Here is a 576,716-nt window from a genome sequence, read left to right as displayed (position 1 = left end):
ATATGTTTATATAGTCGGACATGTGTTTCATTGTTTGCATGTTTGTAGCTAAAGAATTAGCATGATTATGGATGGCATCGGGTTATTGGGTCATCGTCATTGCATTTCCGAGACCACTTTTCCTGCGCCCTCTAGCTGGACAAGGCGAGCGAGGCGGGCACATCACCCACGCGAACACCCACAGTTTGCTGAAAGAGAGTTATGAGGGTGGGGGTGTGGGTGGTGATGGTGGTTGGGGTGGTTGAGGTGGTTGAGGTGGTGTAGGTGGTCGGGGGGTTGTAGAGCAAAAGGCAGCGCGTCGGCCTTTAAGCTTTAACTTTTCATTGTTTTTATTTCACCTTGCCGTGCGTGTTTGGGCATAAAACACACACACACACACACACAAACACACACACGCATGAACATGCTGTGCAAACACACACACACACGCATACAAACAGTGATTCCGTGTCCGTGTCCGTATCCGTGACTGTGTCCATGTCCATGTCCATGTCCATGTCGATGGCTGTGTCTGTGTCCGTGTCTGTGTCCAAGTGACCGAAAGCGAGTGGCAGGAGGTTGGCGAGAGCGAGGGCAAGGACGAGGACGAGGACGAGGGGCGTTCAGGCGACTACTGACTGGACACTCTAAGTGTTGTTTTTTGTTCTTGTTGTTATTGTTGTTAGCATTGTTGTTGCTGTTGATGTTAGCGCTTCATATTTGTTTCATTACCAACGCAGCAAATCGAGGCCGTGGGTGGGAGTACAAGTATGAGAGTGCGATGACAAAATCGCGCCCCATCAATGTCAAATGTGTTGATGACGACCGCCTCGAGTGCCAGGAATCGGACGGAAGGGGGTGCCTGTCAACGGGCTGGCCTGGCCTGGCCGTTCGACCAATTTAACGCTCCTCCTCGACACAGTCTCAGTCGCAGTCGCAGTCTCAGTCTTAGTCTCTGTTTGATGTCTTGGTCTTGGTCTTGAGCTTCGTGCTGGTGCCTGTGTCTTAACCCAAAAGCAGTTGTGCTAAAAGTTCTTTTAGCGTAAAACTGTGCCGGCATTCCCGGTCTGTGGGACACACACGCGCTCAGACACCACTCAGACACACTCTCACACACACACACACACACACACACACAAACACCATCATCATCAGGTACAGGCATACTTGTACATATGTTTGTTTCTCTGTTTGCGTGTGTGTGTGTGTGTGTGTGTGTGAGTGTCTGCCCTCTGCGTGCTTCAGCCTGTTTGGCACGCGCCTAAATTTATTACAAGGTGATAAAAGTTTTGCGATAACACGCACGCAACACAAAAGGTCCATCTGACTCTCTGACGCTGACGGCGCCGCCGACGCTGGCGCTGGCGCCGACGCCGACGCTGACCAAGTGACCAGTCGTTGTCGGTTGTCGTGGTCGTCGTTGGCCAGTGCCAGTGCCAGTGGCAGTGGCGAGTGGCAAGGCAATTGCGCCGCACCCGGCCATCAAGAACGCCCCAAGTAAAATTTCGGTCAAGTTCAGTTCATCCTCGTTTGTTGTTCGAGTTTTCCTTTTGTCTTAGTCAAAAAAAAAAAAAAAAAAAAAAAAAACAACTACAACAAAACACAGAAAACAAGCAAACCATAACATTTATGTCTCGAAACAACGAATAAAACATACACTGCAGACTGGTCTTAATATTTTTGGCTTTTAAAAGCATTTTTCTTTTGAAAGCGCTTTTCACAAAAATTATAAGAAGAGATTTCAAGCTCACTAATTTCCATCCATTTGTGTTGGCTGACTAATGATCCACAATCAGAATATATTTATTTGTCTTATTCCATTTATTTACCTTATTCATTTAATTGATAAGTCGAGTAAGTAATAAGTCATAGAAGCTTAAGTAAATACAATAAAAATATCCGGCTATACATATACTTTTATACTTGTATGTACCAAATTTTGTGATTGTAGATTAATTCTAAGTTACAAATGTTAAAATAAATGAATAAAATAAATACAATAAAAAGATGCAAGTAGAATATTAGAGTGTCAACAAATGTATGGAGTCTGCAAAACTTTTCCTCTCAACATGCTTGCTTGTTTCTCAATGTTTCTCAATAATCTCGAGTATCTCAGCCTGGCTTGAATTTTTTTCAGGGACTGCAAATAATGATTATTTTGTCAATTTTTAATAACGCTTATACTGATTACAGTCTCTGATTTATTTCTTTATTTTTATTATTGTGGAGTTCTAGATATGAAAACAATGTATGTACTATATTAGGGCTTATGATAATAAAGCTGTATCTTGGGTAAAAGGTTTTAATGAAGGAATGAAATAATAAATAATAGCTCAGATTTGGATCGATCTGTTTTCAGAAAAACCGTTAACAAAACCTTCTTCTACTCTCGTGTCTTTGCTTCGTAAATTATGAAGAAGACTAACCTATCTAGTTCTAGTTTCGCTTAATAGGGTTATTCCGAATATGCATTTTAACCTCTATCCAAAATTCATATCTTCATTTCATTTGGTAGGAAGGGGATGTTTTCATTCATCAATAGATCGATAGATCTACAGGCAGGCTAAATAATAACTAACCTTCGAGGGAGGTCTAGTTTCGCTTAATAGGGTTATTCCGAATATGCATTTTAACCTCTATCCAAAATTCATATCTTCATTTCATTTGGTAGGAAGGGGATGTTTTCATCAATAGATCAAAGGATCAACAAGCAGGTTAAATATTATAACCTCCGAGGGAGTCGTTCGAAACTATAAAAGCTTGTCGAGATGTCCCATCCAATCTTAACCACTGACCAGCAATTTGAAATAGTGGGAATGCCCGCTTTTTTGCGTGAATGCCACATCTGGGCTGTGCCTTAACGGGTAGGTGAAGGTGTCATTTAACGCGAGGTTTTGTCATGCCAAGCCAATACAACTACCTCACTTAGCTAAGGACAATTTAGTAAAGTGTGCATACGTACTCGTGTGTGGGGAAGGGGACGTCAGCAACTGGTGTGGTTCGGGCGATTACAAATAGTTGCCACGTTCGCTGTTAGCTGATTTGATGGGTAACGCGAGCGACGTGTAAGCCAACGATTATGGACATCGAATTGGGAAGATGCATGCAAGCATACTACAAGTATATGCCTTATAGCTTATAGCTGTTAATTGCTAATGAATGCGAATGAATGTGCCTGAACGTACAGGTAGGTAGGTAGAGATGCATCCACACACACACACACATACTATACATAGGTAGGTAGGAAGGTAGGTGTCAGTCTTAAACTCAACAAGCCCCTTTCCGATGCCCATTCCCTTACCCATTCCCAATGCCAATGTCTCTGGTGCAGCGCTCCTAGTTTGTCCACTAAAAGAAGACGAAGACCTAAAGCGAACTCTTTTTATTTACAGAACACATTACAGAAAAAACAACAACAACAACAGCAACATAAAAGAGCAACAAATATAAAGGCTGAGACGACAACGACAGGCAGACAGGCAGGCCGGCCGGCCGGCCGGCAGAAGGGTAGACATGCGGACAGGCAGACGCGTAGACATCATCCATAATGTTATTATCACCTCGACGGAGGTGGCAGCGCCGCAGACAAGCCGGCATGCCCACATAAATATGAGGCACAGAGTGTGGCAGGCGTGGGTCGAACGACAGACGACAGACGACGAACGGTGGACAGCTGGACAGTTGGACATTCGGACATTCGGACGGATGAGCGGCCGAACGGTCATCCTTGTCAATGAAAATGAGAACGCCGTATCAATAAATATAATCTGATCACTTTGGCGCTTTAAAAAAAAAAGAGGCACCAACAACAACAAATCCGGCGCACTCATACGCTCGTTCATTTGGGGCTTTGGCAGCGCAGTCAGCTTACGCGACGGCTACAAAAACAAAACGTCAACAAGAGCGAGTGGAAAGGCGTCAATAGGAATCATAAAATTCTAAAATCACGGGAGAAATCATAAGAAGAAGACAATAAAATCTAACGAGAAAAAGACACTGTGGCATTCATAACTACAGTAGAAATTCCCCAGTAGCGCATTCTCAATTCCCGAAATACAGTCGCCTGCTGCTGATTGTCTTACAAACATATTGAAAGACAGAATTAAACGGGTACGGATAAAGCCATTACTAGGAGGACAAGCCATGCTTCTGTATATATAAGAAGAAATTCCCAAGCTCCGAATATGCTCCAAGAAAAATTTCGAACGATATTTCTAAAATTGTAATCAAAAGTAAATAGTCTTCAAAATGTTTTCAAATGACATTATTAGGAAATGAAATCTCTAAATTAAAGATTCGTAAATTGAAGGTATTTATAAAATTCTAACTAATTTTAAAGTCCTATTCGAAAGTAAATAGTTTTCAAAATGCATGCCAATAAAAACTCTAAATTAAATTTTAAAGACTTCCCAATTAAACATATTAAATTGTATTAATAAGAAATAAAAACTCTAAATTAAAGATTCGTAAATTAAGGATATTTATAAAATTCTAACTAATTCTAAAGTTCTATTCGAAAGTAAATAGTTTTCAAAATGCATGCCAATAAAAACTCTAAATTAAAGATTAAAGACTCGTTAGTTAAAGATATTTATAAAATTGTATTAAATAGAAACTCTAAATTAAAGATTCGTAAATTAAAGGCATTTACAAAATTCGAACTAATTCTAAAGTGCTATTCGCAGGTAAATAGTTTTTAAAATGCCTGCCAATTCCAATACGATAAGAGAATGTGCCGGCATTTTCAGATAAAACTAAGTCACTAGCTGACGAACAATAAAATGGTATATTCTAATCGATCTTTGGAACTGTACGATAAGAAGCTAGGGAAGGAAAAAGCTGAAGATGTAACTGAGACAGAGAGTGCTTTTATTTAAAAAAATATACCAATTCTTGGCAAACCTTACCGTCCATTATTTAGTGGAGTTATCTGTCCATCCATTCCGTTTAGAATTATATCTTACTCAAAAAATTTAGCAGGACTCAAATCAATCAGATCAATCATTAGTACTACTTGTAAAGTAGTTGGTTCTTGATTGATTTGCTAAGCATTTCTATTATTTCTATTAGCCGATTAACACTGTACCTTTATGGGTTTCTCGTATGCTCTGAACGGGGGATGGGGCCCGCCTTTCTCAGCCTATTGATGGTCAATGTGGGCACAAACATAAACAGAAACAGAGATGCCTATTACCATAACCATACCGGTTCTACACACGCACACACACGCACACACACATACACACACACACATACAAATAGGTGCATACATATGCATAGGTTATGTGATTAAGGCAGGCACTAATATGTTACAATCACAGTCACTCTGCTTATTAACTCTAAAATTTACGATTTCATTCACACAAATAGTCACACACCCATACGCACACATACACACATACACACATACATACATATGTATGTTGTTTGTTTGCACGCTGGCGATCGTTAGAACAGCTCCCTGACGCTTTCTACACACATCTGTAAAACTTACATACATATCTCTGAACAATGCAAATGAATGAAGTCTTTCCGGCTTCCCATTGAGTTTGGGCTTAAAATACCTCTATATTGCTAATATTAGACAACGTTATTTTCTTTTGACCAACGAACTCATAATCGATAGTAAAACTACATATTTATATCAACTACAATATTCTAAGCATTTGATCAGCTTACGGGTGTCTTCGTCGTGTCTTCTTTTTGAACTCTGTTAACCCTGTCGAGCCACCAACATTTTTACAATCGATGACAATGTGATTTCGTTTACAAACATTTCGAACGGCTCAGCATTAAAGAAAAGAAAAAACGCCACCCATCTATAAAGAAGTTCAGCGAAAGAAGGACAATTTTTTTCAAACTTGGAGCTAACTTTAGAAATCTTGCAATATTCCGTGCTGGCTGTGGTTAGTCTTTTAATATTATTCCTAGACTATTCTAGGATTGTTCCTATCCAAAATTACAGCCAGACTTGCTTGGCTCTTTGTTGACGGTTCTCTGACTCTAGAATTATTAGATATGTAAGATTATTATTACAAGTATATATGTATGTGAGATACTCTACTTATGAAAAAAAGGTACACTCATAAAAAACTACGACGTAAATTTAAGTATTTAATTTCAAGTTGAATATTAAAATATTAAATTTAATGTGTGACGATATTAAATCACAAAAGATGATGGGGACTTGGGTTTGATTCACGCTAAAGGTTTTTTTTTTATAATTATAAAATATTTCTCCTACTTTTTTGTCTACTCTACTGTATTTAACTCTTTTCAATAACGACGACATTTCCATAATGAATATTTTATATACATATATATTTTGTATAGAAACATTTTTAGCGGAAAGTAATTTTCAAATTCTTTTGAATATTAATTCTTATCAATTAATTATGTTGCCTTCTATATAGTTAAGATCAATACTAATATTAAAAGAGAAGAAAAGCTGATTGAATGACTTGAGAGTTCTAGTCAATTAAAGTTTCATATAAATCTAATATATTTAAATCGACTACAAAAAACATCAGATTAAAGTTGAGAAAAATATTAAATTTAACTATTTGTTATTTGAATATATTAATATTAAATATGGTACAGCATTAAAGATTAAAGATTTACGCTTTGTTTTAAATAATACTCACATTTGAATCAGCAATTGAATATGTTTTTATTTAAATTTGCGAAGTTTGTATTTGATTTGAACATGAAGTAGTAGAACTTTAAATTTAATATGAAAATATTCATCTGTACTATGCAACTTTTTTATCAGTGTAGGCTTCGTTTTTTTTTTGCGAAGGGCAGATTCGAGTCTGGCAGAAAGCTTAGGAGTCGCAAAGGTTCCGATTTTCTTCTAGTCTAGAGCCGTGTGGCAAGAGGGAAGAGGCGCTCACAGCGAACATGTTGCGCGGAAGGCCGATCTGTATGCTTTCATTAGCAACCTAACAGATACATACAAGTATGTATGTATCTGCTTGCCCAATATTTGAACTTCAACATTTATTTTAGTGCTCAAAGGTCCTGGCACTGCCTATCTACCTACGAGTATCTCGTGGAAATGTGGAAATACCTGAGATGTGCCTGTTCAGACTTTTATTTTGGTATTTGGTAGTTAATGTGTTTGCAGACTTAACACTGGCAAGACGGCGGTCTATTGGTCTTGATAACAATTTGTTACTGTCCCAACCAATATTTGACAGACAACATAAACACAAGGCTGCGCAACAAACGATTTATATTTGTAGCTGTAGGTAGGTAGTTGGGTACACTCGTAGATAAGGATACTTTCCAGACCTTGAATTACTAGAGCATTTATTCATCTCTTAATGAGCGGCTAAAGGCATCACACTCGTCCTTGCGGGTCAATCCTCCAAGCATTATCTAGCTCTGCTCAATAAATCTGAGCTCGGCTCACACATGTGACTGCCTGATTACGTCTAATATATTGTATTGATATTGGATTCCATTCAAAAATAAACACACAGCATGAAGTAGAGAGGCAGGCCTATCTACTACAAGCATATACGAGCATAAGTATATTCTATACATTTACCTATATATTGTGTTTGTGTGTGTGAAGCGATTCAAGAAATTAATTCCAAATTAGCATTTTATCACCTCCAATGTTACGGTACCAAAACATTACAAATGCGTGTGAGTTGTGAAAACTATCGCGCTTGTCTCGACTAATCGGATAAAATTGAATGAGTTAATGAATGGACCAAACTGAATGAATTCATAAATATGCAAACGAACGGGCCGACGCGTCGAGCGGACCGACAACCACGATAGATACACTCGTACATGGAACGGATGACTTGAATGGAGGGGTAGAGGGGCAGAGAGGAGCGTAGAGACTGTGGGACGAGTGGACGATTGGACAGTTCGATGGCCAAATGAATGAAATGAATGAATGGAGAAGATATAGAAATAGAAGCATAGCAATGCCGATCAGCTATCGATCACACTGCACACGGCGTAGCGGGGCGCGCCGAGTGTCTGTGGTTATGCCGTTTTTATTATGGTACTTAATGATGGGCTTGGGCAGGGCTCTGTGGGTATAGTTCTGGGACTGAGACTGTGTCCAAGTCCACACCGGGGGACTGGGGTGGGGATGGCTGTGGCCCCAGCATTGTTAGCAATAGATCGGAATAGAAAAGCGCGCGCATCTCAAATTATGTGCGTGTGCGTGTGCGTCTGTCTGTCCGTCTATATCGGTGCTTGTTTTGTCTAGATTCTCATGCATATGTAGCAAGCTCTACAGATCTAGTTTTGAAACAAAAGACTCGCACACTAGCATAACCCACATTCACGTACATACGCCAACGTCAACCCAGATCGCCGCGGCCTGAAATCGATAGCCAGCACATATACGCGCGCTTTGTGGTTGTGGCGAGGTGCGGCGCGTGGCTGTGACGGCGACTGCGGCGGGGAAGGCGACGCTGATGTGATCCAAGAGTCAAGCCAATACGTAGCTGAACCTTTTTATGTTTTCTATACCCTCTACACACACATGCGTTTTGTGAAAAAAGGTGCCTTCATTTCATTCGAATGTATGTAACACACAATCATTTATACGATTAATCGGACCGATGTTTGTCTGTCTGATCCACTCCATCTCGGAGACCATGTTAGCTAGCTCCGTTATTTTTGCCAAGCAGATTCCTTTAACATTTAGGCTAGTCAAGTTTATTTTAGATTTCAGCAGCACTTACATTTAAGAAGAGAAACAAACGAGCGATGGAAATGGATATGGAAAGGGTATAGCATAGTCAATCTTATTGCGTTTAGCCCTCTTTCTTGTCTTATATAAATACATATATATTTTGTTTTTTGTTTTTTATAAGCATATTGGATATTAGCGACGCGAGCTCGTGCCAGATTCACACCTTAAAAGCCAAGCACGCTGTGAAGCGCGCAGCAAGGTGGCTAAGGCAAACAATACCTGTTGGTAAGAGGTCGTAGCTGCGGCTGCGGCTGTGACTGGGACTCTGGCTCTGGCTCTGCCTCCGATTCTGATTCTGATTCTGACTCTGAGTCTAACTTTGGCAGCGACTGTGCGCTCTACGCTCGCCTCAACATTTATCATCGTGCTCTTTGCTTGTGTTCGATCTCCTCCCTTAATTTGGACCTGGCAAGCAGCAGATAACCACGACGAGTAGCTGGCAAGCAATGCCCTCTGTTTAGCACTATTTGGAGCCTCCTCGATCTACAGATCTTCAGATCTTTAGTCAATGTCATAACATAAAAGCCCACGTCATTTAAAAGCAGAACAACAGAGTTCATATACCAGCTTGAATGAAAAGTTATGAACAGTTCAAGATTTGGGTGATTTCTATTTTGGGTGATTTTTTTTCTATATTTTTATTCAACAATGCTGCTTTCATCACACATGCATATGTACATAAATATATGTATGTATGTATGCATGTGTGTGTATGGTCACTAAATACAATACATTTATAAACAATTTCTAGTTCCGTACAGTTTATTTGAACACCTGTATTTGTTTAAAACAACCACTGCATACACATATGTAGGTATGTATGTATGTATGTAGGTATGTATAGGAACCGAGGGCTCTTTATATCCATATGCGTGTGTGAAAACAGATTTCTCGCAAAGTAAGTAACGCAATGTTTTGCTTCTGCCCCTGTCCCAGTGCCCATCCATGCCCAGTGTTTACCCACCGATCGTTTCAGTGTCGTGTCTCTTCGTCTCCGTCTCCGTCTTCGCCTTCACCTTCGTCTCGATCTCGACTCCCCACGACTCACCACGACTCTCCACGAGCCGACTCGAGTCGGATCGAGTCGTCTGGTCGCTGCTTATGCAAATGCATAAACGAAGTTGGGAGTGGCTCCGTTTAAACGTGAACCATCTGTTTTATTACTGTGCACAATTATTTGTTAATGATTTGTGTAATTAATTAATATGCAAACACTACGCCTTATCCAAAGTGCCAGCAAAGAAACGATAAGCCAGAAGGGGACAGGGCCAGCCAAGTTCAACTTGCTAATGATTTGGGTTGACAGAGCATCGACTGCCGATACCGTGTATTCGAATCAATGTCAATAAATTCCAACAGTTTGGGATCAATGAGAAATACGTACATACACACACATATATGTATATTTGTATATAAGTGTGTGGTGTACTCGTAATTCATTAAATTTAATTACGAGTCAAAACTCGACCCACCCAGCCACTGAGTTCGCTGGAACTCCCCCCACCCGCACTTGTGAACAATTAGTGTTTGCTCCTCAACTATCCATCTGCCGACCTACAACTGCCCTAATAGTGTAAAAGGCATGGAAACGGTTTCTTAGCTCTTAAAATTTTCAACTAAAAGGTGTCAGTTGAGCGTGTGATACACTGTATCCGAACATTTTTAAATAATGCTTGTGATTTCCACATAATTGATTATTCTTAAAAGGCGATTAAATATAAAATCAGTCAGATAAAGTCTATTATATTCAGATCTTATGAATATATAGCAATTTATCGGTAATTCCTTTTCAAACTAAAACAGTTAAAAAAAAAACCATAGATTTTCAAACTTTTTGAATAATTCCATTTTGTAGGACTATATCATCATAAAAAGAAAAAAAAGAAAGAACTATGCGAGCAAAATTGAGGGGCTCTCTTTAAAGATAAAAAAAGAATAGTTGAGTTCGAACTTCGAATTGAACTTCGCAGTTCTCTGAATAGATTTTCGATTGGAGTCAACCGAATCGACTTAATAATTATAATAGAATGTATCGACAGAACTATTGTTATTTACTAAATAAAATAAATAAAATAAAACTTCAATTCGGGAGCATATCTTTCAACAAAATGCATTCAAATTGCGTTCAAAACTAATTAGTTACAAAAATAAGTCAATTTAACAACAACGGAACGATTTTCAAAAATAAATTAGATTGCTTGCATTTCGGCACAATCCCTTGGTCAAATGTTTGTAAATATTAAAAAAAAATCAAGAAATTCATTATCAGACTACATGCAATACTTTAAAATATACATTGTGTTCACAAATAATACTTAAGAGCATCAATTTAGATTTATATTTATATTTTATATCACATTTTATTGAACAAATATTAAATTTGTTTATCCTAGACACGGAAGAATATCAATAAGGGGTAAAAATTGCAACGCAAAATTGTCAAATGAATGGCAGAATAAAAACACTTTAATGTCATTTTTCAAATCGACGAAAAATAGCTTCCGTGACTTCATGACAGAAAAATGAGGTCTAACAAAAGCAATAAACATTTAGCTAAATTATGCTTAAAAAATGAAACAAAAATGTGACTCACTTGAAATATCAAAACACCAAAGTCTGTCATAAAAATGCTTTGAATACAACAGCGGTAATTAATGCGAATTTATTAATTGTATATTAATTCAGTCGCCGGAAAGCGTTCGAATTAAAATCGATTAATGAATTCGTTTTGTAAAAACCGGATGTCAAACATGTGCGCCATAAAGTCTTTTATTATCGCGCGGATTTAGTCAGAATCCTACTTGTAAATATACAATGAAAAGAATGTTTTGTGTTTCAAAATCTTGAAATCTTTTCATTTAATTACCTAATCTGAACTCAAAACTCACATCAAAATTTGGACTTATGCGTATCAATCAGTTATGAACAGAACCATTTGTAATGGTTTTCAGAGTAGGGCACATTTTTCCATTTGGATCCAAGGCATCATCGTTATAAGCATTTATTAGAAACGATTTAATCAAATGCGAAAACTTCAAGAACTTCAAATTCTTCATACATACTCGTATAATCAATATTATCGATCATTATTAAATCACTCTTCTAAATTGTTTAAACCAATACGAACATTTATTTTTGGTGTATTAGATCCTTTAATAAGATTGAATTCCTTCTTTGACAGATCATAAGAATCGAAATATTTTTCCGCCTTAGCTACATTTTTCTTTTAATTGATTTGTTTGCTGGATAGTTCAAAAATATTATAATTATCAGAAGGACCAATATATGATTTAACTATCGATGAAAAAAGTATGTACTTTCTACATCATTTCATTCCTCAAATATGTATATGCATATGTCTAATCTTAGCTATTCATAATAGCAATAACTATTCCAAACTCAATTGTTTTGATACAATATGATATAAAATTTTAAATCAAAAAATGCTTGTTTTTTTGTTTGTTTTGTTGGACTTTTGTTTTTTTATTGGAAATCATTGGGGACAATTTAACTGGAATTAGGGGAAGTCTCTTAATTCTTTCATGAATTTGTCACATCTGCCATCAACAAGTCATTATCCATTTTCAAATGCAAGCAAATAAAATGAACTTGTGTTGCATTTGGAATAGCAGCGGCTACATACCAAGTTTTAGCAATGTGGGTTCAGCCGTTTCCGAAATCTAAACGTTCATCCAGACGGACATGCCCAGAACGATTTGTCTCCTTATGCTGATTATGTGTTCGAAAAGGCTTCTTTTTGCTTGTTATATATACACACACACACACAAACAAACCAATTCGTCAAATTTTATAGGTAAGATTAGGCCATGGTGGTGATAAGATTTCAATCGAAAGCACCAACGATCTCAAAAATTCTTCTACTAGTAGAGACATGTTTGCTCAAGCTTTCAAGATTCCCGGCACCTACTGAGTAGGAAACCCAACAATATTGTAGTCGTTGAAGTACTAGCATGGTCTCATTTGATAAATATTTGTGTCGCATCCTGTTGCAGAAATGTGTAGAAATCGTTGGTAATAATTGACTATTGAATGCATTGAACAAATTTATTTGAAATGTCTTTTTTTCAAAAAGAGTCCAAAGAGAGTTCCAAATTTGGAGATAACGAATTCTTTTCAATACTTCCGCTCGAAACTGGAAGGGGACAGACACCGCCATTTAGTGCTTATCTTCAAGAACAGTATAATTTTTGATACCTACATACACTTTTTTTTCTCTATAATCTTTTTGAAAGCGAAATGCCCTTTGAGAAATTTTAGTGCGAGAAGAGGAATATAGTTTTGTAGTATTCGATCGATTCAGGCATTCAGTTTAGATCGACTTTTAAGCTGATTTGTTTTTAAGAATTGTATACTTCAGAGCTTCAAAGGTACAAATTAATGAGCCACTAATCGGTCAAGAGTAATAATCATAATAACATAAGAAACCAGTTGCTTACCTTGCCGTGCATTCAAAATCGATGAAGGTCCTTAAAAATTGAATGTAGGTGCCCAATAAAACAGATTATTAACGCAACCAGAGCTAAGGGCGCAATAGTGTGATGTAAATGGGTCTGGGGAGCAGGTGCCTTCTCACTAAGGGACATCGGTATTAAAAATGGACGAAGAACAGTCGTTAGCGGCAATTAGCCAACGCCCACAAATTCAGGACAAATAAGTAAGTAATTATTGCCCCTAAGAAAGGATGAAAAGGCCCAATTCAATACACGTATATAGACGCATGCATATGTACATTGTATGTAGAACTTATTCCCAAACCATATGTGGGTGGATGGGTGGTATACGGGGTGTGTGTGTGTGTGTGTGTGTTTGTTTGTTTGTGTGTATGCGTATGTGTGGTATATAAATATGGTGAGCACATAGAATTAAAAAGCTGCCTGCTGTCACCTTCTTCTGCCAACGACCGAGCGAACCAAATCAACCCGACCAACCAGCCAGCTATCCAGCCAGCCCAGGAGAACCAACCAGCCATCCAACCACCGCCCACTTGCCACCCAACCAACCATCCACCCACCCACCCACAATGGCAGCGAAGAAGACGACTACGAGCCCGTCTCTGTAGCCTTACCCACACCCTTACCCTTACCCTTACCCTCACCCGTGCCTTCGCCCCATGACCGCGAAATGAGCAAGCTTACTCATATGTGTGTGCATAAGTATACACATACATACATACATACAAACTCGAATATGTACGTGTGTGTGTGTGTGTGTGCTTATATGTGGAAATCTACATATGACGTTCACATCTGCCTTTGCTCATGTGCATGTAAATATGTAAATATGGGTGTGTATGTGTGTGTGTGTGTGTATCTAGAGACTTGTGCAAATGTCTATGTGTATCGCATCCTTTCATAATGAAATACACACACATACATATACACATACACATACACACATACTTTATATATATACATATATATGCGAGTACATACAAACATGCATACATAATTGCGAAGGAGTTAAAAATGTTTGCTCGTTAGTCAAAAAATGGAACGACCGACTCCTTTGCCTTTGCCTTTGCGTTCGTCTTCACCTTCAGCTTCTCCTTCGCCATCACCATCACCATCACCATCGCCAACGTCTTCGTCTTCGTCTTTGCTTTCGACTGCGTCGCTGGCGTTGCTGGCGTCGCTGCCTTCGCCATCTTATCTTCGTCTCTTTGGCTTTGCCTTTGCCTTTGCCTTTAGCTTTGGTGACTGGCTGCCAAAGTTGTTTCTGCTTCTGCCTCTCCTCTGCCGCTGGCCCCTCTGCCCACTCTGGCCGTGCAAGTGTTTGGAGATGCTGTGAAGCCACAGAGCCTCTGCATATGTAGCTATGTATGTATGCATGTATGTATGTGTGCTTCAGTCTCTGTGTATTCGCGTGTGTGTGTGTGTGTGTGTGTGCTGTTGGCAATGTCCTCACGCAAGAGTTAGGTGTTTTTTTACATTCATGCAAACACCCATATGTGTATGTATGTATGTTTGTATGAATCTAAATATGTATGTATGTATATACTACACATATGAGCACGTAAATACGTACATACATACATACACACATGTTACGGCGCGCACTTTTTGGGTGTGTGGAAGTGGAAGTGGGAGTAGGAATGTGAGTGTGTGTGTGTGTGTGTGTGTGTGTGTGTGTGTGTGTGTGTGTGTGTGTGTGTGTGTGTGTGTGTGTGTGTGTGCTGTCGCAAAGGGGTTTCTTCTTTCTAGCATGCGTGTTTTATTCATTTATATTTAAAAGCGTAAACGCAGACGCGAATTTTACGTTCTTTTTTTTGCCAAGAGTGTGACTTTTTCCTTCGAAATGAGAAAATATGCATGCGTGTACGCCAGGACACACACACACACACACACATATGGTATGTGTGTGTCGGTCGTGTGCTTGTATGTGTGTGTGTGTGTGTGTGTGTGCGCGTGTGGCAGCTGCTGCATCTGTATCAGTGCGGCAGGCAGAATGGATTGGATGTCAGCGGCAATGGATCCGCACACACACACATTATTCCTAAAGGGTGGAGCATCTTTTCGGCACCGCTCTTCTGGCTAAGCTAAAATAAAAATGGAGTTCAGCATCGAACGGCTCCCGATGTTGCGATTGCCATTGCCATTTCTGCCTCATTTCAATTAAATAAATGTGGATTAGGTGTTCGATCTAAAACAGAGCACAGAACGAGCGCACTGAGTGTGCTTTTCTGGCTTCGGTTATGCAACATTGCCCCTTCATTTATAAGTAGATACTATGTATTTAATTTTCACATTCCAGCACATTTACATACACACATACTTATGTATGTGTATTATGTATATACGTATATACATATTCCTCCCACAGGCATGGCATTCAATTGTGCTTATCGCAATTCGTATTTTCATTTATAAATACATATGTATGTACATACATCGATACATATTTACTACAATATGCGTATATGAATGTGTGTATAGTATTGTGTTTTATTTGCGAGAAACCTAAGTACTTCATTCTGACTCGCCATTATTTATTTTCGTGCTTATGTTTTATTACCGCTTAGCACAATTCTGGCGCTAAAATCTTGTAATTTCGCATTTGAAAGCCCATTTTGAGGGTATTTTTTTATTTTAGAATATTTGGGCTCTTCAAACATTTCATTCGAGTTCGGCTTAACTTTTATTCGCACATTTGATATTTATATAGAATTTTCAAACAAATTTTGCACAATAATTTTAAAATAAATGAACAATCATTTGATGCTGATTTGAAGCTTGTGTCTATTTTAAAATATATTTCTAATGATGACTGCTATTGAACGAGCGACTCTACACCGATGTGGCCTTTATTATAGCCATTACTGAATTGTGTAAGGATATATGGCTTTTGTTGTGTAAGTTTGCAACACTCCGAGGAAATAATGGCAGACCACTTGTTTTATGTAAACATGTCTACGAGTATGTATGATCAGCAGAAGGACACGCGATGTCCGTCTGTCTGTCCACTACTCCTTTCATGGTTTTGGAGGCATCTTTTTGAAGGGCACATTTTACATTTACATATGTATATCTAGAACCATCTCTATATCTACATAGCTGTCATACGAACTCTATGCTATTGAAATATTTGTTGTATATAAAAAAATTATATTTATACTAGCGACCCGGTACGTGGTACATTTATTCAAATAAAAAAATATTTTATTAATTGCTAGCTATTTTAAAACTTAATCCAAAACATTTGGATACAAAATATTTTTGTTTTTCCATTTTCAACGGCTGGGATACCGACTCTGGAACAGGCAACATAAAGTTGGCCATGTGAAAAACATGATTCCTCCAAATTCACACCACAATCCCCATCTAAAAAAGTTTAAATTTTAAAGCGAAATCCCCATTAACAAAATGATCCGCCATTTATTGAATTAATTTGTTACAAAAAATTTGATAAATGAAGAACCGCTCGTCCGATTTTGTGCAAACTTCACATAAACTACTAAATAGTCCGAACAAAGCCTAAACATTTGGTTTGGATAGGTGAGTCCGTTCTTGAGTTACAGAATTACAACGAAAAGTGGCATTGATTTTTATATATATAGATTTATTTGTGATATATTTTTTTATATTATTTTATTAAATTTGGACAGCATAATGTATGTATATGCTGTATATACATACTATTTAGCTTCAGCACTGACCAATATCTCTTTTTGGCCAGAAAGTGATTCTGGAATCGAGTATGCATTAATCTTAAGTTAAAATCCCGGCACAATTGACTATGACTCCGAAATGTTGTCAGCCTTTTTTTTTACTATAGCTGCTTACTTAGTGTGTGAGGATTATTAATGCTTAAATGCCAGGTGGGTTAATCTTGAAAAATGTTAAGAAAAAGTTGTACTTAAATTGTGTGGATTTTTATTAATTGTTCAGGAGAGCCGACAACATAAAATCTGCCCTCTTACTACTGGACTATACCTAGATGAGGATTATAAATTTAGTGAGTGTGGACGTCCTAGTTACAAATAATATTAATACGCTTTAGCAAATCAATAATTAAATGAGTGCATTTCAGAAATAAAATAGAAAACAATCTTCAATTTTTAGAAAAGAATTGATTATCAAATCTGAACAGATTTCAAACATTCTAAAATCAAGTTCCATCAATATTAAAAAAACGTATAAGAATTTTCAGCACTGTTGGGTCGATTTGAGTAAGGAATTCTGAAAATTTCCTTTGTATGTACGGACGCTTTGGACTTTATGTGCTAATGTTTCGATCTTATTAATAATTTATCACTATTAATATGAATAGCATTCAATATCTGTATATCAATATTAATATTTCGATCTTATTAATAATTTATCACTATTAATATGAATAGCATTCAATATCTGTATATCAATATTAATAGCAAACGAAATAGTATACGAAATCACTTCCAAAACAATATATGGGTGAAGAGAAGGAATCTTCTCGCTTCTGTCGAGTTAAAATAACGGCTCTTCAGAGCAGACTTCTGTCTGTCAATCTTCCATCGCTTGCTAATCGGAGAGCTAACTGCCCACAATTTTTTTTACCCCTTTAGTTCTGCAAGCCAACAAGAATATATTTTTATCTTCTCCTTAAAATATCCATAACCTTATATGCCTACATTATGACGATCTTTTCCAGCTGCTCTCGAGCTCTCTCTAATAGCCTCACTTTTCAACTATCTCCATTATTTCCCCTAAGTTTTCTTTCTTTAATAACCTTTTCGTTCGGAAATTTTATGCTTACAGTTTTTGTTTGTCTACACTTGGCTGTAAATCGGCCGTATGACAAACAATAATCCCCTCAACGAATCGAAATTTTCGACTTTCTTATAAAGTTTTTTATTACACATGTTTTGACTTTTACGCTTGAGAGAAGTATTTCCGAGCTTACTACCGGACATCGTTTATACTTTATTGTGAAATGAAAATGCTTGATTTTCTCTGAATGTACTTCCCAATATCGCCAATTTATTGTAATTTAATCACAAATCCACATGTTTTAGGAAGTTTTTCCAAAATATTTAGCAATACATATATGGGTATTTTTTTATACCCTGTAATTTTTAAATTAATTAATTTATTTATTTTTTTTGGGTTATTTTTTATTTTTTTATTGGAATTATATTTCTTTTGAGCCCGCTCGACTTTAGCATTCCTTTCTTGTCTTAAATTGAAATTAAAAGTCCCGGAAAGAAGGAACTCAAGTCATATGAAAGTATTCCCATTACTTATAACACCAACTTATGAAAAATTTGACAATTCTAAATATTTGTATTAAAATTAAACGCAATTTGTTGCACTATCTATGGATGTGCCTCTTCGAATAGAGAATTATACACTATAAAAAACATAAATCATTTAATTCGTTAATCGTTAATTATAATACATTAACCATTAATTCTGCTCCACGATATGTTTCGTAAAATATTAAGATCGACTTAAAGTGCTGATCTACTTAATCTTGAGGGTTCACAGGGGTTTCATTGACACTCCTACCGTTTTCTGCTACTTCAACTATATTATATTGTTTTTAATGTAATCTCCATACATTCATCTTATTTATGTATGTATATATTTATTAAGATTTGAAAGCTAGTTTCAAAACTTTAGAAGAATTTTTGGAAATATTCCTCAAAAAATTCAAATTATATTTTCTTGTTCAATCCTCAACTGATTTTGGGAAAATAAAGTTTTGAAAAATAATGCTATCTCTGCACGATTAGTTTATACATTATAAAACACCTATTAAATAAATTTAAAAACTACATAGGTAGTGCATTCAATTAGCTTCAGTTTTAGTTACATAGCGTAAAATAAGGGTTAGAATTGAAATAGATATTTTCCACTGTACGTAATGCAGATCGATATTGGTACTAAATCCTAGGAGAAAAAATAACTCACTAAATACACTTCACTTGAATACCAGAAAATCGCTAAAAACCTTGGCAACGACTTTGAAATTCTAGCCAATTGTTGTCCCTAATTCACTTTCGATAATATTTGAACTACAATATCCATCTTGGGCAGTTCTTGATGCTCGATAAATGCAACTGAAGCTTTGGTTTTATATATATCGTTGTGCATAGCAACAGAAACCTCCGTGCAAGTGAAACTTTCATTCACTTTAATAAATAAAGTCCCAGCTATGGAGCATCCCTGATATCTTCGAAACGAGTGTATCCTCCACAAAAATTGGCATTTAAACTACAATAACCAAAATAGTCATTAACATAAATACTCAGTCGAAGCTAGTCCCTCAATCACTCACTCAGGAGAAATTTCCAGTCTCTGTAAACAACATATTCCTCCAACTAGGGGGTTTATTTACATATAAACATTTAATGTCAGACTTGAGAACCTATTGTGAGAGAAGGTGCAACAAATAATGTTTTTTTAATGTGAAACATAATCCTTGTTCATTCGAGACATACTTTGTTTTAAACAGGGACTGTAATCATTATAGGTGTTATAAAAAAAATTACAAAATAATGATTATTTTTTAATTTTTTTCATTCACTAAAAATTGATGTTGTTTACATTTCATATTAATAAAAAATATTTTAACAATGTATTGAATATGTAGTTTGTTTCAGTGCATGGCTGCAATTATTTGACTCTTCTTTATTTAAGACGATAGTGTAGCTTCCCAACAGTGAAAGAATCCATTAAGTCGGCCCAGTAGATTCGGAGCCTTTTCGATTCAAACAAACAAACAAGCAATCAAATCTTTCCTCTTTATAATATTAGTATAGACACAAGATCTGTATAATCTATATAACGGGAGCAGAACGTTAGCTGTAATATCTTCAAGCTATTGATCGATGCTCTAAATCCGATTTATAATTTAAAGGCAGGTCCAGAATCTGCTCTTTAAAGCTTGATAGTTTCCCTCTATTTATCTGCTTGTCTTTAAATAACCAAGGATTCGTGCTGAAGGCTTTGAAAGCTCTTTAAATGGCTTATATAGAGATGTTTGTATTTACGCTTATGTCTTATCTGATCAGCATCTGCCTGTTAGACCAATTAAAGGAATTGAAATATGGTATTCAGCTAATTTTATTTGTGAAATATGTTACCTTTTTTATAAGTTTAGAACAATATTGCTGCTGTGTTGAAACCTAAGTAAAGCGTACTAATGTGCAGTACATTTTACAATTTACAATATTAAAAGGAAGCCCGCTAAGTAAGCCTATAATTATTATTATTACTATTCTCCCTCCTTTGTGTATTCATATCCTGCACCCGAAGCGTCCATGCATACCTCGAAAGGTATTGCGAGCCTGTGAGACACTTCCTCCATCGACTTGACAACATGAGTGGATAATAATGGATTGCAAACGGATTGCCAAAGTGATTGCAAGCCGGGCCAAAGATTCGATTTGACAAAAACGCTGACATCAGAGCTGGCACATGAAACCAAAGTGCTGCATTTGCTAGAGGGACGGCGACGGGGTCGCGACTACTGGAACTGGCTTATATCTACACAAGTGAAATTTCAATTTGAAAAAGGAGTAAAAAGTTAAGGTCACCTTATCCCACCTCTCCTACAGTCCTTTAACCAAATTAAACATTATTGCACCAATCGTTCCTATGGCAGCTTTCAGATATAACATAAGTACATACTGCTCCGATTTCCATGGAGCCCTTAAAAATGTACTGAGACATTATGAAAAACTCACAGATACCTGAATTCGTCAAGTTCCTAGTGCTCGATTAAATGTTGGAACATTATGGGGCATTGCTTAAAATCTATAAATGCTACAGATGGTTATGATATCGTTGGTATTAGAATATGACGCTGATTTGTGATCACCGAAATGCCCATTTTTCATAGGTTGTCAACAATTTTCCCTTATTTATCAATAAAATATAGTATGTAATGGCTATAATTATGAACTACCGAACTGATTAAAATATTAATACATTTATCCCTTATTTATTATTTATTTACTTATGTATTTATTTAACTGATCTGCGATATTTGGATTACCAAGCATGCATGTAATTCTATTTTCTATATTTATGATTCGATATCTTATTCAATTAAATTAAATATGTATATATTTTTAGTAATCATCTTATAAATTAATATAAATTCATTATATACTTTTTAGCAATAAACGCTATATATTTAATATTCCGTTAACATTTTTTCAATATTTTCACCCACATATTTAAAATGTTTCGTTTATTTAAAAACTTAAAAAATAAGTTCAAAAACCGTAAGTGAAAATGACACGATTCTCATAAAAGAAGTTGGGAAATTTATGATTATTGCATTTACGGATATTGGTAAAATTTTGTTTATAAGTTGCATATTTACAAGCGTTTTGTGCGTCTTTAAAAATTTGCAACAATTGGCGATTCTATATGATTTTAATGTCAAATTTCTTGGAATGAGCCATTTACCTAATTGGTAAATATACGCGTTTCGGCATATAGAATGGAAATTTTAACATGTCTGATTGAATAGCCTGGAATATTATTGTTATTGTTTTATGTTGGGGGGGGGGATTGGAGGCTCTATAACTACGAATGTTGATCGACAGAGACTTGCTGACGCCTCTGAGTGCCCTAATTACTGGCTGTGGGCTGTGGCCTGGCGAAAAAATAATAAATATGTACAAGTAAGTACATATGCTAAAAGCGCGACGTTTGCCATGCCGACGGCCAGACTGCTCCCACACGCGAATCACATACACAAAGAGTGCCGCACACAGATGCACAGGCACGCACACATACATAAAGAACGAAGCACATTGGTACATTGTTTTATCACATCTTTTGTCCTGCTCACTCCTAATTACCACTCTGCGTGGCAATAATTACCCCATTACTGGCTCTCCACGCGATGAGAGTACAAACACGTGCTCTCACCGACGGCCTGCGCTCTCGCTCTCTGTTCGTTCGGCTGTGTGCAGGTTCTCCTCGGACTCTGCACTCGTCGCTTACATCGCATGCTACACTTTCCGTTCAGTATGGAATCGACGGTGGAGCGGTTAGGTTAACGAGGTAAAGAGGCACCGCTGCAAGCTTTGGCGGATGACTTGTTCAAATAATTTTTTTTTGTTTTTTTTTTTAAACATAAATATATGTAATCATATTAATCAAGAATTCCCGATGCTAAATCGAGAAATATATGAATTACGATTAATATATATTAAAACGACCGGAAAAGTTGTTGGTGTTGTTGTCATTTTTTTATTTCGTGCATAACTCGACTGAATTATAGAGTCCCATCACATATATAACAACACTATATAAATTTTGAAAAAGTTCACATCTAAAGTGCATTGTCGTCATGTGTGATATAAAACTCTATCGATATCGGCATATAGTCATGTTGCTTGTATATGCTGACTCCATAAAAGTAAATCAAATAAAAACAAAATAAGTTTAAAAAAACACACAAAATTTAAAAGCGAACAAAAAAGTGCGTTGCTACGAAACGAAAACACAAAAAAATAATATATTAATCGGATATGCTTAGCTCAAAATTCTAGATTGGATTATACTCATTTATATTAAAGTGTTTACTGCAAATCGCAATTGATTGAAATACACAAACGAAGCGGAAAAAACCCTAATATAAATTCAAAATTAAATTTCGTGCCGCCAAAGGAACTCGTCGAAAGAAATCCGCACTTTTAAAGTAGAGAGTTGTGCGATATACATACGTATATAGTCACTTTTTTTGGATCATAAAGTACTTAAATTTATAGTTCAGTGCATGTGCATGTTAGTGTCCTGCCGGCTTCAAAAAAATTTAAATAATAAAATAAAAAAGTTCAGTCCAGAAAGTGTGCGAGGATAATGAATGAAAGAATGAAAACCGCAAACAACTGTCAATTCGGCGCAGTTTTTAAAACAGGACATGTGGTCGTGTGGTTCCGTTGCCGGTACCTTTATTGAAACTTCAATGATCGAAAAAACGCTAACTCGAGAAAAAAAAGGGTAGCGCCCTTAACCCTATGACAACCGTCGCTTCGCTTTTCGTGACTTTACCGCAGCAATTAGTGCAACCAACTGCAGATTCGTTGCACACACACATATACTCACACACACACACGCACACATACAAGCGCGCGCCACAATACTCGGCTGTTTTGTTGCACGGGGTGGTTTGGTTAAATTTATTTCTATATTTTTTTGTTACTACTTACATATAGATATCAAGAACAACAAAAAATTTAAATCAAATCAAAATGGAAAGAGATGGCATAAAGCAGTCATGTAGTCGCGGGAGAGAGATGGCAGGAGAATCTTGTTAATTGCTTTCGAGCCGAGAGTGTGCGCCGGTGAGCATAGCGAGTGCTAGAGCGAGCACTTTCATAGTGAGCGAGAGAGAGAGAGAGAGTGAGAGAGCGAGCGCGGCGGCTAACAAGAGAGCCAAAGGGGTGAGAATTGCTACACACTACGCTCTCTTTAAAAAAGTCTCAGCGCAATAATGAGCACGTGGTCCATGAGAGAAATATGCAAAAAGGCCAATGTGTTTTTTTTTTCGTTTTCGTCATTGCCGTTGCCGTCGCCGTTGCCGCTATCGTTGTTGTGGTTGTGCTGCGTGGGGGTGGAGGGCATACGCAAGTGTAACTGTGTGCGTGTGTACATATTTGCATGTGTGTGTGGCGCGCCTGTATGAAAAAGAGACAACTGTCTCGCTCGTTATAACCATGTAGGAGTAAAAGTGTTGATATTAAAAATGCAAAAAGCAGAAGTTGGCAAATTAAATCGGTGGGCGAATCGAGCGAATGTGCAATAGCGCGACTACCGAGTGGGTGTGTGTACGTGTGTGTGTGTGTGTGAGTGTGTTTGTGGAGTGTATGGATGGATGTGTGTAGAATAGGGATAGGGCTTCTCTTTCGCGCGCGTCTCGTACACTTAGCATATTGCACTTGATTTTTGCTTTGTTCCATTTATTTGTATTTGTTTACACTGGCAGGCAACTGATGATGGGCGCCTTGCTAGGGGGTAGTGGGCTGTGGGTAGGGAGTATAAGATAGGGGGTGGGCATAAACACCCACACACCCACACATAAATTCTTTTAACATTTATCTGCCTGCCTGGCCGCCTTCCTGCCTTGCCGTTCCTCGTGGCATATTCCCCACTTATTTTATCCTTTTCTCGTTGTCATTAATTTTAGTTCGCTGTGAACACGTTCGCCTCTACACACATGAGCGTGTGTGTGTGAGTGTGTGTGTGTGTAGGTATTTACTCGTCCGCCCAGCCGCCCACTAATATGTACACACACACACACACACACATAGAATTTAGTTGTCTTCTGTTTGTCGGCTTGTCTGCCTTGCCTGCTGTTGCTCCACATGCATGTGTGTATGTGTAGTACATAAAGCGTGTTTGTGTGTGTGTTTGTGTGTGAATACGGGGTATATAAAGAATATTGTCCCAGGGACGCAGCCAATGATTTTTTAGCTTTTTAAGAAATTAAAATTTGTTTTTCCACATTTCTCATTATTCTGCCGCGCACTTTTCCCTCTGCCTGGCGCTTCCTCCTCTTCTGTTTTTAGTTCTCATTTCATTTGGTGGCCCACACTCTTTGCTTCACCGTAGATCCTCCTGCTTCGCTTTAGCTGTCTGTACATCGGGCATCGGCCATTTGCACTCGGTTCGTGACATCGACATCGACGGCGGCAGCGGCGGCTGTTGTCGCGGCAATAAACACGAGCGATACCGTTACAGTTACTGCTACCGTTACAATTACCTCTGCCATCGCTCTGGCTTGCCATCTTGAATTTAAAGTTCAAGCATCGAGGCTTGCCACAACACTTAAACAGAGAATCGAGAATAAATATTAAAAAAAAAAATAATAATAATACACAAAATTAAAACTACAAAAAATATGTAGCAGCAGGTCGATCGGTCGGTCTGTCGGTCGGTCGGTCGGTCGGTCGGTCACCTGTCACTGGTCACGGTAATGCCAATTACACCCTCATTCCCATTCTCGAGCTCTTTCCCATTCTACAGAATGGTTTCGGTTTTGGTTTCGCTTTCGTTCCTGTCCCATTCCCATTCCTGGTCGCGTTCGAGCTCGAGCTCGGTCGAGTTCGCGTTCCCTTTGCTAATTGTGAGACTCCTTATTAGTCGCACAATTTTTGTTGTATTTTCACATTAATTTTGTTTTTATTATTGTCCTTGTTGTGTTGTTGTTGTTGTTGCTCTTGTTCCTTAACCGGATGCTCGAGCTCTGTGGTTCCGCCCGCGAAGTGTGACATGTGTGCTGGCTAAGGAAATAATAACAGCAGCAGCAACAACAAAACAAAAGGAAAAGGCAATATCGTATGTAGGAACTCACCTCCATTCGGATTCGGATCCATCGATAAAGTCAACTGCAAAACATAATATTTTTTCTGCATTTTTTTTGCCGTGCATGCATTTGCAATTAAAACCGTGCCACTTTGTTTGTGTGTATATGTGTGTGTGTGTGTATATGTATGTGCATATATACGCATATGAATAACATATGAATATGTCAATGTCAACCAACTAATCGATATATTGTCGTGAAACTCAAAAGGTAACTCTCTTCCTAGTTCAAACGATGCTGGCGCATACCAATTAAAACTTACCACGCTACGCACTCGAGTTAAAGTTCCTATAATATTTAAGCATACAAAAGTAAACACAACAAAACAAAACAAAAAAGATAAATTAAAAGCAACAAATAAACAGTACAAAAATTAAAGAAAGGAAGCAAATTATTAAATCAATCCATTACACAACACCAATTCCAATAACGAACATCAAATCGATCGCGATGTGAATGTTAAAGCAACAGCTGGAAATATCATCGGACAGAGGATGATACAGAGGAGATACAGATACATACATATATATATATAACCAGGCGACAGATCTAAACACGGGGCCCCGAGAACACAAGGTAAGCAATAAATAACGATAAAGACCATAAATCCATTAATAGATCTAACAATATCTTCGAGTCATTATGATATTAGTTGGGGAGAAGTATACCAAAAGTTTCCAATTGGTGTTTGTACTGTAATGTCGGAAAATTCCCAAAAATGGAATCACAAATACCACCTATTCGTGAATTACAAATATGCCGCTCAAACAATACTTAAACACCCTACATTTAATTAGCATCGTCGTAAATTTCGATAACGAGGACTACGGCCTTAAAGCAATGAGACTTTCGGCGAGAGAAAGGGGTAAATGCAGGTTTCTGAAACGACCCCATAATGCCTAACATTAGTACTTCTCTTAGTCTTTAATGTATTCTCATGTGTGTACCTCCGTATTTCCTCTAGATGATGGGGTGATTTCCGCCATGTAGAACCAATTCTTCTCGGTTTTTGGTGACAAACAAGACACCTCTTTTCAATTCTCCAATGTCAATCCATTGTTATTTGAAAATAGCGTCTAGTTTAGTGTTAAATATGCCATTATTGGAATTATTTTTTAAAAATTGAAATAGTTGAAGTTCAGAGGTTTGGAGAGAAAGTGCTGCCATAAGGCAATATTTTCGGCAGACTTTCCAATAAGATTCTAATAGCGGTTTAGCGTATTGAAAGATCCGAGGCTTTCTAAGTCCAACAATAAAATAGCTAATGCTATATTCATCTGTTCTACATATTCCACATCTGACTACCAAGTTGACAAACTAGTCAGACAGACCAATGGTAGAATGTAGAATTGCACAATTGTGTTTTGAAATAACGCTTTTTGAATTGAACTCAATAAGAATTATAAGCATAAGCATATAGTAGTTGCTTCAAATAACTCTCTGAGCTCTGAGATTTGCTCTTCAAAACCTACCTGCATAACACTTATAACATAAATTTGTGTGCAAATTATTTGCGTGCCGTCTGGTCATAGCTCTAGAGTCTAGACGATAAATTCTACATAGTCTCTAACCAATAGCTTCAGAGGGTGTTATTATCGTCTCAGTTGAGACCATCTAGAAAATCTCAATTGGATGAGATGCTTGTGCATGTATGTGTGTATAGTATATATTCTTATATATGTATATATGTGCGTTTATATACCGTCGTACAATTTGCAGCCCATTCGCTCGCCATTTGCCAAACGAGCATCACTTATCACTCATTAGTCACTTGTTCCCTTTCGTCTGTCGCCCTCTCGAGTGAAACTTCGCAGCCAATTAAAAGCGTTTGGGCACATTGGCGCCGATTGTGTACATACATATGTATATAAGTATGTATTTGTATCTATGTACATATGTATTCACCCTTTTTTCTGACGCAGTCGTGTAATTAGCGGCTCGCTCTTAATTAGCCAATGACGAAGCACTTTCGTGGTCATCCACAAAGGCCGCCCATTCAACAGAGGAAGAACAAGAAGCAAAGCAAAGCAGACAGAGAGCTTAGTAATTAAAGAAGCATTCTGTGCTCTGGCCATTGGATGGCACCAGTTTGTGCAAGAAATTGGAGAGGAGAGCGGAGGCAAGTGTGGGAAAAGGGTAGTCTCCGTTAAGACAATGACGAAACGAAACAGCGTTTTAAGCTCGTTTCGTTTTCAATTTCTTATAGGGTTTTTAGATTTAATATCCAAGCAAACAACGAAGAAGTAGACTCGCTACTCTCACAGACTTGAGAGTCGCAAAAAAGTAAGCACAGAAGCTGCCGCCACAGCCACAGCCACTGCCATCGCCGTCGCTTAAGCTAAAGCTGATGCTGGAGCAGAAGAGTAGAGCAACAGTGCGACACGCGACTTGATTGGTTGTGCCGTCGGTTGTCGGTTTTGTCGGCATTTTGGCCGTTGCTCGCCCCCAACGTGCGATGCTTCTTCTTCAGCTGCGACGTCGACTGATGGCTGTGGATTCTGCTGCTGCTGCTTCTGTACGTGTTCATGTGTGTTTTTTTTGCTCTTGCCTTTTCTTATTTTTCTTCTGCTGCTTCTTCTTCTTCTTCTTCGTCTACTACTACTCGTTGTGCTCTGCCATTGCTCGTGAGTGTATGTCTCTGCAACTGTGTCTGCGTCTCTGAGTATGTGTGCTTATGTGTCTGTGTGTGTGTGTGAGTGCGCTAATGTATTGTGCAGCAAGTTAATTGCTGCCTTTCGTCCCCACCACAGCAGTTCCAGCATCAGCTCTTCAGCTCTCCACCCCCCCTCATTTGAGTTTCTTTTATCTCGCACTCATCGCTGCTCTTGTTGTTGCTTTTGTTGCTTTTCGTCGTCTACCCATGCTACTGGTTGTGTGTGCTTCGTGATTCGTTATCGTTCGACGCGCGCGCTCACTCTGGCCCAACACTAACAACAACAAAGGGAGGAAGTGAGTGTGCGCGAGCAAAAATTAATTACAAGAGCAGCAATTAAGCAGCAGCAGCAGCCGCAGCAGCCCAGAGCTGTACATACACATACTTATATACATACATGCTGCACACATGTAACTGGTTGAGGCTGCCTCTGTTCGTTTGTCTCTGCAGCACATTGTTGGTACATAGCCCCCCTCCCACTACTCCCCCCTTCCACTAATACACTCACATTCACACACACGCACACACACACACACACACACACACACTGAGCGCGTCGGTTTAACCAATTAAAACAAAGCTGAGGCTGCAAATATAAGCAGATGCGAATGAGCGTAAATAAAACCATGTGTATGGTGTGGCTCCGTGTCTGTTTATGCGTGTATGTGTACATGGAGAAGAGTATAAACTGAGGGAGACTGACTGCTCACGATTGTGGGTGACTATGAGAAACCCTTTAGCGAGTCAAGTTCTAGAGTTGTTGCTAATTGCGAACAGCTCGCGTGCTCATTGGTTGCCGCAAATATATACATACATAACGAACGATATACATGGCTCACAATTCTATGTATATTTGGGCACACAGATACATATTGTATATAAGTTCGTTAACACAAAGATACATACATATATGTGTATAAGATAGGAAGCACAGTTTTAATTGCTTGCCTTCTAATTAACCAATCAGAGTAGTGATAATGAACTTGAGTGTACACATGTATGCTCAGAGAATGCTCAGCATCTTCAGCTTTTCTATTGGACACACTGAAGTGTAAGCTACAAATACATTTATATACATATGTATGTACATATATATTTTTGCTGAGCTGTAGCTATTATTGTTAGCATTAGGCAAGTGAGCTATCATTGGGAACTACGAATGTATGATGAGCCCCTTTGATTCGTTAACAATTTTCTTCATATAATGAAGCAATAAATTCGAGATGTCCTATAATGATCTCTCGAATAATTCTTTGTGTACTACTTCATCACTTTTAGTTTCGTTGAAGCTTCCGTATGCATTTGCTTCTCGATTATGATTGACAATACTATTTCAAAGCATCTAAGAGCCGGCTTCATATCCCATTACTTTCATTATTTGTCATGATTTGTAAATTCTTACACAACATAGATGATAAAGATTAAGTTGTTAAAGGTGAGGCGAAACAAATTTTATTTATTACCAGGTAAAATATTTAAAATAAATAACTCTTTCCACCAAGAAATTCTGGGGTCGTTGCTCATCAATATTAGAACCTTCCTGATATACTTCTTTCAACGTGAAAATTGTTAAATATAGTGCGCAGATGCTTTTTATAGTACTTATAAAATGCATAAGTGTATGAACCTGCCTAAATATGTACGTACAGACTTATTGTACATACATACATACATATATTGTGATATACTGTCAAACGATTTTAATGGCATATTCCTTGGCTCCCTTATTGAAGCATTTGTCGCCAGAATTCTTTCATGTTTCAAATTAATTGCCAGCATGGGTGTGGCCCAATCACGCAAATTTACATACATACATACACACACACACAAGAGCACACATACATACATATGTACATGTGTTTGTCTGTATGTACGTACGAAACACGGTTTCTTACAAGAAATGAGCTTTTCCGTCAGGCAGATTCATGTAAATGGGGAAACGGAGGAATGAGCAAAAAGCAAAATAAGGAAAAAAAATCGATAATACCAAACGACGACAACGACGACGAAATTAAAATAAAAAACGATACTGAAATAAAAAGCTTTTTTCGGGTAGCAATGTGTGTATGAGTCGAATCTCTCTCTGTATGTGTGTGTTTGTATGTAAATGTGAGGGGGGGGGGGGGGGGGGTGCGTCTGTGGCCGCTCTGCCGATTCCTGCAAGAAAATAAATGTAATATACAATTACGCACACACACACAACTCCGAATGCTGAACACAAACGAATTATACATACTCGTATATGTATGTATGTATGTGTGTATGTTTATGTATAAGTAGAAGCCAAAGTTGAGGCCAAAAAACTGTAGAAGGACAATTTATATTCCCTCCAAATGCCACACACAGAGACAAACAGAAACACACACACACACACACATACATAAATACAAACAAATAAACCCATAGACTGCACACACTCATTCCCTCACCCACACCCACACAACCACCGTACCAGGTAAAGTTATGCGTTGATGTACATTTCTAATTCTCATTTTTATTACTTAGCTGCGTTATGTATGCCCACAAACACACTCACACTCACAGACACAGACGCAGACACACACTCGCACTCGCACTCATATCTAACGGTACATTATGTATATAAAAAAATGAAACATAGCCGTAACGCCGTCGTCGACGCTGCCACTGCCACTGCCACTGCTGTCGTCGTCGTCCTCGTTGTCTGTTCTTTCTTACCACCCATTGCCACCTTACTTCCTATTTTCCTTGCTGCCTTCGCCCTCCTTCAACATCTTCGCCGACGTAGACCCAAGCAGAAAAACTAATAACAGCCCCTGCGAAAAACCGTAAGAAAACTCACATACACAATGAAAAGCAACCCAACACACACACACACTCAAACATTGATTACAAAAAACAAAAAAGCCAGCGGGTGAGTTTTAGGGTGGCATTATTTGTTTTTTTTTTTTTTTTGTGTTCGTGGGTGGAAGGGGTGGTTGGAAAAATAAGATGAAAATGTGTAAGCATAATAAGAAATCTGAAAGAAATATGAAAAAGACTCAAACACAAGCGAAGAAATAAAAAAAGTCGTCGCTGGGTGACAGACGAGCAAGCGAGCGGGTGGGTGGGCTGTGGGTTGTGGGCGGGGGAGGCGGTGCGCGTAATTGTGTGCTTTATGCTCTTGAGTTTCAGCTCATTCACCCTCGCGCTTTTTAGCTCTGTGTGCTGTGCTCGCTATCCCTTTCCAGCGCCTGACGCCCGACGCCCGACGTCGACGTTCGATGCCCGACACCCACAACAAACTGCGCTTCGGCCGACGTCAGCGACGTCGTCGTCGTAGTCGTTGCCTAGCGACCGACGAGTAATGCATAATGCGCCAGAGAGAGATGGAGTGCGCATCGTCGTCGTTGTTGGAGCGTCGGCGTCGCAGTCGACGTCAACGGAGCGCATTATGTATAAATTATTTATTTACATTATATTTACACCGGTGAGGGGAGCAGGATGAAGCAGGACGAGAGGTTGGGGCGACGAATATAACTAGGAGAAAAATTCTACGGTGCGACGACGACGACAACGTCGACTGAGGGCCCGCCACTTAGTCTCCTCACAGAAGCTGCTTCTTCTTCGTCTGCAATGTTTGCTACATCGACGACAAAACGTCATTGCCATGGTGTTTTATGTGTGTATGAGTGTGTGTGTATGTGTGCAATTACAATACAACAAAAGGGGTACGTGAAGTAGAAGAAGAAGAAGCAAGCTGCGCACAACCTAAAATGAGAATCACTGTATAAATGTGTGTGTGCTTCACTGTAAGCGTATGCGTGTGTGTGTGTATGAACTTGTTTTTTTTTCATTTTCATTTTGCTATTATCATTGCATGTCGTTATTGCGAATTTCAATCAAGAGAGGGAGAGCCTGAGCAAACTAGTGAGCGAAGAAATGAGAGGAGCGCCGTTTTGATTTCTGCGCTCTCTCTGGTTGAGGAACCAAAACTAATTAAAAGTCATGCTCTCTCTCACACACAAATAATAATGCGCTGCGCTCTCTGCATGCTCTTTTTGTCTTTGCCAATGCTGCTGCCTATGCATTCAAATTGGCTGAAGCGAGACGGAGAAGCGCATCTTGGCTGATGTTTTTGGCTCTCTGCGCATGTGTGCGTGTGTTTGCGTATGTGTGTTTGTGTATGCGTCGCGCATTTGGTGGCAATGATTTTGTACTGCTCATTGTTTTTGGCGGATGCTGCCGCTGCCGCCGCCACCGATGTTGCCTGTTTGCAACGTTTCCGTTTCGCTCTCGCTCGTTTATGATGCTTTTAAGGTCTCATTACCGTGCCGTAACCCTAAACCTGAAATGGAATGGCAGCATCAGCAGCAGGAGTTGGAAATGCGCGTCAATGAATGCGATGCGACGGCGGCCCCGGATGATGATGATGATGCTGAATGTTGCTGCCACAACCACTGCTGCTTCTTGTTCTTCCTCCTTTGTGATGGGGAAGAGAGCGCGCGCATAGCATAGGCGTGGCGTAATGACACATAAGCAGCAGCAAAGGCAGAAGCAGAATGAAGCAGCAGACAGAGCGACGGCTGTGCTGATAAAAATCTGCCTACTGCTGGCAGCAGCTGCCCATACAAATAAACAAACACACTACATCACACACACACACACACACACATACATATATATATATATATATATATACTCGTACACACATACATACAAGCATACATACATATATTGTATGTAATTATCAAGTGAATTTATTTATTTTTTTTGGTACAGTTACGAGTTAAAAGCGTCTTCGTCGTCGTCGTCGTCGGCAGCGCATGTGTGTAATGTGTATGTATGTGTGTGTGTATTTAAGCATATTGCTCCCTTCCCCCTGAATATATATACACATACATATATGTATGTATATACACACACATTGTTGTATGTACGCCCCAAACTCACCCACTCTGCCAGTTGCATACACACACACATACAGCGAACTCGCACATAAATCGTACAATGTACATGCAAAAGACAGCAGCAGCCACATTTCGAGCATGTGTGTGTGTGTGTGTGTGAATATTCGCACACTCTCCCGTATATGCGCTTCCTCATCGTTTTGGCGCAGCTCTTCTGATTGGTCGCTTCCAAATGCCCCCTCGTCAATTGACGCCGCTGCCAACCGTCTACATCGACATCAACATCGTCATCGTCATCGTTGTCGTCGTCGTCGTCGTTGCCGGTGTGTGCTTTAATTAACTTTTCCCATTTGCTAAATAAGCCGAGAGCTTAATTGGTGCAAAATAAATGAATGAAACGTACGAGCGCAAGCGAACGAACGAGCGTCGACCACTCGACTGCTCGACTGTCTGGGGCTCCACCTACCAAGAAAAGACCGCAAAAGCAAACGAAAGTTGGGCATTTATAGTTGGTTAAGTGTATCGCTTCGACAAGAAGGCATCGGCATCCCCATCATATGCACATACATATGTATGTATGTATGTATAGTTTTTATGTATCTGCATGTACGGTAGAGCCTCTCAAGTGCAGTTTGATGAATGTCCTTGCAAGCACATAAACCAAATAAAATTCAACAAATTTAAACAACATGAATGTGGTTCATTTGAATGTATGGCTGACAGTAATAATAATTTTATTTGCTAATAACAGAACACTTTAAATAAAAACAACTGGCATAGCTGTGGACATATGCACTCGTATATACATTTATATACATACACTAAGCTTTGAAAAAGGAGTTAAACGGAAGCTTTAGTCCTTGCAATGCAAATTGACATTCTCGATCTTTAATTAATTTTATTCAAAAAAAAAAAAAAAAAAAAACAAAAAAACAAAAACTGCTATACTTTAGACTTGAAATGTTCTAATGTAATTTTCGAATACAAAATATCTTTCTTGATGGTTGAAATAAAATTGAAAAAAAAATCACAGACTTTAAAAATACTCAAAAAAGCGTTCTAATTTGCACAAAAAATGCATTTTTTTTTTGGTTTTCTGCCTTACAGCAGCTTATAGCTGGCAATATATCACAACAATATCAACAACAACATCGTAAAATTAACAGCTATGTATATACGACTACATATGTACATACTATACATGCATGCATTGTTGTTGTTATAGTTTTGATCGCTCGCATTGGCCAGATCTAATCAGTTTCAGTTTAATAACCGAACACAAGCAGCTACAATAACAACAACAACCACAGCTGCTACCTGAATGCCACGCACTTCTCTATCATGTTGCTTCGATTCCCTCAAAAAAAAAAAAAAAAAAAACAGAAAACACCTTCTTCCCCGATGACTACCCTATGGACAGGTCATGCTTTATACGTGCTTATCACTTTTGTTGTTGTTGTTGAAAATTTCGTACATTTACTCATTGGTGCAAAATGCTTGACGGTCACAAATTGTTAGTTTGTTTCTTCCTCTTCCTCCTGCGCCTCGCCACTTGCCACTTGTCTCGCCGACTATTTGGCCGGCTGCTGCTGCCTCACGTGACTGGGTCGGGTCAACGTCAATATGTATAGTACGTATGTGTGTGTGTTTATTCGTGTGTGTGTGTGTGTGGTTGCTTGTTTGTGTCGTAGCCGTCGTCGTCGTCATCGTCATCGTCATGGTCGTCGTCGCAGTAGTCGTCGTGTTTAGGCAACAATATAGCATGTTTGACCACAGTTTGTTTGTTTTGTGTGCGTGCGTATGTGTGTGTGTGTGTCTATGTGTGTGTGTGTGTGTATTTTAGCACCTACTCTTCGAACTCGTAAGTGCTCACTTTTATCTTTACGGTCAATAAATGTTTTCGAAATGTCTGCGTTAAGGGTGGCATTTATTTCACATACACACACACACACACTCAAACACACACACACTCAAACACACACACACTCAAACACACACTTGCTTGCACCACATATTCCGGCTCGTCGTAGTTCCTCGCTGTCCTGCTTGTTGAACACTCTCTCAATGGGTATATAGCCAAAACGTCATCTGCTCTGCTCTGCTTTGTTGACCAACAATAATAATAATAACAACAACAATAACAATATCAACAAAGGTATACCCTTCGATGCACCATGGCAACCACACGGCCTTCTTCTTCTATATATCGTAGTACCTGTACACCGATATACTTCTTCTTCTTCTGCTTCTCTCTTCCACCAAGCACTACACTTTTCCGCTTTAAGTGCAAACAGATTACAAATTGAAATTATGTACAAATGTAAATAGGTGTATAGTATAGTATATGGGGAATAGGGAAATTGGCAGCGAGCAGGAGATAGATCCTTCGTATACATTTTATTCATTTCGGTGAGCGCCGACGGAAATTAACTTAACGGGCACTGCAATTCGCAGCTAAGTTCAACAACTGAAGAGGATTCCTTCGCCATCTGAGCAATTTGTGGGACACACACACATACACATGTACATATGTGCTACTAAAGTATACATACATACATACATACATGTGTATATATTTGTGGGAATTCAGAATTAAAGCATTTTTGTGAATTTGTTAGACTTTGCTGCGAATGCGACTGTTCAGCATTTAAATGAAATGCGGCTTGAAATTGAAATTCAGTCTCGGTTGTCTTCTCATCTATCAAAACTAATTGCCGGAATGGCTAATAAATCTTCACCAACAGGGTCAGAGATATGTATATATTTTATTTCAAGTCTAAGCTCCTTTGAACCTTATATTTGCTTGAAGCTAACTTTGTACCTTTTGGATTAACAATTTTCAAATTCTAATAATTTATATAAACTTTGCTAACATATGATCGGCTCAGTTTTCGTACAACATTTGTTTTGAATCCTCAGATTTGTGGTCAAAAATAGTATTGCCTTCACGAAAAGTAAGCATTGGCAGCAATTTCGAATATTGGATCCCAAAAGTATGCTATTTTTTATTTAAATTCGTTTGAAACATCCGAAATTGTTTTCACCTGAAAACTACAGCACTTTTTAATGAAAGCGCCCAATTTATTATTCAGAATGGTTCCATTACCAGCTTATCGGAGCTTTATGGGATATTTCTTTTAATTGCATTTCCAGATTTTCGAAACAAACAACTGCTTTAGATTTTTGAGAAATGTTTTATCGAACCAACGATACAGTAACAATGAATGCATTAATTCTCAGTACAGCGTTTCTAAAAATAGATGTAGAAGAAGGCGAATATTTATGCATAGGTAGTGGATAAGCTGGCCACTGGCTTAGAATTGCAAATGAGTCGAGTCTGTTGATGGGAATGTGGCCAAAGTTTCGGCCGGTCAGGTACACAGATATTCTACATACGAGTCTGTACATATGTACATATGTGGCTCAGATAGGGAAAGCGCCAATTCACCAAAAGAGAGTCAAGTACTTGCCAAAATGTTGCTTTATAGCGATTCAAATGAATCCACATCAAGCGAAAATATATTACTTTATATAAACTTTCGTATTCCTTGTATATAGGGCTCATTAAAAGGTTTTCCCTTAACATTATCACAGATTTTTTAGGAGTATTTAGGGAATGGAATAAAATGTGCTCCTTAGCTTCAAGTGCAGAATTTTCCCCTTTCGCACTATTATTTCCAAATATCTAGATATTTCTTGCCTAGTTGTACTTTAATATAAGCTTTTTCTCATTCCAATGATTCACATATGTACTTAATGTTTTGGATCTGATCATCTTTTCTGTCAAGAGTTTATCATCAAACAAAAAAAAGGTGTTAATTTATTGTAAATTTCTTGTGAAAAAAAGTGTTAAATGAAGAATTCAGCATTTTGAAGTTGCGTGCCGGCGAACTAAGCAAACAGTAGCAACTATAGTACATGTCTTTTGACAAATGAAATAAAAATTAAAAGAAAATCCAAAGTCTGTTCATCAATTATTTACGCATTAGTTTTGTCTCTTCCAATCGAAAACTGTGAAAGTTGCAAAAGAAAGCAATAAAACTACGTAACAGTTCTTCTATTTATTTGGGCTCTTCCGGTCGAATTCAATTTTATCGCGCAAATCGTTGGTCCGCAGCCGCAGCCGCAGCAGCAACAAAAACAAAAACAACAGTGGCTGCGATTATCGGAGGTGTGTCTCGCAATTAGGTTTGACTAAATGCCGGCAGCGTTGCAACCAAACACAAGCACACACACACACTCACACACACACACACACACATGCAAGCACGAATCACACATAGCACATAATCAGAACTAAAAACAGTTACAAGAGAACAGGAATCAACAAACAGAGCAATCCGTGCGAACTTCCAGCAGCAGCAGCAGCAGAGACGGCGGCAGCAAAGTTCGCAACAACCTAAACAACAACAACAACAACAACAACAATATGTATGTTTGTTGGTGTATTTGTGTGTACATATTTACTTCAATATACATACCAACAGTGAGTGGCAAAGCTGCGCGAGCCAATGGGAAGCTGTGCAAGCTCTGACACTGCCCAGCAGCAGCAGCAGCAGCAGCAGTAAAGTAACGGGGCACGGTCCACTAATTAGTCGTTGCCACTCACACACACACACACAGACACACACTCAACAGAGAAGCAGAGACACATATAGACATCGTCATCGTCATCGTCATCGTCGTCGTCGTCTGCCATCCACCCTCGCCCGACACTTCGGCAAACGAGGAAAGCAAACTGTTGGGGTTTAATTGGTAGCGGACGGCTTGCGACGAATGCTGACAAAGGCCAAGGAGTTGTCGTCTGCCATTGGCCAGACGCCGGGTCTCTGAATCTGTCAGACACTGATTCTCATTCTGATTCTGATTCCGATTCTGATTTTGTCCGATTTCGTCTGATTTCGCTCTGCCGCTTCATGCTGCAACTGTGTTGCTGTTGGCCAAGGGGCCCCCCAGGAACCACAGTGTCCTTGAGTGGGTGGGCCGTTTTGCTCTGCCGCAATTAATTAGCGCACGTGTTGAGCGTTGTGGGTGAGAACGATTATGACAAACCCTTCCAGTCTGCATCGGAATTTACAGTTGTTGCACGATCTCGTAGTTGAGTTGATTTCGCAATTAGGAGGGGGGGTCAGGCAACAAATTTTGTCACTTAAAGTCAATCACACGATCACTATTTAAAATGGAACTGAGTTGAATTTGTTGAAGTTTTTTCATTGATCATATGCATAAATTAAAAAATTTTTTAAATGCATCGTGCATTATTTAATCAAAATTTTGATTTTAAGCTAATCGAAGGTAGATCGAACGTAGCATTATATTTAGATTAAAATGTGAAACATCTAATGTCATGAAATAAATGACAACTATTAGTTTAGTTAGCCTAATTAATTGGACGCAAAAAAGAATCAACTTGAAACTCTGACTTTTGATAAAAATATTTGATTGACTTTCTATTCTTAATAGCTAACTAATTTAATATATAATCTACTTTCACATTATGTACATATATATGAATGTTTTCGCAGTCTTTGAGATTTTTAGAGCATAGCTAGTCGCACACACACACACACATACACACACACTCAAACACATAACAACAGCCATCCACACACTCATCAACACACTCATTTAGTCAGTCTGCTGGGCCCTGGCAAATTGTTCATGCACATTGTAATTACAAATGAAATTAAAATAATTAAATAATTCGGCGAAGGGACGGGCACAAGCGTTGAAAACACAACAACAACAACAACAACAGCAATAATAACAACCACAACAAACTCACAAACACACACCCTGACTAACTGACTGACTGTCTGACTGACGGACTGACTGACTGACTGACTGACAATCAAACCACTACGCACATAAATGGATGGAACGAAAATTTGTTGAAATTAAAATTTTCAACGAATTTCGTATTTTAATGTGGCCATAATTATGGTTACGGGATAATTATTAGAGAAATTATCATTATATTGGCGAATCATTATTGTCTTCCTCTTCCACAATGTTGCCCAGCCAGCCACAAACCACGGTCCCAAGCTCTCAGCCCGTGAGCTCCGGAGTCGAAATCATCGACTTGTGCCAGAGCCATGGGGACTCGGAGAGAGTCGTTGTAGGTGCCGTTGCCGTTGCCGGTGCCGGTGCCTGTGCCTCGAAAACTGCAACGCAAGCAGGCACATCATTGATAGCTCAGGAAGCTAAAGAAAAAGAGAGAACGAGAGAGGGAGAGAGGGAGAGAGAGCGGGGAATTTCGGTACATATTTCACACACACATACACACGTCGAACATGAACTGAACATGAACATGAACATCTAAGCTCCTTCAGCAATAATCTCTTTTAATTATGAGTGAAAAGGCGTCTCGACAACTTCCGCTGCGCCGCGCCGGTCGCTCTTATTGTTCAAATTGCTTTCCGAGTCATCTTCGTCGAATTACAGTTTTGAATCACCATCACCCGCAATCACACCTCACACACTCGCGCAGCACATACCAAATAATAGTTGTACACACACACACACACACACACACACACACGCACGCACACTCGCAGACTCACACACATGTGTGGCTGTGTGTTTGTGGCGGTAATGATAGCACTGAATGCGCCTGCGTTTGTTGTGGCGTTCGCCGCCACATCGCCACATCGCCACCTCTATACCCCGTCCCCCTCCCCCTACTCCACCTCCTTCTCCTCCTCCAGCTGCTTCTCCTACTAGTCGCCGTCGCCGTCGCCGCCTCCGCCTCCGCCGCCGCCCTCCCTCAATCGACCCTAATACATAGTTAGCCAGCAAACAAGTTTACGAAGGAGACGGCGAGAGCAAATGAGAAACAAAAGATAATTACTATTAAGACCTCTTGCCACTTAAAAATTTGTATAAAAAAGTTCAACCACAGCGCGAAAGTGGTTAAGTGAAGTGAAGACTGATTCGGCATAAACGAATCGCGATGTGTCCTGTGAGGATGCAATAGAAGTGGAAGGTCTACGAAAATGTTATATCTCATTAACTATACTATTTATTTAACCATAAGGTTCAGAAGTGTGGCTTTCTCTATTAGAGAACAACTACAATTTCACAAATCAACAAAATAGGTTAAAATAGGTTTGCTTTTGTGCTCTCCTTTTGGCTTCTAACTGTTTTTTTTTTTTTTTGTCTTTTGTGAGCTCAGGCGTCTATAAATCCAAGCGGCTATTCAGAAAGTCAGCTGATATGTATAACTAGAGTTAGTTGATATTTTATAGATATATACTTAGTGAGGTTCAGCTACCAAAATGTTATATCTCATCAAATATATTATTTATTTAACCATAAGGTTCAGAAGTGTGGCTTTCTCTATTCGAGAATAACTATAAAATAAAAATAGGTTAAAATAAGTCTGCTTTTGTGCTCTCCTTTTGGCTTCTAACTGTTTTTTTTTTTTTTTTACTTTTGTGAGCTCAGGCGTCTATAAATCCAAGCGGCTATTCAGAAAGTCAGCTGATATGTATAACTAGAGTTAGTTGATATTTTATAGACATATACTTAGTGAGGTTCAGCTTCCAAATTCTGCACGATATTGCCAATTTGAATGAAGCCGATTGCAACTGCCAACGGCCTTCAATCATTGCTCATGTGTGTGTGTGTGTGTGTGCGTGTGTGTGTGTGTGCGTGTTTAGGAAGCATTTCATTCGAGATCCCACTATACATACATGTATGTATGTATACTTGTAGGTACATATCGACCTACACATCAGCTCTCTCCCAGGCCACGACATTGAAACCAATCAAAAAATTAACAAAAATTATCCCCAATGCAGCCAATTAAGGTAGATTGGCTGCGAGGCTGTTCGTCTTGAGGAGCACTCCGCCGACTCCTATGGCAAAAAAAACCTACATACATACATATACATATAAATATACATATATGTATTTACTCGTATATGTACGAGCACACACAAAAGATACATATGTTCTCACAAAAAAGGTAGCGGAATATACATACTATATACAATATTTTTTTTCTACCCTATACAAGCTCTCAGACAAACATACATACAAGTAAGTGGCCCGTGTCTGACTTGAAAGATTGGGCAATCTTACGATTTTTGCCAAGTACAGCCCACACCCTTTAAATGCCCCGAAAAAGTCCTATTGCAGGTGCAGGTGTAAAGGCTCCTCGGGCACTCTTTTCTGGGTATGGGTTTGGGTTTTTTTCGTAAATACGAGTACTCGTACATACATACTATATATATGTACTATACATATGTGTAAATGATTCAGTTTGGATATCTACGGACTGCACTCACTACTCGACTCTCATTTGGATGTACAAAATACTCGTACGTTATGCCGACAATCGGATTAGATTGTGTATGTCGCTGCTGCTGCTGCTGTTGTTGTTGTTGTTGTTGTTGCTGCTGTTGTTGTTGCTGCTGTTGTTGTTGCTGCTGTTGTTGTTTTTGTCGCTGTACGTGCGCCCCGATCCAAGCTCGGTCTGGGGCTTGGGTCTTTGGGTCTGAGGTCCGATTGGCGGCGCTCCGTGCATTTGAAATAGTTTAACACCTTTTCGTGTGATACGAATTATGTCGTTGCCAGTTTTTGGGCATTGAACTTTATCGTTTTTAATGCTCCACATGCTCACACACACACATTGACACACATGGACACACACACTGAGGCCGATTTACCAAATGCCCGAAATGCCAAGTTGGTCGATGTGAAATGAAACTCTTCAGCTTTATGCGCACAGCGTTCGCGAATAATTGTAAGTAAGCAGCCACAAACGTACACACACACACACACACACACACACACACAAACATACATTCAAACACACATACGTACATGTGATACATGCGATACATATGTGCGTATGCCTGTCCATCTGTCTGTCCGTCTGTCCGTCCGTCTGTCTGTCTGTCTGTCTGTGTATAACCAATTACGTGAACGCAATATTTAATTACTGCTCGATAAAGAAACGGAGAAGAAAACGTTCAACTAAACGAAATGGCAATAAAGCGAAGACTCGGGCGTAGACGAAGCTCGCTCACCCTTCAATGGGTTCAACGATCATGGGCCGATGGCGATGACGATGGCGATGGCGACGACGACGAGCTGGTAATTGTAATTGTTTTTCTTTAGTTAGCCCACAACAACAACAACAATAATAATAATAATAACAACAACAACAACAACGGCACCAGCAGCAGCAGCAAATGCCCTATGCCCTACAATTAGGCTTGCATATATGATACACATACATACATACATACATATACACTGAGATAAATAAATCGAATCAAAATCACAGCTAAGCGCAATGCTTTTAAGTATGCTTTATTTATAAAAATAATACAATTTATATTTTTTTAGACGTACACTTTAATTCCTCCATAAAATGTAGAGATGGGCTCTTATCATTAATTTTGATACTTTAGCACAGCTGTTGGGATAAGAATAAACAGCTTTACATATCTATCCAAGAAGATTCTTTATTTCAATATTTATTAAAAATTTTAACATAAATATATAAGCAATTTTAAATAAAATCCATACCAAGTACCATTATTCGCGTTGATTATTGAAACTGCAGAATACGTTTTTCTTTAAACTCCAACTTAAAATGAAACTTGAATTCGAGTTTTTTCTTATTTCTAGTTTGAAAGATCAGTCAAAAATATAGTCTGTGTGATTTTCGAAGCATCCCATATATCACATAAATATTTATCTCAGTGCACACACAAAGTACTGCCTAGTGGGTGCCCATGAACGCAATCTTAAGAACTTTTTGTCCAGCTTCAGCTTCTTTAGCCGCAGACGCAGGCGCAGGCGCAACAGATTATTTGTGTTGCCCAAACCTGATGCGTCCTGAGTTTAGCAGCGAAGCAGACAAAATGGTAATAACAAATAATTAGAAAGCAGCAACAGCAACAACAGCAACAACAACAACAACCGCAGCAGCAGCAGCAGTAACAGCAACAGCTTTTGATAGAAGTTCCTGCCGCCGTACCACACCTTGTGGCTACAAGAAACGACTTCTCGGACGTCGAGACGAAACAGATCTCAGAGAAATTGGCTAAAGGCTGCTGATGTCTGCTGTCTGTTGTCTGCTGTCACCTGCGAGCCGCCGAACCTATTAGGCGTTGCTGAGGGAAAGGAAACACATAATGTTGCTGGCAAACAGGCTTGATTCATATTTCCCGAACAGATGTCAATCGCGTTCTGGGATCACAGAAAATCGATTCACTACACAAAATTGCAAAGTCAGGAAGTAGTTTCCGAACTATTCAGACTACACTGTGGAATAACTCTAAAAATAGTTCTGCAAAATATTTAGACTTGGTGCCAAATACTTGCAAACATATAGGAGTATCTAACTGACAGATATTTTGTGCAGCTTTTAAAATCTGGGGAAGCAATTCTTTTTTTGCTTTTTTTTTAATATATTTTGCAAGCTCTATTTTCATGTTCTTTTCACTGTGCGGTCGCCTGCTGAAAAATGTATTTCATATGCTCTGCTCCTGAGAAAGGGATTATCCCAGATCTTGTATTTATTGTACTGGCAAGTATTACATTCACAGCCCACATCAGCTATATATGTATATAAATCTCTGGTTCAAGTAAAATGTCGAACCTGTTTAAAGAGCCTCAACTGGGACCACCAACTCGATCTACTATTCAGAGCTCTTCTTCTTACCCCCAAGCAAACAAACTAAGCAATTGACGATAAAAGGACATGCAGTGGGGAAAACACTTTATAGGAATTCGGTCCAAATTCGACACACGATTTGATCTTTATCAGTACTACCCATAAGTATCTCCAACCGTGAACCACAATTGAATACACTATTGTGTACATATTTTCTTTGGAGCGTTGTCTCAAATCCAACGCAGAAACTGTTTTACTATAATTGCGAATAGAGAAGGAAGGCTACTGACTTTTAATTGAACCCTATTATGAGCTGAACTGTAAATAATATCACATCAGATGCGATTCGAATGTTTTGTCGTTCGCTCGCTTCTCTGCTACGCTGTTGCCAACTTTCGGCCATTCTTGCGGCCAAGTTATGGCTTTTTCTGACTAGATTCGTTTATGTCAGTGTGTGTGCGTTTGTTTCTGTGTGTGTGTGTGTGTGTGTATGTGCGTGTATGTTTGTTTTGTCGTCATCGTCGTTGATTTACCAGCCTCTCTTCAAATTAAGCTCATTAACGAATGCTGCATTGATTTTATGCTGACGGGGCAGTATTTGAGTGTGTTCTTGCCCATATTCCGTTTGCCATACGAAACCACAAAAGGTTCACATGTAATGAAGATCAGTTTATTTTCATTTTTTTTTTCATATTTCTATTTATTTGTTCAAACTAAAGTCAAACCTTTGTGATTTCGACACAAACATATAGGGGCTACGAAGGTTTTTGGTGGTAGAATAATTGTAACTCAAAGGCAATAAGATATATAAAGCAGATAGCGTCTACTGATTTCCTAGATCGAGTTATAGATGTAAGAAAGGAGAACAATTTGTTGTTGAAACAGCAAAGTTTTCAATCTGACGTCTTAATTTTTAATTATCTTCGCAGAAGCTTCAAATGCGTAACACATTCTTCCGTCAATATTCCTTTGGTTGCTACCAGTTAGAATTTTTTTTTTATTACCTATATTTGTTGAGACTAACAACATCGGATTGTTGACATAGATTGGATTAATTAGACAAGATTAGACCAACAAATGCCTAGGAAAAAATTTGACAAAGTTAAAACTATTGCTTATTGGACATTGTGTTTCAATACTGCAAATTAAAAGAACAAATTAATAGAAGTTGTACTTATCAGAACAGTTATAAATGCAGAATATATAATAATTATTATTGAACTAAAAATGACTTCCTAAAGAAATCAGTAAACAAAAGAAGTGCAATGGAAATGATGGCATAAAGGTATGCTTCACTTATAATTTGAATTCAATAAGTTGCTGAAATACGCGACTTTATGTAAATGAGTCATGAGTCTGTTTAATTTGGCTTGTAAATGGGGCTTTAAACCTGTTGGTGCTCTTCGGGCACAATTCACTTTATTGATAAAACTTGGTGCAAGGCCTTACCTTTAACTCTAACTGCACCCACTCTCCAAGAACTCCACACTAAATCACACAAACCGAACCACACACTACATGTGTATGTGTGTGTGTGTGTGTGGAGTGGTGTGTGTGTGTGTGTGTAAATGCAATTGTTTGTGTATGGGCATAACTAACATACTGTCTCATTTTGCTTCCACTTTCAGTCCGCATAATGTTGTAATGGGCGTGAATGCATCACCACCTAATTGAATTGGTAAGTCCAACCCACCACACCACACCACATCAGAACAGAACAGAACAGGAACAGAAAGGAACAAAATAGAACAGAAGAGACCGAGCCAAAGCGAACCCGACCACAGCATCAGGGACCCATCCAAGAACAGAGCCAGTGTAGAGCCAGTCTAAAGCCAGAGCAGGGCCAGAGTAGGGCCAGAGCAGGGCAGCAGAGCCTGGACACGATGCGAGGCTACTATGGCTAGCAGCTTTGTACTCACACACACACACACACACAGACACACACATTTATATACACATATGTTTGTACTTTTGTATGTACGAGTATGTGTGTGTGTGTGTGTGTGTGCTGCAAGTTTCGTGTGTCTTTTTCAATCATCGAAAGAGTCGAGGACACACATAATCAGGCACGTCTAGATGCATACGGCTACCTCTTCCTCTTCCTCCTCCACCTCCACCTCCTCATCCTTCTCTTACTTCACCACTACTTCTGCTGCTCTACACTATGGTCATGGGCATAGTCGCTCACTCCCCCCTCCCTCCCCCCCTCTCTCTTCCACATCGCTCTCTCTAGACATGCTTATGCCTACATCTACATAACTGGCAAGTAAGCTAAATCTCACATCGCTGCGTCGTCCCGTTGTCCCGTCGTTCCACATCGTCCCGCTGTCGAGCTGCCTATTGTTGTCATTGTTGCAATATTTTCTCGTTGTTGCCGGCAACTTCGTTGTTGCCGTTGCCGCTGCCGTTGTTGCTGCCACTGCTGCTCCTGCTGCGGCGGCTTTGCTGCGAGCCTTGCTGCTGTCATCTCGATTTGGCGGCTCAGCGGCTCGGCGGTTCTTTCGCTCCCATTGCCCGCTGCCCGGTACCCGCTACCCGTCGCCCGTTCCCCGCACTTTGCATCCACAGCCAAGAACAACGCATTGTGTACGAGACACACACACTCGTTTCTGAGAAAAGGAGGAAAAGAAAACAATTCCTTTTATACAATACATTTTCCTTTCTTCTCGGTTTTATTATTATTTTTTTTTTTCTGTTTCTGCGCCTTTGTTTTTGTCCTTTTTATATTGTGTCCATATATTTACAGTGCATTAATTCGTTTTTATTATTACTTTTGCGCGCTCTCTCTCTCTCTCTCTCTCCCTCTCTCTCTCTCTCTCTTCCCGCTCTGCGTCTACCACAACGTCTTCTTCCTATTTTGCGCTGTTGTTGCTGCTTCTGTTGTTGTTGTTGTTGTTGCTGTAGTTGTGGTCTTCATTGTGAGCGCGCAAGCTGCTCAACTCCTCAACTCAACTAAACTGAACTCCTCGGAACTCGATTCTTTAGCTCACTGCTTGGGTGCTGCCAGCAGCCGCTGCCGCTGCCGCTGCTTATGAATTTATGGATTCAAATGTGGTGCGCCCTTCGCTTTGGTTTTGCTGCTTTGTTGCAACCAACAACAAAAACATCTTCCACAGAGACAACAGAGACGACTGCGACTGAGACTGAGACTGAGACGACGACTTAAGTCCCAAGAATAGCGCGCTGATGTGTCTCACAGAATATTGTACCTCGAAATATGATTGTATGCTTGTATGTTTGTGTGTGTGTGTGTGTGTGTGTGCATTCAATACGAGGCTGGCTATTCATTGCAAATAGAGGGCGATTGCGTCTACAACAATAACAACAACGAACAACCAACAGCAAAAACAACAACAACAACAGCAACGGTTGGCAAAGACAGAGAAGAAGAAGAAGCAGCAGCAGCAGCCCATCCTCATCCTCTCGCTTCTTAACTACTTTTCCGTTTTGACGTGCTGGATGCTGATTTCATTTTTCGAAAATGATGAATTGCTGAATGATGCTGGTGTCGGTGTCTCAATCTTTCAATGTCTCACTCTCTCACTGCCTCAATGTCTCCTTGCTGCTGTTGTTGTTATTTTTGTACTTGTTGTTGTTTTTGTTGTTCCTGTTGTTCAGTATCAATATCGATGTTGCCTGCTCTCTTAACTAATTCGCCCATGCCTGAAAATAACATTTTTTTTTCTTCTGCTGCCTTCTGTCACATTCAAAGGAAAACATAAATACTTGTATATACGTTTGTATGAGCATTCGAGTACACACATAGTATACATATATCGATTATCAGCTTATAACTTGTACAGATGTAATAAGTATAGTACACAGATCAAGTTTGTCCTTTGTACATACTATATCGATGCTGAACTTTCAGAGTTTTGAGACCTTCAAACAGATGTACATAAGTGTGTATTTGTTGTGTTTCAAAGAGCAGACAACGATTAGAAAACTACAATTGTGTGATTACACACTATCTGTCCGATCTTGTTTGTGATGAATTTTGACATTAGTTTTCTTAGTCTTCAGTTATTTGGGAAATGTATGAGATACTAGCTTGCAATGTTTTTGCAAACTTTCTCGAACTGTACTCGTAGCTGTCTCTGATGAACATTGAAACTAGTTTTCCCCTATTTTTTTTATTTATTTTAAAATAAAATTGAAAATTAGTTCGCAGTTTTTTATTGTCCATCTTCGAATATTTTTATTGCAACTAAAAACCCACACAACTTTCATACCATCTCATTGATCTGGTATAATATTTCTGTAGAGATTTGTCAGAAGTTGGTATCCTTTATGTCTGCTGGAATCGAAAAAATAATCAAGAATAATGGCGGATATTCAGAGTATCAGTTCAGTAAAATAGTGAAGCATAAAAACAAAATTTCAATACTTATAACTAATGTTGGGCACACCTATTATTCTGTCCATTTATGAATTTTTTTGGAATAAATGAATTAGTTTGGTTAATTCAAAAGTTATTTTTTATATTTTGAAAAACCTTTTATTATTTGTTTTGACGCTGAAGTATGTTTATATTGAAAACTAACAATTTCTTTGATAAAAGTTAACAGTTAAAGTACACCTAATTCTGTTTTTACACGGTAGATTGGTTCCAGAAACAACCGAGTAAAAAAAGACATTGATCATATGCAAAAAGAGGTGATTGGGTCCTTATCTCTAAAGAAATATATATGCAATTTGTAATTGTCAAACAGTGTAATATCAAAATCGTGTAAAAAAAAGAGCGTGTAAAAACAAAACAAAGTTATATGAAAGCCGAGCCTTTTCTGAAAAATATATGCTCACACCTATTTTTTTGCCCATGAGTGTATAATGGCAGTTGCATGCATTTTCCAACACTTTATATATTTGGTCCATTGAAGGCACTCCGTTTTTAGCTCAGCTTTATGGACTTTCCAGCACCAAGCGGCTATCAACTGTTGCAAATAACGAACTGACTTGCATTTGCTTAAAAAATCAACAGATAATTTTTTAAAGAATCAATTACCGTTATCTGCTAAATAGTTTTTTTTTTAGTTAATTAAAATCTGGCTTGGGAGTGCTGAGTATGAATAGGAAGACAACTCTAGAGCTAGAAGCCAGATTAAAGGCAGTCCATACGAGCAGCTAATTATATAAACTCGTTTGTATTTATAATTTCATTAAAGCTCGCACTAGTAGCTAATTCTCTATAGGCTGGCCTCCCTGTACTTTCAATGCAGTCGCATTTAGTACGCGTAGTTGCGTATAGAAGTTGCACTTGGATTTAAAACTATCTGGATCGGGATCTGCTTCCATAACTGTCGTTGCGGCAGCCGCATTCGTGCTTTTCGCTCTTTGAGGTTGCATGTACATTTCTACATACATATGTATGTATGCATTTATTCATTTATTTATGTAGTTATGCGTACGCATACATATGTATGTACGTGTATGTTTGTATAATATGGCTGTCCTCTTATCCCGTTTACTTTTATCGCTAATCATGCCAAAATGCTAAAGCAGCGTCAAGATGCGTGCCCGCAAGCCTCAAAATGAATATAATAATAATAAAAAAAAAAAGAGAGAAAATATAAAGACGAAACAATGGACTCACACGCCTGCACCCCAGACTCATGATTTCGTCGTTGCCCGGACTCCAGCTCTTTAGTTATCCAGCTACAGCTTCAGCTTCAGCTTCAGCTACAGCTTTCAGCTGCCCCATGCGGTGACAATGGTCAGAGTGGTCGGTCGTTTGGTCGGTCATCGTTGACCCTACCAGGCGGCAAGACACTTTTGTTCCCGCCACGGCGTGCGTGTGCGTGTGTGTGTGTGTGTGTGTGTGCATGTCTGTCTGTGGGTGTGTGTGTAGACAATAATTCATTAACATATTCATGCGGTCGAAACAATTCGCGACAATTTTAATGAAGGCACAAAAAGACTTCAAATAAATGAAATTTATTGTTCCTTACCTTCAATTCGTTTGCGACTTGGCTGAGAAGTCACCGCCACTGCCACCGCCACTGCCACCGCCACTGCCACCGCCACCGTCACAACCACCGTCTACCGCCACCAGTCGCAGAATTTTGAAAACAGTTCATCAAGCCTCTGAAGTTGAAAGTCTGATACTGATTCTGATTCTGTTACTGTTTCCGAGGCCTCAGTTTCAGTCTCAGTCGCAGCCTTAGAGTTGCTTGAATTGTGTGTTGGGTTGGGGAGTTTGAGAGGCCCAAAGCCATCGGCCTTTTGGTTTCCTTTTTGTCGCAATGCCGGGGCCATCGTATCGATCCATTGATCTTCACCGAAATGAATGATTGTGAAGCTTTTGTGGAACAAAAAACAACAATAACAGCAACGGCACAAAAATCAAAAAACCACATACACACACACACAGGTACTCACAGAGCCCTCCTGCTATAAAGCCCCTGCCCACTGCCCACAACAACTACAACAGCAACAACAACAACAACAACAACAAAAAACGGCATAAACGCGGCAGCAAAAACGAACAGCAAGTGACACTTTTGTTTTATATTCGCAACTTTTTTATGCTGAAGCCGAGAACAAAGGCGATTTCTCAGTAAAAAGGCACAGACAGACATACAAACGGACATACATACAAACGAACAAACAAACAGACATACTACATGTACATGGCGGTAGTGAACACCCATAGGTGTGCCCGACAACTCTGAAGCTCTGATGCTCTGATGCCCAGGCTCAAGCTGAAGCCGAATCTGAAGCTGAAGCTGAAGCTGCAGCTCTGGTTAAGGCCATGGATGTGGATGTGGATGTGCCGCCTGCCAGGTTGACAAAAGGCCGGCAAAAAGGGGCTGAGAGGGGGGATGGGCCAGGTGGTAGCTAGGGGAGCCGGGTGAGAAGGGTTGGCGGTGTGCGGTTACTCTGATACTCCGATACAGACAGTTGCAAATACTCTCCGTGTTTTTGACGAATTCCCCCGCAACTTGAAGCCCAAAAGGACAATGCACACACACACACACACACACACATACATGTACATACATATATCTACGTATATCTGTATATCCAAGGAAACAAAGGCGGCAAGTAGCGCTAAGCAAAAAACAAAAAAAATACAAACGAACAACAACAACACAAAAAAATGGAGGGAGTACAGAAAAAAAAAATATAAATAAAATTAACAATTTACCAGAAGGCAGCGGATCGGTTGAGCGGGGGGCACATCCGCATCCTTATTAAGTGTACCGCTGTCAAATGTTTGACTGTATTGTTGTCCAACAACAACGGCAGCAGCAACAACAACAACAACAAAAGACCAAGGTGCGTCCTAGTGGGCGCAATGAGCAATCCGAGCACCGCTCTGGGCTTACGCCTCGACCCTATCGCAGATCAGCAGCACCAGCAGAAGCAACTAAATGCTTACAACTACTGATGGGGTCAGGGCACAACTCAGATACCCTTTAGCAGCGGCAACTAACAGTTATACGAAATATTATAAATTCAATAAAGATACATATGTAATAATATGACGTTATTATTTCAACCTAAAAGATAGGAAAGCCCAGGAAAAAACTCTACAAGAACGCATACTATATTAATGCCTCGGACACGACAAACTAACAATATTTATGATGATTGATTAGAGTAGCTCTGGTATATATTTTAATATACAAATTTAACTCTTTGGTGTCCAAAATCTGAATGCAAAATTTGGTGTGTCTAGCTCCTATAGTCTCTGAGATCCAGGTGTTCATACGGACAGACAGACAGACAGACGGACAGACATGCTATCATGCCAGTCATGCTGATAAGGAATATATAAACTTTGTGGCGTATGCCACGCCTCCTTCTGCCTGTTACATTTTTAAGCTTGCGCAAACCTAATACGCTTTTGTACATTTCATGTACAGAGTATAGAAAGAAGGAGTTTTGAAAAGCAATTTAAATTTTTTGGAGCCGGCAATTCTTTAAATAGCTTTACATATTGGCGCATATTTTGCAACTAAGCCGCTACAATAATTGAAAATTAGTTTCACAATTCACATTCGAATAGAGTATGGATAGTTCGTTCGGGCTGAGCAGCACTTTCCCGCACATTGTCAAATTAAGGTGGTTCGTCAATAGCAATAGCAGCAACGGGGCCAGTGGCAGTGGCAGTGGCAGGGGCAAGGGCTAGTTAATTACCTAAGCCGGGGTGAGAGAATAAATGAAGCTCTGCCTCTGCGAAGACGAGCAAACAATGCCAAACAGTGCGGCTGCCGCAAAAGACAGATCCAAACGAACGCTCAATACTGAAAGCGTTGTGCAGACGAAGATACTGTGCTGAAGCCCCCACTTGCACCTACAATTTGAAGTTCAAGTTGAAGCTGAAGTTGTATCTGAAGCTGAAGCTGAGGCTGAGGAGACACAATGGAATGAAATTCCGGCGCTTTCACAAGTCTGCGCAAGGGCTCGAGACAAAAGGACTGCCGCGCGCGCTTTTGGCATTGGTGGCGACAACACATGCCAGCAAACAGCTAATGGTTTGCCTATTCGGGGGACTGAGATTGGGACTGGGACTGGGACCTGGAAACGAAGCCGTAACTGAAACCTGAAAAAAGAGAGATCAATAAATGTGTGCATTCTGAATGCTCAGAATTGAAGCCGATGTTTTGAAGCTGTTAATCAAGCCAAAGTTATGCAAGCCTGTCCAGACATATTTCCACAGTCAAGCCTCGCCAGGCTGAACTTTGCTTGCCCACACCAATTCTTGTTGCAATCCGAGATCAACGGCAGGCTCCTGCAAATACTCTCCCTTAAATAGTGTTAAAAAAAATAGACTTTCTCATCATTATTTATGACTCTTCGATGACAACTGGTACTTTATATTGACTATACAAGTATGAACTAGCCCATAAAAATTATTGCAATATTTTGTGAGCATCAAATTTGTTAGAATAGCTAATATGCCCCTAAAGGGGTCGCTGATTCAATTTCATCAATTAAGGCATCTATTGCCTGCATTGTTGGATCAATATAACAATATTTAGCCACATGTGTTGGAAAATGTTTTACTTTATAATAAAATGAAAACAATTTAGTTTTAATTTGTTGTAAGCAAAATTTCTAGACTTCATTATTTATTTTATTTTTTTATAATTCAATTTGTTGTGAATTGGAATTACTCTGAAAACGCATTTCCAAGTGGATTTATTAGATAACAGTTAAGAAAATATGTATTTTATGTTTTCTGCTTACGTAGGCAATACTTCTTGACTCCTAATTTCTAATGTAAACAAAATTTCTTGACTTCATTTAATTGTTGTGAATTGGAATTACTCTGAAACCGCATTTCCAAGTGAAATTTTTAGATAAAAGTTAAGAAAATATTTGTTTCTTTCTGCTTTCGTAGGCAATACTTCTTGACTCCTAATTTCTAATGTAAGCAAAATTTCTTGACTTCATTTAATTGTTCTGAATTCAATTTGTTGTGAATTGGAATTACTCTGAAACCGCATTTCCAAGTGAAATTTTTCGATAAAAGTTAAGAAAATATTTGGTTCTTTCTGCTTTCGTAGGCAATACTTCTTGACTCCTAATTTCTAATGTAAACAAAATTTCTTGACTTCATTTAATTGTTCTGAATTCAATTTGTTGTGAATTGGAATTACTCTGAAACCGCATTTCCAAGTGAAATTTTTAGATAAAAGTTAAGAAAATATTTGGTTCTTTCTGCTTTCGTAGGCAATACTTCTTGACTCCTAATTTCTAATGTAAACAAAATTTCTTGACTTCATTTAATTGTTGTGAATTCAATTTGTTGTGAATTGGAATTACTCTGAAAACGCATTTCCAAGTGAAATTTTTAGATAAAAGTTAAGAAAATATTTGGTTCTTTCTGCTTTCGTAGGCAATACTTCTTGACTCCTAATTTCTAATGTAAACAAAATTTCTTGACTTCATTTAATTGTTCTGAATTCAATTTGTTGTGAATTGGAATTACTCTGAAAACGCATTTCCAAGTGGATTTATTAGATAAAAGTTAAGAAAATATTTGGTTCTTTCTGCTTTCGTAGGCAATACTTCTTGACTCCTAATTTCTATTTTTACACGGTAGATTGGTTTCAGAAGCAACCGTGTAAAAAAACGCATTGATCATATGCAAAAAGAGGTGATTGGTTCCTTATCTCTAAAGAGATATATATGAATTTTTTAATTTTCAAACCGTGTTATATCAAAATCGTGTAAAAAAAGACCGTGTAAAAGCAGAATTGTTTTGTTTAAAAATGCATGTAAAATATAAAATGCATTAACTTTAGTTATGCTCCATTGACGCTTCTGCTGAGGAGCTTAGTATTTGTTTTAGGCAAGTTCGACTGTAAATCGTTTGCGCTGCAAGGCCAAGGCGTGATGATGAATGTTCAAGCAGCTATGCGACTCAGTATGTGTGTGTGTGTGTGTGTATGAATGTTGAGACATAATGCCAGCCAGCCAGTCAGCCACCTTTCCAACTTACTTTTACACCCGCGCACAAATTTTGACTGAAAATTGTTGCAAGTATTCATTCGTATTCGTTTGGATTCGTGCTGTAGATCGAATTGGCTCGACTACCAGACCTATTCCAGACCTCACCATAACTATGCTGCACTGTATATGCATATGCCAGTATGTATGTGTGTGTGTGTGTGTGTGTGCTGCCTGGTTGACTGGCCCACTGTAAATAGAAAAGTTCACTGCCTTGCCAGTACGCAAAACAAAGGAAGTCAAGGTTCTCTCTTTTGCAACATCTTCCCTTGCCCCAACAACACCCGTTGCTCCTGCTGTACACTTTGGCTGCGGCTTTGTCTATGTGTGTGTGTGTGTGTATGTGTGTGTGTGCACGTGTCTTGTTGTTGTACGTCTTTATTTCTGTGGAGTCGTCGTCGTCGTCGTTATCTGTTTTCATATTCCTCAACTGGTTTATATTCAGTTCGTCTTTGCCTTTTTCAGTACACCCACACAAATTCCGTGATATATCAGCCACCACCATCGAGTGGCATGCGGCTTCGACTTCGGCTTCAGATTCAGCTCCAGCTTTAGGCTTTGGCTCTGCTTCTGCGACTTTGAATTCGACTGCGGCAGCGGCAGCGACTGCAAGAAGAAAAAAAAAAGAAAAAAAGGCGCGAGGCGCGCTTTTGCCTTCTTCGTATGCAAACAACTCCACGCACACACACACGCGCACACACACACACATAGATGTACCTGTGTATATGTATATTTGCAGATTTGCACACTCCTCAGTGTCTGGCGGCCCTGCGGTGGATCCGTGTCTTTTCATTACACTTTTAGCCTTGTTAATAATTTTTGCTCTTTCTTGTTATTCTTTGACGCCAATGTGCTGCAATCTTTTCTTTATTATTATTTTTGTTTTTCCTTCTTTTTTTCTTTTTTTGCAGTCGTTGCCCAGCAACGTCACGGCCTGCTTCGATATGAGCCGCGAACGCGTCTCTATTGTCGCGGCCGCAATGTGGCCGAAATGGAGAAACCGAACAAAACTTAATATCCCACATCCTACATTAGATTCATGCCTCATGCTTCATGCCTCATGTCAGATGCCACAAGCCCCATGCCTCCTTACTCGCAGCTTGTTCATGTAATGCAAACAAATTGAGTAAAAAGGGTGCCAACATTTAAAAGCTGTCTCTTGTAGAACACAAACATACACATACACATATATGTATGTACATACTTGTATATATACGAGTACATATAGACATACATATGAACGCGTGATATGATTACCAAGTCTGAAAATTAATTTTATAATTTATCGTCTTTGCCACCGAACCTATTGTTTGAGCTCTACGAACGATAAATAATTCTTATCGCAACAAAGAATATTGGAACAATCTCTTATGCCAAAAGATTAATTTGACCTGTCATTAGGAAATACATACATACATAGCCACAAGTATGTATATACATATGTACGAGTATGTACGAATTACACATTGTAACTGCTAGTGGGAGCATTACTATTAAGCTTGCCTCTTCTTGTGGTTCCTTAAAGAGGTTTCTTCGACGCCCGACTTACAGCAAATAGCCATTCCTTGATTGACAATTAGTTGATTAGCTAAATCTGAATAATTTTGAAAGGCTGCATCAGATAGAATTAAAACCAGTAGAGTAGTATTAGGGTCTACTAATCCTTTTCGCCACTACAGCTGCGTTGTTATAATCTAAGATTATAGTGAATCAGTATAAAAGAAAAGATTTCCAAATACGAGATCGGTCCTATGGCAGCCAAAACAACAATGAGGCAAGTCAAGTCCCTAGCTGCTATGATTAAAAAGTTCTGGGGACGTACGGACAGGCGGACTTACGGACATGTCTATATCGAGTCATCACATTCGTCCCTGTCTGCCTGTTACAATATAAAGGATCTTAATAACTTTTATATTAGGCATTGATATAATTGAACAACTGATAGTAAAATGTTGACGAAGAATGCGGTTGGTCTAGTCTTGATTCTTTATTTCTTTGAATTATTCCTAAAGAACTGCGAATCTGACGATCCTGAATCCATAATGACTTGATTATGCTTTAAAGGGGGAGTAATATGAGAATTGCTTTTGCCACCATTTTGTGTGTTTTGGTTGCCATTACATCAATTATTGTTATACAGATCGTTTTCTTGCTAAATTCCTTTCTGCTGCTATTTGTGCATCAATGCAGAAAATTGTTTTAAAAAAATAATGGAATGAAAAAATCACCGCGACTGCCTGCTCTTCATAATTGTGTGCATGCTGATGATTATGCCAACTGTAAAAATGCCATTGACTGTGACTGAAGTAAATATCTGCCTACCCATACATACATACATACATACATACGTACATACGAGTAGATGCACGTGTGCATGTGTATGTGTGCGTGTGTGTGTCAGTTTGTGCTTCGTTGCATCAAATGCAACAAATTGCAGTTGGCTGTGATTTGTCAAATCGCAGTTGCAAAGTGCGACTTATTAAGTTTACATGCAAAATACACACACACACACACACACGCAATCTCATATTAATGCATATGTGTATGTGTGTGTGTGTGTGTGTTTGTGCAAAACTCTGCCGTCCGTGACCCAAACGACTCTACTGCGATGTGTGTGTGTGTGTTTTTTGTAACGGTGATTAAGTAACATCAAGCTTTTTAATTTGTCGTCTTGTCATTTAATCATTTCTGTCTGCAAAGTAATTTGAAGTTTAACCACCTATAACCAACCAGCAACAAGAAACTAACTGAAACATTGCCAGCAACAACAACTGTGTAACAACAACTATAACAACTAGAGTACGGCATGCTTTACCTGCCCCGCCTTAACTTCTCTGCGCTCCCCCCTCCTTCTGTGTGTGCCAGCTGGTCTATACTCTGCACTTCTTCGGTTCGTTATGTTCTGTCCAGTTTCATTTCTCTCTCCACTCCACTCTCGACTCCCCACACCTCTCTTCCCCACTCTTCACCTCTATTGGTCAAAGTGCACCCTTCGTTTAATGCTCACCACTTTTGCTTGCAACTCTTCACGGCTTTTTGATTCATTCGTTATTTCAGCTTTTTTCTCGTTGTTGTTGTTGTTGTTTTGTTTTGCTTTTTTATTGTTGTTGGTGTGGTTGTTGTTGTTGTTGCTGTTTCTTTCGTAGGCAAATTACTATGTATTTGTTTGAATGCAAATTGTACATTAAGTGCGCGCACACACACACACACACACATATATATGCGTACAAACGAACAGTCAAACAGAAGCACACACACACACACACACGCACCCATGTATGTGTGTGCAAGTCAATGCAGCCATATTAACAAAAGCTTTGTTTATTGTGCACACACACATACACACACACACACATACACACCATATTTAAGTTGTCATCAGAGCAGAGTTGTCATTAAATAGCTATAAAGCAGTTTGAAAACGCATTTCAGATAATTGTCAAGTAATTACCCATTTTATATTGTTAGCATTCTCTTACCTTTGTTGTCATCGTACTTGTAGTAGCTGTTGTTGTTGTTGTTGTTATTGCTGCCGCGACTCTTGTTGTAGCAGTTGTTGCTGTTGTTGTTGTTAAATGAAATTAAAATGAACAGATGCATGTGATAAACATGTGAAGATTTCTAAAGTACACGCACACAAATATGCATATGTATGTATGTACACGTACTATGCATGTATTTACAGTAAACGCCCATTAATATGAATCCACCCGCTCTCAGACGATTTTTCATGTTCGCAAACAAGATTGTTAAAGCATAGATGAGGAATCGGTTCAGTGGAAAATAAATTCACGTAATCTAAAAGGCATCATTGGGTTCCTCTAGGTCTTATAGTTTCTGAGATCCAGGTGTTCATGCGCATGGATAAAGAATATATCGTACACCCAATTCTGTTTTTACACGGTTTTATTTAACCAGGTTACAGGATATTATTCCAATTAAGTAGCTCTATTTAAAATAATACTTGTATATGTATGATCAATGGCTTTTTTGCACGGCTTTTTTTACACGTCTTTTTCTGAAACCAATTAACCGTGCAAAAACAGAATTATGTGTTATAGACTGTGTGGAGTCTGCTACATTTTTCGATTTGCACAAACCTACCTCTTTGCCTTTCCACTCCAGAGTATAAGCAGTTAAATGCTAGCAAGTCTCGACAGGATTAACAATAAGCCAAAATATACAACACCATAAATCCAAAATGTATATATACTCGTACATATACACACATATATATAACTTAAATGAACCGGAACACCACAACATTAATTAAATTTTATAGTCTCTGAGCTAGTCAAAGGATAATTTTTTTTTAACAGATTCTGCATATTTGAAAAACGAATTGGCTAAAAACAAAACGAAATTCGACAAACGATTTTTGAGAAATTTTCTCAACTATTTCATAATATATTTTTCAAAAACGTATAGATAATAAAACTCTACAATAAGATGAAATAAAGTACCGCAGTTTATTAAAAAGCAATGCAAGAAATTTCCATGCGTCGTCCATTATCTGGACAAATAAGAAAAGTATTATGCAAAATAAGGAATAATATTATGCATAGTTATTTAGGTTTGTTAGCCAGTACCGGTCAGAGATTTCTCCAGAGATTGTCGCAATTAAAATTGTCCTAACCAACAGCGCAATTCTAAAAGTGTGAAATACCAATACTTTCTTTTTACAAATTCGCTCAGAACTCAATTCGAGGAGAGAGACAATTTTGGTTGAAGATTGAAGGTTCTTGGGACTCTTTTAGATGCTGATGTTCCAATATTTTGTAGCATCCACTGTACATATGGTCGCTGTTCGCTTTTTGTTGACATTTGTCAATGGACGTCAATGGGCAATGCCTATTTTTACGAGTCGGTGTGCACTTTTGGCACGCACTGTTGACTTTTGACATTTTGTTGTTTGACGAAAACTTTGTGAGCTTTTTGGAATGCAGGCGATTTTGTTTTTTTTTTTTGGGATCATGCAGCTAAAATCTCAGTTTCTAGCCTCCGTACTAATGTAGAGTTGTTTGTGCATATCGGCTATATATACATATATAGTATAATATACGCTCGTAGTAGGTAATACAAATTGGCTGATTCGTTTAATTAAGGCGCAATTAAGCTGAGGGTTGAAATATCTGTCACACTTTTCTTCAACGCTCGACGACACCGTCGAGGCATAACTTTTGTAGAAATTCGAATCATTTAATTGGCTTCGAGCCACACACTCGCTCGGCAATTTGCGCCTTTAGTTTGGCAGTGATTGTGCATCTGTGTGTGTGTGTGTGTCTGTGTGAGCGTTCGTTTTTGGACTTTAGATTTTTTGTTGAAGGCTTTCTGCTTGTTGCTTTTTGCTTTGGAAATTTGACGCGCACATTCGTCTTTGATTTTCTTCACATCTTGCCGAACTGGTTTGAACGTCTCCTCGAAAACTGACCATAAGTCACGACAGAGCACGGAGCTCGAGACGCCAGTGGGGGGCTGCGAGCTGAAACTTTATAGACTTGGGCATAAGGACATCGTCTAGAATAATGACATTTTTGGAATGATACAAAAGAAGCAAATGATATGAAAAATATTTATGCATAATTAACATTAACATTAACATTGGCATACAAGTATGGGCCATCCTGTTTCGATATATATTTACCCTTTTTTTTTAATAAAATGCTTAACTAAGTGAAAACTATTGTGTTGTAAAAAGACAATTATAGATATTTGCTGTTTATAGTTTCTAAAAAAAATATGTTTTGAGTAAAAAATAAAGGCGGTTCATAGTTTCAAGCACAGGTTAATCAGCCAGATTTTTGTAGGATCAAAGAGTCGTTCTTTGCAAGCAGATAAAAAGATTTAAAGAGATTTAAAATTAATTCGAGACATCTAAAAACACATGGCTAAAACGAAAATGTTAGTTAAGATATAGTTTGTTATTCATTTCACTAAAGATTTGCGCATATCTGAACACCACACTATGGATATCGTTTGCCGAGAATCTCTCGAAGAAAGGCTTTCTTCTAACCACGTTCATTAATTACTTTGTTCATCTATCCAAGAAAGAATGCCTCAACATTCTTAATTGGATATACATATGTACATGTTTGAGAATATTATTGAAGAATATAAATGTTATAGCTCACAATAGTATGATTGACTTATGACTCTTCTTATTATTTGTTTGCAGAACTCCAATTATGCTTATGACGGCTCTCCAATGTCCAGTTCTGATGTTGAAACTTTCAATGGCAAAATAGTTTACAATCTTGACGGGAGTGCGTATATTATCGATGCAGGTAATGCGACTGTCTCCAGCGTCTGTTTGAGTTCGCCCGGTGTCAACAGTTCCAATGCAACAACAACAACATCGACCGCACCAAAAACAGCAACAGCAGCATCATCAGCAGCAGCAGCAGCAACAACATCAACATCAGCGACAAAATCAAAAGCAAGATCAGGATCAGGAGCAGCAACAGCAACAGCAACAGCTTCAAGCAGAGAGCGAAGCGAGAGAGAAGCAGAAAAGCTAGCGAATTCCATTGAGGCAGGAGTAGGATCGGGATCAGGATCGGGATCGGGCAGAGGCGGCTCTAGAGCAACATCATCGGATGCACTAGGCTTGGGTGGGCGTGGCAATCCAAAGATCCACTCATTTCGGGTTGTATCCGCACAAGATGCCAGCACGCATTGCCGATACGATACGACAAATGCGTTCAACATACAGAAACCGATATTAATGTGCTTCATATGCAAACTTTCCTTTGGTAATTCAAAATCCTTCAGTTTGCATGCGAATACCGAACACAGCCTCAATCTGTTGGAGTTGGAGAAGCAGCTGCTGAATCGCGAGTATTCCAGTGCCATCATTCAGCGGAACATGGATGAGAAACCGCAAATATCGTTCCTAGAGCCCTTGGATGTAAATGCCGTGAGCGGTGAGTTTTTCGAGCCAGAGGAGGAATTAGCGGCAGCTAACAGTGCCGCCAGTGCATCAAACGAGGCTGACGCTGAGGGAGACGTCGATCCCAGTGCCAGCGCCAGCGCCAGTGCTAGTGTCAGTGTCAGTGCCGAACAAACAGATGCTGATGCGGATGCCGATGCCAACGATGCCAATGCCGATTTAATAAGTGAGAGTAACAACAACAACAACAACAGCAACAATAACAATAGCAGTGAGAGAGCGCAGAGCGAGGAAGCAACGACGACGACGACGACGGGATCAGGATCAGGATCGGGATCGGGAGCGGCATCTAGTGTCCAATCACCATACAAAGTAGCAGTGAAGTCAACTGTGAAATTTGGTTCCTTAAACTCAGCAACAGCAAAGACTAATAAGCTATCGAAAGCATCCTCATCCTCGTCATCAACCTCACCCGCAGCCACGCCCACTCCCATTGCATCGCCAGCTGCTGCAGCTGCAGTCGCCGCAGCACTAGCGGCGGCAGCGACGTCAACAGAGACCTCTGCCGCTGCCGCTGCCGCAGCCGCGCTGGAAAGAGCGACCGGTGAGAGTGACGGAGTATCGGAATGCTCGGCGATTGAAACCACTAGTACTGATAATATAAGTAGCGATAAGTCGATTAAGGGCAGCAAGGTCGTTGCCGCTGCCGCTGCCGCCGCCGCCGCCGCAGTAGCAGAGGCCTCGGCTAGCGATAGCACAATGGTCTCCGCCTCGCCCCCACCACCCACGGATCCCGCATTGAGCGCCGCTGGTGATTTCTTGCAGCAGCATCTGCAATCTCTGCACCAACAGCAGCAGCAACAACAGCAGCAGCAGCAGCAACAACAACAACAGCAGGCTGCCGGCAACGTATTCCCACCGATGCACGCAACGCCGGCCGCCGCCCATGCTCACCTCAGTTCCTTTCATGCCTCATTGGCCGCCCTGGCCAACGATCAGAATGCCAACGGCGTCAAGCTGCTCACCGAGTTTCTGCAGCAGCAGCTATCGGCACAGCAGCATCAGCAGCAGCAACACCAACAACAACAGCAACAGCAGCAACAACAACAGTCAGCTGGCGCCATCGCCAGTTGTCCGGAGCACACAGACTTCAAGGGTGTCGATTGCAAGACATGCGAGCTGCTCGAGATCCAGCAGCACATGAAATCGCCGCTGACACCCCAAAGGTCGCCGAACAGCACAAATGCCAGCGGCAGTGGTGGCGGGGGCGGCAGCAGTGGCGTCCACCCCACATCGTTGCCCATTTCGCCAACCACCTCGGTGGCCAGTGTGGGAAACGCCACTGGCGCATCCAGCTTCACCATCGGCGCCTGCTCCGACCACATCAATGGACGACCCCAAGGTGTCGATTGTGCACGGTAAGTCCCTCTCGCTGATTCGTTAGAGTCGTCCTCCAAGTCCCCTCCAGGTACGCCCTTCCATTAACAGCGCTTTAAATACAGATCATCCGATGTGTCGCAGAGAAATCGCTTTAGCCAACTTCAATTAACCCATGTTTGTGCCGATTCAGCATTTTTTTTATCAACAAATCAATTAAATCTTGATCGCAGTAAACTCAAACTTAATTTCTTAAATACTCGTAGTCAGCGATTAATTAAAACCCGATTTACTAAAGTAAATTCTTATGCGAAATTTTGCTATAAATATAAAACTAGACGTTCAATGATATGAGAAACGAATAGCGAACTATTTTATATTTGTTAGTGTCTGATCTTTCATTCTTTTGCTGCTGGAAAAGTAGTAGCAAGCATGAAATAGGTCGCTACCCGAGATGCCCAAAATAATTAATTATAATTATTATAATGATATCACTATGGATCGCATTACAAGCAGTGGAATATCGTCACAAAACTAATTGTTTCCGTCTGAAACATTGGAATTCTAAAAATATATAGCATGTTTTCCCAACTGACTACTAGATTCATAGTAATAGTTGTATATATAGAACTAAACGAACATAGATTTCTCAACACAAAATTGAAATCAGGAATGTTGCGAATCGCAGCATCTTTTCGCCACTAAGTTGCTTACCTCGTCGAAAAGTATCTTATAGTGTTCCATTTTCATTGTGGGCGGAACGATGAAATCAAAACGGATTTCTCCAAATTTGTCAATGATTTTCCGTGTTGATTGTTTTCAATTCGCCCGTCTTAGACATTCAATGAAAACATTTGGATAATTTGGAAGGTCAAGTTTTAGGCGTACTACCAAGATAAGCTTTAACTATCTACCTATTGTCTTTGAAAAAATCCAACCAATCGGTTACGATTTCAAATTGATGTGCCTGGTTTAAAATTGTATCCGAATGGCTTTGGAATCCGTTGATAGGGGGTGAAGGGGGTAAAGGGCAAGGGACAAGGGTTAAGGGAGGGGTGGGGGAGACAAAGCAGATTCGTGCCTCAACTCGAATCTGTCATTCAGGCGTAACATTACCAATTTGGGCGTGAGAAAACAAGTGCCCAAGGCGCTTCATTTGCCATTACCGTAAGGGTTGCGCTCGTCAGGGTAGCTGCGCATGTCTGGGGGTGCCCCTGCCTGCCTACCAGCCAGCCATCCTGCCATCCTGCCTGCCATCCAGCCTGCCTGCCATTCTGCCAGCCTGCCAGCCTGCCTGCCTGGTACGTGCCGACAGTAGAAAGTCAGCCAGTCAGGCCATCAGTGAAAGGGGTTTGCAGCCGGATGAACGCATATGCGTAATTATTACTGCTGTTTGAACTTTGGCTGCCAGCATGCCTTCCAAACAGGACGAGGATGAGGATAAGGCTGAGGATGAGGGGGCAGAACGCACAAAGGATAGATTTGCTCACCTCGGCCACACAATAACTCATTAGTCTAATTTCCACATGCGCGTGAGACGCCTGCGGCTTGCTGCCGATGTTGATGACGATGTTGCTGTCGATGTCGATGTTGGTTGTTCATTTACTCGCAAATGAACTTTGGGATTTGAATTTGACCATCCTAATTATGAGTAGCACAGGGCTATATGAATATAGATATGTACGAGCATTGATGCTGACATACAAGTATGATTGCATCAGTGAGAGTTTTGTGGTGCCCAAAAGGGTCATCTCACACCAACAATTTCCCAGTTTAGCAATTGAATGTGAATGGGTAGTTCGCATAGTGTTGATGATGCCAATGGTTCAGGGGGGGTTTTCCAACTCGTAGATATAACAAATAAAATAGTTTGAACAAGGCACGAATAAAGGGATCTCAGCTGCAGAAACAGCCACAAAACAAAGTACAAAACAATAAACCCATGATTGATCTCCATTTCGAAAAACATAATTGGTAATAAGACCAATACAAGTTTGAGTTTGAAATCTAGTTTGAAGCTAGTTCAATTTTATAATATTAATAATAAATATTACTTCAACTTAGCTCTAACAAGTAAAATAGTTTGAACAAAGCACGAATGAAGGGATCTTAGTTACAGAAACAGCCACAAAAAAAAAAAAAAAAACAAACTAGAAAATGAAACTATAATTGATCTCCACTTCGAAAAACATAATTGTTAATAAGACTAAAACAAGTTTGAATTGAAAACTATGTACGTTTGAAGCTTGTTTTATTTTAAAGTACAAATATTAAATATTGTTTCAGCTTCCAATCAAAGATGATCATTATTTTTGTGCGAAAACATTTGAGAAAACATTTAAAATTTCTCACTTTTAAATGTTGTTACCAAAAACAAAAGGATGACAAAGCTTTATTTTGTAAGAAACCCATTCTAAATGACTTATCTAGTAATTGCTAGCTAGTATGATGCTTTGTGATTTGTGAAGGATTATAAGAGAAGGATTATATTTGTGGCACTGGAGCTTTATTAGTAATCGGTCTTCGGAGATGTTTTGGATTTTACTTATTAGAAATTTGGGGAGAATAATGTGAAATAGGAGAACATAGGAAGTAATTGAATTGAATAATTTCAACTGGTCTTAAAAAATTGGCACAAGGACTTAAGATATACATATTAGATCTATTTAAATAATATATTGCTTAAGTATTTAATTACTTCGGACGCGTTGATGTTCTGAGATATTATGAAAGGCATGATCGTTTTCTTTTAAATTACTCGTAGTGTGGCCCGGCATTCACATCAATTCCATTTTGGAGTCTACTTTGGCCGAATCTGGTGGGAAATTAAGTAAATTAAATGAAAATTACGTTGCACCATACATACAAATCACACTAGATATTCATGATGACGATGCGATGGATATATAGTATACAAGTATTTTCATAGAAGTGATCTTCAACGGTTACCGACAAAAAGCCAATTGGTTTATTACTTAATTAAAATTGATGACAGTTCTGGGAAGCTACATACATAAATGGTCCAACTAAATAGGATGTGTATACTTCTTTTGGGTTTATGTTTCTGCAATTTCTCTCTTTCACAACAACAGCAGCAATGCCGAACGCACAGTGTTAGTAATCATGGGAATCGTGCGAGTATATACATATAATCACTATACATCTGTATATATGTATGTACATATATAATCGTATATATATGTGTGTATGTATGTGTGTATGTATGTGTGGAGCATAATCAACGGTAGTGTTTATTGGCGTTCCCGGGGCTTACACACAAACAAAATTCCTAAAAATCTTAATGACCGGGGTGCCCATTTAAATGAATGCGTTACCGAGCTGGGCATGAGACGTGCGTCCGACCATGGAGCATGGGCATGATCATGGGGACAGGGGCTATTAGGGGGGCGACAAGGGGGCCATAGTTATGGATGGTGGTGCTGGATGGGGATGGAGATGGGGAAGGGAACGAAAGCGAGGTGGCTTAACTAAAATAAATTAAACCAATTGCGCTGATTTCACTCAATAAATGCGATGTACAGCTTCAATTGTCGCAATTTACTGGGTGCTGCGATTGCCTGCCTGCCTGCCTGCCTGCCTGCCTGCCTGCCAGTCTCCCTCTCTGTTCGCTCTGCCTTTCTCCCACCTATGTATAATACTGGTACTAGTACCAGGGGCTCGGGATCATGAAATTTCATCAACACTTTGGGGTTGTGTGCACATTTGAATGTCTCTGTGTGTGTGTGTGTGTGTTTGTATTGGGATTGGTTGCTTGCTCACAATGAAGTCGGCTCGAATTCAAATTAAATAATTACGATAAGTACAAGTAACCACACACACACACACACATAACAGTAATGGAGAGGCACACATACTCGCATGTTTGTATAAATGGCATGCAAGTTTATACAAGCATACCCATTTATTCATTATACCCAATCGCAGAGTAACGTTCTTAACACACACACAATCTGTCCGTCCGTCCGCTTGAGAATCTGTTTTCGTATTTGTCTATTTATTTATGTACAATAGTTAGCGGCATTTATGTATGAATTTATTATTATTATTATTAAAAAAGAAAAAAAAGAATAGAGAAATGACTGCACACTGACATTGTTGTTTACGCTTTTGTTTGTGTTGTTTCATTGTTGTTGTTGTTATTATTAATACATACATACATGCATACATACATACACACATACATACATACATACATACATACATACATATACATATGTATATGTATCCGTATATACGGATCATATCATGATGATCATCGTCCTCCTCCTCATCATTGTTGTTTTTATCATTATTGTTGTTGTTGTTGTTATTGCTATTATTATTATTATTGTTGTTGTTGTCATTGCAGTTGCGAAATGCTGCTCAACTCGGCTCGTCTCAACAGCGGCGTCCAGATGTCGACACGCAACTCATGCAAGACCCTGAAATGCCCGCAGTGCAATTGGCATTACAAATATCAGGAGACCCTAGAGATACACATGCGAGAGAAGCATCCGGACGGTGAGAGTGCCTGTGGTTATTGCTTAGCTGGTAAGTGTTGAACACCATTCTTCCTCCCATAACTGTGAATAAGTACACTCGAAGAAAAGTGTTAGGCAAGTCTATCATGTTTCTCTCTCTTTTTACCTGTGAGTAGAGCTGTATTGCTACAAAGAACATATATGGGGCTTATACAAGGTTTAGTTAAAATTGTGTTGCTTGAATTTTGAAATTTTTCATTGTAACGGCTTCTTCAAATACTATTCGTAACAGTTAATAGACATGTGTGGAGCTAGAAACTTGAAGAGCGAACCCAAACAGTAATCAATCGTTTTTATACCTAAAAGAACAATAAACAATTCCTAGCCTTCTTTAGCCGAACTCTTGAATCGTATAAAATATCTAAAATGAGATTTGATTGTAAATTTCGTACGCTCTTTAGATTTAAAAGTGAACTAGACGACAATGAAAATGAGAACACCTTCAATAATAAGTTAGACTCTTAGTTAGAGAGATGATGGGTACTTGGGATTTTCCTGCAGAGCAACATATATAGAAGAAATGCATAATAATATATACAAAGACTTTTCCCAGACTTTATAAGAAATAGATAGAGAGAAGATCAACAGACAGATCATTCAGTAGCTCAAGATATTCAACCGCTCTTTCGAAGAGAAGAATCAACATCAGCAGCTCCTATGTCTTCCCAGAAGTTGCAATAGAGAACCATTCTTATTTTCTCCAAGTGTATAAAGATGAAATGAAATCAACACATGCAACAACGCTCTCTTTCAATCCCCAACCAGGTCAACAACATCCACGTCTGGCACGTGGCGAATCCTACTCGTGTGGCTACAAGCCCTATCGCTGCGAAATATGCAACTACTCGACCACCACCAAGGGCAACCTCTCCATCCACATGCAGTCGGACAAGCATTTAAATAATATGCAGGAACTGAACAGTTCCCAGAACATGGTTGCCGCAGCCGCAGCTGCAGCCGCTGCGAGCAGCAAGTTGGAGGCCAGTGCCAAGATGTTGCTCCCGAGTCCCACATCGCAGGGAGCGGCGGCCGCGGCAGCTGCCCAACAGGCTCTTGCCGTGGCCAGTGGCAGTGCTGGCGTCGGAGTAGGTGTTGGCGTCGGTGTGGGTGTCGGTGCGGTGAGCAGCAGCAGCAGCGCCAGCTCTGCACCACTGGGCGGTGGCTCTGCCAAGCCGAAGCCCTCTTTTCGATGCGACATTTGTAGCTACGAGACATCGGTGGCTAGAAATTTGCGCATCCACATGACCAGTGAGAAGCATACGCACAACATGGCCGTGCTCCAGAACAACATTAAGCACATACAGGCCTTCAACTTCCTCCAGCAGCAGCAACAACAACAGCAGCAGCAGCAACAACAGCAGCAGCAACAGGGCGCGGCTGCCGTTCCCGGTGGGGCGGCCTCGGGCTTTCTGCCCGAAGTGGCGTTGGCGGACTTGGCCTACAACCAGGCGCTGATGATCCAGCTGCTGCATCAGAATGCGGCTGCCGCACAGGCCGCTGCCACACAGCAACAGCAGCAGCAACAACAACAGCAGCAGCCAGCCAATAGCAAATTGTCGCCACCATCGCCAGTGAGCACACCCGAGCACTCGTCCTCCACACAACAATTCTCCTACTCGCCCAAATCAATGAAGATGCCGCCCGTTATGGTTCTGGGGGCGGACGCTCGACTGCCCGGCGAGACGGCAGCAGCGGCGGCAGCAGCAGCAGCGGCCGCTGTCGCCTCATCTAGCGAGAGCCTGGAACCACCTAGCAAGCCCGATGCATGGCCCACTGCCCTGTATAGTTGTCTGATCTGCGACTGCTTCAGCACGAACAATTTGGACGAACTGAATCAGCATTTGCTGGTGGACCGGTCGCGTCAATCCTCGAATGCCTCATCCGATATTATGGTCATACACAACAACAACTACATTTGTCGACTCTGCAACTACAAGACGAATCTGAAAGCCAACTTTCAGCTGCACAGCAAGACGGATAAGCATCTGCAGAAGCTGAACTTCATCAATCATATACGCGAGGGCGGTCCAAGGAACGAGTACAAGCTGCAATATCAGCCCCAGCTGGCAGCCAATGTTGTCCAGCTGAAGTGCAACTGCTGTGATTTTCACACCAACTCGATACAGAAGCTGTCCCTGCACACGCAGCAGATGAGACACGACACCATGCGCATGATATTCCAGCACTTGCTCTACATCGTTCAGCAGAGCCGGATGCACAGAAGCGGCACAGACGCCTCCGATGTTGGGCAGGAGGAGCAACATCAGCAGCAGCAGCAGTCTTCAGTCTCCTCGCAGAAGGCTCTCCTCTGCCAGCTGTGCAACTTTGCCGCCCGCAATCTCCACGAGATGGTGCAGCACGTGAAGAGTCTGCGACACATGCAGGTGGAGCAGTTCATCTGCCTGCAACGACGCAGCGAGAATCTGGAAATGCCGGGACTGAACGAAGTCTTCAAGGTCACCGAACAGCTTCCAGGCAACGGCGAAGGTGAGTAAATGCCTTTAAATACCCCACCTCTGCAATCTACCTTCATATCAATCAATCTGTCCCCGCATACAATTAAGCTATGGTCAGACCAGCAAATAATTTGCGCACAAATTCTTCAAATCGCACAAAGTTCAAATAATTTCAACGCAACTGAAAAAAGAATCGTAGAGAAATAGGAAGTGCTTACTATAACTTTTTAGAATAATTTGCATTCAATTGGTAATCTTTCTCCTCAATTGGTTGACTATATTTTTAAAATATTTAATATTAAAAATTCTCACATTTAATGAAAAAGTGAAGATAAAAGAATATATTGAACAAATTCGTACATTTAATGAAAAAGTGAAGATCAGAGCAGATATTGAAAAAATGTTCTATACTTCCTTCAGTTTGGGAATTAAAAAAATACAAAAATGTTCACCCCCAGCAGAAATAAAAAGTATTAATGAATTCCACAGAAACCCATTGCTATATACGATGTAGAACCATTAACTGAACAGTAGAGAATCGTTATTACTTTTGAAAGAATAATATTAAGGTCTTCTGGCCACAGTTTTATACTCAAACTATGACAAATTCCGATTTAGCTATAGAGTATTTTTACAAATATGTATACCCTTTCAAATTACCGTTCCATATTCAAGCATGAAATCAATTTTTTTTTTTGTATCAAAAACTCAATGCTAGTTAATGTCTTGTGGCTTTCAACAAAAACTGACAGTTTTTTTTTCGGTTGGAGCCCACCTCCCCTTTCAGTTGGTAGCAGGATTCGCCCTTTCTAACGTGTCCGCTTTGTGGCCAGGACTTATCCCCATTTACTTTCATTGTCGACTAAGCTGACAGTTGAACAACTTTGATGCTTGCCCTTTTTCGAGAATGTGCGTTAAGTGTAGAGCGGAAGCGAAAGTCCTTTGTTCTGTCAAATCTGTGGCGCTTTCACAAATTAACGATGAATCCGATTGGGATACAGGCATTGTTCGCAAAGTGCGCCCCATCCTAGTGAGTGCGATGGAGGAAGAGAAACCAAATCTAATAAATGTGTGAATGATATGAATGACAGCTTTAATTGATAAGATCTTATTAAGGATGCAATTCCGGATGCAATTCCGATTTCCCTAGTAGCCTTTGCTCCAGTCAGTCTTTTGTTTTAGACGAAGAAATGTTGTTGTTGCCATGACTTTAAAAATTATTAGGAATTATTCTCTGCTTCTTCTGATTAAAGCGAGAAGGACATTCACGAGCTTTTAAATTCAATGAAATATTGTAGAATCTCTCTAGGCAGTGGTCGTAATATTGTGTTGGCACAACTCTTTAATGTGTTTTTGAACTCACATCAGTTTAATTGTTAAAATTTCTAGCACATTTTGTCATCTTCGCAGACACGAACACATTCACACCTACAAATACACACACACACACAGATACAGATACAGATGCATAATCGTAAAGCGCTATTATGTGTTTTGCTGTTGTAGTCGTAGCTTCGATTCCTATGAGCGTTTTTAATATCAGTCTCAGCTCTACCTCTACCTCTACCCACATAGCCATGCCCCAATGCCAATGCCCATGTCCATACCCCACACCCCACACCCCAATCCTATAGCTTGTGCCCTTACCCTTGCCCATGCCCGTGCCCATGCCCATGCCCATGCCCATATCCCATACCCATATTGCATTGTATAATACGTTTCGTTCGTAACTCATCATTAAGCGCTGATTTCAGTTCAATTTCTTTTGCACCGCTCTTCGATTATTATCGTCGTCGTCCCGCGTCCCAACTTCTTGTCGGCCCTCGGTCTGTCTCGATCTGTCCGTCTGTCTGTATGTCTGTCTGTCCGTCTGTCTGTCTCTCTGTCTGTCTGTCTGTCGTTGAGCGTCGTCGTCCGCGTCCGCGTCCGCGTCCGCGTATACGTAAATTCTTCATTGCGTGCCCTCGCTCGCCCTTGCCTGGTGCGATTTATATGCGCTGTGAGATTTATACGCTGACGCTGACCCTTGAGGAAATTATTACAAATTACTTAAGAATGCAAAAACGATTATGTGTATCCATCGAATTTGCAATTAGTGACGTGCACACTTTGCTCCACGCCAGTCCACCGCCGCCGCCGCTCGCTCGCTCCATCTCCATCTCCATACCATACAGTCAGTCCACAATCCAAAAGGCAAACAGACATCGCCACAGTGTGATTCCCATATCAGATGCGGCGCGTTGCGCTTCGGTGTGCGCGTCGTGCGAGGCCGAAGCCGAACCTGAAGCTCAAGCTGAATCTGAAGCCGCAGTCGCAGCCGCAGCCGGACCGCAGGCACCTAACCACAGAGCAGGACCGACCGACCGACCAACCAACCAACCAGCCAACTGACTGAGTCTGCTGGCTGATGAGCAGGCAGAGACACAACAAAAACACAACACCAACAACAATAACAACAACAGCAGCCACAAACAGACGCCGCATAAACCGCTGGGGAACGGGAACACCAGCACTAGCACCACCACCACCACCACCGCCTCACTACCAAACCACCGCTACCACCACCTCCACGAATATGGCATTGCACTCTACACACCCACCAGGCAGCGTCGTTGTTCACTAATAATTGCACATGCCCCATCTTGCCCCATGCCGCATGCCTCTCCATTGCATTGTAGGGTGCACGAGCCGAGTGTATATGCAAAATTGAAATGCTTGCCATATCGAGAAACGCAGACGCGAACCACGCTCCTCAAACCTTGCTCCCTACACTCTGACTATGGCTCAGGGCTTGTTCTTATTATTGTTATAGGCGTGCGGAGCGCGAAGAGTCGCTCGATGATCGGATGAAGCTTGCTGCACATTGCTCAGACAGTCTTTAGAAATGGGCAATCGAATAAGTATGTAATTCCGTTGTCCATGCTGCAGACTGTGTTCTTATTATTAATTATTAATTACTTATCTAATATATACAAGTATGTAGTAAATTTCCGCGAAATCTTTTGAGAAAGTTGTTTGTTTCACCACACAGTCTCATTAAGAACTTTTCAATGTTTCATAAAGTTGTATTTGGAATTAACTCTGTTTGCATAAAATATTAGCTTGGAATAGCCAGACAGTTGAAGTAATTATTCAACTAAAAACAATTATTTACTAAAATCTTCATTGGAATTGGCTTTTTAAAGCATTTCTGAAAAATAAGACAAATTTGTGCGCCAATATAAAATTGTCGAAGTTTTAAGATGTTTTTGTAAGCAAGAGCTAGAAAACTCAAAGGCTTTGGGTTCTGACAATTCTTTGAGATATTTTATACGTTTCGTAAAATTTGATTTAGAACGTGAAAAATATATCCAGCTATACTGAAAGGAATGCAACGTCAATGAGGAACTCTTTTGGTAAAGGGTATATGCACTTCGTCACAAGCTTAGCTGTTTTTGTATTCTATTGCTTTGCCTTCAGACTGTGATCTTGCGGTGGCTGTTGTTGTTGTTGCTATTGTCGTTTTCATATAACACCGAAAACTATGCTTGGAATTATTGAATAATAAGCTTAGTCTTCGTTCCCTGAACGTTGAAGCCTCGTACACACAACTATAGAATGACTTGAAAGTGCGAGTCTTCGTCCCTGTTGCTTTCTTGTTGTTGTTGTTGTTGTTGTTGTTGTTGTTATTATTGTTGTTGGGGTCTTCAGTTCGTTTTGTTGGTTAGTTTGTGTGTGTGTGTGTGTGTGTGTGTGTGTGTGTGTGTGTGTGTGTGTGAGTTGCCTGTTGCTGGTGGTGCTGCTGCTGCTGCCACAAAGCGCTACATAATGATACCCATCTTAAGTCATAAGTGAGTTTTGGTCTTTTTGCCTTTTGCCTGCCGTTGCACGGCTCCTTTGCTTAGCTGTTGTTGTTGTTGTTGTTGTTGCTATTGGTGTCGGAGTTGTGTTTTTGGAGAGTAAGTGGTGTTGGTGGCGTTGGCGTTGCTTCTGCTGTTGTTGTTGTTGTTGTTGCTGTTGCTGCTGTTACTGTTGCTTGTTGGTGTTGTTGGTGGCTAGTGACCGCGCCAGCAGCGGCAACAGCTGCGCATGATTATTGCTCGGGTATGCAACACTGCAATACACACACTCAGACAGACAGACAGACAGACAGACAGACACTCACAAATTTATACGCACACACATACACATTGGCTTTGTTTTGTTTCTTGTCCCGTAACGTCTCGTCCCATCTCGTCCCATCTCGTCCCATTTCGTTTCCCACTCTCTCGCTCTTTCTCTGCCCAGTGGTTTACACTCTGCCGCAGTCGCGGTCTTGATTCTCCTTCTTTTTTTGTGTTCTTTTTGTAGTTGTTGTTGTTGTTGGCTTTTTAACTCGATGCAATCAGGCTGTATGGAAATTGCTTTGAAATTGGTAATGGAATTTGAAATATATTCGCATTTGGTCGCACCACTGCACCCTTGCTTGCAATTAACCGTACGCAGCTGAGACCAACAGAGACATGATGGCCGAAGGGGGGGAATGGGGACGAGGACGATGATGGTGACGGTGACGGAGATGAAGACGAATATTGAGACAGAGCTGAGACTGAGGTTGGGATGGGGGATTTGGACCAGTGCTGGGGCTGGGACGGCGACTCGAAGACTTCGACCGAACTGTCTGCCTTTTGTTGTTGCTCATGGACTTGCGTTTTGCCGATGACGCTTTTGTTGTTGTTGTTGTTGTTCCTATTATCAATCGCATTGATTAGCCGCAGGGCTTCTTAAGGTTTAACCACGTACGTATGTATGTGTGTGTGTGTGAATGTTTGTGTCTGTGGTATATGCGAGCTCTGGATTAACCATCAGTTACATTGTAATCATCATCGCTTTAGTTTCAGTCAAGTTGTTTTTTTTCAGTTGTTTTTTTCAGTTTTTGGTTCATTATGGGAAGGACTGTTGGTAATTTTTTCTGGTATGCAAACTTGAATCCGCTTAGGCTATTCGCTTAATTGTGCAGGGCATAAATGATTCGATGCTGCCAATGCAGACAAACTTATTCGCGTTCGCGTTTCGCATTTTCCTTTTCGCGTTTCTTGCTTGGCCTTTAAATTGTTGGCAGTGGCCGGAAATCCAGGAAACATCTGCTGTACTTTTGGTTTTTGGCGAGTACGAGTAGATGCACTGATAGGGACGAAAGCTTTATGTTATAACAGTAAACGCTTGCTATAATTTACTCGCCTTAACATCGTCAATCAGTTAAAATATTAGTTTGAAACCGTAGTGAGAACTGCTATAATCTTTGTTGTCCGCTCCTTTCCTTATCTTACAATATCTGTATGGGAATAACTTGGTATTGAGAGGAATAATATCCCTTCCACGTTTAGTTATTTATCACAAAGTATGACTGTAGTCCTTCTCTTTTGCTTTGAAGTAAGTCCCCTGCCGCAACTTGAATGTTGCGAAGAGTCATTGGCAATTACTCCCTCTTGTTCTTCATTGGTATATCACTAATCACATATGTATGTATGTATGTATGTATGCCTTCTTCACCCTCTCGCTCCGTCTTCCTTCCAGATGGCCAAATGACGGACGGTCTGAGCTTGGCAACACCAGCTTGTGTTGCCGGCGATGTTGGCGCTGGAGCAGTGGCCGCCTCTTCGGCCGACAGCAACATATTCTCCCCCACGTCCAGCTGCTCGCTGGCGTCCTGTGGCAAGGCGCAGGCGCGCATCGGCTCACCAGCCGGTGGTGGAGACTCGAGCAGTGGGGCAGCCAGCATGTCCACAATGATTTTCAAATGCAACCATTGCGAGTACTTTGTGCAATCGAAAAAGGATATGGAGGCACACATTGAGAGCGTGCATCCGAATGCGGAGAATGATGACTACATGAGCATACCCACAAACACAGCGGCTCTCCAGGCTTTCCAAACGGCTGTCGCAGCCGCCGCTCTGGCCGCTGTCCAACGTTGCAGCGCTGCCTCGCCCCGCTCAGCCACTGAAGACGACTGTCCCATTGATATAAAGCGCGAGCGTCTGGAAGAGGATGAGGAGCAAATGAGCACTGCCGCCTGCGAGGCAGACAACTCTCGTTGCAGTGCCGACGACTCCTCGCCCAAGGATGCCACACTTAGTAAAGTGAGTGAAACGGCAGCGGCGAGCTCTGGCGTGCAGTGCCCGTTGTGTCTGGAGAGCGGATTCAATGAAAAGTCGTTGCTGGAGAGCCATTTGATGAGTGTACACAGTGTGGCACGCGATGGCTTGTCACGTCTGCTACAGCTGGTTGATCAGAGCGCCTGGAACACACCGCCAAGTGGAAGCTCTGGCAATGCCAGTGCGTCTGTGGGTATCCCTTCAGGAGCAGCAGCCACAGATAGCGGACATTCGAAAGGCGCTGCCGAGGAGCACTCTACTTCAGGGCTGCCAGCCCTTGCAGTTCATTCCGAGCATCGGGCACCCGTCAGTGGCAACAGCGGTACCAGCAGCGGCAGCTCCACAGGTCTTCAGGGTCTCTCCTGTCAGCAGTGCGAGGCGAGCTTCAAACACGAGGAGCAGCTTCTCCAGCACGCCCAACAGACTCAGCACTATCCCGTTCAGAACGGCGACTATCTCTGCCTGGCCGTAAGTCACATAAGCCGTCCCTGTTACATGGTCTTCGCCGCACTGCCCACAATGATTGCCCACTACAAGGATACGCACATGAGCCTGGTCATCTCAGAGCGACACGTCTACAAATATCGCTGCAAGCAATGCTCGCTGGCCTTTAAGACGCAGGAGAAGCTCACAACCCACATGCTCTACCACAGTATGCGCGACGCCACGAAGTGTGCGCTGTGCCAGCGCAGTTTTCGAAGCACGCAGGCGCTCCAGAAGCACATGGAGCAGACGCACGCCGGCGAATGCACCGTTGCAGGTAGTCCGCGCACTATGTCGCCAAGTAGCGCGAACGAGGTGGAAAAGCTATCCACGACGGATCCCAACTCTTTTGACGCCAATGCGAATAGGCCCAATGAATCAGGTAGGAACTTGTCCACAGTCTAGTAAACATACCCATCTGTATGAGCCCCCGCACATAACTACCAATGTATTGCTCTTCCCTTTGCAGGCACAAAACCCAGTGAAGTCATCAGGCGCTCCCCTACTCAGTCTCCTCTACAGTTAGACTCGCAGTCAAAGGAACTGTTCGCAGCAGTGCCAAAGGAACCCATGCAGATGCCTCCAGCATTGTCCCCCAGTGCACTCGACTCGGCCCAACAACAGCAACAGCAACAACACTTCGCGGCCCTAACCGCCGCCCTTCTCAAGCAGCAGCAGCAATGCCAACAAGATGCCTCGACCGTTGAAGGCATGTCTCCGGCAGATATAATGCATCACTTGCAAGTAGAGCCGACGCTCTTCGGTCAAAAGGTCGGTGGCCCACAGGGTCATCAGCAGCTACTGCAACAGCAGCAGCAGCAACAACAGTTCCCCAACATGAACGCTCAGTCGCTGCAGAGCTTACAGAACCTTCAGAACTTGCAGCAAATACAGCAGCAGTTGGCTGCAGCGGCCGCCGCTTCGGGTATGCCCATCAATCCGGTGGATATGCTCAATCTCATGCAGTTCCATCACCTGATGTCGCTGAACTTTATGAATCTGGCGCCTCCATTGATATTTGGAGCAACCACTGGGAGTAGCGTGGGCGGTTCTGCTGGTCCTCAGAATAATGGTGTCAGCGGTAGTGGAGTATCCGCTAGTCCAAGCGTTGCTGATCTCCAAAAATCGGCTGCTGCCACACCCATCGGCCAAACGAGCGAGGCATCCAATGTGAACATTCTGCCACCCCAGGCTAGCGTCAGCTCCAATGCTCAGGTAACTTGTGCAGCGATATATATGCCTATATTTTTAAATTTCTCTAATACTCCTCTACTGAATTGTAAAGCAGCAAATGTCCAGCAACCAGAAACGCGCTCGCACACGCATCACAGACGATCAATTGAAAATCTTGCGAGCTCATTTCGATATCAACAACTCACCCAGCGAGGAGAGCATCATGGAAATGTCCCAAAAGGCGAATCTGCCCATGAAGGTAAGCAGCTAGCGTCTCTACATTTAAATAAATAAATGAGAAGAGGAAACCTTGCTATAATTTTCATTTTCCGTCCTTCCGCAGGTGGTCAAGCACTGGTTCCGCAACACACTCTTCAAGGAACGCCAACGCAACAAAGACTCACCCTACAACTTCAATAATCCACCATCGACCACGCTCAACTTGGAGGAGTACGAACGCACCGGTCAGGCCAAAGTGACGCCCTTGAATGACTCAGCTGCCGCCTCAGCAGCAGCCGCTGCCTCAGCACCAGCGCCGGCTCCAAAGGGCAATCAGTCGCGTCCCGAATCGACAAACTCCAGTGGCAACATCTCGGACTATTTCACTAACAACCTCTGCTTTGGCCAGCAGAGCGACATGAGCGCCAAGCAGGATCAGCAGTCGCTGCTGCCATTTCCGTTGGATGTTCAAATAAAGACAGAGCCGCAGGACGAGGCCATGGCTGCTGGCGAGTTTGCCTATCAGAAGAAACAGCAACAGCAGCAGCAACAACAGCAGCAGCAGCAGCAACTGCTCGGCTCCTCACAGGCTCTGAACTTTCTAAAACAGCAGCAGGATCAACAGCAGCAGCAACAGCAGCAGCAACAGTCGCAGGAACAATCGCAGCTCCAGGATACCGACTTGCATGAGCAGCAATCAAATAATGTTCCCGTGCTGCCAGTCCAACACTACGCCAGTCAGCAACAGCAACAACAACAACAACAGGTGCTATCCAACAGCTACGAGACAAAGTCGGAGAGCGGTAGCTCCGATGTACTCTCACGTCCACAAACCCCAAACAGCGCCTCCGCCAGCAACCTGTATAGCAGCATGAATGACTTGCTCAGCCAGCAACTGGAGAATATGGGGAATATGAACAATATGGGACCGCCAAAGAAATTGCAAATCAGCAGCAAGGCTTTCGAAAAGAACTCGCCGGGCTCGCAGTTCGAGACCAATTCCAACTCATCCAATTCATCGTCGACTTCGGGTGGGAAGCGGGCCAATCGTACGCGATTCACCGACTATCAGATCAAGGTTCTACAGGAGTTCTTTGAGAACAATTCGTATCCCAAGGACAGTGATCTGGAGTACTTGAGCAAGCTGTTGTTACTTTCGCCGCGCGTCATTGTCGTCTGGTTCCAGAACGCCCGTCAGAAGCAGCGTAAGATCTACGAAAACCAGCCCAACAACTCCCTGTACGAGACCGAAGAGAAAAAACAGAACATCAACTATAAGTGCAAGAAGTGCGGCCTGGAATTCCAGCGCTACTACGAGCTCATACGTCACCAGAAAAACCACTGCTTCAAGGAGGAGAACAACAAGAAATCGGCCAAAGCGCAAATAGCCGCTGCACAAATTGCTCAGAATCTCAGCTCAGAGGACTCGAACTCCTCCATGGATATTCATCATAGTAGTGGCGCCAGTCTGTTGGGCGCCCATCCCCAGAATGTGGCTGCTGTGGCAGCTGCCGCTCTGGTTTCCGCAAGCAGCAGTTCGGGCAGCAACACGAACATGCTGAGCGTATCGCCCCAGCATTTGTTCAGCAAATCCTCATCCCTGACCGACTTCAGCCCATCCACAACGCCAACGCCACCGCAACGCGAGCGCAGCAACAGTCTCGACCATCATCAGCAGCAACAGCAGTCCCAGCAATCCCAGTCCCAGGGCAGACAGAAGTTGGACTGCGACAAGTGTGATTTGCAGTTCACACATCTGGATCTGTTGCGCGAACATCAGCTGATGCATCTGATGAGTCCAGCCCTGTTCGCCAGCCAACAGGCGACCGGGCAGCAGACGAGTCCAGAGGCAACCTACGGACCCTTTGGCAGCATACTGCAGAGTCTGCAACAGGCTGCACAGCAGCAGCAACAGCTACAAATGTTGCAGCAGCAACAACAGCAGCAGCAACATCCGCCAGCGAAAAAGCGCAAGTATTCGGAAACATCGTCCAATGCCGATGAGTTGCCATCGTTGGGTGAATTCGAGCCACCGAATAAGAAATATGACTTTCTCTATCAGTATTTCATGCAGAATGAAACAAATGCTGAGCTCAAGCAACAATTTCTAATGCAGCAGCAACAACACCAGCTGCAGCAGCAACAGCAACAACAGCAGCAACAACAGCAGCAGCAACAACAGCAGCATCCCGATTCGGATGTGGAAATCGAATTCCTAACCAATTTCTATCAACAGACCGAATTGAAAAAGGCCGGCAATTATGATTTTTTATATCAGTACTATCGCAAAAATGAGGATCTGTCGAAGCAGCAACAGCAGCAGCAACAGGAACCGTTTAGCTCAACCAAAAAGCCAACCATTGAATTCTTGCTGCAATATTATCAACTGAACGAGTCGAAAAAGTTTTTTCAGTTAGTTGCCTCGCCCCAACAAACACCTGATGGCGCAGTCTCGCTGCCGTCGTCGCAGCTGCCGAACGCGACGGCGGATGACCAAATGAAAGGGATCGGCGAGAAGGAGCACTGCGCTAAGCAGTCGCACATCAGGGACAACAACAGCGAGCTGGACGCGCTCAATCATCGTCGCCTGGGCAATGGACCCACTGTCTCAGCTGCCACGTCGGAGGCGGAGGATCTCCAGCTCAACAACAACAATATCAATATGAGCCCCAGCGATAAGGAGCACCAACAACGATTTGGTTTTGGGTGCGAGGAGCAGCCAACTGAAAAGTCTCGACATCATCATCATCATAATCAGGGATCGGAGCACGATGCCGGCAGCAATGAGGCAGTCGATGACATGGATATGGAACTAGTACGTTCCTCCGATGACAAACAAATGCCGTACATGCGAAGCGGACGAACACGCAAGGCGAGCAGCACGGAGAAGACACAGTATTTTCAAAATCTGGAAGATTTCCTCGACGCCACCATGATTGAGAATAACTCGCAGACACTCACCTTCAACGATGACACACCGACTCAAGCCAAAGGCGAGAGCGTCGTTCCCGCCGCTAAAGCTGCCGAAGTCTCAGACTCTCCAACGCAACTGAATGCACCCTCTAAGCAGAACAAGCGTCTTCGCACCACCATTCTCCCAGAACAGCTGAACTTCCTCTACGAATGCTATCAAACCGAGTCCAATCCCAGTCGCAAGATGCTCGAAGAGATCTCCAAAAAGGTTAACCTCAAGAAGCGTGTAGTTCAAGTGAGTATCTTTTTATAACTAACAATAGGTATATCGAAGGGGACCTATTATATACCAATATATATATCCGAGTAGTAGATCTTAGATCCTTTTTATGTTGAGCTCAATGTCTTCTTATCCTAGGGTAGTGTTCCAAAACCCTTTCAAAATCTTTTCAATTACCATTCATTGAATTTCCAAAGCTAGTTTTTCTAATTTCAAAATTTATCCTCTAACTGAACTGAACTTCCTTTTTCAATTTATTGACAGTTCATTTTTTATAGCATTCCCCTGGATTTAGATATTATAAAATAACCCAAGTTTGATTTGATTTTGAGTTAGAAAACCTGAAAAAAGTCATTGGCAAGTGTTGCACTTGCTTTCCAAAACGAAATAGATCAGATAATAATGCGAAATGTATGGGTTTTAGAAGCTTCCAATATCCTCTTGGGAATTCGAAAACATGTTCGGAAAAACTAAAATATCTATAAAGAGACAATTTGTGTTCATATATGGTAGCATGGAAAAGGAATATACAACTTAATATTTCAAGCTTATATACAAAATATTCTACAAATGCATTCTAATAATAAGAGTCAACATATTATTTAGAGTTTTTTTTTTTTATTTTTATCTTGGATCTTTCTATAATAATTTATAATAATTTGATTTGTGCTTCGGACTTCCGAATGCATTGTTTTGGATTAAGCTTATGTTTTTTTGCTTTTGTATATTTTCTTATATTTACATTCATTTTTTTATTATTTTCATTTTATTTAGTGAACACACAAATTCTGAGGTTGCTGGCTGTGGCTTATAGACACACACACACACACAGACACACACATACACAAAATCAATTTCAAATACAAAAATACAATAACAGAAAGATAAATGAAAAAGAAACAAGAAAGAAGAAAAAACGAAGCAGGGGTCAACCTAAGAACGCAATGTATACGAAATCAAGTTGTAATTTCATTTTATACATACAAGTATATAAGCCACAACAGAAAAACTAAACAAAACAGAAAACAATTAAAACAAACAATCAAAGTACTATGATGATGATGATGATGATTATGATGATGATTATGATGATGATACCACATGTGTGTAGGTCTGGTACCAAAATTCTCGAGCCCGCGAACGCAAAGGACAATTTCGGCAGAACGTTGAGGTAATTCATAAGAAATGCCCCTACTGCGGAGGCATATTCAGAATCAAATCGGCTCTGGAGTGGCACTTGCTCTCGAAGCATGCCGACAGATCGAAGATGGATGTTGATGCCATCGCAAACATCGGGGAGCAGCAAATTGTTGGGCTGCCAGGACAAAACAGCCATCCAGGCTCCAGAACAACGGCAGCTTTTAATACTGCTGCCTCAGCCGCCTTGGAGCTCACGCTTGAAGTTGTGCCGGCCCTGAATGTGGCCATTGATGGGGCGTTGGGGCTAGAAAAAAGAGATATTCAGGTAATTTCATGCAGTCAGGCAATGGAGACACATAAATAAAAATCACAGAGACACGAGCGCACTTAATGAGAGCAGAAGCTCGGCAGCCATTTTGCCCGTTGCTAATATATGTACATATGTATATAAAGTAATATCTTATAAAGTTGAAACTGCTTAAGAGATAGATAGAGAGAGAGAGAGGGAGAAATGCCGAAAACGTAGGGGAAAACATATCGTACAGAAGAAAAGATCAAAATGGGAAATTTTTGGTTCCGAACTACAACCAACACTCCTCAAAAGAGTAAATTCTGCGGCATCTTTCTATGAAACTTGCGAGTGCTGCAGCAATGAGCTTTCTGTCTTCCACTGTTCGCAGTCGTTTCCACTTATCGGGCAATTGAATATTGAAACTTGATAACTTCTTTAAGATGCCTTTACGTAGGACTATTCACAGGATGTACGTTTTGAAGGCTTAGCAGAGGTTCCTCAAACTAATAACTTAAGACATTTATTTGTTAATTTTATCAAATTGATATTTATTTGTAGTATTTTTGGTAACTTTTGATTTTGACTCTGAGCATTTCGAACATTTCAGTTTTAGAAAATGTGACATTCTTGATTTTTGGAAAATTCTTGATTAAGTGCGTTCGTTGTTCGTTCTTGCGAGTGTTCAGTTCAGCCGAAACTCATGCCGTCCTACATTTCGACTTCTGGCTTTCAGGTTTGGTTCCAGAACTCGCGGGCCAAAGACAAGAAGTCGCGCAACCAGCGCCAATACGCACACATATCGGATGACAACAATAGCTTCGATGGCTCCAACGGCAAGGACAACCCTGGGGCCAACTTCAAAGGCCAACAGCTGTCCCAGGACCACCCAGTCAACCAACTAGCCAATGCCCAGGCCAATCTCAGTTCAGATGCCGACGAACCCCTCCAGGACTGCCAGCTGTGCCAAGTTCCGCAGGTCAATATGCAGAAGCATGCGTTCACAGTCGAGCACATCTGTAAGGTGAAAGCCTTGCTGGAGCAGACAAGTGAGCTCTATGCGAACAGCAACGGCAGTGGCAGCGATGACAATGACTCCGATGGTGCCACCACCAGAGAGAAACGATTCTACAATCTATCCAAGGCGCTGCTTCTGCAGCACGTCGTCTCGAATACGGCGGGCATGGGTGTGGACCATGCGGCAGCCGGCACGGAGATGCTTGGCTTCGAGGCTGGCTCGGCTGTTGCCATGGTCGACTCCGGGGCAGGGCGTCGCAATCGGCGCGTCCACCCGCGCGGCGAGCAGCGCGTCATCGACGGCGATGTTGTTGCACACGATGGCGATGGAAGTGGCAACAAGAGTGCGGGCAGTGATCGCGATCTCATGCAGCGACTGTTCAATCGCAACCAAATCACCGGTAAGAGAGTTGCGGCTACTTGCTACGAAATTCGTGCGTGCCGCATCAGTTAGCATTTTGTCTTCGTATCATTCAGTTTCGTTTTCGTTTGTAACAAGTATGTTGTTGATTCTTGCCTTTAATTTGGCTTTATTTTTATCAAAATTTATTTGTATTTTTTTTTGTTTTGTATCATCCCGAAACTAATCTCTAAAAATTGTGTGCCGTTACATATATAGCACACAGATACATACACATACATACATACTTAGAAACATTCCAAAAGCAAAACAACAACAACAACAACAAATTAGCGCTATACGAGTTGAAGGGGTGAGAAGCTCAGTCACCCCCTAAAATACACACACAATGTTCGAATAATGATGAATTGTCAAAGACTAAACTTTTTTTTTGTTTTAAACAATTACTGCTATAATAGAAATATTTTACATACGCCTCGCAATTCATAATTTATGAAATATATACACAAACAAACATACTATAAAGTACTATATACATACATATACTATATATATATATATATTATACATACAAGATATATACATAGCTATACATACTTATTATTTAAAGTTAGGCACATGCATAGATATTACATGCAGTACGAGTATATCTATTTTTTTGACATAAATGTATATTACACATCACTCGAGATCGCACAAAAACACACGCACACATACACACACACACACACACTCGTATATAAATGGAGTAAGAGAGAAACCTCATATTGCGAATCGCATGATAATGCTTCCAGTTTACACTAAACACTAAAAGTGCGTTATATTATTATGTTCAGTCCTCCGAAGACACACACTCTCTCTTGCTCTCGCTCTCTCTCTCTCTATTCGTACTCGCTGTACACTGGAGGGCTAGTACATAGTACTACCATAACGAGTATATTCCCGTACCCGCTCTCGCAAATCGATTGCTTTGGATGGGATCGCACATTCCGGCAATTGCACAATTATTTAGTTTAGAGTTTAGCAGTGGGTGTTACTGTCTGTTACTGTTATGGCTACTAAATTAAAGCAATTGAAGCTCGATCGGTTAGATTAAGCAAATCGAACAATGTTTAATTATTATTTTTTTTTTTACTAGTTTTAATGAAAACTAAAAACAGATCATAATTATTTTTAAAACTTGTACATAAAATAAATGATTTATTTTACTCAAATTGATTTGATTTTGTTTGTATTTATCATTTGTGTTTATTTGTTTTTAACTACTGTAAAGGGTTTGTATTAAGCCATGTTCCTAAAATACATAAATGTCGACAATACTTTTGAAAACTAGTCCTCGATCGCCCCTTCTACTGGGGGAGAACCAACACTTTTCACCACCAAAACGATTCAAACTGATTCATTATATGATTAGTCAGTTATATGGATGCTAATATTATGGGCCCTGCCTCTATCTAGTGGAGGGCATTCAAATCGAACGTATTTCGACAGATTTCTACTGACATGCAAATAATTTGCACACAAACTCGTCCAATTCTCGACGTAAGCCATTAGCAGCAATTCCAAGAAGCGTGTTGCTCTACAAAATCTTACCTTTTTACAAAAATGTTATAGCTCTTATCGTGAAACTCAATATATCCGTGCACAAATTATTTGCCTTTCTGACCAAAGCATAACAGATTCCGTTTATTTAGTTAATTAGCTGTTTCAGAGTCCTACTCTGAAGATTTTCCTGTACAGAGTCCAAAAAGATTCCTAAACTAGAGTGTACCCAAAACAAAATTGCTTATGATTTTCGATTAACATGTCCTTTGTATTGTATTTCCTTTTCGTTGACTGTTTCGTTGTATTTTTGATTCTTTGAATTCTTGTGTATGTACTTGAATTAGGTCTTAAAAATGGATCACTTAAGTAACCACCATCCTTTCATAGTTATAGGTGGCAAATAAACACGAAACATTGTTTAAACAACTGGCGGGTAACCAGTCATGATATTTACGGATTGTGGGTAAGTTCCAACTCAGAGCACTTCTCTCTCATCTCTATTATGTAATGTGTTTGTGTAGAAATGCTCATTCAACGACTGGTTCTATAACTATATTTACAGGCTAATAGCCCCAAAAGTACATCCTAGAAATGCGTGGCAAAGCTCAACTTGATGCAGAATCTCCGAGACTTCAACTGTGAGTGTAAAGAGAGGGGAGGAGCTTGAAGAACGTGCGCGGACGCGTACAAATTCAGCTTAAAGGATGCATAACATAAAACAAAAATAACAAAAAAGAAGAAAAAAGAAAACATATATAATCATTCATCTTAATATGAAAACTTGAAAGTTCCTATTTTACAGAAATTGATAACATGAAATTTAAAGAAACTAACCTTAAGGAAATTAAACGAACATACTAATTTAGTAAGAATTACAAATTATACGGAAGTGTTCCTAACTATTCAAAATATATGTAGCAATAATCTAAACATAAACAAAACGGAAGGAGAAACGATGAAGAAGTAAAAGCTGACGCAGACGCAAACACAAACGCAAAAACGAAGAAAGAAACAAAAGATGGGGAATACAAAGAACCCCACACATATAATGAGTCCTTTCGTAAATCAGAAATGGAACCATTGCTACCATATAAGTCCGGGACAATGAGTGCAGCCCGTTTTACACTTAAGAGTTAAGAGATTGTATTCTATTCACGAATGAATGAATATAAATATGAGTAGAAGGCGATGTCAAGTCAGCCGCAAATGTAAGAAAAACGATGAAGTGAGATGATGAGAAGATGATGTGAGATGAAAGGGAGAAGATTGATTTAAAAGAGAGGGTTGGATGAGACGCAAACTGAGTTCCTAGCATTTTATTGCTTTATGCCTTTGTTTTCTATTTAAGTATTAAAAGAAAAGAAAAAATGAAAATGAAAACGAAACCTATTACAACGTTTAAGCATAACATATAAATAACAATTTTTTTTCGTCTTAAAACGATAATCGCGTATTCGGCAGAAGCCGAAGCTTGAATGACCCTTCCAAAAAGTTCCCTTTGTCAGAATTGCCGAAGCGCTAAACTACTTATAATACGAGGGAATATATAGAAATATATTGCACTGCAATTTTAACCGAAACATTTGGTCAAACTTATCTAAAAGAGTTCCTATAAAAAGTGAATAGATCATATGATTTAAATATATTAAGGAGAATTTTTTTCTTTGGATTTTTTTTTCTAAAACATATTGCTTGATTAGACGATCCACATAGCCCCCCATAAGAGTTGCTTGACGTCGGAAGAGTCGAGTTTCGTCAGCAAGTAGGACAAAGGAAGATGATAAGAAACAAAAAATAAGAGAAAGAAAAAATCATAATATAGATATTCTTTTTGGAAAGTGAATCAAAAAGTTCAGAATGTACATGTAGGTTTTTTTTTTAATATATACATACACACATACATACATAGATATATGTATAAGTGAACGGAGGAAGGGAAGGGAAGGAAGTATTGTATGACTAGCACCCAACATTAAAAACATGAAAATATGTGCCAATTGTTTGCTTTGCGATACATACATATCGCTTTATGTACATATACATACATACATACATACATACAATGTTGCATTCCTTCGTATATGTAGGTATCGTATCTATCGTATCATGCGAAAGCCTCCACTGACTGAGATACTCTTGCAAAACAGAAGGTTTATGGAAACAAGAAAGAGCATACAACAAGGCTTAGTACTTCTGCATGCACGTACATACATACATACAAACATACATATATATGTATACTATATATATAAAAGATATTGCAATTGCAGACGACAATTTAGTAGTTTCGACTGGGTTCCATTATATACATACTATACTTTCCTGCACACTACTCTATTAGGCGAAGCATGGAGAGCTCTTTCCTCCTGGAAGTGTGAGGAAGTGAAGAAGAAGAATTAGAAGGAGCGATCAGACGTTCGATCTATTACATGGTTTTTGTTAACATTTGTTAGTTTTGTTTCTGTTTTATTTGTTTTTTTTTAAGCTACATATACATACGTACGGTTTTTTTTTATCTTAGGAAGGATAAACTATTTCACGATTGAGTTTTCAGTTCTAAATGGCTTCCAACACAGGACTGAGCATCGGGAGTAGAGGCTCAACCTTAATATCATACTGTTACTTGTTTAAAAAACACAAATCGCCTCTACTTAGATAAATTCAGATAAATTCATAATGTATTTATAGACCGATAGATTAAATAGAACACACATCACCTACTTACGAGCAATGGAACAAATATCAGCAACTCAGCAAGAAGACTACTTAAAACAATTTGTTCTTTCTTTAAACACAATATCCTAATAATACAGCAACACAAATACATGCATATAGTATAACTATCTATCTATCTATATAAACACAACTATACATTATTTGCTTAGATATTTTCGCTCTGAAATCAAACTTGAAAATTAATTAACCTACGAGCTACACACAAAGGTACTATGTACTATATAGTATATTGAGTTGAGCCTAATTTCGTTCATTTCTATGAGTTATGTATTTTCAAAATATTGGCGCCCGTCCGCTAATCCGAAACCAACTGAATTATAAAAGAATTGGTCCCGAAGTTTAGATCTGTAAACAGTACGAATAACGAACGAAGCGCACAGTCAGCCGTAAATAGAAATTGATTTCGAATGCATTCATTAATTGTTTTTTAACACTCACATACACCCATACACTCACACACACACACACAAGTAACATGTAAATTATATGATAAAGGAAGAAGAAAAAGAAGATAACTTTACTAAGAAGTTCCTATAGTATTAAATATTGACAACTATTAACTCTAAGAAGACACATACATATATAAATATATATATATATATACAATATACATACATACATACGAGAACATTCCGATGTAGAAGTATGCACCACGAATCATATTTGGGAATAAAAATATGAAATATTTTAATACTTGCATAACAATTATTTTGAATTGACATAAGAAATTGAAATTAATGTGTTATATACGAAACAAACAAGAAAATTTAAAAAGTAAAAACCAAACGGAGAATTACGCAGAAGATGATGACGAAGAAGAAGATGCAGAAGAAGAAAAACAAAAACTAAATAAATGGCAAACTCGATATTTAAGAAATTGAAATCCTCGCAGAAAAAGTAAATATCTAGTCATAATGATATACATGCATATATATATAAACATATATATATATATATATATATATACATATACATATATATACTAAATGTAAGGTAAATAAATGTACTTACACACACACACACACACATATACATATACGAACCTTGAATCTCGCAAAAAGACAAAATAAGAAAGACAGAACAGTCACACACACATACACACACACATATACACACACACACACACACAGACGAACAAAGAATGAAACACGAAACACGAAAAATACACTGAAACTCTCACAGATAATTAAAATAAACAAAAATAGAATCAATATATATGTATGTTCATGATGGTCGAGAAAACTAAACTTAAGCTGTTTGCAATGCATTTGTCACTGATAGCCGACACCTTTCATCCCTATATATAAATCTATATAAATATATATAGGATAGAGAACGTATTCCCCGAGTTGCTAAGCAGATGACATATCACCGATTTCAGAAGTATGACTAACTACTCCATGGATCTAGCTGCTTTCAACTCGTCGCTAACTCGCGCCACCGCCAATGCCCGTCTCCATGTCCAAAACTCAACTCCAACTCGCGATCCTCGTAAGACGTTTTGTCTACATAAATAAAAAGATTTGCACATATGTATATATATATATATATATATATATATATATATAGCATACACACATACGTACGTACATGCTTAGGCATATGGAGAGTGCGGTAAAAGGTTCGCGCTTAGAGCAGCGATCAGCGATCAATGTCGGGCGGGGAGGTGTTAGGATGACTTTCAACTTCTGTGCGAGCCGACATTGAACAGAATTTTTTTTTCGATTTACAACCGTATAGTAAAGTAAAAAATAAAATAAAAAGAAAATAACCCCATGAAAGGAATTTCATTCCGATTCCACTTCCACCAGCTCCGATCCTAATTTTCTCATACATTACGAGTATAACAAAACGAAATCGCAAAAAGAGAAATGGAATAATAATCATAATATTAATCAGAGTTGCTGCAAGAATTGCGTAGAATTTACAACATAAAATATTTATAAAGTTCCTATATATTTAATGAATGGCAAGAGATGTGCATATATTATAATATTATAACGAAATAAAAATATGAAAAATACATACATATTAAAAAGCAAATCGAAAATGCATTTCACTTTCAATTCTCATTATATAACACCAATTGTAAGAGGTAAGTAATCGCAGTCCCTAACAAGGCTTCCCAGAATTCATTTCCTCTAACAATGTGCTGATCGATCGGAAATGTTTCGCTCCCGAATCAATGTGAAATTAATTGAAGTGTCAGGGTTGAGAGCAATTTTCCTATACTTATACTAATATTAAGAAAAATCGAATTCATATTGGCGATTATCGCTTGCTTACACTACCTGTTGGAATTGGGGATGAACTTGAATAGTTGCACGATTCCTGCTCCGGATTTACCATTAACCACACCCTCTTCAAGACTGAACTGTCAACAGAATCGCCGAGCTACGTATTTTTTTATTGCCTCGAAACTGCAGAAGTCATGCTTCGTTTTCAAATTCTCCTCTCTATAAACAGAGTTCCACATAACCAGTTTGCCCGTCCAGCGACTTTTCGAGGGACTGGAAGTCGACACGACTTAACGCTTTTTCGCAAAAGCAGAACACAATGATAAAAATGCTAGACCATTGTTTTGCTGTCAATAATAAGATTAAAAAAACATACAGACCATTGCGCCGAAGCTCGTATACTCTTGCGAATGTATTTCTAAGCTTTTTTATAGCAATGGGAGCTAAATAATATACATACATGCATAGTCGGTCGGTTCGGCTCTAACTTGGCGCACTCTTTAGACGTCATTAGAAACAGTAGCATACGACGGCAATATGATATAGATACTAAATCCGAGTACATAATTCATCATTATACGTAACCACAAATTATTCAAGTTGGTCGACATTGCTTCATAAATAAACAAGTTATTGCCTAATCGATGCGTATAAGCAATGTGGACTCGTTTTTGCAGAAGAAAGAAACCCTTGTCCCATAACATGTGATCCGCCATGCCTCCATCTGGGCGTTACAAACATTATTCCAAACACAATATGCGCTCGACAAGGGCATACAAAAGATCATTTTGAAGTTAGTGTTTGTTAAAAACGATTTCCAACACTTCTTACTCTACATGCGAATAGAAGTAACATGAAGAGTTAAAATATGTCCCTAAAAGTATGCTGCACAATTGTGGGCCAAACTCGGAGTTTCTTTTACGCCAAGTCCCATTCGTAAAAGCTACAGTGGAACGCATCTTATTGTTACGGTACTGCATTCGTCACTTAACGATGTTGGATATGAAGGACATTTATGCGAATAAGAAGAAATTATTTAAAAGCTTTTTCGAACTAAAACAACAAATGTCATTGATGGATCGTGGTTGACAGATATGGATCGTGCTACAGAAACTTGGGGGTGCCTTCATCGGTAAAGCCAACACATACTGGAAACAGTATTAGTGATTAGCATAAACTTTTTAAAAATCAGACATTTGTTCGTTTCTACATAAAGTACCTCGTACCGTACTCGTATTTACACAAAGCTAAACTGAAAAAAAGTACTAATGCAAGAAATAAAGAAAATTTAAACATTTCAATTAAGTAGTATAGTATGTATATAATTTATTATTGCACCTTTTTAAACAGTTTTTTTTTTTGTTTTTGTATTGTTCTTGTTTTCATTTAAATTAAATTGAAGGTAAAGCATAGAGCATTTATGTATAATATACGAAGTTCAAAGTATTCTACAGTTTATTATTGTTGAATTCAGTTTCAGTTCGCAGTGCAGCCGAGATTGTAACTCAGGCTCTTTCGATCTAGATCTCGATCTCGCTCCCGCTCCCGCTCCACACCCATTGCGACCCAAGTTGAGGGCAGACACTGTTCTCGAGAACAGTGTCGGCTAGACGCAATGGGACTGCCTTTTTTTTTAGACTGATGCGTTCGCGTTCCTACTGATGAGAGGACTAATGAAGGGCCCTTGGGGTCTTTGCATTGGAGGATTTTCGATGCGTTTCGCGCGTGTAACGTGTCACGTGCCACGCCTAAATACAATAGTATCTACATCTATGTATGTATGTAATTTTCTTTTTGTATATATTCTGTATAGAAGTGGCTTCTTCCTTCGTCAAATTCGAAAAATTCGTTCAGTTTGCAGTTGCAGTTACGTATGATTAGTGTTGTTTTTGTTTGTTTTCTTTTTTCTCTTTCTCTCTTTGCTTTCGTTTTGTTTTTCGTTCTCTTTTGTTTTTCTTGTAGTAATTGTAGTTAATATGTAGCACATAGTAGTAAACTTTAACATTGATTTACTATTTTGAATGAATTGTTTATGCAGGTGTATATGCAGTTACGGTGCTTATACATACGATTTATCTGTTTATGTTTATGTTCTTCTTCTTATATGTGTGTCGTCTCCCTTTAGTAAAAATTAGTTTGCATTTCTTCGATTCATTGTTTTCCGTATTTTTTTTTTGTTTTTTGTTTTTTGTGTTTTTCTCTCACATAATATAAAACAGCAACCATATGTATTATGTATTGTATGTATAAGTAGTAATGTAAATTTATATATGTATGTATATATATGTAGGTAAGTAGGTATGCTTACATAAGAAATTTATTAGGCGGAGTCTTTGGTTATCTTATTTAAAAAATAAAAATTACTTAAACTACAAAAAACGGCGACGCCGGAGATTGCTGAATACATATGTATTATGTATATGTATGTATGTATGTATATACTATATGCATGTATATATATATATATATATATATATATTGCAGGGCGGCGGTTGGAGGTGGGCGGCGAGTAGTTATCTCTTTTTTCCATCTGGTGTGTGCATTTAAACGTAGCCGCTGTACTCGTATCGTTGTTGTTGCCATCAGAATCCGCTGTACCCGCTTATGTCGGACGGCTTGAGACGCTCGAAGACGCTCAAATGGTGCGGCGTGTGTCCATGGTGCGAGTGGTGGTGGTGCGCATAGCTTGGGTAATTGGTCTGCGGTGGCGTGTGTCCATAATGCGCATACGGATAGTTTGGACTGGGCACATGGAGCGTAGTGCCCTGTGCGCTCGGCAATCCATAATGACCATGACCATGACCGTAGTCTGTGGCACCGCCGGCACTATGCTGGGGACCCGCCGGGCCATAGGCGGGATGATGATGGGGCGCTGCCGCAGCCGCCGCTGCTCCATACATCGTATTTACGGTTGGCATATGGGCCATATGTGGGGCTATATGGGGATCCATATACATTTGCGGATGAGGCACATGATGGGCGGCTGCCTGCTGATTGTTGGCCGCCGCCGCTGCCAGTGCGGCACTAATGAGATTCGGATGATGATAGGCGGTGGGGCTATGTGTGGCGTACTCGCTATGGCCATTGGCGCTCAGATTATGATGGCTATGGCTGCTGTTATTCGAGTTGTTGTGAGCAGCGCTGCTGTTCACGATGGCGTCCGTGGTTGATGAGGCCGCCAGGTTGCTAACGCTGAAGTTGTTGCTCAGGACGTTGCTGTTGTTGTTGTTGCTCGCCGTGCTGTTGCTTGAGGGTGTGCCAAACGTATCGGACGGCACTTCGTTGTCTTGATGGCTGGACATGCAGCGTTTTTGCTGCTGCTGTTGCTGCTGTTGTTGCTGTTGCTGCTGTTGCTGCAAACCCAAAAGACGACTCTCGACAGCGGCCGCTGCTGCTGCCACTGTGGCCGATGATATGGCGCTCGTCTCGTGCTCACTCATGGATGGTATCTGATCGACCAGCGACTCCAGGCCGGACAAGCTCTTGCGCGCCACATCGGAGGCTATCTGGGCTTGAGGATTGCCCAGCTGCTGGGTCTGCTGTTGGCTATGAGGACTGTGCGTGAGGGTGTGTGTGTGATGCGGTGAGGCCAGCATGTAGGGACTGCTATGCTCGTCGTACCGCTGTTGCTGCTGCTGCTGTTGTTGTTGCTGTTGCTGCTGTTGTTGCTGCTGCTGACGCTGCCAATGCTCAGCAGGCTGCTCCTGCTGGTAGTGAAGGGGCGTGTATTGGAGCACAGGTGAGTGAGATTGCTGAAGAGGCTTCTGGACAACTTGCTGTTGCTGCTGCTGTTGCTGCGACTGATGGTGCGGCGACAGCCATTGCTGGTAATGCTCCTGCGGCCCTCCATGGGACTCGGTGTCATGAGCAGGACTGGCGTATTGCGATTTTTGCGGCACTCCCGTTGCCTGCGACTGCTGTTGCTGCTGCTGCTGTGCCATTAACAGGCCCTGTTGCTCCGCTTCGGCGCGCTCCGTAATGCCGGCATCTGGTGGCGGATCGAAGTCCACGGCACACATGCTCGGCGAACTGGGCGGCGGTGTTTCGCCTAGATGTGGCTCCCTCAGGCGCCCACCCACATGCGAGCCTGCCTGCGCTTGTTGCTGGGACACAGAGACCAGATGCTGATGATCGGTGGGGCTGTCCATGCACTGTGCGGCATTCTTGTTTAGATCCGTCAGCAGAAGCTGTTGCTGTTGCTGCTCCACAATCGGCGGTGTACCTTGGGCCGGCACGGGAGGCGTGCCTCGCGAGTAGGTGCAGTTGAGCGCCGGCGAAGCCATCGGCGATGCCGAAGCCGTGTAAAGCATGTGCGATGGCGGCGGCGTATTATACAGACTGGGCGGGGCCTGATGGCTCTGGGGCGATGAAGTGTGCTCCATGGCCAGCGTGTGCATCGACATGGCATTCTGTGTTTGCTGCACCTGCTGCTGCTGCTGTTGTTGTTGTTGCTGTTGTTGTTGTTGCTGCTGAAGTTGCGGCTGTTTAGCCGCAGACATCATATCGAGTGGCGGCTTGAGCTTCTTTGGCCGGCCGCGCTTCTTTTTGGGCGTCTCGCCATTGCCAGCACCAATCATCGAGAGATTGAGTATGTTGTTGAAGTCGTTGTGCGCCATTTGCTGGTTATTAATTGAAATTTTATTGCCAGTGGTCGGATCGATCATCTCCTGTCCCTTTATTTTCTTTGGCCGACCGCGTTTCTTCTTCTCCTGCGGTTGCAGACCTGGCCCGAAAGCAGACATGTAATTTTCGTTCATGCCGCTCGGCACTGGTAGCTGTCCCTGGCCAGGCACAGGACCCGCCACTGGCCCGGTCCTTGGCTCTTGTGCCATGCTCGCCATCTGGGCCCCTCGCATACTCTCATCGCCACCATACATAAAATTTTCACGGGCAATTACGTCGGGGGCGGCACTGCCGAAATGTGGCAGCAGCTTCTCCGCCTGTTGCTGACTAGGACACGGACCGCCACCACCTTCCATGTTGGCGCTCCTCGCATTATCACCAAACAATAGACTAGACTGCTCACTGTGCTCCATGGCGGCGGAAATGTTTTTGAGGGTCTCCTGCTCGCAGCATTGTCGGATCCGCTGCTCCGTGAATATGCACTCAGCCTCGTCCATGTGCGGTATCTGGCCGTTGAGATAGTCGCGAAACTTTTTCAGCGCCGCATAAAACGGAACCTTATCCGCGGCACGAGGCAGCTGAGCACAGCGTGCCGACGAGGATGGCATTACCCAAATATACTGGAATTTAAAGGAAAATCTCTATCTTAATTGTACGAAACTAACAATGCAAATTATGATAATATGACAATAATAGCGACAAACCCACATGTGTATATGACCTTCTTATATTGCCAAGAAGCATTATAAATGCACATGGACAGCATTAATACCCTCTCCCCCAGAAAAACGGAGCATTCATTTGAATCACAATTGTGTTTATGGGATCTATTATATTCATTTTACGTACAAAGCTCCAATTAAGGGAAAAAAGAGTTGTTACTAAAACTGTGTTTTGCACCGATCGTGCCGATGGCAGGTCGAAGATGTAGTGCTTCGATTCTAATGAATGTTCATAAGAAGCATTATTGAAAAGTTATTAATTCCATGGGCTAATCTTTACTATATAAAACAATAGGATTATAAATGGTTTGCAATAAACTTGCTCTGTAAATGGAATGAAGTATTAGCCATCATAAGGAGTTTCAAAGTTTTCTGTTCTACGGACGACAGACAAACGGGCGGACGAATGGATATATTTATTTCGATGCGGCTGATCATAATTATTATATTCAATTATTAGGCATTGCGATAGCACAATTGGGTTTGTCAATATACAACATATACATACAATAGTCGTATATATTAAACAGTTTGACTTACCGTATCAGTGCCCTCGACACGATCTGGCTGGCGGCCGAAGTGAAACTCTTTTTTACCCGAAAAAACTTCAAAGATCAATTTCCCATTGAAAACGGCAATTTTCGGTCGAAACCTTTGCAATTTCTCTAACAATATGCGACTGCCGTCCTTGATCTCTTTCCGTGTCAAATCTGCTGATCCTTTGGTCGCCCGTGCCACCATATTGGTAAAACCAATGCCATGCTTGATGAGCTTATGATCCTCGTCTGCGCTCATTTGTTCCTGCGTCAGTCCCGATAGGTACAGGCACTTCCAGAAATGATTGCCAGGTCCGGCATAGTGATGCCCCTTGTACGCGGCAAATAGTCCCGGATTAATGCCAACCTGTAAAATGAAATACATCGTTGTTTAATCATATTCTCCAACTCTCCAGAAATGCGCGCGCATAGCTCACTAATGCTAATACGAAATTTACACTCACTATAACGATATCTAGATTATCACAAAGGTGGTCGGGTATGGTGCGCTTAATAACTTCCGCCTCCGACATGCCATTAAAACGATCGTGTTTTTTGCGCTCCTTTGGCTTCACCAGGCTGCCAGCGGCCATAGCCATGACTTCTCCACTCCCATCACTATAAAGACAAAGATGGATATTAAAAAATGTGAATTTGAATATATATGTATGTATGTATATATAGTTGAACGTTCAAATTTACAAAACTGAAAAATACCAAGTGTGGTTAGGATATTTTTATAAACAAAACAGATATTGTAGTGCGATTTTTTCACAAATAATGTAAAATTACGAAGCCACATTTGTGATAAAATTGCTTTGCGTATTAGTAGGACGAGTCTTCATTTGGTGTCGCTAACTGTTATGGTTCAGAAGTTCTTGATGTTCATACAGACGGACGTAGATATGTATGCATAACGGTTCGTCTAGTCCTGCTAATCATATGTTGCATAATATTTGTTACATATATTTGGACTTAAAACATTCGGGTACATACTAAACAATCTTTGCAGTGTAAAACCCTCCTCAAGATATACCCTACTCTGCCTATAAGCCCAGATGATAAAATATATACATATATGCACTTTTAAAATTCTGAAGTATAAGTTACATTTAGAAAAAATGCGTTTTTATATTGTGAGCTTTGATCTCTTCACAAAGCTTGTATTATTTAGAAGAAAAAACTATATTGTGGGAGTCCTACACATATAATTAGCTTGAAGCATAATGCGACATACCAGGGCTGAGTCACTGGTATACCATCGGGCACAATGATTTTCTTCTTGCGTCCTCTTCTCTTTGGCGTGGGCTTCGCATTCATGTCGACGTTGTCAGGATCTAGCGACTGATTAGCGTCTACTCCTGCATGCGTTGTCATCAAGGATTTTGAGTCGCCGCCCATGGGCTCTCCACCGAGCAGATGCTGTTGGCCCATATCCTGTTGCGGTTGCTGATTGTTTAGGCTAGGGTCTAAGACCATTGCCTGCTGCTGTTGTTGCTGCTTTAAGGCATACATATCGTTGTTCTGTTCAGACTCTGCCATTGTCACATAACTTGTGGCACCGGCTGGTCCGCCTGCTCCATGACGACTGGCCGGGGACAACATGCGCACATCGTCCCCCATGAAACCGTAGGGATCGGCAACATTGGACGGCACATTCTCGCGCACCTGCAAACGATCCAATCCCATGGGTGGCTGCTGTCCAGTGGCCTGTTGCAATTGTTTGGCATTCGATGAGGCGGCCGACTGATTCTGTCCAGGCTGCAGCTGCTGCTGTTGGGCCTGGAGCTCCTCGTGCTTCGTTTGTGGCATTAACCCGAGACCGCCATGTTGCATTTGATGCTGCGGCGTGACTGAGTGGGTGGATGAGCTGTGCGAGTTGGGCGTTAAGACATCACCAGCGCTTGTCTCATACCCGTCATCCTGATTCTCGGGCTTCGCATTGTTCGGCGACAAGGTTCTAGAAAACAAAATCGGAATTAGATACGAATTTTACATTACATTCCTACATATATACAATATGCGCTCGATATTCTCAATTCATGTACACAATCGATTCTGAAATCCTTCCATACCTTCGCTCTATTAGTTAACTTGTTTTTCATCAGCTTATGTTTCTCAATTATCTCATACATCTATTTTAGGAATCTCTACTTCAATATCTGTTTGCGATTTTTCTGTTTTCTTTTTCAATTGAAATTAGAAATAAGATTGTATATAAGAGTATCGAACGTACATCATATAAATAATCTATTGTTTTATGTGTTGCAACTAACAACTAACTAACGCGGTTGAATTTTCAAATTTGAAAATTCAAACGTTTGAACGTTTCCATACATTACTCACAATTTGTACGCGGAACTGGGATCTTCGTGGAACTCGTCCATTAGGAGTTCGTGGTAGGCCTCCTGCATTTGTTGCTGCTGCTGCTGATGAGGTGGCACACGTTGCTGTTGCTGTTGTTGTTGCTGTTGCTGCTGCAAATGAGGATGGCATTCCAGATGATGTTGTTGCTGCAAATGATGCTGCTGGGACTGATCGGGGTGATGCAGGCCAAAAAGTTGATCATGCGGGTAATGTTGTTGACTATAGTTCTGATAGTGTTGCTGTTGTTGTTGTTGTTGTTGTTGCTGCTGCTGATGATGGTGCAGAGCATTAAGGTTCTGTTGCTGCAGCATTTGTGCGTACATGTTGCTGTGAAGCTGATGCTGCTGTTGCTGATGATGATGGTGATGCTGCTGCTGCTGTTGCATCCTCTGCTCATGTGCGTAGTGTTGTTGCTCGTGTTGGTGTTGCTGCTGCTGCTGCTGCTGCTGTTGTTGATGATGTTGCAACGGCACCATTTGCGCAAAGGCTGCACTCTCAGCATTCTCCTTTTCGATCTGCAGCAGCAGCTCAGGTTGTCGATGCTGCTGCTGTGGTGGTGGCGGTTGCTGCTGCTGCTGCTGTGGCGGCAGTGGCGCTGTTCTATATAAATCGGCATAAGTATCCCGCGCCGCCTCCGATTCAAGTGGGTCGGGCGGGACGTGTTGCTGCTGTTGCTGTTGTTGCTGCTGCTGGGGTGTAGTGTGGTTGCTGCTACTGCCGCTGTTGCTGTTATCCTTATATTCGCCATGCGGTGCCCATATAGTGCCGCGCCGGTCTGTCAGCAATATATCACCCGTTGCTGTTGTTAAAGTTAAGTTAGTAGGAATTCTTACATTCAAGTTGGAGTCTGTTGCACAACCATCGGTTTTATCATTTGCTACTAAAGTGGAAGAAGTTGTTGTTGCGGCTGCTGCTGCTGCTGCAGCCGCAGCCGCTGCGACCGCTGCTGCTGAAGCATTAAAGATACCTGCCAGGGCGGCGGAAGAGACGGAGGCGGCCACATCGCCATAGTGGTGGGAGTGGGCAAGGGCGTGGGAGGGCGGGGGCACAACCAATTCGACGCTAGTGACCAGCGCCTGCTCTGGCGCTATGTAGTCATCATTAGCATAAGACGATGTGGCTGGTATCGTTGACATTTGGCCGGAATTAATGCATTCCATGCTGTTACTGCTGCTACTGCTACTGTTGGCGGCGGCGACGGCAGCGGCAACTTCTGATCCAGCATCTTCTGGCCTCGTTGTTTCACTGCCCGTCGCTGCTTGCAGCTGATCCTCACCATAGTGGTCGTCACTATTGTTGGAGTTGGCATTATCTTGCGGGGTGTCTTCGCCAGCTATCCTGTGCTCAATGGCCTGTGTGCCTGGGACTGGCTGATCACTCAAATGTGGTTCAGCAACACATTCGCTGCTCCCTGCCAGCTCCCTGGAGCCTCCACAATCAGCTACATCTGCAGTTGCCGGGGCTTCTCGGGTCTCATCACGCGCTTCATCGTCGGGAAATATGAGCTTCATGTGTTGCTCATCGTTGCTTTCACCATCGCCATCATCCTCGACATCACCTTCGACTTCACCTTCGACTTCACCTTCGACTTCACCTACGGCTTCACCATGGCCGTCTTCGAGCTCTCCATCACCATCGTCATCTTCCTCCTCATCCTCCTCCTCGTGCTGTTCGTCTTCTATATCCTCTTCTAGCTCCTGCTCCTCTTCCTGCCCCTTCCCTTGACCCGACTCGTTTTCGATGTGTGCAGGAAACTTTTTGCGCTTACGTTCGACTGCCACGTCTCCAATGTTGCTAAGCAACGTGCTGTTTGGCTTCTTGTTTTTGTTTGGCTGTAGCGCACTGTTGTTGTTGCTGCTACTGCTGCTGTTGTTGGTGCTATTGTTGCTATTGTTGCTGTTGCCACCAGTGGCGCTGGTCTCATCAGTGCCCAGGCATTGCCCTTTCGTTGTCGTCGTCGTCGTCGTCGTCGTGGCTGATTTATCATCCGTGGACACCTTTGAAGCCATCACAGTGCCTGCTGCTATTTCCAGTAGACGCTCCTCCGCCTCACGCAGCGGCAATGAGAGGGAAAGCGCTGTTTCTATAACTTTTAATGTTGTTTGTTGTTGATTCTTCTGCTGCTGCGGATGCGGATATTGTTGATATTGCTGATGTTGGGACTGCGACAGTGGCTGTAGTGGTTGTTCGTTTTCTTGTTCAATGGTACGCGTGAGTTTTGCACGCCTTGGTAATCTTTTTATTGTTACTGTTGCTGTTATTGGCCTTATTTTTAATGTAAATGTGGAGGAACTACTTATCAGCGGGATGTCCTTTTCAAACAAACTTTCCACTTGCATCTCCCTTTTAATCAGCATCCATTTAAAACCAAAACTCGACTTGTGCTCTCTGTCTTCCCGTTTCTTTGTATCTTTTTAGTTCTCTGTTTTTAGTTGTTTTTTTTTTTAATGGATAACTTTATAATTTAATCTATTTGTTGGTTTTCCTCCCCGGTCGGAGTATCTTTGCCTGCTTAGCTCTGCTAATTGCTCGACATTGGATATTCGCCGGATTTCCCAAGTTTACTGTGGGCGGGTGGATGACTTGCCAGTGGCATTAAGTCTGCAATTAAAGAGAGGAAGATTAGTTTACGCTGAAGGAAAACAAATCCAACATAATATATACTACACTACGGTTCATAACAATCACATATACATATATCACAGGAATCACATAACTATTATAATTGACTCGATTCGGACCTTGAGGTTTTCCGACAAGTCACACTTTTTTTATTACAATCCTTGGTTCTCAATGGTTTCAATTTTGGCGCCAATCAAGATCTGAGTCTACAGTGACAATTATTCGTATTACTGTTCGTATTGTTCCTTTTCACACACAGACGCTTTACAAAACAATGAAACGAACGTGATTAAACATTTAATCTGCCCGTCTTCGAAGAAAATGTATTTTTTAATTGGTTCAGAAAAGTTGTAACTTCTCTAACGATTAGTAGAAACATATGCCTTGGACATAAAATATTTAACATTCATTGTCATTAATATTTGAAACACCATTGAATAGTTTTTTAGAGACACACACACATTCACAAAACTGTTAAGTTTCATTCAATCACAATAATACTCATTAAAACGATTTTAAAAATCAGTTTATAAATAATGAGATTGCAACATGTTGATGCGTCTATATACATACATGCATATGCAGAAGCTGAGCAGAAGTTGTTAACACAATAATCTTAACCTGAGCTCCGAAATTTGGTGAGTCTTTGCTAAATTTGCAATTTTCACAAGTTAGTCGATTAGTAAAATACATGCAAATGGCAACGATGGCTTTAACCTACAAAACTCAACTGTGGAATCATCGAGTAGGCTGGATTCGAGAAGCATGAAGCTTGAAGATGCCAAGAATAGTCCCCCAGCCCCCTCCCCCACTCAACAACAACTGTACCCGCTAACCCAATCCAAGCGAAACCGGGCTCCTGGGCCGCGTGTGAACCACATTTTATGGGATACCTTGCTGTTTTGTACTGAGAGTTAAGGTTACATGCATGCATATGCAGCTCGCATCAGGATGACCAGACCATACCAATATCCTTGTTCGCACCCCCCACACATATATATATACAACTAAAGGCAGATTTGTTGATGCATTTTGTACGTATGTATGCATGTATGTTTGTGTGTATAGGCATAGACATATGTATTAGGATGATGGCACATACACGACCACATGCAACATATACATGTACATGTATTGGGCTCACTTGAACATACACACAAATCACACTCGCACACACACATACATAAACATATATATGTATGTAGATGGTACGGATGTGGGCATTTCTGGGCTTGCCTACAACGTCAGTTTGCACATGCGTCCAGCTACAAAAACGCGCGCTAGTATGTGTGTGTGTTTGTGTGTGTGTGTGTGTGTGTGTGTGGGTTTGTGCATTGTCAATAAGCTGATAGTTGCAGTTACTGATTTTCGACTGCGATGTTGCTGTTGCTGTTGCAGCTGCTTCTGCCACAGCCGCTGCCGCTGTCGCTGTTTCTCTGCCTACGCTCGCTCTCTAATCAAATATTTCGAATGCAGATGCAGATTTGCCACCCACCGCCCCCACACCCATCAAGCCCAGCAACAAGCCAACCCATCAAACTGAATCAAACCAGAGAGCAGCAAAGCAAGCCTAACAACATGTCATGTATTGCAATTCTATTTAGAGCCAGAAACTGCTGGACCATACATACATACATACATATATATATATATATATGTATATGCACACGTACATAGCTATGACATATATACATACATATGTATGTATGTATATATACGAGTATGTAGATATGTATGTGTGTGTCTATAAATTTGAACATTCAAAATTTCGACATGGCCTTTAGCTCTACCCATACACCTATGCATGCATATAAAATATATACATATGTACATAGAGGTATATATGTACATGGATTTGTGTGTATGTGTGTGTGCAGGTGCAGCTGATGATCGTCAGGTGAAAGGAATTCGTCCAGGGTCAAAAGTTGGATCAAAAAGTAAAGCGGTCTAAAAATCTCTTTAGTACAGTTGATTTGTTTTTTTGGCGGCATCTAGTACTGACGTTGCTTATTTGTATGCATATGTACATATGTACATATATGTATGTATAAATATATATGTATACTTATTCATATGCACGTATGTACATATGTACGTATATGTATGTATGTAGTAATATTTGTTGCCAAAATGTTTGCACAAATGCCTAAAATATATATAGTACACATACAATTGCGACGTTATATGCATTGTTTCTATGTAAGCTTTGGATTGCATATAGAAACGTATAGAAATGTATGTATGTATGTACATATGTATGTATGTTTGCATATAAAGGCTGGATTTCGACATGTTATATACCAACAGTTGAAGTTAAATGTACATATACGCATACTATATATAAGTATACAAACATATATACATACATACATACATACATATGTATGTGTGTGTGTTAGTGCACAAAACCCCAAATGCACCGAAGCTAAAAAAACAGCAATGGCAACAAAACTGTGCTATGTCCCAAACTACTGCACCAGCAAGTTTAGCAAAATCAACAGCAACAACAACAGCAGCAGCAGCAGCAGTAGTGCCAGCAACAGCCACAGCCACAGCAGCAGCAATAACAACAACAAAACCAGTACGCACTCACGAAAAAGCTCCTATAACAAGTACACATACAGGGTGCCTCACTACAAAAGAGAAATTTTTGGCAAAACCGAAAACAGGGCAATCAGTATCGCACTCGCGCATTTCATGGCACAGATTTCGAATGAGTAAGCAGCCATCGAATAGAGGCGAATAAATATTTGGTGTGGAGTGCAAAAGTACTGGTATTGTTTTTATCCAATTTTTTCCCACAGATGATGTGTTTTCAGTCACACACACACACAGACACACAAAGAAGGGAACCAATAACATTTATTTCATTACTTGTACCTAATTTTCCAACATTTTACTGCATATTCAGTTTGCATTTTATTTCAATGAATTTAATTGTGAATAAAAACTAGCTCAAATATTTATATACACAGCATATTATATTTACTAAGAGCCGCAATTGAAGGTCACGAGGATAGCATAATAAATGATGTACCCGCGTACCGCGTTCCTGGTTGCCTTCTCTCCTCACTCAAAGTAAAATATATGTATGTATGTACATACATAGATGTTTATATAAACATACATACATATGTATATAATTGTGCGAATAGTCACAGAATTGAGCAGCCAGCTATTTGGTGGTTATAGTAACTTGGGTAGGCCCTTAAGAATGAATTTCTTTTAAGCAGGTATGGCGAACATTATACCGTCGATGGGTATTGTCGAAGGCACCCTGTACATTGGATGTTCATATATACAAATATCTATATTATATATATATATATCTATATATATATATATATATATATATACACATATATATGTAAAATATATATACATATAGATATGTATATTTATATATATATATGTATATATATTTATATATATAGGCGGACATACGTTATATATGTATGTTTGTATGCTTTTATGTGTATTTGTTGTCACGAACACAGAAAACAACGAACGGAATTGAGTCAGAGCCAGAGAGCCAAAGCAGGCGGCTGGCTACAGAGCAGCAGCAGCAGCAGCAACAACTACAACAAAAACAATACGAACAAAGCTAATACGAAATCGAAGCAAAAACGAAAACAGTTGCATCAAGCGGCCGCACCAGCAACAACAACATCAGAGGGAACAGCAGACTGCGAGGACGTCAGCTTGTACTGGCAGCGCACACTGAGTCAACAGCAATTGCAACATTCGTTTTAGTTTATCGTATAGGGACTCCTCCAAATAATAATGATCAAATATGCAAATTGATAATAAGAGATGCTCCGATGGCTTGAGAATATTTTTGAGGCCTTCTTCAAATTTTTTCTTAGAAAAAAAATGCAATTTCCAATACAAATTGCAAATTGTAGAAGCGTTTTTGTATTTTCAGTTACATTAATGACTATGAGCTTCTAAATACTGTCTTTTGGGAGGGTAGTGTTGTTTATATGGATAAATCAAAAACTAAACCGACCCAAACCAAAGCGGTTATACTCTCAAATAATTCACGTTGGTATTATAGTATGTAGCTCGTACTTGTTGTAATGTGATAAATATTTTTGGATTATCCAAAAAGGCCTCACGGTTGCAAAAGGCGCTATCGCTCTCTCGTGCGCATCGTGAGTGGTGTTGTGTGCTTGTGTGTGTGTAAGTATGTTTGTATGTGCACTCAACGTACAAAACGTCCGAAAGCTGGCTATATACAACATATTGTACGTAAGTACGTACATACATACCTGCCTACATATACATACGTACATACAAGCATATATGTGTGTAGGTTTGGTTCGCTTGTTCATATGTGTATGTATATGTACGTATGTATGTACGTTTGGGGCTCACTGTGCGCGCACAGTGTGTTATGTGATGAACTGCGAGACAAACTGGCCGGCGGCAGGCTGTGAGGGATTGTTGAGGAGGGGTGTAGGGGCCGAGGCAGGGGCAGTCAGGCGGCTGACACTCAGGCAGGCAGGCAGTCGCAGTCGTCGTCGTCGTTGGGAGCGGGAACGTGTTGATGAATGGGGGCGTGCTGAAAATGTGGGGTCTGATCGTTTCGTTTGGTCTAATAGACGAACAAGCAAAACGTTATTTTTGAATACACATGTACATAGGTATAGACATACATACACCACAGACATATGTACATACCTACATACATACATATGTTTAAAAATGGATTTTGGCGATGTGTTGAGGCTGTTGCGCTGCGTTCTGCTCTTGGTAGGCTAAAACATTCCGTCCTCCTGGCCCTCTGTATGGCTGTCCGTCAGTCCGTTTGTGTGTGTGTGTGTCTGTCTCTCTATCTGTCCTACTGTCCGCCCAGTCCATCAGTGCTTTGCGCCTTCTTCCGATTGTTTGTGTTTTTGTGTTTGCTGTTTATTATTTACTCTTTTTTTCTCGTCTTGGTCTTGCGTCTAAAAACGTTTTTAAAATTTCGTGTCCCACTGAGAGAGAGCAGGCAAAAACCGAAAATATATGTACATACATATATACATATAGGTATGTATATTCATATACATACATACATATGTATGAACATATATGCGCAATCATATTTTATATAGGCACCCGCACATATACACATACATATGGCCGAAAACCTGGCCGCGCTTTACAAAGCTTCCACAGTTGGAAGCCACAATAGTGAATGGGTTCCTTTTTCCAAAAGAAAAAAATCAATCCAATGCATAACATTGAAGTACATCAAAACATACATGTGTGTATAAATGTACATATGTATGTACATATGTAAAATCATTCTGCAGTGATAAAAGCAGTCGAATGTTAGATACCAGTACCATGTATTGCCATCTTAAAGTGCGTACACACTATGAAAAGAACACACATTGGAATGGTCAGAAAAATATATCAGCCGGTGAGAACATAGAGCTGGTGGTTTTCTAAATTTACATTTCCCTCTCTCACGGACGCACGGACGCACGAACGGACGGACAGAGGTGTTGTGTTGCTTTCAAGTACAATACACGTATGTATATATGAATGTATGTATATGTACTTATGTGTATATATACCTACAATCATACACACATATCAAGAGAAATCGTCTATAAAAACACACACGCACTGGTATACCCCAAATTAACTCCTTGGAATAATTATCAAGACTTTATTTGATTTGTAGAAGTTCAGTAATAGACAGATTCTCAAAAAAATAAAAACAAAGCATATTTTATATTTATGTTCCACGAATATTACAAAAGATCTCTACTAATCTCTAAAATTAGGGAATACTAGAATATGCGACTACACACATTGAGAATAGAATGAAGCATGTTACATGATCGACTAATTCCCATTTGCAAGATAATAGGAAATCAGAAATGTAGTTTATCAATGTCCAAATAGAATATTGATCACATTTTTACCTAAAAACTTGGTTTTGTATTTAAAAATAATTCTGTCACAAGCATAATCAATAGACATTGACATTTCAGTCAACTTGAGGACTATTGTGTTGTTTCAAAGATGTATTGATTCAAATTTTAAAAAGCAACAATCTTCTTGAAAGTAAAAGTAAGTAATTACATGTAAGCGCGTATATATGTATGTATGTACATATGTATGTACATATGTATGTACATATGTATGTACATATGTATGTACATATGTAGCTATGTATGCATGTTCAACCAAAAGCTCAGAAACGATTTCTTTGGTGAAATTGTCGCCCGCCAAAAATCAGGTATTCCCACATATCTGAAAATTGGTGATCTCTTACCTTTACAAAAATTTGTTTCTCGAGAATATATACCTACATATAATACATACAATCATATGTGATCGTACACGCTTTCACATACATACAAATATAACGTACATGTATATGTATGTAGGTACATATATATATTTGTACATAGTGTATGTACAAACAGATGTACACTTGCCCAAACCTGAACTGAACTGACCACTACACCAATTGCTTCCAACAACAGTCACAGCAACAACATCACCAACTCAAAAACCGCGATTCAGCAATGGCTTATTTAATAAAAACGGATCTCTACATGTACATACATACATATATGTGTATGTTTGTATGTGCAAGAGATGTATATATTTATATATATGTGTGTGGTGTTAACCGGTTCAAGCGTCTATGTACATGTATGAATAATTTTGTATGTACGTTTTGAGTATTGTTCCACTGAAGTTCACATGGTCTGAAAGTTTATATACAAACATACCTACGTACATATATCATATGTGCGTTTCTTTGTATGTGTGTACGTATATATTTATGTATGTACATATGTAAAACTGCATTATGAAAATGTGTGCCGGCGATGATTGCAAAGATGTTATGAATTTGTCGATCGATCAAGTCGCACATTACAATCATCACAAACAGAAATTTGAACATTGCGGGAGTCACACTTGTACACTCTCTCTGTCTCTTGCACATACACTCATCGGTGCTCTCTCCCCCTATCAAGGGAATGCGTTGTGTGGTGCATCATGCGAAGCCGGCAATTTTATTGTCGGCTGCAATTTACAAAGCTTCCGTTTTAGCTTGCCTTGGCTTTAGGCTGTGATGGGAGGTGGGGAGATGCGTACGGAGAAGTAGAAAATGGTACGGAAGGACGAGGCGAGCGTAGGTCGAAATATCTGTGTTATATTTGTAGGTTACATATGCACATGCATACATATGTACATACACATGCCATAACATACAGACGAAGAGGCAGACAGACGGTCAATCGTGCAAATGGGGAAGAGGAGGCCGAGGCAGTCAGCAGAACAGCACACGCGCATATATATATATATATATATATATATATATATATATATATATATATATATATATATATATATATATATATATATATATATATATACATACATATATGTACATTCATACATAAGTATGTATATTTGTATACACCAACTTACACACACATGCATACCACATGCAAGTGCCAGTTGCCAGTGTGCCGCCTATTCACGGATATACAAGCACAAGCAGAAAATACAAAAATAAAAGATACTATCGACGTTGCTGTTTTGTTGTTTCTGTTTTGTGGTTTCACTAGATGCTTCTGCTTCTTCTCTTCTGCTGCTGCTGTGGATACCATGCAGGCGCGCACACACACTTACATATATAGAGACGCATGCACACCTATACAAACATACATACATATGTACATAGAGTTGTTGTGTGCTTGTGTAGAAGTACATGCAGCTCGAACACAAGCACTCAATACATATGTACATATGTATATGCATATATATTTTTTGTATATTTGTAGCTGCACATATGTATATTCATGTATTTTTGTTCATATGTACGTATGTATGTATCCATATACTATACAAATATACGCAGAAACAGAAACAGAGACTAACACACAAACACACAGGTAGTATTCGTAGTTATGTATGTATGTATATAGCACTCACACATTGGGCGGCGAATTTGTTTTTGGTTTCTTCTAGTACACATTATGCATAATTTTGTATGTATAGAATACGTACATATACATTAAATATAATTTCAAATGATAAATATGTATATAACACACAACTATAAGTGACCGCGATGCTGCCTCTTGCAGCATGTATAAAGACGACACGCGGGAATCAAAACAAAACTCTGGATAAGATTTATGATAATTTTTCCCGAACTCTTGCTTCTCTGTACACACATGCATCTGGCACGAACAACCGACCGACACTTCAGCGACCCGACACCAATGCCGCAAACAGAAAGACTAAAGACCAAGCGAAAAAGCTTTTTCCTTGTGTGTGCAGTTGCAGCTTTTATGTGCTTGGTTGATTTAGTCTCGCCTTCGCCGTTAGTTGCAGTGTTGCCAGACGTATATGTTTTAGGCCTGGAGACGAGTATGAACAAATTACACGCACACACAATATGAACATCTATTTATTTACTATGAAAGTTTGTTCCCTTCCCCCCTACCCACTTGCGATTGTTTCTAGCTATCGTGCTCAGAAAACAGCTGGTGTCAAAGACAGGGCAACACAAAAAGCTCGCGGCACAAGCTACAACTGTATATTTATGTATACGTGTGGGAATGTGTAGCTGCAGTCAAAGCTTTTTCAACACTGCAACATTTATACACCCACGATTTTATTTATACATATGTATGTATCTACATACAGCGGTAAATAGGTATACATGTACATACATATATACTTGTATAACTAGCATAATTAAACTATACTTGCTGTTAATTACAAAAAGCTTAGTTTAATATTGGCACATACCTTTAGCCTTACTGTCGGCCATCATTTGTGCGATAAAACTCCTTATTACCAAACTAAATAATAGCTTACACTCACAAAATCCTCTTGTAGCTTTTTCTCCAAAAAGCTTGGCTGCTTGGCACACACACACGAATATATTTCTACCCAAAAAGCTAAATTTCAACGTTCACAAATTGTATTAGGTATTTTTTTATTTGAGAATCACTTCATTTTTATTTATTTTTTTAACAAATGTATTATTGCTTAAAACACATTCACTTAAACTACCGTTAGTCAAGGAAGAATTGTTACCGCAGAGCGAGAGCAATAACTAGTTTCGTCGCTCGGAGCTTTACATCCCTTTAAAACGGCCGAATGCGTGTTATAGCAGTCAGCAATTGCGAGAGGCCTGTCATGATACGAACACAGATTATTCTTTACCAGCTTTTACGCCAATAAGTAATTGTACACTGCACAAAATTCTAATGCAATGCCAGTACAAATGGTTATATTTTGAGATATTCATAAATAAACAAAATTAAGAATTTAATTTAATTATTTTTTCATGCAAGTAGTTGTTAATGCACGCCCCTGCCAACCGAAAGTCCACTGGAATTGTCAAAATCAAAGTTAATTTAAAGGTGATATTTGTAATAATTTTTATTAAGTATGTATTTGTATTTCATAAATCATAAATATGGAATAATTAATATTAATTTAGAGTTATTACTGTTATATTTGCGTTATTTGTTGCTTTAAATATTTATTAAATATCGAGGACATCAACTACAGCAAGTAATTTGTATAGGCAATCGTTATTTTTGTTTTAAGATACGTTTTTTTCATTTCGATAAACAATTTTTTTTCAATTTGTTAAAAGTTTTCAATCTGCGCTCCTCTGCCCTAGCAACTCTTCGTTCGACTTGTAAGTTGAGTTTATTTTGTAATAATTTTTCTTTATCATTTTTGTTTTTTGTCATAATATATCATATGTATGAAGATAATGATCATATAAGGAAATATGTTAAATTCTAGAAAATGGTTTATAATAAATTGTTGCTTTGTTTCTTTGGTTCAATTGAAAATGTATACAACATGATCGTTCTGGGCTCTGTTTTTTTTTTTTTTTTTTTATTTATTCATTAAATATAATTTCCATATTTATTTAATAGACGTATGTACATACGTTGTTAAATTTGTTATACCCTAGACCCATTACAATTAATACATATTATTTCCTCAAATGTGTTATTCTCTGTACGGCCACTTCGTTTTTTATTTAGCTATTTTATTTTCCTCTATTGTGCTATTCTGGTTGTGTATTTTGCGTAATAATCTAGAGGCTGTTATGAATTGGAAAATTCGTATGCTCGATTTGCTGTCGGTTGTTAAATGGATGATTTTAAAGATTCTGGGATGCGTAGACAGATATTACTGTACGAAAATGTACGCCCATAATACATAGATAGAGCTTATCGGTACTTGAGGGTTGAATTTTGGTCTTCCCATCTGCAATAATACTGATTGTTATATGCATATATGGTCAGATCTATATCGTTTAGAGTGAGGATTTTAGATAAAATTTTAAGACAGAAGTTGAGTAGAAGAATATGAAATTGGGGAAATTGAATACATAAAATCATATTCCGTGTGGTAACTGGGTGGATGGGAGAGGGGGGAGGGTTAGGACGAATAGTAGTAATTGTGTTATTTTTCAAAATACGAATATCAGAGATATTTTCCGAGTTGTTTATCAAGTTTTTGAGAAGGCTCATGTGGTCTTGTAAAATTCAGTGCATAAGCAAAAGGTGTCGATCATCTTATTGTTAGACAAATATTAACTTGATAACACGTATTCACACGTAATCGCACGTACGCACACACTACGCAGAGACATACACACGCACATATACATACATACACACAGATACACTGATACAGATGCAGATACAAATAGAGAGACTGCTTAAGCGCGACATTTTTGGAATTTAATAAATTTTGTTTATGCAAACTGCAATACTATATATTCTTGATCGTTATCAACATAAACGTCAACATCGTCTCGTCTCGTCTCATCTTCATCCCGATCTCTTCATCATATAGCTTTGCTCTTCAAACCGTACGGTAAATGTTTAAATTTTTTTGTTTCATTTAATATTTATTTATATTGAAATATGCATATAAAATTCGAATAAACAATAATAGTAATATAATAATAATAATAATAAAACGTTTTCTTTATCATTTTTGTTTGTTATTTTTTGGTTTTTTGTTTTTGTTTTGTTTTCTTGCATTGTTGTGATTGCAACGGAAGTGCAAACACAGACACACAGACATAAAGACGTATGCACGTACACACACACTCCCAAACACAAAACACAGGCACACACGCACACACAGATCAAGGGATGTGTGAGCGATTGTGAATGTGAGTGTGCGGCATAGGCCTGACAAGGAGCAACCCGGTTTCAGTGCGTCGGGCCGTTCGTTGCCCGATTCTGCAGTTCGCCGAACTAAATACGCGGGCCCAATACGCTGCACCGATTAGACATTGGACGCGGATGCTTTAAAGATTATCTACCGATATTCCGATCCACCGATCTACCCACCACCTAATTGCCAGATTGCCTAATTGGCTAACCGTACCTGCCTGCCGCTTGCCTGTACGCGCAGCTCTTGGTTTAAAGTTTGCGGCTATAATTTTATAACAATTAGCTAATGTTCATTTTTGTTTTTCTTGTTTTTTGGTTTTAATTTTTTTGTTTTTGTTTTTTTTTGTTTTTGGTATAGTTAAATTTGTAAATGCTATTTATAAATTATCTAATGCTTTGCACTTTCGTGACTCCTTCTGTATTATAGTATTTAGTTCATTTGTTTTGTTACGCTCTTTCGTTTTGTTTTTGTTGTTTTTGTTTTGTTATATTCACACTTGTGGTTGCATTTATTGGGTAGTTGTTTCATAATAAGTACCCAAAATTGTTTCGGGTTATATGTGGGTAGGTAGGTATGTAGGTATATCGTGGTATAGAGGCGTGTGTAAAGATGTCAGTAGAGATCGTTTGTGATGCTTTCTGTTTGTTATTTGTTTTTTTTTTTTTTTTTTTAATTTGTTACTGTTTGTTGTAGGCTTACTATAAATACAAATTTGTCTTGTAAGATTTAATTTCACTTCGGTTTTTGTTTTGGTTTTTTTTTCCTTTTTATATTGTATTGAAAATTGCTTATGTATTGAGAATGCTTTGGAGTGTTGTGGGCACTCCATTTCAAAAAGTATGTAAGATGTATGTAAATTTTGTTGTTTGGTTTTGTTTTGTTGTTTAATGACAAAAGTAGTTTTGTGTGTAATAGTATATGTATCTGTGTTAATGCCAGACTTAATAGCCACATGGCTGTTGTATTTGTTGTTGTTTCTTTAGTTAAATCCTTTTGCTTTTCAGAACACACACACACACACAGTTACAGTTGGGGATATCTAAACATCGAAATGGTTTGATAAATGTTATTTAGAGATTAATTCATTTAAATGTTCGTTCAGCGTTCTCTCTTTCGCTCTCTTTCTCTCTCTCTCTCTCTCTATTCCTATCTCTTTCTTATTTTTTCCTTTCCATTTTATCTTGCTTTTGCCAATGAAGAAGCCTCACTTGGATCAAAACTGCTATCTTAAGTTTTCATTTTAATCAATCGATCTATCAGCCAATTGTTTCGAGTTATTGGTTTTTTGTTGTTGTTGTTATGTCTTTGGTTTTTGTTGCTTTACGCTTTCTTTACACATCTTTGTTGTTTTACAATATTGATTTCTTTCATTTGGATGAATCAAATTTTGAATTTTTAGATATTAAGTAGTAGTATTATTCATAACATAACATATTAACATATAAATACAATATATATATATATATATATATATATATATATATATATATATATATATATATATATATATATATCTATATATATATATCTCTATATATCTATATATATCTATATATCTATATATCTATATATATATATATGCACATACGTATGTATATATCTTAAACAGAAATGGGTGAACGAAAACAAACACGTTATTACATTACATTAAATTTGTGTCGCCTTTTTTGTATATATATATATTCATGTTTTTTGCTATTTTTTAAATTTGTTTTTTATGAGCGCCTCCATGGCGTGTGCATATTTGTTGTTGTTGTTGCTGTTGCCGAATTTTGTTGTTTCTGCTGTTACGGTTGTGGTTAATCGGAATTGGTGCGCCCCGCGTTGCCCTCCACAGCCTACTTTTGCGGGATAAAATCGAAGGTCGTGGCACCGCTGATTTTTCCCGACGCACTCCGATGGAAGTGCACGTTCTGCCATTTGTTGTCGCGTTTGTGCCATACACGCGTCTCCTCGGACTGATGAGTGTGTGCGTGCCCTTGTCTGTAAATAGAGTAAGCATTATTCATCTAAAATATGGATATGGTATCCCGTTTAGAAACAATTAACAATTCTTCAAATTGCTTAGAGATCACTGGAACCCAATCAACTTAAAGTTGAACTCTATATGAAAACTCTCAATATATACCGTATGATGTTCTGAGTTCAACTTCTTTTTAAGTCGAACCATTTGTATATCTACCCTGCTGAAAACCATCACTTTGGAGGCATTTTCTTCATTAAAAGACATATTACATGTACTTACTTGTCAATATACTGCGTTAGCCTTACATAAGCGATGCAAGCGGCTTCCTCTCCCAATAAGTGCACATGGGGATTCAATATTGTAGTATTAATAGCTTTACAGTTCTTGCCGAGTACTGAGGGGAAAAGAGGCCAACATTAACATCTAACATTCGTTGGTTCATATCATATACAAGTACATATGTAGATATGTATTGCATATATGTATGTAGGTCAGTCTTACCGTTTTCAAAGTAGAATTTGTGAAAATCAATTCCTTCGACTAGGTTGCCCAATGCTTCTGGCTCAAATGCAGTTAAATGTGGATCACATATCTTTCTATATGGGTTGCGTGAAAAGGGGAAACTCATGTTATCAAGCATCGATATATAGTACACACATATGTCCAATTAGTGGAAAATGTACATATGTAAGTAGTATGTAAATGGGACTTACGTGTATCCGTCAAAGTCGCCGCTGTTTATGGCCTCGATCAGCTGCTCTGTGATCTTGATTATTTCCTGTCGTCTGGCTGCTTTGTTGGCGTAGTGGGTAGTAATTAGTTGTGGATCGAGGATTTCAAAAAGTCAGTTTTGTGTTATGGTGGTGATGTTAGTGATTGTTGCACAGGGATATTACATCCACGGATGATATTCGTTTACGAGTATGAGATTCAGAATTACATTCGAACGATCCAACCAACCAACGAACCAATGAATATAAGAAATAACCAAAATAGCGCCAACAGAATGGGCAACAGACAAATTATAAGAGTAAAGAACGCAAAATGATATTTCTTTCATTTTTTTTTTTTTTGATTATTTTTTAAAACTCTTTCGAGACAAATGCACAGGACGTACGCGACAATGATATACATATGTATGTATGTATTGTATGTCCAACTACATAATATATATATATATATATTTATTTATTTATATATAGAGAGTATCTAAGTGGATGTGTGACGACTACCTAACTATACAACAACATACGATATGTGTATCTATATTATTATGTATAGCACAAATGAATTTGCTTCTACAAACACTTCAAATGATACTGATATAAATATATAGCTTGATGATGGTTATATAATGTGGTGACTGTCTTTTCAGTGTCTGTTCAGTGTCTGTTCAGTGTCTCGTCGATCTACATCTGTAGTTCGGAGCGTAGATCCTTTTCATATACATAGAAGTATGTATATGTGTAAGTACGATTTGTGGTCAGTATATTCAAAGATTCAGCTCGGATAAGAATACCTTTCGGTTCATTATTATTATTATAATTTTTTTTTTGTAAATTGTATTTGAGTTTGTTATTTCTTTTCTTCCTGGTGCCATCGCACACTCACACACATTCATATATGGAGGAAACATTTTTGTGTGTTTGCGAAAAAAAGCATTTTCCCAGCGACAGGATCCAAAAAATATAAGAGGGATATGTTACATATACAGAGACCAGCCGAAATTCGGATTGCTGCTATAAATTGGAATAATCGTTTAGAATTTAAAATTTTATTTACACACAATAAATATTGCATGCGATATTTAGTTGTGCGATTTTCCGATTTTCACAAATTTCCTTCGTCATAACTTTCGATTTGGTTTAGTTTTTCAAAATAAATTCTTTATGTGCAGATACGAGTATGATGAGCTTCTGTGAAACATACATAGTACGAGCATATATTTATAATCGAAGCAAACATAGCAAGCACATGCCACAATCATACACCAAATACCGAAGCGAAAAAATATGGGAAAAAATGATAAAAATGATAAAGCTACAAACTGAATGGCAGAGGGATTGAGATACGAGTATAGAGATAGAGAGAGGAAGCTCAGATCAAAATCAAAATATTATATCGAGCCGAGTTTCTAGAGTGTGTGAATTGTGAATTTGAAAATCGCATGCGGCACAAGCAAAGGAACGGAGACGATATATGTACATGTATATCGAAGATGTCTGTCCACATCTACTTCCGGGGCTCCACATTACATACATATGTACATATGTATGTATTTCTTGGTCGGGGCATGAAAGTAGTGCGAGTTTTGGGTCTTTTTTCACATACGAGTACAATGCGAATATACATACATATATACACATACACATACATACATAGTAAGAGTATATAGATCTATGCTTTGAGTGCAAGCGAATGAAGCATGCATGTGAGAGGGGTTCGGGGGGTGGGGGTGGTTTTGGGGCTTTTATTTTTCTTTATATATTCGTTTTTTGTTTTTTTTTTTTTAGTTTTTTTTTTTTTTTTGATTTGGATGGGTGGCATTTAGGCATACATACCTGAAGAGCACTGCGAGTTTCCTGAGATTTGCTGGCAAGTTTTTGCAGGACACACAATCCTTATTTCTAAAACACACATATATGTATATATGTATATGCAGACATATATGGATATACATATATGCATATCAAAAAATAAATAAATCAACTGAAGGCACGTGGTCTTTGAAATGTGTTGTGGTTGTTGTTGTTGTTATTGTTATTATCATTATTTTTGTTGTTGTGGTTGTTTTTATTATTATTATTATTATTTGTTGCGATAATTGTTGCATGAGAAATGAAATTCCGCTGAAAGAGTTTACTAGATTAACGAGCTCTTAGAAACGTTCCTAGCCCAGCAGGAGGATTGGATGACAAGGGGGGATATTACAGTTCGGCGATCTACGGTGTGTGCTGACAGCGGCTACATCGACACTTGTGTATTAGTGAATTCTGAGATCATTGTAACTTTTTGAAATTTGTGTGTGTGTGTGTGTTTGTATGTATATGTATATGTGGCAGTGATCATAACTACGAGAAGTGCTGCGAGCGCAATTTGTAAACGATTTGATTTTTGGTTTTGTTTTTATTAAAAGCGAGAGCGCAACCTGAGCCAACAACTCTTTATCTCGAAAATAGTACATGGGGCGCAAAACAATTAGAGTTTACATATGTATACACATTAAATTATACATAGTACGTACATATACATACATATAGAGTTACTATGTGCATGTCAGGGGGGAGGATGTTACAGATGCGTCGGGAACTTAGGATACATACACGCGCTTGCAAACTTTATATTTAGTTTTCCTTCTTGGATAAACAGCAAAAACTTAGCATGCGATCTGCAATAGATCAGAAACAGAAAGAGAGAGAGATATATTGAAAGAGAGTGTGTGTTGGTGGTGTGTTTTGTGGGAGAGAGATAGAGAGAGAAAACGATAACATGTAATGAAACATTATTTATATCGTGAAGACGAGAGCGAGTACGAAATACATATTTTGCAGGTGTAAGCTTCTCTTTTTTTTTACACCGAATCGCATTCGACTTCTCCTTTTGAGTGTTAAAGTACGAACAAAGTACATCTCTCAAAATTTGACACTCGATTATACTTATACTCACCTAAAAACCGACGGCGACTGCTACTCGGGCCTGTCGTTGGGAGTTGTAACTCGAAATTGTCATTGTCAGTACCATTTTGGATCTTGGCCGTTACATAACCAACGCCGAATGGCGCGAGGCCCGCGGGTCGGGCATTGAGGCCGGCGACCGATGACCCGCAGGTCGCAGGTGGGGATGGAGGTGTAGGTGGGGTGACGACGACGACGTCGACGCTTGTCTGGGTTGCATGGCCACGGCCGCCTAGTGTTCGAATGATTTGTACCGGTTAGCGCGCCAGCTTTTTGCGACAGATTCGATTGCAGTTTGGAGCTATTTGGAGCATTTGGAGCGGTTGGAGCGCTTGGAGCAGTTGTTAGGTACTTGCGCTCTTGGCATTTTACTTATTGGATGGATGCATTATTAGTATTTAGTACGTCTTGGCTTGGCATCTGGGCGGGCTTTAGATTGTATGTATGTGGTTTAATTAGATGAGAGTTAGCATTAACTGTCCGTATTCGGTGTGTTTGCCTTGGGAACTTCATAAATATGCATGCGACCTTATGTGGATTGTAATTCAGCACCATTTTAAAAGAAATGCAGTTCCAATCTTTCTATATACAAGTCGTTAATTAGTTAAATCAAATCAATATACATATGTATGTATGTATGTGTGGTATTGTATTGGTCCAGCTGTAAACGAAAATCTCCATGGCTTCGGTATTGCTTCGGTATTGCTTCCATGGTTGTGGGTTCCCCAATATTCAACAAACACTGAACGAATGTGCCCAAATACGAGTGACAAGCTTCTTCTTTTGTTCAAATAAATAAACCTTAATTAACTTAAGTCAACAATTAGGGAGTCTCAACCTTGGGATTTTGTTTGGAATGTTCTTTTGTTTTGTTGTTGTATTTTCTTTTTAAATATAAAACACAAACAAGAGACAAGAGAGACGTATAAAAAATGAAGTTTTTGGTACTGTAATTTCTGTTAGTTTCTTTAATCCAAGTTCAACAGCTCCACCGCTGAAATGAAAGTCAAATGCGGCCGAATTAATCCATAACAAAAATCAGATTACGAACTATATACGAGTATGTACGAGTATGTCTAGTCTATTGCAATTTGCAAAGGTGCTGCTCATGCTTTCGTTTCTGGCCAACCAATACAAAAAGTATGAACGAACCTACGCATCGCATCTGTAACAAATAGCTGTTAATTACCAACCAAGCGCACATAGACGGAAGGAGAGTGAGAGAGAGAGAGAGAAAGAGAGCGAGAACTAGAGCGAGAGAAAGATGTGAGAGTGGGTGGGTGGTAGCGGTGAAGCAAAGCCTGATTTAGCATACTTCATGAATTTTGAGAGGGATCCAAAACGAAAAATAAGAAAGGTAGCAGCGACACATGAGCTCAACCAAAAGACGCTCGAATTCAAATTCAAATTCAGATAATGGGGATAGGGGGCGGTGGTACGTTTCAAACTTAAGCCTATGCTTCCTCATCTCATATTCTCTGTTTGGGCGTTTGTGGGAAAGTCAAAAGTTTCATTAGTAGCGTAGTAGCCAAGACCATCAATAGTAAGAACTATGTAGGGACCAGCTCAAATTTTCAACACAATGATGAGGTGGGATCGAAAATTTCCCAATTAGTTAGAATATGACGAACACGAACAGTGATCAACTGATGAACTGATTGTGCTAGTATATAGTATGTGTACGTATGTATGTTGTGTGTATGGATATAGGTGAGTATGAATGTGTGTGTGTGTGTGTGTGTGTATGTGTGTAGTGAGAGTGTTGTATGCATGCGAGTAGTGTGTGGTGGGTGGTGTGTGGTGTGTGTTCAAACCACTTTTTACTCAATAATTCACATTTACCTTCGGGATCTTTAGATATGACTGTGGTACTGCGATCAACGATTCCTTTTTTATCTTCTAGGAAAAATAAAAAAAAACAAAGTTCATAATTGAAAACGCAACTGTGTTGATTCCAATATGTATTTTTGTAATTGTTTTACTTTTGTTTAATTTTGTTGAATTTTATTTAATTGATTATTTTTGTAAATTAACCCACTCTGTGTGCATTTATGTGTCTCTGTCTGAAAGACCGTGCTACATACATGCATACATGAAATTTGTGCATGTGTGTGCGTGTGTGTGTGTGGTATGCTGGCAAACACACTCTAGCATCTACACACGCACACACACACACGCACACACAGAGGCAATTTGTAATTATTTTGGGCATTTTCTCATTTGAAAATTCTTACTGCATGTATTTTGTAAAATTTGCCTTTTGTTTTGTTTTGCTTGCTGGCTTTGTTTAAGGTGCAAAAATATTATCTCATGTAATAGTACATACACGTACACATGTGCTGCGAGTTGTAAAAATAAAAATTTAATTTGCTATGCAAACACACAGACACATCTATCTATGTATGTTGTGTATGTATTTGTGAACACACACAATATCCGTAAATATCTGTATTAGCAAAATCAAAGACTTGAGCATTAATGAAATAATCATTTGATAAACACTAAAATGTACTAAGTACATATGTATGTACACGTATGTACATATATACTTATTAGTTTACCAGAAGCGTACATGGTACCTATACAGATTATACATAGCTTAAATATTTTTGTACATAACATATATAGTATGTACTTAAATTTGTATCGGTCAGTCATACACATTTATCAATAATTTGCCTGCATTATTATAGGTAATTAAGTGAAGCTCCACTATAAAAGTTCCTATTCGAAGCCTATTTTGACTCTTGTCAACCACTCGGTGATTTTAGAGGACTTACTTATCCTTATTATTGTGGATAAAAGTACATAAAGTACAAATAAAGCTCAAACAAGTATGCTGCAAAGCCGCCGACTACTCGGATTGAATGGAATAGAATAGAATAAAATTAAATAGAATACAGGATGCCAGGAAATAGCAATTACTTAACATATAATTGGCGGATCTCGAGCTGGAGATGAATTCGTATACCAATGTCAAAATGCAAAGCTAAGCCAATGGGGGTTTGTATTGTTAATTGATTCGATATATGTATATAGTATGTTGGTTCCAGTTCCGGACTGGTTTCGGCTCTGCATACATATGGTAGTATGTACATGTATACTTGCATATTTATGCGCGCGGGACAAGCACAACAAAAAAGGCCCGATACACCCAGCCATATAGCCGTATAGGATTCAATTTTGTTTTGTTTCTTTGTTTGTTTTTTTTCTTACATAGACGACAGCAAGTGCAATATACGTACAAATGTGAAATCAATGAAATATAAAAATGGAATGGTACTTATATATTTATAACAGAATGTACCGGAATTGGAATGCATGGCATTGTATGTAAAACAAAAATATAAAAGCATAATTGTGAACATAAAAATGTAAGAGCAAGTATACACAGGCATATTGAATACGACACCATAGCTATATGTATTAAAGAACGACAAGAGCAAAACAATATACGTGCAGCTCTTCAAAAAAAAACGGCGCAAATCAGTGCAGAATATTAATAATAATAAAGAAGAATAAACAATGTCGCTTGTTTTAGCGCAAAAAGATCTCGAATACCCGATCTGATTATAGCGAGGAGTTATGGAATCTTTTGGAATTACCGTAAAGCCACGCTATACAATCAGATGGGGTGCGGGGAGTCCTTTGAACCGATTTATGAATGTGTTGTAGTGGTGGACAACTTTAACTACGTTGTTGTTTAATATGTTGTTGTTTTCGTTTTTTCTGTTGTTGTTATTGTATCCTGGTGAGGATGAAGGAGCAGCTAGTTAAAATTGTATGCACATAATAGTGTGCTCGGAACATTCATACCCAACGAAACTAAACGTTTAGCTATATATTAATATTTCTTTTTAAAAAAGCAAACCCATATATGCGGGCACTTTTTCAATACATTTTCATTATCTTTTTTGATGACACACATCCGTGGTTAGGTGGAATTAATGTTGTCTTTCAATTGGTTTTTTGTTTTATGACTTAGTATTAATATTTACCCTTCACATCATCGTCCTCAAGTGTTGTGCTAGAAGAGTCAGTTGATTCCTTGACTTGAGATCCGTCGCCCTTCTTGGTGATCATGCTTCTGCCTGAAAATGTGGACGATGGAGTGGAAACCAATTATGCAAATTTATATGTTATATTTGATGGTATCATCGGAACTTACTTGAGAAGTTTCTGGTAGCCAGCATTGTAGTAAGTATAGCACCCTTAAGTTTGCGTCGAGCATTGAATTTCTTGAGACAGTCCACGGTTTCTTGGCGATGCACAACAGAAGCCACGCGTTCCCTTTGCTATTGAGGTAAAAATTAAAGAATTCTTAGTAGTGTGAGCAATATGATGATTTGTTGGATACATACGCAGATCCACGGATGCTTGAGCGCTTCAGCTGCGGTTATTCTCTTGTTTGGATTCACCGTGAGCATTTGATTAATTAAATTTTTTGCTTCTGGCGTTACAGTGTCCCATTCTGGAGATGGATACTGGAGGGATACAAAGACAAAGAGATGAGATAGAGAAATGGATTTAAGGATATTTGCACATATGCGCTTTGTGGCTTCACTTACATCATAAGCTCCTGCCTTGATCTGTGAGTACAATCGATGTTGATCCTCATCCCAGAAAGGTGGGTAGCCCACCAACAGTATGTATAGAATCACACCTGCACGAAGAACAGAGACAAGCACACAAAAAAAAAAAAATAATAATAATAAAAAAAAAAACAAAAAAAAAAGATACACATATACATATATTATCATTGGCCGTGCAGTAATAACAATGCACCGGGAGTTAAAAGCCAGCGCATTGGAACGTATTGTATTGCATATTTTCAATTTGAATTGAGAAATCAATTTCATCCGCTTACCGCATGCCCATATATCTACCGATTTGCCATAGGGCTCCTTCTTTAATACCTCCGGCGACAGATAACCGGGAGTACCAGCAAATCCAAACCAGGCCTGATGGTCGCCTTGCACTTCAATGGCTAGACCAAAGTCAGCGAGTTTCACAGCTGCACCCTTTGCCTTACTAGCTAATAGTAAATTCTCTGGTTTCAGATCTCGATGCACCACACCGTTCTGGTGGCAGTGATTGACCGATTCCAATATTTGTTGAATACAATGTGATGCATCAGCTTCTGAATAAAATTCGCGTGCAACAATATCTTCGAAAAGTTCACCGCCAGTTACACTGCAAATGTATAGTCAATTCGTTTTGGTTGGTTTTGGTTGATTTCGTTTGGTTTTCATTTGCAATATTCAATTACGGCATTGTGTACTTTACAATTAAGAGCTACATACGTACATAGTTTTGGAATTTGTTCTTGGATTTTTTGTTTGTTTGGATTTTGTTAGTTTTAGTTTAGTGTGCAGATTGTAAGGGATTGTTGTATTAATACATAGATTACATATACATAGATAACAACTCGGAGGGGAAAAGGATGAAGTATGAATCTCAATAAACAATAGTCAAGTCATTGCTATATAGTATTAGTATTTCACATAGAGAAGGAGAATCGAAAGCTTCTCTTCCCACATCATCATCAAATCGCATCGTAAAATTGGTTTAGGTATCGGTTTCGGTTAGAACAACACATACATATACATATGGCATATGCTAAACTACACATACACGTGCAAGTGCAAGTGTTTACTTACAGATCAAACACAAGATAATGATAGTTTTCCTCCTGGATGCTGTCATGCAATCGAACTGAAAGACGTGAAACCATATTAGCACTTTCGCATGTATGTATGTATGCATGATTATTGTATGGATAGATGGATGTACATATGTATGTAAGTATGTTTTTAATGTTGGGTTAAACGGTAGTTGCAATTGCAATTGCATTTAGGTGTTGATGGCGGTGACGGTTGCAGTTGCGGTATTTGACAATTGTACGAATATATTTATGTTTTTATGGGAGCCAATGCATTAGATGATAACAACACACGAACACAACAACATACCAATGTTAGGATGGTGTAATTTTCTGCAAATCCTGGCCTCTCGTTCCAGCTTTTGAAAGTCTGTAAGCACCGCAATGCAAAACGTGTTGATAACAACAGAAATGATAAAGTAATAATAAAACTGTGTACTCACCCCTTGCCGTTAATTTCTTAGTATTTATAATCTTTGCAGCAAACTCGAACCCGGTCGATTTCTGGACACATCTTTTCACTATCGAGAAGGCCCCTCTGCAAGAGAAAAAGCAAATTAGTAAAGCATTAACGATATCGCACATACATATGTACATTGTACATACATATGTATACTCATATGAGTGTTAATATGGATATGTACAAATGCTTGCTGATACTTACTTTCCAAGCTCTTCTTTTATTTCGTAATTGTCCGAAAAACGCGTACAGGCTGCTGGAGCAGCCATCGCGATGGCACACTTGAGAAAATCTATTTCGGCAGTAAAATTTCAGCAATCGTTGTATAGCAGCGGGCTCGACTTCTCACTTTTCCGACAAACGACGACGACGATTGCGCGAATTGGTTTCTGTTGCTTTGCAGGCTTCAGGCTCCCTATGTATGGCTTTATCTGGTAACTGTTCCGGTGTCCTGTGTTCTATTGAAATAACTGCACATGCACATGTATGCACATGTACGTGCAAGTAAATTGTTTAGTTAACACAGTTTCAGTCAAATGAAAATAACAACAACATTTAGATGATTTACAAGTGTATTTTCTTTAATTTTATGTGCAAGTCGTCGATGAGCGCCCGGCATTGCTTTTCGCTGCCCACACAAATATATGTAAATGCTCCCACACAATCACACACACATACACACAACATATGTATATTTTGAATGCGAATTTGCCAGGGCTGGCACACACAATGCAATTAATCGATGTTCAATTTCGATACCAAAACAAGAATTACTTTGATCGACGGATATCTCTTTGGCCTTTTCTTGAGTGAGGGGGGACTATACACGGGCAAGCCTATGCCTATGCATTAAAACACAACTGTGGCGGCAAATTTTGTTCATGCGCATCAGCTACTGCATGCGTCTTAATGTATGCATATATGTACATACATACATACAAATGTAAGCTATATGCAATTGTGGTACTTCGCATAACTATTGGCCTACATTTTATGCCTCCTATATGCAATCACACACACACACGGATGTATGCATACATATGTACGCATATAATATATGTATATTTTTAGGTAGTAAAAGGCTTAACAAAATTAGTTGGATTGCTACAGGAAATGCGCTCAAATGAAGTCGAAAGTGAAGAGTTAACACAGTTACGTACATGGTATGTATGCACATACCTTTATACATATCTATGTATGTATGTATGTATATAGCACAAGCTTATTACCAACAATCAACCACTCTCAAGGAATTTTAACTCTCTCCTCTCTACTCACTCTTTTCATACTCTCTTCAAAGCGCTCTCTACCTATATGTTTGGAGTATAATTCAGTTACTCGTCAGTATCCTGTGCGCTTCCACTTCCACGCAGTGGGGATTGATATAAAAATCGATTTTCAAGTGCCAGCAGCACTTAATAAATTAATGGCACTACATGTTCTTAGCCGCACTTATTCTTCTTGTTCTTGTATGTGGCTTCAGTATTCGTAATCAATTCGTGTATTTGCCGGATTCGATTTAAACCATAATCAATGACTGTTAATTCTTTAGGAACATACCTGCTTATTACACATAGCTACATAGGATTTTTATAAAGTTTATGCACGTAGCTCTAAAAATCTGTTTTGGTAGTATTTCTCATTTGTATGTTCATAAATAAATTTGTATATTTTCGCGTTTTTAAAGTTCTTCAATTCCAAAGTGTTTTTTTTTTTTATTATATCCAAGAATATGTACCAGAATTTTAATTTTTCAATCCTATTCGCCTCGAACTCGGAGCGCGACAGGTGTTTGCGAACGCGAACAATGTTGTTTCTTTACTAAAATGAGCTGGAGCTGAGTCCTGCGGAGTTCTGCGAGTAGCCGCAGAGCAGAGTGTGTGTTTAGCTGCAAGCGAGTGAGTAAAGCTAGGCACGAGCACGACCACTGTATGTATCCTTTACAAGGCTTGTTTGTCGGTGTGTGTGCGTGTTTGTGCTTTTTTAGAACTCAACACGCCCCTTATTGGAGGCCTGGATGCATTAAGCACAAATGGAGCACAACAATATCTATGGCAATGCGGAAAAATTACGCACCTCCGTGCGATCCCTATTCTAATGCTAATTCTCAAATGGGCTTTCACTTCTGCTAAGGTTTTTCAAAACAACACAATTTACAAATAATCACTCTTTGCAATATAGAACACAGTTATTCCTCTCACAGTTTTAATGCTTAAGTCCACTCCTTAGAGCCGACAAGAGAGATGCTTCATCTTACTCTCTCTCTTGCTTCCAACTTCCAATTTCGTTGCGCATGAATTTTCCACATTATTTCCACTAAGAAAGGCTGTAAATTTTTGTGGACAAAATTCTGCTGCGAAAAACCTTTTACAGGGCTAACAAAAATTATTACATACGAATGGGTCTCACATCAAGCTTGTCTGTTTTTACGGTTCAGGTTTTCAAACTTGTGTGGTTCGAAACCGTTAACTGACATGTGCATATGTATGTTTGTATGCATATATGTACATATGTAGTACACGTTAAAGTTGCTGTGTGGACATACATACATGCATACAGACGTACATATGTATGTACATTTGTAAGCGGGTGCGTGGGCGAAGGTGGGCAACCATCACTGTCTGTTATTGTAAGGTTTTGTGACTTGCGTCCATTTTCAGGTTGCTTTTTCAGCCTTTTAAATTACATTGTACCTGGCACAAATCTATATGATATATGTATACATACATACATACATGCATACGTCTTCATTTAGATACATGTACATACATATGTACATACGTGTGTGTATAAAGAACTTTCAACGGCTTTAACATAGGGGAGTAACTATTGTTATGAAATACAAATAAAAGGGAATCACTTTAACCATCAATATCGTGCTGCCCGAAAAGTTAGCATTATGTTTGTAATTCACTGTACACTTTACTCTGTTATTCACATACATACTCGTGCCTACATACATACATACATACTTATGCACGTATTTTATTACATTTTCACAACTATTCGATTTTTTTTAATTGGACACCTCGACAAACTGAAAATTGATTTTACGTATTTGAATGATATTTAAAACAAGAGTGCAAATATATTATTTCTATTTGAATTTAAATTAACCATATTATAAAAAAATAGATATATATGTGCATATATATATATATATATATGTATGTATATTATATACATATATATATATATGTATATATATATATTATATGCAGACGTATGTGCGCATGTTAGAATGTGTGTTTATATGTATGTATGCATATACAAAAAGAATATCGAACGTCGTCGTCTCCATCGCAGTAGTCAACGGACCTGCAGTAAACATGTCCAGGTGTCGACGTGGAGGTTGTTTCGCCTTCACGTCGTGGTTAGCGACTTGGCAAGTGTTTTAATCGCCTGCTAAAGTCGACAGCTATATTATAACAATGTCCTTTGGAGGCTGTTGCCGTATAAAGATAAAATGTGCTTTGGATTTTGGCCGTGCTTTTGGCATTGGCATCGGCGGAGACTAAAAATCGTCGATATACACATTTACATTCGTATTTTTTCAACGGTACTGTGTCTTTCATTTGTTCATACTCACACACAGAAACAAGCACACACAAAACACACATATATATTCAGATATGGCAGATATATAATATCACACACACACTGGCGCGCAACACGCTCACACAGACGCACACAAATGCAGCAAATATACATATGTATGCGTGCGTGTATATTTTTATATCTGTGCCGATGCCGAGAGCCAGAGGACAGTAAATACATAAATACATATGTATGTATGTATGTTAATATAATGTTCATATATTTAGTTGGTTATAAATACGAATGTCTGTCTATCTGTCTATCTGAATGTCCGTCCGTTTGTTAGTTCATCTGCATATGCAAATTCATACATACATATACACATATTAGCTTATACATCTACATATTAATGTATGTACATACATATATGTATGTATGTATGTACATTTCATTATGTATATTTATGTGCGTCGGTATGTCCATTGGTATGTGTCTGTATGTCTGTAGGTATGTATGTGTATATGCAAGCACTGGTACGCACGAGCTCTGTCAGCGCCAGTTCCTTTGACGATTCTAGTGACTATCTGGCGTTCAGCGACACGCGACGTAAATTATATTGTACATTAGAGCGTCCGTTAGTTTGCAAAGCGAATTCAACACTGACGGCCCGCTGCACGCTCTACTTTTGATGCCTAACCAGGAGGAATATGTCAGCGCGTATGTGTATCTTATAGGTATGCATATCTATACGCTTCTGTGTATCCCAGGCCGTATGCCGTGAACTTTGGCTCTCTGGCTGAGTGGTGAGCGTTGGCGCCAGAGAGCAAAAAAGCGCTCCGCATGTTGCACCATGCTCCAAATCAGAAAGTAGAAGGAGGATGGTTATAACCATTGCGCAGGTCTTTCGCAGTGTCTGCTCAAGACACTCGAGAAAGCAATTCGTTTATGGCGTCACAATTATTTTAAGCTTTTTCATTATTGAGCAGGTGGCAGGAGCTCATTTTTCGTTTTTTTTTGTGTAAATTAAAAAAAGCGACAATAGGCAAAGAATGTTTAATTTCCTATGAAAAATGCAAAGTTTGGAGTTTAGGAGTTTGTGACGTATTTGCGCAAAAAGAGCACCGGAGTTGCATACTTTTTGGCGTATACTCCATGTCGTTGTAACATGATGATGCACGCATGACCGGCCTAAAGCTTTTGCTTTACCGGGCGTGGAAGAGACAGGAACGTTCGTACGAAAACAAAATCGAAATATATACTTTATTAAATTTCGATAGTCGGATGAGAAATATCTAATAGCCGAATGTTCTTGGAAAATCAGTGGTATTTATAAAAAGTCCTCATTAATCGATTCCAGAAAATGTTAATATCGATGGTTAGATACATCGTCATCGGTTTTTCCTATGATTAATATGATGGAAAACAAAAGCTGTTCGCTCACCCATACTTTTACAAATTAGTGTTTTCATATTTGAACATTTTCGAATTTTTAACAGCTCTGATATACATATATAAATCGTCGTACCATAACATTATATCATCATATAAGTTAAGTCCTTGGTTATCTCTGATAGCTCCATACATGTATTAAATAAAACACATACTTTCCCTTTATCATAAGTTATTTTGATGCTTTTATTTATGTGATTACTGTTTTGAGATTATGTTATTGCGTTTATAAATATGGAATGAACTACTTTGTTTGATTAATTTAATGTTAATGTTGCATGAACATTTTGAGTATGTGCTTCGAATGTAACCATGATACAGCCTTTTATAATATTAGCCAGATTTACCAGATTCCTTCGTTGTCTTTTTATGTATCATTACTAATTTAAAGTTCTGAGGTCATCCGATTAGTTAAAACTTGAACACGCTGGGCATTGCAGCTTTTGCATAAAACATGATCATCTAGAGGATAGCAGCCACGACCATCGGCCTCTGAGGATAATAGAAGTCCACAGTCCTTTGGTTTGAAAAAAAAACCGAGAAATTTCATTAGACCTTAATCATATTGTTGAGATGAAAATTACAGTTTTACTCTAATCCAGCTGCAGTTCTTTTGAATCCCTGAAATTAAATATTTTGTAGTTTATTAAATGATTACCTCGCATTTATAACACTCTAAGTGAAAACTTCGATCCAGAGCTACAACTCGAACGGTTTCTTCTTGCCCAGGCTCCGGCATTATGGGTTCCCTACAAACGCAACATCTTGGCGCAAATTTTCTATTGATAATTAGATATAAATACATGGGTTTTGTCATTTTTTTAAAACTCACTATTCAACTTACTTGTGAAAATCAGTGATGCAATAATTTTGATTTGTGGCATCTACTGTGAACGGTATACCATCCAAGCTGTTGCCACAAACGACGCAAGTGAAGCATTGGGGATGATACGGTTTTCCTGTCGCCCGTAAAATCCTTTCTAATATTGGCTTCAAGCACACTGAGCACTTTTCAAGAGTTTGCAAATAGTCATACTCGCAATAGGGCTTCCCTTCGAGGGCATAAAACGGTTTGCCCTGGAGGTTTATTTGGCACTCAGAGCACGTGAAACAAGAGATGTGATATATCTGATCCATAGCTGTGCAGCCACTGTTTTCACCCAAAACCCGTTCACTGCACTTAAAGCAACGGCCATAATTTTCGACCTCATTTATGGGATCCATTGAGTTCGATAGATAGTTGCTCAGGTCCTCGTTTTCATCCCTTTTCTGGTAGCTTTGGTGCTCTTGGTCGACTTCACTGAGAGCTCCGCCACTGCAATACATGGGAGTATTTGTGCCGCTTGTATTTATATTGCCCATCATGGAGATACTGGCGCTGTTTGAGCTACTTCCGTTTACATATGAGGCATACATATTGTAGTTGGAACGTGAACTCAACTCACTTGGTGGGCGTGGATTAATGGGTTCGTATATGGAATCATATGTTGACGAGCTCTGTAAAGCAAAAGATTTAAGTAAGTAAGTTTGATAACTAATCAAAACAGAAGTGAAGAGTCGAGTCAACCATTGCAAATTTTAAACAGGAGAGCATTCCTATATTGACTTGTCTTGGTCAATAAGCCACAAATTCAATTAATTTAAACCTTAATTGTAATTATAGAAAAGCTTCTTCAAAATTGGCAATATTCGTACAATTTTCTCCAAATAAAGAGTTGTTAAAAAAAATGTTTGATATACCTGTGACAATCCGCCATACCCATAGTAATCCATATTTGCCTTATTTAAATGACACTGTAAATACAAAAGATTGGATTAATAAGCAGGGACAACCTTTCTACAAGCCTCTTATGCATTACTTGCTGTGTTGGGCTGTACGAAGTGTATTGATGGGCATAATTCTTATGGCCAAGTTTTATATTTCCAGGCAAAACTTCGGCAGGCATCTTGTTGCCAGAATTATCATCCAAGTTGGTCCCTTTATCGAATACATCTGTTGCACGGCGCAATTCACTATAGGATGAACTAACAGGGCTGGGCGGTGGCAATTCCTCATCTGTTTCCTTACTGCATCCATAGTTGTCCGAGTGAGTAGATATGGATAGGAACCTTGCTAATGGGTCCACCAAATTTGGATCTAAAACATACATTATCCGAAAACAATTAAATTATTACTTCTTTTACCACTCGTACTCGCTACCAACCTCTTTGCTGTACATTTGAATATACAGTACTAGCACTTTCTTCTGGCAGAGTAGGCATATAGGAATATATATTTTTCGGATCTTCCATTTTCATAGAGTTTTCGGATGTGCGAAGATTGCTGTAAATAACAGCTGGCTGGGTGCTGCTACTGCCACTTAAAGATGTTGACGATAGTTTTGGAATGGTTGTTATAGTCTTTGTCGGTGGCGCCTGGGAACCCAGCAATCCCTTTTTTTCCATCTGCATCTTATGATATGCCAAAGCCTCTAGTTGTTGCTCTAATACCGCAGGATTATCCAATGTTGATTTACTGCTGTTTGCCTTATCGATGCCTTGGCTTACATAAATAGGCTGTTTGCGTAATAGCATAGATCCGGTGCCACTGCTACCTCCACCTCCGCTGACACTTTCTTTAATACCATTGAGATCCAAACCCTGCAAAGGCCGAGAATAAAGCGGTTCTCGGGTATCGGTAACCAATTTGCTCTGCGGCACCTAAAATGTGACAATATTATACATACATTGCAATAACGACATATACTCGTACATATGTATGCATGTGTATATCTGAACGTACCTGGGGCGTGTCGTTCTGTTTTTTGAACGGTTTTGGTGGCACAGAGGGCGCAATCCTGCGTTGGGCGGTGGCGGCGTTTGATTTTTGCAAGTTATCGACCAAGGCTGCTACCTTCCCCGTTCGAACGTAGTCATCTTCAGGTCGTTTGGGAGGCAGTGGTCTACTGTTTAATATTGTTAGCTGCCTCAATTGCTCCTCCAGGGAATCCATCTTGGTAGGCTCAGTATTGATTTTTACTGAAGTCCATTCGGAGTTCTGATATTAAATACCAATACTCGCTTCTGATATTATATGGAAAATAGACGATGGAATTATTGTTGTACTTATATGTTTTCATTAATCATTTACCAAACTTCGTTTTACAATACGAAAACAACGCGAAAACAGCGAAGGTGTTCGGCCTCCTCCATGCCAGGGATGTGGCCTGACTCTTCGATACAAAAAATAATGGCATATCGATATCATACGAAAGCCGATATCAATGGTGCGAACTCTTCCAAAATAGCAGCACTGTGTAAAACATATGGAAGTAGCCAAAAGAAAAATCATAATAATACCGAAGCCGGTGTAAAACGCTTTCGTTAACGCTTTTTTATATGAAGAAATATATGTAAATGATGAATACGGGTCGGTACATTACCAAGAGCGTTATTGGAAATGGCATTAAAAGACTTGTAAGAAGGGTTTTTGAATACATGGAGGAAATTTCCCATATGGATGAGCTTCGGTAAACTCACGCCACTGTTTTGGACATCAAGGTGCGAATTTTACGCAGACCCGTTTTTGCTATGTAGTACATACATACATATGTATGTATGTATCTTTGTTTAACAGAATCAGCTTCATGCTATGGGCGACACGAAGCGGGAAATTATGGCAAGCCTTGAAGTCGTACGACAAAAGCAGTATGAGACTTACAGTGAAATGAAGTATAATCGTAGTTCTGGCAAATATCTAGAACTGGTGTGAGACGAGCTTAAGGTATTTAAATATGCACATACACGTACAACCATGTATATATACCTGTTGCAAATAATTTTGATGTTGCCCTTTTTTCGTATTGCGAGGAAGCTAAGTGCCTTCAGGAAAAATATGCATCAGCTGACTTACAAGAGAAAAACCTTTTTAGAGAATTTTCCATGGCCATAGCAAACTCACATGAAAAAGAAATGGTCCATTGAAATTTTTAAATTGCTTTTTAAAGATGCTGGGACTATTTGGAACCGCGCTGGCTTCTCTATTCTCTTTGGTCAGTCATTTGAACCAGCAGATTGAGCTAAGACGAATGCGTGGCAAAGTTCAAAGAGTTGTGTTCAATTTGGAAGAAAACAAAACAATTACAAAATCGTCGTGAGTCCTGGGACTCGTATTTGAATAGAAACACCCGCTGGATGTATAGCTGGATGATTCCAAAGCAGCGATAAATTATATGCATATGCATACATATATAATAAGTGAATTATGGGAAAGTATGCTGATATCAGAAGTAAATATGTTAGTATACTACTAGCTTTGCCCACTTGTCTAGCAGTGCATTCTCGTTTAAGTACCGTGTAGTTTTCGAATAAAAGATGAGTGCCCTTTGAATTTTATACCCTGTATCCGAAATGTAAAAAGGTTATAGGGCTTGAGCAAAGTATCAGGAAAAAAGAAGCATCTCACCATCTCACCCATAAAATATGTACATATGTATAAACCAAACTTTGCACACGCAATCAATATATGTACATATAATTCTCTACTACATCCAAATGGGCCAATTCTACGTACACAAACTACTGCAGGGGTTCTCTCTTTTTGCTTCTGTTGTAGGCTGATTAATGTACATATGTTACTCAGAGTATTTCATTGTCGGGCTTGCTCGGGTGTAGCATCCTCTCTTGTTAAGCATTATATGTATGTATGTATTTGCGTATACTGTTTACGAATGCCAGGGGAAGTCCAAAATTTAAAAATGCGAAACCAGGGCTGCATCATATGTATGCACCCGCACGCATATTTATATACAAGGTGGCTCAGGCAGTGCAGGCACGCGTTGTTGTGGCTCAGCAGGCCATCTTTCGTGTTGAGAGCGAATCTGATTTATTTCTGCGTGTCCAATTACATTCCGGAAGCTATAAATGACGGTGACTCTATTCGGTGCAGATCACATTTAATGAATTTTCTTGTTTTTCGCATTTCATGAGTCGGGCAACTCAAGCAAAATAAGCTCATTCTGCTATTGAACGAAACCAACAAAAATATATACATACATACATACACATACATACATACATATGTACATAGGCTATTAATTGTGATAAAACCTTTCATTCTAAGTACTAAGTTGGAACAAATATGGGAAAAGGGGAAAATATGTATTAAGATGGTTCAGTAATTTCGGAGCCAATTGCGGACAAACACTGAGATTTGTATATACAAGTACATCCATATGTACATACATATATAGATTTCAGATTTATACTATATACATACTACATGCATACATATGTATCTACATATATAGATTTAAGGCATACATATGTATGTACATATGTATATACATAGATTTAAGACCTACATATACATATGTGCATATGTTTATATACTTGTATAGATTTAAGATTTATATGCTTTTTTATATGAGTCGACAATTATAATCGCGTATCTTCAATAATACAATTTAAGCTATTATTATAATTTATATTTTTAATTTTATTTATGTATTGTTTTACAATCTAAGCATTACAACATTTTGCATATCAAAAATTAGATTGTGTTCCAAAAGTTAGAACCGGACAAAGGTTTTACGCTGCCTTCGGCTTCTTGTTGGGCACAAAGCTCGAGGATTTAATGGCGCACTTGTGTTGGCCATGAAGACCATTGACGGGCAGGCAGCGGCAATCGCTAACTATTTCGGTCTTGAGAAGTGTATCAGCAATGGAGGTTGTGACCTGGTTGAGAACCTTCTTTTGCTCTGGGGCCTTCAATTTTTCAAAGTTCTGTGTGGCAAACACCCAGCCGCCGTTGTTTAGTACAAAGTCAATGCCCATATCATTATCGAACTGCAGTTTCGCGCGCTTCTTGTTATCCTTGCCATCGACTGTGGCCACCAGACGCGAGTTAAAACCTTGAATATTGCATGTAAATGTTAGTTAGGACTCATGTCGACGTATTACTGATTATAACTGACTACTTACCAACTAATTTTTCGGCTTGTACACCCTCCAAGGAGAATCCTTTTACTGGTGCAATCAGATGCAGCAAAGCGCCGTCGAATTTAGTCACAGTTCCTATAATTTGGGCACGTACGAATTTCCACTGCAATTTGGAATACAATGTTTAAAATTTTTGAACGATGTGTGAACGCTTTCGGCCCCAACTTACCCAATTGTTGTACTCGAGCGAGTCGCTGCGCACTCCAATGATGCTCTTGGCCGCGCCAGCACGGAATGGGTAGTCTAAAGCCAATTGGAACGCCTTCTCATCGGCCTGTGGCACAACATTCTTAATCAAACGCTCCAGAGCATTATAGAGCTCTAGAATGCGCTTCTCAGTTATGATTTGTTCAACGCAGTTGTCGCAGAAGTTCTTCGGTCCATTCAACTGCACATTGGCTACATTGCCTTTGTAGTTGATTTTTCCATTGTCACTGGTGAGGAGAGCGGGGTAGCGTTTTGTTTCATCGAAGACAACAACACCGACTTGGACATCGGAGAAGCCACGGGACTTGAGCGATTCACGTATTTCAGTTATGGCTGGGGCAATGAGATTGGCTAACACTACAGGTTTGACGTTCACATCGACGACAAATACGATATCGGCTTTGTTGGTCGGTATCTTAACGGTGAATTCCTCATTGAGCTCACGTTGACCAGCGGGACCGGCGCATTTCAGGCAGGCAGTTGGCAGCACGACCCACTTATTTTGGAATCTCAGAGCAGATCCATAGGCCAAAGCAAAGGTACAGGCGACAGCTTCCTTGTCCTTCTCGGCAACCTTTTGTACAGCAATGTCACAGGCCTTGCGATACGGTTTTGAGTCCAAGGCCAAGAAGCTTAGCGACAATGGTGACTCAATACCAAAGATTTTACTGCAAATATCAGCGCGTACTGGACTATCAACCTGTCCAATATCGAATGCAACAGGAGGGCACTTGCCCAGACCATAATCATTGCCAAGAGCAGCAGAATCAGTGGCCAGAGTGCCGTCAATGAGCAGATATTCATCATAGGGCTCTGCATTGCCATTGCCCAGCAGACCTCGGGTCTTGCTTGTGTAGAAACCATTGACATGGATGTGACAGACCTTAAGATCTGTGGTGCACATAACGGTTGCTCCATATTCCGAATGCAAATGGACCGTGTAGAAGCGACGCCAAGCGTGAATTCCAGGCAAGTTCTGTGGATATTCCACAGGTTTGCCATTTACCTTCAGAGCGACATTATCGGCAACCTCGACGAAGTTGCCATCACGATCGGCCAGGGTGATTGCCTTCAGTTTTCCATTGTTCAGTTGAGCGACGACAGTAAAGTTGTTATCAACACTGTCCTGCGCCAAAATCAATTTGCAATTGCCTGGATAGGCATAGTGCTGGCCATCGAATGTGAAGATGTGTTGGCCATCGACAATGTGACCGCGCAGTTCAAAGTCCTGGAAGAAGACCCACGATTGGAACAGATTCTTGCTGAAGACGTTGTCCCAGTTCTCGTTAAGCAGGAAGTTAATGACACTAGCGCGGAAGGATAATAGTGAGGGCAACTTGATGAGTGTATCCGCAGTGCTGGGTAGCGAGCCGAACCAGGCCTGCAGATCACCACTGGCTGCGCCGGGGACGCCGGCTGGTGCATTAGTCTCAATGGCTGCCCAAATGGAGCGCAGTGCCTTGAGCAGCAGATTAGCCAGCTCTTCGAGCACTTGTTCATCGTTGACGGGCTGTCGCTTCAGTTTGTTTTCCAAATACTCATGTACCTTCTGCAGTAATTCGGTGGTTTCAGGTGTCTGTGGCAGAATTTGCAGTTGATCGAAGACATTGTTGAGGAAAATCAGCGTCTTCTCTACCAGTTGGAGCTTCTGCAGCTTGTCTGCTACCTCATCACGAATGGCATCGAATGTGGGCAGTTTCTCCAGATATTCTTTGAGATCCTGAATCAACTCTTCGGTGGCAGATATTGTAACCTTGAATAGTTCTTGGGCCGCTTCACTCAGTGGTTTGATGGCTTCTTTAATCGCTTTGCCATAATTCTTTAGTTCCGGGCCGTATTTCTCGAGAACTTCCAAAATTTGTTGTAAGGCTTTCGTGTATGCATTTACAATTTCGATGCGGGCCTGTCCAACCAGCTTGGTCGCAGCAACTACAATCTCTTCCCATGTCTTAAGCAATGAGTCTCTCCAAACGGTTTGCGCCTGTTCGTACAGCTCAACGACAGTCTTCTGTAATTTTTCGAACGTTGCCGATGAAGTCTTGGTAATTTGGTCGATGATTTTTTCAATCTTCTCGTACCAATTTTGGCTGGAATTCAATTGAAAGATGTACATAAATATAACACACTTAATAGCCTCAAACTACATATATGATTTCTACAAAAATATAGAGCACTGGAGCGCTTAGATGATAATTTATAATAAATAATTAAGAAATTATTTTAAAAATTCTTACATGGCATTAATAATGGGCGCCAATGATGGGTCGCTTTCCAGTTCCTTGACAATTGCCTTGGCATTGGAGTTATAGCTGTCCTTCAGCCTCTGGAAGTCTGGGGTACTCTCCTTGGCCAATTTAACTTGCTCTTCAACTCGCTGACGCAGTTTTTCGAAACGCTGCTTAATCTTCTGCGTAACGACTTCAGTCTCTTGTTTGATTTCAGCCTCCGCAGATTTCTGCAATTCAAAAAAAACTGTAACTCATCTGCCATTTAAAAATATATTAATTATAAGTAATTCCTACCAGGAAACCGTCGACATCCTGGTCATTCGATTTGTAGGTGGTCTGCAGGAAATTAGCTGCATCGAGAGCAACACGTCCATTAAACAATGGCTTACCGCTGCCGACAATATCGAACTTGAATTCCTTGCCAAGTTTGACCTCAGCATTGGCATCAACAAGACCCTGACGCTTAACAGTGATCTTGGCTAGTGTTGGGTGCACCTCAGAAGTGATTTCCACAGGCTTTTGTCCAAATGCTTGCAGCTTAGTGTTGAGCTTAACAATGCTCTTCTGAGTATTGAAGTTGCCGGCAATATGCAGAATCTGTTCGTCCAGGGCGTTGACTAAGACCTCCAAGCGTTCCTTGTTGGCGATGACGAAGGCACCAACTTTTAGTTCGCTGGTGGCGCTTTGCAGCTCGGCACCACTGCTGAATTCGGTGGTCTTAGTATTAAAGGCAGAATGAGCGTTCAGCTCGTACTGTAATTGCAGACCAGTGGAGCGAAGCTGCTGACGCGAGGTGATGTTAAAGCCATTTTGTCCTTGAGTATCACGCAATTCACTGGAGGCAATGATCTTTTGATCGGGGGTGCGGAAGATGTCAATGGTTACTTCAGTGTTGACGAAACGCTGTTCGCGATTCGCACCGAGGCTACCCGAGATGACGAGTGGACGAATGGTTGGATGTTCCAGCTTCACTTGACCCTTGGCATTGACGGCAATGCGTTCCACACCACCAACGTCCACGGCAGCCACAACGCGAGCTACATCATTTGGACGGTTCGCCTTGTCAATGTAGAATGCAGCCGATAGCTCATAATGGCCAAAGACCTTGTTATCCGTGGGTATCTGCTGGGTGGTTTCGAAAACAACCTCCCTGCTGGGCAGCACGAGCGTTACAATTAATGAGGTGGGAACCACATTAGCTGTCAGCTGGTACTTCTTGTTATTGCCGGACACAATGGCGCTATCGAGATTGTATTGGTATTTGAAGCCTTGACGTGTCGTCTTGGATTTTAGTTCGAATTCGTAGGGGTAGCCCAGCTCGCGCAGATCCACTAGAACGATCACTGCATGCTGTACAGAGTCCAGTTTTTGTTCGTCGGCTGTGATGATGGATTGTACCTGAACATTGGTGCATTGCTTCTTCTCCTCGCAGACGGAAAGCTTCGTGTTAAACTCCTTGTTTGTTATCTTCAGCGTGGAAACTCCATTTTTAGGTCCAAAGTTACCATTGACGGTGTAGGAGAAGCCAACTTCCTTTTCGGTCGCCAGCTCGTAGAGTTGGTGTGTCAGCTTGAAGTTACCGCTGTGTGACTTGCCCTGATATTGCACCTGGCCCTGGCCCTCAATGATGGACTTATTTTTCTCCTTCTTTAGCGTGTACGTGGCTGTACCCGAAAATACTTGTCCCTGAGCATTCTTAAGCTGTGCAGTGATGGCCTTGCCCTGGCCGCGCACATCCAGATCATAGTTGTCTAGTTTCAGTTTCTTCGAGGTCCATTGGTTCGTAATGTAGAAGTCATCGATATTATTGTAGGCGGATTCCGTGTTGATTTTTAAATCCAGATCAATCAGATTTTGAATGTCCAATGCAAACTTGGCCTTGCGCTCACCCAAAATTTCTACAATGGCCACCAACACTATGGGCTGGCCTTGAGGCAACGTTACACTAATATCAAAGCCCTTCTTGTGTGAGGAGCGATAGAGCTTAGTGTCTAGAGCATAGGATTTTCCATCCTGCTTGGCCTGTGCAGCGATAACGTACGTGTCCTCAACTGCCTTGTGACTGCGCAAATTAACCTCGATGTTCTTGACGCCCTCCACACTTGTGTCCAGGTTCAAGCGTAGTGTGGCTGTTTCAGCAGCAGCATAGCTCAGATCAGCACTGGATTTCAAGTACTTGTCTGCGTAGTTTATATTAAAAGCAAACTTCTGTTTGCCATTGATATCGCCTTCCCTCAGACTGCCCGCCTGTTCACGCTGGTATGAGCCATCAAATTTCAGAGGGGCTTCCATGTTATTGGTTTGTGCTTCTAATTTGTAGCTGCCCTCCTGATTTGAGCCCTTCCAGTCAGTGTTAAGGCGAACAAACTGGCCACTGCCCGTTTTACCATCGACGAACAGTTCCAAAACATAGGCACCATTACCAATTTCTACAGCGGGTTTCAGGAACTTGCCATTTGCGCTTAACTGCAACGACTTGATGCCGGTCTCAGGCACTTGCAAATTTCCCTGAATCTCAAAGGTGGCGGGCGTGCTGGAGTCGCCCAAGTTATATTTGCCATTGACATTGGTTGTTACGCGATTGCCATATTTTCCCGAAACACGGCCTACCGATTCACCTTGATCAGGGTATTCCTCAAGCACAACGGAGATGTCGATGGGTTGGGAGAGGAGATTGCTGCGTGCAGACACGCCTGCATCAAGAGTCGATTTGGGACCATTTTTCACAGTCTTGATGTGGCTTTTCACCTCAGTTTCCTGACCATCAAAATCGGTATACGTCAGCTGATTGTTAGCAGATATATCTTTGTTCTTTGCAACATCCAGCTTGCTCTTAAGCACTATTGAACGCTTCTTGCCATTGGTGGGATCTTGATCGTTGACTTGCAGATCTATGTTGCTCTGAGAAATGCCAGTCTTGGCATTTGCGCTCGTCTTGCGGTTAATACTGCCATCTACAACGCGTCCATCGGGGGCGGTTAGTGCAAAGTTACCCTGAATTTCGCCATTGGTGCGCAACTCGCCTTTCACGCTGCCGCTAGCATCGAAGGAGACTTTCTTGTCCAGAGCCGTAAGCACATTCTTTGTGGAGAATTTCAGCTTATCAATGTTGTTTTCGGATTTCAGGTGGATTTTTTTGTCGCTGTCGAGCGTAATGCTTGTCTCAATGTCGTATTTGGGCGCTTGTATATGGAATTTCGTGTCAATATCAACCTTATGTTTGGGTTCAGTCTTTTGGGTTTCAATGGTGGCAGTCAGATCACCTTTGCCATTTTTGGCCAACTTGAAGTCGCCTTTGGCCGTTAACAAATTCTTGACGATCAAGTTCACCTTAGCAGCTGAGACTTTGTCTTGTGGGTGTTGCGACTCTCCGGTGAACTTGACGAGCTCGGCATTGTCGCGACTGACGCGCAGTTCACTGTTTGTTTTCTCAGGGGTTCCAATGACTTTGAGTATCCATTGTGTTGGCTTATCCTTGTTGCTGAGCTGAGCGCTGCCCTGCAGATTTATGTGTACATCCTGAGGCGTGTATCGTTGGCCTAATTCACCCTTGGCAGTCAATGAAGTACCCCAGCTAGTCTTTACAACATTATCAATTACATAAAGATTTCCATTCACATCGCACTTGGCTAGGACATCGATGAAATGCTTATTTAGTTTGGCATTGGCCTCCAAAGCATAGTCATGCACCGAGCGCTGATTGCTTTCATATTTGACATTTAAAGATGCGACCTTCTGTTCACGAGAAGCTTCTGCTTCTAGCTGGAATTTGTTTACATCGCTAGATGCCTTTACCTTGACTGCACCAACTGGCTTGTTCTTATTCTTCACCGACAGCTCCTGTGAGAAAGTGCTGGACCTCACGCTGCTTGAGCCTTCAGGCTTGGAGTACTGTAGATCTGTTGCGCTATCCAAAGTCCAGGCCACTGCTTTGCCAGTCACCTTCAAAGCGTAGGCTTGATCAGCAACCGAAAGTTGAGCTGAACCTCCATACACATTGTCGGGCTGACGCTCATCGTTGATAAAGAGACCAGCAGCATATTGACCACCCTCGAGCTTGAAGTTGCCTTTCACGAAATAGGACTCCTGACCGGGAGCAATGCGAAGTTCAGAGTTCAGTGATGCTTGGCCCACATCGGCCCAACCATTGACTACGACGCGTTCATTGGAGGGACCCGTCACTTGGAAGTTTTCGAAGCTAAAGCGCGACTGCTTATCGCCAGTTTTCTGTACCACTACCTTGCCATCGGCTCGATAGCCATTAATGCTGTTGCTCACACCATTCTGATCCTGCACCTCAATGACTGGTTTGTACTCGTTGCCATTTTTAAGGAAGCCAATCTTGCTCTTTCTGATGTTCTTGTCCTGCTCATACTGACCATAGAGAACCAGTTCCCGCTGATCGTTGTTGATGCCAGCTTCAAGTGCAAATTGATATTGGGGATTGTCGAGGGAAAGACGACCATAGGTGCGTGGCTTGGAACCTAGCTCAAAAGTCAGACTGGTATCATGCGAAACTTTCGAGCCGGGCGTGCTGAAGTCTAGCTTCCATTGCTGGCTAACACCCTGCTGAACTGTATGTGATCCTCTGAAGTTGAACTTACGTTCGGTAACCACATATACCGAAGCGGAGAAGGGCTGGGCCAAATTGAAGGTATCGCCTGAAGACACTTTGCCGCTGCTCAGATCCGAAACAGTTGAGCTAATAGCGCAAAGCTTTACGCCTACAACCTCCAATGGGGTGAAACAGGCCTCATTTCCACTGCTCTTTTGTTGCTTCTTGGCAGTCTTCAGAGGTACCGATTTCAGTGGCTTGCCCTGCTCGGCCACATAAAACTCCGTTGCTATTTCAATATCAATCAACTCAAGTTTTTCACGCGGCAGTTGCACATCGACATTGAAGCCTTCGGCGCCCTTGATGAGGCCGACGCTGACGTCGCTTCCCGTGGCAGAATGAGCAGTGGAGGTAACTCGCAGTCCGGATGCCAGCACCTGAGCATTGAAACCGAGTTGCACATTCACGTTCACATCAACGCTGGGTACGGCCTTCAAACGGTAGGTGGCACGCTGCCAATCCTGCTCCAGTATAGCATTTACATCGACATTAATACCAAAGTCAACTTTGTTTGCCACGAAGCCCTGAGCTGAGAACTCTAGGGGCACACCAACACCCGTAGGATAGGCGAACTCGGTATCGAGGAAGAGATGATGCCACGAGAACTCCTTTTCAAATGAAGACAGCTCCTTCTTAGCCTTTTCGAAGACCTCGGAAAATGTTTTGATAATGTCGTCCAGAGAGCTGGGCACATTGTCTCCCAAGCTGAGGAAGGCAAGCTCAGAGCCAAAGAGCTTCAGAGATAGATCTAAGTTCAGGTCGTGTGTGTTCTTGCTACCATAAGTCTTGTACTTCTTGGAAACCTTGGCGGCATCATCTGCAATGGAACGTCTGGCACGACCTCCAACGCCAGCATTACCAACTTCAATCATTTTGACAATCTCATCAAAGTCTTTGTTCAGCAAACCCTTGGGTCCCACATAGTATTCCAGTACGTTCTCAAGATTCTCCTGCCGTATGCTGGCCTCGAACACATTGAAGTTGGTGCCAAAGATCTCGGTTGTCACGTTCAAGCGGGCAGATCTAGGCAAGAAGCCCTGTTGTGAGTAAATCAGCTTGTAATCAGAGCTAGCGCTCAGACCCAAGGCATCCAATTTGTAGGAAACTTCATTGTTGAAACTGTAGCGTCTATAATCTCTGGGAAACTGCTTGGTCACGCGGATGTTTCCAAGGTGATAACGCTGTTCTTCGCGTGTAGCGTCCGTTGAGTCGCGAATGGCCTTCAAACTAGATGCAATAAATCCACCCACTTGATATACCTTCTCGTTGTTCACAACTTCTGCAATCTCATTGGCTACTTCTGCAGTCGGGCAAGTAATTGCACTCAAATAGGCTTCAATACGCAGCTCAGAGTCTTCGTTGGGATTCTTTAGTACTTCCAGGGCCTTGGCACGCAGTTGTGCATTGCATCCAATGGCCGAGGAGGCTTGCAAAGCGGCAACGCGTATGCGAGTAGAGGGGCCAGGCGAAGAACATTGAGCCAAAGCATTGACCACATTATCAGATGACTGCTTGGCATTGCCAATACCCTTCAGGACGTACACAATACGTTCCTCATCCTTCTTTGTGTTGGCTTTGCAACCCTTCAGGCCATCGGCGAACTTCTTGGCAACCGCGTCAATATCGCTTTGCTCGCAACCATTGCGGGCGCAGTACTTGGAGACCAGGCTACCCACAGCCAAATAAAGTTCCTTGCGAGCGTTGGGAGTTAGTTGGTTGGCCGCAAGACTTACTGTATCTTTATCAACAGTCTCAACAAGATTCAATGACAATATGGCAATAACCTTTTCACGATCGTCCAGCTTGTTAATTTGCTTCAGTATTGCACGCGCGGACTCTGCGGTGTTGGTGCGGAAAAGTGCATCCAGGTAGACTTTACGGGCCTGTTCCTTGTTTGGGTGGGGAAAGCCAGCCAGCTCCAAGAGGGTATCAGTGTCGGCACTGCGCAGCAAGCGGATGAGCTCCACAAACTTCTTGGCACTGTCTTTCTTCACGTAATCGCTTGTCAGGTCCACCAGTTCCGATAGAGCTGTCTTTAAGGCGTTGATGTTTTTCGCTGTGTAGGTCTCGGGTTTCTGGAAGATAATGCTGGCAGTCTGCGAGCCAGTAGCCGGAGCAGCACCTGGCGAACCAGCTGGAGACTTCAGAACAAGATTGGTCACAACCTTGGCGCTAACATCAGAGTTGCCCTTGGTGGTGCCAGTGAATTTGTACAGCTCCACCAGGTGCACATTTGACACCACGCCACGCTCAATCTTCGACTCCTTGGTATAGTCGGCCTGCAGCAGCAGTGAGGAGCGAATGCCCGCCTTCTCGTTTACGACTCCAGAGACCAGACCGCTGTTTATTTGCTCGCGATGCGCGCACTTGTTCAGATTGCGCACCTTGGTAATGGCTTCGGCGTTGCCCACCTTAGAGGTCGATGTGTGCGTAGGGCACTGGCCGAAAACATCAACCTCGTTCTCCCCAGCGGTGCTCGACTGCAGCAGAGAGATGATGGCGCGCTTAATGTTCAACGAGTAGGCTGAATCACTGCCATCCGTACAGATTTGTGGCTCAACCTGGCCGCTGGCCAGTGTGAAGTGCACGGGCTTTTGTATGTTGCTGAGGATTTTCTTCTCCACCGACTCCTTGGTGTTGCTGACCTTTACGGCGCCCAGCTGTAGCGTGTAGCCGCAGTTGCCCTGGGCGAAGATCTTTGCCGAGCCCGTCACTTTGAGACTGGTGTCGTCCGCCTCAGTCACGAGGCCTGAGCTCAGGCCAACCGTTAGAATGCTGTCGAATGCATAGTCGTAGACATTACCCGGTGTATACTTCAAGAGGCCATTATCAGCTATAAAGTGTGGAACAAAGCTTCAAGTCACGGACGTGTTCATCAAGAGCGTACAAAATAAAAAGATCACTTACATTGGGGGCATCCTTTGCTGCAGCTGCCATCTGCAACGAGTCATTTGAAAACATACATATATGCATATACTTGTATATATTTGTATTTTATTTGATTGTCATCATGTTTGTCTAGTTGTATTGTATGGGAAGTGCCCTAAGCTTTCAACGCGTTACACTAATTCGTACGCGTACTATACTTGTACATGTGTGCATGGGTCGAAGCGATGCCGGTACTTCTTCAAAAACAACATCCACTGGCTGTCAACGCATATGGTACGCGTACGAGTAGCTCAATTCATTTCAATCAAAAGGCAGACAAGCGCTCATTTTGATGAAAATAATGCTTCATTGTATAAATACAAATCAGATAAATGGTTTAAGTACCATAAAGTTGCCCTGCTCACTACAAGTATGTTAGGCTGGTCCTATAGTATATTGAAAGCATAAACAGGAAGCGTCGCGCATTACCAAATTAAAGGTCCAGCAATACCGCGTCTTAAGATTTTGTGGTCTTCTCCCACCCACTACACTCGTGTGAGAATATCAATTTAGATTTTTAAATCAATTACATTTCATAACGTCTCATTAGACTGACTGAGAATACCTATTAGCAGGGTGTTTGTTGACTTCTTGTTTTCGGCAAAAGCTTTCTAGAAATTTATCACTTACTTGTACAAGTATAAGCTAAAGACGGAAGCAGTAAGTATGAATACTAAATTTCTTGCACACAATAAATGGCTGCTTATAAGTATTTAATAAATTAAACATTTTGTATATTATAAGAATAAAAATTTAAAAAAAATTATATTTTATTGCAAAGCACAATGAATTTTGTTTCGTCTTTTTTTCCAGATCGATCTAAACTTTATAAAAAGCAACAAATATTTTCCACAACTTAATATATGTATGGTACATACATATATACTACTTGTATATAACAAAAATGATCACTTACCGGCAATTGTGCTTCCCACCAGGAGGAGGAAACAGAAAACTGCACCAATTAAAAGTCGCAATGCATGACAAGGATTCATCGTCCTCATCATGGCTCGGACCTACTCGGTCTTCCCTATGGAAAGAGAAACGATCATTGGACGCGAGTTAAGCATGTTTGCTTTTTAAAGAAATATGTATATAGTATTTATATGTGTATATAGGTATGTGTGTATGTATAGGTATCTATGTATAAACCAATTCTCTTGAAAAGCTCAAGGCACATAAAAAAATGTATAAAAAAACAAACAAAATTGAAAAAAAAAATTAACAATATTGAAAATAGGTTTGCTTATTCCCAGTGTATGTATATTTTTTGCATGTTTCTCAATTTGTTCCAATATTAATTATTTTTTTATTTTGCACGATAGAGTTTGTGGCACGTTCGCTTCAATTGCACTTTTGAAGGATAAGACGGGTTTACCTCTTCGTTACCGAAAATTGCACTGAGTTTCCTTTTCACGAAATTGATTTCATAGAAATACGCACTCTCGCCTCTAAAAAATATTCCGAACTGCACTCGAAACGGATTCAGCGACGTCCGACTTCGAATTAAGCCTCATTTTCCATAAACTCACAATTTAAATACCTCGCGCTGTCAGACACATGCTCAACCATATGTACATACGTGCATATGTACATCTGTACATACATACATATGTATGTATGTAAACGTCCGCATTCGCTGTCGTCGTTGTTGTTGTTGTTGCTGCTGCTGCTGCTGCTGCTGCTGCTGTCACAGTCACCAGCCAGTCAGCCTGTCAGCTAGACAGTCAGCCAGCTAGCCAGCCAGCCAGCTAGCCTGCCAGCAGAGGCGCTCTGGGTGGTTTGTTCCCGGGCTCGGAATAGCCTAGCTAGTACTCGTACATATGTATGTATGTACATACATATATATGTACATACATAGCACTCTAACTGTTCTCGAACGCTCTCCTCTCTCATCGAGCTGGCTGCGAACATCGAAGGGTGAGGGTGATACTTTCTATTATCAGAAGACATATCGGTGTGTTCGACCCGAGCTCAGCACCTCCAGCTCCTCTGCATGTATGCGCATTGTATATACAAAATAATATATATACTTGTATGTACATATGTGTGAATAATTATATTTAAATCCATATACTACTATACTCGTATTTACATACATATGCGTGCATGCATTTGCATATTTATGGATCCCAGTGACAGCCTTTGCCTGCGTACTTGAACTTTCTTTGGTCGTTTTGATCGTGTTGGTGTTATTAATAGCTCTTTCCTGCAACTTTCATAATATGTAATTAATAAATACACTAGTCCCGGACCTATACATACATGTATATATTTGTATGTACAAGTATGTACATATGCATGTCATATGTCAGCAGATTTCATTAAAATTTGCCAAAAATTGTCGCTGAATTGTCGTATTTTAAGGTTGATAATTCGAAAAAAACAAAAAGTGTTTGTCATGGTTTATGAATTAAATTCAACACTTGGAATCTATCTATGGACATACATATATATATATACATATGTACACATTTATATATGCACGTGTCCCATACTTCCTATTAAAATACTGATGAAACCACGAATCGGAGAGGCATAGAGACTATGGCTTCGCAATTTTTGCAAACAAATTGTAACAACCACTGATTAAAAATTCCAAACAAGAACGGGGCTTCTTTAGCATTAAAATCATACATACTCGTATGTACGTACATATAGTGCTTATGTACATGCGAGTATGTATGTATGTACATATATATGCGCTAATGTGTAAACAAGTGTGGACAAAGGGAGCAACTTACAAGTATATACAAGTATGTATGTAGATACATATATTTAGATGCACTTATATGGGCATACAGCTGTACATATACACATACATACATATATACAAGTAGGATGTACATACGTATAGTACTATGTAGATTGCGGGGAAGAAAGAAGAAACCCTTGGATTCCCATATTTACTCGATCTTTCTACGCAAAGGCGTACACATACATACATACATATGTACGTACTTATTTGTTTATGAAAAATGTTATAATTTGTATTAATTGCAATATAAACAATTTTGTAATCTAAGGTCTATTGCTTGGTACTATGTAAATAGTTTTGTTATTGGAAATGGCAAATAAAGAGTATAGAATAAAGTGCGACTCTTGTATACCCTGTACCCGTCTCCTATCGCGCAGTCCAACAAGATAAAACACACAAAAACACATTACTAGAGACCCCCCTCACTAAAATCCCTCTTGGTTTTCAAAAAAAAAAACCTTCTTTGTCATTTACAATTAAAATCTTAATAGCACTAATAATACCGCATTTCTACAAACATTTACATTTGAATGGTAAATAATATTTTTATGAAATGATGAAGCGAAGGAGCTTATTTTCAGGCTTAAATTACCTACTAAGTCGGTAATTTTGTATTGTCAATATTTTTATTTATACTGGAATCGTTTGATCTCGACAATATCGTCAACATATTCGTTTTAAATAAAGTAAACAGCAGTGCTTCGATTAATGCAGAAACCAAAGCTGGTGTATCGTAGTATTTTTGTGATACATTTTAGTGATCATTAAATCTGGTGATCATGATCATCGCATCATTGATCATTGAATTCGCCAGGGACTGATCAGTGATCATAGTGCTCTGGTGAATGCGCTCGATGTTACGTGTACATCATGGACTTGAACGAAAACAGATATTATATTTATTTCTGGAACTTCTTTCGATCGCTGGAAATTGTGGGTGTGCAACGTCAAAAAAAAAAATACGTAAGCTTGTCCCTTATCGGACTTTCCAAGCGGACATGGTTATATCTGCTCACCTCATCAATATTTTATTCGTCATTGGATATAAAGGGAAAAAATCCAATCGTTTTCTAAGGCGACGATGTTGACGAGACTTCAGAGTATTCACAATTTATAAGCATTAAAGGCCGATCGTTTCCTTCTCTTCCGATTTCATGAAACTTTTGTACATTCAGAGCGTTATTTCGATATGAAAAACTGATAATTATTGAATGTATGTAGTTGCAATTACGTTGTTTCACCAAAAATGATCTGTGCATATCAAATAATGGGGCCATATATGCAAAAGACAAACCAATATCCAACCATAATCAATCGATGTTCGTACAGAGGGACGTGTCTAAATTGATTCAACCTGTTATACAATATAGTATATAGTATATGCATATGTATACATAGGATCTCTGGCACGGGCCTCCTTCAGCCTGTTGCACGCATTCGGACTTTCAGTATACCCTTTCAACCATCGGGTATAGGGTATAGTACAAGAGTAATGCGTTTCGTTGTTGCTGTGCGAATCCAAGGCCTTAGAATCTGAAAATCTTTTCTCCGTTTGTATGTATATGTACATTGTATGTGCGATGTTTGATTGTGTGAATGTGTGATTATATTAAATGCATATACAGAGCTTCGGTTTCTGATTCTGCTTCTGCTTCTGGTGCTGGTGCTGGTGCTGGACTTACTTCTGCATTGATTACTTTGATGAGGCATGAGGCATGAGGCTGAGGGCACAGGCAAGTGTGTTTGTATGTTTGGGGCGCGTGTGTGTACATTAATTGCAGTTAATGCTTGATAAGAAAGTTTACTATATACATACATACATACATACATACATAAAAACATACATATAATTAAAAGTTGCTCGAAAGCAAAACGCGGCTCGATAAGCGCAAAAATGACTTGAGGTTCGTACCTGACAGAAAAAATTACAGTTCGACGAATGTTTGCTTATAGAGTAGTGTGCACGAATACCGGTAGTATCCTTTTTGCCAATCTTTATCTTTCTCAAGATATTTACCAAGCTGGTCGCTCACACTTCAGCTCGAAATATTCAAATTTTGGGCCACCAGCATAGAAAGCCGAATTGTGCTCTTCCGCACAATACACGTATTCGTTCTCTATTTTTATGCCTAAATGGAATCACTGTGGGGTGTTTGTTCGTGCATACCCACAAACACATACACACACACACACACACATATGTACATACATATATGCCTACACATACATAGTTCTTATTTTTTAGCTAACGATTCGAATAGTGTGAAGCAGCAGTAAGTGTTAGAAAGATTGCTGAGCTAGTGTCTGAGCTATATGGATGCATCGCATACAAAGTTCAAAGGGCAGGCTCAACTCAGAGGTCTAATTCTCAGATCCGCTTATCTAATTAGTCGAGCTACATACATACATATATGCATGCATATATTGAAGACCCATCAAGAGCAACACGAGCACTAACACCAACACCAACACCAACACCAACACCTTCAAAGTGCCTGTGTAATAATCAGTATGACCCAAGTAAGTAATCACTCCAAACTTTATCAGATCGGAGAATGTACAGCACTTGTCTTCACTGACATAAGAGTACTTTCTATTGCGCCACAGAGACCATAAAATTTTCCATAAATAGAGGTTCATACCCTATGAGACCAATGCGAACGGGGCACGGGCACGGGCACGGGCAAGGGACCTGCAATGGAAACGTAGGCTACGCTCAATGGGGTATCGGTATCAGAGTGCATACAAATAGTTCAACGAACTTTTTTAGATGGAGGGGGCAGGGCAGGCTTTGTTGTGTTGAGTTGAGTTGAGTTTGCTGATAAGCAGCATATAGATTTCCATTGATACATTTGAACCCGAATACACTCTGAGACATACTCGCACAAAGAACATAGATAGGTTCGTCCGACGGTCATCAGCACTGGAGCCATACTTGTATGTAGGCACATACTATCTACTTGTACATACTTGTACATGTGTATGTATGAATAGTATGTTTATAACAATGAGAATAGGGCCGCTTAGTATAAAAATATAAATACATTTTTAATATTCAGTTCGATTTCCGTATTCTGACAAATGTCGATTGAGATGGAGCGCTATTCCTAGCGGAGTTAGTCCTTTAGCGCGTTCCATTTACAGTTTCTTGTCGTTTCCCACCAAACCATTTAAGTCATCATCATAATTAAAATATGCATATTTCACTCTATATTGGACTTTTCGGTTACCATACATTTTAAAAACTAAATTCTAAAAAGATATAACAGACATAAATAAATTCGAAATTAGAAAGAACAGAAATGCCAAAATGTTAGTCCGGCGCTCGGGCGGGACGGCCTTTAGTTCCTTCAGCTAACTACTGCTTACGGCCTAGATCAACTCATTAAAGTTTGGGAAACAGAAAGCCAAATCTGGCGCGTATGAATCTTCATTGTTGAGTCAATCCATCAGCTATCTCTCTCTAATGCGAAATGATTACTTCTCCGATATTAGCGTTGTTAACAAAGGTGGATGGACGACACTTTAAGACTTGCGTTCCTGATAGAGTAGACTCCCCAAAATACTTCTGCAGCATTCTAAACGTTTCCATTGGACACATACAATTTACAAATTATCGTAAAGAAGGCCTTACCAAAGGGCTACAAAATTGTTCAATTCGGTTAACGCTCGCAGTCGATTTTCAATTGCGATAAAACGTCCTAAAATTACGATATAATTTAGAATATAGTAGAATAAATAAATTTTAAGTATATAAATATATATACTTGTATGTATGGTTAGAATTGGAAAAAATTGCATAGTTTTCAATAATTATTCATCTAATTTTGTATCAAGTATTGATATATTTTATAAATCGTCTTAAGCAAAAAGCTAGACAATGTGGAATGAAAGTCGGGTGCGTTCCTCATTTCGATAAATTCTTGCTGGATATCTTCTAATCATTGTGGATATGGAACAGAAATAGAATTCAGTGTCAAATTGGCGATTCAGGATCCACTAATTGGTCGATCCTCTCGATCGATTAGACTTACCCATTTTCTGAGCATTGTGATCCTATTTCCATATAATATTTTAAAATAGAAAGTTGGCAAGAAGCGCACACGTTCTTGCTTGTGTGTGTGTTTTTTTTAGTTTAAAAATATGGTTTTATTTTTACTTAGATAGTAACAAATTAACAAACTGTGTATTGTGTAATAGGTTTTAGGAAGGAGACTCTAAAGTATTTTGGTTCTGAAACTGTTGTTGTTACTTTTTTGTTTGATTACAATATTATCAATTTGATCCTTGTTGAAATCCTTAAATGTGTAAAGAACATAAGTATATAAGTACTTATACGCCGTCTGTGGGCACACACATAAAATAGCAAGCAACACCAACCAGTCATCAAGTAAGTGAATCAATGAATAACTAAATATAGTATAATCTGTGTCTGTTCTTCGCATTGGCTGGGACTATTCAGTGTGGTATTCAGCAGAGACAGTTTATGCGAACGCGTAAACCGAGCAATAATCCTTCAATTTCGTGACATCTACGGATTAAGTTAATGAAAAAAAAATTACAAAAAAAAAACAAACTCGAATGCCTCTTAGCACATATACTTGTATGCATAGCCTAAATATTGTTTAGCACATAAAAAATCAATTAGCATAGGTCGAACTGAAGAATAGGAAAGGAATTGCTTTTTTGAAATGCATGGCACAGACCGAGTGAGTTAATCGTACGGGGTTTTTACTTATAATGGACATAACTGCTCGTAAATCGCCTCTGAAAGAAATTTAATTTGGTACCTTTATTCTAGCTAGTTGATTAAAACATTAAAAATTGTTAGCTTCGGTGCACCGAGGCTTCGGTGCCACTTCCAAATCCCTTCCACTCGTATGCTAAGTATATTACTATATGTTGAAATTTGGGGAGTTCGACAATCTTTTAAACTACTTGTATATATACTCGTAGTATGTATTTGAAATTCCCTTTACTAAATTGTATTTCAAGCTGGCTAGGCTTCTAGGCTATGTGAGACTCGGATGAACTGATTGGTCTCAGGGCAGAAGGACGGGACGGATACTTGGGACCCATTGTGGTTCGCTTTGGAAATGGCAAATCGAATTTTTAACCCATCCCGACATTCTGGCTACGCTACAGCACAGCTTCATAACTAGGTGTGGCTTAGTATTAAACATATGGATTCCTTTATCTTTTATATTATATTTATTGTTTACTTTGGGTTTTGTTTTCTTTTTTTGCTTTTGTTGTTGTTGTCGTTGTTGTTGTTTTTAATTTCGCGTTCGTTTATATGTATTTTTAAATTGTTGTCGCTAATTTAGGCACTTTTGTAATTATTACTCAGATAATAATAAATATATATATATATACTTGTATATATATTCATTATATCGCCCGCTTTTCGTTGTAAAGTCCAATTGAAACTAATCTAAACAAGAAAAATTGTTACTATCGGCATGCCGAATACGTCATACCCTATCCAAAATGTGCAGCTAACCACTATTTATATTATAAGTATTATTTGTATATATATATACTTGTATATATAACTGATGCTGCAACGCAATTTCGATATTTTTTTGTTAGTGCCATTAAAGATTTTTACAAAACAACCGGCAGACAGACTTGAAAAAAAAAAGAAAAAAAAAATACAAAAGCAAACAAACCGACTAATCGTTAGTACAGCAGGTTTTGAATAGGGTATCTATAAACTGTGTTATGCTATGACTATAACCATAAACGGACGGAAGTCGCGAGCTTAGCCAGAAACGAATGCTCACTGCAAAGAGACAAAGAGAAGAATTATTCATACAAGTAGTTTAGTTATCGGGTCTACGAGTCTTCACTTTTACTTTAAGGCTGCAAAACACTTAAATTTCAATCTGGAATAATTGATTGAGAGATCATCTTAAAACCGCCATCATTAACTTTGTATTATCGCTTTGGTGAGTTCCAATTTTTAAAAATACAAAAACATTAGCTTAACCGTTTTTCTCCACAGATTCTCAAAGATGAAAGATAACAACGGAAAGGTTGGTGAAGATTATGGATTTGAACAGGAATATGGTACTCAAAGAAATCAGAATGTAAATTTTAAGCAAGAGTGCTTCTGTTATGGAAACTTTGGCACTCAACTGATTTGCAGCCCCAAGATATTTAAATTAGATGGAACGGTAGGGAGGAGGTTGGATCCGAAATACTCACATTATGGACAGCCGCATTCGTCTACGACCATTTTTGGTAAGTCGCGTTTGATAATGCCATCATCTCCGTAGTAGATTAGGGACATGCTCGAGAACTTGACTGGAGCACAGCAGGGCCTCATTCCATTCAAGAGACCCATTTTCCGATACTCTTCTATGAAGTGAGCGTGAAATGTTTGAAAGGTGTCCGGCGTTCGAAACGGACCGGTACACTCGCCTCTGCAATAATTGGCAAAGTAACCCCTCGGCGCGATTATCCAATCGTCCCAGCCCAGCGCCTTGAACGATACATAGAAGGACTCCTTGCAGCACTGACCGCTGAGAGCGCCTCCGCAGTCCACAGCACGGCGCCTGACTCGTCGCGGCCTCGTCGATTCTGTGTGCAGCACTAAAAAAGGCCGATTCGGATTAACATGGGTCGCTGTCGCCTCCAGCCGGGGCTTCGCATTCTGCGTCGCAAGCTCAAACAGATGCAATGAGTATTGGCTCCCACATCCGGAACAGTCGATCAACAACCTAAGATTCTCGCCATTCGCATCCCCGTACCAATCGCGTATTGTTTCGGTCAAATCGAACTTCTGCCAGCCCAAATGGTCCGTGTCCACTTCGAAAGAGGCCCGAAATAGGAACGCTTGGTCGATGCCCTGTCGATGTGGATGGGAGAGATTAGGGATTAGATTATCTTGGATTCCATTCATTACACATATGTATACTAATTTTACCTTTTCTGTGATGTTTATTCCTGCTGTCAGCTGGAAAACCCATATCTTGATTCTTTGTCGGGGTGTATTCGCCCGACTTCTTCGCTTCGTGTTCATCACGTACTGCCGCCTATCAGTCCCCACAGATGTGGCGTCTCCATCCCCGCCAGACCATTTGTCGAACTGCTTGTCGATACGAATGTGGATTTCTGCACTCCGTATGGAAAGCTTCTGATTGGGAACGCGCGCCTTCTGCGGAGAAAACTCCACAATGCGATGCTGGCGATATTGTGTTCCTGAAAATGAAATAACTCTTATTGCTCATAGTCTTCCATGTCTTATGTTAACAGGCCTAACAATTAGAAAGATACAACTTTTTTTTATGATACCCAACCGCCATTTGATAACGAAAGCGTGTAGGGTGTACTTGTAGTTTAAAAAAAGAAGCGAACCGGAGGTCTCTCAGATAACTAGCATTAGATACTACTTGTATATATTTGTGATCGGCACAAACAAATTAATCAATAAACAGTGAAAACTCTTTTGGGAGTGTCCGCTTATCGATCGGATGCTTTAGAAAAAGTGTCCGCCGAAGAGAGTATCCGAATAAAGAGGTGTCCATTAAGGGCGCTTTCACTGTATATGTATAAGTATGTTTCATGTGGCTATTTATTAATCGTAAGAATCTTAAATCTGCGTGATGTTGTGCTTGATTCGAGTATTAAAATAAATGAAAAGCCCTGAAGGTTGTTTTGCTAGAGAACCAATTAAGTTATCTAAGATACCCACTTGTATGAATAAAAATGAGATCAAAATAAATTTGTAGTATTTGTGTTGTCTGTTATCCAAAGGGTTTCTTCAACAAATTCGATCAAATCGTAATAGTCGTACTTGTATGTTGTGGAATTGGAGTGGATTGCGAGCGTGTGGATAATCGAGCTGTGGGGTGAATATTACCCGATTGTGTAGCTTGATGGGCTGGATAACAACTGATTGCTTCGCACCTTAACTGTACACAAACAACAAAGGACACACTTAGACGCGACGGCCAGAAGCACGCACTGTGGCAGGTCATGCAGACGGAGACGCAGACGCAGACGTAGACGCAGACGTAGACGCAGACTACTCGCACCACCATAGCCCATAGGCAGTATGCAAGCGACTTCATTACTCGGTAAGGGCGCCAATTCGAGGCTTCTAGTTAGAGGTGGAGTGGCAGTCAGAGGGGGTCGCAGCTCGCAGGTGGCAGGTGGCAGCTGGCAGGCGTGTAGAATGGAGGCATGTTTCTATACGCAGGGTATTCCACATTACCCACCATTAGAGTCGGCTGGTAGGTGGTCTCAGTCCCAGTCCCACTCTCGGTGCCACTCTCGGTCCCACTCTCGGTCCCACTCTCGGTCTGAGATGATGGGTGGTTTGTGTGTGGTGTGCTTGTGTGTGTGCATGCTGGTGGTTCACCGTGTGTACTTGTAGGTGTTGTGTTGGGTAAGTGGGCGTACTTTCGTTATTTTCCTCTTTTTGCATTTTTAATTGTTTGTACTGTCTGATGCTCTTGTTTCACACCTCAGAACAATAGTGAAAGTACTTCACCACATCAACAGTCTGCAATAAACACTCAGACGACAGCACTCCACTTCCACGCGTAAGTGGTCCGCGGGGAGAGACGCAAGTGGCCATATAAATAGGTACACGCACGCACAGTGGCCTGAAACCCAAGCGTCTGTTCGTCCGCTAGTCCGTTAGTCCGCTGGTCCGTTAGTCTGAGCGTCTGTTAGTTTGAGCGTTCCGAACCGAGAAGTGCAATTTTGTGACCATTGAGACAAGTTTACGACCACGACCACGACTATGGTGGCTACGACTAGTCGGACGAGTATGCGATGTGAAATCGACTCGCACCCGCTGATACATGAGACTGAAATCCGCGTGAGACTGACTACCCTAGCCCACCTGCAAATTCTTGCACCTATACACCCAACCACACACACACACACACACACACACACACACACACACACACACACACACACACACACACACATTCTTGGGGAGACCTGGGACCACCCTCCAACATTGACTTGTTTAGGTTAGACGTATCATCTGTCTGCCAGTCTGCCGTGTCTGCGTGTGTTGTCAGCTGTCTGTTTAACGGCCTGCCTGTCGGCCCAGCCATCATGCCAGAGTATGAGTATGTGTGTGTGTGTGTGTGTGTGTGAGTGTGTCTGTCACACATATCTATGCATGGGCACAGTATGTGTACATAAGTATGTTCATATGTGTGCGAGCAACTGAACTTACGTGACTCATGCAAGGCTTAGCAAACGCATATTTTCGCCATTGTTTCTCACTTTGCAGCCCAATATAACCTCCTCCTCCTCCGCCGCCATCGCCTCCACCCCCGCTGTCACCCACTCAGGCCAGACAGCCAGACCCAGACAGTCGTGCCCGCCGTAGACGACGATGACGACGACGACGTCAGACGGAAGAAGGCTGAGCGCAGACGGAGACGGAGACGCAGACAGAGAGACAGTGAAGCGCAGTGTAACTAAAAGATAGACAACCACTCTGCGTTGGATATAGATGGATGGATGGATGGATGGATGGATGGATGGGATAGGATAGGTGTATAGGGTAACGCTGCAGCAATTGCATTTTCAATTGCAATTGCAATATGCCTCAACGGACTCAACAAATTACTAACATCTATAGAACTGCCTGCGCCACCATTCTAGAAAATATACCAAGTATATAATACTTAGTCATCAACTACCTCTAAACCAATGACAATCAACGTCATCTCCATCATCTAGGCTAACTAATTGCTTGTATAAATGCATGCATTTAGTAGTTGGTGGGAGAAGCGCTAAATAGAGAGCTGTACAAATAAGGATAGACAGATAATAAACACTTACTTATAATACTTATGCAAGCAAATTCTTCAATAACAACTGCGTGTACCAATAGTTGAAATTCTCTATATAATATAATAATTGCAGCAGTTCTCCAAATTCCCTAACAGGCTGTTTTATATTTATATGTGCTTCTAATTGGCATTACTGATTGTATACAATGGACACATACTATATGCGTAATCAATCTTAGAAAAGTACGATTACGTCTCTAAACTGGTTAATTGGCCTTCCTTTAGTTATCTTTTGGCCAACCTACTTGTACGAACGGATTTACGGGACTTATATAGCTCGAACTATTCGCAGTTATCTTTTGGGATATATTCATTAAATTAAGTATTGAAATTGAATAATTATTTAACTAGTTCGATCAAATTATGTGGAATCGATATTAGTAAAATTTTCGAAGTTTCAAACACTTGTGGAGTTGTTCGTTTCAAAAAGTAGCTAGCGGATTGAAAATGGCATCAACCAATAAGTTGTAAGCCAAATAATGTTATCGTTTATCGGATTTAAGTGAATTACGCAACCTCAATTCCGCATAAATGGACCAAAGTCGGAAATGGGAATAGACCAGCATGTTTTACTTTGGCGTGAATTACTCATTCGCTTGGAAAAGGTAGAGTGCTTTCCCCTCGACTTACATTATAACTATGAATAACAAACTTAAGTGAGGATCAGACAGGCAAATAATTTCCACACAAATTCGCATTATTTTTAGCAGAAGGAAGTCGAACTTCATGATATATGTACTTGCGAAATGCATAACAAATTATTTGTCTGTCTGACCAGGGGGCGAGAAATATTGAGAGTGCTACTCACCCTCCTCAGCAAATGTGATGATCTCCTGAGTGTTGCCAAAGTAGTCTTCTCGCTCGAACGCGTCCTGTTCCGGCATCATTTTGCTGTCAGACGTCGCACCGCCAGCACCGCTCTCCCCATCGTCCTCCTGCACATCCTGCATGGATGATGCGTGCTGCTGCTGATGGCCTTTGCCACGGATGCGAATGCTGTAATCGTTAAAATAAAGATGATCATTGGGTCCGATGCCGCCGCTACTCCCGCTATTGGTGCTACTATCACTACTACGATTTATATCTATGAGATATGTTGATTTACTGTACGCATTCGACTTGTTCTTTTTGTTGCTGTTGTTGTTGTTATTGTTGTTATTGTTGTTGTTATTGTAGCTGTTGGCACCACTTCCATTATTGCGTTGCTTTTTCGCCGGACGCGCATACGAATGGGGGCGAGTGCGTGCCCGAGTTTTTGAGGTTCGTAGCTGCCTCTGATCATCCCAAGAGTTGTCGGCATTCTCAGCCTCTCCGTCTTGTTCCATCAGCTGGGGCTGTACCTTCACGGCCGTGCGATTCCTCAGGAATTCCTCATACGGACTATATCTGCTGCTCGTGTTGATAGTGTATCCAAAGTTATTGCTCTCAGTGTGGCCGCCACTACTCGCCCCAGTGCCAGTACCTTGATTGGCACCAGCACCTCTGCTACCTGTTGATGGGGCCCAACGGGACGTTAGGGTCGCCGCACCCCGAGATCCCTGATCGTCTGTGGCCATCGATAGTGGCATCGACATGGACATCGGCATCGGCATCGGCATCGCCATCGGCATAGGCATGGGAACTGCGTGGCGATTGTGGAAAACATTCATTTCGGATAGGGTTCGCAAACGCGCCCGCCGCTCGCTGAGATCGCTGTTAAAGGCATCGGTGGCCACCATTCCACCTTCGGCTCGATAAATGGTCTCCCAGATGAATTGCTTTGGCAGGGGATGCGACACATTCGGCTTGTGGGTGAGGCCAAGTTTCGTCAGAATTTGTCGCTTGATCGACTCCAAGCGAACGCGGTCGCTTGGCGCGATATTGTTGTTGTTGATGTTGTTATGGTTTCGATTAGTTTTTTTGTAGAAGTAATTGTTGTTGTTGTTGTTATTGTACTTGTTGTAGTCTGTGTGTGGATTATCTGTGTAAATGTTACAATTGTAAAGTGTTATGTAAGTTACAAAGTTGGCTGGATTTGTGTTGCATTTGTACGGGTACTGTATGAATGAGTGTGTGAGGGGTGTGTGGGGTGTGTGGGCTGTTTAGTGGGCTTAGTGGGCTAACATTGTAACTGGTAACTGGTAAGTGGTAAGGTAATTACTCTACAAGTATGTGCCAAGTGCATATGGCTGTGGCTGATGTTGTGGGCTTAGGTATGGGCGTAAATTTCTTTCAATATACACACAAAATAGAGCTCTTATTCGTTATTGTAAGGCATAGAGTTTTAAAATGTACTTAACAGCAAGATAATTTACATAATTAGGATTATAATATACATATATATATACATACATATAGCCCCCCAAATACTTGTACAATCACACATTGAGAACATAATACCCTCTCTCTTACTCAATTTTTTTCTACACCCATTATTTGCGACCTAGACCCTGGTGCTTTGATGAGGTAAGGCTTTGCTACCCCCCTGGCCACAAGCGACAAATATCGACAAAGTATTACCGTGCACAGAAATATAGATATACGGGTATTGTAAATGTCAAGCTATTTATTTTTCTCGTCTCTTACCAATATTTTCATAGAACAACAAGTATCTGAAGTTTTCAAACATAATTTGACTTAAGAAGTGTTATGAATAAGAGTCACAAACAGGAAGAGAATACATATGTGGTTCGACAAAATGATTTTGTGTGCTTTAGAAAAGATGCTTTTAATAACTAAACGAGTCGGGGGCTAAGTCCGATAATTCCTTGAAGCGAAATTGAATAAGCCTCGAATCGAATCAAGCTACACAGATTAAATGAAAGGCCTCTGATCTTGAGCTAAGTGTGGGAGTGAGGCGATTAAAATCTTTGGTTTTGAGTTTTCTACATTCGACTAGAACACCCAAGTGGTTTCGTAATCTGTGCTCTACTCAACATTTTTAGGTCTTGCTAACTCGACTAGTATGTAAGTATATAGAGGTAAGTGTTGGGTGAAGTAAATTTCTTAATTAATTTTTGCAGCTACTCTTGTTTTTCTGAGTCTCTCTATCTCTATCTCTCTCTCTCTCTCTCTCTCTCTGTATGCGATTTCACATACAGAATTTCGCTCTGAACCTAACCCCAATCTATTTTTTGTTGAATAAAAAAAAAGAAAAACAGCGAATTGTGTCATGAAATGTAATATTTTTTCACTTAGGATTCGATATATATGGTTATGTTGATGGAATAATTTAAAAAAGATGATTGCTATACATATGTAAATAGATCTAATATATAGACATATTCACGAGTGCATTGCTCTGGAGATGAAGTGCCAGACAGTTACAGTATTTATCCTTAAACGCTAATTGAGTTTGAGTTGAGTTTTATGTTCTGGTTTTGGGAGGTATGTATACACATATGTACATATATATTTGGATAAGCACTAGATCTAACTTCGGGATGTATATATATATACAAGTACAAACGAGTATGTGCAGAGGCATATTATACGAGCATTGTGTATGGGCTGGCAACTCACCTTTGTCACTGTAAAAGTTGCCCTCCTCGAGTTGGCACAGGGTGCACCCCTTCTGGGTGACCAGATTGGAGACATAGCCACTGGCTATGGCATTGCAGTTGATAAGCTTCACCTCGAACCAGACCAGTCCAATGAGGAGCCAAACGAGATTGGCTCGAGTGCGTTTGCCCTTGGAGCAGTGACGAAACGAGGTGGACGCCGGCCAGGGCGAGGACAGGGATGGCGCCTTGAAGGCCGGAGCTCGCATTTCGGGAGGCACCGTTAGGTTGATTGCCTTTAACGCTTCGAATGAAAGGAATGTTCCTTGGCTGGGGCTGTGACTTGGGCCGCGTCCATGACGCTGCTCCATGCTTAAATGGAAGATGTCCTCTTGCTCCCGCTGCTGCTGATAATGATGCTGTTGCTGCTGCTGTTTGCTGTTGTTGTTGTTGCTGCTATCCATACCGCTGCCCACATTGTTGCTATGCCGATGGCGTCGTCGTCGACGTCGGCGGCGACGTCGGCGTTGCCGCTTGCGATTGTTGCAGAACATCTTGCACAGATTGTTTGTCTTCAACTGCTGATCGTTGGCAATGTCGTAGGCGGTGTAGGTGTGCCCGTATTGCTCCTTCAACTTGACGTCCGTGCTGTTGGTGGCCCCTGCCGCGGCCGCTGCCGCCGCCAGCACCGGTGCTATTGGATGCGCCCTCCCGCCCCCCGTGGGCGTCGGCTGTCCCATCTCATGCAGAATGACGCAACTGGCAATCAGCGCCTGCAGCCAGGCCACAAAGGGGGTGGCCAGCTTGGTCGCCAATCCGGCGCACTCGATCATCGCGCCAACCAGCTGTGCCGCCCCCCGGCAGCCCCAGCCACCGACCCATTTGCCTGTTCGCGAGCGCTTTATCTTAATGGACGGTGGCGGCGAGGGCGGCGCCGAGGGTGTAAAGCAGCCCAGGCTGCAGCAGCAGCAGCAACAACAGGCCACCACACAGCATCCCTGGCGGCAACAATAGCACGGACAGTTGTAGAAACACCTGCTTGACGTGGATGTTGTTGATGTAGGTGCCGCCGTTTGCTGCAGTTCCAATCTCATTTCGTAGCTCGCTTTTAGGCGCAGCGCATATCACTCTCTCTCCCCCGCACGCTCGCTCTCTTCCCTCACTCTCTTTCCTTTCGCTGCCCAGGGCTGCTTCTCACAATAGTTTGGTTATACCGTTATAATCGTGACGCTGCTTCATGATCCCCCAATCAAATGCCAAAGATGTCTCTTTTCTCTGCCTTGTTCGTTTCTTTGTCTTTTCAGTTTCCACTAATATTCTGGATTCTGCAAGATACAAACAAAAAAAAAAAAAAAAGAAGAACAACACACACACGCACATACGTACATAGATACAAATTATGTAGATATGTGTTTAGCAGAGATTAAAGGGATTCATTATGTAATGCCGCACAAAATTCTCTCACACTTTCCCACTCACTCTCCCGATAATTTGGATGTTTGCTTGCTGAGCTCATTGCACAAATAGTCTAATATGTATGTAATACATTAATACGACGACCATCGACATTTCATTTCATCCGTCAGGCGTTTTTATCTAACCAGAAAAAAGAAAAGCAAAGAAAAGCAAAGAAAGAAAACGGGACCTTTAACTACGCCAACAGCAACAACACTAAAGGACATGCAGGCATGCTGCCGCTGCCACTACCGCTACCGCTGCTGCCTGGCAGACACATGCCACACACACATACACACATAAATATATATGTATATGTATGTTTGTATATGGCATGAGTTGGTGCTGCTGCTGCTGCTGCCACACACACAATCGAGCAGACAAACAGGCAGACAAACAAGAAAACAAGTGACAAATGCCTTGTTCTTGTGCCTTTTATTTTCCAAAAGCAATAACTAGCGCACACACACAAGCACGCACATACACATACACATGCACAAACACATAAACATGGATAGACGACGTTCACTTACAGCTACACACACACACACACACACACACACATACAGAGAGACAAAAGGATGCGCCGAGACGACGCCAACTACAGCAGCGAAAAGAGCAAGCAAAACACAACCACAACAAGCAAAAGCACACACACACACACACACATGCACACTCACACTACACACACACTCACACACACACAGTCAGCCAAGCTTGAGAGTGAGTAATCATTTGCCAAACGGCAACCGGCGCTTTGGCGCTTTGGCCGCTTGGCAATGGCGATGGCGATGGCGAATGGTCCCAGCAACATACCATCGACCTTACCATACCATAACCACACCATACCATACCATGCCATACCATGCCATACCATTCCATTTCATTCCCCACCACATCATCGACCATGCCCCTTTGCCATTGTATTTGGTTTTGTTTGCCGAACTGGCTGGTTGGCTGCTTGTTGGCTTGCTGGCTTGCTGGCTTGTTGGCTTGGATGGCGATGGCGATGGCGAGCACGACGCGACCGAATCGAACCGATTCAAATCGAATCACAGAGCCAAACAAAAACTATCACAAAATATGCCGCATATATAACAACGGACTTACATACACACATACAAGTATGCACACGTATGTATGTGTGTACATACATATGTATGTAAATATGTATGTGCATATTTATAAACTGAAGTGTGTGTGTGCAAGAAACACGTTTTACACTCAAAAAATGAATTAATTGCAGCTTTGTGGAAAGTCACTTAACGAAAAGGAACATTTAAGCTTTTACTTAAAACATCGAATGCCACTGAAATGGCCTTTAGTTAGCAACACACTCAGATGAATGCATCAGCAACAAAATGGAAGCGTGTGCCGGGCAGGGGGGGTTGAACAATTGGAGATGTTTGCCAACATTTCAACAGAATCGCCCAATTTAGCAATGCCTTTCTGGGCTGGGAATAAGTGCCAGTTGAGTTCCACAAAAAAGAACAAAAATTAAACACACACTACTTACACATACATACATATATGTATACATATGTACATATGTATACGTATAGTGTGATAGAATGGAAACTTATAGAATCGAGAAAAAATAGGCATTTAATTCGCTAAAAGAGTTTTAAAAAAATCAAATTATGTGAAAATAGGTTAAAAAACTAATTTCTTTCATTTCAAAATACAGAAGGAAATAAACCAGTAATAGGTTTATTTAAAAAAAAAAACACAATTAATATCGAACAAGAATTAGTAAAAAAAAATTAATTTCTTCATTTCAAAATACAGAAGGAAATAAATCAGTAATATGTTTAGTTTAAAAAAAAACACACAAATTAATATCGAACAACAATTATGTGAAAATAGGTAAAAAAAAAACCAACTTCTTTCATTTCAAAATACAGAATAGAGATGCAAAATAAACCAGTAATAGGTTAATTTTACGAAACTACAAGTAAGCATGTCTGCTTTCGCGCAGAAATCCAACAGTCAAAATTTGTTCCAAAAAAGTGTCTCCCATTTCGAAATTTCAGATCGAAATCGATCTCTCCGCCTGTCCGTAATTAAGCAGAATTGATTGTTGTGCGCTTTATAGCTTTCAAGTTTTGGAAGTTTTTTTGATCATTGCAGCCTGACGTGCTACACGTGTGGCATGGCGTGGTCTCTAATTTCTGGTACTTGTTGCTAGGGTTCCAGGATCTGCAGCCACCTACTTGCGTGCACAATATTTGTAGCACCCATACTTACATATGTACTTGTATGTATATGCATATGAAGTTATAGTGGAGTTGCTTCCAAAAGATTTTAGCCAAACACAACATTTTCGCATAGTTTTTATGCGTCACACTATGTGCGAAAAGAAGATAAAAAAAAAACCGTTAGCAAACATTTGAGGTCGTGGTCTTTGTGTTTGTGAAGATGGCGACATTGACGAAAACTGAAGCCATTCCACTCTCACATTCAAACACAGAGCTCATGTAGTCAGGACACACACACACACACGCACAAGCACAGACGCACACACAAATATGTATAAACACAGTCATAGACACAGAGACGGCAGCACAGACACACACAGACACATAAACTCATAGTTTTGTCTTGTCCGTCTATCCGTTTGTCCGCCTTGGATGGAGTGAAATACGATTGTCAGCCAAAAAGTATGTAGTAGTTGAAAGTGGCCGGTGGGGGTTTTGGACGGGCCTGGACTGGCTTGGGTCTTGGTCTTGGGTTTTTTGACTTGGCTTAGATAGAAGTGGACTAGAGTGGAGTGAAATGGAGTGGAGTGGTCGTGTGCCTTCAATTTTTCTCAGTTATTTTTTTTTTTTTTTTTTTTTTTTTTTTGGAGCAGTACTGTCTTTCCAATTCTTTTGTTACAATCCCACGACTTTGTGTCTTCGAATTTCAGTTTAATTTTTCACATATACATATATCTTAAGCTGGCACATGCACTCTATAGATAGATGGTCTTCGATGTGCCGCAGCATCAGCATCAGCATCCGTATATTACAGTTTTCCAGTTAAAAAATAATTGTGAAATTGTTTGAAGCACTTTTGCGGCATTTAAGCATTTCAGGCAAACACACACACATTTTTCACACTCACACTTTAGATCCACTGCGAGTTTTATTTCGATCATGGTGTCCAAAACGCCAAACGAAATTTGAAAAAAAAAGAAAATAACATGCACTCCAACTGCCAAAAAAGTACGCGAAGGTGCAATTCGCGATGCGTAGGCAAGTAACGTATTCGCCGCTTTATGTTAACGGACTAAATGTTCGCACGAATTGTCATTGGGGGCAACAGCTGAATGTTCCTTGCATACTTGAGGGCGCAGATGTTTGCAGCTCCACGAATTTTGGCTGCCTGCTACGACACTGGCAACTGTCAATGCTGTGAGTGCACTTGAAAGCTGAAAGGATATTGAGTGTGTCGCCCGCCACCTGGCGTCCCGATTATTCGTTATTCAGCCATTTGGCAGCACTAAGCAATTAAATATGTGTTCGTGACACATTCTATGCGTTGTTCATACTGCCAACTCATGCATGGCTTCTGTGTTTAAGTTGGCATCCTCAACATCATTAGAAATTTTTTTTAATTTGAATGCAGACGTCACCAAACCATTCGGTTGCTTTGCAAAGATAGATGGCGCCAGCAACCCTATTATCAAAGCTGAAAATCTGATTTTTATGGAAATGATGAAAGAATATAAATACATAATTGATTTAAGCAGGTTGTATAAGGTGCTTGTTTAAGGGCGGCTATAGCAGACACTATTAGTAACTGAGTTATTTTTTAATCTGAGAAAAACTTTGTTTATGCACATCTTTGCTTGAAGCTGTTAAAAATCATTAGCTTATTTATTTATGTATTACTTAAGCGTTCTATGGAAAGAATAATTCAAATGAACTTTGTTTGTGGCTAGTTGTATGTTGTTTATTGATTTTACACATAAATTTACATTATGTTTGTCTGTTACTTATTGACATAATTCAAAATCCAAGTTTTTTATTCAAAAATAAATGTAATTCAAAAATTGGACTGTCAGTTTTCAAATATGGAATTAAAGGTACAAAGCTAAAATGTACTGTATGTGTATATTAAAACGAAAAGAAATTTAACAACACCTCTTATATATGTATGTTTATCATTATTTATTATTGTTATTTGATTCTTTTTTAAATAAATTTCTAGCTAAGCTCTTATGACAGTGACTCTTGTTTCGATTGTCAGATTGATTTGAGACAATATACTATATGCTTAAAGGCCAACCAATTATCTGTCTGCAAAACAATGTTCTTCTACTTACGAGCATATCTATATACTTTTGGAACTCAAACTAAGCCGATACAAAGAGAATGGCGATTTACTGTTTCTTACTCGTATTCTGCTTTTAGATGGGCCGATTCGAAAGCTTTTTATGGAAGAAAGTTGGACCCTACATACAAAGTAATGGCAATTGGGCCATCATCATTAAAGCTACTGCTACGAATACGTGTACCTACATATATGCGTACATACATATGTATCTACATATGTACATACATACATATATCTGTATATACAGCTACTTTCGGCACTGTTGTAAACTGGCGTCCACTGTGATCTGTTAATGGGACGCTCCTATATACATACATACAAGTATATACATACATACATTCGTAGGTATGTACATATTTTAAAGCTCTCCTCCCCCTGATTTCTTTCACTCACTCGGCCGATGTGGCAGCGCATAATGTGCATAACAACACATACATATGTAAGTGTGAGGGTGTGTGTGTGTGTGTGTGTATGTATGCTTGAGTATATACTGAACTCAGTAGTCGTAGTACGCTAAAAGACTGCTGCTTGCGATCCATAATGAATAGGCCAGAGACCAAACATTACCAAGCACCAGCACCCAGGCGGCCCCCAACCCTGCCCGCCATCCTCCCTCCCAGCCATGACCGTCCGGTGTTCAGCAGCTCAGCAGCTACCGGGGACTCTCTGCAGAGTGCTCTGACTCTGACTCTAACTCTGGCTCTGGCTCTGGGTCTGGCGCTGACGAACGTCGAGCGACGAGCGACCAGAAAGGCCAGCCATGGCTCCATAATGTGCCGGCAGTACGCGTTTGATTGTGTTAGTGGTTTGAGGAATTACGGTTCGTTGCTTCTTTTTCCTATAAATACACAGACACACACACACACACGCACGCACGTGAATATATAAGCCAAGTGCCCCTGTATGGGTGCTTATGGATGAATATGGATGTTTGCATGTCTCTGACAAAGTATCGCTGAGCCACTTGGGCTCGGATGGTATCATGAATTCAACGTGGAAATGGTCAGCCATCTTCTGCTCTGCAACGTGGCGATGATCTCTCCACCTCTCTCTCTCTCTCTCTCTCTGCTCCCCCATATAGCACGATCAGCGAAAAATCAGCGGTAGAAGTATGGAAAGCTACAATACCACTCATATATAAGTACATATATCTATAAACAAATCCAGTCTCTCTTTTTTGCTGTCTCCCCCCCTTGGCAGTTTCAATTTGACAAAAATGTCGCACAAAAGTGAAATCTTTGCACTCGTCATTATTTGATTGTCTACAGATATGCCAGGCAGTAATTACTTATATACGTATGTACATATATAGTATAGCAGATATACACATACACTGGTCGGCACAATTATTTTGACGAACTGTACTCACGACTATCGGTGCTGGTTGTTTTTAGTTTCAAGGAATAACGGTACAATTTTCATACGGGATATAGAGTTCATAGCAACAACAATATGTAGGCAAAATATTTTGTCTATTACTCTTCACACCTTCTTTCTACAAATGACAATGTGAGTTGACTGCGGATTCAGGCACGGCATAAGTATTTTGACCAAATCTTTGTCGCCGTTTTCGCGCACGTTTTGTCAAGTGATACTAAAATAACTTTGCTGTAACCATTTTTGTTGACCTTTCAACATTAAATTCATTCAAATTTGATTGAAAAGTTATAAATACAATGGGAAAAACAGCAGAATTAAATTATGTTGTTAGAGCCTCAATAGTGGCGAAGTTTAATGCCGGCGTAAAACCAAAAGACATTGCAAATGAATATAATTTGTCGCGGCAAACAGTCCACTATCAAATTAACAAATATAAGACCCACAATGACGTCAAAAACTTGCCTAGTTCAGGTGCTAACCGCAAAACAACACCCATTGAAGATCGAGTCCTATTGCGGGAATTTAAAAAAAATATTCATTTAAATCCGCAAGCTGCTGCAGATCAATGGAATAAGTCGACCAAGACTCCAATCAGTGAGCGTACTGTTCGGCGACGCCTAAAAGAAGAAGATTTTAAGACATACAAAGCGAAGGACATACCTTACATATCAAAGGTGAACAAGCTCAAAAGATTGGCTTTTGCAAAGGAGCATCTGCATAAGCCAAAAGAGTTTTGGAGAAGCGTTCTATGGACAGATGAAAGCTCCTTTGAATATAATTCATCAAAAACAAAGATTTTTGTAAGGCTCCCACAGTTTCAAAGACAAAAAAATATCCCCGTATGTCAAAAAGTGAGCCATGGCGGAGGCTCAGTCATGTTCTGGGGATGCATTGCGTACAATGGGTTAGGTGATTTCGTTCCCATAACCGGCTCAATGAACCAGCAACAATATTTGAGTACCCTTAACGAAAACGCATTCCCTTCCGGTGACAGGCTGATTGGAGAATCATTTATCCTGCAACAGGATAACGCCCCATGCCACAAAAGCAAAATGATAAGAGCATTTTTAACCGATGTTGGTGTTACTACTCTGGATTGGCCACCACAAAGTCCGGACTTAAACGTTATTGAGAATGTGTGGTCTCTTGTAAAACGTAAAAGAAATGCGTCTTTGCATAAAACCGAAGAAGAAACTATTTCCGAAGTCACTTTTCTTTGGAAAGAGATACCATTAGAGGTCCTTCAAAATTTAGTGGACTCAGTTACAAGACGTCTTCAAAAAGTTATCGAAGCCAAAGGCGGGTATACATTTTATTAATCTACCATCAATTTCTTATGTTTTGTTTAGTATTAAGCTTTGTTTTTTTTGTTTATATCCATTGTCAAAATACTTATGCCAACCCATGAAAATTACCTTGATTTATAATTTTAAAAGTTCTTATAAAAATATATCCTTTGAATTATTTTTAAGTTTGTAATACCAATATGGAATTGAGAAAAAAAGTTTCCTTTGATATCTTAAACCAATAACCAGTTATTGACAAAAATGTATGATTTTCTTCTCGTCAAAATAATTGTGCCGACCAGTGTATATTGCTTATATGACAGCTACTTGAACGAAATATGGCTCATAATGGTCGATTGGATGACACGAAGCCAAGACGACAACTTTTACTTCAAACCGCCACTTGCTGTGGAAATAAACAATTCCACAATAGTACCTTCTACTTCCTAATTCCGATTTTGATTGAAACATTAACCATTAGCACTTGCTCAGAGTTTTCAGAAATGTCAAACAACTTGAAAGGCTATTAGTGCAGTCTTCACAGACTGCAAGGATTTTTCGCCAAAATAAATTAAACGTGCTATACTAAATTAAACAAAATAACGTAAAATTAATAAAAAAAAAAATTTTGGCGCCTGCTTATTACAAGAATCTTAGAATCAGATATCACTAAAACAGAACCTTTTCCATGCTAGTGATGTGCTTTCCCGGCTATTTACTTAAAATTAATGGTAATAGCTGCTTAGATCTGAACTTATTTCTCAGATCGAAATCATCGTAAACTTTTTGGGAACTTTTAAAACATCTGTTGTCGCTAAAGTCAAATCTTGAGTCGTCGGATTGAAAATCGCACAATAGTACTAGAATATGAAAGAAGAGATAGGTCGGCTATGCCTCTCAAATACATATAATACTTGTATATACGTCTTTTTTCTAATTTTAATTTATCCCTTTTAGACAAATATGGAAGTCCCTTCGCTTTGAAGTAATGTGTAGTGATTGAAAAATAAAAATTAACTGCAATTTTTATGTTCATTGTATCGTAGTTTTGTTGAAAACATTTATTTACCACTTAAGGGGTTAAAACAGAAACTGTGCTGGCTTATCAATTTTTCCCCTTCTGTGAGAAAACTTAACAAGAATTCTTTTGCTGCGAATCGGCGCATAGCGACAGATAAATAAGTGAACTACATAGTATTTTAAAGTGTAAGATGTAAACCTGAGCATAAGGACCAGATATTAACCTAATTTATAGGATATTTTACGAATTCAAGATGTATATTTATGAAGTTCTTCCTTCCTCCTTAGTTTTTTGTTGTGCTTCCAAACCTTATGTGAAGAGATATGTATATGCATAGTTTTCGTGTCTGAATGGTGGCTAAGAACAGTCCCATTCTACACTGTTCTATATGTCACTATACTTCTACTATACTTGTATATCTTCAAATGCTGGGGCTCCTTATACTTGTACTTCTCATGCTATTGCTGCTCCCGCGTTGAATAGAAGAATCTATCATAATGAGATTTTTTAAAATTTTAAAATTGTTTAAAATTAACCAATAATCTACTATATTTGATAAACTTTTAAGCTACAAAAATAAATGAAGACTTCTTAAGCACCAACCCAAGCGATTATTAGACTTAATTGCAATGAGAAGGTGAGAACCAAAAAATGTACATTCAGTTGCAACGTTATATAAATAATTAAATGAAAAGCTTTGAGAATTAACAAAACACAGCAAATAATAAAAGAAAAGAAAGAAAACACATAGTTGATGGTGACTTGAACTGCAAACTTCTGCGAACTTGAGGGAACTTACTTGTAGTTATCGATGGATTCAAATTAAAAATGCGGATACAGTAAATCGGAGAGAAACTTTGCTATTCAGAAAGAGACAATATGCATTGAAGAACTGCCAAGAAAATATAGATGGATATCTGCTTAATAAACTATAAACCATAAACTTTCATTGGCTTTTTTCAGTTAAACGACTTGACCCCATTTTTTGATGATTTAGAAAATCTGCGACATTATTGTTAATATTAAATAAAATCCCTTTACACACAGTTCCTTGAGATTTTGAATTAGCCTTTCGATTGGTCCTATATAGTCTCCCGAAGCATAATCGTTACGAGTTTAGGGGCTAATATATAGTCTACAATCGTATATTAGGTGCATATGTATATCGAGAAATTGTTTTGAAATAATTGATGCATTGCTCTTGTCTTGTCTTGCTATATGAACGAATATGTATGTAGTATGTATATATATAAGTGTATATATGTAAGTACAGAGTAACGGATTTTTCTTTTAATTGCATTCATTAATAGTGTGGCCTATGGGCGGCATTTAAGATACAGAGTACATAGACGTATGGTATGGTAGTATTTATCTATTTATAAGGTACAGGCGATTCCTATTATTTTAATGGCAATTTCCATTTATATTATTATGTCTTCTTTGATTTCGAATGTATATACAAGTATGCCTAGTATGTATGTGTGTGTGTGTTTGTTTGTTTAAGTATATATTTGTGTGTGTATGTATGTATGTATGTCTGTATGATATTTTGTTTTTGTTGTCTTATTAAATTATTGTTTTCTCGGTTGCAATCAACAAGCTGCAAAAGCAATAAAAACAACGCGAGAAAACGCAGGAGAGGGCCCTAGCACAGCAGCAACAACAGCAACAACAACAGCAACAACAACTGTAACAGCAATAGCAACAGCAACAACAACAACAATAACAATAATAATAACAACAGTAATACGCAGTACATAATAGCAACAGAGGCAGCAGCAGCAGCAGCAGCAAACGGCGGCAACAGCAACAACTAACTAACTACAACAAAAATAAAAAAAATAAAAATTATAACAAAAACAACAACAACAGTCAAAGAGCAAAAGAAACAGCTAAAAGCAGTCTCGGTTGGCCTGCAGACCGTGAAAAGCCACGAGCCACGATTGAAATACCGAATTTCATACCGAAAACATATGAATACTGATTGTTCAAATAAAGAGCGAGCGCTATGGATGACTCTACATACAGACACGTATACACGCACGCACACACTCACACCACACACACACACACACACAGAGAGACAGGCACACTACTCATAAGCACACTTACTTGGTATGTACACTCAAGTATTTAGTAGGCTGATCCAAAAAAGAAAAGCTACAAGAAATAATAGACCTACCTATCTGCCATCGACCGAGTATGTCTAGGGTCTAGTCTAGGGTCCTTTGCACCAAGTCATAAAGGACTCATTAATTTAGTAGACATTTCTGTGCTACGAACGCTACTTAAAGTAACTCACAGCCCACAACTATCTTATAGCTTTTGATATCGTATTATAATTGGTTCCATTCTACAATACAAAATACGAAGTCTTGAGGTATGGTTAGACATGCAAATTATTTGCACACAAGCTGGTCGAGTCTCACAAGTAATAATAATTTAATAAATGTCCTTCTTAGGACAGATCTTAAATAGAGAATAAAAATTAAAAAAAAAAAAACAAAAAACGGAATAAAAGTTGTGCTCCAAACGAAACCTGCTTCTAAAATAACACGAATTGCAGTGCAAATTATTTGCATGTCAGACCCTAGCTTAATAAATAACTCTTGCACTACATTAGACGACAAGAATTACAATATAATGCTTAAGAAACTAGACAGACTACGCTGGATATTTTATTGTTTTATATTTTATTGTAATACAGTCCATCCCAGAATTAATTTCCCTTAGATAACTTAAGGTATGGTATTTAAGTAGACCTGAAAAGAGTTTCCAATTGTAGACAGCTTTCATTTCGTATATCGCTCCAATTCCTTTTAGCTTTAATGAATTTAAGAAAAGAGAGAGTACTTCAAGGATAAACAATTGGAAATGAATGTAGTTTCTATTACTGGTGAGTAGCAAGCGATAATGGCTTAAGAAATAAATAAGCTTTTCTAAATAATGAAAAATGAAAAAAAAACAAACTGTGCTTTCTTTATTCTATTTTAATATCTTAAAGTTCAATTTTAAAATTGTCTCTTTATTAGGACCTCTACAACGCTCCTTTGCACATCCTTCCAAACTGAGTATAAGTTCTTTATTTGAAGCATTCTAATTCCTTTAGGATTCCAAGCAGTCATTGTTTCTTTAATTTGTCCGTGGATTGTATTAATACTTCGGAACTTTTCCGTGATAGGAAAAAGGAGTTTATATAAAAAAGTATTATATTTGAATTATTTATTTACTATATTATGTATATTATAGCAACTATCCAGTGCTCAACATGCTTGTTTACAAGAGCTATTTGTCAATGGTGTCAAGGACATTGAGTTGATGTTGAGAACATTCTAGTATAGGATCACAGGATCATTTCAAACAATTATCTCTAAGGATATACAAGTAGAAGAAATCAATTATGCTATAACTCTGAGAAAGTGAAGGCCCCACAGTTTCCCTGGCTTCAGAAAAGTGGAACTCTATAATTGAGCGTACGAGTATATCTCTCATCTCGGCTCACTACTTGCTCGTATGACATTATGGAGCTCGCACTCTAAATCATTGGGTTTTATGTGCGATATATAATTACACACATACACACACACACACACACACACCCACGCACGTACATGCACGCACATGCACGTACCATTTATCTGTAGGGCTGCTGTTGGTGATTTAAAAGTTTCTATGGAAAGAGGAAAGAAAAAAGAAAAGCCCAGTTAAATGCAAACATGCTGCATGCGAGTACGAAGCCAAACTTTAGGGGTCTCGATTCATGCCTTACCTGCTATACATAAATATACATATACATATGTACATACATACATACTGGGTATGTATGTATACACACACCCTATGTGCTTACAGGCATTTCTGTATTTTCATATTCATGTGTATGGGCATGTAGTATTGTAAATTTTTATACTCGCGTATGTGTTTTTTTTGTTTTTGTTTTTTGTACGCGCATATGTAGAGCATTGAACTCAAAAGCCGAGTTTCACTGTGCGCTGCTTGGCCCACAACAGTGTGTGTGTGTGTGTGTGTGTGTGTGTGTGTGTGTGTGTGTGTGTGTGTGAAAGGAAGGAAGGGGAAGGCATAGGGTGGATTTTTGTGATCGCACGAAACACGGCGCGCCGCAACGTCACGGTTGCGTCTGTCAAACAGGTGTTCTCTGGTAAGAGCGCGGGCTGCAAAAGTCGTTAAGAAATTTTCACTTGGGAAGGCAGAGCGATCACGGAAAATACTTACATACACATATGTATGTATGTATGTATGTATGTATGTATGTACAAGCATGTATGTATGTCTCTTTGAATGTCCGTACACAAAACTAACCCCGACACCAACACCAACACCAACACCAGCACTCTAACTAGGCTCGAGCCCGCGCTCGCGCTTCCACTCGTCCAGCTCCAGCTGTCTTCTTTGCCGGTTGTCTCTGCAGTCCGCAGTCTCTAGTCATCGTCCCGTTTTCTTTTGCCAAAGGAACGGATGGACGGCTCGACGGAGTTACATACCCCTGCCTCTATAAAGTCAATTGCCTCTTACAGGCGACTCCAGCAGTTTTATAATTCGGAACAGATCAAGTACGGGAGGCAAAATTGGTTGGAAAATTCCTATATGTGCGAATATGCGAAGTAAATTTGTTAGGCAACAAAAAAATACCGATGGAGTTCCCGAATCAGTTCAAGGCATAAGCCGTTCTGATACGTGATCATGAGACTCACCAGATCCAATAGTAGCACAAAAACGACTAGAATTTAGTGCACTGCAAACACTTTTCGCAGCAGCTTTGGGCCAAAGAAAGAACCCCAAACAGAAGTTAAACTAATAATCTAAGTTCCTTTTCAAAAACAGCTAAAAGGTGGAAAAACATTTCCTTCCTTTTCTTATGTAAAGTAGTCCTTAAATTTCCATAGCACTTCAGGCCATAACAATCATATTTAGAATTTTGACCAATTAAGCTTTCAAGCCCACCAGTTGGCGCCTTCTGCGGTTCGAGGCTGCAGCCATTCCCCAAATCTGGATATCGTATGTCCACATTCGTGTGATTATGCTGCTGTATTACCATTTGTTACCAGATATTTCTCCTTATGTGGGGCCTGACTATCTCATCTGTTAGGTCGGCCAGGTGTTAATTAAGAGTGTGTGTACAAGACATATTTTTTTAATGGGTTCGGATTCTAATAATTCAACTTCCATGGAAATATGTGTATTGTATTGTCAGATTTTGTAAAGGTTTCCAACCGAGTTCGTTAATTGTGATAGAAAGGATAGAAGATAGGACCGGGCTGGCAATTAAAATGTACCCCAACAAGCTTATAGTGATACTAGTCTACGAGTGGTATACGTAATTCAAGATGGTCCGGGAAAAGTTGAATCATGTTGGCCAGCCAAAATTTGTGAAAATCGCAGATGCAGTCAAGAGGCTCGTACCTTAAAGGACTTGCTGAAATGCGTCTTGATCGTGAAAAACGCTGAAGTGAAGTTTAAAAAAAAAAAAGAATTTAATTTTGCCAAAATAGATCGATTTTGCTTAACTTTGTCTCGAATCGTAACTGAAGTATGAGACCAATCAAGATTGATTTAGCCCAGAAAATATCTTCCAAATGCCAATCATAAAAGATTAATAAAAGCATTTGATTGAAGCACTCAAGAGCGACTGAAACTGTGAGAAGGACATGAATTCTTTTGCTCTTAAAATACAGGCACTTCAACGAATGACTGCGTGTTTTTTTAAAATAGTTTTGGACTGTAACTCCCACGTCATTTTGTCGCCCAACATTATTATAAATATGAGTTGTGAGCGCTTGTTTTCAAATTGTTTAACATAAAGATTTTGCAAGATTAAAGGATTTGACAGGTTGAGGATGTAGACAAACAGACGCTTCTATTCCCAAGGTAGCACGAATTGGTTAGATTCCTGATTCCAAAAAAAGCTGATAAAAAATCGGAGTAAGTAACTTTTTGAAACATCGAGACTTATGGCTTAGGCTTCAAAGAAATTAGTTCTTGAGTTTGTTGAAATCACTTTTTGGAATAAGCTTCAACAATGCTTATTTAAATAAAAACACACAGAGTGCTCCCCTAAAGTGGTACGCCGATTTAATTGCCATTATTTTTTGTTATATTTGAAATTTTGACAGTGCTGAAGAACGGCCCTTTAAGACTAAAGTAAAGTATTAAATGCGGAAATGCATTGATCGATTAATAATTTCACGAGTAATAAATGCACTTTCAACATAGAGAGGGGAAAGTGTGAAAAAACAGATGCATTAGGATTTGGGGATAAAGATCGACACCTGCCCTGTCAATCACGCTTTGTAGCAAGATTTTTCTCAAAGCGCTCGCCATAGCGACAGACGTGAACGAAAAATTAGATGAGAGGCTCAAGGTTTTAAGACGTGTGGCTCCGTTTGTAAGTTGTGGCCTATAAAGTAGGCGCAGCGTTTATTTCCAACTCGCTGTTGGATCATCCGCCATTGCAAGCCCGAAGAAGAAGAAGAAGCACAAGCCATAACAAAGCCAGAGACGCATTTCTATTCGCATTCGCAGTATTCTGCGCGAGCGAGCAGAGCACCGAGAAAGACACTCTCAGTCACAGTCGCGGTCGCAGCCTCAGCCTCACCCGCCGACGCCGTCGCCGTCGCAGTCGTCAGCGTCGATTAAGAGACGGTTCAGTAATCAGCCTCCCACTGTGGTTTTTCAAACGGTAGTCGCTGATTTGCTTGGCACGCGCCGTCTTACCAAATGCCTGCACCTGCCTGCCTACCTGCCTGCCTGCCTGGCTGCCTTCTTGCTTGCTTGCTCGCTCGCTTGCGTGCCGATAGTTGGCCACTAAATCTCGCACACACACACACACACATGTATGTGGCTACACACACATACACAGGCCGGCAGACAGACAGACTGACAGACTGACTGACTGACAAACGCTGAAGCAGCACAGAGCACAATCATCACACATAAGGTACGAGTATATATGTAAGTATATCACATATCTGTGAACATAAATATACATATGTACATACATATGCATATGTATGTATTGTTGGATTCATGGACTCATATGTGGTAATAAGCACGTATAAACAGTATGTGTGTGTGTGTGTGTGTGCCAGCACCCCCTTTATACCGATCACAACTGTACCAAAGTTGCCAAAAGCTTGGCTTTCTGTCTGATGTGCTCTACAATATAATGGTCCGTACATGCCTATATACATACACACATATGTACATACGTATGTAGAATGTTGAGTATATTATAAACATACACACACACGCACACACACACATACAAACATTTTCGTCAACCTGTAGAATGCACCTGAATGGCCAAAACCAAAACCAAAACAGGGCCGGCACACAAAAAGAGGGTTGCTGTGACGGGGCTCAGGCTTCACTTCCGTTCGAAAATGAGTTGGGAAAGTTGTTTTTTTTTTTTTATTTTAATTTATTTATTTTTGTGTTAAATTTTACTTTGTGAATTTTGTTTTGTTTGTTGTTCAGTTGCTGCTGGTGCTGTTCCAATGTTTAACATTTGATTAGCATTGTTGTTGTTCCTATTCTCAGCTTTATAGCGAGAAATTCATAAGCCATAATGAACACAAACGTTAACTGTATGGCACATAAGGAGAAATCAACAGCGCGTCTTTACTATATGCATGTATATGTATATATGTATATACACACACACCCATATGTATGCGTGTGTGCAAACATATGCGCGAATGTACAGTAGAAGCAGCTTAAGAGGAACCCCCTTAAGACGATTCCCCTTCTAGCAGCGAGTTTTGCACCAAATGCGCCACAATAGTTCAAGATTCGAACAATTTCCAGTAGAAAGGGTTTATCCTAACTTTCTTTGTATCTAACTAACTACATACATACATTTTATTTTTTAATTTGGTTGGATTTGGTAGGATTTGTTTAGCCTGATTTCTAGCCTCCGAATATACCAATAGGATTTCAAATGATTAAGTCCAACTGGTCCCCCAAATATTTAAAATTGTGGCAATGTACAAGTACAATAAGTGATTTCCTAATTCTCCTTTCCACTCTAAGAATTTTGAAATCTTTGCTTATATAAAAATTTTTCTTAAAATAGTTTGCCTATCTTTTAAGCTAAAATTCGTGCGGCTTATGTATGAGTATTCTACATTTTTCCATTAGCTTAAATTAGAATGTTCAGCTTTAAATTCCTCAGCTAAGCTAAGACATTATTTAATATACAATATTAATATGTTTTAAACTTATTAAATTCTAGTTTTCTCTTATTTTATATTATTGTACATTAAAATAGTTGGTATATCTTTCTGAAGGCATTTTGTGCTAATCATACAAGTATTTGGAACTTTTCAACATTTATTTATTTATTTGGTCTTAGCTCCAATTATTTAATAAGTATATAAATTTAAATGTTGTCCATTTCTTTTATTCCAAGAAAGGAAGCGGAAATTCTTTGTTTCTAAAGTATTACCATAAAGTAAAATGTTGTTTTATCTTTTTAAAAGCATTTTTTGAAAAGGTTGTTTCGAATTATTATGATTTTGAATGCGGAACTCAAAATTAAAGAATTTATGTACAAGTTTATATCGATTTTTCCACAAATAAATAGATTTCAAGAATCTATTGTATTCCTAGAAAAGGATTCACAGAATTTTGAATTTTTTTTATTTAGCAGATTCTAAAATATATGTCTGTCTGTATTCAGTTATGCATCGAATTTTGTTTCGCAAATATATTCTTATTCAAAACTCTAGTTTTCTGTTTTGAAATGTGACAATAAGAAGATGTTTTTCTACCTCAAAAGGAATTCTGTAATATTTTTAATTCAAATTCGCATTTTAAAGGTTATTATTGATTTGGTTTTATATGTTTTTGAATTATGTTGTTGGGCGATATTGAAGTTTTCTGCGAACATATGTACTACGCACATTTATTTAGTACTATGTATATGGTAATATAAGAAAAGCACCTGTTCGTATTTTTCAACAGTAGCAATAATTCCTACATGTTTCCATTTCCTTTCAAATTACTTTCTGATTATGTGAAATCTTCAGTCGAGCGATGTATTTTACAGAAAATGTTAGAAAGTGAACAAATTTTGGGGCGACGTTAGCGCAAAGCGAATCTGGTTCTAGGCGATTCCTACTGTACGCATACATACATATGTAAGTACATTTATATATATGTGTGTGTGCATATGTAAATATGAGTTTGAGTGTGCGTTTGTTGTGCATACTATATGTACAATAATTTATACATATGTACCTATCTATACATTTGTAGTCTTCAAATCCACGCGCGCGCCTCCACGCACACATCGGCAAACAGCAATCACACATGCACACATACGTTCACATGCATACATATGTGTGTACATATAGTCTCTCTGCATGATCATGACAAAAGCGTCTCGTTCGTACAGCCAGGCAGGTAGCCAGGCAGCCAGGCAGCCAACGCTCCCGATTAGTCGCGACCATGTTTGAGCGAAACCGTAACCGGCCAACCGTAAAGCGAGCTTCAATTTTTCACTCGGCCAGTGGCAGTCGATAAGCCAAGCAAAGCCAAGCCGAGCCAAGCCAAGCCAAGCCAGGTTTGAAGCAAGCGCTCAAACCTCTGACTCACTCACACACACACGCACACAAGCGCACAAGCGCACACACGAAGATAGAAGCAGAGGCAGAAGCATACAGAAGAAGAATCGACGACTATCGGTCGGTCTGAGTTGTGTGAGTGGCTTTTGAAAACCTTCCGCCGTCCATTGGCATTCAACAGTGGAAACAGTTTCGCTCGAGATCTCTTCGCGTACGGTCCTACCTGGCCACCTGTATCGGTATCGCCAGGCACGAGCAACAATAATAACAACAGCAACAACAACAACAACAAGTGCAGCGCGCATACAACAACTCAACAAAAAGTGTTTGAAAGCGCGCTACTCTGAAATTGTCTGTTCAGATACCGATCGATTCGCTGAGATCCATTCAAATAAATAATACTACATATATATATACTGACCGATTCAAAAAAGAAGAATAAAAACAAAATAAAAACGGTGAAATACGTCGGAGGCGATTAAACGATCTAAAAATTAAATGATGTAAGGCTGCGCTTACAATATTACATAAATACTAAAAAATATATATATACAAAAACATACAAATAATACCAAACATAGCCAAAGTTTGGGCAGAACATATAGCCCCTATATACACACATACGCGTACATACGTTTGTACATATGTAGTGGGTTGCATGTTCGAGCACCGTCTTTGGAAATAGCTCTAGGTGCAATACTAAGCTATATCTTGCCGCCTAGGTACACTAATCTACTTATACCGAACGTGCATTAAAGATCGGAGGTACAAACAACTGTATTTTCTTTTCTATTTTGTTTTTTTTTTTTTTAATTTTTTTATATGTTATTCAAACGAACCCCATTTACATGCTTACATATACTCGTATGTATCACTACTAGCTGTGAGTGTCGAGTGTTCCTAGAGTGCTTACTATATAGTGCGAAGGAGTTTCCAGTTTCCTCTACCAACGTCGTCCATCGATAAGTAATACCCCTCCACATATGTGCGATGCTTTGGTGAGTAAGTCAGGTCGCTATCGCTAATCTGTGAAATCCTGCCGAACCACACCTCAAAACTTAAGTCAAGGCCCCCAAAAAAAAAATATACATATACTTGTATATATAGAAAAATTTTACTTTTTTCCTCTCCCGCAACGAAGAACAACAAATGTTTGCATTCTCAAAGCGACAATTATGTATTATCTATTATGTATTTTGTATGTTGTGTGTCTCTTTTGAAGATCAAGACCAGGCTGTGAGGCTCTTTGTTGCGTTTTTACCCACGCTACTGACCTTGAGCTTATTTTTCCCGTTTTCGTAGAGTTCACTTGCAGGCCTCGGTGGGGGCCCTCGACAGCGTCTACTTGTAAGACCCCCCTCCGACACCGCCAGCGTCCACGTCCCCATCTTTGTTGTTGTCGCTGTTGCCATTATTCGGCTCGAGTGTGTGAAAATTCGCTTATATTTTCCCACTTTTATTTTTCAAATTGAATGTATTACGCGATCAAGAAGTGAGTCAAAAGAGAATACACAGAAGACACTCGTCGGCGGTATAAAAATCTGCTGTCACCTCCCCCTCAGGCAGTATATATATATATATATACCTATTTCCCTGCCGGTGTGTGTGTGTCTCTCTCTGTTTCTGTGTGTGTGTGGGTTTGTGGCCATCAACGATTCTGACTTGGGGCCATGGCTTTTTGCAATTTCCATATATGACGTCATGCTCGCAAATGCGATGGATTTATATAAACGTGCCCGGACTTTAAATGAAGCCCCTTTTCTAAATCCAGGAAATAAACAGTATTCCCATTTATATACCCAATTTTTTCTCAAGAAATTCTAAATTCCCCAACGCCTATCTATAGGGTGTGACTCTTCCATTGGGGGCTAGCAAGAAAGTCTTCACTGAGCAGCTCTTCGTCAACTGTTGACTAAAACTTATGTTGAAGGACTTATGAGGCTGAGTCTAGAACTCAGCAATCAAGAATAATCCTGCGGAAATACGTATAGAAGTTGTTTCTCGTTGGCTAACGTCCTTTTTCCACCAACAAGTCACACTTCTAGTGTAGTTGTTAGAAGACCCTTAATGTTGCTAAGAAGTATGCTTCATAGTCGATTTACTTCTGATTTCGAAATCCCTAGAATAGAGTCATTTATTCGAATATCCAGAACTGCTATCAGAGCTTTCTGCTTCTTCAACAAGTCACACTTCTAGTTTAGTTGTAAGAGGACCCTTAATGTTGATATGAAGAAGGAGTACGCTTCATAGTAGATTCACTTCTGATCTCGAAATCCCTAGAATAGAGTCATTTATTCGAATATCCAGAACTGCTATCAGAGCTTTCTTCGTTTATACTGCTACCAGCAGCACAACTGGATTGTCTGATTGCCGGCGACATGGGGGTCTCTGTCATTCGTTATTATTATCATTTCTAACCGTTTACATCGGTAGGTAGATGTAAAGGTAAGCGTAGACGAAGACGTGGATGTAGACGGGCCCAAATGTTGCCTGTTTCCCAGTTTTCCCGCCGGAATGCAGCTGGCATGGGAACGGCGGCTAACAGCAGACAACAAGTGTCGCAAGTGCAAGTGCCGGTGGTTGTTGTTTTTATATTATGTCGGTGGTGGTGGTGGTGGTGTTGGTGGTGGCGGCGCTTCCCACGATCATTCGTTTCTGCAGGCGCATTCTAAGCGGGTCCTGCTCACAGTTTAGAGCTCGTGTTGCCTTGCCTCCTCACCCTATTTATGCATTTCATTTCAGTTAATTTCTTTGTTGACTGACGACTCTCAGTTCTCGACTCTCCATTCCCGACTGTTGAATGTTGCGTGCTCTTGCGGGGTGGCTTTTTGTTTCTGTGGGACGGTTATTTTGTTTTTTTTTTATATTTTTTTTTTGGCTAATATCGGCTAACGGCTAAGCGACCTTTCCGGTTTCAGGCACAGTTCACATCTATTGACAAAGCACCATGACAAAAGAGGAAAATTAATGTAAATACATAAAACAGAATTCATAATGATAAGAGAATTAATTTAGACAAGTTGAAAATGTATTCCATAAGGGAAAAACTTAGAGTATACTTACTAGTTTTAGATAAAGCATATTTAATTTTTCTTTGGGGCTTAGAATATGTACTTTTTGCTTTTCATGCGAACTGTAACCAATAAGGACGAGTCAGTAGTATTAGTTGTGTGACCATTGCGTAGGAGATAATCAAATAAAATGTATGTTTCTAACAAACTTTTAAACGTTATAGCAGATGAAGTTTTATTTTCGATTCCCGATATGTTCACTAAATGTTTAGTTGGCCAGAAACGTGTTATTTGAAAATTTCATTTTTATTACTAATTGTATTTTTATTATTATTATTATTTTAATTTCTATTATTGCTTTTATTAATAATATTTTTTTTTGTACAATTTAATTCGATTTATAATTTACTGCATTACTATACTAATATTTTATTTTAATTAATATTTTCATTTTTCTAATTTGTATAATTAGGATTATTATTATTTAAATTATTACCTTTTAATTATTTATCTTATTATTATTTATTTTACTATTTACATACCTATACTATTATTTTATTTTAATTAATCGTTTCATTATTTTATTCTTTTTTTTGTAATTTGTATAATTAGCATTATTTTTATTTAAATGAATACGTTTTAATTATTTATCTTAATATTATTTATTTATTTATTTTACTATTTACAGTAACTAGTTATCTTTTCTATTTAATTTAAGTTTTGTGTTATTTTCTCACTATTTATGATTCTTATTGTTTGTGTTACTGATATATTTTGATTTTTGATTTTATTATTAGTATTATTACTATTTAATTTAAAATGCACAATTACAAAGCCGACTCTATTATTGTGTTGCTGTATAATTCAGTTATTATATAGCCCTGCATCTAGTGTTTTCTTGTTTGTTTCTGTCTGATCAAACTTTAAGAAGAGCAATAAAAACAAAAGCCGTTTCGCCTAATCGGGCTAATGTCATCAGATCCGATCAGATATTCAGGTCGGGAGGCAATAAACTGCTGCTGCTGCAGCATTTGGTCCATTTGAGGTCCACCAACTACGAACTACCAACGACCCAGCACCGACCAAGGGCTGGAAAATTTGTGGCGCGCTCTGTTGTCTGCGGAAAAAAGGTGAGCGCGCGGAAAGCGAAAATTGAATGCAAACAGATGGTAGTTGAGGGCTCAGTCTCGGGCACGGGCACGGGCCTGGGCCTGGGCTCCTCTAAATAGATGATGCGTCTGTCTCTGCATCTGCGTCGAAGGTGGCAGCGGCGTCAGCATCGGCACTTGATCGCCGATGCCGCCACACCTCACTGCAAACAAAAGCCGCACACACACACAGGTACTCGTGTAGTTGTATGTGTGTATGTGTACAGACAAGTATAGCGTGAAGTATACACACACTTGACTTCTTGACTGCAAATGACCCTAGTTTTAGGGGAGTCGGCAGTCCGAAAAAGGTCAATTAACAACAGGTGAATGAGGAAGCGAGGAAGAGCGCGCGCGCGCCCCTTTTATAGCTCGTGCGACCTGTAAGGACAACAGCAACAGCAACAACACAACAGTAACGGATGGTGGTTAGGCATTTGGGCAGCTAGCGGCAGGAAAACAGGAAGGCAGACGGGCAGGATGGCAGGCTCTATAAAAAAAAAAACACAACAGAAAACAAAATTGAGCGGGAAAAATGCAATTGCGCGCACGCATGCAACAGCACACACCAATACACATTAAAACATTGATAGGGAAACAAACACACACACACAGATACACATACAAACATACATACATACATACACACACATGTACGTATGCAACAAATGCAAATGCACTCACGTGTAAACTTGCATCTATTAACATAAGTCATAGATGAATGGGTCACCCATCTATGCATGTGTGTGTGTGTGTGTGTGTGTGTGTGTGTGTGAGTGTATGCGTGTGTTTGTGCATGTAGTAGGTATTATCTTCTGCATTGGCATGTGCACTTGTCAGCTAGAGATTGCAAAGTGCCCGAAGACCGGCTCAGACACACAAATAGTTTCATGATATAGTTTACAATGTCACGCAGAGCGGGTATTTCTCGAATGAAAATAAACGCGAATAAACAAACCGAAATGGAGAGTCGGTTAGTAATGCTTAGTTAGTTATCTTCATTACCATCTTAAACCTGAAAATTATTTATTAAAACTTATTACGATACTCAATAAGTGAGCTTATTGGGAAGTAGACCAGCTCCAAGGAGCAAATTATTTCGATGCATCTTACAAACATATGTATGTATATTAAGATAAATGGAGGATTATAAGCTTTTTATTTTGGCTTAGTAGCAGTTATTCTGAGCTCAAAACATATGATATTAAATGTATCTAACTGATGCTTTGTTGTTGTTTTCTTCTGTTTTCACCAACGAAGAGATATAAATTAAATGACTTGTCAGAAATCTTAACTCTCACTGCTTCTAAAATCCTGCTCGAAATAATGGTACATGATCTTATTTACTTATTTTCAGGTACAGCTTTCCGTCCGTCTTTTACCTTCCTTTTAATTGCATACCAAGTAACTGTTATCGAACGGTAAAAGCAGAGCTCGACTTTCCCAATTATTGCATTTGGCTCTAAAATATAGTGCACAACCGAATTTTGAGTTAAATATTATTAAATTGCATTGATCAGCGATTTATCTGTGAAGCGGAAATTAGACATTGAAATCAGTAATGTAAGCATAATATCCGACTTTTTTCTGCTGCGCCTCTTTTGCTCCAGTTTAATGCAATTTTCCATTTTGTGCTCTGCATTTGGACCTTAGAGCTTATCAAATCTGAACGGGAATGGGAACGGGAACGCGAAGCGGCCCAGCTATGCAGTTACCACCATTAACGTCACCATCTCCTTCATCATCATCACACCGTCACCGTCACCGCAACTATCGTTTTATCGTTTTGTCGTCGTCATCCCATCTCCTTCCTGCTCCAAAAGCTGCGTTTGGGACTGCAACTGCAACTGAGACTGAGACTGAATCTGAATCTGAGGCTCTGGTGTTTGGCAGCATGCCGATCCGAGCTGTAATTTCCTTTGTTTTGTTTTGTTGGGATGCCCGTCTCGCAGCGCCCATCGCCCGTTGCCCGTTGCCCGTTTGCCGTTTATTATTGCGGTTACAGTGCGGATTAGCCTCAGCTGCTTTAGCCGCTATATTCGCTACTGTCGTTGCCCCCCCTCTCTGCCTCCCACTCTCACGCTCTCTCTCTATCTGGCCAACACACACACTCGCTCTCTCTTCTTCGGCGCACTCGTCGCATCAGTGCTGCTCCAATACTCGATAGACTCCTCTTTGTTATTGCTATTGTTGTTGTTGTTGCTGTTGTGTTGTAGTTGTTGCTGTCCTCGTCCTCGTCATCGTCATCGATTTTCTGGTTAAACGTTTCGTTAGCTTTAAGCTACTGCTTATGACGTTGACGTCGATGATTTGCCTGTGCCTCTTGTACTCGTAACAATGTATTAGCAGGTTGAACGTGTACTGCGATGCTTAACCCGATCGTTGCTGCTGCTGAAATACCCTGCACAGGAGTCGGGCGTTATGCGTTCGCCCAGGCAGTTTGGTGGAAGTATAGTAAAGTTAGTGCTTTTTGTTGATCTGTTTTTTTCTCAGTTATTATTATTACCTATTCAATATATACTTATATATACATACATATTCAGCTTTAGAGGCTCTTGAATTTTAAGGAATACATTGTGGCGGAGTATTTGAATAAACAATACGTTCTTTATTCCGTTTGAATACTGCATCAAAAAAAAGCCTTTAAATTGATATATTTCTTTATCCTTCTTCAAATTTAAACGCAATTTCCAAATTAAATATTTTATTCAAAAATTTCAAATATATGGGCAGTTGCAGCCAACTCACTTAGTAGTCTGTTTAGAAAGGGTGTTCTGTAGTCTTCGAGGCCATGGTGTGGCTTATCTTTTGCCTTTGTTGCTGCTGCTGTAGTCCATCCAGTATGCTACGAGTTTTGTCAGTAGCTGTTGATCGCAAAATCGCCTTCTGCCTTACTGCTGCTGCCTATTTTGTTGGCTGCTACCTCTTTGTTGGTAACTGTGATTCCCGGCAGGTACTTGTAGTTACGTGCTCGCGCTTCGAGCCAAAAAACAAAGACGTCTTTCAACTGCAACTGCAACTGCAGCCGAAGCAGAAGTATAAGTTGGGGAGCAGACTCTCGACTAGCACGCGCCACAACTCTTAGCACACTTCTTCGCTTGTTATCTATAATTATGTACAGGGAGGCAGACGAAGAAGAGGTGGCCGAGGAGGTGAAGAGACGAAGAGGAGCAAGTGTATCGAATGGCTACTAAAGTAGCTGCTGCTTAAAAATTGAGACAACCAAAGCTGTTGTTAGTTGAGCCGCTGACGTTGACCCCACTTGAAAATCAGTTGCCTCTATTTTCTGTTCTTGCAGGTGTTGATGATATGCTCATAATGGAGATGCAGACGCCGCCACATCTTAGCCATGGGCTTGCGACATTGTCGCCGGTCCTAGTGCAGCACCATAGCCAGCACCTCAACCACAGCCACATCACCCACCAAACCCAAGCCCAGTCCCTGCCCCTGCACAGCAGCCAAGCGCATCTCACCAGCAGCCAGACGAGCCATCTACAGCATCAGCTACCACAGCAGCACCTGACGGTCTCACCGACAACACTGCACACACTACAAAACGCGCCATCCGGCGAACACCTCACCCATCAGCACCAACATCATCATCATACAGCGGGCAGCATTGTCTATACCACAACGCAAATGGATGATAAGACTAAGGGTAAGTTATAGCTCCCATTCCCATCACCTTAAACAGCCCTAGTATATATCGTACACACACACACACACACACATGCATTAAAAATTGCCCCCAAATATTCCAAATATTCATGCTTATATGATCGACAACTATATCCACTTCCTAATTGATTTAGTCTTTTTTGGACAACAGCCTTTAAATGAAATCTTTCTATAAGCCACTTATTTAAATTTACTTCAAATTTTAAACACAAATTCGAAAGAACGTTTCACAAACCTCAATTCTAAAGCACTTCATAATCAAAAGTCTCTTTCTCTCTCTCTTTCTATCCGAACAAACTCATTAAGAGTGCATCTTGAAGAATGTCCCGATTTGCAGGCCTGGCCTACCTAAAGGTTAAGGAATCAGACAAAAGAAATAATTCTTTCACTTAAACAATAACTTTTCATTGTAGCTCCCATCTATATTGAAAACATTAAATATTATTGTGCAGTAAACCTTAAAAGGATAGACGTTTCATTTACTATATATTTTTGATATATGTAGGTATTTTTCATCGCTTTTAATTTATTAATAGCCTTGCCAAAAAATCATATTAAGAGGAAGTTAGATTTCATATTTTCACAAATCTCAATTCTAAAGTACTTCATAATCAAAAGTCTCTCCCTTTCTTTCCGAACAAACTCATGAAGAGTGCATCTTGAAGAATGTCCCGATTTGCAGGCCTGGACTACCTAAAGGTTAAGGACTCAGATTAAGGAAATAATTTATTCACTAAAACAATAACCTCACATTTTAGCTCCCATCTATATTGAAAACACAACATATTATTGTGCAGTAAACCTTAAAAGGAAAGCACTTTAATTTATTTTTTTGATATATGTCATCATTTTTAATTTTTTCATACAATTCGATTGTACAATTTCCTTTCAACTTGTATCTATAAGGAAAAGCAGTACCAAATTTTCATGTTAATTTTTCATTAGACTTCAAGCAAAGTTTGCCCTCAAAAGGTAAAATGTTAAGGTACTGCTATGTTTTAATATTTTAGATATCTATTTGACTGCTTCTTTATTTGAAATGGCACTCGTGTTGTTCCAAGTTCCGGAAGTTTTCCTCACTCCCTTCCTAGTGAAGTTCCTTATGCAGAAGTCCGACTGTAAGTAGACCAAGATTTTAGCGCCTGTTGATTGCCCCTCAATAGGAGTTAAGTGCACGCGCCTTGGAACAAATTGGCCAAAACTTGTGGGTCATTCAGGAGGCAGCACTAGTTGTTCGCAATTCCATGAATACAGACGATATAACAAATGATAGTTTATGGATGTACTGCTTGGTCGATATGTTGGCTTGTTGACGCGCCAGTTGGTGTGTGACGGGGGCCGAAGCCCCACCAGCCCCACAGACCCACAAGCCCGCACCATCCCCACCATGCCGACGAGCTCCAGCAGGCAGAACATTTTTATGCGCCACGTGGTGGCGAGAGTTAAACAAAAGATTAAATTTTCATTACATTTACATTTGGTATTTTGGCAAACAGAAAGGCCTAGGAGAAATATACATAAGTAAGTTGTAGTTGTGATGCTCTATGCTCTAGGAGGTACGGGGGCGCCTGACTTGCATGCCACTGCCACTGCCACTGCAACTGCAACTGGAGCTGGTCAACGTTGCTGGCCGAAGAACAATGGCAACAAAGCGCGGCGAACGTTCCTGGAGTCGCTACCGATGCGGCTCCAATTGTGTGTGGAGCGGCGCGGGGGGGAGGGGGGCAATGGCAGGAAAGCAGGAAAATCTAAAACAAGTGTTCCGAACATTGAAATTTCGTCGGTTTAGATTGCAAATGTTTTCTTCCTGATCCTCAGAGTAAGACAGATGCTGCAGCCTCTTGTTGTTTCTGCCTCCTCCCGTCGCTGTTGTTGTTGTTGTTGCCGCTGCAGCCTTCTGCCTGCTGCCGACGACATCGCTTGTTCAGTCTTTTGTAAGTTCTTGTTATGTACGAATTTTGAACAAGAATTAAATGGAAGAATTCCTTCGTTTTTAGTCACGGATCTTTCGATGAAAAACGATGACGATGAAAAAACAAAAACTTGCCTCATTCAAATAGTAAAGCACACACACACACACACACACACAATCAACTAACGGCTACTGCCGCTTTTCTTGCAATGCCAACAATTCGTGCACCAACATTCCTTTTTCCTAGCCAAACATATAAGTACTATACTAGATACGGATGCATATGCCATATGGCTCAAGTCGCTTCTGGCCAAGTTCAAAGGAACCTCCAACGGTACGCACAAGTCGCCTATACCTAGAAACCGAATGAACATTTACGCGTTTGTCGTGAGAATCGCAGAGGAGAGCGCACAGTTTCTAAATTCGGCAATTTCTTATAAGCTTGCAAGCTAGGTTTTTCAGTCGCTCCGATACGATTTGAAGCAATTCCATACACCGCCGAAATTCGATAGATTTGTAATCAATGTTTACACAAATATGTCAAGGGTCCTAGCTCGAGAGTTACAAAAAGAAATTTAAAAACTAATTATTAACAAAAAGAAGAATTGCCTCATTAAACAAACAATTCTTAAAATAGATATACATTGTAGGCAATTGTTCTCCGACTGATTCGATAATATTAATTGGTATAACAATTAAGACAGTACTTACCATACATACCTACGACTATCATGAAGTGTTTAGATCCAATACTTGCGAAATGGTAGTTTCCATATATAAGCGCCCCTACATTTTCAAATTAAAAAGTTGTCAATTATTTTTTAACTCGCTTATTTGATTGTGTTGCTTTAATTTATGACTTCCCTTGAATATTATATTCCGTAAATGTTATTCTCTATGAGTTGCTTTATATCTCCCATTACAGTTCACAAATTTGATGACTATACGAATGGCGTAGTTGGCGGCGTTTCGACACCCGTGTCCACAATCCAAGGCACATCTACGCCTCCGACTGCCAATAGTTTTATGTCGCAGACACACGGGGCTGTCGAATGGATAACGGCCATGAACGACGCCCAGAATAGCACAGGTGAGAATCAGTATTCCCTTATATTGTACATACTCGCATATAAAAGTGTTTTTTTGAAATCGTTGCTCGCCTCTTGAACCCCACCAGATCCGATATACTATCGATTTTGACATGTTTTTTCTGCCTTATTTGAAATTATTTTTTCAAGCTTGAAGCGGTCAGGTGGTAATAGATGTATAGATATATAGTAGATAAATATGAAAATACTTTAAAACAGAACAAACATCTGGTATTTATTTTCTGCAATACCCCCAAATGTAATTTAATGATTTCTTCGAATTAAAGAGTTACAAATTTAACCCCTCCTTTAAACATATGTACATACTATCAAAAGTTTCACTAGTTTTGGATGTGAGTCTGCTAGTCGGTAAAGGAAATTGTAGTTAATAAATTTTCATATAGATTTGCATTCAACTGGCTATATGTTTACATTTTATTGTGAATTTGCGAAATGTTCTCCCTCTTCTTTTTCAGAAGACTCACATAGTTCGCAAGGCAGCATTTCGGGTGATGGTAAGTAACAATACAAATATTTTTCAATTTCAAATCTTCATTTTATATATATCTTTGTTCAAAAATTGCTTGGAATCGTGCCCTAGAAGTATGCTCCTAATAATAATACCTTACTTCGCAAAGCATTTCAAAAAATATCAGATTTTAAAAAGCTATCCCCATGTTATTTATTTTCTGCAAAGTATTCATAATTAGTTTGTCCTAGAAGTATGCTCCTAAAAATATTTATGAACTCAAAAGGCTCGCCCACTTAGAGAACTGAATTGAACTCAATATTCTGTGCTTACTATATTAGCGATCTGATCTGATCTGATATAAGCGCTGTGCTCATGATCTCAGCTATCAGCTGTAAAGAGCTGATGAATGCGTGAGAATTGTCTTTTCTATAGCTTCGATAGAGATTGCAAATAAGCAATTAAGGCCGCTCTGTTCACATTTCAATCGAGGACTGGCATGCCTGCACAGACACCAGCTCCCACCCCATTTCCCACACACTCCAGTCCAGTCCAATCCAATCCAATCCACTCCACTCCACACTAAACTCCACACTCGACTCACACACTCAATTGTGTGGATCGTTTTGCAGTCGAATGGCATTTTTGACGATTTGAGGGTCGAACGGATGTTCATTAATGATATCGATAGTGATAACCACGGGGAGAGAAGTGATGGTGACGATGAGGAGCATTGTATTGTCGTTCACCTGTATCTTTGGCTTTACCTTTACCTTAAGCTGTGCCTGTGCCTGTGCCTGTACGATTGAGAGTAGGCCGACATAAAACCGAAACGATCAACCTGCTATCCAGTGGCTTAGTGGGAAATGTCTCAAATAACTACGTGCTTAATTGAAAAAAACGCAGGCCGACCGCAAAAGCGTTTTTAGTTTCTCTTTCTCGGCCAGTCCCTGTCTGCTGACCGGCTTTTTCTGTTTGTTTCTTGGTCTACGTTACGGATTGAAATGGTGGTGCTTCATGTGCTTGGCTGATTATTGTCGTTGTCGGCCTTTACATGCCAATCAACCGACCAAAAGTCCAGAGTCAAGATGCTTAGGATGGTGGGTATACATTACATTACCATTTGGATTTCCTTTTATTTTATTCATTTGTGATTGTTGTTGCTGTGTTTTTTTTTCTGCTATTTTGTTTTGTTTTATTTGCGCAAAAGAAGCATCAAAATAGATGCGATGATACAAACCCAAGTCGGCAACGCCGAGAGCATTGGATATCTGCGAACATGTTGACAAGCTACCCACTAACCGCATGAGTGCAAAACACCTGTAATGTAAAAGCCATGCCACAGATTCAAAGCGATTTCCCATCTCTGAATCTGACTCTGCATCTGACTCTGCATCTGACTCTGACTCGGACTTCATTCATTCATTCCTTTTTGCCAGCAACCGGAAACGTGAGAAAGATGGGAGCACTTCATATAACTGGAGCCGAAATTGGATAGCCCAGAGAGTGGAATGGCACACAACACTCTCAATTACGCCAGTACAAATTCCCACAAGCCTCATTTGTGAATTGCCGTCTTTCTTCAATTCCTTTCGCACACATCCATCTGTGTAGGGCGATGGTTGGGCTGGAAGCATTTTACGCGTACAAGTATGTGATACGCGAAAAAGAAGCCCATCTGTTCGAAAGACCAAGACCCAGACCCAGACCCAGACGAGGCCCAGAAGCAGAAGCAGAACCAGACCAGGAATGATCATCATCTGCCACAATCACTCAGAGACCCATCCCAGTCCCAGTCCCAGTCCCACTACCAATTCGCGTCCCAATTCCCAATTGCCTGTTCAAATGTTATCAAAAAGGCCTCGCCGGGAACAGCCCTCCCAGCACCCCCTCTCTCACAATCTTTCTCACTCACACTCTCTTTCTCGCTCGCTCCATCACAGCGCTGCAGCACACTGTCCTGTTAATTTTATTTGACAAATCACTTTTAACTTATGTTTTGACTTTTCGAGCAACATCCTTGGGGGATTGTTTTAATTATTATTATGTTGTTGTTGTTGTTGTTGTTGCGTTTGCTGTTTGTTGTCGTCGTCGTCGTCGTTGCTGCTGTTACTGTCGTTGTTATGCGTTGTAATAAAAGCCATTTTTTCCTTCTCTGCTCCGAGCTCTGGCATTTGAATCACAACCATAATTTGCATAATTCACCAAAATGAAACCCACGTTCACGGCCGTTCACGACTGTATAGGTGAGTGCGAGTGTGAGTATGTGTGTGAGTGTCAGGGTGTATGTGTATGTGTATCCTCAAACCAACATTTGCGCTTTGCGGGTAGTCCTGACGACCTGGCAACATTAGCAACAGCGCAGCAGCGCCCTGTGGTCCAAATGCTTGAACTTTTTATAAGGGCGATGCGGCCGACCCTAAAATGTCAACGAGTACTGAAAAGGAAACTTTTCCTAAACACGCTTCATTATAAAAACGACAATTACGTTTATCATTTTCCTAATGTCGGATTATACACAAACACTGAAAGGCGGCGATTTATTGTATTTCTTAAATTAGACATACTACCACTCTCACTTACATCTATTTATAAATAATAAATATAAAGTATATATTACTTATTAATACTTTACTTCGCAGAGCATTTCAAAAAATATCAGAATTTAAAAAGCTATCCCCATGGTATTCATTTTCTGCAAAGTGTTCATAATTAGTTTGAAAAAAAAACACCATTCAACCATCTGAAAATACTGTGAAACTATTATAAGGAATCAATTCCACAAATATTTGAATTGAAATTATAAAAATGGCCTTTCCAACTTCAAAGTACCTGGATACGTAGCTTTGTGCTTTATAGTAGTAATATCCGATACTTCATACAGACAGACAAACCGATATACTATACAGATCAACTCGTCTTGCCATGTTAATCTAGAAAATATATACTTTCCTCCTCCTTTTCTCCTCTTGGTTGTTACGATTCCATAATAATCCATTTAGATGCAGAGCTCAAAATAAGGGGAAACTAATTTAACTTTCGAATCGATTTTGAGTTAAAAGAGCTACTTTTTCCATTTCATACGAATAATTTAAAATGTAAGCTTCTTAAGAAATATAGTTATATTTTTGGCATTAACTTGGCTAACGCTCTAAACTCACTAATCAAAATCCAGGCCCAAAAAGCTTCCATTTAATAACTCATCTTCGACTATTTTTAGGTATAGATTTCAATTAGCGAATTTAAAACACTTCCATATTTGATCCATTCACGATACATACATATGTATATCGTCTCCCACACAATTCTTATCGCGGGCTTTACTTCGAGGCGTATTATTCGGATAGAAAGTAAACTTCGCCCCACCTCGCCACTCAGCGTATTAAAATATTCACTGAAATTAAAGTACTTCGGGGCAGACAAATGTGTCAAAAATTTAACCACTTAAAACCACTTCAAACGGCAGCAAGAAGAAGAGGAAGAAAGCCGAAGTGTTGCCTGTGTGGGCGTCTACTGACTGACATTAATGCATAAGCCCGTGCCCGGCACGAGCTGCTAGAGCAGCCAGACCCAGACCCGGAGCTGGCGCTGGATGTGGAGGTGGAGCTGGAGCAGCAACCGCCGCAAGTTAATCATAATCGAATTATATATAAATCTTCAATCAGCGTGGCAAAAGCGTGCCGTTAAACATTGTTGGGGGAATAGGGGGCTTCTCTTATATTGGGGCACTTGGGGTGTGGTCGGACGGTCGGTTTTATGGCGTCTCGTGCTATGCCGCTTCGGTCGCTCCGGCACATCAAAGGCAGCGACGCCATCTACATTTTCAAATACATATACGCATACAAACATACATATGTACATACATACCGTACATACACACACCTACATACATACATACATATGCGCAGTGACAAAAAACCGCTTGTTAATATTTTTGTCGCTAACATAATTACTTTGTCTTTATACTTGTTGTGCAGTAGCTGTTGTTGTTGTTGTAGTTGTTGCCGTCATCATCATAAAAGGCAAAAATAGTAATGTCACCAAAAAGAAAAAAAATAATAACAACAACAACAACGTACAAACAGCAACAGGAGTCGCTTCTTCGACTTTGACGCTTGGGGCTGGGCCTGCGACAGCAAAAGCAACAACTACAGCAAGCTGCTTGCTTATGAGTTTTTCAGCAGCAGCGCCACATGCGAGCCATTGAGCGAGAGCGCACAAGTGAGTGAGCGAGAGAGCAGAGCGAGAGGCTTAAGTGGTAGATAGAAAAGCAACAACGACAAACAGCAAACGGCAAACGACAAACTCTCAAGTGTCGCGCGCGTTGATTGGTGCGATGCCGAGGCACAGCCCGCCATCTTAACGGTGATTGGCGGAAATCTCGGGTGCGTGGTTGTTACTGCCACTGCAGCTATTACTGTTGTTGCTGTGGCCGCCGGCTGCTGCCTGCTGCCTACTGCCTGCATCTGTGGGCGAGTGCGCAGCATGCCAGCCAATGTATGAGTGTGTCCATATGTGTGCGTTTGCGTGTGCATGTGTGTGTGTGTCTATCTATGTCTGTATGAGTGTGCGTATCAAAACAAGTATGTATACGCATTCTAGCAACAACAACAGCAGCAGCAACCATAAAGTTTGTGCACGTGTGGGTAAAAGAAGCGAGCGGCAGACTGAAGAAGGTAGCGGCAACAACAAAGGCTAAGGCCGAAAAAAGGCCGAAAGTGACTGCTGCGGTTAAAAGATGCAAGACATACTATATACATATGTACCTATATATGTATATATAAATATAAATGTATGTATATTTGTGTGTATGTGCGCAATTTTCCAATCAATAAAGCAAAAGTAAAATACTTGATCAAAGAGATTGTCGCTGTTTATTGTCTTGCGTGAATGAAAAAAGTTACGATTTAAGAACCCAAGAATTCGCATGACGAAAGTTTTTTCGAAGAAATCTAAATTTAGAAATCACAAGCATCTTTGCAGTTTGCTCGGTTCTTGCATATTACCGTTACATTTTAGCTAAACAATGCATTGCCTAAGCTTTGCAAATAATGCTGTCCACGAATGACTTTGCCAATGACACAGATCCTAGGGTTCAATACATGAGAGGAGGCGACACACACGCCCACACACATACACATATGTGCACAGACACAGCCACAGATAAACGCTTAAACATTCCAAAGTAACGTCGATGTAGATGTAACCCGAGCAGCCTTGCCAGAAATGCAAACATACATATAGACAATACACGTTCATTACAGTGAACACGCAATAAAACAAACATTTTATATACTCAGAGGTCAAAATAGAAACTCTACTGAAATTAAGGACACGATTCTCACTATGTTATCTTTCATTACTATACTAAGCTATGCATTTCATGAATATTCTGACTGCTTAGCATCTTCATCTTCAATTATCCCTTTAGTTAAATATGTGCATAAGAGAATGTCGGACAAATAATAGTAAGCCTACATAATGGCATATCAAAGTTATACTGAAATGAATTGTATTTTTCATATTTTGCATCTGGATTAATCCCTATTGGAAAATGATTTTTGATTTGTTTATTTGCTTGCGTGCATCTTCATCTTCAGTTATCCCTTCAGATAAATATAATGGCATATCGAAGTTATACTGAAATGAATTGTATTTTTCATCTGGATTAATCTCAATTGGAAAATGATTTTTGATTTGTTTATTTGCTTGCTTGCATCTTCATCTTCAGTTATCCCTTCAAAAAAATATAATGGCATATCGAAGTTATACTGAAATGAATTGTATTTTTCATCTGGTTTTCATCTGGATTAATCTCAATTGGAAAATGATTTTTGATTTGTTTATTTGCTTGCTTGTGTATTATGATGCCCTCCGAATTGTCTAGTATTGTCATGAATTGTCTTATACGGGTTAGTGCTGTAGTGTAGGTTGACTTGTCTTTTGTGCTCTTTAAGGAGGGCACACTCTCCTTACATACACACATACAAACAAACATACATGCGGTAATATCTGTGCAACGCTTCTGCCTATGAACATTTAACGGCAAAAATGTATAGAAAGAGTACAAAAAAAATATATAAAAAAAATCAAGCAACACTGGCAAACAGCACCAACAAGAAGAACAAGAATCGCACTGCCACCACCGCCGCCAACACCGAAAAACGCCACCACAGCCACAGCCACCGCTGGCAGCGCTGAGCTCGTTGCGTACATTCTCTGTGTGTGTATGAGTGTTTGGATGTGTGTGTGTGTGTGTGTGTGTGTGTGTGTGTGTGTGTGTGTGGATGTGGATGTTGTCTCTCGGCTTTTTGGTTCGTCTTCATTGGCTCGCTGCAGTGAGTCGGGCAGTCGAGAAGTGCGCGCAAGCCGATGTGGTTGGGCGGTGGCTGAACAAGGACACACACATACACAGACACGCACTAACACAGCCACAGTCACAGTTGCAAACGCACAGCACGTTGACACTCACACACACTCACACACACGCACACGCACACACAGACGCATTGACATCCACACAAACTCTTGTAGGAAACCGTTGGTGGAAAGCAGCGGAGATAAGCAAAATGCCCTTAGTTAGATAACAAGCAAACCGTGCGCAGGATTCTCTGCGGCAGCGGCAAACAGTCCGGAAAAAATGGATAGCAACATCAACATTTTACGGCACGGCAGAGCAAATGACGACGAGCACGACGAACAGCCTGAGAACAAAAAAACGCAATTTTAATAAGTAAAACACCAAGAGCGGCAACTAACGAACGCCGCTACCACGACCACGACCCCGACGACGAACGACTAACGCTATAGCTATAGTTACAGCTACATCCAGAGCTATAGCTATCGCTGCTTCTGCTGCTGCTGCTGCTGCTGAAGCTGCTGCTGCTATTGCTAACGACAAGCCATGCAAAAGATCTCTACAAAAGACTAAGGACTGTGCCTGTGGACTGAGGACATCGCGAAAACGGGACGCGCGCGCTTACGTTGCACGTTTCAGGTTTCAGGCTTACGTTCACGGTCCATGAAAGTCGTTCGTCCAAATAGACAACGTCGCCAACTTGTTCAGTATCATCCGCGCCCAGCATCGGTAGCTGCCATTATCTGTAGATGTGGATATGGCCGTAGTAAACGTCTCGACCATGTAAATCGGCTGTGGTGTTGATTTTCGGTAATGCTCGCGTTCGCACTCGCATTCAACGGATTCTGTAATCGGTTGGAAAGTGTCCGCTTTAGTTGGTCGTCAATAAGAGATAACGGTAATGTCGCTGCTGGCCGGTAAATTATCACATGTCGACTACGTGAGACGATCATTAAACAAGCGCTGAAACAAACAACCAAGTGAATCCCCTGAAAAATACACACGCCCACACGCCATAGCTACAAGTCCAAACACACCACACATACACACACAAATACGTACACCTAAAAGTGCTCAAGTGCGACCCGACAAATACGAATATATAAATACATATATGTATATAAAGAATGTTAATGAAAAGTCCAAAAATGCAACTGAATGAGTAATCTGTGCAACGAAGTTAAAGGTTGATTAGGCGTGCAAAAAAGTATCCACATTCGAATCGAATCGAATCGAATCGCATTTTTTTAGTTTTGTTTTGTTTGAATAATCTGCCCGAAGCTCTCCAAATTGTAATGTGCAACAACAAAAACAACAGAAACAACAACAACAATAGCAACAACCAAACGTGAAGAAAGCCTCATTGAAATCACACGGATTCTTAATCAAGTGTTAAAACCCCGCTTAAACCAAAAACAACAACGACGGCAACATCAGGAACATGGATCTCTCTACGGCGTATCGCTACAACCAAAACATGATGGAATATTATACATGTAATGCCAAATGCTAACACTTATTGGAACATTTTGGATATATTGTTGCATGATTTTCTACACCTCCCCCATTCAATACGATTTACCTTCAAAATAGCTTAGAGTATTAGCGTAAAAGAAAAGAAAACATCCAAAAAATTCAGCTTAGCCGCACGTTTTCGCCAATAATTGTAAAGTAATGTAAAAAAAAAGCGAGTAACATTTCCCTCATTAATATGATACACTTCTAAAGCTAAATTCAATGCTGAATTGTAATTATATTGATAACTGATAGTGGCTAAAATTTCAATTTAATAGTGCCGCTATTTTTGGCTGTAGCCCCAGCAAAACAGACTATTTTTAATTTCTACAACATTTTGAAAACGAAAATCTTCAAAAGAAATCCATGTACGGTTTTAATGCGAATCTGTGGGGTTTGATTCGTTTTTAGTATTCCAAAATGATATTTATTTGAGGCTTTTTGTTTGAAACTTGCCTAACAACTCAACAACTGAAAATCCATATTGTTACGAATCAATTGATGTGCCTAAGCAGTACTAGCAACCAAAACTTTACTTTCCAAATCATATAAATTCAACACTATTTGAACAGCCAGCATTTTCACTACATCTGTTGCTAATTTCTGGTAGAGGGAGAGCTTTATCTTTATCTTGGTTTTCAGCCTTCAATTCAGTTCTTTTAATGCGCACTCAATCGAAAATGAAAACCATATTCCTGCACAGATCTTCGTAAATATGTATGGGAATTTAGAGTGATTTCTTTTCGCTTAATCTAAGAGTGAATTCTTTTTTGATTAATCTAAGAGTGCTTTCATTTGGTTTTCAGCGCACTTAATTCTTATATATCAAAAAGCATGTATTTCAATCGAAAATGAAAACCATAGTTCTTCGTAAATAGGTATGTGTATAGTAGAGTGATTTCTTTTCGCGCGGTAACTTCGAATTGAATCATCATCCGATCAAGTGTGATATAAAGTATGTGCAATATTGGTGAAAATCGTTAAATTGTAAACTATTTTGGGCGTCATCGTGTCTCCTCTACCGCCGGGCCCAACATAAGTATGTCTGTCCTAAAACTTTATTAGAATTATATATTCACTTAGAAATCGGAGTCGACTCGTAATCAATCTGCCAATCTGCATAGCCTTGTCATAAAACTTCGACAGTTGCTTTCGGCTGCTTTATTATTTCAATTTTCTGTCTTTTGTTTGTGCAACACATTGCTCCCTCAAAAGATTAATGCAATTAATTGTGTGCGTATGCGAACGATATACATATATACTCGTATATATGTATGTATTCATGTGTGTTGGCATGCCTTCTGTGGCTCGATTGCTCTCTTGCTGTTGTTTTTATTATTACATCAATCAATGGTAAGTCAGAGGCAAAGGTGTTGCGCAATATCGCAACTGCAGGCACTCGGGATCGTATCTGGCTACTCGGGCTCAGGCAGAGGCTGAGGCAGAGGCAGCTTCAGTATCCCTATCTCGGAGTGTGTGGCGTCAGAGTGAAATGTATTACACACAATGGGTATACGATGGTATGGCAAATGGCAAGCAGGAACAAAACTGCAAAGCGCAGAGCTCAGGTCCGGACCTGGCCGAGGGTCGGGCTTCAAAGGAGCGCTGACTGCAGCGACAATACAAATACAAACAATAACAACAACAACAACAGCAGCAGCAGTAGTAGTAGCAATAACAGCAACAACAACAACAACAAAATAGAATAAACCCCGAAACGATTGTGTGCTTACTTCCCTACTTACACATGTCTCGCTCAATGTACACAAATATTGGCTGAAACAGATGAGGATGAGCATGAGGATGATGATGAGGATGAGGATGATGAGTGTGTGGATGGGTGTTTGTGTGTATTGTGCGTACATCTATTGAAAGTCAATAGATACTTCATTAAATGACAATCGCAGTTGCCATTTGGCATTCTGCCATTCAAACAAAAGGCCTTTTGTCCACCTTGACACGCCGGCAATACCGAGAGAGGCCGCTTTCCCCCTCCCCGCTTGTCAAAATCGACCAACAACTGCACCAAAATCGGTAAATCTGAAAATCTGGAAATCTGAAAATCTAGCTGATTATCACCGTCGCGATGCGTCGGCTTCCCGCTGAGAACAGCCGTGCCAATGTCAAATGCCCAATGTCCAGTTTCTTGGCAATTGCCATGCAATCGGTATCATCTGCCATGGCCATGCCCAGGCAATAGGTATTCATAATCACCGAATAGCTGGAGCTGCCTGACTTCCAGCTACATATGTACGGCGCTTCAAATCCATCCACTCGACATATAGCTTAATGAAATATTTAAATATTTTGATTTAAATGTGTCTCTCAAAGTCATGATTTGCAGACCAGCTTTTATGAAATACCGATTCGGTTTATTCAACAACGTTGTCTGATAGCATTTCCCCCTCGATTTTGAAAACATTTTATAATTCATTTCGTGAAATAAGTCTTCTACAAAAATTCAATACTACATATAGATTCCGATCTAATAAGTTCCTTCTATAGATTTAAATAGTTTTTCCATCGGCGAATGTGGACATGAATCCATTTAAATAAGTCATTTATTTTCCTCTCTGTGGATATAAGGTGCGCGAAATAATTAACTAGGACGCTACGTTTTATAGTATAAAAACTGAACCGTTCAATATATTTTCAAAAAACAAACTATTGCTTAAACTTTATAATATTTTCAATAGACTTCAAGTTAAATAAAGCACGTAAGACTTAAGAAAATATAATTAAAAAATTAAACAAAATATTGTCAAACGAAATAATTAACTAGGACATATTCATTGTTTATATGTTAAAACTAAAAAGGAGCAAAACAAAGAATTTTAAACGATGAAGATATTTGAAATGGAACACCCGTCGTTGTTCAACACCTTTGTTATTCAACCTGGAGTTGAATTCACCAAGTTTTGCAGCATGTGAATTTAACCTACAAGTATTTCTCAATATCTTTCCATCTAAAGTAATGATGCTCGTAGTGCAAATGATTTTTTCATGTGAAGATACTTATAGGTTTCATTTTTTTTTTATAGACTCCTTACAGCTGGGCTAACATATTTGTGCAGCCAATTGAGTTTTCAAGATTTTTCAGATTTGGGCAAGCTCAGATAAAACACCTTCTGATAATTACTCCCAATCTGTACGCGTCGTATTGTATTATTGATTTGAATCTACATTAGCTCTAAAATTACAAGGCATCTTTATTTAAAATCATGTTCACATATTTAGGAAACAACAACAGCATCTATCAGTTTTATTCAAATCAATAAACACACTACGTTATCAGAGAAATGTTTCCACTCTCCAGTTTTTGCAAGTCCTATTGTAGTTACCTATTTGTTGTCAATAGGATTCGAGAGCCTTGTAGGGTTTGTGAGTGGAATGCCTGCTGTTGTGCGTGTTTTAATTCCGAATCGGCAAACGTCAAAGACATCTCTTTCTCAGCTTTGGAGACTTACCGCCTTCAATAGACGCCGTCGCTCGACTCTGCCATAATTAGCGGTTCCTCTTCTTCTTCATTTTGTTGTGCGTCGGTCACATTTTGTTTGATTTGGCGATGCAAGTGCAAAAATGTAAATGGACTGTAAACGACAACTCAACAGCATGTTCATCATTAGGCTGTCCCCCCTGAAAGGCAGCAGATCAGTGCCTATCCCTGCCCCCGTCCCTGCCCCTGTCCCTGTGCCTGTCCCTCCACCAGTGCCAGTACCAGTCCCTGGTAGCGACGATCTTTTCGTATTTTCGTGCAAGTGCTAAGTATGGAGCAGCATCCAAGTCATCTCTTTGGGGTATCTGCGAGCGAAATCTTCGGCGAAATGTCGTCTGTGATGTGCAAGTGCCAACAATTATAGGCACATGCTCCAACGGGCCCAGCAAATTGTGTGAGTCTAATTGTGAGATAAATCTACACACATATAGTACATACTTGTATATAAAAAAGCTATACTACGAGTGCGTGCTCTTGTCTAGCTAGGTTGCCAAACGACTTCGGCTTCCGAGATGTTTTGCAATTCGAAGGAAATGCTATCAACCAGTCCAAGAAGAACCTATGTATGGATGTGTTTTTACAAATCGAGACTCAAAAAATAAATAACTTGCTTGCTCTAGCGAGGTTGCCAAACGACTTTGGCTTCCGAGATGTTTTGCAATTCGAAAGAAATACTATCAACCAGTCCAAAAAGAACCTATGTATGGATGTTTTCTCAAAATAAATGACTTGCTCGCCTTTGCTTGGGCTTCAAAAACCTTAATTCTGTCAAGTAAATTAATGAATGTAAATTTTTTCCGGCTAGAAACTAGTATTTCTAACTTAGTTCGCGCATTGGTTTAGACAATTTGGTCTGAGAAACCCCTTGAGTCTTTATAAAAGTCTTTCACAATCCACATCTAATCAGAAAAGAAACTTGAGCTATACATTTTTCTTGCTAGCCATTTGCGGTTTGAAAATATGATATATAATGTCGCATATAATAATCAAAAACTTAGTCCGTACATTGTACAGTCTAGTGAAAATTTTTTTTCGATTTATGATTTGATTGCTTCCAAAAATTTCAAGATCCATCGATGTCAGCAGGGCTATTGGCTATAATCCTAATTTATGAGTTGTTATTTATAAATTCAATATTTTTCCAGATTTAATGCATTGAGTGCGGTCTGTCGGATTCCCTTGAAGGTTATCTACAGCTGTCATAGGCTGGATTGAGTCAGCTATAGGTATCAAGCGCAATATACCGATTTCATTATACTACCAAGTACATACAAGTATATGCAGACATGGCAAGCGCCAGAAACTAAAGACGATTCTGCTCAAGGCTGAGATCTGGGGCTCGGTCGGGCAAAATTCTGGTATTATCAGCTCTCCGAGACTTACCTTCTGTTAGGGCCGAAAAACATAATTGTTTCTCTTCTCTAAATAAAGTCAGCAAATTATTGAAGGCTGCAAGCCATAACCCTTCATATGGACACAACTAGCTTTGGTCAAATTAGATCAGAAATGCTATTATCTACGAGTACTATCTGGCCGATGTTGAAGCTGCATGGGCTTCGTTTATTTACTTGTATTGGTTTTGGACCCTCACCAGTGTGTGGCATGCCACTGCATTTTGCAATCATCGCCAATGTGCCGCCCCCCACCTGCACCACAGTGGCGCAATGAAATAATTACACACAATAATTGCATTCGGTTTTAAATATTGTTTCAATTTCAACGCAGGTCACGGCGGCGTCAATCAACTGGGAGGCGTATTCGTAAACGGCCGTCCCCTGCCCGATGTCGTCCGGCAACGCATCGTTGAACTGGCCCACAACGGTGTCCGTCCCTGTGACATATCACGCCAGTTGCGAGTCAGCCATGGCTGTGTTTCGAAGATACTATCAAGGTGAGTCATAAAGCACACTAAACACTGTCTGTACTTGTAAATCGGATTGAATTGTAGATAGATGCCATTAGGCATCCGGAATCTGATACAATTAGAGCTACAAATGATTTTCAAACATTTATCGTGAAACCATCGCTCAGTTTAAAATTTCATCGTTCGATCATTTTTGACAACAAAATTGATTATAACATTCGATACTAAAAATAATACCAACTGAAATTCCGTCAGAGTGAATAAAGGGAACTCAGAAATTACTCTACTCATACACGGATCTTAAGAAACTACTATATATATGCAGATAGAGCTACAAATGTTTTTAAAATATTTATCATGGGATTAACGCTCAGTTTAAAATTTCATCGTTCGATCATTTTTGGAAACTAAATAAATTAGGCCTTGTTTAAAAAGATTACATTCGAGACTACAAATAATACCGACTAAAATTCCGCCAGAGTGAATAAAGGGAACTAAGAAGTTACTCTACTCAAACCGGATATACGGATCTTATGAAATAAAAACACCTAATTCTGTTTTAACACGGTAGATTCGTGGTTCCAGAAAAAGTCGTGTAAAAAATACATTGATCATGTGTTATTTTGAATCGTGCTAAATGGAATAAAGTCGTGCAACCATATACATATAAAATTTTTATACCCTGTATCCGTAGGGTATAAAGGGTATATTAGGTTTGTGCAAAGTATGTAACAGGCAGAAGGAAGCATCTCCGACCCCATACAGTATATATATTCTGAATCAGCATGACGAGAGAAGTCGATCTAGACATGTCCGTCCGTCCGTCCGTCCATCCGTCCGTCCGTCCGTCCGTCTGTCCGTCTGCCTGGATGAACACCTGGTTTTCGGAAACTGCTGGGCGTACGTAAACCAAACTTGGCATGCAGACGCTACTAGTCTATAGCATAGTCTATATGAGTTTATTTTACGTTTTTGAATTTCCCCCCTCCCCCGCTACAGAATTGGTAATTAAATACCGTCCACATTTCAAAAGCTACACTAACCAAACTTTGCACTTATATTTTATATATACTTGTAGTTATCTACTTTTGTTTCAAATTTCATCTAAATCGGTTTATTATTGGAAAAGTGATTAATGAAGCAATTTTTCCGGTACTACGCCCACAAGCTGCAGCATCAAGTTTGCTCTTCTTCTTCCTTTTGCTTCTGCTATGTGTCGGATGTGTCGGAAGTTTTCCTGGGTACAGGGTATTTCACTGTCGGGCTTGCTCGACTGTAGCGTTCCCTCTTGTTAGTTTTCAAACCGTGTAAGAACAGTGTTAGGTGTAATAATTTGCTGAATTCACTTGACTGTACGATCTTAATGGGGACTAACCAGACTTAAAGGGACATTCCTAGCTGCCGGTTCATGCTGCTGGTTGATTCTCTAAACGTCAGTAATTAGGGCCCGGAATCGCGTTGGGATTCATTAGCTCGTGGCCTGAGAGTTGCACACAAATGCGACTCGTCTTCATCAGTTGGACACATATATGCAAATGCACAGTGAAATATATGTACATATCTATATGAACATACGTATGGATACAGTGTGTGTGTATGTGTGTGTGTGTGTGTGTGTGTGTGTGTGTGCGTGTGGGAGAATGAGAAACGGCCAGCGCACGTATCACAAATAGGACAATAAATCTTTGCGGTTCTATCCTGGGTCTGAGTCGGACTCGGAGTCAGAGTCAGAGTCAGAGTCTGGGTGCATTGGCTCGCATACATGTATGCGATATGTACACATGTACATACATATATAGGCTATACATACACATGCATGTACATACACATATATAGAAGTAGATGTGTCGTATGCGCCATATGACTCCCAATGCTTCAATTTGGCAGTCGTGCAGTCGTGGCTGGAATCGGGATACAGCAGCAGTCTGTCGGGCCTTTAGCCTAAACGTTGCTTGACATTCAAATTGTTTTTAATTGAAAATGGTAAAATTGCTGGTTCCGTTTGGAAATGGATGCATTAATCATTGCGGCCGTCGACGTGCCACCGAGCTACTGAGAGAGAAATGTGCAGGAGAGTGTGGGGGAGAGGTCCTTCCGAATGTGTTGGGCACCCGTGCACAGGCCACATACACACATTATTTATATATGAAGGCGCAAATTTGTCCCTTCATTTACATTTTTCGCTTCTCACATACATACTTGTACGTGTCTATGCTTTTACAGAAGTATATCTCATTCATATATTCTTTTTCTAGTATATTTGAAAATGCTTATTATTGGTTTGATCCTTCTATTTTCACAGATACTACGAGACTGGTAGCTTTAAGGCCGGCGTCATTGGCGGCTCGAAGCCGAAGGTCGCCACGCCGCCAGTGGTCGATGCTATTGCCAACTATAAGCGCGAGAATCCCACAATGTTTGCCTGGGAGATACGCGATCGGCTGCTGGCAGAGGGCATATGCTCCCAGGACAATGTGCCCAGTGTATCCTCGATAAATCGGTGAGTAGACACGTAATCCTACGAGTACGAATGGAAGAGCACCCTTCTGTCTGACATCAGGGACATGCGCACGTCCGCCTTGCTCTTTTAGTGTTAGTATGTTTGTTTGCTGTCATGCAGCTTACTTCCGTTTCCGCCGCTCACTTCACGTACAGTAGAGTACAGTACAGCTCCAACTCGTGCCGGTCCAACTCCAGCTCCACTGCATCCCACATTGCCATCGCCATCGCCATTGCCATTGCCATTGCTAATAAAAATATCTAAGTAGTTTTTAGCGTTCATAATTGCGGCACAATGCTTGACACACGACCACCACAAAAGCCAGCTTCCTTTCCGTCTTCCGGTGGCAACGTTCGTGCCGACGACGTCCTGCCAGCACAGCACAGGACAGCACAGCACAGGACAGGACAGGCGCACCCAAACACAAATATATATACTCGTCCTGTAATGTACGCACTTCCTCTTTGACCATAATTCATTTTACCAGTGGCCAAGGATGCTGCCAGCAGGCAGCTGCTCTAAAGCTTCTACTCCTCTACTCGTACTTACATACAAGTATACCGACTGCTATAAATTAGCCCACAGCGGAGCGTACAGTGACTGTAATAATTGTGTGATCACAGAGTGGGTGGCAAGCTGTGGGTGACGAGCGTCGGGTGTCGGGCGTCGGGCGTCGAGCGTCGAACGGCGTTCGAGGTGAATAAAGTCAATCCCCGACTGCATGCCGCAGCGCACTTGTTCGCAGCTCAACGCCGGCCAAATCGACACAATCGACACTCCGAGAAAAAGCAGTTAGTTCCACTTACAATACAAGTAGTAGGGTAAATACGAAAATATTTGTAACAAGTACAAAACACTGCATTTCAGCAGACATTCTAACTATCCAAATAATTAAACATAGATATTGAGATTTTCCAGTATTGAAGAATAATGCAAATGCAAATAATAATTTAATAAGAATAATTTAATAATAATAATTTAATAAGAATAATTTAATAATAATCATTTAATAATAATAATTTAATAATAATAATAATTTAATAAAAATAATTTAATAATAATAATTTAATAATAATAATTTAATAATAATAATTTAATAAGAATAATTCAATTCACACATCTAAGTATTTATACTAAACAACCACTTGGGAATTCTAGTTCCTCATTTACATTTGATATTCTAGTTTCAATATCAAATGTAAATGACGGACAAGAATTCCCAAGTGGTTGTTTAGTATAAATACTTAATTTATAATAATAAATAATTGGTACTAGATTTTAGAAAAATAAATTGAAAACCTGAAATCTAGGTCTGCATCTACTACGAGTATCACACAATATTTTCCTGAGACAACATGTTTGCAAGCACAGTTTTCTCAACATTGATAATATTTACGATGAATTAATAATTTAATTCACACATCTCAGTATTTATACTAAACAACCACTTGGGAATTAAAGTCAATTCTTGCCCGTCATTTACATTTGGAAGTGAATCTAGATTGATACTAGATTTTAGAAACAAAAATTGAAAACCTGAGAATCACCCAATATTTTCCTGAGTGTACGATTAGTTTTAGACAACATGTTTGCAAACACGGACACCCAAACACACACTACAACAACAGAGCACTTCGCTCTCTCTCTCTCTCTCTCCACTCTCACTCTTTTCTACTCAACAGAGATGGGGAATTCGCGACCGCATGCGGCACGTGTACCCATTCAGAATCAATTCGCTGCGCATTATGCAAAGCGCCTGACATGTGGCCACTGATGATGATGATGATGATGCTCCTGCCTCATCGCGGGCGAGGGGGAGCGGAGGACGGGGAACAAATGTAGGTGGAGGAGGAGGGTGTGGGAGCAAGTGTGCCCTTGTGTTGACACGAGTCTTACATTTTGATATGATGTGTTGTCGTCGCAGAGCAGCTAAATGAGCAATTCACGAGCAATCCACGACAGTGAGAATAGACTGCGACTGCGATTCATATCTAGAGACCCAGAAAACACCTCTCATGCCAATGAGTTCCCACACACGCAGTCCAAATCAAATTTTCCCGGACAAGTGTCGTGACAGTTATTTTAATTTTTTAAAGTCAAATAATTCATGCAATCTGTCACTAAGTCGCTATATATATCATGCTATATACGAGTATGTATATGATCAATCAAGTTTTTAAGAAACGACGAAAAAGAGATGTTCAGGCTGTAAAAAAAAAAACAAAAACCAATCAAATTAATAAGAAAGTTTTTAAGATTTTAAGAAACGATGAAAGAGAGATACTCAGACTGTAAAACAAAAACCAATCAAATTTAATTGCTGCTATATTTAAACAAAATAATTACTGCAGCTATTAAGTTTTAAAAGCAAACAAATATTACAGCTGGCAATCAATCCCAACTCCTTGTTTATTATAAAGGTACAAATTTTCTTACTACAAATTTTGAATTCGAATTAATCGTATAATATTCAAATAATGTGGTACTATATTTAAAAAATGATCGAATAATAATAATGTTTGTATAACGATCCAACTAAGAACATCTTCCCGCTGTAGGTAAGGACGAACCTGGCTTGTTGTCTAGGTGTAATGGCAAAAGGGAAAATAGTCCCACATACTCGTACATACATGGAAACGTGAACACGTTAAAAGTACTTGTAGTAATTAAAAGACATCAACTGGAGTTACTGTGATTTTTAATTAGTTTTTTACAAAAGCCATAGTAGAAGAAACGCCTTTTCAGGCTCTCTCGGAAGAAATATAAAATGATGTTAAAAAACCGTTCAACCCTAACAACGCTTTATCTTCTTCAAATTAATTTTCTACAATATGAATTCTTTGATTTCCTACATCTTGACAAAATAAACAGCAATTTATTTTAAATAATGCAAAAGTTAACTGCAAATTTGTTGGTGAGCTGTAAAAGCTTGCCACTTCCTGTGGATACCCATATTCATATTTATGCCACAGAGGCGCATCCTAAAGCTAGCTTTGGCCGCTTCAGCACTTTAATGCCAGCCTCTATGCACTGCCTTGATTTTTGCGCACTGATTCAATCCAATCCAATCCAAATGCGCATGGACGATAACTCCTTTGTCCCAGGAGACAGTCACTTAATAAAAGTGACTTTCATTGCATTCAAAGCCAGCCCCCGGCTAAATTTGTCGGGTTAGGGTTACGTTGTTGCTGCTGTGCCCTTCTACATTGCCAAACAACAATGCCAAATAAACAAATCAAAAGAAAGCAAAGCACGCCAGCGCACAACTCCGTGCATCCCAAACATATGTCCCAATTGTGTGCACTAACGCTGTCCAACTACCCATGCTCTATCACTCGACTCGACTCGACTCGACTCAACTCGACTTGAATCGACTGTGGATGTGGATGTGGATGTGATTGTGATTGTCCTTTGACATAATTCGATTCGATTCCGCCTGAGTTAGCCGCTACAAACAGCGAAGCCTCAGGGGTAATTTTAGCGTAGTGCTTCCTCCCATCGCCTACCCGCCACTGCATCATACTGTCACATCTACGAGTACTCTTCGCAGTACTCTCGCAGTCCCCCTAATGCACGCAGTCTATCTAACAGCCACTCACACACACACACACACACAGGCCCAGGCTAGCCAGTTGACGATTTGTCGCCAAATACATGTGCATATAAACATATCAAACAAAGTCTCTAATGCCTCATGATGATGTCAACGTTGATGTTGCAGGTACACTTATCCACACCCAGCTCCCGCTCTCTTAGTATGTATGTACGAGACAGCCACTTCTGTTTACTTACACATGTGTGGGGTACACTCTAAAAAAAAACGACAAGAAAGGAATGCTAGAGTGGAGCGGGCTCAACTCTTAAATACCCTGTATACACTCTTCTAATTAATCTACCATAATAAAACTTAATATACGGACACATAATCACTAACTGTATGTGACTACCAAATGTTCGTTCAATTCAAAATGCCAAGAATAACGGCAATTATAGAAAATCGCAAATAGAGGGGAGTGGAGGGTGTATCGGAAAAATGAACAAACTTCCCCTTTATCGGGCTTAGAAGAATCTGCATACCAAATTTGGTTATTCTATATCTTATACTTTCCGAGATCCTTGCGTTCATACAGACAGACAGACGGACAGGCGGCCATGGCTATATCGACTCATCTTGTCACCCTGATCTGTGTGTTACATATACACTCTCGTATTAAACTAAGACACCCTTTTACCCTTTGGGTACAGGGTATAAAAAGAAACAAATTCAAGCGAACAAAACTTTGCAAAGGAAAACGAATTATATTTATAGAGGGAAATCTGTTATATTTGTTGTAATATTACTTACAGTTTTTCTCTTTAGGAATTACCAATTTTTACGGGGGAGTTTGTTAATAGAGAAATCTCAGCTTATTAGCACGTTGTAATTAAGTAAGAAATACATTTTTGTACTCATACAAATAACTTTAAAACTTCATTTCCGATGAAATAGTTTCATATGGCGAATTGAAATAGAAATGTATAAATCACTCCTAAATGACAATCAATTTATTTGTATAATGAAACCTTTTCATTTATTTGTGACATCCTTTGAATTGTTTCAATTGTTCGTTAGTAGCTTTTTAAAGTACTTTCTGAAAGCCTGCCATAGACTGCAAAACTGGAAAGTAAGCCCTTAAAGTATGCTACGTTTCATTTAAATTGTGGTCCATTTTGACTGAACGAGTCAACACTATAGTTAGTTCTTTATTTATGACTATTTAAAATCCCACTAGGATTGGTTCAGTCGAAAAAACTCGATTCAGTCCTACAAATAAAAGTGATTTGTATTGCATTTTTTTGTGTGTAAAAACAGCGCCCATCGAGGCATCGGCCAGTCGATGGCTGAGGCTCAATTGCGATTTTCTCACCTAATGCGTACAAAGTAGTTGGAAGAAACTTGGCTTTGGTGTTGTTGGTGGTCGCACTCAAGTGGGTGTAAACAGTGAAGGGGGGGAGTGGCGGACAGGCATGTAAATTCTGGCATTTAGACGATACTCGTACTACTTGTACTTAATTGGCTGCGTGTGTATAACAGAAAAGTTTGTAAAAGCTTGCCACACAATTTTGAAGACATTTCAGTGGCTAAGATGATGTTGCGGTCTAACTAGACATGGTAGGGCCAGACCAGGCCAGGCAAGGACAAGGACAACTGTACAATGTCCTTACTAGTTACCCCCGTTTGGTGTATGCAGATAGGAATAAACCTCAAATCATGGCTGGGAAGTCAATGGGCTTGCCATAAATCACAATCGCTGCCACCGGATTTCCTTGTCCACAACCCATCATTTTACCCATGTCTGTCTAACTTACATTTGTACATACATATACATACTACTATATATATATGGATATATGTGGATGTATATACATATGTATGTATGTGCCTGTCCCCCACGTCAATGGCAATCAATTTCGCCTCTACTGCACACAAATCTTTCACATCAATGGCGAATGGAAAAAATCGAAATTGGCAAAGTAGGCGAACTAAATTTGTTGTCGCTTCAAAGTCCACAACATCGGCTTCACTTCGGCCAGCTGACAGAAATTGAAACATGTTTAATCGAAATTGGCACTGGAAATCGATGCACACGGGCTAAGCGGTAACGCCCCACAATGACATCGGGAGATTGGAGTGGAAATGGGTAGTGGGGCTTGGATTGGGCTTTGGGCTTGGATTTGGGCTGGGGCTGGGGCGTGGGGTGGGAGTTGTGTTGGACACGATTGAGCCAGACGGGCAGCATAATATTATGTTTTGGTTTGTCAGCTTGCCCTTGCCACACTACCCTAGCCTTACCTTCCTCACCCTAGCCTCACTGCCCCTCCCATCCATCACCTTGTCCCAGCTCAGCACAGTTCAGCTCGCTTAACATCACGTGCACATTTGTTGCTGTTAAACGACCCATTTTATACCCTGACATAATGTACAATATCTTTATACGCGTATATACTATATATTGAGAGAGGGCGTGGCAGAAGCCATAAAGTCCATGCTGCACAATTTTGACAATAACCATAATATCATTTCCAGTTACCCTTTCATATTCGATCGATGAGTTTAAATTGCAAAACCACACCTCTTTCTAAGTTAATTGCCTCAGCTTCTAAGTACTGCAGCTTAGGGCTTCCCTTTTGTGAGCATTTCATATTGTGGTCTAGACTTGATGAAGCCCAAAAATCATTCGAGTTTTATTTCAAACGAAAAGTCATAATAAATCGGAAACTTTTATCTATTACTTTGTTTTTGAAGCAAATATAAATTTCAACACTAAGAGTCGTATCCACCAAGTCTTGTATAATATACATAGAACAGATGGATTGCTCGTTACTGTAAATATTATTTATTGGGTCTGCTCTGAAAACAATTTTTAAGTTCTACAACTGTACATATCTTCATGTTATTTTACTCATTTAATTTCCCAATACAAGAAACCTATTTAGCATTTACTCTTCTTAGACGCTTCCATGCTTGAGTGAGACTGACAATTTAAATCTGAATTGCTCAATTGAAGGAGTTTTTGTCAACATTTTGTCTGTCCGACTATAGCTTTAGTTACACGCACAATTCAAATCTGAGAGATATTAATTTAGCGTGTTTATTGATTGATTGAAATATTATTTTTAGTGTTTATTTTTCGAAGTTTTTCCGATTAAAAGAATTATTTAATCTCTGCCACATCTTACAAGTGTTCCAATACGCCGCTGGCAGCGTATTCGAAAGTCACGATTGCTCTCTCCCCATCCCCCATTTTCTTCCCATTCCATTTGCCATATACACGTACATACTTATATATGTATGTATTTGCTTTTGTGCTTGCTTGGCTGTGTGTGTGTGTGTGTGCGATACAATAAAGTGTCGATGCTTTCTTCGTTTTGCATGTAAATTAGATGGCCGCCAATGCTAGCACAGTGTTTGCATGGCCCCCTTTGGCCCCTCCTCCGCCACTCTCTCGCTCGCTCTCCGCCCGCCCCATCGTGTCACATTCTCTGCTCTCCTGCAGCACCATCAACAGTTGCGACCTACAGCTTGATGTTCAGTCTGATGGCTGCCGTCGCAACTGTAAACTGTAAACAGAAATTGCGTTTATCGTTTTGGTTTTTTTCCCCTCACTCCAGCTCCAACTCCAACTCCTAGTCCACCTCCACCTCCACCTCACTTCACGTCGCCACCGCCACCACTCCATGAGAGAAATGAGACGCCGTTCCATTTTAGCATATTAAGTGACACCAGAAGGCAATGAGGAATGAAAATGTTTTGAAATTTTGTGCAATAGCATTAGACGGACGCCATTTTGTGGCTCCATTTGTGGCGCCAGATTGCCAGCCAGTTGACAATGCAACTGTACCTGTACCGTTTTCTTTTGTCTATCTCGCTCTCGAATGATACGATATTTTTTCTTAGCTTGATGTCTTCCAACTCTTAGATATTAGCATTCTATTAGCTTCTTAAATTTATGAGGTTCTGCAATATTTCTAATTATTACTTCATGAATTATCATTATTTGTATTCCTGAACATTATTTAGTTTTGTTATCTATAATCAGCTTTAATAAATTGAAAATGACAGTTTTAAGAAGTGAATAAATTGAATTTCGAAAGAAAACACTGGAAATAGTTTGCTTTTCATGTGTAACCAACCCAACTAAGTTCGTTAACCTTAGTCTCGATAGTGTTTTAAATGTGCGACTGATTGGTCGAAAATAAATTTTAAATTAAAGCGTTTAAAATCTTTTGCCGAGCACTTTAAATGGAATTAACGCGAAAAGGTGGCCAATTTATTTCATGCAAAGAATCCGCCCATATTCTAATAATAACCTACTCGAGTGCATAAAAATTTAGTTTTTACAAATTTATTGCCCGTGTTTTCTGATAGCTATAAAATCTATAAAAAGCATTTATACAAAATCTATAACAAATCAAAACCAATATTTTTGTTCGTTCATAGCTCGGCATCAGAAAACATTTTTTTTTACGAACTTTCTTAAAACAGACTTTGATTTTTTTCAAATACGTAAATCAGCAGGCACTTTCAAGTGGAAACTAATTTCCAAATGCTTATATAATTATTAACATAAATTTATTAGTTATGATATTTATATATTTGTCTATTAACAGAGCTTTAAATATTTGGAACTCTTTACATATTTATCGAGCTGCTATAATTTTTAAACCACGTTAATATCTTGCAGAATTGTGCGCAACAAGGCGGCGGAAAAGGCCAAGCATGTCCATCACCACCAGCAGCATCAGATACAGCAGAACATCAGCAGCGGGCACCAGGCGACCGAGAGTCTGGACAGCAGCACGGGCAACGGCAATGAGCCGCAGACCCAGAGCGCCGGCAACAGCAGCAACACCTCCGCCAGCGGCAACACGAACGCAGGAGCCAGTTCGGCATCGGTCATTACGCACGCCCCATCCTCCGGAGCCGGTGGTTGCACGGGGGCCGGCTCAGTGGCTGCTGTGGCAGCGGTTGCCGTCGCGGCGCACATGCAGGAATTGGGGGGCACGGGCTCGGCCAATGGCAATCACCACAATGGCAACGGGAATGCCGGCAACGCCAATAGCAATGGCACCAGCAACAACAATGCTGGCGGTAGTCATCAGGGCGCCGATCAGCAGCGCTCCACTGGCTATAGCATCAACGGAATCCTGGGCATACAGCATAGCCATCATCTGCACAACAACAACAACAGCGCCAACACGGATCCAAATTGCAAGCGCAAACGAATTGAGGATCATGGTAAGTACACCCATATTTTATTTTATTTTATAAGTATGTTTCAGAGATATACCAAGTATCTAGTGGAGGACTTTTGTTACACAATAAAGGCCATTTTATTAAAAACAAAGCCATTGGAAAAACGAAAACTATTATCGAATAAAATATTGAAAACACAAAGATGGCCGGAATCGAAAATGAATCAAAAAAATAATAATCTGAAACTTCCACAAATCGAAAAAGGGACAAAAGTTAACCCAACAGTAAAATGTGGGCAGAAGATTGATTTAATCTGTAACCTAGGAACAAAAAGGAACAGCAAGAATCAAATGCAATTCAATAAAAATATATGTATATATCAAAATATTGGATGGCTCAAGTACTTTTAAATTTCATTTTCAAAGTTGTTGTCAATGGATCAGTGAAGCAGTCGGGGTCATCACAATATTTATTAGAGAAACAACCTCATATGTTTTGTATCTTCCATGGAACTTTGATAGAAAATTGCAGAGCCAATTAGAGCTCTCTTTTTTGATAATCTTTCGCCCTCCCTCGGCTATCAACACTAATACATTACATTCTTAGTGATTATATATTTTGGGATTTAAATTTCATTTTCAAAGTTGTTGTCAATGGATCAGTGAAGCAGTCGGGGTCATCACAAATATTTTATTAGAGAAAAAACCTCATATGTTTTGTATCTTCCATGGAACTTTGATAGAAAATTGCAGAGCCAATTAGAGCTCTCATTTTTGATAATCATTCGTACTACCTCCGCTATCAACACTAATAAAAAAAATCACCGACAAAGTCGACGGCTAATGCACTTTGAGTGGTTCTCTTGACACCCAACCCTATTTGCATGTCTCATAATTTGCATATCGCGGAATCTGCCACTTGTCAGTCCTGCTGGAGTCGAGAAGAGCAAAACCGAGCGATATACCATTTTGTTTTGTGGCCATATTAAGCTCATAATGCGACCACAGCCGCAGTCGCAATCGCCGTCGCCGTCGCCGTCGCGGAGACAGTTGATGGCAACAGCATGGTCCTGAACATGTGTTCATGAGTAACCAGAAGCCCCGAGACTCCATCCAAAGGGCATATCCAGCGATAAAATCTTAATTAGGTGATGCTATGCCATTGAAAGACGGTATCTGGCTTTCACTTGCTCTGTCATATTTCATTGCTGGGTGCGTTGCGAGGGTTGGGCGGTCTGTGCGGTCTGGGCGTGTTCGGGCGGATTCGGGCGGATTCTGTAGTAGTAGGCATTAAGTAATAACGAAATCATACTCAACGACTGGATTTGTCGCGGCCGTCGCTGCGCGCACTTGTCGTATTCAATAATCGCCCACTAATGGCAAAGTGAGCAATCGCAACCCTCCCCTCCCCTCCACACGATATCAACAACAGCAACAGCAAGAACAACAACAACCACAAAAACAAGGACAGCATTTGCTGGCAGAAACCCAACAGATAATGATAATGTTTCACTGACAATTGACGAGCCGTTCTGGCTTGCTCTGCGCCTTCCTGGCCAGAAACAAAGCCCAACATAGATGTCAATGATACGACGCATCGCCGATAGGGGTGCGTCCGCATCCTCACCACGCAATGTCCTTTCTATTCCTCTTCTCATCTACCATATTGATATGTACAGATGTACTTACGTACTTGCCAGGCACCAGCGTGGCAATAAAAAAGCAATAAAGCCGAGCATAAGCTCGACACCGACACCAACACCAACACCGAATACGGACACAGAGTAGCACACCCGAACCCGCACCCGAATCTGAATCGGAATCTGAAAGCGAACCCAAGCCCAAGTAGTCGACCCATTGTTGTTCGCTGTACTGCAATTTCTTCGAGATTGCTTATCGATTCCCCCGGGGACAAAAGTGAATGTATGTACTTAGGCTTGAATTTGTGGCAAATTTGTTCAAATCATTTCAATTGAAGGTCGGGCAGGTTGATGGGTTGCCCCATACACCCCTTCCACCCCATCTGTCCCGTCCACCCACTCAAGTTGCTGCTGCTGTTAGTGTTAGTGTGATGGGCCGCCAGGGGGTTGCAAAATGGGCGTGAGCTCTACGCTTCTTCACCCTCGCCAGCAGGCAGTGGCCAAAAGGGTGTGAATTAAAAAGTTTACGATGAATCAAGTCAAGAAGAGCCAGATATTCACGCCCTTGCCATGCCTTTTCCAACGCCCTGTGCGTCCAAAGAAAACGATGCCATCTTTGTGTCTACAAGTCGCATCCTTCAAACAAACACACACACACACACATGGCCATAGTGTGTGGGGGACGGTCAAGACAAACGGGCGCCAGCCCTGGGCTTGGACACACCCGTTTTTAAATATAGTATTTCTCTTCTTTCCATGCAAAGTTTCTAAAAGGCTCAACATTATCGTAACGTATGCCAAGATGACCAAAATCGGTAGATAGAATTCTTTTTTTCCATAAATTATAGACACATTCTTGCAAATTGATTTATCTTTTATAAACCTAGATCTGAACTATCATATTAACCAGTGGACAAACTCTCTCTACTTGAGACGAGACTTAAATACACAAGAGTATATTTACTGCAGTTGTTACGAGTAAATGAAGCTTAACTAAGAAGGTTATCTTTATAATAAAATTAAAAATAGTCTTCGGATCCAACGATCTCCCATTGATAAGCCATTGCTATATTGCAAGCATCACAAAAATTTGCTAAGACGACCAATAGCTTTAAATCTGATTCATGCCATTGGAGCGATAGAAAATGAACATACCTATCAGGAACTGATAATCTGAAATCTGATTCATGTCATTGGAGCGATAGAAAATGAACATATCTATCAGGAACTTAATATAATTCTTTCAGTACCAGAAATAGCAATTTACTTGGTCAAGTATGGGTTTCTATGGGTCTCATAACATACTATAACTAATAAAAACTAAACGTATTATTTTTAAATTCGAATAATAGTCGATTACGATAAGTCATCTTCTGAATATCATCCATCATCAAAGTCATAAATAGCAAGGAAAGGTAAATGTTTGTGCTAACGAATTTATTGAACATTTTCTGATGTTAAAAAAAATCAGATCCATATAATACTCTCACTCGCCGACTTCTGCGGATATGTCTAGTTAAATAACGGGTATGATGATATATTAGACGGCGTTTTTAAATTTCTCACTGCCCTCATGTAAAGACGAAATTTCTAATTGACTCCCAAAGTTAGAGAAAGTTTTCTAAAGCAGAGAATGGTTAATATAATTCTTTTTTCTTTTCGATGTTCGAAAGATTGAAATAATTTCAACCAGCTACAAAATTTGACTAAAAGCTCAACAAACATTTCTTCGTCAATTGAGTTTTGTTAAAAAGTCAATCTCATTTGTGTAAATATATTTCGTTAATGGCATACCTGTGAACATACTTATGCATCTATTTGTAGAGTGCTTGTACAAGAAATGAAATAACTGCCCTATTACGGATATTTATTTATTTGTTCAGCCGATTATAAACACACACACACACACACATGTACTTGTATACTTATACAGTCCTTGAAATGTAGGACAAATCGTGTGGATGGATGGGGAATGACAATGCGGCCATTAAATAACAATGCATCCTTTGACGCATTATTTAGAGTTCGGGTTCGGGTATGTCTAAGAGTGCGTTCACACACCTAGCCGCTGGGTGCCTTTTGGGTGATGAATGGATGGAACGGTGCACTGGCAAGCGGTACAGACAATCACACATCCTCGCCGTCGCCGTCGCCATCGCCGTCGCCATCGCCGTCGCAGTCGCGTGTGGTTTGTGTGCAAACAACAACAACACACACAAATAAATATAAGTATACACACATGTGCATACAATCGCATCGCGCTTTCACACTCTCAATTCCATTATAATATGTAATTTCCTCGGAAAATATTTCAAATGTCAACGCCAACGTGCCGACATGTCCTGCGTGTCCTGCGTCGACAGCCAACCGCCAACAGCCAACAGCCAATGCTGTGTGGCCGTAAATACATATTTATGTATACTTGTATGTACGTGTATGTACACACACATACTATACATATGTACATACAAGTATGCATATATATTCTGCTATATTCTGGGTTCTGGGACACTCTGCTTCGGTCTCGGTCTCGGTCGTTGTGGTTGTGGCGTATGTGTTTGAGTTGTGACTCGATGTTGGCTCAATCCATAAATGCACTTAAGCGGCACGTGCGCCTGCCGGCGGCAAGGCCAGCTGACAACAAGACGACGACAGGACCGCAGGATAACGGGACACACCATAATATACATAAGAGGCAAATGTTACAGTAATTTAATTAACATCATAACGAGTGAGCAAAATGGCAGCGTTATTAAGGGCAGGACCTCCCCGCTAATGGACCCTTCTTACCCCTTCTTCGATATTGCATTTCATATCCTTCCTTCCTTTTTCCTTCCAGACGAGAACCGCGATGTCAACATGCACTCCGAAGACGACGTCAAGCGACAGCGACTCACCTACGGCGGCGATCAGATCTATCCAAACGTAAGTGCTCCCCCACATATTTTACAAATATTTAATTGTTTGCCAAGCAATTAACGCTCAAAAACTGTGACTTCATAATCTATGGTCACGGATTCAAATCATAGATTACTTATTTGAATCTACATCCACACAAAAGGATTAGGTATTTGGACTTTAAGAGTGCTTACCACTCGAGTACTAGCTCCAAGAAAAAGGGCTTCAAACCCAATTCAATAGTCACAACCATCCATGACATCTAATAATGGTCCTCCTTAGGTCAGATCTTAAATAAAGAATAAAGATTTAAAAAAAAAAACCCAATTCAATAGTTTTACGGATTGGCACACTTTACCGATCCCATTTCTACCTAGTTTTATCGAATTCGGGAATAATTGAAAATAAAACCAATTATTGTCTTCAGCAAAGTTAACCATTAATCAAAAAATTATAGTAATTTGAATACATTTTCTTAGGACTTTGTAGTGTTTAAAACATTCGATCTTCCGACGACACTCCCCTTAGCAATAGCATTTATTGTTCCCAAATAATTTTCAAATTAATTTACAAAAAGTGTATGTACATACTTGTATGTATATATAAATATATATATAAATATACCAAGCTAATCAGGGTAGAAAATCTATTTAACTCTTTCGGACCCAGATGTATCAATTTTTCAGTTGACCTTGAATGTCAATATCTTGACTTGTTTCTGACGTATGTATAGGAGAAGACTGTCGGTCTACATCGATGTTGCTCATTATTGCTCATCATGTTTTATCAGAATAATAACAAATTTGTGTCTTAAAATACAATTAAATACAATTTCACGATATAGACATATTTTTATGTTTCTAATGGGTTGATAAGTAAGTCTTTTGTCTTAAGTTTTTTTTTAGAGAAAGTCATCAAATAATCTATTCTGAAAGCAACAAAATTGCAATTAAACTATATGAAAATTTTAAAACCATATATTTCAAGAAAAAACGAGAAAAATTGCATACCTTTAAGGGCTTTACGAAAATAAATAATAATAAATAAATTGAAAATAATAATTAAAGTAAAATTATGAAATTATTAAATTAAATTGTTAGAATAGCAATCTATTGACTCCCGCGTTTTCATTACACATATTTTTATTATTTTAAATAATGAATAAGTGGTTTCATCAAATTATTCCCTTCATGCCAATATTAATGTATCGACTTACCCATTAACAACTTTTAAGCCATGCACCCGAAGACTTGGTATGAAGACTCTCTTAGTTATTCAATTTCCTCAATAATGTTCGTAATTCCAAAGCTACATAAACTATAGCCCTATTTTAAATGCCATCCAAATGGCGTTGTCTAAAAGAAAAGTTACTAGCCAAAGCGTCTTATGCCAGCACTATTATAGTAGAGATATTTTTCCCCTCTTCTTCTTCGTTCTCAGCGCTACTAAAAAGTACAGCGACGGAAGTGCTTTAGGGTGCAGGGTATTCCACTGTCCGGCTAGCTCGATAGTAGCAATTATATTTTGTTTTCGGTTAGCATTTAGGCACTATATTGAAACGCAATTGATCGTTTTACAGATTTGGTCGGGCAAATGGTGCATTAAGGATGAGCATAAGCTGTTATCAGAGCTGGGCAGCCTGGCAGCCACCAATGGCAATGGGGCGCCCGCATATTATGAGGCGCCCAACGGGTTTCCCACAACGGTTGCAGGCGCAGGAGCTGGCAACGACTCGTCCATGCTGTACGATAGCATTGCAACAATATCGCAGGGCCAGAGCACGCTCTACACCCCGTCCATCGGACCCTCAATTGGTGAGTAAATAGGGGCAGAGTAGTGGCGCCTTGACTTCTTCATACCGAGAAGTATGTTTGCTTGTTTAGCTTGTCAAACGCATGTGCATTTTAATTTGACTATTTGCTCGCATTTCTTATTTAATTATTTATAATTTTTAATTTTTCCCCCACATCGTTTTCCTTCGAAACTTGTTCAACTATATAGGCAGCGGTTCGTTAACGCCCCTAGTGCCTATTAGTATGCAAGACATGAAGTTCAGTACAAATGTACAGGAACAGACCATATCGCCGTTCTACACAGGTAAGAAAAGTATTGCGATCGGCACAGTTTAGGGACTCTACGATTACGTGGAAGTAGTGTTGGGAACGGGATATCTATTAGGGAGGCGGCTTGAAAAAAAATCAATTTATTTCTTCAGTGTGAGCCGAATGAGCCAATCCAGGGATAATTTTAAAGCTTTTTTTTTTAATTTGATTAAACTTTGCTATTGAGGCCCCAATTTGAATGAAAAGCTCTGTTTAGCAAGAGTTCTTCTCATAACTAAAATGAAACTAATCGACGGTTACCAATCAGCAATCGCCATTGAAAATGGCAGTTACGCGACAATAACGCCCTTGGACAATGGCGCCAGCTCTCCGGCCGGGCGTGGTAATGAAGGAAGCGGCGTCGCCGGCGGCTCAGGTGGCTCGGACTCGCCCAGTGTGGCAGCCAGCATAATACAGAGCGATCAGACGTCGTCCAGTCTGCGGCTCAAGGAGCCTCTCGTCGAGGCCAGACGGGACGAGAACGCCAACAACAACAAGAACAACCGGAATGATGGCAAACAACATCACGATCTACAGCAACAACAGCAGCAGCATCACATCCATCATCTCACGCCGCAGCAGACGCAGCACCAGTCGCATCAGCAGCAGCAGCAGCAACAGCAACAACAACAACATCAACAACAACAGCAGCAGCAGCAGCAGCAACAGCAAGAGCTGCCACCGACAAACACAAATACCTCATCTCTAATACTCCTGCAGCCGAGTGGCAGCAGCAATCCGTCGTCGGCGAGCAATGCGGACTCCCGATCCACAGCCCCCATCAATGGCAATAGTGTGGGCATCTATTCCACACCCACAATGCTGCCCAGTTTTAGTCACTACTCCGCAGGCAAGTGTTCAAGTCACCATTCAACGCACTCCAGCACTCCAAAAAGTTCACAACTCCAGCACTCCATTCTCTTCAGTTGAGTTCGTCGTCGAGTCGCACGCGGCTGTGGCACAAGTCAAGATTCTCAAGAGTTTTGGAGGAGCCAACACGCCCACTTCCATCTCCGTGGCTGTGCCTAATCAGTGCACACCAGCTCGGATGTAGACCCACTGCACTACTTAGCACACACAAATCATGGTGACGGCGCACATTAAAGACCAACTATACCGATATTTAATCCTTCACTAAGCCTCGTTCACACTATACAAGATGCATTTTCTCTCTATGGGAAACTTTTCAGCTTCGACTTTATAGAGCATCATTCAATCGGGGAAACAATTTCAATTGGAAATTGTCTCCCTTCTTGATATTTTGCCAAAGCTAAAACACCTGGCATGCCTATCTTCTAGATCTAGTTCAGTGTCAAGAAGCCCTGAAATCGTAGCCACACTATACTTCTTGAACTCTCTCTCTCTCTCTCTCTCTCTCTCTCCCTCTCTCTTCTGATAACCTATGTATGTTTGTATTGTATTTAGACTGTTTGTAGTCACCGTAGTTATGTTTTAACTAGGTATCTTGAGTTGCTTTTGTTTGATTGTTGCATCCCTTCGATTTGTGAAGTTTTATAATTACAAGTAATTGTGTTCTATTTTGTAATCGTAATACTCTCAATTTTATTTACAGCCTGCGGATCGGTCGTGCCCAGTACAGATTATGCATATAGTCCCGCCTATACACAATATGGGGGCGCGTATGGATCTTATGGCTATGGCACCAGCGGCAGCTTGATAAGTAAGTATTGCTGAAGATTAGACATCAAGTATTTAAAACCAATCCGGGTCTTCACGCCCAAACAAAAATGGCCATGCTACAATTTAGAACCAGATTAAATTATCGATGCTCTTATTGGTTCTCCTGTTGTTGGTACAGGATGTACGAGTGTGTGAAGAAGAAGGATAGATAACATTCAACTTCCCCATCAGTTAACCAGTTTAATGATCTAATCTTTTCCAATCTTTGCGCAATCTAAATGTAACTGTTGACCAACGAGTTTTTTATCGGACTATTCGTTATGTAAATGTGATTTCAGACTCATCTTATTACTATGAAGGAGGTCAAAATCAAACGTCCTTGAATCAAGACTTGCGCTCACCCCTGGCGGCAACTCGGGCTAATTCTCTGGCATCGGCAGCCTCACCGACTGGCAGTGCGTGCACCAAGTCGGAAACTTCTGACATATTCCTGGTCTAGTGTATGCAGCGACTCTTTATTTCCTTAGGCTAATCGAATACCTGTCCGATGCTACACCGAACTCTAGAAGAATATTCATAGAAGACGTCGCTGCCGCCGGAAGAGCCAGCCCCCCATCTCTTGGGTCTGATCAACGATGACTTGTAGCTACACTTGTTGGATGAGAAGTGGCAATGCCTTGCAGTATAAGAGACCGAAGACAACATGACTGAAACAGCGGACACACCAGCTCGAGATCAACCGAAGTCTACAAGTCTACAAATCACCAAATCAACAATTCTTCAACCAAGATTCGGGCAGGTCATGAAGTTGCTCATTCATTCATCGTCGGATGATCGGTAGCTTGTTTGTTGAATGCAACTGAACAACTCAACAAGAACAATTCTCATACAAATAGTTAATTTTGCATTTAAGATTCGATCGATTTGTATTCGTATTTGTATTCGCACGACGCAAAGCTTGCAATGTTGTACAGATGTTGTACCATTTACTCCTAGGGAAGCACACAATATGTACGAGTTACTCAAAAAAAAAAAAAAAAAAAAACAACAAAAAAACAACAACAACAAAAAACAAAAAACGGAAGATAACAAATTAAGAGAGAGACCTACATATATAGAGAGCATAGGAAATATTATATAAATATATATAATTATTCAAAGAAAGGAGAAGAATCAAACCAAAATGTCCATTAAGGAAAAACTCAACCAAAAACCATTCAAGTTTTTTGAAAACTTTCAAATTATGTATTTTAGTTAATAGGAATTTGAATATCATCTATACATATATTATGTAAAAATTGTACATATGTCATAACATGTATGAATCAGCATAATACCAATATTTGTCATGCATGTAGGCATTGCAGCATGTGTTGTACCAAATAATGTCAGCAGACCATGTACATATTATAAGCAGATGCCGATCCCTATCCCTATCCGGATCCCGATGCCTCTGCCGCTGACGCTGCTCCTCCCGAACTTTGGAGAACAATCACTGAAAGCCAGCACCTGTGATGTGTGATGTGTGCCCAAGATCAAGATCGAGATCGAGAAATTCAAAGAATACAACAGTTTTGGACCAGTTAATGGACGGCTTGACGACCCATTGAGGAGCAGAGGGCAGAGGGCAGTGGGCGAGGGGCAGAGGACGGGCGGGATATGAAAAACAAAAAAAAACAAAAACAAAAGAAAACATAACGCAATGTTGCATTATGAAAATACTTGCACGAATTAAATTTAAATTTCTTAACTTATTCATATGAAAATATATTACAAATATTGATAAAATTTTTTTTTTTTTTTTAATACGTCTAAGGTCTTCGTATATAAATATATATGCATCGTACTCTAAATCGTACGCGTACTCATAAATGTAATTAAGTTTAGACCGATTATGAAACCCGATAGCTTATTAAGAAAACACAAACCAAATTATGTTTACACACATATGAGGTACATAATAAAAACAACAACAAAATTGGGTGTATAATGTTTAAACCTGATCTCTCTCACATTTAATGGACCTGGGGAGAAAGCTTTCAGGACATTCAACCATTCTTGAATATGTTAGAGTGCTATTTATTTAGTTATTTTTCTAATTTTAATTCGACAGAAATTTTGGCAGCAACAGCGTCAAAGGAAACGAACTGCTTGGCACTGCTTGCCTTTTGCACAAGCCGCTCAATCTGTAAAAGCAACTGCTTGTCCGCATAGTGTCTTGCAGAATTGTAGAATTGATCAGTTGATCGTGAGCTGGAGAAAAAATATATTAAGAAATCGGAAAAGTATGTCTGGCTGGGATCACTCAAGAATCTCATCTTGAGCTCATATAGAAGGATGGACAGACAGGCAGACCGTTTACAAAAATATATGTACATATGTGTAATAAAAGTAAAATTCACTAACTAAAGAAGAGTAGGAGAGTAGAGTAGTACACTAATGTTTGACTCTTGTACTCGTATACCCTCTACTGCGCCTCTCTCTACCTCAGTCGTTCAACGAATATGAACTAGATTGCACCAATCGTTCATATAACAGCTATAAACTCCAGGATATAGAGTAGTGAGGCTTAATGGAACAATCAAAAATATTAAATTTGTTGGAAAGTTGGGTTCGTCACCCCACTATCAATAACAAGGATCAAGAGCAGAAAAGCATTCTGGTTGGATACCAATTCCATCGGTAAGTCTCTCAACGCTTTCAATAACTCACCAATATGCATTTTACAAGTATTTTACTGAAAAACATAACAAATAAAATGAGGAAGAAGAAGACGGTAATTTCAATATTTAGAAGCATTTATTTCTCCATGATATAGTATGCTCGTATATTGTATGTATATAGAAGGTGCGTTTAACAGGAGTTAGGGCATTACACGCACATAACGTCCTGGATAATTCGTCCTTGTTTATATACAATACATACAAGTATATTTGACTTAATTGTGTACTTTTTACTTTATAATGTATGTAATTAACATTATTATATATTTATGCGTGTGTGTGTTGTCTGTTTTGCTCTTAGCTGCCGCCCTTGGAATCGGAATGATCCTATTCGCCATTTTTTAGGGCCTTTGCGCTTGGATAACACTTCTGCTATATGTAGAAACAAAGCATAGCCGAAGTAACAGAAAGTCCATGACTTTGTACATACATATAAACTAAGATTTCAATTAATTTTTCGTTACATTTAATGGAATGTTTCTCCGTTTATTTTCTTTACTCTTCTTTATTTTTACTTTTTCGTTTTTCGTTTTTCATTTTTTCTATTATATTTGTATTCGTGCGACCCGCAACGACTTCACACATTACAAAAAATCATTCTGCGGTAATCTATGGAACTACGATACGATCTAAATATGGACGAAATTAAAGCGCTTTGGAAAGCGGCTTTTCACAAGGAACACAACTTTCATTGAGCCACAATGTAGTTCGATTGGCGGAGCTTTCATTTTATTCATCTTTATTAATTGTTGCTCTATTAATATAAATATATTTGTTTATATACACAAAATTTCCCATCAATGATCCGATGGTTGGGGGTACGAGCACTAATCGTGGCGTCTCTGTTTCTGTTTCTGCTGTCCTTGGAGAAGTCTAGTTAGTGGGTAATGGTCTGAATATTAGTGCTTATGTTATCTATGAGTAAGTAGGGAAGCTCGGCTTTTGAGGCCCCATTGTGTGAGACCTTTTCTCTATAACTTATTCTCCTCGCCAGTTCACCAGTTCCGAAACGGCTCGTAGGTAAATATGATTTGCAACTAAATAGCTGTCGTTATGGAACTAAAATATCTGAGTAGGTACACACATACATATGTTGTATGCTATAGTTTATTAACTGCTTTAGAAACCTAACTTAATAGGACGTCTATAAAGCACCATAGAGAATGGGGCCAGCAGAAACATAGAGAACCACTGGGATAATGCCGTGTCAAGCAAAATGTTGTTAAAGAATGGATTGGTATCGGTTTTGGTATGCTTTGATATTCCTTCATGCAGGCATTATACCTATAAGCGGATTGAATAGGTAGTTAGTATTCGTACATAGATATGTTTCTTCGATACAAAAACAGACCGACGGAAGCTGTATGCGAAACTATTTATTATCATATCATTTATAAGTGCAAGCTTATACACCGTTATTATTTAAGTTTTGAGGTTAACTTGAGCTTGAACTTGAAATGCTTCTTGAATCTAGACAGATCCACCGATCCACCATTTAGCACTATGCCGTGACTCAACTGTTGCAATCCGCCCTACTTACTAATCAATAAAAAAGGATATGTGCTACTATGTATTATCGCTAGCGGGAGTGCTTAGTTTTATTGTTGCAGAGTTCAAAGTACGATTACAATACAAACTGGGGAATAAAACCCTTACTTCCCATAACAGAAAATAATTATTTAATTCACAAATTATGTTTAAAAAAAAGAAATAATTATAATTACAACTACTAATTAAGAAAAACAATGGCAAATGAGCAAAATTCGAATCTTCGATCTTCTTTTTGCTTTCGTTTTTTTGTGGATTTCTTTTTCGTTTTTTTCTTTTTTTTTTTTTGGTTATCTTAATGAAATGATAACAGAAAATGAAGAAGATGTGCAAATTGATTGATTAATCAGTTTGCTTCGAAATGTTGCTTTTGAGATTCTAAACACATACACACATACATAGATATGGACAGCTCTTTAAATCTAACTTATGTGTGTGCAAAGGCGTACACTCATTATACACACATACACACATATGTATGTATGTATGCGTGCATGTACACACACATGTAGTATATAAACGTAAGTATATGTGTATATTATATATGTATATACGACTACCATCGTAAGTACAAGAGCAATAAAAAAAACACGCAAAACAAACGAAACAATGAAATGAAATTACATTTCTCCCTACAACTGGATATCATTGGCTTTGATGTTCTTGATGTTGTTGTTGTTGTGGCTGATGTTGTTGCTTTTGTTTGAAATCTTCTTTTCATTTTTTTTTTGTTGTTGTTGTTAAATTGGATGCATTTTTAGCTTTCAATGGATGTTGTTGTTGTTGTTATATTCTTTTTATGCAGATTTACATGTTAATGTTCTGCTCTGGCATGGAAACCAATACTTGCTTTTGTTTTGTTTTATTTTTGTTAATTTGTTGCTTCTCTCTTAGTTTTTGTTCTTGTTGGTTTTTGTTTCGCTAACTTAAAAATCTACCGATTTGTTCTTATGTAGTATGTACGTGTATATGTCATTTATTACACCGGCTCGACCGCCGTCTTGTATAATTGTACTATGTCTTAGTTACAGTTAGTGTACAGAATCTGTTTGCCACTGTGGAACACTGTGGAACGAACCCTGGGTACCGGTACCCGACTGGGTTCGGCCCGGCTCGGCTCGGCTCTGCTAGGCTCAGATTAGATCAGATCAGATCAGATTACACATGTACTTTCTGTCACTTGCGGTCACTTGCCCTCCAATTTTTCTTCTTTTGTATTTCATCACCATCTTCACGAACGTCAGATTAATTGTCATCTTCAGCTTCATCACCATCAGCTTCATGGCCAAAATCTGCATCTTCCTGTTGTTTTCCTTGTCCTTGCTACATACATACATATACGTAACGTATTTAAGATACATACATTCTCAACGAAAAAAGGTTCGCATATATGTAGTTAATGTACTCAATTAATTGTTTTCTTTTTCTGATCCCCTCTGGGGTATTCTGTGGATTACTTGTTATGTTATGGATCTTTGAGTTTATATTTAAAAAGCACATTTACATATTTTTTCTTTAATATTAACTTCTTCTTTTTGTTGTTTTGGATAGAAAGTTGCGCAAAGCTCGCACTCATTTTCGCATCCATTTTTAATTTGCCGTTGAAAACATGTTGGTGTTGTCCCATTCAAGCTGGTTTATGTTGATGTGGGCGAATCCATCTTTAATAACTACGAAATCAGAGATCACGCACATGAAGTCAATAACAATACAAACACATGTTTCATACCAATAGATACATTTGTATCTATTTTCCATACATTCCCAAACGCAACTTACCTTCATCATCTTCTGAATCGGAGTTCTCAGAATCGGAACTCTCTTCAGATGCAGCATCTGTTTGCATAGGATTTATAGTAATTGTCAATGCGGAATCATCCCAGATCAAACCCTCATCGGCAATCTGCCAAAGCAAAAAGTTAAATTATCGAATATCGCCTGCCTAATTGTATATATGTAGGTTTGAAAAAGACATACCTTTGGGCACGGCTGGTGTCGATCTGTATACTTCTGATTGTTTTTGATGCGAGCAATAGAAACTCCACAGAGCAAGATGACCAGGAAAACACATATTAGGATAATAAGCATGGTCGGGTGTGATGCTTCCGCTAAAAAGGGGGAAATCGAAAATTTTAATTAAATATATCATCATCATCATCTTTTATCATAGTTTCAGTTAATATCCCCACCTTTATGGACAATAGAGTGCACATGTGATTTCGGCTCCTGTACGTCATTGGTGTGGATCATGGCATATGAAAATAGTTTGGTGTCTGAAAACCATAATCATGTTAAAAGAGTGTGTGTAGGGGATTATTTATTTATTACATACCAGTAGCTTGATCGCCACTCTCATCATTGGAGACACGATCATTGATGCGATAAACAGCAGAATTGGAATTTCCAGCAGCCCCAGCCAGAGATGGAGCGTTTGTGGTTTTGGACAAAGTTTGTTTGGGATGTAGTACTGTTAGGGTTAGAGTGTATTCGGCACTCTTGAATTGTGAGCTAAGTTGTGCACAAGACAATTTGAACACACGGTTTAGATAATAGGCTGGCTTTTTGTTACTATAGACCAGCGCACGTAATACATTAAGATAGTTGCGTATGGAATCGGTTCCAAGCATTTCGACACCATCCTTATTAATATTGGTTTTAATATCCATGGTGGAGGAGAGCGACTCATCACCGTCAATCAATATCTCCTCATGGTCGGGATTCAATGAGGGGAACACAACAACGCTGCAAGAGTCCAAATATTCCTTGGACATTACTTTATGATCGTTGTCAACGGACACGCCAATGTGAACTTTATCTAAGATGTGGACGCCCGATTTGATTTCTTGATACGAAACCAGTTTGTTTGCTGTGCCTAAAAGCAGAAAATGAACACATTCTTCAGTTTTCACCCAATTAATATTGATATTTCAAACTGCCATTTTTTTTATGTATTTACAGCCAGTCGAATTATGGACTCAATTTGAAAAAATACTATTTCAAATAAAAGAGTTCATGAAGCTAGAATCTGGCAGACTGTTAATACAAAAATAAATGTCGTTTATAATTACCAGAAATCGTTATCTTGCTGGCCTCAACATGGACATCTTGGGACGGCTTTCGGACACCCTTCTCATGGTCCATTTGTGGGTCGACCTTCTCCACGGCATACATCGTAGCCGAATTAAGCTTATCTGCATCACTAGGCGGTGCTGAATCTGTTATGGCTGCTGCAACAATTGGCTCATTGACCATAATATACGTCTCAATTGTGGGCAGCCGTATAGCACTCTGGTTAATGCACATCATGGTTGTGCGAACTTCAATATTGCGACGACCGATAGTGGGACTCTGCTTGATATTGATGTATTGAATCTTACGCATCAACTGCTCGATTTTATGCTTGCTCTGTGCCTCAATATAGATCTCATTCATTTGTGCATTGGACTGAACCTGAGAATCGGAATCAGGGCGTGTGTCTGTTGGAGGCAGCAAATGCTCGGCACAGCTGGTGCCGCATTTAATGTCATCGACCGAGAGCACACCATTGACCGAGACCTTTACCTCGGAAATGTCGCCATTGAAGCCGTGCTTGAGGCGATTCTCGGAACTCTGATAGCAGGCTCCAACCGCCAAGGTTGTATTGACACCGTGAGCTGCGTGCAGTGGCCAGTCATCGATCACCTCTGGGTTGCTGTGACGGTCCTCAACGGAGCTCTCAAAGCGTACACCATCGATATAGAGCTCAACCTTAGACGACTGATCCACATTCAGCACATAATGATGCCATTCATTGTCGCACACCTGTGGAATTTTCCAGCGCCATTCCGCGGGACTAAAGATATTGAGATCGCCTTCATTGAAGTTCTTGCGAAGCAGTAAAATCAGACGGCAATTACGCACAAAAAGTGCCATATGATGACGATTCATTTTGTGATCATCGGCGCTGCAAACTATGTGCTCCTTCACATGCTTATTATTCGAGATCTGGCTGCCGTGACGGAATATGGTGACAATACCAAACGGATGGGTGGAGAAGTCATGGCGACCAATCAGTGTATCAGGAACAACGACGCCGGTCGACCCATCAAAGTGAAATATAGGCTCTGCACCCTCATCGTAACTTAATTCCTTGGTCCATTCCACGTCTCGTGGGAGCAGGTCCTTTAATGTAAGGCTTGCCGAACAGTTAGATATATCTCTATCGCATCCGAATGATATGTGCTTGGTCTATACAACGACAAAGTATTAAATGCATTTATTTAGTTCAAATATATGTACATACATATGTATGTATGTATAGCAAATAGTCGACTTAATAAACTGTAATTGCTCTCACCTTAAGCGCAATGGATGCATGTATGTTGAGCTCTTCGCTATTGCAAAAAATGTCACAAAGGTCGAGGCGGGCATTGGGGAAAAGCTGAAGGCTCTCAGTACTGCCAGACTGAATGATATGAAGGAAACAAAAATAGTAATAATAATATTGATAATTATTAAGCCATTCACATCCGATTTTTAAGCTGAGTTGACTTGGGCAAAGATTCCACACACATACTTACGGTGTAATCGATACGTTCAGGAATTCCCAAGAATTTAGCTTCGCACACGCGACGAACCTTAATGCTAACCATAATGGGTGTTGATTCTTTCATGGCACAATCGTAGGCGACTACAGAGAGAATGTGATTGTGGGATGCCTTGTGGGACAACGGCTCGGTGTTCTTAATAGAGCCCTCGTTGTCGATGGTGAAAGGTTCATCATTGTTCAATATCTCATATTTGCAAACGTCGCCGAACAGCGGTGTGCAATCCTTGTCCGATGCCTCCACGCGAATTATTTCGTTATAGAGACGGCCCTCATCCACTTCGGTCACATAGGACGGCTGCAAGAAAGTCGGCGCATACTCGTTAATATCGATGACCGTTATATGCACATTTGCTGTATTCGATGGCGTTCCATCGCAGTATATGGCCACAATCTCGAAATGATAGCTCTTCCTCTTCTCACAGTTCAGCGTACGACGCGCCTTCAAGATACCCAAATTGTTTACTAACTCAATCTGAAAGGTATACAGAATGTTTACATATATGAATGTATGTGTATTATTTATATGTTCGTACGTATATTCATTTGTATGTACATATATAATATATCATGGCGTGGAGTATTAATTTAATGATTGCACTTACCTGAAATGGTATTTCATGGTATGGCTTCTTCAGAATGCGAAAGTTACAGATTTTCTCCTCGTCTACTTTAATTAACGGCGTAATTTCCACTAAAGTCTCGTTTTCACGAATCAAACCGTGATAAGATTTTTCCAATATATTCTCTAAAATGCATAATGGAATATCCGCATAAATGTGTTGTAGAATGTGACAACAAAAATAGTTCTTAAAACATTCAACTAAATTTAGAATTTTCTATATTTACGTTACTGCGCAATCCCATTTTGATTTGTTAACACGTCTCTCTACCTGAAAGTTCTGCATCCGCTGTTCTTAATCTGGAGTGAACACATTCCACAGCTAATGCTAATGATGATGCTGATAATAGTATCATCATCTCTCTGGTTTCCCACCCACACACTTTTTTTTTCTATATACATACATACATAGTATTGCTTAAATAATTAAATCCGTAGAGCATGCGGTCATAAATTTATGTAAATGTATGTGAAATAAATCTATCTATGAACGTACATAAAGTATGTGTGTTGGAGTAAGGTATGAAAATAAAAGAACAACACATACAATGATATTTCACGGCTTCAGATTGCAATATCAATAAACATATCCTTATCAGAAATAAAATGCAACGTACCTCGTTGTGTGAGATATTCATCATCGTTTTCATTCGATGAGACAATCCCAGTGGTGGACGATGCCAAATTTGAAACGGAAGATGCAAATGCAAGACTAAGTATGGTTAAACTTAGAAGGACACAAAATATTCGGAGTAGCAACGCCATTGTTTTGGACGTCTGGATAAATGGCCAAGATCCTGAAGACTATTTGTAAATGCACCCTCGTTCTGAAACGATAGATAAATAAATATAATTATGATGACTTAGCTTTAGAGCAATAAATAACACTCTGCTAATGTTGATGGTGACACAATTTGGGGGCAACACACACACTCTATCTTATTAAAACGATGCCACATTGTATTCAAATTGATTGATTTTTAACTCAACTCTAAATAATTGATTGATTTTTCGTTAATCAGATCATATAAACACAATCACATAGATTTATACAAATGTAAGTCATATGTACATAAGTACGCATGTATATATGTCCATATGTATGAATGTGTATAGGAGATTTTATGTTAAAAAAAAACACACTCATATACATGCATATCTAGATATGTATATGTGTGTTTGTATCCAAGAGATACACATTTTGTCTGACTGACTTCCTTCTATACGGCCAAATACATACAACATAACCACTCACATATGGCTGCACCTGCACATTTAAACAAGTAGAATTTGTGCTACACATTTATTAATCACAATACATATAACTTACACTTTAATACCTATTTATATAAAAAAACAATTTTAATTTTTTCAGTAACTTGCAGTAAAATGTGCAGAGGCAAAAAACTCAAGAGATCGAGAGTTCGGCTTACCACCCACATATAAGTTTGGAAAAATCGATGTATTATACTAACATTTTGTTTGTTGCGTATTTTTGGATATATATATTTATGATAAAACAGCTGTAGTTGCACCTTTAACGTAATTGGATCCGAAGTATCCGAATTAAAACCGCACAAATCTAAAACGGCTGTTTTTTACCATCCGTTTTTTTTACCAACAGTGTACAATTAACATCTTCTTCTAATTTTTGCCATCCACAGCAGGTAACACAGACTCAGTCACAGTGCAGTCCAGGCTACTCTAAAAATCGCTAAATATATCGCTGTGCTGTCGCGCGATAGACTTTATTTCGATAGTACAGATATCGACATTGTGTTCTGGAACAGAGATATATAAACACAAGAAAATGACAGATAAATATTGTGCGGATCTGTTACGCATCGCTGTTGCTCAAATATCACAAACTATTGGCTACAGTAGCGCCCAAACTGCGCCCTTAGAGCTATTGCAAGATGTTTTACACAAATTTTTACAAGAGTTCGCCCGTGACCTGCATAGCCAGACGGAGCATGGTAAGTGCTTGCTTACGCTTAAGTCTTTAACATGTACAGCTCGTACATTTGCGTGTATGTATGTACCTGTGTGTACATGCACATTTGCGTTGATATGTATGTACATATCTACGTTAATCAATATATGCGTACATATGTACATATACATGTACATGCATATCAGGCGCGAATAAACACGTACATACATGCATATATATATACATAAATACATATATGATAATGCATGTTCCTGTTTTCGTAACTGACTTTTTATTTTCACGACAGCGAATCGCATTGAACCAAACCTGAAGGATACACATCTCAGCTTAAAGAGTCTGAACATCAATATCCCAGATCTGCTAGACTACATAGGCAATGTCGAACCGGTGCAATTTGCACAGGAGATCCCACAGTTTCCGGTAAAGAGAAACTCAAATATGAATTTCCTCAAGCCGGGCAGTTCGGAAACACTGACACGACCCGTACACATATATGAGCATTTACCACCCATGCTTCCAACAGAGCCAACTTCATCTGGGCATTCGTCGGCTGGTTGCAGTGGCAATCAATTGGAGCAGGGTGACATGGTGCCGGCATCTGCACTAGAAGCAGGAGGGGAGGTAACCTTACCAAATGGCAGCAAAAGTATCAGTAGTCCGTCTCCCTTCCCATCGTCCCAATTATTTCCATCACAAGAGCCAAATGCTGACATTCCATCAACAAACGCAACTCCATGGAGTAATTCTGTCGACGCAGGCATGCCGCTTCACCCATCTGCACGTAACTTGGATGTGGAGGGAGGTGCTACACGTGAAATCAGTAGTGTAGTAATGACAACAGGAGGATATATTTCACCAGCAATCGAAGGAAAGCTGCCTAGTGCCTTTGTACCTGATATTATTGGTAAGCATTGGCAATAAAATCTGAACATATTTCTGTTACTAATCACACGCACAATAATCTGATGTCCATTGCAGACAAATTCAAAGGTCTGGATGTACCACCTCCATCGCCACCACCGCCACCACTACAAACCATCAATTCTATTGGAAATGATACACCCATTGATTCAACAATTTCAAAAGATGTAATTTCAATGCAGCCCATGCCTACCGAAACACATGGTGTGCCCACCGAAGGGGCAACAAATGTCGATAAAAAGGAGCCAACTGTAACCCCAATTGCAGAAGTTAAGCCAATGGTGGCAGACATAAAACTTAAGAAGAAAAACAAAAAACGGCCTCTCCCACGCATTCCTTGGCCATTAGAGCAATCTGCAAACAACAAAGCTCTAGAGAAAGCTCAAAAAAAGGCTTTGAAAAAAGCATTAAAGCTGTCTAAATCAAAAGATACAATGGACCCCAGCGGCAATCCTCAAAAACCAAAGGCCGCATTTCGGGAGATACCTCAACTGCAAAAATTGTCGACTCTAGGAGATAAGCAGGCCAAACAGCGACTTAAGCAACTAAGGAAGGAGCATTTACAGCAAGTGAGAAAGAAGCAAATGCATCAGGAAAAGGAAATGATAAAGCAATTGAAGGGACAGAATCTACAAATGCAGCAGCAACCTACATTATCCACACCGTTGCCCTTCTATGGGCACCTTCCAGGTATAATGCATCACATTTCATCAGAAGATATAGCGGCGAACAAACCACCGATTGTTTTTGGAAACACTGACAACACTATGCAGCCAATGGCAACACAAATTCCGAAAACACAGGTAGAAAGCAAAGATATGGTTGCTGCAGCGTTAGCAAGAGAAGCATGCCAAACAGATGAAGGGGCAATGCCGCCGGAAATAAAACTTCCCAGCGAACCAGATCGCAATAAGCTAAATATTTTTAAGAAGCTGTCGAAGGCCAAAGTCAAAGCGGCTCTCTCTCCCACTCTTCCTATGGGTCTATCTACGAATATCTTTGGCAACAATTTTAATGGAACACCGTTAATAAATCTGCCATCTGGCACCACCATAACACCAGCACCTGCATTACCTATTCCTAACGTGGGCGGATTTGTATCTGTGACGCCAAATTCTATACCTCACTTGCGACAACCCAACATGATGGCCACAGATCTCTCAAAGCCCAAGAAACGTGGTCGAAAACCAGGCAGCAGAAATCAGGCAAAACTCTTAACTACCGATGCTTTGGGTTCACCTATGCAACCAGCAAAGAAAGTCAGATACAATAAGATGAATGCAATACCGTTTGAACAAGGCGTTATTCAAATGAATGAAGCCCAACTGATCCCGGAATTGACGCCCATGGAGCCATTAAACTTAAGCAACATTGACGAATTCCAAGTTGGTGAACCGGCGCAATTCTTACCGAGTAACCCCCCGTTGGCCCCAGTACCCAATCAGGAAACTTTGAAACCCAAAACAAAAGAGAAAAAAGAACGGAAAAAGTACAAATCAAAATATAATCCTCTTGGTTTAAAAACGGATGAAAGTTTCCCCATGGAAGCTATCCCAGCAGATGCAGTAAACAAGAAAATGCCGCCGGTCGTAAACCATGTTACAGATAATATCACACTTATACCACCAAGCAAAGCTGCGAATTCTGCTAAATCTCCCGGCAATACTAAGAAACGAAATCCAAATATTTTGTCACCAATCGTTAGTAGAGACCACAATATTGGTATCTCCGATACACTGATACCCATGCAGCCCATCCCTTTGTTGCCCATGCCTTTGCTGTCCTTTCCGCCAAGACCAGGCCTAATACCGTCGGGCCCTGGACTCTTTCCGACTCCAGGTCTCAACAGTTTCGGACCAAACATGCTTTTACCACAATTTATGGCATCCCCCGGAAGTGCAAATAACGTTTCACGAACTAACATCGAACCGCCTGGTAAGTGTCGTGCTTAAAAATCGCGGTTAATAATTACACACGTTTTTTAAAGTTCGTTTTTCTGTCATATAATCAAAATTTTACGGCGAACAAGTCCTTGTAAAGGTCAAATTTATTCATATTTAAAATTTGCATTACTTTCAGAAACCAAGCTGCCTAACTTGATGAAAGCTCCACTCCCGGAGTCACAACCAGAGCGAAGCTTTTGCAATGTCGCACCTCTGATTCCTGGTTACATGAAACGCATCATTGGAGATAATCAAATCGTATCAACACCGATGTCGGAATTTGACTCCTCAGCGTCCATATCCGGATCGTCGCAATCGAACACTCTTCGTTTCTTTGAGGAAACTAAGCCGAAAGCTATGCTGTCAACACCATCTGGCACAGGCAATCTGGGTGATCCAATTGAAGTGTCCGACGATTCGGATGAATCAAATGCTGTTAAAAAGCAACCGCCTCCAAAACCATCGCCAACAAACTTTTCTTTCGCACATACACACAACACAAAATCAAACTTAATTCAGCCACCAAATCTTCCATACGGACCGCCCCAAGTTGCCGATGTGCATCATACATTGACTCCACTTCCATCTCCAATTCCAGAAGCCAAAAAGATCAAGAAGCAGGCTAAACAGACGACTTCACTCAAACTAAATCAGCAGGAAGCCAGTATCCCCTCTAGTTCTAATACCCCTTTTGACCTAAATTTCATGGGTGGCAGCGATAAATTTTGTCTAGCTGGAGGCGCCGATCTAATTCCTTTGTCGCGTGAGGATAGTGGGTTGGCGTATTCTTCAAGAACAGTACCAGCTACAAGTTTGGCGGCTGGCGCAACCTCTGGCTCCATAACTCTTCCAACCTCTACTCAAGTGACCAACATCTCGGTTGATCAGTCTGGCATGATGCCCAATTATGAGAGATCGGGAAACTATGACGATGTCACAATTACGCCAACCAATGTTATGAGTCTAGACCTAATGAAAAGTCGGAACAAGGAACACAAGAAACTCAAAAAGCCAAAGGAGGGCAAGGACGGAAAAATTAAGAAGAAGAAAGACAAGAAAGATAAGTCTAAGAATAAAGAACGCAGCGAAGAAAAGCATCTTCATAAGAGTGACAAAATCAAAGCTCTAGATAAGAAACCGAAGAAGGATAAAAAGAAAATAAAACAGGTAGGTAGCTATTTATCTTTGTAAGAAAGTTAATAAATAATTCTCGTACAATAAGAAAGTAAAGTATTAAATACAGAATGTTTTCGTTCAATTTTATTTTAAATCGACTGCTTTGAGTCTTATTCCACTAATAACAATCAATTGGTTTCTTTTTTTTCTAACAATATTTATACTATTCGCTAAAAAGAAGTAAAAGGGTATATTTGTGTTAGCATCAAATCCTTTAACACTCAGATGGAATGATGGACTAGCATTACAATAAGAAAAAAAAAGAAAGAAAAAAAAACCTTCTTGGTGGGCTTTTTGGTTTATAAAAACAGATTGAGATTATGAGAACAGATCGAGAATTGAAAATCATGAATAGCCAAACGTGAAGTGTTTTGTGGTGGTAAACTTGGTAGGCAGTGAGGGATATATACAAGTACAATAACATATTGGCAGTTAACTTGTTAGCTAGATTTCTTTGTATTCTTTTTTGTTGTCGGTATTCAAAGTACCTAATCTCGTATAATTTCAGGGCGTAGGTGATGCAATGGTTATGATGAAACCACAAGAACCACCTATCGGTGCGCTTGAAGCAATACCTCTGTTTGAACCCATCAGCGTCGAACCGCCCTCCTTTGTTGGTCCCGAGCCTTTAGCGACGGGACACATTTCACCCAAGATGGAGCTATCACCCAATCAGGTCCCGAAGCTGACTTTAAAACTAGATCGTAAATCCACACCGCTGCCGATTGAAGAACCACAAGAGACAAGCAGCCATGCGACCGCAGTTCCAAGCAAACGAGACCAATCCCCAGAGCTAGCACGTTTCTCACCTCTTGTCACTGGGCCTCCAAAGCCCAAACAAAGTAGGAAGCAAAAATGCAATGTGAAGTAGTGTTGACATTCTTTCCTAACGAGCTTGTTTTCAGGTGAAACCAATCAGCAACCACTTGGCCTCTCACTAGCCACAGCTGCCTCACTCTGCACTGGCGTCTCCAGCACCATCCCAATCAATCCGAGCACCCAAACGATGCCAGCGAGCTCCGTCCTGCTACCTCATCAACTGTTGCCACCACCCAAGCCGATGCCTAGCGGCGCACTCGGATCTGCTGCTGGACCACCCGGTAGTAGTACTAGCATGGCTGTTTCGCCGCCAAAAATCGATGGTACCCCACAGGTACTTCAAACACAAATTGCTAAATCAAACCGCCCATCATCCTATGTAGATGCTGAAGGTAATCGCATTTGGATATGCCCAGCATGCGGCAAGGTGGACGATGGCTCGGCAATGATTGGTTGTGATGGCTGCGATGCGTGGTATCATTGGTATGTATTCTTAACCAATTATATACATATATAGATCGAATAGAACTGGTCTGATCTGATCTGGTTCCGATCGAAAAAGGCGAATTTCACATTTTTGTTGGCTTTTATTTTCAAAATCGATGTGTCCAAAATGTACAGTTTTGGCATAATTATTATTAGAAAAAGCTAGTCCTATTCTATCCACAAATACGTCTGATTGCTTTTATTAGTATGTATGCGAAATATGAAACGGCAATATATTTCTTATTCAGGGTCTGCGTTGGCATATTTGTGGAGCCCAAGGACAACGAGGATTGGTTCTGTCGTGTCTGCATCACCAGAAAGCGAGTCCATGGATCCGATAAAAAGCGCAAGCGTAACAAGAAGAAGTAAAAGTAAAACACACACTCTTTCACACATTACATATTGATTAGTACTCGTTTCATTGTGGAACGCAATTACATTCGTAAGCAAATGCATCCAAGGTTATAAATTTTATATTTGGATTGTAATTTTAAGTTTACTTAACTGTAACTGTAAAGTATTATTTAATAAAATGTTAAATATGGAAAAAATCAAGCAATTGTTATATTATCTGTACAATACATACTCTATGTAAGTACGTGTATGTATGTATAGTTGAAAATTGTGAAATTTTAGACCCAAAATGTGCTGACCATCTATTTTGAGTTTGTTTTCTTTTCTTGATTGATTCGCCCATATTTTTTACACAATTGTGCACACCAGTTTTTGTGTTCTTTCGTTTGGTTTTGTTTTGTTTAAGAATTTGTATATGTATAGACTTATAGAAAAAATAATAACAAGAAATGGCTTAGGTATTTAGTTATATTATAATCGGGAAACAAATTTTGCAAGTATTTTTTGGATACTTATTAACAAGTTCTGATACTTAGCATAGCATTGATATTGCGGCAAACGGTTTTATTTATCATTATCATATTTTTTTTTTTGTTTTATTACATCACACACCTGAAACCGCCGCGTTCAAATCATATACATATATGCGTGTGTAGGGTGGCCTCAAGGGCCAAGCAATGCATTCGACAGTTTTGGTTTTTTGTTTAATTATTATTTTGTTTTGTTTATTTTTTCAGCCAAGGGCAATTAAAATGTGCAGTGGAGCGCATTTTTAATGAACCACCTCCTATCTAATTAATATTGGTATTACTTGTTAATCTGTGCGTGGCTAATGCAAATACATGTATATATGTATGATATCACTGAATAAATGCATCCAAAATAAACGTTCAATGACAATGACTCTCAGTTTAAGTACAAACAGATGTGCATTACATACATACATATTTAAATATGCTTAAGAAGATTCTGCCAAGTTGTTTAGATAGTTTATTCAATAAGTACAAGACATGGACATTTTATCAATTCTAAGTGATGCCGGAAAAATGCTTATGCCCGATTTTGTTTTTGTTTAATTTTCTGTATTTTTTAAATAATTTTGTTGTTTTTTATAGATCCGACCCCCCCGAAAAACACTTAGGCTTGGGATTCTACTCGCTTGTGCATTAATTTGAAAGGCCTTTATGCCAAGATACAAATAGATATCTGGACAATATGTATCTTAGACTTATGACTGCTACACCTTACCAGTGCGACGTCTTAACCTATTCTTTATGCTTTTAATATTAATATTTGATTTTCCATCAACTCAAATTAACCTATTTTTTGAATAGAAACCCCTCATTTAGAATATTAAACGCGAAAGCTAGCTAATTTGTCAGATCCGCCCTTGAAGGGACTTTTTTCGGTTCTGCTCCATTTTGTTCGTCTAGACTTGAATCGATCTATTCAAACAAAACGAACAAAATGAAATTTCTTGAAGGAGAAGAATGTTACAAAATAACAAATCAGATTCGATACATTGTTGTTAGGAGAGATAGATAGATAGATAGGTAGGGAGAGAAAGAGAGATAGATAGATTTAATAAAAGCCCGTCTTTAACTACCGATCGAGCTAATTTGTGTGAGTACGTATGTTTGTAATAAATAACTTAGTTCGCATTGTCACTACCAATTGCAATTTGGCGATATTCTTTGGTGATACGATAGTTGTTCGTTTTTGTTGATGTTTTTGTGCATTTTGTTGTTATTGCTGTGCTTGTCATGGACTGTCTTACATATTAAGATTAATAACCAAGCTATTGTGCTATTGTTCTTTGTGTGCTATCTTGAAAAACACTGGCACGGCTACTACTGCCACTGACATTCCCAGATCCCTGCTCATCCCCAGCACTATTCCCATTACCAGTAGCCGTGCTGGAAGTGGTGGTGATGTTGGTGCTCGTATTGGTGTTGGTGGTCGACGTTGTGGAGAGTGTGGAAGTCGAAGTTGCTGTTCCTGTTGCCGCATCCAGTGCAGCATTACTATTGCTGCTCAACGCCATGCGCTGCATTTGACGGATTACTGTGGCCGCATAATACGCTTGCTACAAATAAAAAAAAAATCGTATAGAATCATATATGTATATGCATGTACATATATAGAATGCATTTTCCATATACACAAACCTTCCAGCGCGACTTGGCAAAGTTCTTCTTCAGCTGCTCAGAAACAGTTCCATGAATGTTCTTGCTGCTGGCCTCATTTCCGGAAATCCTACGGATAATAGAAATTAAATTGAATTGTAAAAACTTACAAATGTCCAAAAATATCTCACCAGGGATGCGCCAATGCCTGTTTGCATGTGTAACGCTTCTCGACGGTAACGCACATCATGTTCTTTATAAAGTGTTTGGCTGAGTCGCTTATTTCGTCCCAATACGGAGAATCGAATTCAAATTCACCTATAGGAGCATAGAATCAAGTATGAAATAGGTTTGAGAGGCGCCGGTCTAAAATATTCACTTACCCTTTAAGATTTGCGCAAACAAATTGGCATCATTTTCATCGTAGAATGGCGGATAACCACACAATAGGATATATGATATTACGCCTATGCTCCAAACATCAACGGCCTTGCCGTATGGTTTTTGGGCCAGTACCTCGGGAGCCACATACCCCGGTGTGCCACAGGCTGTGGCCATTATGCCAGAGTCCTCCATTTTTGAAAGGCCGAAATCACTTATCATAATTTTACTATCATCATCGGGACTGTAGTACAATAAGTTTTCGGGCTGTGAAGAACACAACGTTTCGGATAGTTTACGATATTTCGATTTCGCCTTCTTCTCCCATCTTTTAGGGCTTACCTTCAGATCTCTATGCACAACGCCCTGCTCGTGCATATAATCAACAGCCTCGAGAATTTGCCTTATCAAATGGGATGCATCCTTTTCTGTATATGAACCCTTCTCCACTATACGATCGAACAGCTCTCCACCGGTCACCCTGTATATTAAATACAAATAGATTGCAAATAAGTGAGTCAAAAATTTGGAATGGGTTTTGCAAAAAAAAAAAATGGGAAACATACAACTCCATGACTAGATACACCTTGGACTTGTCCTCATAAGTCTCCAGCAGCTGGACTATATTTGGATGAGTCAGCCTGCAAGTAGATTTGCGGAAAATGTGAGAGCATGAGCAAGATAGGAGAATGGTAAATGGTAAATTTATTTGATTTCATTTAAATATAGGGTCCAACCTCAAAACCGATACGCTAGAATCACACATTATTATCGAATCAGAAACGAAATATTAGGGAGCGGTTAACCGCAAGTCAAGGGGGTCTCTGAATCATCTAACGAACATATCCTCATTATTAATCAGTTATATGTATAAATATATATATCCACCAAATTGTTCATACACGTATGTATGGAATTTCGGGAATTAATTGGGAATCGTTGACTACTCTTTCATATTCGAGTGGGATCGGGGTCAACACTCACCGCGTTCCATTAGGACTGTTGGCATCGAAATGATTTGCACTGAACCTACATAGAAAGAAAGCAAATTAAAAGAAGAAAAAGTTTTAAAAATGAAACAAAAACCAAACAGATCAGATTTTTAGATGGTGAACAGATAGGGGGGCATTGCCATAGAGACAAACAAATGCAGTTTGACTTGGAATTGGAATCGGAATTGGAGTCGGAATTGGAATCGGAATCGGAGTTGGAATCGGAGTTAGAATTGGACATGTTCGTGTTGCGGTCGTGTGCTAGGAGTGTGTCCTATGTAAGTATTTAGTAATACGAGTATCGGCATGCAAACTCAAATGCAACTGCAAATATGCAAACGCAAAAGAAAACGTGAGAAAATATTGGTAAGTGGCTCCGAATCACATTTAACTAAGGCATTTAAATCAAAATTGACACGAATTACATGGAAAGTGAAATTACTAGTAATCATTTTTGTTCATACACTAAAGACACGATTCGGTGGAATGTAATTCTGTTTCCTTTATTTAACATTTAAGCTCATGTCACGTTTCTCAATTGATCAACATGCCTGAAAAAAAAACTATTTGAAATTGTAAAAAAAAAATTTATATGTCTATATTTTTGGCTAACGATCACCAAGGTTAAGAGCTACAGAGTGGAAGACTAACCAAGGATCGATAAGATCGATTTACGATTTCTAGCCCAAGATTTGTATCGAGTAAATTCAGTCTTTAACAGTTTCTGCTGAATTAAGAAGCTGCATACATACATATATGTACATACATGTGCATTTCAAATTAGTATATTCTTGTTTCTATTGTTTTTAGAGTAAACAGCGGGAACTACTAACTAGAACCTATTATTTAATATACATACACATATTTAATACATATATCGCATATGTTGTCAATAAAATTGTGTCTCAGTGCATTCAACACCATTCAAGTATTAAGCGGCATAGGAATGGTTGCATTGAATACCAAAATCGTGATTTGTTTTGCACGAACAATTGAGCGATTGTTTGTTAAACAGGCGTTGGCCTTTTCATCTTAATAAATGCTGTATCTAGACTGTGTAGCGGATCTACAAATACCTGCAAATCAACCATTCAAATTAATTATTGAAGAATACACTAGTGTACACATAAAAGATTACACATTCTATTGCACAGGAAGGGACTAGTTGTGGCATTTAAAATTTTACTTACCTTCTCAATACCCGTATTTCATTTTCTAATGATTCCTCTTTGCCCTTTAGAGCTTTTTTGTCAATAATTTTAACCGCATAATGTTCACCCGGCGAATCTTTGCTCTCGGCCAAGCGTACCTCAGAAAAGGCGCCTCTATTATTATTAAATAGAGAGGAAAAGAGAGAGAGAGAGAGAGAGAGAGAGATAGAGGGTGAGAGAAAAGAAAGAGGGAAAGATTTAAAAACAAACGGGTAACGCAAGATTCCAATTAGATTTAAAAATAACGGTAGACGAGGGCGGGACTATACTTACGTGCCCAGAAGACCATGAAGATTGTATTTCTCTTCGATTGACACTTGTTTGTTTAACTCTTTAAGGTCCTTCATGTCCTTCGTTTTGGACTTTTTGCCTGAATCTTTTTTGCCAAACAGTGGCATGACTTTAAATTGGTCTATCGTATTCCTCAGCGTTTAAATTAGATGCTCATTACTTCAGCATCAAGAGGAATAACATCTACCGTTGTTGTCGAAATGATGGGTGCGCTTTCTGAAAACAAATTTATAAAATTTGAAAAATGTATATATGTATACTTATATATGTACACACATATATGAATGTATATATGATTGTATATATGAATGTTTTTTTGTATATGTGTACATATACGGGTCTTTCTTATCAGCACCAAGCTATTCTATTCTTGGTTTTCAACAGGGCTTTAGTAATTTCGTTGTCTATAATGCAGGAGTGTAACGCGATTAAAATTGTATTTTCCATTTGATTTTGAAAGCATAATAATAAGTATCAAAGGTTATTCCAAAGATTGATAAGCCCGCCAATCAAAAGTCTTGATGGCTTTGCTGGATTCATACAACAACAACAAATTCATTCTTTCAAAAACAAAGCAAATAAATTCATGCATTCGGATCGCCAGTGAGATTGTTTTATGCATGTACTTATTTATATACTGTGATCCATTTCTGAAAATACAACTCATATATGTAAATACATTGTATATAATCTATGTACATACACATGTATGTATGTACATATATTGAAATCGAAGCGAACCGATTTGCAAGTAAACACGCAAATTTACATTCCTCAAGATAATTACATAGATACTATATCATTGCAAAGTCGTAACGTGCACGGAAAGGAAAGTTGTTATTTGAAATTAGCTTTTAAGTAATAGTATACGCCTTTTAGCCAGATATACATATGTACATATGTAGGTACGTATGTTGGTATGTATGTAGACACTTTATGATGCTGATGCTCGTGACGAATACACACGCACATACATTACTATAGCCTAGCCCACACAAATCGTAGAAGTTGGCGCCTCTCAGTTTCAGTTTCTTTTCTGAGCCAGAGCCAGAGCTCTATACATATGTATGTATTTACATACATGTGAACAAAACTCGAACAAAGGTAATGCATACATACGCAATACGTGCTTGTAGTAGTGTTACATACCTGATCTCTGTGTTGAAAACTAGAAGAAGGCCAATCGTGCTGCTGCAAATGCGAATGCCCCCACATACGATTAAACAAAAAATAAAAAAGTTGTTACTGGACCACTTCAGGTTTCAGCGCAAAAGCAGAATATTAAATTTAGATACACATGTATGTAAAATGTTACCCCAGAGAAAAAGTTTGGGTTACGTTACGTTGGAGGGCGCAAGCCGAGGACTTAATACTGGAATGCCTGCACAGGTATATAAATATTTTCTCCCCAACCGCACACTCCAATGGACACACGCACACAGATGGTAGGCAAATACAAAATCAATTCTACTAACTTTAAACTGAGGCACCCCGAGCAAACTAATAAATTGCCCAGCACGGGAAATCAGCTCGTATTAAATTCGTAAACGTAAACAAATTCTACATTTCGAAGATGCATATGCCCATATATATACAAACGTATATGTGTTTATGTATGTACGTATGCAGATGTTGAGATGTATGTATATATGTGTGTGTATACCAAGTGCTTGGTTTCCACCAATGCTTTTTATTATCATCTTATTCAACGTACTGTTGTGTTTTTTCTTTCTTTTTTAGTTTTTATTTACATGAGTTCGTTCGATTAAATATACACCTACATGGATGGTACACATACAAATATAAACATTTCGACATATATCAATTCGTATATACATATATTAAGTTAATTGTATATATAAATCATGGCTAAAAGATTGTTTAAATAACGTTCACGTTCACGTTTCTTATTGTATGCAAATTTGTTTTTAGCTTAAGGCGCAAGGATACAGTAATTAATACGTTAATGTCTAAATTCCGGAAAAAACAACTGCTATTAATAAACCTACTAAGCATTCCAGTAAGAATTTTCAAACACGAACACCAAACGCACCCGATTGATTTTTCAAGTCGCTGTCGCCACTTCGATTTTAATGCATTAGTGATGAGTAATATTTACGTACCTGTGACTTTTGACACAAGTTTCAGAATCACAAATTTTAACTGTAATATAGTTTTAGCGGCAATATCAAAAACCTTATTTCCCAATTTAGAGTCTAATCGATATGCACATTCACATTTTCACAACGCGCTCCCTAAACGTTTTGAAAAACTAGTTGAAAAGCTTAGAAAGCCGTTGTGAATATCTGAATACTCAGACTCAGGTGAGTATCGCTCATTTAGACCCAGATTGGTAGTGGTATCGATGCCGTTCTAAAATCTGATTCTGAATTGATGGGCGGTTTTGGTATTTTTTAATAGTTCTTTGCCCATATACACTATTTAACAGGGTTGATTCCGACTCTACCTCTGCAGTGCTGCATAGTGACAGTGTGCAAAAACATCCAAACCACCCTCCAATATAAAGACAACAAAATACCACAGAAGCAACCGGTATTAAAATACCATGCGCCAGAGCTAGGAAACTATCGCGAGTTTGTTGAGTGTTGTGCTGCTCATTTTACTTATACTAAAAATGGCTAGCACGATTGTTAATACATAATATCAATACAACAAATATAATAACTATGAATAATAGTTGTTTGCGATTGTGATGTGACCAATTATAATATACGCATGCAACCTTTTCAGTGATGCTGAAATTTGTGGCTTGTTGTTGAGGCGTACAGGAAAATTGTGTGTTTGTGTGTACTTGTGTGTATTTGTCAAGCTGAAGCTGAATATGAAAGAGAACAAAAATGAAAATGCAAAAACAATAAAATAAGTTCATCCTTGGTGCACGTGCTGGAAATATATAATGCTGCAATAAATGCAGTTGTATAAAAAATATATATTTCAACGGAGTATATAAAGGAATACATAAAAACCCAGTCGCGGCATATGTGTATATCTTAACACAGACAGCTGTATATGCAGGTATCTATACATATACATATGTACATACACGAATACATGTGTGGATTACATGTGTGGGTGTAAGAGTGCAAATAAACTTCTGCGTCCTCGTTCGGAGTAATTTTGATTTAAAATAAATTATGAACGAGATTGGCTCTTAAGTAGATATATGTGCCTACATATATGCACATACTTCCAATATACATATGTATGCACATGTATGCAGTTAGAGCACATTCGCTTGCTGGGCATAGGAAGCGGCCATAGCGTATCCCCAATACGATTTATCTGGTGGCTCACGCACTTACATACATACAAACATGTAGGAGATACATTGAATTGGATTAACGCTCTTTTAACCCGATAAATCTACATACATACATATGTATATAAAGCCGAATATATTTCTGTATAAATTTAAAACCCCCACGCATATATGTACATATGTCTATACCTACTAAACAATATATAACCAACCTCCATTATATACAACATAAATTCCATATCTGAATAGAGGGACATTATTCATACACATATGTATGTATGTACTCTTTTTTATTTACTACTTATCTATTCATTTCTATAACTCACTTTTTTTATCGTGCGTTGAACCGCATAAAACAGATTTTCGATTTATTTCAGGTGGTTCAGCACCTGTATAATTGTTTGTTTGTGTTTTCTTTTGTCAAATATTAACTTTTTGTTAACCTCTAGCACGATTTAAGAGAATTTAGATATTTCGCCATCGGGTTTTCCATGCCCATCTGAAGAATTTACAAAATCGACCTTGAAAAACTTTGTAGTTATATATTAACACTCATCATTCGTATTTCATTGTCTTTTTTATCCTTAAAATAGTACGAATGTAACGTATAAGAATTGTGCAATAAACTCCAACTTTAGAATGCATGTTTTCTTTTTTAATAGCAGCTTTGGGGATTCTGTTCTCCTGCATCAACATGACTTTCCCGCAATGCTTTCCCAGTGCTTCAGACGAAGACATTTGAAGCAAAACCCTTTCCGTTATAAGGACAAGTGAGAGAGAGGTACAAATAAAAAAGACATCCAGTCAATCCCACATTTCACAAATCATCACAAAATGCAATCAAAGCATTGCAATATGCTACAGAGCTGGAGCAGAAGGGGTAGCAACGGAACAACTTCTTCCACAACAAACAGATTGGCTTCCATAAACACAAATAGCAGGGTCGAAACTGCGTCTGTGCCAATGTTGAGGACTTTGACGTCAATACGAAAAGACTCTTGCGGCAGTGGAACTCAGGAATGCATTCCCCAACACAATGCTTCACAGTGCTTATCAGATAATCGTAGAAAGTCATTATTACATTACCTAATTGTGCTCATCGCCATTAATTTTTGTTATTTACAACCTGCCAGCGCCGATCAAGGTAAACTTTCGAAGGATCTGTATCTTGATTGTGTTATCAATTCTTGTCATTCTTGTTGTCTATTACAGTTGTATTATTAGATACAACTCGGGAGGCCACGCTGGAATGGACACGATACCCATACGGTCCCCAAGCTCAAACCCCAGGCGTAAGTATACATTTTTCATCAATTTAAGCCTTTAAATTTTAATTTGTGAGCTGAAGGGACAAGTTAAAACTACATAATGATTACTATTTTCGTTTCCATTTCCATTATTTTATGTAGTGGGTGGAAGAATCGTTCACAGATTTCGTTAAGGGCATTAATTGGCGCAGCTATGTGGTTTGCGATGTCGCCTATCATAACGTAAACAATTGGTTGTGGTCCCCATTCATCGATCGCGGGCCAGCCAATAGACTTTATATTGAAATTCAATTTACTATACGAGACTGCTCATTGTTTCCTGGTAAGTACGAAGCCAGTAATAACCTTCAGTTAATAAGTGTGAAAAATACCTTTGTACATTAATAATAAAATCCCACAGGAAATGCATTGTCATGCAAGGAAACATTTAGTTTGTTGTTCTACGAGTTCGATGCAGCAACTAGAGAGCCCCCGCCATGGCAAACAGACAGTTATAAGTTAATTGCACGCATTGCGGCTGGCGAGGGGCGCTTCAATCAGAACTCTGATGTTGATATAAACACGGAAGTCAAAAGCATAGCTGTAACGAAGAAAGGCGTGTATTTCGCCTTCCGTGATCAGGGCGCTTGCATTAGTGTCCTGGCGGTAAAAGTATATTATATAACATGCCCGGCAGTAACTGAAAACTTTGCTCACTTCAACGAGACACCGACGGGAAGGGAGATCACAATTATTGAGAAACAAAACGGCACTTGTGTTGAAAATGCGGAACCCTACGAACCACCTACCTATCTGTGTAAAGGCGATGGCAAATGGACAATCCTCACCGGCGGCTGTCGCTGCAAGGTTGGCTACGAGCCGAATTATGTGAACAAAACCTGTACCGGTATGTCCCTATATTTGATTAGCTATGTACAACCTTTTATCATTTTTAGACATTCGGGACAAGTTAATTATTTAGCAATTTGTTCGATAATATCGTGTTTTATTTATTACAAATTCTTGAAAACTCGAAAAATAAATAGTTATTCGGCTTACAAAACAGCTAAAGGAAGAAAAGTGGAACCATTACGGATTAAATCATCTCTTTCGATTAAAAAGATTTAAGTAAAGCCTTGAAATGCTTAATTCATTTCAGATCGAAGGCACGATTTAAAACTATTTGTAAACAATATTCCTATTGTGGTCCATTAGGTGGTTTAGGAATTGCAATTTTTTGTAATATTTTATTTGATTTATTAATTTATTTGATTGGATTCAAGACACAACTTATTCAAACTTTTATTAATTATTAATTTGTAGAATGTCCTGCTGGGACCTTCAGGTCAGCTGAGGTTCGGAAATGTGTGCCATGCCCGCCGAACTCCAGCACTTCAAGTACAGCGTCGCCATTATGCAAGTGCATACCGGGCTTCTATAGACATCCACGGGATGGAAGACATATGCCTTGCTATAAGCCACCAGGACCTCCAACCAATCTCACAGTATTATTTGTTGATCAAACAAGTGCAATAATATCATGGAACGCGCCGGCGAAGGATGAGTTTGGCATGGGCCAGACAGAGAAATATCGCAGTGATGTCGTGTACAAGATTCGCTGTAGCATGTGCAACTCAAATGTTATGTTCAATCCCTCAACGGACACTTTCAACGAAACAAAACTGACGCTTACCAATCTGGAACCGGTTACCACATATACTGTGCAGGTGCATGCAACCAATGGCATATCGTATTTGGTTGATCCGACGCTTTATGCAAACGAAACTTTTACGAACAGCGAAGTACAATTTAGCAATGTGTCAAGTACAACAACGAAGAATCAACAACTTGATCTCAACGAAATCAAGACTGAACATGCTGAGATTATTTTCACAACCGAATCAGCCATACTCTCAACTATTTTCAATTTACGCGTTCTGGCTATAACCAGCAAGGATGCTGATCTTGTCTGGGACAAACCGGTGCAGAGCGATGCGCCGATAGAACTCTACGAAGTGCGTTGGTTCCCTAAGCCTGAGCTGGATGCAATGAATAAAACCGCTCTAAACACCAAGGAGACAAAAGCTCACATCGAGGGGCTAAGTGAGAACACAGAGTACGGTTTCCAAGTACGCTGCAAAACCGTCAATGGCTTTGGCTCATACAGCAACATTGTCTATGCCCAAACCCATCAGCCAGTCAGTTCTGGTATGACAACTAGAACCATCTTTTTTTGAAGATATTTCATTAATTTGTTATGTCCATTATTTTTTTTTTAACAGTTTATGATGATTCTGTTCAAGTGCGTTTCATTGCTGGAGCGATTGTGGCAGGTGTTTTCTTCTTGGTGATTTTCATAGTGACGACGGTTTACTTCTTGCGTTCCAAGCATCAAGATGAGCTCGATAAGAAGTCCAGCAATCACTTGCCACTGCCCATGGACTACGCTAGCAACGAAGGTACAATATACAACATTCCACAGATATCTAAAACTTTGAAACATAAATCGAGAGCGACCCTCCTTTAAAGAAAGGGCGTTGCGGTCATGTCCGTCTGTTTAAATCAAAATCTAGCTATCAGAGTTTTGTCGGAGCTCTGAAATTTGTTGGTTTGGCTATAATATACTGTTCGTGTGCAAAGGTATATATTTTTGGTATTGGACGATCGAAATATAGCGTGTCAATTGAAATGGGGGCTTTGCCTTCGCTGGGTTGAATATTTGAATTGTGTAAAATATGTAAGATTGTTAAATTTTTTGAAAAACCAATAACGTTAACCATGATTTACCCTTCCTTCAATCCCATCAACTACTGTTCTCTCTTTTAAGGACTCGTCGTGACATATAGTAAGTTATGCGAATAATAAATTCAATTTAAATAATTATTAATTAGTTAGCTTAAACCGACACTTGCAACAATTGCTTTTAGTTTTATTTTAATGCAATTAGTATTAACATTGATTGATTGATTCATTTGTTTATCACTAATGTTGTGCCTAGATTGATTGTGATTTGTGAATCTACAAAGGTACACACATAACATCCGTCTTGAAAAGGCAGACGTGAAGCACATTTAATAAGTGCAAGCGTCTTATTTAAAATAGTATGTATTTATGGAGATCGAAACTTTCTATGCTTCGTTTTTTGCCAGTTACATTAAATTATATTACTGTTCTCTACCCCACCAAAAAAAAAAAAAATATAAATAAAATAAAGAAAAAATAAGTGTGATCTTAGATCTGCGACGACTTACTCAGCCCGATGCCGGATTATTTAACACAAATGGCCTCTGGCTATACAGTATTTCTACATACAACAACAACGCATTGCTAAATACGTATACATAATACCCTGCATCTAAAATTTGTTCGCTATAAGTTTGTTTTGTTTAATATATATTTCTATATATATATATATTATAAATATATATGCTATTATGTTTTGAATTTTATTTATTTTTAGTAAATGCCATGGATACAACTCCAATTGTCAAGACTCTGCATTCAAATGGTATATATTTTGTATATGTTTTGCTCTCCTTACTTCTCTTTTGGAGGCGTGTACTTTTAACCTTTAAGTGGTGCAGGAAATCATTTTGCATGTCCCGCAGCCTCGAGTCAAGCTTTTCAACTCACTAATTATTACATATACATCCAATAACAAACAAACTTTTACTAAAACAATTATCAATTATTAAATACCTTTATCATAAACAGGAGCAGGATATTACAAATATGTATTGTTACATATTATATCATAGAATTTTTAAAACCACACACACACAAACACTCACAATAGCGTAAGAAAGCATAAGAAAATGATTTAATTTCTGTGATATTTCCTTCTCTGTTTACAGTGACAACCCCATTGTTTGGCAACAGCCGCAGTTATGTGGACCCCCACACATATGAAGACCCAAATCAGGCAATTCGAGAGTTTGCGCGCGAAATCGATGCAAATTATATAACTATAGAAGCAATAATTGGTAATATACATATAATAATGCATAATACTCATTCATTTATTGGCTGTCAAAACTTAAATAATAATTTTAAAATTACTCGTATGTTCAGGTGGTGGTGAATTCGGCGATGTCTGCCGTGGCCGCTTAAAAATCCCTCCAAACTTTGTCCAGGACATAGATGTTGCTATCAAGACACTAAAACCAGGTATAAACTGATTTGCAAATCAATTAAACTGATGTGCCAGATAATACAATTTTCTCAAATTTATTTAGGATCTTCAGAGAAAGCGCGCTGCGACTTTTTAACCGAAGCTTCAATAATGGGCCAGTTCGATCATCCTAATGTAATATATTTGCAAGGCGTGGTAACGCGCTCCAATCCCGTCATGATCATAACCGAATATATGGAAAATGGCAGCTTGGATACTTTCTTGCGTGTCAATGATGGCAAATTCCAAACAATCCAGCTAATTGTAATGCTGCGGGGCATCGCTAGTGGCATGTCATATCTGAGTGACATGAATTACGTGCATCGAGATTTGGCGGCACGCAATGTGCTCGTCAATGCCCAGTTAATATGCAAAATAGCCGACTTTGGACTATCTCGGGAAATCGAGAATGCTAGCGATGCTTACACAACACGGGTAAGATGGCAATTATTCCCAATGTTTTATATAATACAATGTAATATAATGTGCAGGGCGGCAAAATACCTGTACGGTGGACCGCACCAGAAGCGATTGCATTCCGCAAATTCACATCCGCCTCAGATGTTTGGTCATATGGAGTCGTTTTGTGGGAGGTTATGTCATATGGAGAGCGTCCGTACTGGAACTGGTCGAATCAGGTAAAATAATATTGGATAGAAAGGGATAGAGAGATAATGAGAGAGAAAGAGAGAGAGAGAGAGAGAGTGATACAAATTTGTACATAATTTGCTGTTGTTGGTGTCGTTTAGGATGTGATAAAAAGCATAGAGAAGGGGTATCGATTACCCGCGCCAATGGATTGCCCGGAAGCGTTGTACCAGTTGATGTTGGATTGCTGGCAAAAACAACGAACACATCGTCCAACATTTGCCAGCATTGTGTCCACTTTGGACAATTTAGCCCGGCAACCCCAATCACTGCTCACAATCAGAAATTCGCCTGAGAATGATGGCACACAGGTTTTGGATACACAACGCGGGCACAACATATTCATAAGCACTGACTTATGGCTTGAAAATATTAAAATGTCCAGATATAGTCAGCATTTTAAAGAGGCTAATTTAGTGAGTGCTCAACAGGTAAGTCACCAGCATTGTCGCCACTGAGATTGTGAACTTATCTGATTTTTTGTACAGATCTCAAGGTTAACAGCTCAACAGTTATCCGATATGGGTATAACATTAGTAGGCCACCAAAAAAAGATATTACATCAGGCGAGGCAGCTGGATATCGTAATATAGCCCGTATACTAATACGATGTAAATACACAACACATATGCATAGGATTATATATATGAATATATGCACATATGTGCTATATGTACGTATGCGATGTGTTCATCTATATAAGCCACTGCATAACTATATAATTAAAATTTAAATAATTAATAGCACACATATATACAAATAGGACGACATTAATGTGCGAATTACAAAACGAAACGAGAAAGAACAGATATTACAAATTAAGGTACATTTTGTAGTTTAGTAGCTGTAAGTGCGTGCATTTATACATTCATGCATACATAGACAAACGAAAAAGCAAACAAACAAACTGCCCTGTTTACATTACGCTAATACATACATACATTTTATATTACGTGTGTACATATGTATGAAAAACATGTATGTACTTTATGAAAGGGCTATATTACAATTACAATGGATTAGTATTGTTTCGAGAGATGCGAGAGTTGTGTTAAAACAAAAAACAAGTGACGTTGTACACCAGGGAACCAACCGACTTGGGGTTTTTTTAGTCTAAAGCTACCAATAACTTAAGTCTCTCATGTTTCCCACTGCCGTTTCCTTGTCCACTGCCGGTTTATGTCATATCACATGACACATAACACCTGAGCGAACAAATATACGCATACAAACACACACACACACACACAGATCCCTGGAAAAATGTTATATGAAGTTTTTAATAATGTATGCATTTAAGCGTAGCGTCCATACAGCATTTACATTAAAACATAAAATGACAAACGAAAAAAAAACACAAATAACAAACAACGTTTTGCACCTTCACACATTCTACCGAACATGCTGTTAATGAGGCTGAACTCAAAACCCTGTTTATATAAGGGGCGAATACCTCTCGTCTTACCACCATTGAGAGAGTTTTTATTGCGAGGAAGCTAAAGTAATATACATAAATGGACAGTGTTAGTGGACCAGACTACTCGTATTCGTCCCTAATGCAAACAGGCTCTTTGAATTGCATTTACACATATATACACATATACACATAAACATACATACATTCATAATTTAGATGTACAAAATAAATTCTTATAATTAGTTTTGGTTTATCTCAAAAGCCCCCAAAATGGCTCATGGACTTTTACAATAAGTTTATCGAATTGATGGCAGCATATACATAAGTGTCTAGCGCAGGCAGTGAATTACATTAATAAACCATTTATTGTAGGTTGATTGCGTCTTCAGATTTGGACTTCAGCCAGTATTATTTAATAATAACAAACGCATGTATTTTATTTTAATCTGTAGCGTCAGTCGTTTTATATCGTTTAAAATTAAAACTCATAATAAAGATCGATACCCAATGTAATGTTGAATTTCACTGAATCTGCTGACAAACTCGTACATATGTATGTACGTGGGATTGGGATTGGGTTTTAATTCTAGTTAAATATGTTTCTATGAAAGCTCTGGTTGCACCTTCACAGTAAAAGCCGATTTAAGATGGTTGTAAACACAGCATTCAAGACACAAAATACAAGATATCCGAAACAATTAAATATTTTAAGCTTTTTGTAAAATGTATATTGTATGATTCTTCTGACCACAATTGTTCATGGAGGGGGAATTTCGAGCGATGCGATGAATAATATATCTTAATAATACAATCAGACAATCAGAATGAAACAAAGAATATTCTTCGTCATGTTTATTCTTTATATATGCGTTGCTCCTTAATGACATGTGTACGAAGCACAATATAAATAGTAAATTATTTACAAAATTGGCGCAATGGCTTTATTCAAAAATTTAAATGAGTGCACTTCCCCTATTTTGCAAGAATTAAGTCATGCATAAAGATTTATCGTTCCTGTTGTTGAATTTTGGTTGACTTTATTTAATTCGCTTTTAGCTCTTACAGTCCCTATCCCATTTATGCAGGTATCAGTATTTTTCGTACAATTAATAGTTTCTCAAAATATTTTTTGCTCTTGTAAATCGCATTGTTGAAAGTGGCGCCCGAACAGGGACTTGAATCCTGGACCTTCCGATTAAAATTCCAACGCTCTACAGACAACGCTGGATGCTATGAAACTTTTTAGCCTTGATCACATCTGGCTTAACCTCAATTTCCTTTGGGAGCGCTGCTCGGACGCCATTTCCAATGGCGACCCGAATGTGCCATAAGTTGTGCATCGAACGCAGAGGCAAGCACTGCGCTGCTGCAATTAAGTTACTCGAATAGCCTAGGTGAAGGGGAGACTGAGACGAGGGAGAATTAACGTGGCCAACAGAAGTAAATGCGAAAAATTATACGCCGTGGAGCAATAATAGCTGGCGACTGGCTGGGAAAAAGCTGACAGCTACACAACGCCGCAACAGGTGATGGGCAGCACTGTCGATTAGCTGAGAGCGCCAAAATGCATCACGCAAAACTAACAGAGAAGTAATAGGACCGAGATGGAATAATTTTTGCAGCGTTTAATAAAATGCTTATGACAATACGGAAGGATGGCATGGAGGCGCAGAAAGCACAGTCAGGGGAACCGAGTCGGCAGATCGAGAGACTTGTTACTACGAAGCGCGACGCGCAGCCGCAGAGCAGCAGCGACACCAACAGCAGCACCCTGCTACCCTGGCGGACTAAAGGGGTAGTGAAACGACGTCACAGGGTTCCATCATAAAAGAGCAGGACGACGATAAGTGTTAAAATAGGCATAGTTTGAAAGAGTAATTGTAATAGTGTGTAGGCAGGATATTCTTAATTTTGCAACAATTTTTGTAGCAATCCTCCTCAATTCTTTGGGATGCTCGCCGACTAGATTGTGATCTTATTTTATCTGTTTAGTGCGGAAAAATCGAAAACGCTCTTCCTCCGTTGGCTGCCAAAGCTTCTCCAAAACTTCAATTTATAATTTCACTTATGTATGTTACGCTTATAGGTTGCGCTTATGACTATCCCCTATCGTTATTCTCCTTTCGTAGCAACACCCTGTGATGGTCACTAGGACGTCGTCTGGCCAGGGATCACCACCCGGCCGGAGCATCGTTGCAGTAGCTATAGTTTGGTGTGAAAGTTTATAACACCAAGGACAAATGGCTCATGCATACATGTGTACATACATACAAGTATATGATAGGCATGACAAAGTTAATAAAAAAGCAATGGTTTCCCACAATCCTAATTTTGTCGCTAAAACTTTAACTTTTATTAGACAACTATATAAATATGTACATATTTATTTTGTTCATTAATGTAATACATATACAGGGCGCGTCATCTTTTATGTCGGTATGTAAACATTGAATATCTTTGAAAATAAACAACCGATTTTCAAGTATGAGATATTTTTATTTAATTTGGTTCTGTACAATTTCTTGAACTGAGGTTTTCAACACTGGTCTACTCAAGTCAATCGGTTCACTAATGACAAAGTTATTCAATATTTACATACCGTCATAAAAGATGGCGCACCCTGTATGTATCTATGTATGCTAGAATCTAGAAAATAGTTATTGAAGGGCAAAAAGCTTATTGAAATTTTGCCCAATTGGTTTTTACTAAGTAGCGGTGCTGTGCCGATACCTCCGCAGGTATCGACATCTTCCGATACACCGAATCTGGCTGCCATCGCTAGTTGGTTCAGAGTCAGTTTTTTGTGGAAAAGCTTGTGGCATAGAATTGTAACTGATACCGGTATTTAAATTAATTTACGATCATAATTAAACGGAGATGTGCATAGCAAAGCGCGCACAATAAAAACATATAACATCTGCGTGGGATGCAGCCTGTGTCGGCCGCATTAATTCAAGTGTGTTTCAAATATGTATTGTGATGGCTTAATACATACATACATACATACATATGTATTTTTGCCAATGTGATACCTTTCTCTAAGTATATAGATTTAGTGCATACATATACATATTGAAGAGAATGTACCCGAGTTATAGCTTTAACGAAGACTAATTTTGCAATTTGTAATTTTAGGCCATTTAAAAACCTGTTTGCAAATTTAAGTGCATATGAATGTGTGTGTATATATAACCTAAATATGTATGTACGTCTCGTGTATGTGTATAACAAATTTGCAAATGTGTAGCTCTCGATGTGTAGGTGTATGTGCGTGTGCCTAAACACTTGCTGCAGGGAGCACATACATTCAAATATACATACATATGTACATACATACATATGAAAGCCAGACCTCTAAATGTGATTGTAAGGTGAAAACTAGCACATACATACAAATGAGTATATGTATGTATATACATATGTATGTAGCATGTTTGTACATATATACGTGTTACTTTGTCTAGCATTTAGATGTGGTTTCGTACACCAAACCATTCTAGGATCGAACGAAAATAAATGCGAGAAAAGCCAAAGGTTTTCGATCATTCCATGCTAGTGGCAGTGACATATTTTTATGCCTTTATGATCGGCCATTTGACTGTTATACATATGAATGTACATATATATGTATGTACCTACATAATGCCGTATTGGAAGCCGCCTATATAACAATAACAACATTTTCGATTAAAATTGCATGAAAAGAATGAGGGAAAAAAGTCATCTGCCCTCTCGCTTTTAATTGTGCGCCTCCGCCGCGTGTTGAAAAGAGATAAAAATACAACCTCAAATACAGAGTTGCCGCGTTTCGCACTTTTTATATAATTACTCATGAATATCTTTTAAAGCATTAAGTAGCGAGTGACCGTCGGAATACAAAAGATTCGTTCAAAATAATAGATGGCTTATATAACACACAACAAAAATGCGCAGAATGTAGGTTCATTAAATTGTAATTTTAACCTCATATTCAAATATTAATACTGTAAGTGCTGCATTTGTAGTTTTAACGTTTACGTTGATTTGGCAACCATTCAGGGCTGTTGTACAGCAGTGTTCATTGGTAAGATGAAGGGCCGCGACTAAACTGTGACTAGGTGGCAACGTTAAACAGCAGCCATCGCCATGTCCGTGTCCGTTTTGCTGCATATGTGTTGGTGTTCGTATTTCGTCGTTCATTTCATACGCTAGTAACTCGTACCGTCCCCATTGAACGTGCGCTTCGTCGTGGTTACATTTTCACATCGAAAAAAAGTAATTATTGTTATTTTAAAATGTTTTAGTGCCCTTAACTAATTTACTGCAAGAACTCGATAGTAAGTGCAATAATACTTAGCTGTTTTATAAAACACAAACCTTCAAAAAGTAATAAGAAAATTTTATTTTATGGGTGCATACTTGTATGTATGTATGTATGTACTTTGTGAAATCGACGGAACGGCTTGCTCAAATTGTTCAGTGCAGCAAATGTGAATATGAATGATTTAAATCGATACTTTCGCATAATATTTATAAAAAAAATATTTTCCGCCGCAATCGTTTCGTTTTCGTTGACTTTTGTTCGTTTTCCCCCGTCTTTCTCCATTTTGTAGAAGTTTTTTTCAAGTTCTGTATATTTGTATGTATGTATTGCTTGCTTAAGCGTACATACATACCATATCCATATACACACTTATTTAATCGAAATCGCTGAGTATGTGTGTAACATGTATATATATAGTATAATTCATCTGTATATGTACGTATATATATACACAGAATATGTACATATATATTACATATATATATATATATATTTATATATGCATTTGTATATATATATATATTTTTTCAGATGTCTGTATTTGTGTATGCGTCTGTGTGAGTGAACAAAAAGTACAGAGTTAAATAGGGTGATTGCGTCAATGACTGCCGACTAGAGTTGCCAAGTATGCAGATAGACGCATGTACGTATGTGTGTACCTACTCAAAACATACATATCAGTAATTATAAAAAGTGTGTATTGTATTAAATATTTTTCCTGTGATATTGTGCATGATTTCCAACGGCGTAACCATATTTATATATATATATATTTATGTTTTTTGTTTTGCAAACTAGCTCATGTGCAAACGCAAGAGGTTTTATTTTCATTTACGTCTGTGTTTTGTTATTATTATGGTTAGACATGAAAGGTATACCTCCTCAAACACATACATGTGTATATAGATTGCATTCGACGAAAACTACTTGAATTTCATTCAATACTCATGTGGCGTTTATGTTTTTGTTTGCTTTACCCCTTTATGTCTGTTTAGGCTATACCAAATAGTGATCATTGTGGAAAGACAAATTTTGCCCATAACGGAGTGACTAGAAATCACACAACAAACATCATCAGCTGCAGCAACGTCAGAACAATTGATAACATAAACGACATTATTACCGACAATAGTAATAGTTTATCAATTAACAATGACGTTGGTGGCGAAATCGTTGCGGAACTAGTTGGGAATGCAACAACAGCTAGTGCAGCTAAGAATCAGTTGGAACAATTGAATACAATGCGCGAAGCGCTCTTTTCTCAGGATGGCTGGGGATGCCAGCATGTCAATCAAGATACAAATTGGGAGGTGCCCAGTTCACCGGAGCCGGCTAATAAGGACCCATCTGGGCCGCCCATGTGGAAGCCCAGCATAAACAATGGTACGGATTTGTGGGAATCGAATTTGAGAAATGGTGGCCAACCGCCAGCACAACAACAACCGAAGCCTTCTTGGGGCCATACGCCCTCATCGAATTTGGGTGGCACTTGGGGCGAAGATGATGACGGGGCAGACAGCACAAGCGTTTGGTCAGGCCCGGCAAGTGCTGCAGCACCGGCGGCTGCTGTTGGTGTCAATGCTGCTGGCGTTGGCACTGGTGTCGGGTCATCGGCGGGTCCTCAATGGGGCCAGGGTGTGGTAGGCGTGGGCCTTGGAACCACAGGCAATAACAATTCTGCGGGTGCTGGTGCCCTGCCTGTGGTAACCCCAGGAGGTAAGTTATATCCACATATGGATAAAAATAATTGTTATGCATCTGACTTTTCATTTGCTCGTTTAGGCAGTAGTGGTTCTAGCAACATTGCAGCGCCAGGAGCAGTTGCCGGAGGTGGGGGTAATGTTGGTAATACTGGGAACGGCTGGGGAGATCCCCGGGAGATACGTCCTCTCGCAGGAGGCCCAATGGATATTCGCAGTGTCGATCCGCGTGATCCTATGCGTGGTGCACCTTCAGGGGATCCACGTGACATGCGCATGTTAGATCCGCGCGACCCTATACGTGGTGATCCCCGTGGTATATCTGGCCGACTTAATGGAACGTCCGAAATGTGGGGACACCATCAACAAATTTCCCATAATCAACTTCCAACGTTGAACAAGATGGTCGGTCAAGTTGTTGGAGGTGCTGGAACGAATGTAGCTGCAACAGCTGGTGGTATTGGTCCTGGTGGTGTTGCTGGTGCCGTGTCTGCGAACATTGGAGCACAGTGGGGCACAGCTCAGGCTGTAGTGGGTCCAAAGGATATCTCCAAGCAAATAAGTGGCTGGGAAGAACCATCGCCGCCACCTCAGCGTCGAAATATACCAAACTATGACGATGGCACGTCGCTTTGGGGACAACAAACTCGAGTACCTGGTGGTGGTACGCACTGGAAAGATATGACCGACCCAATGAATCGCAGCCATTTGATACGCCAAAATCAAGCAGCCGGCTTAGTTGGCAGCGGCATTGCGGGAAATAACAATGTACCGGGTGGTAATCCCAATAATCCCATGACGGCTGTCGTTGGACCTCAAGCTCGCCTAGCCCCATCGATTGTCCCTAGTGGTGTGGGAGGGCAACATAAGCCGGACGGAACCATGTGGGTACACCCAAGCAATAGTGGCAGAAATCCCGTAACCTCGTGGGGCGATGAAAGCCATAGCGTCGGTGGTCCCAATGTCGCTGGCACCAATTGGGCCGACGACAAGCCAAATGCTGGCCTTGCACAAATCGGCGCTAGCTCAAATTCTTGGAGTGACAACCAGTCCGGTGGTGGTTGGGGTAACAAGCAAAGCAAACTGCCAACAGCAAGTGCCACTTCTGGCTGGAGTACGGGAGCTGGTGTTGGTGTCAATGATAGTGGTGACATCAGCACTGACTGGAGTGCCCATGGAGGCATTGTGGGAAAATCACAACAGAAGCTTCCTGGCATTAATGTGGGAGTAGGGGTCCTCAATCCGGATATGATCAAACAGAGCAAACAATATCGTATACTTGTTGACAGCGGATTTAAGAAAGAGGATGTTGAACGTGCTTTAGTAAGTGCCAATATGAATATTGAGGAAGCAGCTGACATACTGCGAGCCAATTCATCACTAGCTATGGAAGGCTGGCGCCGTCATGATGAAACACTCGGTTCCTATGCTGATCATTCGAACTCTACAAGCACCGGCGGTTTTCCTGGACGTTATCCTGTTGCTGCCGCACAACCTTCGATGTCATTCCCTCCGGTAAAGGAACAAACTTGAATAGACATAATTTGAACTTTTTAATTGAAATATTTTCTTTGTTATCTCATTCTATTATATTGTAGAATAACCTAATGGGTGGAACTGCCGTAACAGGAGGCAGCAACAACCCCAACATAGCCGCCCTGCAAGTGCAAAAATATTTGAGTCAAGTTCCACACACCGTAGCTGTCGGACCTCAGTCAGTTAATTCAAATGCTTCGGTAGCATTTGGTCAGAATGCAGCAAATGCAGCAGCAGCTGTCAACATCGCATCAAATACTAATAATCAGCCGTCTGGTCAGCAAATACGCATGCTTGGACAGCAAATTCAATTAGCTATACATAGTGGCTTTATATCCAGTCAAATATTGACCCAGCCACTAACACCAAATACCCTTAATCTCTTGAATCAACTACTTAGCACTATAAAGGTAATTATTATACATTTATAAATATGTCATATTTCATAGGTCCTCACCAATATACTGATATTATTTTCTACACATTCTTACCTTATGCGTTTGCAGCATCTCCAAGCCGCGCAGCAATCACTAACACGAGGCAATAGTGCAAATCCTATGGCTGTCAATGTCGCTATCGCGAAATACAAGCAACAAATTCAAAATTTACAAAGCCAAATAAATCAACAACAAGCAATCTACATTAAACAACAGAATTTGCAGCAAAACTCACAACAGCAACAACATCCGCCTGCACATGCAAGCAGTGAATATTTGAGAGGCCATGATGCTATAACAGCAATGCAGGGCAGCTTTTCCGAACTCAATCTAAATAAGGTGAGTCGGAGTCGGAGCGACTTTTGCTGCTTTTATGACATTTGAAACATGTTTAACATATGCACGTGTATTTTCTCTTTCTCTGTCTATCTCTCTTTCTCATTCCCTCTTACCAGCAGCCTAGTGGATATCAAGGAGCGCCAAATCAACAATCCAGATTAAATCAATGGAAGCTTCCAGTATTAGAAAAGGACATGACTGCAGATAGCACGGACTTTTCACGTGCTCCGGGTGCAACAAAGCAAAACTTAACAAGTAACTCAAACAATATGGGTCCATTGGGCTTACAAAATGATGGGTGCGTTTCGATTTTATATTCCAAACAACTAATTCTGATATAGCTTACTAATGTATAACCATATATTTCATTGTTATAGTACATGGTCAACTGGACGGAATATTGCAGACGGTTGGCCGGATCCATCACCTGATAACGAGAATAAAGACTGGTCAGTTGCTCAGCCATCTACAGCAACTACTTACACTGACTTGGTGCAAGAGTTTGAACCTGGAAAGCCGTGGAAGGTAACTGTAACTTTTTTAGCATGTCTATAACATATTCAAAGAGAAAATTATTCATAAGGGTTCTCAGATCAAGAACATAGAAGACGATCCCAGCATAACTCCAGGTAGCGTAGCTAGATCTCCGTTGTCCATAAATCCGACGCCAAAAGATGCTGATATTTTTGCCAACCCTGGCAAAAACTCTCCGACTGATCTGCCACTAAGTTTAACGTCGTCAACATGGAGTTTTACCCCAAACCAAAATTTCCAAAGGTATAAATAATAAAACATTCTTTTCTTCCTCATTCTGTAATTGGATGGTTTTTATTTTGTAAATATATTTATATATATAGTTGGGCAGACAACACTCAACCATGTGCCACCTCTGAACTATGGGCAAGTCCTTTAAATAAAGCAGCACCTCGAGGACCACCGCCAGGATTAAGTACAAACAAATCTGGCAGCGGGGCTACGGTTACAACAACATGTACGGCTGCCGGAAACGTTAACGGCTGGTTAGCTAGTCGAGGTGTTCCAAGCACCAACACAACCTGGACAGGAGGTAATACTTCTTGGGCCTCATGTTGGCTGCTCCTGAAAAATCTTACTGCGCAGGTATGTCACAAAAAAATTTCAATATTGCAAATCGTATATGTAAATACTCTTTTGTTTATTGTTAGTATCATATAATAACAATATTCTTTATAATACATATAAGTTGGTATATGTATTGTACGTTTATATAAACTTCGCCAAAAAAAAAACTATTGTGTTGAGAATCTGTATTTCAAAAATTTGTTTCCTTGTGATTTATTGATTGTTTACAATCAGAATCGGCTCTTTGAAAATGTGAGGGCCAACTAGAATTATGCCTATGTACATATATAAGTAGATCTACATTTTTATCTATATATATATAACTTTGGCCGGACTTGGCCTGGGCAGGCCTAGATTCATTTGTTTAAGTAATCCGCAAACATGAAGAGTTACATTAAAAATATACCAATTTGCACTTCGTCCTCAGATTGACGGTCCTACCTTACGTACCTTGTGTATGCAACATGGCCCCCTTGTTAGTTTTCACTTATATTTAAACCAAGGAATTGCCTTATGTAAATACGCAACGCGGGAGGAGGCTAACAAAGCACAAATGGCTCTAAATAACTGTGTTCTCGGTAATACTACAATATTTGCTGAATCGCCAAGTGAGAATGAAGTACAGAATATACTGCAACACTTGCCACAAGCTCCGTCCTCAACCAATTCCGCAATAACACCGAGTGGAAATAACGGTGGCAACGGCAATGGTGGCTCTGGCAACAATGGCGGCGGCTCCAGTGCTGGCGGAAATGCACCCGGTGTTGGAGGTGGCGGCGGTGGCAACAATGGAAGCAATGGTAATGGCGGCAACAACGGACCCAATGCAGCCAATCTGCTTAGCACCAGCGGTGGTAACAATGGCGGAGGAGGCGGCAACGGTGGTCCCGGCTCTGTCGGTAGCACTAGTACAGTAAGCACCAGTAATGTAAGCAGCTCAGTTAATGGTGGTGCCGGCGGCGGCGGTGCCGGTGGTGGTGCTGGATCAACTGGTAATAACGGTGGCAACAATGTTGGGAAAAATACCTCGAACTGTGGTAATAACTCGGCTGCGTCACAACCGAACGTTTCAAGCGTAACAACCGCCGTTGGCAATAACTCGACGTGGCGCCAAACTACTCCGAATCAGGCGGCACTTCAAGGACAAGCCAGACCAACCGGTAGAGAATCTGACTTCGATTATATATCTCAATTTGTTTGTTCGATTGTTGATGACTAGTTTGACCATGGCCACCACCTTTCTGTGACTCAAGACACACATTAGTTTCAAAATTGTTGAATTTGAATACAATGTATGGATTAGCAAGAGCATGTTGTGAAGTATATAAAAAAAAAAAGTGGATCGACTGATAGACGAATGGACTTAGAATTTTGTATGCATGTAGATTTATTTTTCTTTATCGTTCATAGAGTTATAGGGTTGTAATATGTAAGATGAAAATTGAAAACCAATATATGTACTTCGAACTAGTACTTGAATCGTTTGCTTATATATTGACTTGCATACAAGTGTTCCGACTCTTTCGCTCCCATTTATTAGATTTGTGGGGTGACCCGTTCAGTTTATAGTAATCCAACGTCCTCTATGTTTTTTTTTTGTTTGTGTTTGTATTCCCAAAAAATCACCTGTGTTATATAATAGGAAGTTATAATCATATTACGGTTTTGCTTTCACTAAAGCATTCCCACCGAAATAATTCGGTTATACATAATTAGCTCTCAATAAAATACCAATGAAGTTAATTAGAAAACATCGCCTTTAAATATTGGAGTCCATAAGAGAAAAGATACGAATATGAACTTTTTGCGAACTGACTTCACTACTCCAGTGTACTCTACATACTTGCTATATTCCACGACGCTAACATTCTTTTTTGAGGGAATTGTAAGTTTCCCCACATACACATACACACACACACACCATACACTCACACACATTGTTACCTTTCGCCTGTACGTCGAATGTGAAGTGTAAAGCCTAATGACGAAGAATACCACACATAAGAACAAAGAGCAAAACAAGAATTCAATAAGAACAGAACACAACAAGAAATACATACCTACATACTACATACATAATTAATGCCGCATTATAAAGAATTTGAAACATGTGCTTGCAAGGTCAGTAGAACTACATATTGACAAATTTAGTGTATGTACATACATATTTAAAGATATAATAGGTAAACAAAACTTAATTACGAAGAAATTGCTATTATAATGATAATAAAAAGAAATTTTGAAACAAAAAAAAACAAACAGAAAAAATCCATAACAACTATAGGAGAAGAAGAATCTTGGGATTGGCCTTTAAAGTGTCGTGATGTAGTTATAATGTGAACTAAGGTTCAGATCTAAGAAAAAAAAGAGAAAAAACGAAAACAAAAACACAAAAAAAAAACAAAAAACAAGAAAAACTGAACCCATTACCAACGTTGCCCTCTAGCCAGCCAGATTCCAGTTGCAGCTATTATGTCAAGCCTGGCTTGGGTCTTGTTTAATTTAACCAAATGTTTAGTGAAATGCCATCACTCTTTGGGTGCACCTTGCCTCTTAAGTGAACAGAATACAGAGACTTTGACAAATTTCGAAATTAAACGAAGCCTTTAGGAGGCCTAAACTAACTAACTGCTATCCTTCGGGACGTTAACGTTGACGTTGAGCACAATAACATACCATAAGTAACATTTCCAACTGCTCCACGTTTTTATCATTATTTTATTTTTTAAATTGTTATTTTTACTGTGATGCATTAAATTTTACAGTTATTAAATTGTTTTTATTTGATATCATATTCGGATCGCGCTTCCCATCGCTCAACTTAAATGAAACGCTGTTTAAAATGCTCTTTCCGAGCTCAAAACTGTGTTCACACAAAGCCGAGTCTCTGATCTTGAGCCTTACACATTCATACATACATGCATATATACTAATACATACATAGGTATCCGTCTCTAGTTTCATGACGCCGATCGGAGGGGGTTGGGGTTAGTGGAAAGCGACTTGCGAGTGCCTATGAAAGCCAAGACTTTCGAGATACACTCACAACACACACACACACACACAACTCTTCAGCTTGAATCTTGCTCAGGTCTTATGCACAGGCAGCTTCGACTATGAAAAAATCAGATAAGAAAAATCATATATTATTGTATGTATATTTTATATGGAGAGAAAGAAACAAACAAACCTACACTATGCCAACAGAAATACATACATATATAATAAATATGTATAGATTACCTTATTATATTTTTTTTAGAGGTGGTCCCAAGGATGACACTGTGGAATACACATTTTATGTGCATGCACACATACATACATACATATGCACATGCACACATATGTATGTACATAAGCAGTGTATGTGTGCATACGTATGTAAATATGTTGAATTTATTAATTAAACTTTCGGCTATTGTGTATGTACAAATAATACTCTCGAGTTGGCATTGACTTGTCCGTATCTGTAATCTATAAGCTATGAAACAAACAATTCTGGAGTGCGCCAATAAATGCTTCAAAGAAAAATGCGAAAGCAAAAGAAAACAAAAAGAAAACGATTAAGAAAAATGAGAAAAAAATCGTAAAATGAGGAGAAATTGAAATGAGAAACCAACTGCTTCTACATACATACATATTTTGTAAAACTGTGATTTCAAACAAAATGTCAGCAATGCCAATAACATTTCAATTCAACCAGAAGGCAATATGAACTTTAAATACGATAACTACATACTTACTTGCTAATAGGAGGTGAGAAATGGTAATATCTAAATTGCCAATTCGCATGCATGCATACATACACACATACCTATGTACATGTAACATTGAGATGTACACTCATACATATATATATATATATATATATATACATATATATATATACATATATATATACATATATATATGTATATATATACACATACACACAGTAATAGACACAAACAATAAAAACAGTAAGAACAACATGCAGAAACTTTTAGCATATAGTATGTATGTAAGCAACCAACCAACGATAATTGTACGTCGAATCTTCACATACATATACACACACATACATACATTAAAGAAACATACATACATGCATACATACAAATATGTAGATGTGCGTTCATGTTCATATTCACCATCTGTTTCACTTCTAAACTGTAGCAGAATAATCGAAGTACAATTGTTTTAAGAAGCTCACTGAGAAACAAGAGATAATGAGAATACCATTATTATAAATAAAAACAACAAAACAAAACAAAAAACAAATACACTACCCAGAATAACAATAACAAAATTATTTGTAGTATAAATGTGTTATATGTGTAATTTGATTAAATGCCTACAACTATTTACAACAAATATGAAAATATTGAAACAAAATAACGTTAGCGAGAAGAATAAAAACAAAAATAATTATAAAAACAACAACAGTTATTGCGAAAACAAACAACAAACAAAAAAGGAATAAATAATTATAAATTACTTTCATGTCTTTATATGAGTCAAATAAACGAACATAAGTGGAACTTCGAGGAAATCAGAATGGAGGAGAAAAGTTATTTAAGATATACAAGAGACAATTTATCACATACCTAATACATATAAAACTTATTTAAAATAAGTCTTTGAAAATAAATATTTTAAATTCAATGTACCCGCTTACTTTTCTTTATCAAACATCAAGTCTGCTTTCCATTTGAAAGCGGTACCGGCCCACAACCGTCGGGGTCACCAATGCCAACCAAGGGTTGTTTTTTAGCCACTGGAACAAACAGCTGATTCAATGATATCGGGGCATTTATGTGGCTTCTTGGTAGAAGCAGGTAGTAGGCCAACAAATAAGTTGCACTCTGGAATTCAAAAATAAAGGTTTCTCTGCATTATGGGGAACACGGCTCTACTCAGCCTTTTACTGACTTCGTTAGCCCAAGTGGAGTCGGCTCCGCCAGTGATTAAGATTGGTAGGTGCCAGCCTCTCTAGCTGATGTTTATTTGACCACCCATCCATTCCAATCTATGCTGCTTTAAAGGGGCGCTTTTTCCAAAACATGGGGCCCAACAAAGTTATGCCGAGCTGGCATTCAAATATGCCGTTTATAGGATAAATCGAGATAAGAGCCTCTTGCCCGATACAACGTTGATCTATGACATTCAATATGTCAGCAAATACGATTCATTCGATGCTGTCCAGAAAGGTATGGTATGGGTTATATGAATGCAGATGGGTAAGCTCTCCCTTTTGTATGAATAGTGTGCAGTCAAGTTGAACGCGGCGTTCAGGCCATATTTAGTCCAACGGACTCTGTTCTGGCCACCCACATAAATTCCATATGTGACGCTCTCGATATACCAGACATAGAACGTAGAAGCGATACGAAAACCCAGGAGTTTTCCATAAACGTGCATCCTTCGCAGCAATATGTGAATCATGCCTTCATTGACGTAATACGCTACCTAAACTGGACAAAGTTCGGTATTCTGTACGAAAAGGACTATGGTAAGGTATATTATTAGTTCACTTTAAGGACACTTATTTGGATCTGGTGTGGCAATGGTTTTGCAGGCATTATCGAACTCAATCAGCTATCGCGAGCGGTTCAAGCGGAAGTCCACATTCGGCAAGTCTCCACATCGACTTACCTCACTGTGCTAAATGAGTTCAAAAACAAGGAAATCCATAATATCATAGTCGACACCAATTCGGCCGATATTTCGCTCCTGTTGAAAAATGTGAGTTTGAATTACACATCGTGTACTCTATGTTTTAGTTCTGATACTATTATTTGCCATGTTGTAATGTCAAAACAGATTCTGCAACAACAAATGAATGAGTATAAGTATCACTATTTGTTCACCAGCTTTGATTTGGAAACCTTCGATCTGGAAGATTTTAAATATAATTTTGTTAATATCACTTCGTATCGTCTGGTTGATATGAGCGATGTTGCTGTGAAGGAAATTCTGAAGGATATAGAAACATACAACAGACAAGTATTGAAGCACAATGAATCCAATTTTCATTTGAAAAATGCCGTTGGCATTGAGGTTGGTCATCGTCCTCTAGTGGGGTGTATTGTGACCAAAGGTTTCAAATTTTCAAATTTCCAGACCAACCCAGCTCTGATGTATGATTCAGTGTATGTGTTTGCCATTGGTCTGCAAACCTTGGAGCAGTCCCACACACTACATCTGTCCAATTTGACCTGCGATGATGAGGTTCCCTGGAATGGAGGGCTCAGCTTGATAAACTACATAAACGCGGTATCCGATTCAACTTTACCTTTTGCAGATTATCTGTGTATTCTAATGTTGATCTTATTCAGGTGGAGTGGAAAGGGCTTACAGGTCCCATTCAATTTAAGGAAGGTCAGCGAGTTCAGTTTAAGCTTGATTTGATAAAACTGAAGCAACACTCCATTGTAAAAGTTGGGGAATGGACACCCCAAGGACATCTGAATATTACTGAACCGTCTCTGTTCTTTGATTCTGGCTCTATGAATGTCACATTGGTGGTCATTACCATTTTAGTAAGCACAAAGCTCCGACCCTAGCCGACTCAATTTGACAGTTTGTTTTATCTCAAAGGAAACACCTTACGTTATGATGCATTATGAGAAAAATTTTACGGGAAACGAACGGTTTTACGGCTTTTGTGTGGACATTTTGGAGACGATATCGCATGAGGTGGGATTTGACTATATCTTGGACTTGGTGCCCGATCGTAAATATGGTGCCAAAGACCCAGAAACCGGTCAATGGAATGGCATGGTTGCACAGCTAATGAAATATGTGAGTATATCTGTCTTGGAAGTTGCTCATAAGATCTATAATATACTCGAATTTTTTATTCTTAGAAAGCAGATTTAGCCGTTGGATCCATGACCATAACATATGCCAGGGAAAGTGTAATTGATTTCACCAAACCGTTCATGAATTTAGGAATCAGTATATTATTTAAAGTTCGTAGCCAAACCAGAAAAAACTTGAGTTGCATCTTTTATTTAACTATATACTTTTCTCTTTAAAGATTCCAACCTCTGAGCCCACCCGACTTTTCTCTTTCATGAACCCCTTGGCCATCGAAATTTGGATTTATGTGTTAGCTGCATACTTTCTGGTGTCCATAACGATGTTCGTTGTGGCCAAGGTGTCGCCAATCGAGTGGCGTGCCATTCACCCCTGCGACTTGGAAAATATAACCATAAGTAATCAGTTTTCAATTTCGAATAGTTTCTGGTTCACCATTGGCACCCTAATGCAACAGGGTTCAGATATACATCCAAAGGCCATTTCCACACGCATTATAAGTGGCATTTGGTGGTTCTTCTCTCTGATAATTGTTGCCTCCTATACTGCCAATTTGGCGGCATTTTTGACTGTGGAGCGGATGATAACTCCCATAGAAAATGCCGAGGATCTCTCTAGCCAGACGGAAATCTCCTATGGAACTTTGGAGAGTGGATCAACAATGACATTTTTCCGGGTACGTCGCTCACTTATCAGTAAGAGAACTATTATAAATTTCCTAAAGATGCTCCATTTAGGATTCCATGATTGAAACATACAAAAAGATGTGGCGCAGCATGGATAATAAGAAGCCCTCGGCCTTTACATCGACTTATGAGGATGGCATTGAGCGAGTCAAGCAGGGGAACTATGCGTTCTTAATGGAGTCCACGATGCTCGATTATACTGTACAGCGTAACTGCAATTTGACTCAAATCGGGGGATTGCTGGATACAAAAGGTTGCTTACGTTTTGGCTTATCTATCGTTTCTAGAGTTTTTCATTCATCCTTTCCAATATGCTTAGGCTATGGCATTGCAACACCAAAGGGCTCACCCTGGCGCGACAAGATCTCACTGGCCATATTGGAGCTTCAGGAGAAGGGCGACATTCAAATGTTATACGATAAGTGGTGGAAGAACACGGATGAGACCTGCACGCGAAAAAGTGGCAAGAAGCAATCGAAGGCCAATGCTCTCGGCCTGGAAAGTATAGGTTAGAAGTAATTGTATTAATGAAATGATGAAAGAGTCTTTAATAATTATCTCCATGTTCTCCTTTAAAAGGTGGAGTGTTTGTCGTACTCATTGCTGGAATATTGGTAGCCATAGTAGTCGCTTTCTTTGAGTTTTGGATCAACTTTCGTAATCGGACTAAGGCACAGCATTTAAGCATTAGCGATGACGACGGTGACGTAGCCGGAGCCAGAGGAGGCGATGGGGGCGGCAGCGGTAGAACTCAATTAAAACCCAGCCCAGCGGCAATTGAATCAAGTGGAGCATACATACCCCAGACTCGATCGCTCTGGCTGGAAATGCTTGAGGAACTGCGTTATGCCCTGCGCTGTATGAGTAAGCGTCAACGACCCGAGCTCAGTCGCTGTTGCAGTGAGTGTCAGAACTTACCTTATTAGGAGGATTGTGGGGAGGATGGGGATAGTTATGCTGATGGTGGCCTGATTTCGCATTTGTCACAATAAAACACAAGCCGACTACAATTTGTAATTTATGTGTGTGTGTGTCTTCTTTTTTTTTGGTTTATTTTACCAGACTAGCTAGCTAGCTAGCTAGTTGGCTGCTCGCTTCGGCCTGCCAAAGTCAAATCGAAATACATAATCGTACAGACATACATACAGACATACATACATACATACTTGTAAAATAATACAATAGATAATACTACAGTAACACCATGCTCTATGTTCTTGTGCGATACCAAATACTCGTAAGGTTACGATTAGGTTAGATTTCTGGGACTCAGGTGCCCTTGAACAGCATCCTACAGAGCTCCCCACCGCCCGCCTTGTCCTTCTCACAGAGTAGCAATTGTCGTGAGCGCTCCGCACTCTTCCGCTCATTGCCGACGATACGACGGGTGCGAGTCTCCAGCCAGTACGGAGACTCGGATGAGGTTGGATGATGACCCCTTTGTGTGCTTTGGATCGTCGACGAGGTTGCTATTGGGCTTAGGGGCCGGTAAGTGGTCGACAGTTGGTCGGAATCCATGATCGATTTAGTTTTTCTTTTAAAAGTTCTGCTTCTCTTTGACTCCCCATTGGGCCTCTTATGAGTTTTACCCCTTTTGTACGGCTTCTCTGTTAGATTGGGACTACCATTCTTTAGATAGTGCATCTGAGAGGTGGCATTCCTTTTGGACAACTGCAACAGCTTCAGACTTATGCGTCTTATGAACTTTCTCGTTTCCAGATCGTAATCGTCATTTTTCGGATAGTTCTTCATAGAACTAAGCGGTTCAGTTGCAGCTCCAGGCCCAGCTCCACTTCCGCTGGCAATTTGCTGGCTATAGAGCTCATCGCTTTCATTATCGTCGTCGTCGTCGAAGAAGCCATCGAAGAACTCCACATTCTTGTTTGTTTCGGAAGCACTATCGATTGAGGGTGCAGGCTTTGTAAGTTTGGTTACCTCGATTCTATTGAGCACACTATACGTTAATTTTGGATCCTCAGCGGGCTCTATAATATCGCTAGTATTTGCTTTAACTGCATCAGCATTGGCGTCTGAAAATTTTGCCACCTCGTCTATATATATGTGCTGACTTTCCATATCCATTTCCGGTATTTCATTGTGATCACTGCTCTCCTTGCCCTTCTCTCTCAAATCGTGGGCACTGCTCTTGGCATGCCCGTATTTCCAATTTTGGATGTTCGCATTATGCGGTATCGTGTATTTATCACTGTCGGCACCAATCTCGCCAGAGTTGAGGGAAAACGGTAGCTGGGCATTGTTGAAGACGCACATCAGAACGAAGATGCTCATTACTGCAAAGGTCCAGGAGAGAAAGAGGAGCATGAGCACCACATGGCGAGACGCAAACTTTGGATATATCATCTTCTTTTTTGTTTATGGGATGTCTCTTCCTCGCATAACTCAACAGCTGGAATGATTATACATAAGATAATGAATTAATTGCGAGTGAATATTTCAAAGGTTTCATAAATACATATTTATTTAAATGCAGAGAAAGGTTCCTAAATGTGTTTACGGTTATGTAGATGTGTAGGTCCGTGTGTGTGTGTGCGTGTGTGTGTAGGTACGTAACACTTGTGTGTATGCATATGCCCAAGGCCCTGCACATTTCCTTCTGCATCCTCAATATAAACACACTTTTCAACCGCTACCCAGATAAGGAGGCTGGCTATCGATTTTTATAGCCTGTACCCAAAGGGTGAAAGGCTATACTAGTTTTGTGCGCATGTATGTAACACACAGAAGGAGGCGTGGCAGACCCCACAAAGTATATATATTCTTGATCAGGATGAGAAGCCGAGTCGATATAGCCTTGTCCGTCCGTCCGTCCGTCTGTCCGTCTGTCTGTCCGTCTGTCCGTCTGTCCGTCTGTCCGTCTGTCCGTATGAACGCAAGGATCTCAGAAAGTATAAGAGCTAGAATAACCAAACTTGGTTTCCATATTCTCCTAAGACCGAGAAAGTACGAGTTTGAGTTTTTTTTCGATGCACCCCCCCACTCCCCCGCAATTCGTGTTTTTTCTTATAACTTCCGTAATTCTCGGAATTTTGAAATCAATTTTGGTAGGTACATCCAGTTAGTACTAATGTGTCCGTGTGCCAAATTTCATCATGATAGGTCAATTCTGAAGAAAGTTATAGCCATAAGTAAAATCGCTGCTCATGCGCTGCCTCTGTCGGCAGCGCTGCCCGCAGCTGTTGTTGTTGTTGCTGCTTTGGTTCAACTTTGTGCTGCATACATACACGCATATAAACACGCATAGGTACGTGATGTAAATGTATGCTGTTAAAACTAAACATAAACATATATTCTAATTTAATTTAATTAATTAATTCATTAATTTTTTTTAATAATTTAATTTTTTTTTTAAATTTTTTTTTTTTAATTTTTCTTTTTTTGTGGAGAGTACAGGCTATTTTACTGTCGGGCTTGCTCGACTGTAGCGTTCTATCTTGTTCTCACTCAAGTGTAACACAAAAACAAACACACGCCAAAAGCCTCCATCCGGATGATAATCCCCATTTGCTCACGGCAAAATAAGGCCTGACATCAATTAACAAAGCATCGGTGATGCACTGAAGTTCGTTTATGTTGATTTTGTTTATGGAACACGAACTCACAGAGCTCGATTTATTCCTAAATGTATATACATTTGCAAGCAAAAACTACCGGATGAAGTGTTTCCGGAACTAAACCCTTTTTGAAATATTAGATGAGCTCACATTTTGATTGACTTGATTAGTTTTTAATTTATTAGCTGCTTGAATTGGGACTTACGCAGGAGATTTTTTTAAAATAACAATCAGCCTTTTGATATGTCCTTTCGTAGTGTTGTCGGCTCATGCGCTGTGAGGACAACAAAAGGACAACACACATACCCCTCTATGGTGCATCCAAGGAGCTGCCAACTTCATATTCGAAATCAGGTGTTTCAAATTTTATTTTGAATTTTAATTTCGCTTTCGAATTATGCCAGTTTTTAGAGAGGCATTTAAAATTATATTACAATTAATTTCTTTGATTATTAAGCTTTTTCAATTTGCATTTACGTTATTTATTGAGCCAAAGAATACCTTTGAAAAAATTTCTTCAGTTGGGGTCACGAAGGGCTTCAGCTTGATGTGGAGAAATTTTAAACTACAAGTATATGCATCTGATTTCTAGGAGTACAAAGCTCGTTTCAGCCCTTTTATACTTTAGCTATGCATACTGATTATTTTTATCCCCCTTATAGAAAAATGTAAGGATATATTGATTTTGTGCGTAGATGGAAGAATCGTAGATCATATGTAATACTAGGTACATACCTATTGATGAGCATGACGGGGATTCCTCTCGACACTATGACGAGACTGACCATTTCAGATAACTGCTTACGTGTATATCATATAGTTTTCATACAACGAACTATTTGATTTAAAAATAAGTAGTTTTTCAAAAACTTATATTCTTATTTCGAAGGATATGGGAAATTGGACATTGGCTTCGCATCACTCGCTTTTACAGAAGGCTATGCACATAAAAGGGCTGGAGTTTGATAAATAAAAGATTATTATGACTTGATCAAGTAATATGATAGTTTAAAACTACTTGTATATACACATTCTTTCTTTGAATATGAAGCTCATTTAAATTTATCGAACGAGGCTATTACTTTTTATACTCAGTACCCCAGGGAAAAATAGGTTTACTAAGAGGTAAACAGGTAATGCATATAACGACTAATATCGTCTAAAGTTCATATCTGTCTGTTGGAATGAACAACGAGAACTATTGAGCCATAAAAAAAGTTTCCTTTCGTTTAAGCGCACTTAAAACTAAACCTGCTTAAATAAAGAATATACAAGTATGTATGTTATGAGAGCCATTATAGATGAGTTGTTGGTCCTTCTCGATAATTGGTATTTGTGTGCTGTTCAAAAAGCTAAAACAATCGAAAGTGTTTAAAGTCTGGTATACATTTGATGAGCCATAGGAATTAACATGAAAAGGTAATAAATGTATAAAATAAAATACCAGTGTTTCTGTAGATATGTATGCACATACATATGTACATATGTATGTGTGTAACTAAGTGGAATGTCACCTGGGCAGTAATAGACGACTGATGTCTATATGGCATATTTGTACAACACATTTGTACCACACATGTACATACATACGTACATACGAATGGGCATACTACTTATATGTAATCGGATTCGGAAGTGGGTCTAATGTAAGTGATGAGCACATACATCAATACATGCATATATACCCTGCATACATACATACATGGCAGAAAATGCTCCGTTAAGTAATTGAATTTATATTTTATCGCGGCATTTGTGTTCTACGTCCGCAGGCATATTTTTGTGTGTGGCACATACTATACAGTTAAACATACATATATATGTACATATATACATACATGTATATAGTACGACTGAATCATTGTAGATTTGTGTAGGTATTTGCCATTTAAGAGCTAGCAGGGCACAAGTATGTAAAATAAATATATATGTACATACATACATACATACATAAATGCATATAATACTCATATTTAGATACATACATACATACATATGTACACCGACTGTATCTGTGAATGCACAAAAACTCAATCCAAATCCAGAGCTAAGCCAGAGCCAAAGCTAAAGGCAGAAGCAGAAGCAGAGCTTGTGTGCGAGATGTGCCACAAATGGTTTGGAGATACATAGTTTGCTGTTGTTCTATTGCTAATGTGACCATCCATACAAATATGTAAGTGCCTACACTTAAAGAAAAATCGCGGGCCTTCTACAATGAGTTTTATGGAATGATCAAAACACACACACACACACACACACACACACACACACATTCTTCGCTAAGCCCGCAGAACGATTTTAGTTTACATTTGGCACACATTTGAGGATGTTTCATATAATTGATATTGTTATATAGTAACATATCCGAAATATATTTTGGAAAATATTGAAATATTATTTCTACGTATCAAAAATATATCCAAGCATTAATCCGACGTGGTTGATGACATGTATTTCTGTTAATTTTCTTTGTCCCTTTTAAATGAACAAGAGAGGACGCTACAGTCGAGCAAGCCCGACAGTGGAATACCCTGTACCCAGGTTAGTTTCCGTCACTGAGTTATATGCGCACATAGCAGAAGCAAAGAGAGGAAGAAGAAGAGCGCACTTGTTGCTGCAGTTTGTGAGGGTTGTACTGTAGAGAATTTGTTTCCCTAATAACTTTTCTTAGCATGAAACAATTTCGATAAAATTTGAAACAAAAGTAGAAAATTATGTATATATTTTGTATGGTTTAGGTAACTTTTGAAATGTGGACGGTATTGACGAAATTCTGTAGCGGGGGAAGGGGGGGAAAATTCCAAAAAAAAATAAACTCGTCCTTTCTCGGACCTAGGAGAGATCTGAGATCCTTTCGTTCATCCAGACAGGCGGACAGACGGACGGACGGACATGTCTAGATCGATTTCTCTCGTCATGCTGATTCAGAATATATATATATATATACTCTATAGGGTCGGAGATGCTTCCTTCTACATGTTACATACTTTGCACAAACCCCCTTTTTACCCTACGGGTACAGGGTATAATAAGAGCTATTTTTCATTTGCCCTGAGGACAGTGAGCAAAGCAAAAAGATTTTATATTAGGGTATGAGTTCTTTATGATCTAAAGTCTCTCGCCCCTTAAAGCTAGTCAATTGAGTGTTCCAATTTTCTGATTTTGCCAAAAGCTTGTAATCGATAGTATACACCTAAATCTGTTTCTACACGGTAGATTCGTTCCATGTGCATGTGCATGATCATGTGCAAAAATAGGTGATTGGTTCCTAATCTCTAAAGAAATATATATGAAATTTTTAATTTTAAAAACCGTGTTATATCAAAATCGTATAAATAAAGACCGTGTAAAAACAGAATTAGGTATATAGCCTATAGCTGGCACTGATTAAGATCGTCATTTTGCCGAAGCCAGCGGTTTCAGAGTCGATAGTGGTCCTGCAGGGAGTTAATCTTTCCCTCAGTGTAGTTTTCATAAATGCTAGTTAGCATGGACCGTAAACTCTTTACTCGAACCTCGTAAGCACACTTGCGTGTTTGTGATTGTGTGTGCATGTATGTATGTATGTAGATATATACATACATATGTATGGTCTGCATATCAACCTTATTATAATGGGGAGCGGACTGTAGACAGCACCCGTACCAGAACCGTGTGGGACATGGGCCCGCATATATTTATGCGCATGCGGCCAGAGGGGTCAGCGGTCGGCGATCAGAGTCAGAGTCAGATACAGATTTAGATACAGATTCAGATTCAAATACAGATTCGGAGGCCCAACAAGCATTGTGGCAGCCCAGCAGGTCGGTAGCTCAGCAATGGCCTGGAACCCCCTTAGTAAATCATTATTAAATTAAATTGTATGTAAAAATGACAGCCAGCCTTGTTGAAAATCTAAGCTTAGCTTAAATTACTCGCATATCAGCTTTGATTGATGCACAAAATAGCGTTTCGCTGGTACGAATAGAATATCATGAATATCAACGGATGCTCTGAGTTATATTCAGTTGAATGTGAGCAAGTGGCCTGTTAGGTGTCGTGGGTGCGTGCAAGATTCCTTTGCGTTTAGTTCTGCATCCATTATGTAAATATAAACACATACAGCTAGTGAAAATAGCCACAAAAATAAAACAACAGCACAAAAAAAAAAACAAATAAATAATAAAAGCAACGAAAGCTTTGCAGTTTAATACAACAACGAGTGCGGTTAAATATCCTTTTGAAAAATGACAGTCACATGACGAAGGGCTTCTTAGGAAACTTTAAAGAGATCTGATTGCGCTTTTTTATGAATTTCCACAGTTAACAGTGAGTTCAGTTCCATATCGGATACAACAATATGTAGAGAGATCTATAAGTATTATCCTTCTTTTTTTTTTGTATACTACTATTCAAATGTGTCACCAGAAAGTGGACATCTGTGTGTGTGTCAGATTTCAGTGAAGCTCTGCAAATAGGCGCTTAATTGAACGATTTTTTTTTTATTCGCAGCTGTGCCATATAACCTTCGTTAAAAATAGTTAAATAAAAAAGAAAAAAGAACCAACACACACTCACACACAAACCCATCTATACATTCGAGAGAGAGAGAGAGAGAGAGAGAGGGAGATAGGGATAGAGGCCAAAGCGGAAATGTCCAGCAATTGTGGGAGTGATGGCGATGGGGGGGAAAGACAGAAACACGAGACCATTGAAATGGGTAAACTGATGTGTCCAAAAGACTTAAACACCGTAGCACAATCGACAGCGACGACAGCAACGCCCACAAATCAACAGGTTGGTTCCAAAATCCTGTCAATCTAAAATATCTCATCAACACGACAAACTGCACATACATACTATAATATGCATTTATCATTTTTCCATTTATCACATTGATGCTAATTCTTGTTATCGATCGATTGCTCGGATTCATTTGCAGCTGGTCAAAATCGATCAGATGCCTGAGCGCGGATCATGGTCTTCCAAGCTAGACTTTATATTGTCTGTGGTCGGTCTAGCTATTGGTTTGGGCAATGTCTGGCGTTTCCCCTATTTGTGTTACAAAAATGGAGGCGGTGCTTTTATGATCCCCTACTTCCTAACGTTGTTCCTGGCTGGCATACCCATGTTCTTCATGGAGCTGGCTCTGGGCCAAATGTTGACTATCGGGGGTCTGGGAGTGTTCAAAATTGCGCCCATATTTAAAGGTATCGGGTATGCTGCTGCCGTAATGTCCTGTTGGATGAACGTCTATTACATTGTCATTTTGGCCTGGGCGGTCTTCTACTTCTTCATGTCGATGCGATCGGGTAAGCCCAAAGTCTTAATAGTCTAGAGTGTGATCTGAAATGCAAAACTCCATTCAGATGTGCCTTGGCGTACGTGTAGCAATTGGTGGAACACCGCCAAGTGTGTCAATCAGTATGAGCGCCAGAGTCTGCACTGCTGGGACAAGATGATTAATGGAACTAGTCAAAAAATTTGTTCGGTGGCGGCGGCTAACATTTCATCATCGGAGCTTACAGATCCAGTGAAAGAGTTTTGGGAGTACGTCATATATTTGAGATATTTATTTATGTGATGGGAACTGAATTATGAAATCTGTGTTACCTCAAGGCGTCGCGCTCTTCAAATATCATCGGGCATTGAGGAGATGGGCAACATTCGTTGGGAGCTGGCTGGCACTCTGTTACTTGTATGGATTCTCTGCTACTTCTGCATCTGGAAGGGCGTTAAGTGGACCGGAAAGGTGGTCTATTTCACAGCTCTGTTCCCATATGTGCTACTCACCGTTCTCCTCATACGCGGTATTACTCTGCCAGGTGCTCTGGAGGGTATCAAATTCTATATTATTCCCAATTTTTCCAAACTCTCACATTCAGAGGTAAAAATATTATCCTCCAGACTCTCTTTCTACCTTTCTCTACAACAATTTTATATATAATTTAAAGGTATGGATTGATGCAGTTACGCAGATTTTCTTCTCATATGGCTTGGGCCTGGGCACACTTGTGGCCCTGGGAAGTTATAATAAATTCACAAACAACGTCTATAAGTAAGTTAAGCAAAAGAGTACCTTTGACCCATCCTTTCTTGATTATAATGTAATGTAAATGCATTGTTTTTCGCCATAGGGATGCATTGATTGTGTGTACGGTGAACTCCAGTACCAGTATGTTTGCGGGCTTTGTCATCTTCTCCGTGGTGGGATTCATGGCTCATGAGCAACAGAGGCCGGTGGCAGAAGTGGCTGCATCAGGTTCGAAAATGTTCAATACAAGTATTCCATTCCATTCATGCCGATTAACTTCTGTTGCTACGTGTTTTTCAACAGGTCCTGGCTTGGCGTTCCTCGTGTATCCGTCGGCCGTTTTGCAGCTGCCGGGATCACCTTTATGGTCTTGCCTATTCTTCTTTATGCTGCTGCTAATTGGCTTGGATTCGCAGTTCTGTACTATGGAGGGCTTTATTACAGCCATAATCGATGAATGGCCGCAGCTGCTGCGAAAACGCAAGGAGATATTTATTGCGATTGTGTGCGCTCTCAGCTACTTAGTTGGGTTAACCTGCATATCCCAAGTAAGTTCGGTTGGCTGTAACTCTGATACTGATCCAACGATTTTGTCTACACTTATTACTAACTTTGGTCCCACTACTGATTCCCATTTTCCTAGTCAGTCTTCCTTATGAAAAAATCTGATTGCGTCACCATGCCTTTTTATTTTTGTGTTCATTTTTAGGGCGGAATGTACATTTTCCAAATACTCGATTCGTACGCAGTAAGCGGCTTTTGCTTATTGTGGCTCATATTCTTCGAGTGCGTTTCCATATCATGGTGCTATGGCGTGGACAGATTCTACGATGGCATCAAAGATATGATCGGCTACTATCCCATGGTCTGGTGGAAGTTCTGTTGGTGCATAACAACTCCAGCGATATGTTTGGTAAATACACTCTGGCAGCATGTCAAAGAAAATTTAAACCACAAACAAATCTATCTTGTGATGCAGACTTTTGATAAGATTAGATTATGTACAAGTATTATGCTAGACTATTTATAACTTACTCGTTTACTTTTGATTCTATTCTATTGCTAACGCAAACACAGGGCGTTTTCTTCTTCAACATTGTGCAATGGACGCCAGTTAAGTATCTGGACTACAGTTATCCTTGGTGGGCGCACGCCTTCGGTTGGTTCACCGCTTTGTCGTCGATGCTTTACATTCCAGCGTATATGGTTTGGTTATGGAAACGGACACCCGGAGATTTGTGTGAAGTAAGAACGTTTCTCGCTCTTTTGTTTGCATTCATAAGCCCCGCACCCATTCACCCATGCACCCATTCAACCATTATGACTCAGATTCCTGCGAACTGGACACGCTTCCTGTGCCGTTTTTCCTTTGGCATTCGGCATTGAGTCAACACCTAAACAAATACGAATGCGAATACAAAGTCATCCCTCATCACATTACCATTACCCTTCAACAAACATACCTACATACATACACACATACATACATATGTATGTATGTATGTATATACATATGTATGTAATAACATACATTATGTGCCATACACCTTTATTTCTTGGACGCAAGTTGGTTTTTCCCTGACAGAAGCAGAATTAGCACAACAACAATAATCGTGTTTATAAATACTACATCCCCATGCCATAACCAATACGAATACGAATCCGAATAAGAATAGCAATATCCAAATAGAAATAGAAATCGAAATCACACATAAATACATCATTCCATTCATATTTTGAGTCTTATCGCAGGCAATTAAGTATTACCCATGATTCACCACAACACCAGAACGTCCCACGCCTCACAAATTGGAAAATTTCTTGTACTTAGTGCCACAGCGGTCTTTAATTTCATTGTCTGTGCGTAGTTGGGATTTTAGAATTTAAGTACTACATGAGCGAAATCAAAAGTCAGAAATAAGAAATCAGAAATTAGAAATCAAAAAGATCACACGGCACTAATAATAAGCAAGCAGTTGGCTAACGTAAATTTTTAAATTAAAACGTCATAAAAGAAACAGCATAAACAAAATGCCATTTAAATAATCGCCCGAAGGTACAAAAAAAAAAAAAAAAAAAAAAAACCATCTGCATAAAAAACTGGAAATTTTAGTCATTAAGACGTGGGGACTGGGCCATTAGACTATAATTACCTCTCTACATTTAACATTTAATGTTAAAGCGTACGTTTTATTCAAATAGGAATCCCCTAACACTTGACTTTCAAATTCATTCACAGAAAATACGAGCGATCGTTCGAATAGACGAGGACGTGACGCGGTTACGGGAGAAAATGCAAAGGGAAGCGCACGCGAAGGAAATCGAGTTTAATTCATCATAGATTATCTAACTATATGATACATACGTAACGTAAGTTAACTCTAGGATACTACACCAACAACAACAGCAACAACTACAAACAATTCACCGATATCAACACTTTTGCCGTTGTATACATGTATGTATGTATGTATTGCCGTATGATATTCTTACTTTCGAGTCCGTTACCGACACCGATAACGATAGCGATACCACTGTTGCTAACACGCCCCTGGACCACTAAGTAAGCCGGCTTAGCCTGAAAAGTACTAACTAATGACTACCTACCATCTACTGCTACTACTACTACTACTACTATTCAATCTAATCTCTACTTACATATGTATATCACGAAGGCAATTCTAACAACTCTTTTTTTTTCGAACTACAATACATCTTTGCATACCCCCCCGTAGTATGCGTAAGTTGGAATTACATCGACCAGTCAGTATTTAGTACAAACTGAAATTTTCTAAAGGGAAATAATTTTGAGAAGTTACGAAATAGCTTATGAATAAGTGTAACTCCATTGAAGCTCTGTAATAGTCTAAGAGTTTTCTGTTCAATTCATGAATTCAATCCAACACTCTCAAATCAACCTAATGTTAAAGATCGAATCAAAAGCCAAATCGAATTGAAAGTGTAAACGAAAAACGATCTACTTTGTTTTGTTTTTTTTTTTCTTAAATCTGTAATCTGTATTTAGTGGTAAAAGTTACAAATTTCTATCTCTACGAGCTATTTAACTTTTTCTTAACATGATATGCATACCACATATGTATGTATGTAGGTATATATGTATGTGTTGAATGTATGTGAGTGGCTGACTTAGGCTTTATTGATAAATTTAATTTAAAATAACTCATATAAATTAGAGCTTATTTAGTAAATATATAATAAAAAAAGAAAAAAAACCAAAAAGAGTTTTATGTTCACAGCCATGCATATGTAGCACATATCAATATATACATATATATACATATATACTGACATATTTTATATGGAAAGGGAAATCGAAGTGGAGGAGAGGGAATGGGAACAGTATTCACACATACAATTATGTACATTGTATGTATGTGCAAGTATATGTGTATGTTTATGTGACATGTTTTGCGTAAATATTAGTTATAATTTAACTTTAAAAATATCTATACGTTAATTGCTTGTGTCAAATAATTTTACTTTTTACAATTATTGTAACAAAAATCTAACTAAATAAACGAATTTAAATTATTGTATTAACCGAAAATCAAAACACACATCTACTCCAATTATAATACATATAAATATGTATACATACATACTAGTAGGAGTATGTTTGCATCAAGAAGGTGGTTCCCTGAGGCGACTAGAGTTGAAGAACCTGAGCGCCTTGTATTAGTGGGTAGGGAGGCGGCTGCGAATACGGGTGTAGGGATACGCTCTGCCCTTGGATTCCATTTGCTCAGCCCACCCACACCTGGGCCGATAGGAATCAGTGCAGTTTAAATGGAACTGATCGTATCAGGCGACTTACCCATGGAGCTGGGGGGTGAGCATATTTTAGTGAGCGTCGGTATTTCTAAGAACAGAACATACATATGTATGTATGTACATATTTATGTACATACATATGTAAGAATACATAGTGGGTACATATGTATATATGTATGTACATATGTATACATGTAGGTTGTGATAAAAAAAGAAACAAATGTTTCTAAAGACAGATGTGCCTTCATGTATACACTTGCACACACACACGCACACACTGGGAAGCGCAATACTGCTTATATGCATATACATATGTATGTATGTACATACATACCGGGTGGCCCATAGACAGAGTATCTGAATCTGCTGCCAACTTCACACCTGTCTCCAGCCATTACCCTATAACCGGACCTTGTCACGTGTAGATACTCGAACCATTCCCATTCTGTAAAACCGGCAACCGCAATCGCCGCACTATACATACAGACATACATATGTATGTATGTACAAATATACAAACATACATACATAGGTGTTGATTATCTGTCAAGTTAAACCGAAACCCCCTTGTGAGAGAGCCGAAAGAACACTTGGAAAAGCTCTGTTCTCATAAAACTTAAGCTCATGCCCAAATACACTATACTAGGGAGAACGAAGCATTTGTGTTGGCATAAAAAATTGATGAGTTTACATTTATACTGCTAACAATTATTATTTCCAGAATTATTAATTATTTAAGTTGCGATCAAATGTTTTCGAAGTTACAATTTTAAATGAGTATGTATTTCGAAATAAATATCGGTGGTTTTTCAATCAATCGAATGATCAATTTGAAATACATACTCTCAAATATTTAGATTTCACTTTTCTTAATACATTAACAGAATCAGAGTGCCGAGTTCATTGGCCACAGCTACTGAATGAATCCCTCCCTTAAGAGGGTATTTACAAGGGGTATTAATAGGGTAATTAGCACATCATCAAGGTACAAATGTAAATGAGTATTTTAAAATAAATATTGTTGTTAGTTTAGAATTGAAAGCAATAAACCATAAATTAGTACTAAGAAGTGCCCACACAACTATTAAAATCGTACTCGTCTTGTCTATATACATTAAATAGATTTATCTTTAACGATTCGAGAAATTTCAAATGAAATTCAAAATTTTACATCGCAAACAAAAGGAGAATAAGAGTGCGGAGTTCATTGGCCACTGTGCAACTCAACGAGACCTTCTCCGTAAGACATCATTAACAAAGGGACTTAGGGCCGCTACAGATCGTACCAGAGGCCCTGTATACGCAAAATGCGGTCTGCAGATGTTAGCTGTGTTTGTTTGTATGTATGTATATATGTATGTATGGATGGATGTTTAAATGTATGTGATGATGGCAAATGGTATCGTAGGCGGGTAAACATATTCTCACAAAGAGGAGCGTCACAGACAAAATACTTTTTATCAATGAAAAATCTGCAATGACCGTTGCATTCAAATTCATAACGTCGCACGAATAACGTGTGTGCCTTGCCTGCGCCTATCCATGTGTGTGTGTGTGTGGGTGTGTGAGTGAACCTTCTCTTACAGGATGTTCGGAGTGAGAGTGCGTGAGTGTGAGTCTGAGCGTGATTGTGACTGTTATTGAGAGTGTGTGTTAACGGGGACCGGGCTGTTGTTTGACGTTGACGTTGACACATACACAAATGCTTAACAAAACGAATGTAGGGTATGCGTTGTACACAAATGCATGTGTACCTGTGTGCGGCGTGTGTGTGTGTGTGCATGTGTGTGTTGCGTGTTGTGTGTTTATTTTGCGGTTGTTGAGTAAGCATTTGCTTTCGGATGTTTTAGTCGAAACTAAAGTGCTGACCGAACTGGTTACGCTCGCTGCCGTTTTGTAACTGTTGATAGCGACGTGCGAACAAGAGAGAGAATATTTTTTATACACAATTTTTTAAAATATTTGTTGTTGTTATTTTATTGTTTTTTTTTTATTGTTGTTCGCTTCTGATAAACTGTGATCTTTAAAAAACTGAACAGTATTGCGCGCCGATCGCTCGACAAATTCCTCAAGATTGTTTTATTACCAGAGGAGATCTCCTCTCTGGCATAATCATCATATAGACGGATTCATGTGTAAATTAAAACGCATAACAAAACCGAAAACGAAAACTCAAACGATACAAATACACAAAACGAAACGATACGAAACGCACGAGAGACCCCGCTAGGCGGCAGTGGAACGCGCATATTTGTTTTTAATGCCGTATCTCATAATTAGCACAATCTCAGATCGGAATGCATTAGTGGCGGCGCCAGAAGCAGAAGCAGAAACAGAGTCCGAACCCGAACCAGCACTATCAAACAATATCATTCTCGATTCGGCGGTGGCCATGTGGTATAACAATGAAAATACGTAATGAACAATCTTTTGCGGCAATACTGCAAGACGTTTTAGATCCCCATGGAACTCGCATCGATGTTGGAGAGGCAATTGGAAAGGCAGTGCCCCACAATTATGACGGCCTCCACAATCTGGGGGAGTTACAACAGAACTTAAGACAATGCGACTATTATAGTACGTGGTCGTCTCGTTTGATTGACAACAGCAAACTAATTCGGATCATTTGGGATTTTTGTTTTCCCAGTTCGCGACCGCGACCTCAATATAGACAAATACAAACAGAAGAAAATCAAGCGGTAGATCGAGTGACTCGCCGATATAGACAGAGAAACTCTTTGATTACATATCCATTACACAAATTAGCACAATTATGCCTAGTCATTGTTTTGCTGTTGCCATTCCTAATCACATCAACTACATTGGTCCAGCAAGCCAGCGGCCAAAGCATTTCAAATCCAATGTCAAATGTAAATTCAAACGCAAACCCAATAGCCAACACGACTCAACAACCTCAACTAAGTCATCAACAGCAACACCATCGAACACCAAAAAGTACACAAATCCAAACCGGCTATGGATATGCTTTTGCATACTCGCTTAACGCACAAAGCCCAAATCACATCCCACTTAGTGACACCAACACCAACACCAGCAACAACAACACCAATATTTCCATACAGTTTATCAACAAAAACTATAGCATTAATAACAAAACTAAATCAAACACAACTACAAATATATATACAAATACAAATTACGAATCTGAAAGTAGAAAGCCCATTTCTAATCTTCGTTCAAACGAATATAGTCTGATAATTCTAAGTCAAGCAGCTAATAGAATAAGTTTACCAAACACAACCCCGAACTCAACAGTTACAAAAACAGAAAGCAGTAATACCAGTACCAACACCAGTACCCACACAGATGATGATGATGTATTACATCATTTTGTAAATGGCATCGGTGGTTTGAACTCTCAGTATTTGTCTGGAAATGCCATTCGAAGCAAAAGAGATATTTACTCACATAGGAGAAGACAGGAGCAGGTCGATCCCAATGCTAATGCCGATAGCCAAATGATGGTAGAGGCTTTTGAGAGCTTTAAAACGAACAAAAACCGACAGCGTCCCAACAGAAGTATTGATAAGGAAAAGCTTACAAAATTGGTAATGTCCGGACTTGGACTGAAAAAATTGCCGGACATGCGAAAGGTAAGAACAATACAGAAGAATAACACAATTTACACATAAGAAGCTTAAGCCAAGAACATCTAGTTCCGCATTTTTCGACGAAGCTGTCATTCTTAATCCGAAGGCTCAATTCAATAAAAATTAGTCATGATTGTTTCAAATGAAATCAATTTCCGACAGTCACAATTGACAGTGTTCTCATCATCAATTTATTGATAAAAACCTCTGACTACTTCATCTTTAATTAAATTTTCTTTATTTATTTATTTTTGTAATAATTCATAAGTATGATTGTTTCGCTTCTCTGTTTTACTTATTTGTAAAACAAACGATACTAAGATATCGAAAAGAAAATTGCAATTTATTTAATTATTTTCTAAGAATTTTATTATATGGCTATCAATTCTACAGAAATTGAATCATAAAATACTAATAGTGTCGCGTAAACAATCGGAAAAAAACGATGAAAGGAATACAAGATACTAAGATATCGAAAAGAAAATTGCAATTTATTTAATTCTTTTCTAAGAATTTTATTATATGGCTATCAATTCTACAGAAATTGAATAATAAAATACTAATAGTGTCGCATAAACAATCGGAAAAAAACGATGAAAGGAATACAATTTACTATTGAAGACATAATCCTTATTTCTTAAAAATATAAACTAGAAGAAACGATATTCAGGCCTGCTTCTGTTTTCGAATTCGATCAAATTTGTCGAAATATATTTGTCAAAAAGCGCACATTTTCATAAATTAGGTGAAGCGTCGTGATCATCATACAATAATACTGAATTGGTGATTATCTTTTTAACATTTGCTTAGAAGTTTCTTCAACTGGCGTTTCGCCCACTTTATTTACAAATATATATACATACATAGATACACAAACGTACTATATATACAAAAAACGCAGCCTCATCGGTGCTCACATTGTGATATTGTAGTTTCAGCAGGTAAGAATATGCCTTGCTTACAAGTATCGGCAATTAATGGTTTCTAAATTGCCCATAAAAATAACCATATAGAGTGATATTGTGAAAGTTTCAGCCCAATGTGCTAGTATGCTTGCGCATTATTGGGCTAAGATCTGTACTCTCTGCTCGAACACGCACACAATCTCTGATGTGATGAAATACATAGAAGCAGGTACACAGCTTTTTTTGTTTTAATCATAATGGGGGCATCTATCTATTGAATATTCTTGAAAGTATTTCGCCATCGATAAAGCTTTCGAAACGAACGACATGTACATGGGAACGATAATAGATAGATTGGATGTTCGTTGGCAATTAAAATAAAACTCAAATGTCGCTGTCACCATTTATTATTTGTTAATGTCTTCCTATGTTTTCTTTGCAGGCCAACATAAGTCAAGTAGAATATACTAGCAAATATTTAGAATATTTACAACGACTCCAAAGCATTGAGGAGCGGCGGGGGAAGTGGCCAGACCACTTAACAGTGCCCGCGACCGGAACTCTGCACATCTTCAGCATTGCTTCAAATAGCTTCAGCGACATAACTGATAAGCGATGGCGCCACAAACGTGCCGCCCGGGCGATGGCCACAAACAAACAAAACCAAACAAAAAAAAAGAAAAATACAAACCTAAACTCAAACAACAATGACGCACGTGATAAAACAAATATCCTGTTGCACTTTCCACTGGGCGTCAATGACGCACATTTTCACTCTGACAGTATTGATGAGGCTAATGTTAGACTAATGCTATTATTCAGTTCGTCGCTCTCGACCCAGCGTTGGGGCACCAAAAAGAAGATGCACAATCAGCGATATGGAAATGGGTCAGGCAGGAAGAAGAACTGTGGCGTCGGCGTTGATGAGGCAACATTATCGACGCAACAGCTGTTCGAAAGAGGCCTCGATCGTCGAAAAAAGGCTCGCATTCATATTCTGAATTTAAAAGTTTATCAGCTATTGTCGTCAAATAAGCGGGAACTGTTGGATGCACGCAAGCTAGAATTTGAGAACCCAGGTGAGGCCGATGAAACGCGCACCCAGTGGCTGGAGTTCGATGTGACCAAAGCGGTGAGACGCTGGCTAAGCAAGAGCCACCAGAACTTGGGTATAGAGATTCAGTGCGACAAATGCAGGCGGGTGGGAGCTCGCATCCTCAGCGACGTTTCTGCAAGTTCAGATAACATAGATGAGGATGACGATCGGTTCCATCTGAGACCTGTTCTCAATATTATCGGACATTTGGGTCACACCCATCGAGAGGGTGGTGTCCATCATCCGAATACATCTGGCAATCAGACAAGCAATTATTATCACCATCGTTCGGATCACAACAGACTTAAGCCCAATAATTGCTACAAGGCTCACCAGCGTTGCTGCAGACACCAATTGGACGTGGCCTTTAAGGATATAGCAGGCTTTGAATTTATCATACAACCGAAAATGTTCGATGCTGGTTACTGTCAGGGCCGTTGTCCCCCACGCCATAATCCTGCTCATCATCATGCTCTTCTACAGAGCCTGATATGGCAGAAGGACCATAGTCGCGTTCCGCGGCCCTGCTGTGCTCCCTCAAAGCTCGTAGAGCTCGAGGTTCTGCATCTAGACGAGGAGCACAGCGATCAACTGAAAATTTCAACGTGGAGCGACATGCAAGTTGTAGAGTGCGCCTGCTCCTGAAGTCTGTCACTTAAATTGGATGCTATTCTATAATATGTATTTATTACTAAATTATTTATTCTATGTATCCGCATTGTACAATCTATAATATGTAACAGGAATATATTTACCAGTCTAAGAAACATTTTTTCGTATACCTTTACCTACATTTTAAAAACGCTTCTTTTGTAATGAATTTCTAACTTATTAGGGAAGAATAAAACAATCGATATTAATGTTTAAAGCCACGCATATAAAAATTCTTTTGCACACCTCAACCATAAACAAACATATCTAGGCTACTGATAGAATAGTTCAAATAATAGTTGCAAAAGATTTGAATTGCATTTTGAATTTTGTGAAAATGGCGCTCAAAAAGAACGACGAAAAAACAAACGACAGCTCTTGAAATTCTAAGCGAGTTGGCAGAGTTGCGTAAGTTTTTGGAGCTGACCATTTAATTTCAAATTCATGAATCAGTTCCCTTTCCTCTGATTGTATATTGCACTAAATACGTAAGTTTGTTTGACAGTTGGTTGCTCAGTTTGTCACAAATTAATGATAGTTTTATTTTAAATTTTTAATTCCATGCGAACTGCTTATGAAAAGCAGAGGTCGTGAGTTAGCGACCCCAAATTGCGTTCACAGGTTCAATTGGGTGGTTCATTGAACGAATCGACACAGCTCTATATTCATACACAACATATATATGTGTGTATATACATATGTATTACACACTGCGAGTCGACTCTGTTTGTTTTTTTTCATAACCAAGACCGCATAAGGATACCATACAAGGAACAGAAGGACTTCGGATGGAAAATTGGTGCCTGCTTTTCGAAAACAAGTGAGTTCTGTTTTTTGTTGCTAGAACATTTGCATCAAAAATCAAGCAATTGCAAATCGTCTTCATATATGTACATATACACATACACAATTGTACGTTTATTTGTATGTATTTATTGACTGTGCCGCCTATCAATAAAATCGAATCTGAACTAGACAGCCGGCAATTATTATTCCTAATGTGTGAAGTATTTTCAGGAGATAACTTACAAATGCTTTGGATTTCCTTTTGGAATTTTGTAACAATATAATTAAGGCGACGGTCTGCTTAAGAGAACAAAGAACAGCGGATAAACAAGATACATACGTACACAATATAAAAATATACTCACAGATGTACACACATATGTACATGCATATGTATATGTCTCATTTAAACTAGATGAAGACGGAATACTGCCTATTCAATTGTCCCAACGCTCTCAAAGAACTGTTTATGGTGGATTAAGAGATATTCTATATTCCTATTAGTTTTGCCATTGAGGTCAGTTTTAGATTCTCAAGTGAGTACTCGATTATTGATCAATTTTTCTATTGTCTCTTGTAGAAACGAAAGATGCCGACATATCAGTATATACAAAACTATTTTTCAAAACTGAATCCTCTTGCTGAAAAGATTGCTCGCGATGTTAACGATGCCAAGTCTGCCTATGGACATGTGTGGCTCACCTTAACTCTTGTTGAACAGGAGAATATTCTTAATGATACCATAATTAAGCCGGAAATAGCTATACAATACTATAACAATGCTTCAACGGTAAACGGTGTCGAAGAAGCGCCAGGCTCGACCAGCAAGAAGGCAGCCAATGCCCAGAAGCTTTGCGGTGTCTATGGATATGACAAAAAAAATCTGAGGACATTCATTTACCAAAGCGTTGGTCTTAAAACTCTACACGATGAAAATATTGGCGATTATCGCGATGAACACTCTTTCCCATTTAGCTTTCGAACCAAGTCCCAAATAAATCTCTCAGTATTAGCTAGTAACAGTAACACTAATGTAATTAAGACTGATAACGATTTCTGCAAGACATTTATCGTGGAAGTCAGCACTAATAGCCTAAGTTTACCGCAATCTTTGCGACCTATTGCCGAACCCGTTCAGAAAGCCAATGCTGTTTGCAATGCAAAAAAGTTTCCTGAACGATCGAAAGATCATGAGAAATCCATCGATGGGACAAACTACAATGATTCCCGAATATTCATGGCCGATGAGCAATCCAACCTTTTGGCGCATTTCGGATCGAATAATACGTTGAGCGGCTCGTCTGTCGGCTCTACAGACGATGAAACGGACAATAAAGAGCAGTACGAGGAAAATACCAAACTCTTGCCGGCTGAAGTTGAAATACCCAAGGGCTTTGACTTTTTAAGTAATTGGTAAATTGTAATGATAAACCTACTAAGAAACAATCTAATACTAATAATAAAAGTCAAGTTTAGAATGAAATTTAATTTTTTGTAATCAGTTCAGTACACTCGCAAACTCGCTTAGAAATAATACAAAAAGAATCCACATACATACATATGTATATATTTTAGAAGTCAACCTACATTTACCGATTTTTCATCATTTTTGGATAAACACAACTTATTAAACCGTATCATATATTTAATAAAACAGTAGACATTTATTTCGCAAAGATTTTTTTTATTATATAACCATTTAGTGATAGATATCTATGTATATATATATTTGTTTGCTTTTTTTTAAATATATATATATATAAAGTATCATATTTCTTATTCGAATATGACTTTCTTTTTGTCTGAGTAATGTTAAAATGTATGTCGTTTTAGATTATTTATGAAATGTATTTTTATAGATATTTTTATACTTCTTACGAACACAATGCGGATATTTCACTATTTGTAAGAATATTTCATCAATAAATTACTGAACCTTTTGTCGTCAATTTGTATTTAATTTATTTATTAATACGTATATGTATTTAATCCTCACAATTTTAATAAGAAACATTTATAAAATATTCGTTGTAAATTTATACATATTTTAACCTCCGTCTACAAATTGGAAGTAAAAACTTACATATTGCGTAAAAAAATATTTTCATGCGGTCGGGTATGCATATACGTACACCTACTCACAAAACTATTGAGGTTGTCTTAATTAGGGTTCAATAAAAACTCGAAAACCCACTCCGAACAGTAATATCAATGCAAATATGAATACGAGAAGGAAGAAGTATTCTTAGAGCACCCAAAACTGCACATCGTCTATTCTTTGTTTTACTTTTTCTTCTCCTTTCTGCTAAACTTATATAGTTATCTGCGTACATTGAATTGTGGCAAATGTTTTGGGAAACTGGACTTTGGATCATCGGTTTCATAAACTCTTAATATGAGAATGTATATACTTGTATGTTTTGTTGAAACGAAGCAAATCTATACTTGTTTGTATGCATACATATTGGTGTATGTATGTATTTATGTATACTGTTGAGTATTTCTCCTGCATGTTGATGTACATACATATGTATCGTAGATCTTGTGTGAAACTAAACATTCATTATAAGCGGTTCGGTACGGTACGTCTATACCCAATATAATAATACATAGTATAAAACATTTTCAAACCCGACACAAATATTCAGTTCAAAGTACATACATACATACAATTTTAAGATGAATACTTTATAATAGAAGTCTCGTTTCTGCTCATTTTCATATATCCTTTTCTTTTTTTTTTTTGTTCTTTTTTGGTTTTTCTTCTTTTTAGTATTGATATTAGTATTAAGGGGTGAATAATGCAAATGTGTGTGATTAGTGTGTATCAAATTACATTGTATTAACAAACTACATGCGATTAATTATTTAATCGAGATGTTCAAATAAAGTTAAAGATGTCTATATTTTGCGCATTTATTGAATTTTATTTAATCTCACTCATTTTTTTCTGTTTGTTACTCTACAAACGATTTCGTATGAAAACGGAATAAATCAAAATAGAATCCTTTCATTCGTATATGTATGTAATAATAATTATAATAATAATAAAAATATTAAATAATAATAAAAAACAAACACTTTCTTAGTTATTGTACTACTTAAATTCTGGTTAGACTAGATTTATTTAGCTTTAAGGGGTAAATCATATATGTATATATATATTACACCTGTGAACCAACTTTTTGTTCTCGGCTCTTCTCTTCAGTTTTAGTTTTTTGTTTGAGGAATATTCAAAAATCAATATTAAAAATAGTTAATTTCAGTGAAAGCAATATTAAATATAAATTTATATATTATATGTATGTATATATATGCATATATATATATATATATATATATATATATATATATATATATATATATATATATATATATATATACGGACTAACAATAAATAGATATTAGAGACGAGTATTTATTTGCTTATCCCAAACAGCAAACAGAAAAATAGACTTCTACGATTAGCTAGTCTCGTTTTCTGCGCAATATATGGTTAGTTTGTCTTTTAATATGATAGACTATGGATATATAAGTCTTTTTTATTCACATTAATAGTATAACTATACATAGTTGTAACATGTTCAGCTACAATATATATATATATGTGTATATATATATATTTATTTACTTCTTTATATATATATTTTTTTTCTTGTTTTCCTTTTTAGACATTATATAAGTTTTGTATATGTGCTTGGCTTAATATTACCGCTTATTTATCAGTCAACTTATTTTAATATAATTTTCTTCTTTTTTCTGGATAGAGATACTATATAACTTACATAGTTATAATGACCTCACAACATCCAGCAGTAAATGTTGGAATTCTGTTATTATTCGTTTGTTGATGGTTGGTTGGTTAGTGGTTTGTTTGCCGTTGATTTTTCTTCTTGTTTGTGTCTTCGGTTTTCTTATGTCTTGGGTATTTAGGAGTTTTTAGGGGACATTTTGTGCCTGTCACTTTTTTTTTCGTTTTGTTTGCTCCTATGACTATTTATGTAATATATGGCGAACAAAGCGGCTTAAACGTCGTAATAATTTAACTAAATTGTAATATAATATATGTTCTTTCAAATTTATATGATCTTCTGTTTAAAATTCGTTTGCTTTTTAGACTATTTATGTAAAAAATTTCATTTATCTTAAATACAGTTTGATGCATTTAGTTTATCTATGTATGTATTTATTCATATACTCGTACATACTCGTATAGTATGTACATATATGATACAACTTAGCAAAAATCTATAAACCAGGAAAAACTTAACACAATATTTTCACGATATTTCGTTCAATCACAAAGAGTAAAATAATAAAATTAAAAAAATTCCCGTCACTTTTTGTAATCTTACATAAATACTCTAGATAGGCGTACTTTTCTAATAAAAAAAAAAAATAAAATAAACAATATTGAAAAAGGGGTAAGGAATATATATGTATATATACTATGAGAAGCCTTGACAAAAATGCGAAAGGCCTTGAAGGCGATCCAGATCAACTAGATCACCAGAAACCCTACAATTGATCAAATTATTGCGTGATCAGGTGAATTAAAGATTTGGATGGCTAACCTTTGAATGCGTATATATGCCTGATTTGAAATATTTGCTACTTTCGGCGATAATATTCTGATTATTTTTGGCTTGTTTTTCATTACAGTATCGTTTATATTATGTATATATATATTTATATATTATTTAACATGTTCATAGATATATCATAGATATATCATATATATATTTATATAAATATTTTCGTTTTTAGATTTATAAATATATATGTATATATACTATGTGTCTTCTTCTTAAACTAAAAAAAAATGCTAAATAAAATATAGGTCTTGACAAGACTGCATCGTTCTTCAAGCAAATACAAATGATGAGTATTTGTGAGTTCGTTATTTATAATAATGCCTGATATAAAATCTTCAGAGTGAGAAAAAAGGAGAGTTTTGGGTACACGCACATCTAGTGAAGTACAAACATGTAGATTTAATGAATGAATCATTCCCTAATCACCTAACCATCGTCAACTTTCGGGAGACTACTTTTTGCGATGGTCAGGCCACATACGACCCTTTCTCTAGAAGAATTTAGAGCACGGGTCCGCTTCTGGTCGTACGTTTAAGCCAAAATACGCATGGCATGGTATACGATAGAGTTGCAAACCGGACAGACGGCTTCCATGGCCACACAGATCTGATTGGCGCAGTCCATGCAGAACATGTTATGTCCACAGGGAACTAGAGCAGTGGTCACCTCTTTTTCATTGCAGACGAAGCATTCGCGATGTGATGAGAGCTTATCTGGGTTGTTGGGCTGCGCTGCTCCTGCACGTGGAGGATGCTGCATGGGCGCATTATTTGCACACGATCCCTTCGCGTGGCGTATTCTCTGATTTGTCATATTGTGATCTCCGAGGAGCGAATCTGTTGGGCTTATCGAAGCGGCTGGCGAGCAATGGGATGCGGCTGCCACCGTTGTGGGCAGATTCCAAATGCTTGGCGAATCTCCGATGCCCTCGTCCACATCAATCGAGTCGCTTAAATTCTTCCATATATTCAACAGCTCTGGGGGAGTATTAACGCTGTTAGTACTATTGGCGCTGTTATTTGTGCTTTTTGTTGATGCGGTTGAGGAGGCTGATGAGCATGAGCGCGTCAAAATGTTCGCCGAGTTCGATCCGGTGGAGATGCATTGAGTGCTCGTGGATGTGGGGGGAGGACAAAACGATTGAACCTTGTTGGCGGAAGAGTTACTGTTGTTTTGGTTATTGCGGAATATGTTATTTACTTTGGCGTTCTGAATATTGTGAAGCTCACTTCCCGATATGGGAAAGTGTTTATCAGCGCCCATTATGGGCATTACATCGACGGGCTCAGAATGAGGAAAACAGTTTGTTGGAGGCATGGGCTTCATGTTCGAGCAAGAGGAATTGGAAAGGCTCAGGCTATCGATGCTCTTCAGCGTTTTATCCACGTAGTCCACAGTTGGAGAAATATCGTTCTTATAGATAGATGACAATATGTCTGGGTTAAAATCATCGTTCAACATCTGGGTCAATGTATTAATTGTATGTAGAGTTGCGAACTCATTCGAGTCCAATGATTCAGTGCCGTTTTCACTGCCGTGTGTGCTAATACTGCCTGTTCGAAGTGCTATGTGGGCCTCGATTTGCTTGCGTGCGGTTTGAACATTTTCGGGCAGACCAGTCACCTCAAAGATCGGCTCTTTTTCCCGCGAGGGGGTGACAATATATGTCTGTGTTTCTTGCTGTATGTGTTTTATTGTTGCACCTTTTGGACCAACAACTAGTCCCACAACCCGATAAGGTACACGTACCTGTATGGTAATCTGACCGGGAAGGGACGGTGGCCCCGACTGAGTACGTCCAACCATGCTCCCGGTAAAGGATCCGCTGTTCCCAGTTGCTCCATTGTTGTGTCCATCCATGGCTGGCTTTCGTGAAGCTCGAATCAGACTAAAGTGATCAGCAGCCGAGAGTATTTCCCTTTTAGCCTTATTAACATCCTCCTTGCGTCCTGTAACCACAAACACTGGCTCCTCGCCACGCACTGGAGTCTTAATATATGTGTTTGTCTTAGCTCGTAGAGCCTTAATCTTACATCCTATATAAAGGAAAATACAACATCATTATTTGATAATCAATTAGAGTAAATGTAAAAGAAAAGGTTACAATTATTTTTATGCAAGGGAGATAATTTATTTGAAACATTTTTACGTATTTATTCGATAAGGTCAAGAAACTATTATTCAAAAGGTCAATGAGTGTAAAACAGTATGATGACTAAATATGTATGTACCTCAGGTTTAATAATAATAATAATAATGTATACATGGCTATAATAACTATAACGTCATAAATAAAGTCTTATTATAGTAGAAATGTTGTATTTATGAACTTACCTTGTCGTCCAACGATTTCCGCAACATGTTCTGAGCTCGGAACCGGTACGCATTCAGTCATGTTTTGAGACTTTTTTGAGCGATCCTCTATGCCGGCCGATGGCATCAAGAGACCAGTTCCAGATGCCGTGGGAAAGGGCAGGTTGTTCATGCTCGCCTCAGTCCTGGTAAAAGCTGCAGATACGACATTAATAGGGCCCAGTTCAAAATCGCTTTGTGCGGTTGGCTGAACGTAGCAGTTTTGGTTTTCATTCAGGCCAACCAAAGATAATTCCAATGCCAATTGCAATGTGCGTGGATCTTCAGAAAGCGGTATTTGCTGATGCACTTTTTGTTGTTGCTCAAGCAATTGATGATGGGGTTGATTAATTTTATGAATTGACTCGGCCATGTTTATATCGTTTAGCATTTTTGGTGTGATTTGTGTGGCAGCTATCGTGGTAGCATGACCAGACATTATTGCAGAGGAGCGCCTATCGCTTAGCAATGATGAAGGAGAATCGGAATGCAGTGGTGATTTAGTCATTGGTTTTGATAAAATTTCCGTATGCACATGGGCATGTGACGATAGGGAGCTATCCCTCACCACAATGCCACTCTCACAGGACGACGAGGTCGATGATGATGCTGATGACAGGTTTGTGTTCGTGTTATTGGATGTGGGCGATATTGATAGCGAAGCTATAGCTGCTGAACTCACTGCACTATATCCACTGTGCGGCGGCAACGTGTTCATTTGTGCTGCAGATGACAGCTCGAAATATTTCCTTTGTTTCGCAGTTGAGCTTAAAATGTTCGGATTCTGGATTTGGTTTGTTTCCCCTATCCCAAGCGCTGGTTCAGTATCTGCTGTGGCAAATGCAATTCCTCCAAGCGTCATTCCATTCACCGACATTGTAGTTTGAAAACACAGATTTCGATCTCTGTGACCATATTACTGCCGTTTCTATGTTTTGTTCTGCGCGTGCAAGGAACCGATGCTTTAGAGTCTTTTACATTTTTTTAAAATTATTTCTTTTTTTGTTTTTATTATTATTTTTCTAATCTATAATTGTTTGTCGTTGCCGCAGCAGCTCGGGTGTCCCTTTTCTGTAATGGACAAAAAGACCGAAAATGCATTTGGTATACACACACGAGTGTATGTGTGTTTGTGAGTGTGTGTATGTGTATAGGTATGCAGCATGTACAATCTCACAATGACCAAAAATAAAATGCAAAAATCAAAAAGACAAACATAATACGCATACGCACATTCAACGGCTATACAATGCACTATTTTTTAATATTTTTTTCAGGATTTAACCTGATTTGAACTCGGCAGATATTTATTTCGTTTGTATGTTTTAATATTTCGCTTTTTAGCCGCGTTGTTATCCGACTGTGTACCGCGTTCTCTTCCTCGTAACAACCCCTAACTTAAGCGAAATCTTGTGTCACTCACCCTTTGTAACCTCTCTCGGATACGCTTGCTCAACGCAGAAATATCCCACACCCCAAACATTATTCTGACACTGACGGTATCCTTACTGAAATGTGTATGTAATACAAGTTACACCCCAGGTATGTAATGTTTTCCAATCGCAATTTTGGAATTGCAAAATTGCAATGTTTGTACTCTTCAGATGGAGCGTGTGAGTTTTATTTTCAAATTTTACTTTTTATTCATTTTTTTTGCGGCTTGCGTTAAGTGTATTCTGATTCGACAATGTTCTATATCTATGAGATTCATTCGGCACCATAGAAAGTACTCGCTGTTTCTACCCCGTTTATGATTATATGTATGTAGATACATAAAAACATTTACTTTGGTAGGTACACATTCCGGCAGGGACCACGCCTATTATATCAAAAACTACGGGCAACTAGCAAAATTATTGCAGCGGAAAATGCAGTGCACAGTGCACTATTCCTCAAAATTTCTATTTAAGTTTTACCGTATAACACACTCGCACACATGTTCCCGAATTCATATTCACAACATATATTTTTCTGTATAGATAAACAAATTAAATTAAACAACGCACACGCTTGGCAAATATATTACATACTAAGTTAAATAGTTAAGTTTGCTGAAACTTGTGGCAGATTACAGTGTAGATACAATTTGTTCTGGATTTGCGTTCTTTTATTAAATCAACCTAAAAGTTTGTTTAATTTGCCGGCTTGGGCTTGCCAACTTAGAGTTGGCACTACAGACTACACTGCAAGTACTCATTTACCTTGTTCTATTCGATAGACGAGAAGTGTTGGGCAATTTAAGAGAGCTGCCACCCAACAAGTATCGGCTCCAGGGGGTTCGTTTTCTATATACAGTGCTCGGAAATGCCAGCGCATTTAAACGAATCTCTTCGGTATCGATACTGCCTGACGGTTTTTCTTGTGGGGGTGAGCTTTGAATTCCGATGCATGGCCCACGAGTTTGAGTTTGCGAATCAGAGGGTCCTTTCTCTTGTTCTTGCCAAATGGGCGTTTTATTGGTGTAGAGAGTTTTCTAGAAACACCGAATGCCAGCAGTGCGAGGAGGATAGCACTATTCCTTCAGTTCACCACACCGATTGAAACATCGAACCAATGATCTAGAATTTTTGCAAAAGCCACAATAGCAATTTTTGAAGTACTAGAATATTAGTAAGATCATGCAATTATATTTTTAAAAAATTAAGCTAATTTTTAAGGAAGTAGAATTTCCAAACTACAGCTTGATCTACATACATATGTATTTAGTTACACAATGCCACTCGGAATTAGCGTCAAAAATTAGAAACTCAAACTATTTTATCTAGTTTAAGCCCTTTGATTCGTAATTTGCAGTTATCCTTTGTCCTGTAAATATTTTAAGGTCCACAAAATGAAATTATTTTGTTTTGTTCGTTGAAACTGTTAAAATAAAACGCTAGAACCTTGCCATTTAAAGATTAATTTATTGTGTGGGGATGATTGGTAATGTGAAAATTGATGTGTTGAAAAATTGCTGTACTGTTTTAGTTTTAGGACAGATTCGAATGCAATAAAGGCAAACGTTTTAGAAACTTAGCTCATCTTGCTTCCAACAGTGGAATGGAGCTTTGCGATGCATATTTGTCGATAACATATGTATATTATATACAATAACGTGTAGGGTATACAATTGTAAGTATGTAATAAATTGGCATTGGCTATATTTGTGTTGCTACGTACATATCTGTTTGAAAGTATTTTTGTATTTTTTTTATACTACTGAACTTAGTTTTGATTTCAAATGCAATTTCTAATAGGACTTTTTTTAAAAGTCGATATTTTAAATCATTCTTAACAGTAATTTTTTGTTTTTGTTTTTTAATTTCCATATTTGGCTTATAGTTGTTGATTCGGAGCTACATACACACAAATAAAACTGGCTAAAATGTTGTATGTAGTATTTGCATGCTATGATATTGTAGTCGACCAGCTGTTTAGTAACATTTGGGCGCTCTTGAAACCCGACATTTGAATAACAAATAAAAAAGTGTGTTTAACCTACAAGTGGAGGTTATTTAAAGCTAAATACGTATATGCTTATTGTATTGGAAATTGTTGTTGTTGTCGCCGTTCTCGAGCCTTCTCTATGTGTCTTTTACGCTCTTCCTTAGTCCAATAGCGTCCAATTTTTACCTCCGATATTGTGTCATCCTCAGTAGTAGTTACTTCATTGTTACGTATATTCTTGCGGATAACAACAGGTAAACGGTTTCGTACCGGACGCTTCACAATGTATCGTGTTCCGTCCGGGCGACGTTTCACTTTCCAGACCATTGGAATTTCTTCATGGCCATTTTTCGTTTTAACGAGAATGGAGTTGCGATTTGAGACCGAAGGTATTTGACTCTTGTTTGCAATGGCAACCTGTTTATTTAAATATGGAAGGGTATTTCAATTAATGGTGAATCTGGTGATTAAGACGATAGTTATGCAAAGAACGTGCATATGTACTTACCTCTTGACTGCTAACAAAGTGATAACGACTTAAGTTGGGGGCGTTAAACTGTGGGCAGTGGCTGGGCTGCTCTTCAGTTTGCTTAAGTCGCATTCTAGCCGCAATTGAGTCGTCAGTCTTCACCTGAATAGTGCTCTCTAAAGAAGAAGCTTAACATAGGTCAATATACATACAAAATAATTACAAATATAGGGACCTACCACTGAGGCCGCATGGCTGGAAATTCGATGAGCATAGTCCCATGCCGGCAGACTTTCCGAAAGCTAACATGCTGCTTAGGGGGCTGGTAACGAGTGGCTCTTTGGGTGATTGCAATGGCTGCACTTTGCTTTGATAAGAGCTGCTCATTATTGGGTTCTTGCTGCACGGCGTTACGTTGTCATTATCTTGAGTTAATATATTTTGACTTTTATTTAATGCAAATGCTAGAGGCGAGGCGCTGTTATTTGAGCCTCCAGTGTTATACGCACTTGACGAGTTGTCGAGTTCTTCATTGAGATTTTCACTGTCGACATTAGCAGGTCCGCAAGCACTACATCCAGCACCACTGCTGCTTGACCCACTTGTGTTGGTTAATGCGCTGCGTAATGTGGAAACTCGATTGGAGGAGTTGCGTTGCTTGTGCTGTGAAGTTGGACGGGCCCCCAAAGTTTGTACAGTTCTTGCCTGCGATTTTATGCCCAACCATTGAGCAACACGCTGGGATTGCTGTTGCATTTCCAACGTTTCGGCCATTGTCGCAGATGAGCAGGAACCCATGGCTGTCATGTAGGTAGAGCTCTGATACGGTGAACAGTACAAGGGTTCCGACTCTGAATCCTCTGGTATTGTCTCATATATGTGCTCGCTCTCATCATATTCGTAATTTTTGGCCTTGGCACTTGCGGCACTATGCGTTGTGGGTAAACTTTTGCCTTTGGATAGTTTCAACGTTTTTTCCTGACCCAAATGTGTGTCTAAAGATGGTTTGTTGTGTGTAGATAATATTCTTGGTGGGTCAACGTTGCATTTTTCCATTAGAGTACTATTTGTTTGACTCTTAATGTGGCTGTTATTTGATTCTGTCGTTTGTGCGGAAGACTGGGCCAGATCAATGGATTTGACCGATTCGATTTGATTTGATGATTCATTGGTTGCGGCCGGTTTCATTGATTGCGCTTGTGCCATCAGTACTTTGTCTAGCTTGTCCACAACATTTGTGTAATCATCAGTAAGGAAACTATTTGCATATTCAAAGTTGCTGTCAACATAATACTCTTCATCATCGTCATCTTCATCGTCCTGAAAGTAGAGAAATAAACTATGAAAAACGTGTTTTATTGAGAGGTATTTCTGAACACTCTTACAGGATACAAAATGCGGCTAACCAGCAAGGTGACAGCCATACTATTCTCTGCAATTTGTGATTCCGCCTCCTCTTTGCTTTTGATGTCCTTGCCGTTTATGCGAAGAATCTGATCACCACGCCGTAGACGACCATCGCGCTCGGCAATGCTCTCCGGGTGAATATCACTAATAAATACGTCAACACAGGCATCGCCTTTGTTTGATATCAATCCTATATTGCTGTTGTTATTGCCAACGCTTTTGGCACTGCCCTCACTGTTGCTGAAGAAGCCATTGCAGCATACACTCAATCCAATTTGATCACTAGGTACATCGCCTTTCGAGAGCGTAATCTCCTGCAAGTAAAAAATGAGAGAATTATAAATGCTTAACTGCAGGAAAATAAATATATATTAAATGTTATTACCTCTATATCAATTTCAGGCTCAAGACACTGCTCAAACAAATGATGTTCCTGCTCAATAAAATGATCCGCGATCCGCACTATATCGTGTTCAGTACGCGCATGATTCAATTCAAAAATGTTTTCCACCGTCTGGGTCTCCTTAGTGGCTATACTTGGTTTTTTGGCAGGAGATGCTATAATTGGGTCTGCACTGAAGGCTCGTAGTGTGACAATTACTTGGTTTTTTATTGGCGAGGTCATTAACGAATTGGAATTCACTTTTGGTGAGGCACTGGAAGTTGTTCTAGCATTTGATAAGTTTAAATTCTCTAATTTTGCAGAAAGCTGCTGTTGTTGTTGCTCCTCTTTGTTGGAGTTGGACGTCAGGACGTCATTGTCATCAATGTCCGTTGGGATGTTGCTGTCGCTAGCTTTTTTTAATTCAACAACTAGGGTTTCTTTTGCTTGAAGGAACATTTGAACCGCTTCATATTTCGACAAATGACTGATGTCACTGCCATTTACCTGCAATCAAAATACCAGAACGAACACAAATAATTAAACAATCGAAACGGCAGATACAGATACACAAATGAAGCAGCAGTGGGAGATAGCTGAGCTATGTGGGTGTGTTTAAAACGGTAGAGTACGACAAGTTCGCTTTGTTTGATGTCTTATATTTTACGTGCCTTTAATACAACATATTCCAATTCTAATAATTCTACAATACACTTATTGGAGCACATATTTAGAATGCGTAGTTTTGGTTACTCGTCCCATATATATATATACATATACATATTTTCCCCCTCTCTACGTTTCTAACTTCATATGGTTAGTGCTGCCAACTACCACCGAAGACCTGTAATTTACAACAACCCTTCGCAGTTTAAGGCTCATGCATATCGAAGCCTTATCGTTTGTGCAATCGAGTAGCTTATCGATTAAAATGAATATGTTGTCAACATGCCAGGTGTCGTGTCTGATCGTCTCTAGGGCACTTTAGCTCGCTTCTCTTTTCTTGCGTTCTTGGTTTCTTTTGAATTGTTTTCGCAGCCATAAAATAATTGGTTTTATTTTTCTAAAACGCGATATTCATTGTAAATAACAAATGCACAAACGTTGACTCCGCACATGCTCAGTCGGCTGCAATAGTACGCGTTAAATAAAAAGTGTTTATGCGACAATGAGCGTGCTTTAGTTTTTGCTGTCCGCCTGCAACACGGCGCACACACACAAACACCAGCGAAAATAACATTGTAAGAATGTATGGCTAAGTACACGCAAATTTAACTAGAGTTTTGGACTAGTTATAGCTTAAAAAGATATAGGTAGCGCTTTATATTGTGTTGTTTCTAGTCGATAGAATATGCACATATGTATGTTTTTATGTGTTTCTTGATGCACTAACAAAAATTGGGATCTTCAAGTTCTTGTAAATTTTGCAATCTATGTATGTGTGTAAATCAACACAACTACATACATAGCTGCAATTTAATAATGCTGTCGCTCAAAACACATATTTCTGCTTGCAATTATGCGTTGGAGCCTCAAAATGGAACACATTAGTACCATTGAATTTCTACAAGCAAGTGGACGCAAGCGGACGCCGTTTTTGTTTTCATACGTATGGTAATATATACATATATTTGTACGTACATATGTTTCCTTTATATCTTTTAGACAACATCATCCAACGGTTCGCTACATAGTTGTGCTTTTTACTAAAACATAGCTCAGGAAACTCAAAGAAACCTAGAAACATACTTATACACATTTATACAACAACACCTTAAAAGAAAGTTATAGCTTGGCATATGTCTCATATGTCTGGTATGACCTGTGAAGTACAAAACTCAGTACAAAACGTGTCCGGTAGCATCAGTTCAACAGTAATGGATTCGAGTAACTGTAACTTTATGGGTTACGAACGTTTTGGGATACTAGTCCAAGATGATATTTCCAAAGCCGATGATCTCCGATCTATAAACCTTCAAAATGGTGAGTTTAACATTGCTTAATGCTAGGTAATTGTTATGTATAGCTTGATATGTCTAATATGTCTATAATAAATATCATTTAGTTATAATCCCAGATGGCATCGCTCACACTGATGATATTACTGGAGCCCTCAATTCTGAAGATGCTAAAGTTTTTGATTCATTTATTCAATCAGAGCCGCACTGTAGTGGCGCCTATTTAGATGGGAAATCATTATTGAAAGACAGTATGTGTTTGGCCTTAAACAAAACGTAAGTCGCCATCATTGTGATGATTCCCATTCGCATATAGCTATTTTACTAATTAATATATTATAGGAAGAAAAAACCCAACAACGTAGTGCAGAGCAACGATATCATGGTTAAAATAAACAGTTCAAAACCAACCTTCAACAATAGCGAGCAGCAAATTCCCCAAACCATAGTGAATTGCATTCAAAATCTGCCAGAGCATGATGTGACCAGAGTGCGAACGGTAGACCCAGGAACAAGCCTTAATAGTAAAGATATGGGTGCAAATAATATGAACTTAATGGCCCCAAATGTCAAATCAAGAAGATGGGAGCAGAAATTGGTGCAAATCAAAACAATGGAAGGTGAATTCAGTGTGACAATGTGGGCTTCTGGGACATCAGATGATGAATATTCGGAATCCGAACAAAATATCGAAGATACAGAAACCGTTTCTAATGCAGCTGAAATTTCCCCACTATCGAGGAAAGACAGTATTTTTCCAACCGATGAAACATTGTTGCAAGAACACGTTTTCTTCCAGCACCCGCATGAAATATTATTACACCATCAGCTGGTGGCTCCTATGGCAGCGCCATCGTTGGAGTTTGTAGAGCAGGAGAAGGATTACAAGAAATATCAAATAGATGAGAATAAACCAAAAGAGAAGAAACAACCCACACAAACCAAGGCCATATCGATTAATAACAGTAAACTAAGTCCAAACTGTGTAGCACAACCATCGTATGCGATTGCAGCACAGGGGAATCAGCTCCTTGGTGGACATGCAGTTTTACCTGTCGATACCCAAACGCTGTCTGAGACCGAAGCTGAAAATGATTGCGATTTGCCTTCCCAAGTATCTGAATCCAGCGGAGCTTTGCCCTTTAGGATGGTTCCTCAAGGTAGGCTGCAAACTGATGCCAGCACAATGCCACCTCAATTACTGTACAATAACGGCTCAATGGGTAATAGTGGGTCTCTATATATGCAGTTCCATGTAAAATTTATAATTTGTACTCATTTTTGTATAAACAGCATCGCCGGCAAATGATAATGCCCCGAATGAGTCAACCGAAGTCTCGCCCTATGCAAATGATAAGAAAATTGCCTGCCCCCATAAGGGATGTCATAAGTATTTCCGCGACTCATCTGCGATGCGCAAACACTTACATACGCATGGTCCCAGAGTTCATGTGTGTGCCGAGTGCGGCAAAGCATTTGTGGAAAGTTCAAAACTAAAAAGGCATCAATTAGTTCATACAGGAGAGAAGCCTTTTCAGTGTACCTTTGAAGGTTGCGGTAAACGATTTTCGCTTGACTTTAATTTGAGGTACATACATGGATAATTTATAATAATTATAATTCACATTTTCATTAAATATTTGATCAATTGTAGAACACACGTGAGAATACACACTGGAGATAGACCATTTGTTTGCCCCTTCGATGGATGCAACAAGAAATTTGCCCAATCCACAAACCTCAAATCACATATATTAACACATGCGAAAGCCAAGTAGGTAGATGCGCCTTAAACTAAGGTTAGCAGAATCAGTGTAACAGTGTTTCATTATTTCACCACGATTTGTTTGTTGCAGACGGAATGCAGGCACTGTGCGTAATAACACCTGTCCCAGTAACGAATCAAGCAGTCCCGTCGAGGGAAGCTCTACGAATTTTGTAAAAGTTGAAATGCGTGATAATGTGTCGGATACACCTTTTATGTATGCAGAGTGAAATGCAGAACATAGGTCTAGGATAGGAATAAGGATATCATAAGCCTGTTTATCAAAGGATTAGTAAGAGAAACAAATGTATGTATACATTTTAAGAATACTTTACATACGTATGTATTATGAAATAATGAATTAAAAAAGAGACATTTATTTTCTGAATATGATACGTCAGCAACTTGTGCAAAATCAACTATACAGTGTATTTCATAGCATCTCAGGATTTAAAAACCATATGAGTATTAACATGGATTTTAAACTGAACAAATTAGGGACTGAACGCTGAAACAGCCCCGCTAGGTCTTAACTGTCAACTAAAGCTCATTTATTTTTAACTATAAAATAAAAAAACAGGTTGTACTTGCAATGGTATTAACAGCCCTAATTTTTTTTCTCGATATAAGTGCAACATATTTTATTACATATTAGAATGCGTCATGCGTGTATAAAATTAAAAAATATTGTGTGCTCTACTTATTTACAATACATCATATACATATGTATGTCATCACTATTTTTCGTCTATTTTCGGCTCATATTGTTTCAAAGTGTCTTTTTCATTAGGCAGAAATATTTTGGGAACATCCGCAGATCGTCTACTAGAGCCTAAGGGAGCATGGTACTGTTTCTTGAGATTAGCTGGAAGAACGTATTTTTTGGATTAAATTGAAATAAGCTTTTGTTTATCGTGCCAATAGCGAACGGAATAACATGAAATTGTAAATAAAAATTGAAAAATATATGCAATTATCACATACAGCAAAATGTATATTGATATTGTGAATTTAGACTGAACATGAAGAGTACAACGGTGAGAGCAGGACAGGTTATTGTATGACATGAATTGAAAAAGAAAGCGCTCATTGTTACGCCTACCGTTGCTGAACTCCTCTGTTCTAGATGCGCTGTGCTCCGATTCTGTATCGTTCAGTTTGTTTGGGTATTGTACCAAAAGTTTGTCCACAACCACACTGCTCCAGGATTTGTTTAAAGGATTATTAATTCTCAAGAAATCATAGTCGGACGCTGATTTCAAGTTGATGTCTGGACGCGCCGATTTCAGCCCATTGATGGGAAGGGCGTTTCGGTTGCGTAGTATTATATCTGTAAACAATTACAGAACTTAATTCATATTAGCCTATTGGGGAAAAAGGGAGAAAATCTGATATAAAGTGAGCATCCTACATACTACATGTGTTTAATGGTGCGTACCGCTACTTTAACATATATTTACCACCTTTCCACACGTGTGAGCTCTTTGTTCGTTGGCTATAGTCTTTATTTTTCTGACGATTCGGTCGGAAGTAATTTTTCAGTATGTTGACTTTGTAGGATTCGGACGAGTCGTCGACAGAGTCCTGGTTTTAAAAAGGATATAAACGTGTACTTTCAATTTAAATGCAGATACAATACTAACCTTGTCGTCGTCCGACTTGTGTACAATATTATTGTTACTACTGTCCGCATTGTTCTCAGTCCACTTAGTCTCTTCAGACGTTAAGTTATTGGTGTGCTGAAATGCGGAGTTTAGATTGGCAGGCGGCAGCTTAAATGGGTTTATGATTGTTTCGGGTAGCTGCCACATCTTTTGATCATCATTCCAAATAGAGTTTTCCAGGATACTTTCGGGGTTCCTGAAAAGAAATGCACGTTATATAACAGCAAAAACTATAAGTGGAAATGATACTACCAATGTTTGCCATTTTTTCGAAGTATGGGCTGAGCTTTGGAGAGGAGCTGTTGATAAAACTTAATATTACGCCCGAGATGACGAATTTCGTCTAAATAGTCCTCCCGATCGAGCTGGAATTCAGAATTCAGATCGGACACTTCTCTCTCAAGCATTTTGATTTTTTGGCAACACATTTTAATTCGCTCGTTCTTAATGTTGATCTCCTGTTGGATGCTCGCATAGTGACCCTGAAGCAGATCGCGATCCTCGCTTTGTTCCACTCTACTGAGAGCATGGGCGAGAGCACTTAGATGACGCTGAGCCTCTATTTTGCGTTTTCTATGCCGTTCTCTCAGCTGCACATCATCCACACGTTCGCCACCAATTAATGCTTGCTTTATAAGATCGATTCGCTTTCGCGCTTGCAGTTGAAACTCTTCTTCCGAATTTGTTTCTGAATTTGTAGCTGCCGTAATTTCGTTGGTGGACACTGGCAGTACCTCAGCTATACTCTCGGGTTCTTGTTGCCGCTCAGTGTGCTGCTCTTGAGTGCTTCTCATTTTGGCCATCTCTTCTTCCATTTCCTGCCTTAACTTGGCCTTTTCCTCCTCCAACCATAAATGCCTGGCTTCGTTATTGTCCACATACATCGAATTCTCTAGCCGATGGCTTTCGTTGAGCAGTTGCTTCAGCTTCATTATTTCGTCTTGGTAAAGTCGCAGCTTGGCGTCTTTGGGATCCTCGTTTATTTTCGGCTTATTCGATATGTTCTTTGCTCGAGAGGCGTAACGCAATGTGGATAGGGTCTCATCGTAATTGGTATCTGCTGGCGAGATACACGATATCATAAGCGTTTTCGTGTTCCCGCCCAATGAATCCTGTGAAGATGATTAACGAGGACAATAGAGAAATAAATCAAAAGCCCCTATTATTGTTATTTTTTACCTGCAGCAGTCGGGTGAGTTTAGAGTCTCTATATGGTACATGCTTAGTTTTTCCATCTACCAGCGAAGATATAACATTTCCCAAGGCCGATAGTGATAAATTGATCTTTGTAGCTTCTTTCAGTCTGTCGCCGAACGCTCCAGTCTTTCGCTGTCTCTCCGAACCGGCCAAGTCAACTAAATTCAACTTGCCTCGACGTATGCCCCCAATGAGCACCTGCGTTCCATCGGGTGTTGAGGGCGTTGATCCTTGGATCTGTTCTAGACTTATGGTAAAGATCGTGTGTGATCGCGAACTCTTCTCGTTCATCAACGTGGCGGCTGTTATACGGGTTTTGTTGCCAATATTCAATAAATCATGACACTCCTTTGCGTTTACAACCGTGTGCGTGGTTAGGGTGGGAACGGTTATCCCCACCCCTGGCACATCTTTAAGCGGATGATTCGTAATGCCCGAGTCGTTCGCACATAACAGATCTCTAATATTCTCATTGTATATTTCCAAATAGCTTACCAATGCCAAGTACCTAACGCTCTTGGCAATAGAGATAGTTTCGAAAATATGATCAAAACATCTTGGTATTATGCCATTGTTAGGCCCATGCCCAAAGTTGCCTTCGCCCTTAAAGAAGTGTAAATAGAGTGTTTAAGCTTATGAATAATTGGAAACTTTATCCAATACTACCTGCATTGTGTGGGTTTTCCCACATCCAGTTTGTCCGTAAGCAAATATTGTTCCATTATAGCCTTCGAGAGTGCTTTCAACCAACGGATAACAGAGCTCATTGTATATAACCTCGGTAGTCGATAAGGAATCGTACACACTGTCGAAGGTGAAGGTCTTTCTGGGCGCGTTACGGTCCGATGGATTAAGCACTGATACGACATAGTCTCCGATTTCGACGATTTTCTACATGTGAGCCAATATAAAAATATAAAGGATTACAAAATCTGCAAAATTGTTCGATAATTCTTAATTCGTAATACTAAGTACATATATAAAAGTATATAGGTAGAACTTGCCTTTTAAGCAATTAAAGCTAATTGGCGCACTGCAATCATCATAATCTTGGGCCCTGCAAGTTTCATGTCATTTCGCATTGACATGCAAATCATTCAAATAATACTGGACACATGAAAGCTATTTGCATGTGCCAGATACAATAATTATCTCTACTGACTGTACGTTTAATGTATAAATCGATATGCATATACACTAGACAGGATGAATTTAATTTATGGCCGAAGTGCATGGGTCAAAATATGAACATATTAACATACAATTGATTCAGACTTACTTCGCATTTGCTTTCGGTCTCCTTTTGATTCATCGGCCGACATCGCACCACGACTTTCACATTTTCCCCCATTTTGATTCGTCTTGTTTTCGTCTATTGTAGGTCCGCGGCAACCGCTGCACCACCGTTCGCCTGTAAAGGCGCTTCGAGACTGACTCTGCATAATCATTATTTTGAACTTGAACCAAATACCGAACCCCAACCAATACCAATCTCACACTCCTTGCTACCCGTCCGACACAGGCCCAATATCTTTTATACATTCATATATACTACATACATACAATGTATGTACAAATATTAAATGTGGGTGTTTGTCATTAGCCTACACACGTGAGTACAAAAGGACACTTGTACCTTGTCATGGGCTCCAGCAAGTTCATGACCAATAATTTAGTCATGATGTGTCCCAACTTACACTCTCATACACATACATATGTATGTATGTACATACATATGTAACTATATAGATGGGAATACGAATACTGGGCGTCCCATTGCAGGCACTTGACTGTATCTTTAGGCATTCGATTTGTCTGTATTATGTATGTAGATCTGTACTCGTTTGAAGAAGGGTTAACTACAGCTCACTTGCCGTATCTGCCAGTATGTACATATCTACATACATATGTATGTATGTATGTATGTTTGTATTTAGGCCAGTGGCCGTTAGGCTGCTGCGAACGATGGCAGAAGAAGCAGAGATTGTTGTTGGCTTCCTTGACTTACCCTCGCCACTACCAACCGGTTGCAGTTTTGTGCGCGTGCCTTTTGAAAAACGTTTTGGGTGAAAGCTTTTACCGGGCTTTGGAGAAAAGCTTCTGGCGACTCACATTGAAAGCATAAATACGATAAAAAAGTTAATGGTGGCCCAAATTACAAATTGACTTTGTTGCTGAACAATAAACGTCGGTTTTGTTTTTTTTGCAAAAACATTTCCCACCACAAAATCGTAATAGAGATGTGTGTGTGCGTGTGCTCTATATGTGTGTGTTTGCGCCAATAAATATACTGCATTATATAGTGCAGTTACTTAATTTGCGTGCGCTGGTGTGTGTGCGTTTTGGAAAAGTCAGTTGTTTTTATACGCGAAATGATACTGTTTAATGTGCGAATGCTGTTATCATTCAAATCAATATCCATGCAGAATTATTGTGCAAAAAAATAATCGATACGCATGGCATATAGTACGGCTTTACCGTGGGAAACAATTAAAACGAGCAGAATTCAAATGCAGATTGCCTTTAAGAACCACAACCACAACCAGAACCAGCACCAGTACCAGCACCAGAGTTTGAAATCGTTTGTGTTCCAAAGCTGGCCAAAGTACGACAGGGCTTCCTATTTGACCACGACAACGACCAAAAAATATGCCATCCACATTATTGGAATGTCCAATCGATGCTAACGTTTTCTGCGTTCGCAAAACCCATCAGCAATACAAGAGGTCAATGGGCAGAGGTGCACCATACCTGTGCCACTTAGATAGGTCTTACAGGATATTCGTTATCCAGTTGTTGTTATTATCTATGATATTAATCGCTAACGCGCTCCCACCAGTTATACGAGTAGGTAAGTACACCCATACATACATACTATATGTATGTAAATATGTACATATACACAAATTTAGCCGGGAAATATGCGTACATTCTTGCGTTTGCAATTTAATTTCTGCAATAGGTGCCATATTTACTGAAGACGAACGCGAAAGTAGCATCGAATCAGCCTTCAAGTATGCTATTTACCGCATCAATAAGGAAAAACACCTCCTGCCCAATACACAACTTGTCTATGACATCGAATATGTTCCTCGGGACGATTCATTTCGTGCAACGAAGAAGGTGTGTCGACAGTTGGAGTCCGGTGTTCAGGCAATCTTTGGACCAACCGATCCACTACTCGCCGGACACGTCCAGTCCATTTGCGAGGCCTTTGATATACCGCACATTGAAGTGCGCATCGACTTAGAAACGAATGTTAAGGAGTTCTCAATAAATTTGTATCCGTCACACCATCTGATGAACTTGGCTTATCGGGACCTAATGGTGTATTTGAACTGGACGAAAGTCGCCATTATTTATGAAGAAGATTACGGTATAAATGAATTATTCCACATCCCATACACAGTCATAGTTTAATTTGGCTATGTTTTTATAGGTCTTTTCAAGCAACAGGACCTGATGCACTCATCGACGGAGATGCGAACCGAAATGTATATAAGGCAAGCAAATCCGGACACATATCGCCAAGTTTTACGGGCAATTCGCCAAAAGGAAATTTACAAAATCATAGTTGACACAAATCCAACAAACATAAAAGCATTTTTTCGATCAGTACGAAAAATCTTTTTATTGACTTTTGATATAAATATACATCTGTATGCATTCAGAACATCGATTCTGCCTCTCCTTAATCCATTTACAATATTGTTTATACGATCACACAGTGAAGTCAAGCTCAAATTTTGAATATCGGCAACATTTTAATGCTTTCATACATATGTATATTTAATACGCATTCATCAGGAACAGGATTTCCTTTACTAACTATCTATCATTACAGATATTACAATTGCAAATGAACGATCATCGATATCATTATATGTTTACAACCTTTGTAAGTATTAGACCAATTCTGAAATGCCTCTTAAATATTCATTTTAAAATTAAACTCAACATATGATTTCAATGGTATTTAAACGATAAATTGTATATTTGATCTTTATGGCAGGATCTGGAAACATATGATCTGGAAGATTTTAGATACAACAGTGTTAATATAACCGCATTCCGTTTGGTTGACGTTGAGAGTAAACGATATCAGGAGGTCATAGATCAGATGCAAAAGTTGCAGCACAGCGGCCTGGATATGATAAATGGTGCCCCATATATTCAGGTGCATTATTGTGACTATTTAAAATGTCTGCATTTTATTTTTAAACCTTCGTCTATGTGTATCCATTTCAGACACAATCTGCTCTCATGTTTGATTCGGTTTATGCTTTAGCATCTGGCCTTATGCAATTAGATAGTAGCCACACACTTACGTTCAGAAACATATCCTGTAACTCTGACAAAACGTGGAGCGATGGATTATCTCTATACAATTATATTAATTCGGTAATTAAATGCAATCCGACTAAGGCTATGGTCAGACAGGCAAATAATTCTTTTAAAATTAACTGTCGGCCTTATTGTAAAATAACACCAATTTGTGGGCAAATTATTTGCATGTCTGACCGCTGCTTAATGCTTATAGGTTGCTTATGTATATTTTTGAATATTTGAATATTTTTGCTACGCCTATGAAATATTTGTGATGGTTTACAGGCGTCAATCGACGGCTTAACTGGAAAGGTCAACTTTATTGAGGGCCGCCGTAATAAGTTTAAAATTGATGTCCTGAAACTAAAACAAGAACGAATTCAAAAAGTTGGATACTGGCAGCCAGATATTGGAGTGAACATATCCGATCCCACAGCATTTTATGACTCAAATATTGCGAATATTACACTTGTGGTCATGACAAGAGAGGTGGGTCTCGAAATACTCTATAATACGAGTATAAGCTATATACATACATATATTCGATATTTGCGAATTTATTGTTTTAGGAGCGGCCCTATGTTATGGTTAAGGAAGACGCAAATCTCACTGGCAATGCGAGATTCGAGGGATTCTGCATTGATTTATTAAAAGCCATAGCTGTACAGGTTGGCTTTCAATACAAAATCGAGTTGGTTCCGGATAATATGTACGGAGTGTACATACCAGAGACAAACTCATGGAATGGCATCGTCCAGGAGCTAATGGAAAGGGCAAGTATATCCAGGAGAGCAGCCAATATTTATAACGACGTAACTAATAAAAATATCCTGCAGCGAGCTGATCTAGCTGTCGCTTCCATGACCATAAACTATGCACGGGAAAGTGTAATTGATTTCACAAAACCCTTCATGAACTTGGGTATTGGTATTTTGTTCAAGGTATGTTCAGTAGTTTCGTTTTTATTTTTGTATGGTATTCGCGAATTGAAAGAAGCTTCCTTTACGAAAGTAGTTTAGCTTTTTTGGAAGGTATATGTACATAGAGTTAAGTGCTGATACTCGTATGTAGTATTAATAGTATTTACCAATGGCTAAATCCAATAGGTGCCGACAAGTCAGCCTACACGTCTGTTTTCCTTTATGAACCCATTGGCTATGGAAATTTGGTTGTATGTGCTAGCTGCTTATATCCTAGTCTCGTTTGCGCTGTTCGTGATGGCTCGTTTCTCACCCTACGAATGGAAGAATCCCCATCCGTGTTACAAGGAGACGAACATTGTGGAAAATCAATTTTCCATATCGAATAGTTTCTGGTTTATAACGGGAACATTTTTGCGACAGGGATCGGGACTGAACCCAAAGGTACAGTATTGATTACGGTAACTAAAATATTTAAATCACACTGATGTTTTCATGATGTCTTCTCTCTCACTCACTGTACATACGAACTTGAAATGTATATAAATTTGTGTATTGTGTGCTTAGTTTCCCCGTTGTATGTGTTTTTAAAATGCTGCACCCTCATTTAAACAAGTTGTTATTGTATTTCAGAAATCAGATCGCGCGCAAACAAAGTTTTTCTCGTTCATGAATCCGCTTGCTGTTGAAATCTGGTTCTATATAGCATTTGGATACGTACTTGTTTCATTAACAATATGGATAGTGGCACGATTTTCGCCCGTCGAATGGGTTCACTCGAAGCCGCCCTGCCCAATGGCATGTGATCATATCTTGCATAAAATTCGCAAAGCCCATCGCAATGAGGAGCAATTCGAGCTAGAGAAACTGACAGGCCTGCAGTCCTGTAAACACGACTACTATTCACATCCCGAAAATCAGGGCCCTGATGAACACAATGACTTTGATGCCAATGCCGATCCCGATGCTGTTGCTGATGCCAACGATGAGCCGAATGGGGGCCCCAATGCAGGACATTTGCACAACGAAAACATTTTACACCTTACAAATGATGTTGATGGAGATGATGAGTCAGATGACAACACTCTGGAATTAGTTAGCATACAGAATGATTTCACTTTGAAAAATAGTTTTTGGTTTGCAATTGGCGCTCTTATGCAACAAGGTTCCGATTTGTATCCTAGGGTATGGATATCAATACTTTCACACTCACTTCTATTGTGCCCTGTTACTCTTCTTTCATTATAATGTGTATTCATGATTGGCATAGAAAACTTATTGAAAAACCTTCACAATGTGGGAAATAGGAGAGCACAATAATATTGGTTCCAGTGGCCATAAACACATTCAAATATTCTTTGATGACACAATGAGTAAAACATATTTTAAAGAGCTCCTATTTCTTACAGGCAACATCAACGCGAATCGTTGGCGGTATCTGGTGGTTCTTCACCCTCATTATTATATCATCCTACACGGCTAATTTGGCTGCGTTTTTAACTGTTGAGAGAATGATAACACCCATTGAAAGTGCTTCGGATTTGGCTGAACAAACTGAGATATCTTATGGCACTTTGGAGGGCGGTTCAACAATGACATTTTTTAGGGTGAGAATACCTTTAATAAACTATCATTATAATCATTGAATGGGGTCTTTTGTGATATTTCTCATTTCAGGACTCTAAAATTGGAATATATCAGAAAATGTGGAGGTACATGGAAAATCGAAAAGCCTCCGTCTTTGTTAAGACCTATGAAGATGGAATTAAGCGTGTGATGGAAGGCAATTATGCCTTCCTAATGGAATCGACAATGCTGGACTATGCTGTCCAGCGCGACTGCAATTTGACGCAGATAGGAGGCTTGCTAGATTCCAAAGGTTATGGCATAGCAACTCCCAAAGGTTCGCCATGGAGGGATAAAATTTCATTGGCCATTCTGGAGCTGCAAGAGAAGGGCATTATACAAATACTTTATGACAAATGGTGGAAGAACACTGGAGATGTTTGCAATAGAGACGATAAGAGCAAAGAGTCAAAAGCCAATGCCTTAGGTGTTGAAAATATTGGTAAGCTTTCTCATAACATATAATGATTGATGATCAGCTTGTGCTAACATCGTTTATTTTCTTAAGGTGGGGTTTTCGTTGTGCTCCTCTGTGGACTTGCATTGGCAGTGGTAGTAGCCATACTTGAGTTTTGCTGGAATTCAAAAAAGAACTTGCATACCGATAATCAGTCTCTGTGTTCTGAAATGGCGGAGGAGCTTCGCTTCGCCATGCACTGCCATGGATCAAAGCAAAGGCCAGCTCTGAAACGTAATTGTTTGAAATGCTCGCCCGGAACCACATATGTGCCTACAAATGTGGCAATGCCAAATGTGGGCGTCCATTATAACTATTTTAATTAAGGACGAAATTTGGCGTAATTGAGCCCACACATATGCAAGTGTATGAAGCTGTATGCTCATTAAAGAATCCTTATTTTTTATATCACTATTTTCCAAAATAAAAAATGTGTGCCAACTAGATAACACCTTGTTGTTGTTTTATTTAGCAATAGCAGAAAAATTAATTACAGTCCATTAATTATTGGCAGGACTTTGTATCAGTTTAAAAGCTCAAGAAACTATTTCATAAAGCATATGCGAATCATTATAAAAAATTTAAATTTAAAATAAAAATCTTGATTTCCCCAACGACTTCAAAAATCTAAAGAAATGCAAAGAACAATTGTACGTATGTACTTGTATATAAGTACATATGTAGATACATTCATATGTATTTCTAAATACGACTAGATACATTGCATGTGTGTGTATATCTAGAGCATCTTCGATAACGCTCGATATATACATACAAAATATTTATTTTATTCATCACATAAAATTATTGAAACCATAAGCTCTTAAAGTTTCGAAAAAAATTATATAAATATAGTAAATTAACATAAATATGCCAAAATAGTTTTTCGTGCATATAACGGTTTCAACCCCTGTTCACATACATACATTCACAAGCGACACTCAACGATATGAAAATGGTTGGTCTATCGATATTTAGTCGCATACCATCGCTGAAATTTATCGTGTGGACAACTAAAAGCCAAAAAAAGAAGAGGAGGTCATAATGTAAAGTAATAAAAAACATAAACCTATACCAATAAACACCAATTCAAATACATAAATATGGGGGCAACAATGGTGAAAAATGGAAACTTGCTGGATGCATTACCATCACAGGTAATTCAAAGCACACAGACAACGTTTTAAATTGTTAGATTGATCAGCAACACTGATTACATACACATTACAGGGAACGCTTCATATTGTCATGCTTGGATTAGACTCAGCTGGTAAGACAACAGCACTCTATAGACTAAAGTTCGACCAGTATTTGAACACAGTGCCCACCATAGGATTCAATTGCGAAAAGGTAAAATTTGTGTTGATGCTGTAGTTGAGGCTGGAAGAATTTATTGACCCATGGTAACGCTTTCGTTTATAGGTTCAAGGCACCTCGGGCAAGGCGAAGGGTGTACACTTTCTCGTTTGGGACGTGGGTGGACAGGAAAAGTTACGGCCGTTATGGCGAAGTTATACACGGTGAGTTAAACAGCTGTTTTATAATGAACTGGTAACATAAATATGAATTGTATATTATTACAGATGTACAGATGGTATTTTATTTGTTGTTGATTCTGTTGACACTGAACGAATGGAAGAAGCCAAAATGGAGTTAATGCGCACTGCAAAATGCCCTGACAATCAGGTAAATGGTTCAGACAAGTGCAATATATTAAACCTGGCAGGAAATATTCTACGCTTTCATAATATCAGGCGAAGTCATTTTTTTTTACTGCGACTAGTCGAAGTTGTGTTACAAGAATGAATCTAAAACATTTGTCGTTTTTTATAGGGTGTGCCTGTGCTGATTTTAGCCAACAAACAAGATCTTCCCAACGCTTGCGGTCCAAAGGAACTAGAAAAACTTTTAGGACTTCACGAGCTGCATCATCCCGCACAGAATCTTTCCATGCTAAGTTCAAGTTCATCTTCGACAGGTAATATTGTTGGATATAGTACTCCAAACCAAAGTTATGCTGGACGTTGTTTAACTCCAACGGCTCAAATGCAATCTCCGCTGGGCTATGCCGGACCCACGAGTGAAAAAAGCTCCGAAAGGAGCCTATCGTCAAGTAGGGGCACCCTGTCATCGCATCTACGCGAGGACTCCGACACCAAGGAACAGAATATTGGACACGATGCCAAAAGTTGTGTTTCACTCACAACATCTCCCACATCAAACAGCATACATTTAACAAAGAAAGGCAATAATGCTAAAGCACCCACATCGTTGCAATTGAAAGGCTGGTACATACAGCCAGCGTGCGCAATAACTGGCGAGGGTCTACAGGAAGGCTTGGACGCCCTATACGATATGATTTTAAAAAGGCGAAAATTAAATAAGTCGCATAAAAAGAAACGGTAATAGTGCCTCTGCGCAATGGTTTAGAAATTAAAGTCTGTTTAGCACAATTAACTTCAATGCACATGCACAAAAATAAATACATGTATGTATCTACATTCTGGTTAGACAATTTTACTTCTCGATTTGCATTAACGCAGAGAATTGGGATCGGGAGAATGCTGCCGAAATAAGGAAGAGCTAATGCTAGTCTTTTTGTTTTTAAATATTGATGGATGTAGTTCTGCGTTACAGCACTTAAATCAACATATGGAAAGTAAATTTGTTTTGAGTTTACAGAAGAATTTCCGTGTGTTTAATCAAACTATTTTCAAATATACGTATCAAGCAAGCTATAAAGCCAAATCCGTGACCTGCACTTGCTGTGCGTTCTATCAATATTGATCTTATTTAAAAGAAAACACATCTCTCCTCCATATCTATGCACATACATACATAAGTGTGTATGTTTGTATGTTAATATATGTATGAATGTTGTACATATATACTCGCGGCATTTAGCCGCTGTGAGTGAGTTTGCGTTCTCTTCGGACAAACCACTCATACATAAATGCGAACGTGCATATACATATAGTGAGAATGTGTTTTAAATAAAACTGTATTGAAATGTGTATATATAAAATACAAATTTTGAATGTGAGTGGACGTAGGCATTGTAGTAAAAAGATAGAATGTGGACAGTGTGGAAGCTATCTTTGATGTGCACTCATATTCTTTGAATTGAACGGCATACGTATATTCTTGTTCGCTCGAGGTCATTATTTTAGTCCGGACGGCATTTTTTTTAATGTTATTATTATCTTTCAAAAATTCAGAGCGCTAATTTCTGTTCGATTGTACGGCTTTATTGTACACAAATTAAATTATTTGCAATAATAATTCAAACCTTGGTAAGTAAAATTCTAGTTCAAGTGTATTCCAGAGATGCGTATTCGTGTATTATTATTTTTTTTTATAGTTTTTTTCAATAAAGTGGTACAAAGAAAATTTGAAAATATATTCAAAATGCAACCGGGAATTATAAATATAAATATGTAGTATGTATCAAAATATATCCCGTACTTTACGTATACATACATACATACCTATATAATAACTACTATGCGGCGTGATAAAGCAGCAATAACGGTATTGCTATGTGCAGTGATCGAAGAAAAATTGAAAAGGAATACCCCATCATTGTGTAAAATAGCGAATATTTATAAAAAGCGATGCTAAAAGTTATGTAATGTACAAATTTGAGTGCCAGCGTGGTTTATATATACATATATATTTATATACATGTATGTTTATATGTACACACAGCCATTTGTAAGTAAAACGTGTATGTGTCGGTCTTTTATTCAGCCTGACGATCGCAAAATATCGGTATCATAACTCCTTGTAATTGAGAATAAGCCTCATACGTATGAGGCGGTGTTTTTATATACATATGTACATACATACATACATACATATGGATTCGTAGAAGACTCTTTTTCGAGTTGGCGCTAACAGAAAGGTTCTGAGGCAACGATCGCCGAAAGATATATAACACTTATAGTAAATGGGGACCAGAAGTAACAATTTTATTCACAAAAATTAAGCTTTTGGTGCTCAAAATTGGTAAAGTGATATGAAAAGAATGAAAACAGAAGAGAGCAATATAAAATCTATATTTAATTCTGAACAAGATTTTGAACACCTGTTATGTCTTTTTTTCGGCGTCTGGCAACATCGAAAGTTCATGCACATATATGCTTTCACTTTTTCCCGTATCCCCGCGATCAATTAATTGATACAATTTTATGAATATTTAATATTTTAAATACCCAGCTCTTTTGCGCAGTATATTTTACTTGGCTTTCGCCCCATTTGATGATCAGTTTTATAACCAAAAGATGTTGCTACAATTTCCAATCAAATTGTGTACACACCACCACGTACATATATACATATGTACATACATATGTACAAGTATGTATGTACAAGAACATATCAAATATTCTGAAAAAGAAAAGAAAATGTGAATAGCTACAAAAATATAATGTACACAATTCTTGCCTAGTCAATTTCTTAATATTCTATAACTCGGACAAAACAAGTTTGTTTTCAACATTGTTTTGTTTACACTATTGCCCGAGATTTGTGTTACGTTTAAGAAATACATATATAATATTTTCCGAAATGAATTCAACCTTTAAAGGGTTTTCGCGTTTAATATTTGTGTGTAAGTGCTGGGCTTCGTACAATAAATTTCTCTATATAAACGCACTATACAATCAGAACCAATCAAGAATTTTATTTCTATACCAAATAGTGACAAGGTACGATTAGCTCGAAAATTCTTATACAAATTAATTCTAATTAGAAACGTTTACTTCAATTTCTTGCTTCTTATTTATGATTACATAGTTTTTATTCGTCCGTTGGGCTAAATTTAAGTACAATTTCTACTTGACATTTGGTTTAATTTTAACACAGTTTGGGTGCGACTCGAAGCAAAATTAAACTTTTTTCTTTTTCTAGTAGCGCGCAGATATAAATTCGTATATTTTTTTTTATTTATTTGCAATAATTAGTTGGGGCGGGAAGCATCAACCATAAAATAAACATAAAATCTCTTCTACAACTTTTGTTAAATTGTATTATATTATACTTTATTTATTGTTATTTTGAAAATAGATTTTGTATCAACAACGAAGCTATAAGGCATAAAAATGGAGTCTAACGCTGAAGTCGTGGTAAGAAAACATTGTTAATATTCCTTTATTTTACTTTCATAGATCAGAAAATAAATAATTCATCTATATACCGTGTATATAATGTTTGCTCAGAGTCATTCATTTGTGCCCATTCCTACTGTTTATGCATGTTTTAATTGCTATGCCACATCCACATTCAGAACACATAAACACTCTCATAAAATAATGTTGCACAAATATTTTTAATGGTTTTCGCATTGCCTGGTAATATATACATATATGTATATATGCGGTTGAATAATAAAATCAACTAGAAACCTGAAATAAACATTGCTAAATAATATTGTGATAATGGTTAGACAAGAAGGGCTTTAAGAGGATTCAATTCGAAGCAAAGTCGCTGTTGCTGACCGGCTCCATTAACCAGTTTTGGATCAAAATCTTTCGCCTGCTACTGAAAAATAAAAAGCAAAACTTATGGATTGTCAGTCGCTTCCCAAAATCTGATTTATTGCCTGCTCGTGCTGCTGCTGCAAAAGTTGATCGATAAATTGCTTCTCACCATCAGAGCTGCCATAATCTTTTTACATATGTATATGAATATTGTTTTCTTTTTTTTTTAAATGTAAAGACAAAAGTAAATGAAGCAGAGAGTGAAAACAAACCCACGCAGGCGGAGGAAAATCAAAAGGCAGTGAATAGCTCTGCCGAAACGAACGAATCAGTCGGTGCAGCCGATGAAAACAAAAAAGAACAGGAATCCAAAGAGGAAGTAAAGGAGGAGCCTAAAGAGACCGTCAAAGAGGAAGTTAAGAAGGAAGTCAAAACGGAAGAAGACGAAAATGGCCAAACAGAAACGACTACTGTCACAATTGTCGCAAAGAAGAGCGATGGAGAGGGCAGCCAGTCCGAGACAACGACCACAACCACGACCACGGTCACTGTTGTAGCGAAGAAACCGGGAGACGATGCCGACGCTGATGTCACGGACTCTTCGGCCAACACCGTGGAAACAAAAACTGAAACAACTATCGTTACAAAGTCCGAGAAATCAGCAGAAGCGGGTGCTGCCACCGAACCCACGGTCCCAGACACTTCTGTCGAGGAGGTGGAAGAAACCGTTGTTGTAGAAGAAGAGGAAGAAGAGGCGGAAGCTGAAGCGGAAGAAGTGGAGAGCACAAGCAACCAAAAGGCTGTAGCTGAACCTGAGCAGGCTGAGACAGAGTCAGAGGCAGAATCGGAGTCAGAATCAGAAGAAGTATATATCTTGTTTTCCTATTGCTTTTTATCTGTATTAAAGAGCTGGGTTAATAGGTGCGGGGATCTAGGGATGCATAATATGTAGGTTCCAATGGTTTGATAAAGCTAGCAATTGATGTTGCCATTCAGATCACCTACAGACAAACATACATATGTAAATATGCATATTTTATTTTGTACATAAATTACAGAACCCACTAGCTATGACCTAAACGTACCTGCAACGTCCTTATGGGACAAGTATATGATTGTATTCCCTTTCACGTTTCTTCAGTTCTCTGTGTGTGCATGTGTCTTGTTTTTGTCCCTCTAGATTTCTTTTAGTTCTTGCTATCTGTGTTTTGTACATATACGTACGTATATATGTATGTATCGATTTGATTGTTAAATTGTATTATAAACAGACATGTCCTTGTGTCCTTTGATTAATAAGGCGATAGGGTAAGTTTATGAGCAAAGACAGGTGCACTTTTGGTGCCCTGTATCCGATATCTCATATGGTCCGTCTGTCAGTCCGTATGAGTCCTCAGATAATGTATTTGGAATAGACTCTGCAAATATGTTTTACTGCAATATTGTATTTTGCAGGAAGTTGAGGAGCAACCACCCCAAGCAGCTGAACAAAAAGAAGCAGAAGTGCCGGAGAAGGTTCAGGAGGAAGACACTGAAGAAAAACCGCAAACAAAGGTAATTAAGTAATTAGGTACAGAGCTGACACCTTTGATATTATTCGAAAGTTCTTAAATGTGATAAACTTTACATTTTTGATATTAAAAAAAAAGTGTAATTAATTCTTATTGTCTAAATTTCTTTATCTGTTATTTATTATGCACTATTCTTAATGTTTACGTTGCAGAAAGACTTCAATGATCAGATCCAGGATATTATTTCGGATATCGATAGCAATATAAAAGCTCAGGAGAAAATAACGCAACTGAAGGAACAAGAATTACAGCTAATTCAAAAGCAACAAGAGCTGGCCAACCAGATACAGCAGCAACAGATTTTGGCGCAAAAACTGATCGCTCAGAACCAATTGAAGGAACAAGAGCTGCAGGCGCAGCAGAGAGTCCAACAACAATTGCAGAATCAGCAATATCAGCAGCATCAACAGGTGTACCAGAAACCCGCACAGCCGTACGCAAATGTCATTAACCAGCAAGAGGACTACAACAATGTCAAGGTAAGTTGTTTGTTGTTCTATGTGTCGTTTGCCTAAATCGGTTCCGACTCCGACTTGTATATATTTGTAATGGTTGGCAACAAACACATTGACACATTTAAGTATATTACTCATAAAGCTGACATATGTACATACACCAACATACATATATACATACAGATATATATCGAATATATATAAATATTTATATACACATATATAAAATATCTGGGCTACCACCCCACCATTATGATGCTCAAAGATAAAAAGTGAAGGTCGCTCTCAAATATTTTTTGATATTTATTTATAATGCTACCTACGTTGAGAAGAGCAAAAGGAAAAGCAAAAAAAAAAAAAAAAACACGCAGAAGCAAAAGCAAATGCTTGCATATAGTACTTCCATTTTCAGCAGCGATATCACTCAAAAGATCTGGGCAGGACTTGGTACTCATTAAAGGATCAGAGCTGCCGAGCCTTGCCAAGTAATTCAAGAAGCGGGCTCGATCGAAGAAAGGCAGGGATTGTACATATACATATATATACATATATACCAGAAACGTACAAAATGGAACGCGCGCTTTTATTGTTGTGTTCTTGATGTTCTCGATTCTTCAGTTGATTCAGATTGAGTCAGTCAGAGAATCTCTTTAAACGTTGTCCTGTTTAGCTAATCTACGCTAATCTACTGTTTTAACGCAAGCCGCAAAGCAAACCAACCATCTAGCATTTGCTTATGTTTAGACAGTTTTCTCAATTCCTGACAACTGCCCCCCCATACGAAAAAAAAGTAGCACATATTTTATTTATAAAAATTTCATGATTTTTGGGCATGCCATTCCGCACACACAAACGCGCTCGCAAGCATTTGATATACAAGTATACCTATACATATGCAATATATAAAGGCGATCTGAGCAGACAATATACATGCATACATACATCTATGTGTGTATGTGTGTGTGTGTGTGTCTGTGTGTATTATTGTTATTGTATTAATAAATGAATGTGTTCATTTCTCGTGTACATACATACATATAAAACACACTCATTTGAAAATCAGAAAAACCTCCGACACATACATACATACGTACATACATATGTATGTATGTATGTATGTATGTAAATACAAATACCCTCCTTTGAAACTGAGCTACTCGTCGTTTTACAATAGTATATTTTGCGAGAGACAATCGGACTCTCTAGAAGTCTCCGTCTCTATAATTAGCAATTGAAGAGAATTTTGGCTATTTGTGCATACATACATACATACATACATACACACACACACACACACACACACACACACACACACACACACACACACTCACATACACAATATGTATGTATGTACATAGGTGTTATACTCTTGCAAAGAAATTTTTTATTTATTCCAATGTTTAGTGTAGAAAACAAAGCGGGTTTTATGCATTACGGTCAAGAAGCATTTTCAAATGCCGAAAATGCTGAAAAGTGCGAGTTCGTACAATTTTAAAACTCTGCCCGAAAATTTCATGAGTTCGTATGGCTTGCCAAGGTCGCAATCCCAATTAAATAACTGTACGATAGAAAGGAAACGCGGTTTCAGGCCCAGTGATCGCCACGATCCGACCAAACGAAAGATCTTATTAGAGCTGAGCACAAAGCTGTGGCAAAGAAAAAATGTACGTAATTCGACTAGTGTGGTGTGAGCGGGGGGTTGGGGACATATGCATATAGTACTATATATTCTTTGCATTCTAAAGAATTGTGAATCATTGTCGAGACACACACCGTAAAACACACACAAACACACACACAACACATATGTATGTATGTACATATCTAAGTATCTTCTATCGATTCGATCTTCTGCCTTCGTGTGACAAACACACAAATCGGTAATCACCTTCAATTGAAAATGAACAAATGGACAAGGACATACGGACCAAAGGACCAACGGACCAACGAGAACGAATTTCAATATGAATTTTACATAAAATATCCGTTGGGCGTGCTGCCCTTACAGAGTATACAAGTTTTGTTAGAACATTTGCCTATGTTATTAAAATAGGAATCCACAAATGTATCGAGGACAGTTGATTTGCGCAAGATATTTACACCAGCTACCGATGCGCCCGAAATCTTACCCAAAAACCGTAAGTAATGCCCACAATATATAGAAACAACAACAACACAAAAAGGTGATACGTAAAATTGAGAACGCTTTGAAAACAAAATTCAAATATCCGTTGAATTTGCCACAAGTTTACCCAATATATCAGTGGTTCGAAACATGCTCCTTTCATGCTCCATGCATTCCACAACCATCCACCATCCTTCACTTCAATCTCATGCATTCAGTGCATTCAACTAACTAGCTGATGGCTTGGCCTAATCCACAAGCTAATTGCAACTAATTGCCCTCCGATTAGTAGTCTGGTATTTGAAAAAGTCGCACTCGTACTCGTACTCGTAGTTGACAGCATCGATGGGTCACAGTGGGCGTTATATTCCACACCCTACACCGATCTCGAGATCGATGATAGTATCTCAGCCAACATACTCGTACACACACACACACACATTGATTACGTATCGCCTTTTGTATGGAATTCTTTGAATTGTAACTTTGAATGCAAAATGAACTGACTTTAAATTTGTTTAAAATAGGAAAGCTATATGCCTCATCAGCATTTTATTCTCCGACACTACACCCAACTGTGGAGGACCAGGTTGAGCTTGCCCGCCGAATATCGCATTCTTTGAGCGATATAAGTAACCAAAAGTCTAAGGGCCAATCAATGTATGTCAATCGAAAAAAACGCTCTGTAAAATGGGTTCATGAAGGTTGCGCTCAAGGTAATGGATTTCTAGGTGCATGTTAAGTGTCATCTTATCTGAATCTTTTTCAAAAAGGATTTATACACATACACAAACATTTAAACACATCTAGGACTCTCGGAAGAGTCAAAATCAAATTTGGTTTTCTAAATCACGTATTGCAACCATCGTTATGGCAACGATATCAGATACTCTGGACCTACAGAGAGAGAAGATGTCCATTTAGCATTTAATGGGGCTATTTACAAATGTGGTGGATGCCGCTAAATCCCTCCTAAAATAATTGTGATTAAATAAATAACAATAATAATACCGTTGCTGGTCCAACATGGGAATCAGATGCTGGATAGGAATTAAATAATTTCTTTGTGATTTTTATATGATCTGGTTAAAGAAACAATTGAGCGACATTTCAAAATACTTGAACCTGCATAAGCAATTCTCCGAGTCAACTGACGTTCTGGAGAATAAGAGGATAGTTTTCAAATTTTATGAAATGAGGACTCTTAGTATTGGAGACAGATTTGGACTTATAGATCAAAATAAGTGATTAAGATTACGAGTAGATTAGCAGCTGAAAATTAAATACGCGGAAATTGTTTAATATTTAAAAGTCTACAAGTATTACAAATTTAGTTTTTGAGATCGCAATTTCAATTTCAATTTGAGTTGAAATTTAAAGGCGGAAAAGCAAAATGATTTATTTCGTCAATCTATAGTTGTTTTCCGGATTCAATGTTAAGTTAGTAGCTCTAGAGAAAATTTTAATTACAATAATAAAATCAAGGTTAATTCTTAGTTCTTTAAGTCGTGTAGTCAGTTTCTTCTGAATGTTTCAAGAATTTTTGGCAAATATTATAACCCTTTGCGCTCATCATTCACATACAAATCCATACACACATACTGACACACATATCAACTACACTTACTTATAATTCCAACAAATGCATATTATTGAGACTAATTCGAATAATAAAGATTTCAATTAATTTACATAGCTCGGCGAGTAATAAATACAATTTTTTACTTTCCAATTTAGCCGCAGCAGCTTTTTGCAATAATAAATTACTAACTTTATCATCTTCCCCTACTTGTAACGCCCTCTAGTTATTATTTTTTTAAAACTCTATGACTTTTATGACTTAATTCTCACTTATTGACACCCAATTATATGAAATCGAAAACAGGGGAAGATGATATAATTGAGAATCATGCATTGTACAAAGAAAATTCGGAATCGAATTTGACGCCGGAACTAACCAAGTTGGACAAAATGCCCTTAAAGTTAATTATGAATCCACGAGGACAAATGCGCGACTATAACTCACTGAAAGAATCAATAAATGTCGAAACAGGTCTTTTATCACCTGATAATTGCGCTGAGCTAATAACTGCGCTGCAACTGCATAAGGGAAGAGGTAAAGCTTTAACCATATCTTAAGATTATACATTTTGCACAACAATAAGCAATACTCGAAAGTGCAGATCAGCTTCATTCTGTAGAATTGGCTGTAAAACCATATGCAGTCCCCCACAAAAGTGATTTTTGAAATTACCGAAAACAGAATTGAATAAATTGTTCTAATATGTAGTTTCCAACCAATCATAGTTTGAGATTTGGAAAATCTACCAATTTCTATTACGCATAAGAATATCGAATTTGAAAACGGGATTAGACCTCTCTTATCTCTAGCGTGGATTTACCTATGATAGGTTAGTAATTACGAGTAAGATGCTGTAAGCTTTTGGAAATACCTGTCACTTTTTATTAATGAGTTCTCAGATCATTATATTACACGTCCTACTGGGCTGGGCCTTTATCGATTCTGCAGAGTAGAAATTGGATAAGGAGAAATATTTCATCTACTGTACTTCTTTTTTGTGAAGGAATGTTTAATAGTGGGACCCCAATTTGCGATATTGCTGCTACTATTACAAAATGATATAGTATTAGCAAGGATATTAAGAGATGACGAAGGAAAGATGAGCATTTAATGCATCATGGATAATCTGTTGATATACCTAGGATACACGAGTATTTGTGATCCTTTCGGCTTAGCTTGTATTATCGATATGATTGCTTATGTTAACGTAAATGTTACTTGTTGTGCCCGTTGATTTGAAAAATAAAACCATATTTTGGAGAATATTTTAATTAACATTTTATTTTCATACATGTGTACTACAACGCGCTAAACTTTGCTTTGCCTGCCTTCACCCGCTTAACTGCGCCATGCGTGAACAACAACAACAAATGCCAACCGCCAAATGCCAACAACAATATCATCGCCAAATAGGAGCTGAGCTTTTCGCGAAGCGGCGCCGAAAAGCTGATAATTGGGTAGTCGATGAGACCAATGCTGGCACTCACAGTCCATCTGGTATTCCAGATTACCAGCAGTATCAGCCAAAGCCACCCACCTCGCCCAGTATTGTGCCTGCATATTCAGATGCTGGCAAGCATCGGGTGCAGTTGAATATCCATCAGGATCAATTAATTGAGAAATACTCGAAGCCAGGCGTACAGGTTGTCAAATCACCATGGGAGGCGGCCCTCCAAACTGGTTCGGCCAGTTCGGCATTTGTCGAGGAATCGAAATTTCCCAGCCAGACACCGCCAGCTGCATCGCCATCGTACTTCAATCGCGATTATGTCGATTTGCCTGTAGCACCAGCACCAGCACCAGCTCCCACCACCTATGGAAGCCAGCAGGATTCATACAAAAATGTTTGTATTCACACTTTTCACAAAAAAAAAAAAACCAATACTTTCCAAACTTAAGTTTCTATGAGATTAGATGCTTATACATAACTTTATTGAAATGTGGAACTCCTTTTAGACTTACGATACAAGCGCTGTCACTCAACGATCCCAGCCGCTGCAGCCCGTCAACCCCCAGAGGGAGTTGGCTTACAAGCCAAGTGTGGCCCAGGGCTGGAGAGGTCCCCAAGTGGAATTGCCAAGAGGTAACTTTAAACTTTAGCAAACTCTCCATCTATACGTATGACTAGATGTATGGATTTAATGCTACCGCTATTCATATACATATATGCCTCAATCATTCTCTACTGAGATTCATTTCAAACAACAATTTAGCTCGAATCACTAGTTTCTGCACAATTGTTCCAGAATATCGCGAATACTATGAGACATTAGCTCTTCAGCAGGCGAACAAATACAACAACTTCGGCAGCATTGATTACGATAGAGATAGAGATATATATTATTCGCAAAACTCTGACATTGACTATGAATTGTATAAAGAAAGTCCTGACATCAGTTTCACGGTCGATGTCCGGAACAGATTGGAACAGCTGGAAGAGTTTCAGCAGCACTTTTTGCAACAGCAGAGTCGCGAAAGAGAGCTCCAGAAGCAACGCGATCTGGCTCGTTACCTACGCTCCCAAAAGGAGGCGGAAGAGAAACTGAAACTGAACATTAAGAGATGCGAAATCGCACGTGAAAAGGCGCGTGAAATTGCTGCTGCCAGCAGTACAGAGCCCAAGGTCTCTGGGGATGGCAACGAAGAAACTAGCGAGCAAGTAAACGTTCGCGAATTGATATCGTCCTTTGAACAACAATCGTTAAAGCAATACGAAGAAGCTCTACAAACGGCCTCCAGATTGTCGATTCTCAAAGAACGATCGAAGAATGCTGAATTGAAGATGCAAGACGCATTCGCTTTGGAAAATATGTCGAATCGGTCAATCGATGTTCAAGGCAAGATCTGAACCTAAATAACGATCCTCTTGTTTCGTGTTTAAATGTTACCGTGTGTGTCACACCTAAAAGTGCAAACTCCAATCATTCCTTCAATCCCATCGACAGAACTCTCGCTCTCACTCATACGCTTAATCGGCTCAGCCCTCAGCAAATGTAAATGCTTGAAAAAGATTCGATCTGTGGAAAATAATGATTATGATACAATTGCTATATTATCTTTCAGGTCTTTATGTGCCTAAGGAGATCTCCCTAGCTAGCTATGCACCACCTCCGGTACAGTCTCCACCACAGGTGCAGTCCCCATATGCGCGGGCCCAGTCCCCATATGTGCCGCCATCGAATAATGTGGGCAATGGCTATGGACGTCCCTCGTCCTATGCACCATCTTCTTACGAGCCAGCTGGCCAGCCTTCTTATGAACCAGTCGGCCAATCACCGTACGGATCAGGTGGTCAGTCAGCTTATGGACCAGGTGGGCAGTCAGCTTATGGACCGGGTGGCCAGTCTAGTGGTTTCCCCTTGTCGAAGCCATCGACTGGCTTCTCTTCAGCGGTTCCGCCGAAACAACAGCTTTATGCTCCATCTAGCTACCAGAAAGTCCCACAAACCTCGTCACAAAATGCGCCCCCAGTCAACTTCAATCCCTCGCCCTTGTCCTTCGACAAACTATCGAAGTTCGAGCAGCCCGAGCAGAGGAACGTTGGCTATCAACCCCAACGCAATCTAAATGTGCGCGGCTACTCCAAAGTTCGCAATGTATCACCCGCTCCCTTCGGGGGAGCTCGCTCACCCATCGGACAGGGATCGCCCATTTCGGTGTCGCCGCAGCCTCATGCGCAGCAGTACGGTGGTGGCGGTTATGGAGGCTATGGACAGAGCGCTCGAACGGCCTCTCCTGGCCAGAGCTTCAACAACTGTGCTCGCGGATGGGGAGGTGGCTCCGGCAATGCTGGCCAACGGAGTTTTTTAAGTCAAAGACCCGCAGTTGCAGCAGACAGTTTGCCATACTCGGACTTTTAAAGCTGATAATAATAGCGATAATACGAGTATTGTGTGCTTTTCGATCGATCCTTGATTTACGACATATTATTTATATATACACGAATGATTGCCTTATATAAATATTTACTGCGTTTGTTCATTTGCGTCTCAACAATAATAATAATTATAAAAAATATATTTTATTTTTGATTTATGGTTTGCTTAAAGAACAAATTGTAAAGCTTCTAGCGCCATATACTATTACATATGTAATTCCAGCAAAATATAATTTCTTGCTTAAAACGATTACTCTCTGATGTATAGTATGATGTACCAACATACATTTATAGTATGTGTTGACAGTGTCTATAATTTCGTTATTTCAATGCCCGGATCCGGGTTGAATGCACAGGACTTTGAGGAGAATACTCGTAAGTATATTAGCTGGCATCGGTATTGAAATATCGTATCGGTTGCTGCGCAGGTTCTGTCGCAAAATGTTGTTGTATCGAAGCGAATTGCGTTGAGTTGGCCCTCTCGTCGTACAATTATTAGGGTTAGAAGTGCCTTCCATCTGCCACCTACATACATACTACACGTATGTATGTATGTATGTATGTATGTATGTATGTAGCGTGTATCTTGGCTCTCTTATACACATCCTGCAAAGAAATCAGCGCGCGTTTCAACCCCGCATGCATGAGCTTTTGCCAAACATTACATGAACAGCAAAAGCTCTCGTTCCTCCAAAAAAAGCTCCCCGTTTCGCAAATATGATGTAGAATGTACTCGGAATATTGGATGGTGGTGGATGAATAAAACTGAGTTGCGCATTAAAGTGCAAAAAGGCATTGTGGATTCAATTGGCAGCATAACCAGTTTTGACCAGAAATAAAACAATAATAATGCAAGAAATATAATAGAAAACCAATTCCAACTATCGCCAATACGATACTAAATACATACATCCTGTTTTCCTTCGTCGCGAATTAATATTTTAAGATGTCCGCACCGATTTTTTGAGCGTCGAAATATTGCAATCGTCGCGTTTGTTGCCCGTGCCCGGACGCAGCGACTTTTGTAGAAGATGTTTACAATCGTGTGTGGATAAGTACATATTTCATAAAAGTACGGGGGAAAAAGGTTTCAAGCATCAGCATCAGTATCAAAATCTGAAAAGTAAGTCGCGAGCAGAGCTCGAATCGGATATTAAACAAATAGGTGCCAGACAATTATTTATGTATTAGTCGAGCTTGTTTGTCTAAATCTGAACGGAATGGGGTTCCACAAAATTTCTACAACAAAACATCATTTTATGTACACCTTAATGCAATGCGCCAAAACAAAGTTGAACAACTAAAAAATTGTGACGCAAACGAAGCATATGTACACCCATGCGATTTTAGATCCTTATGCGACGATTAGTTCCCCAAATCGCCCTGTGCAGATAATGTATACACGCATACATACATACATATGTACATACATACGTACCCATATAGTATGCAGCGCCGTATAAATCCATCGGAATCAGTGTCCTTAAGGGTTCGTAAGTCTCATATTGATATTCTTTTGCTATTTTTAAGGTTTCCGGCAAACAAATTGTAGAAATTATTTCAATAAATGCTCTGAACGCGATCGGCTTGAACTTGAAGTTAATGCAGCGGTATAATGATAATGATAATGCTAATACTCACTAACCGGCCGGTGTTCACCAAATTTCAAGGTATGATACTCGTCTATAGCGCCAAACATTTGCATTAGGAACTACTATTTATCAATTGACTTGCTTGCTTAAATTCCAGGCACGTGCTATCGCATTTAAAGAGGTTTAGCAGTGAAACCAAAAGGAAACAATAAATAGAACTGGAGAAGAATGAGTGTACCGTTTGTGAGGTCCTCGAGTTCGGATAACTCTTCCAATAAAATCAAACCGATCATATATTTGATCTTGCATTTCAACATTTGCCTTCATCATATCAGCGCGTCTTCATTTTTGAATGTCAATGGTAGGCCCGAACATTTTACAATATATTCAATAGTTTTCCTTTTGCTTCCCGCATCTAATTTCATCTTTCATGAAAATTTAGACTTGACAACCATAGATCGGCCTTACTTTGACGACATAAGTCCAAGGAATGTGTCTGCCGTTGTCGATGAAGCTGCAATTCTAAGATGCCGTGTCAAAAATAAAGGCAATCGTACTGTAAGTTAAAAAATCAAGCTGGAAATTTCGGAATTCTAAATGCATCTTCGTCTTGCTTCGCACCTTCCATTGCTACGTGCAGGTCTCCTGGATGCGTAAGCGAGATCTCCACATTCTAACAACAAACATATACACCTATACCGGTGATCAACGCTTTTCGGTCATACACCCCCCCAGCAGCGATGATTGGGATCTAAAAATCGACTACGCACAACCAAGGGACAGCGGAATTTATGAGTGTCAAGTAAACACTGAACCCAAAATAAATTTGGCAGTTACACTGGAAATCACAGGTGAATGAGATAGATCTTGAATGGGCCCATTATTTATATTTTCCAGTGAATTGGCGAGAGACGGCGAGAACGATTACTCAATTTGCCCATTGGCTTATGACCTTTTCAAAAGAGTATTTGTTTTCAGTTTGGTTGTGATTAATAGACAAATCCGTGCGCCAGTCTGTACTAAACTTATTTACACTGGTCGGCACAATTATTTTGACGAACTGTACTCACGACTATCGGTGCTGGTTGCTTTTAGTTTCAAGGAATAACGGTACAATTTTCATACGGGATATAGAGTTCATAGCAACAACAATATGTAGGCAAAATATTTTGCCTATTACTCTTCACACCTTCTTTCTACAAATGACAATGTGAGTTGACTGCGGATTCAGGCACGGCATAAGTATTTTGACCAAATCTTTGTCGCCGTTTTCGCGTACGTTTTATCAAGTGATACTAAAATAACTTTGGTGTAACAATTTTTGTTGACCTTTTTACATTATTTTCATTAAAATTTGATTCAAAAGTAATCGATACAATGGTAAAAAAGACAGAATTAAGTTATGTTGTTAGAGCCTCAATAGTGGCGAAGTTTAATGCCGGCGTAGCACCAAAAGACATTGCAAATGAATATAATTTGTCGCGGCAAACAGTCCACTATCAAATTAACAAATATAAGACCCACAATCACGTCAAAAACTTGCCTAGATCAGGTGCTAACCGCAAAACAACACCCATTGAAGATCGAGTCCTATTGCGGGAATTTAAAAAAAATATTCATTTAAAGCCGCAAGCTGCTGCAGATCAATGGAATAAGTCGACCAAGACTCCAATCAGTGAGCGTACTGTTCGGCGACGCCTAAAAGAAGTAGATTTTAAGACATACAAAGCGAAGGACATACCTTACATATCAAAGGTGAACAAGCTCAAAAGATTGGCTTTTGCAAAGGAGCATCTGCATAAGCCAAAAGAGTTTTGGAGAAGCGTTCTATGGACAGATGAAAGCTCCTTTGAATACAATTCATCAAAAACAAAGATTTTTGTAAGGCTCCCACAGTTTCAAAGACAAAAAAATATCCCCGTATGTCAAAAAGTGAGCCATGGCGGAGGCTCAGTCATGTTCTGGGGATGCATTGCGTACAATGGGTTAGGTGATTTCGTTCCCATCACCGGCTCAATGAACCAGCAACAATATTTGAGTACCCTTAACGAAAACGCATTCCCTTCCGGTGACAGGCTGATTGGAGAATCATTTATCCTGCAACAGGATAACGCCCCATGCCACAAAAGCAAAATGATAAGAGCATTTTTAACCGATGTTGGTGTTACTACTCTGGATTGGCCACCACAAAGTCCGGACTTAAACGTTATTGAGAATGTGTGGTCTCTTGTAAAACGTAAAAGAAATGCGTCTTTGCATAAAACCGAAGAAGAAACTATTTCCGAGGTCACTTCTCTTTGGAAAGAGATACCATTAGAGGTCCTTCAAAATTTAGTGGACTCAGTTCCAAGACGTCTTCAAAAAGTTATCGAAGCCAAAGGCGGGTATACATTTTATTAATCTACCATCAATTTCTTATGTTTTGTTTAGTATTAAGCTTTGTTTTTTTTGTTAATATCCATTGTCAAAATACTTATGCCAACCCATGAAAATTACCTTGATTTATAATTTTAAAAGTCCTTATAAAAATATATCCTTTGAATTATTTTTAAGTTTGTAATACCAATATGGAATTGAGAAAAAAAATTTCCTTTGATATCTTAAACCAATAACCAGTTATTGACAAAAATGTATGATTTTCTTCTCGTCAAAATAATTGTGCCGACCAGTGTATATTTATCTGGCATTGAAAGTTTCGTTCAACCTTGGTCGGCCCAGTGCTGATTTGTTGGATACAATAACCAGTACTAAAAACTACCTAACTAGGCATAGCCTCACATAGCCCAGCAAAATCTAACGTGATGTAAAGCAAACCATTCCAATCTTATCGCATCTGACCTAAGATAATCCAACTTTATCTATCCTTATCTAATTTACATACCCTAACCTAACCTAACACCTTCTAAAATAACAACATATAATCCAATTAAACCAAATCTTTTCAAATCGAAATGAATCTAACCTTATCCTACATAATCTAACCCACATACTATCTGTAACATAACGCAGCCCACCCTAACCTAACCTAACATAGCTCCAAAGAATTCCACCTTGTAACGTAATCTAATATGGAAGCAATCTAATCTAATTGTATATATCCTAATCTAGCAAAAGCAAATACCCGTACTCATAAAACATAATAAATGACATTATCTTTACAGCTGAGAGCGATATCAGGGATAGAAATTCGGAGAGACTTTACTATGACTCTAAAGGTTAGAATTCATTTATGCATATGCACATACACTTATATGATAATCAAATATCAAACAATATACATATACACAGTGTAAATACAAGTTGGTTATCAGTAAAGCTAATAAGTTGTACAGATTTTAGGTTACCATATATTCATGGAAGATCCAGTATTTAAAAATAAGGATGATGGAGTAAGAATTCTTTTTCCAAATTTCATCTTTCATTATCAAAACGATAACGATCATCACAACGATACAAAATTGATCTTTTTGGGAATAAATATCGTGAACCATCGATGCCACCTTGTAACATGATAGTGTTTGTTATCAACCAACTTATTTAAATATATCCCAAAAAAGGGCTGTTAGTAGGAAAAGTTAGCGATTTAATATATAGTGCTCATAATTCAAAACAGATTTTGTAGTTCAATAGATAAAAAAAAAATGTATATGAAATAATTAGGATATGTGTGTTTGAAATACAGGGTAGTAATATTGATATGAAATATATTTAAAGTGAATCTTTTTTAATATTGATATCTGCAATGGGAATAAGCCAAGATTAGCAATAATTCAATATTAGTTAATACGGACATGCAATTGATAATTGTTTTTGAACTCGAAAAATACATTGGTTTTCAAAAGTTGCTTGGAAACTATAATTCCACACTATCCACTTTCGGAGCCTAATACTCGCAACTCAATCGTTTTTTGTATACAAGCACTAATTTTGATTCCGCAATACTTAGAAATCGGTGGAAGGCATTCATATATCAATGTCTTAAGTTTTTAAGTTAAAAACCAAAGTTACTGTAAAAGAACCACACCTTTCGCATTCTTCTCAGTTTGGGCTGCAGTCGATGTTTTAGATCATCTATTTTAATATTAAATGTATTGTTATTTGCACCGTTATGGCGGTCTTAGCACCATAGAAATTGTGTTCTGGACCAGACTGATCTTTTTAAGTACCTATGTACGAGTAGATTACGAGTAGATTGTAATGAAATATATAATTTATGATACAAGTAGTTTGGAACCGCTCGTGAAGAAGCCACTCCGTTTTGAAATTATTTGTGCTTATGTGATGCTTGTATTGTAATATTCCTATGCAGCTGCCCGGGCCAAAATATTGGGATCTACGGAAATACACGTTAAACGAGATAGCACCATCGCCCTGGCTTGTTCTGTAAACGTGCATGCGTCTTCTGTTTTATGGTAATATGTGTGGTGTTAGGAGCATTTCCGAAGGTTTCGATATGGTGCTGATTGGAATATTATATGTGCGTTATAGGTACCATGGCTCATCGATTGTTGACTTCGATTCCTTGCGTGGCGGCATCAGTTTGGAGACCGAGAAAACGGATGTAGGCACCACAAGTCGATTAATGCTTACTCGGGCATCGTTAAGGGACTCTGGTAACTACACTTGTGTGCCCAATGGGGCCATACCTGCCTCCGTACGGGTACACGTGCTAACAGGTACCCAATATTCTTTAGATTTTGGATTCATGTCATTGCTATAATAGATATTGTTTTTAAAACAATTTGCAGGCGAACAACCGGCAGCGATGCAGACGAGTGTTGCCAATGGGAATAGTGCTTGCTCCGCAATCATCTTTATGTGTTTGATCATATCAGAGGAAACGTTGTTAAGAATCTCAAATTTAGCCCAATATATACATCGAAGTCAGAGATGACTAACTTAGGAAACTTAGCCATAAACTGAAAACGTACTTTTAAGGTGCGTTTAGAACTAATTTTATAGTTGATATGTATAGGTACATATGTATGTATTAAAATGCATATACATATACATATATATATTATATATAATATATAATACATACATAAAAAAGAAATACAATAAGTGCATATCAGAGATGCACTGAGATAGCTAATAATGATAATGAGAAATGAAAGAATACAACCTAATACTACTACTAATCGTTATCGAGATATTTGAAAAATGCTAACTATACTTTATTTACTCTATTCTTTTACAGCTTAAAAACATATTTCAATGGAACGATTGTAAAAGAACGTGTTTACCAAAGTATTCAATATACAATATTAAGTGTAATTCCTATAGTCATATGCAATAAAAATTATAATATGTAATACATATATACGTATATAAAACAATTATAGTTGTACGCAATTGCTTTTATTATTTTCTTCGAGCCATGGCTATAAGGTGGACACAATATACAAGTACAAATCACAAAAATGTTCAAATCTCAAAAATACCTACATACATTTGCACACATGTGTGTATGTCTGTATGTATCTGTATATATGTGTGTATATTTCAAAGAGTACATATGTATGTATGTAGTATATGTATGTATGTGCTTAGATACCTGAAGAGCGTAATTTTGAAAAGGGCGTGATCGGAACAGTCAGTGTCATCAAAGAAAATACGAGTAGACAGACGAGTGCGACTACTCGGGTACTACCTACGGGTATGCTAAACAGACGGAGTTGCCGACCACCCCATCCCATCCCATCCCATCCCATCCCATAGTCGTCTGTCCATAGCGTATATTTGTAGATATCTGTACATATGTGTGTATGTATGTATATTATAGTGCTTGCATATATACAGACTGACTATTGCCTATGAGCATGCTTCCCCCATCATTTCAATTTGAATTTCGAGAGAATAGTTTGCATAAACAGAACAGATGAACATGAACATATAAATCGGAACGGGAACGACACGGCTGCGGCAACGGCAACGGCATCGGCATCGGCGTACAAAAGCCAGACAGGCAAGCGCACGCAGATAGATAAACGAACAGCAGATACACTTACACACACATACACTCGAACACACACACACACACATACATATGTGCATGTACAGGTGAAGAGGCTTCATTTTTAAAAAGTGTATCAAATCCCGAGAGTGCTCAAACAAATGAAATATTGGATATTTGTACTAACCTGAGCAACGTGTTGGTTGCCGTTTCTTGAACATCATCATGATCAGCAACAACATCATGATTGAGATATACATACATATGTACATGTACATGTACACGTTTATCGTTTACTCTGCGCTAGTAGTCGTCTGTTCTGTCTATTTGTCTATCTGTCTGCCCGTCCGCCCACTCGCCCCCACTCGCCCCCACTCGCCCCCAACCGACCGTCTGCCTCTAGAAATGCCCCAGCAGTGGCTGTGAGTGTGTGAGCAACAGTGTATTTATATTCAGATGCGCACATGTATGTATATAAAAATACATAATACATACATACATACATCCATAATTTCTCAACAAGACAGCTGATTTTTTTTTCGAAAATGTATTCCATCTTTTTATACATGTTCTCAAAAAAATTTCGACGTTATTCTCGCGAGTTGAGTTCGTTGAACAGTTTCAATTGTCGGAGTTTTTGTTTTATTATATATTTTACAATATTGTTTTAAACCTAAACCGAAATCACAATTTACCAAAATACATACATACATACAAACATACGGATACACAGATATACGAGTACATACATACATACATACAAACATATCAATAAATAATTGTATTCCCATGCATGAAAATGTTAAGTGAGGATTCTGATAATATCGTATAACTACAATACATTGAGTATTGAGGTATGTATGCATCATAATGCGATAATTTTTGTGAGTGCTAGCCTTTATGTATATACATACATACATATGTACATTAGATACATACATATATCCATGTACATATGTACAAATTGAAGTGGAAAATATGTACATACATACATATGTACACATACATATGCATATACTTACGTATATACATACATATGTATAAATAAATGTGCGTGTGCGTGTGAGTGTGTGTCTGCTATTTACTTGTATTTATATACATACATACATGTATGTTTAATATATGTATATATAAATAAAAAAATGTATATATATGTACATATATGTATGAACATATTTGTGTTTGAAAATGCTCGAAAATGTGCTTCTCGCTTATTATACTCGTAATATTTTCAACACTTACTATATGTTCATATCAAAAAAACCAAAAACTAAAGGAATAAAAAGGAAGAGCACTTCAAAACCGTGTATCGATCACATTTTTTTTTTTGTAACTGCCATAACATTTGGACTACGCCTCTATGTGTGTATGAATACGAATACAATACCTACAATAGGATGTCACGGGTATTCCTGCAGCTCCCGAAACTTTTAACAATTGGCAAAAGTTAGGCACCTCTGGTGACATCTTTTGAATTGAGCGGCCCGACCCGGCACGGCACGGCACGGCCTGTATAACCGTATTGCACTATATTTATCAGTTTGGTTGATATACTACACTATACTATGTACCTAGATGTTTGATCGGCAAATATTATAATACGGTAGTGATTATAATTTTCTATGTACATTTTAGAGAGACTTTTCTTGTGGTTACAATACTTGTAACTAAGCTCAGAGATTGCGTTTGAGGGTGAGAGGAGCAATGGACTTGGGCATTTAGCCATTTAGAATAGGAATCATCTGAAATGTGTAGAGCATATGTGGAGAAGAAGGTGGTTTGATCCATACCCATTCACTAGAAGGAAAAGCTGTTGGAGAGACCTTAATGTATTCATGATTGCGTTTGTTTCAGATGGCATCGAAAAAGAACCCCATTATGGAAAAGCAAAGAGATAACGTGATAAGTCCAAGTCCCTCGGGACAGCAGCCACAGCTAGCCACCTTGCGTCGTCCGGTGGCCGTGGTTAAAAAAAGATCGGGCCCATTAGATGGTGTGCTTGATGAGCTTAATCAAATGGAAGGCCAAGCTACGGTTGCCAAGCGAGAGGATCTTCTTTCGACAGTCGCTAGCCCCCCCGAAGAACATGCCTGTGCCATTCGTCAGCCGACAGCTAGTTCTAGTACTTCAAAGGCCGTAGGTAGAGTTTTGTCAACGACATCCGGACGACGTCGTTGCAGTACAAAAGAAAAAGACAAAAAACGGGAACGCTGGTTACTCACTCGCAAAACCTGGCGGTATATGACGGATGCTGGTCGTAAACTCATTCCCGATGGGGTAACGCATGGAGCGGACGATATTTCCCAGATCGAAGCCCAGTTTCAACGCGTTTGTGCCTCCGAGCCCCGTTTCATTTTGTGGCGTCGCAAGGCATCCTATCCCGGAGCAGGCGCTGCCAAGAGCTCGAGGCGACGTCTCAAGCTGCTCTCCCGACACAGTAGTCAGAGCCAAAACGCCCAGCGTACCACTCAGGAAGAGAATGCTGATCAAATTATAGAGCTTTTGCAGTCGTATCTAAAAATTCGCGATGCATACAAAACTACTGCCCTTCTAGGCACCAAAACAGTTAGACCCGACCAAACCGCCTCCCCCAGCTCCCAGCGTCCATTGGGCAGCAGCAGGTCTGGTAAGTCCCTGGCCGGTTCCTCAAAGTCAACAGCGTCGGCGCAATCGATTGAACAGCTGGGCGAAGCTGAGATATTGGCTCGCCTGAAAATTTTATCTCAGAGCTCTATGCTGGGTGGGTTGTCCATACCTGTAGAAAGTATAACTCCAACGATTCTCGAAGATAAAGCGCTGCTGAAGAAAATATACAATACGCTAAAGAAACAACAACTTCACCGTATATTAAGTGTACATTCCACTCAGCCCCCCAAAGGCAAGTTCAATCTATCTCGTGCTGCCTCACTCTCAAGTCTGTTCAACTATAGTGGCTACGAAAATACCTCACCGAAAACTCCTACATCTAAGGTAGATCAAACCAAAAACGCTTATCGACCGGACTCAACAAAAAGCCCGGTCACGGTCAATGTGGTGCCAGAAACACCGAAACGGACACGTAAACCACCAAATACCCTGAACCTCAGTTCAACCTCGCCAAAAAGTAACCTACTACCCCCAAAACGTCATCCGCACGTTGAGAAGAGCTACAATAGTTGTGGAACGCAAACCAACTTCATACAATTGAGCGAGCTGAAGCGACTGGCTGAAATCTACAAGGAGCAGAAGCAGGAGGAGTTGATGTTCGAGAATGGGAACAACAATTCAGCAGCATCCGAGGAGGAGTCGGACCGCCATGGAGGTCATGCCCACAGTCACGGCCACGGCCCCAGCACTGCGAATCGCAGAAAGAGTTCCATTGACAACGAGGACGTTTCCCAGTCTGTGAGTGATACCATCAAACGTTATTTGAGGATGGCCAGGAAGAAGAGTGTCCACGATGCTGATGCAAACCGATTTAAGCGTGTCAACTATGACCGCAACTTGCGGAATATCAAAGCAAAGGGTGAAATAAATCCACCCGGAATGGATGAGGACTTTAACAAGGCCGTTCAAACTTTGGATGCCTGGCCACTTATAGCACTCGATTACATTCGGGGGAATGAGAGCTCCAGAACTTTGGAAAATGCCCATATCGACTGGCAGAAAGCGCTCGATGAGCGCATCAGAAAGAAATTGGAGTGGGAGAAGAGTATTGGGGCAGGTCGTAGTGAAACAGATGCTGGCCATCCGAATCCGAATGTCCCTACCTCCACCAGCAATGCCCCAACCGTTTGCACATCAGCCCCAACCTCACCCACAAACGCCGACCATTATGGAAAAGAACGAAGCGGGAGGGGCGCTAGTGGCTTACTTACCTCAGGTTCCCAGTTCCTTTCAAATTTTTGGCACGCTAATCAATCTCAGTCCTCAAGCAATCAATACGGCAAGAATGGGAACATTAGTGAAGCACACTTGAGTAAGTATTTGAATAAAGATCAAAATGTCATCTGAGGAAGCGTGCTCATCCATAACTTTGGCTTATTATCACATTAAGTCGCATCGCAGACGATCGATATGACTGGTCTTCCTCTATTTACTGTTCAACTAAGCTATTTAGGCCCATTCTCATAGTGCAGTTTTGAGTCCAAAACAACAACAAACACTACACAATCCAATCAAATTATTATACATAAACGTATGTAGATACATATGTACGTAATGTTGTCGCTGCAGGAAGAACCGCTCCAACACTTACCCATCCACACAATATATGGATAGTCAAATGTATATAGTATATGGATGATCGGTACAGCGTCTTGCCAATGCACACTAACCTTACTTTTATGCTCTACCAAATGGCTTGTTTACTAACAGGAAGAGAATCTTGTTATTTATATTTGTAGGCCCCAAAAATGAAACAACAAATATGCAAAAATCGAAATCATTATCTAACGTTGGGCAATTCGTTTCACGGAAAATTTGGAGAAGTCGTTCAAAAAGTCAAAATCGACCGAATTATGATCAACATTTCGCATCTATACATTCTCAAAAGTGGTCCCCCACGGTAAGTATTATTAGTCAACAGCACTTATCTTTTGTCTATTGTTTGACTTTTTGTGTGTTCAGGATAACTGTACATGGGTATCGGACCACGGCGATAAATTTCAAATTACCGATACTTCGTTGGAAAAACTATCGGAAACAGAAGCAAAGCTGTTAATGCATATTGCCGTTGAGAAAATCAAGGAACTAAACATTGCAGTTAATATAGGTCTGATTTACTATAATATTCATATGGATTGAATAAAATGTATAAAATGTGTGAATTTTTCTACCCATTTTCAATAGATTTTGATAGAAAGTCTCAGAAACGACGCATTATTCCAAAGAAAAAAGCTATAACCACAAGCTTTTTCGATATTGGAAAAAAGGACGATCACAGTAAGGCATTATTTTTGGAAATACTGTTTACTAACAACAAAAAACTAAACAACGCGAGCAATCGCATTAGCGGAAATCTGCTATCCAATCCACTGATAAATACTTTTGGATGCCAAGCTATGACAAAACTTAGCGGTTTTAAATAACTATTAACGTTACAAGGCCAAGAAGCTAACCAACAAACTGCCGCTGCTCTTTTTACTGCAACCCGAGATTGCAACTTTCGGCAGAGAGTCTCATAAAGTATACTTTTATGTCGTTTTAATCAATCAAGATGGGCGCGATAATTTATTTGGATCAACTTTGGAATCCTGCTTGTCGAGGGATAGAAAACGTGAGGTCGACTTACCTGGATCAAAACATTCACTGATGTCAGTATTTCGCAATAGTGTTGCTGGAAGTGCAGGTGCTACCAAACTGAATGACAATGTACGTATCCCTAAAAAAACTTACTCTAATGCTGTTGCTTCTCGTAGTTGTTTAAGGAGTTATCGAATTGATCGATTGTTTTGCCATTCCAGGTGCGCTCATGTGAAAGTTTGCCGTCGAAAACATTGGAAAGTGGTTCCAATGGTTCTTCAGAGCGAAGTAGTTTTGCGGGCTACTTCACAAACCTGAAGAAGTCGTCGTCCATGCAAATTTCCAGAAGTCAGTCCGACATGAGACATGACGAACTGGAGCTCGGGTACAATAACAGCAGCGATGCCGCTATAGATGCCGAATCCAAAGTTACTTCGGAACTAAATGTTCCCGCATTCATAATGTGCTGTCTAGCATACTTGGAGGAGCATGGCTTACAAAAAGTAGGCCTCTTTCGTGTTAGCACCTCCAAGAAGCGTGTGAAACAAGTAAGTATAATATTAGACTATTTTGTTCTAAAAAATTGGAAACTTAACTTTGATTTCGTACAGTTGCGTGACGATTTCGACAAGAGCTTAAACATAAGTATTCCAAATAATACATGTCCACATGATGTAGCCACGCTACTCAAAGAATTCCTACGGGATCTTCCAGAGCCGTTGCTTTGCAAAAACCTATATACATCCTTTTTGGAAACCCAAAGTACGTCCATCTAATTACCTTTCCAAAAACCATTCAATAAATAAAACTGAGCTGCTTTCAGGAATACGAAATCGCCGTCTTCAGCTGGAAGGTATATCTCATCTAGTTAAACTATTACCAATCGCCCATAGAGACACTCTGTACGTTTTGCTCAAGTTTCTGGCGAAAGTCGCCGCCCACAGCGACGATATTCGGGCCAGTGATGGAACCGTCCATATGAATGGTAACAAGATGGACAGCAGCAACCTAGCCACAGTTTTCGCTCCAAATGTTCTGCGCGACGCGGCTATTAAAACAGCCGAGAATAGAGAGCACGAGTATATGAGTGATGCTATTAATGTAATTAGGTAATACGCCAGAGTATGGGCTCTCAATAAAATTATAGTAACATAGGTATTCCGCCATCGACATTTTACAGGACAATGATTGATCACTATGAGGAGATCTTCAAAGTACCTGGTGAAATTATCGATGTGGTTTATTCCCAAATGCTCGACGAATGTCCCGAGAAGCTTTACGCTCTAATTTCAAGCAAAGTTAACGTAACTGAATGGTAAGTAATACATAAAAAACTAATCAAATAGGTCATTACCTATTACCCACTGCTCCAATACAACATTACAGCTGTGAAGCAGCCAATCCGTGTCCAACTCACATGCATTTGGCAGAATCGGCTATGAATCAACCCGATACCTTCAGCTCGTCGGATGAGGTTTTCGAATCCCCGAAGGAAACCATACGGTAAACAAAACCTTATGACTTATCAATTGATTATGTTGAATATAAATTTGTACTGTGTTGCAGATATGGCATACTCGGCCCCGGGAGCAGTGAAAAGGGGTTACCTTATGATTTCAAGGATCTGTGTGAAGAAAGGCGCCAATCGACTCCTATATTGTTAGATAACTGTACATCCAACAACATGAATGTCTTTTCGGCTAGCCTTCAAATATCAATTCCAGAACAGTCGTCTTCAAAATCTACGAAGCGCGGCGGACTTCAAGGCATGTATAAACGAGTATCCCCATTACGATTCCGTTAATAATTTGAACTCTATTATGTTTTGAAGAGCGCGAGATAGCGAGCAGCAAGGTATCGGAGCCGAGACTACCAACAAGTATATCTAATATTGGCGGAGCGACACTGAGCGCGAAAACTGCAGAATTCGAAAGAAATGCCAACAAAGATATGATCTCTCCAAATACTTCGCAAGGCCAGACAGTCAGAAGAAAACCTCTATACAAGCGGCAGCAATTGATACCAAGCTCTAAGCGAATTAATTAAATGTAAATACTTTTAAATATATTACCCTAATATTAGGCTTACATAAATAAATACAATGTACTTAGTTCACGTACCCGTACATGTCTCTTCACTTTCCTTATTCTTCCAAAAAAGAAGAAGAAGAACAAAGAAACACAGAAAACTACGCAAAGCATTATCTACTTTTAAATGAAAACCAAAAGTCGGTGGGAGAAACCGACAAGTAGAGATTTTCCCGGTGATGGCTATCGAGACACATAGTAAGAGAGACAAAAAGAGTGTTTTTAAGAGAAGGCGAGAAAGATCAACATTATACAAGTATATATAAAACAGTTTGTCCTGCCATACTTACTTCAAACATAGTTTGTATCTTCATTTTTCCACCAATCAGCTTTAAATTTTATATGACTTTTAATTAATTTTATAATCTATGAAAGAATACAAAAAAAACTGCATACTCTGTTTTTTGAAATTTGTCTTGGAGCTTGAGTTATTGGGGTTTTAATATTCTTCAATATTTTTAAAATGAAAAGTTTGTGTTACTAATTTTGTCCGATCGATTTCAAATTTCGGGCCCGCAATCAACATAACTATATCTACAAACAAGCATCCAACGATTTTCGAAATATATAAAAATATGTTTTTCACTTTAGAAATACAGCAACAATAAATAACAAAGAAAGCGAATATCAAACAGTTGGGGACATCACATACACACACTCACAAACTTACAGTCAAAGCAAATAGTAGAGCATGAGAAATATCGATGGCACTATTGATACTAACATTGATTGCTGGTGTTTTCTTAAGCCGCAAACAGTGGATAAACCATTGTTTTTAATAAAAATGTTGATTTCTTCTAATTGATTTCAAATCTCAAATCTTCTTTATATTGTATTCAAACTTCGATGGAACTATCGAGAGTATCGATGGATGCAACTATCGATAGTTTGAATGCTGTAAATAGAGATAGACAGAAATTGCACAATTAAATTCTCGACTAGCCAGGGCTTAGGTAGTTGGTATGAGAATCACAGAGGAGGGCGCCTACAATTGTTTTATTTAATTTTAAGAAATTTCACAATTTAATTTCACAATATTACTATTTAATTTTGTAGAAATTTCACAATTTAAATCTCGATTTGTCAGCGCTTAGGTACTTGGTATGAGAATCGCAGAGGAGGGCAGCCACCATATTTTAATTTAATTTATCTGAAATTTCATAATTTATTTCCAAAATATTACATATCATTTCATTTTTCAGAAATTCCACATTTAATTGTAGATTTGCCAGCGCTTAGGTACTTGGTATGAGAATCGCAGAGGTTGGCGGCCACAATAGTTTAATTTAATTTATCAGAAATTTCACAATTTAATGCCACCATATTATTATTTTATTTATCCGAAATGTCTCAATTTAATTCTCGATTTGCCAACGCTTAGGTACTTGGTATGAGAATCGCAGAGGAGGGCGCCCACAATTTTTATATTTAATTTTTCAGAAAATACACAATTAAACTTCAAAATATTGTAATTTAATTTTTCAGTAATTTACATACATACATACAATATACATATGTATCTAAATATTAAATAGTATGGTCACAGTAGGTATTGTACTGTATGCCCTAGCTTTCGGAAAAAAAATACTGAGTCCATCAAAGACGGGCAAGACTTGCTAGTTATTTATATGTAACCATAAAGCCCAAAAACGATTGCACATCTAGACGGAGAGAATAGAGACATGTTAACCAGCTAAAAGTGCAGAGGAGTCTCTAATATCAACCTACAAATAATCACAACACCAGGCAGAGTCCTACGAACTACAAACGATGGAAGATTTGTAAATGGGGTACGATGGAAAACAAAGTAGTTATGATTTTGTGAATTTTAAAGTAAAACAAATTTGATGTTACTTGATGCGAAAAAAGCGATTATACTAGCAGATGTAGTAGTAAGGATAATTCAAATCAGCCTTCAATTTGATTGTATTCTATTTATTGGTGTGGCCGAATTTCCATGCTCTTCATGGTCACACTGCAATATGTATGTTTAACAGCTGACAGGCGAAAGCAATATGTTTATTCGCGCATCGACTCAGCTGTTCGTTATCGGCATACAATGATGTAAAACGTTTCACCAAATTGGGATAAAAATTTGACTTAAATTGTAATTGTGCCAATAACAAAGAAAACCTTTAATCAAATAAAGCAAACAACAATATTCGACCCCGTGTGGCCACCAAAAAAAAAAAAAAAAAAAAAAAAAAAAAACAAGACAAGAAACTGTTTTTTCAGTCATGGCCGTAAAATCTACATTATTTCTTAAGCAGTTGCAGAATTTCAAATTAAACATATTAGCTGTGGTGGGAATACATATTTTCCAATATCTTACAACGACTTCCACTCTTTGGAGGAATTTTATTCTAGTAGAGTATTGAACATAATAATTCAAAAGAATTAAAATATAAATAGCTACTTAGTAACGGAAACTGAAAAAGAGCAATAAAACATTAGGGTCAAGAGCCAGAATGGGAGAGATAGAGAGTAGGTCAGAAATATCATAACAGTTGAACCAACAAATAAGAATTAGAGTCATAATTGCTGCTTGACAATAAGATTGTGAAGGGAAGTATGCCAGAGGTGGACATGAGAGATGTCTAGCGATTCTCCAGACTGAAAAGAAACACTTCTAATCGGGAGAGAAATTGAAGTATATATTTTAGAGAAGAGATTAAGTAGGGCTTACCAGTTTTGGAGAGGAATCTCGTCAGCTCGTGGAGGTGAAGAAGTAATTGAAATGAAAGGCCATCGTTTTTGTTTTTGTTTTTTTTTATTATATTTTAACAAAATTGACTTTCTGACCATTTGAAATGTCAATATTGTTAAAATTTTATTGATCTTTACAGTTTGCATATGAAGTTTCTATATAATATATAGATATATATATATTTATTTATATATGTATATGTATATTCTAATACATATAAATTAATTGAAAGCACTCGTAGTTTATACTAAATTACAAACATTAGCAATAGCATTAGATTATATTCACAGCCAATTCGTAAACGTACTATAATTATTTTTTTCAGTTTTTTGCACATGCCCGTTGCCTTAAAACTATTATTGTACTAATCATAATTTAAAAAGGTGTAACACTTTGAATTTTTATACCTTTTATCCTGTATATTCTTTTAGTCTTTCATATAAATTTTGCAAAGCACTATCACCTATATACGACCAATATGTAAATGAATGGGTGCATTGCGTATTTATAAGTATATAGTACATACCCCATTGCCCCATCAGACAATGCAATAATCCAACTCATAATACTCTAGTGTTTACTGTCTAAATAATTGAATTAAACAATTGCATATACATATAGTACATAAGTACAAAAGAAATTGACAGATTTAGTTTCGTTGCATTGTGTATAGATTTGTGCGTTTTCGCAAATATCCGAGCAGGATGTCTGAAAAGCATCAAATAATTTAGATATTTCAAACGATATACATTCGTACATAGTACATAGGTTGGTAGGTATTTACTCGTAATTAAATTGCGTACCTATATTTCGGAGACTATAGCTTGACCAGTACTACAGGTCTTGAAACTAGGCATAGTAATGGATAAATCATACATATTCCTCTTCGGTTCGTATTCGTTCTTAATTCGATTACACTCTTTCAATTTTGCAGTTCTGTATTTGTTTATTTTTTTTCTTTCTTTTTTAATTTCGATTTCAGTTTCTTTTTTCAAGACATTTTATTTGAATTCGATTGCAAGCACTGCGACCAAAGTGCCGTTTCATATACGTATATATTGTCCCTCTTGTACTCGAGAGACTATTTGGATTGGACCAAGTTACAAATATAAGTATTTTGATTCCCCGCTAAGGGTTATTCATACATATCTATGTATCACTAGCAAACTCAAATAAAACGTTTCGAAAAGTTGTGTATTTGTGTGTGTATATATATGTGTGTGTGTGTGTGTCTGAGCTTTTAACCCAAAATCGTTATATATGTATGTATGTACTAAGTGTTGAAATTATCAAATTTTTTGGTATTTCTAATGTGGATTAAAATATTTGTCACCTTTTTTTTAAGCCTACTATTGTCATATTTTTTAATCTTATTTAGGACTCTAATTCGTTACATATTTAGTCTTTATTGTTACTTGATTTCCTATAAAATATAACTCTCACATATTTAAAAATACACCTGCTTGCTTGTTTTCAGTAATGAGTTTTTAGTTAACCTGCGCTAGGTGCAGTTCAGGCCTTTATACTCTTTCCAAAAGGGCATTTATATAAACGCATTTATGCAACGCATACGTATACATATAAATATACTTGCTTAGGCGATTATACAGCTTGATTTAGCCATGTCCATCCGACTATCCGACTATCTATCAGATCAGTATCAGATCATCAGCCAGATATGACCTTGTCAAATATAACGGTTCACAGCTTCGATTAAAGGCGACCTACGTACACTATGAACAGAGGATATACATAGTAGAGTATATATATGATGGGAATGATGGAAATCAACTCAATGCTCAATGCAAGAAAATCATATATATTTGTAGTACATAGATGGACTATTTGGACAAAATCAAATTTGAAAGGCCTTCTTCGTCCTTACTCCTTGCCCAGAAAGCAAAGAAGAAAGAAATTATTGTTTTGGAAAGGGTATAACTCATAATTAGGCATATAGGTAAGGCTGCTCGAACCGTAGCATTCGTATAAACTTAATGGATCTTAATTATATATATATATATATATATATTTATATATATTATATGTACGAGTATGTATGAGATGATGGGAGTTTCCATCCACTACACAGAACCTATGTATATATGATGTTTCAATTATGAGATAGTATATACACATGAAATAATTCTCAAACACATGCCCATAGGAACAAATAGAACGAGCCCCCGATTGTTGGAACTAGTAATGATCACGAACACAACACACTTCCAATCCATTCCGTCTCAATCCATCCCAGCAATCTTTCTCGCAAAGTTGCTTTCAGAATATCTGCTTAATTCGTATTTCTTTATGCCATGTCTGCATATTTACGAGTATTTTTACATTTAGAATATCGCTAGTTATACTTGCTCGACCTAAGGTTAGCATTACATATTCTGGCATGCCCATAGCCGTAAGAGTCTGTTTGACAATATCTTTATGGTAGATCACGACACATAGTCACGATTCGCAGCATATTCATCAGTGTAGCGACCTGCTGCTGAGAAATGAAAAAGGGCAAACAATAGATTATATATTTAAATCTAAAATCTGAATTGAGGAACTCAGCTACGCTCAGACAGCCAGACAGACAGACAAATAATTTGCACACAATCTCATTATAATAAAGCATCAAAAGTAAGTATATAAATATTTTTTTGTAGTATAGAATCAATATATGCTGTGCTTAGAATTTTAAATTTAGAATAAATAATTTGCCTGTCTGGCTATAGCTTTTGAAATACTTTAGTCGCTTCTTGTACTTACAATCTTCCATTAAAATAACTTGTGCATTTTCAATATTTGTACTAGATACAGAGTGTGGAATTATGTTGAACTCGTCCTCAGTGAGAAGTGTTGAGTTCCATCGGGACCTGGCGCTCGAGCGGTGTGCGGAGGCCACTGCCATTGTAGGAGTCGAGTATAGGCTTAGATTTGTGGGGCTGATGACGCCAGACATTGTTGAAATAGAACCGGCATATCCGAGCAACTGAAAATATATTCATTGGACATTTCTCATAGGTTTCGCCAAGTCAATGTATTTTTTGAATAGGTTTTAAGCTGTTAGAAATCCCTGAACATTTCATACATATACTATTTGTATTTGTTATTGAGACTCTATAATGATGTCTAATTTCTATAAAATATTGATCTACTGATTTGCAGTGTCAAATATATACGAGAGAGATAGAGAGAGAGATCAGCGATCATAGAACTCTAATGCGATCTGATATACGAGCATAGATGGTTAAAGTTCTTGTTGCTTACCGATGTCGATTGCGTATGGAAGTGGTTGAAATATTCCCGACCATTGGTTGATGGATACATTTGGGTTGCGATCCGGGTCAACGAGTTACAGGCGACCGGCGACATTTTACACCGCCCTGTTTCTATACAGACTTGGGGACTTGTCGGAGCTTGGGGCTGAGGCGATGATGTTGTCACTAGCGTAGTGCAGTTGACGTTATGTGGTCCCGTTTCTGAGTTAATGGGGCTGTTATTGCTCTCCATTGTGCCTCTGCTGTCGTCGTTTAGGCCGCTCTTGCGGACGCAGAGCGTATCATTGGATAGACTGGAAGCCTGGTTTGCTGAGGATGGGGGCGGCGATTGGACCATTGCTAGGTCTCCATTTGTGCGTATTATTGCGACCGGCCGCGCCATCGGTGGCAGTGGTGGGGGCGGCAACATTGTACTATACTGGTAGTGTGTCGACGGTGCAGCTGTTAGTTTGGAGTTTCGGAGCTGTTGATGGATCTGATAATGGGGAGAATGGACATGGGTAGCTGTAGCGTGCGGATGGGTATGCTGAAAAGGATGATTTTCTGCGGTTCCCGGTGTTATTGTTGTTGTCGAATGGCCAGTATCTTGGCAAACGTACGTGACAAAATCAGATATATCATGACCTTCCGTTGAATATTTTTCGGAGTGATGGCTTTGGGTGTTTTGCGACTGTGACTGGGGCTGTGTCTGTGCCTGAGATTGCTCTTCGTCGGCCGCTGTTGTTGTTGTGGGTGGGCTGCTGTGCTGAGGATAATACAATGTATTCACGGGACTGACCGATGTTGCAAGCAGTGTGGAGCAATTATGGTGGAGAAGTGCTAAACATTGAAGACATGTCAAAGAAATAAATATGCAAGTGGGTGTAAGATAACAGATCACAGATTCTCAGATCTCTATACAACTATTTGTTTCTTCATCAATTTGAATTTTCTCCCTACCTTCCGTTGAACGAATCTGCGGTATACTTGTGATCGGTCGACTGTTCAATGATGTGTAACGATGCAATGAGATGGCCGAGTCTGTTGTCACTGTTGAGTCCCCGTTGGAATTGTTGCTGTCTGCCGATCGTAGGATCACCGAGAAACTGCTGCCACAGTTCTCTGTGGATGCACTTGTTCGGGAAATGAGTGGCGGGGAAGTACTCTGATCAATTTTACACGCTTCGTTCGATCCATTGAGGGCATCGGATCGCAGTAGAGGGGAATGCGACAAATGCACACTCCTCTGATCCACAAAATCAACTGAAATTTATATGATAATGATGATGATGATGAAAATGTATATACCACTATACACCTATTTGACTTACTACTGTAACCCCCTGGAACCGGATTGGCAACAATGGTGCTTGCTGGGGCTAGGCTCTGAGAACTAGGCATTGGTGATTCTGAAGACAGTTGATATGTATTGCAGTCATAAGCAGTTCCCATGTTTTCCCTCTTGATGACGTTGGTGTGTAAGCTGTTGACTTCATCTAATATGGAATCTGGCAGAACAGAATTTTCAATTCACCGATTTCCCCACCCATTGTCTAAATTGGATTCTTACCTTTTGACAGGGTCCAAAGTTCTTGGGAGGAAAATACACCCGTTGCCAAAATAATGTCATTACACACGACTCCATTGTATGGATTATGCCTCAGGCTCTTATTATTCTTATCCATGCTGTCAGAGTCGTCCTTTCTATCGATTGCTGCGTTGCTGCGATTGTGGCTATAGAGAGCCATTTGTGGTGATCTCACGGCCACTGATGGGGTCGATAGCAATGTTGAGTTTGTTGCAGGATTTATTGATGGATTGTGGGTGTTTATAAAGTTTGCCAAATATAAATCTAGTTCCCTCACAGAGACGTTTATGTGATATGGATTCACACAAAGTCCTGGATGCAAGCATTCTGGATTTTTTTCTAGACGTTCTCCGTCCGTACTTTCTAATGGAATAGCCTTGAATAGGATGACCATCACAAGGTCGAGACGCCATACTTTGTCAGCTTGCCGCAGGCAATCTATGCGTCGCATTTTGCCTTTCTGATCAGGATTAGAGAGAACGCAAATCGATTTGCGCTTCCCAATAATCGACTGAACGAAGTCTTCTCGGCTCTCTTGAGTGATATCTTTTCTTAATTTCCCCAGCAGCCGAGAAGCCCATTTCTGCTTCACCTCAGTTTTTTCATTCTGCAATCGAAATTGAAAGCGCAACCAATTGATGAATATATATTTGGATTGACATGTGAATAGCTCCTTACCTGTAGCTCGTCCTTGCAATGTCTTTCTTCTTCCAGAGACATTCGTTTCTCATGTTTTTTGTAATATTTTCGTTTCGCTGCTTGCAAGTTAAACCAAGAGTACGAAAATGATTTGACGTATGGTAAAAGCGCCTCAATGAAGGGGTGAAATTCATCCTATATGGAAAAGGATAAGGATAAAATACGTGAGTGTTCCGCTTCGATCCAACCGGCCAGCATACTAAAGGTTTCACACTTGCACTAATCTAGCTCACTACTAAACAAGTTTTTAACTTGTATATTATTTATTTGATTATGTATATGTAAGTAAGTGGGCACATACTATACATACATACATACATACATACATACGAGTACATACATCATTCGAAATTCAGAGCAATGGGTATAAAAAAGATTCATGTGTTACATTGAAAAATTCAGAGCTCAGGACATTGTGAAAGCTTGGATTTGCTGGATAATGATTTTACATAAGATAGACAGACATATACATTTATTTTACACTTAAACGCATTTAATTTAGATTACATTATGAATACAAAACATTATGGTATCAAGCATTCTCAAACAAAGAAAAACGTTTGAAATGTATTAGGTATGTATACGAAAATGTATTCGAATTGAATTGCTATATAAAAAAGATAAAAACAGAAAGACATCGAGTATAACATATTCTTCCCAAAAACCTTGGAGCCTATTTTTGTTTGGGAAACATTTTAGAAAGACTATGCTGATGAGTGTAAGACAACAATCGACATATTAAGTGTATAGGTTTTTTTTCCATCTAATCGTTTTGTTGTCATTTGAAAAGTCCATTTGCAATGAAACATTTCAAAAACAAACAACTTTGTTAAAACATATGTATCTTTTCAAGAAAAGATGACACGTGGACAGGTAAATAAGTAGAACCTTCCGAATAGTGCCACAAAAGGGGTTGAAGAGCGAGGAAAACGGGTTGAAATTCTGGTTACAATGAGGAAAATGGGGAAAAATCTTCTTACAAAAAGAAATTGGTAAAGCTATCTTTGATGCTTCGAAGATGAAAGATATGTACATATGCATCAGCTGTTCCATGCGAAATAAGATAAGGTTTTTCTGTTTCCAAAAAGCAAAATGGGTAAACTATTCAAAATCCTCTTGTAATGGTTACTTCAGACGTGGGCAGCTGTATATCAGCTGGTCTATACAAATAATAATGCTAATGATAGGCACACATCGGTCGATCTATTCGGGAATATCTTTGCTGTGTCGATGTTGGTAGACAGATCCACCTTCCAATGGTTGGTTGATAGCGCTCATCAAGATCTACATGACATACGAGTATGTATGTAGATACAAGTATTCCACACAGAATGATGTCTAGTATGTCGAGGTTTCAGCAAAATGATCTACGACCATATATACATACATACATACATACATATATATACGCTGTACTTGGAAATTAAACTAATAACAAGTCTGACTACATACGTTTTGTAGGTGATGTACATATGTATAAGTGGATACTGAATATGTATGTATGTGTGTGGGGTGAGCTGGTGGGCTGGTGGGGTGGATAAATAGCCCGGGTTTTGTTGTTAAAATGCAATAAATTGAAGACTGGCAATCGGAGTGTTGCCGGTACTTGTATGTGTAGGAGAAACCGAATCGAAAACGTTATCTTAGTTGCTTACAATAATAGTATGTAAAACAATGATACTAATAGACACTCTTGCATAATCCATTTAAATGATTAGTGTTTAAAAGACAACAAGATGCAGTCGAAGTACAAATACGTTTTTAAAATTGAAATCAAAATATTCGTATATCAACACAAAGACATCAAGATTTATGTAAAAAAATCAATTAATAGTTAGATTTTAATTACATTTAAAATATTTATTGAATTTATGATGAATTATGGTACGAGTACGCAATTGTTTTCCTAAACATCCGGAGCAATTTTCATACCTAACAATAAAATTAGTGTAGAAATTGATTAGTTTTTTTGTAGTCAATCACAAATTTCAATTCATAGTGCTCAAATGGAGGGGTGTACGTAGTATGTGTATGATGCTAAATAAGAGTAGTTGTGACTATAATTATTAGACACCTCAACAGGTTGAAATATGGGGGTGAAGTATGGGGGTGAACATGATTGCGGTTCTTGAAAGATCAGGGATGCGAGACTCGATTATGTGGACTCCAGTCGTTCGAGTCGTGCAACGGGAATTGCCTCGTTCTCTCCAAAGTCCAATACTTTGGAATATTGTGTTCACTCTATTACTAAGTACTTGTATATTGGTATGTGGGTCATCATTTCTTACCTGTCCCGTCGATGATGTTTGCAAATAAGAAGATACGTCCGTCTCGATCATACAGCTCCTTAATGTGTCTGGTATAAACATACCTTGAGTCTTTTTATCATTGAATTCTTTATTGTATGCACTTCATCGAAAAATATCTTAAATGGAGAGTCGGATAGCTATCTGTGAATATCTGAGTGGCACGTTATATGCATAATACATGCATACGCATATACATATATGTATATGTATAGTTAGCTGGCTTTCACTTACCTTAGTTACCGTCCACCTTCCATCTAGTAAAAATGCATTATAGCTCAATTCTACGATGTTCCTAACATTCCAATAAGCAACTGGTTTTATTTTCGCTCTCTCCCTCTCTCTGAGTGTGTGTGTGGGTCTGTGTGTGTGTGTAAGTGTGTGTGTATGTGTGTGCGTGTGTAGGTGTGTTTGAGTTCGGTTTGAAAAGATATTGAATATTTACATCCGGGGATCTTGAAGCTGCCGTTCTATAATTCTAATTTGGGTTTTCACATTCCAGACATGACGGTATTTGCTGAAATATGAAATTGTGTGAAAGTTCCATTAGCCATATCATATAGTTAGACAACATGAGCTGTCTACAGTTAGAAGGAACAATAGCTCATCTGGATAGTCATTTCTTCTTCTTTTTTTTATCGCACACAGACAGACACACGCCAGACATACGAAGCACGCTTAAAATGAGGCGCACGTGGCGGATGATACGAAGTGCATGGCGCATCACGCATATTTGCACCCCAAATGCAGGGATAATAATGTCGATTAAACAATAACAGTAGACATTAAATGTAACGATTCTACTATTACAACCAACATTTCATGCTGTGTGTGTATGGTTTTGTTCTTCCTTCGCACTTGCACATATTTTCAGTTTTTAGATGCAATAACGTCGAGTTCCGTTATGGTCCGGCCCATAACCATGCCCATGCCTATGTCTATGCCCCGTTCGAGTTCACGACAACAAACAGTGAGAACCAAAACAACAACAACAACAACAACAACAATGACAGAAGCAGGCGACAACAACAGCGACAAAATGGAGGAAATGAGGTTGCGATAAGTTAGACGAATTCCGTCATGGGTTGGCCAAGTTACAATCGCAATATTACACAATGTCTATGTCTACGGCGTATTCTGATTCTGTCTGCGGCCGGGATGCATTTTTTGGTTATCTCGTTTCTTTTTTTTTTTTGTTCCTTTTCTTTTGAGAGTTACACAATTCGCCAGAATCCGATTCCGATTTTGAATCCGTTAACAATTGCGCAGCACACTACACTATCTATGATTAATATTCAAAAGAAATGGCAACTCGTCGCCGAATGTTAGCCCAATAATATGTACATTTTTCTGCAATTAATGACTATTTTGAGTTGAGTTCAGTTGAGTTGGTTGGTTGGTTCGTTTGGTACATGTGTGGTATGTAGGTATTTATACCGTAAATACACTATATACGTTATATATATATATGTATATGTACATATGTAGGATGTATGTACATACTTTTCAAGCACACAACACACAACCAAATTGAGACAGAGTAGGTGCGTTGTGCAAAGCGAATACCTTTCGACTAAATTTAAAATTGTTACTCTAAAGCTAGTACTGCGCCAAAAGTTCTCTACTCTCGCCGGATTCTCTTCGCAATGGCCGAGACCAATACCAACACCAACGCCAACTCACTCACCAGCCCGTAGGCCATTGCTAGCCAAAAGTGTCTAGCTTGGGAAATGAAAGAAATGAAAGCAGTTCAGTTCTAAAAATGGATTCCTCACCGTGCTTGCTGTGCTTCAGAACGGCCAACGAGAGGCCCCAACATCATCATCACAGAGAGCGGGATAATCGGAGCGCCTCGCAAGAGAGACTGAGAGAGAGAGGTGAGAGTCAACTCTGACAATGTCTGCCTGCCGCATGCCTGCAAACTTATTAAAATTCGTAATGCGCATGTGGCAAATGGCCTTACGGCTAGCTCTCTTCAAATCAACACAAGGAATTGCAATACGCTCGCAAAGACCCGCAATGAACCAACACCGACCCCCCTCCTCCCCTCCCACTCCCTCCCAACCATCCCTCACCATTGCACATGCGATGCATAATACGTGACTATGCCTCTATAGCTCTGCCCATGTCTATGCCTATGCCTATGTCGCCTCCATACTTGCATGCGTATTTTTATAGCCCCCAAGTATTGGAGCATGCCAGCTATGCTGCCAGTGGGTGTGCTATTTATGCGCATATTCCTGACCACCACCCTACCACCTACTCCCAACATTCGTTTCGGTCCAGCTCCGAACTCGCCCCCACATATATATTACCTGCTTAGTTAATATAAGCTGCTCCAAGGATCAGTTTTTGACCAATAGACTAACCATGAAAATAAAAGCTGTGCAAAGCTAGTCTACGATTCTCGATACTCCCCACTAAAGGGTATTTTTTGTATCTGCATAGACATAGACTCAACCAAATGGGCAGCAATATTTGGCCCTGCCTCAACGTCTTTCAAAATTAATCCACCCAAAACTTATCTCATCTTTTTTAAAAATCATGAATCATGAATTACAAGTAATGTTCAATGCGATTGAGTTTCCCTAGTTTTTAAACGGTTTCTTGTATGCTAATACTATTAATACTTAGTAATTAAAACACAATTTCGTTTTAGAAAGCGTTTTATTTAAGTATGCTATATAATGTACGTATTTCTCATCGATTTCTCTCATTCCTATAGTATAAGGAACATATACTATATATATATATATATATATATATATATATATATATATACGTACAGTTTTTAAATGCCTAACTCTGTAAAAATTAAGTTTCCAAATATTTGTAATGCTATGTACTTTGAATGAGAAGTATTTATAGGCTCGGAGACAAAAAAAATGCCACTCTATTAATCTAGTTACATATGCAAATAAAACTGTGTGTCACGACTGACCGATTCATCACCAGTTTTATTTGGGCTTTCAAATTTAGACACTGGTCTGGTATGCACAAGACGGTGTATTAGGAAGTATGGTCACATACTATTTTCCAAATACTTGACTTGAATTTCAAAATGTCTTCTTTTGAAAATTATAATTATATATATATAGTGTCTATGGATGAACTTATGCAAAAAGCTTTGCAGAATGCTCTGTTGTAAGTCTTGTTTATACCGAAACGATTCTTACTTCTTCTATGCGGGAAAATTATTTTCTTTTGATTTGTAAAAGAACAGTGTTGATAGAAAAAAAAATGGGAATATTGGTAGCTGCCCTTGGATGGTTGAAGGAACAATTTGTATGATCTATGTATATGCATATATGTATATACTTGCATTAAATGCATTTGAAGATGATAAATTTGTCAAACCTAAAGCTGTTGACAAAAGAAATCAATCTTGAATGGATTTTGTCATTTTAATATTTTCTCTAAATCATATACTCATATGCCACTGTTTTGGGTGTTTCCGCAGGACATTGATGCGAAGCACACAAGTGTCCCAACAGTGGTTCCAGGACCAATGGCTCGCCCCCAGATCGTAACCCAATTGAGAACCGGTGGTGCAACGTACAGAAGGAAATTGTCAAACCCCGACCAAGTAATGTTTTACAGCTTTGGGAAGGCGGTGTCGAAATTCACAAATTCATAATTTATACCTTTTTTTATTCAATTCAGTTTCAACACGATTTTACACGATTTTGATATAAAACGGTTTGAAAATCCAAAATTGCATATATGTATATTTCTTTAGAGATAAGGAACCAATCACCTATTTTTGCAAATGATCATGTCTTTTTTACACGGTTGTTTCTGGAACTAATCTACCGCGTAAAAACAGAATTAGGTGTAACTTTAAACGCAGCTGTACTAGTATGTATGTACATAGTGCTTAGAAGATGGGAGCAACAAAAGTATTCATTAGTTTAATGAAACACACTAGCCTACCAAATGTGCATTACAGATGCCACAAGATAAGGGCATGTACATACATACTAGTATGTTTGAATATACGAGTATGTACATAGACTTGTATACATACATACATACGATCATACACAAAAACACTTATATTTGAATTCCTCAACTACTTATAATTAAATAATTTCTCTGCTGCGATATGTATGTGTATTATTAGTAATAAGTAGTGTACGGAACGAAGAAGACGTGACAATGCTTGCTTAGAGGTTTACGGGTATGTGTAGTAAGTCTAAGCTGCCCAGACTGTATTTAAAATTAGTCGCTTCCGTTTGACGAACCGTTTTGTGACTTAAGACATCTTTCGAGCTTGCGCATATATTAATTGAAGTTTGGTTTGGCATGTGTTGCGTTGCCTTGCGCTGCGCTGCAGCGACTGCAGCAGCGACGTCGACGTCGTCGTCGTCGTTGACAGCGACAGTGACAGCGACAGTGACGCCAGCGACGACCGCACAAAAGTCGCATTGGTCACTTTTTTGTTTTGTGTAGTGCTTGTATGTAGATGGCAGATGTAAATACAGTGTGAACTGCCTAAAAAACACAAGTGGCTATATAAATATTTATTTATTTATTTATTTAGAAAATCAACAAATAGTGCTGTCGATACATATACAAAAACTATGATTTATATTATTATATAATATTATAAAATAAAATAAAGATATTTAATAACATAACGTTATAATTCCAACTTAAATCATAAGAAAGCCCAAGAAAAAACTATACAATAATGTCTACTAATGGTGTTTGGCTCACCTCTCCGCTGGTAAACATATTAATTAATTAACAAAACAAAGTAACTTACAATCAATCATTTAATTATATACATACGAGTATGTATGTTTTTAACGGTCAGTTATCTGAAATTGAAGGGCATTCAAAACAAAATTCACACTGTTCATCAAACGCTTGTGTTAATTAACTGCTTAAAAATGTACTAATTAATAATATCTCTCGTTTAAAGTACTATTCCAAGCTGCTTTCAAAAAAGTCAACTATCTATGATTGAGTTGTTAATCAAATTATCACAAAAGAGAGGCATACATACGGACATCTGCATGTGTAAAAGCACATTCATTATATTATATTTTAAATTACACAATAGTGCTTCGCAACTGTCCAACACTCTTGCCTCGTACCCGTCCTATTTCGACAAATGAGATTAATTACAAATGTCCTTTTTACATTTTCCAAATTTAATTTTAACATAAAATGATAAAAGCTTTGGGAAAAGGGTATTACGAAATCGTTTAGTTTTGTAACATCGAGAAGGAGGCACACCACAAAGTCTACAGTGTACATACATTCTTGACTTTCTTACCAGGACGAGTCGTTCCAGACACATTCGCGTGTATGAACGCAAGGATTTCTGAGGGTATAAAAATTATAGTCTATTTATCGAAAAGTTTGAAATCTACAAAAACGAGATTTAAATTCATCTAGATCCAACGAGGGCATGTTTATCTTTTTTTCGATGCACCTCCCACCCACCACAACTCTTTTTTGTTTATTCTTCGATCTCAAATTTCTATGTCACATTTTGCTTATAAATAAATTGTTCAAGAAGTAATGGCTGAGTATTATTTGGAACGCGACTCTAGCATTCTAATCGTTTTAATTAGTAATAACCGTACTTATGTAAACGAAATATAACGTGCATGCACATACATATGTACATACATAGGTATATGTATGAGTGCATATTTATGTATGTCGCAGCACACTGTACATTATACAGCTTATGTAATGCTAGTATGTATGTATGTACATACGTACGAGTATGTATGTAATTGCTTATTTGTGGGATGTGTTTGCAGCAAACACACTTGTAGTGACCACACACACGCGCACACTCACACGGACACACACTTGTGTCACATACATAGATACATATATGCAGGCAACAACACCAACAGAAACAAAGCTGTGTTGTTTATTTATACACACATACATACATACATGTGTGCAACGTAAACGTGGATACGTACATATGTGTGTATGATTGAATGAGAATGTGAAAATGAAAATGAATTTCAATTTACGCTTGTTTCGTTTATTTCGTTTAATATGCCCGGCGCAAGCGCAGCGGCCAGGTTGTAGTTGGGTCTGCCACCACCACCACGACGGACGGTCACTCAGCACCAGCCAGCAGCAGTCGGTGTCGATCGCATTTCGCGCCCTTGTTTGGTGTTTCGTTTCGTTTTGAGTAGAGCTGTGCGTTTTGCTGCTTTTGCCTGTTGTTGTTGTTGTTATTGTTTTTGTTGTTTTAAGTTTCTGAATATTTATTGTTGTTGTTATTGTTTTTATACAATTCGCTTAAATTTCGTGAATACAGTGCGACTGTCACCCGTCCGTGCATGCCAAAACGTCCAATCGGTTCAGTTCGGTCCGGTCCGGTTCGGCACGGCTCGGCTCGGTCCCGTACGATCATCGCCGATCGTCACCCAAACCGAACAAACCTAAACGCGAGCCCAAGTAGTAGTCCGCAAGCAGCACTCTGCTAAATTGTAAATGAAACACGTCCTAATTAAACTCAACATCCGCATAATAATAAATTTTACTCGTACCTACTTAGAGCTGCCGTTTTGGTGCTGCTGTTGTTGTTGTTGTTGCTATTGCTGTCACTTGCTCTCATTGTTGTTGTTATTGTTGATATCGTTGATATGCTAACAATATAACGTCATTCTGCGTAACGGTTGTATTTGTAATTCGAATATTGACGTTGACGTTTGACGTTGTCATGCGTGCAGGCACACACATACACACACACACGTATACACATGCATATGTATGTATGTGTTTGTGTGTGTGTGTGTGGTGCGCACATACTAAATAAACAAAATAAGAAATTTCTTTAACACTTGGCATAAATAGGAAAAAATTGAACATTACGTGTGTTTTAATAAATCCGCGCTTTGTTTTGGCGCTGTCCAATATCAGGTTTTTCGAAGCATAAAGTGAAAGTGATTAAGTCGCAGATGTTGTTGTAGTTGCTGGTGTTGTTGCTGCTGTTGTTGTTGGTGCTGTTGGTGCTGTTGCTGCCGCCGTTGTCGTTGTCGCTGTCGTTGCTGCTGTTGGTGTTGCTGTTATTGTGTGAGCCAAACAGAAAACAGTCAACGGCGGCGTCAACCGACACCGCACCACACCACACCACACCACACCGCACACACACACACTAACTATAGTACACTACACTCTCGTACTCGTAGTCGTAATCATTACACACGAGTTAGGCTTGTCCGATATAACAGACACACACATCTGTCTCTTCTGCTTCTGGTTGTTATTATTATTATGTTGTTGTTTTTGTTGCTGCTGCCTGGTGCATCGTTTGATCCGCAAAATCTGCGCAATTAGTGCTTTGCTCATCCTCCATCTGCTCACAATTGTTTTGCATTTTTTTCCCCTTCTTTCTTTTTTTTATTATTATTTTGCTGTTGTCTGTAAAAAAGCCACAAGAAATCATCAGCAACAACAGCAACAGCAGCAATAGCACCAGAGCATAAAAAATTGAAATTTATTTAATATCATCCGCCTGCGGAAGCTAGTCTTCATATTATTATTATTTTTTATGTGAATTATTGCGAAATCGAAATTGAAATCGAAGTGGAAGTGCTGCTAGTGCAGAAAGTGTGTGCCCTACATAGCGAGTAGTTTTGAAACCTACGAAAATATTTTAAAAATCTAAAGATTAAAAGTGTCTAAGGATCACAAAATAGTAAACGAGTTTTGCATCTGTTCATTTGAAAAGTAGCAACATGTATACGTCATCCAACGCGGAAGACTTATCGGCCATACAGCAATTGTTTTATGGATCCACCATATTTGTTACTGGAGGCACTGGATTTTTGGGAAAAAGTATGACAAGTGTTTTTTATTGGGAAAATGTGTTACCACAAAAAAAAAAGACTGTGTGTGTGTGTTTTTTTTATATAAATATGCAACTTGTTTCTTGTTTCTTTAGTTCTGCTCAATAAGCTCTTTACGTCATGCCCTGGAATAAATACGATTTATGTGCTTGTGCGAAATAAAAAAAATAAAAATGTGCATACTCGAGTGGAGGAAATATTTGAAGATCCGGTAAATAATCGACACATACACGCCTATACATGACCTATAAAATGACAAGCAGTTTATGCGCAAATACTATACACAACTACTATACAAGTATAATTATGTATGTAAGGTTTCATTTCCTTTAAATATCTTGGCTATGTCCCAGTTGTAAAAAATTTATATCAACGGCTTTGCTTATAACATTAAAAAGCAGTAATTATCGAAGTATAAACAGCGATGTCCACTAAACAAACGAAATTGTTGGCTGTAGATTTTGTACATTAAAAGATTATTGGCCAATCGTCTGAACCATTACTCAACCCAATGTTTCTGCATGAAATAAACATATTGACAATACTTTCTTATTGTATTTCTATTTGGTAAGCACTTAATAACGCAATCATACACATTGCCGATACAGTAATTACTTGCAAATAGAAGAGTCAATAATATTCGGGACTATATAAATTGACAATTCTAATCACTGAAGACTTGCCTTAGGTATAGATATGGTACGCAACCTAGCATCAATAAACTGAATTAAATAAGAAGTGAACATTTTCAAATGGGGAATACTATTCCTAAACTGGCGGATGGACGGACAAAATACTCAGACTGAGCCAGGCTGTTATAAATGCTCTTAAATGAGTTATATAGACTGGTCCAAAATACAGAAATACAAGTAATACTTAAGCTTAGGCCAGTATAAATAAATAAATACAATTTTGTATTGTAATTGCTGGTGCACTTTTATTTTTACAGATATTCAATACTTTGAAGAAGACAACTCCCAAATTTCGATTTCACATCCAAGGCATTGCGGGCGATTGTCTGCTGCCCGGCCTGGGCTTATGCCTGGAAGATCGAAAAATGTTAATAGATAATGTCAACATTGTTTTTCACATGGCAGCCACAGTGCGCTTCGACGAGAAACTGAAGACGGCCATGAAGATAAATGTGAATGCCGCTCACGACATTATGTTGCTCTGCAAAGAAATGTCAAATCTGAAGAGTGTGGTCCACGTTTCCACAGCCTATACGCAGTGCCCGCAGAAAATAATTGAGGAGAAATTTTACCCCCCACCGAGCGATGCTAAAAATCTAATGCTAATGACAGAATGTATACCCGACAAGCTGCTGGAACACATAACGCCCCAGTGAGAAGTTGGGAATGGTTTCCTACAAATGGCATATTTTTGATAATATTTACATATTTTCTCATTCTTTGTAGCTTGTTGGGTAAATGGCCCAACACATATACGTTTACAAAGGCCGTAGCCGAGGATGTTGTTAAGAATAGTGCCACAGATCTGCCTGTTGGAATATTTCGGCCGGGCATTGGTATGGCTAGCAAGGGTATTAACAATGCGTATTTCTCACCTTTTCAATGTCTCTCAGTTATTTCGACCTACCAGGATCCAGTGTGTGGCTGGATCGATAACTTTTACGGACCCACGGGAGCAATAGCTGGCGCTGGTACTGGCGTGATACGAACATTGCGCTGTGATCCGAATGCAGTGGCGAATATGGTGCCGGTGGATCTGTGTGTTAATAGCATAATAGCAACATCTTGGGATGTACATCAGAGATACAAGTATTAGGTTATTAGCAAGCCCCTGTAACGCGCTCTAAACTATATTCTATCTGTGTATTCTGTGCAGGAGCTTCAAAGAGAACACAGATGAAACGGCAAAGAATATGCCGCCGGTCTATAACTTTTGCACAGCCAAGGATAATCAGCTAACCTGGGGAGAGTTCACAACGAAAACAACAAAGTATGGACTCATGTATCCCACATTAAAGGCCTTCTGGTATCTCTGCTATTCAAACACTCCCAATAGAGTCCTTCATATGCTCTCCATAGTATTCCTCCACTATCTGCCAGCTCTGCTATTCGACATGTCCTGCTTGTGTTTTGGGAAGAAGCCGCGGTATGTGAAATATTTTCAGCATTCTACAACTATTGCTTAAATCGGGGCGATTTCAAATTCGCAGACTACTGGCGGCCTATAAGAAGATCCATAAGTTCATGAACGTGATTGCTTACTTTTCGATGCGCGAGTGGGACTTTCAAATTGATAATGTCCAAGGTCTTTGGAAAAGAATGTCTAGTTTGGACAAACGCATATTCTTCTTCGATATGAAACAGTTGGACTGGGAACTGTTCCTACAGCAGTACTTCCGAGGCATACGACAGTACTTGCTAAACGATCCATTGGAAACCATACCTAAGGCACTAGTGAGGTGGAAGAGGTAGGTATCCACGATGCTCGCATCATCTCCTGACCCGGATCCATGCTGAAAAGTACCTTCTCTCTGCTCTTTTCAGACTGTACTGGTTGCACCAATGTGTTAAGTTTGTAATCTATGTTATTGTTGCTCACTTGTTGTGGATTTGTTTCAAGAGTTATAAATAAACAACTGAAATACCAGCTGACAAAGTTCAGTATGCATTTACATACATACATACATACATACATACTCGTACATATGTACATATGTAAGAAGTATCTTTTGATAACCGACATCGGAATGATACGAGTGCTTTTTATCGCTGTGGCATCGAGTACATATTCGGGATAACACTGAAAAGCTCAGCTCGGTATTGAGTCCATTTCCATACACAGACAAATAAGTAGATATATATACACACATACATGCCATACATACATAAATACATGCGTGTGCTTCTCACCACAAAGTTTTCCGCTTTTAAAGCAACTCTTATAACGGCGACAGGAAGTTCTCCAAATACCGACCAAAGCGACCATGGAATGCACTATAAATGATTCCAACACATACATATCTCCCGTGGGAATCAATTTGTCTTATCGCAAAGCAAAAAACAAGCGTCAGTAATATTATTGGCATTTATCTGAAATTGAAATCGGTAAAAGCTTTGCTGTTGCAGCGTTTTAGGGGCTTGCTTTGCCGAACAGTTCTAGCACTCTATAAGAATATAAATATTACAGTTGAATTGTATTACTATGCACTTTCTATGCTAGTTCTATATTTTCTATTATTATTTGGATTAATATAATAATGCCTACTGTTTTTAGTATTAGTGGTAATAAAAAATTACTATTATTATTTTCATTTTCTAACGCATACATATAGTCTATATTTTGGCGTAGTTTTGGTTTTGTGACTTTTTTATTTTTAAAATTCTTTTTTTTTATTATGAATCGGCCTGTAGATTTGGGCCGTAACATAGCACATAACATATGTACATATAAAAGGCTAGAGTTTTCCAATTTTACATTAAATTATATATTTTTAAAGCGAAAACATTTCATTACTTGGCTTCGTTATCTACCCTTTGGGCGAGTTTTGTGAATGAGCTCAATATTTTTGATCCTTCGATATGGCATTTAATGTTGCATGTTTTCGAAAATTAATTTTATTTAAAAGCAAAAAATCCCCTTTACATCTGTAATTGTACCCAACGGATTTGTGATAACGTTTTAATGTATCCCCATTTGGTTGCCGGTTTCGCATTTGGAAAGAACTGAAGTAGCCTTTTAGGCGCATCGACTGGTGCAGAGTATAAACACACATGCTCCTATCTGGACATGCGCAGTGAATCAGGCTGGCGAGCTTTCAAGCGTAATGCTCTATGGGAACAGACGACTTTTGTAATTACAAAAAGTCCATTCAATGTATTTTCCTTGTTACAAGTGCCCGAGCTTCTTCTTTTTTCCTACATAAAACTCCAATAACTACAAGCTAAAAATAGTTGAAGTATACCACATGAATTTCCGAAAATTATCCATTTAATATACATAGAAACGTGTCAAGAAAAACACTGTGTGCTTTCTGTGTTTAATAAAATACGAACAAATAACAGACAAACTAACATTATGTTTCCAATATCGCATCTTCCTCTCACGGACTACGCGCTTAGTGTTTCTCTTTAGGGCTCGGTTGCTGTTATATCGTGCTGCGCAGTCACTTTTACTTATACATACATAAGTCATCTGAAGTATAGTGGTTTAATGAAAATAAAAATAAAAAAATACAAATAAATAAAACCGAGCAAGGAGAAAAACAGCTGAACAACAAAAATTATGAAAAACATATTTATTAACTAATATACAATATTCGTCGCGAAAAAGATGAACAGACTCCGTACATGTGCCTAAAACTCAAATCATATGAAAACTAATGCGAACAAGTGAAGTTGCAGTCCTCGCCTATTTAAATGATATACACATTTATATGAAAACAACCACAGGGTAACAAAAAAGAAAAAATGATTATGGCTTATATCAATAATTCCCACATCTCCAACATCAGCCCCTATCCCTTACGACATATACACATACAACTAAACAGAGCCCCTTCTTTCTGTGTGTGTGTGTGTGTGTGTGTGTGTGTGAGTGAGAGTGTGTGAGTGGCGTGCATAAATAGGAAAAGAAGTGAAAATAAACGCATATGCATCGCTATCGCCCGATACACTGATACACAACATCGTATGGTAAAGTCTGATAGATAAGTTATTATGTGCAGTTCCTTCATCTCACTCCTACACACGCATATATGTATATCCATATACATATATAGCATATATATGTACATATAAGTGTATGTGTGTGTGTGTGTGTGTGTGTGTGTGTGTATTATGTATCTGTAGATGTGTGTTTGGTGAAAAAACGAAAGCGAAAAAACTGTTAAACAGTTGCTGCATACAACAATATCCACATCGACCTATACAGAGATAAAACTACGAGTATTACGCAGTTAACTATTTTTGGTGCTCCAAACGGCCAAGTCGACTGTGTGCACATTTCCACTCCCGCACCCACACCTCCTCTAATTGGTCCTCACACCATATACATATATGTACATGTATTGTATGTGTGTGTGTGTGTGTGTTTCTCTCTGTGTGTGTGTGTGTGTGTGCCTAGAGGCAGCAGCAATTGAATGCGGCGGTGTAATAATTTTTCATGCAAGAAGATACCTACTTATATGCTTAGATATTGCCGTGGCAGTCGTGTCGAGTATGTACAGTTTTCAGAAGTACCCCCAAAACACAGAAGCACGCACACATACATACATATGTATATATGTACATATGTATGTAGGAAACACAAAATATCCTTCGGCCCATTTCCTGTGACGGTGTGTGCGCGTAAAAGTAGGGGGGTAAAAAAAAAAACTAATATTATAAATGCGCCCAAGACCCCAAAAGGTGCAATATGTGTCGTATACGTTTCAATTATGCATGCGCTATCGAATTAGCCGAAGGATGTGCCAGTTCCGCCCCCGGCTCCAGCCGGAGGCCCTGCCCCGCCCCCACCAGTCCGTCAGACAGTCAGACACCAGTAATCATGCTCGTCAAACAAGCAACACACAAGGAGAAGAGAAGAAGAATTTGTGACCAAGTTTCGGGCACAGCCTCGACCCGACCGACCGAAGCTTGCATAACCATAACATTTTTTTGTTGGTTTTGTTTTTTTTTTTTTTTTGTATTTTAAAAAGAGAAAAACAAAAATGATTATAATAAAGGAAGACAGCAGAAAGAAGAGAAACCATGCAGTGCGTCATTTAAGTCTCACCTTAAGTTATGCGGCTTTGTAGTAATTAAGAAAACGCTATGGCAGACAAAGGCCCAGAAGGTGCACGCGACGTGTTTACATCAGATTGTGAACGGCTTAGCCATACCGTCGTATTACCTACATATGTATGTATATATGTATGTATATACATATGTATGTATGTATGTATATATACACACCCCAATTAGTCGCTTATGGCAATGACAGTGACACTGGTAGTGGCAGTGGCAGTGGCAGTCGACTCCGACTACGACTACGATTACGACTACCACCCCAATAATAGTAACTCCTTGGCAGGCAGTTCGTAACGGGTGGTAAACTGTTCAACGTTTCTCGAGTAATTTGTTTTGCTCGACAGGTTCCGTGTTCAAATTGATTGTTACAACGTCATTTCTATTTTACAGATATGGCGAGCATAATATTAATAGCTTGCCTCGCTATCTTGGGTTTAATCATTGCGATAGCCTTGTTTTTAGCCGGTGGATATCTGTGGTGGAGACATAAACGATCACAGCTCCAATTTATTGAGCCGAACGAAGATGAAGAATCCAGTAGTTATAGCTTGAGGTAAGTCCATACATACTTACAAATATATACAAGTAGTATGTATGCAACAAAAAAACATACGTTGATTGGTACTTCAATATATTAGATATATATGTATGTACGGAGATCTCTGAGGATGTCACATTGCTAATCAATAATAAATGTAGATATGAATCAAATAATGGCATCTCAAAAATATTGAATTGAATTTCATTTTCAATCAGTTTGAATAAATCAATTGAATGTGCTATATTTTCTTCTTGGATCCTTTAGAGCTACCCAGGAAATAGCTGATTCAGCAAATCCACCTAGTAAGCCTCCAGTGCCGGTGCCGCAAGCTATTACCACTCCTCTGCAAAACAACATTAATCGGAAACTAAATGGTTTTTTGAATCTAAGAACTCCTTTAATTGGGTGAGTATCTCAATAGGTGTGACACATCTGAGTTTCTTTCCAGGTCTTTGCTGAAGGTTCTAAAATATTTCTAGTACAGATATTTACAGCTATAGAATAAAATTAGTCCCCTTTTTCTAAACAGCGGCTCCACAGCCACACCAGTTAAGTCATCCAACACTTCCACACCTGGAGGTGCAAGCGATGGTACCTCTAAAGATGCTGCGGTAAGAAACACAGTACCATTATTCTTTATTTGGGATAGCAGCTATACCCAAATTCTTTGACAAATTCAGTTATTGTGTGATTTGTGACATTTTCATTTTCTGATTTTTGTAGAATAAGAGCATCTCCATGACAGATATGTACCTCGATAGCTCAGACCCAAGTGAAAATGTGGGACAAATCCATTTCTCGTTGGAATATGACTTCCAAAACACAACATTAATTTTGAAGGTTCTTCAGGGCAAAGAGCTGCCCGCAAAGGATTTAAGTGGTACTTCAGATCCATATGTGCGAGTCACATTGTTACCAGATAAAAAGCATCGCCTAGAAACTAAAATAAAACGTAGAACGCTGAATCCCCGATGGAACGAAACATTTTACTTTGAAGGTTTTCCAATACAGAAACTACAGTCGCGAGTAAGTTTCGGTTTTCCACAAATAGTACAATATATGTGTTATATATCATATCTATAATATTGTGTCCTATCCCATCCCCTGTGATCTCTCTTTTTTATAGGTGCTTCACTTACACGTCTTTGATTATGATCGATTCTCCCGTGATGACTCTATTGGTGAAGTATTTTTACCGCTATGTCAAGTAAGTAAATAGTAATCTATTCATGAGATGTAATTATCTTTAACAATAAGCGATGAAGGCATCTAAAGTTAAATACACTATATTCGTATGTAGTATAACTTTCGAGATATTTTACATAATATTAATTTTATTTAGGTTGATTTTGCTGGCAAACAATCGTTTTGGAAGGCATTGAAGCCACCAGCAAAGGACAAATGCGGGGAACTGCTATCTTCACTCTGCTATCATCCTTCAAACTCAGTGCTAACGTTGACATTGATAAAAGCGAGGAATCTGAAGGCTAAGGACATCAATGGCAAGTCTGGTAAGTATCTGTTGAATCGATAATTGGAAACAATTTTAACATTCGTAACGCCCATTTCCAGATCCTTACGTAAAGGTGTGGCTTCAGTTCGGTGATAAGCGGGTGGAGAAAAGAAAAACGCCTATTTTTACGTGTACCTTAAATCCTGTATTCAATGAATCATTTAGTTTCAATGTACCATGGGAAAAAATACGCGAATGTTCTTTAGACGTTATGGTTATGGATTTTGATAATATCGGGCGAAACGAATTGATAGGCAGAATATTACTAGCTGGTAAATGAAAATGATTAACAACACTTATATGAATCTCTAAATGGGTAATTACTTCTTGTTTATAAACGTGTATTTCTATATATTTGCAGGTAAAAATGGGTCAGGTGCTTCGGAAACTAAACATTGGCAGGATATGATTTCGAAGCCCCGACAAACTATAGTACAGTGGCATCGCTTAAAACCTGAATAAATATAAGGGTGAAAAACAATTAAAATACATTTTAACATATAACGTACATAATTGTATATTAATATATACAAATGCGAAAAAATGAGAATATAAGTATATGTATAGCCACCACTATACATATAATTATATTTCCAGTTATTGAAATGGGTTTATACAAATAACTTTATTCATTATATAACAAATGCGGAAATGGAAAAGAAAAAACAATTTACCAGTATTTAATACAGGCTGCACACACACCTTGCACATATAAAGCATATTTGAGAGTAAGAAATACATAAATAGGGACACAGACACAGCAATAATATTTAGAACTGTGTAAATTACGATTTTTGCTATCGTTTCAGCGCATTGAAACAGCAACAAAAAACAAAAAAGGAGAAAAACCAAAAAACAAAAACATATACAAAACAAAAAACCAAAACGATAACGAAAACAAAAACTAAAACTGTTATGTAGCTGCGATTTAACTCATTGTTCATTGTTGTTGAAAATTGTAAGAATTGTCTTTAAATTTCTTTTCATGTTTAATTTGTATAAGTATTAACTTAAAGCGATTAAGCTACTTTCAGCAACAATTATTTGACTATGTATTACGTACTCCCCATGTATCACTTTGTCTAACAAATTGGTGTACCCGTTGCAGATAAAGAAAGAGAAAGATTGCAAACAGAGATAGTGTGTGTGTGTGAAAGGGAGCAAAAGCGAGAGAGAGAGAGAGAGAGAGTATATGTATGTTTGTTGTCACCTTGTGATGTTTATAAACGCACAGACAGAGTCGCGATAAAGCGTAGAAAGTACGAGTATATAAGTAACCTGTAGCACAATTTTTGGGCCAACACTTATATACAATGATATATACATATATATTATATACAACATTAATATATACATATGAATTCCTAATTAGCGTGACGATCTACTCATGTTCGTTATTCTGCATGCCGAATCTAGAAATTTTGCCTTGTTTTGTTGGGTTCTACTACTTACGTATAGCAGTCCAATAATTATATACATACATACATATATACATACATTATATAGTTATTGTAACACACACCATGCTGATGACGGAGGTCGTTTATTTTGGAGATGGAGACGCGAAGAAATATTATTAATTCTTAATGAAAATAAATACATACATAGATCAAATGCACAAAAGAAATGTATATAATACAAGTTATTTGTTAAAATTATTAGATTATAATATTACCTCGTAAAACGACATTGTTACCAGTTACTTAAATGCGAATTGTTGTTTCTTTTACAATAAAAGAAAAAAGTGCGAAAACGGTCATGTTAATCTTAAATATAGTTTAAAACAGAATCTATTTAGTATGATAGGAGGTAGGTTATATAATATTTTACTAGAAGAAGCAATTAGCGAATAAACATTGAAAGTTTAAATAATACCTATAAAGAAATTAGCCAACCATTGCCGGAACAAGCGTCTACTGAGATGAAGTGCGAACATGAAATATGAGATTAAAATTAAGAGTTAAACAATAGAGAAATTTATAATTGATAAAGTGAAACTGAGTTTAAAAAACGAAAAATCGAAAATTCAACCCACCTTGAAATTACATATTTGTTATATACCTGTTAAATTATTATTAAAAACAATTTATGATAATTACATAGCTGCAAATAAAGCATTTTAAACCTAGCGTGTTTTCAATCACATACATATATTCTGTGCGGTGAGAATTTAAATAGGGACAAGATTTTATTAGAAGGAAGGGGAAGGAATTACGAATTTGTGGCATAGCATGATTTTTGCTGAAGTAAACGCAAAATCAAAACATAACAACCTATTTCAGAGCACTCTGATATATTGAGCAGTTCTCTTTTCAAAACAACAGTTCCAGAATTCAATTTGATTTTATTGGCGCCACGATTTCCAAGATATGTCAAACAATAAAAAGTTATCGAAACAACCGTGATACTGTCCTACCACCATTTGTCATCGCATTGCCCATCAAATCGATATACATAGTTCAACAATCGCTATCGCACATCGCTAATTTGCAAAATAGCTTTCTCATCCTGGAAAGGTTTTGCCTATCTAAAAATAATTCATAGTTCATAGAAATCATCTCCAAACTTAAGGAGATCCAGCATAAGAATACAACATGATTATCACCGTGAAAAATTTGCAGCAACAAACTTTTACCATTGATTTTGACCCGGAAAAAACAGTGAGTGACACCACGGCATAAAACACATTCATGTGTACACCCATGTATTTACATTAGTGCATATGCATACGCATACACATGCAAACGCGTGCATAAACGGAGCATCAAATTTTGCATCCTTTTTTTAGGTTTTGGAACTAAAAAAACAAATATACAATGAACGCGGCGTGGAATACATAGTCGAGAAACAAAAATTGATTTACGCTGGTAAGCATCGTTGTGTCTGTTCCCCCTCTAAGTGCGCGTTGCATGCTCACGTTTTTTTTTTTTCTTCCATGCTTGTTAAAGGCGTCATTCTGACAGATGACCGCACCATAAATTCATACAAAGTTGATGAGAAGAAATTTATTGTGGTAATGCTGACACGTGACATCAGCGGCGGTGGCAACAACAGCACAGCTAGTGGATCGAGTGCTCCACAGCAGAAACAAATTGACGAGGATGCCGGAAAGAAGTCGACAGAAATTCCTGTCACAACCACAGATAACCCGCAGACAGACAAGAAGCCTGACACTAAGGAAGGAGAGCCGTTGGCAGAGCGAAAGACTAGTGACAAGACAAGTGAAGCTCAAGCGTCGAGTGCCGAAGCTTCTGCTCCTGCTGTAGGAGATGACGCTGCCCAGAGACCATATTCGAGCAACGATTTAGTCGGCGAATTGGCCAATGCCTCTTTGCAATCTCGTCCCGAGTCCAATTTGCTAGTGGGCGAGGAATATAGTCGCACTGTTGCCTCCATGGTTGAAATGGGTTATCCCCGTGAACAGGTCGAGCGTGCTATGGCGGCCAGCTTTAATAATCCTGAGCGCGCTGTTGAGTATCTCATTACCGGCATACCGGAAGAAGAAGATTCATTCAATCCAGGTGCTGTTGATGAGCCAACCAGAGCCGCAGATTTGCGCAACGCTTTGCGTGATATTGATCCTACAGGAGAACCCTCAGGCGATGCTTCGGCTGGTAAGAAATTCCATATAAATATCACTAGTTCACCCAAAATGTTTATATTGAACTCATTTTCAGACCCCTTTGAATTCTTGCGTAGTCAACCACAATTTCTACAGATGCGTTCCCTAATATATCAAAATCCTCATCTTCTACATGCCGTCTTACAACAGGTAGGTCCATAGGCACATTAATTTAGAAATGGAACATTATTTTTCTTTCTTAATATTGCTTTGCAGATCGGTCAAACAAATCCAGCTTTACTTCATCTTATTTCTGAGAACCAGGATGCGTTTCTAAACATGCTAAATCAGCCACTAGAAGGCGAAGCGGGTGGCAATGCTCAGCGCGCTGCTCGCACACAGGCTGCCCCACGCCGAATAGAGAATTTAGTTGCCTCATCACTTGCTGATGCAGGCGCTCAGCGTACTGCCGCTGGTGGTGAACAACAGTCTGGCGGCTCTGCCACTGCAGAACGCGAGGGAGCAAGCACAGGTGCTGCTGATAGAGAGAGCGCTGCACAGCCAGAGGGTATGCCCACCATTCGTCTGACCACCCAGGATCAGGATGCCATAGAACGGGTACTTATCTAGATTTGCACTTATTTAATCAGAATTTGAATTGAAATGCGTCGATTGCAGCTTAAGGCGTTGGGTTTTCCGGAAGCGCTTGTTTTGCAAGCGTACTTTGCTTGCGAAAAGGACGAAGAACTGGCTGCGAATTTCTTACTATCTTCCAGCTTTGATGATTAAACTGGTCAACAACTAAATTAAAATTATTGGTAATGAACAACAATGTACTGCTAATGGAGAAAGACGATTCGTAATAAGATATGATAAATTACGAAATGCGATGTTACACACAACTATATACCGAAATCGTTACAAATAAAAACCGCGGTTATTCTATACCCCAATTTGAGCAGTATCGGGATCTGGGATAAATAAGTAACACGCCCCAAATAATTCTATAGTAATCATTTTTAATGCGAGAACATTTATTTAATTGACATGCGTACACACACACACGCACACACCTACATACATATGTATGGCTTAAGGAATGAATTTGATATTTAGTTTTTATGTACCTCTATCTATGCATATTTCGTTCCATTTTTGTTTTCGTAAATATATATATATAATTCAAGTAACCATTAACACCGCTGATTCGCCATCTATTCCGATCCGACTGGCTCGCTATCTGGCTAATTGGACTTAGCCCCACTTCTGGAAGAGACCCATGCGCTGACAACGGCAATTGCTGCCCCACAAATTGCATCGACAGGAGCTATTAAAGCAGCAGTCATTTGGGCGATTGTCGCAGGCGCCACCTCGATGAATGCAGCCTCTGCGGTACATATAGATGCGGGAAGAATGTGACCGTCTAAAATATAATAATCATAATTTTTTTGTTGTTGTCTGACCGTTCCCAAATATTTGAATTATATTAATTCATTAAGGTTTTCTTTCGGTTATACTGAATTGGATTTAATTTCTCAATTAAATGCATATATAGATAAGCACGCTGTGCTTTTTCGACTTTATTACTCACTTTGCATTGCCAATATTGAAGTCCTCAGGTACCTCGTCCATTTGTCGGTTCCATTGCCGCTCTGCCGTTCTCAGCTCCTCAGAATTCAGCATCGGACCCAAGCGATTATTGTTTTCTGTGCGATTGGATATTGCCAAGAATTGAATGGCATTATTATATAAGTGCATAACTAAATACTTGCAGATACGTACATAATTTATGTATATATAAATATATATAGTATCTACATATGTATGTACATGTATTAAAAATGTGTGTGGGCGGGTGTGGATGGGTGTGCGTGTCAGTTTTTATTTCAAACGCCCACTCACCAAATTCCGCATCGAACGCATACTCCATATGGTCAGGGTTTATGGTGTCGGGATTGTCGTCGAAGTGGCCTCCTTGCACGGCAACTGCAACAACTTGTTGCAATACCATTGACAGAATGGCCAAGTTAAGCATCGTAACTGAGCGCTGCCTCAGTGCCAAGCCCATATCGGAAGCTCAGCTTCGTTTCTGATGGATAAATGAATTGCGATGGTACTAAATAGTAATGAAGTAGCTGCTACCTTCACGCTTGCTCCAATGGGAGTGCGACGTGCTCACAAAAATCCCAAACTTCCAATGCTGGTATCCGTCAACGACGCCCGCTTTTGTACGGATATCGCTTCGTGCGGCGCAGCCGAAGGGGCGACTGCGCTGCCATTAAACGGGTGCACTCCGCCCACGCCCACACAATTAAGAAACGTCTACACATATATCTCCTTATCATTAACAACTATCAAAAGTCGGTGTTGTTTTAACCTGTTTTAAATGTGTTGCTGCTTGAAAGGTATTTTTTTAATTAAAAAATTACACTCATTGTAGTATCCTTTCAAGCTGATTTATTCATTATACAGGGTGCGCCATCTTTTATGTCGGTATGTAAACATTGAATATCTTTGAAAATAAACAACCGATTTTCAAGTATGAGATATTTTTATTTAATTTGGTTCTGTACAATTTCTTCAGACTAATTTTTGAAAACAACATCAATCAAGTCAATCAGTTCACTAATGACAAAGTTATTCAATATTTACATACCGACATAAAAGATGGCGCACCCTGTACTCCTTTTGTCTACTGACGATGATCACTACTAATACATAAACATTATTTTCGAACGCTAATTTGACTTGTTTTAACATTTAAGTATTTATACATTTATTATTACCTTACACCTACTTATGAAATATCAAAATGGCGCAAATTACTTATCCTTGCAACTAATAAATTAATCAAAATGTTCTGCAAATTATTATGTACAAGTATGTCATTTTTTCAGCTAAAATGGTGGAAGAAGAAAAGGGCGGTCCTGTAAAAAAATTATTCAAATAAGAATTTAAAACAGTTTTTGAAAAATAATTAAATAATAAAAAACCACAAGGTTAATAATAATAATGTTCCTTAGTAAACTGTAGCTGATTCGTGTATGTTTCCATTATAGATTAGATTGTGTGAGTCATAAATGTGTAAAGCTTCAAATATTATTTCGCTAGTGCATTAGTAGTTGTACCATATACATATTTACATATACATAGGTAGTTTTTCTTTATTAGACTTATTGCTGTTATATCCTGAAATCTCCAAAGATCTAATGATAGAAATACACACATTCAATCAAAAGCAAATTGTCATAGTTGACATTAATCAACTTAATGTTTTTTATAAAGCGTTATGTCAGAATTGACAAACAAATTTTTTACCTTATTACAATAAAATCAGTTTGAAGTGTAAATTACAAAGAAGATAAAGAAGGTGAATAGAGTTTTTATTAATCTTTGATTAGTTGGTAAGTACTAAGTTTTCTTATATTTCATTTGTGAAAGTAATTTCCGCTTTCGTTGCAAATATAGTTACGCATATTTTTGCAGTCTGAACATAGCTTAAGGACACTTCGTGTCTCTGCGCGATTCACGAGAGCGGCGCGCTGTTGCTTTGCAGTGCGGCCCGCTGGCCGTAACGGAGTCTGCGTCTCGTTTGCTAATTTGTCAGTCGCATCACATCTAATAGACACAAGATAAATTCCAGCGAAATTTTTTTCTACAAAACTCATTTTTCAGCAACAAGCAAGCAACTTTTAAGAATATTTAAGCGAGCTTTCCTTATGAAATAGGAGCAGGGCTGAGCACAAACAGCGGAGAGACCAACTAATAGCTGGGTTTTTGGGCCCGTGGATTCTGAACAAGACGTAAAATAGACAAACTCCATCCGCCGAAAATAAATAAATACGAAAGAAGGCATTACTCATTGTTGTATATACACATAGAGTTACAATTAGTAGGGTTCTTCAAATCTTTGGCAATTTGTAAAAAGTGCAGTCGGTGTGATGGAAGGGAGCTGGAAAAAGTTTGCATTAGTAATTAACCTAATTTGCATTCGTGCGTTATTTATTGTTTATTTGAATTTAACTTTCACAAAACATTCAGACACACACATGAACATGGGTAACTGGGTATGACCATTAACGCCCATCAACAGCCTTTTTGAGCTACAACTAATTGTATAATGTATATGTGTGTATATATAATATATCGTATATACATATATTATGTACATATGCATATGTTTTTGTATGTATATATTGCAGGAAAGCCACATTATTAAGGTATCTTATTTACAATCTAAGGAGTATGTGAAGAAGGAATGATAGCGAGAGATATCTATTTGATTCTTCTGCATACTGGACAAGGTATCAATGCTAATGTTGATGTCCAAACGTAATTACAAGCGGCAATAGCGCACCACATATCAAGATCACAAGCTCGCTATATCGCAGACCTTGTGTATTGTGCGACTGAGACAAACTGCTGCCGTTCGTCTCATTAGTGGTTCCATCACGAGATTCCTCTAGGACACGATACTCATATTGTCCGTGAGTGGTGGTTTTTTGCTGATGATGTCCGTGGCCTCCTTGTGTCAGTTCAGCGAGTACATGTACTGTGGCAACATACAGAAATGTGCCTGCCGAGAATAGCATTGCGATGCCCGTGGCATTTACAGAATTCAGTGTCTCCTTTTGCTCTTGACCAATGCCAAAATATGTGAGAATTGTTAACAGGGGTGCGGATAATGAAAATACGCCTAAATGCCTTCGTATTTGTTGCCTCTCGATCTTTTCGTGCAGAAGAAAACTAACGAGTCCAAATGCTGCTGGTGCTTTATGAAGCATAATGGCCAAAAAAACAATTATCTCAACGTCCTGGTGGCTAGTTGTTGCAGCAGCGCCCAAAGCAACACCATCCGCTGTGTTACATCATAATAAAAGTGAAAATGTATTAAGTGGTAAGGTTATATTTGAATAATATAGGAAACACACACCTGCTGCATGAACCACCAGTCCAAGAGTGGCGGTTATGTTCTTGTCACTACCATTGCTGCCATTGCTGCTTTTGTGTTGCGAAACCTGATCTACCAGCATCATGAAGACGAACCCCAACACGAGAGAGAGTCCAATGGTACGGGAATAATCTGGCGTCGTTGGAACCACCACGACAGCCTCTGCATCTGCTCCAGTCGAGGATTTAGGTGCTGCTGCCACCACTGAGCTTCGATCACTGTCCATATACAATGAGCGTATGCCTTCCGGTATAATGACGGTTAAAGCAGTACCTACCAACAAGCCAGCGCCCAACACTGTAATAATTTTTAATTTCTCCTGATTGAAAAATAGAAGTGATGCATTTAAATGCTGACGTTAGATCTTATATGGTTATTACCAACCTCACTTAGCTTCATCACTAGAGGAATACTGCCGGCTATGTAAGAACCAACCAGCATTACGACCACCAGGAGTAATAAAATCACTGTCTCTTCCTCCATGCTGAAGCCTCTTTCCAATTGGAGTCCTAGTTATTTTGAATTGGATATTTAGCTTTCGAAAGTTATTTACATGTTTTGCCAACGCAAATTTCTTCTTCTTTTGGTTGTGAGTTCCGTTGCTGTTTGTTTAATAAACAGGTGTTTTTTAACACTGATCTCAAATGATGATTTTCGATAAATGCAGTGGTATAACGAGATAAACACAGTGTAATACACTTTAGCTGTATGTATCTATATTAATGATGAGAAATAATATAGCTTTTAATTGAATGAATTATTAATAGTATAGCAGAAAACGTCGATGGAGTACATATTTTGGACTTCCGGTGCACTTTCCAGCACTGCAAAATTCGATTGATTGACAACAATTGAAGAAGAAGATGTCACGTCGGGAAGTGCAGCAGAAATCGACGACCAAATACAAATACGCAAACAATACACATATAAATTTTTAACAGAGCAATTAACGAATGTAACTGTGACGACATAGATACAATACTTAAATTTACATTTGCCTTTGAGCCTTGTCCTTGTATGTTAAAAGTGATTTTTACCAAACGGGACGTACTCTTAGGTGGGAAACAAACGCAAATCTCGAAAAGTTTATCTACATGTACCTCTCGTATATGTACAAAGATATACATATATACAAATGTATATCTTCATACATATGTATATGCATATACACACACACACACACTCACGCAATAACAATTTCATTGTTCATATTGCAATGTTTCTTTTTCTGTTTTGTCTTTCTTGTGGCAGGTGCAGCAGGCCAGCTGAGCAGAAAGTGCTGTAGGATGGGTAACTGCCTGAAAATGAGCACATCCGACGACATTTCACTTTTGCGTGGTAGTGAAAGTATGAGTGTAAGTGGACAGGATGTCAACAGTGAAATGTTTGCATCTGATCCTGGTGGTGGTCCCATATTCCAGGTACGTCATGCAACGTTTAGATACCATACATGTACATACATATTTTATAAATACATATGTATATGAAATTGCGTATAATTTTCAGCATGAATCAATTCAGCAAGTGTTCTATCCAACGCCATCTGTTAGCCGTCCAGCCAGCACAGAGGACGAGCAGGTCAACATTAAGAAAGCCAAACGGATGGGCCTTATACAACATCTGCCCGTTGGCACCTACGATGGTAGCGCCAAGAAGACGCAGGAGCGCGAGTGCGACATTTGCATGGTAGAGTTTTGCGTCGATGAGGCAGTGCGTTATCTACCGTGTATGCACATTTATCACCTGCACTGCATTGACGATTGGCTGATGCGCAGCCTCACTTGTCCCCGCTGCTTGGAACCTGTCGACGCGGCCTTGCTAACGAGCTACGAAACCACATAGCGCTTCATCCCAATGGATCCTTTATAGCTGTGCATCGCTTTTTGTTTCTGGCCTCCGTCGTGGATCGTCGCCCAATTACTAATAAAGGGGATCGGGTTCGGTATCTTTTAAATCGGAACAAATTGGCTGAGATCAACACATACCCACACATATATAAATTATTCGAGATAAATATCATCGTTGAGGAGGAGAGCTGTTTTTAAAATTGCTACTACACACTGTGCAACACACCCGCAACAAGCGTTTGTAAAACGACGAGGGCGTCGGTGTTCCTCACATAATGGTCACGTAAATGTAAAACCGTTGGCTGGTCATTTTATTAGTTGTTAATTTTACAAAAATTAAAACAAAACCATTTCAAAAAACACTGATATTACATCGGCGAAACGAAATTGCAACCAACAGCGGCAGCATCAATATGTGTACATACCTACATACATATATAAAAATCAACAATGTTGTAACATCTATTTAATGCGTAGGTGTAAAACCATAACGTAATTACTAGTGTAAACATAAACATATTGTACAATATTAAATAATTATACATAAAGATATATAAAAACAAACACAATTCAATTTGTCCAGCAAATTATTTTTCCAATTGTCCAAATGTAAGACGATAAGGGAATCACAGCATTGAAGAGGCGACGTATTTACATATCTAGCTCTTTTCAAGAGTGTAACATCATAGCTGAACTCTTTAAATATAGATCTGCTGGTGGGGCAAGAACACTTTCTTTTCTGATTGATGGGAACGTCTTCAAATGGTGTTGAATATATTGGTTTTATTTTTAAAATATTCTTAATTTGTGTTTTGCGAGATCTTCTGGACGGATAAATAAATCAATGGACGTTGACAGTGACTGTTTTCGGAGATCCATCCAAAAACTTCAATTTTTGTGGCGATGGCATTTTGCAACCTGATATACATATGTACATATGTCTATCCATCCGTGCTGTAAATACATAGTACTCCTCCCCACCCATCATCTTTCCGCTCCACCCGACCATTATGAAACAATAAAAACAACAATACATCGTTATTGACTCATTTATTCATTATATGTATGTAATAATAATAATAATAATTAATGGCTTGAGTATACGCGACTTGACTTGCGTCGCTTGTGTTCGTGTGTAGATGTGTGGGGGAGTAGAGGCATTTTACATCATGTATGTATTTTTGTATTGTATGTATTTATTTGTATTTTGTTGAATCAACTTTCAGTATCTTTAGGCCACTCGAATTTACGATAGTTGTTTTTTTTGCTTACAGTATAGATTTTTCTTTGTATGTATTGCATTGCATATGTCTATGTATGTAACTATGCCCACTACCTCACAAGCTCCCTTAGATGGGAGCGGAAGTTTTTGTTTTTTCTTTTATATTTTTTCACCATTATCATTACCACCACCATGCGTACCTGGAGGACTCCGAGCGGTTGCTTTGTTGGGTTTTTATTTTTTTAGTTTGTTTGTTTTTAATTTACTTTTATTTTAAATCTTATTTAGCAAGCCGCATGCAGATTGTTGCATTGGCGATGAGGAGAGCACACACACGCACGCACACACACTCTCACACACACACACACTCAGGTGTTCAATATGCATGTGTGTTCGGGCAATGCGCGGAAGAATGGCGGCCAATCCAAAAACAAAAAAAAACATTAACTTTAACCACCATCATCATCATCATCATCATCATGATCTTCATTCACCATTATCATCATATATTACCACAAGCTAGACCCAAATTTAGTTGTGGGGGTTGGGGCTGGTGGCTTTGCCGCCGCCTTCGTGGTTTTTCGTATTAGACGCCATTTCGTCGCCATTTTATTTTTAGCTCTTAACGTTGGGTTGGCAGTTCTGAGAACTTTAACTATTTCCTTTGGAGATTTTATTTTAGCCCCATCGATCTTTTTGGATTGGTAATTTGCGCATGTGTGTGAACGCCTGTTGTTCTAGTTGTTGTTGTTTTCGTATTTGTTGAAGTTGTTGCTGTAGCTGTTGATGTGCGTGTGGTTCAAATTTTGGATGCATGTTGTTGCAGTTTTTCCCTTCAGTAGGTATGTAGTTTGTATGTTTGTTTGTATGTATTATGTAGTTATTAATATTAAGTATTCATATATGGTACGCATTTAATGTTTGTTTGTTTCTTTCATTCTTGTTTTTTGTTTGATACGGATCATGTGTATGCATGTATGGGAGTACGTGTAGGTGTGTGTGTTTGTGAGTTGATGTGGGTGGCTGTGGCTTGGTTTTGGTATTTGTGGTTGGTTGGCTTTTAGACAGCAGTTTCGGTGTGACTGTGGGATGATAACCGTTCGACATCGATTTCTGGTATAGTCAGCTCATCGGGTATATTATCGGCATACTCAATGGAAGATGTCTCCGAAAGGCGTTTGCTCAGCGAAGTCTGCTTGCGCAGCACCTCAGCCAGCGAAGTGTTGGTGTGCTCACCGTAACGGGCGTCGAGGCCTTGCCGGAAGGCGTTTACCACGCGAATCTAAGCGCAAGTCGAGTAGAAAGAGAAGAACAACACCGAGAACAGTGACAAGAGAGAGACAGAAACAACAGTTTAAGGAAGTACAGTTTTTTTTTTTGTTGCGATAAAAAGTTCCAAAAATCATAAACAAAAACACAAATGTTGTTTACATACACAAAAAACAAACGCAAACAAAAACAATACACAAACACGTTAACAGAGTGACAGTTACGGTTACAGTTTACAGAATATGTTAATTATTGTTAAATGGGATGCAAAATAGTTAACGGTTACGGTTACAGTTTCGGATGCGAATACGGATGCACATGATAACAAACAAACAAGGTAACGAGAGAGAGAGAGAGTGAGTGAGAGGAGAAAGGGGAGCCGTCACACAACGACGTTATTGGCAAGCAGGCGCAATTTATTCGGACGGACACGGACACACACATACATATGCATTAATTCAACGATTTAGGACAAGTAAGTGTTTTAGTTCGTCGCACGATTCCAGCGCGAGGCATAGGCGGGGAAAACGGGCGTCAAGGCGTCGGCATAGGAACGGAGGAAGCGAGGCGCAAGCAATTAAACAAATATTATTATTTTTTAAACAATAAACCAAATGCCATTCACATTAACAACAATAACATGGTTATATATGTATATTCAGGTTCGTTGTTTAATATGTCCACGTGCAAAGTTCGAGAGTCGAAGGAAAGCGAAAATGGAAATCGAAATCATCATAAATTGCAAAGAAATGAAAGCAAAAAAAAAAAAAAAAGAAATACAAATATTAATAAATTTGAATGTTTTCATCTTAAACGAGATTTACTACAATATTATTAACTACAGGATGTTTGCAATAATAAGCTACGTATACTAAACTTAGTTTTAGAAAAAGCCTATTGTGGGTACACATACATTTCCAAAAAATGAAAGCAAAAGGGGAAAAAACAAAAATAAAGATTAAATGTGGAATGATGAATAATAGGTACTCTTAGAGAGCAAATGCGTATGAATTTTGTATATTGGCTCCGTACATCATTTAATATACGGATCCGAAGGCTTCCATTGTTCCTAGATATCTATCGGAACAAAGTGAATCTCAATGAAAGGCGAAACATTAAAGCTTTGCCCTTAAAGATATATTGTGTTCTAGGTACTGTTCAATTCCATTTCTATTATATTCTATAGTTGTGTCGCTCACACCGACCGGGTGAACTATACATAAGGCCTCTATATCTTTCAACGGGTTTCTCCCCATTGAGATTTTCTTTGTTCCAATGGATTGTCAGTTCATTATACATACTATATATCTTCATGCTCATCTCGACCATTTCGTAATAAGTAGTATGTATGTAGATCGGAATGATTCATTGATACCCAACGCCCTTAATCTACCCACACTATTTACTCGCCTCTATAATCGTACTGATGTTTGAGTCGAAGGACCGTTAGCTCTTAGATTTAATTGCATTACTTGTGATAGTAGTACACACCATCGAAGAACTAAATTGCATGCAAAGCATTAAAAAATATATTGGAAAAACACAGTTCTACGTGCAAACGTTCTGTGGCAGTGTTCCGGGACCTTGAGCAGCGCATTCCTGATTTCTGGAATCACGGCGCAGCCAAATGTATCGGCGATTAGTGTAAAGCAATAAACGAATTCAAAACTAGTTTCCAAACTGAGCGCAACAACAAAAAAAAAAAGATAACCACGAGGGGTAGGCAACACAAAATCAAAAAGTTGGTTAATCGAAATTGTAATCGAAACCAAAACAAACGAACAATTGAACGCACCAACGAACGAACAAAAAACAAGATTTGCGTTGACAGTCGTTAATCGTAATTAGCTTAATATTAACAACTCCATTTGCAAAATGATGTTTTTGTTTTTCATTTTTTGTTTTGTTTGTTATGTTTTTGTTTTTAGTTTGGTTGTGAGTTAAAATCGTATTGTGTGTTGTTCGTTGCTTTTGGAGTTTTAATTGGCTTAGTTGTAGTTGTTTTGGCTTTGTGTGTACATAGGTTTGAACAAAATAGAGGAAGGCTTACAGCTTGATCAGTGTTGCTCTTGCTATAGGGGACCGGAATCAAGCGTTCTTGCAATTCGCCGCCTATTACCTTTAAAATTGGAGAGAGAAAGAAAAGTAAAATGGAAAACAATAAGTGGGAAGAGAAATTACAGGTTGAATTCAGTTGAGTGTTGCTGCGATAAAAAGTTGCTACATAGATTTCAATCAAAGATTTCTTTCGAGTAAATTACGAATAAAGTACAATAGAATAGAAATAGCGTAAGACTACGGTGTGGAGGAGGGTACGGATATATTTGGATCGGGATTCTAGGGCTTACATACATGGGGTTTCATTGGGTATGGTTAGTGGGGATTGGTTGGCATTGGCTGGGCTGGGGTATTTCATTATAATTTCGTTCGGATAAGGGCATTTAATATTGGTTGGTTATTAAATTTATTGGTTACCAGGTGTTTGTAGATGGTTGGGGAGCCAGGCTAGATGTATGGTAGGTAGTTTTTGTATTTAATATTTTTCGTTTTTTAAATATAGTAATAATAATAATACATCAAATATGGAGTCATGGGCTCAGTTTTATTTGTAGATTCAATATTAGGTATGTAAGTACATATGTATGTATGTATGTATGTGATAAGTGATTTGTGATAGGAGGTTTACGAGTATACTATGCAAGGGATGTAGGTGTGTATGTATTTAAACAGACACTTGTGGTTTGTTCTTCTTGCTGTTGTTGTCGAGTCTCGAAAGGAAATCCACATATACATAGTATGTGTTGTTCTTGTTGTTTTGCTGCTGCTGTTGTTGTTGTTGTTTTTGTTGGTGTCGTGGTTGATGATGTATGCAGGGATATACATACATACATACATCGATTCTAGACGTAGCCACACACAAGTGAACCGACCAACTCTACTTACTAGATGCATTATACAGATAGATATATAAATAGAAAAGGCACGGTACGCACTTAAGATAAAAGCTGAATTTATAAAAAAAAAACATATGCAATATTTATGTACATATACGAAAGACAGTAATGGAAATTATAAAACACAATAACAACGAAAATGAAATGGAAAACAGGAGAGAACAGGGGGTTTTACAGAGAATAGTAGTGTTTTTTTTCTTTTTAAATAAATAAATATATTTTCTTTTTAGAGACTGGCGGCGCCTTCGGGCGAGTAATACACGATTTGTTTTTTTTTTTTAACAGCCGCTCGACGTCTGTGTATAAGTATGTGTGTGTGTTTTTTTATTGTGTTATGTAGATGTGTTTGTTTTGGGGGAGTTAAAGGGTCGAATTATGTAATATATTGCGTAATATATAATTTGATATTATTTCGTTTTTGTTTTTTTTTAACTTTTTTTTTTTTAGTCCTAACCCTATAAAAAACGAACTCACAACAAGAGACGAGACAAACAAAACTTTCAGTTCGCCTCCTTTGTGTTATCATTTAGCTCGGCCCAGGCGGGCCTGATGTACATACATACATACACCTACATACATATTTATGCATTTCTGTGTGTGTATGTATGTATGCACGTATGTATGTTTATGTAGCTTTGTATGTTGATCTCTTTAGAGTAGTAAGTAGATTGTTGCTGTAGTCTGTGAAGTCTGTGTAGACAGTACGGCTTGTGTGCGCGTGTGTGGTTGTGAGAATGTCGTCCTATGATTCAGGTACAGGTGTTGTACCACGCTCTTGCCCTCTTACCGCTCTCTCGCGTGTGATCGATTTAACGATCTTGTGATCTCAGCAATTGGTGATCTCAAAGATCCCCTACTAATTTGTGGCTCATTGCTAATTGCTTCAACATTCATACACGCACAAACGCACGCACGATCATTAACATCATTATCACCATCACCATAACATCATCATCATCATTAACATAATCAATAATCAATTACATGATCATCATTGAAAATTCACACGCACCCAACGTAGTTGTACTAAGTAGGCAAATAAAGATGCAACGCTTGTCGTACAGGTAGTTCATAATACGAGTAGCACAGTATTAATATTAAATGTACAAATAAATCAAAAAATATATAAAAAATCATGCGTTTAAATAACATTTGCTAAGTGTTAATTATTATATTAAATTACAATAATTATCGGGGATGCGGCACACACTCGGAGAAAGCTCTCTTCGTTTTCGTTTCTCTTCTTCATTTCAATCATTTTCTTATTTTTTTTTGTTTGGTTTTTCTTTCTTGTTATCAATTTGCGTATGCGTTTGTGTGCATGTATTTGTGTATATGTTTCTGTTTAAGTGTCTGTTTCTGTGTGTGTGTGTGTAGCAATGGGTATGTGGGAGGTTTTGGGGGTAGAGGTAATATTTGTATGCACAGCTGCAGCATTGGAGACAATGCGCAGGTCAAGAGGCCCCCCTTTTGGAGAGGGATGCCAATAAAATCAGTTGATTGCGTCGACGTCGTTAAAATAAATGTACAGAGTTGCTCTCTTAAGATCGCTCTTAAGAGCGCGCAATGTCATGGTCCGTACATGGTCTGTCTGTTAGTTCCGTTAGTTATGTGGGTGTATCAATGTATGCATACGTGTATGTATGTATGTATGTTAGGTTAGTTGTCAAGATGGGGGGCCCAAGTATTAGGCATTGTCTTTAAGTGCATTTGATATAATTGGGGACCATCCTAAATTCGTGTTTCGTTCTGTCCGTTCTTATGCTGGTCTTGTAATTTTTTTTGCATGTTATACGCAACATCGGAGAAGGTGGTGGGGGGCGGGGGCGTGCGTCCGTTGTTGTGCGGTGTGCGCTGCTGTTGCGGATCTTCGTCAATATAGGAAATGTCAGACGGCAGCGTTGCATTTGGATGCGCATGCGTCTGCTGCGGCTGATGCGGCTGATGCGGCTGCTGATGGTGCGACTGTTGCTGCGACTGCTGCTGTTGCTGGAGCTTGCTGCTATAATTTGGATTCAGCAGATTCAGATTGTACAGCGGATAGCCACTGCCGGCCGGCATGCCCGTCCGTGGACTGCGGAGGCTATGCAAGCTGTGCATCGAGCGGCGTTCGTTAAGGTCTTCCAGTGTCGAGCGGAATGCACGAATCACGCGCAACTGAAACAAACGAAATTAGACAACAAACGAACAAAAAAATGGGAACGTAAAACAAATAATAAGCATAAAAATTGGTAACAACATTAACACACATTACAACATACTAAATTGAATTCAAATTCAAAAACAGAACCAAAAACGTACGGTATTCAAATTCAATTCAAATCCAAATTTAAATTCAATTAAATCAAGCGGTCAATCAATTAATCAATCAATCGATACCCATATTTAATAAGTGTGAATATTGGAACATAAGCAAATCATAACATAAATCATAGAATTAAATGCTTTCAAGCTGGTTACTTTGCAAGCAAAGGAGCTAACAACGGGCCTTGGTCCCAAGGCTGGCCCTCACCATTGCCTTTTGTTTTCTTTTGGGGTGGGAGGGGTGTTTTGGCAACAATGGCAGCATGCGTTTCAAGCGGAGGGACACTAACGGACCAAAAAAAATCTATATATAATAAATATATATATGATTATGTATATGCTAGACTTTATATGTGGGCACATATCTCGGAAGAGACTAAAGGAAAGTAACTGAAAGGCAAACACATACACGTATATACACATATCATTTAAATAGTTAGATAGCGTTTAATAATAATAAATGAGGTAGGCACAATATTGGATGCAATAGATGAGCCATAGCAGTAAGTTAGGCTAATTATAATAAAATGAAGCGGCGGCAGCAAGATTCTCAGCCCACTGGGGGTCACCAAATGCCAACAGACAAGCGGACAGCGTGTGCTTAAAACTGACCGGCTGGCGTATATATGTACATATGTATTAACTGCCTCTTACGATCTATTATCGGTTTCAGTTACTCAGACATGTGCTGCTCATAGGAAAAAAAGAAAATAAAATAAAAAAGTCCCAGACTGCTAGACAGCTTTGGGGACAGTGGTTGGGAGATGATTTGGTTGATGGGGTTGTTAGAATCAAAACTGGGAACAGCACAACATTTATGGTTACTTACCCAGCAGCGAGGCCATCTTAACAAAAGGACTCGTCTCTACATCTACATACATACAATAACATATGTACGGATAGCTTATGATTTATGATAATTGATGGCGTGCTTGCAGCAGAACAAAAAAGGACGAAGGATATGAGCTTCAGGCAAAAGAGGCAGACTCATGTTAGTATTCACAAACTGAACAACAGAAAGTATAACACAAAAAATAAGGAACAAACGAACAAGCAAAAACAAACAAACTTAAACAACAACTGTTTAAGAGTAACCACAATCGCTTACACACACTCATTCACACATACACACACACAAGCACACACACGCACGCTCTAACGCGCTTACAATCAGTCACACAGTCAGGAACATTCATTACAGCACTATTCGAATTCACATACAAGCAGACACTCATATGTATTCATTTCTACACTCATAAACACATCGTCGTTCTTGTGCGTTGGAAGAAACAATCATGCAGTATTGGTCTAATTATCGAAACGAAGCTCTCGCATCAAAGAGCGGGTGGGATAGAAAAGAGTATGTTGCAGAGGTATATATATATATATATAGAGAGAGAGGGAGAGAGTAATAGAGCCACTATTCTTATTACGATCCCCTGCCACCAAGCTCATTGCGTATGCAACATGTTCCTAAGCTCCAACACATACTCATTTCTTCCTAGGCTTTGCAAAATGTTGCCGAATGAGCTTCTTTATTTTCTGACTTATACTTGGCAACATGCAGCCGAGGCAGCTTTCTTTTCAATGCATTTTTCTTTTTTTCTTCATTGAGCTCAACATGTTGCTGATTCTTGCGACTCAAGCGGGTAACTGTGAGTATCTTTTGAAAATTCGACGATGGACTAAGGGGGGCAGTCGTTTCTTAATAAGTATTATTTATTTCTATTTTCGATGTGGTTGTTCATACTATAGTTGCCTGTATACAATAATTTTGTTATTGTACATACATATATTAGATAGATAGATATACTTGTATGTAGTATGTAGGTAAGTAAGTACGAAGGAAAGCATGTTGTTGGCATTGGAACGCGCGTTCGAGTACTGATGGTGGTGGTAATGACTTCATCTTAACGACGATGAATATTTGGAGCGCAGCATGACGTTTCATGAACGTCCTTGCTCAGCTGGCGGCTCAAAAGCGAGTGAAAGGGGGCTGGGGTTATGGGTTCGGGTGCTGGTGGGCAGGTGCCGATTCCAAATAGTAAATGCTACGTGTGCGCAGGTTTGGAATTATCAGGGACAATGCCCGAGTGTGGGGGGAGGGGGGCGGGGGGTGGTGTCTGCGAACGATGCTCGAAATATAGTTGCGGCTAAAAGTGGTAATTTGGATTTATTAACTTAATTGGTTTTTATTGTTTTGTTTCAATTTCCACGTGCTCGTTATTGTGTTTTGTTTCTTTTCTTTTGCTACACTGCTTCATTAGGGTATTTACACAAAAAAAAAAGGGAAAAAGAAAAGGAAACCAAAAAATTTGAATTTTTACGTACGTTTCAATTCAGCGTATGAAGAGTTAGCTGGGCTAGTTGTTTTTGTGTTGCAGATTATAGTAGAAGAAGTAGTAGATAGTAGTAGTAGAAGATAATAGTAGAGAGTACATAAAAGACACAATGTGGAGGGTACCACAAGTACATGTACTTGTTGTAGTAGTTGTTGTTGTTGTTGTTGATGACTTGTTTTGTAGTAGTAGTAGTAGTAGTAGATGTTGTTGTTGTTGTTGCCGATGTGGACTAAGATCAGTTAAGATCCAATTCGTTCAAATTAAGTATCATTATTTGTAGTAGTAGTAGTAGAAGTGGTAGTAGTAGTAGTAGTAGTAGTTATTGTTGTTTTTGTTCTTATTGGCGTCTAATTGCCAGCGTTTTCTTGTTGTTGTTGTTGTTTTTTTGTTGTTGTGTGAGGGGGGCAAACAACTGTTCTTTGTATGCATACAAACATATTTGTATGTATGCATATGTATATAGTAGCTGTTGTTGTTGTTGGTTATGTGATTGTTTGTTTGTTTGTTTGTATTTGTATTTTGTTGCTTTTGTTTTTTGTTGTAAATTTTGGTATGGCAGTAGCTGTTGCTGTAACTGTGATTGAGGCACTTTTTTCTTCCAAAAAATTTGTATGTATATGTTATAAGTATGTATTGTATGTACACATGTGTATGCATGTTCGGTAGGCCCTATTTATGCTTCTTCTTCCTCTTCATCATCATCTTCGACATCTTATACTTGTTAGATCTTGTGTCGCTCTTCTATGCAAAATGCAAAGAGTTCCGTGCACACATTTCGTGCTAATTTATTATAATTATTAACATTATTATTAATTTTGTTGTTTGTTTTTTTTTTTTTTTCAATATTCTTTCAACAATTGTTTTTCCTAAAATGTTGCTGATTGACTTATGCATGTAGTATATCGATCAGCGGTGAGATGATCGCGTGTCAATCAACGTCAATCAGTGTCTACAAACTACACAACGATTTGAGTATTGCTAACATATATTTATTATTGTATATTTCTTTTGCTTTTCATTTCTTTTTGTGTTCATTTTGAGATTGTACGTTGTCCATATATGCTTTTTAAAAGTTGTAGTTGTAGCTCTAGGGATTCTTGTTTTTTTGTTTTGAAATTCTTTTTGTTAATTTTCCTAATGTGAGTGTAACATTTGCGTCAAAAAGCTTACTATCAATTTTTTAAATTTAATTAATTTTTTGTGTGTGTTTATTCAACGTTATTTGTTGTTTAACTTTTACAATAGTTTTTGTTTAGTTTTTGATCGCATATTAATGTATCTACATACATACATATATGGTAATTACTTGCATATGTTTAGGCTTAACAGTGCTATAAAACGATTTATACATTACTTCTATTTGACTACGTTTGGGCTAAGTATTCGCAAAGCGGTCGGAACTGATCATTAATGCCTTGGAACAGACCGATTCCCAGATGGGATCTGATCGCATCAGATCAGATCAGAATAGATCAGATCAGATTAGAGGTATGGCAGTCGCAGTCGCATGCCTTACTATTATTTGATTTGGATCTCTTGATCTATATTCTTCTACCCTCTTTTCTATACACTCAGCTAATAATACTCATCTCGTTTTTCAAATGTTCTTCTCTCATTTTTTTTTAGTTTTTTTTTTTTTTTTTTTTTTTTGTATTGGCGTGGAAAATTCCACCTAACTACAGAGATTTCTTATCACTATGCATTACTACGTCTACGTGTTAGCTTCTTGGTTGCTGCTCAAATGGTATACACATGTATTATACAGATACACGCGGGCACGCATGAGCGGTGCGTAATCACGAGGGTCCAGGGTCCGGGTCTGGCCCAACTTTTCTACGCTCTCTCCCTAGCGAGAGCGTTATAGAAAACCCATTGTGGTGCTGCCCACGCGTCTCATGCACGGCGCATTGCGTTGACTTTTGGTTAATTAGTTAGTTTATCCTCCCTTATTATTCCTCTTTCCTCACACTTTTTTCTTTCAGTTAGTTTCCTAGCATATCTGCTTTTCTTTCTGAACTTAATATGTAAATATGTATTTGTATATTAATAGTGTATTTTTTTCTCTTTTTTTTTTGTAGAGCTCATTTGGGTTATTTGCTGTTGATGTTTTTCTTTTGGTTGTTTTGTTGTTTGTTTGCTTTCATTTATGGGTACTTTTTCTGTCAGAAAGATGTGGGATTGTGTGTACGAGTATGTGTGTGTGTTCGTGTCTGTGTTAGGGAGTTGGTGGCTGTAGGTTAGTTTAACATTACATATAAGTACTTGATACTTTATTGCAATTGTCAATTACACTTCAGTCTCTCGGATTGGTTCCGCCGGCTTTAAAATTACAAAAATTAATAACAAATATCCGATAAATACTTTTGAAACAAACAAAGTTAAATGCAGAAGCTTAATATTTTTGTGTCCACAATCCAAACGAATAGAAACAGAAAACGTTAAGGAAATGAAAACAAAATCGTTAAATGAAAACACAAAAACACAAAGAAAACGAAAACGAAAACAGATTCGGATGATGGAACCTTTTTCTTGGCATCTAGCTAAATAAAAACGCATTGCCTACTCGAAAAAATAATCAATTGCTCTCTAGACACCAAAAATGCAATTGAAAAATAAAGAAACAAAAGGCTAGATAGTGAATGTAAGTGAAACAAAACCAAAAACGAAATGAACAAATTTAATAAACCCTGAGAAAAAGAAAGAAAACGCACAGATCTTCTTTCTTTTTTCTTTTTAAACATATTCTTTCAGATGCGAATTTTGCGAGTCTTGGTCTTATGTAACATGTATTTTGAGAATGCGAGTCCCTAAGGCGAATTTCGGATCTGCATATCTTACGAGTAGATGATCTAAGGGAACGAGAAACGCGGCGTTCATCTCTCGTTTATCGCTCGTATGTCAAGTCCCCACAGTTTCCAGATGTTACAAGTACATACAAAATATAATTCTACGAAAGAATCGACGCACCAGATTTGCACAGCAAGAGGTTCCGTATTAACAATGAACTAACAAATGGGGGAAAGCCCCGAGCCAAATCAAATGCAACTAAACTCTAAAATGGGTAGCCACAGTGTTTGTAAACGGGAACTCACATAATATATCGAATACTTATGTATAGTATCTACATATGTGTAGTATATACGAGTAGGTTTGTCACGCACACAATTTCAGGCAGTTATTGCATTTACATATGTATGTATGTACATCTGTAACTGAACATACAGCTCTTAAATTGTAATTAAAACCACACATATTGACACGCACACACACGTCTAGCACATGTTATTGGGAGATCGGGACAGCTGGTAAATTTTTCATGAGTATATGTATGTATGTATGTATTATTTATGTACAATAGTTTCGATTCTTACTAAGTAGGTATACGTATTTTGGTGTCATCAAAAAAATATCCAACACTCTTATTTCAAGATCACATCTCCAAATATTTTTTAGAAGGCATTATTTGGTCAGGATATTGAACTCAAATGGGATGGATAAGTATTAAAATAGAACATTTAAAAATCGGTGTGTTAAACTATAAATTCATTGATTGCAATCATCCTTTACACATCACTAGCATACAACATAGTTTTTTAAAGTTATAGTTTTCATAATGAAAGGAAAAGCATCATCTATTTATTTGACATCCTTAACTAAGTTTATGATAATTCCATATAAAGAAATCAAATTTTGAAATAGCAGTGCTATTTGTTCAAATTGTATAACGTGGTGGCAACGCTAAATCACGTTTGAACTTAAAAATGGTAAGTCTGGCAACGCCACACTGATCTAAGTAATGAGTGAAGTTGAAATCACGCCTCCACCTTAAGGAATCATTTCCACTGGAGGGAACTATTGAGGATCGCATCATAGATCCGTCAATTAGGAATCAAATTCCTCGGACAACTGGAGCTATATGGCTTGGCTCCACAAAAAATCGATTACATGTACATACATATAAGGAAATTTAGTTTCCTAAGCTATTCATAGGAGTTTTTACGTGTATATGTACATATATATTTTAAGAAAATGATCTAACAGCGACTATTAAAACGACTGTCTGTAGTGTATTGTGAGTTACTTGGTGTAAGTGGGTTTTTAGCATACTTTTATGGGCCGATATATATAATAACAGGTATATATGTAGGAACTGTAAATAATTAGATAACAGTCGAGAGTGCTCGACTATGATTAAGCCCCTCGATCCCATAAGAAGCAACCTGATAACGAGTGCGTATATATGTAGGTAATATGGAGATGGGGACCTACTGTGCGTGGTGGTGGTGGTGGGGATTGGCTGATCGATTGGTGGTACCGGTTCCTTTATGTGTATAGCCCCTCCGGGGAGGAATAGGCGTTTCACAACGGACATACATATTAACACTTTCCGGTCCAAGCAAACAGAGCATATAGAGTATGTATAGTCGCTTCCACACTGAGGACGATGACACTCTCTCACGTGTCTCGCACTGGACACGCACACGCACACACACACATATATATATGCATCCCATATATACATATACATACACACACTTAGCTGTTATGCCAAATGGAAAACTTGTAGATGCGTACATTATGCATTATGTGTGCATGTCGGTATTTCAGTATGGCATAGTGAGGAATATTGTTTGATTAACATTTTCTAAATAGTATACATGAGCATTGATTGTAAAGAGTCACGAAAACGAAAGCGGAAATCAGGAATAATCGAAGGTGGAAATCAAAATGTAACTTATCTCAAGTAAATCGATAACGATCGGGAAATCAAAAGTAATCGAAATCAGAATTAAATTCCAAATGAAAGGCACGAAGAACTACTATGTACATTCATGTGAAAGAACACAATTATGTATGTATTTCAAAATCGGTAATTACATTATAATTTGCAATAATCATAATAATAATAAGAACAAACGGAAGGTACTTATCAAATTTCTATGCTACGCACACATATGCATATATTATATATATGTATATAAGTATAGATATATATATATGTATAATGGCACATATTGTGTATAATATCGTACCATACTTATACATAAATATGCATATGTAAATGGCAGAAAGTCTATAGAAAGGATGATAGACAGATATGGGCGGGTAGCAGTGGGATGGACGATGTGGGAAGTGGGGGAGTGTGGAAAATAGGAAGCATTGGATTTTGATGGCAGTTGTGAAGCGAGGCAGTTGGTTGGCTGGTTGGGGATGGTATGGGGGTGGCAGCTGGTAGATGATGGGTGGGGGGAGAGCGGTGGGTTGGGGTGGGGTGGTGTGGAATGGAGTGGTAGGGTACATAACAAAACACCGTCTAGTTGCCAATAAATAAAATGAAACACACATTTCTTACCGGTACTGAAATCTGGGCGTTAGTTGAGTATTTGGCGCGAATTATCAGTTTCAGATTTTGCAATATTCGATTTCGATAGCGATTGCGATGTATTCGATAGTTTTGTTTTTTGTTTGTATTTTTTTGTTGCATTTTACGTTTGCATATTTTGGTTTTTAATTTTTTATTGTTTTGTTGATTTTATGAGTTTCAGTTTGCAATTTATTATTCATTTTGTTTTATTTATGATTTATGATTGGTATATATATATATGTATATATTAATATATATATTTTTTTTCATTTTTTTTTTTTGTCAATCGATCGATCGGGATTGGTTTTAAGCATTTTAAAAGAAGGATGAAAAATATGAATTGAAAATTATCAATTTTTTTAATATTAGTTCAAAAAAGTAGTTGCAGTGAATGATGGATCGGATAAAAAATTGATTTAGCGATTTTGTTTGTGTGTGTATGTGTGTGTGTGGTTGTTGTGTGAGTGTGTTTCTTGTGTGTCGTTCCTTCATTCGAGACAATTGAGAATTGAGGCACGCAATTTAGACAAACAAATAAATAACATTTTAACATAGTAGATATGTATGTATGTATGTATGTATGTAGTAGTATCTATGTAGTAGTATCTATGCATGTGTTTGTGTGTTTAGTGTTGAGTGTTGTACATATATTAGTCGATTTTAGCAATATATGTATGTATGTAATGTTGTTGACTTTTCAGACTGTAGCTGTTCAGATCTTATGGAATGCGGTATGAGTTCGAGAGAGAGCGAGAGACTGATAGGAAAGAACGGAAATTGAAAATAGGAAACGGTTAATGGTAACGGAAACTGGAAACCGAGAGCAAACAATAACTGAAGGTGAATATTGTGAATATAAACGAAATACTTGTACATACGTGTCTATATAAAAAACAAATAGCTCATCAAATGACACAAAACAAAAAAATCATTGCGGAATATTGCGTTTTTCATGTAGAATATGTATGTATATGTACACACATATATATATACGAGTATATACATATATAGATGTATATATCTGTATGTATATATAAATATGGCACGTCTTTGGTGAAAGGAGCAACAAAGGAGGCGTGGGAGTTATGGAAAAGTAAAGTACACAACGCCGAGCAGAGAGCGCCTTTAGGTCTCCATTTGGAAATTGTATGTTTGTGTCTGTGTCTGTGCCTGTGTATATGTATATGTGTGTGTGTGTGTGTGTGAGCGTGAGTGTATGTTGTGTTTGTTTTTATCAGTGTACCGTAGAGCGATGATCGACGCGACCTGACCTTTGCAAAAAGATATTGTGGTGAAAGATTTCCCGACACACAAGCGTCAATAATCAGACGGATGGCCAAGTGTAATGGAAACGCCAGCTACTGGAATACTGGATGGAATACCTACCCACAATACCGCCCGTGAAAAGCTCAATGCTACAAATGGACGAAGCCTGCGGCTTGCCAAATGCATATACATATGAATGTTTGTGTAAAGTTTGATGCATTTTTGTTGTTGTTTAGAAATTACTTTAAGTAGCTATGGGTGATTAGTTGTTGTAGAGTTAGCTAGGGGTTTGTTGGTTTTTGAGTTGTTTTTGGTTCGGTTTGGTTTGGTTAGTAGTACGTACACATGTTGTATTGAAGACAGAGACATAGAGAGAGAGAGAGAGAGAGGGGGGTGTGGATGATGGCATGAGTTTTTACTAAAGCGTCGTCATATACATATGCACTTTTCTATGTTTCACGTACACTGGACATGTATTTCTATTTATTGTATTTGTATAAGCATTCGGGAAGAGTATTGAAGTGTTCAACTAGATACATAGGTAGTAGGTGTAAAACTTGTTGCGGTTTAACAGATTATAAGGATAGCGTAGGCAAAAATTCTAAGCACAGGTGAGAATCAATCAGAGTGAGACGAAGAGCAAAAGAGTGTGATTTATTATTTTGTTAAGGATAATTTTTTTTAGAATAATAAGTTTCGAGAAAATGGTTTGAAGTTAAGTGGAAGAGAGACAGACAGACAGAGAGAGAAAGAGAGACAGACATAGTTACAGATAGAGAGAGAAAGCTAGAGAGGAGAGAGAGAGAGAGAAAGCTAAAGAAGATGAGTGGCTTTTTTATTTAATTTTCACTTTTAGGTAAAATTCAAATCCAAATCCAATAAAATTTGCCAACTACAAACGTTAAACATTTTGCTAACTACTAAGAGTTCAAAAATTACAATAGAAAAACCAAAAGAAATTTCAATTGAAAGGACGGGACCCTAGCGATCTGTGTGCCAACAATAAAGCTTCTTTAATCGCGGCATATACATATACATACATACACGACCATGGCTCCCTAGACTGGACTTATCTTTATGTGTTTTGTGGTTCCTAAATGGGATTTCTAAGCGAAACTTCGTCTCAAATCTGAGGTGTATACGAGTATGTACCTGTTATTGAAATGATGGAACATTTCAGAAGCATTTTCGAAGGATTGCTTTACAAAACTAGTCAACCAATTTTCTTGAGCTTTAAATTGGATTAATGTCTAGCTTTAGAATTATTTATGGAGGAGATGGAGCAATTTTGATTGGAGAAATAGGACAGGGAGGTATGGTGGACGGGGAGATGGTACTACTCCCCTTAATTTGGCTCGGTGCTGAATGCTTGACTATTTAAGTAATTAAAGTAGCTTTTGGAAACACAAATGCTGTGCGTCGTGTGCCCGAGTAGTATGTATTTATGTATGTATATGCATACATATGTATAGTATATGAAATGCCCGTATATGTATATGCACACACAAAGTATGCTTTATTTTTCAACATAACTGCCACGCCTGTTCGCATTTATGGTATTTGTATTTGTTTCGACTTCTCAGTTTCTAAAGAAAGGGTATCGGATCGGTATTGATCACGTCCGTGCTTGTTCGTGTGCGCACACAACAGACTCAAACACATAAGCGCGTTTTGTATGTACTGTACTGTACTGAATGTATATCGAAACGTCACGTAAATGGATATATGAAGTAAGTCAAATATAACATAAATCGATATTTGTAAGTATATGCAAAAATACGATATAACCCAATGAAAGAAAATAGTAAATAAACAAGTAGATAAGTATATCTCGCACTGAATGCCAAATTCGAGACAAAAAATCCAAAATTCTCAACATATTATTGAATGAATCAATCAATGAACAAATTCTTTTAAGATATAGATAAGTAATAAGACTTCAAATAATATTCATTACGTTCCCAATTGATGGTTAAAGTATGTGAAAAACTCGCGAAGATTTAAAAAGCATTAGTTGAGACGATCCACGATCCTAAACAGCTAATAGTTTTGGCATCAGAGGCCGGTGTCATTATCTTTTGGGGGGCGGGCCGCCTAAGATGTTTTAGGACTTTTGTAAGTAAATTTGCCGCCTTCCCCCACCAGACGTTCTGACACTGATCTCAATCCGATGGCAATTCCGATGCTGTATATCTATATCGAGATCGAATCGTTAGCCAGTTACTTCTGCGGTCGTATGCCAATTCTTTCAAAACACGAATGTGACTCCGGCGCAATGGTTCAAAAAATAAATAAAACGTATTGTATGTATGTCGATCGAAAATCAAAATACATATGTAAATCTGTACAAGTACGCCTGGCCATATATCTATGTATGTACTATATGCCCAAGCGCACGAATACGCGCTGAAAACTCAAATGAAAGTCAAATAACAATGTATAAATTATAATACGATATAAATCAAAAAAGTAGGATAAAATAACAAATTTGTAATCGATATTCCATCCGTAATAGAAAAAATCTTTTTTTTTTTGTATTTTTTTTTTTACTCGTTGGGCTGAAAGGTGAGAGCGCACTTACTTGGGTTTGTAGGCGAGTTAGACCGCGTATCCACAGAATTTGGCCGGCTCGTGGCTTCTTGTCGGAGTCAATGGAATCGAAACGCTCCTCACCCAAGTTCATGGCATCAGTATATTCTTCCGGATGGCCACGACCCCATCTGGAAACATGTCAGTAAAATTGTATAAGCGTCGAGAGGGATGTGTGTATATATTTGTATTTATATGTGTGTGTGTGTGAGACAGTTTGTATCTTTGTAAGTTCTTTTTTTGTTTTTTGTTTTTGTTAGTTCAAAGTCAATTAGTTCCATTCCCATTCCCGTGCCCCATTTCAGCGTTAAATAGAGAAATATTTTAAAAGTTAATGGGTGTGGTTGATGCATAAGTTGTTTTGATGCCTTGAATGTATCGAAGATATGTAGATAGTTAAGTATATATGTACAAATTAATTATGCTAACTCTCCATTGATATGTGCACAGATAATCCAATAGCTGCACAATTATAGGAGTCTTTCTGTCCTATAACTGACTGCAGATAAGAATGTATGCATTGGAATGGAATGGCGTGGAATTGGGGTTTAAAATTATTAGGCACAAATACACACACTGTACATACATATCAATGATATGATTTGGACATTAAGACTAACGCTACACGGACACTAAAACTATCAGTATCACAGATTAGCAAAGGTAATTACATTAACAAATAGTTGTATTGATGGGTGCCTTTTTTTACACATGATAGAAACACATATCTGTACATTATTTAACAAAGTACCTAAAATATGAGAAATTTAATAAAGGACCAGAGACGCAGGCCATCAATATCACATCACTTTTATGCAGCAAATAAAAGTTTATTCTCGTACTCTTAAGCCATAACTTATGCCTACATACAGCACATACAATATAACAATGTAAATAGATTTATTAAAAAAAAACACCAGCAAAAAAAAAAAACACAATAATTATTATAATAATAATAACAAGGAATTGACACACGCGATTGTTTTAAACATTTCTTGTGTCGATCTGACTTATCGAACTAAAATACTGAATTAAAATACATGGGCATGTAAGGCATGTTTTACATATAAGTATCTAAATATCTTCGAAATACTCGGCATTGGCATAGGCATACTTAATATCTTATTGGTATTCTGTGTCTGTGCGAGATTTATGTGACAGTGCGATCCAAAAAAGCGTGTGCAAGTATGTATCGAGACCGAACACAAATTCCAAGAACATCTCAAGTCACATCGAAAGTTATTTTAGTTTTTTGGTTGGTTCTTTTGGAATCATGTGGCTAGCGAATTAATTCTTAAGTTTAAGGTGTGAAATAGGCAATAAATTAACACTATTTATAGTTTCTTTGTTTGTTATAAGATTAATTGCATAGAATATATTATATTGGATTGGAAAGCAGAGAAGGGGGCGTGGCAGCTGGTCGCCCAAGGTGCGTGCGTGCGTGCGAGCGAGCGATCGTGCGTTGTGCGTGCATTTTGTGTGTTTGTTTGTTTGGTTTGGTTTGTTTGTTTGTGTGCTTGGGAAGCGTTTGTAAACATGAAACATTTACTCACGATAATATTTTAGGCAACTTTCTTGTAGGCACTGAAGTGATTAATTGTCCCCAGACTAATGTACCAATTCCGAAGAATACGCACCAGAGCCATTGGTCAAGTGAGAGGGCTCTTGTTGAGAAAGCCATTTTACCATATTGGATGATTAAGACCTGTCACCAAAAAAGAACGAAATACTCGATGAATACGCTATTCAAAGGGACAGTATGCACTTAATAATAATAAAGCTTAGGAGGCATACCTGTGATATCATAGTGAATATCCAGATGGTGTAGAAAATGGGATTTGTAAATAGACCCTCAATTACGTTGCGCTGACCATGAATTTTGCGTGCATTGATCTCATTGAAGAGTGTCATCATAACGAACGTGTTGAAGATTATGGTGAAATGTTGAGTTGGGCCAGCGTTGAGCTCTTGTCCGCGACCAGATTCAATGTCCAAAATCATATCGCCTACAAAAACCGAAGACAACCAAATATGCAATTAAACGTATTGTGAATACCTTCAAAAGAGGAGGCGATGGTGGACGAAACTTACCTACGAAGAGCAAGCCAAAAATGATTACCAATTGATACAGAGCCTGACCCAAAATGTTTTTCATCATTGTGCGGGAAATCAGTGGTTTTGTGCGGCCATATGGCTTGCGGAGCAGTAGATCGGGTGTCGGCAACTCCGTGGCTAAAGCTAGGGAAGCGAGGGTGTCCATAATCAGGTTAACCCACAACATTTGCACCGCCTGTCAATGTAGAGAAGAGGAATGGTATGTTGTACATTAATTGGAGAATTGGAGAGCGTCTGGGTGTCAGAGAGCGTTGCACGTACCTTGAGAGGCGAATCCTGCACAGCGCATGCGCCAATAAATGCGACAATCACGGCTACTACATTAACTGTTAACTGAAACTGTAAGAACTTGGCTATCGAATCGTACACATTGCGACCCCACATAACGGCTTTAACAATGCTGCTGAAATTGTCATCGGTGAGAATAATGTCGGAAGCCTCCTTGGCAACATCAGTGCCAGCAATGCCCATGGCAAAGCCAACATCGGCTTTCTTTAGAGCGGGTCCGTCGTTGGTGCCGTCGCCAGTTACAGCCACGACCTCGCGATTATCGCTAACCATACTGTCAATTATGCCTAAAATATAAATTGCGAGTAACAATTAAACACCACCGCATTCCCTATATTTAGAAGATTATTGAATTTCTTCCCCACCTTTAACCAAAGTGTACTTGTCGGTAGGAGATGAACGGGCCAATACACGCAGCTTGGGCCAGACCTTGTCAATAAGATGTTGCTGAATCTGTAAACAAAAAGGATTGTTTATAAAATTATACAAGTATATATGCATATGTATATATGTATATAGCCTTAGGCAGTGTTTACTCACATCGCCATTGCTGTCACGAATGCGTCGGTTGAATTCTTTGCCCTCCAGTATCAAGAAGTCATCGTTGGGTCGCAGAATACCACACTTGCTGGCAATGGAACGGGCCGTGTTGATATTATCACCAGTAACCATACGCACAGTAATGCCGGCACGCTGGCACTTGCGGATAGCATCGGGTACCTCGGGGCGCACTGGATCCTCAATTCCGACAACGCACAGACAGGTTAGGTTCGTCATAATGTTCTCTTCATCATCCCAATTGGGCTCGCCGTCGATGTGCACCTCATTGAGAGCCGCCTTGCCGGGCACAAAATCACGATAAGCCACCGAAATGGTGCGCAGGCCATCACATGCCATTGGCTCGATCACTTCGCGTATAAGACGCTCTTGCATATCACGTGTAAACTTCTCCAGAGTTCCTTCGTGGCCATAGATGAAGGAGCATCTTGAAATGATAAATCGAATATACATATCGTACAAATTATTATTATATTATTGACACTCACTTCTTCATGATGATCTCCGATGCACCTTTGGTGTAGAGCCGATAGCCACCGTTCGGTCTAGGAATAACCGTACCCATGCTTTTACGCACCGAATTGAATGTGTAGACGCGTGTGAACTTATCCTCGGGAATCTCATCTCGAATCGATTGATACTTAACACCCAGAGCCTGGACAAAGCCCAGCAGCGCGCACTCGGTCTTGTTGCCCACCTGTACCGGCAAATCACCGGGATTTGGACACTGCGAGACGGATAGTGAAAGGTTTCTTAAACGAACTTCTCAATTCAACTTGATTCGGACGCATACCATTATATTCGAGGTGTAGGCGGAGTTCACTGATATGCCCATGGTGATCAGATTGCCCACGTGCTGTGGTATGTCAGTAAGTGTTGGCAGAACCTTGCACAATTTCTCGCAGATATACGATTGCACAACGGTCATACGGTTGGTCGTAAGTGTACCAGTCTTATCAGAGCAAATGGCAGTGGCATTACCCATCGTTTCGCAGGCGTCCAAATGGCGCACCAAGTTGTTGTCCTTCATCATTTTCTGTCGACAGGAATAGAGTTTTAAGTTAGGAGATTGTAGGCGGTTGAGGAGAGAGAGGGCTGTGAGAGAATGAGAGTCAAGTCAGTCCACTTACCTTAACCGAATAGGCTAGAGATAGTGTTACGGCTAGCGGCAGGCCCTCGGGTACCGCCACCACTAATACTGTGACACCAATAATCAAATGCTTCACAAGGTTATTGGCGTATGTGTTCTTCCATGGTCTGTCATCGATCACAAAGGTCTTGATGCAGAACTGTATTATCAAAATAATGACCGTTAGCACGGCAATGGTGGAGCCTGCATAACCAATTTGTATTGCCAGCTTTGTCAGTTTCGCCTGCAGCACAGATTTCTCCTTCTTGTGTCCCGTTTCAGCGGTTGATGTCGATGGTTGCTGAACATGATTGCCATCCGATTCCGATTTGATAACCTCGCTCTGCGTCGTCTGTGGCGGATGTGCCGCGGCTTTCATTGGGGTGCGGCCATCGTTCTCACCTGCATTGTCCGCAAATCAGTATCACATTGTAGTTTTTAGTTTCTCTGTTTTTTCTTTTTTACTTTTCACTTTTAGTTATAGTTATGGTTTTCATTCAATTGGTTACGAACGCATTAGCACGTTCCATTAACTGATTATAATACATTGTCTGTACATCTACATATATCTAGAAAGAGTGCCCTCTCACCCCCTGATTTATAGATATATACAAATATATACATGAATAAACAAATAAAAAAAATTAAAAAAAACTGTACAAAGATTCAAAATCCATAATGCGTCTTTTGAAACCCCATTGCTGAAACAAGAAGTGGTTATTGTTTCTTTTTTTTTTTTTTTTTTTGGTTTAAACTGTACGATTACGACATTAACCTTTCATTTCATTTACCCCATATATCGATACACAATCTTCTTCAATCATTCTTCAACTGAAAACTATACAAACAATTACCCCGACGATCCCCCGATTATAACAGCTAGAGTTCAACAAACACATAAACTGAAACAAATTATTCACCTGTCAAGCTTTTGCTCTTTTGCTTGCTCGCCTTTTTAGCTTCTGATCATTGGGAATTCAAATTCATTTTTATGTTGGTTGATTCAATCAATGTTCCGTTTTGTTTTAGTGATTGGTTTTCGGTCAATTTCGGGTAAGTTATACGATTGGATTTTAATTTGTTTATTTGATTTGTTTTTCATTTTTTGGTTTTTTTGTTGTTGTTTTGGTGTTTGGTGGTGGTAGAGTGGTTTTGATTGATTGGTTGGTTGTTTGATTGAGGTAGATGAAGGAGTTCAGTGATGGATCAATCAATTCAATTCACATCATGCAACACGTATGACAATTGGAATATGGAAAAATAAAAATAAAAACAAAAACAATATAATTATAGATTATTGATTGCAATACATTTAATAATTAATTGTGTGGCTGGCTCATAATCCTTTTTTCTTTTTTAAGTACCCAAAAAACAGAAGAACAGAAGATTAAAGAACTGCATTGTTGCTAAGCGCTAAGCAGAACACTTGGATTGCCGAATCGGCTGGCACTATATGTGCGTATAAGATCGGCAGATACACGTATATAGAACGTTGTTGGGTGGCCGAGCCACGAGTAGTCCTCTTGCCAGTATATCTTTGCAGAATAGAAGCCGCATTTTGTTAGAGAGATAGCATGATCTACTAAGTACTAAGTATACAGCATGTAGTTACAAAATTCAAAGCAAGTGATTTTCAATAGATTGGGATTTTGAGGATATATAAAAATGGGGTTGAAAACAGTGCCCAAAGAATTAGTCTACAAACATATATATATGTATTAGTGTGGGGGGACAGCGTCATAATGCTGGGCTGGGCTAGACTGGCTGGCTAGCAGACTAAATAATTGGGTAGCTGGCTTCTTATTATACGAAACGGATAATGTAAGTTTGAGTGTACAGAGGAAAGTTTCGGGTCGTTGTGGGTCGTTTGTGAGGGTGTGGTCGTCGTTGCTATTTAATTGAAATGACATAATTACCTTTCTTCATCTTCTTAATTTCCGCTTCCTGTTCATCGACGGCGGCGCCAAGCAGAGTGAAAATAATGCCAGCTTGCGAGTTGACACCCACGGCTGTCACAATCATTTTGCCGCTTCCTTCCATAACGTGGGTGCCGGATAGAACCATGGGATCGACATCGGTACCCTTTTTCACATGATCAGACTCGCCAGTTAGCGAAGACTCGTCCACCTGGTAAAGATGAGCAATCAAATCATATCAGGATTTGTAATATTACATCTTAAATAATGAATGGATCGTACGACAACGCACCTTTAAATCGTTGCTTTGTATAAGGCAGCCATCAGCGGGCAAAAGGTCGCCGTACTTGATCTGGGCAATATCACCCACAAGAATGTCACCAACGGAAATTTGGCACACCTCGCCGCCGCGTATAACGGAAAACTTGTGCTCACCCTCGATGCGGCTCTGAAGGCCGCGGAATTGTCGTTCCTTTGAATAATCATTGAACGCTGTAACTAGCACAACTACAATGACCGAAATAAGGATAGCCAGACCCTCGATCCAACCATGGTGTTCGTCCTCCTCTTGAAGTAAAGCTGAAAAATGCAAAGTGAAAAGGTAATGTGGTGAGGGATTCAAATGGGGAGACGGTTTATATTTTGGTTACTCACGTGCATCCTCGTCGGCGGGTTTGTAAAATGATAAACCAAGTGATACTAATGCAGCTACCTCTAAAATAATAAGTGTTACATCTTGAAGCGCCTCCCAGACTAGTGTTAGAAATGTTTTTGGTGGCTTCGGTGGTATTACATTCGAGCCGAATGTCTCACGTCTGTGCTCCTCATCAGCTTTGGACCCACTTAGGCCTACGGGTGGGAAATGAAAACAAACTCAATGTCGATCCAAAATGAAAATATCCTTTCAGATGGGATGGGAATTACCTTCGTTCGGAGATGTGTATAACTTCTTGCATATCTCATGAATACCACCGAATTCACTTATCTTCGCTACACCTTCCCTGCCACGGTGCTCCATGAGCTCTCGTAATTGTTTAAGAGAAATCCCATATTGCGCCGGTCTTCCATCGATTGTGGCCATTTGTTATAATATAATCTGAAAGTGTAAAAATGCAATTGGATGCATCAGTAAACTCATATAATAGACCTTTGTGTATCTGTTTGTGGGTGTGTGTGTGTGTATGTGTGTGTGTAAACTTTATGGATTTTGCATGAACAAAACGTAAAAATAAAACGAACTCAATAACAATAAATAATAATAATAGAAGCTCCTCTTGATGCAGCAATATGCAAAAATGTAGATAATGCAAGACCTGACCTTATAGCTAGACTATAGCTATAGCCTGCAGCTGGATGTCTATTATTTGGTTTGTATAGGTTTGTATATACGGGAACGCAATCGCAGTATATGAAATGCTTGTCGCTGAAACTAAGGCATGATTCGCATATGGCATCTCTGCCTGTTCGCCTGCTCGCCTCCGATTCTATCTCTTCCTCTGCCGCCTCTACTGAATGCCTGAATGCCGCCTCCCTGTGTGTAAAGCCCATTTGAGAAACTCATATGTATATAATTAGACGCGTTCGTCTGTGTCTCTACTTTTTGTGTCTGCGTGATAGTCTGTCCATCTGTCCATTTGTCTACCAGCCCCTGCCTGCCCGCCTTCCTGTCTGCCCACCACTTCGTTCCCCCTTTCTTTCTTTAATTCTTTCTTTCTTTCTTTCTTTCTGGCCAGCCGGATATTTTTTCGTTCGAATGTGTGTGTGTCCTAATGGTGCTGATGCTGATGCTGGTGCTGGTGCTGGTACTGGTGCTAATGCCGATGCCGATTCCGATGCGATGCTGTGAGAAACTCTCACCGAGTCTCGCAGTATTTAGATTTTTCAGCTATCGTGCGTATAGAAGACGCGCCGGTTGGTTGGTTGGTTGGCTGGCTGGCTGGCTGGGCAGACACACACACCTAATATTTGCATTGAACAAAAAAATATTTCGAAAATAAATCAACAAATTCGCCTGGGCAAATATACGTATACGTAGTTATACTATATGTACATATGTATGTATGCGGCTGGCTAGTTGGCTGGCTGGCTGGCTGGCTTTTATCTCAGAGCGTCGTCGCCGTCGTCGTCTTCATCGTCTAGCAACCAAAACCAAAATGCTCACGCCTCACGGGTGGCGAGCACGAGACAACGACGTCAGCAAATTGGCCAAGAAGCAATAAGTAAGGGGGCGCAGGGGTCAAGGCATCAATTGGACAGCCTCATATGGGGAAGGAGAAGGTGGGAGGGCGCGAGAGAGAGTAGGCTTTTAGTAAAAGAATATGATTATTTTGGCTAATCAATTTCAATTTATATAGTCTAGTATATATATAAGAATTAATTGCAGCAATGCCTGCTACTATATACATAATATTGTAGAACTGATTGATCTATGATCGTGGATTTGACTTAGACTTGTCTTTTAATCACTTTCTTTTGCCCCGATGATCACATAGTAACTGATCTTAACTGATTTGTCCATTGTTTAAAAAGCATGATCGGTATTTGGCAACGATTTGGAAGCTAAACAAAATTAGAATGAGTGCTCGCTTGTGTAGAAAATAAAAATTGTACCGAATATTATAGCTGATCAGTGATCACTGGAGGCGATCAATGGAATTTGGCCAATGGAGCCAGGTAGGCATTGATATGCATAAACAAAAGCCTGGTCGGCTGACGTACATGGCATTGTACTAGTCACTGGTCTCTAGATGATAGTCTATGTTCTAGTCTTTGTAACCATTCTATTTTTATCGGTACTCTCTCTCCATTGCTCTTCTTGTAAACATTACACACACACACACACACACACACACACACATAAACACACAAGCACACACATTATTGCCCCTGAAGAACAATCTAAGGAGATATTAGACGCGCTGAGACTGAGCGAGCGCATTGGGAAATGGAGAGAGTGACAGAGACGGAGGCAGAGAGAAGCAGAGAGAGTAGAAAAACTAATTAATTAGTCAAATGATGTGTATTAAAGTCCTTCTACTACACACAAAGATAGCTATAAAGATGCCCGCTGAACCCCAAGCACCTTCAACTTGGAAATATTCACACGCACATAGTACATTATTTGTGTATGCGGTATGGTTCGGTTTTGTATGGTATGGTATGGTTTGGTATGGTATGGTATGCTACGGTTTGGTACACAAGTACATAAAACACACTAAATATATTAAAGCTTTTTGCGACCGACGCTGGCGACTTTGGCGAGCGAACGAGCATGAGAATACGAGTATACGAGTATGTTCGCAATGTATCTAAATATAGCGGCTTCACCTGAATTCCACAAACCGTCCCAAACGTCCCAAATGTCCCAAACTATCTGCGATGGCTGCCCTTCAAAGCAGGAGGGAATATGCTGTCTTTATACGAGTATATACATACATACATATATATATATATATATTATACATGCATATATGTAGATATGTATGTAGATTTTGTAGTTATGCTAAGCTTTGGTCTGGTCCTTAACGGCACGGAAGCACGGAACCACTCAACTAGCTGCCTGCCCGAAAAGACGTCCAAGCGAAAACTAATTACCATGCACTGCATGCCAAGTTGTTTTTATTGGTCAGTCAGTTGGGTTAGTTAATAAGTAGGGACGTTTTATGTTAGTCAAGATAAGTGTTCTTTGCGGTCTTTATGTTCGTTTATGACGACAGCACCCACAATCTTCGGGACGTCGCGACGATACCGCAGTATGGCGTCATAGACGACTTATCAGAGCCGGTGAGGCAATCTTTCTCTGTTTGCATGGCGGTGGCGGCTGCGGGTATATGTAGTATATACTATAAATCTCGCAAAATGTAGATGGGACCGGTTTGCGGTACTTGTCAATGCTAAAATTTATGCGTTGTCAAAACGCCAGAAAGCCCGCTATCGTAATTCCATATTGTGAATACATATGTGATATGTGTATATTTGATTCAAATACTGATTGCAGCTCGAGAAAATCGTCATTCCTAGATAAGGACTTCAAGAGTTATACTTGTATGTATGTACACGTGTAGTACTCGCACTATGTTGTTCTGACTCTGTCCACCAGCGTTCCCATATAATCATACAATTATTATTGTTATTGCAAAAGCGTATAATTGTAGAATATGTGTATGTACAAACATATGTATATACTAGATACAGGCATATAATACAAGGTCTTTCAATCGTTTGCCATAGCGCATGCGAAATCAAGGCCTATACACACATATCGTACATACATACACACACACAATATGTACATATATTCTCTGTACAATTGTACATTTGTTTGTTTGTTTGTTTGGCTAGTGTAGTGCAGTTTGGCGTCTGGTACTCATAAACATGTCGATACAAATACTGGTAATGACCAATGGCAACCAAATCGTACGGCATTAGCCAGCCAAGGTAGTGACGTCAAAGTAAGCAAAACAAAAAAAGGAAAAAAAAGCCACAATAATAATCAAAAATCTTTGTGTAGATAGATATAGTATGTACTATATGTCCATATGTGGCATATCTTTTACGTAACGCATTAATAAAACGGGAAAGGTGTTTAGTAGTTTGGAGAAACCAACAAATTTAAAACGTAGACGATTATCTTAAAACTCACTCAGCACGTAAACAACTGAGAATGCAATATCTGGGAAATAATGAGCAACTCACTCTACTCAATGTTTTTATTAAGTCTACAATAATTACTGAGCAATGTTTCTCATCATTATTATTATTTTTTTATTAAGATAAAATTATATCTGATCTAGTCATCATTCTTCTCAGAATACTACAGAACGAGCACAGGCGAGTCATGCTTGAGCAACCATTTCGGTGCATATGGAGTCTACGAACAGCAAATGTTATTGGATTACTGTCACAACTATGACATATTTGATAAGCGCCCCATTGCGTGCCAATAAAACGATTCCAACATATTCGACGATCCAATCTGGCACGTGCTTGCACTCCACATGCCGGCAAATATTAGCCCATAATATTTTATTTGCTTGTATATATGGATAATAATAACAAACAATCAATATTTTCAATTGGTGGGGTTTGGTGATTTACGAAATTTCCGAAAAATTTTTATGATAATTTTCTGTTAATTTGATCGGTAATACTATATAAAACATTCCTGTTGTGTTGTTCAGACATTTTTCAGTTACATTTATATTTACATATACTCGTACACTTCACTGAAAAGTGAAAAGAGTACATTGCTTTGGGCGTGTGCGGTTTTTAATACCTAGAAGAATTAATGGTAGATCCAATATTATGGCTATATACTCGCTTATGACGATAAGTACGCTTGCCTTCAGTTATGGAGCAATTATTGATATATTTGATCGAATTGTTTGGCCATTATATCCTATGTTTTTATGAGAAGTTCTATTTTACTCATCAAAATATTGGGCACAAATTTTGGAACAAGCTTAACTTTGTTTGTATAGAAAGATTTGGAAGCAAAAAGTACACGAAAGATATGTAGTTTATGATCATAGAGGGAATATCGCTATGCAGTGAGAATTGAACTAAATTAGTATATTCGTATGTCCCGAAAGGGTTTGACTCAAAATTACCATTATACTGCTATTTATTAATAATTCCCAAGAGGTCATTCTACCATTGTGTGCTATTAATACGAGCTGTGGGCGCTTGATTTATAAGCGTGCTGTGCTTTGTAAAATTCTACCACGTACAATGAGAATTGGTTAGTGTGGGTGTTGATTGGAAACTAACAAATAATTTAATATGCAATGCGGGTGCGATAAATGAAAAAAGTAGGCTCATGAGTCAAATTAGAAACACGCTAGACGTAACATGTCCTTAAGTGCTTCAAAGCCTTAGGCCTTGGTAGTTCCGTGGGAACAATTCTTGGGCAATGTTTCCAAAACTTTGTAATACTTTTGCCATACAGTTCGTTGAGTGTACTTTGTTCATGGAAAGTCTTAGTTGACGCCCACACACTTATGTATGTACAGATATCTGTTACAAAGTTTGTTTATTGTTTTTTCTTTTTGTAAATCCAAACGGCTGCTTGTGTTCTCAATGGGCTTATCGAGAGGCGCACACAAACATACATACATAAGTACATATTTACAAGCAAATATCATATTTAAATGTTCCCGTTTTTTCTTTCTTTTGTTTTTTCTTCTGAGGCTCAGCTTTGAGGTTGACGCACGAGCATGACAATGTCGCCGCCAACGGACGCTTTGGATTCGAAATCGGATTCGGATTCGGACTCGAGGGGCAGGGTTCGGTGTATTGCAGCTCCAGTTCGGAGTTGACAATGAGCAATCGCAATTTAATTTATTATTTTTATCGTATTTAACGCCGGGTTCGATGTCTGTTTACTTAATACGGCTCACACACATGCACGCACGCACACTACATACATAAGTACGTACGCCTGTATGTACAGTACATGGCAGCTTTTGTTATTGTTGTTGTTGTTTGCACTTGTAGTAAGCTGCGCTTAGGCTTTAGCCTTTTAATTTTGCTGTATTGACATTCTCTGCACGCTGTTTTGTTGTTTTTGTTGTTGGTTTTTTGTTTTTTTCTTGAACTGCACGGAATTTCAATTAGACAAGAAAGCCTTAGCCCAAAAGACTTCAAGGCACATTGTAGAAAGAAAGCCCACGATGGGCACGAGATATGAAAAAAAAAAACGCACAGAAGGTATCAGAAAATAGAAAAACAACAAATTCAGAAGCACGCACGTTATGTTTGACGAATGCTCCCGAGGGACAAGTTGGGCTTCATGTACCTTTCTTTTATATACATATGTATGTATGTATATGGATGTAAGTATGTATGTATGGGTGTATGTATGTATATATGTACATAGATATTATTGCACCACGCCCACGCACGCCTTTTGCCTAGAAGTTTTATAGCAACCTACTGCCTAGTGTTGTTGTTCTTACTGTTGTCAGCCAATTATTGGCAAAGCGGCAAACTCAGCACTTAAGCGTGCATTGTTCATTACCACACCACACACACACACACACACACTCATATACATATAAAATATAATATATATGTATATACACTTATACATATACATACGAGTATATATGTATGTACATATGTATGTATATAAAGCACACTCACACACATTGACTGTTGGAGCAGACGAGGATGGTGTTGGCGATGACGAGACTTGAGTCCAAGACCGACACGGAGACCGAAACCGAGAGCCGGAGACTGCTACTGTGAATTTGGAATTTGGAATGTTGAATGTGACTGGGAAATGTGTGTGTGTGTGTGTGTTGGTGCTGGTTGGTGTTAGTGTTGCTGCTGTTACAGCGTAGAGAGAGAGGCGACATGGAGCACACGGGAGAGTAAATGCGCATGGAGAGGTAGCTTGGTGGCAGGCACGCATAAAGGTTGTGAGCTGTAAGCTGCGAACTGCGGCCTGTGGCAGCAACATTAACACAGACACACACACACACAAGCATAGACACATACATACACACGAACGCATAAAATTCTAGAGCGAGCTCTTGGCCAAACTTTGGTGCCCGTTTTGTTTGGCCAAAATTGTCAACACTAGGCAGCAGCACTAGCACCAACACCAGTAAAAACAACAACAGCGACAACAATAGTAACACGAATACCATCAACAGAGCGTCAACGTCACCGTCGTTGGCGTTAGCAGCATTTGTGTTGTTACTGTTGCTGTTGTTGTTGGGGTTGTCAAACAAAAATTACGTCATACGTAGAGCACGAGCGACAGCCCAGCACAGCACAGCACAGCACAGCACACAACACAGATTTTTATGTGTATGCCAATGCCAATATGGCAGAGTATGACAGTATGTGGTCAATATGGCGCATACGCAGCGTCGTCGTCGTCGCCGTCGTTGTCGACGTCGTCCATCGTTATTGGCGGCTTAGTCAAGCCCAAAATGTATGTCATAACATATGTGGCGGGCAGTCTAAAACGGCAGTATGTTTGTTTGTATCTCTATGTGTACATACATACATATCTATGTATGTTAGTATGTATGTATATGTTCATTGCATTATTGATTCGCTTGTAAAAAGCGCGAGCTTTATCGAATTGCAATGCCCCCTAAGTTAGTCAGACAGCCATTCAGTCAGCTTGGCGGCTAATTCTGCTGCCAACAGCGGCGGAGGCGAAGGCGGTGGCGGTGACAGCGACAGCAGCAGCAGCAGCACCAGTGGCTCTGGCTTTGGCATCCCCGCCCTAACATTTTGAGAGCCAGAGACACCGCTTTGGATGATATCACTACCTTGCTGATTAATCAAGCACGTTTTCATTCGTATATTCATTTATATATATGTACATATATAGATGGATATATGTATGTAACTGGTCCGTTGGCCAATCTAGTATATACATATGTATGCATATGTTTATATGTGCATACATATGAGCGAATATGTATTAAATATTGGTTTTAAAATGGGTGACACACACTTGCAACTGTTTTTTCTGCTGCTGCTGCTGTTGCTATTGCTGTCGCTGCTTCGCTCAGTTGTTACATGTAGAACATTTTTGTATTTTTGCTTTTATCATTTTCATTTTATTTTTCGAGCAATGCACGAGCCAAACTTTTTTTATATTTTTTTGTTAAGGCACTGAACGCGCATCCTACATACACTTGTGCTTTTCGAGTTTCATCCATACAGAACATACTATATGTACATATGTATGTAGGTACATATGTAGATAGGAGGAGGTATATGCATATGTATAGGTATTTACACAGCGATGCCATTTTCCCAAACATTACCCCCACCCAACCCCCCTTTCGTTTACGCACATGTTTTGCTTTCTATTATTATTATCATTTCGCTTGCTTTTGCTTATTTCACCGAAGTGTGTGTATATAGATGTATAGATGTGGATACACATACAAAAAATTTATAGAGAACTATTTATGTAGATATATGCCTCTTCACAAGAGCACACACTCAATCGTTTTCGTTTGTCTGTATAGATATGCATGTACATATGTATGTATGTATTTACCAAGATAAATATGTATATGTACACCTGAACAGCCCAGGGAAAGCAACACTTGTAAAAACTAACGATAAGAAGATTCAGATTCGCACATCAATTTTTATTATTTACCGATTTCTTTTACGATCTAAAGAAATAATAAGTACAAATGGCAAAGACTTGCCGTAACCGTAAAAACGCCGCGCAAACTAAACACATACACATACGATACAGACATACGATAGCGATATATATTGATATTCAGCAGAGTTTTCCGATAACTGATATTACCAGCCACCGATATGTTTTTATCATATCGGTACACCGATATTTGGGTTCTTTCACTATCAATATCGATATTTGCAATATAATTGCAGGGTATAAGCAGTGTTAGTCAACGATTATTTGTGACTGATATTGCCAAATATGTTTGCATTTTTTTACGAAAATATCCGTTATGAAGTCATTGCGAGATTATTACCGAAACACTTTTTTTCGCTAAAATGTACAATTGTTTCTGCCATTGCATTCCGAATGTAAACTAAAACAACTTACACTTGATTGCCTTCAATTGACCACTGAATTTGGGGTTTGAGAACCCTTTCTTGAATTTGTCTTCAGGTTTTGAAAAAAAAATATGAGACAGCACACCACACGAGTCTGGGTATTATACCACCGCCAGCTGCACGACTAAACGACTGAGCAGTTATTTGCGAACGGCTGTCCTATTTGTACCATTTTGCACTGACTCTGAATTATGCGCTATAACGTATCCGTGACAGAACAGGTAGCTGAGTTATTTGTCTTAATTATCACTGTACTGAAGTTATCTATCATTTGTTTGAGTTGATTACGTTACCACTGCGGCGTTGCTTCTACCTGAGCTGATAAGCAGATAAGGAACAAAAACAAACCAACCGTGTTTGTCTGCCAAGATGTGGATCTACCTGTACATGCACCGAAAGCCCAGAACCATTGATGGATTTGACCTTAACTGCACGCTGGACGCACATAAAAAAATCTTGTCACCTGAGAATAGTCGCATTTAACGCAAACAAGGGGATTTATGTTATTTGATAAGCACACTGATGCCAAAAATGTCTGAGGCACCCAAGGGGAAAACTTCCTCTTTCGTATTAGTATTAGATTTAAATGTGCACGGGTTTTCTCTATATATGTACATATGTATATATAAAACTATAACAATAAGCATACCACACACATGTGTGGCAATGTATTTAGAAAAACCGCAATTGCTGTTAAGATAAATGCCACGTTCTCTTACCAGAGCTATTTTGGAGAGAGTTCTTCTGAGATCACCGTTTCATCGACTTAAAATATCATTTAGCACGTTTTTGAGTTCAGCTCCTGAAATCAAATATAGTTAAAGCGTCAAATTAAGGATGTATGTACAGATGTTATTTATGCATTAATTTCATTTCAGAGAAATGTACAGTTTGTTTTGCTTTCCCCTTATTTTACTAAAACTTAACACACATTTTGTATGTGTCCATGGGGCAACAAGGTGAATTTTATGTAAATATGTATGTGATGCAGCATATACTTGTATGTAGGTATGTTCTTAAACATAAATTACACATTTGTATTACAAAACTAATTACAGGTCCATTCTTACATAAATCCACAAGCTGAGACGGAACATTTAATTCTTATTATTTTTTTTTCTAAGTTAAGCTTGCATGTGCGTGAGTGTAAATTTTCTCCACAATTTCTCTACACTATATACATACATATGTACACGAAATCGTGGGGAAATATGTATATACGTATGAGGTCACCAGGCCGGGATTTCCTTTTACGAAATGTGTAAAACACTTGGCACTGACTAATAGTTTGCTCGAAAATCCTTTATTTTTTAATTAACATTTTTTAAAACTATTTATTTAAGTTAATAGCAAATTATTAGTATATATTACATTTATGCGCGTACGAGTGTGTATGCGCGACTTCCGGATGACGTATTGTATAACTGCGGCGAAAATATTATACTTTCAACCTCTACACTTTTCGCTGGGATCCACCAATGGTTTCTGCGCTCTTATTATCGCTCGGCGGATAGACGCGATTTATATTTGGGATTTTAGCAGCGATATTGACATTTTTGAGGCGTTATAATCTGTTCAATTCAATTTTAAGGATTATTTGAACGCACTTGCAGCCGTACAGCATACTTTTGGGCGAGAAAAAAAAAAGAAATCGATATGCCATCGGCTCCAGTGCTGCCCATTTAAGATATTTAGAAGCCCAACACTTAGCACTGACTACGATTTGAATATTCGATTATAAATTATTGCCCTAGGCACGACTAAAAAATCGCACATGCAACCATGCGCAAATGAGCTAGTTCTTATCGTCCGTACAACCATGGGCTGCGGCCAATTAAACCAGCCAAATATCGTTCGTACAACCCTGACCGCCAATCCTATGGTTTTACCAATGAACTGGTTCTATTTCTATTCTCTCAACTAGATTGTGTGCGTCGCTTTCCTTCGGCTTTTTTCGCACATTGTAAATTGAAGAATATTGCATAAAAATATTAATTGAAAGTGCATTATCAGAAACACGCATGTTAATAAACGGGTAAGAATTACTGCTACAATTTCCAGTGTGTGCATTATATATGTGATTCTGTGTTTTGATAAATGCCACCAAAAATTTGATACATTTGCGGAGCGTCCATCGGCGGCATTGCCAGGCCAATGTAAATTTGCGCTCATACATGTATATATACAGTGTACTACAAAAGTTTAGATACTTTGACAAAAATAAACCTAATGATTATTCAATTAATTAAGTGTGGCATGATAGTTTTACTCATTTAAAAATAATTAAATTTCCAATAGTAAGTAAATAATTAAAAATATTTTATTGCAAACAATACATACAACTCCATTCAAAAAATAAAATAAAGTCTCTTTGCTTTAGTGAAGTACTGTAGATGGGGCTGCGATATGTATATGTTGGCAATATGTACATATCTGCGGCGCTGCCAGAGTGTCTTATTCAATATAGCCTCGGAAAGCGAACGGCAACCAAGTTGTTGATTTATGTTTGTAATTATTTCTTTTGGATATTATATATTTTCAGCGTTTATGCGGGAAGATGTATTCGTGCTTAAATTTAGCAGAAATATTAGACGGTGCACAAATTAACTGAATTGAGGGCGTTTTTGAACTTGAAAAATAAACCGAAGATACGATCAAGAGCTGTTTGCAGGAAAACCTCTTTTTTAATATGGAAAGTTCAGAGTTCGTTGGCTCTCTTGGGTCGGCCGCTGGAGTTGGAGTTGATGTTGGTGGTAGCAATGGAGGTGGAACCGGAACTGTTGCTGCATCCGCATCTGCTTCGGCTAGCACCGCTTCCGATGCTGATGAATTAAACTCGCAATCAATTTTATCTACTGATAGCCGAACCTCAAATAATGGTTTGAATCGCATCGATATGGATGTGAACACTTATCAAAGCGATAGCTTAGATCGAAATAGTTCAGTGCCAAACAGTTTGGCTGGCTTTCGATGGAAGCGCGTTCTGAATCCTACAGGTCCCCAACCGCGTCCGCGTCATGGACACCGCGCCATCAATATTAAAGAATTGATGGTGGTTTTTGGCGGTGGAAATGAAGGAATTGTGGACGAACTACACGTGTACAATACAGGTAAAACTATTTTATACACACAATTTTCCCATTTATCTAAACTTTATTTTTATTTCTCTTTCATCGCCGGTGGTTAGTTACCAATCAATGGTATGTGCCGGTGCTTAAAGGAGATGTGCCTAATGGCTGCGCTGCCTATGGCTTTGTAGTCGAGGGTACTCGCATGTTTGTCTTTGGCGGCATGATTGAGTATGGTAAATATTCAAATGAGCTCTACGAGCTGCAAGCGACCAAGTGGGAATGGAGGAAAATGTATCCGGAGTCGCCAGATAATGGGTTGTCGCCTTGTCCACGTTTGGGTCACAGTTTCACCATGGTGGGTGAGAAGATTTTTTTATTTGGCGGCTTGGCTAATGAATCGGACGATCCGAAAAATAATATTCCCAAGTAAGATTTAATTCCTTGTGCTATTAAAAAAAAAAAACAATAGAAATTATTATTTTTATAGTGCATAAGCATGCTGCTTAGTATAACGACTGGTTTACTTTTAAAAATTGGTCTCTGCTCTTGGATTTTCTATTTTAATATATGCTTTAAAATCAATATTGTATTAACATTTTTTTTGCTCTACCTGCAGATATTTAAACGATTTGTACATATTGGACACCCGCGGAGTGCACAGCCATAATGGCAAGTGGATAATACCCAAGACCTATGGAGAAAGTCCTCCACCACGAGAGTCTCACACAGGAATTTCGTTCACTTGCAAAGAGACCGGCAAACTTAATCTCCTTGTTTATGGCGGCATGAGCGGCTGTCGTCTGGGAGACTTGTGGTTACTCGATACTGGTAATTGCTAAAGGACACATATTTTTCATTTTCCTATTATAAACTCAACTAAATCCAATTTGCAGATTCAATGACTTGGTCAAAGCCTCGAACTTGGGGCCAAGCTCCGCTGCCACGCTCACTGCATAGTTCAACAATGATCGCAAATAAAATGTACGTCTTCGGAGGTTGGGTGCCATTGGTTATAAATGACTCCAAGGCAACTACCGAACGCGAATGGAAATGCACAAACACGTTGGCAGTTTTGGATTTGGGTAGGTTTTCGGACTCTGGTGGCTAAAACTATGAGATATATCATAAAATTATGAACATTTTTCTCAATTAAAGACACCATGACATGGGAGAATGTCACTCTGGACACCTTAGAAGAGAATGTTCCGCGAGCTCGCGCTGGACACTGTGCCGTTGGTATTCAAAGTCGTTTGTATGTGTGGTCGGGACGCGACGGTTACCGCAAAGCTTGGAACAACCAGGTTAGGGTGAGATTCGGTATCTTCTTATATAGCGATAAGAAGCTGATTCAAGTCACTAACAAACTGAACGATTGAAGAAGTAAATTTTTGAGTGAGTCTGCGTGAATATCAATAGATATCTGTATGTGTTGATTCCTAATGATGTGATAAGTGAAATTTTCGTAACTAAATTGAGAAAACAGTCTTTGCAGCTTTATAATTAATAAGCGAACTAGCGAATAACAGAGTTCTTCTGCCTGATAAATTAAATGAGAATGAATTTATGAATGAGGTGAATTGAGAATTTAACGGTTAATGAAAAAGTTCTTGAGTGAGTGTTGACCCTAGCCACTTAATTAAATGTATGTATCATTATTTATATTCATCGACGAATATTTTTATCTGTATTTCTTGCCTTCTGAACCAAAAGGGAAAAATATTTTATTTCTACTACTTGAAAATTGTTGCTAGCTTTTACTGAAAACTTTAAACTTTACTCTTGAATGAATAGTTAATGGAAAGCGTCTCGAAACACATAACATTTGTAGACCTCATTTATTTGAATATAAATGAAATGTCCGTCGTATTTTACAGTCTCGAATTTAGTACCATATTATCGAAATTGCTTAATATACGTGTGTATGTGTACAAGCATTAGTATAAATTGGGCTTTAGGGCTAAGTAAAGCCCTGGTCCCGCAAATAACAATAAAAATATGGAAAGAAAATATAGATAGGTAGAATTGCTCTCGATTTTAAGCGAATTTTCAACCATTTATGGCATACTTGTGACATTCGACAAATTTGTGTGCAAGATAGTTTATTTGATTGTGAAGCTTGGGCTTAGCTTTGCACATAAAGCCAATGATTAGATTAAAAGGAAATCCGCAGCTATAGGTGCTGTATTCGAGGCATAAATAAACATTTAAAGAATTATTAAAGATAAATTCTTAGTTAAAGTAGGTATTGAAATGCATTTTTGTATCTAGTTCGTCGTTTAAATTTTGCATCTTTTCTATATGTGGCAGGTCTGCTGCAAGGATCTTTGGTATCTGGAGGTTACCAAGCCGCTGTATGCCGTCAAAGTGGCACTGGTACGTGCCTCAACTCATGCCCTCGAACTATCCTGGACCGCGACCACTTTTGCGGCTGCCTATGTGCTGCAAATTCAAAAAATCGAGCCACCACCACCGGCCGGCACCAAACAGGGATCATGTCAGAACCAGCTGCCAAACACAGCGGAGGGAAACAACTCCGTGGCCGCTGCGTCTTCATCTACAACCACATCCCTCGCGGCTAACTCTAATGGTTCAGATAATGCTACAGCGACTGCTGTAAAATTCGAAAAGAATTCAATTGCTGTTTCCCAGCTGCCAAGCACTGTGCCAACAGTTGGAGCTGCATCTGGCGGGGCTTCCTCTGCTGGCACCACCATATTCGTGTCGCAGTCACAGCCAGTGGTGCAGGTGAAGAATAACACGGCCATTGCCACAACTGTTATGACGACTGGAAAACCATCAACGAATTCGTCGCCAATGTCGATAATCTCGGCGCAGCCGCAAATCTCCATAATAAGCAGCTCGGCAGCTACGGGAAGTGGCGTTGGCATCGGCAGTAGTGACAATGGAAGTCCAGCAGCGAACAGCAGTCCCAACTCATTGCAAAAGTTTCGACCAAGCACGGTGGCTACTTCGCGAATATCCATGGCCACAGCTACTACCAGTGCCACTGCAGTTGTTGCCACCGCTGGCAGTCAGCTTACTGACGTAAACAGTGGACAAAATGTGGCGGTACGTGTGGCCACCTCGGTGGCGCCCAATGTGGTGCTCAACTCACAAACATCAACAGCTGCAGTTCGCATCATTCCTGGCGTCAGTTCAATGGGCTCTGCCGGCCAGACCCTTCGTCTGGCCACCACCCATAGCACAGGTGTCAGCGGCAGCGGTGGTGCCACTACCACAACCATACTAAAAACGGCACAACCCAGCGCTACCGTGCAGCTATCCACCGCATCGGGAGCTCAGGGCGCCACCACCACTTCGTTGGCCGGCAAACAGTACTTCATACAGAAGCCATTAACTCTGGCGCCCAATGTGCTGCAGTTTGTAAAGACCAGCAGTGGTGCAATGGCTGTGCAGGCGCTGCCCAAAATCAATTTCAATGTGGCCAAGGGTGGTGGACAGACTCAGACTATGTCTTTATGCAGTCAACAGTTATCCTCCGGATCTACACAAATACAGGTAAGTCGTTAAAATTGTGCTGCTAATGCGACTTATAATTGGGTACAAACTTATTTAAAAACGGGTCCACTTTTAAATACTATAATAATACAACGTCGATGCTCTTTCCAGAAGAAGGCGTTGCAGACCCCACAAAGTATATTTATATATTTTTGATCAATGTAACGAATAGCCGATATAGCCAAGTCCGTTTGTCCGCTTGTCTTAGGATATATAATATACATATAGAAACACAACACTTTGTGTACACATTCGTCTCTCGATGCAGCCCCATTCTACCCGATTAGTAATTTTGGTGTCCTAATGATAGGCATACTCTACAGGCTAATGGAGAAACGCAACGGCACGTCTCTATGTCTAAATCTTTAAAAATTTTAGTTTAGTATCGATGTTGTGGTTCATTCTTTTAAGTACCCCTTAGGAAGAAATTGGAGGGTGTTTAATTAAGGGATTGGCTGGTCAGCTGATCAACTATCTTTTATTAGTCTTGTAGTGTCATAATTAATTAACTGATTCAGTAGAAAAAAAGATAAAGTAACCGAGAATGGTACTTTTAAGTTAAGTTGAAGTTAATAATGCAATGCGATGTTAATCGGTTTTTTTTTTATTACAGATTGCACCTGCGGGCAGCAATTTGCAGTCAAAGCCTACTTTGACCACAAGTGGGTCTGCAACAGTGGCCACTTCCGTTGCTGGTGGAGGACAACAGCAAAAATCACTCGTCTCGGGCAACGTTTTGAAACTCGTCAGCCCTCACACAATGGCCGGCGGTAAACTCATCATGAAGAACTCCAACATTCTGCAGGTGGGCAAAGTGACGCCCAACGTGATGGGCGGGAAGCCGGCCTTTGTTATAACAAACAAACAGGGCGGTCAGTTGACCAATCAGCAGATTATCATAGTGACCACAGGCGGTGGCATACGCACAGTACCTGCGGGCACAGTGATGACCAGTGCAGGCAGCGCTTCCGGTGGTGCCAACATCGTCAGCATAGTCGGCTCTACAGCGACCACTGCCACACCTGTCGCTGTGGGCGGACAACGCACCTTGATGCCTACACAGACGAGCGTAAAGATGCTGCGTAACATACCGGGTGGTACTGTTGGTCGGCCCATTACTCTAACGCTGCCCACATCGACAGCAACGGGCGTGGGTGCTGGTCAAACGGTAACTGGGGCTCAAAAACTATCGGGCACAACAATGCAGCAAAAGACCATAACATTTGGCGGCAAACCCGTGACTGTGATGAGCGCCAATGCGGCGATGTCATCAGTGCCCAAAACTGTTACCATTATGGGTTCCGGTGGAGGTGCTGGTGGGGGACAGCAGCAGGCAATTATCACCAGCGCCGCGGGCACCGTAACTGGCGGCAATAAGTTGGTTATGCTGCCAAGCACAGCAAAGAAGGGCTTCGTCAACATTTTCAGTGCAGGCACAGGTGTTGGTGGTGCCTCCGGAGGTGGACTGTCACGGACACTCACACTGGCTTCCAGAATGACGTCGGCCAAGACAGCAGCAGCGTCTGTGGCACAAATGAAGGAGAAAGATAGCAACGTTGTGGAGGCAGCTGTCACCATTGCTACATTGGCCGACTCCGCTTACAATGATGCCGATCCCATGGATGATATTATTGAGCAGCTCGATGGCGCCGGTGATCAATTAAAGACGCCCAGCAATAACGAAGTCATTGATATTGAAGAGGCATTGGCTGTGGCTAGTGGTGCTGCCACCTCTACATCTATAACCTCAGCCAATACATTGACAACGATGGCGACGGTGAGCGCAATGGCTGATGAGACGAAGATGGTTGCGGAGCTTATGGGTTTGGACACAATGGAGGATGTTTCCAGCACCACAGACGCTCAAAAGCCTTCCCTGGCAAGCGATAATGATGTAAATACTTCAAGAAAGGGCAACGATGAAATCGACTCCAGCGTAAGTGAAAGAAACACTGAGTATTTGTTGCAATCTATACCATGCACATTATTTTGTATGTATATAGGCGAATCCCGTCACCACAACTGGTACGAGCTCCGATAGCCAACCCACAAACTCTGAAACAGAAGCGGCCAATATACTGACAACCATCAAGTCCGGAGACGGCTTGGGCACTTTGCTTAAGGACACTGTCATTTCGACCACCAGCAATGACGAAGCCAAACAAAAACAGGCTGTGCTCCATCAACATCAGAATGGTTAGTAATTCTCGTACTCGAATTGAATAAAAATTAGTGCTAAATGCTCGTAATTATATTTTCAGTGGACGGATCACATTTGGATGCCTTAGCATCGGCAGCTGTTATGCAGGCAGCTACCGCTTCGGTGGACTCCAGTCAGACGAGGAGTTTTCTAGAGAACACAGATAATCGCGATCACAGCTTTAACAAAATTGCCACCGAGTCCGCAAGCACACAGCCAAAAGGCAACTTCGACAGCGAAGTAAGTGTAATAATATGGATCAAGTTAAAGGCATATTTTTATGTGCCGAAAGTTTGTTAGACTAACATTATTATAGCTTTCTATTTATGGGTCCACTCAATAACATTCCATAATCAAATCAACACATTTTAATTTGAATATTTGAAAAATTGTGAGAGTGAGAACGTTAGATTCTCCTCTAGGTATCTATCTCTATACATCTCTTTTACTATCTGCGTCTCTTTCTGTGCCCACAGGAACCACAACAGAACGCCGCTGCCACTGATGATAGCGATAAGTGGCACACAGTGGGCATATTCAAGGAGCTCTCACATACTGTAACCAGCTATATTGACTATAAATATTTCAACGAGTCAGTTCTGGAGAATTTCGATGTGGACGCTTTGCCAGATCTGTCGCAATATCCGCGCATTTCTCTCGATCCTGGCACAGCCTATCGTTTCCGGTTGGCGGCTCTAAACTCATGTGGGCGCGGTGAATGGGGAGAGGTGAGTCCAAATAAATATTGAAATTTATAAATCGACTAATTTCACATTATCTTGCCTTTCAGATAAGTAGTTTTAAGACATGCCTACCAGGATTTCCGGGTGCTCCATCAGCCATCAAAGTATGTGTAGAGACAGATAGTTTTTAGATAAACTATAATTTACTTGGGCTTTTTCTTTCTTTCGCTTGGCAGATATCAAAATCGCCAGAAGGCGCACACTTGACTTGGGAACCGCCACCGGCTCAGAAGACGAAGGAAATTGTTGAGTACTCGGTTTACCTGGCTGTAAAGCCGACGGCGAAGGACAAGGTCGCTTCGCCGCAATTGGCCTTTGTGCGCGTCTATGTGGGTGCAGCCAATCAATGCACAGTACCCAATGCATCGCTCTCCAATGCCCACGTCGACTGCTCCAATAAACCGGCTATTATATTCCGCATCGCAGCACGTAATCAAAAGGGCTATGGTCCAGCGACTCAAGTTAGGTGGCTGCAAGGTGAGTGCTTTATGTGAACATATATGGGGGAACCTATGAAGAGTGTGACACAATTAAGATCAGCCAAATGCTTGTATAGTGTGTTGTAAACCCTATTTTTATAGCCTGTACTCAAAGGGTGAAAGGCTATACTAGTTTTGTGCGAATATATGTAACATTCAGAAGGAGGCGTGGCAGACCCCACAAAGTATTTATATTATTGATCATGATGACAAGGCGAGTCGATATAGCCATGTCCGTCTATCCGTCTGTCCGTCTGAATGAACGCAAGGATCTCAGCAAGTACAAAAGCAAGAATAACCAAACTTGGTATCCAGATTCTCCTAAGTCCGAGAAAGGACGAGTTTGTGTTTTTTTTCCTGCAGCTCTGCCCGCAGCGCTGCCAGCAGCAGTTGTTGTTGCTGCTTTGGTTCAACTTTGTGCTTCATACATACACACATATAAACATGCAGAGACACGATTCTGATGTAAATGTATGCTGTTGAAACTGTATTTAATTTAAATAATATTATTTTTTTCTTAAATGAATTAAACAATTTTTTTTCACTTTTTCTTTTTGGTCGGAGGCACAGGGTATTTAAAAGTTGAGCGTGCATTCCTTTCTTGTTTAATATTTGTATGTAATGCAAAGAAATATGGACTGTCAACATAGTTAGAATTTCAACTTAAAAGCTAAGAAAGTCAGACAAACCCTATAAATCAATTACTTAAAATGTAATCTTAATCTCCAACTTGATTTAATAGCCAGTCCAACAAACTGGGCCCCGGCGCACAGATATTTTCATGGACAAAAGAGAGGGAGAGAGATGTCTTAAAATACTCCCTAAACATTTTTAATTTGAACAAAACACCTCGAAAGATAGTTTAATGAATTTAAAGTTGACTTCTAACAATTTACATTTCTTTCGTTCTTCTTTTAGATCCGGCCACAACCAAGATGCAAAGCACTAGTAACGTAAACAATCTGAAACGCAATCAGGATAAATCAGGCTCTTCACCTTACGGCACACCACAGAAGCGTGGACGCAGCACCGGATTGCTGGGTAGCGATTAGACTTATGTAACACATACACAGACACACACACACACTTGTCAGCATCTAGCATTAAGTTAAAGGTCAAGAAAAAGGAAAAAAACTTCGTAGACCTAAGCAGATTTTCAGTAATTAAGAATTGCCACCAACACACACAAAAAAAAAAAGAAAAAATGAAAAAAACTAAAATTAAAAAAAAAAAAACAGAATAATCGCTAATAAGATAGCACTTTATAAACATATGTATGATTAATGAGTTGACCGCATTACTTTTACACTTGCATGTAAATCAATCGACATATAGTCACACAAAACACTCGAAAAGTTCTTATTACATTAACTAACGTATTCATACTTAACGACCGCGACTAGAGACTTTAAGCAACACATTTGACCTAAATTTCTTTCAGCGCTAACAAATTAAAAATAATCATTATTTAACTCATTGGTATTTATTCGGAATGAATTTAGAAATTTTTCATCTACACAACGATAAGAAAGCCAGTATATTTCATGTTGGTTTCCCATCCCGCTCCGTCGACAATGAACAGACCAGAACAGAATATTAATTTGTTACTACCTATGTATGTAGTATGTATGTGTATGTATGCTCCTTGGAAATGCGATAATACCGCGAACTGTGGGCATTTTTTTACGACAATTCGCGACACATGGATACATACACACATATATATATATATATATATATATATATATATATATATAGATATACTTATATAGACCGCACCGAAGCGAAATCAAAGTTATAGAAATCTTCATGTATGTATATTTTAGTCATTTTAAATTCCTAAAAACAAAAGTCGATTTAATGCCTATAAATATATCCTAATGTATTAATGAAATTTACATTTTAAAATAAACAATAAAAATTAGTCTGTAATATTATTTCATATTTGTTGAACAATTTTTTTTTTTGAACAATCCCAGCAGAGGTCACCTCACTTATTTCGTTGTCTGCGCATTGAACAGACACAGAATTATTCTGTTGACAGCCTATTCTATTCTACCAATGTATGTATATTCAATTAAGATTTACAAAAAGAAGAGAAAAATGTAATTAAAAATTAGTGAAGCGTTTTTGCTGTAGAAAAATGCAATGATATTATGTACTTCTGAGCAGCTCAAAAATGATTGTAAAAGTGGTAGTTTTTATTAATTTAATTTTTATGTAAATGAATGACTTACCTATAAATGTCTACTGTCCAGAGTTCTATTATAATACAGAATTTTGTTTCTCTTGGTTCAGAGCTTTCCTCTAGTTAAATTTCAGTTTTTATTTCTATTTACTTGGTAGCTCGTAATGAATGTCCTCCTATCTCTATGAACATAGAGGTCTTTGGAGACATATAAGTACCAAGTTTACTACAGTTTATTAACTGTGTCAACATTTTATATAGCTTATAATCGGTTCAAAAATAGTTATTAGTTGGAAAACCTCTTTCTTTAATTTGTAATCGAAGCCAAACTATGCTTCTATGCCTCACCATATTCTGAAGTTTCATCCAAATCGGACCACTTTATGATATAGCTGTCTTAGTAGTAAGCACTCCTATGTTTGGGATTTATTAGTTTCCAATACTTCTTCACTATATGCTAAAGGGTATGGGGCATTTGTTCCTTTTTTATTTCCCCCTTTCCTTGATGGCCATTTCATATCATCCAGCCAGCCACCAACCACCCTATAAAATGAAAACAAAATGTGCGCTTCATTGAAGAAGTTTTGCGATTTAATTACAAATTATATATGTATATATATACGTTTTTATTCTTACTTCTCTATCCATTTCATACAATTTAAAAATTTGCGCCTAAATGTTGTGAATGCTGCTAGTTTAAGAACGTTTACCAACTTTGGAAACTATTGCACGTTCGATCCAGCGACGATGAAGTATATATACTCTTTTAGTTGAAGCATGACTACTGGCTGGGGACAATCCATTATGGGGACCCCCACCTACTATGAGGATGATGTTAATGTGCTGTCCTTGATGTTGGCTTCAACCATCAGCATCCTTAAGACCGTACTACCAAAAAAAAAAAACAAAAATCTCCCCGCTGGTCTTCCATCCTTCCATCCGTCCTCCATTTAGAATCCTCTTGATTTTGGCCGTACTTGGACCACTAAGTTAACATACATAGGCAAAGCTTCCTTCTTCCTTCATCTTCGGATTGAGATGGCATTTCGTATTAATTCCGTAGATGTTGCGACACATTTAAAGGACACGCTTGCTTATTATTTAGACTTGTTATAATTTACCTATGTACTGAATATATATATGCATGCCCATTCGTTATATATGCGTGTATGTATGTGTGTATGTATTTCTTATAAAGGGCATGCATATATTTACACACAAGTTCTTTCATTGGGCTTACATACGACCGGACATAAAATAATATATTGTACAAGTTTTTCTTTTCTTTTTTGTTTTGTTTTCTTTTTTTTGTTTGGTTTTGTTTTGTTTTTCTCGTTTACGATTATTTTAAAATGTACATACATATTTTCTGTTACCTTCTTTCTTATGTTTTGTTTTTGATATTTATCAAGTTTTCGTTCTTATTGTAGTGCATGGTGGTGCATGGAAGGGTGGGTTCCCTGCCCCGCTACCCTTACCAGCCCATCCCATGCCGAGTAAGCTGAGTATGTTGTGTTGTCTGTGTGGGGGGTGTGGATGCTTCGATTGCCCCCACAAAACGGTTCGCTCTTACTCCTCAAGGGCTCCAGTATTTTCGAGACGCTTTGGAGCTTTGCTAATGTTCCGGTAGCTGGTGGCAACCGCTGTGGCGGCTTCATGAGTTATGCGGCGCCTGTTGTTCCTGTTGCTGCTGCTGCTGTTGTTGCTGTTGTTGTTGCTGCTGTTGCTGGGCCTGACTCGCTGCTGCGTTGCCGCCGCCGGCTCCGCCACCCGTAAGAAAATTGAGAGCGCGTGCATCGTGCAGACGAAGCGCCTGCTCCAATCGATGCTCCTGCAGACGCAGTGCAGCGGCATCGGATGCCGACGTCTGCTGGCTGCCCCCACCTCCACTCAGCACTGCGCTGTTTGCCTGGGGCGATTGGTGCAGATCCCGTCCGTTGAGCTGCTGTTGTTGTTGCTGTTGTTGTTGTTGCTGTTGGGCCGATTCGCTCTTAACGCCATTGGTGGCGGCCACCGAAGCGGCCAGTCGGAAGGCGGCCTCCGTATGGGAGCGCAGAATGGCCTCCGCTTGTTGCTGCATGCGCAAGGCTGTCTCCGGATTGGGATGATGGTGATGGGCATGGGCATGAGCGTGATGAGGATGGGTCTGGCCCTGCTGCCCGTGTTGTGAGATGGGCGGCACGGCATGCTGTGCGTAATTGGCGGCCTGATGCGGCAGCGTGCTGCTGGCATGATGCTGATGATGCAGTGCCTCCATTTGATGCATGCTTCCCAGGGTCGGATCGAGGGAGCCGCGCATCATGTTCATCACCACCGATGAGGTGTCCGGCTGCAGACTCGGCACATTGATGGGCGGTGAGCGACGAGTCCCACTGCCCGGTGGCTGTTGACCGCCGCCCAGGGGTGAGGGCTGCGGCAGATGGGGTAGTTGTTGTTGGTGATGCTGCTGCGACTGCTGCTGTTGCTGCTGGTGGTGGTGCTGGTGGTGGTCGGCGAGCTGTGAACGAAAGGGTAGGAAAAGTTGAAGGTAAAGCTACTGTGACAGCTGCCAAAGCTACAGTTTTGCCCTACACTTAGAATGCGTTACAAAACTGGACTGTTCCATCTATCCGTAATCCTACTATGAGTACCCATGGAAAATAAACCAAGTAGCTTCACTTACAAAACTGAACTGTTCCCTTTTAAGAAGCAGACACCTCTCTAACAAATTTTTAAACGTCCATGCACTCGAAAAAAAGGGTTTTCTTTTAAAATTAATTTTACACTGTGTCAAGATTTAGGTAAGTTCGAAATGTTGGTTTGAATCAGGAATTCAACACTTGAAAACCGAGTTCTGAACTCTCTGATCCATCTCGATAATTGTTACTTAAAGACGACTGACGCAGGTCTGACTCGGAAAAACAATATTTTCTAGATTCTAGAAAGCCAATATAAAGCTTTAAAAACTGTATATTAGTCGGAAATATTGTTAATTGATTTAAAAAATCGCATGCCTGATTTATTTCTAATTTCCAATTCCAGTCCAAGTTAAAAATATATGTCAGTGCTCGCAATTCGCAAAATTAGAATCAAACAATAGCATACTTGTAAATGAATCGGGAATGATATTCAATTTTGTTTTCGATTTAAAATTTGAGCTACCTTCTGATTTTTTCATCTACTTCTATTTATAAGCATTCTTAGCATCGGTTCGACTGCGTATTTTCTCTGAGTGTGGCGATGGAAATCTTTGACGTACCTGCTGCTGATGCGGATTGCCATGACCCAAGCCTCCCGCACTGTTGTTGGTGTTGTTCATGCGCATGGCGGCGGCCAGATTGACGACGGCCGCCTGCACGGCTGCGCTGCCCGGCACGGAATTGACCGCATCGGAGACACCATCGGGTGCTCGAGAGCCCGCCGAGGCGGCCACTGCAGCCGCAGCTGCCGAGGCAGCGGCCATCAGGGACATCCGATTGGCCACATGCATTTCGGCATCGATGTTGTACTGACTGGCGCCGGGCAGACGCAGCTCGTTCATTTTGTTGGAGCTGCAGTTGTTGTTGTTGTTGGTGCTGCTGTTGTTGTTGTTGGTGCTGCTATTGTTGTTGTTGTTGTTGTTGTGACTATTGTTTTCGTTCTCACTCAGACCCTGCTCCTGATCGGATGCGGACGATGAAGAGAGCCGGCCATTCGATGAGCACTCCGAATTGGCCGATGGCGATGGGCACATGGAATTGGAGCCGGTGGCGCCAACTCCAAGTGGCAACATGCTGCCAGATTCGCCGGCGCTACCGCTCGTCGTCGATGCGGCCAGCGTGGCCGCCAATATGGATTCGCGTTCCCTTTGCTCCGCCGCTGCACGAGAGAGAACGTATTGGGCGGCAAACTGGTGCTTCGGATCCATTCGCATGTGATCCATATGCGTGAGCAGGCCTGTGAAAAGAAAATTCGTCAAGCATTATCCGGTTTTAATAATATCGATGGAGTTCGAAGGAGTCCTAAGACCCTGTGGACCAAACCAACCAAGCCCTTCGAAAGGCTTTCGAATGAAAATTTTGGCCAAGTCCAATTGCCTGAGCTAGTCTCTATACAGTGAAAACTCTCTTGGCCGGACACTCACGGTCGTCCAATTTTTGTCCGCCCAAGGGCAGTGTCCGCTTAATGGGATACTTAAATAATTTATACACCGATCGAATGTTTTTATAGTGTCCGGATAAAAGAGGTGTCCATTAAGGGGGTTTTCAGTGTATATGTATGATAAATATTATCTATTATTACTTATTTCCGAAATAATAATCTTATTGATGGACAAATACCTCTATGAGTCAAATATGATTGGTAGGATTAATAAAAAACAAGAGAGAACGCTACAGTCGAGCAAGCCCGACAGTGAAATACCCTGTACCCAGGTAAATGTAACTTTAAACTACAGTAGATAATTATATATAAATTATGTGTGCAAAGTTTGGTTTAGGTAGCATTTGAAATGTGGACGTTATTGACGAAATTCTGTAGCGGGGGAAGGGGGGAAAAAACTCGTCCTTTCTCGGACCTAGGAGAATCTGGATGCCAACTTTGGTTATTCTAGATTTTAAAGTTTCTGAGATCCTGATACAGACATGCTAATGCCCATAGCTTTTGAACTATAGCTGCTAGAAACAGCAAACTTTATATATAGGCTTATCTTACTTGTATTTATATGCAGACCATATACATGAATAGCCTCATTATTTAGTATTGCTGCCATAGTTCATTCTTTAATTGAAGAACTGGGGCGGGTACTCCTACTCTCGCTTATTCTAGTTCCAATGCCCTCAAGATTCTGTTCGCTTACCATTCTCGTGGGTGAAGACGGCTTGGCACACGGAGCAGGGCCACATGCGTAGGCTGCTGGTGAGCTGTGAGGTCTCGGCGTGGCAGGCGAGATGTTTGCGCAGCGAGCCCTCGTTCACGTAGTGCTTGCCGCACACGGGACAGGGATGGTTGGCTGTGCGTCGCTTGCCCAGGTAGCTGTCGTTTATGCTGGATCCACCGGCCGTCGAGGTCTGGGCACATCCAGAATCGGGGGCACTGAGGGGAGCAGCCAGGGCGCTGCCACTGCCGCTTCCACTGAGCATACCCTCGCCGAATTGGGCTGTTGTATTGGAAGATAGCAAGGGTTGGGTTGGGGTGTTAGGCTCGGCGTTCAGACGACTTATGGGAATGTTAGAGGGCTACTTACGTGGTCCGCTCGGCACTGGCGTCGGACTTTTGTCTTTGTGCACGTGCTTCATGTGATCCATGAGCGCCTCAGTACCCAGGAATAGTTTGTGGCACACTGGACAAGAAGTGGCATTGGGGCCGCCGATCAGTGCCGCATGCTGCTGCAAGACACCAAGATGCAGCTGTAGCTCCTGTATTATGCGATATGCGATGTTGTTGTTGTTGTTGTTGTTGTAGTAGTATTGTGTACAGTAAGAGGTGATGGAGTTGATGGTGGTGAGAGTACAGTCCGTTCGGTGCGGCGGGAGCGGGTGGAAGCGGCAAAGAAAATAAACAAAATGCGAATTCGCCATAAATGGAAAGCGTTTATTTGATTTGTTTTTCGTGATTTTGTTTTGTATGATTAGATGATTACTTGACGGGCTCTAAGCGTGTAAATAGCGGAATTGTTGTTGAAAGGCCGAAGCTCTATTAAAGAACCTCTCTAACCCTAGTCGCTTACTGACCTTGGACGTGTGCGTACGCAGACTGGACTCGGTGGCAAAGCCCTTGCCGCAAATGTTGCAATGAAAGGGCCGATTCTTGGCGCGCTCCACTTGGGCATCGTGGTTGCGCAGATGCTGTTGCAGGTTGGACAGCTGAATAAAGGCTCGGCCGCAGTCCGGCAGGTGACACTTGTAGGGGCGCTCTCCTAAAATGATAAGCAACAGGAATGAGTAAAAATATTTGTAAATAGCTGTAAAGAGTTCCTAAGTATATAGAAGTGAAGGCAAGTAGTTCCTTTTAGTTCCGCTTCCGCAAGCTAGATATTATCTTCTGTAAAGACTGCCCAGAAATGAAATCAGCAACCCACTGCAGCAAATCAAAGTGATTCCAGCTCCAGGCTGGCAAGCTAGAGTGTGCTGAGACTAAACTGAGGTACGAGTCTCTTTAATTCCTGCACTTAACTCATAATCAACACCAAGTTGGCAATGACTGTGTGAAATTCATTAATCAGTAATCTCAGTGGAAACTCAAGACATCCCCAAAAGAATGCGGAAACATTTGTTATTCATGCTCGATGCGACTTGTTTAATTTGTTGTCTGCTCATTTTCCATCTATTGTTTCGCCAATATGCACGCAACACTCAATGGACAATGCACTGAATGGGAATGAAAATGGGAATATAAATGTGAATGGGACAGGGACAGGGACGGGGACGGGGCAGGGAGGGGGACAGGCACGGGGTATGGATGAATGGAGGGCAAAGTGTTGCCCAGGTGTTGCGCGTGTGAGGATTCAACTTTTTTGTTTCTTTTTTCGGGCAAAACCGGTACTGCTGCCACAACAAATGCCGAACGCCACGGCCTACTCTCATTGTAACCGATTGCGCGGGGCTGATGTGGCGAGACGAGGCAGGAAGGGTTAATGGTGGGCTGTGTGCTTTTTAAAGAACTGTCGACGACTGTTTAGAGTTAACAGACGGCTGCCTTTTCACATAATACCCATACATCAGAGCTGAGAGAGTGAGGAGAGTAAGAAGAGGGAGAGACTGTTACTAAGTTTCTGGCACTTAAGATGTTGCTCCATATCCTTGCTCCATGTGGAACAGCCAGCAGCTGTTTGGCGGCATCAGCTGTTAAGCACGCGAGCCAAAATAGAGCGATTGCAGAATCCATGAACCCATTTTTTTTTTGGCTGGGTAGTCGTGTGGGTGGCTGAGAGATTGGGTGGTTAGGTTGGGTGGTTGGGTGGCTGTTTGGGTTAATGCCTTGCGCACACATAACCCGAACGGCGTGCTTGGTGATGACGTAGCCACGAGCTGCGTAATTGACTGATTGACTTCATTTTAACGAGATTAAAAACTGAGCGCTCAAAAATGATGTCTCCAGACAGCGGCAAACTAACTGGAGAAGAGTCAGCGAAAGAGACAGAGAGAGAGAGAGAGAGAGAGGGAGAGAGAGAGAGTTTCACAATCCTTTGGGCGACATCAACACGGACAATCGAACAAGTGCAGCAGCAATGCTTTGCCACTTTAAGTCAGTCGTGGCTTGATGAGAAACAGAGACCAAGTCAGAGTCCGAGTCCGAGTCCGAGTGGGGGTCGGGGTCGGAGACGTACGGGTTGTAAGGAGCTGCAGCAACGCGGCAATTACGTGTTTCAGATTTGAAGGAAAATTAATTTCATTTGAACGCGCAATTAAATGAAAGAGTGGAAGGTCAGAGGCGAAGCGGGGCCAGCATCAGCATCAGCAACAACAACAGCAACAGCAACAGCAACAACAACGGGGGCAAGTGAAAGAAGATGGGACCTAAAGACTAAATCGTTTAAGCTACTTACAGTCACTTTGCTGCTGCTCAGCGACACTAAATGGAAATAAATAGTTACAAAGTGCAGTCGTGTAGACGCGAACGCCAACACGGACATGATTGCGGACGAGGACACGGACATGGACACGGATATGCCGGAGAGAAAGAGAGACTACCCTTGCACTTATCGCACGAGGCACGAGGCACAAGAAAAAGAAAACCCTTTACCATTCGCCTTCTGCCTTTCGCCTTTCGCGTGTTGGTGTTTGCCCGAAATCATCAGGGAATGAAGGACTGGCAGACTGTTGGACTGCTGGACTGCTGGACTTTCGGACGCAGCTGCGTTCACACCTTGCGGCACGTAAAGCCAGCAACCGGAGTCTGGAGCCTGTGGCCGAGAGTCGCAGCCACTTTATTTAGCCTGTCACTTTAAGCGCCTTAAAGTATGCATTATGCGCGTGTCTCGCGGCTGCCCTGAAAATGGGCAAACTTTGCCTCTAGGGGACTGTTGTCGGCTGGCTGGCTAGCTGGCTGGCTGGCTGACTGCAAGTGCCGGCATGCAGGGGCTTGGAAAGGGTTTACCCTGCGGTTTTTCGCTTCTAGTGGTCGCCTTTGCTGTTGCCGTCGCCGTCGCTGTCGCCGCCGCTGCTTAATGGCCTCTCCATTATCCGCGTCGGCGTTGTCACTTGGGTCCTCAGCTCGCGCGTTGCATTGTCTAATTACCCAGGCCCAAAAGATACACCAACAAGAGCAGAAGTTGAAGCGGCATCAGGAATTCTAAGAGGCCTCTTAGGTCGCTCGTTTGCTCTTCGTTTCGTACTCCGCGGGGTAACTGCCGCGTAACGGGCGCGAAACTGGTTTTTAATCAAACTGTATTTGATTTCTTTTTCAGCGCTTCTTGCCGAAAAAAATGCAGAAAAAAATGTAATAAAAAAGAAACAGAAACACGAAACGAAATGCGAAGGCTAAAGCTAAAGCCAACAAAAAACCGTGGCAATTGTAAAGTTGCAATCAGGTGTGAATATAATTTGCTTCAGAGACAGGCAGGGTTCTGGCTGAAGGGGCTGAGCAGCCGCTAGGCGCTAGAAACAGGGCAGGATAGGCCAAGACAGGGCCAGGCAAGGCAAGGCAAGGCAAGGCAGTTACGTTAAAGTTGAATGCAGCTAATGACGTTGAATAATTTCCGCCGCGACCTGGGACAACTCTCATATTTGACGACTGACTCGCCCGAATGGAAAGCAGCAGCTGGGCCTGGCATTGGCCCGTCTCCGGCTGGGTCCGGGAATGTCGCGAGTCACAAGTCGCGACGAAAAGCACTCCAAGTTTATTTAATTATCATTGCTGACTCTTCGGATTACGCGACCGTCGAATGGCCAAAAAAAAAAATTACAACAAAATTTGTGCAAGTTGAATTGAATGTTATTATGGATCTAAGCAAACGACTTTTAGATACACTTCGGCTTTCAATAGGAATGTTGAGAGATAAGGCGATTTCAAATATTTAGTGAAGGAAAAAAGGATGCTATATTTCATTAATAATAGCTGGTTATATATACATACTTGTATGGTTGATGAAATATTGGATTTACTCTAATTGAAGGGAAAGCTAGAAAATAGTTTATGGTGTTTATAGTGTCCGCTTACGTCCAAGGACTCTGCTATCGTAGACCATAAAGGCATAAATTAATGATGAATTTGAATAAATTGTGCAAAGCTGTGCATTCGAAGTTTCACAAACGACCTTAGAAAGATCTTATGCTCTTCCTGTGCTAGGCAGGAAGAACTCCTTAGAATGAGAAGAAACATTTGGATTTGCAACGAAAACAAGCGGCCAAGTGCGTAGGGGTGGTTGGCTAGAGCGGAGAAAGACTGGGAAAGACTGGGTGGACTGAGGGGACTGGGGGGGACTGGGTCCGCCATTGCCGTCGCTTTTTGACTGAATGCCCGTGGCCAGTTGTTGCCTACAGAATTATGAGCGACTGTTTTCAGAGAGTGTTGGTGTGCTGGGGTGTCGGATGGGGAGAAGGATGGATAGGCAGGACGACTGGCAACTGGCGACTGGCGACTGGCCCATCGGCGGCCGTTTTAATTTGTCATAAGAACTGAGCATTTTTCATCAGCTTTGTAATTACAAGCAGTCGAAATAAGTAATAAGCACATAATAAGAAAAACATGCGCGCCAAAAAAAAAAAAAAGAAAAAACGGAGAAAGCGAAAATTGTAATTAGAAAAAGTTGAATTGTAGAGTGGTTGGGGGGAGTGCAATGCCGCCAGATGTGATAGCGGATCCGAAAAATTTCATTTCACTTCTAGTCTAAAATGGTGGGTGGCCGAGTGGCCGAGTGGTACCTCGAGTGGTACTTACCGGTGTGGAGGCGCGTGTGCTGCTGGACGTGAGACAGCTGCTTAAATCTACGATCACAGTACGAGCATTTGTACGGCTTCTCTCCGGTATGGACGCGTATGTGCTGCACCAGTTGATGATTGCTGGAGAAGCTCTTCATGCACTGCTGGCACTGGTGCGGTTTCGTCTCCGCCCCTGCAGCACTCATGCTAGCAGTGCCGGCCGCCCCGTGTGCCCCGAGGCCGACGCGAGGAATCTGCTGCTGGATCTGTTGCATGGCGCTCTTGTGCATGAACAGCTGCAATTGTACGGAAACAGATGGGAGAGACGCACGCCGGGGGCGCGGTTTACAAAACGGATGAATATACGTTCGTTACTCCGCGAGCACCTTCTTCTCTTCTATCTCTTCTTCTTCTTCTTCTTCTTCTTCACTATTCACTATTGTCTATAGGTATTTAATATTTATATATACATGTGTATATAGATACTAGTATATTTGGGGTGTATTATCGACCGATTTGAGCACAGCCGTGTTCCACACTTAAGTGTGTGTGTGCGTGTGTGTGTGTGTGTTTGTTTGTTTGTGTGCAGTCAAGGTTATATTTTTGGCAAGTGTGTTCATTTATTTGTGTGCGCTCTTTAATCTTAACTCCCGAACTGAAAGCGCTCCCAACTCTGTTTGCTCATTTATAGAGTTCTTAAAATCTTTTTTCCCCATACACTGCTCTTCTTTCCCCACTTTTTTAGGCATTTTTTCAGCTTTTTTCCATAAATATTTTTATAAAAATGTGTACCATTGCATGTCGTACAAGTCAGAACAGCTCAGCAGAAACAAAAAGTTGAGAGAAAAAAAAGAACAGAAGCGTACTCGTACTCGTACTCGTACAGAAGAAGAAAAAATGTGTTCTTACAAAAAATGCGAACAAATAAACATAAATAAATATCGGTTGCACTTGCTGCCCAAGCCGAACCACTTTAAAAAGTAGGTGCATTTTTTGTGCCTCACAGCGCGAATGCGACTTTCGAAATTTTTGCTGATTTTTCCGATTTTTAATTTGTCAGGCGGCCGCTCAAGTCGCTCTAATTGTGCGCAAAGAGTAAATATGTATGTAAATACATACTCGTATGTACAGATGTACACATGTATAGATATATAGATGTGTGTGCGTTTAGTGAAAACAGCAAGCCCAGAAGATTGCGCGAAAAACCTTCATTCCGTCAATTTGGCCGTCGAAGACAAAAATCGACGAAGGTTACGCACTTATCGCTATCGCTTCGCCCCACCTGTGCCCGACTAACTAAGCCAAGTGTATAACTTGGAAGTTATAGCTCAACAAATAAATAATTGCACTGCATTACGACTTAATACCACATGGACTGAATGCTGTCTCTTGCTATACTGGCAATTAATGTGAAGACCCTCATTTTCTTATATACACATACATGTCTATGTCCGAACACAGCTAGACTTGTCTGCTGAAGTACTCTCTCAGCCAGTTCGATTATAGATACAAAAATACTATTAAATACGCGTACCCACTATTCATTTGTACTTTGAACTGGACCCATTAAAATATTTTCTGCTAAAATAATTCGAAACTACTTTAAATTTATCGTACAGAGAAAATCTAAATCTTCATTCTGCCGTTTTCAGTTCGTGGGGAGTCCCTTCTTCGTGCAGTCTCTTCTTCCCCCATTCTGCGACCTTCCTTACAGCCTCGAGCTTTGAGCTATTAGAGGTTTTGGATGCCCCTGACCTCGTCCCTATAATCGGTCTATATATGGGGATATGTAGACAACTATTTGCCACATCGAAAGGGCCCTTAGAACTCCTTTGTTAGCTTCACGAGCTAAGGAGGTTTCTTCGTCTGAGCCGAAGCTATACATACTATATATAGGCCTGCCTTACAAACAAAACTTTATTCCTCCATTGTTACGCGCTGTAAAGAGTATACCCTGGAGCGCATTTACAAATATCTTTAGATATTAGCATGTTCTGAATACAAAAACTGTTTTGAAGTTTGAGTTTGTTTATGGTCCGTATAGTTCGTCTTGGTGAAAAATTCATTCGGGACTTTGTGTGGGTGGAGCAGTGATTGAATCAGATAGGTAGATGGACAGCGCACACTATAGGAATAATTAAAAGTAAGTAACAAAATTAAATCAAATATATCCTCAAGAAGTATTCGTTTTCTGCGAAAAAAAGTGCCTAGACAAAGTTTGTTATAAACAAAAAGTCTGCTGAATAAATTATATATTCTTTGTTTTGTGGAAAAAACAAGTATATAATTTTTATTTATAGAATTCCTAGTTTTAGTGAAAGCCATAAAATCAGACATCTTTGCGGACTGATAGATTTCCTAATTTTTTAAAAACTATTTAGAACAGTTCCCATGAAAACTATGCATCTGATAGTTGTTTGAAGTATGTATCTTCTTGTCAGTTTTAGAGTTAAATTATAAATAATTCGAGCATGTACCTACATGGTGGGGTAGGAACTATTTTAATTGCAAAAGGTTTACAAAGCTGGGTGATAATACTATAAAGTGTATAAATCGATTAATGAAAAGTTTGTTGCACTTGTTTGGAAAAATGTCATTAAGCAGAAAATAATTGATTTTTAAAAAAGTTGTCTATGCATGTGTGAATTACTTCGGCATGTATGTATGTATGTGAGAGTGTGTGTGTATGTGTGCAAGTGTATATGTGTGGGGTGCAATTAGGTGTCGCATGTTTGTATTCTCTGTGTTATTTAGAAGTTAGTGGGCAACGAACATAAAACCCCAATACTAGGATAGCTGAGCATAACTGAGTGTAGAGAACTTGAAAGTTAAATGAATAAACCGAAGCAATCTTGGAAAGAAAATCAGCAGTTCTCAACCCCAAGTCAGCTACCCACCACCCCCACCCCCAACCCCACCATTCACCGCCTGCTGTTCCCGCCATCATCATAAAATGCCACTTCGGGCAGCGTCTGTTCTCCGTTCCTTGAGCGCTTGGCCACCCACTTGTCAGACGGACACACAGAGAAACAAACAGATAGACAGACGGACAGACGGACATACAAACATAAGTAGTATATGTTTGTATGTATGTATGTATATAGTAGGTAGTACATATATATCTTTTCCAAGTGCGCATAAACCGACAACGCCATAATCCAAAAGAAAAGTAGGTGCAGCAATGCGAGTGATGCCAGACTCCATTGACGCCCCCTCCCCCCTCACCCAACCCGCCACCCACCACACACCTACTCCTGTCCTGTGCTGGACTTTGCGACGCGAAGCGCTCTGGTTGGTTGGTCGCCAACGTTTTGTTTGCACTTGCCAACAACAACAACAACAACGGGAATAGGAACAGAAACAGCAACAGCAATGGCATTGGCAACCCAAGCCCCCCAGCCGCCCACCTACCTACAAATTCGTTGCTCGCCACTTGCCACTCGACACTCGACACTCGCCCCGACACACTGCACTGCACTTTTTATTCGTTTGGCAAACACACAGCAGGCGCTTCGCCTCGCTTTTTTCTGCCATGCTGCCTTGCTGCTCCTTCGTCCTTCTTTTTGCAGCACGCCAGAAAAATGGCGAGCACGCTGCACAGGCAGCCAGCCAGGCAGGCAGGCAGGCAGCCGTGGCGACGACGAAGAGGACTACAACGACGGCGACGACGACGACGGCCCTGTTGTCCAGTCAGGCTGCCAGGCTGCCAGGCTGGCAGGCAGCAAGCGAGCCAAGCAGCCAGCGTCAGCCAACGGCAGTTCTGCGACTCGCTGGCAAATGAGATTGCGATAATAGACGGCAACAAAATCCAGCACTACATCACAATGCGGGCGTATCTGTGTCTGTACGCGCGTTTTAGTGTGTGAGTGGGTGTATGTATGCATATGTATGTGTGTGTGTGTGTGTGTGTGTGTGTGTGTGTGTGTGTGCGCGGGTTCTTTTGTGGTCAGCACTGTTGGAGGTTGTTTTTTTTCTGCTGCTTTGTTTGCATCCTGCTAGGAGCCAAGACATGTACTTTTAGTTCCAAAAAGCAGACAGAGCAGTCCGCTCAATATAAAAGGAAACCAGACAGGACCTACCAAATATTTGCTCTATGGCTCCAACTATAAAACGGATCAAACTAAAATATATTGCACCGAACTAGGGTCAACTAAATGCAAGGAAATCAAAGCAATGGGCGTACTTTTTTAAATATTATGTTGCTTCATGATTTTAATATATAATCAGTTTATATTTATAACGATAAGGGACATATTTCTGCTTCATCATACTACAAATAAAATGCTATATATGTTGTTATCTGATGGTTGAATGAATTGTGTATTGTGTATCGATGAAAACGGAAACGGAATAATTGGGTTCAAATAATTAAGTACATATCTACATTTAAGTACACAACGAATAAAAGTTTGACTTTAAAGGAATACCTCGAGGAATTTCAAAAGTGACCACCGATATTTCTTTATATGGAAATGTCCATAAACCATGCTATTAAACATTAAATTAAAACTGATCGGAACGAATGAAAGTTTGATTTTAAAGGAAAACGTAGATAAAGGCTCCTCTTTCAATAACACCTAGAGGAATTTCCAAAGAGACCACCGCTATTTCCTTTTTTGGAAATGTCCAATATTTAAATTAAAACTGATCGGAAAGAATCTAGTTAAAGTGTATTAAAATTACAAACTAACTTTAAGTTCTTTGAAGCTTGGCATTTGAAAATCTGAAACTAATTTAAATGCTTCTAATTTAAAGTTGAAAATTGCTTACTGAGGAATTGTGGCTTGAAAGTCGCTGAAACATTAAATATTAACTTCAAATATAAGCATGTAATCAGAGAAGAATATAACATATGTTTATAATATATTTAACCTATCGTTTAAATAACTAAATGAATTGAACAAAATCATAAACCACAATTCCCCCTTTGGCCGCTAATGAAAGAGATGCTATATTCTATGTTTCTGAATTTAAATGGCATGTTAACTGATTAAATTAATATATTTTGTCTAATAAATATGCAGTTATCATTTTATTAGAAAGTTTGTTATCGGACTTTTATTGAAATTTATTGAACCGTTTTAAATCATATCCTCTCTCCGCTACGGATTATAAAATGCCTTTCTAATACAAGTATATTTCAAGTGGCACCTATTTGAAATATATAAATAGTTATTAAATTACTTTGAATAGAACTGTTCAGCTAAGAGTTCAGAGCTAAAGGTTTTTGAATATGAAAAATATTCGAGATTCGAAAGCCATATAAACTAGCATTCATATCGAGTGCCCGCTGTACTGACACTGCTAGTGAACAGCACAGAAGAAGGATATGCGTCTGCTGGCTGGACACTAATACAAACGCACGACTACATATGTGCATGTGACTGTGTGTGAATATTAATTTTGTTAGTGCAGAGTATACATATGTCTGTGCGTTCGCTGCCCGCCCTAGCTTCCTACAAGCACACAAACACACTTACATACACACATACACACATATGTACAAGTAAATGGCTATGAAAAAATTGTACACATATTGCTCAGCAGTTGGTATACGTTCACATTCTCCTTTAGCATTTTTTTCTGCTGTCCCTTTTCCGTTATTTCGTTACGTTTTTTCTATTTCTTCTAAACAGCCATGTCGTGTGTGTGTGTGTGTGTGTGAGTGAACGTGCATGTGAACGTGTGTGTGTGCCAATGGTGTGAGTGCGCCGAGTGGCCGAGGGATGGCGATAAGAATCGCCTTCTACGTTGCCGCCAATGAATGTCTCTGCTGGCACCATCCTTCGGTGCCTTTTTGCCATTGTGTGTGCAAGGACTGCATATGTATATGCGTGTGTGTGTGTGTGTTCGTGTCTGTGTGAGACACCCCTTCGGCAGCAGGCGTTTACCGTCGCTAATAGAAAAAAAGTCAGTGGTCGAAAGCAAGCAAAACGAAAATGGTTGAACAAAAAAGAAAAAAAAAATGAGGGGTGAGCGGATGTGCTTGCTTCCGTCTGGGCAACGTGTGTACGGTTATGTGTGTGTGTGTGTTGGCAACGTTGTGTGAGTGTGTCTCGAGGGTAGCACATGCACACACACCACACACACACATAAGTAAGTAGACTCAGTGTGGGGTGGGGTTCAACTGTAAGACGTTGCCTTCGACCCGCATATATGAGAGTGTCTGTTGCCGGCTGACTTCTCTTCGCTCTCTGCAAGGATATCAGCCCCCAATACGCCCATTTGCCGCCCCGTCACCCTCACCGCCAACCTCTTGTAGCCCACAACGCCATTCCAATCACTTAAAATAGCAATTGGTTTTTTCTTCAGCTTTACTTTGAGTTTAAATTGTTGGCAGTCGATTTCACACTCTCCCATAAACATGTAAGTGGGAAGGGGGGTATTTGTGTGGGTGGGTGTGTGTGTGCATATTTAATAGATGATCTGCATGTGTGTTAGTGTGTGTGTGTGTTGTGTGTGGGTGTGGGTGTGCATCTGTATAGTATATCTTACCATTGTTTAAAAAAAAATGAAGATAAAAAACCAAATTACAGAAATGAAAAACAAAAATCGTTTGTGTTGCAGTCAGAAAATGATAAAATTTATTGTCATAAAATTGTGAAACTTAACACGTTGAGAACAGACTCTTTACATACACGTATATAAGTATGTGGGTCACATAGCTTCCAGTCTGTGGTCCAACGGTTTTAGAAGCGGGCAGCCTCTCAAACTTAACTCAAAAGTCGACTTAAAAGCTAACAACAAAACTTTAAACTTAAAAACAAGCATAAGTGCGTGTAAGTGTATGTGTATTTATACATATGTACATATGTATATACATATGCATATGTGTGAGTGTGCATATTTAAATTAACTTATAATTATATATAATTAACTTCAGTCTTTCCCATATTGAGCATTAAAAATGCATTCTTCTATTTCCGCCACTCAATACAGCTTTCCAACAGTCAAGAGGATTTAACTAGCTACTCGAATAGATTCCAGTTTAATATCTCTCCATACATATACAAGTAGAATAGAACTATACTTGTAACTTAAAAAAAAAAAAAAAAAAAACAGCAACTGTTAACACTTGCTCGATCAAGTTTAGTTCCACATAGTTTTTGAGCTAATATTCTTAAAAGAAAATAATAGTTAAAGGAAAAAAAAAGAAACGCGGTCTCCCTCACTACATTATTAAACGGATAGCTTATGAAGAGGTTATTAAGATGCGTTAACATGAACCTTCTTCAGCTGTAAAACATAATCTTTGACGATGTTCGTGGGTGTGTTGTCGGTGTATTCTTGTGTTTGATTGATTTGTGATCTGTGTTAAGTGCTCTTTTGTGGCTGACAGTATGCAATTTTTAGTGTCTTCAACGTGGAAGAGTACTATACACAACGGAAGAGATGCCAACTCACTCGTTGCAGGGTCGACCAACATTCTTCAAGGGTGCGTTCACTGATTGCGGCTGCACTGCTCGACCGGGAGAGCTGGAGCTGTAACAGAACGAGAGTAATATAATCATTAGTTGAATTGATACAAATATTTTAGTTTCATATTTTTAATGGCCATTTAAAGCTTATAACCAACACTGTAGGTACTTAAGATACGCCTGCTCAACTTTTAAGTCAGCCTTGCTGCGACAGATCCTGAGATAATTCTTCTCAGAGCACTGAGCTGACGTTCCTAGCCATTACCTACAGTGCTGCTGATGTTAGTAACTAAATTGCAATTACAAATCGAGCACTCGTTCGTTTTAGATGTCAACGACCTCTCTAGAAAGTCCTTCAATGGAACTTTCCTAACGCTCGAGTGCTCCAATTGTAGTGCAATGCAAAGCAACAACAACAACGCAAATAGCAAAAAATATATAGTGTTAATTTTATTGAAAATAACATTACGTGCGTCTTCTCATTTGCCGAGGCGGCAAACGCTCTGTTAGTCGGCTTACAACAATTACAATTACAACTACAACAGTAACAATAACGCTCACAGCAAGATGGTTACAGAGCACCACGCAAAGTGAAACTAAGTATGGTTATGGTTGAGAAAAAAAGGAGAAGAAACTAAATCGGATGGCATTATGTCGCAATAATGTCCGTTTGTTTGTCGGTCACTGCAGGGGCGCCGCGATCGCCCGAGACAGAGAAACAAAAATTAAATAGCTTATTGAGAGTATGGGGTGGGGAAAGGTGGGGTTAGCCAATTGCCGTCGCCACAATCAGCGCAAGGAGCCAACTAGGTATATTTTTGTTGTTGCAAAATCAGCCTTCACTGACAGCTCCTTATGCTGACGACTGTGACGCGTTATCGAGACAGAAATCAAGAAACCAAATGTTCACGTGGGAAACAAAAACCAAAAGCACCGACGTTACTGCCAAAGGAATCGAAGCGGACTTGGACAGCTAAACTAGCAAAGCAAACGGACTGCTGACAAGTACATAGTTTCTAATTGCAAGCGATTTGAAAGAAAAGAAATTGCTAAAGTGACTTTCAATTGATCCCTCAATGGTAAGTAGGCCTTGAAGTCGATTGATTTCGCTTCTCAAAATACATTGAATTCGGCTTGGGAAGATAACATTTTAATTTGTACTCCAATTGGGATTCCAATTGGGAGTGCTTAAATGGTACTGCCACGCCCACTAAAACCACTACAGATGTGTGCCACTCTCCAAAACGGACAAGACAAGACAAGATACAAAACTAAATGGAAATAATTGAGCAACCAATTGAACGGAAAATTGAACAACAACGCACAAAACTCAAAATCGAAAATAAAAAGTTGGAAAAGAAAATAATAATCGCGCTGGGTTAATTTGAATTTTGATAGATTTTTGCAATGGGAATAAAAATTACATCGTGTTCCTCTTCACAGTCCAGTGTCATTATAAAAACCGATCTAGTCTATAGATCGAAAACGAAACAAAATGGAACGAATAATTTGTTTTTCTCCTTAGTCGTTCTAATTATTGTTATAATTATTTATTGATTTGATTTTTGTTTTTTTGTTTTTTTTTCGTTTGCTAGTTATATTTCTTTATTATCGCGCACGCTTCTTGTATTTTTGTTATATTTATAAATTTTTATTGGTTTGGTTTGTTTTGTTTGCTTGTTTGCTGGCTTGTTGGCTTTCTGGTTTGTTTTAGTTCCTGTTGCAGTCCCTACATACATATGCATGAGTTCTTGGAAAAGGACGCCATCAATGACGATGACAGCACCCGCAACGAACGCAACTGGAGGAGAAGAACTTCATCATCATCAACACCATCATCGTCGATGTACGCGTCGTCATGTTATTGTTCGATATGTTGTTTATTTACAACAGCAACAACAGCGCCACACATGTGATGCCGAAGTGTGTGTGTGTGTGTGTGCGTGTGTATGTTTGAGTGTGTGTGTATGTGTGTGGAGCACACACGCTCGTATATCAGTCAGGCAGGCCCAAAAGAGTCCTTCGGTCGACGCTCACGAGCTCTGAGCAGTCGCAGCCTCAGCTTTGGCTTCAGCTTCAGCTTCAGCCTTAGACGATGGTGACAACGACAACAACAATAATAATAACAACAACAAAACAAAATTTGTACAACTCTTGTGCCGTTTTAGCTATTCATATATGTATTTATTCATTTGTTGTTGGATACATGTATTTCGATGACGTTCTTTATTGTTGTCGGTCGGCTCGACAGTCGAACGGACGAGCGGTCGTTTGTTTGTAATGCGCGGTCTTTAGCACGTTTTATAAGTACATTAAATAGCGGTTCGATGATATCGTCAATATCATTGCTTACATATATGCATATATGTATTTATAGAGGTATGTATATGACGGGTGATGACAAAAAAAAAAAACAAACACTGTTGGCCACGTCGCGACTTTCAAAAAAATTGTTCGAACACAACACTTTGGCAAAAAAAAAGAACAACAACCGAACGGCTTGTTTCACTGTTGGGACACTCGACTTGGCCCTTTTCTGTTTTCAAATATTTTGTATTTTTTTGATTTTGTATGTTCTTGGTCTCGAAGGCGCACAACCTGACGGCACGATGTCCTTTGAACTTCTGCCGGCAGCACTTGGCGGCGCAGACATTGCGCCTTATCCACAAACGGGATACTCAGCGTCTTCTTCTTATTCTGTCGCCGTCGTAGTCGCGTCGTCGTCGTCGTCAGTCGACGCCAGCGGCTCTGCTTTTGTTACTAGCGTCTAATTTTGTGTCTCTTTCTGGCTCTCTACCCCTCACCCCATGTTAGTGCTAGTGTGTGTCTATGTGTGTGTGTGTGTGTCCCGTGAGCGTATATGTGTGTGTGAGTGTGCCTGTGTACGTGTGTATGTGTGTGTGTATGCCCGTGTGTACTATTATTGTTTTCTTCAAGAAATTATGCACGAGTCACAATTTGAAAAAAAAAACGAAAAGAAACGAGAAGAAAAACAGTTAATGTGCGCTGCTCGCATACATTCTCAATCAAACAAGGAGTCGACGGCTCGACGGCAGCGACGGCGACGCCAGCGCAACACACAAACATACACAGCTAAACGCAAGAAGGCGTGCGGACAAGCGTCCGGGAACGGGAATGGAAACGGAACGGGAATAGGGGGGACCTGGACTCACTCACACTCGCTCTCTCTCCAACGCGATGCAAAATAAAAGGCAAGGCAAAAAACAGCGTTTGTATGAGTGTATGTGTGTGCTTGTGTAGTTGTATTGAACTAAACTTGCACCCACCCCATCGCATTTAATTCCACCCTAGCTAACACAAACAGACACACATACACACACACACACACACACACATTCACAAACACTCACTCACACATTTTAAGGCAGGCCGTAGGAGAAATTGCGAGCCACGACGACGACGATGACGACGACGACGGTGACGACGACTACGACGACGGGAAACACAAATGGGGTTACTTGAGAAAAAACGACACCTAAAAACTAAGCAAATGATAAAAATGCGCTCTCTCTCTTGCTTTCTCCCTCTGGCACACTAAAACAGAAACAGTCGTCCATACATTTTCCATGCACTTCGTGCCGAGCTCCTAAGCAGCAAGAGCAGGCCGAGGGGAACGAGGAATGCGGCGCATGTATGAAACGGGATGTGGACAAGGACTCGTGTGATGGGCGCGCAAAGTTGATGGGAAAAATGAATCATCTCAAGCAAAAGGCACTCACACCTCCTCAGACCACCACAAGAAATATTATTTAGATGCTCTCAGCATAAGGATTCCCTGTCTGAGCTTTTTCTTCCAAGCAAGTATGCAAGCAAAGAACATAATGCCAAGTTTCCCCTTGCCAGTTTGTGAGCTTTTCAAAAAATTCCTCGTGGACATTTGAAGGGGTAGGTTTTGGGTCGTTGCATTAAATTTCCTTGTGTGGGAAATTTACATGATTTATTCTCTTTGATGTGCTCGTCTCTTTATGAAACTCTTTTGATGCGGTCAAATGGTCAAATAACAAACCCGTGCCTAACTGACGCGATGACGATGAGGACGATGAGGACGACGGGGATGAGGAGCATGAGTGGGGCTGTTGCTTGTTGGACACATCGTAGCGGAACTTGAAACTAAAACAAAACTTTCAAGGACGTCTACACGTTGCTCGCTCATCTAACTGTCTGGGTTTGTTTCATACTTCATACTACTTTCGAGTCTAGTTCGATAGTGTTGGATCAACAAGTCCAGTCTTTTGGGAATTTTAGATATTTGTAAGATATCTTTTAATTGGGGAACTTGGAAACTCCGGTTCTAAACATGATAGCCGCAAAAGAGGTGTCATTTCTGTCTGCTCCCTTTTTTAATAATGAATGAGTGCTCTCTCGAAATCACAATAATTGGTATTGTTATGTTTTTAGGCAGATAACAGATAAGATAGGTAGAACTTTGAATAGTGATCATATGATCGACTCACCTGGATTTCGTTGGCGAGCTTATCGTTGTTGTACTTAATGTCTGGGGTGGAGCTGCCGCCAGATGGCGTTATCGAGTGCTGCGGCGACTGCTGGCCTTGCGATAGTGGTTTGTTGAGGAGCGGCGGACTGGACGCTTGACCAGCTTGTTGCTGTTGCTGCAATATTGGCTGCTGCTGCTGCTGGTGGTGCTGCTGCTGTTGGCCAGCGGCTAAGGGCGACTGCTGTGCATGCAACAGCTGCTCCGTGGACGTAGAGTTCTGTGCACCAAAGAGGTCGCTGCTATACGGCTGCTCCGACTGTTGCTGGTGATGTGGATTGTTGTGAAGATGCGACTGTTGTTGCTGCGATTGTTGCTGCTGTTGCTGCTGTTGCTGCTGCTGTTGTTGTTGCTGCTGCTGCTGACCATGCTCGAGTTTGGTGGTCAGCGATAAGCTGCTGTTGTTATTGGGATTGTGGTTGGAGGTAAGAGATGAAAGTGCAGCATCGGAATGGCCGAGATCGGAGACAGCCGCATTGCTGCTGCTGCCGCTGTTGTGGCTTTGCAGCGCCGTCGACTTGAGATGGGCGGCTGCGGCCGCAGCGGCTGCTGCATTGAACAACAGATGATGATTGCTCAACTGTGTGGGCTGTGCTGGACCGGAATGCTGCGACCCGAAGGCCTCACTGCCATAGGATTGCTCCGCATGATGCTGCAGCGTATGCGGCTCAATGTGCTCCAACTTAGGGTTCAATGGCAGGTTGTTATTGTTCGCTGTGGGATTCGATTGCTGCTCCTGCTGCTGCAGATGCAGCGGTGGCTGGTTATTATGATGTTGATGGAGTGCCGTGGCTGTGTGCAATGCAAAGGGAGCTCGGGCCTGTTGCCAGAAATCAGCAGCGTCCATTTTAAACATGGGAAATGGTTTTGGCTGTGGCGTGTCGCGCGAGAGCTGCTGCAGTTCCTGGGCTTGTTGCTGCGGCTGCTGTTGCTGGTGCGGCGGCTGTCGGTAATTGGACGATGTCCTTGTCATGTGCGCCGGCTGTGCGTTGGTGAACTGCGATAACAACCACTGGTCGACCTTCGCTTGAGATCGCAGCAACACTTCCTCCGGACCCAGTGCGAATGTTGTTGCTGTCTTCCTACGTCTAAATAAAGTTGTTTACTTCTTCTTGCCGGTGAACACTTTTTATAGGGCTAAAAGAAAGTGCAGATGATTGCAAATGTAACCAATACGCAGTGAAGGACAACAGCATGAGACAACAATGTGTATTAAGGAGATAATGATATCATACAAGTCTACAAGTTGCTTATAAAAGGTAGTAAGATTTGATGATCTAACCAGATGGAATTGTTCAAATCTAGAAAATATCCAAATATATAATAAGATATGTAATTGGACGCTTTTATCTTTCACAAACATATAAAATATTGATCCCACTATAGTAGGTACAGATTTGAAGATATTTATTGAGATTAACGAAATGTAATGCCTGATAATCTTTTAACATAGATAGCAGCTGAAAATAAATTCAGAGCAACTAGTTGGGCTAACTATTTTAACTATTGTAATGAACACTGTTTTAGTTCTTCCAACACGTACTCCTATACAAAATGGCTTGATATCGAGCTCTACATTATTAGGGAGATGGATTCGTTAGTTCTATTTTAGTTTCTGGGGCTAAAAATGATCATAAATATTAATATTACATGTAGGCTAAGAGCAAATTTATTTTTAAAGTGTACTCCACATAGGAATTGAATTTGAAAGTTCGAAAAAAAATGTTTTCCTTGCTGTACAAATATACATTAAGATGTGTAACCTTCGAACAATCTGAATAATAGGGTGGTGGCAGAGATTAGATAAAACTAAAGCATAAATGTTCTGGTTCGAAGAGTGTAACATCATTTAAATTCAGAAACGTGCATTAAATTGTATCCCTCACAAAAAAAAAAAACTATACAATTTTCCACATTTATACATATATAATCGTTAGATTATTAAAACCGAAACGGAAATTGTAACTGAAATTCCCACCACGTACATTTTTAAAGAATTTGCACTTATATTAACAAAATAAAAGGGTTTCCTAATGTTTTATCACTTTGCACTAGCTACGATCGTTTTTTCAGTATCATATCTTTTTTTGGTAATTAAAATCTAACTATAATTATTCTTTTTTATTTACATATCGAATTTATGAATAAGCTATTCCACAGGAATGTTTGGAATTCACAGCTGATACTATTTCATATATCATCAGTCTATTTCTATTGAAATTCGAGAGACACCTGTTTGTTTATAGCTTCTGGCTGATGCTTCTGCTAATATTTTGAGAAACACTGTATAGAACAAATTATGATTAGGACTAGAAATAATATCTTAACAGCTAATATGTTCTTAAAATCCTGTTCAAAGGAGTGTTTTCAGATCCCGATTAACACCCGATTATGAGCAACTGCTTCCTAAGGGATGTTTTACACAAAATGCGACAAATTATCTTCTACTTAATTAATTTATCAGTGCAGTTCTTGAATTTTATCTGTTGAGCAAGATATATGACATAACATCTTATAATTTGATATTTGTCTAAATGTGTTTTAAAGGAAAATAAATGTGTGTATAAACGATCGCATCGTAGTCTCTATGTGAACTCAATTTAAGGATGGCAGTATATTCTATGTTCTGGTTGGTTTTAGGCTTTATGGGAAGATTTGTTGATACAGCAAATACGAAACAGATGCAATCAGTTCAGATTCTAGGTATTCTAAGTATTTAGTCTGCTTTTAAAGAAAAACATGCTTGTTAAAAAATAGCGATCTGACTGGCAATTGTTATTAAGTAACTTGTTTCAGCTAATAATTAAGGCAACATAGAAAAGTCGAAAAATTTCGTAGCATAGTTTTTGGGGCTCATCTATGACATGGAACTATAGTGCGTAATAGTAAGTTATTCATCTATCAGTGTTGGCATTCGAATAGCTCTCTGAGTGCCTAAGCACTGCTGAGTATTCTCAAGTTTTAATAATACTGCCTGCCTACTGCCTACTGACTACTGCCTGCCCCATAAATGCCCAGTCACTTAATTACTGGGGGTAGGTCCGCTGTAATTCACCTGCCGATGATCCTTTCGGTTTAGCACCTTTGTGCTTTGTGCTTTGCGGTTCTATTGGCGGTTGCTTGTTTCATTTGAAATGCACAACACATAGTTCCGCTCTGATATTTTGAATCACACACTTTGCGTTGCTATCACCACTCACAGTTGTTGTTGTTGTCACCTGGCCGACAAAGACAAACTATGCGGCAGCACGTGCACCTTGTGGACACTACAAGGTAGCGCATGAGGGCTATTTTGTTGTTGCTGTTGTTATTGTTGTCTTGGACTTTAAAATATACATATATAGTATGTACATGTATATAACAAGAAAAAAATACAAGAAAAAAATTAATTCCCGCGCACTCGTATTTTCTATGGCCAGCGATACGGAGCGTTCGCTTGACTTAGCGTTTTGGCGTTTGCCGTTTGCCGTTTTAGCGTTTGGCGTAGTTGGCGTAGTTGGCGCTGTTCTTGTCAACAGATAACCTTGCGGCACGCGAGTCATTGAAAAACTAATTTCGTCGTTGGCTCGGCCAAGTATAAATATGACTTTCGCTGAGGGTTCAGAAACATCTCGCCTTCGCCTGCCGTTTGCTTAGAAATAGAACTTAGACGAAAGCGCGCGTTGTTGTTGGCGGAAGCACCAGCGCCGCCAGCAGCAGCGGCAGCGGCTACGACTACGGCGACGGCGACAGCAACAGCAACGACAGGATGTAGTGCAAAGGCAAAGTATGGCAAATGTCTTCGTTGGCAATTCGCGAAGTCTTCGGCCTGGCCATCCACGTCTTCGTGCCAACGTCTTCGCTCACGAGTATGTCCTGTGTACCTTCTGCTCCGCAATACCCCAATTGCTGTGTCCTGCTTGCGTTTCTCTCTCTTAAATTGCACTACTCTTCCAACTAAGTTGGCATGTAGTATCAAGTAGTTGCTCAGCAACGCACTGCCAACAGCAGCAACAAGAATATCCTCGCACATTTTACAGAAGTGAGCAATCAACACAAAAACCAAGACAGTTCAACATAAGGAGATGGGCACGAACTCGAGTACGCCTGGCTAACGGAATTTCTCTGTTCCTTCGATCTGATACAGCTCTTATGCGGCTGTAAGTCTGTAGGATTTCATGCTCCAGAGTGCTGCTAATGTGAGGGCCACTTTCTTATTACTACTTCCCATTGGGACTAGTGTGATGAGATGCTGTCCAAATATTCAGAACCTTTCAAATGCCTTTGGGCTAGTTAGAATAAAATAGTGATGCACTGGCTCCAAACGAAGGGTCAGTTATTAGCTGATAAGCTAGAAAGAAAGCAGCAGCCAAACAGGCAGTCTAACATGTTATCTACTACATCTACAATACTATTGCTTCCTACTGTATCAAATTTCTTACTAATGCCTCATGGTATTTACAATTAGGCGAAAAATCAAGTGGGAGCTAAAATGAAATGCGAAGGCTAGTTTGGTTAAGGAATTTTTGTTTCATATACAAGTAGAAAGTAATAGGTCAAAAAGTTGTCTATATGTTCAAGTTATATGTTATCTTATATATCCGTTACATTTGCAAATAAGTTGTTGGTAATTCAAGTAAACTGAAATTCGAAAAATATCTAAATACTTTAATAACATATCAAAGTATAGTGTTAGTTATACATTCAAGCTTAGTTTCATTTCCACTTCAACTGTGTACCAGTTCAAAATCTAATGTATATACTCTTACTTTTGCGATATTAAAAAAATAGTGTGGAAACGAACCCGTAACGTAAATATTTAGTCAACGGATGCCTAAAATGGTAAACTATTGGAAAAAATAGTGAACAGTGTTATTTTTATAAAAAAGATTCATATAGTCTTTTAAAATTTATTGAGTTCCTGTGAGTTCTCAGAGGAAAACCTGTCACAAACGCAGATACTTTTTATATGATATCAGATATTTGGATCGTTTTTGAATGACAGTCATATGTTGGTATAAAACCCTAGGGGATTATGTATATCCCTGTTAAATTTAAAAACATGATGCTACATTTATTGAATTCATCGAAAATAGAATATTTGCTAACATCAAGTTTTTCTTTTGATCACGAATTTTGAACGTATATTGCATTTATTTTTATAATATTTAAAAAGAAATAAAAATTCTTTGTGGAATCTAATACGCTTCCTTCTATACATACTATATGTTAGTATAACCTTTTGGGTATAGGGTATAATAATCAATAATGATATCACAATATATTCCTATTATCAAATAATTACGGATTTGAATGGATAAAGCCGGATTTTAAAATGTGCTTATGGAGCAACAGTTGTTATGTGCATCAAAACATTTAAACTGAATCTGTTTTTGTAAATAATAAACAGCACATAGCTGAAATAAACTATTCTTTTCATTCCAAACGCTATTGTCGATCAATTTTTAGTGGAATTCGATTACGAAATTGAAAAGGATGCGGCTGCTTCACAATTGCTTTGGGTTCTTTATTCTTTTGATTCATTTCTGAGGACATAAGATACTAACATGGTGTTGACGGCCAATGGATAAACTGGTTAACTGATCACAACATTCAGTTGCATCTTTATTGTGCTAAGTTCGCCTTTTACAAAAAAAAGGGTTTGTTCAGATTGCCAAGTTAACAGGTTTTTTTTTTCTTATTCCTCATTCATATCGTATACTGCAGAAGTACTAACAGGATAACAAATAGGAGAGTCGCTGAATACTAATTATTTATCCGATTACTCGTCAACAAGACGAGTTCCCTGTATCATGCCTGTATAAAAAAATTAAATGTTTAAGTTTATTAAATTGTCACTGTCTAAACAAATTAAAAGTTTGTTTATTAAATAAAAAGGGGTTTTAATTCTGGCATGGCAAGCATAACCTAAAAGTCAGCCGAACAAGTATGATATTATTAATCTGAAATGTGTTAGATTTTCAGAATACGGTTAATTATAGTAAATGGAGTGGAAATAAAGAAATATATATATGTTTATCGAAACTTTCTTAACAAAATCTTTCCTTGAATTGGCGGCATACTTATATACTACTTGTACTATTTAGTAATAATATTGAAATGTGAAAATGAAAAGAATGTCATACTTAGACATTAAAATGTAACCTTAGGAAATAGTCGAAAAGTGACGTTCGAAATCGCTTCGGATACATGGGAATACGTAAATAATACAAGTATTTGAGGTGAAAAGTATAAAATAAAATTGGGGTACATACCTACCACTCCGTTGTGGCTTTGAGTGTTAAAAAAAAAAATATTTGATGACATCACTCCTCAACCGGGTTCCATTGCCATAATCCTTGGTTGAGGCGTACTTCCGTCACGTGGGCGCGCGCGCTGGAAACGTGGCACGGGCACGCCCAGCCAGCGCTCTGTCTGGCTGCCCTGCTTCGATGAGGTGTAGCCCGATTGGCGATTGATTTGATTGAGTTGGTGCTCTGCTGATACTTAACTTGGGTGTCTTATATGCGTATAGTCTGGTAGTAGTAGGGGTTATATCTTAATATGCATTATTGAAACTAATTTGAACTTAAGGCCGGAATAAGGCACACGTTGCGGTCTCGCGACATCGTAACTTGGTAATTGCGAACGCTAAGTTTTCTTTAATTGCTCCAAGTTCAAGCTTAGGGGAAGATTTTAAACTCACATGTTCTTCGGTTGTTCGTTTCATTTTCGATTATCGTTTCTCGATTCGTTTACTTTAGTTATTATTATTGTTATTATTTTTGCTTAGTTTTCGTTTTTTTTTGGTTGTTGTTGTTTCAGTTTATTTTATTTGTTTTTTGTTTTTTTTTTTTGTAAATTTTTCCATCACAATTTGTTATCGGTTATTTCGCTTAAGGTTTTAGGCCAAAAATATCACCCAAAAAAGTTATCGATCTGTCTTCCCTTCGCATACAAAAATATATATAAAGTTCGCCCTCCTTGGGCAGCAGATCTTATATTTTTGATGAATTCGCGCAAGGATTCCTCAATGGATTTCAATTTTCGTTCGTTTTTTTTTTGTGTGTGTGTGTAGTTTTTGGTTTTGCTTTCTTGTTATTGTTATATTTCTTAATTTTAAATTATGTGTGCTATTTATGGAATGAAATCAAAAAGAGAAACAATAAAATGTGTGGTGAAAATAAACGAAAAACCCGTAAGCGGATCTTGTCAAAGGACTTTCTCTGGAAAATAATAACAACTGTATGTGTGTGGTTTTTTTTATCGGCCCTTTAGGGGGCAAAAAGATTCCTTTTTGGATAAACAATGGTGTAAGTCGATCCTAAACTCTGTATCCGTAATTGAAAAAGTGTCTTTAACTTAGGATTGATTGATGACTGGTCTTCAATATTTTTATAACTGCAATCTATCAATTCCTACACAAGTATATTATGTATGTATGCATATATATATATATATATATATATATATATATATTTATAGTATATGTGATTACAGACTAATACAGACTATTACACGGGCTATTTATAAGGTCGACTAACTCTATTTTGGGCGTCGTTGCGGCAACGTCGATAGCAATCTATTGCAATTCTTAGAACTTAGTTAGTATTTAGAATTTTGGAGTAGTGGCTGCTGTATCTGTATCTGTATATATTATATGTACGAGTCATATGTATGTATATGGCTATGTGGTAATGGTGTATGTATAATTCTATTGATTTAAATCTATAACTATTTCTGGCTTATTTCTGTCTGTATTGGGTCTGTATTGAATTGTATCTGTTTCTGTAGCGGTATGTGTATTATAAGTGGTGGTGATTGTGATGGTGGTTGTGTGGTGTGCTGTGATGTGATGTGATGTGCTGTGCTGTGGTATGAATGTGTGGTCAGCTTTTTAGCAAACGCTAGCTGTATGGTAAGTGGTATTCAAAACTGTCTGTTCCGGTGTCAGTGTGTTTTTGATAGGCTCTCGATGGGGATATTTTGATGCCGATCAGTGAGCGCCGTGTAAACGATTTGTTTCGATCTTTCGCCTCCCTTTCTCTTGCCTGTTATACAATGCCTCCCGCCAGTTGTTGTTCTTACAACCTGGTGCCCTTTGGAAGAAACTGAATATCCCTGAATCTGTTCAATAATAATAATTACAAATATAATAATGTAATATCATCAAAATAAAATGTGTAGTTTGTGTATTTTAATCAATTTGATTTAATTTATCAATTGAATTGAATTTAGTTTTGTGTATATGTGGTTTGTCGGCCTGTTTACGCTTTTCGTGAAAAAATGTTTCCTGATTACTCTCCAGATATTCTTTTCAGTTGATTCGTAAAGTTTCATAAAATTCTGCACTTGTCGAATGTCGAAATACGTGGGTTTCCTGGTTTGTGTTTTCGTTCATTTACTTTTTCCGGTTATTAAATTGATTTGTTTTTGTTTCGGTTTTGTTCCTCGAAATTCGAAATTTCCATTTAGCGATGAATTACGTTTTTTTTTTGTAAATTTTTGTTTATTAAATTGTCGTTTGTAGTTTTTGTTTGAGTGTTTTTTTCCTTGGTAAATGGTTTTGTTTTGCTTGCGAAAGGTGATTTTTGTTTTTGTAAGTTAAATTATATTTTAAATATATGTGTTTCGTTTCTTGTTATTTATATTTTGATTTTTGTACTTTTGTTTTCAATTTTGCAACAGTCTAATAATTTATTTTTGCTATCATATATATAGTGGTAATTTCTTCGTATACTTTCCTTTGTTGTTTAGCTTTTTTGTTAGTTGTGTAATTTTTGTTTTCGTTTCGGAATTTCCTTTAAATTTTGTTGGTTGTTAAATTGCTCAGGTCGAGATTTGTTATGTTAATGATGTGAAATATATATAAATATATATATATATATTTTTTTGTTTTGTATATATATATAGTGAACTAATAGTTATAACTGTATCCGTTTTATTGCTTTTCAAACTGAATTATGGTTGTGTTGGCGAGGAGTTCTATTGTTTGCTTCAGGTCAGCTAATTTTTGGCTTGAAAACGTTTTTTGGTCTATTGTTTTTTGGTGAAATTATGATGATCTGGAAAGGAAGAAACCAAGAAGAAGAAGAAGAAGAATGACGTTGGTAAGTGTACAGCGGCAACATTGCTTTCAACTAGAACAACTAGAACAACAACTTAAAAAAAAGAACCACACAAAACTGACGCACGCCCGGTTTTGTGACTTATTTTTATAAAATATATATATGTATGTATAGATCTATGCTTTTTTATGTTTGTTTCAATAATTTTTAGAAATTATTTGCATTTCTTCTTATTTGTTTTTGGCACAAAACAACACACAAAACGTGGGAGATTGCCGTTTTATATATATGCAGGTATGTATATATATTAATATTCACATTTGAGAAAAAAAAATGCTCCGCGAGGTCTGGACGATCCGCAGTCGGCTGTTCTACTCCATGGACTATTCCGTTTGTGAATTCGGCGATGAAATAATTAAGAATAAAAATCGGCTGCTGATGGAAAAATCGGCGTCGTCGATGTCGATGTTGTGCGTCGTTGGCGCGCAGCGTCAGGCTTATTATGAGATAAAAATGCTGCTGTGTGTTCCGATAAACAAAAAGTCGACTGAAGCAGAGACAGCGACGGCAACGGCAACTGCAACTGCAACGGTAACGGTAACAGCAACGGCGACGGCAGCAGCAGCAGCACTCTACTGCTGGATGCAGTTGCCTGGCTAGCAGTGCTATCAGGAAGAAGAAGAAGAATAAGAAGAGGAAGACTAACTGCAATATGCAACGGTAACTGCAAGTACAGCGGTCATCGACAGACGCTGGCGTTGGCGTTGACGCAGACATTGACGCTGGCGGTAGCAGCAGCCGCAGCCGCCGCAGCAGCAGATGCAGCAGCAGCGGTTGCAGTTGCATATTTTGGGCTGTTGTTGTTGGTAAGGGGACACGAAATTCGTCTGGCCCCATTCCGCCGGACTCGCATGCGTCTGCCAGACACGAGCCTCACACCCATAAACTCCCACACACAAACAGACAAACACACACACGCATACAAACACACACACACACCCACACACACACACACACATGGAAATAGCAATGGCGCGCTGCAACGCCGTCAACTGCAGTGTTTGGTTGCAATGACGCCAACAACACCAACACCAACAACAACAGCAATAACTACGAGTAGCAACAACAGCAACGAGTAGCAACAACAGCAACGAGTAGCAACAACAGCAACAGCAACGAGCAGCAGCAACAACGACAACGACAACGACGACGATGACGACGGCGACTCGAACTCGCATGCACATGCTGCAGTTCCTGTCCAGCGTTCTGTCCACTCATGTGGTGCACTTTGTGCAGTAACATCCCTTATTTGGCAACGGCGCCACCAACCCAACCCCCAACCCCACCAACAACAACAGCAACAACAACACCATCGCCATTACCATCGCCCGCCCTCACACTGCCGCCTGCCGCTTGCCGCCTGTCGCTCTGCCAAAAGCCTGGGCGTTTTAATGTCTGCTTTCGTGGCCGGTTGTCTCTCTCCCCTTTCTCTCTCTCTCTCTCTGTCTCTTTCCCTCTCTCTCTCTCTATCCATTGCACTTTGCATGCTTGCTCTTTCTGTCTGCCAGAATCAAAATGCATTCGCATGGTCTTGCATTGCTCGTTATCCGTGTCTGTGTGGTTTTGCATGCAAATACACATGTATGTGTGTATGTATGTATGTATGTATGTGTGTGTACGTGTATGTGAGGATGCATTTCCGGCTGTTTGCAACTCTGGCGGCCGCTGCATGCAGTTCTAAATGCATGTGTATATATGTATGTATATGTACAGAGAGGCTTCTGCATTCGTTCGCATGTGTGTGAAATGCATATTTCAGTTGCAGATTCTAACCCTCTCGCATATATAGAGTTGCTGTTGCTGTTGCTGTTGTCGCTTGTCGCTTGTGTTTTTCGAAAGTGCATAAGTATGTGTGCGAGCGGTGCCTTACGAGTCCATTTTTAATACCCACAGCTGCCATGCCATCGATTTTCATCTGATGTGGCTGTTGCTGTTGCTATTGCCATTCTTTTTGTTGCTGTTGCTGTTGCTGTTGTTGTTGCTTTTGTTGTTGACCATCCCGACATTATCGATTTCCCCGAAAATTTACAGTGGCCCTAATGCCAGCCTCTCCCCACCTGCCCGTCGCTAACGAGCGCGCGCGTGCGTCCCTCCATTGCAGCAAAATGCGTTTTTCCGATCAGCGACAACTTTTCGCCTCTTTTTCTCACCTCGCGCCATGCACCTGGCAGCCTCGCCGCCGCCGCTGCGATAATATATGCAATTATTATTAAGGTTTTTTTCGCTCTCTCGTTTGCAAACATAAAATGGCCGCCATTTGCTACACATTTTAGCGGCACCGCGCCCTCCGCCACTGCCGCCATTCGACACCTACCATGCCAGCGACTGGCGCTGTCAACGAACATGTGCGTGCTTGTGTGTGCATGTTTCTGCATGTTTGCGTGTGTGTGTGTGTGTGTGTGCGTTTGTGCATGTTTGTGTGTAAAAAGCTTTCGCATTTTGGGTGTGAGCCTCAAATTAATATTAATGCGAATGTAAACGAGCATCAACTGTTTGCGTGTGTGTGTGTGTGTGTGCATGTACAAGTATAGCAGGATATATAAATATATAGATATACATACATACATGTACATATATATTGATACATACTTACTGTATATATGCATATACATATTTGTATATGTGGACGCAGAGGGCGCATCTAGAATCGCCCCGGGAATCCATCCACAATATGAGCTTAAGGTGGCACCAGGTTTCGGTGGCATTAAACATGCCTAATTGTCAATCCAAATATGACTTTAGAAACGGGTATGATACCAGATCCCAGATATACCGTGGTTTTACACAGATCGCGGGAAATATCTGTCTAGAATATACTCTTCTTCTTCTTTTTCTCAACTGGCCAGATACCATACATACTTACATACATATGTATGCATAAATCACAATCGAGTATGTATTTTGAAAAAAAGAAAATCGAGAAAGTCGTGGAGGGTCGTGGAGAGTCGTCCTTCAAGCTGTCAGTACGAGTCGATCTGGATTATCTTTGGTACGTAAGCTTAGACTTGTCCTGGTATAAAAAGTAAATTTTAGAGCTCTAGTTATATTCGTAAATTGAGTTAGAATATACTTAGTACTATGCTTTGACAAAGCAATAATAATAATAATATTAATTAATGTTATCCCTTTTAACACCCTATTAATACTATATTATTATATATTAACAACTGAAGTTTTGTCAACGAATATGTACTTAGACTAGGCCAGCTCTGTTAAACCAATAAAAGAAATCTTCAAATTCGTTTCTCTCTCCGTTCCCCAAAATCTTGTGCTTGGTTTTTTTTCCCTTTCCAAGCTCACGATTTCACAGACTCTGATTTTATTAGAATAATTATTAAAATTTACTTGAATTATTTTGTTCTTCTTTGTAAAGCTTTTATTAATTTTCTATCAAGATTTAGTTTTTTTAAATCATTTAAAAAAAAAGAAGAAGATTGATTCTAAAATCTAATGAATGTACATGCTAGTAGTTGAATAGTTTCGAATACATATGAACATTAAAGGCATCAAGCGGGTTCCTTATAGACCATCAAGCACCGTAATGCTGAAGGTTGTTCCTATCTCAGATATCTATCTATGTATATACTTGTACTTGTACTTATGAATATGTGAATGTGCACATAGATACCAGTTGAGGTTTGCGTTTCGTGAATCGACGCTTGTGCAGCAGCATCGAGTTGAATTTGTTATTGGCATTATAGTATAGCGAAGTTAAGTCGGCCAAGTTCTGTGCCACTTAGTCCTCCTTGTGCTGCATGTGCTTCATGAGCTCCATGTGCCGGCTTGGCTAATGCTCGGCTAATACTCTCGTCTATTGTTTTGGGCTGCCACAGCCCGTTGCCTTTGCCGCTGCCGTTGCCGCAGCCGCTTCCGCTACCCCTGTTTTCATCAACTGGGATACTCGAACGAAGTGACTACGACTTCGACTACTACGACTACGACAACGACAATGACGATAACGACGACTACGACTACGACTACGACGACAGCAGTCAAGGCCTATGTCAAGGTTGTTTGCATTGCTAGTACTGCAAACTGCCAATTGCAACTGCAACTGCAACTGCAACTAGCTGCCTGCCATGTGCTGCTGCCACTGCTGCCTTCTTCCAGTGGCCAGCCTTTAGTTGAGCTCAGTTCTCGGTTCTCAGTTCTCTTCTGTGCTGTCTTGTACGGCACTGTTCATGTTAATCGGGCCTCTTGCCTGCTGGTCGATGAGTGGCGACTGGCGAGTGGCAAGTGGCAAGTGGTGGGCGGTGAGCGGTGAGCGGGGTCGGTGGGGGCGGTACGGTCTGCTTCACAAAATTGTGTGCGGCTGACCCGTTTTTGCTGTTCGAGCAGCAGACCAAGTTTAAGCATTTCACTTGCCTTTATTTTTATTCTCGACATCAACATGAATTTAATAAATACAAAACGAAGCCAAGTTCATAGTTGATACACATATGTTGATATAAATGCCAACGACTTACACCACCGGCACACTCACACTCACCTACACACTCACACACACACACACACACACACAGACGATGACAGGAAGAGGCAGAAATGCACCGACTATTTGGCCAGTCAATGGCGTTTGCAACCAACAACAAACCCATCCCTCCCATCCCTCCCATACCCCCATGCCACCACCCCATTGCCAACTATCAACTTCCGATGGTTCGAACAGCAAATTGTTGACAAGCCGAACGGAACGAATCGAAAGGAAAAATGTGTCGTCCGAGCGCTTGAGCTAGAATCTATGAGAAATGCGATTGATCGCAAACCCACGAAAGGTAGACACATACGTAAGTATATGAAGAAATACGATTTAAGACAAATATGAAACGTTGTCGTTCACCCCTCTCCTTCCCTCATCCTGGCAGCTGTAAGTTAATTCGTTCGGACTTCTAATCAGAACGGATGCATGTTTGTTTAGACATATTTAGAACTAAAGTGCTAACAAAACAAACAGTCCAGAGTCCAATAACGAACTATATTCGTTTTCCTCCATTTATTAAACTATACAAAAGGTGTATATAGGTGTAGTGTACTATTTTCCTGCTAAATCTTAAAGGCTAATCAAGTGCATACTATAGGATTTTGCATTTTTATACTCTGTACCTGAAAATCCAAACGCCAAATGCAAATACATACATAATCGAAATAGACATGTCCGCCAGTTTGTCCTTCTGTATGAACACTAAGAACTAACATATAGGGACACTAAACTTGGTCTGTAGACTTGCTTAATCCATTGGCAAGTTTATGACCAACCATATATGTATATACGAGTAGCTACATATCTGGGAAAAAAGTCACTTCTAGTATGTGAACTTTTCTGTTTTTTTTTAAAGACAAAGTTAACGAATAATTTATTAGTTACGTCTATTTCGGAAAGCTATATGCTTCATAATTAACCAAAATTAGCACTGAAACTACAATTATTGAATTATTATGGCACTCCTATTTGTGTTAGTTTTTATAATTTCTGGAAATATATTGATTGACAACAAGCTTATATTCAAAGAAAAAAATGTAATGAAATTATGAAATACAAATATAAATTTTCAATTTAAATAATATGATTACCGAAAGTAATCATCTAGATTATTTTGCAATTTACTTAGACTTTTGTCTGTGGATAAGATAAGATAAAATGTACGGTCGCGAATGCTTTAAAAAATGGCAGAAATCACAATTCTGCAATGCAGGAAATTGTTCTTATTTGTAATGCCCTAAAACTGAAGAAACAATGTATTCTAATATTGGTATTGCTCTAAAATGAAACATGAAATGGCTTATTACTTGTTACGAAATTTAACCATTTATGTAGTTACATACTTGTACATAGATAGGAATGAAATAAAAATAGATATTAAGAGAAGCAAATATTTTTTGTTGTGGCCGTTAGCTAATAATTAGGTTGAGTTGGCTGGTGCGATGGTGCTTGCCCACCCAAATAATCCTGATATTTGATATATCCGTGATATTATTTATGAAGTGCTGGCCCTAGACCCATGAACATTTGCTTATCAAATGCTGGGCAATGAGTGAAAAGGTGCTCCATGCTTTGCTCTTCCTCCTCATCCCTACAACTTCTGCAGAAATAATTAGATAGTTTCTGTGGAAACTTCAAGCCTTCTCAGTCCAGAGCTTGCCAACTAAGTCTTTCTCAAGCACCAAGACCATGCGTGGTCAGAAGGCTGAAGGGGACTGGCAGCTTACAGTTACCATCCTTGTCAGGATGCCTTTCCGTGCCAGCTAAGAGGTGGCACTGACTTGCTGGTCTGTCTAGTTAATAACTCTATACGATCTACAATATAATGTAACTATATATTTCACTGCACACTAAATTTCTTACACTCTCAAGTGCAGTTTGTAGCTTAGGGCTTAGACGGGTGCCTTCTATTCATAAGTACGTATATGTATTAATTGTTATTCTCTCACAGTCCAGTTTGCACTTCACTGATACTTCATAAAAGAATATATGTTTTGCGACTTCTTGATGGTTACCTAAACATCCAAGTGCAGACAATATTCTGCTCATCTAAATATTTAACATATGTAGATAGGTATTATAGAGAGTTCGTGTAATATGAATATTAATTATTGAAATGAGACGACATGCGCTTTAATTGGATTCTAAATGTTTTTGTAAAATATTTTTCGCGTCGTTTTGTAATTTATTCTTTATACCATTACATGCCATGCCATTACATTATATATACGTGTATATTTGCCTGTAAGGGATAAACTAATTAAATATCTCATCAATTTATGTTGCAAAAAAAAAAGTTCAATGCGAAAGTATAAAATTCGTTTTATTCAAATCTAAAATTGTTGGTGAAAGGGCTTGTTGGTTGGTTGGTTGGCTGGTTGGCTGGTTGGCTGGTTGACTCCCGGAATTTTTGGAGCAGTATGGGTCGTATTTTTGGGCGTCGTCATTGCTTTACAGGATACGGACATGGGCATGGATATGGACGGTCGAAGAACGCTCTACGTTCAAAATGGGCCTGTCATTATGCAGCACTTGATTTGATGGTGTTTTAGGCTTTAATATTGTAGGCATATACACACACATACATACACACACATGCACACATACATACATTCGTATGTATGTACGCACTCTGCGCATATAATTTGCTTATATACATTTTCAATATACATACTTATCATGTAAATAATATAAAATTCCTGTTTATCTGTGTGTGCTTATGGATGCGTTTGTACGAGTGTGTGTGTGTGTGTGATTGTGTTTGTGGCATCGCGGCGCAGGCGGAATGCAGTCACACTCAACCTACGCCACCTGCGCTCAATTCCACCACCCCCCATACCCATCACCATCCCCATCATCATCCACACCTCCATGCCTAAGCCTGCACCCAGCCACAACGCGCTTTCTCCCTTAGGCTGCAGTGCATGCATTGCATTATGCGTGTGTGTGTGTGTGTATCTGTGTGCGTGTGTGTGTGTCTGTATTGTGTGGATGCAAGTGCGTATTGAATGCATGGTGTGTGTGTGTGTGTGTGTGTGTGTGTGTGTGTGTGTGTGTTTGAATACAATTTGTTGTGAATAAATAATTGCGCAGACCGAGCTGTTGTTGCACCATTTACAATGCATTTGGGGTGCATCCAAAGGACTGTCGCTGCCACTTCCACTTCCATTTCCACTTCTAGCTGCACTGCACAGCCCCATTGCCACCGAAGCCACCGAGTGGTTCAGCGCGGTGGCGGGGACCAAAGCGAAATCGCCATGCACGCAAATAAATATGCAAGTACATACATATATGTATGTTCATATACATATCGAAATACATATAAATGTACATACATACATACATACATATGTGCATGTGTACGTGCATGTCTGTATGTATGTGTGCGTGTGTGTTCAGGTTTGTGCAAATGTATAATTTCCTATTTAGGTATAATAATGTATGATTAGCGGATTTGAAATTATCAAAATTATATAAAATCAATACAAGTATAATAGCTAGAACCCATTTGCCAATTGGCGTCCATCGATTTTCTATTCATCGGCAAATAACAAACTGTATTTTTTTTAATGGAAACTTTTGCCCCGATGAGGATAATCTTTTTTCAAGCCCTAAGAGCTCGCCAGAGAGTTGTTCCATATTACAATTTAATTAGGTGTTTATTTTTTCATTGTTTACAGATCTTTGAACTCCAAACTAAAAGTGCCAGTCGCTTGTAGGTATGAACATAATTCTCAAAACTCAAGGCAATTAAAGATAATTAAAATAATTGTAATTGAAGCAAATAATATGTGTGTGTATAAATATTTATTCGTTTAAAACAAATGCCTTTTACTTGAAAAAAACCTTAAGGGCTATGGTATCTACAAATAAGTTAAATAATATCAATACCAAGGTCTCGATTGCTTTCCTGTTAGCATAATTTAAGCGCTAATACGAAAAAATATCGTCGAAAAATCAGCAACTAGAATAGCCCTACTACTCTAACATTATATCCAAGTAAACTTAATCGAACTATCAAGATACATAAAAACAAATAGACATACTTAATTCATCAGCTATCAGCTCAACATGTCTTAAATACAAAAGATCTATCTACTTGTATTACTGGTTGAACATCCATTAAGGGATCCTATTTTTAGAGTTTCGGTGAAATTTTGCATATGCCGGTTCTTCGTAATAGTATTCGATGAAAAACAATTCATCAGTGGAAATTGGCACGTTTTTGAAAGCCATCCAAACAGATGGCTTTAAGATAGTGAATATATAAGGAAATGATTTAAATAAAATTAACAGCACAAGTCGGCGCTTCTTTCGCCCTTTATTGCCATTTGCCATTTTAAGTTGTTTCTCGACCAGGACAAGGATATTGAGCGATTCTATATACCAACATTTGTCAAGGTGGACTTTGCCTTTACCGAAATCACGGGGTTATATTTGTCAATAAAAGTTATGCAGTTCGAGACACTTCCTTCTGCCTGTCATATAAAAAAACTAAACTTTTTACCCTATTACACGAAGATTGCATTTTTTTTGAAGATGAGAAACGAAGTCTGTCATCCTAGTTCATGTAATTTTAGTTGTCCATAGTAAAATGATGCTCCTTTGTGGCGTTATTTTCAAATTACAAAATGTGTCAAATGCCCAACCCTTGACACTTGCATAAGTTTTATTGTCAGATATGTTATTAAAAAGTTAGACAAGTGTAGTGGAGATGAATTAATTGGTCATTAAACGCATAAATACTTTGAAAATTGTGCACAACTAGATAAGGATTCGAGGTGCTATAATTTTTTGTGCAGGCCTTTCATTTCTATCTGATGATTTAATGGATATACTTGTATACACGTACGTACAAGAAGAAGTTAATACAGCCCGTTAAGCCAAAACACAATCGCAATTCGAATCGAACGCTCGAGCCGAAGCTAATTTTCACGGCTTGCTTTATGTACTTCCATAAGTATGTATCCAGGCATATACTTATCAGTACATACACTAGCACACCTACTCACACGCACACGCACACACACGCACGCACATACACACACACAGACGCATAGGCCTGTCATGATGCTGTGGCAGCACTGCTAGTCACTGCTCACCACTTATGTACTACTTACTTGTGTACATACTTATATCGGCGCATATATACATATATGTATGCATATATTTTATATGCTCGGACAGCCTTATATACCCGTTTTGGGCACATGTACATGCATGTGTTAGCAGCTGCAGTACAAGCTGCACATACATACTATACTTGTATGTACCTACGCATGTATATATTTATATATAATTAAGTACATACTTATATATAAACATATATGTATGTACATATATCGAATGCTTGTGCGAGAGTGTGGGCGTATTTTGTGTGTGGGCGTGTGGGCGTGTGGGCGTATAAATGATTTACATTTTTTCAACTTATTAATTTCACAATATTATTTATAATGCATGCATAATTGAATATGATTTTCCAGATAAGCAGCTAAGCTTTGATGTGTTTCATAATTTTGATTTTGTCCAACACATACGCATTCTATACAAGTATACATATGTGTACATACTCATATGCATGTTGAACAAGTACATACATACATACATATGTATATAGAGATATGTAATGCAAATCTATTTCGAAAATTTCCGCACGCCATGTTATAATGCATTCGATTTTCTATATACTATATATATTTTTAAGGACTCTAAATTGTATTATTTGCTCAGGCAATTATATGTTATACATGGTAGAAATGATTTCAACAATCTTGCTTTTGGCAAACATATACCTTCCTGATTTTTCAATTAAGCATCGCATAAAGAGTGGCTGAACTAAAAAAAAAAAATACATATGATATATGTACTAAGTAGAATATTATCGGGAGGGCTAGGAAATTCCTGCCTTAGCAACAAAATACTAAATTTAAGCAGGTAAAGCATATACGAGTATATTTGTATGTATGTACATATATTTTTGATCGGCATGACGAGACAATTCCATTCAGATATGTTTGTCTGTCCGTCCTACTGGAAGCGGCTGAGCTGATACTGCGTACACCTAGCAGCACTCCTAGTTCCTATTCAAAGAAATTCCATATTAATAGTAATACTTGTATGTATGTCTCTTCTTTTCATATTCACTGACGAAGACCTACAGAGAATTGATCAGATTCTCTGTTCCTGAGCGATAAAAATTCGTGTTTACTGAACGATAATTACGATAGGTGCACTGAAAACAATTAAGTAGTACACTGACAATGTCAATTTAATTCACACGTTGTTCCAAAATGTTGTATTATAAAGAAAGTAAATTTAACTGAAACCCATATTCAAAACAAAAAGTAAATCCATAAGAAGTGCATTTTAAAAAGATTAGTTAAATGTACATTTCAATAATTTACTCAACATTGATTTTGTGTTTTTGTAGTTTATTTAAATATACAGTAAATGTGTTATAATTTAATTCCTAATTCGAATATTTTCAAATGAAAAATAGAGACAAAAAAATATGAATAGGATTCTTCTTAAGCGCGGTAAACATTTTAATTGTTTTGAATCTAGCTCCCTTTCTAGCACTTATACTTATAACTAGAGCTGAAAATTTTCGAATAATCTATTTAAAGTAGTACAAGCATTTAAGACGCTTTTCGTAATGTATAAGCTAGTCGGACAGACACGTCCCTATTAGATTTTTACTTAAGGAATACTTTCAGGAATTATTGGTCGAATTGGAAAAGGAATATCTAAAATATATAGTATATATGTATTAAGTATATATATGTATTTGAATTTACTCCGTTTTCTTTTATTAAAATCGATTTGGATATTTGTTAATTTTTTTCTTGCCTCTTTTAGACAATTTGGTTCTTCCGAACTACATAAAGTACATAATATACATACAAATCAGAAAACAAAATAAATACGTACATGCAAAGAATAATAATAAAACAATACTTAATTTGTGCGGATTTGTATTCCTAATTGCTTAGAATATTTCTGAAAATTTTCCTTAACAAAAATTATATGTGAGCTAGTAGTTAGAGGGTCCATTTCCATTTACGTTATATTTTTGTGAGATCTAGATGCAGGCATGTGGTCTGATGTTATCTGCAATCAGATGATTCGTAAAATCATACGAAATTCAATGTAATGTTCTGAAGGGCAATATTTTCAGTATGGCTTCCAAGGAGAAATCATTTACACGAGTATGTGCATGGAATTCATTTTACAAGTAAATATATTTCAATTCTTACTGTAAGATATTGGATTGTCCTTCTAAGAAATAGAACATTATATATTATATTCAATGTTCAGAATTGATTTTTTAAAAATGACTATTTCGCCCATTAGTAATGAAGTGTTATTATACAGCAATTATATAGTAAATTATATTTTATAGATAATTTTAAAATAATTGATGTAAACAATTTACGAGTTTGCGATAATATTATTGCTTTGCTTTTAATTATATGTATGTATGTATGTATGGTATTTATGTATGTATGTATATAATTACCTTATATCTAAAAGTAAATTCAACCCTTTTCAGGTATATATACGGGTAGTTCTTTTATGTTTAAGGTCTGCATCGGATTTGATTACATTAGCTGTTGAAATTGCATCCATTTATGGTCTGCTTGGCAGCACATAAAAATTTAATTATTGTGAATATATGTACATATACATACATACATATGTATATAGAATTAAATATGTATGTGTACATAAGTATTTAAATAAGGTATGAACAATAAAGCCGAACACTGCGCAGTTCCATAAGCATATGCAGTCTAGCATCAGACCCAGCCCCAGACCTAGACACGGCCCCAACGTTTTCGATTGCCGCCAGCATCCTTTAATGATGGCGCCCATCTCGGCTGCGACGCTGACTGCGATGCTGACTCCGATGCTGACGTTGACGTTGACAGCGGAATTGGTCACTTGCCCATGTTGCACTTTGTCCGAGCCTATTTACAGGCCCCCCCCCCCCCCCCCCCCCGCACTCCGCCCCAGCCCCACCGTTCGCCGTCAACCGAGTCGGACGTCAGCCAAATGGCGGTGGTCGAAACAACAATAACAGCAGAAGCAACAGCAACAACAACAATGCTGCTAACTACAACAAGAACAAGAACAACAAGAACAACAAGAACAACAAGAACAACAAGAACAACAGCAGCAACGACGGCTCTTTTCGAGCCGTGCGTCTCGGCCGAAATCTGGGCATAATTATCATTAAGCTGGTCGGTCCGCAGGTCCAGAGGCTGATTTTGCATTGCCAGTGAAATGTTTGAAATTCATTTAAATACATACATACATACATACATACACATGCATGTGTGAGTGTATGCATGCATGTATGTATGCAAAAACACACATAAACATACACATGTTTTGCGCACACACACACGCACACGCACACTTAAGTGTGTGCATTGGCATATACAATAGAATTACAAATATGTATATATTTAACTCATACATATATACATGACAATGTTAATGCGAATATATATATATATATATTTATATATGTATATACATATAAGTATATGCATGTCGTATGCACTCATGTGCACACTCACACTCACACACACACACACACACGCACGCATATGCACTCACTTCCAGGCAGGATATGTGAAATGTGCAGCAACCTGCGAGGGGTTGGGTCGCTTGGGTAGGGTAGGGGAGTGGAGTGAAGTGGGGAAAATGCGTGTGCTGGGCAGCACTGCAGCTGTTGACGATTGCAATTGAATGGATAAATATGTGCACACACACACACACACACACACACACGCACGCTCGCACACACATGGAGAAACACGTGCACATAAGAATGCAATTTATTGTATTAATGCATTTCATATGCACCTACATAGCCGGACACTCACACACACACACACACACACACACACACACACACACCCATTCATCCATATCCATTCACACACGATGCAGGTACAGTGGACACCAGTTATGGAATGGCCACATTTCATTGTTAGAGCCTTGGTAAGTAGCAGCTCTTCACACACACTTTCACGCTCACTCTTACTCTGCTCTTCGCTCCTCTTTTATTTAGCTTATTGTTTCATTTTAAATGATATTAATATCGTACTTGACCTGTACAATAACAACCCGCAGAACCTCCTATCAAGAACAGAACAAATAAAACTTAATAGAATTCGCCTTGGACATACCGCATTAACACACACACATTTCATGGACCAAACTCTATCTAAACACTGCCCTTTCTGCAATAACGCGCTAATAAACATTGCACATATCCTCACTTCATGCCCCACACTCCTACCATATAGATTATCTATTTTCCCAAACATTAACCCCATCACCTTAATTGCAAACCCATCAATAACTCCATAACTCCAAACTCATATTTAAATATTTAAAAGCCACAAACATTTACCACAAAATCTAAACCCAATCCCCATACATATGTATTCCTACTTTTTTCTTTAACACTGTAAAATGTACATACAAAGTTAGCTGAAGGCCCTAGTAGCCATTGCTAAAATAATTCTCTTCTGTTAGTTTTAAGATTTTAATCTTAAGCTAGCATTATATAAATAAAAAAAATAAAATAATATCGTAGCCCTGCTTAATACATATAAAAAATACAGATTTATATACTCACGGGTCGCACTTCATAAAACTTGTGAAAAGTAAACTCTGTGTACTTTGCTTTCCTTTGCTTGCCTACTTAAGCCTTTTAATTTAGCTTTTAAAAAAGCTGGAATCTTTAAATTCTAATACTAAACATTTTCTCTAAGGTAATTGTTTCATTTTGTTTTCCCAATTGCCAAATGAATTGCATACCTTATTAGCTATTGTTTGCTCCATATAACAAATCCTTTCTTCTTTTTTTATAACAATTTCTCTAATTTCGTTTCTTTTTTTCAAGTTTCATAATTCGTAACTTTTTCTTTTATAAACATTATAGTTTTGTTATCACATAATTCATATTTTAATTAAAGGAAATGCATAATATATATGACACTATTTTCAAAAGTTTCAATTGCAAAGCAAATTTGTGCCTCTGAATAAGTATGGCGTATATGAAGACTTCTTCTATGCTTAGCTATAATATGAAGCAAGTTTTATTTAAGAACGTCCAATATCGGTTCTAATTACTGTACATTCCGATTTCTGAGCTTCCATTATATTGCCTTCAAATACACATTTTCCGTTTTGTTGGAACATCTTGCGAGTATTGCACTTTCCAGATATTTTGGATACGTTTGTCGCACTAAAATCAATATTTCAGCTGAGCTCATAATTGAGAATTGCAAATTCAACTTTAGTCGCTATTTGTCTCCTTTAGGTGCCCACTGTATGTGCCATGATGTTGGGGCCAACCGCGTCCTTTGAAATGTATCCCATTTAGGCTTAATTATATAAATGAATCCAGCCTTTAATAGCCTTGCCGGTGCCTTGACTTTACCTGGGGTTACAAATGAGTCGCGCATGTGCCACCCCGAATATATCGCTCCATTACTCATCCCACTACACACCTGACCAATTTTTCCCTTGTTTTTTAGCTGCTTGTTTATTTCTCTCACCGAACAGGAACGAGAGATATCATGGGTTCGAATCACAACGATGCAGTTTATGCATTGAATTCGAAAATTTGAAAGGTTATTATGCCTGGGCCTTCCATCGAATCACGCCAATTGGTGTGGCAGGTAAGATAAGCTGGGGCCCGGGGAAGATGCTACCCGTGTCAGCTACTAATGATAGTTGGTTAATGGGACTTTTTTTTAGATTATGTCTGAATTTTAGAACACCTTTCCCTATAACTACTCGCTTTACTGCCAGTTCATGGAAAGTCCACTTCTAGAAATTGTCTGTATAGTTTCTCTAACCCCCCCAGCTGATACATACTTTAGAGGGTTATAACTTATATATCCAAAAGGCATGCCTCAATGTGTAATCAAATCAGTAGAAAATTAACTAAAAAATGTTCAAATGAGTAACAAACGCTTGGCATCTATAATACTTGAAGTTGAAATCAAAGAGGAGTTTAATTTCTTCAAGGACAGAGCGCTCTCTTAGAAATTGACAGGATACCAAATAGATAAATAGGACCACTCATTTGTGGACATTTTGACAGAAGAAGAGTTGTTAATTGCAGCAGACTAGCAGGATATGTTCTGCAGGCTACATACTTGTAGACCCATTTGGTAAAGTAGAGTAAATTGCAGAAATAGTGCCGTCTATCTCACTATCGAGATCTCATGGCTTGCTCCCCCTATAATGGTTTATTATTGTAGGGCGAATGTCTTATTCAAAACATCAATGAAAAAATACATTCAACAGGGAAAACACTTGATACTCATCACCATTGTCGGGGCAAGTCAAGGCAAGGCAATGCAGTGTGTCGAGGAAGGGGACTCTGCGGGTGTGTTTGGAATTTAAACGCCGGCCTAAAAGAATTGCAATTTATAAGACAGCGCGGGCGAGTCGCGATCGCGATTTGCTGGCCAAGCAGATGGCGCACTACTGACCTAACGACGAAGGTGATGACGACAAGACCAGGACAAGGACGAGGACGAAGACGAGGACGAGGCGGGGACGCTGTTGTTGACCAGGAAGCGATTGTAAAGCGGTGTGAATGCATAAATGCATAAATTTGGTTGTAAGTACAGATGTATCTGCATCTGCAACAAGGTCTGTCCTGGGTCTGGTGGCCTAAAGGCGCGTGTGGCGGGCTGTTGCTGTTGTCCTTGTTGTTGCTGTTGTTGTTGTTGTTGGCGATTGTGAGTGGCACTGGAACTGGGACTCTGCACTGAGACCGGGACTGGGTCGAACAGCCGGCGAAATAAGCGAACAATTTATAATTCGTATTCGTTTAACGGGGTTCCGTTGTCCATTGTTGTTGTAGTTGTTATTATTGTGGTAGTTGGTGTTGCTGCTGCTGCTGCTGCTGCTGTTGCCTCGTTCTCATGTTGCTCACAACGCTTACACAAACATCCGCTTCGCTTATTGTTGTCAGCAGTCCAACGTTGCGGCAAAGTACCGTTGCGGGCAAGGTAGCAAAGCTTCCTGGACACTGCCTGCCACACATGTAACTACACACACATGTGTGCGCTTGTGTATCTGTGTGCTTATGTGTGCGTGCAAGCAGATGCAGGGAAACTGATTTTTCTAACACGGCCGCGCCTGCGCAATGCGCTATTAGGTAAGCGACAGGCCTCAGCCTCAGCCTCAGCCTCCGCCGGGGCATCGGCATCGGCACCGGCATCGGCCTCAACCCCTTCGCCGGTCACTGCCGGGAGACGAGAACTGACAACCCTAAAAGATGTCAGTTGCCCAGCAGAGCTGCCAACGCACAGTGGTACGTATCTGTTAGCCGCACAAAGCTTATGATTTAATATACTTGTATTTATTTTGATAAATCAAAAACCTAGCAACTGTTTTACAATCTAAAAATTAAAGATTAAAATTTAAAGATTTTGTAGCATTCTATTAGAAAACAAGAGTTTTGGAATACTCAATAACTGGTCTATAAATTTGTAGTTTCGGGAAATATCGGCATTATATAGTAAGTTAATAGGCAGTTTATGTCGTCTAACTAGGATGCAGCATTAATCAAAGTTGCAGTTTGTATACTACTATATAGGACTGTTTTAATAATAATACAAAGCAAGAGGTTGATGTTATAAACGTAGTTTACATAGGAACACGAAAGCCGTTGAATTTTTGGTCAGAAAGACAAAAACAATTGCACAAAAACCCGCTCAAACTCTCAAGCACGTCATAAACTCGATGGTGTTACAAAATGAGAGCATCTTCTTATTTTTAAGAATGACTTTTCAAGGTCTACTTAACTAATTTAATGAATTCTGACTAATTTCTATTCAAATTGCATTCAATTAAAGCAATTGTCGGAGAGACAAATGATCTGTATAGCGATTTTCTCATATCACAACCTAGTCGTAAATAGAATTACAATTGAAACCTAAAATAAAAATTGTTTATTAAAAGCCAGATCTCAAACAACCTTAGGCAAAAAAGTTGTAGACTTTGTAAATTCCACACGAAGTTTTGTTGTGTACTATATATACTTGTATAGAGCAGATATTTCAATGTATAATTCTGATTGGTGTTGATATTTTATTCATACTTTCGTATGCATAATATTTCACTGTCTAGTGAGATCAATTTGCAAAGTTCTAGACATATACTACATGTCGATCGCAGCGTTTCGAACCACTGTGCAGCAGTGGCGGCCCCACACTCAAATGATTTGACGTTCTCGTGTATTCAAATGTTGAGAGTCGCCGTGTGACCAGATGTTGCGGCGATTGTCGGCAGCTCCAGCGGCTAACGGGACTAGCTTGTGCGTGCGATCGCCTGGCGAACGGACCGAGGGGAATACTGGGTGCGTAAAGCGGTAGAGGGTAGGGGGGCGCCAGTTAATTTATGCACGAAAAGGACAACCGCTCCGGCCAGAAATCAAACATTAGCGCATCGGTGCGCACAGGTAGCGGTAGCGGGTACCGGAAGCCAAAAGGGTTGGACACTGATTCACAGCCTCATAATTTTCTGTTGGACTGTTTAACTGTTCTGATGGGACTGACTGGCGAAGCTGATGCAACTGACGGCTGTGCTTTTTAGCGGATCACTGACAGCTGGTGACCGTGGCCGGCTGGCTGGCTGGCTGGCTGGCTGGCTGGCTAGCTGGCCATCCCCTGCCCCGTTGAATGCTCGTTTAAAGATGAGCTGAGCTGAGCTCAACAAACTCATTTGCATATCGGACGTCGAGGCTAAACAGACAGGCAGACATACATACATATGTACATAGAAATATAAATATGTATTATGTTATGTATTATATGTACATATCTATAGACTCAAATGATGATGATTTAGATTTCAGACTCCATCGACCTTGGCAGCAGCAGCAGCAGCAGCAGCAACTGGCTGAAGTAAAGACCAACTGCCTGGCTCTGTTATTGTTGCTGGAACTTGGCTTGGCTTGGCTTGGCTTGCTTTGGTTTGGTTTGGTTTGGGGAGCGGCCAATGGAAAAACATGAAATATTTTATTTCATTTGATTTTCTTTTATTTTCACAAAACTTTTCTTCGTTTGTTGCCTGTGTTGTTGTTGTTGTTGTTTTGTTTTTTTCTCGAAAATTTCATCCTTTGTAAAGTAAAAATAATCAATCATTTGGCGCGAGGCAACATAAAAAACGGTTTGATTGTTGTTGTTTTTGTTGTTGCAAGCAACCCAGCAACCGAGGCAAGGAAGCGAGCTGGCCACCTAGCAATGAGTTCGGTTGCCACTGCCACTACCGTTGCTGCTGCCCCTGCCGGAGAACACAAAGTGCCACAAATGTTGCCCGAAAATGAAACGAAACGCAAAAGAAGAAGAAGAAGAAGAAGAAGAAGAAGAAGAAGAAGAAGAAGAAGAAAATCATAAAAACACCGGAAGAAGTGGAAAAAGTGGAAATGTTGCCATTTTGTTTGCTTGCTTGTGTTTTTTCGTCGTATTTCTGGATGTGGGTGTGGGTGTGAGTGGGCGCCTGGCCTGGCCTGGCTTGGCTTGGCTTGGCTTCGCCTGAGCTCCAACTGCCCCTCCCCCCCCTACCCCTCCCCCCCTTCCAGAGTTCCACCATCGCGACCAACAACCCTACTACTACTCATCATCATGCCTGGTAATTGTAGTTGCCCTTTTTTGCTGTTGTTCTTGTTGCCCGCTTTGGTTTTTTGTGTTTTCTGAATAGATTTTGGCATGGCGCACTTCCTTCCGCAACAACGCAGCGAGTTTCGCGCGGCCGGTTGGTGCGTGGATGGCGGGTGACGGATGGCCCTTCCTTAAGTGTGTGTGTTGGTGTATGTGTGTGTGTATGTGTGGTGGAGCCAAGGGAGCGGCGATACGAGTAGAGGGCAGCGGACAGCGTGCAGCGTGTAGCACGTAGCGGGCGGGCAACGGGATACGCGAAGATCCTGCGCAAATAAAAAGTAATTGAGGGGAGAACCGAGTGCTCTGCATGAACAGAATCGGATGTGAAACGTTGGGGAGTGGAGGGATGGGATGGGATGGGAGCCAAGATACTGGACTGGCTGGTCGGCAGCGCGCACACAACAATTTAAAATTTAATTTTGTCGAAAAGCAGAAAAATCAACAAAAATAGAAGTGATAAAAAATTAAAAGAAGGCGGCGGCGAACGGAAAGACGCTGGCAAAGATGCCACAGCAATGGACGATGGACCGGACCGGACCGGACCGAACAGAACCGGAAAATGGTGGGGGTGGCTTGGGCCGTGTAAGAAAGGCTTGCGGCCGAGCGGCCGATTGTCCAATGTAATGGCAACTTTTTTCTGACGTTTTTTTCATCATAAAATGGAAAAAGTTTTCAGAGTCGGCCTCATTGGCTTCGTCAAGTGTTTTGTGAACCGAAATAGAAATTTTTCGACTTTGTTTAGAAATATGCATTTGAATTCCTTAAATTATTCTATAATATCTAAAATTTGAAAAAATGCGTATACTATAATCTTTATTAGCACACAATATACAATGCAAATGGATGTCATTAAATATCACTTTTCTTATTTACGGATCTACTTAGCTTTACATAATGTAGAGTATGTAAATAAATAGTTAGATAAGGGAAACGAGCAATCAATAAAAATTAAAAAAAATCATACAAATAGTATCCATTGCTTTATTGAAAATATAAGGTCCTACTATATGAGTATAAAGAAAAGGTTAGGGGAGCCACTTGTGGAGGATTGGCTTAAAATAAAGTCAATTCAAAACAGTTTGATTCCACATGAAAATGGAAGTCGCTCTTATACTGCGAAATGAAACTTCAGGTCTGATTTTATTTCACCCCTTTTTTTAAGAATATATATTAAGAATATATTGCTCTTATTCTTAATCTCTTTTAGCATAATAATATTGTGTAATATTATATAATAATAGAAAGCAACAATTACGAATAGTTAAGCATATGTATTTTTTTGGGAAATAAATGAAGCAAATTTTAGTTTCTCTCGAATCTCACAAACTAACGACATTTATTTATTTGTATTGTTTTTCTTGCTGCTTTCGGCTCAATTCGTAATAGACTTATCATTATAGGTTCGGTCTTTCGGTTTGAGGGATAACATATCGATGTTACCAACAACGATTTCACGCGTTTGTGTAACTCCAACACTCTTGTGGAGATTACAAAGGGCGGTCGTATGATTTGATTTTGTCCACAGAGGTCGGATCAAGAGCATCATGACTTCGTTGCAGCTGGGAAGTGTTTCATTTGAGTTTCGGTATGTTGTTTTATTTTCATTTTCCATTTGTTTTACTTTATCTTTTGGTAGCTGGTTTAATTGTCCGAAAAGTGGTGTGGCAGTCAGCGTGGCAGGACTCGGGAAGGGGGAAGAGGCGGCAACAGCGGCAGGGCCAGTGGCAGTCTCAGTGGCAACGACAAAAATGCGCACAAGAAGGAAAAAAGTACAAAAAAAGTTTAAAAAAAATGGCAGGAGCGCGTTGTTCGAGATTTGGCCAGCAGGAGGAGGACGAGGAGGAGGAGGAGGAGGAGGGGGAAGGAATTGGGTTGGGCCATTGGCTATGTCAGAGCTTGCAGAGTTCTCGCACCGCACCGCACAAAAGGCTGCCAAGTGAAATACTTGAAAACTGTTTCGTTTGGCCTACTGAAAAGGCATCTTTGGAGCTGTGGCAGAGTGGAAGGAAGGTGCCAAAGGAGCTGCCGAAGGAACCGTTAACTGCCTGAGTACGACTTACAAATTTAATTTAGATAGAGAGAGGCATAGAGAGAGAGAGACAGTGTTAGAGAAGAATGGTGTGACTTCTCATGTCAGCTGACCAAATGCTTCTCAAAACAATGTGTGTGTGTGTGTTTGTGTGTAAAACCGCAAAGTGGTAAATTGCAGTAACGGCGCGCATGGGTTAAGGGAACGGGTTAATGGTAACAAGACGAAAAGAAAAGAAAACAAAACACAAACACAAACACTGAGGGCAGCGGCGACACATACGTGCATACGCGCATTCGGAAATAATAACAAAAATAATGAAAAAAGCGAAGCCGTTTAAAAAAAAGGCCAGCCAGCCACTTAACTATCTTTTGGGTAGCTTACTCGAAATAATAATATAAATTACAATGCGAAACCCCTTCGTGTAACAGGATTGCGATGCCGATGCCAGCTTTTTGTGCCCTCGCCTGTAACCCTTTTACGCACTTTCCGATGAGACACAACAGACACACACACACACACGCACACGCACACCAAATACATTACACATGTATATGGGACGGTGAATGATAATTACAGAGCTTGGCACGTTTACGCGAAGTCGCGGTGCGGAGCGCATTGTACCGTAAAAACGCTCGAACGACTGCTGACCGGCGCCGTTTGACGCTGACGTCGCGGTCGCCGCTGCTGCTGCTGCCGATTGACTTTTGCTCTCTTTTTTTGTCCCTCTACCACCGCTGTAGCTGTCATTGTTGTGTGCGTGTGTGTGCATGCGTGTGATCGCCTTTGAGGATACAACAGTTGCAGTCGCGGTTATGACAACCGCAGTCCAGGTTGCTTTAAATGCTCCTTTTCTTCATCACAGACAACCATATAGCAACAACAACAATAGGATTGCGTCCATTAAACAAGGCCAGCATTGATAAGCCATTGAACTGGCCTATTAGGGTTCAATCAATGCCAATTGAGCGTATAGCTGCAGCACCTCGACTCCCTACCTCCACTCACAATTGCCACAAACAGCCTGTGAAAGGGCAGCCGTCCAGGCCGCCAGGCCGCCAGTCTCCAGTCCCCACACCCATCCCTATCCCTATCCCCAGCCCACGCCACGCCACAACCGCAACCTCAACCTCAATCCCAACCTCAACCCCAACCCCAACCCCAACCTGCTCGCCGCTTGTCAGCCATCATTTCAGTCCCATTTCGTTTGGGGGCGAACAAAAATTAAAAAGCTGCGAAAAAAATAAATTCAAATAAAAAAGTAATCAAAAACTTTTTCTGAGCATCCAAAGATATTTGTTATAACTGTTGGAGTCTGTTCGAGTGGCGCGCCCAGCCACACCCTCAAAAAAATATAATAATAATAAATGAAAGGAAGAACAAACTGATGGGCAGAAAGACAGACGGACAGCCGGACAGACAGGCAGAGAAATAGAGAGACAGACGGTGGAGCGAGTTTTTGGAAAATCTTATTTTTGTATTTTTAAAAAATTGCTGCAGCAATTATGAAAAACAGAACAGAAAGTACATTCAACAATTCGAGAAATGGTGGCGAACAAATAAAGATATTTCTGATTATAAATATATATACTACATATATATGTATATAGATTATTGTTTGTTAAATGAAGGGAAGGAGCAGAATTAGCCAATTTAAATGATATAATAGCGAGTATTGATACTCCGAATTTTTCATGGAACTACGATGAGAAACACTAACTTGACAGTCGTCAATAGTTGTTCAGAAAATCTACAATTTGTGGCCAAAAGCAGAAGCACTTTCATCAACATTTATCATATAGTGTTTTATCTAATCTTATCCAAATGGTTTTAATTATAGTTCGTGCACATATGTGCATATCTTATAATATCTGGAGATAATGCGAAGATACTCATATCATGAACGGCGTATTTTTAAGACTAAAAACTAATATGTGCATAGAATTTTTTCAAAATAGTTACTCTCCTAGATGTATAGATTGAGAAATTAAAATCATATTCAAATCTGAGGATAGACGACAAAATAATTAATAATTAATACAGTTGTATTAAAACTAAATGTTCTAAATGCTATTTCTATCTAAAATGGCAATATATTTATACAGGCACATACAGACATACAGACACATACGGGTATTGGAAATAAGTTGGAGAGTGCTTTAGATCTGCGCACAATATTTTGCTGATAATAAATAATATAACTGCTGCTGATAATATAATAACAGCAAACCAAATAACTTTAGAGGTCAACATTGATTTAGAAAAGACATACGCAGAAATACAATGCTCTTATTTCAGAGACTTAAGAAACAATGGTGTTTTATTATTATATAGCAGAGGATTCTTAAAATTGCTGGCAAAAGATTTAACTTTTTAATATGTGGTGTTTAGCTCAATTATGTAGCGCCTGGAATCGTCTTGTGCTGAAGATTTTCAGTCAATGGCAGAGTTTATTTTTGTGAACAATGAAAAGCGAATAGGGATCAAAAAGCTACCTATAAGTTCTACTATTACAGCTTAACTTCATCTCGAATCATATTTGAAGTTTTTACTGATAAACCCAGTTGAGTGTCAAAAGCAATCGAGATTGTCGAGCCCCAAAAATCTCATAAAAATACAAAACATCGCGTTTCATCTTTAAATTATACTTAAATTAATCCCAAAAAGATGAATATAAGTATTTTATTGTTCATTTAAGTATTAAAGAGGGGCTGAAGCTGTGACAGAGAAATGAAATACTCTCATATCGATTGCGTTTCTTCGATATTTTGAGCTGTAATTCCAAAATATTTGTTCGCCTAATATTTATTTTTGACTGCTTGTTCAACTGCCAAGAATATCAGCAATTGAATTTAAAGAATATAAAATAAAGATGTTTCTTGTTACGTCAATCAAGCTGAAACGCGATTGAAATATTCTGCAAGTTTCAAAAAACGTAATTGAAAAAATATTTTTGTTTTGGTAAAAGAATTTCGGAGTTGATCGTATTTTTGTCACGGTTTGGTTTCGATTTAATTACAATTATTTTGAATTTATATTTCAAAAAAATATACTATTCTTCTTTGATATACTGCGAATGGTTCTATTGGTATAGTTTCTGTGTCTTAGACACTGAATGTAGTTCTACGCGTATTAATGAGGTTCCTCTTCCAGATCGACTTATATGAAGTAATAAGTATTATCGCCTCGGATCAGTGTGTATTTCCTGTTCCCAAAAACTCCATTCCCTCCTAAGACGGAATTTGTTCGTTATACATATACGAATGTATGTAGAATAGGTTTAAAAAGTGTATTTTATAAATATAATCCAAAATACAGAAATCGGATAGCAAATGTTATATTTGTTTTAAAGTGGGCGCGATGGTATGTAAGGCCAGACAATGAAATCATTTGCATGCAAACGTATAACAATCCTATAGTATGTAAAAAAGCTATAATTTGTTTATGATGTAATTGAGCAATTTGACGAATTTGTGTGGAAATTATTTAGCTGTCTGACCATAGCATAAGTTTAATGGCCGCTAAATAAAGTCTAGCCTGGCATGTGGGTGGGCCAGTGTTTGGCTCTGCTTTGGCAAAGGCTAATGTGTTTAGTAGAGCCTCCCCAGGCGTGCCCTGCCCGGCCCAGCACTGAGCGCTGTTCGCTTATCGGCTATCGCTGCTTACTGACCATTGTTTAAATGTTCGCGTACTCTGCGCGCCCCCACCGCAGTGAGGGGAAGAAGGTGAGGGGCTGAAGGATGCACATGGCGTGTGCCACCTTTATTTATTCGCTTTTTCAATTTAATGTTGTCCATTTTCTTTCGGTGTTTTTTACAACTTTTTAGCTGTGTCAACGTCAACCCACCCCTACAATGTGGTGGAGTGGTGATAGTGCCACCACCCCTGTAGACGCACCCAACCGCACCCACTCGCTTGCCATTGTCCTGCTTGAGGCTCGCGACTCTCGCCTTTCGTTCATATCGGGCCGCCACTGTACTCAAGGCTCGTCCCACGACTGAACACACCCTACGTGGGACATTGGTCGCTGTCACCGAGTGCCCGTGTCGTTGTGTGTTTTACGTGATAGAGTGCATAGAAAAAAAGCATGTAAAAAATTCCCAACACAGCGAGAAACGAATCAACCACCAATTTACAGCCCCTCTGCCCCTTAGTCCGTCCGCACTCTACAGTGCACTGTACGGTTTAGCGGCAGCTCCGAAGTCCGGTCCATTACTTATCGATACCTTATCAAGTGTGTGTAAGAATCAGGCCAATAGCTCATCAAAACGAACTATTTCGGGAATTAGAAATGCGTTAATCAGGAGAATGCCTGACTGGGAACATTAACGCCTGATTGTCTGCAAAGATTCAAATCGATCCGTCACCGATACACATGGAACCATGCATCACAACCATTTGCTATCCATAAAAGACTATTTGAATAAAAGTTCTTCGATTTCTAATTAAATGGCTGTCAAAAACCGCAATACTACTGCATAACTGATATGGATCAGGTTAGTCCAGAGGCGGCGCGGGAAGCGTGTCCTTGTCAGGCAATTAATGAATGGAATGAAATTATGAAAATTTCTCGCGAAAGGTAGGCTTTCCTTAGATGCCCATGAAGCCAATAAAAGTTGGCATTAAGATATGGATATGCGATGACTCCACGCTTATACTGGAAAAGAAGGAAAGACCAATCTCGATTGGCAGATATGAACGAACAAAACGTCTTCCTAATCTTATACCCTTCACTGAAAAGTGTAAGTTTCTAGTACCCAGAAGGAAGAATGGTTGTTCGCATGTAATGTCAAATATAAGATCAGTACGAGGAGCAGAATTAAAATCGCGATCCGTACGTCTGTCAGTCCATTCGTCCGTATGCCTGCTTCTCTGCCTCAATTACTAAGAAAGTTATAAAGCTATTGCCTCAATTAAAGGCTTCTTTTTGGCAGACACAGGCGGACAATGCCAGATAGAGTTTTTGCATGAAACACGTGTTGTTTATAAAGGTTTCAAAATCAAATTAAATATTGAGAATGTTGCTGATGGTACCTGATGGTGTTGTCGGGACTAGCGAAGGCTAGCTACTGATGAGCAAATGCAGAAATAAATATGAGTGCTCTCTAATGGAAAATATACAGAACATAGGCAGTACGGCTTATGTCAGTATGTATGAATATGTAAAGAGCGTTAAAGTGATTGTAGTCATACAAAGTGAAGGATTACATAAAGATTTCATGGAAATGCACGAAAATGTTGTGCAATATTTTGAATATTTACATATTTAAGGAGACTTAAATGGAATGCAACTCTTTTAGCCATGGTCTTTAAGCATGTGGCTGTCGATGGGCGTTTACAGAGAAACACATATTAGTTTTAAATCGAATTAAATTTAATGCACTCCTTCGAGTTTATTCGAATTGATCTAGCCTTACTACTTATTTGTGTTCTATATAACCTTTTAACCAGACTACAATTTTCACATTAAAATTAATAATATCTATGTATATTTTAGAATATGCATTGGTAACCTGTGCCACATTTTAGTTGCTAAAATCTCTCTCATAGCCGAGCAAAGTGCCTAGTCTGGTGTTAAGTGCATGGGTCTTATGGCAATTTGATCAACTCTCATACATATAGATATATGTACGAATTAAATTTAATGCACTCCTTCGAGTTTATTCGAATTGATCTAGCCTTACTACTTATTTGTGTTCTATATAACCTTTTAACCAGACTACAATTTTCACATTAAAATTAATAATATCTATGTATATTTTAGAATATGCATTGGTAACCTGTGCCACATTTTAGTTGCTAAAATCTCTCTCATAGCCGAGCAAAGTGCCTAGTCTGGTGTTAAGTGCATGGGTCTTATGGCAATTTGATCAACTCTCATACATATAGATTGTTGCCTAAGACTGAACAGTTCATTTATATAGCGCTTGGAAAATGATTTCCATATGGCGCTCCGGCAATCAATAGAAAGTGAATGGATTAGATTACAAGCATAGCAATGCTTGGGGCAGGGAGGGCAGTCCAATCTGTGTGAGCATCGGAATCTCATTATATCGTTGTAGCAGAGCCAACTATTGAAGGGCGATGACGATGTTCCGGAATTGTTGCGGTCAAGTGAGATTGCATTTGAAATGACCCATTGGTCCTCACACCCGTTACTCTTCGCACCACGTCCACAGCCAGCCAAAGAGCACACGCGTCGGCACTAAAGAGAGCGAGAGCGAGCTGGGCCAACGCAGCAACGAAATATCCCCTTGGTACATTTCGCACAGCGACATCTGGCGGCAATCGGCTGCACCAAAGGGTCACTGTTGTTAGTGTCGCGAGGCAAAGCAAACCGCACACAACATACATTTTCCATTTCCCCTGTCCATTCACAAACCCTTTCGTCTCTCACTCACTGACGACCGACAACCGACAACCGACGACCATCAACCATCGACGTTGACATCTACATACATCCTTCGTCGCTCAGGTGTGAGCTATGCTTTTGTTCCTGTCGCCAGCATCAACAACAGATGGACAGCTGGATGGCCGGACAGAAGTGACCGCAAGGTCGCGTCCAGCAACCCATAATGAAAACATACACGCATCCATTGCAATTCCCACCAAATTGATTTAAAAAGTCGCAAAGCCGCAAAGCAATTAATTTAATTTTACACGGCCCCACACCAGTCCCCCGACCCGGTCCCCAACCACCATCCTTTATTCGCGGCCGGGGGATAACGGTAACTGGACTGCAAACACGCCAATAAAATCCGATTTACCTCTGAATGGCGTTAATAAAAACAACAACCAAAAGCAACAGAAATGAAAACAAGGGCAGAACGTGCCGTAAAAAGCCAAAAAAAAAAGAAAAGAAGAAATACGAACGAGAAATGGCGAAAAAAATGTATAAATGCGAAATGGGAAATGGGAAAAAAGCGGCAAATGTCAGTGTAAAAAATTGACGCGAAAATTCCCAGGGGATCACGGCACGTAATTGCCGCGATTTGCCGCCTTTTAAATTGTTTTTATGTATTTTCATGCCCGCTGCCTCGTTGCCTCGTTGCCCTGTTGCGCCTGTGGTCCAGGTCTTTTGGCCAAGTTGAATGGCAATGGACCTGGACATGGACATGGACATGGACCTGAACACGGTCACTTCGCTTGGCATTTAAACAAACACATTATGTTGTTGGACAAATATTGTGCGGTGGCTCGTCTGCCCAGACCCAGACCCAGAGCTCAGATCCAGGCCCACGGTCTCAACAACAACAACAGCAACAGCCACGCCACTTGACCACAAAGTCATGTTAATTAACATGCGGCCAGAAGCGATTTTGGCCGATTCCGGCCAGAGAGACACACACAGAGTGCTCAACGGTTAACGGTAAACGGCGCGCCGCTTCACCAAAATTTGCAAGTGTTGAAAAAAATGGCAAAGGGCCACACACACACACACCCGCACCCATCCACCCCCTTGCACATTCGCCTGTACTTGCAGAAATGTGAAAAAAAGTAACAGCAATGGCCAACAAAAACAAATCGTTTCACAGAATTTCTTTTATTTTTTGTTTGTTTTTTCATCACACGCTCATTTGCATGCGTATGCGCCAAAGCCGCAGCAACAGCCGCAGCCACAGCCAGCAATCCCATCCTCCACCTCCTCCTCATCCTGCTCCTCCTACAGCCCTCTATCATCATCAGCGCCCTCGTCATGGCTGTTGTTGCCATCATCGCGTGCCATCTTCTTCCTTTCGCTTTTTTTTCCATTCTTCTTTAGTGGGTGTACATTCCCAGTGCCGTGTGACCAATCGAAAATCGAAGACTCAACAGAGCTGGGAAGCCTCGACGGGCGGCAGACTACGGACTGACGACTGAGCCGGTCAACCACAAAGGATTAGTATTAGCCCGTGTTCATGTTCCATGCGAGGAGACCGACAGTGGGGGCTCATCGATTAATTGGTTACACTCATTATTTAACTCAACGACAAGCAGCAGCGATAGCAACAACAATACGACTAATTAGTGAAGCCGAGGCGAGAGATAGGCGGAGATGAGTCCATGTGATAGGCGGCGGGTCGATCTCAGATCTTAAGAAACTTAACTGGATTGGATCCTTGTATCAGCTATATAATTTGTCATCGAAAATATATCCACCACATAGAAGAGTTCAGCACCAAATGGAACTGAATGTTTTGCATTCTGCACTTATATTTCTGTAATACTATACTCGATTTTAGGCAGAATCGTAATTTCCAGTTTCGTGAAGGCAAACGTTAACACAAAACTAAATACTTAGTATTTATTATTTAATTTGAAATAAGTATAAGCGTCATTCGCTTCAGTATTTCTTTTCTTCGAAACCATTTCTTGGCATAAAATAAACAAACCATACTTTTAGTTTGGTGTCTTTTTACCGTAATAAATAATAAATTTAATTACGCTACTTTGTTCGCAAATTATGGCTTTGAGCTTATCTATTTACATTTTTAAGTAACATGATTTAATGCGAGAGTTCACACTTTGATTCTTCAGATGTTTTTTCGATCGTTGGACTAAGAACTTCAAAGAGGTAAAATATATATAAACAATAGCTAAGCACAACGTGGGGTCTTCAAGAAAAACGAAAAAGGAAAAGGAGAACAAGTCGGACTATTCGCTTTTTTGCAGGCAAAGCACAACTTTCTTATTTTTTTTGCCAAAATGCTATCAATAGAAGCCCGCTCATTACTGCATCTAAACTAATTGGAAACTTACTAATACAAGTAGAAACGAAACTGTGCGTACGGAGTTGGATGATCCCGGGAACCTGTAAGTATTCTAGACGCAATGTGGCTCAGCTTACTTGCTTCTGTGGTTGTTCGACTCGCACGGGCGAAATTTCGTAGAGCCACGACGTCCGGCGCCAATGCACTTGCACCATCCAAACACACACGCTTACACACAGATACGCAGAAATAAGTACTTATATATGGTTGTGTGTATGTGTATAGTTGGCTAGAACCCACTGTTGTACACCCACTCGCACCCTTTGCAAAGGCAACGACTGAATAATTATGTTTAAACGTAATTTATGAAACGAAGCAGGAAAAAACGGCAAGAAAACGTAATAAATGAACTCTTAATCTGCAACTGACGCAGACCGGCGCAGACAAACGTGTTGTGTATAAGTATGTGTGTGTGTGTGTGTTTTTTTGTGTTTGTGTGTGTGTGTGTGTTAGTGTGTTGCGGTGGGGGGATGGGCAGTCTAGGGGCAGTACTGCAACTCCACAAGCCCCGTGTCGGTCTCTATACAGCGCACAAAAAGGCTGCAGAGCGAGCCAAGCAAAGCCAAAACAGTTCGGTGCTGTTTTGGGACTGCCGTAGCGGAAAAAGTGCGCTTCGTGTTCCAGCCGCAGTCGCGTGGCAGCAGACGACACCACAGCCCCATGCCCAAGCCCAGGCCCAGTCCCAGACCCATGCAGGCTGCTCGGGGCTCGTCTTGAGGCTTGAGTACCGACACCGACACCGAGACCGACACGGAGACCGAGACCGAGACTGAGACCGAGACCAATGCAGCGGACCCAACTTAGCCGGCGCCTCCCGCAGGAAGCTGGACGCAAAGTTCTAGAGTTCTTTCGTGACGTTCAATTAAAATCGCTGCGTTCGCTTTTCCTGTGCAGCCAGCCTGCATAGCTGGCAAAAAAAAGTAAATAAAATAAAATTCACTTCCACTCACACACAGGCACAGACGCACACACGCACACTTCCAAAGTCAAAATTTGTTGTGCGTATTAAAAGAAAAAAATATTTAAATATTTATATACAATATATAAATACATTTACATATGTATATGTATATACATATAAACATTTAACGGAGCTGTTTGTTGTCTATTTTGTGCAGCACTAAAAAGTGTTGCATGCTTCGAGGCTGGCACAAAAATCACAACTCGCGCTGTTTCTCAAAAGTATGCAATGCTTTTTTCCGTCTCATTTCTTTTAACACTTGAACAAATAGTATAAGTATTGTAACTGCTATTTATTGTTGTTGATTGTGTTGTTTATTATTATTGATTCCATATTTGTTTTTGATTTCTATTTTGTCGTCGGGCACCTGTTTCATGTAGTCAGCTCGTCACTGGGCTATAAAAAATGCCGCCGGTATGCGCTGCTCCGACACATCCAGTACCAGAAGGACGCGTCGTTAACTCTCTCTGCTCGGCAGGCAGACAGACACGGCAGGCAATCTAGACAAAAATCATCAGAACCTTACATTTTTGGATGAATTGGGGAAAAGTGAGCGCAGCTTTGACGCTTAGCCGGCTTCCTTTGGCTGCATTTTGGCAGCCTTTTGACTGTGCCCACACACACATGAGCCGAATGCAAGGAGTTCGCACTGAAGGCACACGGGCGACAGAAGGGGGAGTGGAGTAGACTTGTGCAGGGGTGGGCTGCCGTCGCCTTCTATTATGAAGTTGTTTTCACATGTGCGCTGAGCTTGCCCCTTCAAACACGGGCATTTATTTCCATGGAATGCAGAGAACAGGAAAAAAGCGCAAAGGAAAGCGTCGCTCGAGCAAGAAAAAAGCATGCGGCGGCACATGTGTGCTTGTGTGCTTATGTCTGTGCGTGTGTGAGAGTTAAAATTTGAAAGAGAGCACAAATTTTGCCCACGCTCTTGCTCTTTGCTCTTACATACTTGGTGGGCCAAGTGAGGGACTCTTGACATTTGTCAGCTAACGGTAGCGATGCCATGGCCAAGTTCTATTGGGAGACTCGATCGTGGACACTCACTGGCATCATAATGCCCAAAGTAATCTGGCATGGAGACTCTATTAAAACACTTATGAACATAACCGTTTGCCCACAGAATTGTGTGGGAATTTGGACCATATTTGAGCTTGATTTATGATGACGATGGGCCCGGAATGGGTCCAATGTCCAATGTCCAGCCTCAGTCGCGGTCTGGGGGTCTGACAACAACGATATAAAAAAGAGACACGAAACAAAACCATAGCCATGACATTAAAACAGAAAAGGGCCCATGAGGCACATAAACCGGAGTCGTGGCTGGAGGACCAGCACCCGGCCCAGCCAGATGAGAATCAACAGGCAGTTGGCATCATGCCGACCCTTCCATGTGTGTACGTGTTTTTATTCATTATTTTTTGCTTCTTTCTTCTTTTTCTGTTTTCCTTTCTCGTTTTTTTGTTGTTTTTTTTTCGTTTTTGCCGAACACTTTGTATCCATTATCGCATTTTTTACCGCCACGATTTTGGCGGCGATTTTTTCAACTCGCGCTTCTTTCTGCAACCTTATACCTTATACATTCCCCCCATAAAAAAAAGGGCTGCCATCCGTCCAGCCACACATCTGCTCCGCAATTATCCCATAAACTGGACGTCCATGTCGACAATGTTTTGAGCATTTGGCACACGACCAAAAGTGCACGAGCCTGGAGCTGGAGCTGAAGTCGAAGCTGGAACTGGAGCTGGAGTTCGCTCGCCCGCGGCCACAATCCCATTCCTGTCTGAGCACTCTTGGCATCCTTAACAGCTTTAGCAACACCATGGAACATCAGCGTGCCGGGCACCGCGACAAATGTGGCACAAGTTTAACTGTCATTCAGGAGAGCAAATTGGAAAAAATTACAATTAACTGTTGGGCTTTGTGCAATGTGGGGTCCTTGGCTGTCATTGCAATGGCATGGGCATTACATCAGGCTCGTCTGGCCGGGGTCTGCTCTGGTCCAGCATGGGTTGGGGTCTGCAGCTACATGATGCGTTGCGGGCATTCCTTGTGGTTATTTTTATTAATTTACTTCACCGGCGGCTAATTCAATTAATCTGGCGTTGATGATTTGTTTTGCAGTCGGCTGCAAATTGGCCAAAAGGATGCCACGGGTCGTGCCCACATACCCACATACCCACATGTCTATAGATAAATGCGTGTTGAGTGCCTGCTTCGACCCATCAAGTGCCGGAGCTGATTGTCCATTGTATCTCCATATGTATATTCGCATATGCCCTCACATCTCAACACCAAATTCGCGGATTTTTACGGCAATTTGGGACCAAAGTACCTTAAAATTAAATGAAGCGGTTTTTTGTGCTCGTCAATTCACATCTAAATCGGATTAAAAAACAATTCTTAATACTGCTTTATGAGAGTTTCACAATGGTATCTATCTCCAAGGCGTCAAATCTATACGAGTACGAGTAGTGTAAAAGCGTTTAAGCGTCAATATTTATATTATGAGAATACTACAAGTATATAGTTTGAGATAGAAATTCACTTTAAAAGGATGGTACATCGACTTATCGTATCTTATATGCAGGCTTTGTCTGCATTATTCTTATTCAATATTCGTATTATGAGAATATAGTTTGAATTAATACCTAATAAACTTCAAAAAGGAGGTACATCTTACATGCAGGCTCGAAGCAATATGGTTCCGATACACAGCAATAGGAATATTAACTTGTATTTGTATTAAGTTTTTCCCCATTTTCTTTTATTTCCAATCATACATTTTTCTTCCCTTCGAAAGTTCGCAGCACGTTGCCTTTTTTGCGAGCTTCGGCAACTATGCCAGTTTCTCATATAATATATATTTCTAAGTCCTCCTTAGTTAATCCTAGAGATCTATTCCAGCCAATCTCTTTAGCCACCTTAAGCCTAATGCAAGTTACAAGTACTAATGAAAAACCAAGTCACGACTCACGCCCAACCATCACTGGTTACTGGGAAAATAATTGCACAACCAACTGAGTGGCACAACTTTTAAAAACTTGATTTATTTTCAAGGGTGTTTAGTAATAATTGCCCATATTATGACGTCGACTTCTGTAGACACCGTTGCTGTCCAGCGTTCTATCTTCAATGGCTTAGGTTGAGCTTTTGTGAATGATTCAGCGACAACAGACATTTAAACATAAATGGACAAGGCCTGCAAAGAAAGGGTAAACAAAGCATTGCAAAATACGGGTAACTATTGCTACGAGTTTAAGGTGAAAATAGTGGAAAAGTCAAGTAGCTAAAACAGGATAAAGATTCCAGTTAAGCACCCTGTACTTCCGCTGCTGGTTTCAGAGTGCACAGAAGGAGCACACGGTAGAAGGAGATCGAATCACTTTAGTTGTTTCAGCTTTCTACCTGTGAACAGTATTAATTAAAACTCGTGCTGCCTAGGGATTAGCAGACTCCATACCAAGTTTGGTGGAACTGAGCCCAGCCGTTCATCTAGATGAACGGACGATCGAGTGGACATAACTAGATCGATTTGTCCCATCACTCAGATCATCATGGGATCATCAACTGTTTTGGGGTCGGAGACGATACTTGATATAACTTAATATACCCCTTTCATCTGTCGGGCACGGGTTATAGGTTCTTGAATGTTTTCTATGATAATGCCGTAATTGTTGCCAACAATCCTATTGGACTTCTTATTAGTTTTACAAGTCCTTTTAGATTTCACAGCAACACAAATTTGAGCTGAGCGCGTGAAAAAAAGTTTTTACAGTCACGCAAGTTCACGATGTATCTTGATGTTTCGTGCACGCATTAAAAAAAAATTAAAATTTTGATTAAATAATGCACGACATTTAGAGCGACTGAGAATTGATTTGCCGTCGGCTTATTTGAATAATTCTACAGAAGTACCTGTTTTTCAACTTTTTTCCAGCTTCCAGCTTGTCGCAATCACCCACGCTTTGGCACACAGCTCTAGTTTGAAGGGCATGTAAGGGATCAGAAGATAAAGAAACTGAAATGTCTTCCCAAAAAACAAAATAATCAACCTAAACTAGTGGATGGAACGATAATTTTAGAAAGTGGAGCAACAAAACTTTTTCCTGGATTTAGTAGAATCTGGAATCTAGAAGAGTGGCTTTTCTAGCTCTATACTTTTCGACATTCTTGTGCCTATACAAACAGCCAGAGGGACGGACGAACAATTCGTATTCCTTTTGGGTGTTCCGTACATTCGCATTAGCCTAGTATACCCTTTTAAGTAGTTAGTTAAATACAAATAATAATAATTTGCAAAATTTCATTTCCAATCGAAATGCTTTTCACACAGATAGATAAATTAAATTAAAGTAAATTCATCAAGAAGTTATATATGCCATTTAACTGGGAAATTGGAAAACAAGTCCCAGTTTGAAATAGTAACCAACAAAAGCAATAATGTAATAGAGAATACAAATACTGCTTTGCATGTGAGATACTTGTAGTAAAATTTCATTGATAAATAATGCAAGCAGAACTCTTATCTAGCTTATAAATCTGATATGAAGAACTATAAACAGTGCTGGATATATATATGGCGCAAGACTAGGCTAACTTTTGTTTATAAACTACTAATTTGCGTTTATCACATACTCGAATATCGTGCTTGCTGGAATAATTGGGTGTTTCTCTTTGAAGTCTCGACAATATTTTAATGAGCTTGCATTTGTGTCTCGGCTGGCGAAAGTTCCCACATTCCTAAATCGCTTCGTCCGTCTGCAGAAACCGTAAAGGATGAGCGTTATTTTGTCGAAAGGGTCACGAACTTCTCGCTGCAAGTACGCGTGGTAGGACTCGAGGGTACCGGACCGGATCATCTTTTGGCACACAGATAAGGGGTTGATTTCGCCCAAGACGGACGAAGACGAAAAATACGTCGGCCGAGGAACATGAAAAGGTTGCTCGGCCTAAGCTGACCAGTGGTCAGACGTGCTTTTATGCCTTTTATGCCCGCTGAGTGGTCATTCATAATGCGTTGTTGTTTGGCCAGATCGTCGCAGACGGGGACAAGATGCCGATGCATCCAGCTCGCTACAGCTATTGTTTCTTATGGCCAGCAAGGACATTATGCACAGGCTAGGAAATGAGCGGTCATTTCACCAACTGGTTTGCAATCCAAATACAGCCGAACAAGAACAAGAACAAGAGAAAAAAAAACTGGCTGCCGAACTGACCGCTGGGAAAGCAAACTCGTTTCACAAAATACACCGTGCCGGACAATGCGCTAAAAATCGAGCCAAATCGAGCTCGTTCCCAATGCTGCAGCCGTCGTACAATTCCCCGATCCCAGTACAGGCCAGTCCCACTCTCATTTCCACTTCCATTTCCAAACATTGAGCAGCCGGCGTCACGCACGGTCAAACATATTTTTCCAACTTCCTGCCCAGTTTTTTCGGGGCTTTTGATTCGATTTTGTCCGAGTAACGCCACCAACCCCCACCACCACCACCACCACCACCACCACCACCACCGCCACTACCACCAACAACCACAGCAACAACAAGAACAACAAGGACAACAAGGACAATAACACCAACCCTATCATTTTCGTGCGTTTCGTGCATTTTATTGCAATTTTGAACGGATTTCTTTTTTGGGTGATTTGCATAATTTTTGTTTGTGTAACACGAGACTGGACAAGGACTAAAGGCCGATTTTGCGCCCCGAGTGGACAACGACATCTGCTTAGTCTGTCGGTCGGCCCATTTCGAATGTGCGGCACACACACACACACAAACACACACACACACTCACACACACCCAAAAGGCTGTTGTCGGAATACATACTATAGTAAGAGCTGATCGAAATGGGGTCAGCAAACAGTTCTTTGAGGTGTCATTGTAGCATTATTCTAATATTAATTAGAATCGCCGCTCGGAATTAGTTGTTTAACAAGTCGGCGATCAGTTCGAATGAAAAATATACATACGGGTATATACTCCTATATACATAAGTATGTGCATCATAAAGCAATAGAATAGATACTATGTGCAGTAATAGTTATGGATCGTCTTCGTTTGTTGCACTTATTTTATGTTTATGTATTTAGTAAATCAACAAATAGTGCTGTCGATACATATACAAAAACTATGATTAATATTATCATATAATATTACAAAATAAAATAAAAGTATTTAATAACACAACGTTATAATTTCAACTTAAAAGATAAGAAAGCCTAAGAAAAAACTATACAATAACTAGACGTTCTACTAAAGCCTCCGACCCATTTGGCCTGTTCTCTATTCTCTATAATTTTCCAAACCAAGTCTTTATAAAAGAGATGGGAAATTGGCTTACACGTTTGTGTTTTATAAAAATAAAAAAATAAAAAATCTGCAAGCATTAATCAACATATAGAATGTTCTTAATATATATTGTTAACAAAACTCTTTAATTAAATTTTGGAAACATTTTGAACAGTAACAGCAGAAGTCAGTGTTCAAATTTATAGACAATTGGGTAGTTAGACGAGCTTTTTGGCAAATGTATTCACACAGCACTCTATTTTTAAAATCGCTTCATGATGAATTTAAATAATATCCCATGTATTGGATGCAGTAATCGTTTAAAAAAACTCAACATGATACATTTCAGAACTGTTCTTAAGATGTCATAAAAAAAAGCTTTAAAAAACTGAATTAAGCTCGCAATTCTATTAGAATCGATGTTGATAGTTAGACGGTATTGTCGGTCAAAATCAATGTTTGAAATTGCACCAGGAAGCGAAATAAAGAGTCAATATTTCTTCGAAATGTTGTCTCTTAATTCGACATGTGATGTCAAAGCTCTAGTTGCAAGTATGCGCAACCAAAACTGTTCAAATGGAATAGTTTCCTGGTAATTAACAAATTATTTATACAATGTATTAAAAATTAATACTTTACAATGTCCATTAATAATTAAACATGATGCTATAGTTGTTTTCATTTTTCTTAGCTCATGAACTATGTATTTCTGGTCTCTCACACACATATTTAATATTTCGTCAATGAAGTGTAAATCTAAGGGCCGTGGAGGACATTATTATGTAGGGATATGTACCGACAGCTCATTCGATAAATCCACCACAGTTAATGAAGAAACGCAAGCAACTGCCTAGAAAACTCATTATAGCTTAAGCCTGTCCTGTACTTTTGGTGCCTTAAACGGATGGCGTCTTAGCCTGAGAGAACATTTTTATTTCAACAATTATTTAATTATTAAATGAATTAAATTTATTCTAGTTTCACTGACACTCATTTGTTAGACATGTTAGCGAATTATGTTTGAATGTGTTCTTAAAAATATATCCAACTATAGACTCATCTATTTGCAGCCATTTTATATTCAAACAGGGCTGATTCTATTGGTTTGCAGCACGAGAACACTGTGTACGCACACTTTTGTTGTTCACTGTAGAATGTCGTAAGTCTTATTGTGTTTCCTCTTTTCTGTTTGCCAAATTTTAAGAAGCATAATGAAGTACGAAGGCAATCCAAAATAGGACGGAGCTTCTAGATGTATTTGGTTTGTTTCGTTGTCCTTTAAAGGAAGCGCGAGGGGAAACAAAATATTCCACTATTGAAATAACGTAAACACATAAAAAAGTGTGAAGCCTTCAATTGAAATGATTTTTCCTCAATAGTCGTACCTACTGACATTTTGTGCCTTCTCCATTTCATACGTCTGAGTTATTTTTAAGACAAACGTTAAACTTAAATATACGGATTTTTGGTAAACATTTAATGTACTTTATCAGCATGTGGAAATCTAAAAGAAGATTCTTTTCACTTATAGTGGAAAGTCCGTCATATTCGCTAAATTAATGACTAGTCAACATAATTGTTAGACAAATAGTTAGTCGAGATCTCCTCATTCTTCCATTATAAAGTATTCTTTAAGGGAAGAACACTTGCAAGTGAATCTGCATCGAGAAACATTGCTTCATGGCTTGAAGGAAGTTCGATGAACACTGGAGTTGCTTTGAAGGGGGGCTCCAAGTTTAGGGTTCAAACCAGTCGCTGCCATTTTGTTTTTATTTTCGTTTAGCCTGGTTAGTGGTACGAATAACATAAACTTTTGCCCCCAAGCAGCGTGCAAGCTGCCAACGGAATTATAGGGAGCTCCATTCCTTTCCTCGACTCGAGGCAGTGGCATCGGATCATTTTCAATTGCTGATGGTCTACCACAGACCTTGTTTAAGACACTGGAGGTGCAATCTTGTGAGTGAATCGCGAGATTCGCATTTGTGAGATAATTTGCAGTTAGTCGGTGGGGGGTGGGGCTTATCGACGGATGGGGCAATGGGCTTAGCTTCACAATCACCTTGGCCTCTTTGTTGGCGCATAACGAGGGTAGCAGCAACAATGTAAACGAAGGCGTTGGCTGCTGGGAAATGAAGTAATTTAATTTCAGCGACACAGCTCCAGCACATGGCCCCACTACCTACAGCATCCACCCCCACCTCCCCCACTCACACATACACACACACACTCACTCACACTCACACTCGAAGAGTGCTCCCCAGGACTACAAGCACTTCACGGCACTCCACGACAGTCGCCTTTTGTCGAGGACGAGGACGTCGACGTCGACGGCGCACAAAGGAAGTTGCGAAGCAAATATTATGGCCCCCGCCTTTCCGCCGCCTAGGTGGGTGCAGAACGGACGGGTGCGGGACGGTTCGTGATGGGGGGTTGGGCCGGCAGAGGGTTAACGGCAAACGGGGTGGATTTTTATGGTGTACTTGTACTCCTGGAGTCGGCAACTTTCTTAAACAGCAGCAAAAAAAAAGAAAAAATAACCAGTCAAAGGCAACGCAGGGTTGTTCGCTGACTTGAGTTTTCATCATCATCATTTTTGAGAACAAAAGCGCCGCGGAAAAATCAGATTTTAGCTATAGCTATAGCTACAACAAATACAAAGCAGCAGCAGCAGCAGCAGCCGCCCCTGAAACGGCAGCAGCACCCACCCGCGACTCACCACCGGCCGTAGCCGCCATTTTTGTAAAGGCAACCACCATCACCATCACCATCACCACCACCCCGGCCGCCCGTGTCATTATTCTTAAGAAAATTTAAAAAGCAAAGTTTTCTGTTTACATATATACGCTGCTGTGAGCGTGTGTGTGTGTGTGTGTGTGTGTGTGTGTGTGTGTGTGTACGTGCGTTAGTTTCTATAATTGGAATGAAAGCGAAGGGTGGGGGGAGTCGTAATAAGTAGCAGTAAGCAGTAAGGCTGAAGAGCATATCAGGAAATCTTCCGTAGCATTCAGAGCAAAATAAAAATGTAAAATCTAATTAGGTTTGTATGAAATGTGGGCATGACTTATACTTAGTACTATACTTACACGTACATGCATGTGTTTCATAGTTAGTTGACTGTTTCTTATAAACATAGCCAGAAACGATCGAATTAGCTTTGGGAAGTTCCTTTATTTATTCATTAATTCATTCTTTTATTAGCTTCCCAAGATCCCTGCCTTGCTTCTAATTTCAGCTTCTTATATAGCATGAGAAGGGTGTTTTATGGATCAAAACGAAGTGCAAGTCCAAATTATTAAAGCCCACCTCTCTGCCTACCGTTCTGTCATCCTGCAAGCTAGGCGTAAGAGTCCAGAATAGCATTTTTTATTGGCTTCGAACGAAATGCAAGCGCCAAATAATCGGCTCACTGTAAACTGAAAACATGTCATACTTGTTGAATTACCTCTCCGACTATAGCATTACCAATGCACTTGATAGCAAGCGTTGCTTCTCATCTAGTTCAGGATTTTGTTTGGTATTTACAATTTTTGATTTACCGAAAATCGTGGGTAAGAATTCGCAAGAAGTTCAAAAAGCCTCAAAAAAATGTCTGTTTTTTGTGCCTCCAAATGTGAGTTCTATGAGGGACGTTTTAATTATGGACTTTAATTAAACACTCTGCCTTTTGAGTTTCAATTGCATAAGCTTCATATAGCAAAACTTTATTAGCATCCCTAGGGTAAAAAAGTGTGTGCAATGTATTTAACATGCAGATGGAAGCATCTCAGACACCATAAAGTATATATATTCTTGATCAACATTACGAGAAAATCGATCTAGACATAACCGTCCGTCTGTCCGTCTATCTGTCTGGATGAACGCAAGGATCTCAGAAACTATAAAAGCTGGAATAACCAAAGTTGGTATCCAGATTCTCCTAGGTCCGAGAAAGGACGAGTTTATTTTATTTTTTTGGAATTTCCCCCCCTTCACATTTCAAAAGCTGCATAACCCAAACTTTGCACACGCAATCTTTATACAGTTATCTACTTTTGTTTTCACCCAGGTCGGTCAATTCTAAGAAAAGTTATTAGCGAAACAATTTCACTCACAGCATCAAGTTCGCTCATCTTCTTCATTTTGCCTCTGCTAGAGGCGCATATAACTCAGTGTCGAAAGTTTGCCTGGGTTCAGGGTATTTCACTGTCGGGCATGCTCGACTGCAGCGTTCTCTGTTGATTTTGTTGAGCCGATAGTAAATGAGTTCAACACTTCGAAAAGCTAAGAACTATTGTATTCGCAAGAAGTATTTATTGTTACAGTACGAGGATACTTGTATAACGAAACCATTGAGTTTTGGGCAACGAGTAAAGGTGTGCCAGAAAGTATTCGTATATATAGAATGGCAGATGGGTCGAACTAGGCAAGCCGTCCTTCAGTCTTTATAAACTGAACTATTCCGAAAACTTGGTATGTAAATATGTTCTACCAAGTACGGAAAGCGAAAAGCTCATGTTTTTTACTTTCCCTTGCCAGAGAAGTTTCGTCCAACTTTGATCTTTTTTTATAGCATTACTTGCACATTATTAATTAACTAATAAAATAGTTTGATACATATTAAGAAATATGTCGTAAGAGATCGAATTTAAATGGAAAGCGAAACGAAATGGAGTTTAAAATGTTGAACAAATTATCTACTTGTATATAATCCTTAAATTTGTACATTTCCATCGGCATTGATGTAGACGGGATTATGTATTAGACAAGGCTTGGGCTTGTGATGCCTTACGTGCTGCCAAGATTAGGATTCACTCTGTCACCAGAATCCTTTTTGTGTAAAATGCTAAACTTTAAACTAAAAGAAATATGTACATGTGGCGTCTCACCGTTAACTGGATTTCTGGCAACACAACAGCAGAGACGTTGCAAGAACATAGCCATGCCGCAGCTATCACCTATCCCCTCCCACCTGCCTCATTCCCAAACTCCATTCTTTTCCTTCTAAAATTGCTGCCCCCCGCTCCTCCTCCTGCTGCTGTTGCTGCTGCTGCTCCTGCCATTGCGCCTTCTTTTCTTTTCCTTAGCAATCGTTTCAAATGTTTCGCTCCCCTCCCATCCCATACCCCCTCCCCAACACCTTAACTCCCTCTCATCAACCCCATCTGCTTTCAAAGTCCCAGACCCACTCCGGCAGCGATTCCAAATGAGCGTAGCAGCATAATGAGTTCTTTTCTGTTGCTGCCTTTCTTCTTTTTCTTCCACCACATTCCTGCCGCTGCCGCCGCTGCTGCCATCGAACGTAGGAGGAGGGATTTAAGAAAACAAAAAACGGGGAAAAATCGCAAAAGCGCCGCAAACATCGAACAGCGAATACTCTTTCAAGTGTTCGTGATTATCTTCATTTATCTTCAACTTTCTGCAGTCTCTTTTAAAAAAGAATTATGTATATACCCTATTCTTGATAAACACATATCCGTGCATCCATGCATCCGTCCTTCTGTTTGTATGTAGGAGCTGTTGGACTTTCGAAACGGCTGATCACACAGTGCCCAAGCTTAGTAGATAAAGCCTGAAATTAGTTTATTTTCTTGATCTTGGAAAGGATTGCAGCGTATTCACAATTTCGAAGCTACATAAGCCGGTATATATAGTTGGACTTACATAGTCGGGAGTCTATTTCTAAATAAAAGCGGAAGTGCGAAACAATTTGTCTTTCCAGTGATTCTTTTATACACAAAATAAAGCAACAAAGCACAACAAGCAACATCTATCGTATCTAGGTCCTTGTTTTTTTTTTTTTTTGACTTTTTGTTTAAACAAAAAAAGAGAGACATCGGCTATTAAGGAACACACGCTGAGCAACAAAAAATGCTGTCGATTATAATTTTAAATATACACGAACTTCTTAGTAATCTGAAGCTAACATTAAGACTCCAATGCCTTAATGCATTTGTGTAGTTATTTTCCTGTAAGGGTCCCGCTGGATAGGCGATAATGGAAATGTTAATGTCACATCTGAATGTATCTGGAAAATACAACGGAGCCTCTGCTCCCTCTTTATATGCCATATCGCGATTCCCAATCGCGATGCTCTTCTTCGCTCTATATGGGCAGTGCAATTGCTGTCGCATGAACATATATATATATATATATACACACGCACACACACTCTCACATTTGCAAATACACACTCACACTCACACACACACACACACACATTGGCATGCATATAGAAACAGAAACAGACACAAACGCGCACACAGAAAAAGGCAAAAATGACAAAAGGACCTGAAGAACAAGAAAAGCCCCAGTACGCGTCCTTATGTATAGAAGCATACACCCCCCACCCCCACGCCCACACATACACACACCCAACACGTACACACACATACACACACACACAGACGCGCGCGCAGAGAGTCACACACAAGCGAATGACTTTTGATAGCCAAGTGGAAAATGTGCAGCGCCACTTGAGAACCAGAATGATACCCGAACGATGCTGGAAACTTGGAAACACTCTGAGTTAGTGACAAGAGTAGGAAGTTCTGGGAATGCTGAGCCATAAAAATATAAGTATATAGAGACAATTTTTTATATTTGTTGACTTCTTTTTGGGTTAAAGTTAACGTTCGACCAATATTTGCACTGCCATGAATGTAGTGTTTTTTAGTGGCGATCGGAAATAACTTGAAATCTGGCGCACTATTTATTTTTTAGAAAATATGCCATAGTATTTAAGATAGCTCGATTTCTTTTAATGTTTTTATAGCAGAAAAATGGCTTATCAATATTTCGGAATATGTAATCTCAAAACGAATCACAATGTTTATATAATTAGTGCAAAATTGGATTTATATTATTTTCTTATATTATTTAGAGCTATACTAATTATGCAGATATATACTATAATCGCGTGAGATAAGAATCCGAGTAAGCCCTTCAGCCTGCCAGCCTGCCAGCCCGCCATCCAAACCGCCCAACCACACTCTGACGACTAATCGCAGCTTCCACAGCCTCCCCTCACACAAGGGCGGATCGCGCATGCACCTTAAGATCTGTAGGTGCGAAAGAGAGAGTATGCGAGGAGACAGGCATAGTTTTGATCGCAGCTGAACGCCCATTGGTGGATCGACTTCGAGGCCACTGAGCACGAAGGTGTGATGCTTTTCTTACTTTAGTTGCCAAACCTAACACATATAGTGATTCCAAATAATGATGAGAATAAAATTAATATTTTATAATTTATTCATTTATTTATTTATTTAATGCTAGCTTAAAGTTAACACTAACAGGTTTTAAATAGCTATGGCCACCAGGATCTTAAGATATTACAATTAATGAAAGAATATTTACATAATAATGTGATAGAATAAAAGTAATAAAGTTTTAATGTTGTGATGAAATATTGAAAAAAGAATTCTCTTCTCAATCATTTCCGGGCCGAGTGAGTTCCGAGTGAGTTCGGGGCCCAACGTGAAACCTTTTCCAACCGGCGCTATCGTTTGTTACTCAAATGATATTCACGAACTTGACTTTAACTTTGGAATGGGATAGAAATTGGCGTAGCTGTTTAAATAAATGAGAGACAGCTTTTGAAAATCTTTTGTTAATCTCAATATACTTAGTACGCGATTGTTGCAGAACATCTCATCTCTCTCTTAAAATTTATTGATTAATTGATGCTTCCTCATTTGCAATCCTCAATGATAAAAGATGGTATACAGTTTATCCTGTCCCTGCTCCATTTTCAACTATTCTACTTACTACATAGTCTTACTAAGTTAGTGTTTGTGTATGGTGGAGGCTTTTTTTGTTATATATTATATATGATATTATTTGTTCGTTGGGCAGCTACAATTATATCGGGGACTCCGAATTTAAAAGGAACTATTGCCTATTTGCATCGATCCCATCAATGGTCCGAAACATATGTAATATTGTAGATAAGTATTTCTGTTAGTTTCCACCGGGTCTCTTCTCTATATAGTATGCTGAAGCAGTGCCTAGCGATGGCGCTCAAGTTGATGCTGAGTCTCAGTCTCAGTCGGAGTCGGAGGCTGAGTCTGAGGCTGAGGCTGACGGTGAGGTTGGCGCAGCCGTTGGCTGGCTGCTCGGCTGGATGGTTGGATGGCTGGATGGTTGATGCCAGTGTCCCAGCAACCACATTTTCGCGCAAAAACAGAGACGGCGCTTATACACAGGCACGCGCGCTCTAGTATCTGTGTGTGAATACACACACACACACACACACACACACACACACACATGAGCACATAAACACGCACACACAGACACACACACAGCCAACCAATTTGCCACACCACAAATGCCATAGCTGAATTTTTTGTTGAATATTTTTGAGCAACTTTTCTTCCATTTCTCCTTCAGCGATGCTTTTTTCCTCTATCCCCCTGCTTGATTGTGTTGATGTGTGCGCTCTATGCGTGTAAATATAGTTCTCGGCGAGTGTGTGTGTGTGTGTGTGTGTGTGTGTGTGTGTGTGCTGGTGTTGTATGTTTTTTGTTTTTTAATGAAACACCACCCACTCAAGTGGCGGCTTAAGTTTCAAAATGCCAAAAGGAAAATGGGTGACAAGGCTAGAGGAAAGTAAGAGGCAAAGGCATGAGCAAGTAAGAGGCTTGGGTTGGGACTTGGGACTGAGGTTGGGGGTGGGGGTGGGGGTGGGGTTGGGTTAGTATAAGATGCAAAGGCGCGTCCCGTTGCTGCCTCTCTGCCTCGCAGCCTCTCTACCTCTCTGCCTGTGCCTGCGGCTGGCATTAGAAAGAGCGAAACGGAACAACCGACTGGAGGCAAAGGCAACGGTAAAGGCAAAGGCAAAGGCATAATACAAACACACAAAACGGCAAAGGAACTTTTGAAAAATTAACGCAAGAATTGGGGATAAGAAAAAGGATAATGTTGTAGCGCGTGCACAAATAGACAAACTCACACACACACACACACACAACACACACACACGGGCGCACACACACTGTAGATATGTGCGTTTGTAAGTGCTTGTGTGCTGAGTGTGGAGGCAACATTCGCAGGCACATAAATGAAAACGTACATAAAAAACTCATTAAAAAACGGATTTGAAGTATTTCCCCCAGAGGTCGCACATGGCAGCCAAGAAAAAGATGTGCAGAGCCTTTTTGGGGGTGACTAGCAAGATGTATCCGAAACTATTCAAATGGGAATGCAGCAACGAGTCCTTTCCAACGAACAACAAGAGAAGACGATGAAGAACGGGATGAACAAATCGCCCAGCTCGAATCGGCTGAAAAACTAAATGTTAATCATACGACACTACTATATATGAAATATACTTGTACTACAATTCCCAATTAGTTTCTCACAACCGATTCCAACACACAGCTCCGAAACTTATAACCAGAATGGCTAACAGACTAGAAAAGCAACTCCACAGGAATCATACAAGTCGAGGAAGTAACAAACCCAATCCACCTTCGCCTAGGGGCTGAGATCCTAGATGATGCTTTCGATGTTTTCTTTATCGGTTAACCATTGAGCTGAGGTAGATTAATTGCAGAGCGCACAATTCCTTAATAAAACTAGAATTTGAACAAAATTGTGTGAATATGAATACATTTCTGGCCTTAGGTCGAAATTCAATAATAAGTATTTTGCAGATGATGAATTGGTTAAAGCTTTATTATTTCATCCATCACCTATCAAATACTATTTGACTTTAGTTGCGCAAAAGGGCTTTAACAATGTCACATCAAATAAAGATTGAGTATATATAGGTATGTATACAAATATAATGCCAGCAAATAGTGCTTGTTCCAAAATGATTTCGATTACAAAATGTTCACAGATTCCAAATACGAATCGATTCCATTGATTTTATGAATTTGAATACCTTTTTACTTTTAAAATAGTTTAATTCGATTTATTTAATGAATGACTTATGTCCTCTCTAAATGTAACAGAAACTATATATGTATGCATCTATAATAAACTATATATATTCAGGATTAGCATTAGCAGCCGAGTCGATTTAGCCTGACTTTCTGCCCTATATTTCAGAGTCTATACTCAGAGCTAGAGACACAAAATGTTAAAGCCGTTCAAAATTTCACTTCTTCCCCCCACTACCCAGCTATTTGTGATTTTCCATAGCTACCGTAATTCTTGGAATTTTACACTCAAATTTCGGAATCACAATCGGTTAAAGCTTATGTGACCTCAAGTTCATCCTGATAGGTCAATAGTAAAGGACGACACACACATAGGTAGGGCTCGACTCTAGATTTAGATTTTTCTTTTTACCTTTAAAAAAGTTATTTTTTTCTATTCTTTTAAATTGTTATTAAATGAATTGCAGCATTTTTATCTTTTATTATTTAAGTATTTTAATTTTAATTTGTTTTCTTTTATCTTTTATTGCTATTTTGTCATCTCCACTTCTTTTTTGTTAGGTCTACTCTCTGTTACGAATCGGGGCATAGCTGGCCGTTTGGCAAATAAAATTCGGATTCGTTATTAGATATTTTTGTCATTTTATGTGCTTTTTTATTTCTTTACTTTTATTTATTGTACTTTTTATAGGCTTTTTTATTTCTTTACTTTTATTCAGCTTAAGTTCTCTATTGCATTGATTTTTTTGTTTCTTTTACTCGACTGCATTGTTTGTCGATGAAATAAATAAAATAAGTAAATTAGAAAATAAATAAATAAAAAATAATAATAAATAAAAAAGGTTCGCATTTTTTGTGGTTGGATCTAATAACGTCTCCGACTACATTGCTGAAAATCGGTGCTTACTTATTATATATATATATAATATATATGAGAGAAACCAAGAATCTGGGAAAGTATTGGAGCTAGAATAAACAAAAACTTGGTATTCGAATTAACGAAAATCCTAAACAGGACAAGTTGGTGTTCGAACACACATCCCGCTCACCCGCTAGTGTTAGAGATTTTTCCATAGCTCCGGTAAATCGAAGAATTTACTCAAATTACATCATCAATTACATGCGGTTAGTGCCTATGGGTCCGCATGTCAACCTTCATGGCTCAATTGTAAAGGAAGTTATAGACATAAATGAGATCTTACTCTGTGCTCTGCCAGCAGCTGTTGTTGTTGTTGCTGCTGCTTTGCTGCTCAACTCTGTGCGGCACAAGGAGGCAACTTGTCTCTAAGTAGATGTATTTCTTATTTAAATTGAAAAATTAATTGATTTAGAAAACATTTGTACTTGTATATTTTTGTGAGGGGGTGTTTATGAGTTGGGCCTGACATTCCATCTTGTTGTCTACAATTTTGCTAACATTTTCTTTGTCGAGTAAAACATCGATTGCGATTAAAGTTGTCGGATTTGATTTGGCTATTCCGTATTATTTTTCAATTGATTGCCGTCTACTTCATTGCCAAGCTCCCACACGCTGTGCAAGAAGAATAAAGGAATTCAATTGCAGTGCAGATTGCTTCGCAGAACGTCGCCACAAGGGGAACCATGAACGTAAGTCAGATTACATTTTAAAGTTAGTTGAAGCTGAGACGCGTCCTATTATCTTTAATCGTTCCTTTAGAAAGTAATATATATAGTATTAAGCGGTTGTATGTATTTACATCTACATATGTATATAAAATTCCTTTTAAAGCGATGCAAACGTTAGTTTCGTTTATTAAGTCTATTGGTTAGTATATAAAGTATTCAAAATTTCAATTCAGTTGCAAAACTTATGTTAAGAATGGATGCAAAAATATAGTTTTCTTATGGCATCGACTTGTCTGAAAGTATCCCAAAATTGTTCCCTAAGCAAAGGAAGAAAGGCTTATCAATTAGTTGTTTGTACGTTTGAAGAGCTGTATAATTTGCAAGCAATAAATATTTACATCAGATGCTAATATTCTATACTATGTGTTTAGAAGTAAGAATTCCAAGCATTTCAATAAATACCAAAATTAAAAAAATATATAAACGGCACATTTCAGGCCGCATCCCTCAAAATTATTCTCTCTAAGCAATGGGACCAAAAGCGAAGCATTTCTCTTCCGCAAACAGCCTTGGAAAGTGCGCTCCAAAACCAAAATGAAATGGACAGTTTGAGGGGGCAGCCTTAAATGGCCAGAAATGGCTGTCCGAAGGCAAGAGTGACCACTTGATCTTACTCTGCGCCTGTAACTGTGCAATGAAGGATAACAATTCCACCTTCGGCTAAGCGGGTACAAGTAGGCTACCTCTTCGATTATCATTTCAATCTCCTGCGAAAGCATCCTTCATACGAATTCAAATATGCACATATGTATATGTGTATTCATGTGTTGTTCAATAGGATGGCAAAAATGTGCCGACTTTGCTGTGTCAATTACATGACACGACTGTCCTTGACACTTGGCATCAAGCATCAAGCATCCAAGCATCCAGGCATCCAAGCAGCCAGCTTAAGCATCAATACCCACATATTCGCATCTATATGCACATATAAATAAATGTACATACATACATATATGCGTATGCACATATCTACATACACGTACATACATATGTGTACTTGTATGTGTGCGTACAATAGCTTGTTTCCATGATGTTGCCAAATATGTGTGTATGCCCAATTGACGAACTAGACACTAGAACCAGAAACACCAGCAAGGGAGGGTGAGGAGGAGGAGGAGCAGGAGGAGCAGGAGCGGGACGAGTAGGTTGGGCAGCATGACAATGCAAGAAATATTCGGGATGCGTTCCGTTTGAATGACCAAGTCCGAGCTTCTTGCTTTCAGCTCATGCCAAGCCAGCAAAGCAAAGCAAAGTACTTGTATGAATACTTTCGACTTGCAAATACATAGTCGTATGTGGAACGGCTGCCAATTGAATGCCTAAACAAAGAGTCGCAAGAGTCCTAGTCGCACTTAAGAGGACGAACATTTTAGAGTAGATGTTTTGAAATACGATCTACTCGTACGATAATATATATTTGCATGCTCGTTAGTGGACCTGCACCCTTAAAGCCGTGCAGATTTATGGCGCTGAGGTTGCAGTTCGAGCCCAAAATTTCATTGCTTAACCCGAAATTTCTTAATGCGAGTAAGCAGATTCCACTCAGTGGTCTTAGGTGAAGTGCGGATACAAATCACGACTCCTTGGCTGATTCCCAGAGTTGTAGTTGTATGCGTATTCGTATTCGTATTCGTAACCGTACTGGGCACATGGCTTGCCTAATCTTCTTTGTGCGGGCAACTGTACTTGCTGGCTGTTGGCGGATGGTTGGCGGCAAGTAAGTACCGTTAGTGCAAGTCGCGTCTATGCTATGCGCAGCTTTCGCCATAATTTTATGAAAACTTTTTCACTGCCTTCCACACTCAACACATTTCCATTTCCACTTCCATTTAGAAAGCACCGAGATGTCGTTACAGACCCAGACCCAGGCCCAGGCCCAGGACTAAGCTCGCACTTCTACGCCCACAACGATGCCTTCTTGGTCTCCTTGCCCCACACGAGCCCAGAAACACACACACAGACACACACACACTGGCACGCTGAGAAAAAGTGCAAAAATAGTGACGCATTAAAAAGGAACGGCAAATCCTGGCTGGCGAAGGCAAAAGGCAAGCCAAGGCAAGGCAAGGCAAGGCAAGGCAAAGCAACGGGAAGAGCTGCTCCGCCGCACGCAAAAAATTGTGTGTGGCAAAGAAAAACGCAAGAGTTGAATAAAGAAAGAAAGGCAGAAAGGCGGAGCTACTTGAGCTACAAGTCAAGGGAAGGCAAGGCAAGGCAAGTCAAGTGAATCTAACCGCCCGCTCGCTCGCTCACTCGCGCACCTCGTTTTATCGTTCCGATAGAAGAGCACCGAGCACCGAGCACCAAGCACCAAGCACCGCAGCCACCGTTGCTATGGCCGTCGCCCCCCGTCGCTACCCCGCCAGTCCTCATCCTCCTTTGCCGTCTCATCTCTCAACGACCGTGTGCGCGCGGACTTTTTTATTTCGCCAAACACCAACACTTTCCATTTTACAGTTATTTTTTGCACCGCAGCCGCAGTCGCACCCGCAGCTAGCGCCAACAGATGCGCCACATTTCTTCATTCCAATCGCAGGCACACTGGGCAATACATAGTGGAAAGAAATAATGATGTCGCCGACGCGATGCGGCGCCAGAAGGCGTCGCAAGGCGTGATGAGGCGGGATTGCTTCTGCTTCTGCTTCAGCTTTTCCGCGCGTAACTTGCGTTCTGGAAACGAAAAAAGGACCAGCGCGCTTAGCTTCCAATAAGACGGCGGCAACTGACTGACTAACTGACTGACTGACTGACTGTACCTACAAATGCTCTTGTTGGAGTGGAGCGGAGCGGAGCGGAACTGGGAACGGAGTGCCGAGCATGCTCGCAACATACGGCAGCATCTTCAAAGGCGCTCTATTCAAAAATGAACACTTGCTTTCGATTTGATTTATTTCATGTACATTTTTATAGTTTCTGATTTGAATGTTCTTTATTTATTAAAATATGCTTGCCTATTTTCTTGGGTAGCCTAAGTGTATGCTTCGATATGTTTAGCAGCTCCAATTTGAAAGCTAACTGCTATGGCACTGCATGCCGTAGCTTGCTCTTGGGAAATTTAAGGGAAATTTCGCGTTACACAGCGCGAAGCCTCTGAGTGTGAGCTGTTGCACGGATTATGTTATATTTTTAAATCTAACTATTTGCCAATTTAATCGATTATCATCGCACTATTATTACGGACAATAACGGGTCAGTATTAATATTGCTCCTTTGTTCAAGCATTTGTCATCATGCATACCTGTGCAGCCTTTCATGTAAAACTCATGCATGTTTTTTTCAGAAACAGCAGCTTTTCTGCGGGACTGTTAACTAACAGATGCATAACATTGTCTGATCTCTCTTGAGAGTTTTTATAAAAACTAATAATTAATTCATTCATTCCATATAAATTGAGATTGACGGATGAGAAAAAGCTCAGGCTAATGCTTACGATAGCATTGCCATGAATTTCGATTGATGCTTTCATTAAATATAACTTTATCAATTTAAATTGAAACCACTGCTTGCCAATAATTGGAAGGATATTATTATTATTGCCAAAAGTCTGTTTATTGAAAATATACAAAAGGTTAATCATTTCTTATAAGTTAACTTCGTATCGAAAATATTGATTTAAAGACTTTTTTTAATGTTCTGTACTTTAAATTGAGACGCTATATACGTAGTACTTAAGGAGTGCTTGCTTAAATATTTGATATTGTCAGTTATTGTTTTATGTCGAGTGACGTTAATGGCTTATATGTATATTCTTTTTTACTGAAAAAATGTGTGTTATGATCAAAACTTACTTACTTTATGGCAAAATATGCACAAATTTTTCATCCAAGAACTGCATGCCAAAAAAAGCCAAGAAATACTTGTTATAACAGCGTTTTCTTCATATATTTATCTGTAAATTAGTTTTGTTTATAAATTAGAGTTAAGTTATATCTCAAAGAGCTGTGGCATTGCTAGTTAAAAATGATCGTTTAATGATATTTTAATCTAGTGTAAGATGTAAATTTTTAGAACATTTCAGACAAAAGAAATAGCCAATTTGAGCAAAACTAAGATATTTTTAATGATTTTCTGGACCAGACCCATAAAATATATTTGTTTATTCCACACAGACATTATCTATCCACACATTGCAGGCGGTAGATTTCAAAATTGATTACTAAATAAACTTCGCAACTCAATAAAAGAGAGATTTTTATACACAAAGGCAAAAAAACATTGTTTTTAATAGAATTTCGTTAGAATTGTATGCGTATGTATGCTCGTATGCCGCGTATGTAGATAACTTTGTTTAAATCCAAAATCACAAACTTTGGAAGAAAACCTCGCCTTCGAGTAGCCCGATATTAAACACGAAAAGGCAGAGCAATTTTGTGTTTGCATGTTTGAAAAATGCCGATACAAATGTAAAAAAAAAGATATATAAATAAAATTGTTAATTTGTTAGGCACATAATTGAACGAGTCAGCACGACAGGAAAGAGTTATTCTTGTTCTACATATTGTCTACCATAAGAAGTCTATTTTAGATTTGAAAGCTGGGTTAATCTTTGTGCAAATCAACTGCCTTTCTGTCGGTTTTTAATAGTCTATTAGCTTTACAATAAATAATAATACAGCTAAATGAGAATGGAATTACCATTAACAACGGGATGAATTAAAAAAGAAAATCAGAAAAATCTATTAAGCGCTCAATGTCTTTTTCTATCGTGCAGTATACAGAACGACTAGGCTGTGTAATGCTTTGCAGATTCCGGCCAAGAAATTTCCTAGAAACTGTTCGGTTGGCCAGCTTTAGGAAATAGATACGAGCATATGTAGTTACGCTTGATCTTAAATAGTACTGAGCGATGGTGGATTAGGAAACTAGCCTGACCCTTTCGATGGCTGGCATCATCAACTATTCACTCATACAACATTTTTGCACTCTCAGCTAAGTATCAACGTAGAGCGCAATGTTAACTTTGTTGCTTTGGGGAAGGTAGCTTTAAAAGATACTTCCGATTAGTTTATTGAAATATAATGAGAATTTGCTAGAAGATGCTATGTCCTGAGGTGTCTCGCATTGCCACCCACCTAATGATAGTTTTAATTAACCGAGCAGGCGTTCACATGGCAACCGTTTTGATTTTTGGAATATGTTTGGTGGCCGACACAATCCCCACACCAATCCACACCAATCCACACCAGCCCACCCCACCCCTTATCTAAGTCTTATATTTTGCGGTATGTGTCAGTTAACGTTGACATCGCTAATCAGTATGTGGGACAAGTTTTAATGCATTCGGAAATCCAGCCGCAAGGCCTTTGTTTTTCAATTAACTTGAAAACTTTTGGCAAAGTAACGGCTTAAGTGATTTTCCCTTGCTTCGAATAAATTGATGTCTTCATCATATGTAGGGGGCAAAAAAAAAAAAAAAAACACGAAAAGGGAAAATTAAAGAAAAATAAGGAGTTGTTGCCTACACATACAAGTATGTGCGAGTATGTAATAAATATGTGCATCAAAAATATCGGTTCTACATTATGTATTTTGTGTACATAATTATATGTGAATATATGCATATACGAGTATAGTGCGCCTTACTTGTACATAATAATGTAATTCATCGTCGCCATCTCGTCTTCTGGGCTTGCCCACCCACTGCCTATGTGACAAGTAAGTATGTACAAGTATATGTATATGTATATGCATACATATATGCTCTGCTCAGTTTTATGTAATACCCAACGAGACCAAAGCACGTCTAAGTAAGGAAGCAGGACCACCCGTCTTTGCCTTTGCCTTTGCCTTGCCTTTATCTTAAGTGTTTCCGCTTATGTTGGCTCTGGAGTAGCAGTACCAGCCATCGTCGTCATCGCCGTCGTTGTCGTCGTCGTCGTCGTCATCCTTCTTCTTCTCCTTCCCTTCCCCTTCCCTTCCCCATTCTCAGCGTCTTCGTCCTCATCGCAGCATCAAAAGCAAAACCCACCACCGTTGAGAAACAACAACAGGGTGGGGTCTGCGGCTACCGTCGCCATCGCCATCGCCTTGCTAGTGTACTCGTATATATGTATTTGTAAGCAAATCTGTATGCGTGTTGGTGTGTGCATGTGTGTGTGTGTGTGTGTAAATGCTTGCTATTCATTGGCGTTGCCTTCTCAACGTCACATCCTTGCTCCATGTGACGACGTCTGGCTCTCTGTGCCTCCTTTGCGTCTTTTTCTTCAACTTTCGCCCTTAAATCTTTCGCTGTGCTGCTTAACATAATGAGCATGGAGCCCGCATCATCAGGGTGTTTTACACACACACACACACACACACACACACACGCATGCATGTGTATGTGTGCATAAGTTTGCATTTGTGTGTAGAGTACACGTATACATACACACACACATAGAGCACTGTGAGTGGTGCACCGTGGTCAGAGATGTGTGAAAAAATGCTGGCAAGCAAATAACTTGGAATAATTAAATAGACGACTTAATAATCGAATGATTTCACGGCAAGCCATGCGAAACCAGAATTTAAATTTTTACAAGCATATTTATAAGTATCACCATTTCTTTAATATACCAACTAATATATATACAAGTATATCTTCCCTTGTAACAGAGGGAAATCTGTATAGCTAGTAAATTAAATACGAAAACAACAAGAATATTTATATTCAACAAATGTTTCAAAACAGCTAAGCAAAGCAAAAATTATGAACAAGGCATCTGAAAAAACAGGTTAATTCGGTATTTAAACAAACTATATAATAGAATAAAATCAAATTGTTAAGTATAGGCTTATTTCACATACTAATATACTTTGAGCTTGATACTTTATAGCAGCCACCTCATTATTAAAAGCTGACTCTACGCGGTATAGACGAGCGTGGGTTATGTTTTAGAAGAACTTAGATCCGTTTTAAAAGTCTCTGGGAAATATCTAAGTTTTCGAAAATATGTTGTGTTACAAACTGTCAATAGCCTCAATACTTGTTTTTTCAATAACTTTCACAGGAACAAATATTTGCCCATTTGAAATTTATAGTTTTTATCACAATCGCCCTTTATCTTTAAGTTGGATTAGGAACAATTCTTAAACGGCTGTGGGAGAGACGCAAGTGTAGGGTATACAAAAGCCGTTCAAGCCGTTGTCTCAATTGTAAAGTCATTTGATCGAATTTATTATTAACTAATCAACATTTATTTCTGATATATGCCACGTTTTCAAGTCAAGGTATGTATAAAGTCAAAGCAAAATAGTAAATATAATGAAAGAAAATACAAAATGAAATGAAAACAAAAATATTTAGTAAGTAAATTATTACATTAACACTCATTAAAAAATTCAAATTCAAATGAAATTTTAGCATTGTATGATGGTTCGACAATGGGGAACTGGCTTGTTCTCCGATTTCGAAGCGACTTTTCATTATTAATCATTTGTTATCATCTTTTATATTGCTCTTAATCAGCAAACGGGGTCTACAAATATTTATCAAAATCGACTTTAAAGAATTTAAAGCTGTTCAAAATATATAAAATATTTCGTCACACAAACATATTGCTAACTGAAATTGTTCTCAAATGGAGTAAAGGAAAAAAGGAAAGCTTTCTATATCATATCAATATTTTTTTGCAAAGTATTCGATTAATATTTACATATATTGATCTGTAAATATTGCAGCCGCAGTGGAAACACATTGGATTGTTATTGAAAAAATGCAGTTTCTGGCTGGTGTGCAGTAAGACATACCCACCCGACCCGACCCGACCGACCCGACCCAACCGAGCGACCTGGTCCTGGCCCTAGTTCTGGTCCTGGACCGGTCGCTATGCAAGCGCCCTGAACGCCGCCTTGTTTTGTGTGCGCGCGCGTCTGTGTTTGTGTGTGTGTGCCTGTGCCTGTGCTTGTGTGCGTGTGTGTGTGTGTGTGTGTGTGTGTTTGCCAGCGTGAAGTTTTTATTAAGCCTGTGCGCGACAGGCGCCGAAGCCACGCCCATCGTGCAGTGAGCGAGAATGTTGTTCGCGCGTTTTCGTTGGCGAAAAAATTGTAGAGGATACGCCTTTTCTTAGAAAGTTGCTGCACCATCGGTGGCGACAGCGGCGACGGTGTTAGTGATGGCTATGGTGATGGTAATTGTGATGGCCCCACGATACCGTTAGGCAGGACGAAGGCTGAAGGAGACGTTAGAGGGCGGCTAAGGCGCGAGATAGTGTTCGCTTTTCGGAGAGGTTGCAGAAGTTGTTTGGTTTCATTTAAGTGTGGGTGGTGTTGGGAATGGTGTTGTTGTTGTTGTTGTTTTGGTGGTGGTGGTGATGGTGGTGTGGGGCGGTGGTGTGGTTGTGTTGTCTAACGATGCCGCCATTTCTTTCATTAATATGTAAGATAAAAAATGTAAGAAATTGCTTCGCTGCATGAAATACTTAATGCAAAGGGCCTTTTAGAGTTCCACACTAGCTACTTGTATTATACATATACTGAGTATATAGTATGTACTATATATACGGGTACACATCTAACATTGATGAATAAAAAACTATACCGAATGTTGTTAGAACTGTGCACAGCTAGAAAAGCACAGCTTTTGCAAATTTTGATAAAGTTTTTGAATAGACTTGTACCATTTCGTTAACTTTGGATATCTGATCCAAACCACATTTACACTCGAGTGAAGCAACAAGGAATGAGACCTCCAGACTTGTTGCCATTCAAGAGTCTGGCACTTAAATTTCTAATCAAGAATTTCAGCACGAGACCGGCTCCCTTCCATATGGGAAGCCGCTGTGGAGCTACAGTTTCCACAACTAGTGTGGAATGTGCCGCAGAGAGCGGATGCTACAAAATCGGCTGCATCTGCTTCGCATGCAGGATTCAAGAGATTGGACGAAACGCTCTCCCGCCGGCCATAAGAGCGCACATTTGTCTCTTCTCGGCTGACCACTGGTCAGCAAGCCTTCGAAAATGTGTGACCTGCGCATGCTCCAAGCCACCCAACTGACCGCGACCCTCGACAAACCACGACAACCATCAGTTGTATACAACACGGAGCTCGTCCAACGTCCACGTCCACGTGCAGCCGCCGCGCCCCGTTCACAAATTTGGCCATTGGTCAGCATGAATAGGACTTCAATGGGAAACAGACAGGAAAAACAAAAACCAAAACATAAATGGAATCACTTTTCCTTCAGCCACTGGCCTCTGCTTAAGTCTGTCGTGCCCTCCACTTACGGGCCATATGAGCAGCAAGCACCTCACAGCTCACATCTCACAACTCACATCCCACATCTCTTGATGCCAAAGGCTCATGGCTTTGGCTCTGGCTCTGGCTCTGGCTCTGACTCTGGCTTTTCATTTTCGAATGCAATGTATAATTTTCATTGCCGAGCCCATCTACATACGTCCCAGGCCAACGCCATCGCCATCGCCCATTCCGTCTATATCCACTCACTGAGCATCGTCCTTTATTCAATACTGTGTTCATTGTTTTGATGAACTACCGACGAGACGCACGTCAACTGCATCTGACCTTGGCCTTGGCCTGGTCTGTTTGCTTTGGTTTGGTTTGGTTTGGCTTGGCTTGGTTCGTCTCGGAGCTTGTCCAAAAAATTCAATCGTTTTCGTTAGCCAATGCGCAAGTCTGTACTTGGGACCGCTTCACATTATGGAGCTACATTTCGAGGGCTCGACTGAGACTAGTGCTGGTACCAAACTGAACGCCACCGGCAACTCTTAAGTGTGCAAAACAATATTGATACGATGATGATGATGATGATGATGACGATGATGATGATGATGTTGGCAAGCGAATCACACACAATCACAACAACGACTGAAACAGGCAAGTCAAACAATTCCTTACTTAATTGAATGTATAGTAGACTTACAAATAAATATTCTCTCAACACCTAGTTAGAGCTTAGATTTAAAAGCACAATTTTCTAACGTTTCAACCCACATCTTACGTGTATAACTATAAGCAGAGTCTGCCACTACCTAAAGCTATTACAATTACTGATCATCTATTCTTCATATTTTCCTTTAAGATATTCAAGTTATCAGTGTACAATCAATATTGTTTTCGTTAGTCTCTTTCGCCAGTCGATTTTTGAGGCTTTTTGCATGTTCAGAACTTAATCAATTCTGTCAAGAGTTCCAAAACTTAATTACGTTAATTATGATATTCTATTCTTGGCTCTGCTTCTCTTGCTCTTGCCCTATTGCTCCTGCTCTGCGCACATTTAACCCAGTACTGTAACATTATATCTGGCTTGAAAAGCAACAAATAACGAATGATTTCATTTGTGAAGGAAATTTATTTCAATTGGTCGCCGTAAATTGAGAAACCCCCGATTTCCCCTGGAATTCCAAGCTAGGGGGAATATTATTTCATTATAATAATAAAATAGAAATAAAAATATATCAATAGGCATCCTTATATATTTTTTATGTCGAAGAAAGAAAACTGTCGATATAAACTATGTTCTTGTACATTTGTAAAGGTAGTTTTCTTTTTAACAACAACTTTTTAAAACTTTTGCATTCCTCAAGAGGAATCCTCCAAGTCAGTCCGATTCACATCATTCGATAGTTTTACTTAATCGTATATTCAAACTCGTATGTTTGTTGGAAGCAATAATTGCTCGAAATTCTCAACAGAAGTTTATTTGCAATCCTTCAGACCTTGCAAGTTACTTTCCGCAGAAATCTACTTTTCGATAAACTGTGTGTAAGTGGTTTTCAAACAGTGATTTGAATACAACTGAGGAGCATTTGTGTTCTATCTAGGGAACAACCAACACTTTTATTTAAAAATATCTTAAAATAAAAAACCCCCAAACAAGGATGACTAGCTTTACTGTAATTAAGCTAACCTTTTCAGTTCAAATCAACTGTGTAACAGTTGGTCTATTTTCGTTATTTAGAATATGTAAAGAAAGCTATACGGCTCCCAAAATTTGTTCAAAATAGAGCGTGCAATGTGCGAACCTCTTGAAAAATAAACCCAAAACAGATATATGATAGTAGGAAACTTAATAATGTATAGCATTTCTGTTGTTTTTTGATTGAAATGCCATTAACTTCATATGCCATACTTGTGAAATGGAACTACATTTTGTTTCCATTCTTTGGATTGTACGGAATCTTCGACATGGGAAGATATAAAGTTCCCAAACAGAACTGTGTATTTGATGTATGTGCTTCTAAATGGCATATAAGTCAAATCGAATTGATTTCAGCATGTACACTAATGTCTGAGAAATAATAATAATGAAGTCATGAAGTTCCCCAAATTACCTTTACTGCCAACAGTATAGCGACTAGGCCCGATAAGCTTCAAAAGTAGTTTCCAATTTAGATTTTGAATAAGCTGAGGCTGTTCAAAGGCTAATTTTTTACCACATCGATATTTTATTAAATATGGCTTTGAGCGAACGTAAGGCGGCTTGACGGATCCCATATATATTATTATATATAGAAGCTGATTAGCACGGCTCTGGAACAGAGTTGGCATATAAGCTTCCTATATAAATAAAGCCTCAGCAATCGGTACTTGAATCACAGTGAGTAGAACAACAATTTTGTTAGTCCGTTCAGTTCGGTTCGGAACTTTTTTACACGCAACAAACAGCTCCTTAATTATATTAATCCAGAACACTCCGTACCTACTATTACGATGTTTATTGTGTTCGAAATATAACTGATGCCCGTCACATTGATTAACAATGACCGAGCTCGAGTAAAAGTTCATGGGTACTGATTCAGAAAATCTCAAAATTGTTGATATTTTCTAATGGAAATCCTGTAATTTTCTAATGAAGAAAATCGAGTTTACCCAGAAAATATAAGCTGGAAACTTGACCAAACCCTGTTAGCAGTCGCATTCTCACACAATTGTAGAGGCACGTACACACACACACACACGCACACACACACACACATGGACTAGACAACAGACACAGACTTGAGCTGGCCGCTGACTGTCCGCTCGGCGTTGCTTTATCCCTTGACCGTTGACCACGCGCTGCGTGCAAAGAAGCCGATGAAGGTGAAGGCAGAGGAAGAAGACAGTCGCCGGGGGTTGCGAAAGGACTGTGTCCATGCTAATGATTGCAACAGGCTGTTGATAATGTTGTTGTTGTTGTTGTTTTTGATTATGTTACTGCCCCTTAGAGGAAGGTCAGCACAATCGTGCTGGTCAGTGGAATTGGACGTTTTATTGTCTTTTTGCACCCAAGAAAAGCTTTGAAAATTGTGAGAAAATTTAGTGGATATACTGGTTTGTCCATTTCGCCGACCTGGCCAGGTTTTAGTTTTACTTTTAGGGTAAAAATCCAGCAAACTGGCTTATTTTCTCACAGTTCGGGACACTCGGGAGATGGAAAGTCCTGGGTTCTAAATCATGGGAACATAGTCAGGACTGTTGGGCGAATCCTTCGCAAATATGAACTCGAGGCGTTGAGTCGTCAGTTGAATGTCTTTAAGGCATGCCGCGCGGGTTTCTCGCATCGGTAGAGCGAATACAAGTAGATGTGGTGGTGGCAGTTGAAGGAAGTAGAACGTGGAGCAGGAGGCGGAGGAGGGCGCGAATGTGGTTGCGGTTATTTTTCGGTATATACGTGGGTGTGTGTGTGTGTGTATGTAAGCTCTCTATAGGTGTACACCTAAGAAAAGCGCCAAAGAACGGCATTAGAAACGCCCCGAAAGCGCGCAATGTAAAAGTGGAAAGTTGATGCGAACGCGAAAACTTTGTGGGTGTGAAAAGAAAGCCAAGAAGCAGCAGCAGCAGCAGCAGAAGAATAAGAAGGAGTGTAGGCGAGAAACATGATGTGGCAGCGCGAATAGGTGAAGACCCAGCAAGGGGGCCAGGAGTAGGTAAGAACGCGGCTGCTAGCTGCTGGCTGCTGCATTCGAGGATTCGAGCCGCCAATAGGCACGTGGCGCTGCGCTTCGCAACGGCTCACCATTGGTGAAAATGATTTCGGCGTTTTTCCATTTTCCTTTTTACAAGCGAATGCTTGGCACATAAAGTACACAAATACACACGCACACACACAAACACACACACACACACACACACATAGTAGTATGTATTTGCCGCAGCGGTGAATATTCATGAGCGCGCTGTGCTTGTGTTTGTGGGACCAAGTGGCAAAGTTTTTCGCGATAAAAATTGTATTTTGTGAGCTTTTTCCGCCCGACAAAACATTTTCAGCATTCGCCGCCCCCAACGCCACCCACTTCAGCCAAGGAAAAGGGCAAGAATACTCGTTGTGGAAGTTGCAAGCATATATGTATATGTATATTAAATATATATACATATCGTTTATATGTGCACACAACTATATAATGTGTTTGTATACTCTTATACTTACATACATAGTACATATGTATGTGTAGAAAGTATCTGCATCTTCAAAGTTTATTTCAATATCGTGCAATAATCCAAAAATTCACGTTTTTGCCTTATTTTCTGTGCAGTGAGAGGAGGGTTGGCGAACGAAATGAAATGTTTATGCAGCTGCCATCGCCAGTTAAGCGAGGCAGCGCCTCTCGACTCTCTTCAAGACCCCAAAAGCAAAATGTACAGTTCCGGTATGTATCTCAAAAGCACGCTTATACGTCCTAACTTAATTTCACTGAATATCTTTGATTTCCTTTAACAACAAGAATCGATTCTTACCAAAAATAAAAGTTTCAAATTACTGAATAATCATTTAAACCAAGCCTCTTGACGAGCAGGGAACTCAGAGACGAAATCAAGACTTACAAGACTTACAACATTTCTGATGTGTTGGCCAGAAAGAGCTCAGTACGTTTAGTTATGTTACTGGGCATCTAGCAGTCCGACGGGGAAACCTACTAATAATATCAGAATTTCAGTTTCAATTTTCACAATTTCACTCTTTCGATTTCACAATTTCAATTTCACACTCTCGTATCCAAATTTCTATTAAATAATGTTTAATTTTGATTGGCTGCTAACTTTATAAGGGATGGTCCGATATTATAATTCAAAAATGCTAGGTCCGACTACAAAAAATCAGCAGGATCTTTCCTAGGAAAAAGCAACTTCATTCAAATGAAATTTGAATCCAATGCCAAATCTGAAATTGTCTATCGATAACTTTCGATTGACACATCGATTATCACGAAATATGAGTGTAGTGTGCTAATACGATGTGCTGCGGCCTTTTCATGATGGAAAATGTGCAGCCAATTAGCTACAGTTAAGGTCAGACAGACAGATAATTTGCACGCAAATATATCGAATTTATTAGTGTAGGCATCTTGACGATTTACTTTTCAAATAACTCAAATTTTCTTGCAAATTATTTGCATGACTGACCGTAGCTTAACATCAGTTCAAGTTATTGGGTTCTTTTCCACTTTTTCGGCACTGGCTTAGCAAAAAATTTGTTTGCGTTTCCATGAATCGTGAAAAGGTTTTGCTTTGTGTTCAGTGAATTTAAAATAAGCTTAAGAGTTTCACATTCATTTATCTCACGATTCCTCACATAAAATATATGCAAATTTTTCAATGGCCGAAAGGGAAACCTAAAAATGCCCCCTTCTACATTTTTAATCTATTGCATCTCTGCTCAACTTGTAATTGATGTTTATATGTTTGGATATCAGTCAGAACTATTAGAAAACTGTTATATTTGGCGAAATTCCATTCGTTTTCAAAAAGACGCTGATTTTTAGTTCTAATACGATCTCCAGAGGTTTCAGTTGTTTGTCCGAGCTGAAAACATAATAAAATCGTATGATTTCATTTCTGTTGGTGTAGGATTGTTATATTGCAAGTATACGATAGTATAGACTATATAGACTTAGATATTTTTACGCACACACATTTAGCTCTAAATAGTTGCATCTAAAAATTTTAATGTTTCTGGAAGCAGAGGAATTACTCTTATCTAATCTATTTAATATATGTACCCGTAAGACTGGCTCTAAACATACATATATTGAAAGCATTTATAACAAAATATTCATTAGTAAAACTATGTTTGTTGATTCGCAGTACAACGAATGCTATTTGGTGCTGCCAATTGCTTGTCCCTAAGTTGTGAAATTCTTTTGCGGATTCGTGCTTATGCAACATATTATTTGTGTATTTCCTTTTATTTTTTGCTAAATATAACAGTACGCTGTAGTGAATGGAAAGATTAAAGAAATTAATTAAAGAATACTTAAAATAAATAGCAAAAGAAGCCATTCGCCTGCTAAACTGTCAGTGCTGCCAACCTTTGCCAATATTGTGAAATTCGTTTCCGAACCGTTTTTTATGCACTACTTGTAAGTTATTATTATTATTAGCATTTTGTTTGGTGGAATATGGAATTTGCGTAGTAAAGGCAAAATGGTATTTAAAACGAACATGAAAGTGAATCGCTGGCTAGCCAACCTACCAGATTTTTGGTAAACTTAAAACAAATTTAGCTTTAGCCATTTCTGTGATTTTAGTTTTATTAAAAGAATTAATTAGTAGGAAAATTTGAGTAGGAGGAAGAAATAAAACCGACATTCCGACGAATTCAATGGTAGACACACCCTTATGGAGAAGCGAAAACTTACAATGCTAATGAAAAACTCTTGCGTGTGGGCAGAGATGGCTGCTTGAGGTTTCCTTATCCTTCATCGATCGTTTTTCTAAAAAATACTAAGAAGTTTCAGCACTCCGTGGGCGGAAAACTGTATGAAAGCGCAGCCATTGCGAATCCACCCTTACATTTCGTCGTCAGGTGGTGGTGGTGGTGGTGGTGATGATGGTAGTACAAGTAGTAGTGGTAGTGGCGGTGGTACTGGCGGTGGTGGCGGTGGTGGCGGTGGCGGTGAGGGCTGATGTTGAGTGGGTTAGTTCGCTAGTTTTTGCGAGCTGCTACGAAAATGTGCGGCACTTTTGAGGGTGGATGTGGATACAGGATAATGGCAGCCGCAAGAAGAAAAATTAAATATGGCTACCTTTTGGGCTAAGAAGAAGAGCCATTAGCAGCATCATGGCACGTGCGCTTTAATGAGGCTAAGGAGTGCTATTTTTATTATTTATTTAATATTTTTGACTAAAACAAAGCCAATTTTGCTATCAAAAGTGTCACTTCCACAAGGCGCCTAAGCAAAGTGCTTGTAATTAAAAATTTTTTCTGAAAAAATCGTTTTAAAAAGTTACATTCTACACTTAACTGCTGCTCTTTCGAAAAAAAATCGTATAAACTAGGCATATTTTTCTTAATGTTGTATTTTACATAATTTGTGTTGTTTGTAGAACCAAATTTTATTTGTTAATTCTTTTAATATTATCATTACTGTTATGGGGCATAGCTGCTTTATCACATACAAGTATGTCCCATTCAGAGCGTAAGTTCCCCTCCAGACATGTTACCTGCACGAATGCAATGAAGTTGTTGGAGCAGAGGTGTAGAGTTCCGGTAGTTTAGATTTGTCTATTATAATGTTCAAGAGCGTACGCAGCTTTTTCCAAAGGGGGTGCCAAAGAATTACAATTTTGATTAAATAATGCACGATGCATTAAAATAATAATTTATGCATATGATCAATAGAAAAACTTCAACAAATCCAACTCAGTTCCATTTTAAGGCGAAATAGTGCGCCATAATAATGGATGTATGGTCGACTTCATAATGCGAAATATTTTGTAGGGAGGCACCCATTGCGTAACCCCTTAATAAAATTGATGAAATTCTTCTTCACTTTTAAGCGATACTTTTAAAAAAGAAATTGCCCGACATTGACGTGAAACATACATTAAAATACCCTTAAAATACACCCAAAAGCAAATCACCCTACTTTTCAGATAGTTTCTTTTTAAAACAATTGAACTTTGTCCTGGAAAGTAGGGAACTATTTCTAAAAATCAGAAATATTTGTTTTAAAATGTATATTAAGTTATGATTATTATTATTAAGACTACAGAATGAAAGAAGATGTTATTAGTCATAGCAAACTAAAAGAGTTACCTAGAACATAGTAAATAGAAGAAAAATACATAACTATAGTTCATTGCTGGTTAGCTTAGTTAAGAACATAAAAAGTAAAAAATCCAACCTAGTGGAGTAAATTTTATTAGCATTTCTCTTCTGTACTCGTATAAAAACATATCTGGTAGCCATTTCCGGAGAAATCTCACATCGCATATGGCTGTGAACCGGAGCGTATTTCAGATGCATATGTAATATCGATAATTATTTATTGAAGTGTATTGGATGTTGATTATACATAAAGTATACAAGCCAAGCATTCACAGTTCGCATTTAAAAGTATAACATACTCGTATGCATGTACTCAGAATGCCAGAAAAACCATTTGTGATTTATATAAACTACACTAAAATTGTGAAGAAATGTATTTAAAACTAGGTTCCAGAGTGAAGCAAACACATTTTTTTAGAAATTGCGTTTCTAATTCCAACGTAAGGTTTCAATGGTTAGAAAAGTGTCCCAAAAGTTGAGCCTGTCCCAAAACTCTTTAGAATCAGTACTTTAAGTACTCCTTTTATTATCTGGAAAATCGCGATAAGATGTATTAATAATCTAATCGAATCAAGTAAATTTATATTGAAGTAAATTCGAGAAATATTTGAAAGTGTTACATACAAAAGCGGCTAAGAATTGTTCGTTTGTCGTTCCGTACAATCTGGTAGGCTTATAGGCGATCATAAACAGAAGAAGAAGAAGACAAACTAAAAGGACTGCTTGTATATCGTTTATTACTCAGCCATCTTGACATTATTATTACTAGATATCAATGTGTTTGCAAATGACGTACAATTTCCTCACAACCAAAATGGGAATTCAATATTTTGATGCATAATGCAGTTTTCTTGGAAGCAGCATCAGCCCCAAGTCGAGAATTGTAAAGTTTCAAGAAATGCCTGGTATTTTTCAAGTTGAAAAGTAAATTAAAATGGGCAGCTGTCGCTGTTAGAATCGGATGGGGGAGGGGTGGCGTTGGTGGGGCTCCATAGGGTTGCTCCGTAACTTAAGATCTCAACATTTTAGTTTGATGTGCTCGTGTATGTGTGTGTGTGTGTGTGTGTGCTCGGATAGGCGTATGAGCGGGTGTGTTTGTTTGTTTGTGTGTGTGTGTGTGTGTGTGTGAAAGTGCGTGCGCGCCTACATCGAAATAATATATGTATGTATATACAAGTATGTATGCATGTACGAGTATAAGTCTACATCCTGGGGCTTAACTATTGTAGTTTATATGGAAATTTACGAGTACATGATGGAGCATACAATGTACATAAGTACACGGGCACAATACCTAATGTGTATGTACTGGCACCGTATGTACAAGTATATGCGGTAGATATGTATGTACAAGTAGATGTGTAGAACGCGGTATTTTTCTTCGTGCTTCTAGCGAAAAACTTAGCTCTTCTTTTCTTTCCCGCTTCGCGAGTCGCCAGCGACCGCAGTGAGTGAGCGGGATGGGAAGACGTTTATATTGCCTTCGTATATTGAACAGCCCGACACGATTGGCACCCACCGAGCCCCAACCCACACCACCCCACCCCACCCCATCCTAGCACCGTCTCCCCGCGGAACATATACACGTATTTAAAGGTACTATGCCCCCTCGGCGACTTCTAATGGAACCTTCAATTGCGAATGTGTGGCAACAAATGTTGATGGTTGTTTTGGTAATAGCGATCCAACTAGGTCGGTATGTTCTGTGTGTGCGTGTGTGTGGGTGTGGGTATATATATATATATATATATTTTTATATACACACAAATATATGCATATGTATGTATGAATGTATGTATAGAAGTGCGTGCGCCAAGATAGAAAGGTATGTACAGCCGACCAGCACTGCTGATAAATTCGCGTAAAGAAATTCATGAATTTTGACTACCCGCCATCGCCCCCTGGTTTGGTGAATGTACATGTACATGTGTGTGTGTGTGTGTGTGTGTGTTTCTACTACACACATATAGTGCCTAAAAATGCAATTCAATCAAAAGTTCGGAGGCCATCCACATACCCACACCCACAATCTCATTCTTCCTCTGGCCATTTCTTGGCTTTTTGCTTCGCATGGTTCGGCCCAGCGATATTGATGCTGGCGTCTTGAAAATGCCGCTTGTTGACTAACTGGTCCTGGTCCTGGTCTTGGTCCCGGTCCCGGTCCCGGTTCCTTTTTCTTATTCATGGCCTAGGCGCAGGCAGAGGCAGCGCGCGAATGCGAGCTTTCTAACGACCAATCAAACGCGCTGTCGTCGTCATCGTCATCGTCGTCGTAGTTGTAGTTGTAGTTGGAGTCGTTCCCTGGCCTGTTAGTGCGCTTTGCCTTTCTCTTCTATGTTCTTGTTGTTGTTGTTGTCGGTGTCGTTGCTGTTGTTGCTATTTGGCGTTGCCTCTTCTGCCTTGGCATTTGTTGTTGTTTTGCTGTTGCGTTGCGGTTTCTTGCGCGCTCACTCACGTGTTTGTGCGTTTGTGTGCCTCCGTGCGGGTGTGTGTGGGTGTATCTATAAATGTGTGTGTGTGTGTTTGTATGTGTGTGGCAGCATAATGAGGAAAATCTCGCGACACACATTGTGGGTGTGGTTGGTTGCGGCTGTCGCAGTCGCAGTCGCTGCTGCTGCCGCTGTGGTTGCGCCGTAAAGAAAAGGAAAAGAAAATAGCTGAAAGGAAAGGAACGGAAAGTAACGGAAAGGAAAGGAAATGAAATGAATGCAAGGAAAGTTTTGGCAACTTTTTTAAGACCCACACACACACAGACGCCCACACAAACACATACCAATATACAGGCGCGCACAAAGAGAAAGAGAAAGGCTTTCGGTGCGGGCGAAAGTGGAAGCGAAAGGCTCACATATAGTATTAGCTTCTTTGACTCAACTGTACATGATGGCGGTCGTCGGTCTGTCGTAGTGTCGGTGTGTCTGTTTGTCTGTCGGTTGGCGGGCCTGGCTGACGGGCTCTGTTCGTTTTCAAGCCGAATGGGGCAAATAGATGAACACGATTATTTATTTAATTAAAATAAGCCAGCCAGGCTTTTCTCTGAAACCAGCAAACAAAAACAACAAAAACAACAACAGCAACAAAAAATCTCCATTTTGTCCGCCCGCTTTCACATCAACCATACGACCCGTTGCCTTCTAGCCTCCGTAAAACTGTCTTCTGTCTATTCCCCAAGATTAACGATACACAAACGTATGCGTGTGTCTGTGTACTTCCGTGTGTGCGTGTGTGTGTGTGTGTTTGCCTTTCCGGCAAACCCTTGCCTTTGTCTTCAATGTCGCTGCCTGCTTTGACTTGCAAATTAAAAACAAAACAAAAAACAGACAGAACGGAAAAATGTTTATCCTGGGGATACTGAAACACTTTTTCCATTTTTCATGAAAACTCTGCTCAATCATTCTGACATTCACTAAAACTTCCTAATGGAAACAAATGCGTTTCATATCTGCTGTATTTAATTATTGATTGCAGCTCTTTAGCCTAATTTGGCAGGAAATTGAATCATATATCTTATTCCTACACATACCTAGTATGTACGGGTATATCTTAATGTATGTAATAAAGGTATGTAATAGTGATATGCTGGCAAGGGATTGGGGTTTTCTATACTAAGATCAAGAAAATGTGCGTCAAATCAATACTAGTGGAGTGATAAAATACAATAGTTATGTAAAAGTAGTATGGAATATAGCTTTTCCTGTCTTCAGTAAAGAGATTCTCTTTACGAAACTTTTGCCTAAATTTGACTGAGCGTTGGCTTATATTTTAAAAGAATGGAACACAAAGAATGTTTGAATATTGGAATTTCAAACGCTTCCAAACATATTTTTTAAGACGTAAATTTAATTAAATTTACAACGGCAAAACAATAAATTAAACAAAAATTCTCTCTTTAATGCTTTCAAACAAAATATTTGTGGACTTCATGCTTCAATTGTCTGATTAAAAGGAATCCAATATATACTGATATGTCTTGAGATATCATTTTTGTGCTCCTCCATTAAAAGACAAACCTCTTTTTCACGAACTTTATTTTGTTAATAAAACAGTTTTATTTTTACACCACATTTAAATTAAGAACAAACTTGGAATAAATTTTAAAGGCGCTTTTAATGAGACCTACCCGTATATAGGATTTGATTTTGGCTGAAACTGCTTGATGCACAGACATCCGACATGAATGAACAAATAGCCTTAGCTTAACCACAATCCCTAGAAGATCTGACAAGTTATGTTATTTAGCAATAAATAAAACTACCTATGTTAGCATTTGTCAAATTTTTTAGCAAAAATTTGCCTCACAAATCATCATTCAGTGCCTCTGGATATTTATTCCATACTACAGCCATAACTCGCTCACTAAAGTGTTTTCAATTTATATTATCAAGATTTCTAGCAAATGGAACAAATCATTCCTAATGTTACTTTTAAGTACGCAGTTCGGAACCGATGTCTTCTCATTAGATATATCTATGTATAAGTTTTCGTGCTCCGATCTAGACAGAAACTTATAGTCGTCACTCCGCATATTATTTCGTTTAAAATAAAGCATACAAGTATTAATGTGATTTTTTTTGTGAGTTTGACTCACAAATTTTGTTGAGCTTCTATATCCATCAGATTGTTGCTCAGTTTACAGTTTCCAAAGTATCTGAATTCGTCATTATAGGACTTTACCTTTACTGCTAGGTACTTATAGGAGCCAATCTATTTAATATTTTTCCATACATCTAGTAAATATGTAGGTACGACTAGATTTCTGGACAACATTTATTAGTTAACATTATGAGTCAATATTAAAACATTTTCCAATAGCCGTCGGCATTGGGAAGTGTTCGGCAAAAGAAAAGCATTCCCTTAGACATAGTTAAAGGAGTAAGTGTCGTGTAACGAGGAGTTTAGACTAAATATTCTCTTTTTTCCAGATTTGTGTTCTCTGTAAGAGTTCAAATTTTAACGTACTTTTAATATTCTCTGTTAAGAAAATATACCCATGTTGCTCATACTGTAGGTGGCGCCACTGTCCTCTTCATTCTTTTAGGTCTTTGCAACAAGAAGGAAATTTATGTGTTTATTTGAAGATGAGGAAGTGCTTTCAATACAGTCCGCTAGAGGACGCTTTCAAATTTTTACGAAAAAGTATTTCTTTTTTATACGCGTATGCTAAAAAAGTAGAATTTAAAAAAGTAGTTATAGATACTTAATGTAAAAGTTAAAATCAAAAGGATTTGGAGTTCTTTAGGGATAGAGGAACCCAGTTCTCAAATTTGGACAGCTAAGAGTATCATGTGCAGACTGCAAGTGAAATTTTTGAAATTTTTCTCTTTGGCCTCTTCTAATCAGCTTAGGAAATTTTCTCTGTAATTTTAAAATCCTTTTTGGTGGACTCTCTGCTTACATTGCCTCTCTTTTCAGATTCGACCCCTTCGTGCGGACAACTGAATTGCTACCAATGAGAACGGTGGATGAAAAAAAGGAGATTTGCTCTTTCGTCCCCTCTCGACAGGGGTAGAAAAAGGGGTAGAAAAAGGACTTTCAAAAGCTCGCGCTGATTGAATTCCACGAGCGATTCTCAAGTAATGGTCCATGCTAAAGTTTTTGGTTATTTATTGTTCATTGTTTTAGGACATTCCCTAATTTATGAAATGTGAGATAGTTCCTACGGAAACCGACAAGGTCTTCAAAGAGCTTGTTTAAACAAAAAGATTCAATTTGTATAAGTTTCGTGGTATTCAATCATTCCTGTGAACAGTCTAATCGCACATTAAGTCAACCGAACAGGCGACTAACCGGCAACACAATAGCTCAATATTATTTGGAAGAAATTCAAGTTTTCTTCAAAATTACAATTAAGAAAAGGACACACACATACACGCGAACAGTCTAAGATCTTCATGGGAAAGTAAATCGAATAACGTTTATCGAATCGAATGTTTATGTGTGTGTGTGGATAGATGTGGAAGCATAATTATTCTCAACATAACTATTTGGGTAAGTACTAAACGTTTTTGAAATCGACTGACACTTGACGGTATAATGATATCGTAAAGTTTGAATAAAGACATATGTACGAGTATGTCAGGATATTGGAACAATCTAGTACTGTAGCAAACCGTCAAATGACTGCAAAAATAAAGTAAAGTGAGCTTTCCTTAAAAAAGTGAACTAAGTACATACTAAATATATAAAATAAATATAAAATAAATGTACGTGTTCCGAGGATTGCTGGAAAGCACAATTTGGTGATCGTATTGCGAAAGGGATTTCTAATAACTAACTAAGACTTGCGGATGAACGAATAGACGTTCGACAGCAACTCATTTGTAGAGTTAGTCAGCTACACAAATATTTGTATACAAGTAAAAAAGTGGTTTTCGCACACCGAACACCCAATACCTACATACATATATACATTCATATGATGGCACTTCTTAGGTGATATGAGTTGCTCGAGAAGGAAGGTAAAGACTTGATTTTTGTAAGGTAATAATACTTACAAACATATGTATATATATATACATACATATATATAAACAGGTATAATTTAATCGGTTGCGCTCCTTAAAGCTGAGGGTGTGTTCAAACATAATTTACTCGACTACTCTAACCAGTTTAGTTTATTATTTTATCAGTGATATATTTTCCAGATTTCATTCAAAACCCATTTGCAGTAAAAGTATCTGTACTTACTTTATTAAGTATGTACTATACTCTATTATTCTAAATAAACTTTCCAAACATACCTTTCTGTGTATTAGTTTATTATAGTGGATTCCACAGCTTCTTAACACAATACTCATGTAATAGGTTATCTTGGCAAGAAGAGGCCCTAACTGAATTTTTATGCTAACTCAAAATTCTGCAATTTAAAAGATTGAAAGTAGCTGCGATTTGCTTGTCATAGTTTTGAGGCAGTCCGGCAGTTTTTCAAGCAACATACACACAATATTCTTTTCAAAGTAGCCAATTTGTATTTATTCATATGCTCCTTGTTTTATATTTTTCAATTTTACAATTTTCTTTCCAAGGTATTTTTCATTCTTCAGATACCATATTTCAATTGTGTTGAGATTCCGAAAGCAACTTTGTTTGATTAGTGTTGCCTACCTAGTGTAGCTACCTAGTTTTCAGCTTTAGTTAACATTTTCTCAATGTCATTATTATTTGATTTTTAGCGATCAATAACGATATGAAAATTGTGGAATATCGCATGTACTTATGGAAAAAATAATGCAAAAAGCAGCCTCTCCTATTTCTAACAATAACAAAATTAAATTAAAAAATTGAGAGCTTACAGGTGAGTTGTGAGTAAATGAATGTTTATCTGAGCTAGGAAGGTCGTCATCAAAACGTGTGAATAAACAAATTTTAGATAGAATTTCGATTTCCATTTTATCCTCTCAAAGGGCAAGGTGAACTGGAATAGAAACATTATGAGTCTGCTGTAGATTCGATCACATTTTGCTGTATTTGACAGATTTGAGAGGTGCAGGGGGATCGGCTTAAATGCATAATGACTGTTAAATGAATGCTTGAAGAGTATATAAGCCACTAATATGCACATATTTATGTTGAATTGAATTTGAAAAACACTTTCTAAACTATTATTACAGTTTGGGCCAGAAAGTGTTTCCTAGAGAATGCAAAAGAAATAAAAGAACGCCAGCAAGTCCTGCGACTCCTGCTCGCTTTGAAGAGTGCGAGTACTGGGCAGAATCGTGTATTTAAATACAGCTTTAGGCCAGCGCTCGTTGCCATTGTTCTCCAAGTGCCGAGCTAAGTTTATTGAATACATTTTTCTCTCAGCGCAAAAGTACTTAAAAGTTAAAAGTGAAGGGAGTGAGAATACACAGTGCCAGTTCCAGCGCCAGCGCCAGCGCCAGCGCCAACGCCAATGCGAGGGCGACTTGGTGAGGGAGCGGACGAACGGGCGAGCGGACGAGGGGGACGAAAGGGGGGAATTATGGTGGCGATGGCAAAAAAGAAAACAGCATCAAGTTTAAAAGAAAACTTTGGCTTACGGGGTGGAAGCGCGCTACCGAACACGCCAACGGCACAAAAAATTGAAATTGTGTTGAATGGACAGACGACGACGACGAGGACGAACGGACGCAAAAGACGGAACGACAGACGAACAAACGGGCAAACAGGCAAACAGGCGGACGTACAGACAGAGCTGAGCTGAACTGAACTGAGCAGAGCTGAGCTGAGCTGAGCGGGCCGAGCAAACGAGGCAAAAGAAAAGAAAGTCAGTGAGCAGCAGCAGCGGCATCGGCAGCCTTCGTTGCCCTTGGAACCAGAGCTGTGCTTTTCTTTCATTCTTTCTTCCTTTCTTGACTCTGCCGACGTCCAGCCCGTCCATCCTTCACGCTCATTCACACCTCCCATCGGCCCCCCACAGGCCCAGGACATGGTTGAATTCAGCATTTTCTCCACTTATTTCGACACCCAAATCGATGGAGCCGGACAAACAGCTATTGACGCTTCCACATAGTCCTAGTCAAGGACAGCATGTGGATGGATCCCAGCAATTTAGCTAATATAAGGCATGACACTGGATAGTTCTAGCTTCTAGAAATCGAAAACTACAATGCAATTAAAGGTGTTCACTGGTTGAAAAAAAAAATTTATGAACTTTTTTATTCATATTAATTGCAAAAATGTACAATTCTGCGACAACTGAAGCCAATTAATATATAAAGAATAAACAAATAGTTCAGAAATAGTTGATCCTCTTCACAATTAAATAAAGAATTGTTTCATCTTTCTTCAAGGTGTACACCGAAGAGCGGAAATTGTTTCAGGATTATTCATACGTCGAGTATATTTAAGAACAGAAGATTTGGAAATGTTTCCAAGGGTTAGATAATGTAGGTTTAGCTCGTTCCTCAAACATAACATTTCGCTATTTGAAGAAGACGCAGATATAAATTAAATTATTTAGATTTCCTTAATTTCTTTCTATATATTCCTTTTACTTCCGACTTTGGTAGTGGCGTCAAAAGTCAAATATTGCTTTTTTATTATATAGTATTAGACTAAATAGGCTCTTTTGACAATTATTAATGGCAAAAGGAATGTGTTAAGCCCAACTTTCGGTTTTAGATTCCTAAACTGTTTGCTGGCGAGATTTTTACAAAAATATTCCTACATTCCAAAGTGCAGGCCCTGCATTTCTTGGATGAATGTAAAAATTATAGGGATCCCGTGTCGTCGTAGTCGCGCAAAGTATTAGAGCAAGAGTTGCAAACCTTTATAGCATTGTTTTATTGTGGAGAACCTGTTAAAAATGATTCATTTATTTCAATTCTCATTTAACATATTTTTTTATACATAGTTTGTGTTAAGTTCTATGCATCTGCGACTACTCTGCTCCATTACATGACCATAAATAAGAAGTTCTCAGTCAGGCTTTCATTATTCATTGTAGAGTAAAGTATGAAAAGGATTTATAACTAATAATTAATAGGAACAAAACGATAATTATATACTTCCCATCCTTGCCACCACACCGTCTCGCTTTTGAAACTATTATTATCAACAATTCAAACTAATACTCAACAGACTTTATTTATATGGCACATTTTAGAATGAAACCAGATCGTACCACTGTATCAACACAACAATTCAAATAAAAATAAGTTAAAACCTGCCACTTTATTGTAAAGTATTTTGAGCAGCATTTTAGAAAGCTCTGATTGGTCTATAATATTCGAAGAAATTGAGCATTTTTTATTGTTGGACTGGAAAATGGCGTTGCAGGACATTTATCCATCGTGGTATTTATGAAAAATATATACTTAACTGCTCGGATCTTAGATACTCCTGAGATAAGTGTGGACACATTTGATTAGTTATTTGTTTAATATTATTCTTATCCTAGTGCTACAAAGGACTCCTATCTGCTGGGGCGCTAGATAGTATACGAATACAGATATACGTGTATCTCATTATTTCGTGTGTCCTTCAAGCGAAAATGAAAGCACAAATCTGAGAGATTGGCTGTCAGAGAACAGCGGAAAATTGAAATGTAAATGTAAAACGTATCTGTTTGTTTATAAAAAACATAATAAGTACGAGTATTTAGGCAGCAAGGCGGCGCAACAGAAATAAAATGAAAGGAAAATTAGTAGGAAAAATGCAGTCCTCCGGCTAATTCATTTGATTGTTTTATGCAAGTGCTTTCTACAGTTTATTTAGTTTATTTTATGCTTTGAGTTTAATTTTTATGTATATTTTCTACCCCCGGACCCAATCCTCATGCCCCTCCACTTCACTGCCTTAACCAATGCCCGTCAATTTGGCAGATTCGTTCTCGTTGCCATCGCCATCACCATCACCATCGCTATCGCCATCGCCATCGCCATTGCTATTGCCATTGCCAGTGCTGTGTCGTCGTCGCTTTTGTCCATCAGCATCGAACACACTCTGGCGTCCAACTCTCGTCCCGTGTCCCGCGTCCCGCGTCCTCCGCCACGAATCCCTTCGGCCCCACTAGCGAGCCATCAAGCAGCTTCGCCGATGCCGATGCCGAAGCCAACGCTTATAAATACATTTATACAGAGGCACATAAATACAATATACATTTTATGTGTATGTATGTATGTATGTATGTAAGTAAGTCTTTCTCTAAGTCTGAAGCCCCTCTGTGGCTCCCGCGTCCGCTTTTCCTGTCCTGCCTTGAATACATACATAGATCTCTCTCTTATTCAATTTGACTCCCACGATGCGACACTGCGACACAGCGACGATTCGACGATTCGACGATGCCTTCGCTGGCGCCAATTGTCCTGCGAACGGAACTGAAAGCGACAAAAAAATAAAATAAAAACGAATAAGAATAAGAAAAAACCGCCCACAATTCGTGGAGCTTGTCATTTGTTTTCCATAAGCACTCGGACAGCATTTACGGGCGGGAAATAATAAGTTGGGTGGGTGGGTCGGTTGGTTGCCTCTTTTGTTGAAACCCCCACCCCCCACCTAAGCTTTAGGCTCAGCTGCGGGCTCCGACATGTTCGCTTTCATCTCCGTCCATTTACATTCACATACAATACCATACGTACGTACATACTTGTACATATGTATGTATATGATGTATATTTCTATGTTTCTATTAAGAAGAAGTGACCAAGTTGTGACGCAGTTTTCAAATGAAAATCAATTGACCGTAAGAATGCCGACCAGCCAGCACTTGAATGGAGTCCGCCTCTCTTTCCACGTCCCACCTTCCACGTCCACCTACACATTAAAGACTCCGCCGTGGTTGGCTTGCTGCCTGGCTTCCAGCTCCCCCTCTTTGCCACACTTCCGCTCTTCCGCCCTTCCCCCCTTCCTGCCCTTTGCCGCCCTTGGCCGTCCTGGCCCTTCCTGCCATACTGGGACTCTAATTGCGTTTTATGTCGCAGTTTTTCATTTCATAACTTGGCAAGCTGCGCGCATTTGATTTTCTTTTTGCTTCCTTTGTCGAGCATTCGTTTGTTTTCTTTTACGCTTCTGCTTCTGCTTCTACTTCTACTTCTGTTGCTGTTGCTGCTGCTGCTGCCGCCCTCGTTCTTCTTGTTATTATTATTGTTGTTGTTGTGGTTGTTGCTGTTGTTGGTTTTTATATTCCTTCTATATATATATATTTTTTATGTTTGTTCTTTTTTTCGTGTTTTTTTGTTTTGATGCTTCTGTACTTTCTTGCGAAAGCAGAAAGGCAGCGAAAGCAACGGCCAACAATTTCCAGCAAATAAATTCGGGGGTGATGGGGTAGGAGTGGGAGTGGGGGTGGGGGTGGAGATGGTGGTGGCCGCTAGGCCTGTGCGGCACACAGGTTGTCCGTCCGCGAGGCCATTCCATTTGCGTTTTATAAAAAGGGAGAAAAAATAATTTGAATAAATAAGATGGAAACCAACCACCATCAGCGCTGCTTCAGCTTCAGCTCCAGCTCCAGCTTCTGCTGCTGCTGCTTCTACTGTCCCAGGACCGGCAGCAAGAAGGCGCACAACTTGGCCTCCCACTTTCGAGCAGGCCGTGAAGATCTCACCCAGCCCCCCATGCCCAAGCCCATCCCCCACCCACTCGCAAATCAACAACAGTCCAGGGCAGCGGGCAGGACGGTGGAGCAATGCGACGTCGACAGCATCACAAAAGCACAAGAGCCCACGACGTTGAAGCCAAGAAAAATCTGCGTGCCAGGCAGGACGAAAGGACGCAAGGACGCAAGGACGATAGAGCTGCCTTACGGCCCAACGCCAACGATGATGCAGGCCCGGGACGGGGAATGGGCGCGTGGAGGTCCCGTCATCGTCATCATCAATATTTGAATTTAAAATTTCTTATTTTGCAAAACACGCGCCATATTTATTTCTTCTTTTGATTTTTCTCGCCTCCCTTGTTGTTGTTACTCTTGCTGTTGTTGTTATTGTTGTTGTTGTTGTTGTTGTTGTTGCCGCTTCTTGTGCCGCGTTCCACTTTCGGTCGCTTGGCTTGTCCGTCGTCCTTCATCTGTCGTTCGTTTGGTCGGCCGTCCGTTGTGCTCACAGCGCCAAGCGGCTTGCCCCTCGCCCCCCCCCCCCCCCTCCCCAACCCCCTCTGCCACCATCCCTGTTCATCCTCACTGTCCTTACCCCACCATACCCCTCTCATCAGTCAACCTCGAACGCCATGCGCACGCCAACGTCTTGCCGCTGTCCCCTTGCGCCGTTTTGTTTTATAACGCGAGCATTTTCCACCATTAATAGCCGCGAGGCATTAAATTTTTAAATCACCCGTTCGGCGTTCGCGTGGTGGCGCGGTGGCGTGGTGGCGTGGTGCCGGGGTGGTCGGATTTTTGGGTGGAATGGAATGGAATGGTGATGGCAATGGCGATGGCAATGGCAATGGCGATGGCGTGGGCAGCAGCAGTGGCAGCAGCGCAAGGCTTTTCTTAAAGGGTTGGAGGTGTACTTTTTTAGGACTGGCCTGAGTTGCCTTACTGGGCCAGGCTAGGAGTGGGAATGGGAATGGGGAGTGGGAGTGGGAGTGGGGGGTGAGACTAAGGATGAGGGCAGGGGTGGGGGGCAATGGCGCGAGTGTAGCCAGCGCTAATGATGTACCAAGAGTACAGTCCCGCAGCAAAAAAACTAAACTTCATCTTCGTCACAGACAAAAACGCGAAAAAGAAGGAGTAAGAATGAAAAGCATTTTAAAAGAAGAATTATTCGAATGACATCGAAACACTTCGCTCGCCGGCAAGATGGACTGAGAAAGAAGAGGAAGAAGCATCCTCCACATAATGGCATGAAAATGATTGCGACTATAAAAGTGAAGCTGATGATGATGAGGGTCCACGGCTCAGAACTCGGGGCAAAGATAGTAGCTCACTAATGAGGCAAACAATACAATTTTCCATATATATAGTATACTATATATACTGTAGATTTGTTCAGCTAAATCAGCATTGGAAATAATCGGCAGCATTGACCGATTTGAAAAGGCCATTAATGAGCGTTTTCTAGCCATTGCACAAACAGAACTCAATAGATTTCTTTGAGGAACTGAGGAAGTCGCCAAAGGACAGCAGTCTGCGTCTTAATACCTTGATTAAATCGGACTTTTAGAATATATGTATATTCAGATTTAACGAACATTGCATTGCTAACATTGATAATGAAATACTTAAATATTATTCATCACTAAGAGCACCTTTTTCTTGGCATCAGACATTTCGTGAGTGCTCTTGCCACTAGTTTCCTGGCTCATCAAGTGTATTTATGTTATTATATATATGATATATATATATATGATATCATTATGCATACCTTTGAGGAATTGAAGTTCCTTAAATAATAATAATACTATAGTTTTTGATGAAGACCAATTTCCAATTTCTTTGGACAGACCTAATGCTTACAGTCAAAGGTATTTGTATGAGATTTTCACTTCAGAGAGAAGAAGAAGACCCTCTCTCTTAGGGTTATTTTACCTTTTACTTTAAATATTACTATTTTATATAGTACTTGATATTGGATTTCCTTTTGTCATGCTTTCCTCTTCATTTTATCTTCATTTTGCTGATATTGACACGAATTATTGAAGAATGACCAGCCCTGAGCTGACTTCACCGTCCTTGAGCCTGCGCAGGCAAGAGTAACTGAATTCTAAGACGATGCCTGTCTGTCTGTCCCCTCTGTCGTTGTTGTTGTTGTTGTTGTATGCTAATGAGTGCACGGCGAGCTGAAAGATGAGCCCTAACCCCTTTCGACCGCTGGTGGTGCAAATCTTCTTCGGGCTGTCGCCGCGACGATCGGCGTTGTAGTGTTAGTGTCTAGAACTGGGCCTAGGGGAAGCTGAGACCCGAGTGCGCGCTTTTCTGCATACGTGGTCCTTTAGACTTCGATGTGAGACGACAGCTGGGCGCCGGACACTGGCAGCCCACTGGGCTAGCGGCTAACGTCTAACGTCTAACGGTTAACGGCCAAAGGTAGATCTGAAAGCGGAAAGCTGGAAAACTGGTTTTCTCACGCATCCCCTCCCTGTTGGGCGAACGGTCGCGACACATACACAGACAGGCACTTCACATCCTCTGGCAAGGACAGCAGAAGCTGCAGAGCAACGACACATGAGTCGCAAAAGCCGTATGGCGAGTATTCAAATTAAATGTTTGTTGTTGCATTTCGGCAACAGGACATGTCAGCGGCCGCTACAATGAACGGACACTAACGGACGAAAAGGAAAGGAAAGGGTTTCGAGGTTGGGGTTGGGGTTGGCCGGGCATACAACATTACACATTGAGAGTTAGGTCAGTTGCAGGGCAATCAAGAAATGAATTTGCATACTCATAGTGTGGATAGTATCGACCTTCAGCAATCAGGGCCGGTCCACACCCGGTCCAGAGCCGGTCGGTCCACACCCGGTCCACGGCCGGTCCACTGTCGAGCGCATTCTGGTCAAACCGGTCGGGTCAGTTTTTCTCAGACTCAGCCGCCCATCAACTGATGTTAAATAATAGCCCGTCGTGTGTACATGTGTGTGTTCGTGTGTGTGTGTGTGTGTGTGTGGATTAGTTGGGCCTAGGCTAATGGCACCCCAAGGGTGTCGACTGAACGCTCATGCACTCATGCATTAGAGAACCCTTTCGCATATGCCTTGGCCATTTGCCATTGTTTACGATTATAAGTACACGGCACATACATGCTCGCATACGTACACCATATGTATATATATCTATATATACGAGTACTCCCCAAAAGTGTTGCCGGCCGGTCTGTCAGTCCGTTGGTCGTTTGGTGTATCGGCCAGCCTTCGATAGAGCGCAACACATGTGTGTTTACTTCGTCGTCCTTGCCGCTGCTGTTGTTATCAACAGCCGCATCCTCATCTGCATATTCACCATCCATAGTCTGTCTCAGAGTCAGTCTCGCTCCTTGCTCGGCATCTAACACACACACACACACACACACACACATACTCTTACTGTAATACTCATGCGTGTATGTGCGCAGCTTTTCCACACATGCGTGCGTATGCGAAACTGGCACTCGCACTCGCATTCGCATTCGGCTTGGTAAGCTCATTTCGGCTTTGACGCCGAAGCCAAACAGTTGACATGTCCTCCAGGACACGCGACAGTGCAGACAGACATAAATGTTTAACGATGCCACACACATGTGTATAAAATAATTGACTAATGCGGCAATAAAAATCGAAATTAAGAAAACCGGTGTTTGTGCAAAAGTGTGAAATGCGTTGGCGGAATCGAGTTTAGTGCCGAGAAGTGACTCCTCCATTTACATACTATACACAAATGAATCAATCGGTGCGGCCGTGAAAGAAGCCAGAGTCTACACCCACACGGCACCACAACACACGCCAAGCACTTGGATGTCTACTCCGTATAGGTATACAAGTATATAGTCTCGTATACTCGTATACGCAATTGTTGTCTTGGCTGCCGGTTTCTTTATCTTTTGCCGCAACGAGCTCGCTCTCTCGCTCAAGATGAAATGGATTGAACGCGATGACAAGTGTTTTTATGTCTTTTCCTACTTCCAAGTTTTCAGAGCAATTGCAGAACAAGCCAATTGATGCTCTCTGGAACTTATAGAACTAGAATACCATTTCAATAACAGCGTGGTACGGGTTTCTGAAATGAACACGACGAGGAGTAATTCAGCTTTCTGATTGACAGACAAACTTACATATATAGAACTACTATTAGGAGTTTAGCTGAGCTATCACTCCCCCCCTACTTGGAGATAATACAGATATTATATACAGATATCATATACAGATATTATATTGAGAGATACGCTTATTTATGATTTTGTTCAGCAGACAAAGACATAAGCAACGGTCAGACAAGCAGGCAGATAATCAGCACACAAATGTAACTGAACAAAAAGTATATCAAGGATTTTTAGAAAAGGCAGGCTTCCTAATTAGAATAATTGTTGCTGCTTGTATAGTAAGTCAAGTTTGTGTGCAGATTGTCTGCCTGTCTTGTCGCTGCCTTAGTAGGGCAAGACCCTTGATAGTGGGGCGCAAAAAGGATAAAAGTTGATATTAAACGCAAGTAAGCCAGTTTAGAACACATTCTAAATAGCATTTAGCAATATATCCGTGTCCTAGCTATCAACAGTGAATGGTTTGTATTCCACATCGAAACGAAGCTTATCGCAGCCCATATAGTACTATATATAGCCAAGGTTCGTTGCCATGGGAACAATCTGAGCAGAAATCAGTCTTAGTAATATTTTGTTTCTATATAGCGATGTTGTAATCAATTTCCATATCAATATACATATGTATATAAGTATTTAAAATATGTGAGGAGTCTTATAAGGCATATTGGGCATTAAATGGAGCTTTCAAATATATGTACGAAATAACTATTAGTTGTCTAGTGTTTGCAACTCTAAACTGCTTACCACAATATCGATTTCGACATCGAAGGAACTTAACGTAGAGCGTTAACAAAACAGCATTAGCTTATACATACAAGTAGATACCTGATAGATCCATACTTTTTGAAATATTTTGGCTCCCCGCCGATTCTCAAGACAGAATTAAATAACTTAGGGTGATGCAAGTGCTCCAATTAATTGTAAACTTTCCACTTAAAATTGAGTACAGACTCGTTTTTTTAAGTTGAGAGAACATTACTGTACTTAATCGTACCTTTACTATATTCCTTTATGATTGCTTATCTATGTAATTCTTTGCATATCCCTTATGTGTATTATGTATGTGTTTACTTTCTGTGCTTATATTTACTATACATTTGATTGAGAGCCAGACTTTAATCTTTGTTTGGTCGTTTTCGGTAGTTTTTGTTTCGCGTTACCTAAGAGAAGTGTTTAATTCAGGGACTGCAAATAATGATTATTTTGTTATTTTTAAACGAAAAAATCATTCACTTATAGTAACTATGAGAAAGCGGGGTCTTTACAGATATCATTTTCTAAAGATTATCTATGCATTTTCACAATGATTTATCTTTTTTAATTTTTATTCACCCACTAAAATTTAATAATTTTTTCTTAACTTTAATTTAAATGAACGAAAATGAGGTTAGAGTTATGGAGGCTTAATTCAATAAAAATACTGTCGGCAATAAAGAGCCTGTGAGCAATAAAAACCACAAATCGCCTTATTTACATAGATACAAGACTTTTCAGCATAACATGGATATTGAGTTTATTGATTTTCAAATCGGATTGCTAATACACTCAACAAGTTTCTCGACACACACGTACCTGTATGTACAAGTAGATGTGTGTGCAAAGCAAATGCATGGTAAGCAGTGTAATCTCCTCAATCTCGTTTAATATTCTGTACTTCCCAGCTTGAAGTAACGATTTAAGCTTCCAGTTGTGACCAACAGTTCTGTTTAAATTGAAGTTAGTTTGTTGGCCAAAAATCAGCTGCTCTCAGTCCTGCTCCTTCCTTCCTTCCTTCCTTGCTTCCTTCCTTCCGTCTGCCATACTCAACACACATGTGGGAGAGCACACATGCACACATATGTATGTACGAGTATGTAGTATGTATATATGTAGGTATATCATTAACAGCATCATCATAATCCTCGGCATCTTCATCATTGCCATCGTCGAAGGCAAGGTCAAGTGATTGACAACAAAGCAGCTGCTGAGAGGGGCCGTCAAAGTCCCAGTCAGCATAGCCTACAAGGAGGACCTGGGCTGTGTGCCTCCCTATCATCCCATCATCCCACCATCCCATCATCCTGTCATCCTGTTTGCCAAAAATTGTATATACATATGTATATGCCTATGTATATACGAAAATGTATACAAGTATGTACATATATACAACAAAAATTATAGCCCGCTTCAACAGCTTTTGACAAACTTTGCCGCTTCATTTTTCTGCCATTTTTATAGATTTTTCTCTACACCATTTTGTGTTGCTTGGCTTGTTGGTGGCGGGGGCGGGGGCAGGGAAAGGGACAGGGGCAGGGGAAGGGCCGCACAGCGGGTGGATGGCCAACCATTCGGCAATTGTCTAATTTTTGTTGTTGCCGCTGTTGCTGCTGTTGTTTTTTCCTTCTTCTTTTTTGCTTTTTCGTTTCTTTCAAATTGCCGAACTCTCGCAGGGGGTGGACGACGACGATTCATTTTCATTCTTTTCCATCTCTCTGTGTGTGTGTGTGTATTTGAGTGTGATTGTGTGTGTCCGTCGTTCGGCCAACCATCTTGTTTCCTACCAGGCGTACTCACCACCACATTAGCAACAACAACAACAACAACAACAAAAATAGCAACAGCAACAGAAAGAGCGGAAAGAGCGCCCACAACCAACCCCCGCCAAAGTCGCTGCTAAAATCATCAACAGGGCGAAAAAACAGAAACAATTCTATGCCGTGTCCGTGTCCGTGTCCGCGTCCGAGTCCGAGTTCAAAGCCGAGTCCGAGCTCGAAACGAATTCCTACGAGTCCTACACCGACATCGTCGTCGACGTCGACTTGGAGTCCGAACGAAGATAACGACCACTCGTTGGATTGTGTTCGGCCTCGTCCGCATCCGCCTCCTCATCAAAGACCCAAAAAAAAAGGAGCAGGCTGGCCAGAGCTTTTAGAGCTGAGTGGGTGGCTTGGGAGGTGCTGTGTGCGCGCAAGAGCGACAATAATAACAACAACAACAACAACAACAGTAACAGCAACAGCAACACAAACAGGCCAAGAAAAAGTAATTCTGCGAAAGATGCGAAGCAAGCAGGAGAACAGCAGGAATAATTACATATACACGTATACATCCTTATGTATGTATGTATGTACATAGGTGTAGGTGTAAGTGTAGGTATGTAGTTTGCGATAAATATAGTTTTATGAAAATTATTTTATTCTTTCTACCCGCCCCGTTACAGCCCCTCGTTGCCCCAACCTTTCACATGCACATCCACATCCACATCCACAACCACAACCACATCCCTTCACATCGCTCTACAGTCATTTCTCTTCGTTTGTTTCATAGCCTTTGGCTGACAATCAAGTGTCTGCTAAGCATCCAGATCCAGTCCAGACCCTAGAGTAAGCTGCTTGGGCAGACCATCCACAGCACTGACCAGGGCACTGCCACTTGCCGGATTACTGACCCCACCACTCCGGTGCTTATGCGAGGCGAGTTGAGCGCGAGACAGGACGCTGCAGTCGCAGGATAAACAATGATAATGCGTATGCCTCAGTGCATAGGAACAAGCCTGGTTCTCACAGTTCTCGTAGCGGGCGATTTTCCGAAAACCCGCCGACCGTAAATACTCCATCCGACTGTGAAGTCGACGGTGCGCCACGACCTTGCTGCTGTCACAGCACACATAATCACATTTACGGCAATGGAAGTGTGAGGACTTCTTCGGAGGCTGCGTCCCGGCTGCGGCTGTGCCGGCATCTGCAAGACGACAAGCGAATCGTAAGTAAATTAGCGTCTGCAACTAAACACCACAGTCGCAAGTTTCTCCCATTTATCTTTATTTGTGTAATATACTAAAGTAAATCAGTCGCTGCTTCTTAGCCTCCCTCTCTACCCTTCTTCAGCATTTCTGCATTTCTAACTAGTTGGAGTCTTTAACAGACGATGTACATTGAACAAAAAATAGCATTATTGTCACACAAAAAATACATCGCTCCAAGTTCCTCAAAATTCCTCTCTCTCTACCCGGTTTCTATACATTCATGAAATCATAATGATAGTTGTTTTTTTAAATTATGGTCAGATAGGCAAATAATTTGCTCACGAATTAGTTGTATGCACAAATAGTTTTGTCTCCAATCTGGTGTTGCTTTAATTAATTAATTGATTGATTAAACAATTCAATTTTATACAGAGAGCTAGTAGTTTGAGATGAGAGGTTCAGAATACCGAATCTGGTTATCTTTAGATTCTATAAGACTGTATACGACTGTATAGGAATTAATGACAATTTACAAATAAGAATCCCTGAATTTATTACTCTTTCAATCAGCAATCAAATTTGTATACAATCATATATATTTATTTTGATATTCGGCAAGTCTGTGTGCAAACTATTTGCCTGATTGACCATATAGTTCCTACAGGATTGAGAATCCAAACCAAACCAATTACACACAAATTATAGATTAATAAGAGTCTTGTTTAAGCTAAGCACATGTATGGCCTTAAACTAATAAATCAGCTGAATCGAACAGTTTAACATTTTAGTAATATAGAAATTTTAATTCCTTGTTCAGATGTCAAAGAAATCATGAAACATTATGCTTTGAAGATATAGAATATTCTTGACCACTAGCAAATAAAACGGAAACATTTCATGAACTCCACAATAGCTTATAGTCGCATTTTTTATAAGAAATAAATAAGAAATAAGATCGTTTCAAAAACATTAAATAAAATATGGATTCTGTCGCATAACTTCGTTGTTTTAATGGGGACTTTTCAGATATTTTTGATTTTCAATTTTGGTTTTTTTTCATCCCACTTACCCAGTCCGTGGACATTGTCCATCGGCATGGCGAAGCAACAGTTGGGCACACCGCACTGCATATTGGCGCGAAACTGAAGGAAGTCGGAGCCCATGAGGGTGTCCAGGCGCTCGTGGCGGGCCGTGTGCTGCATGAAGCGCGTCCTGTCGCAGAAGCTGTAGTGGCAGTCCTTGCGATTACAATGGAAGTGCGACTGATGGTTGCGATAGCCGCAGCGCTCGAAGTGGCAGTCCTCGTTGAAGCGAAACTTGAGGTAGCCCGTGGGTATGTCATTGCCTCGCAGTTGTTTCCGGGGGGGCGTATCGCCCAGGGGTGCAACTATGATCGGCGGAGGTTGTTCCTGAGACGTGGCTGCCACCGAAGGTGAGGCGGCAGATGACGCAGCAGCGGTGGCTGTGGCAGCCACTGCGGCCACATTGAGGAGCAGTTGTTTCTGTTGGACAGCGCTCTCGAGGAGCAGGCGCATGTCGAGGGGGACTGAACTGTCTGCCGCGATGGGGGGCATCGGCAGAGGCAGCAGTGTGCGTAGGAAGCCAGGCAGGAGAACTTGACGCTGATAAAGATTCAATAGGTGTTTGAACTGCAGCAGCTTTAGGTTCTCCGCGGGCTCACTGCAGAGCCCAGAGGTTGTTGTTGGAATTGCTTGGGTATCTGCGACAGATTCCCTTTTCGATGGCACTATGTTCTTCATGCTCAAGTCCTCAGGCTGTTCGGGACTGGAGGCAACACTTTCGGCTGCTGGACTCAGGTTTTCCGGATAGAAAGTGCCTGCAGCACGGACAACTAAACACGCATAGGCAGAACGAGAGAGAGAGAGAGAGAAATAACGCAAGTTGCAGTTTTTGAAAAAAAAAAAAATGTGTATACACACCAGATACTCTTTCGTACACCTCGCTGGACGCGTGCATCATTGCGGGAGCTACCGCTTCGGAGTCTTCAGGTACCATTACCAATGTCTCCGTAGAATGCTGCATTTGAATAAATCTGACTTTAAAACATGCTTGCATAGAGGGCAGCGACTAGAATTACTAAGTCCTGCACTTTCCACTATATGAATTGATGTCCGTAAGTAAAGGAGTAAGTCACAAATTCTACCACATGCAATGGAATGGATCAGCGCTCTCTTTTAAGAAGTAACTTCCAGTCGCTTAACCCAACTACGACTACTCACTTGAAGTGCCGAGTCTTGTTCAGACAACAAATCCATTGGACGTCTTTTTCGCTCACAACCGGCACCCGCAGCTGGCGATGAAGGCAAAACGCCCAATGTTGGTTGCCTCTGGGATCGCTGATGTTGTCGTCCTGCGGCGCTCACTGTTGTCTGGTCTATTGTAGGGCCACGCTTTCGACTAAGCCGGCGGCTATGTGGGAGCTCATGAGAGGTGCCCAAGAGGCTGCTTCTCTCCATTGTGGTCACAACACCAGCATTATGGGAAAGGGGGGCAGCAGCAGCAGCGGCGATTGCTGCGGACTCATTCTTTTCCAATTTAAAGCTTGTAAATATGGCTTGGGGAGACTGTTGGGTCTGTGGAGAGAGGGAGATAGGGAAACAGAGAGAGAGAGAGAGAGAGATTTTGAGTCATCAAGCGGTTTCCCAGAAACCCCAACTACAATTATGCTCGCCTCTCCCATGCTCATTATAATGCCACAAGAAACACAAGCTTGCCACCCGCCTTTCCACTAAGCTGCCCAAACGCGTTGCAATGTTTCCCTTCAGCCCATATTTTGGTTGTTACTGTAGTTGTTGATGTTGTTGTCCATGTTGTTGTTGCCGTTGTTAATTGTCATAGTTTCGGATTTATGACAAACACTCGCGCTCGCACCCAGTTTATTATTTCCGAAATTACTGTTAATGTTTATTGTTGGCCCAAAATGTCACTATTTAAATTTTGTTCACGCATCAAATCAATAATAAAAAATAAATAAAATAATAAGCAAAATACACAACAAAAGCGAAAAGAGAAACCTCTGAAAAACGTCCACAGTGCATATATAGACAATGCCAGCGCTTCAATACCCTCCCTGTCCATACACATGCAAGCACACACACACACACACACACACACACACACACACACATATACTCGTACATACTATACATACATATTTATATACAAAAGCATTCAAACTCGTACTTAGAAGTACATTAGATCGGGCCAGATACGTGCGCTAAAGCTTTTAACTATCAGCCATACCTATATGGACAAACAAAAAAATGCATGAATCGAGTAACAACATTTAGAAAATCGACATGAAAAATAGCCGGCCCCTTAATGAAGAAACAATTTCTTTCTTGAAGATGATTGTGCCCTAAATTTTGGAGAAGGGTTTTTAACAGTCATAAGCAAGACAAATCGTTTTGAGGACGAAAACGGTCTTTGTTTTCAGCATAAAAAGTCTGTTCCAGAAAAGGTTCTTAAGGTCTGTTAAAATACATTATTTCAGCCCTATACGTTAGATTAAAAGTAAATATAGAGAAGGCTACACATTTAATAGTCACCTATATTTGTCTTTAAAAGTCCCAATAAATACTTCGATATTTGATGAGAATAGCATTTGTTTCAGTTATGATATATGTGCCATGTTTGAGACAAATTTTGGTGGCATATATTAGATATTATATTTTATATACATCTTAACGCTAATTTTACAATATTAAGCTCGATAGTCTGGCCTCTCTGGTTAATCTAATTTGGTATTTGCATTCAAATGCCCTTAAACCATATTTCAAATAACGATACAATGATTTGATTATATTTGCTTCAAAGATAGTTAAGTTCTCATATATTTTTGGTATCTGGATATATAATCCATAATAATAATAAAAAAGAACTTCAATGTTAGTGCTCTTAAGTCTAGCTATAATTGAATGAAGAATTTCATTTGATATTTGCATAGATATTATATGTTTCACTATAATTAAACCTTTGATTATATTTGCTTCGAAAATAGTTGAAAGGCTACTTTTTCCTAGAGTTCTAGAGTTCATTATAATAATTAAAAAGATCTTGAATGTTAGTGGTCTCGAGTCTAGCTATAATTGAATGGAGGAACTTGTTTTTCCATCCTTCTGCAGTCTTATCGAATTTTCTAGCTACCTGTTTGTTTCTATTTTCTAAATATTTCGCTAAATATTCAGATAATTCTGAATCCCATTGGTCTCTTGGAGAATAAATATTTAATTAAGTGAGCTTTGAATTTAAAGAAATGCACGTAATTCTGTTTTTACACGGTCTTTTTATACACGATTTGAAAATTAAATAAATAAATAAAAACACACAGCGCTGGCAAACAGCTAGAAACCATTCTTATATGTGACTTAATAAAATAAATATAAATCCGTGCTTTTTCTATGATTTTAAAAGGTTTTGAGATAAGGAACCAATCACCTATTTTTGCGTATTATCAATGTCTTTCTCTACACGACTTTTTCTGGAACCAAACTTCCGTGTAAAAACAGAATTAGGTGTATATATTTTTTCTGCTTATAACAATGCCCTTTAAATGATTTCCAATAAAAGCAACAAGAGCCGCATTTCCTCCTGCTATTATTACTATTTTTATTTTTATTTTTTTGTAGAAAAGAACAAACGTAGAGCATTTCAATGGCCAATATAACTGAATGGGCCTGCACAGGTTGCGGGTTCGGCCCGTGCCTCAGAGCTCGAATTCAGTTTATTTCCAAAAAGAATGGCACAAATGGCAATGGAAAAATATTTATTTAAATTTTTCGATTCACACAGACACTCCAGTGCCCACACCACCAACAACACCACCACCACCACCTCCATCGCCACCACCTCCATCGCCACCATCTCTATAGCGCAGCTCACCGGCCCAGCCATGTACGTATTGTCAGTCCATGAACAGCCCCCCTCCATCGCCCCCCACCGTCGATGGCGTCGATGTCGATGTCGATAGCAGAGAGACTGACGCGTGGGCAGAGTAATCGTAAACCCAAACCTAAACGTAAACGCAAACGCAAACGTAAAGTACTGTGCGTGTGCATGAGGCGACAAACTCGGCTAAAAATGTAGAAATTATGAAAATGACAGTTAAAAGCACAAAACGTACGCAGTTCCCTCGGCTGGCTGGCTGGCTGGCTGGCTGGCTGGTGGGAGGGCAGGGCAAGATTGAGGGAGGGGGACGGGCGGACAGATGAAAGGTGGTCGTTGCTGCCGTTGTTGTCGTTACCGCCACTGCCACTGCCACTGACGAATAGACAGACAGACGAACGGACGGATGGACGAATGGACGGACGGGCACAAGTGAAATAAATGCGGAAACACTCGTTGTCAATATTAATATGACGAATATGGCAAAAACCAAATCCGAAGACTCAACTCAATACACAGCACATAAAAATGCCACATTAGGCTCCGAGCGGAGACGGAGACGTAGATGAGGGGCTAAGGTGGGGGCAGGGTCGGAGGAGGGGGGCGAAGGCGGGGCTGAAAGCCGACGCAGCACTGCGCACAAATAGGCGCACAAATTCCAAATAACAATTAAACATTGTACAATACATGTGTGTTGATATGTGTGTAAGTATGTATGTGTGTGTGTGTAAGAGAGTTGTTGTGTATTTGTGTGTGTGTGTGAATTAAAATTTGAAGAAACGCGGTCAATTCGAATGGAACTGCAGACCTGCACCTGTCAATGGGTTTAGGGGAATGCGAGTGGGAATGTGGAGAAGTGGAGAAGTGGAGAAGCAGGGACGGGGGCAGGGGTGGGAAGTATCAATAAGGCATATATATGTACACACATATATAATCTTCCTTATAAGCAAATTCGAGGATTTGTTTTTCAGCAAATGATAAGAATCGTAAGCATCCAAAATTGAAATATGTAGTTTAAAAAATTTTGCCGGCCTTTAACGCTTTCTATGCACCTTTTATGAACAAGTCAGATATTTCCGAAACGCCACATCCTATTTTAATTGTTTTATCTCATATATACATGCATATAATTTTTATTTATTTGATTAAGGCATTTTATCTGGCAGTCGAGCAAACAAAATTTGACGGACAAAAAACCAGCTGGACTTAAGGTTTTCTCGTTTTATGGTCAAACATTTTTAATTATTCTTAAAAACACACAAAATAATATAAATAAACAAATAAAATAAATACAAAAAAAAAAATAATTTTATAAATTCATGAAATTATTAGCAAATATTAAAAACAAATGAAAATCAATTTTTTTTTGCATACAAATATTTAAAAATACGTTTTGAAAAAAATAGATGAAAATAAATTTAAGAACTCAAAAATCATTACACTAAATGAAAACCATTAAAACACTTGAACATTAAATTAAAATTAATAAGTGAAAATCAATAAGCCAAATATATTTAGGAAGCATACGATTAGGAATTAATGATATTAAAAATGTATTGAACAAATTTTAAAATAATAAATAAACTTCTGAAAGCAAGACTAAGTATGCTTAATTGTGAAAAGCCTTGATTAGAAAATAGTTAATTTATGCTTATTTTTGAACATTATAAATAAATGCGTTTCATGTTTTGAATATGAAATATATTAATATATATTTATATTTATGTTGCGAACGTAAATATTCCCCAAAAGGTGCCCGAGGGTCCTCATCAAAATAATGAATTAATATGAATAAACAGATCATAAAATATGCATTTAAATATTAAAAGCTGATGAAAACTACTCTCTACTTTCCCATTTGCAACATTCAAGCAGTCTCAGAGTGGGTCACCGCGTAATTCCCATACTAACAGTAGTCTAAACATTGTTAGCAGCGTTGAGTGAGGAGTCAAGTCCCATTTCAAATGATTACTCACACTTTTGTAGACCTCGACGAAACGGTTCTTTGGCGGTCGCCCACGCTTGCGATTGAAGAAGCCATCGATGGAGGTGATCTGTAGAGGCTGTTCGCGTTCATTGGTCTCGCCATTTGCATCCACTGGAGTGGATCGCCTTCTCTGAGCCTCACTGTGGCTTTCGTCCGCATCCATGTTCTCAAGTGCTTGCCAAGCCCGCTGCACAGCTATTAGATAAGATCCCACAATTCCGGCACTCCCCTCCGTTCCTACAGCGTCATGGCACGTGCTGCACTCACCAATGCCAATGCTGTCCGTCCAGCTGAAAGCGAAAAGAGCATTCAAGTCAAGAACTGAACGTTCAAGAATAAATCCAACTTGCAAACTGACACTGCAATTCCGCAAACAGTTTGTAAGCACACACGAATAAATATCTTATTATACACATGTATATGTTTATACTTATACACATATGTATGTATACTTTTATGAGGATTGCATTCTATTGAGTCAATGCGCCAATCCAACTACGAAAAACTTAACACTGGGGCAACGGCTCAACTTCAAAGGCGAGCTCAGCAAAAACACAAACACTAAACAGAAATTCGACTGGCTCCAGAGGTTAACAGACTGGCTCGCTTGCCAATACTCGATAAGTATGTATAAACAGTTGCTATAGAACTCTTTGACATTTGAGACGATGATATGATACCTTTATGGCGCCCAACATCGATTGGAGCGAATGGATCGAACGGAGGCAGCGAACCTTGCCCCCAGACCCATTTCGCGCTAACCAGCTAAGCAGCTAAGCAGCGGTGGAGGGCACTCCAGCCGAAGAATTTCAAATTTCGCAAATTTTTCCTTTCATTTCATTAGTCAAGTTTACTGGAGGTCTGCTTTTTTGTGAATTGGTTGATAATATTCGCAGTAATTCCCCACAACTGCTATACAAGAATATCCAAATAGTGTGAGCTGTTTCCACCAAAATAATTTCAATTGAACTGATTCTTGTAAAGGAACGACTGACTTGTTTTCTATATTTTTAAAACCTAGAAAATAGGAGAATATATTGATATATTTATTCATTAAAGGAATTCACATCTCGATAAGCAATAAATTATCTCTTGATGATAAATTGAATTGTTTAATTCCAGAAAAGTTAATATTCGAGTAAGGCAAGCATGTCACTATAAGTATTCAAGATCACCATCCAGAAGCTATATACTAAATATTTCATAACTCTCATTTGGGGTCGTTTAGTATTGCTTTATTTCTAGCCTTTTCGCACACGGAATACATTAATATACACTCGCAAGAAATTTTATCAATCTAAGGATGATACCAAATGAACTGCAACCTATTTTTGCCTTATTCCAATATTTTATGGACAGTTAATTATAATCAGCAGACACTGTAAAAAGTTGCTTCGAAGTCGAGCCCCCTTTAATATCTCTGGGCATGCACTAAGAACTCCAAATCGTAAATCGCTGATTTGTGGAATTTATTGAATGATGATAGCCGGCCACAGATTGACTGCGCATGTCCATTTTTTACTCACTCCCTCCAAAAAGTTCACCAACTACATTTTCCTTCATTTTATTGGAGCTACGCAAGAGGAATTTATTTTTGGAATTCTTATACTTAAGATGGTTGTATTCAATATCTTCAATTAAACTAGAAACTGTTTGCATGTGCTCGTAATATTTTTCGAATTTATGGTGGAGGCGGACTTTATGGGCCATAATATAGTTTTTGGATGTGATTCTTAAATAAAAAAAGTTTTCTGTCGCACTCCTACAAATGCTTCTGTAATTCCCAAATGGGCTCTCTGTTTGTCTTGCTGTCTTAAAATTACGAATTATAAGTATAGAATGAAAATGATTGAGTATTGAATCTTTCCCAGACACTGCAATGAAATCAATATGGTTGATATATTTAAAAAAAAAAAAAAAATAGATAATAATCCAGCGAATTAGACTAAATCAGATTATAATTAGTGCGCTGCAAGCCTGAGCTTAAGACCCTAGGCACTACAATAAATAAACAAACAAAAACTGAGATTAAAATGGCGAGAATCCAACATCAAATCCATATAATAAAGAAGCAATTAGTTTGAAAATGTTAATCAAGCCAATACCTAAAGGTTATTTTTGCTTAAGTGGAGGACATGAGGCGCCTAAAAACTAATGGCTAATGCTAAACCTAAGGCCGTTAATATAATTTGTTGGCAATTCTTTTAGGTAACTTGTAGCTCTTGTTTGCGTGAGGAATCAAACCTAAAACTTTAGGGTAGGCTTCGGAAACAAGAGAAAGACTAGAAGCTCCGATTTCATGATAATCTACAATGATTCCTTAGGAATTTTCACTCTACTTGTATTTATTGAGCGATTCAGGCATAGGATTAGCATCCTTAGCACATAGATCAGGAATTTCTAAATACTCGTACATATGCCAGCCAGCATATTTTCTTGTTCCCACGTCGCGACAACGACAACGAAAACTCTTCGACTTCCTCCACTTGTGCGATTGTCGTACGGCAGTATTAAACGTATATATGTATGTGTGTAGATAGACATCTATTTTAAGTCACTTACTGATAGCCATAAAAAGCATTCAATTGTGTTTACTCCATATATAAGCGAATAACTGACATGCAATTACGGGAGGAATTAGCTTGGCGGCCACCATGAAAACGCGACTCCACAATGGGCGCCCACACACACACATACACACAGGGTAGAGGATACATGTATGTACATACATATGTATGTATGTATGTATGTATGTATGTAGGGTTTTCAAGATAGCAATAACAAAAGAGCAGATTCTTGCGATTACCAATAAATGACATTTTGAAGGCGAACGAAGGCAATTTTATCTTGACTTGTACTCCTAAGTAGTAAGTCTCTCTCTCTCTATGTGTGTGTGTGTGTGTGTGTGTGGATTTTTCTGCACATTCGGGCGCATAATCAATGCCTGCCGCACCCCCATTGATATGTAAAGATTGTTTCACTAACTACTTGTATGTATGTGTGTGTACAATAAATGGCACCATAAAAAAAAAAAAACATATTGGTATACTTGAAAAAAAAGAACGAAACAAAATAGCAATCACAATTTTCTTGTCTCACCTTGTCGCATGGCAGGGCGACTTATTTAAATTTGTATTTCAGGGTATATGATATCAGACTAATTTGGTAAACAACCACAATAACAATAACACAACAACAACAAGAGCCCACAAGGCGCGTTCAAACGACACGAGCGGATTAACGATAGTGCGAGCACACAGATTAGCGATCGGATTCAAAACGCGGCGCAACGCAACGCGACGAGACGAGACGAGACGAGACGAGACACGACTCAGACCAAGACCAAGACTTAGATCCAGACGCAAGCGTAGATGGAAGCCAAAACACGTCCGTCGCTGCCAAACAACACTGATCGAGTGCGAGAGACTCAGGCCTGAGCTCCAAACCGAGCCGAACTCAAATGGGCGAGAGCTGAATCCGAATGGGTTGCCGAAATCAAATTCGTAGTACGAGTAGGGCTTTAACTGAGCTGAGCTCGCAAGCCGAGCCTCCCAAAAGCAACAACAGCAGCTAACCACACAGCAAGACGATTTGTTATTGGGCTTTGGGAATTGCATTCAAATGAAACCAGGGTCGACCCCCAATATTGTCCAGAACTCCCAATAATTACTTTACATTTTAGAGCAATTCTAAGGCTAGTTAGAGATTTCATTTCTCTGAATTAGAACAACTACAGCGATAAGACTCTGCTGGAGCAAAAATTAAAAACACGTACACAGTGAAAACTCCCTCAACGGACACCTCTTTTGTCCGGTCACTCTCTTCGGCGGACACTTTTTCTAAAAACTTCGATCGGTGTATAAAGTATTTAAGCGGACACTCCCCTTGGGCGTACAAAAATTGGCCGACCGTGAGTGTCCGGCCATAAGAGTTTTCACTGTATAAGATTCATTGATGCTTTGGCTCTCTCTTTCTCTCGCCTACAATTTTGGCATTAGTTATATTTCTCGCCGATTCGATTAGAAGTCTTTTTCGTGAACCCCTTTCTTCAAGGTTTCAGAAAGATTTGTGAAGTGTACTGTTATTGTAAAAAAATTATTATCGTATAGAACTTTCTTTTCGAGCTTGTGCTATACGTATGTATGTATATCCTTCTTAGCGGAACGACTTGGCATGAAAATATGTCTTTGAAAGATTCTTTTGATAACCTCATGAAATTGAATGCTCATTTTATTAGTCGTGTGTTATAATTCCATACCGGCCACAGTGAATACTTAAACATTTGTCACAATTAAAGGGATCCCCCAATAATAAGTTTTTTAATAATTTGGAAAATAATGCAGAATTAGTTTTGTGAGGTCTTATAAGTGTCAGATTATAGCTCGATTCCCATACATAACATGTTTGTTTTAAGCCGTAGTGATAATTTAATTAATTAAATGGCTAGTTGAAAAAAAACCGAACGCCTTCCTCCTCGATTCTCATACTCTACACCTCAGCAAAGTTGTCATAATGAACTTTAATCGACGCCCCGTTTTTCAAACGGGGGTGGGAAAATAACAGAATAGCGACGTATTTTTTTAGGGGGCCCGAAAATTGTATATGTGCATATGAACGGATATTCTGAAGCATCTGCAGTATGAGAATACGATATTTTACGAAATTAGTGCAAATACTTATATGCTTATGTGTAGACTTCCTTATATATTTTCACATATATTTACATAAAGCAATTATGTAATTAAACAACCTCGACAATTCAAATCATGGTGCACCCACCTATCAGAGGACTGCGCAGATGCAGGAATCAGAAAAAAGCTTCCTGAACTTAAAGGTGCTTACAAAATTAGAGCTTAGCGAATGCACAAACCAATAGCTTTGGAAACTATTTTTAATACCTTTGAGTGTTGAGAGCACATATGTGAAATGGAAGTGTAGTAAAACGTATGAAGACAATGTGTCCCTTATTTTTCCCGAATGGTGTGTTTGATATTAAAATACTGTATATAACATTCAGTATTTGTCTGCTGCGTTAATACGGCAACACTGTCAGTGACGCGCTCCGTGTTGGTTTTTTTTTTTTACTAGCAGAAAAAAGTTAATAACAATAGCTATGCTCTAATAAATGTGCAAAAAACCCAATTTGGAAAATATGTGATTGATATTAATTGAAATGTAATTGAAAACCAAAAGTGTAAGCCTGTGAGCGTGTTATATGTGTTAAGTCTGGCGCTGCTGCTGCTGTCGCTGCTGCTGCGGCCGCAGCTGAACAAAGGCGACATCAGTTTTTTAATGCCCCAAAACCCACCGAATTCTAAAATATAGTTATCGTGCTGGTCCATCTAGCATTTTCCTACATAATTTTCAACTCAGTTAACTCAACTTGGTTCATCATTTATTGTTAAAAAACATTTTTTTTTCGCTAATTGTGCCATGTGTGTGTATGTGTGTGTATATGAGTCTATGTATACAGAAAATCGTCGAGCTGTATTTATGTATATGAGTGCGCTTGTACGTGATGGAGCAAGAAGGGAGAGAGAGCGAGCTAGCGAGCGAGCGAGTGCGCTCTCATTTAAGTGCCAACCAACAATATTTATTCGTCCTGGTCCAGCTCCTTGTCCAAAACAAGCCATAAAAAGTCCCACATATAAAAAAGACGAACACTAGAAGAAAAATTTTCGACGCCACAAATGTGAATATTGTGTATAATTTTTAAATCCTGTCCTCGACTGGAACCAGAAGGTGTATTAAGTTGAAATTGGTTCCTGCTCCCATATTTTTGCATGTTACAGTAAAAAATATGTAATTTGTGGCTTACGATTGCCTTTTTTGGTGTTGTTAGTGCTTGGGGAAGAGAAACTCTTCAGATTCCAGAACGGCACCGGTTGCTATCGGTGTCCCCTTTTCCCGTGTTCGCCCAAATAGCTTGAACGCATTATCATTGTCCGCTCCGTTAATCCGGATTGGTGCATATTGTGATTTACATATAGAGGAGTGGGCCATACAGCCAGCTGCCTATAGGGAAAATGAAGGAGCAAATTTCTTTTAATCATAGGGAAGCCAGTGGTTGCAACAGTCTGCCCTTAATCCTTAACCAGTGCACAAGCCAAGACTTTCTTTAGGCTTGAGCAGTCACAGGTATAGATGCAGCAGTAATGATATGTATTAGTGAGTGTGTGAGTGCGTGTGTATTTGCATTTATGTTGGTGCATGTAAAACGCACAATGTACATATCCTTAGGAATTGCATACTTTGAAGGCAGAAGCGCAAGAGCGACTCGACTCTAGAGCGCCTGCGCTGCTCGTCTACAGGGAAACTCTAACGACAACATCGGGGGTTGCATAGCTAGTCTAGAGAATTGTCCACGACTAGTCGGTCAATGCGCCGCCAAGGCATTTGGCAGCAGCAGCGGCCCGACTTAGATCCTAGTGAGAGCCCCAAAAAGTAGCAAAAAAGTACGAAATAGTCGCACGTGTTGAATGGTGTAACATTCCCAATTCTCCTTGACGTACGTGTCATCCGGCTAGTCCGTGTCCATCTTGGAATCGTCTCCATCGTTTTGCTGTGTAACTGAATTTCTTTGAAACGACATCAAATAAACGTCCAGTTATCCTTGCAGACAGACACATCGGCATGTTGCCAGCAGGCGCACCAACGATTTTCTCATCATCAAGAACAACTGGGGCAACTGGCACAATAGTGCGGCAGACGACTATAGGTAACGACGCAGTGAATGCAACAATAACAGGAGCAATTGCAACAATAAACTCAGCAACGGCAGCAAAATTGGCGGCAACAGGGAGCTCATACAGCATTAAGATAATAGAGTAAAGCAAAAGGCAACAAAAATGGCTCTTGTGGCGACAAGGACAAGAGTCAGTAGGACGTGCAAATCGCCCAAGCAACAGCAGCAGGGCTCCAGTGCCACCTCCTCCTGGACGAGGACAACAGTAGTAGCAGAAGTTGCAACTGCAGCTACAGCCTGCAAACTAAAATCGGTGCGTAGTAGACGCACGGATCGTTCGACGCGGTCACCACTACCGCCAGAGACGACGTCGCCGCCAGCTACAGCTTCAGCAATAGTTGGTTTCGCTGTTTGCTCTAATAAACCAAGTTCGCCAGCGTCAAATGCTGGAAAGTGCAACAGAAGAAAGTCAACAGGGGGAGCAACTGGAGCTTTAGCCAGCTTGGAGCTACAACAGGAGCAACAACAGCACCACCACCAATGGCGACAGGATACAGGCATTAAGGCAGCAGTTGCAGCAGCATCTTCTTTAACATCTTTAATAACAACAACAACTCCACCGACTAACGAAAGTATGCCAAAAGTTCGAAATCGAAATCAACCAACGACGGCAATGCATCGAAAATCTAAAAGCAAAAGCAACCACAGCAACACTAACAACAATAGCAAAAATCTCCTTGCGTCCATTGCCATGCCACCAACACTTGCTGCCGTTCTACAACAAATAGCATCCCTGAATCCCAACAACAATAATAACAATAACAACACGCAGTCCCCAATGCCGCCGATCACAACAGCAGCTTCATCGCCAATAACAACATCACAAACAACATTGTCATCAACAACAGAAACAGAAACATCAACAACGATAAGGACCGACCTGCAAAAACAAATAATAAATAGAAAAAGCACAAAGAGCAAGCGATGCCTTTCATCATCCTCATCCTCGGTGCGTCGCACAAAATTCTTTCCCCTGCCCACACTGGGCGCCACATCCTTTGTCACGCTGCTCACGCTGATCTGCATCGAAACGGTGCTACTCTCGACCATGTCCAACTGCGCCAAAACCTTTTATATGCACTGGAACACATCGAATAGCATGTGAGTATCCTATTAAACTATTTCATCTATAATTATGATACGCTAGATTAGATCAACGCTCAGAAAGATAAATGGGCGCATAACTTAGTACTAAGCACAACTTTATAATAGCTATTATAACTGTAATCAACTGAATAGTTCAGATATGGAATTGCTTAGACGTTTGCTGATTCTTTCGCAATGTTCATAGTAATCCTTCAGTTTCGTTATGATAATGAAGTTGCATGTCTTCTTGAAACTAAAATGAATGGGAAAGTTGAATTCAAAACACGGTCATGGAATGACCGAAAGCTTGGGCATTGACTGATATACAAGTATTTTCTATAATCCCAATGTTGTAGTACACATTGGGACTAATTCAAAGTGGGGGAAAAACGCAGATCTTGGCTAGACAGATAAATAAGTTGATTTGAATTTGATTGATTATATGTACATATATACATATGTAGATTGTTTAGTTTAGAAAGGTTTCCAACTGAAAGCAAATAAGTTTGTCCGTTAGATTTGTTTACGGATTTCCACACCAATGCGAGGGCGTTGCGCCAGACAAGCCAGACATGACCTAACCCATATTTGCGCCTAGTTCCCCCATAGATTTTGATGTACTCATGCATATGCCAGTCTTTTAGTGTTAGTATTAGTGTTGATGTGCGTGTGTGTACTATACATGTATGTGTGTGTTTGTGTTTTGGTGTTTGTGTTTGTGAGTCTATCAACATGGGCTATAGGCGACAGTTCGTACAGTGAACGGACCGTGCATATCATTACCCCAATTCGATTTTTAATTTTTAACGCGATGAACACACACACACGCACACACACATGCTATGACACACACATGGGCAGGCTGTGCGGAGGCGTTGGATATGCCAAAGCATTTGAGGACACATACAGATTAAAAATGCAGCAGTTTACCTCCAACCCCTCTGCCCACGTTGCATACCAGAGTGTGTGTGAGTTTTTGTGAGTGTGTGTGTGTGTGTTTGTATATAGACAGATGCACACGATATATGCAATTACATGCGGCAGAAAAAACACGTAGTCGTGGTTGTCGTCCCATCGTCAGTTCGGTTCTGGGCAATGCTCTGACGCAAATTCCCTGAGCCTAGCAACAGGAGCAGAAACAGGACTCTGACTGAACATAAGGAGTTCGAGAAACGCTTCCATTTCGATGATCCAAAAGGCTTTCAGCAAAAAAATAAAAAACAAGAAAAAAACCCGCTGCTTGCGATCCAAGTCTCAGCTAACAGTCGACTTCCTTCGTCAGTAAATTACAACAACAACAACGACAATAACGGGAGCAGTGGCAAAAAAAAAATTGGTAGCAGAGGAGAGACGTCGACGCAATGCAACGATACGCAATGCAACGCACTTAAGTGGCGCACAAACACACAGACGCACGCACACACTCAGACATAGACTTGCAAGCTACATACGTATGTATGTATGTACATACGAACGAGTATGCATATGCATGTGCATGTATGTCCACCCTCGTGGCAGGCTGGCTGGTTGGCAGGCAAGGCCACCTAGTGCTCGCCCCAGCCCAGGACACAACAGGCTAGAAGAATCCCTCAGCGTCTTTTACGCAAGCGACGAGGTGAGTGCGTGCGACTCGTACTCGTCGTCATCGCCGTCGTCGTCATCGCCGTCGTCGTCGTCGCCGGTAACGTTCTTCTTGTTATTGCTGTTGTTGGGTTTTTGTTTGAGAGCGTCAGTGTGGGGGTGGGTAAAAAAAAGTTGAGTTGAGGTATAAGCTGAGGTGAGGTGCCTGACTTGATGAGGTGTGGTGGGGTGAGGTGAGGTGGATGCTATACTTACACTCAACAAAAAAAATAGTGTCCGAAATGAATGAGCTTCTCTTAAAAAATAGTAATTATTTTCAAATAAAATATATATTATTCTTCTAGAATTTCCGGTATGTCATATCGACATCTCTATATGAGAAAACGAAACAGCGACAAGTGGTTAAATACATTTTATGTATATATTTTAGTTCCCTCTGCACTTTTAATGTATTTTTATGAATTTTTTAAGCATGCCAGTTAATACAATAACAACTCTTTGTTAAAATGAGTACAACAATACCAGGTCATGATCAAGTTTAAACAATATATATTGTTAAACCCTTTTCAAATGATATGCTATATATGTATAATTTTTCAAATGTGATCTACATATACACTTACAGCCAGATCTGTTCGATATGCTAAATAAGGTTAAATCTTTATAATATAATTGTAATTAAACTTGTTGACAAAAGTAGAGACTCCATCTGATTTATAACAGAGCGAAATTTGAAGTCGCGTCCATTTTTATCAGTGTAGAAGCCACTGCGAATGTTTTGCTCGCATGTAACTCTAGTCGTGGGCACGGACACTCATATTGATGTGTGTGTCAGCCAGAAAGGCCGTCAGGCAGTCAAGCAGGCAGCAGGGGGTCGGACGGGCGGGCGGGCGGTCGGTTGGTCGGTCGCTGTGGAGTTGTCGCTAGAGAGAACATGTAAAATATGCGTACCTCATCATTAGGGGGTGATTTTTGATTTACAAAGCACCACAAAATAAAAAAATTATATATGCGAAGAAAAAACAAAGGAGAACAACAGGCATAAGGCAACCAAGGAAACAGACGTATGTATAGTATGTAAGTAAGGCGGTGAGCAGACGTAAGTGCGTGCGTCGTGCGAAACATCGGGGAGCTGGGAACATGGGAACACGGGAACACACAGTGCACTTTCGCTTTGTAAACCCAAGCTCGAGCCCGAACCAGTACCAGTACCCTGGCAGGCCCGCCCGTTTCCAGGCTGTGTAACTCAACGGTGCGTTCTGCATTTTGTGGGACTTGGGACATGCCTTGACGAACGCTGAACGACGCACGTCCCCGTCTTCGCCAACCCCTCACCGCCCTTAACCACCCATTTGCCGCAACGCAACAACCACCGGGCGGCCTTTGGCCCCACATTGGCAAAAATAAATAAATAAATAAAAGCAAAGAAGCAAAGGATCAGAAGAAGCAGACCAAGACCGCCACAGCTAGCTAGGTCGAAGCCAAAAAGGGGGAGGCAGTTATAATACACCGTCAATATGCCCACCCAAGTGTATAAAGCGACGAGACCGAAACGTGCAAATGTATTTCTGCGTTCCGTTTACTTCTCTCTCTACATATACATATGTATATTATATATATAAAGTACATATATACATAAATACTGCATATGCCTTTCAGGTATAGCGGCAACTAAAGACGCATACGTGCGATTTTATAATTGCGGAAAAAACACAAGACTAAACTTTCTCAAACAGAAATTTAAGGCTCTAGCCATTTCCCTGCAAGTCTTACCTTCGACTGCAACTACATACATAGTTCAGAAAGGTGGTCACGTGCTAATATATAGAGTGTGGCACACAAATTTCTAGATCAAGAACTTGTATTTGTTTTGAATAAAGTATTCTCCGCATTGAGATTTTATCTTAGTAAAACCAAACATTTCAACGAAATTTAAACGTAAAGAACTATAATAAACAATATTGCAAAGAATTTTTTGGACTTTTACTTGGATTCCTTGTGTTTATTTTAAATTCGCTCCATGTTTTACAAATTATGAGCGTTTTAACAAAATAACTCTTGTAACGCATCCATCCTTTTTTTTGTAACAGTTTGAAAATGTGTTAATGTGTTTCTGCAGTAAGCAGAAAACGCTCTCTCCAAATATGTGAAGAATCATTTTTTTTTTACAAATTTAACTCTGGCCTGGATCTTTTCCCAATAAGTCAAAACTTTCTGCCAAGCTGTAGCCCTTCTCTTATTACGTGCGCCTTTAGGGACATCCTTCGATTGATTCCGATACAATTAGTAATCGTAGTGAAATGAAAAATGAAAATCAAATCGAACTTTACTAATTCATAAAGGTATTTGTTTTCACTTTCAGATTCCGTATTGATAACACTGATCACATTATCGACGTAAATAAAGGGAATCTTGCCTTTGAATTCGATCAGGTGCACATAATATGTCCAGTATACGAGCCAGGCACATTCGAGAACGAGACAGAGAAGTACATAATATACAACGTGTCCAAAGTGGAGTACGAGACATGTCGTATTACGAACGCGGACCCGCGAGTAATAGCTATATGTGATAAACCTCAGAAATTAATGTTTTTTACAATAACTTTCCGGCCATTTACACCGCAGCCAGGTGGTTTGGAGTTCCTACCTGGAAATGACTACTACTTCATTTGTGAGTAATTCTGAAATTAGATCGATTATCCTAAACTAAACTATATCTATACATTGTGTATGCAGCGACTTCATCGAAGGACGACTTGTATCGGCGCATTGGCGGCCGCTGTTCAACGAATAATATGAAAGTTGTGTTCAAAGTTTGTTGTGCGCCCGAGGAGAAAAACAAAACGACGCCGGCTACGACAGCAATAGCCGCTGGCGGCATAGGCGGGGCCGATGGGGGTTCCAGTGCGTCCGGCAATGGTGTCGTGGACAATTCAGCCGTCAATTTTGATATGAATTCGGCGAACAATGCGAACCATGGGCATGGCCATCATATGGGCGCAGTGAACACGATTGGCATCAGCGGTGTAAACACGGGTCTCATACCAGGCGGCGGCTCCATACAGGGCGCCGGTGGCGGCGTACAGTTGAAGCCAATCAATGGCGTTGGCACGTCGATCAATACCAACATTGATCAGTTCAATCGTATACCCATACAGCCGAACATGATGGGCAATAATATTGGCGCTGGCTCAGAGCCCAACGGAAGGCACAATCAAGGCGTCGGAATGGGTGGCATGGGAGGCGGTGGCGGGATTATGTTTCCGCCCGGCCATGGTAGCATCAATATGCTGCCACCTGGACGTGGCGGCGTCAACATTGCGCAATATCCGAGCCATCATCACATACAAACGGGTATCCGTATTAACAATGTGCCAACGCAACAGAATAATCCACCGCATAAGGGCAACGGCAATGGTAAGGACATATTTACAGAACACACACATGATGGTGATCAGTACATCCAAGAAGTTGGTTTCGGCTCAGGCACAGGCACAGGCGATAGCAGCAACGGCAGTAGCGCCAATAGCGCCTTTCCGATCAATATTGGCAATGGTGGTGTTCATTATCTGCCACCGGTTATTGACACAAATCACAGTAACATTGTACAGAGCACCGTGAACTGGCCGGCGTGGGGCATTAACCCAATAGCGGGCACGGGCGCTAACACAACAATTACCACCAGCATATCTACTACTAATAATAACAAACAGTTCCATCCGATACACACCAATGTCAAAATTAACACCACCACCTCAGACAGACATAAAAATGCTAGCATTTACACACCACCGTCCCACAGTCCGCCAGCTCTTGGTAATGATAAGACGAAAAGTAAGTAGAAACTCTAAAATTCATTACCCGACAACCCCCGGTCCAGTACTCATCATTAAAAAAGCAATCCAAATCCCAGTACCCAACACCCAGACTGGAAATTATGTCCACGCCCATCCATCAACACAGAAAACCATTCATTATCATATTCTAGAGATGAGCGACAATGTGATTTTTAAATTCTTCAGCAATCTGACCACGACGAGCCATTAGCCATAAGATAATCAGACAAATAAGATATAATATTGCCAATATATCCATTCATATATCGCGTTCCTTATAGGACACAATTTTTCCAATTTTTAAACATTTTAATTTGACGCTTTTACGTATATTGATCCAAGTCAACTTTGTATTATCTTTGGGCATGATAACGTAATTCAAAAATTCCTCACGCAAGACGTCTTTTTAGAGCTTATAATGTTCTCCTCTGCGATTCTCATATCGCGGCCCCTTTAAAAAGCGAATGGACTTATATAGACAGACAGACTGACGATAACTTTTTCCGTACTTCCATAACAAGATCTTTTGTACTCTACACCCTTAAGGTCCCCTTAAGTGCTGGGAATAAAAACATTTCAATAAATTGCTCATCTCTAGATCCTTCACAATCATTATCATGCACGAGCGCCACATCGAAAATAAGTAAAAATATATTACTAACAAATTCACAAACGTACTGAACAAAGTTAGACAAGCGCCTATATATATATATATATATATATATATATATATATATATATATAATGCTGTCTTGTCCAACCAATGCCTTAATGCCTGCACAAAAATCACGCAACGAAGTAAATAATCGCATTGTTTGCTCCTTGAACGCGTTCCCGTAAGCACTTGAGAGATATACTATACATAGATATGTTTGCTAAACCTTAATGATCCAGCCCTCGATTTTATACCCATAGTCGTTCGTGTTGCGCTGAAACGTGCCGCAAGCCTCATTATGTAAGCCAATTCCAAATCCGCCAAAGTCCACGGTGCGCCCAAGCCCAATTGCCAAACCAGCTTCCTATGTACGATCACTTCTTAGCATGGCATCCATGGAATGTCTTATATAGTGGTTGGGCATTCACTTGGCCGTTGGCCTTTTGAACGCCTAGATGGGGAAAATTCAATATGTAATCCGATTAATTCAATATATAAATCATTATAGATGACCAACACCAAAACGAAGTTGTCAAAAACGAGGAACTTACCTATAACAGCGGAGCACCGCTATCAACGAAAGGAATCAACGCCTGTCTCTGGATCTGGCTGCCATTGTCAACGATATCTGCCATCAACATCCTGCCCCATTTGGTTAGCGCTGGAACGCAGCTCGCCCAACTCTCTCCGCGACGATTCGGCGCCAGTCTGCATGCATTGGAGCGTCTCGCCATGATCATGGTTGTCACATTTCATTACCTGCTCGGCCTTTTCGTGGCAACATGGAGTAAAGCACCCGATAGAAAGAAAACAACTGCCTGTGCCAAACGGTGAACTGGCCGGCATGGACTGCTGCCTTCCTTCAGCTGCAGGCCATTCAATTAGGCTCACACACATACACACACACACACACATCTACGCTCGTCGAGAGGGATAGGGAAAATGGGGGCCCGAAAATTCTGAACATTAGAACATTTTTAGTATTTCATTTTGTTTACATATGTAAATATATGGGCCCGTTATGTTCAAAGTCCCGGGTCCGTATTTCCTCTCGACGGCCCTACACACACTCACACAAACACAGACACACACAATTCATTGGCAACTAGATAATAATTTCGATGGAGAAAAAGGATGAGGAAGGAGAAGAATGAGAAACAGAAAGAGGAGATGAAAGCGGCGGAGCAGAAGAAAATTATTAACGCGTGAAGCAAATGAGAAGGAGGAGAAAAAGGAGAGAGAAGAGGAAGTGGCGGAAGGGTTGAAGACCCTTCAATTTATTTATGCATTTTTTCAATAAAAAAGAAATCGAATACAAAAGATAGTAGAAAAGAAGGAGAAAGGTGAAATAGAATTAATAAGTAAACAAATGAAAATTTAAAGCGCATTGAAACATAGTTTGTAGCGATCTAGTTGTAACTCATAGCTCTTAAGTCAATAAGGACAGCCAGCAAAAGCAGGTCCAAGAAACACACAGAGAAAACGAAAGAGAGAGAGAGAGAGAGCATCATTTTTGATGGCCTCAGTGAAATTAGATAATATAAGCCTCGTAGCAGCTTCCAGCAGAATCTGAATCTATATGAACGCAGTTGGCACAGTTTTTCACACTTCTCCCGTCTGGACGCTTCAGTTTGGCATCTGTGACAGAGATTGTTAAAATAATGACCACACTACATGCATATGTATATACATACATACATTCATATGTATATACATACGTATCTCTTATCTGTCCCGTCTGCAAGTTTTAGTCCGTTAAAAATACAAACCCTCCAACGACAGACCGTAAGCATCATAACATTTGCGGCTTTCATTTGACTAATAACATGACATTCATGTGAAATACTTTTGACATTTTTGCTAACGAAAGCAGCAAGCAAGCAATGCAATAAATTCCAAAATACTCGCAATTATGTGGCAATGACTAAATTAATCGTTAAGCGTTTCAGCTCCAAATTCCCAACCGAAGTGCACAAAAAACCAAAACAAAAAAAAATGAAATGAAAAAAGAAATGGAAATGAAAAACATAAACACGTGCCACTCACTTGCCACCATAGTGTTTGTATCCCCCTCCCCATACTCCCCAAACCACAGCCCCTCCCCACCCACCATTTTCACAAATCACACATAAATAAAAAGAACACACTCTTCGTACATTTGACTTTGTGCGATGACACCTTTGACTGAAATTATAAATATTAGCATACGTTTATATAGAACACGAGTAGGAAATTAGCAAGTAAGTGATCCAAATGGTAAACGATGAACAGATGAAATGAAATGTAATGAGAAACCTAAATGTTAAATTGAACGAAACCAATGTATGTATGTTTTACATAGATGATGATAATGATGATGATGATGATGCATAGGCATCCACAATGGCATAGGCTTAGATATAGGCACAGATGTATGCATTTACATTCGCATTAAGTATTTCGAATATGGGAAAGGTGAAATTCAAAGAACTCAACTGTAAGTTTTATGTTCTTATGCTTTTTTGTTTTTGTTTTGTTTTTTAATTTTGTAAATGAACCAAGCAGTATATGGATGTTGTTTCTTCAAAATGGGAAAAAACTAGACCTATATTTATGTACATAATATGTGTTAATAGTGGGTGACTAAACAATTGGTTGCGATAAATGACATTTTTATTGAATTAGGTTTTGTAGCCATTATTAAAAGACAATGGTTCTACATACATACACACAAACACAAACTCACTCACACAACCACAAATAATTTATGAGTCTTGTTAGTTTTTTTTATATAAAAATATATATATATTACTAATTGTATAACCAATCTAAATAAGTGAAATGAATATACTACCTACTTGTATACCAGTATTATGGAATTTTAGGGTGAAATTTTTGAATACGCAAAATTTATCAGATCCAATTGAGTAGCCACCCATTATGCATATATATAAATACATTTATACAGTTGTATTATACATTTACATTTTTATATATGTGTGTGTATATATAAACAAATATATACATATATATATATATATAAACAAAAATTAGGTGAAACGTTATAACGATTGTACATTTAATAAAAAAAAAGAAATGAAAAATAAGAAGAAACGGAGCAAAAAGATACATTTATAAATTATTGATGCATAGGAATACATATGCTCCATTACAACAACAACAGCAACAAGATAAAGAAAATGAAGAAGAATGAAAATGACAAATTTATATTTACATACTACAGACACATGCATGCATGCATATGTATTATTCATATACATAATTTTACTGCAACACACATACATACATATAGTATGTAAAAGCAGCAAGTAGAGATGATGAAGATGATGATAATGACCAGATCATTGAGGTGTATTTTAAGCCTGGCTCTGAAATTGGTCAGAAAAGAGTATTGTGCATTATATATAAACACTAACTGTAAAACTACTCTTGAACAAAAAGAAAATTTTGTATTGCCATTTCTGCATTGTAGTCAATGCTCACACACCCGTGCACGCCTCTACACTCCCACAATCGCACCACTACCACCACCACCACCACAACCACTCTTACATGGACAATTCTGTTCACCAATCAGTTTCTTTACATGTGTAAAAATGCTTATGATTATTATTTGTATTTATTTATATTTTTGTATGCCACATCATAGTTCATTTTTGTTTTATTTTCATTTCTCGTTAACGATCCTCCGTACAGCTACAGCAATAGCAATGCCTATTCAAACTGCAAACTAAACCGAATTTATATCATCCGAACATTCCAGCATCCTCCCCACACCCACACACACACACACATACACATATACAAGTATATACAAAACCAAACCAAACCAAAAACGAACTCAAATTTAATATTTTCTGTTTTCTATCTGACTGGCCAGCCAACCAACCAACCAACTCTCCACACACACCATACTCTCACACAGGCACACATAATCGTACAATAGGATACAATATTACTCGTACTCACCCATACGAATAAGAGCAACATTTTAACTCAGATTCAGATACAGAATGAGATCATTAAGGTTACGCATACGAATACATAACACATACATTAATACACACATAAGCACTCACGCATAATAGTTTTCAAAGATGGAGATGACCTGCGAGCAGAACCAACAAACCAACCGACCAACTCACCAACTAACTGACCAACCAATTGGCCAACCAAATGGCCAGCACCGTTGTTACCGGCTTCGTACTTAGTTCAAGACTTTCGCCATCCAACAACAATACGGGTCCTCATATTGTCGCTCGTCAACCCCACCATACTTTTTTTTAACACATACATACAACTTAATTACTTACGATTTTTTCATTTCCTAGTTAAGTTATTAATACTACATACAAACTACAAATCGAACGAACACACACACACACACAGACATGCTCACCCTAAGTTCCACACACTCACACACACACACAGAGATACACGTTTCTATAACCCAGAACACATCAGCAGTTCCAAATTAATTCAGTTTTTTGCGATCACGATCGTGTCATCCGATTCAGATACTTTCATCCTCGCCCACCCGACACACTCATACATATATACAAACATTCATACATACATGTGCCTCTTTTATTTGCAGTACACAGCTTCATCTGCAATATATATATGTATATAGTATATACACGTATATATTTTTGCTCACACTCAGACCACACACACAACCAACAGACAGACACGCACACGCACATGTCCTACAATTTTGTAACTGAACCGCAATTCGAATAAACAACAACAATTGAGAAAATATGAAATAAAATAAAACACAAGTCTTCGTTTGGGCAATACTTAAAAAAAAAATAATAATAAAAAATGAGAGAGAGAGTTGTTAAGTGTAATTTGTAAGCGAAGTCTAATAAGCCTACTACGCACACCCACTCACCCAATTACACACACAACACACACACAGCACTCACAGAAACACACACGACACACACACACACACACACACAAAATGAATGCCAGGTCGAACGAAGATACATAATTCAATTGAAATGAATATATATGGATGGTAGATAGGGTGGATGATGGAGCAGGGAAGGAGTAAAGTAGTTTGTAATAGTAGCAGCATATTTATATCTATTTATACCACTTAAGGGATAAAATAAGCAAAGGCATGAAACAAACGAAACTATGAGCAGAAAGGAAAAATCGAAAGAAGAGTGTGGATAAATGAAATGTATCAATGCAAATAAAAACCAATTTGAACTTAAATCCATCTCGCACGACGAGGCCTTTTATTTACTTATTATTTCACAGGTGGTCAGGA

At 39.4% G+C, this 576,716-nt stretch overlaps 37 protein-coding genes across 97 annotated transcripts; 21 read left to right on the top strand and 16 right to left on the bottom strand.

Annotated features, from left to right (window-relative positions):
- The first annotated feature begins 60,346 nt into the window (after positions 1-60,346).
- On the top strand, positions 60,347-83,490 carry LOC115627985 (zinc finger protein 2). The gene is made up of 15 exons (XM_030523881.1): positions 60,347-60,486; positions 60,679-61,180; positions 61,364-61,554; positions 61,720-61,842; positions 61,912-62,453; positions 66,782-66,963; positions 67,719-69,440; positions 74,945-75,682; positions 75,737-76,387; positions 76,475-77,220; positions 77,291-77,437; positions 77,522-77,941; positions 78,053-80,605; positions 81,702-82,055; positions 82,756-83,490. The coding sequence occupies exons 1-15, from the start codon at positions 60,352-60,354 to the stop codon at positions 83,488-83,490; spliced, it is 9,741 nt and encodes a 3,246-aa protein (XP_030379741.1). The 5' UTR covers positions 60,347-60,351.
- Positions 83,491-91,260: 7,770 nt separating this feature from the next.
- On the bottom strand, positions 91,261-109,660 carry LOC115627727. Of its 3 annotated transcripts, none has more exons than XM_030523482.1 (6): positions 109,564-109,660; positions 98,143-100,764; positions 97,034-97,756; positions 96,261-96,414; positions 95,801-96,163; positions 91,261-95,158 (listed from the first exon to the last, which is right to left on the bottom strand). In XM_030523482.1, the coding sequence occupies exons 2-6, from the start codon at positions 100,518-100,520 to the stop codon at positions 92,498-92,500; spliced, it is 6,279 nt and encodes a 2,092-aa protein (XP_030379342.1). In that variant the 5' UTR covers positions 100,521-100,764; positions 109,564-109,660; the 3' UTR covers positions 91,261-92,497. The 3 variants fall into 3 exon arrangements, with proteins under 3 accessions (XP_030379342.1, XP_030379341.1, XP_030379343.1); XM_030523481.1 differs by lacking the exon at positions 109,564-109,660 and adding an exon at positions 108,739-109,015; XM_030523483.1 differs by lacking the exon at positions 109,564-109,660 and adding an exon at positions 108,814-109,015.
- Positions 109,661-113,612: 3,952 nt separating this feature from the next.
- LOC115627998 (calcium/calmodulin-dependent protein kinase type II alpha chain) lies at positions 113,613-127,933 on the bottom strand. 10 transcript variants are annotated; one of them, XM_030523895.1, is made up of 16 exons: positions 127,816-127,933; positions 123,942-124,207; positions 123,721-123,815; positions 123,588-123,647; positions 123,276-123,330; positions 122,483-122,808; positions 122,184-122,278; positions 121,977-122,099; positions 121,784-121,910; positions 121,614-121,706; positions 119,458-119,514; positions 116,503-116,568; positions 114,655-114,733; positions 114,443-114,537; positions 114,221-114,335; positions 113,613-113,958 (listed from the first exon to the last, which is right to left on the bottom strand). In XM_030523895.1, exons 2-16 carry the CDS (start codon positions 124,004-124,006, stop codon positions 113,814-113,816), a joined length of 1,596 nt encoding a protein of 531 aa, XP_030379755.1. In that variant the 5' UTR covers positions 124,007-124,207; positions 127,816-127,933; the 3' UTR covers positions 113,613-113,813. The 10 variants fall into 10 exon arrangements, with proteins under 10 accessions (XP_030379755.1, XP_030379758.1, XP_030379756.1 ...); XM_030523898.1 differs by having other exon boundaries at positions 114,655-114,730; XM_030523896.1 differs by lacking the exon at positions 127,816-127,933 and adding an exon at positions 125,298-125,434.
- Positions 127,934-128,912: 979 nt separating this feature from the next.
- On the bottom strand, positions 128,913-131,918 carry LOC115627997 (zyxin). Its single transcript, XM_030523894.1, has 8 exons — positions 131,854-131,918; positions 131,506-131,786; positions 130,928-131,423; positions 130,583-130,860; positions 130,464-130,517; positions 129,568-130,220; positions 129,382-129,502; positions 128,913-129,240 (listed from the first exon to the last, which is right to left on the bottom strand). Exons 2-8 carry the CDS (start codon positions 131,713-131,715, stop codon positions 129,109-129,111), a joined length of 1,944 nt encoding a protein of 647 aa, XP_030379754.1. The 5' UTR covers positions 131,716-131,786; positions 131,854-131,918; the 3' UTR covers positions 128,913-129,108.
- A 2,255-nt stretch (positions 131,919-134,173) lies between these two features.
- LOC115627996 (apolipophorins) lies at positions 134,174-146,184 on the bottom strand. The gene is made up of 8 exons (XM_030523893.1): positions 146,059-146,184; positions 145,597-145,710; positions 144,660-144,689; positions 137,432-144,585; positions 137,144-137,364; positions 134,872-136,996; positions 134,685-134,805; positions 134,174-134,614 (listed from the first exon to the last, which is right to left on the bottom strand). The coding sequence occupies exons 2-8, from the start codon at positions 145,685-145,687 to the stop codon at positions 134,292-134,294; spliced, it is 10,065 nt and encodes a 3,354-aa protein (XP_030379753.1). The 5' UTR covers positions 145,688-145,710; positions 146,059-146,184; the 3' UTR covers positions 134,174-134,291.
- A 6,878-nt stretch (positions 146,185-153,062) lies between these two features.
- On the bottom strand, positions 153,063-162,058 carry LOC115627984 (inhibin beta chain). Its single transcript, XM_030523880.1, has 6 exons — positions 161,268-162,058; positions 160,770-161,051; positions 158,077-159,228; positions 154,370-154,644; positions 153,649-154,291; positions 153,063-153,223 (listed from the first exon to the last, which is right to left on the bottom strand). Exons 1-5 carry the CDS (start codon positions 161,839-161,841, stop codon positions 153,650-153,652), a joined length of 2,925 nt encoding a protein of 974 aa, XP_030379740.1. The 5' UTR covers positions 161,842-162,058; the 3' UTR covers positions 153,063-153,223; position 153,649.
- A 36,840-nt stretch (positions 162,059-198,898) lies between these two features.
- LOC115627826 (paired box protein Pax-2a) lies at positions 198,899-224,840 on the top strand. Its single transcript, XM_030523661.1, has 9 exons — positions 198,899-198,953; positions 204,194-204,359; positions 206,635-206,832; positions 215,058-215,299; positions 215,402-215,611; positions 220,048-220,133; positions 221,686-221,920; positions 223,782-223,889; positions 224,188-224,840. The coding sequence occupies exons 1-9, from the start codon at positions 198,899-198,901 to the stop codon at positions 224,346-224,348; spliced, it is 1,461 nt and encodes a 486-aa protein (XP_030379521.1). The 3' UTR covers positions 224,349-224,840.
- Positions 224,841-226,633: 1,793 nt separating this feature from the next.
- LOC115627751 (calsyntenin-1) lies at positions 226,634-234,950 on the bottom strand. Its single transcript, XM_030523535.1, has 11 exons — positions 234,803-234,950; positions 233,945-234,154; positions 233,311-233,453; positions 232,680-233,180; positions 232,457-232,564; positions 231,189-232,347; positions 230,453-230,992; positions 230,310-230,393; positions 230,098-230,228; positions 229,900-230,023; positions 226,634-229,790 (listed from the first exon to the last, which is right to left on the bottom strand). Exons 2-11 carry the CDS (start codon positions 234,090-234,092, stop codon positions 229,711-229,713), a joined length of 3,018 nt encoding a protein of 1,005 aa, XP_030379395.1. The 5' UTR covers positions 234,093-234,154; positions 234,803-234,950; the 3' UTR covers positions 226,634-229,710.
- Positions 234,951-235,130: 180 nt separating this feature from the next.
- On the top strand, positions 235,131-241,035 carry LOC115628023 (transcription initiation factor TFIID subunit 3). The gene is made up of 7 exons (XM_030523956.1): positions 235,131-235,303; positions 235,568-236,185; positions 236,260-238,137; positions 238,282-239,312; positions 239,830-240,163; positions 240,227-240,623; positions 240,875-241,035. The coding sequence occupies exons 1-7, from the start codon at positions 235,138-235,140 to the stop codon at positions 240,993-240,995; spliced, it is 4,545 nt and encodes a 1,514-aa protein (XP_030379816.1). The 5' UTR covers positions 235,131-235,137; the 3' UTR covers positions 240,996-241,035.
- A 12-nt stretch (positions 241,036-241,047) lies between these two features.
- Positions 241,048-248,125, bottom strand: LOC115628024 (calcium/calmodulin-dependent protein kinase type 1). Of its 3 annotated transcripts, none has more exons than XM_030523958.1 (10): positions 248,105-248,125; positions 245,964-246,197; positions 245,670-245,804; positions 244,472-244,516; positions 244,054-244,128; positions 243,830-243,968; positions 243,490-243,754; positions 243,298-243,424; positions 243,149-243,236; positions 241,048-243,066 (listed from the first exon to the last, which is right to left on the bottom strand). In XM_030523958.1, the coding sequence occupies exons 2-10, from the start codon at positions 246,086-246,088 to the stop codon at positions 242,779-242,781; spliced, it is 1,287 nt and encodes a 428-aa protein (XP_030379818.1). In that variant the 5' UTR covers positions 246,089-246,197; positions 248,105-248,125; the 3' UTR covers positions 241,048-242,778. The 3 variants fall into 3 exon arrangements, with proteins under 3 accessions (XP_030379818.1, XP_030379817.1, XP_030379819.1); XM_030523957.1 differs by lacking the exon at positions 248,105-248,125 and adding an exon at positions 247,131-247,343; XM_030523959.1 differs by lacking the exons at positions 244,472-244,516; positions 248,105-248,125 and adding an exon at positions 247,131-247,337.
- A 468-nt stretch (positions 248,126-248,593) lies between these two features.
- Positions 248,594-257,244, top strand: LOC115627740 (ephrin type-B receptor 1-B). 5 transcript variants are annotated; one of them, XM_030523512.1, is made up of 15 exons: positions 248,594-249,017; positions 249,927-250,405; positions 250,474-250,553; positions 250,671-250,851; positions 250,930-251,415; positions 251,832-252,716; positions 252,791-252,967; positions 253,336-253,353; positions 253,969-254,016; positions 254,363-254,491; positions 254,580-254,675; positions 254,744-255,114; positions 255,171-255,317; positions 255,429-255,758; positions 255,816-257,244. In XM_030523512.1, the coding sequence occupies exons 2-15, from the start codon at positions 250,096-250,098 to the stop codon at positions 255,918-255,920; spliced, it is 3,363 nt and encodes a 1,120-aa protein (XP_030379372.1). In that variant the 5' UTR covers positions 248,594-249,017; positions 249,927-250,095; the 3' UTR covers positions 255,921-257,244. The 5 variants fall into 5 exon arrangements, with proteins under 5 accessions (XP_030379372.1, XP_030379370.1, XP_030379373.1 ...); XM_030523510.1 differs by having other exon boundaries at positions 249,924-250,405; XM_030523513.1 differs by lacking the exon at positions 253,336-253,353 and having other exon boundaries at positions 248,595-249,017; positions 249,924-250,405.
- A 2,305-nt stretch (positions 257,245-259,549) lies between these two features.
- LOC115628051 (protein Gawky) lies at positions 259,550-267,911 on the top strand. 4 transcript variants are annotated; one of them, XM_030524000.1, is made up of 10 exons: positions 259,550-259,700; positions 262,043-262,763; positions 262,830-264,262; positions 264,346-264,693; positions 264,790-265,059; positions 265,179-265,357; positions 265,437-265,584; positions 265,652-265,836; positions 265,917-266,178; positions 266,588-267,911. In XM_030524000.1, the coding sequence occupies exons 1-10, from the start codon at positions 259,671-259,673 to the stop codon at positions 267,377-267,379; spliced, it is 4,368 nt and encodes a 1,455-aa protein (XP_030379860.1). In that variant the 5' UTR covers positions 259,550-259,670; the 3' UTR covers positions 267,380-267,911. The 4 variants fall into 4 exon arrangements, with proteins under 4 accessions (XP_030379860.1, XP_030379857.1, XP_030379859.1 ...); XM_030523997.1 differs by having other exon boundaries at positions 265,643-265,836; XM_030523999.1 differs by having other exon boundaries at positions 265,176-265,357.
- Positions 267,912-271,005: 3,094 nt separating this feature from the next.
- On the top strand, positions 271,006-274,668 carry LOC115627755 (glutamate receptor ionotropic, kainate 2). Its single transcript, XM_030523540.1, has 14 exons — positions 271,006-271,115; positions 271,185-271,349; positions 271,406-271,651; positions 271,718-271,884; positions 271,963-272,199; positions 272,263-272,415; positions 272,478-272,681; positions 272,740-272,943; positions 273,009-273,113; positions 273,182-273,637; positions 273,699-273,900; positions 273,967-274,155; positions 274,227-274,318; positions 274,454-274,668. The coding sequence occupies exons 1-14, from the start codon at positions 271,037-271,039 to the stop codon at positions 274,571-274,573; spliced, it is 2,619 nt and encodes an 872-aa protein (XP_030379400.1). The 5' UTR covers positions 271,006-271,036; the 3' UTR covers positions 274,574-274,668.
- Positions 274,653-277,464, bottom strand: LOC115627756. The gene is made up of 2 exons (XM_030523541.1): positions 277,425-277,464; positions 274,653-276,054 (listed from the first exon to the last, which is right to left on the bottom strand). The coding sequence occupies exon 2, from the start codon at positions 276,006-276,008 to the stop codon at positions 274,917-274,919; it is 1,092 nt and encodes a 363-aa protein (XP_030379401.1). The 5' UTR covers positions 276,009-276,054; positions 277,425-277,464; the 3' UTR covers positions 274,653-274,916.
- Positions 277,465-281,954: 4,490 nt separating this feature from the next.
- LOC115627835 (sodium- and chloride-dependent GABA transporter 1) lies at positions 281,955-286,711 on the top strand. Its single transcript, XM_030523680.1, has 10 exons — positions 281,955-281,995; positions 282,141-282,510; positions 282,568-282,748; positions 282,818-283,085; positions 283,153-283,256; positions 283,336-283,460; positions 283,536-283,780; positions 283,942-284,145; positions 284,310-284,477; positions 285,472-286,711. Exons 2-10 carry the CDS (start codon positions 282,159-282,161, stop codon positions 285,571-285,573), a joined length of 1,749 nt encoding a protein of 582 aa, XP_030379540.1. The 5' UTR covers positions 281,955-281,995; positions 282,141-282,158; the 3' UTR covers positions 285,574-286,711.
- A 2,301-nt stretch (positions 286,712-289,012) lies between these two features.
- LOC115627781 lies at positions 289,013-293,504 on the top strand. Its single transcript, XM_030523590.1, has 2 exons — positions 289,013-290,638; positions 291,983-293,504. Exons 1-2 carry the CDS (start codon positions 289,430-289,432, stop codon positions 293,279-293,281), a joined length of 2,508 nt encoding a protein of 835 aa, XP_030379450.1. The 5' UTR covers positions 289,013-289,429; the 3' UTR covers positions 293,282-293,504.
- Positions 293,505-293,974: 470 nt separating this feature from the next.
- On the top strand, positions 293,975-295,556 carry LOC115627880. 2 transcript variants are annotated; one of them, XM_030523764.1, is made up of 3 exons: positions 293,975-294,107; positions 294,305-294,590; positions 294,654-295,556. In XM_030523764.1, the coding sequence occupies exon 3, from the start codon at positions 294,663-294,665 to the stop codon at positions 295,488-295,490; it is 828 nt and encodes a 275-aa protein (XP_030379624.1). In that variant the 5' UTR covers positions 293,975-294,107; positions 294,305-294,590; positions 294,654-294,662; the 3' UTR covers positions 295,491-295,556. The 2 variants fall into 2 exon arrangements, with proteins under 2 accessions (XP_030379624.1, XP_030379626.1); XM_030523766.1 differs by having other exon boundaries at positions 294,048-294,107; positions 294,296-294,590.
- A 3,354-nt stretch (positions 295,557-298,910) lies between these two features.
- On the bottom strand, positions 298,911-303,165 carry LOC115627824 (RNA-binding protein MEX3B). 3 transcript variants are annotated; one of them, XM_030523660.1, is made up of 3 exons: positions 303,051-303,165; positions 301,003-302,091; positions 298,911-300,704 (listed from the first exon to the last, which is right to left on the bottom strand). In XM_030523660.1, exons 2-3 carry the CDS (start codon positions 301,895-301,897, stop codon positions 299,200-299,202), a joined length of 2,400 nt encoding a protein of 799 aa, XP_030379520.1. In that variant the 5' UTR covers positions 301,898-302,091; positions 303,051-303,165; the 3' UTR covers positions 298,911-299,199. The 3 variants fall into 3 exon arrangements, with proteins under 3 accessions (XP_030379520.1, XP_030379519.1, XP_030379518.1); XM_030523659.1 differs by having other exon boundaries at positions 302,937-303,061; XM_030523658.1 differs by lacking the exon at positions 303,051-303,165 and adding an exon at positions 302,254-302,368.
- A 738-nt stretch (positions 303,166-303,903) lies between these two features.
- LOC115627748 (slo-interacting protein 1-like) lies at positions 303,904-314,639 on the bottom strand. 6 transcript variants are annotated; one of them, XM_030523526.1, is made up of 8 exons: positions 314,568-314,639; positions 313,955-314,179; positions 313,271-313,891; positions 312,344-313,203; positions 312,071-312,287; positions 311,888-312,011; positions 311,530-311,757; positions 310,913-311,292 (listed from the first exon to the last, which is right to left on the bottom strand). In XM_030523526.1, the coding sequence occupies exons 1-8, from the start codon at positions 314,637-314,639 to the stop codon at positions 311,165-311,167; spliced, it is 2,475 nt and encodes an 824-aa protein (XP_030379386.1). In that variant the 3' UTR covers positions 310,913-311,164. The 6 variants fall into 6 exon arrangements, with proteins under 6 accessions (XP_030379390.1, XP_030379389.1, XP_030379387.1 ...); XM_030523530.1 differs by lacking the exons at positions 310,913-311,292; positions 311,530-311,757; positions 311,888-312,011; ... (3 more) ...; positions 313,955-314,179; positions 314,568-314,639 and adding exons at positions 303,904-304,863; positions 304,955-305,103; positions 305,155-305,340; ... (2 more) ...; positions 306,708-307,211; positions 307,376-307,483; XM_030523531.1 differs by lacking the exon at positions 310,913-311,292 and having other exon boundaries at positions 311,630-311,757; positions 311,866-312,011.
- Positions 307,773-311,418, top strand: LOC115627749 (polycomb protein PHO). 4 transcript variants are annotated; one of them, XR_003995723.1, is made up of 8 exons: positions 307,774-307,945; positions 308,370-308,687; positions 308,770-308,938; positions 309,005-309,885; positions 309,956-310,250; positions 310,317-310,436; positions 310,519-310,734; positions 311,218-311,418. XR_003995723.1 is itself a non-coding variant. In XM_030523534.1 (7 exons), the coding sequence occupies exons 2-6, from the start codon at positions 308,504-308,506 to the stop codon at positions 310,438-310,440; spliced, it is 1,653 nt and encodes a 550-aa protein (XP_030379394.1). In that variant the 5' UTR covers positions 307,773-307,945; positions 308,370-308,503; the 3' UTR covers positions 310,441-310,461; positions 310,519-310,650. The 4 variants fall into 4 exon arrangements, 3 of the variants coding, with proteins under 3 accessions (XP_030379394.1, XP_030379392.1, XP_030379393.1); XM_030523534.1 differs by lacking the exon at positions 311,218-311,418 and having other exon boundaries at positions 307,773-307,945; positions 310,317-310,461; positions 310,519-310,650; XM_030523532.1 differs by lacking the exon at positions 311,218-311,418 and having other exon boundaries at positions 310,519-310,815.
- A 929-nt stretch (positions 314,640-315,568) lies between the features above and the next one.
- Positions 315,569-321,000, top strand: LOC115627733 (glutamate receptor ionotropic, kainate 2). 2 transcript variants are annotated; one of them, XM_030523496.1, is made up of 14 exons: positions 315,569-316,139; positions 316,251-316,664; positions 316,728-316,903; positions 317,133-317,186; positions 317,301-317,465; positions 317,537-317,689; positions 317,900-318,103; positions 318,184-318,387; positions 318,451-318,555; positions 318,721-318,978; positions 319,168-319,719; positions 319,944-320,141; positions 320,212-320,602; positions 320,669-321,000. In XM_030523496.1, exons 1-14 carry the CDS (start codon positions 315,938-315,940, stop codon positions 320,941-320,943), a joined length of 3,351 nt encoding a protein of 1,116 aa, XP_030379356.1. In that variant the 5' UTR covers positions 315,569-315,937; the 3' UTR covers positions 320,944-321,000. The 2 variants fall into 2 exon arrangements, with proteins under 2 accessions (XP_030379356.1, XP_030379355.1); XM_030523495.1 differs by lacking the exon at positions 319,168-319,719 and having other exon boundaries at positions 320,669-320,999.
- A 626-nt stretch (positions 321,001-321,626) lies between these two features.
- Positions 321,627-323,132, top strand: LOC115627830 (ADP-ribosylation factor-like protein 4C). Its single transcript, XM_030523670.1, has 5 exons — positions 321,627-321,774; positions 321,848-321,967; positions 322,040-322,137; positions 322,201-322,303; positions 322,451-323,132. The coding sequence occupies exons 1-5, from the start codon at positions 321,721-321,723 to the stop codon at positions 323,021-323,023; spliced, it is 948 nt and encodes a 315-aa protein (XP_030379530.1). The 5' UTR covers positions 321,627-321,720; the 3' UTR covers positions 323,024-323,132.
- Positions 323,133-323,810: 678 nt separating this feature from the next.
- LOC115627762 (RNA polymerase II degradation factor 1) lies at positions 323,811-335,847 on the top strand. 9 transcript variants are annotated; one of them, XM_030523549.1, is made up of 12 exons: positions 323,827-323,910; positions 325,685-325,743; positions 326,336-326,962; positions 327,553-327,651; positions 327,821-328,147; positions 330,177-330,261; positions 330,776-330,964; positions 332,134-332,364; positions 333,244-333,674; positions 333,787-333,913; positions 334,077-334,667; positions 334,894-335,847. In XM_030523549.1, the coding sequence occupies exons 2-12, from the start codon at positions 325,720-325,722 to the stop codon at positions 335,688-335,690; spliced, it is 3,528 nt and encodes a 1,175-aa protein (XP_030379409.1). In that variant the 5' UTR covers positions 323,827-323,910; positions 325,685-325,719; the 3' UTR covers positions 335,691-335,847. The 9 variants fall into 9 exon arrangements, with proteins under 9 accessions (XP_030379414.1, XP_030379412.1, XP_030379410.1 ...); XM_030523554.1 differs by lacking the exon at positions 326,336-326,962 and having other exon boundaries at positions 323,811-323,910; XM_030523550.1 differs by lacking the exon at positions 330,776-330,964 and having other exon boundaries at positions 323,824-323,910.
- A 715-nt stretch (positions 335,848-336,562) lies between these two features.
- On the top strand, positions 336,563-342,635 carry LOC115627883 (zwei Ig domain protein zig-8). The gene is made up of 10 exons (XM_030523769.1): positions 336,563-336,830; positions 337,238-337,377; positions 337,457-337,660; positions 337,742-337,857; positions 337,940-338,150; positions 340,461-340,514; positions 341,609-341,711; positions 341,788-341,975; positions 342,048-342,237; positions 342,500-342,635. The coding sequence occupies exons 3-9, from the start codon at positions 337,528-337,530 to the stop codon at positions 342,191-342,193; spliced, it is 951 nt and encodes a 316-aa protein (XP_030379629.1). The 5' UTR covers positions 336,563-336,830; positions 337,238-337,377; positions 337,457-337,527; the 3' UTR covers positions 342,194-342,237; positions 342,500-342,635.
- A 1,341-nt stretch (positions 342,636-343,976) lies between these two features.
- Positions 343,977-350,597, top strand: LOC115627815. The gene is made up of 13 exons (XM_030523646.1): positions 343,977-344,109; positions 345,110-347,213; positions 347,641-347,801; positions 347,864-348,008; positions 348,086-348,178; positions 348,453-348,607; positions 348,700-349,026; positions 349,090-349,240; positions 349,302-349,587; positions 349,659-349,793; positions 349,865-349,981; positions 350,045-350,244; positions 350,310-350,597. The coding sequence occupies exons 2-13, from the start codon at positions 345,110-345,112 to the stop codon at positions 350,522-350,524; spliced, it is 4,089 nt and encodes a 1,362-aa protein (XP_030379506.1). The 5' UTR covers positions 343,977-344,109; the 3' UTR covers positions 350,525-350,597.
- Positions 350,598-354,234: 3,637 nt separating this feature from the next.
- Positions 354,235-362,666, bottom strand: LOC115627723. 3 transcript variants are annotated; one of them, XM_030523472.1, is made up of 10 exons: positions 362,623-362,666; positions 361,354-361,636; positions 361,102-361,238; positions 358,793-358,948; positions 358,097-358,721; positions 357,858-358,034; positions 357,487-357,789; positions 356,537-357,366; positions 356,036-356,258; positions 354,235-355,769 (listed from the first exon to the last, which is right to left on the bottom strand). In XM_030523472.1, exons 3-10 carry the CDS (start codon positions 361,180-361,182, stop codon positions 355,717-355,719), a joined length of 2,448 nt encoding a protein of 815 aa, XP_030379332.1. In that variant the 5' UTR covers positions 361,183-361,238; positions 361,354-361,636; positions 362,623-362,666; the 3' UTR covers positions 354,235-355,716. The 3 variants fall into 3 exon arrangements, with proteins under 3 accessions (XP_030379332.1, XP_030379331.1, XP_030379333.1); XM_030523471.1 differs by lacking the exon at positions 362,623-362,666 and adding an exon at positions 362,232-362,372; XM_030523473.1 differs by lacking the exon at positions 362,623-362,666 and adding an exon at positions 362,232-362,372 and having other exon boundaries at positions 354,235-355,766.
- Positions 362,667-368,632: 5,966 nt separating this feature from the next.
- LOC115627834 (fatty acyl-CoA reductase wat-like) lies at positions 368,633-371,575 on the top strand. Of its 2 annotated transcripts, XM_030523678.1 has the most exons (8): positions 368,644-368,940; positions 369,047-369,162; positions 369,901-370,295; positions 370,370-370,479; positions 370,537-370,732; positions 370,800-371,069; positions 371,134-371,391; positions 371,468-371,575. In XM_030523678.1, exons 1-8 carry the CDS (start codon positions 368,841-368,843, stop codon positions 371,553-371,555), a joined length of 1,533 nt encoding a protein of 510 aa, XP_030379538.1. In that variant the 5' UTR covers positions 368,644-368,840; the 3' UTR covers positions 371,556-371,575. The 2 variants fall into 2 exon arrangements, with proteins under 2 accessions (XP_030379539.1, XP_030379538.1); XM_030523679.1 differs by lacking the exons at positions 371,134-371,391; positions 371,468-371,575 and having other exon boundaries at positions 368,633-368,940; positions 370,537-370,739; positions 370,800-370,941.
- Positions 371,576-372,936: 1,361 nt separating this feature from the next.
- LOC115627820 (synaptotagmin-7) lies at positions 372,937-377,686 on the top strand. 2 transcript variants are annotated; one of them, XM_030523653.1, is made up of 9 exons: positions 372,937-373,373; positions 375,101-375,263; positions 375,516-375,656; positions 375,763-375,862; positions 375,975-376,277; positions 376,378-376,458; positions 376,594-376,762; positions 376,824-377,036; positions 377,126-377,686. In XM_030523653.1, the coding sequence occupies exons 2-9, from the start codon at positions 375,103-375,105 to the stop codon at positions 377,224-377,226; spliced, it is 1,269 nt and encodes a 422-aa protein (XP_030379513.1). In that variant the 5' UTR covers positions 372,937-373,373; positions 375,101-375,102; the 3' UTR covers positions 377,227-377,686. The 2 variants fall into 2 exon arrangements, with proteins under 2 accessions (XP_030379513.1, XP_030379514.1); XM_030523654.1 differs by having other exon boundaries at positions 375,781-375,862; positions 377,126-377,685.
- Positions 377,687-379,235: 1,549 nt separating this feature from the next.
- LOC115627753 (UV excision repair protein RAD23 homolog B) lies at positions 379,236-381,328 on the top strand. Its single transcript, XM_030523538.1, has 6 exons — positions 379,236-379,424; positions 379,553-379,631; positions 379,713-380,378; positions 380,442-380,536; positions 380,603-380,944; positions 381,005-381,328. Exons 1-6 carry the CDS (start codon positions 379,359-379,361, stop codon positions 381,113-381,115), a joined length of 1,359 nt encoding a protein of 452 aa, XP_030379398.1. The 5' UTR covers positions 379,236-379,358; the 3' UTR covers positions 381,116-381,328.
- An 11-nt stretch (positions 381,329-381,339) lies between these two features.
- LOC115627754 lies at positions 381,340-382,504 on the bottom strand. The gene is made up of 3 exons (XM_030523539.1): positions 382,229-382,504; positions 381,918-382,032; positions 381,340-381,749 (listed from the first exon to the last, which is right to left on the bottom strand). The coding sequence occupies exons 1-3, from the start codon at positions 382,392-382,394 to the stop codon at positions 381,581-381,583; spliced, it is 450 nt and encodes a 149-aa protein (XP_030379399.1). The 5' UTR covers positions 382,395-382,504; the 3' UTR covers positions 381,340-381,580.
- A 1,806-nt stretch (positions 382,505-384,310) lies between these two features.
- LOC115627848 (zinc transporter ZIP9-B) lies at positions 384,311-385,845 on the bottom strand. Its single transcript, XM_030523707.1, has 3 exons — positions 385,662-385,845; positions 385,260-385,596; positions 384,311-385,184 (listed from the first exon to the last, which is right to left on the bottom strand). The coding sequence occupies exons 1-3, from the start codon at positions 385,758-385,760 to the stop codon at positions 384,640-384,642; spliced, it is 981 nt and encodes a 326-aa protein (XP_030379567.1). The 5' UTR covers positions 385,761-385,845; the 3' UTR covers positions 384,311-384,639.
- Positions 385,846-386,162: 317 nt separating this feature from the next.
- On the top strand, positions 386,163-387,693 carry LOC115627861 (RING finger protein 11). Its single transcript, XM_030523722.1, has 3 exons — positions 386,163-386,334; positions 386,529-386,698; positions 386,784-387,693. Exons 1-3 carry the CDS (start codon positions 386,295-386,297, stop codon positions 387,117-387,119), a joined length of 546 nt encoding a protein of 181 aa, XP_030379582.1. The 5' UTR covers positions 386,163-386,294; the 3' UTR covers positions 387,120-387,693.
- Positions 387,694-388,159: 466 nt separating this feature from the next.
- On the bottom strand, positions 388,160-423,623 carry LOC115627862 (plasma membrane calcium-transporting ATPase 1). 15 transcript variants are annotated; one of them, XM_030523726.1, is made up of 19 exons: positions 423,383-423,623; positions 422,731-422,813; positions 413,366-413,537; positions 413,096-413,290; positions 412,734-413,020; positions 412,442-412,652; positions 411,446-411,487; positions 410,527-410,927; positions 410,190-410,432; positions 409,885-410,123; positions 409,379-409,823; positions 409,204-409,291; positions 408,812-409,125; positions 408,527-408,725; positions 408,230-408,441; positions 407,989-408,140; positions 406,428-406,566; positions 402,569-402,580; positions 393,629-394,726 (listed from the first exon to the last, which is right to left on the bottom strand). In XM_030523726.1, exons 3-19 carry the CDS (start codon positions 413,520-413,522, stop codon positions 394,301-394,303), a joined length of 3,762 nt encoding a protein of 1,253 aa, XP_030379586.1. In that variant the 5' UTR covers positions 413,523-413,537; positions 422,731-422,813; positions 423,383-423,623; the 3' UTR covers positions 393,629-394,300. The 15 variants fall into 15 exon arrangements, with proteins under 15 accessions (XP_030379591.1, XP_030379594.1, XP_030379592.1 ...); XM_030523731.1 differs by lacking the exons at positions 393,629-394,726; positions 422,731-422,813; positions 423,383-423,623 and adding exons at positions 388,160-389,628; positions 391,666-391,734 and having other exon boundaries at positions 413,366-413,522; XM_030523736.1 differs by lacking the exons at positions 393,629-394,726; positions 422,731-422,813; positions 423,383-423,623 and adding exons at positions 391,269-391,295; positions 391,666-391,734 and having other exon boundaries at positions 413,366-413,522.
- A 308-nt stretch (positions 423,624-423,931) lies between these two features.
- Positions 423,932-433,495, top strand: LOC115627795 (host cell factor). 2 transcript variants are annotated; one of them, XM_030523622.1, is made up of 14 exons: positions 423,932-424,046; positions 424,554-425,121; positions 425,199-425,508; positions 425,699-425,910; positions 425,976-426,164; positions 426,238-426,383; positions 427,390-428,601; positions 429,215-430,537; positions 430,605-430,797; positions 430,863-431,041; positions 431,278-431,529; positions 431,592-431,648; positions 431,721-432,021; positions 432,942-433,495. In XM_030523622.1, the coding sequence occupies exons 2-14, from the start codon at positions 424,701-424,703 to the stop codon at positions 433,073-433,075; spliced, it is 4,929 nt and encodes a 1,642-aa protein (XP_030379482.1). In that variant the 5' UTR covers positions 423,932-424,046; positions 424,554-424,700; the 3' UTR covers positions 433,076-433,495. The 2 variants fall into 2 exon arrangements, with proteins under 2 accessions (XP_030379482.1, XP_030379481.1); XM_030523621.1 differs by having other exon boundaries at positions 426,238-426,389.
- A 1,053-nt stretch (positions 433,496-434,548) lies between these two features.
- Positions 434,549-456,816, bottom strand: LOC115627982. The gene is made up of 10 exons (XM_030523878.1): positions 456,327-456,816; positions 455,923-456,065; positions 451,434-451,511; positions 444,049-444,325; positions 439,902-440,086; positions 439,415-439,556; positions 439,028-439,327; positions 437,450-438,126; positions 435,953-436,708; positions 434,549-434,590 (listed from the first exon to the last, which is right to left on the bottom strand). Exons 1-10 carry the CDS (start codon positions 456,814-456,816, stop codon positions 434,549-434,551), a joined length of 3,090 nt encoding a protein of 1,029 aa, XP_030379738.1.
- A 92,968-nt stretch (positions 456,817-549,784) lies between these two features.
- LOC115627980 lies at positions 549,785-560,765 on the bottom strand. Its single transcript, XM_030523876.1, has 6 exons — positions 560,627-560,765; positions 557,517-557,817; positions 552,876-553,229; positions 552,576-552,672; positions 551,705-552,487; positions 549,785-550,631 (listed from the first exon to the last, which is right to left on the bottom strand). The coding sequence occupies exons 2-6, from the start codon at positions 557,688-557,690 to the stop codon at positions 550,243-550,245; spliced, it is 1,797 nt and encodes a 598-aa protein (XP_030379736.1). The 5' UTR covers positions 557,691-557,817; positions 560,627-560,765; the 3' UTR covers positions 549,785-550,242.
- A 1,810-nt stretch (positions 560,766-562,575) lies between these two features.
- On the top strand, positions 562,576-574,333 carry LOC115627888. Of its 2 annotated transcripts, none has more exons than XM_030523774.1 (5): positions 562,576-562,702; positions 564,147-565,373; positions 569,302-569,612; positions 569,678-570,358; positions 571,941-574,333. In XM_030523774.1, the coding sequence occupies exons 2-5, from the start codon at positions 564,376-564,378 to the stop codon at positions 572,264-572,266; spliced, it is 2,316 nt and encodes a 771-aa protein (XP_030379634.1). In that variant the 5' UTR covers positions 562,576-562,702; positions 564,147-564,375; the 3' UTR covers positions 572,267-574,333. The 2 variants fall into 2 exon arrangements, with proteins under 2 accessions (XP_030379634.1, XP_030379633.1); XM_030523773.1 differs by having other exon boundaries at positions 562,598-562,721.
- The last annotated feature ends 2,383 nt before the right edge of the window (positions 574,334-576,716 follow it).

Source organism: Scaptodrosophila lebanonensis, unplaced genomic scaffold (assembly GCF_003285725.1).
Source record: "Scaptodrosophila lebanonensis strain 11010-0011.00,11010-0021.00 unplaced genomic scaffold, SlebRS2 tig00000098-arrow-pilon, whole genome shotgun sequence".
Lineage (NCBI taxonomy): Eukaryota > Metazoa > Arthropoda > Insecta > Diptera > Drosophilidae > Scaptodrosophila > Scaptodrosophila lebanonensis.
Note: the sequence above shows the minus strand (reverse complement) of the source record. Positions and strands in the feature narration are given on the sequence as shown.

Bases quoted from the DNA above. Each gene is read 5' to 3' on its own strand.
- LOC115627862 (XM_030523726.1), bottom strand. From the start codon at position 413,522: ATGGCCACAATCGATGGAAGACCGGCGCAATATGGGATTTCTCTTAAA. The intron at 413,021-413,095 runs GTGAGTAACCAA...TGCATTTTTCAG, and splicing joins ACCCGCCGACGAGGATGCAC to CTTTACTTCAAGAGGAGGAC. The intron at 412,653-412,733 runs GTGCGTTGTCGT...CATCTTTACCAG, and splicing joins TACAAAGCAACGATTTAAAG to GTGGACGAGTCTTCGCTAAC.
- LOC115627755 (XM_030523540.1), top strand. From the start codon at position 271,037: ATGGGGAACACGGCTCTACTCAGCCTTTTACTGACTTCGTTAGCCCAA. The intron at 271,116-271,184 runs GTAGGTGCCAGC...GCTGCTTTAAAG, and splicing joins TCCGCCAGTGATTAAGATTG to GGGCGCTTTTTCCAAAACAT. The intron at 273,114-273,181 runs GTTCGTAGCCAA...TTCTCTTTAAAG, and splicing joins GAATCAGTATATTATTTAAA to ATTCCAACCTCTGAGCCCAC.
- LOC115627727 (XM_030523482.1), bottom strand. From the start codon at position 100,520: ATGCTGATTAAAAGGGAGATGCAAGTGGAAAGTTTGTTTGAAAAGGAC. The intron at 96,415-97,033 runs GTATGTCGCATT...TTGTCTTTATAG, and splicing joins ATACCAGTGACTCAGCCCTG to TGATGGGAGTGGAGAAGTCA. The intron at 96,164-96,260 runs GTGAGTGTAAAT...TTCATTTTACAG, and splicing joins ATAATCTAGATATCGTTATA to GTTGGCATTAATCCGGGACT.
- LOC115627834 (XM_030523678.1), top strand. From the start codon at position 368,841: ATGTATACGTCATCCAACGCGGAAGACTTATCGGCCATACAGCAATTG. The intron at 368,941-369,046 runs GTATGACAAGTG...TTGTTTCTTTAG, and splicing joins CACTGGATTTTTGGGAAAAA to TTCTGCTCAATAAGCTCTTT. The intron at 370,480-370,536 runs GTATGGCTAGCA...AATGTCTCTCAG, and splicing joins AATATTTCGGCCGGGCATTG to TTATTTCGACCTACCAGGAT.
- LOC115627985 (XM_030523881.1), top strand. From the start codon at position 60,352: ATGTCCAGTTCTGATGTTGAAACTTTCAATGGCAAAATAGTTTACAAT. The intron at 60,487-60,678 runs GCAACAACAACA...AATTCCATTGAG, and splicing joins CCGGTGTCAACAGTTCCAAT to GCAGGAGTAGGATCGGGATC. The intron at 61,555-61,719 runs GTCGCCGCAGCA...AAGTCGATTAAG, and splicing joins CGCCAGCTGCTGCAGCTGCA to GGCAGCAAGGTCGTTGCCGC.
- LOC115627751 (XM_030523535.1), bottom strand. From the start codon at position 234,092: ATGGCGTTGCTACTCCGAATATTTTGTGTCCTTCTAAGTTTAACCATA. The intron at 233,454-233,944 runs GTACGTTGCATT...TATGCATTTTAG, and splicing joins TGAATATCTCACACAACGAG to AGAATATATTGGAAAAATCT. The intron at 230,024-230,097 runs GTATGTCTTTTT...TTGCTTTGGCAG, and splicing joins GACACCAGCCGTGCCCAAAG to ATTGCCGATGAGGGTTTGAT.
- LOC115627888 (XM_030523774.1), top strand. From the start codon at position 564,376: ATGGCTCTTGTGGCGACAAGGACAAGAGTCAGTAGGACGTGCAAATCG. The intron at 569,613-569,677 runs GTGAGTAATTCT...TTGTGTATGCAG, and splicing joins AAATGACTACTACTTCATTT to CGACTTCATCGAAGGACGAC. The intron at 570,359-571,940 runs GTAAGGACATAT...AAATCATTATAG, and splicing joins GCATAAGGGCAACGGCAATG to ATGACCAACACCAAAACGAA.
- LOC115627753 (XM_030523538.1), top strand. From the start codon at position 379,359: ATGATTATCACCGTGAAAAATTTGCAGCAACAAACTTTTACCATTGAT. The intron at 380,379-380,441 runs GTAAGAAATTCC...ACTCATTTTCAG, and splicing joins CTCAGGCGATGCTTCGGCTG to ACCCCTTTGAATTCTTGCGT. The intron at 380,537-380,602 runs GTAGGTCCATAG...ATTGCTTTGCAG, and splicing joins TACATGCCGTCTTACAACAG to ATCGGTCAAACAAATCCAGC.
- LOC115627815 (XM_030523646.1), top strand. From the start codon at position 345,110: ATGGCATCGAAAAAGAACCCCATTATGGAAAAGCAAAGAGATAACGTG. The intron at 347,802-347,863 runs GTAAGTATTATT...TTGTGTGTTCAG, and splicing joins CTCAAAAGTGGTCCCCCACG to GATAACTGTACATGGGTATC. The intron at 349,794-349,864 runs GTAAGTAATACA...ACAACATTACAG, and splicing joins AAAGTTAACGTAACTGAATG to CTGTGAAGCAGCCAATCCGT.
- LOC115627826 (XM_030523661.1), top strand. From the start codon at position 198,899: ATGGATCTCTCTACGGCGTATCGCTACAACCAAAACATGATGGAATAT. The intron at 198,954-204,193 runs GTAATGCCAAAT...ATTTCAACGCAG, and splicing joins CATGATGGAATATTATACAT to GTCACGGCGGCGTCAATCAA. The intron at 204,360-206,634 runs GTGAGTCATAAA...CTATTTTCACAG, and splicing joins GTTTCGAAGATACTATCAAG to ATACTACGAGACTGGTAGCT.
- LOC115627996 (XM_030523893.1), bottom strand. From the start codon at position 145,687: ATGATGAGGACGATGAATCCTTGTCATGCATTGCGACTTTTAATTGGT. The intron at 137,365-137,431 runs GTAGGAATTACT...TTTGAATTGCAG, and splicing joins AGGATGTCGACGGTTTCCTG to AAATCTGCGGAGGCTGAAAT. The intron at 134,615-134,684 runs GTAAGTAGTCAG...GCAATATTCAAG, and splicing joins ACAAGCCGAAAAATTAGTTG to GTTTTAACTCGCGTCTGGTG.
- LOC115627980 (XM_030523876.1), bottom strand. From the start codon at position 557,690: ATGGATGCGGACGAAAGCCACAGTGAGGCTCAGAGAAGGCGATCCACT. The intron at 553,230-557,516 runs GTGAGTAATCAT...CTCTCTCCACAG, and splicing joins TCGTCGAGGTCTACAAAAGT to ACCCAACAGTCTCCCCAAGC. The intron at 550,632-551,704 runs GTAAGTGGGATG...GTCGTCTTGCAG, and splicing joins GGACAATGTCCACGGACTGG to ATGCCGGCACAGCCGCAGCC.
- LOC115627749 (XM_030523532.1), top strand. From the start codon at position 308,504: ATGTCTCATATGTCTGGTATGACCTGTGAAGTACAAAACTCAGTACAA. The intron at 309,886-309,955 runs GTAATAGTGGGT...TTGTATAAACAG, and splicing joins GTACAATAACGGCTCAATGG to CATCGCCGGCAAATGATAAT. The intron at 310,251-310,316 runs GTACATACATGG...GATCAATTGTAG, and splicing joins TCGCTTGACTTTAATTTGAG to AACACACGTGAGAATACACA.
- LOC115627820 (XM_030523653.1), top strand. From the start codon at position 375,103: ATGGCGAGCATAATATTAATAGCTTGCCTCGCTATCTTGGGTTTAATC. The intron at 376,763-376,823 runs GTAAGTATCTGT...GCCCATTTCCAG, and splicing joins GGACATCAATGGCAAGTCTG to ATCCTTACGTAAAGGTGTGG. The intron at 377,037-377,125 runs GTAAATGAAAAT...ATATATTTGCAG, and splicing joins AGGCAGAATATTACTAGCTG to GTAAAAATGGGTCAGGTGCT.
- LOC115627748 (XM_030523526.1), bottom strand. From the start codon at position 314,639: ATGGGGGAAAATGTGAAAGTCGTGGTGCGATGTCGGCCGATGAATCAA. The intron at 314,180-314,567 runs GTAAGTCTGAAT...GCTCACATGTAG, and splicing joins AGACCGAAAGCAAATGCGAA to AAAATCGTCGAAATCGGAGA. The intron at 311,293-311,529 runs GTAGGCGTAACA...ACGTTCTTCCAG, and splicing joins AACAGAGGAGTTCAGCAACG to CTAATCTCAAGAAACAGTAC.
- LOC115627998 (XM_030523895.1), bottom strand. From the start codon at position 124,006: ATGGCTGCTCCAGCAGCCTGTACGCGTTTTTCGGACAATTACGAAATA. The intron at 114,734-116,502 runs GTATGTATGCCT...ACGCCAACAAAG, and splicing joins AAACTCGCAGTGCTCTTCAG to CAGCCAGACGACAGGAAATA. The intron at 113,959-114,220 runs GTAAGTACATGT...CTCTATTTACAG, and splicing joins CTAACGCAGTATATTGACAA to ACAAGGGCACGCACACACTC.
- LOC115627824 (XM_030523660.1), bottom strand. From the start codon at position 301,897: ATGTCGGTGAATGGAATGACGCTTGGAGGAATTGCATTTGCCACAGCA. The intron at 300,705-301,002 runs GTAAGTTCATAA...TCCTTTATATAG, and splicing joins GGAAATCGTTGGACGACAAG to GATGTAAGATTAAGGCTCTA.
- LOC115627830 (XM_030523670.1), top strand. From the start codon at position 321,721: ATGGGGGCAACAATGGTGAAAAATGGAAACTTGCTGGATGCATTACCA. The intron at 322,138-322,200 runs GTGAGTTAAACA...ATATTATTACAG, and splicing joins TTATGGCGAAGTTATACACG to ATGTACAGATGGTATTTTAT. The intron at 322,304-322,450 runs GTAAATGGTTCA...CGTTTTTTATAG, and splicing joins CAAAATGCCCTGACAATCAG to GGTGTGCCTGTGCTGATTTT.
- LOC115627984 (XM_030523880.1), bottom strand. From the start codon at position 161,841: ATGAGATTGGAACTGCAGCAAACGGCGGCACCTACATCAACAACATCC. The intron at 161,052-161,267 runs GTCGCCGCCGAC...TTTCATTCGAAG, and splicing joins TCGCAAGCGGCAACGCCGAC to CGTTAAAGGCAATCAACCTA. The intron at 159,229-160,769 runs GTGAGTTGCCAG...ACATTTACACAG, and splicing joins CAACTTTTACAGTGACAAAG to ATAATCCACACACAGACTAC.
- LOC115627733 (XM_030523496.1), top strand. From the start codon at position 315,938: ATGCCATCCACATTATTGGAATGTCCAATCGATGCTAACGTTTTCTGC. The intron at 318,104-318,183 runs GTGGGTCTCGAA...TTATTGTTTTAG, and splicing joins TTGTGGTCATGACAAGAGAG to GAGCGGCCCTATGTTATGGT. The intron at 318,979-319,167 runs GTACAGTATTGA...ATTGTATTTCAG, and splicing joins GATCGGGACTGAACCCAAAG to AAATCAGATCGCGCGCAAAC.
- LOC115627982 (XM_030523878.1), bottom strand. From the start codon at position 456,816: ATGTTTAAAATGGACGCTGCTGATTTCTGGCAACAGGCCCGAGCTCCC. The intron at 440,087-444,048 runs GTAAGTACCACT...TTATCATTTTAG, and splicing joins GCACACGCGCCTCCACACCG to GAGAGCGCCCCTACAAGTGT. The intron at 439,557-439,901 runs GTCAGTAAGCGA...GGTGTCTTGCAG, and splicing joins TGCGTACGCACACGTCCAAG to CAGCATGCGGCACTGATCGG.
- LOC115627754 (XM_030523539.1), bottom strand. From the start codon at position 382,394: ATGGGCTTGGCACTGAGGCAGCGCTCAGTTACGATGCTTAACTTGGCC. The intron at 382,033-382,228 runs GTGAGTGGGCGT...CCAATCGCACAG, and splicing joins TGCGTTCGATGCGGAATTTG to AAAACAATAATCGCTTGGGT. The intron at 381,750-381,917 runs GTGAGTAATAAA...ATTATATTTTAG, and splicing joins TTCAATATTGGCAATGCAAA to ACGGTCACATTCTTCCCGCA.
- LOC115628023 (XM_030523956.1), top strand. From the start codon at position 235,138: ATGACAGATAAATATTGTGCGGATCTGTTACGCATCGCTGTTGCTCAA. The intron at 235,304-235,567 runs GTAAGTGCTTGC...TTTTCACGACAG, and splicing joins GCATAGCCAGACGGAGCATG to CGAATCGCATTGAACCAAAC. The intron at 236,186-236,259 runs GTAAGCATTGGC...TGTCCATTGCAG, and splicing joins CTTTGTACCTGATATTATTG to ACAAATTCAAAGGTCTGGAT.
- LOC115627762 (XM_030523549.1), top strand. From the start codon at position 325,720: ATGGAGTCTAACGCTGAAGTCGTG. The intron at 328,148-330,176 runs GTAAGTTGTTTG...TTATTAAAATAG, and splicing joins AGGACTACAACAATGTCAAG to GAATCCACAAATGTATCGAG. The intron at 330,262-330,775 runs GTAAGTAATGCC...TGTTTAAAATAG, and splicing joins CGAAATCTTACCCAAAAACC to GAAAGCTATATGCCTCATCA.
- LOC115627848 (XM_030523707.1), bottom strand. From the start codon at position 385,760: ATGGAGGAAGAGACAGTGATTTTATTACTCCTGGTGGTCGTAATGCTG. The intron at 385,597-385,661 runs GTTGGTAATAAC...TTTTTCAATCAG, and splicing joins TAGTGATGAAGCTAAGTGAG to GAGAAATTAAAAATTATTAC. The intron at 385,185-385,259 runs GTGTGTGTTTCC...GATGTAACACAG, and splicing joins ACTGGTGGTTCATGCAGCAG to CGGATGGTGTTGCTTTGGGC.
- LOC115628051 (XM_030523996.1), top strand. From the start codon at position 259,671: ATGCAGCCTGTGTCGGCCGCATTAATTCAA. The intron at 265,060-265,175 runs GTGAGTCGGAGT...CCCTCTTACCAG, and splicing joins CCGAACTCAATCTAAATAAG to CAGCCTAGTGGATATCAAGG. The intron at 265,585-265,642 runs GTAACTGTAACT...ATTATTCATAAG, and splicing joins AACCTGGAAAGCCGTGGAAG to GGTTCTCAGATCAAGAACAT.
- LOC115627781 (XM_030523590.1), top strand. From the start codon at position 289,430: ATGAAAATACGTAATGAACAATCTTTTGCGGCAATACTGCAAGACGTT. The intron at 290,639-291,982 runs GTAAGAACAATA...TTTTCTTTGCAG, and splicing joins AATTGCCGGACATGCGAAAG to GCCAACATAAGTCAAGTAGA.
- LOC115627795 (XM_030523621.1), top strand. From the start codon at position 424,701: ATGGAAAGTTCAGAGTTCGTTGGCTCTCTTGGGTCGGCCGCTGGAGTT. The intron at 425,509-425,698 runs GTAAGATTTAAT...CTCTACCTGCAG, and splicing joins CCGAAAAATAATATTCCCAA to ATATTTAAACGATTTGTACA. The intron at 431,530-431,591 runs GTGAGTCCAAAT...CTTGCCTTTCAG, and splicing joins GGCGCGGTGAATGGGGAGAG to ATAAGTAGTTTTAAGACATG.
- LOC115627740 (XM_030523512.1), top strand. From the start codon at position 250,096: ATGCAATCAAAGCATTGCAATATGCTACAGAGCTGGAGCAGAAGGGGT. The intron at 251,416-251,831 runs GTATGTCCCTAT...ATTAATTTGTAG, and splicing joins TGTGAACAAAACCTGTACCG to AATGTCCTGCTGGGACCTTC. The intron at 254,492-254,579 runs GTAATATACATA...TCGTATGTTCAG, and splicing joins AACTATAGAAGCAATAATTG to GTGGTGGTGAATTCGGCGAT.
- LOC115627861 (XM_030523722.1), top strand. From the start codon at position 386,295: ATGTTAAAAGTGATTTTTACCAAACGGGACGTACTCTTAG. The intron at 386,335-386,528 runs GTGGGAAACAAA...TTCTTGTGGCAG, and splicing joins CAAACGGGACGTACTCTTAG to GTGCAGCAGGCCAGCTGAGC. The intron at 386,699-386,783 runs GTACGTCATGCA...TATAATTTTCAG, and splicing joins GTGGTGGTCCCATATTCCAG to CATGAATCAATTCAGCAAGT.
- LOC115627835 (XM_030523680.1), top strand. From the start codon at position 282,159: ATGCCTGAGCGCGGATCATGGTCTTCCAAGCTAGACTTTATATTGTCT. The intron at 283,461-283,535 runs GTTCGAAAATGT...GTTTTTCAACAG, and splicing joins GGCAGAAGTGGCTGCATCAG to GTCCTGGCTTGGCGTTCCTC. The intron at 284,478-285,471 runs GTAAGAACGTTT...ATTCATTCACAG, and splicing joins CACCCGGAGATTTGTGTGAA to AAAATACGAGCGATCGTTCG.
- LOC115627997 (XM_030523894.1), bottom strand. From the start codon at position 131,715: ATGGATTCCCTGGAGGAGCAATTGAGGCAGCTAACAATATTAAACAGT. The intron at 130,861-130,927 runs GTTGGTAGCGAG...TGTATGTTTTAG, and splicing joins TTCAAATGTACAGCAAAGAG to ATCCAAATTTGGTGGACCCA. The intron at 130,518-130,582 runs GTAATGCATAAG...TTGTATTTACAG, and splicing joins CGTACAGCCCAACACAGCAA to TGTCATTTAAATAAGGCAAA.
- LOC115627880 (XM_030523764.1), top strand. From the start codon at position 294,663: ATGCCGACATATCAGTATATACAAAACTATTTTTCAAAACTGAATCCT.
- LOC115628024 (XM_030523958.1), bottom strand. From the start codon at position 246,088: ATGCCACTGTTTGGCAAAAAAGATTCAGGCAAAAAGTCCAAAACGAAG. The intron at 244,517-245,669 runs GTAAGTAAAATT...CTTTCTATGTAG, and splicing joins GAAATACGGGTATTGAGAAG to GTTCAGTGCAAATCATTTCG. The intron at 244,129-244,471 runs GTGAGTGTTGAC...ATCTACTTGCAG, and splicing joins AACAGTCCTAATGGAACGCG to GCTGACTCATCCAAATATAG.
- LOC115627883 (XM_030523769.1), top strand. From the start codon at position 337,528: ATGAGTGTACCGTTTGTGAGGTCCTCGAGTTCGGATAACTCTTCCAAT. The intron at 338,151-340,460 runs GTGAATGAGATA...TTATCTTTACAG, and splicing joins AGTTACACTGGAAATCACAG to CTGAGAGCGATATCAGGGAT. The intron at 341,712-341,787 runs GTAATATGTGTG...TGTGCGTTATAG, and splicing joins CATGCGTCTTCTGTTTTATG to GTACCATGGCTCATCGATTG.
- LOC115627756 (XM_030523541.1), bottom strand. From the start codon at position 276,008: ATGATATATCCAAAGTTTGCGTCTCGCCATGTGGTGCTCATGCTCCTC.
- LOC115627723 (XM_030523472.1), bottom strand. From the start codon at position 361,182: ATGTTTATACCAGACACATTAAGGAGCTGTATGATCGAGACGGACGTA. The intron at 357,790-357,857 runs GTAAGTCAAATA...TATAAATTTCAG, and splicing joins GGTTCCAGGGGGTTACAGTA to TTGATTTTGTGGATCAGAGG. The intron at 357,367-357,486 runs GTAGGGAGAAAA...TTCAATGTTTAG, and splicing joins GCAGATTCGTTCAACGGAAG to CACTTCTCCACCATAATTGC.